The sequence below is a fragment of the Spermophilus citellus genome (genome assembly GCF_964194105.1).
Source record: "Spermophilus citellus genome assembly, chromosome: 2".
Lineage (NCBI taxonomy): Eukaryota > Metazoa > Chordata > Mammalia > Rodentia > Sciuridae > Spermophilus > Spermophilus citellus.
Window position 1 is genome coordinate 27,411,997 of NC_138183.1, and position 500,406 is coordinate 27,912,402.

The following is a 500,406-nucleotide window of genomic DNA, read 5'->3' on the forward strand; positions in this document are numbered from 1 at the left end:
AGACCGTGGACTTGAGGGAGATGGGAGGCTCCCTTTCCCTCCTCTCTGCTGCTTTCTCAGAGCAGGACTGAGCCCTGGCCCTCTGCAGTCTGGCATGCCCGCACTTCTTTACACCCTTGTATTTTATTACCTCTTCCCTCCCTTTAACAGCCTGGTCAGTTTAATGGAAAAAGCATCCTCATGTATCTTGTATCTCAAATACGGTATGTGGCTACTAGAAATTCTTCAAAATTTTTTATCTATTATGCTACACCCATCCTCACTTTTTAATGAATTCTTTTTTTTTTTTTTTTAACATTGAACTAACTTATTTTTGTTAAGACTTTCAAGGGTGTAAAAGTTTGAATGCCTGGGTTCCTTCTGCCATCTTGAACTGAAACCAAGGAAGAAAATTTCCAACAATTCAAGTAAAAGGTACAGAGCAGCTTGGCATGTTTAGAATATTCTTTCTAGACACTTTAAGTACCTTAAAAGATCATTCTTTTTTTAATTCTAAAATTTTAAATGTATGTTTATGTATTCCATATTCTGTAATCTATACAAATTGTATATTTTATATGCTATAAATTCTACAAATGGTAATTATATATATTTACATACATTTTATGTATTTATAACTTATATAAACTACTTAAAATTCTATATTTTAACAAATTAGTTTACTTACTTATAACAATAAAGGCATATTTTTAAAGGGTGTTAAGAAAATACAATTATTAAAAGAGTGGTTTAAACTGTCCCATGAAGACCTAAAGTTCAGCAGAGGTGGCTCAGGATAAAGGTAGAGAATGCAGAAATTATCTCCCAGAGAACTTGTCAAATACTTCAGAAAAAGTAAGACCACTTTTATCTTTTTTCTATATTTGGGGTTCTGTGTAAGATTTCAGCTGAAAAGTGAGCACTATAAGTTAAAAATTTTTGTGACACATTGTACTAAGAGCTTTATGTTTGGTTTATTCAGGGATGCTGTGATTTATAAATAAGATTTGTTGCTTATTTAATAACCACTAAGATCTTAGCTGCATTTAACAATCAGCATTCATTTTGTGTTATTAATTTTGTCTCTTGGAACATTTGTCTCCTTGATTGGATCACAGGTTTCTCCTGCCACCTGGTGGCAACATAGGTCTATTGCAGGGGCAATTTCTAAATTTAGCTGGTCTCTGCTCAAGATGAAAATGCAACTCACAAAGCAATGATGAGAGTGAGAAGGGAAATCGCATGGAAATGGAAGGTGATCCTCAGGGTTATACAAAATTACATATAAGAAGAAAGGAGGGGTAAGATAAGAATAATACAAGTGGAAGAAATGATTTACAGTAGAGGGGGTAGAGAGAGAAAAGGGGAGGGGAGGGGAGAGGAGGGGAAGGGGTATAGTAGAGAATAGGATAGACAGCAGAATACATCAGTCACTAGAATGGCAATGTGTAAATCAATGGAAGTGTAACTGATGTGATACAGCAATTGGTATACGGGGTAAAAATGGGAGTTCATAACCCACTTGAATCAAACTGTGAAATATGATATATTAAGAACTATGTAATGTTTTGAACGACCAACAATTAAAAAAAAAAAAAACAAAGCAATGATGATTTGTAGGGGACTTTTTTACTTCCATGACAAGTTACAGGGCCCATATACATCCCCTCTGGTTTTCTCTTCCCATCAACCCCTTGGGTATATTCATATTCTCTTCCATTTTAAGCAGACGAGATAGCAGGTCAAAAGCTAAATAACATACCTTAGGGAAAAAGTTGGATAATTACAGGATTGGAACTCAGCCCCAACCTTGTAATACTTATAAGAGCCTAACAGCTTTGTAACAACTAATGGATCTTAAATCTGGAGAGATATTTGGGTCCAAGGTACAAAATTGGTAGCCATCAGATTAGAGATGGTATTTGAAATCAGAAGTGGATCAAAATTTGGACCCATGGGATATGACATAAAATTCCATATAACAAACCAAGATGTCATGACTTGGTGGAGGCAGGAAAGAGGAAGATAAGCATTTGGTTAAGCAAGCAGCTCACACTGCTGGCAACCTAAAATCACAATCTGAAGAATGAAAATCTTTGTCTTTGGCATTAAAATACATAGTTATAACTATGAGAAGGGCTCTAAATGGCCCAGACCAAACCTAAGAGCCCTGCTTGTTATGAGAAACACAGATGTGGCCAAGAAAAAAATAATAAAGCATAAATGTTCACAGCCTCTTTCCTCCTTCTGCTCGCTCCCAGAAGTATTCTTTCTTGCTCAATTTTCCAATCAGTCCCTCCTAGGCATTTTTGTGAATCATGGACTAATCACAGGAGAGAGAATACAAGAAAAGGAAGACGATGCCAGGATTTTAAAAAGAAAGTATGAGAACTTTGGACAAGAGGAAAAGAATTTATGCAGAAAAGGGAAGAGGGCCAGAGATAAAGAGAGAGCTTATGGGCTAGGATTAAAATAAATATTTTAGAGCTTGGAATGGGAGAGAAATGGTGTTGTTTTGTACAGGAGATGGGTGGATGGAGATGGAACAAAACTGGGCACAGCCACAAATGGGTCATCAGGTAGAGATGAGCAGGTCACAGGAGCAGGAGGTTGGAGTAGAGAGCAAGTCATGAAACCAGGCAAATGACAAGAGGTGCTAAACAAGGGCCATGGGCCAAAACTCTTAGGGAAAAGTCCAAGACCTGCTTGATTCCAAGGCAAAATCTGTGCCTTCCATGATTCTCCTACTGAGAGAGAAATCAGACCCTCAGGATAGATGGGTTCTGGCAAGAGAAAAAGGCCCCATTCCCCTGAGTAAAAGAGAAAAAGGAGAGGCTGGAAAAAAACTCAGTTCTGGACATTTGCCCCTGCTGTGTCCTTTGCCACATGGCATGTCCCCGCCAGACATTCACTCTTTATGCTTCTCAATCAATTCATGAGAGAAAGGTGCTAGCTCCTCCCTTTCGAGGATAGAACCCCGGAGCTGGATTAACTATTTGCCTTCCATTTCAGATTGCAATCTCTGCAAGGGCTCAATAAATACTTAACTGTTTATCAAATAGCATTAAACATTTCATAAGCAGTTAAGTATTTGAAACATTTCCTTTGCTGCAGCCATTGCCCTACCCTCACCAAAAATAGATGAATAGATGAATGTATAATGTTAAAAAATCCATCCCCTCCTCACTATCTTCATTGCCACCCTCTTCATCCATCACCTGGATTTCTGTAATAATTCTTGACTGGTCTCCTTTTTTTTGTCTCCCCTTCCATAGTTCCTCCTTTAAAACTTTTGTTGTATTTCTCTCTCCTCTGCTCAGAGTTCTCTCCAGAGGAAAAGCAGATTCTTTGGAGAGGTTTACAAAGTCCTGTGTGACCAGGTCTCTTTACCTCTCTGATCTCATCTCCTGGCACACTCTGTACTCCATTCCAACCATGGCTGGTCCACAAATGTGCCCCAGCTCCAGCTCTTCCAGGGCTTTACCCCAGATCTCTGTCTTAGCCCCTCACACAGCCTCAAATCTTGGTTCCTATGTCACTTTCTCTCGAAAGCATTTTCTGGCCACCATGTTTGAAATTTGTAGCACGTTCCTCCCCTGGAATTCCCCATCAGCCTCTTCTGACTTTATTTTTCAAATACTACTTATCACTTTTTGCTCTATGACATGCTTTACTATTTTACTTACTGTCTTTTTTTTTTTTTCAGCAAGTCTCTGTGAAAGGGGTTTGGGTAGTTTTGTTCACGACCGTATCCCCAATGTTGGGCACTCAATATTTGTTGAATGAAATTCCTGTTTCCCAAATGTTTCCATTCAAGCATGGATCTTAGTCAAATGACCTAGTCCAGCAGCCAAAAATAATCTGAAACTTTTGACTTTAAAAAAACATTAAAAGAGATAATGATCATAACCCAAGTAACATTCTTAAAACTTCCTTTCCAACCCTTTGTTATTTTTCAGTTCCAGCTTCTGCTTCCTCTAAAGCCCTTGCTCCCATCTCTCCCACCTGGAGAACCTTCCAGAGCCCTGTGTTGGTTCTTTACTTTTCCCTCACTGCGGCCATTGCCTTAGTCCTCACCAAAACTTACTGCCAGGATTTGGGCTCCCACCATTTCTGAGCCACACTAGCACGGAGGGAAGAGGCAGAGTCCTCTCAGAAGTGAGCTGCTCTTACCCCCAGTGCTTTTCCCAAAGTAATTGTAATAAATTGTAATAAATAATATTTTTGAAACAAGGAGTCACTCAAGTTGAGGAACTTGAGCTATTATTAACTCACCTGTGACCAGTTAAGTCTCCAACAAGATTCCCCTTCCATCTAAACTCCAGCTTAAGAACCTTGACTTTGAAAGAATTAAATTTCAGTGGACTAGACAAAGGGGAATGAAGGGAAGGGAGTAGGGATAGAAAGACAGTAGAATGAGTCTGACTTTCCTTTGTACATCTATGAGTATTCCACAGTGAATCTCAACATCATGGACCTCTACAAGACTGGAGTCCTAATTAGAATAAGATATATTCCATGCTTATATAAATATATCTAAATAGATTCTACTCTCATGTATAACTGAAAAGAACAAATTTTAAAATAAAGAAACTTGAATTTTTGTCAAATTTGAGGATAAGAGGATTAGAGCATTCTGGGTCACCCTAGGAGAGACACTGGGTCACACCCTGACACACACATCCCATGGCCCCATGCCCAGGACTCAGCTCTCTAGGGCAGAGGTCTGGCTCACTAGAGAAGCACACTCCAGGGAGCAGCCAGCCTGCACGGCTTTTGGCTCTCGGGACATCTCAGCTGTTGGCTAAGAGTTAAAAAGACAGGCACCTATCTAGAGGAAAACCCAAGGGTGACAGGATCCCAGAACTCCTGCTTTAGGGAATCTAGGAGCCGTTACTAGAGGGGAAAGCAAAGAGTTAAAATTGAGCAACCAGGAATTCCCTTGGGAACAAGTCTTGTGCACCTAAAGAGATCAGAAAGCAACATGAGGTCAACCCATGGGCCATGAGGGGGTTACTTGACCCCAGTCAGTCTTGACCCGAAGCATATGAGGCATGTACAGTAAAGTTGCTGTTCAATTCCTTCCTTGGTCAAAAGGCACAAGTTCTGGAGCAGAATTAATCTGCAGGTAAAGCTGTCAGGAGCATACAGCAGCCAGAAAACTTATTTGTTCATTCAACTACTTATTGACCACCTACTATTCCCATGCACTGTCTCCTTGGATCTGAATATCATAGTCAAATAGACATATCCCTATTGGGGACAAGTCCCTACCAGGGAATGTCCCCAGTGACTGCTCTCATCAGGACCCCTCCAAACCTTCTTTCTCCACACCTGTGGAAAACTTTAAAAACAAACTTCAGGGAGTACAGTCTGCTTGCACTATATATGTATTTTAACCCCAGAGAAAGTTTAATAACCAAACCAAAATCATAGTGTCTTGGAAAATAAAAGACTGTCCATGGCCAGCCTTATTATTGTTATTTCCTAGAACTCTTGGCAGCCTACTCAGGATTCCAGGATTCCACAGAGCACAATTTAAAATCCTTTGTCCTCAGTCAGTCTGACCTTCCAAAAAGGAGGTGGGCACACTCTCTATCCCCCAGGCAGCAGTAGCAGTGAGATATATCAAAGTGGAGTGAGCCAGGCTTCATTATAGGAGCTCTGAGCCTGAATTGGGCTTCCCAGAAGGTCCATGCAGACTTGTAAATAGATGCAGTAAAAGAGTAAATAATGAATTTTTTGCAATTGGAGGAAAAGACTCCAAAGCCGTTGTGGTGTTGAGGAGACAGGCATTTTAAAAACAGACCCTGTGCTTGCACCTCACCCCGCAGATGTAATGGCTTCATATACATTCATGAGCTTTGGTCTCCCCACTCTTCCTCTTTTTCATCACAATCATAAAAGACAAAGGAAAAGTGAAGGGGAGAGAAAGATAGATAAACTTTAAGGGTCCGAATTGCAAACACAACCTGCAGTTTGTAAATTGCTTGGAGACCTTTGGAAGGAGAATCAAGAAAATGAAAAGTAGAACATACAGGAATATTGCTGTTTAGGGGAAAGTCTCTGCTCTGGGCATAAAATCTTGTCTGGAGAATGGTTGAGAGGCACAATTCTGACGAAATGTGAGATTGCTTTGTATAAAGGACGCGTCCGGTTCTCCACTCTGTATTCTTCCGCCTATCTCCTGTGGCCATCTCCAAGGTCATTTACGCGTGGAAGCTCCAAGGCTCTATAGCCTTAGTTATATTAAAAACCAGGAGGCTCAGGAGTCCCTGCTATGTTTGTTGGCCTCTGCTGCCCCCAACCCCTCCCAGGTAGATCCTCAGGGAGCACAACCTGCAGCATAGTCTCTCAGCTTAGACCCTAGAGTCACACTTCCTGAGTTTAAGTCCCAGGCAGCTACTTTTTATGTAACCTGCATTTTCTTCCAGAAAGGATTTACGGTCAGCTGCAAAAAGGTGTTTCAATTTTCTGCATTTGTGCATGGGTTGCTTTGTAACTTGGATAGGGAGATTTATTGTTTTTGGAAATAAACATAAAGTCACACACACATACAAAAGGTGAGGAAATTGGCTGCCAGTAATGTAATGTCAAGTTATCATTACCTGCTGGGGTTGTTGTCCAGAAAAGGGCTGCACAGACCAAAAAGAATGAGAGAAACATCACTGGCCCACTGCCTTTCCCACACCAGGCTGTGTGTTTAGACCAAAGGGAATGCAGGGCCACACAGCAGCTCAGCCAGGTCACAGGGCCTGACTGCCTCTTTCCAGTGGGTGACCTCAAGCTGTTAGGGGGCTCCTGGCTGCCAGAGGAGCCACTCTTCAGAAGGGATGCAAGATGAAGGTCACACCTATTGTGTTTAGCCCTGGCCTCGAAGTGCCTCTGCGAATCCTTGGCTCAGAGCCAGTGTGGATAATTACATTTCACCTGTCCAGGCTCACTGGTGAGGTGGTTTTCCTCAAGAGACCTATTCCTCTTCCGTGGCTGCTGTGATCCAGAACATAAATGCTCTCTCAAGGCAGTATGCTATGCCTGGGCAGCTGAGATTTCATTCCTGACAAAGAAAATTCTCACACACACTCTCATTTCTTCAGCAAATATTTATTAAGCACCTACTTAATAAGCGCTAAGCACTGTGTTGGAAATGCCAAAATGAATGACAGTTAATTTTTGGCCCTGAGAAGCTCACAGTCTAGTAGATAAGCCATCATTATGAGTAGTGAAGGCCTTTTAAAATAGAGTACAGTTGGAAAACTCTGAGATTCTAAATTTCCTTAGAAGAACAAGGAAGGCTCCCAGGATTGGTGATATTGAAGCTGAACTGTTAAATAGAACTTCACAAGAGGATAAGGAGGAATACAGAAGGCAGAGCAAGGGACCAAGAGAGCATGGCATTGGCAGAGTACAAGATGGAGTAGAAGGGGGCTGGGGTTGTGGCTCAGTGATGGAGTGCTTGTCTAGCGTATGTGAGGCACTGGGTTCAATTCTCAGCAATGGAAGGTTTTTGAGCAGTGGAACTACTTACTTTCCATCCATCTACCCACTGTCATGTGTGTGGTATGGAGAGATGAGCAGGATAACTAACTAAAGAAATAAAGATCAGAAGACCAAACCCCCCCAAAAAAATGTGACCCTGTCATCCTAAACCCAGTGAGAGGCAATGGGAGCCTGAATGAAGGTGCAGGCTGCAGGAAGAGAGGAGCAGACAGATACCCACACACAGGAAATTGAATCAAAAGGCTCTTGGTGCCTGGTTGGATAAAAAGCAAGGGGGGATAATCTAGGAGAGTGGCCAGTGGGACAAACCCAAGATGCCCAGGAGGAGATAGTGTGGAGGGAAGGATGGCTCTGGCGGAGATTGATTCCAGCAGGCAGCTGAGAATTCAGGACTGGGATCATAAACTTCCATCAATTTTGTGCAATGATTATAGGCTGCTTTTTATCAACAATTTATCTCTGATGGCTCTGGGTCAGTGGCCCTCAAATATGACCTTTAAAATCTCCCAGATGACTTATTAAAACATAGAATGCCGGGCTTTACCCCCAGAGTTTCGGATTCAGTGAGTCGGATATTTCTAAAAAGTTCCCTGGGGTGCCAATGAACTAACCTGTAGCCCACAGCAGGACAGTTCCTGCTCTAGATTTTTGTTTGGGCCATTTTCCCCATGTGAACTAAGTTTTCTCACTGAAAGGACTAATTCAGGCAGAGATGATTAAAATGATTCCCTTTTTTACCAACAGAATTCTAAGATTCAATACTTAATCACTAACAATAAGCATTTGAATTTGCTTTAATATAAGACTTAAAAAACCCTCATCTTATAATAGGAGGTTAAATCTTTGATGGTTCACTGTATGCTAGGTATTCTGCTAAGCACTTTACTTCCATTGTCTCGTTTATTTTATCCACATCACGATGGAAGTGAAGACTGTTATAATCCCCACTTCATGGATGAGGAAACTGAGGCACTAAGTCATTAAAATAAGCCCAAGGTCAAGTTGCCAGTCAAGGATAACTTCATCCCAGATTTTGCTCTATAAAATAGGCTAGCTTACTCAAAGACTAAAATCTTCCTGATTTTATTATACCATTAACCTACAGTGATTTCCTGACTCTGTTTTCAAAAATCTGCCAGCACATAGCTGGCAGCCACAATGGAGTGTAATAATCATCTTTCAGCTTCTTAATAACCCTTGTGCATTGAACAATCAAGAGAATGGAAGGGTCAAGTGGAAGGCAATGCCCTGTAGTGCTATGAATGTGTTTGAGGATTTTCTGTGATAATGCCTGGGGGATACATGGGCATTCTTGGCATATGAGAGTGTAAGAGCCTCTCACAACATCTGTTCCAACAACATCTCTAGACAGTACATGAGGTATCATCCTTAAAAGACAATTTTCAGAAAGCCCTAAACAATTGTTAAGATTTTTTTTGGCCACCTTCAAGAGGAAAGCAAACAAAGCAAGCAATTCATGTTCCAGCTCTCTATATAGCCCTTAGTTACATGCTGAAGTGTGAGACAGACTGTGTCCTAGGAGGTTACAGAACATCAGAAATTTGTGACCTGTATCCCAACATGGTTTTAATGTAAATTTCTGAATCTGGGAAGTATGATTAAGGCTGTTTGAAGAGCCACCGGTACCAGGACCTACCCACCTACCACCCCTACTTCTGAAACATTAAGATCTTTGAAGGGTAGAATAAAAGCCAATGCAAGAAGACCATCCTCAAACAATTCCAGAACCAGGCCTGGTCCAAACAGTCCTAGACCCACCAGTAAGGGGGACCTGGAATCAAGTCTGGATGCCAAGATAGGTAAACCTGCACATGTAAGGATATATTACTGACTTCTCTTGCTTTTCTAGAGATTTTTTTAAATTGATTCTTATGAGGAGATATGGAAATTGCCTTATAATAATTAGGAGCTCCTGGAACTGGATAGAACCTCTGTTAACCCAGTTTAAATATGTTATAAAGGGTGTCCTGGTTTTCCTATCTGCCATGCTTTTCCTACACTTAGGAGAGGCTGAGATTCTGAGGTCCCTGAACCAGCCAAGGGTAGAGAGGGGAAAAAAGAAAGAAAGAAAGAAACATGGTAAGACCAGTGAATTCCATAAGTATGGGCTTATGGCTGTACTTCAGTCACTGTGAAATTAATTCCTTGATCAGAAACAGTGCTGTATGAAATACCAACATGGCACAAGGCATTCTGTATGCCCCTGGATGATAGTTTTGGAAGAAGCATTACATGCAAGGATGTCAAATCTGTATGCTAAGTGTCTGCTCTGGTAATAACAAAGTGCTTCCTCTTCCATAATGGAAGCAGTCCAGTGTAATCAACTTGCTACCGGGTAGCTGGCTGATGGCCCTGGGGAATAGTGACATATTGAAGACTCAATTGTTGGTCTCTGCCATTGGCAGATTGGGCACTTGGCAGTGACTGTAGATCAGCATGGTGAGTAGATGTCCATGAGGATGAGCTCATGTATAACCTCCACATGAATTTAGGTCTAACTTCTACATTACTGCAAAAAATATTATTGATATTTTGATAATTACACTGAATATGTGGATCACTTTGGGAAGTATAGCCATTTTAACAACGTTAAGTCTTTTAATGAACATGAAATTTGATTTTTCTAGCTCTCCTTTAATTTCTTCCACTAATATTTTGTACTTTTTAATCCACAAGAGTTTTATATTCATGGTTAAATTTAATTCTAGCTATTTTTATTCTTTTGAATGCTGTATCACTCAGGGTTCTCCAAAGAGACAGAACTTGAGGTATGGATGAACACAAAAATATACACATTAAGATATTTATTTTAAGGAATTGCATCACACAGATGTGAAGCAGGCAAGTCCAAAAAATCTAATCTATAAGGCAGGCTGGAAACTCAAGCAACAGTTCATCTTAGTCTTGAGGAAAAATTTCGTCTCCTCTGAAAAAAAGTTTTTGTCCTTAGCCCTTCAAATTAATTGGATGAGGTCCATCCACATTATCCACGGTCCTACTTAAAGTTAATCCATTATAGATATCACCCATATCTACAAAATGACTTCACAACAATACCTAAATTAGTGTTTGATTAAGTAAGTGGATGCTATACTCCAGCCAAGTTGATAGATAAAATTAGCCATTTTGTGTGAACACTGAGGTTTGAGTCTCTAGACTTGCAACTACCATTATTTAATATTGTCCTGGAAATTATAGTCTTTTTATGAATATAATGGTAAAACTAAAAAGTCGCAAGAGAATCAATCAAAAAACAACCACTTAAAAAGTTCAAAAATTGGTTTCAAAATTGTATATTACTATAAAACTACAGTAATCAGGACAATGTGGTACTGACAAAAGAACAGATGCATATATCAATGGAATAGAACAGAAAGCTCAAGAATAGACCCATATAAATACAGTAAACTGATTTTTAACAAGAGAACAATCAATGGAGAAAGGATTATTTATTTTTCAACAAATACTGCTGGAATAGGTGGACATCCTTATCCAAAAAAAAATAAAGAAATAACGTAGTCACAAAAATTAACTTGAATGGATCATAAGCCTAAATGTAAAATGCAAAACCATAAAACTTTTAGAAGAAAATACAGGAAAAAAAAACTATGTGACCTTTGGTTTGGTGATAATTTTTTTAGGTGCAATAACAAAAGTATGATCTATGAAGAAAAAAATAAATTACAATTTATTAAGAATTAAAATTTCTGTTATCCAAAAGATCATTATGAGACTGAAAGGACAAGCCATAGACTGGGGAAAAAAATAACTTGCAAAACACCTATTGATAAAGGTCTTGTATCCAAAAATCTATGAAGAACTTTTAAACTCAACATCAATAAAGAAACAGCACAATTTTAAAACTGGAACATGGGGGTGGAGGAGGCCCTAAAAAGAAGGCTATCATCATTTGTCATTAGGGAATTGCAAATGAAAGTAATGAGGCTCCATTACACATCTATTGGAATAGTTTAAATGCAAAACCTGACAGTATCAGTTGCTATTGAGAATGAGGATCCATAGGAACTCTCATGTATTGTTGATGGAAAGTAAAAACAAGACAGCTGCTTTGAAAGACAATTTGGAAGTTTCGAATAAAGGTTAAACATAATTCTACCATATGATACAGTAGATATGTACCCAGTTGACTTGAAAACCTATGTCTAACACAAATACCTACAGCAGCTTTATTCATAATCATCCAAAACTGGAAGCAATCAAGAAGTCTATCAATAGGTGAATGGATAAACAAACTTTGGTATATGCAGACAATGGAACAATATTCAGAGATGAGAATGAGCTATAATGCCACAAAAAGACAGATGAATTTACAATGCACGCTGCTGAGTGAAAGGAAGTTGAAAAAGTGAGGCAGAGTTTTTCAACAATTAAGAATTGAACAACTAAGTAAATGTTGGAAGTCAGGTTTCTCCCACTTGGAAAATTCAGTCTGGAAAAGCTACATACTGGATGATTCCAACTATATAACATTCTGGAAAAGTCAAAACTATAGAGATGATAAAAAGATCAGCAGTTGTCAAGAGTTCAGGGGCAAAATGAGTTGAATAAGTGAAGCACAGAATTTTGGCAGGGAGTGGTGGCAGTGAAACTACTCTGTATCTTGTAATGGATATATTTGTTAAAATCCACAGAGGTTGACAGTATAAAAGTAAATCTTAATATATAAAAATTTAAAAATATTATTGAGGTGGTCAAGGGATCCCAGAATGAAATCAGAAATGTGACAAACCAACCTAACAAATGTATGAAATAAACTACTAAAGGAAATGGAGAAAAAGATACTGACCTAAACAGTTTTGGAAAATGAATGGCATATAAAGCTAAAGGCAAAAACAAAAGTATGTATGATACTTTTAAGTAAATGGATGGCAGATGGTAGATGTTGGGAGCCAAGTTTCTCTCACATGTTGGGATGGGAGGTTACAGATAAGAAAGAGTCCGAGGAGACCTGAAGAATCCATGTGGTAATATGTGCATTTGGAGTTGTCAGTGTGAACACGTTTAACTTGGTATAGATGCAGATGATTACATATAGGAATACTTATAGATATGCTTATATGCTTTCCTTAGTACACATCTATCTCCTTGCTCCGTCAGCTGACAGGGCCTAGAAGCCTCAACACTCCAGTGGCAGCAAGCACAACACTCCAGTGGCAGCAAGAACACCTAAGGTCTTATTTCTAAATAAAAGACCCTTTGAAGAAGTGAATGATGCTAGGATGAGGCAGGAAATACCCAAGATGAGCCTGGAACATCTTCTAATGCCAGGAAATTTAAAAGTTTTAATTTCTCTTGAGTCACAGAAGAAATGAAGTAGTATTGGATTGTAAATCAATATATAAAATATTCATGAGAACATACCAATTTAAATAAATGACTGGATGAATAAGTGAGGGAGAAAAAAAAAACTCATCTCCTGTGCAGGATTCCAAATAATGTATGTAGATAGTTGACTTTCAAGAAGGAGGAGTGTAACTTCCTTAAGTGTGGGCTGCACACAGAGACTTCCTTCCAGAGTGTAGTAAAGAAGTGGGTAAGAAAAAAGTGACTTTACAGTGGAAACCCTGACAAACACTTCCTTAGGAGACCAAGGTTAACACCAAGAGTAGAAAGTCACATTAATAGTATGTACCCTTGGAGCTGGGGATGTGGGGCAAGCGGTAGCGTGCTCGCCTGGCATGCGCAGGGCGCTGGATTCAATCTTCAGCACCACATAAATATAAAAAAAAGATGTTGTGTCCACTGAAAACTAAAAAATAAATTAAAATTCTCTCTCTCTCTTTCTCTCTCTTAAAAAAAATAGTATGTACCCTTGATATGTTTGATGAAAATGACACTTTATACCCATACTCTTCCTCCAGGAAAAAAACCGCCCGGGTCTAATCAAGAAACTACAGACAAATCCCAATTGAGATACATTCTACAAAATGCTAGATCAGTACACTTCAAAACAGTCAAAGTAATCAATAACAAAGAAAAAGCTATTACATTCAAGAGGAGCCCAAGGAGATATGACTACTAAATGTAATGTGTATCCTAAATGGAATGAATACATGTACATATAGATACATATGTACTTCATTGAGATAAACTGCAATCAAATGATTACTTAGTAAACAGGAATTAAAGGAAGAAGAGTTAACTAGATCATCTTAACAAGTGCACCTCTGGTACGACAGCCTCTGAGGCTTTCTTACCCTTAAGAGTCACTGCCTTGCGAGGGACCACAGCATTCAGATTACCAGGTGAAGAGTAAAACAGCATTCACATTTACTGGTGGTGGTGCCCTTCTCGGTACTGTCTGGATGAACAAATAACTTTACACTACTCCTATGTGTACATGGCAGAAGCCTCACAACTGTGATGATTCTATCAGACTACTTGACATACCTGCAATTAGACATTTTAGTGCCATAAACTTCTGTTGGCCTATTTTGAAGTTTAACCAAGGAATCTTCTGATAAGATGACCTTCACCTAGCCTACATATAAGAAGACAACAAGCTAGTACAGCTACTGCAAACACTCCATATTACCACTTCTAAACCCAAACTAGTGGCACACCTAAAAAAAAAAAAAAATCACCAACAGAATAAATCAGTACCATTTCAACTGTATTCCCCAACAGAATAAATCAGTACCATTTCAACTGTATTCCCCAACTTCATGAGGGCCTAGAATGTACATGGAAAGATGCCCATCATTATTAGTCATCAAGGAAATGCGATCAAACCACAGTAAGATACCACCAACTGAGCAATTCATAAACAAAATGTGGTATTATTGATATAATGAATAATATTCAGTTATAAGTATTACAGGGCTGTGAGGGGCAGTAACTCAGTGGTAGAGTACTTGCCTAGCATGCATATGGCCTTAGGTATCATCTCCGGCACTGAGAGGAAAAAAAAAAAGTTAAAAAGTATTGATGGATGCTACATAACATGGATGAATCTTGAAAATAGTAGGCTAAGTCTTTTTAAAGAAGCCAGACACGAAAGGTCACATAATGTATGTCTCTATTTATATGAAATGTCTAGAATAGGCAAATCTGTAGAGACAAAAAAACAGACTAGTGGTTGCAGGTATTGAGGGAAAAGGTGACTTAAGGCTCTGCTCACAGGCACAGATTTTTGGGGAATTGTGGTAATATTCTAGAATTAATGCTGATGGTTGTACGACATAAAAATATACTAAAAACTGGGCTGGGGATGTGGCTTAAGCGGTATAGCGCTCGCCTGGCATGCATGCGGCACGGGTTCGATCCTCAGCACCACATACAAAGATGTTGTGTCCGCCGAGAACTAAAAAATAAATATTAAAAATTCTCTCTCTCTCTCTCTCTCTCCCCCCCCCCGTCTCTCACTCTCTCTTTAAAAAAAAAAATATACTAAAAACCACTAAAGCTTATGCTTTTAAATGGCAAATTTTGTGACATGACAACCTCAAAAAAGGGTAAAAGAAAGAATACACTGGTAAATCTTAAAATCAATAAATAAGATTAATAAAGTTTCTGACTAGTATAAAAAATTGATTGCAATTCTATATGCTAGTACAGAGAATATAACTTTAAAACTTACAAATTCCAAGGAATAACAGAAAATATGCAATATTTTTACAGGAAGAACTATATTATATAGTTAAGAAAAGAATATACTCAGGTGTGTGGCACATACCTGTAATTCCAGCAGTTCAGGAGGCTGAGGCAGTAGGATTGTGAGTTAAAAGCTAGCCTCAACAATTTAGTGAGGCCCTAAGAAACTCAGTGAAACCCTGTCTCTAAATAAAATACAAAAAGGGCTGGGGATGTGGCTCACTGGTTAAGCACCCCTGGATTCACTCTCCAATATGCAAAAAAAAAAAAAAAAAGAAAGAAAGAAAGAAAAAGAAAGGAATATACTATGTTTTCAGGTCAAAAAACTCAAATACAAATTCTTCCTTAACTTTATCTTTAGGTTCAATGAAATCCCAATAAATATTCCAGAAATTTATTTTTGTGGAAATTAACAAGATAATTCCAATATTCATACAGACCAAAGGGACCAAAGCAAAGGGACCAAGAAGAATCCAGAAAACTAAGAAGAAAAAGATCAAAGTGGATTTATTCCACTGCATATGAAGACTTACATAGCTAGAGTAGTAAATATAATGTGGTATAGCATGAGAATAGACAAATAAAACAATTAAACAATCCAGAACATCCCTAGACATATATGGGTCCTTGATTTGTGTCAAAGTGGCACTTTTCAATAAATGATAATGGATCAGTTGGATACCCATTGCTCACCCTATGCAAAAATATACATTTCAAATGGAATATGGATCTTAGAACAAAAAAAATGCAGCAATACAGCTTCTAAAACATAACATGAGAGAACATTATCATAACCTTAGAATAGGGAAATATCCCTCAAATAAAAACCAAAAAAGCTTTAATCATAGAAGGAATACTGCTAAATCAAACCACAATAAAATTAAGAATTCCCTCTCAGGGGCTGGGGATATAGTTCAGTTGGTAGAATGCCTGCCTCACATGCACAAGGTCCTGGGTTCAATCCCCAACACCACAAAACAAACAAACAAAAAGAAAACCTCTCTTCTCAGGACACTTTACTGTTGAGTGCAAATGCAAGCCAGCAGAGTTGAAAAATATATCTACAATATGAAACTACAGAAGAGTTCATATCCTGAGCTTACACACATAACACACACAAATACACATCCCTCTACATCAACAAAAAGACGACCCAACAGAAAAGAAAAGAAATGAGCAAGAAACTGGGACAGATACTTCATGAAAGAAGACACACAAAAAAGCCAATAAACAAACTCATTTGATATGCAACTTCATTAGTCATAAGGAAAGTAAGCTTTAAAAAACAGGGAACACTATACCATCATCAGAATCATTAAACTTAAAAGATGCATAATATCTAGTATTAGTAAGGATATGGGAGAACTGGAACTCCCATACACTGTTGGGAATGCAAATTAAGCCTAAGCCAACTATTGTAGATATTTTGGAACTATCTATAATCCTTGAATATAGTCAGACCCCAGGAGCCAGTACTTTTACACTTGGGATTACACTGAAAAAAAAAATGTACACGTGCACCAAAAGATATACACAACAATGTTTATAGCAGCAAATATTTGCAACAGTGCAAAACTAAATTTCCATCAACACAATGAAATGGATCCACAAAATAAGATATATTAATACAATGCAATACTAACAATGAAAATGAACTCCAGCCATACAAAGTAACACAGACAAACCTCATAAACATAATAATCCTCAAAATAAGTCAGATGCACAAAAATAAGGATACAACCTAACTCCATTCATACAAAATTCAAAAATAATCCAAAAAAACATCTGGGATCAGAAATCAGGATATTGCAAGAATGTGAAGGGAGTGTCTACAGAATGGGAGAAAATTTTTACCACCATCACCTCAGATACGGCATTACTTTCCAGGTTATATAAAGTACTCAAACTTAACACCAAAAAACCCAAATAACTCAATCAATAAATGGGCAAAGAAACTGATTCTGATGATGGTATAGTGTTCCCTGTTTTTTAAAGCTTACTTTCCTTATGACTAATGAAGTTGCATATCAAATGAGTTTGTTTATTGGCTTTTTTGTGTGTCTTCTTTCATGAAGTATCTGTCCCAGTTTCTTGCTCATTTCTTCTCAAAAGAAGAAATATGAATCACCAACAAATATATGAAAAAATGTTCAACATTTCTAGCAATTAGAGAAATGCAAATTAAAACTACACTGAGATCTCATCTCACTCCAGTCAGAATGGCAATTATCAAAAATACAAGTAACAATAAATGTTGGCGAGGATGTGGGGGGAAAGGTACACTCATAAATTGCTGGCAGGACTGCAAATTGATGCAAACACTCTGGAAAGCAGTATGGAGATTCATCAAAAAACTAGAAATAGAACCACCATTTGACTTAGTTATCCCACTCCTTGGTTTATATCCAAAGGATTTAAAATCAGCATACTAGAGGGATGTGGCCACATCAATGTTTATAGCAGCCCGGTTCACAATAGCTAAGCTATGGAGCCAACCTAGGTGCTCTTCAATGGATGAATGGATTAAAAAATATATATGGTATATATACACAATAGAGTATTACTCAGCCATTAAGAATTACTTTATGTCATTTACCAGTAAATGGATGGATCTGGAGATGATCATGCTAAGTGAAATAAGCCATTCCCATAAAGGCAAAGATTGAATGTTTTTGCAAACATGTGGAAGCTAACCCATAATAACAGTGGGGAGGGGAAGAATAGAAATTCAGTAGATTAGGCCCAGGGGAGTAAAAGAAGTGGGATCGGAAAAGGAAAGACAGTGTAATGAATGACACAATTTTCCTAAGTACCTATATGAAAACACCACAGTGAATTCCACCATTGTGTACAATCACAAGAATGGGGTCCTAATTAGAAAAAGATATATTCCATGCTTGTGTAATTATATCAAAATGGATGCTACTGTCATGTATAACTAAAAATAAACAATGAAATTTTTAAAAAGAAAAAAAGAAATGAGGATATTGTTACCTTTAGACACAGGAAGAACAATAATTAGAAAATGAGATGTTGATGTTTCATTTCTTTGAGTTAGGCTGTGGCTACATAAGTATCCTCTTTGTTATCATTTAACAAGGCAAACAGGATTCGTGTCAATTACAAATTAAAATGCAAACTTGATAAATGACCTTATGTAGAAACATTTCTGTTTCTAACAAAAATCACTGGCCTTGACCATTTCCTCTCATGCTGCCTGAATTTATCTCCTTTATTCTTCTATATTGGGTGTCCTTTGAGGGGAGTGTCCTATCAGTTTAAATGTTTCAATTTCTCTTCTCTAGTGAGTTGTCAGCTGCATTTTGATACAGCCAAGGACGGAAAGTCACCCTGAAGCTGATCTTCCTTTTTCTGCAAAGAATCTATTGAGCAGGTCCAGTGTGGTGGACACACCTATTATAATCCCAGCAGCTTAGGAGGCTAAGGTAAGAAGACCTTGAGTTCAAAACCAGCCTCAGCAAAAGTGAGGTGCTAAGCAATTCAGTGAGACCCTGTCTCTACATAAAATACAAAATAGGGCTGGGGATGTGGCTTAGTGGTTGAATGCCCCTGAGTTCAATCCTCAGTACCCACCCCTAAAAAGCAGGTTCCTGTCCACAGAGAGAGGCTCAACAAAACTAAGTACTGTGTTAGCAAAATGAAAATCAACCGTGTTTTGAATGGCTTCAAATGTTATCCTTTTGGGGTAAGTTAGTCCCCGAGGAGGAAATGGAAGGAATAATGGTTCTAGGCATGTGTCCTATAAGGTAGTGTTAAGTGAACATCAATTGCTAACAGATCCGTTAAGAAATTAAGATACCTCTATGGCATATGACCCAGGATCATTGTCGTTTACCCAAGTGCTATGAAAGAACTTCCCCCTGGCAGCCTTGATGGCAGCTAGAGCAGAAGAGTTAGCCTCTACCACCTCAGAGAACACTGCCAGAACACAGAGCACTTGTACTCCATGGAGCCTTGTTGAGGGGTCTCTTGTCCTAGGAAACACTCAACCTTGTTCCTAGAGCCCCATTTTGTGCCCAATATTTCTCAACCACTTCACTCCATCAGCAGTGAGTACTTGAGCACCTATTGGCTCAAGTCTCTGCCACCTCTAGGGAGTATTAATTACTTCAATTTGTGTCATTCCTACTGCTGTGGGCTGTCCTAGCATCCAGGGATCTGGTTGAAAGGGGGATTTGAAATTGTTTTAATTTAAAGATGCTGCAGTTCAGTTTCTGGAGTCTCCTTCATAGTGAGTAGCACTGATAACAATACTCATGATGAGACAGGACCAAATCTGAAGCCTGAATACATAATCATACAGGGTGAAATATCAGAAGGAGAGATGGGAACTTTCTTAAAAGTTGTTTTCAAATGAATTTATAATTACAAAATATTTGTCAAAATATATATTGAACAATTATAAGGAAGGCTAGTATGAGTTTTGGGGACTCATATCCAACTGAAAACATAAATGATCAGACATGGAATGTGAATGTGATGGTAACAACAGTGATTTAGAAGATTTAATTTTTAATATTTAAGTGCAGGAGTCAGAATGCCATACAGAGTGTATTTGCTATTGTTACATCCTTACTATCTCTTCTAAGCACTAGGGTTGTGATAAACCAACACCAAGCATACCCACAAAAAGTACCTACATAGACACAAAAAGTCCTGAATTCCTGTGATGTACAGCCCATAGCAAATGCACAGAAAAAGTGGCTACTTATAAGTTATACAATCATTTTCAGGAAGCAGAACCAATAAGTAGGACTGGGTAACTTTCAGAGTAACAGAATCAATGCTTTACATAATAACAAAGTGTTTCTTTTAAATGTTTCTCTAGGAGATCCTTTATTTGGGGTTCCTCAGATGCATATATCTTCATGAATCCGGGACAGACAAAGGTTTCTAAAGACAGAGGAAAGCAAATAACTATAAAAGAAAATACTGGGGACATCTTCAAAATTAAAAATATCAGCACATTAAAATTCATCATTACAAAAACAAATAGGTTAAGCCACAGACCAGAAAGCTAATGTGTACAAAATATTTATCAAGGGGTTGTTATGGCATATAAAGAACTCCAACTTAATAATAAAAAGGCATATCTTTTACCCATGTAAAAGATCTCAATAGATACTTCAGAGGAAGACACACAAATGGCCAATAATCAGACCAAAAAGCTCTAAAATATCATTAATCATCAGGGGGATGAAAAATTAAAACCATAAAAGCACAAAGCATACATTAGAAATGGATAAAATTAAAATGCTTGACAACACTAGACTTTGGTAAGTATGCAGAGCAACCAGAACATTAACATGCTCTTGTGGACTATAAAATGGTATAACCATTTTGGAAAAAATGTTCAGCAGTTTTTTATACAACCAAGCATATGACCCAGTAAATATTCTCCTAAGTATTTGTCCAAAAGAACTACAAACTTGACTTATACAAAAATGTTCATGATAGTTATCTAGAATACCCCAGGCCACAAACAGCTCTGATGTATATCAACAGTATAAACTGTGGTATAGTCATATAGAACACTATCAAGCAATTAAAAAGGAATGAACTATACTGATAAATGCAACAAGATAAATTTCAAAAACATTATGCTGACTTTCAAAGAAGTCTTATTTATACTAACTTCAATAGGGGAGGGTGTAACCGGAAAAGAACTCCTACAGTGCTGGGTAGGAGTTTAGTTATTCAGTTGAATGCACCTGTCAAAACTCAGTGCTTAGACATTTATAATTTGTGCATTTTTTAAAGCAGATTTATCTCAAAAGAAAAATCTGGAAAATAAAAAATAAATTCTGTGGAAGAATAATGTCTGTTAAAAATGACACAGTACCATTATACTTAGTAATAAAAATAAATTCAAGGGGCTAGGGATGTGGCTCAAGTGGTAGCGTGCTCACCTGGCATGCGCGGGGCACTGGGTTCGAACCTCAACACCACATAAAAATAAAATAAAGATGTTGTGGTTCACCGAAAACTAAAAAATAAATATTAAAAAATTCTCTATAAATAAGTAAATAAATAAATTCAATATTTTTTTAAGAAATAGAACCTAAATCAAGTATACAAATGAAAAGTATGACTCTTGCACTTACCCATATGTCTCTATGTGGCTTGCTCCCTTGTGTCCTTCAGTTACCTGCTAAAAAGCAATTTTAACAGAAAGGCCTAATGATCCTATTTTAACAAATACCTCTACATCCCTCACTTTCCATCTTTACATCTTATGTAATATTCATTCATAATCTTTTATCATCATCACAAGAACACATTTATTTGTCTTTCCATTGGTGGAAAGCAAACTCCACAGAAGTAGGCTATTTCTACTTGGTTTTATTATTGTTGCTGTTTGTTTGTTTGTGGTATCTTCTGAGCCTAGGAATGCCTGATCCATAACTAGTATCCAGTATTTGCTGAATAAGCACAGGAATGAACATCACCAAAAATGTGAATTATACCTGGCAAAAATTCTAAAGAGATTTGTACGTGAGGTGGAAGGGCATTATTCCATTTCTAACATTCCACTCAACTGCAATCAACTTATGACTTGAAACATATCTTAATGAAAAGGTATTTGGTTTTAAAGGAGCAGACCAAATATATTGAGGTCTCCCTTCTTCTCTCATTACTCCAGTTTTTGGTCTGTGCCCACAGAGAGATTGGCATTTCCACTGAAATTCATTCACCTCACCCCATCATGTCTCTCCAGTCCTTACTACTCCCTTAGCAAGGAAGAGTGACTAATCTGGTAAATTAGAGTTTAATATTCATTTGGACACATTTTACTACAGAGTGATATCTCTAAGTTAAGCTTGCCCATGTTCTAGACAGTTTCCTGTCTCCCTCTCACTAAGGGATACCTAACCAGGTCTTGACTTCTTCGGTGCCACCTCTGATTTGGCTAGGCTGTGTGAGGCATGTCTACAGGCCTTATTCGTGCTTCTTGTTGAATATGGAGTCTAACAACCTGGTTCACAAATCCAAGTCTCTGCAGGAAGCATAAGCAGATTCAGAGTGGGAAGTTTCAGGGCTGACTATATTCTCCAATACAGCTTTTACCCCTATGAACCTTGAACTGAGGGTTATAGGATACTTGTATAGATTACTAAAGTTTATATCAATGTCACATTTAAACAGTAGTTAACTGAATATATACTATATCAGTCAAAACAACAGAGGAATTCTGCACTCCTCCAAGAAAAGTATAAAAGGAAAAAAAAACAATAATAATAATCTAATACTCCATTGGTGTTGAATAACTTATTTTAATGAATTTGTCTTTTAATACAAGAGTAAAACAAGATTCCTACCATTTTAACTATGTTAAATCCAAACTTAAAAACTGACAAATAATTAATAACAAGTTAATTTTGAAAAGTTTTCAACTATAAGAATATCAAATATAACACAGAATTCATTTTAAGGCTGTTATAATATTAAAAACAAGTTTCTTAGCATTCTAAGAGTATCAAAAGTGCTCCATGTGCCAAAAAGAAAATCATTTTTCATAAGCAATATGGTACCCGCTGGTGTTCACAGTTGTTAAAAAGAACTTTCAACTTGAATGATTTGAGTACTTCTAAGTTCTACCTGATACAGGTAGTATGTTCATGGTCTTGGTATAAGAAATCATGTCACAGAGTTTGAATGTTAGAACTGTACTTTTAAATCATAAAATAAAAGAAACTCTAATATCATTTAGTACTTTTCTGGTTTATTTTGCCAATAAGAAACCAGATTTAATGTCATCATTCTTCAATCAAATAAGACAACCATGAGATTTCGGTTGATCTGTTTCCTAGCTGATTACTATCAAATGTGTACAGACAATTCTCTTCAGAGCTGAGCATTTTCACATGAAGGTAATTGATTTTCATTTAAAACAAAATAAATAATGCATGTACACATAGATTAAAACTAAATATAACCATATATAATCTAACATGAAACATTCAAACAAAAAACTGAGAAAGTAGCCACTAGAAAGGAGACATGGAAGAAACAAATTTAATGGAGATAATACTTTTTGTTGAATCATTAAGACAACTGCTACCAATGTATTCAGAACAACCAAAGTCAGGGAGAACATGTGAAATGTGAAAATTTTCTCTACAGTTGAAATAAATGTGTTTTAAGGAGAGAGAAAGAGGGAAAGAAAAAAAAAAGAAAATTCCATGTTTTGTAATCTTGGAAAACTGAAAAGTAATTTATCAAAAATTGTACCCCTAATTTTCTTTTGAGGGGGAAAAAAACAGTTTTTTAAACAAGGGCATGAAGCAGACTTCAAACTGAAATTCATACAACAATATTGTGTTCTTACTGAAAAGTACTATTAGAGATAAAATTAAGATAGATTTCAGGTATTTTCTATTTTAATGAGGGCAAAATTACAATGTTTATATAGCAAATATAAACTAGCAATTTATATCCATATATAATAGAAAGTATTTTAGGAAAAGTTAACTGTCCTCAATGCTCAAAATTAAATTAGAATTTTAATTTTTTAATCAATTAATTTTCCATACCTAGGAATTAAACTTTTATTTACTTTTAAAAGTTTAATTCTGAACTAAAGCTCAAATAGATTCAGATTTTTTAAATGCATGAAATTACCCAATTTTTTAAAAGTTTCAAATTTTTTTAATTTCTTTTATCAATGTAAACTATTCAAATAATCACAAGATACTTTATATCAGAAAAAAATTTACATGATATACTCATGACACTCAAGAATTACAATCAAGAAAGTGGTAGTCACCCTAAAACAGAAAGAATTTCTTTCTTTTTGTCACCTCCATTCCTTATATATAATCTTTATTTCACATCATCTACATAGAAATATTTATCACAATCTGATAGGTAGAAAAGAAATTTTTTTTGCCTTCTAGAGCTCAAGTAAATTTACTCAGTCTTCTTAGAATGTTTCCTTTTAACATTATCTGAACCATCGGTTATAGGTTTTGAGACTGATGAACCAGTGCCATTGGAAGACGATTTTGCTCCACATTTCTTTTCACACAATGAAAACTGGTGCTGCCAGCCAAAGAGCATCCGACTCAATATATCTTCAAAAGGAGCAAGAGTCACAGAAGAAGTCTCTGTAATCATCATGGTTATCTGGGCAGAAAAAAAAAAGTTCAATTTTGAATTTAAGTACAACTGTTCTCTGTTTCTCAAAACCAAGAAAAGTAAACAAAAAGGAAAAAAATATTCAAAAGGCATTCTTAATTTACTCTGCAGGAGAACAAACTAAGCTACATTCTGGGGAAAAAAAAATCTTTTCTCTATGGAAAAGAAATTAATTCATTTAAAAATAATAGAAGATACCATATTTTTGGATGTCAAATGAACAGTATAACCATTTCCACATAAATAGTTTTCAAAGGGAAAAAAGATAAAATGTCATTTATAGTCTATATCAAAAACCAATACAGCTATTATTACTATGTACATTACAGAACTGTAATAAGTATTTTTTTAAATATTTATTTTTTAGTTCTAGGTGGACACATTATCTTTATTTTACAGCTATATGGAGCTGAGGATCGAACCAGTGCCTCGTGCATACTAGGCAAGCACTCTACCACTGAGCCACAACCCCAGCCCCCTGTAATTAAGTATTTTACATAATTATTCTCTTTCAATTTACTCCAACAATATTATTATCCTCATCATGAAGATCTAGAAGCAAGGCTCTGAGAGGTTCTGTAACTTGCCCAAAATCATAAAGCTAATAGTCAGTAAAGCAGTTTGCAAAACCTAAATTTTTAATTCAGTTACTAACTACTCTATCATTAACAGAAGTCACAGATTTTCAGTGAATTGCAGAATACTGTCCCTAACAGGGATGGCAGAAAGGATCTACCACCCAATTTTTTCATATATATTTAACTAAGACATCAAAAGGTAGAGGGAAAAGTGCTTCCAATTATTTATCTGGCAAAATTTGGTGTTAAGAGATGTTTAGATTTGCTCAAGAAATCAGACTGGTGCCAAAATGGATCATGGGAAGAAATTTAAGCTCTATAATTATTCCCCAAAGTCCAGCCATTCAATTACTCAAGTGTCAATTACTCCAGATCACAGAAATCAATCAAACCAGAAATTTTTGGAATCACATTTCTTTAAAAAGCCCCTACAAAATCCATGTTAGTGGGGGAAATCTTATCAAGAATAAATTATTATTAACTGCCACACATAAATCTAGATAGAGGCAAGCTACAAAAATAGTAGATGTCTATCAAGAGGCATAGAAAAGTGAAATTCACATTGTACCACAGTTAAAAGTGATTAATAGAAACACAATAGCGAAAAAATATTAGGACATATAATTAAGTAGAAATTGGAACAAAAGCTACACTGTTCTATCATTTATATAAATTAAAAACTCACACTATTGTGAATGTACTTAAAACACCACTGAAATGTTTACTTTTAAATAACTATTTTTTATGTGAATTTGACACAAAAACAAACTTTTTTTTAATGCACCCACACAGATTTCAGACCAGCCATGGCAACATACCTTACATCAGACTTAAGTCTCACATCAAAATCAATGTAAAAGACAAAAATACATAAAACAACTGCTAAAAGCCACTGGATAACAACCTGTACGGCACAATCTCATGGCGCTATTATCCCTCATAGAAAGGAAGCTGAAAAAAGTGAGCTCATTCACCATGGCCTTTTCTTTTAAGAACATGTGCTAATTCACAGGAATAGAAATCAGAAGTCTTCAGGGCTAAGGAGACAAAATCTAGAGCCTGAGAAAGCCAAAATACCTAGGATGTGAGGGCATCACAAACCAAAGAACAGGGAACTACGTGGACAGTGAGCCAAAAATCCATGTGTATAAAAGAATCTGTAGCCAGACTTTAAATTTTTGCCAATCTGATAAGCAAGTAATAGTATCTCAGTATTATTTTATTATTGCTCAAATTATGAATTTCATATTTTTTCATATGTTTGAGGGACATCTTTATATCTTATCCGTGTGCATTAGTGATAACTTTCTCAATTTTTTTATTAGGTCTTGGTCCTTCATCCTTGTTATACATAAAGGATACCAGCCCTCTATGATATATGTTCTAAGTATTTTACACAGTTTGACAGCTGAATTTTGATTTTGTCCACTTTGGGTTTTGCCAGGCAACTTAAAAAAAAAAAAAGTGACTGAGTCAAATTTATCAATCTTCAACCTTTTCTTTGTAGAAAACAAAGTAAGCCCAAAGTAGATAGAGGAAAGGTATAATAAGGACCTGAAAAGTAATGAGACATAAAACAGAAAACCAGTAAACTAAAAGCTGGATCTTTGGAATAAACTGATGAAATTAAGAAAACTCTAGCTAGAATGATATGTATTTTACTGGGGATTGAACCCAGGGCTTATAAATGCTAGGCAAGCATTCTATCACTGGCCACTTCCCCAGCCCTAGTTAAATTAATTTTAAAAAACAAAATTTTTATTTAATGCCAAAACTTTAGATGAAAATGTACTACTATATAAAGCAAAGCTGTTATTATACTAAACATTCTTCAGCAGATCAATATTTATATGCATAGCCTATTAACTGTAGTCATATTACACTATTATTAAATACTGCGATGAAATCAATGACCAGAAGGAAGGAATCTAGCTTCTTAATGTACCATTACTAGGGACTGCCCTGACATTGTTATCCTGCAACAACAATTAGAAGACAGAGGATGTAGCTCAAGTGGTAGCACGCTCACCTGGCATGCGTGAGGCACTGGGTTCGATTCTCAGCACCACATAAAAACAAAATAAAGATATTGTGTCCACCTAAAGCTAAAAGATAAACATTTAAAAAAAATTAAAAGATAGAGCCAGCACAGTGGCACATTCCTGTAATTAGAGTGGCTCAGGAGGCTGAGGCAGGAGGATGGCGAGTTCAAAGCCAGCTTCAGCAAAAGTGAGGCACTAAGCAACTCATTGAAACCCTGTCTCTAAATAATGTACAAAATAGAGCTGGGGATGTGGCTCAGAGGTTAAGTGCCCCAGAGTTGAATCCCCAGTAGCCACCCCCCACAAAAAAAAAAAAAAAAAAAAAAAACAATCAGAACCAGGGTGTCTACTTGACTTCTCAGGGACTACACACTGGGTAGTTTTCCACCATTAGAAGAGCTAGTAATTATGAAACATTTGTTGAGTTACTAGAATTGCCATTAACAGTGTTTCCTTTCTCATATTTTATGCTTTCTGCCTCTGTATAGATGACTATTATGTATTTACCGAAGCTAGTAAGCAATGACTTATTTAGATGTAAAAATGGTCAAGCAATATAAGGTTACAACTTATTTAAGTAACTGTACTTTATCTTATATTTTCATTTGTTTATTAAAACTGCTTTTCCAAATATAAGACTCTATTAAAGACAAAACGAAGATATAAACTACCAATACCAGAAATGAAAGTGGAAATATTAGTACAAATTCTTTAACTATTGAGTCTAATTTTATGCCAACAATTTTTTTAAAAAAAAACCTTAAGTCAAATAGCAAATTCCATGAAAAATACAACTTACTAAAATGTATATAAAATAGAAAATCTTTTTAGCCCTGCAACTACTTAAGAAATTGTCCTCAGAAACTTTCCTCAAAGAAAACTTTAGTCCAAATGGTTTCACAGGTGAATCTATCAAACATTTATTAAGAAACAATATCAAATCTATATAAATTCTCTTAGAAAGTAGAAAACTGAATACTCCTCCACTTATTTAATGAGTTCTATTTTAGGTTACCAAAAAAAAAAAAAAAAGACAAAATTACAAAGAAAACTTCAAACCAACATCACGAATACACAGGAGGGGAAAAAAAAATCCTTGAAAGACATTAACAAATTGAATCAAATAATACACAAAAAGGATACTACATCAAGATTCAATAAGGTTTACTACAGGAAATGAAAGGTTGATATAATATTTTAAAAAATTAATTCGATCCACTATATTAACACAATTCATGGGGAAACATCATGATTATTTCAATTGATGCTAAAAAAAAATCTTTGACAAAATTTTATACCCATTCATGATAAAAACTTCCAGCAGAGAACTTCCTCACATGAGGGCATATATAAGACCTTATGGGGCTGGGGTTGTGTGGCTTAGTGGTAGAAAAAAATGCCTAGATTCTACGATCCTCAACACCACATAAAAATAAATAAAATAAAGGTATTGTATCCATCTAAAACTTTAAAAAAAAATTTAAAAAGACCCTTCTAGCTAACATCATACTTAATGGTAAAAGGTTGAACATTTTCCCTCAGAGATCAGGAAAAAGACAAAGTCATCCACTCTCACCATTTATATTCAACACTGTACAGGAGGTTCAAGCCAACACAAGATTTGAAAGAAAACAAAATCATCCAGTTAAAAATGGCAAAGGAAAATTGTTTACCATAGACAAGGTCAGGTATATAGATAATACTAAGGAATCTATACAAAAATTATCCGAACCAAAAGGTGAATTTAGCCAAGATACAGAATACAAGAACAATGTGCAAGAATCAATTGTATATCTATATATAAGCAATGTAAAGTTCAAATTTGAAATTTTGAAAATTACTATCATAAAGTCAATGTAAAATTCAAAATTGAAATTTTTAAAAGTACTATTCATAAAGGCATCCAAAAAATATGAACTACTTCAGGATAAATTTAAAGTTAACAAGATACATGTAAAACAATAAAAACCATAAATGCTTATTCCTAAAAATTACAGAATACTTCAATAAATGGAGAAATACATCATGCTCATGAATCAGCAGACGCAATATTTTTAAAATGTAATTTCTCCCCAAATAGATCTACAGATACAATTTCAATTTTTTTTTTTTTTTAATGGCATCCATATTGACCAGGTTGGTCTTAAACTCCTGGGCTCAAGGAATCGTTTCTCCTCAGCTTGGAGTAGCTGGGACTCTTGGCCATGTGTCACTGAACCCAGTTGGCTTTTTAAAATAGAAAATAACAACATAATCAAAAAATGTATTTGGAAATGCAAAAGACTTAGAATATCCAAAGAAATACTAAAAAAATGTTGAATTTATACTATTTGATTTCAAAAGCCATAGTAATGAAAATAATCTAGTATTGGCTAGAGATATAGACACATAAATCAATGGTACAGATAAAGCCTAGATATAGACCCATACATGTAAGGGCAACTGATTTTCAACAAAACTGCCAAGACAATTCAAGGGGGAGAGAATAAGCTCTTCAACAAATAGTGCTAAAACAACTCTATATTAAGATGAGGAAAAAACAAACCTGACCCTTACCTCACAAGGTACACATATTTATAGTAGCTTTATTCATGATAACTTTATTCAAATAATCAGAAGCTGGAAACAACTCAAAATCCATCAACAGATAATTGGATAAACAAAATATAGTATATAATGCTACTTAGCAATAAAATAGAATTTGTAAGAAACTATGGGTAAATTTCAAAAGACAGTCTGCTGAGCAAAAGTAGCCAAGCACATGATTATGTACTATACAATTCCATTTATATAACATAGGAAAAAGACAAATCAAACCTATAGTGATAAAAAATAAATATCTAGTAGCTTGGAGTTTTAGAACTAATTGGGAGTTACTGGAGTAGGACACAAGGGAACTTTCTGAAGTGATACAAATGTTCCATATCTTGACTGTGATAATAGATACACAGGTGTACATATCTGTCAAAACTCATAAAAAATGTACTCCGAGACTGAATAGACTTTGTCATACGTTATTCCTCCATAACTGATGTTCAAATTTTTTGAAAGAACTCATTCTTAAGTATTTTGTAAATAAATATTACATTCTACTTTGCTAAAAACATTTTAAAGGTGATCCTGATGAAATTGGACCTGTACCACACCTAGACAAACATTGCTGTTGGCTATATCTAGAAATAAAATTAACAACTCACAAGACAAGTAAATCTATAACTCTCTCAGACATTGTCAAACTGCTCTCTTATTTATACTGCCTTAAGATCCTTTAAAATAGTTAATACTCTTCATCTTCACTTCCTTTTATTTGACTCAATTGATTAAAATAATTTTTCTATATCTTTCCACTGAAATTGCTCTTATCGAGATCACCATATAATGATTAATTTCAAAATCCAACATACTCTTTTCAGTTTTAATCATTTTTGACCTTTCCCTTTGCTTTATTTCACAATAACACTATTTCACAGTAACACCTTATGCTAAGCAGCCAATAGATACCCTAGGCTTCTCAAATTTTATAAACTCATCTCTGATAGGGGAAAGCAACTTGATAAAGCGCAAAACTGCTAAAGACATGTCAAAAATAAAATGTCATTTATCTTATCTTTAAAATTTATGTGAATTTTATCCTATTCCTGCTTAACTTATTTTAATGCTTAAAATTAATTATCATTGAGATCAATCACTGGTACAAAATGCATCATATTTACATGACTTTGTAAAGACAATGCCAAAAGTCATATATAGCTTGGGGTATGGAAAGCCCTAGTTTGAAAAACACAGATTACTTGCTCAAAATTGTGAAGCTTAAATTCCAACAAAGGTCTGTATGATTTCAATACTCAAGTGCTTTTCCTATGCCAATATCTTTTGCATATATTTCTTTCCCTGATGCTTAAGTTTTAATAATCACAGGACTAGAGAGATCTATAAAGGTAGAATTGAGTCCTCCTTGAATGAAAATGGAACCCCATATTTAATCAATATTCAGGCTTGCTTAAGTTCTGGGTGAAAAGAAAGACAGGAAGGAGCAGAGGAAGAATACAAGAAAGAGAACAACACAAAATGGAGGTACTTAACATAATTCTCTCAATAAAAAAGAGAATAAATGAAGCAAGAAGAAAATTAACAATTATATTCTATAGTTGGATCACAATGAACAAGCATATGTATATACAAATATATGATTTCCATTCCTCCAAAATAAAGAATATACTTATTTTTCATACATATAAAAAGTAATTACAAAATCTCATCAATACTAGTACAGAAATGAAGTTTCAACAAAATTCCAAAGAATAACACACAGATCACACATATATACTGTTCAAAATGTAAAGCAGAAATCACTTAAGAACAGATATTTTTAATGCTTGGAAATTTCAAAACATAGTTGTAAACATTTTCATGTCAAAGAAGAAACTAATGTAAATCAGTAGGAATTTAAACTAAATGACAATTAAAAACATGTCAAAACATGTGACATGAGATGCAGTGATGAAAACAGTGTAGAAGGAACAACAAAACCAAAAGATTAACAAAACACAGATAAACAAGACTGAACAAGAATGAATGAATGAAATTCCTCCTCCTTTGCTATGCCAGATATTCAATTCTAGACTAGCCCCTCCAGATGTGAAAAAACATAAACTTGACAAAATACATAAGACAATTATTATCAGGCATTGGACAAGAGATAGTGTAAGCCTGATCCATAAGAAAAGGGCAATACATGAAGTCATCTCCACATTTACCCCCATTACTACCTGAGGACAACTTCTCAACCAGAGAACAAAGAACCTAAACTAAAGTTGAGGCAGCAGAGACATGTTCAACTGCAGCCAAAAGGAATGGAATCTGCAGAGCAGGTGCCAGAGAGGAGGAAGCAAGGCAGGAAGATGGATTGGGAGAAGAGACTCCAGATATCAATATAGGATGGTACTGCAAATCCTTGGCTGAGGGACAAGGTGGACTGTGAAGACAGAGACTACTTAAGGCTTAACACAGAGCTGCTTCAATTGAGTTAAAATGAGAACAGATAACAGAGGCTGCATAATGCTAAGGGTCATTTATTTTGTTTCTCCCATAAAAATCATTATTTTTTTAAGTGTCAATTTTTTTATTTATATATGACAGCGGAATGCATAGTAATTCTAATTATATAGAGAGAGCACAATTTTTCATATCTCTGGTTGTATATAAAGTATATTCACACCAATTTGTGTCTTTAAAAACATCACTATTTTTATACATATATTACACTTATTTGTGTGTGCCTGTCATACTTTGAGGGAGATATTTTCTCTGAGAATTTATTAGCATCTGTTTATATGCCAAAACACTAGATCAATATCTAAAATACTATCAAATTTTTCTGACTATATAAATTGTAAAGGAAAAAATAAAAAGTAAAATTTTTTTTCTGAATATTCCTTTCTTAATATCTTTTTTAAAAACTGAGACACTGTTCACTTAGTAGCTGCTCAGAAGCTCTTAAATGACAAGCCATTTTAAAACCAGTATAATTTTTCATAAAATTAGGGCAAATGGATGAGTTACTTGAAAATTAATGGATATATTTCTAATTAGGAAAATGTTAGGGAATATTATAAGAAAAATTCAGTGTTCCCTGTTTTTCTAATTTAAAATATCTTTTAAATTATCACATTAAGATATTGTGTTTAAGTTCAGCTTTTATAATAAAGAGCTATATGTCTAGCAACAATTCTAAGAAAAACTATAATTTTTATTCTACCAATTAGATCTTGAACAAAAACTGATCCTCTAATTCAAAAAATGTAATAGTTTAGTGTACTACTTATTCTTATCAAGCCCATAGTAAACATTCATTTTCTTTAAAGTCAGAACTCTCAGAAACTGTACAGGTCCCAACATTCCTTCATGATAAAAGAAAAAACATCAACAAACTAAGAAAGAACTAACTCCCTTAACCTGATCTATAAAAAACTCACAGCTAATATGATACTTCGTAAGAAACAGACTGAAAGCTTTCTCCTAAAGATCAGGAACAAGACAAGAATATTCAGTCTCTCCATTTCTATTCAACAATGAACTTGAGGTTCTAGCCAGGGCAACTGGGCAAGACATGAAGATCAGAGGGAAAAATGTAAAAACTATCTCTGTGGACACAACCCTAAATATAAAAAAAATCATAAAGAATAAACACCAAAACCAATCAACCAACCAATAAAACAAGTAAAAATAATCTCAAAAGCTTTGAGGTAATAAATGTGTTCAGCAAGATTATAGGTCTCAAGATAAAATATACAAAGCAATTGTAAGCCAGGCGCAGTGGCACACACCTGAGAACCCAGAAGCTCAGGAGGCTGAGGCAGGAGGATCAGAAGTTCAAAGACATCCTCAGCAACTTAGGCCCTAAGCAACTCAGCAAGATCTTATCTCTAAATAAAATACAAAAAAAGGGCTTGGGATATGGCTCAGTAGTCAAGTGCCACTGAGTTTCAATCCCCAGAACCAAAAAAAAAAAAAAAAAGCAATTTTATTTCTACATGTTTATAATGAGTAACCTGAAAATAAAATTTAAAAAACAATTCCATTTGCTATAAATCAAAAATAATAAAATACTTAGGAATAAATTTAACAAAAAAGTGTATGAATTTTACATTGAAAACATTAAGATCAGGCCGGAACTGTAGCTCAGTGGTAGAGCACATGTCTAGAATGTATGAAGCACCTGGTTTGACTCTCAGCACCACATATAAATAAATAAAATAAAGGTCCATTGACAACTTAAAAAAAAAATACATACATATGAAAAAATAAAACATTTAGTGTTTTCAATCCTTGAAAAAACTTAAAAATGACCTAAATAAGTGGAAATAAATCTTGTGTTGATGGATTGGAAGACTTAACATTGATTTAAAGCAATGTTTCTTTTACAGATTTAAAGCAATCCCTATCAAAATATGAAATGGCTTCTTTGCAGAAACTGTCAAGTTTATACCAAAACTCATATGGAAATTCAAATGACCCAGAATAGTCAAAAACAATCCCAAAAAAGAAGAAAAAAACTCAGAGGACTTACTCTTCTTGATTTCAAAACTAACTACAAAGCTACAATATAAGGTATTAGGAAAACAGAATAAGACTAGGCATACATATGAATGGAATAAAAGTGAAAAGTCTGGAAATAAACTCTTAAATTCACAGTCAGCTGATTTTTACAAGGTTGCAAAGATAATTTAATGAGGGAAAACATTGTCTTTTCAATAAAAAGCATTGGGATAAGTAGATATCTAAATGTGAAAGAATAAAGTTGGACTCATCCTCATACCATACACAAAACTCACTCTAGAAGGATCATAGACCTAAAGATAAAAGCAAAAATGATAATACTCTGAGGAAAAAAAAAAACAAAAGATAAATCTTCATGACCTTGGATTTCACAATGGTTTCTTAGATACAACATGAGAAGCACACAAAACAAAGGAATAGCTAAACTGGACTTAATCAAAATTTTTAAAACTTGTGCTTCCAAAGACACTATCAAGTGAAAAGAAAGCTCAGAATGAGGAAAAAAAATCTAGAAATCATAATTCTCAAAAGGGTTTATGACTAAGTCAATTCTCAGTTGCTGTGACAAAAATGAGGATATAAACTACTCATAAGGAGGAAAACTTAGTTTGGCTCAGTTGCAAATGTTTCCTTCCATATCACTCGGCCCTGTTGCCTTTGGGCTTATGAACAGGCAGAACATCCTGGCAGATAGCAGGTGGCAGAAGAGGTCTGTTCACTCCATGGCAATCAGGAAGCAACAAGAGAGAGGAAGGGCTGGAGTCCAAATATCTCCCCCTTAAAGGACTTCTACAAGGCTCTGCTTCCTAAAGGTCCCACTTTCTCCCAATACAATCAGAGGCTGGTGAATAAGCCTTCAACACAAGGCCAAATGCCCAAAGGTCCCAAAATCCCAAAAGTCCCAAAGGGGACATTTGAGATCAAATAGTTTAATATTCACAGTACATAAAGGATTCTTACAACTCAACATTAAAAAGACAAATAACACAATTAAAAGTGGGAAAATGATCTGAACAGACATTTTACCAAAGAAGATATAAAAACTGCCAACCAGCACAAAAAAAAGAATGCTCAGCATCATTAGTTAATAGGGAAATGTAAATCAAAAGCACAATGAGATACCACTTCCACCCCCTAGGATGGCTGGAATAAAAGAGACAGACAATAACACATGCTGGTGGGATATGTAAAATTGGAGCTCTCATCTATTACTGGTGAGAATGCAAAATGATGGCCATGCTTTGGAAAAACACCCTGTAAGTTCCTCAAGAAGTTAAACACAGAATTACTATATGATCTAACAATATATTCCTAGATGATATACCCACAAGAAATAAACCACATGTCTTTCCAAAAACTTTTACTTGCATGTCCATAACTCATTATATGTACTCTAAGAGACACAACCAAAATGTCTATCAAAAATGAGTGGATAAATAAAATGACCTACGGTTACAAGTGTTGGGGAAAATGTGAAGCAACTGCCAATGAGCACAAGGTTTCTTGTTGGGGTAACAAAAATGTTCTAATAATGACAATGATGATAACTGCACAAATCTGCCAACATACTAAAACCCATTCAACTTATACTTTAAATATTCGAATTGTAAGGTATGTAAAATATATTTCAATAAAGCTGTTTAAAAAATACATGTGGCTCAAACTTTGAGGACTGGAAGAGGAGAGCACAAGTGAAGGGATATTCGGATATTTGGAGACCCTAAATTAAGCCACAGACAACCCCCACTGAAGACACCACAAAATAAAAATAAATGACCTCTATGGTGACTTATCTAAGACATAAATTTATATGATTCTGCTTTCCTTTTGAGAATCATGTAGTGAGTTCTTAAAAAAAAGTATCTGGTCTTAAATAGAGCTAGTCATAAAATTTATCTAGGCTTAAATAATAATAATCTAAAATTATCTATTTGTGAATAGGAAACAATACCAAATAATGATAAGAACAATCAGAATTAGCCTTATGATACAGCTGTAAATAAAATTCAAAACATGTCAGACCAGACACAGTGACAGAATGATGTGAATTATCTCCAATTCTTGCAATAACAACAGAAGCGAGTGACCATAAATATGTCCTAGTGTAAAATCTTGACATTTTAGAGCTTAAAGAAATTCTAACATCTACCATGCACCTCACTTGAAAAAAATGAGGCAGCACTACCTTTGCAGTCTCTGATCAGCCTTGGCTATTTCCACTATTCACTGGCTTTTAATATATCATACCAGGTTGTCTGCTCATGTTTCCAGACATCCTTGGCAAAAAGCAAATGAGGAATCACAGACAAGCTGTTTTAGAAACTCATGGATGTGCTGAATAAAATATCTCAAATTCACCTTTTCATATTTTAATACAATAAAATAGAAATATTCTTGTTACTGGGTCAGTATGTAGAATTCTATCACAGGGGAAAGGTTAGATGGGATTTGTAATACTAATTTACAGATACCTAGAACTCTTACCTTTGTGGTCACAAGAAAGATGGTATAAAGGAACATAAGATTATGCTTTGATATGGTCAGATGCTTGGTGTGCTGAAATGTGAAGATAAGGGACCCCAGCAGGGTTACCTTGGAAGGGCTGAAAATAAAACATATTTTAAGATAGTAGTTAATAAAAATGTAATCATAGTAATTAATAAACTATATCTTTCTCAAAGAGTACACTGTACAACATTTTTTTAAATATTTTTTAGTTTTCGGCAGACACAACATCTTTGTTTGTATGTGGTGCTGAGGATCGAACCCGGGCCACACGCATGCCAGGCGAGCACACTACCACTTGAGCCACATCCCCAGCCCCTGTACAACATTTTTTAATGAGCTACTAACAGATATTAACACAAAATGAGATTTGTGAATTTACTTAAGAGTTTTGGAAATGCTAAGTCATACAAAATTAAATACCTTTCTTCACAGTATAAAGTATCAGAGATTTCAGAAATGTCTATGTACCTCATGACTTTCTAAAAGGTGAGTATATTTCCATAATGCAATATTTCTAAAACATACTTTGAACATATAACATTGTTCCAAAAAAGAGCTGAAAGTCTCATGTTTCATAGCATGATTTGGAATTAGTATTGAAAAACCTTCAGTGCTAAACAAGCTGGGGGATGTGGCAGTAGGAGAGGAGAGGGTGAGAGGAGGGAAATTCATCCCCAATTTGTAGTGTTTGCCTATTTCCATGATGTACATACTCCCACATAGCTAATTTCAGGCTGCTGCATGCAATGAAAAAGAGATTACACAACTGGCTCCATAAAACAATATGAGCCAACTCCAACACATCATATTAGCTTTTACTAATATCTTAATGCTGAAATTGTAAGTCTACAATGAGTTACTAATGGATCAAATAAGCAACATTACTTTGACATTATAGACCCGCCACATTATTTAAAGTATACCTCAGTAATAGATCATTATCTAGCTTCTCTATGCTTACCATAAAGATAAATGATACACTCTCAGAATGCCATATTGCAACATGACAAATTTAAAGATCCCTATAAGTCACTTTATTTTTTTAAATAGGTTATTTAATTATTATACACTAAAGATTAAGTTCAAAATAGGAGTAAGTTTAGGCAATAGGATTTGGAATTCACTTACCAATATACTGAGTAACATATTTTAAAACAGTGATCTCTAAGTTTTTATTTTATATCCCTATAGGTCTTTATGTTTTAGATGCTCCCTAATATGTTTCTTAATTTATAAAAGTATGCATACGTACATAATTTTATTATAAACTGTACATAAAACTGAAATTCTAAAAGGATAAGATAAAAACAAATGAAATGAGATTTATCTTCAAGTTATTTTTCAACTATTCATTTCTACTAGTTTGGTTTCTGTACCAAAGTGGGTCATTACAGGTATGGCCTTGGCATACACATCTTCCATTTTGGATTACATTCTCTTGAAGGTTGAATTTGAAGAATAATGATTTTATAGATGCTAAACTGGAGCAGGACACTGGAGAAGGGTTAGAATTAGGGGAAATTCCATTTTAAATCAAAGTATGAGATTTGTCAGGAAACTCAGGATGTATTAGAAAATTATAATACATACTAATTTCCTGTAAAACTAAAAACAAGTTTTCTAGTTCCACAATGGTGGAACAGGTACTGGGGTAATAGTTTCAGACATTCTCATTCCAAAAGGAAGAAATAAAATAAATACATCATTGGTACCAAGCAATTTCAAAATTCAGCAGGGCAATTCCATTAGGTTTCAAGGCTTGGGGACAATCCTCTATGGCTGGATGCACTGTCCTGAATCTGCAGCTCCAATCTCTACACTCACATCTTTGGTTTCTGCACCTCTGATTCCAGACTGTAGGGCTAGACTCAGGCCTCTGGGGCGCAGCCCCCACCATGAAGTCATTATTCCTTTTCCTTTAGAGAGCAGCACACTTCTGTAGCTGCGCAGTTTTATCAGCCTATTTTTCACCTAAGGAATTCCATGAGTTTGATAATCTTCTTTCATTTCATCCTGGCTCTGTTCTTGCAATCCAAGCTGGCAGTATATCTGCTAATTTAACATTTCTAACACTCTCTGGGTTTCCTGGAATCCATGCCATTAGTCAAGTGAATCTTTCCTCCACAAATCTTTCTTGAATAATCTCCTCTCTATTCCTGGGCTTCGGCTATGATGGCTGAAATTTATCCATGAATCACATGCCTAATCCCTTCAACACTAGTAAAAGACTATCCCTGACCAGAGAAAAAAAATTTTCTTACCAGAGAAAATCTTCCTAAGCATGAATCTAAGTTTTTAAATATTTTATTTGTTCTTTTTAGATATACAAAATAGTGGAGTGTATTTTGACATATTATAGATACATGGAGTATATTTCCCATTCCTGTGGTTGTGGAGTTACAGTGATCATGTATTCACATATGAAGTTAGGAAAGTTATGTCCGATATATCCTACTGTCCTTCCTATTCCCTTCTCCCTCCCTTCCCTTCATTCCCTTTGTCTAATCCAATGAACTTCTATTCTCCACCCCTTTTCTTATGTATTAGCATGTGCATATCAAAGAGAACATTCAGCCTTTGGTTTTTGGGGACTGGCTTATTTTGCTTGCATGATAGATTTCAGTTCCATCTCTTATAGAAAAATACCATAATTTCATTCTTCTTTATAGCTGAGTAATATTCCATTGTGTATATATACCACATTCTTTATCCATTCATTTGTTGAAGGGCACCTAGGTTGGTTCCATAGCTTAGCTATTGTGAACTGAGCTGCTATACACATTGATGTGGCTGTGTCACTATAGTATGCTGATTTTAAGTCCTTTGGGTATATGCCAAGGAATGGGATAACTGGGTCAAATGGTAGTTCCATTCTAAGCTTTCTGAAGAATCTCCATACTGCTTTCCAGAGTGGTTGTACCAATCTGCAGTTCCACCAGCAATGTATGAGTGTACATTTTTCCCCACTTCCTCCCCAATATTTATTGTTACTTGTACCCTTGATAATTGCCATTTTGACTGAAGTGAGATGAAATCTCAATGTAGTTTTAATTTGCATTTCTCTAATTGCTAGAAAAGCTGAACATTTTTCCATATATTTGTTGACTTGATCGTATTTCTTCTGTGAAGCACCTGTTCAGTTCCTTTGCCCATTTATTGACTGGGTTATTTCTTTTTACAGTGTTAAGTTTTGTTTGTTTGTTTTTTAGTTTTTTGTATATCCTGGAGATTAATGTTCTATTTAGGTGAAGGTGGCAAAGACTTACCCCCATTCCTTAGGCTCTCTCTTCACATTCTTGATTGTTTCCTTGCTGTGAAAAAGCTTTTTAGTTTGATACCAACCCATTTATTGATTCTTGATTTTACTTTTTACTCTTTAAAAGTTTTGTGGAGGAATTCAGTTCTAAGGCCAACATGGTAGACATCTGGACCTACTTTATCTTCTTCTAGTAGCTGCAGGGTCTCTGATCTAATGCATAAGTCCTTGATATACTCTGAGTTGAGTTTTGTGCAGAGTCAGAGAGAGGGATTTAATTTCATTTTGATACACAAGATATCCAGTTTTCCCAGCACCATTTGTTGAAGAGGCTATCTTTTTTCCAAAGCATGTTTATGGAACCTTAGTCTAGTATAAAATAACTGTATTTACATGGGTTTCTCTTTGTCTTCTATTCTGTATCATTGGTTTTGGTGCCAATACCATACCAGTTTTATTACTATCACTCTGAGTTATAATTTAAGGTCTGGTATTGTGATGCCTCCTGCTTCACTTTTCTAAGAATTACTTTGATAACATGAATCTAATTTTGTCATGCAACCTGTATAGGTTGAGAGTATGCCACTGCCTTGGAATGACTTTTTGAATACCATATCAAAATCCCAAGCTACAAAAGCAAAAACAAATAAATAAACAGGACTCTATCAATTTAAAAAGCTTCTGTACAACAAAGTAAACAACCAATAAAGTGAAAGGGCAAACCACAGACTGGGAAAATATTTAAACCTAGTATATGATACATGGTTAATATCCAGAATTTATTAAGAAACCATACAATCTAACAGCAAGAAAATATATAACCAGGTTTAAAAAGGAAGCAAAGGAACTTGATATTTCTCCAAAGGACATACAAATAGCCAACATTACTAATCATCAATGAAATGCAAATTAAACTACTGTGAGATACCAACTCACACCCATGAGGGTAGCTAATATCAAAAAAACAAAAGACAAGAAATGCTGATAAAGGTATGAAGAAAATGGAACCTTTCACACTATAGTAGGAATTAAAACTAGTGTATAACAAAGTATGGAAAACAGCATATAGGTTCCAAAAGATATTAAAACTGAAAACTCCCATACGATAGTGGGGTTTGGGCATTAGGGACTTTTACATCAGTAAAACAGAAGAAAATCCAGAAACAGAGCCACAAATATGTGATCACTTGAGTATGGGGGGAAAAAAACAAGGGTTAACAAGGCACTAAATGGGCAAAAGGAAAGTCTTCCCAAGAAATGGTGCCAAAACAACTGCATATAGAGGGGAAAAATAAATATCAAATCCTACACAATACTATTTATACAAAAATTAAACTTGAAATAGATCATAGACTTAACTATAAAAGCTAAGAGTAGAAATTTCTTGAAACCATTAGAATAATAACTTTGCAACTCTGGATAGGCAAAGACATCTCAGAATATGAAAGTATTAAAAAATTGATAAATTGATCTGTACCAAAATTCTACAAACACACATCAAAGAAATGGCATTTTATGTATAATACGAATTGTAATGCATACTGCTATCATACATAACAAATTAGAATTAAAAAAAGAAATGGTATTCAGAATATATAAAGAATATAACAAGGGCTGGGATTGTAGCTCAGTGGTAGACCACTAGCCTAGCACTAGTGAGCTACTGGGTTTGATCCTTAACACCACATAAAAATAAATAAATAAAATAAAGGTCCAGAAACAAACAAAAAAATTTTAAAAAACAATATAATAAGACAAACAATCTAATCATAACAATAGGAAAAGGTATATACAGATATTTCTCAAAACAGACATAAAATGGCCAATAAGCATATGAAAAGATGTTCAACATAGTCCACAGGGAAATACTAACTAAAATCACAATGAGAAATGTACTCACTATAATTTCTAAAAATAAAAAGACTGACAATCCCAAGGCTTGGCAATAATATGGAGCAACTAGAACTCTTAAGACACTTTGGGAAAATGGGCAATGGTTTTAAAAAAGTTAAATGTACACCTACTATACAACTTAGCCATTCCCTAATATGTTTACATAAATAAAATGAGAAAGTGTCCACACAATGATCCACATACAAATATTGAAAGAACTTTTGCTCACAATGGTCAAAATTGGAATCAACCCAAATGTCCATCAACAGATAAAATGTGATTGCTCCTAAAATAAAATATAGCACAAAAAGGAAGAAACCAGCTCATCCATATGTTGAACCTCAAAATTGCTATGATGAAAGAAAGAAGTTAGACCCAAAAGAATATACAAAATCCATTTACATAAAATTCTAGAAAAAAAAAACAGATTTCTGTCTATTATCAAGAATGGAGGGAGAGACGGAATGCAAAGGGACAAAAGGAAATTTGTGGATTAATGGAAATATTCTTGATAGTGATCACTATTCCTTTATTATATATTTCTGTTTAAACTCAACAAAAATTATATTCTTTAAATGGACGCAGTTTACTCAATATAAAGTTTTAGCTTGATTAAAAAATTAAGAAATGCACAATTGAAAAAGGAAAGAAAGAAAAGAAAAACATTCTAAATACCTAGGTAGCAATAAGCAAGTCTTCTACCATCTCTGAGCCTTAGTTTTCTAACCCATGAAGTAGAAATAATACCTGCTTTTTAGGTTTTTTGAGAGTATTAGTGATAACATATATGTTTTTAGCAGTGTCTACATAGCACCTGATAGGGTAAAGCCTCAGAAAATAGCTTTGGATTCTGTTTTCATTTCCACTTATTCTAAAACACTGATTTTATACACTATTCTCTAAGGTTTTACTTTGGAATATATTATGTTCAAACTACCTCTTATAAGCTTTAAAGGGTACTTTCCAAGTTGAATATCCTGGAATTTATTGGTTCACTCAAAAATACTACCTCATTCATAATGCTTGTGATCTTTATATTTAATCCATTAATTAGAAAATGAGCTTATAAAAATCAACAGTAAGAGCAGCTTATTATGGCCACTATTCCTAAGTCTTCTCTTTCTCAACCTGTGTGAATAATAACTACATTTTTCCATTTCATTTTCAGGTGCACCAGGTATATACCTATGACTTATTTAAGATTTGAGTTGTTGTCTTTAGAAAACATCTAATGATTAGATTCTTTTCTCTAAACAGACGTGACCTACAGTTTGCATCACACAAATATACAGTGGATTATTTCTGCTAATCTTTTTCTTACTTTGATACTTAAACTCACCTGTAATTTTTAAAACCACTCCCAGGATCTTATGATAATGTACTAATTTATTTTCCCATTAATTTTGACATTTTACTACTAGAGCTATGTATAAACTGAAATGTGTGCGATGTCACAGTCACTAATGAAAATGCCAAGAGCCTATAATTGATTCATTTCCATCCAGAGAAGTCTGCCTCTAAGTAGATCTCTCTTCATAAGTATATATTCTTCCCATAATTCTATGATAATCTGGAGATTTTTGTTTTGTTTTATTTTGTTTTGTTTTTTTAAGGGGATAAATCCTTAGAGAAGTGAATTATTATTATTTTAAAACTTCATTTGAGAGAGAAAACTCTTAGAAAGAATAAAATTTGGGGGTTTTCTTTCCATTGTCATTACCACTTATTTTTCAGCTATATTTCATTACACTTGGGAGTTCTAAAAATGTTGTTAAAAAGATCTAAGAACAAAATCCAGATCTCAGTAAAATATATACCAACTTACTAGGACATCTTCAGCCATTCATTACCTTCTGGTTTCCAATCTCCTTTTAGTAACTGTTCAAAATTTGTGATAATGATACCACCTGCACCTAAAAATAAAAATAAAAAATAAACAAGATTATTTAGTAACTTTCTTAAGAATATTTGAGGGGAGCCATAATTCTACCACCTGATTTAAAATCCAAGAGGATTTCCAAACAGAAATCTTGGAAGAAAGAAAAAAATTGCTTTGTAAGCTTAGGGTACTGAAACATCTGCAATTCTCCCCTTTCACCAGCACGGCAATTGTCTATTTTACTGCACTTAAGCTTAAATTTGGGGTCTCAAGCACAGAGGTATGGCTAGAGGTTTGTTTCAGACCTAAAAAATAAAATCCTCTGTTTTACCATTTACTCTCCTGATATAATTAGTTTTAGGTACAGTATGCTATAACAAGTTGTTAGAGAAATTCATTCAATTCCTACAGAAAGCAACAATAAAAGCAACTGATGCATGAACATGAATCTATAACCAATCATATTTACTATTTCCAGTAATTCAAGTTGGAGGAAAAGAACACAGAAAGAGCTGGTTTTTATTTATATGAGCTACATCATTTCTTAAGTAAACTTGTTTTATTTATGTTAAACTAATTAACATAAATGTCTCTGGTTCATAAATTAAAGATAAAAATGAAATCAAAATCACAAAAATTTTATATAACAAGGCAGTCAGGCTCAAAATAATGGCTGATGAACTAGTACTAGTGAAAAGTACTAGTTTTTAAATAATTTTGCTAGCCAACAGAAACAAGGTTTCTACCTCCAAAAAGACTGTTAATAAAAAGTATGCCATCCCCATAATTATGGTACATCAATAAGAGAATACCTATGAACACATATTGTTAATATTACCTTGGGCCCATCCAATAGCTATCATGACTAACCAGCCATTTTTGTAATAGCTATTAGCATGTGTGATTCCACCTATTATTTTCCAAGTTCTGGTCACTTCCTTCATTCCCGCAGCCAGAAGTTGAACAGGTAAGAATGAATAGCCCTGGGAAATAAGGTCCCAAGGGCAAAAAAATATAATATACCTGAAATTAAAATTTAAATATTTTAATATGTGCAGAATCAGAAGAACAGAAACAAAACTCTATCAGTACTAACAATATGGCATAACACAATAAATGGAATTATCCATGTAAACTTAGAATAGGAATCCAAGAAAAGCACATATTGTATAGGAAGGTCAATCTTTTAAATCACATGTCAAAAGTCACGATCAGCTGGGTGCAGTGACATACACCTGTAATTCCAGCAGCTAGGGAAGCTGAGTCAGGAGGACTGCAAGTTTAAAGCCAGCCTCAGCAAAAAGTGAGGTGCTAAGCAACTCAGTGAGATCCTGTCTCTAAATAAAATACAAAACAGGGCTGGGTATGTGGCTCAGTGGTTGAGTCACCTGAGTTCAATCCCTGATACCAAAAAAAAAAAAAAAAAGTCACAACCAGAGGGGAATGTAAACTTTGGGCTTGTGAATACTCCATAAATGGATGAAGTATCTACTGAGTTCCTAATTTGTGCCTATTTTCTGGAAGTATTGAATCAACTAACAAAATTAAGCAAAAGCATAATCACTTTTAGGGGTGAAGACTGCTCTAATTACACAATGTCTTTATACTCTGGAAAAATGAATTGGAGAAAAGGGCATTTGGTAATTGAGAAAGGGTTGCACTCAATCCCCAGTAACTTCTTTCCTGTGCCTCTTTGTGAACAACATAAGCTAAATCTATACAAAGATAGATGATAGCTCAAAAGCAAGCAGGGTTGTTAAAGAACACTTTTTCATACAACTGAAAGAATATAAGCCTGGTTTTTAAAATTTAGTTGAACATGCTTAGTTTTAACCAATCATGTTAATATTTTAAGAACAATTCACCTCTGGTGAATTATTTTTTAAATTTCACTTGTCCTAAGCATCTGTTCAAATAATGTCAGAAGTTTTTACTAGAAAAAAAACGACTTATTTTTTCTTCATTTCTAAAAGACTCTAGTAGACAATATTGTGCGTAAGGTAAAATGTACCTTCTCTCTAATGGGATGATACAGAAATACAGGGCACTCAAGAAATATCATGGGTTTTTTGTTTTGTTTTGTTTTGTTTTTTTGCTACCAGGGAATGAACCCAGGTGTTTAACCACTGATTTACATTCCCAGCTCTTTTATTTTTTATTTTGAGACAATATAAAATAAAGACTATAACACTCATAATCAATTATAATAGTCCTTATAGGTCAGAAATTATTCATCTTATTACTCCCTAACCTAAAACTCAGCAGGGTGGAAAGTATCTCTGAAATAAATAATTTATTAGCAATCAATGTGAAAGCAAAATACAAAATATACCAAATCAAAGAATCAGTTGATAGAGAGCTTGAGAGAAAGATTATTGGAAAGTACTAAAAGATTTCCAAAAAATGGCTAGAATAATTTAAAATTTTTATATGTTCATATAATATTTTAAAAGTCTCTGTACTCTAGGGCTGAGGTTGTGGCTCAGCAGTAGAACACTCGCCTAGCATGTATGAGGCCCTGGGTTCAATCTTCAGCACCACATAAAATAAATAAATGAATGAATGAATGAATGAATGAATCTATAAATAAATAAATAAATAAGATATTGTTAAAAAAAAAAAGTCTCTGCACTCATTTCTAAGAAATGGGTTAGACAGCCGATTAGGAAAGACAGTATATACATTTAAATAATAAATTGTATATGTTTTAATAAAATAAAATTATACATTAGAATTAGAAAAGATTAGTTTTCACTTTAACAGAAATTAAATTCAAAAGTAAAATACTGAAAGAAATAACAAAAACAATAGTACAAATGACCCCATTTCTCAATCCCTTCACTAAGTCTATCTTTAACATGAGTTAAAAACTTATGCTATTACAAGAGTAATCTTGGACTTTTCATATTCAAGATTTTATAATTATTTCTATTTCTGAATTAGTAAGACCTTAATCAGATATTCCTAAATATGTGAATACCTACAATAAGCTAACACATTAAAAAAAAAAACACTCTCCTTGAGTGCTAAATAGCCACAGAGCAAAAGAACATTTATTTTGTTCAGAAGACTTATAAGTAAATATATCAGAAACACTAAATCTCTAAAACAACTATTCCTACTCTGTAACATAAATTAGACTTTTTTAAATTCCTATAATGAATCACTCAACTAACACTCATTAAGTAATCACATGTCCCTCCTTATTACATCTAAGATACATTTAACTTGTAAAAGTGCCTAAAGAAAACATAACAGAAAAAGAGAAAAATGAATGACAATAATGGATTTCTCACACATTTTTAAGTCTCATAGATTAAACTGATAAAGAAAGAAAAATGACCAAGGATAGAAATTAGTCCAAAAACAAGATACAAATAAAATCCTACACCACCAACAAATGAAAGCTACACCACTTAAAGTAAAAAGGTGGGAGTAAAACTTCCCAAGGTTAGTCACTGAGAGTTCTGTTTTCACTGTACTATCAATTCCATTCCTCTACAAAGATATTATCACTTAATAAACCAAAACAGAACACTAAATAAATATAATTAATGTTGGGGTTCAATACAATAGTTTCCTCTTGTTCTTATTACTCTAATAAATTATTTTATATATGTGCTTTGAAAAAAGACTTACCAATGACAGCTTGTCTAAATGTAATTTTAGCTATGCAACTGTATAATATGCAACATACAAAGTTACACTTGGGAATTTAAGTTCAAAGTAAAAAAAATACCCTGGGGAATAAAAATCAATACATAGAAAAATTATAAAATATTTGATTCCTCAGAAGCAGATTTTCAAAAAGAAAACTCCATCTATAGGCTGGGGATATGGCTCAGCGATAGAGCATTTGCCTAGCACGTGCGAGGCACTAGGTTCGATCCTCAGCACTACATAAAACTAAATAAATAAAATAAAGGTATTGTGTTCCAACTACAACTAAAAAAAAAAAATTTAAAAAAAAAGAAAAATCCTTCTAACCAATAATTATGACATAACCAAGTTACTGTTTCTGTATGCCAGTAGATGGTGCTAATATCCAGATGTGTGCACTATGATACTAAAGATGACCTTACTTGCTAGAATTTACACTCCAAACATCATTTTAATTTTCAAATTAAAATTAAATGAAGTAGTTGGGCACAGGGCACATGCCTGTAATCTCAGTGACTCAGGAGGCTGAGGCAGGAGGATCACAAGTTTGAGGTCAGCCTCAGCAACTTAGTGAGTCCCTAAGCAACTTATATAGATGTGGTCTCAAATTAAAAATAAGAAGGGCTGGGGATGTGATTCAGTGGTTTGATACCCAATACTAAAAATAAAGAAAGAAATAAGAAAAATTAAATGAAGCAAAGACTATATATTTATTCTAAATATTAAAATTTTAAAGGAGAAAATAGTAAAATATACTATGTCTTTAAATCAGAACCTTTTTTATATGTAAAGGTCCATGAGGACAAAGAAAAGATTCCTATTTGCAGAATACGATGCAATATTGTCAGGTGTGGTGGCACACTCCTATAATCCCAACTACTCTGGAGACTGCAACAGGAGGATTGAAAGTTCAAGACCAGTCTCAGAAACCTGGCAAGACCCTCTCAAAATTTTAAAGGGGGGAAGGGGCTCAGTAGTAGAGTGCCCTGGGTTCAATCCCCAGTACTTGGGGGGGGAAAAAAAAAGGAATACATTGCATGAACAAAGTACAAAGAACTAGATATCCTAGGTTCCAATCACTTAGTATCTGCAATTCCTTGGGTAAGTTATTAATCCTGCATGCCTCATGCCTCATGCCTCATGCCTCAGTTATATGATCTGTGAAGAGTGAAACAATACTTACCTCACAAGATTCATGTGAGGTTTAAATGACATAGTAAATGTAAAGCACTAAGAAGAGTGTCTAGGACATAATAAATGATATATAAATTACTATCGTTACTGTGGTTTTGTAATGCACAACAAAACAACTGGAACCAATATAATGGATTATACAGCAATGGGAAGGAATGCACTATGGCTACACACAAAAACATACAGATGAATCTTAGTAACATAATGTCAAGTGAAAAATTAATGCCCAGGAAACTATAGTCAGTATGATATTCCATTTAAAAATGGGTTCAGGGGCTAGGGGCTTATATAGCTCAATGCTATAGTGTGTGCTTAGCATGTTATAATGCCCTGGGTTCAATCCCAGAACCACAAAAAATGTAGGCCAATTTGAAGAAAAACTAGGGGGTTTCTGGCTGTGTGCTCGCCTGCACATTTGTTTTAGTAACTAGAGATTAACCTAGGGTCTTGTGCATGCTAAGTAAAGTTTCTACCACTGAGCTACATCCTCATCCCTTTTTATTTTGAGACAGAATCTTACTAAATTGCCCAGGCTGGCCTAGAACTGGTAATCCTCCTGCTGCTTCAACCTCCACATAGCTAGGATTGCAAGGGTGAACTAACATATATGCAGCTTAAACATCAGATAGGACAAAGGGTTCATAATAGAAAATGGGAAAAGGTTTAAACAATTTAGTCTGTATGAGCTTTCAAAACTGATCCACCAGGATGATCTTCTAGAACAGGCTCCATATTGAAAACAAACTGCTGGAATAAAATCAAAACAGAGCAGGATAGAAAAATAAAAGAAAGAGAAAAGTCTAGACCAAAATGGGGAAGGAGAAAAGACCCAAGAAATCTCAGGGAACATGTACCATCATCTTTTGAATGCTACATAAAAACAACAAATAGAAGCTCTGTGAAGTCAGAAAATTATACCTAATTCTGAAAGCCTAAAGGAAACCAAATTCATATAAATATTATCAACAGAAAATTATTAAGGTCAAATCTCATATAAACTTATTACAATAAAAAAATAAAGTAAGCCCCTACAATAAAAACACTCAGGAGGCTGGGGTTGTGGCTCAGTGGTAAAGCACTCTCCTAGCACGTGAGACACTAGGTTTGATCCTCAGCACCACATAAAAAATAAATAAATAAAATAAAGGTATTGTGCTCAACTAAAAAAAAAAAAAAAAAAAACACTCAGGATGTTTCTGCAAATCAGATTAGAACTGTAGCTCATTATTTCAAAAAAAGAAAAAGAAAAAGCTGAAGACATTAAGAAAGTGATATAAGACATAAAAAGCACAGCAAACATCAGAATTAGAAAAAAACTAAAAACTAAGGATAATGAATAAAAATAAAAAATAAAGGTAATTTCAGATATGAAAACTAAACAAGAAAACACAAAGAGAAATAAACACAACAGACAGTGCATCCAAAGAAACAGAAGAGGAAAAGGTAAAAATATTTTAACTTAAAAAGACAGATAAAGGGCTGGAGTTGTGGCTCAGTGGTAGAGCACTTGCCTCACATGTGTGAGACACTGGGTTCATTTCTCAGTACCACACATATAAATAAACAAATAAAATAAAGTCCATCAACAACTAAAAATGTATATATTTTTTAAAAAAGATTCATTGAAGAAAGGCAAAGAAGAGCCAATATGCCAGTAATAATAGGAGTTCCTAAAGAAAAACAAGTCCAGGGAATCATACAAATACTCAATTTTTCCAAATAAGAAAACATTTATATGTACTAAAAAGAACATCCCACATACTTGAAGATACTACCCCAAAAAGACCAATCAAAACATGTTTTATTTAAATTATTAGACTCTAATGAAAACAAAATTCAGGGAAAAAAAGAGAGAGAGAGAAAGAGAGAGAGAGCGAAAGAGAAAGCGTGTGACTTATAAGGGCAAGAAAATTAAAAGACCATTAGACTTTTTCACAGCAATGCTTTAAGTCAGGGGGAAAAATGAAATAGTACATTTAATATATTAATTATACATGTGTCAATGATTTTATATTTAATAAAATAGGCTTTAAATAAGGCAAAGACAAGGGAAGGAAAGGGAGGGGAGGGGAAAGGGGGTTAGGACAGATGGTAGAATGAGATGGATATCATTTACCCCAGGTACATGTATGAAGATACAAATGGTGTGACTCTACTTTGTGTACAACCAGAGACATGAAAAACTGCGCTCTATATGTATACTATGAATTGAAATGCATTCTGCTGTCATATATAACAAATCAGAATAAATAAATAAATTTTTTTAAATAAGTAAATAAATAAATTGGCTTTTGAGTCAAAAGACAAATAAACATCCTTATGTGAAAACTCTGGGACTACTATTCCTGATGAAATTTACTACAGCATAAACTTCAGACAACCAAAATAAACAGATATAAGTCATAAGAACTAGTATTAAGTGTTAAAGTTAGTTGAAAAATAAGACTGAATGAAAACTGAAAAAGGGTATGTATAGTATAAAATGGCTACAATATTATTAGGATGCAGAACGGTGCATTTGTATTAAACATAAGAGTTAAACATAAGAGAGTTAAACATAAAAAGCAATTTTCACGACTGAGAAAGCAAAGAGGGCAGGGTGCGGTGGCACAGGCCTGCAATCTCAACAGCTCAGGTGGCTGAGACAGGAGGATACCCACAGCAACTGCGAGGCACTAAGCAACTCAGTGAGACACTGATTTTAAATAAAATACAAAATAGGGCTAAGGATGTGCCTCAATGGTTGAGTGTTCTGAGTTCAATCCTGGTACCCACACCCGTCTCCCCCAAAAAAACAAAAGAAAGAAAGCAAAGAGAGAGCCTACAGACTGGGAGAAAATCTTTGCTAACTACTCCTCTAAGAGAGGGTTAATCTCTAAAATATATAAAGAACTCAAAAAAAAATGCCAAAAAAAATGAAATAAAATAAAATAACCCAATCATTAAATGGACAAAAGAACAAAACAAAACACAAATGGCCAAAATATATATGAAAAAAATGTTCAACATCTCTAGCAATCAGGGAAATGCAAACCACAACTACCACCAGTCAGAATAGCAATTATCAAGAATATGAATAATAATAAATGCTGGCAAGGATGTAGGCAAAGGGTACACTCAAATATTGTTGTTGGTACTGCAAATTAGTACAACTTCTTTCAAAAGCAGATTCCATTCTAGAAATGGAATCACCATATAACCCAGCTATCCCACTCCTTGGTATTTATCCAAGAACTAAAATCAACATACTATAATGAAACAGCCAATACAATGTTAGTAGCAGCACAATTCACGACAGCCAAATTATGGAATCAACCCAGATGCCTGTCAATATATAAATAGATCAAGAAAATGTGGTATACACACTCAATGGAGTTTTACTCAGCCATAAATCAGAATGAAATGTGACATTTGCCAGTAAATGGATAGAAATGGAGAAAATCATATAAAGTGAAATAAGTCAGACTCAGAAAATCAAGGGTTGAGTGTTTTCTCTTGTATGTGGAAGCTAAAGCAAAATAAGGGGAAAAGGCAGTGGGGGAGGGGATTGAACATCATAAAGATATAGGGATGATCAGTGGATTAAAAATAGGAAAATGAGAGGGAGAGAGAAAAGGAAGCATAAGGGAAAGAAATATAGAATGAATCTAACAAAACCATAATATATACATATATAAATGTACCAAACAGTATATCTCCTCTATGTATATGTAGAAAGTACCAGTCAAAAATAAATAAATAAAAGAGTGAGAAGAGAAGAGAGAAAAAAGAGGGAGAAAGGAAGAAATTAAGAGGAGGGGGGAATGGGAATTGAAATCAAATTCTTTGTATGTCAAAAGGAACCCAAATATTATATATAAATATAAAGCTCTAATAAAAAAAGTTTCCAGTAACCAAATTGGTCACAGTTTTACTATATTCTAAAACTATCATGTGCATAATACAGAATAAAATGAGGGCTGGGGTTCTAGCTCAGTGGTAGAGTGTTTGCCTAGGATAGGTGAGACCCTGGATTCGATCCTCAGCACCACACAAAAACAAATAAACAACAGAATAAATAAGCAATGTCAAAATAGTTTAATTCTATCATGTCCTATTCTTTTAAAAACCAAAATCCTTAGTATCAAAGAAAGAAGATATGTATGTAACAGAGATGAGATAAATAAAAATTGTATAGTCTTCAATTTGGATCAGATATATCAATATGAACTCATAAGTTATTTTGTCTTTATTTTTCTTAGCTCTGTTCACTGCAGTGGCCTAGAAACAATGGTGAACTCAATAACAATGAAGATCGCTAATGCTCAGATTATGGTTTTGAAATGCCATTTCTCATTAAAAAGATACTGGAGGTTCTTAAAGAAATTCCAGAAGAAAAGTACAAGATGAATTTTATAACACCAAAAGGCAAGGAAGCTAATCCAAAGTCTCAGGAGCCAATTTAAAGAGGCTCCCACTGGCCAAAGAATTAAAACAAAAATTAAAATTAAAACTCATGAAATATGCTTGAATCATGAGTTCATAATCATTGTTTTTTTAAACTGGTCATCTTTGGAGGATGACAGAGGATAGGTTGATTATACTGAAAACTAGTAAAGGAAAAGAAACAAGTATTTATCCTGCCTTTCTTATATGAACTATACAACTGCTTTGCCAAATAGTAGATGGTAAATCAGAAGTATCTGTTTAGAATAATATTCTAACTGATGAATAAAAAGAAAAGAGGGCTGGGGATGTAGTTCGGTGGCAGAGTACTCGCCTCACATGTGGAAAGCACTGAGTTCAATCTTCAGCACCACATAAAAAATAAAACAAAGGTATTGTGTTCATCTACAACTTAAAAAATATTTTAAAAAATAAAAAGAAGGGGGCTGTGGTTCTGGCTCAGCAGTAGAGCACTCGCCTAGTATGTGTGCGGTGTGGGTTCGATCCTCAGCACAACATCTAAATAAAAAAAATAAAATAAAGCTATTGTGTACAACTACAAAAAAATTTTAAATAAATAAAATAAAAAGAAAAGGTAAAATTAGATCATTGCCATTTTACAATTCCCAATTTACTGTTACAGGCATTAAGTGTAAAACACTGTTAATATCACAAAAGAGATCAAATCAGACAATCTGAACCTGTAAATAACTAAACTATAATATATCAAGGAATGAACAGTGGTGATAAAATTATAAAAATATGAAACGTGATTCCCATAGAAGTAAGGATGTGTTATTATAATGGTTATTTAAGGTGGGAAAGAGGTTGTGATTAGAATAAAACACACAGAAAGAACTTCTATGATTAGTGACAAAGCAGAATCTCTTGACTGGGGTAGGGGTTATAAGGGTATACACTATAATAATTTACTATGTCAATGCATCTTTGTGGCTTTCTGAATGTTCACTTCATATAAAAAAAATTTTAAGGGCTGGGGATGTGGCTCAAGCGGTAGCGCGCTTGCCTGGCATGCGTGCGGCCCGGGTTCGATCCTCAGCACCGCATACAAACAAAGATGTTGTGTCCACCAAAAACTAAACTAAAATAAAAAAATAATTAAAAAAAAATTTTAAGTGGCAATTTTTTTTCTTAATTAAATAATGGATACACAAGATTTATTACATCATAATTGTTTCTATTTTACATATACTTTAGAAATATTTTTCTACCTATTCCATATTAGCTTAAAAGACTAATAAAGATTGTTTAGAGAAAAAACTTATAAAGACCATAATCTAAATGCCTGAGTTGAAATTCAGACTTTATACCAACTCTTTAAGCCTCAACTTCCTCTTACATAAAATGGGAATAATAAAAGATCTGAGGTTAATGAATAATGTTATTAATTCATTATAAAAATGCATTTCTCATTTTCCATTACTAACATATGTCTTAGTTTAAGCCAAGAAATCATACATTTATAGACATGCAATTTCACTTCATTTAAGAGAGCAATTAATCAAGATCTGTAATTCCTTGGTACTCAATTTCAGAAATTGCTCATGCAATCTACTCCTTTAGCAATGTATTTACTGAACGCAGAATATTACTTGGTACACAGTTAACAAAACAAAGTTCTTGGTCTAATAAGCTATTTGTTATTCTAGTGGAATTACAGCAACATAAAAAGTCAACGGTTAATATGTCAAGCAGTAATAACTCTAGGAAGAAAAATAGAGAAGGATGGTGAAAGACCTCTCGAATAAACTATGAGTCTTCTGGGAAAATAACATTACAGGGAGAAGAAAGCAAGTTCAAAGGCACTAAGGAAGAAAAATATCTTATATGTTCAAGAATTAGTGAACAAGAGTTACAGTGGTAAGACATTACAATAAAGAGTAGAAGAAAGGTTTTGTAGGGATTTAAAGGTTAGGTAAGAGCTTAGAATTTTGTTTTTCATAAGGTAAGAAACTCTAGCATAAGGGTAACATGTTCCAATTTATTTTAAAAAAATTCATTTCATCTGTTGCATGAAGAACAGACTCAAGAGATAATGAATAGGGCTGGGGATGTGGCTCAAGCAGTAACGTGCTTGCCTGGCATGCACGGGGCACTGGGTTCGATCCTTAGCACCACATAAAAATAAAAATAAAGATGTTGTGTCCACCGAAAACTAAAAAATAAATTTAAAAAAAAAAGAGATAATGAATAGAGCAGCAAGACCCCTTAAGAAGCTACTTCAACTATCCAGGCAAGAAATATTGGTGATTAATACAACAGAAATAGAAGTATAAGTGATGGGGAGTATCAGATTCTGGATATCTTACTTTTTATATAATCTACATCTACCCACATAAAAAGAATTTTTCTAAAATGCTAATATCATTATATCATTTTAAAATATCATTGTAGAAATAAAATTCTTGAAAAGTTTTTTAAAACAAAAAGCAACTGGAAGACTATATTTAGGAGATTGTTAACAAATTTATGAGAGGACTGGGATGTAGTTCAGCAGCAGAGAGCCTGCCTAGCATGAGTGAGGTCTTGGTTCCATCACAGCATCACCAAAAAGAGGGGGGGGGGGGGGGGGGGCGGGGGCCTATCAAGTTTGAAGGTTCTGAAGTCAAATTTTTTATTTTGATTCTAACTCAGTCACTTATTAGACATGAAAGTTATAGCAACATTTTTTTATTTCAGTTTTCTCAGTTGTCAAATGGGAATAAGAATAAAAACTTGGCTGGGGATGTGGCTCAAGCGGTAGCGTGCTCGCCTGGCATGCGTGCGGCCCGGGTTCGATCCTCAGCACCACATACCAACAAAGATGTTGTGTCCGCCAATAACTAAAAAATAAAATATTAAAATTCTCTCTCTCTCTCTCTCTCTCTCTCTCTATCTCCTGCACTCTCTCTTTAAAAAAGAAAAGAATAAAAACTAACTCAGAGGACTCCTATAATATGAAAATTAATATAAAGAATTTAGCTGACATATAGTAACAGTTCAGTATATAAAGCTATCAAGTGTATTATTATACTCTTTCAAGTTTCTCCTGCCACAAGTTCCCTCATTTTACTTTTTATTATTGCTACTATTATTTATAATATCCCCTTCAGAACTAGTAAAACAATCATTTACAAATTATCATAATAAAAATGAAATCTTTTTTTTTTTAAAGAGAGAGAGAGAGAGGGGAGAGAGAGAGAGAGAGAATTTTTAATATTTATTTTTTAGTTCTCGGCGGACACAACATCTTTGTTGGTATGTGGTGCTGAGGATCAAACCCGGGTCGCACGCACGCCAGGCGAGCACGCTACCGCTTGAGCCACACCCCCAGCCCCATAAAAATGAAATCATAAGTGTTCCTAACATCTTATATATTTAACCTGATGTGGATTTTAATAGAAGCACAGTTTTGGCTTTCAACAGAACAAAGTTCACTGATTTGTAGTATACTTATTTTTTAACTTAATGGATCAATTCTCTAAAGCATACCTGAATTTGGAGTTATAAGAAGCCAAAGCAATTCCTAGCAACATTTTTCTTCATTTCACAACTAAAAAATTAATGTTTAAAGATCTCATAAGGTTCTAAATAACCCAACAAAAAGTAGGACAAAGGACAATTATATATTGAGTCATTTGAATCTTTTTTGTTTGGTTATATTCATGACATTTATTGACTTTTATTGTATTCTAGTTCTGTGTGTGGTAATTCTGGATGTACAAGTTGAGCTCATAAGAGGAAACTGTTTGGGGCCAAATATTTAATCCTGTTTCATATCTGAAAAGCTAAATGCATAAGACTACGATGGTAATAACTGCCTCTAGGAAAAAATAAGGGGAGGGGCTGGGATTGTGGCTCAGTGACAGAGCGCTTGACTCGCATGTGGGAGGCACTGGGTTCGATCCTCAGCACCACATAAAAATAAATAAAAGTACTGTGTCCATCGAAAACTAAAAAAAAAAAAAATAAGGGGAGTTTTCGCCGCCACCAGGCCCGCACCGCCGGAGCCCCGCGGAGCCGCCGCCAGGGGACGGAGCCCAGGCCTGTGATTCAAAACATCAAGTCATGAGCCAAGGTGGAGGGAGTCCATCACGACTTCAGCGTGAGCAGTAAGGCTGCAGCCCCAGCTGCACGGCTCTATCGGCCCCATCTCCTTCTCCTCTCCACCTCTCCGCCTTGCTTTTCCCCAGCTGTCTCTCCTCCCAAGCTCAGTCTCTAAATCTAGATCTCAATTTCTTTCCCCCACCCCGCCCGCTCTCCGGCGTGTCCGGTACCCGGCCCCCGTGGCCCCAGGCACCGCCTCCCCTCCCCCAACCCGCACCCCCTCCCTGGGGGTCCCGAAGGCCGCCGCCGCTGCCGCCGCCGTGGCCACCGCCGCCTCCCACGGAGCACCATAGAGCAGACTCTTCACCGCGCGAATGAGCTGCCGAATTAAATGAAACAGCTGATAAGATGAGTGACAATTTAAAATCCAAGTGATCCGAGAACACGCACTGAGCCCTGATCCGCTGAATTCAAACTCCCGGTCACCTGCTTCCCACAGACAAACAGCTATGACTCGGCATTAATCCATCCGGCTGAAACAACTGGTCAGCCCTCCTCATCATACGAAGGTAAATGCCTACCGAGTCTTTATAAGTAGTGACCGCAGGTTTGAAACGGGGCTTGGAAGAGAAGGACCCACCCGTTGCATTGGTCGCCCGGCAAAGGGAAACAACGTCATCAGACTGCTGGGGAGGAGATAACTTCACAGGTGTGTGATCCCACAGCCTTCCCTCTCCACACATCGGGAAAACCTTAAGGGCCCCTCCCAGCTCTCCCGTAAGGGCCCCTCCCAGCTCTCCCGTGAGTGCTACAGCCAGCCCGAGGGAATCAGAGGTGGTGCGGGTCCCGCGGCGCTGAACTACCGCTCCCACCAGGGCTGACTGCTGAGGTCTCTTGCACCAGCTACGGGGAAGTGGATACCCGAGGGCAAGTAAAATCCGCTGAGGATTCTCAGCCCCAAGCTCTACAAACGTAGGGTCTGAGGGAATGGCAAACTGGAAGAGTGTGCCCAGTCGTTCATGAAAACAGGGCTCCTGGGAGTAGCAGACCTGGCGTGTAGCCAGTATTGTGGTGAGAGGGGCCTGGCTAGAGAAAAAGTGGGAAGTGACTAGACACAAGAGGAGGCCCTAGACACTCAGGATTGGAGACTCGCCCAGTCTGGGAGGAGCTGCGGCACAGTGATTGGTTCCCGCGTATTGACAGGAGAAACTTGACCCTGTGGGCACAGCGCCATCTACTGGAAGAGAAGTTAATCAAACTCTAAGACGGCATTTAAAAGGTTTTTTTTTTTTTTTCTTTTTCTTTTCTCTTTTTTTTTGATTTGGGTTTTTCTTTCATTTTCATTTTTTTCTTTCTTGTTGTTTAATTAATTTTTTTTTACAAAATATTTTTTGAAATTTTTTTTCTACTAATTTTAATTTAATTTTTTTTAATTATTATTATTTTTTTTTTAATTTTTTTCTTTTTTAGTTCCTATTTTTTTCTTCTTTAGTCTTTTCATTTCTCTTATCCCCCCTTTCCTTGAATTCTACCTGCCTACTCTCATCCTCTTTAGTGACTTCATCCCTTCCCTTCAAATACCTTTCCTCCCAAGCATCAAATTAATTTATAGGAGTAAACAGTAACCCAGGAGTCAAACAGAACAAGAAGCAACATGAGCAGCTTCAAAAAACAAGGAAGAAAAGGAGTACAAACAATGCAGGACAGCCTAAATATTCAGGAGGACCTAGAGTCATCAGAAAAATGGTCATATAAGGAACTCAAGGAACACCTTAGACAGATGGAATAGAACCTTAAAGAGGATACAAGACAGCAAATTCAAGCAGCGAAAGAACACATTGAGAATGAATTTCATAAACAGATAAAAGAAGAGCATCTCTATCAGGAGATAGAGATTATAAAAAATAATCAAACAATAATTCTAGAAATGAAGGAAACGATAAACCAAATTAAAAACTCAATTGAGAGTATCACTAACAGAGTGGAGCAAGTAGAAACCAGAATATCAGATAATGAAGACAAAATATACCATCTTGAAAAGAGTCTAGCCAACTCAGAAAGGCTGGTAAAAAATCACGAGAAAAACATCCAAGAGTTATGGGATAAGATAAAAAAACCAAACTTACGAGTCATCGGGATAGAAGAAGGTACAGAGATTCAAACCAAGGGAATGAGAAACCTGCTGAATGAAATAATTACAGAAAACTTTCCAGAAATAAAAAAGGAAACAGATATACAAATTGAAGATGCATACAGGACACCGAGCACACAAAATCACAGTAGACCAACGCCAAGACACATTGTTATGAAGATATCCAATATACAAAACAAAGAGAAAATATTAAAAGCTACAAGAGAAAGGAGACAGATTACATTTAGGGGTAAACCAATACGGTTAACAACGGATTTTTCATCACAGACACTGAAAGCAAGAAGGTCATGGAACAATGTATTTCAAACACTGAAAGACAATGGATCCCAACCAAGAATTCTGTATCCAGCAAAATTAAGCTTCAGGTATGACAATGAAATAAAAATCTTTCATGATAAACAAAAGTTAAAAGAATTTGCAGCCAGAAAACTAGCATTGCAAAGCATTTTGAGCAAAACACTACACGAAGAAGAAATGAAAAACAATAACCAAAACCATCAGTGGGAAGTGCCTCAGTAAAGACAGAGGGCGAGGGGAAAGACAATCATGGAGAAACAAACTAAAATTTTTTTTTAAAAAAGGATAAACAATCAAACATGGATGGAAGTTCAAACCATATATCAATAGTAACTCTGAATGTTAATGGCTTAAACTCTCCAATAAAGCGACATAGGCTGGTATCATGGATTAAAAAAACAAATCCAACAATATGCTGCCTCCAGGAGACACATCTGATTGGAAAAGACATACACAGGCTCAAGGTGAAAGGATGGGAAAAAATATACCACGCACACGGTCCTTGCAAGCAAGCAGGGGTGGCCATCCTCATATCGAATAAAATCGACTTCAAGACTAAGTTAATCAAAAGGGATAAAGAAGGTCATTATATACTGTTAAAAGGAACCATTCACCAACAAGACATAACAATTATCAATATTTACGCACCAAATAATGGTGCTGCGACATTCATAAAACAAATTCTCCTCAAATTCAAGAATCAAATAGACCACAACACAATAATTATGGGAGACTTCAACACACCTCTCTCACCATTGGACAGATCCTCCAAACAAAAGTTGAATAAAGAAACTATGGAACTCAATACCACAATCAATAACCTAGACTTAACTGACTTATATAGAATATATCAACCATCATCAAATGGATATACTTTTTTCTCAGCAGCACATGGATCCTTCTCAAAAATAGACCATATATTATGCCATAGGGCAACCCTCAGTAAATATAAAGGGGTGGAGATAATACCATGCATTTTATCTGATCATAATAGAATGAAACTGGAAATCAATGATAAAAGAAGGAAGGAAAAATCCTACATCACATGGAAAATGAACAATATATTACTGAATGATCAATGGGTTACAGAAGACATAAAGGAGGAAATCAAAAAATTCTTAGAGATAAACGAAAATACAGACACAACATATCGGAATCTATGGGACACAATGAAAGCAGTTTTAAGAGGAAAATTCATCGCCTGGTGGTCATTCCTCAAAAAAAGAAGAAACCAACAAATAAATGAGCTCACACTCCAACTCAAAGCACTAGAAAAGGAAGAGCAAAACAACAGCAAATGTAGCAGAAGGCAAGAAATAATTAAAATCAGAGCGGAAATCAATGAAATTGAAACAAAAGAAACTATTGAAAAAATTAACAAAACTAAAAGTTGGTTCTTCGAAAAAATAAATAAGATCGACAGACCTTTAGCCATGCTAACGAAGAGAAGAAGAGAGAGAACTCAAATTACTAACATACGGGATGAAAAAGGCAATATCACAACAGATACTACAGAAATAGAGAAGACAATTAGAAATTATTTTGAAAACCTATATTCCAATAAAATAGAGGATAGTGAAGACATCGATAAATTTCTTAAGTCATATGATTTGCCCAGACTGAGTCAGGAGGATACACACAATCTGAACAGACCAATATCAATGGATGAAATTGAAGAAGCCATCAAAAGACTACCAACCAAGAAAAGCCCAGGACCGGATGGGTATACAGCGGAGTTTTACAAAACCTTTAAAGAAGAATTAATACCAAAACTTTTCAAGTTATTTCAGGAAATAGAAAAAGAGGGAGCTCTTCCAAATTCATTCTATGAGGCCAACATCACCCTGATTCCGAAACCAGACAAAGACACCTCAAAGAAAGAAAACTACAGACCAATATCTCTAATGAACCTAGATGCAAAAATCCTCAATAAAATTCTGGCGAATCGAATACAAAAACACATCAAAAAAATAGTGCACCATGATCAAGTAGGATTCATCCCTGGGATGCAAGGATGGTTCAACATACGGAAATCAATAAATGTTATTCACCACATCAATAGGCTTAAAGATAAGAACCATATGATCATCTCGATAGATGCAGAGAAAGCATTCGACAAAGTACAGCATCCCTTTATGTTCAAAACATTAGAAAAACTAGGGATAACAGGAACTTACCTTGACATTGTAAAAGCTATCTATGCTAAGCCTCAGGCTAGCATCATTCTGAATGGACAAAAGTTGAAGGCATTCCCTCTAAAATCCGGAACAAGACAGGGATGCCCTCTATCTCCACTTCTATTCAATATAGTTCTCGAAACACTGGCCAGAGCAATTAGACAGACGAAAGAAATTAAAGGCATAAAAATTGGAAAAGAAGAACTTAAATTATCACTATTTGCAGATGACATGATTCTATACCTAGAAGACCCAAAAGGGTCTACAAAGAAACTACTAGAACTAATAAATGAATTCAGCAAAGTGGCAGGATATAAAATCAACACGCATAAATCAAAGGCATTTCTGTATATCAGCGACAAAACTTCTGAAATGAAAATGAGGAAAAACACTCCATTCACAATATCCTCAAAAAAAATAAAATACTTGGGAAGCAACCTAACAAAAGAGGTGAAAGATTTATACAATGAAAACTACAGAACCCTAAAGAGAGAAGTAGAAGAAGATCTTAGAAGATGGAAAAATATACCCTGTTCATGGATAGGCAGAACTAACATCATCAAAATGGCGATATTACCAAAAGTTCTCTATAGGTTTAATGCAATGCCAATCAAAATCCCAATGGCATTTCTTGTAGAAATAGATAAAGCAATCATGAAATTCATATGGAAAAATAAAAGACCCAGAATAGCAAAAGCAATTCTAAGCAGAAAGTGTGAATCAGGCGGTATAGCGATACCAGATTTCAAACTATATTACAGAGCAATAGTGACAAAAACAGCATGGTACTGGTACCAAAACAGGCGGGTGGACCAATGGTATAAAATAGAGGACACAGAGACTAATCCACAAAGTTACAACTATCTTATATTTGATAAAGGGGCTATAAGCATGCATGGAGGAAGGATAGCATCTTCAACAAATGATGTTGGGAAAACTGGAAATCCATATGCAACAAAATGAAACTGAATCCCTTTCTCTCGCCATGCACAAAAGTTAACTCAAAATGGATCAAGGAGCTTGATATCAAATCAGAAACTCTGCGTCTGATAGAAGAAAAAGTTGGCTCCGATCTACATATTGTGGGGTCGGGCTCCAAATTCCTTAATAGGACACCCATAGCACAAGAGTTAACAACTAGAATCAACAAATGGGACTTAATTAAACTAAAAAGTTTTTTCTCAGCAAAAGAAACAATAAGAGAGGTAAATAGGGAGCCTACATCCTGGGAACAAATTTTTACTCCTCACACTTCAGATAGAGCCCTAATATCCAGAGTATACAAAGAACTCAAAAAATTAGACAATAAGATAACAAATAACCCAATCAACAAATGGGCCAAGGACCTGAACAGACACTTCTCAGAGGAGGATATACAATCAATCAACAAGTACATGAAAAAATGCTCACCATCTCTAGCAGTCAGAGAAATGCAAATCAAAACCACCCTAAGATACCATCTCACTCCAGTAAGATTGGCAGCCACTATGAAGTCAAACAACAACAAGTGCTGGCGAGGATGGGGAGAAAAGGGTACACTTGTACATTGCTGGTGGGACTGCAAATTGGTGCGGCCAATTTGGAAAGCAGTTTGGAGATTCCTGGGAAAGCTGGGAATGGAACTACCATTTGACCCAGCTATTGCCCTTCTCGGACTATTCCCTGAAGACCTTAAAAGAGCATGCTACAGGGATACTGCCACATCGATGTTCATAGCAGCACAACTCACAATAGCTAGACTGTGGAACCAATCCAGATGCCCTTCAATAGATGAATGGATAAAAAAAATGTGGCATCTATACACAATGGAGTACTATGCAGCAATAAAAAATGACAAAATCATAGAATTTTCAGGGAAATGGATGGCACTAGAGCAGATTATGCTTAGTGAAGCTAGCCAGTCCCTAAAGAACAAATACCAAATGTCGTCTTTGATATAATGAGAGCAAATATGAACAGAGTAGGGAGGAAGAGCAGGAAGAAAAGATTAACTTTAAACAGAGACATGAGGTGCGAGGGAAAGGGAGAGAAAAGGGAAATTGCATGGAAATGGAGGGAGACCCTCATTGTTATACAAAATTACATATAAGAGGTTGTGAGGGGAATGGGAAAATAAACAAGGAGAGAAATGAATTACAGTAGATGGGGTAGAGAGAGAAGTTGGGAGGGGAGGGGAGGGGGGATAGTAGGGGATAGGAAAGGTAGCAGAATACAACAATTACTAATAGGGCATTATGTAAAATTGTGGATGTGTAACCGACGTGATTCTGCAATCTGCATTTGGGGTAGAATTGGGGGTTCATAACCCACTTCAATCTAAGGTATGAAATATGATATGTCAAGAGCTTTGTAATGTTGTGAACAACCAATAAAAAATTAAAAAAAAAAATAAGGGGAGAGAAAGGCAAGAAAGAGACAGCAGGTGCTTAAACATTTGGAATTATTTGGGTTTCTTCCTTGTACATAACTTTCCAAGAAGATAAAATACTTTTTAAAGAAAAAAATTTCATTTTACTAGCAATTTACAAAACAATTTTTAGAATGTCTCATAGTTTACCATAATGATAGCTTACCAGATTGAAGATGCCAGTAAAACATTAGTGTGATTTGCAAAAAACCTCAGTGGAGGCTCTGCAAGAAGTATACATGATAAAATTCCTCCACCAAAGCAGTGGAGCATTGCAGTAAACCAGCTTGAAAAAGGATTCTTCCATGCCCCTTCCACTGCTCCTGAAATGGTAAAGGCAAAACATGGTCTGAGATAGTTGTATATTAAATAAGCCCCAAGTACGCAATGCACTAAAGAAATAAACTTCTTAAATTCATTATTTTCAGCAACTTATTACTGTTCATAGTTGTGCCAATTACAACCATTAAACCATCAAAAACCATATCACTTGTTCTTTAATGCAAGACTGAACACAGTTTTAAAAATGATTGATTTTTGGCACTTTTAAATTCTCTGTTCAGGTTCTTACTGCCAGCTTCCTGGTAATAGATGATTTAGTCTCCTTTCATTCCAAATCCTACTATAAGTATTCCCAGACCATAAGTCAAATTATGTATTAAGTTTATAATCTTAGGGCTGGGGATATAGCTCAGTTGGTAGAGTGCTTGCCTCACACACACACAAGGCCCTGGGTTCAATCCCCAGCATCCCCAAAACAAAACAAAAAATAAAATAAACAAGTTTATAATCTTAAGTACTTTAGAAAATATGAGGCTGAAGTAAACAAACTAAGCTTTCAACATGACAAGCAAGAAACAAGAGTAATAAACCCAAAGGTGAACAGTTTATGAAGAGCAGATATTTACACCATCTCAAAATAAATCCTAACAAAATACTTACTAATTACTAAAGGAAGTAATAAATTTAGAGTGGAGAAGCCTTGCAGCCATCAATGTAAACATCAGGTGACTCCAGATATGATGCACTGAGAACATACCATCACTTCTGTGGTATTTCATTTTACTAGCAAAAATAAGTAATGAATTTATCTAACCAAACAAACTGAAGTTGAGGATATTCTGAATTAAAAAGAAAAAAAAAAAAGAAAGAAAAAAACTAACAAAAAACAAAAACTGACCTATACAATTAAAATGTCAAGAAAAACAATAAAAAGACCAATGATATGTTCCAAATTAAATATCATAAGAGAGAAAAAAACTAGGGTCTGAAGCAATGGAACTCAGCAACAGAAGACTTGCCTGACTCGTGTGAGGCCCTACTTGGATCCCCAGCACCAAATGTAAGCAGTAGATTAATCTGACTAAAGTGTACATAGGAGTTTCTTTTTTTTTTTTTAATTCCCCTCCTCAGACACCACACAGGTTCCTGATACCATCGTGTCCTCCTGTAAGGAAGCCAGAGGAGCGTTGTGGCCATCGTGTTGTGGGTTCATGCAATGTCCACTGAGGGGCTGGGGGTAGGGGTGGATTTCAGCCTTTTCTCTCTTTACGTTCATCATAAAGACAGTATTCCGTGGTGGGAAGTCTGCTTTTTTAAAATATATTTTTAATTTATATATGACAACCGAATGCATTACAATTCATATTATACATATAGAGCACAATTTTTCATATCTCTGGTTGTATACAAAGTATATTCACACCAATTTGTGTCTTCATACATGTACATTGGATAATGATGATCATCACATTCCACCATCATTTCTAACCCCATGCCCCCTCCCTTCCCCTCCCACCCCTCTGCCCTATTTAGAGTTCATATTCTGCCCATGCCCCCCCCACCTACATAAAGAGTTTCTTAACCAATTATTCTAAATTGGTTGAAAATTTTCAAAATTTTCTGTAAATTTGAAATTATCAAACAAAAAACATAACAAAAAAAAAAAGTAAACCCATCCAGAGAAATAGAAGCACTTTATAAAATTTGAACTTGTCATCCTCCCGCCCCAGCCTCCTGAGCCATCAGGTATGCGCCACCACGCCCGGCTAACAGTTTTTTAAAAAGATAATAAATCATGGTCAAATTGATTTTGATTTTATCCAAAGAATTAAAGGAAAGTTCAGTATTTAAAAATTCACTAATCCTCATTTATTACACAAGGAAATTATTATGGTCACTCCTTTAGACAGACAGAAAAAGGTGCTTCACAAAAATTCAACATTCCTGATTTTTTTTTAAATCAAGCAATGCAGGCAGAGAAACAAAACTACTTAATCTGAATAAAGCCATGATTTATAGATAAGACATCAAAATTCATGGCACATTCTTGTAATCCCAGTTACATAGGAGACTAAGGAACAGGGATCACAAGTTCAAGGCCATCCTAGACAACTTGTTGAGACCCTGTCTCAAATTTTTAAAATTATTAACTAAAAAGGGCTGGAGATATAGCTCAATGATCGACTGTCTGGGTTCAATCCCTAGTACTGCTCAAAAAAATAAAAAATTAAGACTTTTATATGACAAAAGACTGGAATAAAACATTTTTCAACATACATAAGGCAAATGACAACAAATTATGAGGAAAAGTCAACCAACAAAAGAAAAATGGGCAAGTCACAAAACAGAACCATAAGTGGGTAGAAACATACCAAAAAAAGTCTTCAACATTAGTAATCAAGACAATCAACCAAAATGTATACAATGCATTCAGAAGAATAACATCAACATACTTGTGTTAACAAGTATGGGAATTGATAAATTCATGTGCTCAGAAATAAAAAATGAAAATAGTGCAACCCACAATTCCAAAAAATAAAATGTGGCCAGGATTTTTCAAAATAAAAAAAGGAGTCCATATAACTAGAATCCATTATCACATGGCTGAGTGCCCCTTTGTATGCACGTTGGCAGAGGGGCACTTGCCCTGAGTGAGCCACAGTCGTAAAATAGTACAGCAGAAAGAGAACCAGGGAAAGGAGCATAACAGTCATACCTGGAGATGGAGGTGGGAGGAACTTTTGGAGGAAAGAGAACCACAAACTGAATCCTCTACTTGTGTGTATGAATCCTATACAAGTCTCAGGGTAGCCTCAAAGGACACCTACATACAACAAACTCAGAATCTTAAGGAAATTAAATGAACTGAAATTGCCACTCACAAAGAATGAGACAAAGCCTCTAACAAAAGTCTAAGCAAGTTGATTGCCTGTTTTTTTTTTTTTGTATTGTTATATATGACAGCAGAATGAATTACAATTCATATTACAAACATATAGCAGTTTTTCATATCTCTGGTTGTATATAAAGTATATTCACAGCATTCATATCTTCATACATGTACTTAGTTTTTTTTTGGGGGGGGGTTGTTTGTTTGTTTGTTTTGGTTCTGGGGATCAAACCCAGGGCCTTGTGCATGTATGGCAAGCACTCCACCAAATGAGCTATCTCCCCAGCCCTATACATGTACTTAGGATAATGAAATCCATCTCATTCCACCATCTTTTTTACCCCCATATGCCCTCCTTTCCCCTGATACCCTTTGCCCTATCTAGAGTTCATCTAATTCCTCCCATGCTGCCCCTCACAACCTCACTATAAATCAGCCTCCTTATATCAGAGAGAATATTCAGCATTTGGTTTCTTGGGATTGGCTAATTCACTTAGCATTATCTTCTCCAACCCCATCCATTTACCTGCAAATGCCATGATTTTATTATTTTATTGCCTTGCATGTGCTAGGTGAGCGTTCTACTGCAGAGCCACAACCCCAGTCCCTAGTAGTTGATTCTTAAATGTTATACACTTTGACTCTTCTGGATCTTTTTTTCTTATGTCCAGTGATGAATTTTTACAGCCTCTGATTTACCTTTTTTTTCTTCTAACTCATTTAGATTAAGATATGTTTGTCCAGATTCTTGTTGGTAGCAGCAAGTAGCTTGTATGCTCTCTTTATATGTGGTCAGCAAGACTTTTTCATATTTAGAACTGAAGAGTGGATATGTGGTACTTCCAGTCCAATGCCCAGTTTCTCTTAGTTTTACTTAGTATATATATATGCTCTGTTTAATTGGTAACTTTTCTTATCCCCCAGAGACCAATTGTCTAGAACTCAGATCTGTAGTGGTATAATAAATCTACAATTCATGTATGTGCTGCTGTTAGGATTCTTATCTCTATACTTTCAAACATGTTACTTTTGAGACTTAATTTTGAAATATTTTCTATCTTTGCTAATACCTCACTCCCCAATTTTTTTATCCTTTATATCTTATCATTGTAGTTTCTGCCTAGAGCATAAAAATGCTAGTGGAGGCTACAAGGAAAAGGGGATTAACTCTTTATACCTGAGGTTTGGAGACGGTTATACCTCATATTTGTTTGGTTTAGATTTTGAAGTGTATTGGAGTAAATGAAATAAAAGATGATTCTCCCATTTCTCCACTGTGTGATTTTTTTAAAAATTTAAAACAACATTTTTTAAATTGTTGATAGAACTTTATTTTTCTTTGTTTATATGTGGTGCTGAGAATCGAACCCAGTCCTCACACATGCTAGGTAAGTGCTTTACCACTGAGCCATCACCCCAACCTCCATCCACTGTGTGATTTCTACTTCATAAACAAAGATGTAAAACACAGGGTATGAATTGGATTTTTTTCCCCTTAGTTTACCTCCATTTGTCTTAAAATCAACTGTAGTTTTCCCTGAATTCTGGCATTTGATTTTCAGCTTCCCCAGTCCCTTTATCTCCTGGGCATTTTATTAGGAAGTTGTAATATGCTGCTTGGGGACTACTAGTGAGAATCCATTTTTTACATTACCAACTTAATCTATTTTATCTTACATTTAAAAATCAGTCTTTTTTCTTGTTAAATCTTCATTAAAATAAACATTTCTTCAAGCCCATATTCATATACAATTGTCATCTACTATGACTTCTGAAAACAATCTACAACTATTTCTTCTATGCATGAAATCTATTATTGCACTCTACATTCTCTCAACATTTTGCCAACCTCTCTTAATTTCTATATAGTTCAGTTAAACAAATTCTATATAGTACAGTTTTTGAAACTGTACTATACTATATTATCAGGCTCTATATTAGATGTTGAGGATGCCAGAATAAAGGCTACTCTTTTTTTTAATTTGTTTTAATTTGTTGAAAGCTACTCTTACAATCCTAAAGAAACCCAACTGCTCATTCTTCTTGCTTTTTTGGACAGTGTCTCATAAGATTGAACTGTTGTTCTTATGTAGTAGAAATAGTTATCACTGGTTTTATATACTGCAGAATATTTCTGTATAATTCTAATCGTCATACATTTCTGTAATATGGGTATGACTGAACTCATTTGACAGATTTTAAAGGAATAAAATAACTTTCCTAACTCACACACTTGAGTGAATTTTAGTTCTTGTAGTGTTTTTTTTTTTTTTGTTTTTGTTTTTTTTTTTTTTTGTACCAGGGATTGAACTCAAGGGCACTCAACCACTGAGCCACATCCCCAGCCCTTTTTTAAATATTTTATTTAGAGACAGAGTCTCACTGAGTTGTTTAGTGCCTCGATATGTTGCTGAAGCTGTTTTTGAACTCGTGATCCTCCCACCTCAGCCTCCCAAGCCACTGGAATTACAGGCATGAGCTACCGCACCCTGCTTAGAACTAGTTATTGACTCCAGATTTGGCTAATTCTAAACTTTCTAAACCATCTGTGTTCTCTCTTTGCAGGCCCAGTGTTCCTGGTTTCTTAATATTTACAACTTAGCACTGAACTGTCTTTTGACATGTTATTAATCATGGGAGTTATTTTCTCCCATGACTTCTGTCACTTCCACATCACAAACCAGGTTCTCATTTGTTTTAGGAACTAAATTGAGGGAAAAAGCTTGTCATAGTTCCATTCTCTAATTGGTGGGAAATGAAAGGGCTAATAAGTTAAAAATTTATTACTCTGGGCATTTTGGACAGATGGCAGTGCTTGTGACATCACAGTTTTGCCATCTTTGTGAACCCCTTATAAAAACATAAAGAAGCCAGGCATGGTGGTGTATGTCTATAATTCCAGAGGCTCAGGAGGCTGAGACAGGAGGATCGTGGGTTCAAAGCCAGCTTCAGCAATGGCAAGGCACTAAGCAACTCTGAGACTCTGTCTCTAAATAAAATATAAAAAATAGGGCTGGGGATGTGGCTCAGTGGTTAAGTGCCCGTGAGTTCAATCTCTGGTAAAACACACACACACACACACACACACACACACACGTATACAAACATATATACTTATATGTGTATATACATATATATTTATAATTTTTAAATTATGTTTTGATAATTATGCATTTATATATACACATATATACATTTTAAAATATGTATTTTAAATTATATATATTTATTAGTACAAAAGTTAAAAAGGTACAGACCAATGAATTTTCAAAATTAGCACATCTATGTAATTAATACCCAGATAGTAATAGACCATTCACAATCTTCAAGAAGCTTCCTTTATTATATGATTAAAAAAAATGTAATAGTTTCTAACAGTATGTAGGAAGGGATGTCTCAGAAATGGCAGTTCATAATTTACTTCTGTAAATTTAGAGATTATGCTTGAATATATTTAATATTTTTTTGAGTTATCTCAGATAAAACACTGGTCAGTGAATTTTTTTAAGAATTTCTTTTTTAGTTATAAATGGACATAATATGTTTATTTTGTTTATTTTTTTTTATGAGGTGCTGAGAATCAACCCAGTGCCTCACACATGCTAGGCGAGTGCTCTTCCCCTGAGCCTCAATCCCAGCCCCTGGTCAGTGAGTTTTTTGGTAGAAAGATCTCATAAAGCTAGTCAGGAGGCCAGTGTCTAGTTGACACTCTTCCATTAATGGACTGAGTAGTTCTAGATAAGAACTTAAAACTCAGTATTTTATTTGTGCAATGAATGTGCAGTACTAGAATATCTAACTAAGGAGTTTCCCCTCTACAGGGGTCTCAGTTTTTGGGCTGTAAAGAGCTTTTCCTCCAAGTTAGTAAATTTAAATAATTTTAGCTTATTCTTTGGTTCCCCAGAGTGGTAATTGCTTTCTGCAGCTGATACCTATGTAATAATATTTACCTTTTGCCTTTTAAACACTTATGAAGCAAGTTTATATCTATACTGTAATATTAACTTCTCTCTGTTAAAATGACTGTGTATTTTCTATCTATTGACTGGACCTCTGACTGATGATAGAAATCCAGGAGTGGAATTTAATGTCCCACTTTCTGGTTTGCATACTTTTAAAAATTTTTTTTAGTTGTAGATAAATATGATACCTTTATTTTATTTATTTTTATGTGGTTCTGAGGATTAACCCAGTGCTTCACATGGTAGGCAAGTTCTCTACCACTGAGCTATAACCCCAGCTCTGCATATATCTTTTAAAGATATCTAAAATACTTGGTATATCTTGATTATCAGTTTTATTCAGTAGAATGTCATCAGTATTGTAGGCAAGTTTGGACTCACAATATGATTAAAATCTCAGTGTTGAAGTATAGGAGAGTTAGCATAGGCTTGAAGCAAGAATGTGACAGTTTAACAAAATGGAGTGCTGCTGCTGCTGCTGCTGCTTCTTAAATTGTTGTTTGTTTTTTACAAATTAATATGGAGAAAAAAGCATTTGCTTAGTAGGTGTCATGGTTTGAATACAAAGTGTCCCCCTAAAACTCCTGTGTTAATGCAGGAGTATTTGGAGGTGAAATGATGAGATTATTGTGAGAACTGTAACCTAATTATTCCATTCTAGTTTGAATGGACTAACTGTAGGGAGATGGAGCATGGCTAGAGAAGATGGGTCCCTGGGGTCAAGCCCTGAAAGGGTGCATCTTCTCTGAGGTTACCCTTCTCTACCACTTCCTTGTTAGCAGTGAGCAGAGAAGCTTCCTTCCACTGTGTCCCCTCCACCATGATGTTCTGCCTTGCTTTGGACCCAGTAAAATCATGAGCCAAAATAAGCTTTTACTTCTCTGAGTAAATACTTGTTCTTGTCAAGTATTTTGGTCACAGCCGTGAAAAGCTGACTAACATACTAGGTTATGAGTTGTTAATTTGCTCTGGTAAAAACACTTCATCTTAAATACAGCCATTCACCAGGTCCATCTGTTTGATGTGGACCAAAAAGGCTAGTTAAGCAAATCATCACCTTTTCATCTTCCAAGTCTGTTTATGGCACTTATATCTGTGGTATTTTTTTCATTTACTTTGTTGGCAGGAAGAGGAATCTCTATAGAGTGTCTCATTGATCCTTTCTACCATAATGATTCTTACTCCACAGCTCAGAGAATCAATTTGGGGACTGAGCCAGTTGCCAAATATATAACAATTCTAGATGTGCATTAATGAACTGGGGAAAGTAACCAGAGGGTGGATCTTTGTATTTACTTGACTCAGTGCGACTCAAACTTGATCTAAAACTCCTTGAATTTTGTCACAGATAGTCTGTAAACCTTTGGGTTTTTTTTTTAGAGAATTTTTTTAATATTCATTTTTAGTTTTCGGTGGACACAACATCTTTATTTTATTTGTATGTGGTGCTGAGGATTGAACCCAGCACCCCATGCATGCCAGGCCAGCGCGCTACCACTTGAGCCACATCCCCAGCCCGTCTGTAAACCTTTGTTGCTTCCATGATTATTTTTAATAATTCTAATGAAAAAGCATTATGAGGAATGTGATATATTATTTTATTCATTTTTCTTTTTTTATATTGATTTTTTAAATTTGTAGAATAGTCTCACAAAAGTAGAACTGTTCAAGGTACATGCATTTAATCAATACTGCCAGTTTCTTTTTTTTTTTCCAGATATCTAGAACAATCTGCTTGCTTACTCCGGATCTTATCCATTTTATTTTGTTTTATGCCAAGCAGAGGTGGAAAATGGTTTTCTAAAATTTTAATTTGCATTTTTACCACTTTCTCCTAAAATGCTAGGTTAATGGTCAAGGTTCTTTCTTGGACATTGACCTTTATGGTAACTTTTCTCTCTTTTTAAGGAGATACATTCAAGGATAAAGCAAAGTATTAGTAATACGCAGTTTAAAAATATTAAACATCTGGAGTTAAAATTTATGCAGGCTAGAACATTCTTGTGTTCCTTTCTGGAAATCATACTAACCACTAGCAAGCTGGATGTTAAAATATTTTAAAAATAGCTACAGTGAAACTAGTTCTTAAGAATAGGATTTTAGGGGCTGGGGATGTGGCTCAAGCAGTAGCGCACTCGCCTGGCATGCGTGCGGCCCGGGTTCGATCCTCAGAACCACATACCAACAAAGATGTTGTGTCCACCGAGAACTAAAAAATAAATATTAAAAATTCTCTCTCTCCTCTCTCTCTCTCTCTCTTTAAAAAAAAAAAAGAATAGGATTTTACTTTCAAGCTAAATTAGACTGAGTCCAAGAAATTAAAAAAGTCATGTTTGCCATTCATAAAAACTATCTTTCTAAAATTTGTTACAAATAAGTTAATAGGACTATTGTAAACATAATCTAATGATTTTATTTTGGCCATAATTTTGGAATTTTGTAGATTTTAAGTGAGTTTACAGAAATAGTTTGGAACTTCATATTTAGCTTCCATTTTATAATGAAAATAGTCTTATTGAAACACAACCTCATTCATCCATTTATATACTATCTATGATTGCTTTCATAGTATAACTGCAGAGGTATATGATTAAATAAAGACTGTCTGGCCCACAAAATGAAAATATTATTATCTATCCCATTACAGGAAAAGTTTTCCAGATCCTGGTTTAGTTGGTTAGGGTGAAAAACTCAGGTTCCCCCTGTCATCCTCATAGGCCCTAACTACAGCCATGCATTGTGTAGCTCCCCTTTAAGTCCCTGATCCCTTTTACCCTGCTCCAGTCATACAGCCTCCTCCTTGCTGCTCCTTTAGCACCAGAAGTAGCTGGTGTGGGGGTTGGGGGGGTGGGGGAGGAGCAGGATTTGTTCTTCTCTTACTTTTTCATTAATGGAAGTATTTTGATATTAAAGTTCATATGTGGTTATTTGTGTTTTCAACATCTTAGATTTGGTACTTAGATTTGGGTCTTCAGTACTTAGATTTGGGTCTCCATGTGATAACTTTCGCTAAGAGTTTTGGGAAAAATAGTTCTATTGATAGCATATTTCAAACATCTTTATTCAAGTTAGGACAAAATTTTTTTTCTCTTTTAAAGATCATTATGTTAAAAATAACCTGAACAGAATGTTTTTCACTGAAATAATATTGAAAACTGTGCAAGTAGGACTATGTGAGGAGACCACCTCATCTATTCTTTTCCTGATTCTTTTTTTTTTTCCCAAATGAAATCTTAGTTTCATTTATTTAAGGCTGTTAGGTTCATGAGTATTCTTTCACTATCATCTTATCCAAACCAATATGCAGCTTAAAAATAGTAAACATCTGGAGTTAAAATTTATGCAGGCTAGAAAATTCGTGTGCTCCTCTCTGGAAATCATACTAACCATTAGCAAGCTGGATGTTAAATATTTTAAAATTTTAAATTTTAAACCAACAAATGGTTCTGGGAAAACTGGAAGCATATCCTAGTCTTTCAGTAAGAACTCAATAGAATTGTATTTTGGGCTTGAGAACTGAGTCAGAAGCAAGCCTGAAGGTTTCATTTACCTACCTCCTTTCTCTGTTGTAATGATGAATCTGCTGAATAGAGAAATAAGTCAGCAGAGTAATCTGCCATGTACTAGGTATAAAAATGTATTTTATATATATTCTCTCACTTTAAATCCTCACAAGGTATGTATTATTTCTATTTTATAAACAATGAAATCTAATTTGAGTGAGATTGAGGCCAATCCAGAGGTTATGAAACTGATAAGCAATCATAATTATTTGTCTGGCTTTTGACAATCCTTGGTAAGGGAGATTAATGGCAGTAGAATTTTAATGCTTAAACTCTTTGATATATTTCATATGTATTTTTCCCTCATATGATAAACGTTCTATATTAGTACCTGTTTCACACTAAAATGTCGTAGAGTCTCACAATTTTATAATGGAGATGTGATTTGTGAAAAAAAAAAAACGTATCTTAAGAAGAATGAATAAAATAAGTGAATGTTGAGGGAAAAGGAAAGTTTTCTTTTTCTTTCTTTCTTTCTTTTTTTTTTTTTTTGGGGGGGGGGCGGTACTGGCATACTGGGCCACTGAGCCACATCCCAGCCCTATTTTGTATTTCATTTAGAGACAACTGAGTTGCTTAGCACCTCACTTTTGCTGAGGCTGGCTTTGAACTTGAGATCCTCCTGCCTCAGCCTCCCAAACCACTGGGATTATAGATGTGCACCACCACACACAGCTAGCAAAGTTATTTTGGTGGACTTAATAAGAAATTAATATTTTATAATTAAATATTTTTTGTGTAAAAGTGTTTAATAAATTTAATTTGGATTTGTTTTAATGGCCAAAGGAGAGGTAGGTGTGTTTGGGTTTGGCTTAGCCAGTGAGTGATAGTGTTAGAATAGTATCAGAATAGTACTAAGGAATGCAGAAGAGACACCAGTCAGTATTCCAATTGTGTTTTTCAGAACTAATCAGTTACCTTGGGAATGTGTTTTCATTGTGACTGCTGTGTTATTTGAGTCCATTATAGCTCTCACTTAGAGTTTCTATTTTATGAATACAGCTCCATGCTAACCAGGTTATACCTGAGAGAGAGAGAAAAGCAGACATGCATATTACACTTGCATGAGGTGGAGGAAGTAGGGACAGATGGAAGGGGGAGGAAGAGTGCATGTGTGTAAATAAACATAGAAGTTGTCTAGAAATAGTCACCCTTCAGCAGAGGTGTGTGACTGAATTGAAGGAGTCGAGAGGAAGGGTCATTTTTTTTTTTTTTATTTACTTCTGTGATAGTAGCTGGTACTTTTGCTTACTATGTGCCAGGTTCCATTCTAAGTACTTGAAATGTACTCATTTCTAGTTAATCCTTACAACAATGCTCTGAGGTGAGTTACTTTTTTCCTTTTCTCTGTTTTGATGGAGTGTGTGTGTATGTGTGTGTGTGTGTATGTGTATGAGTGAGAAACAGAAAGAGTTATTAATACAAAGAGTAAGTGCTACAGACGGGGTTTGTTTCTGAGCAGTTGAGATCCAGTCCACATTCTTAAACACACTATATTGCCTTTCAGCCTGAGGTAGCTCAGTATGGCATTGTTCATTGTTCAGCTAGTGCTCATTAACCAAAAGGAGAAGATCAAAGGTCGTATTCATTTATTGTGTTGACCAGTATGACAATCATTCATGCTGCATGGGACAGTACTGAATGGTGCCCATACACATACTCAGATAAATATCTAAAATGTGTGTATGTGTGTGTATGTGTGTGTGTGTGTGTGTAGGGATGTATATGACTTAGTGGTAGCATATCTTATGTGGGGGTTTGTCTCTAAAAGCAGCATGACCATGTAACATCAAAATAGCTCTTTTCCAGCAATAGTAACAAATCCAGCATGGTATTGGCACCAAAATAGATTGGTAGGTCAGTGGTACAGAATAGAGAACACAGAGACTAACCCAAATAATTACAGTTGTCTTATATTAGACAAAGGTGCCAAAAACATATATTGGAGAAAAGATAGCCTCTTCAACAAATGGTTCTGGGAAAACTGGAAATCCATATGTAACAAAATGAAATTAAACCTTATCTCTCACCATGCACAAAACTCAACTCAAAGTAGATCCAAGGACTTAGGAATAACCCAGAGACACTGTGCCTATGAGAAGAAAAAGTAGACCCAAATCTCTATCATATTGGATTAGGCCCCAGTTTCCTTAATAAGACTCCTATAGCACAAGAATTAAAACCAAGAATCGATAAATGGGATGGATTCAAACCAAAAAGCTTATTCTCAGCAAAGGAAACAATCAGCGAGGTGAATAGAGAGCCTACATCTTGGGAGCAAATTTTTACCACTCGAACATCAGATAGAACACTAATTTCTAGGGTATATAACGAACTCAAAAAGCTAAACCCCTTAAAAAACAAATAGCCCAATCAATAAATGGGCCAAGGAACTCAACAGACACCTCTCAGAAGATTATATATAATCAATCAAAAAATATATGAAAAAATGTTCATCATCACTAGCAATTAGAGAAATGAAATCAAAACTACTCTAAGTTTCATCTCACTCCTGTCAGAATGGCAGCTATTAAGAATACAAACAACAATCAGTGTTGGCAAAGATGTGGGGAAAAAGGCACACTCATACATTGCTGGTGGGACTGCAAGTTGGTTCAACCAATATGGAAAGCAGTATGGAGATTCCTTGGAAAACTGGGCAAGGAACCACCATTTGACCTAGCTATCCTGCTCCTCGGTCTATACCGAAAGGACTTAAAAACAGCATACTTTAGGGACACAGCCACATCAGCAGCACAATTCACAGTTGCTAAACTGTGGAGCCAACCTAGATATGCCCCTCAGTAGATGAATGGGTAAAAAAAAGTGGCATATAAACACAATGGAATAAAAGGGTGGGAACATGGCTCAATAATAAAGCATCACTGGGTTCAATCCCCAGTACCACCCCCTTTCCAAAAAAAAAAAAAAAAAAAAAAGCATAGGGAATGCCTATTAAATACACTATCTTGAGCTAAAAATAAATAATAAATATAAAATAGTGGAAAGCTTCCCAATCTATTTTACAAAAACAGCATAACCTTGATACCCAAAGTAGAAAAAGATTTGATGGGCAAATTCCCATTATAAACATAAATACAAAAAGTTTAAGTAAAGTATTAGCAATCAAAATTCCTGAAAACTAAATACATCAAACAAGTAAAGTTTATTCCTAAAATATAGGAATGGTTCATCATTTTTTTAAATCCTTTTGAATATCTATGAATATCTTTTCACTACATTTTTTCCCCTTTTAGTAATGGTGATTGACCCCAGGGTGCTTTACTAGTGAACTATATCGCTAGCTCTTTTTAATTTTGAGACAGGGTCCTGGTTAATTGCCCAAGCTATTCTTTAACCTATAATCCTCCTGCCTTAGCCACCAGAATTGCTGGGATTACAAGCCTAAGCTATCATGCCCATTACATTTTTAAACAGAAAAATCAATACAAATGATCATCTCAATGGATTTCTGGGGAGGGGGAATCATTAATAAAACTTGTCACCTTCTCCACCAGGATGGTGATAGAGATATAGAGACAACCTAGAAAGTTAAGATTAAAATAAAACTGTTAACTATGCCTCTTTAAACCCTATAGTAAAACATCACATTTGATGAAACTTTAAAAATATTCTCATTAAAATCATGAGAACAAAGCCACTCACTATAGTCACCACTATTAAACACTTTATATCAATACTCCTCATTATAGAGGCTAGAAATTACAGGGCTCTTGGCTACAAGTAAAAATCACACAAACAAAAAAATCTATGACAAACTTAAGCCAAAAAGAATTCACTTGAAGGATTTCAGTAACTCAGAAAAACTGAAAGGCTAAATAAAGAAAATAAGCAAAATTACAGACAGTCTAGAGGCTTAATAAAGGTCATAGAGGAAAACAAATTCAATTAGCCACTCTGCTGAGATAAGGAAAATAGCTTTACTATACATAAATAGAATTAACACCCGTGATACATAAAGAAAATCAATACAATTAGACAACAACCTATAACCCAAAAGAAAAAAAATGGTCAAAAGATATTAAGAAATTTACAGCCATGAAATACAAGTGTTCAATAAGCCTAATAAGAATAAACTCATTAGTAACCCTGACAAATGCAAATGAAAACTGTTTTCTGATCATGAAAATGACAAGGTACGGGGCTGGGGATGTGGCTCAAGCGGTAGCGCGCTCGCCTGGCATGCGTGCGGCCCGGGTTTGATACTCAGCACCACATACCAACAAAGATGTTGTGTCCGCCGAAAACTAAAAAATAAATATTAAAAAAAAAAGAAAGAAAATGACAAGGTACTGAGGACTGAAAATAGTCAACAACGTCAAAGGAAATAGGGAGTCTAACACATTTCCAGGGAAAGTATAAACAGGTACACTCATGTGAATTCTATCATTTTTACCTCTTTACAAGGACTGGTACTAGAAAAAAATATTTGTTACTCTCAATATAACACTATATTAGCATTCAATTATCCAAGTAATTCTCAGATTTTGAGGGACTCTGACCCCTTTATACACTAAAAATTAGTAAGCTAATGAATAGTTGCCAGGAGTTGGAGGAGGACTGTCTACAAAGGAGCAGAAGGAAATCTGGGGTAGGTGAACAAAATGTTCTACATCTTGATTGTAATGGTGGTTATAAGACTATTTTCAAAATCATAGAACTTTATATTAAAATTAATATATTTTATATATGTTAATGTTAAATTTTTATATTAAAAAAGAATATACTGGGCTGGTGTTGTGGCTCAAGCGGTAGCAAGCTCGCCTGGCATGCGCGGGGCACTGGGTTCGATCCTCAGCAACACATAAAAATAAAGATGTTGTGGCCACCAAAAACTAAAAAAAAATAAATAAATATTTTTTAAAATTCTCTCTCAAAAAAATAAATAAATAAATAAATATACTGTATATAAATTATACCTTTAAAAATAACTGACTTCAAAATCTTTGTGTGTGGTGGGGGGGTAGATGGACACAATACCTTTATTTTATTTATTTTTATGTGGTGCTAAGGATAGAACCCAGTGCCTCACACATGCCAGGTGAGCTTACCACTGAGCCACAACCCCAGCCCTTCAAACATTTCTTGAGAACCCCAAAGAACTTTTGTTCATGGGGTTTACAAGTATCAAATTGTAACTGAGAGAATTTCAAAATAGTTCTTTTTTTTTTTTTAAAGAGAGAGAGAGAATTTTTAATATTTATTTTTTAGTTCTCTGCGGACACAACATCCTTGTTGATATGTGGTGCTGAGGATCGAACCCGGGCCGCACGCATGCCAGGCGAGTGCGCTACCGCTTGAGCCACATCCCCAGCCTCAAAATAGTTCTTTATGGGCTAAAGACACAGGTCAATGGTAGAGTGCCTGCCTAACACCTTCAAGGCCCTGGTTTCAATCCCTATTACCACCACCAAAAAAAAGGGCTGCGGGGGGGGGGGGGGGGGTTCTATATTCATTTTTAAAATAATAAATGCACTAAATGTTAACAGATTCTTTATGGAAAATGACTGTTTTTCCAAAGCTAAAATCAATTAGTGAGAAAAAGTACACTGTTTTCTGTTGTAGCAAATCCTTAATGTCTGGCTTCAAACAGAAAAAAAGCTGGTAGGATTCTCATACTCTTCAATGTCTTAAGAGTATCACAATTTATAAGTCATGTAGTCTTTGGAAAACTCCACTGTACACATGTAAAAAAAACCAGAGTGAAAAAATGAATAATATCTGAATATTATTGTGAATATAATTTTAACAAGTTAGTGTCAGAGAACCCTGTGGATTCCTCAACCATACTTTGAGAACCTTTTACCCAATGCAAGAAAATTTCAAATTCTGAGTATGGGGCAGTAACAAAATGTACTTCCTTTCAGACTAAGGAAGCAGTATCTTATACAGATTATCTATCCTACATTAATTAGTATAGTAATACTCCCCTTATCCAGGTCAAAATCTCTACCAAACAATTGATTCAGACTGAGTTACAAACTCCAATATAAGTTAAAAAAAAAATACTCCAAGTTCCAAAAATTGAGACAACCAGTAATACCACAGGAGAGATACAGCATCAACCTCAAACCTTCACTCATCAACTATTTGTAGAACAAGGCAGATTAAAGATGGTATTAACACATGGAAAATGGACAGAAATGCTTGGCCTCTTGAAAGAAGAGATGCACAAAACATAAAGGGAAGGTGGAATAACAACAAAAGTAAAACAATATAGGAGCAAATATCCTGAATGTAAGATAGAAAATAGAAATACTGCTCCTTGGTTAACAGCTCCAAAGGTCTTCAAACCACAAGACCACATCCCCACTGCACAGAGTCGTGTGAAACTAGATGTCCAGCGACTCTCACTTGTACAAAAGTCACTGGTGACAATGAAAACAGGAATCACTGGCTTCTGACAGTCATCCTAACGTGCTGAGCAGGTGTCAAGGAGGACACCGCGTTAAGGGGAACTTCGGTGTGCCCACCCCGGGGAGGCCTGCGGCTCACGTGTTTGCACAACTTTCCCAACAGGCAAGGACCACCTGTTTACTCCCGGAGGCGAGGTCGGAGACGTGCGGGGACTGGGAGCTTAGCTCTCCGGTGACTTTGAAGCACCGTCCAGGGAAGCGCTGGTACCACCAGGAGACTGACCGCGCGGCAGCGGCTTCCGCACCGGCCCCGGAGCCCCGCCAACCCCGCAAGCCACGGAAGCAGCGCCCAGCCTCCACGGTCTAGTACCCGGCATCCGCCCTCCCGGCCTCAGTTTCCCTTCTGTACTAAAGGGGGGTCAGCCAGGCAGTTGCAGGGCGCCCTTCCACTAGACTTCCGGATCCTTCCCGGACAGCGGCTCCCGGTTGCCCCTGGACCGAGTCCGTCATCCCCGCGACTGGAAGCTGAGGGGGCGGGTCCGCAGCGCCCACACTCACCCGGCCGGTGCTTCAGCGCCATCACGGACACCAGATAGTGGGCGATGTCAAAAAAGGGGAACATGGGCGTGCGGGAGAAGGCCAGCGTCAGATCCTCCCACGAAGAGTCCATGGCTACGACCGACCGCGGCGGCCTGAGCAGTGACGAATTCCCCGCGGTGACGGATTCCCCTCCGGCGCAGTGGGAGTGGGGGAGGGGGCGGCCGCGGCCGCGCGCCCGCCGCGCCGGCTGGCGCCTGCGCGTGCGCCCTGGAGCCCGGGGCGGCGCGCCGAGGGGCGGGGCTGCGCGTCCGGGAGTCTCAGGCGCGGGAACGCGGCGAGCCGGCTGCCTTATTCTCCTAATAAGGGTTCAGTGTCCTCTTAGGGCTGAACCTGATCGTGCCAGGCTCGAGAGAAAGCGCAGATGAGCGAAGCTGGGCCCTCCTGGGGAGACGCTCGGGGTCATATTTCTTTATGTTAACTGATGTCATTCACCTTTTATTGAGCAATCCCATTGCAAGTCACATTGTGACTTATTAGATATACAAAATAAAACAACATTCTAGTCTTATGAAAGTTGCTCTTTCACAACAGGGAAAAAAAAATGTTTTTTGACGCAAAAAAAAATAGTCAAAGTTCCTGAGAGAAAGATTATTCCAGAGAAGAGGCTGAGTGACAAAAGAGTTGTACTTTGAAAACTGGGGCAGATCTGGAAGTTAGGTGAAGGAGGGAGGTATTTTGTCAGACAGCGAAGTGAGAAGTGAGGTTGAAAAAGAAGTCCTTGAACAGCAGGCAGTAAAACAAGTGACTTGGCCCTATAATTAAACCTCAGATTAATCGCTACATTGCGCTCAGGCCTATCCGAGTCAGAATCCTTTATTCTTAACCATTGTGCAGACCTGGGTTGTTTTGCGGAGGATGGAGGTACAGTCAAGCAACAAGGGAAGAAATTTGGTGAGAACACTAGAGACAGGGAAAATCCGAGTATCTTCACCCATCCAAGAAAAAGATAGTGGAAGCCAAGAGCAGCAGGAATAGAGGCCCAGGTGCGGTAGGAGCAGAATCGGGCTGGTCATCTCCACCTGTAAAGTCAGCAGAGGGAGCACCATTTGTCAAGGAAATGTGGAATGGGCAAGAACATTATGGTCGCAAAGAGAACTAGGAAAGAAGGAGTGATCTGGGTAAAAAGTCGAGTTTGGCACGTTTTATTTAACATGCCAACAGATCATGCTGGCCCCAGGAAAATGAAAATACAAAGACTATCAGCTTTAGGTAGGTAACAGCTGCGTGGGAGTATGTGCTTGAAGAGAAATTCTCCTTGGTTTTTTATTTTTATCTAAATATTTAACCATTGATTTAAAAGTATTTAACAATTTTTTTGCATGCCTGTTCTAAACCAAGCATTCTCCCAGATGTCAGAAGCACTATCATAAACACTCAATGTTTAAAACAGGAAAATTGGAACAGATTTCTACATTTTATTACTTATCATGGAAGAGTAGACTTGTTAAAATACCTTTCATCTGTGGTTTTTAAGGAAGTTCCTAAAGAGAAAGGGTTTTTTTGTTGTTGTTGATTTTTAGAGAGAGAGAGAGAGAAGTTTTTTTTAATATTTATTTTTTAGTTTTCTGGGGATACAACATCTTTATTTTATTTTTATGCGGTGCTGAGGATCGAACCCAGCACCGCGCGCATGCCAGGCGAACGTGCTACCGCTTGAGCCACATCCCCAGCCCAAGAGAAAGTTTTTTAAAACTGTAGCATGCTTTCTAGTAAAGACTAAATAATAAGAAGAAACACCTGTATTTATTTATACCTTTATGTTTAAATCAATTCTTTCCGTTCTTTTCATAGGTTGCCTTCTTTGGAATTATAGTGAATTTAGGGGAAGAACTTAGATATTATTTCCTAATTTTTTAAATACTTTAACAGTCTTAAATTTCACAAAATATGTTTCATCCTTGAACTTATAAGAAAGAATTATATAAAATAATCCTTACATCTCTAAGACAAGTGTCTGTTCGGTATCATTCCGGGGTATAATTTGTTATTAAAACCAGTAGGGCAGCAGTGTAAAATACCAAAGTTGTTTTGTTTATTTGTTTGTTTTTGTTTTTCACTGACTTACATCCTCAGCCCCTTTTTTGGTTTGGCTTGGCTTGGTTTGTTTTTTTTTTTTTTTTTTTTTGAGACAGTATCTCATTAAAGTGCCCAGGCTGGCCTTGGACTTGCTATTCTCCTTCCTGAGCCTCCAGCTAGGATTACAAATATGCACTAGGGCTCCTGGCCAAGATTATTTTTAAGACAGTAAATCAAGCATTTTAGTCACCTTAAATAAATCAATTCCAACAGAAAGGAATTAATCATATCAGAGTCTACAAGTAATATGATCATTTCAATACTATAGAAATAAGCTTGGATACTTCTGCCTAAAGCTTATTTTTAGAAAAGATATAAAGAAAAGGAAATAGTGATATCACAAAAAGACAGATTCTATCCATATTTTAAATTTGCTTATCATATTTGCTTCTGGTCAGTGCATTTAGTCTTTTGAAATGGGGCAGTACAGAAAAAAAATGGGGAATAGAAGGAGGGAGAACTTTGAATCAATAAGGAGGAAAGGCAAGATGTGAGGAAATTACATGTGAAAATTTAAACTTTCCTGAATTCTGAAATTAGTTTGCAAAATTGAATACTTACTGCTGTTAAAATGAATCCAAATTATAAAGTAAATTTATTCATTAGGAAACAAAACTGGTCTAATTGTATTAATATCTGTTAAAGAGTTCTGACAGGATCTATATGAACTACTTTTGAGTTCAAAAACATGTAAAACTAATTTTTATAAGCTAGGTTTCTCAGAGGCTTCACTGTTGACATTTTGGGCTGAAGGATTCTTTGTTGTAGGGGGCCATCCTATGCATTATAGGATATTTAGCAGAATCCTTAGCACTAAATGCCAGTGGTGTGGACGTGCACACGAACACACACACAACCAGTTGTGACAGCCAAAAATATCTCTAGACATTGCCAATGTCCCCAAAGTGGGCAGGGGGAAGGGCACAAAATCATCCCTGGCTCAGAACTACGTTATAAATGAATAAATGCTTCCTTCAGCAGTGTGTGCCTCTATTAATACAAACTTTGTGGTCATGCCACTAATATTAATCATCAGGTTAATTCTAGAGCAACTCTCATATCCCTTCTTTAGTTTGCTCATCCATCTCCCTGGCTCAAATGACAAAGTCCTAACTTCAGTATCATAAATGTAATCCTGGCCATTTCTTTCCTGCAATACTGCTCCCCATCCACTGAGTGGCATGCCTTTCATTTTGGGAAATCTACAACAATAACTTTTTTTAAAAGACATGAAGAATCCATGATTAATAAGTGTCATACTAAAGAGATCAATTGCACTTCTAAACTTTGGTATTCTGGTTGGGCATTTTCATTCTAAAGATATTTTGATAGGCACTTGATAACTACACTGTATGTATGATCCCTAAACTGTATCCAATTATATTGTAATGTATGGTATATAAGGAAAATATGTGTACTTTGAGTTCAAACTTTATAATATTCAGGATTGTCAAGGATAATTAACTAGAGAGCACCAGTTCCTCTCAAAATATCCACTGCATTTAGTCAGTACAGTGAAATACTATCTCATGAGGTTTAAGTGATAAACCAACATTTATTGGATATTGGTTATTATAGAATGCATTCAATTCATTAGATTCAGTGTGTATCTAATAATAGTGCCTTTGACATTTTGTCTTGGCAAATATGACTTATTTTTTACACTTATTTTTTACAATGGAACTAAAATCTTTTTCTATAAAAATCATTTACTCCTCTAATAAAAATAATTAAAACAATCTGGGCACCGTGGAGCACACTTCTAATACCAGAGGCTCAGGAGGCTGAGATAGGAAGATCCTAAATTGGAAACCAGCTTCAGCAATTTAGCAAAGCTCTAAAGCAACTTGGCAAGACCCTGTCTCAAAATAAAAAATAAAAGGAGTCAGGAATGTGGCTCAGTGGTAAACAGCCCTGGGGTTTAATCCCTGGTGCCAAAAATATAAAAAAATTTTAAAATTAAAAAATAAAATATCAGATGCAGTGGTGCACACCTGTAATCCCAGCAGCTCTGGAGGCTGAGGCAGGAGGATCCACAAGTTCAAAGCCAGACTCAGCAAAAGCAATGCAATAAGCAACTCAGTGAAACCATCTCTGAATAAAAATGTAAAATAAGGCTGGGAATGTGGTTTAGTGGTCGAGTGCCCCTGAGTTCAATCTCTGGTACCAAAACAAAACAAAACAAAACAAAAATGTTCCCCATATGCAACAAGTGCAAGTTTGCCTAATTAAAAGCCTGTTTCATCATTGCAAGGACTGCCAACACTGCAGTCACGAGTGCCATAGCTGCCTACTTTCTGTGTTAATGACACTGCAGGTTAATGACTTCATTAAGTCACAGAATATCAGAATTTTGAAAGTTCAATGAACACTTAAAAAATGTACCTTGGACTATAAGTAATAGAAAACCATTCTGAGACACTTAAGCCAAGTGAAGTATATACTGAAAGGCTACCAGGGAATTTCATGAAAGCAGAGAAGAGGTGAGCAATAACTACCAAGAAGAGGAAGAAACAGAGAATTTCTGGGGCCAGCAGCAGCAGGTGGGCATGGTCACTGACAATACTCAATGCCAACACCCCTCAGCCTCTGGGTCCCCTTGTTCAATACTAACAGAAGAGACCCTGCCTGCCTTTGAATGGGACAGATGTCCTCTTCTGGTTAATTAGCTCTGATGGGAGGCTGGACCACATGATTTGTATCTGAAACATCCCTAAGTATCAGCACAATTTCCTGAGAAAGCAAGGAGCCACGCAGACATCCCAAGAGGTATGCAGTATAATTATTTTATTTAACCAATTTTAATGGCCAGAGAGAAGTCATAAACACAGTCAACAATAGACTATAATTTATTTATTTTTTATGTTACAATCAGTCTAGCCTAAGTACACCTACTGGATTTTCTCCTTTTCAACAAACCTAAATACTTCTAAAATTTTCCTTGTAAAATTTTAGAAATACTTCTAAAATTTCCTGACACATCCAGCTTCCCTATAGCAAGGAAAAGTCCTTCCAGCAGATGAGAGCTAGGAAGACAACTTGGTAATAATTGATAAGGTCATCCTGTCCTTTTAACATTATCTCAGCAGATCTCATTGCTTTGTTATCACTTAAGATATTTTAAAAGGAGAAAAAAAAACATTCAACATAGTTAAAATGTCAATCTTCCATCTGATTTGGAACTTCTCCCTTCCTACCAGCTACTAGTCTATCTCTTTAAAGACTTTCTTTTTTGTTTTATTTTAGTTTGCTTTGGTTTGTGCTACTGGAGATAGAACACTGGACAAGTGTTCTACCATTGAGCTACATCCCCAGCTCTTCCCCTTTGTTTGTTGTTGTTGTTGTTGTTGTTGTTGTTGTTTTGTTGGTTTTTGTTGTTGTTGTTGTTTGTTTGTTTTTGAATTAGGGTCTCACTGACTTGCCCAGGCTGGCCTCCACATTGCAATCTTCCTGCCTCATCCTCCCAAGTAGCTACAAAGTGCTTAGTCACAGAGACTTTCAGTGGGGGGAAAAGTAGATGAAGTTTTCCAATCTTTCTTCATCTTTTGCCCCTTCTATCTTCCATGTTCCCTGTGGTGAGAAAAGGAACAAAGGTCAAGGAGAGTAGGAGAAAAGGAACAAAGATTTTCTAGCTGGCAAGTGTTGGTTATAGTTTTTGAGTCTGGGTTTTTTGTTTTGTTGTTTGGGCTATTGATATCCTTTATGGCAAGCCCCCACTGCTGACTCATCTATGCCCTGGACCTCCACAGAGCAAGGTTTCTTGACATCTACACTCATGGCTGACACCATAAGATGACGAATGCACATCTATAGTTCTGCTGTCGTCCTTCCTAAAACAAAGTGGAGAACGGGAGGCTTAACACTAGTCGACCTCAAGGTGAATTATAAAGCTGGAAAGACAGAATGGTAATGGTGAAAGAACAGAATGATCAATGAAAAAAAAGTGACATCCCTAATAAAAAGAGACTCCATACCCTTGACATTGGTCCTTTTCCACCCCTGAACAGGGACAGCCATCTTATGACTATGGGAGAAAATAGCAGATAACTAAATTTATCAGTTATGTCTCTCAGATGTTCTGTTATGAGAGAAAATAATCCTCCATCTGTTTTCCGTAGTCTGAATTGGCTGGGGGGAGGGAAGCACATATTTCCTCCTAGAGAGAAAAATAGAAAAGCAAAGACCTCTGCTCTCTGAATTCATTCCATAAATTCCCTTTCAATTTTTTGACCACTTGGGCTATTTGTTGAAAGTGAAGTTCTCTAGACCAGTTGTTATCTTTTATTGAGTCCCACATAGACAGTCAACTCTCTCTTTTTAGAATGTGGAAGTAACATCTTTTATCTTAGAGGTTCTAACTGTAATTTTTGAAATGTCATTCTCATCTTGTTACACCAGAAGACGAAAAGAACAGAGATTAGAAAACAGGGTTGGTGGATGAGGTTTGAAAAAAAAATGCACATGTATATGCCTGAGAACCCATAAAATGTCAGTGATTTGTGGAGGAGGCTTGATTACACCAACACACCAGTCATGAGAACACAAGGTACACCTGATATTTGAGCAAACAAAAGGAATCTGACCTCAAGAGATTCATCAAGTATCCAAATATCAGAATATGCATCATCAGGAGGATGTTTTCATATTCTCTCAGCTGGAAGTCACTTATGATGAAATAAAACTACCTCGGGCAGAAAAATCTTTGACAGGGCCTCTGAGCCTCTAAATTCACCTAACTTGGAGATGCCAAAGTAAAGAAAGGGTTAGGCAGGGTGTCTTCTAAAGAAGGGGATGTTCCCTGCTAGACTGAGGTTAGGACAACTAGGCCAACAGGTGTTGCAAATCCATATCCAGAGAGAAGCTGAGGATAAAATTAGACATGAAGGAGATGGAGACTGGCTACTTGGAGTGGGTGGTTGGAAAGTCTGGTCAGTTAGATGATAGCCGAGACAAAGAAATCCAGCCTAAGGACAGAAGAGGGATAGTCTGCTGGTTGAAGCAGAACAAAGTCAAATGTCACCAGCAAAGAAGGATCAGATAAGATAAATTCAAGCCAACAAAGCAAGAAGACACTGCAGTGACAAGTTTGGGGCCATAAAAAACTACTGATGATAGTTTGGCAGGGTCCAAATAAGGATTTCTCCCAGACAGGTAAAAAATTGAGCCAACTCAAGATGCCTGCTCACAAAAAGCTGAGCCCTAGGAGAAAAATAAAATCCATAAACAGTATTGCCTTAAAATTAAGAACTTCCAATTATCAAAAGACGTTATTAAGAGAGCAAAAAGACAAGCACAAAATAGAAGTCCACATACATATATATATGTATATGCATACGAACATACTCTCTCCAGCAAAGGACCCTTACCCAGAAAATATAGTCGTATTATAAGCTAATAAAATATAATCAATTTTTAAGAAATCTCAATACAAAAATAAGCAGAAGACTTTAACAGGAATTTCACAAAAGAGTATATAAAGGCTGGGGGTACAGCTCAGCATTAGAGGCTTTAGCTGCATAAGACCCTGGGTTCCATCCCCAGCACTACAAGAAAAAAAAAAAACAAAGGATATTAAAAAAACCAACAAACACACAAAGAGGTGTTTAACTTCAGAAGTCCTCATGAAAATGCAAATCAAAACTATAGTAAGGTAGGTTTTCAAAATAGCTCAAATAAAGAAAATAATACCAAATACTGGTGAAATATAAAACAACTTGAATTCGTACACTATTGGTGACAGTATAAATTGGTATAACCATTTTGGAAAACTGGACTACCTGCTAAAGGTGAACATATACATATTCTCTTATCTGACCATTCCAATCCTAAAGGGGCATTTGTTCACCAAAAACGTTGACATAAATGTTCACGACAGACTGTTTATAATATCCTCAAACAAAACAACCCCAAATGGTCGTCAAAAGTAATATATACACCCCACAATAATCCATGAGATTGAATGATATGATGTTACCTACCTCAACATCAATGAATCTCACAAACTTAATGTTAAAATAAAGAAGCTAGAGATTTAAAAAGAAACATTCTGTGTGATCCCATCTACAAAGAGTTCAAAAATAGACAAAACTAAGCTGGGAGCGGTGACACACACCTGTAATCCCAGCAGCTATGGAGGCTGATCATGAGTTCAAAGCCAGCCTCAGCAACTTAGCGAGACCCTGAACAACTCAGCAAGACTCTGTCTCTAAAGTATAAAAATGGGCTGGGTATGTGGCTCGGTGGTTAAGTTCCTCTGGACTCAATCTCTGGTACCAAAAAAAAAAAAAAAAAGACAAAATTAGTCTTTGGAACTAGAAGTCAGGATTGTGGCTGTTCCTGGAGGCAGAAGCAGGATTCTGCACCTTTGGTTCTGTGTCATAATGTCGGTGGGTTCACTCTGTAAAAATTCATAGATTGATACTTTTTGACTTGTGCTGTTTATATATATAACTTCAAAATATATATACTTGACTTTTAAAAACTTTGTATTTCAAAAAAATTCATGAGAGGAGAGATGAGATCTTCGAACAAACTAGGTTTTTCTGTTTGTCCAGGGAGTAACATAGTGAACGGGGGGTAAGAGCCTATCCTAAATCATGTATGGTTTGTAATGTAACCAAAGGTATTGTTATGTCATTGGCTCAGTCAGATATTTCTTCTGGAACCCGGAGACACAATAGCTAAACTGTAGGTAATTTCCTTAGTTCTGTACTCTCCTGGAGTCTGTTTCTCAAATAACTCCCTCTAGGTAGATGAGGTTAATAATAATCAGCCTGACTGGGTTCGATCCTCAGCACCACATAAAAGCAAACTATTGTATCCACCTAAAAAACTAAAGATACATAAATAAATAAATATTTTTTTAAAAAATAATAATAATAATCAGCCTGTGGCTTGTCTTTAAGTGCCAGTAATCTAAGGCTTTAGGGATGATCAATTTTTAATGTCAATTGCTTTTTTCTTTCTTTTTGTTTTTAATCTCAGGGGGCAGTGCTGTTTATAAAGTACAGGAGAGTATCAAATCCCATATTGCCTCTAGATTCTTCAACCTGTGCAATGCCAAGGGCTCTCCTCTTCTTCCTGAAAGGGAAAAACATATTCACCTGAACAGGAGTAAGGTTCTTCTCTGGTGTTTTTGCTTGAGCAAACATATAATTTGAGCTCTAGACATGTCTGGAAGGGCCTGGCTAGGAGCTAATATGTGTAATCTCTTCAGAACTCAGGCCTGGGAGGCAAGGATACCTAAAACCAGCTCACAATTCATTGAACAGTTATTCTCCACTGGCTGCTTGGTCATGAGGATAGAGATGAAAACACGTCAATTCCCTTAGAGACTGCCATTCAGGAGAAGTGGCACGGCAAATGGTTCAGTGGTTATATGACCTCCACCTTCACTGCCTACAATGGACTCCTGTGAAATATTTGAGGGGAAATTCCAAAAGGCTGGTTCATGTGCCCAACCAACCTTTGGTCCAGATGAAGAACACCTCAAGACTCTCAGAAATCTTTGCTCTAGTAGCGCAAATTCAAGTGATTGTATAACATAAGAAGTGGCAGAGTAGCAGGAAATGCATGGCATTGTAGAAGTTCTCAGAGGCTGAACTGCTCACCTGAGTCAGAGAAGTGAAGAGAGTCTGAGAATGGGCCAGGTGGCAAATGTAGTAGAGTTAGAGCCATATATATATATATATATATATATATATTTTTTTTTTTAAGTTGTAGATGACCTAGTACCTTTATTTCATTTGTTTTTATTTTTATGTGGTGCCAGGGATCGAACCCAGGGCCTCATGCCTGCTAGGCAAGCGCTGGGGCTGTTTTTGTAAACCACAATGGTTTGCCTGCCCTCCCTGCAGTTTAAGCAGGGGATTTCTTTTAGGAGGTGTCTAGCAAATCACATGACAGAAAATTTGGCCACTAAGTAATAGATATTCTCCCAGATCTTATTTCACAGTGTACCCACCACCAGGCTAAATGGAGACACTTGAAGCCAACCGGTTCTGGGCTCTATAAGTCTTATAACAAATGTCTCCTAAAAGCCCAAGTCCAAGTTGATGAATGGATACAATAATTTCCTTTTAAATTAAGTAGAAGAACAATTCTCCTGCAGGCAAGTTAACCATTATTTGATGGACTATTCTTTAGAGCAGTCTACTTTTCATGCTCCTGTTTATTTTTTTTTTAAATTTTTTAGTTTGTTCTAATTAGTTTTACATGAGGGTAGAATGCACTATGATTCATCATACATAATTGGAGTATAATTTCTCATTCTTCTGGTTATACAGGATGTAGAATCCCATTAGTCATGAAGTAATATAGGTACATAGGGTAAATAATGTCTGTCTGATTCATTCTACTATCTTTCCTACCCCATACTCCCTCCCTCCCTTCACTCCCCTAATGTAAAGTAACTCTGTTCTTTCCTAGCATTCCCCCTTATTGTGAATCAGCATCCACATATCAAAGAAAACCTTCAGCTTTGGTTTTTGGTGATTGGCTTATTTCATTTAGCATGATATTCTCTAGCTCCATCCATTTACCAGCAAATACCATAATTTTATCCTTCTTTAAAGCTAAGTAATATTCCATTGTGTATATATACCACATTTTCTTTATCCATTCATCTGTTGAAGGGCACCTAGGTTAGTTTCATAGTTCAGCTATTGTGAGTTGAGCTGCTATAAACATTGGTGTGACTGGGTCACTGTAATATGCTGCTTTTAAGTCCTTTGGGTATAAACTGAGAAGTGGGATGGCTGGATCCTGTTTATTTATCTAACTATAAGAGCTTGGCCTAGATATCCTATACATGCCTTCCCATAGCATTATTTTAGGAGCTCTCTAAGGCACATTGCTATATCCATTGGTATATCATGAGGCCTCTGTTCCATGACCCATGTAACTACCAAAGGCTAGGCTCAAAAAGCAGATAATCTTTTCTATTCTTCAGAACGGTGAAGTGTTCAAGGATTCCTGCTGGTATCAGAGCAATCACAGTGTTTAGTGGACAGGAATTGAAGGTTGGGGAAATGGTCAAAAAGTGAAACTAAAAACTTGCTGCCAGATTCTGCAATACCTCAGATGTATGGCACCCTTATGCATCCACCTTCCCACAAAGTTTAAAGACCAGCCACTACTCAGACTGGAGAACTGGCATAGGGTTGGAGGAAAGGGTGGGATTGCACATCAGTTCATAAAGTTGGGTCTTTGTGAATAATGAGACAATCACAGAGATGGACCCCATGTCTTTATAAGAAACTTGAATACATTGTAGATGTGAGACCTTTCCTCGTCCATCATAGAGGTCATGGCCAACATAACCTCTATAACAAAAGACAGACTAATGAGAGAAATGCCGAACAAATTTAATCAAGTTTTATGTGACATGAGAACCTTCAGAAATGAAGATCCAAAGACCCAGGGAAAACTGTTTTTATGCTTATGAAGAATGGTCTGCTGTACAGAAATGTGATTGGGCTGAAGGTACAATCTAGTGATAATGGACTTGGTTGGGGATATCCAGCAAAACCTGTCCATTCTGACTCTTCTTGGCTTCTCTGTGCAGTATTCCTTTCTCCAGGAATGTATGATTCTTCTGGAATGGAAACTTTCAAGGGAGAGGAGGACTGACCTTTTTACATTTTATGCCTTGCTCTAGGGAAAGGGGTTATGGTTTCTTGTGGAAGAATTCTGGTTTCTATGATTCACTTTGGCAAAGGAAGAGGGACAAGAGACAGAAGTGTAGGGGAAGGTCAGAGAGTTTGTTTTAGTCAGTTTTTTCATCACTGTGGCCAAAAGACCTGACAGAAGCAACATCAAGAAGGAAAAGTTGATATGGTACTCACAGTTTCAGTCTTAGCGTACTTCATAGCTCTGAGCTGGAGGTGAGGCAGAACATCATAGGGGAAGAGTATACAGAGGAAACCAGCTCAGGACATGGAAACAAGAAAGGAGAGAGACAGAGAGAGAGAGAGAGAGAGAGAGAGAGAGAGAGAGAGAGAGAGAGAGAGAGCGCTCTCTGCTCATCAGGGACAAAACATAAACCCTAAAAGCCTACCTCCTCCAGCCACTACCTACCTACCTACAGTTACCGCCCAGTTAATTCATATCAGTGGATTAATCTGAAAAACCAGCTTCTACCTCAGAGCAAAGCCTGTCCAAGGAAGGGGCATGACCTTTGTCCTTGGAAAGACCCACAGAGCACTCCTAGGCACATACCCACCCTGCTGAGTTGTTTATCTACAAATAACAGGAGAGATCTGTGCCAGGTGTCCCTGACTCAGTCAGGCTAGATGAGGACCCATGGCAACCCCATAGCAGCCACCAATCAGCATGAGACAGGGAAATACCTGGGATGCCAGTAGTTTATGGTGGTTGATAACATGTTAGGAAGCCATGTAGTTTAGCATGTATATCCCTTGTGGCCTAAACCAATCAGTCCAAACGAATCCCCCAATTGTACTAACCAATCACCCTTACCCAACCTGTTCCCGCCAGTGAATGTGCTAATCATGTTTTAGAGTTGTTTTATGATTTTCCCGCGGTGTGTGATGATTTTCTAAGAGATACTAGGATGTATGTGAAGTCCCTGCCTTCCCCAAAGAGTGTATAAAACTGCTGCAAACCCTGGGCTTGGGGCCTCTCAGCGTCACCAATTGCTGTGTGCGCGCGGAGGACGGAGCTAGCACGCAATAAACACCTCTTTGCTGCTTACATCGATCTTGGTCTCTGGTGGTCTTTTGAGGGTCCTGAATTCGAGAATATATATATTATATATATTATATATCTGCTCTTGTAACCGAATTCTTGAATCATCTCACACATGAGCTTTGCAGGGGACACTATATCCAAACCATAGCTGAGATCTTGCTTCTAAGGCCGTTCAACCTCCTTTAATTCATAGTGCACACTATGCCAAAGTGCCATAGTTTGGGGTATTGTGTTCCAAGCCCCAACAACACCAAACCACTGGATCTGATAACCATCTTGTCTTTTCTGTTTGTTTGCTCTCTCTGGCTTTAATCCCAGATGTGACAATGAACTTTGATTCTTACATTTCATTTGCCTTTGGTCATTTCCATTGTGCTACCTTGAAAACTGATCCTGGGCAAAACACCCAAAGCTATTTGGACTTGGCTTTTGGCATCCTGCTCATATATAACCTCATATATAACTCTAACCTCATATATAACTCCTTTTTCATGATTTGTTTGTTTTTATTATGCTCATTTTAATAGTAGCAGCTCTTAGAGACTATAATGCTGTATAACTCGAGTAGAGAGGATCATTCACATCATATTCTGCATTCAGTGATCACTGGGTTCTGACTTAGGGGGTATCTTTCCATGTACAGGACACAAAGGGAAATAAACTGCCAGAATAAATTCAGTAATAAACTCTGTAGCTTAATATTAATGTCTATTAAGTTTTATGAAACTACTAACCTTATGCAAATATAAGCACTTTCTATTCATCAAGGTTTTAAAAATATATATATTAGAATTTTAAATCTTCTAGGTTTAAAAAAAAACTCTATCACTACTGTTCTCATAAAGAAGTCATGTTTTCACAAAACTGTCTGTGATAATTGATTAGAATTCAGTCAGTTTTGGAATTTGAAGCTTATCAAACTCCCAAGACTGCAACTGACATCTGCCAACCCCTAACCCTTCGTTTATGATGAGAATTTGACAAAGGGATGTGGATAGAGCACCAGAAATCTGACAAGGCAGCATTACATCAGCAAAACAAAGCCAGAAAACTAGCATCCAGACTAAGGTTTTCAAGTGTTCTTTGTTGTTTAGATTGCTATGTATTAAACTAGCAACAAAACTTTGAAATTGACCCAGAATAGTCAACCATCTAAGAAAATTAATGTAATACCAATAAGGAAAACTTTTCAGACTAAACAAAACAAAAACAAAAGCAAATAAGCAAAAAATTCCCAAATCAATTACAAATTGAATAAACACATTTAAATGGTAAGAAAATATTTGGGTTCATCTGAAATCTACTTCTAACTCTGACATTCCACTCTTCATCCCAACCAGGCTCTGAGGTTATGAGATTATAAAAATGTTTTCTAGGGCTGGGGATGTGGCTCAAGCGGTAGCGTGCTCGCCTGGCATGCGTGCGGCCTGGGTTCGATCCTCAGCACCACATACCAACAAAGATGTTGTGTCCGCCGAGAACTAAAAAATAAATATTAAAAATTCTCTCTCTCCTCTCTCACTCTCTCTTTAAAAAAAAATGTTTTCTAGCTTTAAAGAGGGGAGGAAAGAGCAGAAATGAAATCCTCCTTTCTTTTCTTCTCTTGGTGAGAACTGATTATGGTTGCAAGTTCACTGCTGCCCATTTAGCCTATTTCTGGGTGGCAGGAAGGGGGTCATGGTGAAGTGAGTGAGCACCCAACTGAGAAGTTTTCCATCTTTCATTAATTTTAGGATAGGTAATCTTTTCAGTTCCTTAATTGAACTGTGAATTACAAGAGTCTCTCAGAACAGGAACTGGAACTCAATGAAAGGTCCCAGAGGGAATAAGGGCTCTGGAAAAGGAGAGAGACTTGTTCCTCTGCAAGCTGTAACAGGGACAGGTGTGTGGCAGACAATCTCCAGGGAAGATGTCTCCAACTGCTGAGGCTTTATTACCCAAGGGGAAAACCAGTTTAGGAACTAATTAGAAAGGGGTTGGGAGTTTGGCTCAGTGGTAGAGTGCCTGCACACCAAAAAGCCCTGGATTCTACTCCCAGTACTGCAAAGAAAAAAAAAAAAAAAGCTCATTAGCAGAAATGCTGAGTGCCAATCAGCCAAGGGAGTAAGAACCTAACAACAAACAGGGTCAGACTCCAGACTGATGATAGACACCAATGCAGGGAGTTTATTTTAGTATCTTGACTAAGAGAAGAAGGCGCTGAATGGTCTAAACACACAAGAATAGTGACTGGAAAGTTCAAGGCTAAAAGTGAGCTGAGGTTTATCAGAATACTTGTCTAGATTGTTCCATTAGCACACTTTCTCTTACCCATTTGACAATTGAAAGTAGCCTTTTCAACATCACAATGCATGAAGGCCTTTCAAAGGCTATTTGTCTAAAACATTACAGTCCTACTTAGATGTGAAAGAATGTTGTTGATGTCCTAAGGTCTCCTCCAGACTTTTGTGAGGAGCATGCTGGGAAAGGGGGGAATGTTAGATCTGAAGTCAAAAGCCCAGTGCTTAACTGGAAGATTCTTGTTAAGTGAGCCCTTTAACATCTCTGAGTCTCAGTTTCAGTACTTGAAAGCGGGGATTGAAAATACTTGTCTAATTTATCTTACAATCTGTTAGCAAAATTAAGTTATATACTTATAGTGTATATTTTGATAAATTATAAAACTTTATACAAACTTAACTTTTAAAACCACATGTGGCAGGGCTGGGGATGTGGTAAGAAACCAGCCTCTACCTCAGAGCCAAGCATGTCCAAGGAAGGGGGCATGATCCTTATCCTTGGAAAGACCCACAGAACACTCCTAGGCACATACCCACCCTGCTGAGTTGTTTATCTATAAATAACAGGAGAGATCTGCTGTGCCAGGTGTCCCTGACTCAGTCAGGCTAGGTGAGGACCCATAGCAACCCCCCAGCAGCCACCAATCAGCCTGAGACAGGGAAAATACCTGGGATGCCAGATGACCCTCCCAGTAGTTTATGGTGGTTGATAACATGTTGGGAAACCATGTAGTTTGGCACGTATATCCCTCGTGGCCTAAACCAATCAGTTCAAAGGAATCTCCCTCTTGTACTAACCAATCACCCCTACCCAACTTGTTCCTGCCAGTGAATGTGCTAATCATGTTTTAGAGTTGTTATTTGATTTTCCCGAAGTGTGTGATGATTTGCTAAGAGATGCTATGATGTATGTGAAGTCCCTGCCTTCCCCAAAGAGTGTATAAAACTGCTGCAAACCCTGGGCTTGGGGCCTCTCAGCGTCACCAGTTGCTGTGTGCGTGCGCGGAGGACGGAGCTAGCACGCAATAAACACCTCTTTGCTGCTTACATGGAAGAGTCTCTGGTGGTCTTTTGGGGGTCCCGAATTTGAGCATAACAAGAGGTGGAGCACTGGCCTAGTATGCGTGAGGCACTGGGTTCAATCCTCAGCATACATAAATGTAAAATAAAGATATTGTGTTCACCTATAGCTAAAATATAAATATTAAAAAAAAACAAGTGGCAAATCATGGAGGATGACTAGCAGAGTCAGCCAACATGAGGTAACGAAAGCTGAGGAATCATAACCACCTCATTGAGGTTTTTTCTAACTTCTGTCCCTACAAAATCTTTCCCTACCAAAGTATCAAGTCTAAAGGGCAAAAGCAAAAATCTCGACAACTTCATGCATCCCAGGGCTTGGTAAGCATCATCCTTAATAGAGAGTATCTGCCAATTAATATTTGTTGAATTGTAACACTGGCTGTAGCTTCCAAATTTATGTTTATTAGCCAAGAGGTTAAATATAAGGAAATTGGGAAAGGAAAGAAAAAAGCAGCCTTACTTTATAACAGGGGAAAACAGCCCTGTCATTGTGGTCCTTGCTGTACCCTGTTCCTTCCTGAGGGCAGCCGGTGCCGGCCACTCTACACTGTCAAGAGCTCTGTAGGTTTCCCAGAGGAGCAGCTTTGTGCGGCTGAACATAGGACCTGCATTCTTCTTGCACTTTTGGGGGGTAGGTTTACTGACAAAGTCATTGTCCCTCTCTTCCTGGCCTTAGCTCTCTGCAGATCTAGTTATGCTGTTTAGGTTAATGAAGTACAAATTAACATAATCCGATTAGATTAGCTGCTGAGGGGTCTTTGGTCTGAAAAGCAGAGAGAAGAAAAGTGTCTCACAAAGAGGGGAGCCTGGAGCATGGGAGGGGAGGGGGAACAATTGCTCCTGTGCCCCTGGCCTGAATGCTTGCACCTGCACAAACCCTCTTGTAAATAAGGACTCTCAGATGGTATTAAAGAGGGACTGAGGAGTCCAGGGAGCTCCAGGAGGTAAGCATGGTAGAGAGAAAGGCAAGACAGCAGCTCTGCATCCCATTAATTGATTTATCTGGATTGGCAAAGCCAGGGTTGCTGACAGAAGAGAATGTCCGTTTGATTCCTACTCAGCATTGAGAGTGGTCAGCCCTGTAATCTGATCTATTGAGATAACATCTTAGAATCCCTGCAAGAGACTGATAAGGGGTTTACTTACAGGGAACAAAGTGCATTGGATGTTTGATTTTAGCACTTTCTGAATTGGACTTCTGTATCTTTCCTTTATTTCTGGAAAAGAAAAAGAAAGCTAGGTGATGGTTTTAGGCCTTTGGGTAATTTGTACTTAAAAACCACAAAAGACAAACCCAACAATCAACTGTTGACTGCCCTTTTCTTGACTACAGACAGTTTGGAGGAAAATTGAAGTTTTCACTATTTTTGAAAATAAGAAAGGGACTCTAACCTAGGTGTGCTGTGGATGTTGAGTTTCAAGCAAATGGTTTTGTTTTTGCCATTCTTAGTGGAGGAAAGACTTTTCTTTCCAAAAATCTTAAGGAATACTGAGATACACTTACTGGGGACCCAGAACTAAATGCAACAGTTTACTTGATTCTCAGGGAACATCTGAATGTGTCTAACTCCATGGGAATAACAGAAAGCCTTCTGTGAGGACTGACTTACGATGTGATTCACATCTAAGGTCAGGGGAAGAAGTAAAGGAGTCACCTCCAAGTAGAGATGGCTCTTTTCTATTGAGCAATCTTCCTAAATGCCAGTCAAAGTAATTTAAACCTGAGCACAACAGAACCTATCACTACTTTTGGATAATTTTTCTATTACCAAATCTTCATCTGATAGAAAACCCAAAACACCAAGCAGATTACTCTGTGGTTTGAAAAAAAATTTTTGTTTTCAATCATTGCCTGCCTGCAGTGAAGATTTCTTTCACAGGCAGTTTTTGTCCTTAAAGCCAGAAATATAGTAAAATAAATTTGGCCTTTGCTGCCCAGCAGACCTGGGTTCAGAGCCCAGCCTTCCTTTTTGCTAACTGTGTGCTCTCAGGTTTGTCTTTGAGACTCTTCTAAGCCACAATGTCCCCCAAATTGTAAGCTGGAGCAAAAACCTCCAATAAATATATGTTAGAAAGATTAAAGATTGCATTTATAAAATATCTGACCCAAAATAGACACACAATGAGTATTAACAACCCTTGCTTGAGGTGTTTGTACTTTGACTTTCCTCCCAACCAAAACCTTCCATATTCAGATACACACACATCATGTGTCCATGATACCCAAGCACAGGGCACAGAGCTTTTTAGTCCCACGGGCTATGTTTTCTCTACTTTGTCTTCCCTGTTGTTTTACCAGTACATCTATTCTTTTCAATTTCTGTGATGGAGCATCTTTGCTCCTGGAGCCAAGTGCCACACAGGCTCTCAGGGAGAAACAAAAGAGATGCTGCAGGGTTGTTTCAGAAGGTCTAGAGCCTGGGGAAGAAGTTCAGTCTGTGAGGCAGAGAGGAAAACAATTTCTACCTGCTAAAAGCCAGGGTGAGCCTGTTGAATATAGCATACCATAAGTGTGAGATGGGAATCTTGAAATCTCATATCTAGAGGAAAGAATAAGAAGCAGATCAGGAAAAAGCTTTGGACGCTCATTAGCTCTAACAGCCCTTATCTTCATCAGGCTTCAATGGAAACATTGCATTTCATACATCCTCTTGTATGGAGCAGCTGGATATGGCATACAAGGAGTGCAGTAAGGCATCCTTAGTAGACAAGGCACTCATCTATATAAATTAATATTGTGACTTCCCACATAGATTTTACCAAAATTCCTTTGCAAAAAAGTCTGACTTTTAAGCAGATTTTTTTTTTATCGTGATCAAGATGTAGAAGAGGACATAATTTCACTATATGAAAACTCTGACCAAATAAGATTTATCAAATGATGTATGGAAATATATTGATATTATATATCTCATTAAAATTTACTAACTGGTCTTTATTTGAGGGAGGGGCCAGTAAAAACTGTCCTGCCTTCTGTGCCCCAGAAGGTTGGACCTTACAAACCACTCTGGTCTCCCTCACGACAGGGCCTAATAGCCAGAATCCAAAAGGACAAAAGTCTCAGAGTGAATGGGAACTTTCTAAATATGACTCAAAATACGAACCATAAAATAGACAAATTTTACTACATTAAAATCAAATTCTTTTGGGGGATTTTTATGTTTTGCTTTTTGTTTTGTTTTATTTTGTTACTGGGGATTTAACCCAGGGGCACTTAACCACTGAGCTATATTCCCAGACTCCTTTTTATTTTTTATTTTTTTATTTTGAGCAGAGTCTTGCTAAGTTGTTCAGGATCTTGCTAAATTGCTGAAACTGGCCTCAAACTAGTAATCCTCTTGCCTCATCCTCTTCAGTTGCTGGGATTACAGGTGTGTATCAACGCATGTGGGTGAAATCAAATCTTATATATGGCAAACAGTATAAATAAAACCACAGGACAAATAAAATATTGGGGAAACATATTTATAACTCACATAACAGAAAAAGTGTTTCTAGAAACTAGAAAGAAAAAGTTGAACAACCCAATAGATATAAAGGCAAAAGCCATCTAAGACAGTCTGTAGAAACAGAATTATAAATGACCCATAAACATATGATGCCAGCTCATTCATAATTTTAAAAAATGCATATTAAAACCATAGTCAGGGTTGTGGCTCTGTGGAAGAGTGCTTGCTTCACATGTGTGAGGCACTGGGTTTAATCTTCAGCACCACATAAAAACAAATAAATAAAATAAAGGTATTGCTTCCATCTACAAGTAAAAATATTAAAACAAAACACAGTCAGATAACATTTTCACCTATCAGATTGGCAAGTATCCCAGCAATTGTCAACCATACTTGTAGGTGAATTTGTGTTTAAAGAAGAATGCTCATGTTGCTGCTAAAACAGCACTATCTTACAGATATACATGCTTACCGGTATAGCACCTGCAAGCTTGGAAATCAAATGTGTTGAAGGATATTTATTGCAGCATTGTTAGGATCAGCAAAACCAGAAACATCCCAAGAGTCCCTTAATGAGGGACTAGCTAACATTGTGCATCTACATGATGTAATACATATAGATATAATACATGCAGATACACATAATGTAATACATATAGATGTTAAAAAGAATAAGAAAGTCCTCTATGAATTGGGAAGATCTCCAGAATATAACAGTAAGAGGGATAAACAGGGCTGGGGATGTAGCTCAGAGACAGAGCACTTGCCTAGCATGCAAGAGACCCTGGAAGCAATTCCTAGCACAAGAGAGAGAGAGAGAGAGAGAGAGAGAGAGAGAGAGAGAGGGAGAGAGAGAGACTGAGAGACACCTCATAGTTGTATTTGCATAAAGAACCACTGATGAATAAAAGTAGAAGTAGATTGGATGGATAAAGGATCAACCAGGATTTTTCCAGTGTTTATCAATATCTTGCCATTTTGCCCAGGCTGGCCTACAACTCCTGTGCTCAACCACTCCTCCTGCCTCAGCCTTCTGCATAGCTAGGACCAAGGGCACAGATGTATACCATCAGGTTTGGATCAAAAGTTAGAGATTTTTGAAACACTTCATAATTTATAAACATGGCAGTTGAACTGAGACCATTTTAATTTGAGTATACCTACATAACCACAAACAATAGAATATATACATTTTAACTTATATATTTACACATTTGGCTCACCCACTTCAATGTTTTACCTGACCAGGTGACACTGATTTTACTATTTTTTTAGACAGAAGAACATGGGGCGGGGTGGGGGGGGGATGATGACAATTTTGAAACTTTTTTAATTTTAAAGTTTTGCTAATTTTTACATCCCAATAGTAGTGCTGGGGATCAAACCTAGGGCCTCTCAAATGCTAGACAAGAGTTCTACCGGTGAGCTATACGCCCCAGCCAAACCGTATTCTATAAATTTCTATAATATATTTCCTCTGTAAATATATTTTCATAGGGCTCCAAAGTAAAACTGGTTTTTAGAAGATGACAGTCCCAATTTGGCAAATACTCTTTATTCTGTCCTTAGCTGCCTGCTCCCCTTTGTCTTTCAAAATCTGCTCATCCGGGGACAGAGCACTTTTGGCTTTACTCATACTGCTTAAAAGCTTTAGTCTAATAGAAGCCAAAGAGGGAGCATGTCTGGGGCCTGTCCCATTGGAGCATTACCATGCCATACAATGAGATGGGAGGCACTCCCAAGTCCCCTGGATTAAGGCTCACTCCAGGTTCCTCCTCCATGTGGGACTTGGAGCTGGTGGTAGATCTTCTATGATCTCCACTGCCTTGACCAGAATGTTAGAGGAAACCAGAAAACAGGGTCGGAGGCCACCTGTTTCTCTTTTCTAACCTCTAATTGGAAGGAGGAAGCAGAATGCTGGCAGATTTCACGACACTACCCTTACAGACTCAATAATCTCTTGTAAGGTTCTATCTAGCTCCTCCCAGGAATTGTTCAAGCACCATTGTCTCAAGTTTGACGTTTCCTTCAGAACTGATTCTTTGTGCAGTGTCTACCTGGAGTCCAAGTGGTGGTCTATCTATACATCCCCTTCAGAGGCACAATTTCTGGTGTTAATGGTACCCTCACAAGTGTACCATACATAGGTGGAAAGAGAACCTGTGGCACACATTCAAATGTGCACCGCACATCATAAGGTAAAATTAAATCTTTATGTATTAATTAAAGATATTAAAAAAATGCACTGAGGCTCTCTGGCTTCTAAGGCAGGAGTGAGCTGTGTCAACACAGCACTCCACTTACCTCCAAGTGCAAGAGGGTCTCCATGGCCAGAAAACTGTGCAATGTAGTCTTGCTGAATCCAAGAGGCTTAATTCTATGCTGTTTCCCAATCTTTTTACACCTGAGACTTGTAAATGATTAACAAGTATTGAAACAAAATGTCTATACTGAGTATTGCAAAGAGAAGAATGCAATCCATACTAAGTGAATAAAAAAAACAGTTGGTGCATTTCCTTAAGCCCTCCTTCCTCCTCAACTCCAGAGGAGCTAAAACCAGGAATTGTGGAGGAGTTAGGGTTGGGCTGCAGAAGGGAATGGAATGAGATGGACATTTTGAACTGGCCTGAATTGGCCTATATAAAGGGACAGGAAGAGAAGACTAAGTAGAGCATGGTAGATGGCAATCACTGGAAAAGCAAAACAAAACACAAAACTATTTCATGATGACAATTCACCAAGTCTATCCCATGGAACTAGCCAGCTGCACTGGCAGCCATCACATTCAGCATGACTATGGAGTCTCATTGTGATGTTAACCCCAGCCTGGTGGTTCTGAACACAGTCTCTTTTCCCCAGGCAGTATGTTGTATCTTTACCCAATAGCAGTATTTGGGTAGCATATCTGGTTCATGAGTTTCCATTAAAATGATTGAAGTCAAAAGGAGTTAATTACTCTGATGTAAATAAAGATGTGAAAAGCCAGGTTGGCTTTATACAAGGCAGTGATATTGAGTGAAAACAACAGAGTCAAATGCTAGTTCTGCTGTAGAAACTTGGCCAAGTTAGCTATCCTTCCATACTCATCTATGAAATGGGAATAATAATGTTAATATAATATTAATTAACATTACATGTAAAATATAATATTGTTATGAAGGTTAGATAAGCTGATCCACTGGGCACTCTTGGTTTAGTACCTGGTAGATAGTAAGCACTTACTATTAATCTTACTCTTACTATTATAATTTTATAAATGTTGGAAATATCTCTGAAATAGAAACTTAGGCACAAAATTTTTAAAGGTTGTCCTTCCCCCCCAAAAAAAGGCAGGGCCTCACTATATTGCTGAGGCTTGTCTTGAACTTGTGGGTTGAAATGGTCCTCCTGCCTCAGCCTCCGGAGTAGATGGGACTATGGGTTCATATCATGGCACCTGGCTCATATACATAATTCTTTGACTATAATTATGATTCTTCCTTTATGTTAGGTTCCTAAAAGACAATTACATAGGTCCAAGAATGTGAGCTTGTTGACTACATACACCCATTTTTAAATTTCTTCAGTAAAGACAATTTAACAGCTTCCTTCATTAGTTTACCAGGGAATTCTTAGCTCTGGAAATTAAATTCTTAGCATAAATGTTACTGGTAGATTACAGACCTAACTAAGGCTTGTATAAAAATCTAGAGTGCTTCAAAATTTTCTTGGTGATACACCATTAGTAATAAAGAGACCATAAATGGCAAGTCTCCCTGTTCCTATTTCAGTCCAACAGGCTCAGAGGTGGGTATGTGGCTCAGGAAACCTTGCCTCACCCCCTCTGGCCTCCTGTAATCCTTTAAATGACACCATTCCTTGGCATTCCTTTCCTGACACCTGCTTTAAATCCCTCACTTTGCATTGCCATTGGACTTTCAGATTCCCTCCATATCTTTGACCTCTTTATCTAAGGATGTGACTTTCCACTGACCTTTGGCCTAGGGGTCAGCAGTTAAGCTGTCCATTCTCCAAACCCCTTTCATCTTCTGCCTTTTTAAGAACAATGCCAGTTGTGCATAATTTATACTGTTTTTGGCCATCTCAAGCCATTCTTAGGTGATGAAATTTCATAAGGCAGGTGCTAGAGATTTCTTGAATGGAAATTATGAAAAACAAACTTTTAAAAACATTATAGACTTTGGGTTTCTCAGGAAAATTCATCCAGTTCAAGCTTCATTTTAATGCCATTTTTTTTAAGGAGGCCAAAAAATACTGTTAATAGAACCAGCCTTGGTATAGTTTTCACATTTTGAAAGTGGGGACCATTTGCAGGGCTATGGTAAGGATTAAGTGTTAGAAACTGTCTGTCCTCAAGTAGATTTTAGCTTTTTAGGAGGAAAATAAATATACAGAGATGTCTATAACACAAGGCAGAGGAAATAAGGGTAAGGAGTTGTAATGCCAGATTCATGGGAACCCAATAGACCTCCAGGAGCTGAATCCAATGCAATCACACAAAAGTCTTTATTGTAAGCTTGAGCCTGGACTCACAACCATTTCCCACGCAGGAGTCCTGGGGAGTAAGCCCGGGCCCTTAGTCCAGTGAGGTTTTTTTGGGGATACTCCATGCATCACAACATCACACAGTAAATCATTTCACACCTCGGGAAAATCAAACAACAACTCTTAACATTGGTTAGCACATTCACTGGCGGGAACAAGTTGGGTAAGGGTGGTTGGTGAGTTCAAGAGGTGGATACATTTGAACTGATTGGTTTAAGCCATGAGGGTTGTACATGCTAAACTACAGGTTTCCTAACATGTTATCAATCACAGAAACTAGTGGGAGGTTCACCTGGCATTTCAGGTGTTTTCCCTGTCTCACGCTGATTGGTGGTTGCTCATCTAGTGTAACTGAGTCAGGGACACCTGGTGTCACAGATCTCTCCTGTTATTTACAGACAAACAACTAAGCAGGATGGGTATGTGCCTAGGAGCGCTCTGTGGGTTTTTCCAAAGACAAGGGTCACGCCCCCTCCCTCTGGACAGGCCTTGAAGTAGAAGCTGGTTTCTCAAAAATGGAGTCACATCAGTTTCTCAATGTCAGATAAGAGCATTCTAAGGAAAGAGAGAAGAACTTGAATAGTAGACATCTAGGAGGACTTCACATAAGATACAGTATTTAAGAGAATTGGTACAAGTAGGGGGGTGAGTAGGAGTGAGGATAGAAACATTTATCCAAGCATTTGGAATCATAAGAGTAAAGTCAAAAGTTGAAAATGGGGGCATGTTGTGTATCATCAAGTGGGCACACGCCACACACGTAGGGATTGTGAAAGGACAGGGGAAGGTATACCGTGGCTGCTCAGGTCTGGTTTGCAGGGGTGTGGCGTTTGTCTCAGTCTGAAGGTTTGGTAGCCAGGAAATGAGCTGAGCATGGTTGTGATTTGAGAAGTTAGGAAGCCTTGTGAAAGGTGAGGTGATGTGGGCAGGGGCGAGAGAGAGGAAGGGATGCCAGCTGATGCTGGATTTTTTTCTTAGGCTAAAGAGAATGGGACTGCTGTTGTCAAATCCAGGCCAATGACTGTAAAGATGGAGAGAGAGGATGGATATGCTTATTAAAAAGGAAAGAACAATTTCTTTTCTTAAATAATTTATTTGCAATAAATTAACAATTAAATAGCAAAATTATAATCAATGGTTAAGAACTCACAAAATGCATCAACAAATAGAAATCTTTGGTTGATACATCTACTCACATATCACAAAGCACAACAATGCCAATTCAATAGAAAGTCATATGAAGAAGATTTCTGAATGCTTTTGAAAAAAGATGAGTATAATGATAAGGTGCTTGTTGATTTTGAAACTCTATATATTTGGTAGCTGGACAGGGCTGTGGAAAAGCTGGATGCAGGGCCACGAGACCTGGCTCTTTGCCCTGGGTTTCCAGTAACAGTCCATGTGACCTTTGAAAAGTCATTTCAAAAACCTTTGGACCTGTTTTCTCCCCTGTAAAATGAAGGAGTAGAATTAATCAAGCACATGGTCTATTTATATAGACCACTGGGCCTGTTTCTGAAGTTTCCAGTGTTATCCATAGCATACCAAACATTTACTTTCATTCAAATAATAGAGATGCACAGGTTAGACAATTTGTCTAAACTGTTTTTTTGTGCTCAAATGACTCATAAAGGGGTGTATCATCCAGGGACCTACCATGTGTTTGAACCATAATTTCTTATTACTGCAATTATCAACCCTTAAGTATAGACACCAAAGAAAGCACTAGAATGATTTTTTAATTAGGTTTCATTCTCATGGATACCTTATCAAGGTTTTGGCCCACATGTAATTATAATTCTTTTTTTGGGGGGTGGGGGGCAGTACCAGGGATGGAACTCAGGGGCACTCAACCACTCAGCCACATCCCTAGCCCTATTTTGTATTTTATTTAGAGATAGGGTCTCACTGAGTTGTTTAGCACCTCGCTTTTGTTGAGTCTGGCTTTGAACTCACAATCCTCCTGCCTCAGCCTCCTGAGCTGCTGGGATTACAGGCATGCACCACCATGCCCAGCTATAATTTTTTTTTTGACAGTTACTTTAATATAATACAAATTGATATACAAAAATCCAAGCTGATAAAATGAATATTTTAAGAAATGGATTACACAGAGTAATATTGTAAAGGTGTATTCATTTATCAAAGGATTTGCTGCAGAAAATCCTTAACAACCCCCTCATGTAATAACTCAACCTCCTAATGTCTTTGCAGAATCTGTTACATTTCAGTGGAAAGACCCTCTTTGTCCACATAGCCTACAGCTCAGCAGTGGGAAAGTGAACTCATTCTGGGTAGAGGAACAAAATCCTATATTCAGGCACAGAAGTGCTCTGTGTTTTCCTTATCAATGTGCTAAAATGAAACTAATATAAAAATATGGTTGAGGGGCTGGGGATGTGGCTCAAGCGGTAGCGCGCTCGCCTGGCATGCGTGCGGCCCGGGTTCGATTCTCAGCACCACATACCAACAAAGATGTTGTGTCCACCGAGAACTAAAAAATAAATATTAAAAATTCTCTCTCTCTCTCTCTCTCTCTCTCTCTCTCTCTCTCTCTCTCTCTCTCTTTCTTTAAAAAAAAAATATGGTTGAAAGTGTTGTTGAGAGATTAGGTAATGCTACTCAATTGATAACTGTCCTCAAAACTTTGAAATCGCCTGGTAACTGGAGGACAAGCTGGAGTTCACCCAAGCTTGTGAGAAAGAAATGCACATTTGGGGGAAAGTCCCCTGTTCCTGCTTGTGTGTTTCCCTGAACTATACTGGAAATGTGCGGAAGTTTACCAAATGCAGGTTAAATAAAGAATCTAGAAGGAAACCTTACTGGTTCAAATAGACCCACAGGGCTATAAGTACTAAGTCTATATAGATCTAATAACATGTTGACCTTGCTACTTTGGGAAAATGAGATTGCTGAGAGACTCATCCAGATTTCTTTTTATTGTCAAACCAAGAAGGCCTATTTCAACCTTTCATTTACAAAATTCTTTCTAGAGTGGCAGAAAGTTCAAATTCCTTTATTGTGTATACACTGAAAATTCCTAACCTCAAATCTATAGATTTCTTACCCCTGGTTCAAAAGACTTTAAAACCAATCCATGGACTAGAATTTTGGGGAAATAAAAAGTTCCAGAGATAATTCAATGACACTGTTTACATTTCTGGCCTCAACTACAGGATTTAATCTTTGAATCCAAGTGTCATCAGGTTCAGGATGACACGCAGTGATGAGTTCTATAAAATCCACACTATTTCATTGACTTGGGTACCACACCCACCCCCCAGCATAAGACTAAGCTAATGCTCCAAAGCAAAGAAGGCAAAGTACAAATTCATTTGTTCATCAGAGTCTAACATTACATTTCTATTGTTTACTCTAAATGTTTTGTTTAAACTAAACTCTGTTAAATGAGTCATTAAATGGTAATGTTTGGATTTTCATAATTACAATAGAATTTCATGGTTCTTAAGTCAGCAGGAACTCAGGCTGAATTAAAAGTTTTAATACCTGACTTGTGAAATAAAGGGTTTGCTAATTTATTTTAGCCAACTTTTTTTTTTTAAATAAGAAAACTATGAACTCAACTCATAAATTATTAGGTCCTCCTGCTTTCATAGATAAACCGACTGTTTAACTTTAGAGATATTATATGTATAAATGGCTCAATATAAGTAAAACTCACATTTCTATAGTGTTTAAAGGATACACTCTTCCACATCTATGCAATCTTCACTCCTCAGGGAGTTTTTTCCCATGTCTCCCAAGTTGGTTCTTCAGGGGCTTTCTTTTCATACACCAATCTTAAAATTTATTTTGTTTGTCCTTGACCAAATACATCTCATTCTTCAAAAACAAGTTTTTAAATATATTGTGAGGGAAACATATTCTGCTCATTCATCTGAGATCCATGATGAGAAAACTTCTTTCTTATTACTGAATACATTGAGTAAAACAGGGGTTTTTAAATCCATGATTTTTTTTTTCAAACATCTCATATAGAACCTGAATTTGTAAAACAGACAGAAGGCAGGGTTTGGCCTGAAGTCCTGGGGGCGATGGACTCCAGGGAAACATTCCTGAGGCCTCCTTTCAGCTCCCTGCAGCTCTGTCATCCACCTCCCATGAGGCTCAATTCGTGCCTCACAAGTCATTCATCTAGTCGATTCTGGAACATGCATAAGGCTGTTCACAGCGGTGACTTCTGACAAGTGTTGCCTGGGTGATGACAGCTGAAGCCATACTATGGGAGGTGGTGGTCTGGGCCAGGTGAAGAAACACAGTAATCATCAAGGAGACTCCTGTTCTCCAGGCCGGGCAGGTGGGGTCCTTGGGGGAAGAGCCCCAGAATGTTTCCCTGAGCAGCCACTCCTGCCTGCTGTAGGCTTTGCTCCCCCAAGACCTTGACCAAGAAGTTGATATACCTCATTGCCAGGCGAAGTGTTTCATTTTTGCTCAGCTTTTTGTCTGGAGGGTGAGTGGGAATGAGCTTCCTCAGCTTAGCAAAGGCACTGTTGACATTTTGCTGCCTCCACCGCTCCCTGGTATTTGTGAAGATCTTCCTGGTCATGTCTGAGTTCCTGAGATGGGAAAGAGAAAAGGCGCTGTGAGCAGATACCTTGTAAGAGGACTGGTAGGTATCACATGTCCTGCCAAAAACCTACCATGTTAGATCTTCTCCACTTAGATATTGGGAAGTTCATTTTTATATTTTTAGGTTTTTAGAATGTCCTTTTTTTTTGTACTGGGATTTGAACCCAGAGGCACTTTAACACTAAGCTACATCTCTATACATCTCTAGTGATTTTATTATTATTATTATTATTATTATTATTATTATTATTTTGAGAGAAGGTCACGCCAAGCTGCTTAGGGACTTGCAAAGTTGCTGAGGCTGGCCTAGAACTTGTAATCCTCTTGCCTCAGCTTTCTGAGTCACTAGGATTATAGGCATGCACCACCATACCCGGCTAGAATCTTCCTTTTAATATGAGAAGAAAGGGCAGGGAAAGAACAATGTCCTTCATACTTTTTCTCTCTGTCTGATTCGAAGCCCCCAATTAAAAGACTGCCTTATTCCAGTACTCCCTTAGTCCCTTTACTTCCTTTATAACAAACTCTTCTTAATTTTCAGTCAGGCATAGTATAGGATTGAGTACACATGTGAGTATAATATATGTGTGTGTATACATATATGTATATCTGTATCTGTATATTCATAATACACAGTTGATCTATGCCCAACTCTCTCTCTATATATAGTATAGTTACTGTATAATATACTATATTATATATTTATATTATATAGCATATTGTATATACATATATAAATCCTAGAGAGTTGGGTATGAATCAACTGTGTATTATGAATTTTTGCAAGAAAGAAAGAGTTATGATCTCTGATTTTGTAAATATATTGAAATATGGACTGGAGAAGATAGGATAGTTTCCTGCTAGTAGCAAATCTCACCGAGAGAATTTGGCTTCACTCTGCAAGAGCTAAAATGTTGAAACTGCATTACATTTGGAGAAGAGCAGAGTGAGGAAGGGCCTCGACACCCTGTTGTATGAAGAACAGAAGTGAGGATGTTTAGCATGACAACAATGAAATGACAAGAGGCAGGTAAGGATGACGTGCTATAGAAGACACCTGGGCTTCTTGGATGACCTTTCCAACAGTAGGAGAGTTGTTTATCATCATATGCTGCCAAATCTTATTTTGTCACCATTAACCCTTAGCAGTGTGGGCCCCCTTTTTCCAGGTGGCTTGGATTAACATGTATTAATGGGAACTTTCAGCATACATTGGCAAACAAGCCAAAGCCCAGCCTCAAGCAGTTGAGTGCTCCTGGCTCACTGCTATCAGCCTTCAGCCTCAGCTCCCCTGAGCATTGGGCCTCCTCTTATTCCTCCAAAGGAAAATATATATTGCTAACTCTATCCTTTTACACATGTCATTTTCTCTTCCATGAATTCTCTCCCCATACTCTCCTTAGCTATTTCTACACATTCTTTAAATAGATGCTCTGTTCTTCCCTTTCTCCCAAGGCCTGACTATATAGGAGTCTTCAGGCAGAGTACAATACTCTCTCCAGATGCTGGGCAGTGACACTGGACTGTAGCTACCTGTCAGCCTCACTATCACTAGGACAAACAACCCATCCTCGGGGCTGGGGATGTGGCTCAAGCGGTAGCGCGCTCGCCTGGCATGCGTGCGGCCTGGGTTTGATCCTCAGCACCACATACAAAGATGTTGTGTCCGCTAAAAACTAAAAAATAAATATTAAAAAATTCTCTCTCAAAACAAACAAACAAACAAACAAACAAACAACCCATCCTCTACAGTGTAAAGTACTGTGTTGGCAGAATTTTTTTTTAGAAATTAAGTGTTTAATAAATGGCATGAGATATTTGACACTTTATTATAAAACAGGCTTTTCATGGATGTGGCTCAGTGGTAGAGTGCTTGCCAAGCATTAATGAAGCCCTATGTTTGATCCCTAGCACTGAAAAAAAAATGCTTTGCATTAGATGATTTTGCCAACTGTAGGCTAATGTAATTATTCTGAGCATGTTTAACGTACAGGCTAAGTTATGTTTGCTAAGATAGGTATATTAAATGCATTTTCAATTTACAATTTACAATAAGGTTTATCAGGATGTAATCCCATTGTAAGTTGAGAAACAGCTGTATGGTACCTTAGCAGCTGGCTGCCTGTGTTGAGATGAGAGAAGGAAACACAGGCTCTGTAGGACAGAAACAACACCTAACTAGGCACTCTAGTGGTCTTTCAGGCAGGCCATGTCTTCTAAAACTGATGGGCCGGGGGAGGGGGGGAAACCAGGTGATCCCCAAGGTCTCTTTCTGTTCTGAAATACCACAATGTATAATGCCCATTACCTTTTGTCTAACCTAAGTAGTTCTAAACATTCCAGTCTTTGGTTTTACAATAAAAATATGAATGTTGTCAGAACTATACGCTGACTATACTTAAAACAGGAAAGTTTGAACCCAAATCAAGGGAATTTTAAGATAGAAAGAAAACTATCAAGTTTTGTTCATACTGAAACTGACCAGGACTGTGGAGCAAAGTTACTTTCTAGCTTCTCTTGTGCAAAGAGTTTAGCTCATTCAGGAAGTCAACTCTAATTCCATGGGGGGTCTTCTTTCAAGCTGGGAGGAAAAAAGATTAGCCAGGATAAACTGACTGTGGTGTTCTCTTCTAAGTGTGTGAGATCCTATTGTACTAGAAGCAGACAGAAGAAATAGAAAGAAGAGAAGACAGGCTTCTAAAATGCAGCCTGCCATCCTAGGGGTGCTTGATAATTACTTGTTGATTTATCCTCAAGTGTATTACTCTCCTTCTCCACAGGGGAAATAGAAATCAGTGATTTAACAAGCTGGAAAAGCTCAAAGTAGAGGTCACTGGAAAATTACTGAAGTACTTTTTAAATCAAAGGAAAATTGCATTTAGTGTTTTTCCAGTTGCAAGGACTGATTGCTGCTAATCTTGATTTCAGAGTAATGTAAGAGCTAAAATACACACACACACACACACACACACACACACACACACACAGACCAGATTCCACAGAATCAGAGAACATTTCACAGATGCTGAAACAAGGGTGAGTATTTAGGTCACACAGGGAATCAATGGCAGGGCCCCGAAATCCAAGCCTGGGTATTCATACATTGTGTCACCACTGAGGACTCCCACTAAGGTTCACAACCTTGTTTTGTTCCATGGACCTTTCTGGCAGTCTGGGGAAGCTAAGGACACAATTCTCTCAGAACAATTATTTTAAACATATAAAATATAAAGTCTTCAGATCCCTTCTCAGAATAGTGATTTTAAATGTACATAGAAAATAGTTATGCTTAGTAGTTATGAAAATACAATTAAAATGAATATGATAATATATGTGCTTCATTTTAACACTTAAATAACTAGACTTACTACCATAATTTCTAAGAAATATGTTTATAAATATTTGTCTAAAGATCTGCAACATTTGTGATGTGAGATGCAAGTATCTATGATTCTATTGGTAACAAATTCTTTGTACTACATTGTCTCAATATAATACTGTATTACTCTATTGCATTCTAAATTATAATATTTTAATAACTTCTAAGTATAATTGGTTATTTTTGTCTATGTATTTTTAACTTATGAATTTAAAATTGTTATTTTTGAGAAGGGAACCAAAAGTTTTTTACTTTCTTTATTTAAAACCATGCTGGGGAGCTGGGGATATAGTTCAGTTGGTGAGTGCTTGCCTTGCATGCACAAGGCCCTAGGTTCAATCCCCCACACAGCAAAAAAAAATAAAACCATGTTAATAGCTGGGCACGGTGGGACATGACTATAATCCCAGCGGCTCAGGAGGCTGAGGCAAGAGGATCACGGGTTCAAAGCCAGCCTCAGCAAAAGCAAGGCTTACTAAGCAAATCAGTGAGAACTTGTCTCTAAATAAAATACAAAATAGGGCTAGGGATGTGGCTCAGTGGCCAAGTGTCCCTGAGTTCAATCCCCGGTATCCCAATAAATAAATTAACAAATAAATAAAAGTAAAACCATGCTAATACTATTGTACTCTATTACCCATATCCATAAATAAAGGAAATGCTATATATAAAGGTTAATGGAAATAAAGATATAATTTTTCCCCATCCAAATTCACAGAACCCCTGAATTCTTCTATCTATATCTCTCTGGGTGGGTAGGGGTTGTGGACCCCAGTTAAGAATGCGTGGACTGGAGGAATGTTATGACAGACACTATGAAAATGGATGTGTACAAACTATACCATCACCACTCAAGGGAACACATTACTGGAGAAAAGAGTGACAATTACACCTCCAGAGAAGGTGACAAATGCCATCAACAGGAGCTGCTGCTCCTTGGTGCCAGGTTTCTGGACAAAAAGCCCAGGTCAACTAGAAAGGATGCAGGAAGGGGGCTGGGGATGTGGCTCAAGCAGTAGCGCGCTTGCCTGGCATGCGTGTGGCCCGGGTTCGATCCTCAGCACCACATACCAACAAAGATGTTGTGTCCACCGAAAACTAAAAAATAAATATTAAAAACTCTCTCTCTCTCTCTTTAAAAAAAAAAAAAGAATGCTCTACTATTCACATTATCACAAAGAACAAAGCTGCAACCTTACACAGGACATGCTTTAAAAAAAAAAAAAAAGAAAGAAAGGATGCAGGAAAGGTCAGCAGCTCACATTTGTATGAGGTCCTGTTCCAAGCTTTTTATATGACTTTCCATTTCTTTTACTACATTTGTTGAGTGTATTTATCTCTTCTTTCATCTTTCTCTTTCTCTTGAAAGTAAGTGAAAACACTGGCCAGGAAGAAAGAGATGATGGGTGGTTTGTTAGGTGAAAGAGAGGTGCCTCCACTCCAACACTAGGCAGAGTTCTGTCTTTTGTAGAAGTAATGCATGCATATTTAAGCAAAAAGTCCAAGTACACAAGTGCATGAAGTAAAACATAAAAGGCTCCCTACCTGCTTACCTAGCTAATAGGTCTCACTCCCTAGCCACAGCCAGTTTAGTGTACATATTTCATGCACACTACACATACACACACATTTTTAAAAATCACTATTCATACCATATTTAATTCATACCTTACTTAAGAAACTTCACATGAAATACTGAATCAGTACACAAATCATGAATATTGCTCATTGGGAAGAGCCCTAAAGCAGACACGTTTAGCCAAGGCTATGCACTGGGGGAGCCGCCAGTTCAAAGGTACACTCTACACCTGTGCCTTGCAGCTCTGATAGACCTAAAGTAGCCTACCCTGCTCTTCCCGCCCAGCCTGCTGCCCTTGGACACTTCATTTCCTGGCTTTTCTTTTTTAATTACTTTTTGTTTCTCCGCAAATCACTGCCCTTCCTAATGAGTATTTCAGGAGTTCAGGAAAGCATCTCGTGGTTGAAGTTTCACATCCAGGGTCGATCACCGAGCCTTATGAGTCTAAACATCTTGGGAGACGCACCTCGTAGGAAGCCGAAGCAGCTATACCAACACCCGTTGGGGGACCAAACTGATTCTCCGGATGCCGTGCCTGCCCCTATCCCCCCGAAAAGTCCGCAGGTCTTCCCAGCAGTCACCTTGGTATCGGTTACCAAGTCTCCCCCACGTCCCTGCCCTCCCGGGCAAATGGGGCTCCGATGACCAAGCGAGGGACCTGCGGGTCCACAAACCTGAGCCGGGTGGCGCCCACGTACTCCAGGAGTCGACGCACCTTCTTGGCAAGAATCGGGAGCCGGCACCTTCGCCTTCGCTGTTGCTGTCGCCAGTCGTGTGCGCCCTCGCCTGGTCGCCGGCCTCTGCTGCCGCCTTTATAGGACACCGCCTTTGTCTCGCGGGGCGCCCGGGCCCCTTCCCGCTAGGGACTCCCGCCGGTTCCTCCCCACTTCCCGCGCCCTGGATTCCTGGGACCAGTTCTCTCTGCTTTACTTAAAGCGTGTTAGGGAGCGGTAAGGGGGTGCTGCTTACTAAGCTCCCTTCCAAACAAGGACAAACATTCTGGTAAAGTTCTTATCCATTGTTACTTCAAGATCCAGGGAGTGTGGACTCCCAAGAACCACCTGTTTTAGGGTTACGTGTGGGAAAAACAGATTTTAGCCCATAACCCAGGCCCTCTAAATCAGGATTTGGGTAGGTGGAGTCTGCAACTTGCATTTTACTAAGTACCCCAAAGTTTAACAATCATTGCACTGGACAGATTCCTGGAATAATTTGTCCCAGTTTCTACCTTGCAGAACCCAGGATTTGGTTATTTCAGGGATGGAAGGGTCTCCTAGCTGGTCGTCCTGATTCTGCACTTGCCTCCTTCATAGGCTCTCCTGCATCACCTATGAAATCCCCTCAGGTACCAGTCACTTGTTTGCTCAAAACACTTGGATGGCTTTCCATTTCATTCCCAGTTAGACAAAACCTTTAAGTGGCCCCCAAGATGCCCTTTATCCTCTTCTGAGCTGTCTTCTCTCCCTGGGGTTCATTCAGTTCCAGCATTCTGGCTTCTTCCTTGTGTCAAGAACACACCAGACACCCTCTTGTCCTAGGGCCTTCATGCTGTTTCCCCTGCCTGAAACACTCTTTCTGGAAGTTATCCACATGATTCCTTTACCTCCTCTTATTTATCCAAAAAGTTATTCTTCAGAGCCTACAATGAGTCAGGCCCCAGTCTAGATGCTGGGGACAAAACTCCAAACAAACTCAGATAAATCCCTGCCCTCAAGGAGATATTCTTTAGGTCTTCACTCAGATCTTACCTTCTCAGTGAAGAGTTTCTAACCACAGTATCTAAAATCGTACCCACACACAGACTGCATCATTCTGCCTGCTGTATTATTCTTCTTCTTGCTCAACCTCACTCAGTAATATTTACTTATTTGTCTTCTGTCTTTTCTGCACCCCTGTCTACCCACTGATGAACATCAAGTATTAGTTGCTTGCTAAATCAACAAGTAAAAAATTTCTAGGCATTACTTTCTCTGAAGGACCCAGTATGGGATTTGGTACAACAAATGCAGAAATGCAATACAGCTTGGTGTGTAAGAGCAAAGTGCTCTGGAATTGCATTACCTGGCTTAAAATGCCTTGTATACTCATATGTGTGATCCTGGGCAAATTTATAACCTCTCCCTGCCTCAGTTTGCTCATCTGTAAAATGTGTACAATGATAGGACTATGGAGATCAAATGATAAAAAAAAAAAACCAGGTAAGATGTTAAGCACAAGGTCTATCACATAGCACAATTTTTTAAATTGTAGTTGATTGTATTATTGTTATAACTATACATTGGTTCCCTACAAGATTATACAGTTCCATCCACTGCCATGTGACTAACAGTGGCTCCCTGTAGATGGAAGGTATATATTTCCCTGCCCCATTGCCAGGCTTGGCCAAGTGACTTTCATCAGCCAATGGAATAGAGCAGATTTGATATATGCCATGTTGGAGCAGAAGCTTTGGCAGGAGTGATTGGGTCCAGCCAACCCAGGTGCCATGAACATACTCAAAGCCAATCATAGCCTTTATATAATATGAGTGTGAAATAAATGTTGTTGTAAGCCACTAAGACTTTGGGAATGTTTGTGACACCCCACCCTACCCAAACAAAACAATATGGTTTTATTACAAGTCAAAAAGCTATTGTTTGAATTGCTAAGTTCTGGGTTGGGACAGGAAGGAGAAGAAAGCTGTATATCTGCCTTCAAAAAGTTCATGATCTTGGGGAAAAAGAGGGCATGACAAATAGACCAAATACAAGACAGACAGTTATGGATTCCAGAGAATGTGGAATTAGAGTTAGAAAGAGAGAGGCAAAGGATTCTGATTGGACGGAGGATCAGAGGTACTTGTGAGAGGAATGGCATTTAAACTAGGCCTGAAGCAAGGCTGGTTCTGACATTTGTGAGATTGAGGACAAAGTTACAAAAGCAGACTACAGGCCCATTCCTATCCATTTTTTCTCCTCTACCCCAAGCTGAGTTCTGTTCTGTGAAGGGCATTGTGCATAAAAGGTAGACTTCCACCCACCATGGACCTTATGCAGGTCCTGAAATTGGGCTCAGGGCCACTTGAACAGAAATTCATGGGTCCCAGATATCCAGAGTGTGGTCTAGAAGGTGGGGCATGGCCACTTGAAGAGTCCAGAGCAGGGCCATCTAAAGCACACCCAAGGCAAGGCCTAGGTGCTTGGGTTCCTCAGTGAAGGTTGGTCAAGGCTGGTTGGGAAATTACAAATGTAGGAGTGGAGGACAGGAACACAACTGTGTGCTGTGAACATGGGAATAATACATATAGCTACAGGTTAAAAGACTCATTCTGGTGGCAGTATAGGGAATGGATTAGAGTGGACTGAAGAGAATAAACTGGTCAATTTGTGTGTAGAAACATAATCTAATATTTGCAGTAAACATCCCTGACTTGCTCTTTTTTTCTGCCCTTCTGTTTTCTTTGTGTATGGTGGAAGGGGGATCACAGTGTCACAGTGCCTATGCTTTTTCTATCCTAGCCTATTCAATCACAATTCTGCTGGAGTACATGTTAGATTTTAAACCAAGAACCAATATTACACTTCATTTTATTTCATTTTTTTAGATGTTGATGGACCTTTATATTATTTATTTATTTATATGCAATGCTGAGAATCAAACCTAGTGCCCCACACATGCTAGGCAAACACTCTGCCACTGAGCCAAAACCCCAGCCCTACACTTCATTTTAGGCAAAAACTATGAGGTGATATATTTTCTCAATGGCATATTTTACAGTTATGAACTAGAATTGTGGCAAGTGGGTAGCAAGATTGGAAATGATGTATGATGCTAAATGAAACAATGAGCTGTAAAATAAAATCTGGGCTAGTGGACAAGGACTGAGAGAAAGGACAGTGCTACCGAAAAAGGAGCACTATTGCATTGGCACACTGGAACCAGGGTTGACTTTTTTTCGTGAAAGCTTCTTAAATGTTATTGTTGGCTTTATACTTTTAGAAACAGTTTTGGTGCATAATTCCACTAGCAGTGACCCTTCAGAGTGATGGGCCATTCCCAGCCCCATCTCCCAGTGTGGGGAGAATTTAGGGGCTAGGTCCTGCAGGGGAAGAGGTTGAAGTAGGAATTTACATAATCCGATTATTGAGGGATTAGGTTTGGGCAGCTAAACGCCTCTATGTGCTTGAGCTAAAACCCTTACTATTCATGGCTCTCTCTGCCCCCTGGAGAGACTGCACCTGCGAGCTCCTGGGGAGGGAACAGGGAACTGGGGAGGGAAGGGCAGGTCCCTCCAAGAACTTGGGTGCTGTCAGGCTCTCTGGTTCTGCTGCTTTAATTGATCTGTCTGGATTAGCCTGTGAACACTGGCACTCTAGTCCTTTATGCAGGGTTGTCAGCTTCAGGGAAGACCAAACCTGGAAATTTCAGAAGGGATATCTGCCAGCCTAGGTGGGTGTGGTCATTTTGGCTAGTAGCCAAGCATAAGCCTTATCCAATCTTAAAACTCCCTTCTTGTCCCCTGCCCCTTCTAAAGTTTCCCCCATTTCTCAATCCACAATTCTGTGTATCAACCTCAATGCATTCATACATATCTGCATTTATACAGTTATCTATCCATCCTGTCTTTCATCCATTTACGTGAATCCAACAATATAAATTAACTGGTTCTTGATATTTAATTTATTTAATTGATATTTTATTTTACTAGTACTAGTGAAATAGTTTTACTTGATGTATTCTATCTCTTAAATCAGTTTGGTACTTTGATATATAAATTTTGACATTTTTAGATTCATTAATTGAGTGTTATATAGCTATTCAATTTTTTAAAATCTGAATTTTATTAACTTTTTCTCATTATGTGTTTATAATTTCTCTCTCTGCTTAGTTTTGTAGATGTTTGTCCGTTTTATGGCTTTTTAAAAATCCTGGCTCTAGGGCTGGGGTTTGTGGCTCATTGGTAGAGCACTTGCCTAGCATGCAAGACACTGGGTTCGACTCTCAGCACCACATATAAATAAGTAAATAAAATAAAGGTCCATCAACAACTAATAAAAATATTTTTAAAAATCCTGATTGTAGGATTTATTTATCATTTTTACGATTTTCTAATGCATTAATTTCTACTAATCTTCAGTAAATCTGTCCTTATTTGCTTATGTTTATTTTACTGCTCTCTACCTTCCATTCTTGGGTTAAATCTTGTTTTTACTATTTCTTCTTTATTAATAAAAGCATTCCAGGTATGAACTTTCTCCTGATAGACTTTGGGTGATATTAGTGTTTTGGTTTGCATTATCATTGCCATTAATTCCTAAAGTCTGATGTCTATTTTTTTGTTTTAGAAAGTGTTTTTAAAATTTCCTTATTGTTGTATTTTTTGGCAGCTACTTGCTATTAATTTCTAATCTTACTGGGGTGTTGTCAAAGATTATGTAGTATGATTTTTTGCTTTGAAATATTTATTGAAATTTTTCTCTCTTGTAGAACATATGACCTGCTTATATAAATACTTCAGAGGTACTAGAAAAGGAGGTTATATTCCCTATTTAAAAGGTAAAATGTTTTTGTACATATCCATTAAGTCAGTCTTTTATATTCTTGGAAGTTTGGGTCTATTTGATCTATTAAAAGAGAGTATGTGAAAATCCCCCTCTACTATTTTGTGTCTGTTCCTTTTTGTTTTTGCAGAAGTGTTTGCTTTAGATCTTTTTATCTTTTGAAGTACTGCTTTTGAGGCATAAAGACTCACAGAAGTTTAGTTGAGTTAGAAAAATATACCTATGTCAGTATATAATCACCCTCTTTGTCTTGCTCTTTGTTATGAATTTCATTATACTAATATTACACCCCAGTTTTTAAGTTTGCATTTTTAAAATTAAACTATGCTCATTCTTTTACAGTTTATTAGTCCAGAGAGGGGTGGCTCTTAGTATGAAATTATTTTGGTAAATTAAAATTCCTTTTACTTTTTTTTGGTACTGGGCATTGAACTCAGGGTCACATCCTCAGAGCAATTTTGTATTTCATTTACAGACAGGGTCTCACTGAGTTGCTTAACGCCTCGCCATTGCTACTGAGGCTGGCTTTGAACTTTAGATCTTCCTGCCTCAGCCTCCAATCTGCTGGGATTACAGGTGTGTGTCACTGTGCCCAGCAGGCTCCTTTTACTTTTTTCACTCCCCAAAAAGCCTCCATCTCCAAAAAACTTCATTTTACTTTACTCGCTACATTGCAAACTTCAGGAGACCAAGGATTTCAGTTTCGGTAATCACTAGATCCCAGGACCCTATGCTGTCTTACATGTAAACTGCTTCAGAAGACAACTGTTCAATAATTCAAGGAAGCTTTGGCTTTTTTTCTGCAAAGAGCTGCTTCCAGCCTGTCCTACTTTCTGTCAGCAGATACATAACTTGTTTCTGTGAGATGACTGTTTTCAAGGCCACTAAAGAGGTTTTTTGGTGATTGCTTGTTTTTTAAGAAGAGAAGAACATTTTGGCTGCTAAATGGAGGGGGCAAGAAAGGGCACTAGGGGTACTAATTTGGAGGCCTGACTGGAATGATGGCTTGACTTAGGCAGGTGGCACTGAGCACCAACTTTGGGCCAGAAGCCTCATTCTCTACCTTCCATTATTTAACCCTAAGTATTAAATGTTTTGCTAGACATTTCACCCAAGTTTTCTCATTTAATATAAGAAATTATATATATGATTTACATAATGAGTTATCATTGTAGTTAGAATAAAATATTGCTCCCAAACAAGTTAGGTACTAAAGCATATACTCAAAGAAACAAAGCTTGGGCATACAGCTGACTCAGTTTCACTAGTGGTTCTTAGACATCTTTCTATAGCAGCAGAGACTGCAAAGTCTTACAAATGTTACTGCTACTCCATTCCGAGTCCACAGGGCAACTTAGTGATTAGTTCACAAGCTTGGGCTCTTCCTGCCTCTTCCCATTCCAACATCCCTTAAATAATACAATTGCCAAGCAAGTAGCTGCAGGTGAAAGCAGGTGACACTGAAGACCAGGACATTTGGAAGTGAGAAGAACACTGACATGGTCCACATCTCTGGGATGTGGGAGGGGAGTTGGAGGGTGAGATCTATTGCCTTCTCTCATAAGGAAAAAGAGATTTGCTTGTTTTATCATTTTCAGAAGTCCCTGAGGTTATTCCTTAGTCATCACAGCGAAGTAAAGAGTCTAGAACCAGCAGGCCAGAGTCTCTAATATATCCTTCTGAGCCTGCTTACTATAAAATAGGAATAATAAATATTCATTAATTTTCCATGGATTGAGTAAGATATTAAGAAGAACCAAGCTGGGTGTGGTGGTGCATGCCTACAATCCCAGTGGCTCAGGAGCTGAGGCAGGAGGATCATGAGTTCAAAGCCAGCCTCAGCAACTTAGTGAGGCCCTAAGCAAATCAGTGAGACCCTGTCTCTACATAAAAATTTAAAAAGGGGTGGGGATGTGGCTCAGTAGTTAAGTGCCCCTGGGTTCAATCCCCAGTGCCAAAAAGAAAAAAAGAAATGCCAATGGTACTTAAGAGAAGACCTTTGACGAGGTTTTGGAAGCAGACTGACTGGTATTCCCCCTACTCTGATACCAGTTGTCTTCTTGGGCAAATTACTTAACTTCTCCCAGTCTCAATTTTCTCAGTAATAAATTGTAAACAAGAACAATTTGTTATTATGAAGACTCAGTGTGCTAATGTACATAAACTTAGTAATTTGGAGTAAATACTATGATAGGAATAGGCTTCTAATTAAACTATCTTTAATATCAGAAAAATTTTATTCAAAAACTACATGGGGAAATAAAAATATATGCCTCTAATTTCCTCCAAAGGGCAACTTTCAATTGCTTTTTCATCTGCTCAATCTAGTATTCTGGCTCCCATTTATTTTCTTGGAGTTACTTTCATCCTGTGCTGCTAAGAAGCAGTTATTTATTTCTTCTCAGTATTTGGAGCAAACAAAGCCCAGGACTGGATGAGGGAGATGTCAGAGGGGAAAGAAAAGCTTCTCTTGATCATCTGGCCTTTCTTTTACAATTTACGTCCACTTCCCAGCACCCTGGGCCCAGGGCCCCTTAGTAACATGCACACCACACAAACATATTTCTTCTCTACAACACCTGGTGTTGAGGCCAGCAGGGTATTTCTGTCCAGAGCAAATGTTGACCATTGAAACATAAAATGCACCACATAACTGCCTCAAGTAGACATTTCTTCCCATAGTTACCAGAGGGACACATAGCACTGGGTGTGCCCAGCTGCTGACTTCTCAAGACCAGGCTGGCTTGGCCTTGACTTTGTAGGCTTGGGGCTGTGAGTGCTTCTATTTTGAGGCAATAAACCCAAGGACAGTGGGGAAAATAAGAAGTAGGTGGGTTGGGCAGGACCAGATACTAGAGAACAGAAAAGTGTAAGCTAGACTCCCTTTCCCCTCTTTATTCTCTGGTCTTTGTATAAGGGAGATGACTCATCAATGGGTCCCCTAGATGAGGATTTAGATGTTCTGTGGGCAGCAGATAAGAGTGCAGCCTCCTTGCAGAAAGTAAATTCATTGAATATTCTCCATAAAGTCAATACTGCCAGGCTTATCAGCTGTCCTCATTTTCCACTCAGCCCTCTGGGGACCAGACTTGAAAATAAAGGGCACAGCTCCAGGGGCTGAGAGTGGAGGTGCCTGATTGGGCTGGGGAGGGGCTCTTCCCCACTGAGCTACATTTCAGGCAGGTGTGGGAAATCTGCCAGGCTCAAGCCTCCCAGAGCCCTCAGCTTCCCAGACTGACAAATCCCAAACCAAACATACATGCCTAGGAGGGATGAAGGAATCACCCCCTTATCCCTCAAATCCAGCAGATGTTTTCAGGGAGCTTCTTAGGAAAATTAGAAGATGTCACTTTTATTTCAACCTACAAAACAAAACCTACAGAGGAAAACTTGTTTTTTGATCACTGTTCTCACGTTTGATTCACATAACACAGATACTTCTGCACTACCCAAGTGTACATCCATCTCTTTGGCTAGTAGAGATTTGGTTTCTTTGTACATTGTTTGAAATGAACAGGTTATCAGCTGGGGTTTCAGACCCATTTCTGAGACTCAAACTATAGCTGAACCAGGGTGGTCTAACTAATACAACCTGTGCCTGTGTCCCCTTCCACTCACCTTATGGTCTCCACAGAGTAACCTAGGCCTTGTCAGCCAACAGCACCTACTTTAGCTTTCTGGGTCAGGCAGCAGAATCTCAGGCTTAGAAGAAATGGGGAAGGATGTCTCTCTGATATGTGGATACTAACACACTACAAGGCGGGGGAATAGAAGTTCAGTGGATTAGACAAAGGGGAATGAAGGGAAGGGAGGAGGATAGGAATAGGGAAGACAGTGGGTGGAATGAATCTGACATAACTTTCCCATGCACATATATGAATACACCAGAGTGAATCTCTACATCATGTACAACCACAAGACTGGGTTCCTAGTTAGAATAAGATAAACTCCATATTTATTTTGTTTTATTTATTTTTTACATATATGACAATAGTGGAAATTTGTTTTAAATTGTTAAAATTGACTCTACTGTCATGCAAAACTAAAAAGAACAAATTAAAAACAAAGAATGTTTTAGGTCACTCCTAGTTTAACTTTGGAATCTCATATTTGTACGAATCAAATTTCCTTTGATTCCCTAAGCAACTCATTAGAAACTGGTTTTCAATAAATTATTTGCTTTTATTTATTTTTTTATTTATTTGGGGGTACCAGGATTAAACGCAGGGGCACTTGACTGGAAGCTGGCTTTGAACTTAAGACCTCCTGCCTCAGCCTCTGGGGCCGCTGGGATTACAGGCATGCTCTACTGTGCCCGGCTTATTTGCTTTTGTTTAGAAGAAAAAAGAAAGAAAAAAGAAATGGGAAGAAGGAAAACAAGATGAACTTGGCCTGCTGATTTAGTATGGACCAGAAAGCCAGTGGAGTCCCAAGCCTTTTTATAGAAATAAAAGTTAGGGTAGGGGGAATGAGGTTAGTTGTTAACATAAGATGCCCTCTTGGTACAACTAGAGCAATACCTCTGTCTCCCTGTGTGCTGGGGATCAAACCTAGGGTGTCACGCATGCTTCTTTTCTGTGGACTGAAGCAACGCTCTAGAGTCCTACTTACTAGATCACCACCAGAGTGCTCCCTGTCCACTTGGTTGTGAACACTTTCTGACCTTGGGCTCCTGGTATATGTGACTGGCACTGACCGGATATTTCTATAAGTGACCTTACCTGAGCCAGCTAGGTGTCAATGCCCACATGACTAAGCACCACATAGGGTTCTTGTCTCTGGGATCAGTTTCAGCAAGGTTGAATTCTCCCACATCCCTGCTCAGCCTTGAAGGGGCTTCATGAATGTTTGTGGAACTTCAGCCTTTAGTCCAGTTCCAGTGAGTAGTAAGAAAATGCTGTAAACTTCATGTGTCTATTTACATCTCTTTTCTATTTACTCTTATTCAAACTTCACAGTCGGTGATTCAGTCCACACATGAGCTGCTCCTTGCCCACTCTTCTATATTTATCTCTATGTAGGCAGCTCAGTCTTACTCACTGTCCCAGAAAGCTTATTGTGTGACTTTACTGCTTTCCTCAGGAATGCTTTCTTCCCTTTCTTCATTTATTCACATTTTGTCCTCTCAAAGTCTTAAGACTCAAGTGAACCTTGCTGCTCTTTTGCCTGACCTCCTTCCTGGAGCTTTAAATACTCTTTTGTGCTCAATCTGCTATCTACAAAGAACGGAGCCTTCTTTCCGTACCCTTGCCTAAGCCTGGCTTTGAGGCTCATTTCTGTTCTTATTGTTTTAACTCTAAGTTCTTTCTCTCCAAATGATAGGCCACGTCTTACAGCCAGTTCTCAAGACAAGGCGCCCTACTCAAGAGTGCTCTGAATTACCAATCTTACAGAAAAATTGTTACATGGGATTATCATGAAAACCCAAGTTGATTACATGCCAAAGGTAAAAATAAAAGAAAATAAAGGTACTTTGAACAATTTATTAATATTTATTGTCTACTAGGTACAAAGTGGTACACCAGACACTGCAGGTTTCCTATAATTCTTATAATAACCTTGAAAGGTAGATATTAATTTTAGACCCATTAGTTCAACAACAACAACAACAAAAAAAGGGAACTAAGGTGTTAAATAACTAGCCTAAGGTCATAAAACTCAGAAATAATGGATTATGGACTTGAGTCCATAACTCCAAAGTCCTTGCTAATCCCATTAAACCCTTCAGATTGGTGTCCAGCATGCTAGCTACTATCTATATGATGCTATTTAAGTTTTTTTAAAAACATTTATTTAGTTATACTTGCCACATTTCAAATACTGAGCAGTCACATGTGTCTAGTAGTTACAAATGAATTATTTTCTGTGTAACAAAATGCTCTAGATAGTTTCTGGGTTACTGGGGAAAGATGGCTCTTAGCACATTATGATGAAGATGATAAGGCAAGAAGACATCGTCCTATAAGGAAAATTTTACCCTTTGTTTTTGAGATCTTATGCCATAAATTTGTCTTTCCTGGTAAGCAGAATCTGGTTGGATTAGTGTGTGCCCCAGTTAGGCTCCAAAATAAACTCATGCACTCCAACTACGAGAATGTCATTCTTCTAAGACACTTGAAAGACGTTTGGTGGCACAAAATTTCCAGAAAATTGACTGCCCAATGATCTTTCCTGTAAAATTCTCTAGGAAATATTCTCCAAACTATTGAGATTAAATAGAAAAAAGTATTTTGAACTTCAAAGTTTTATTATTTTTAAGTATTAGATGGAAAAAAATTAGTGATAAATATTAAATTACTTAGTTTCAGAGATTTAAGAACAGTGAAATCAGCTGGTAAAAGTCTATTGCTAATAAGTATAATTGGGAAAAACTCAACTACAAAAAAAATAAGAAAATAAAACTTAAAAAGAAAGTTACTTAGAACAAACTAAAAACTAAAAAACTTCCCTTTCAAAGACTGAGACAAGATTATCCCCTTTGATTTTGTTATGAAGACTGTTAGCTATTATGTTTGTAAAATGTTTAAGGAGACTCAAGTAAAATCAGAGTAAAAACAAAGATGCATAGTACACATTCAAAAAGAAATCCATGAAAGTAAACAACTATCAGGATTTGATGTAATTGTTATTTTATATTTTAGTCATTCCATTAAGTTTAATCTCATTGTGGTTGTAATTTGCATTTCCATGGTTATGATGTTGAGCTTTTTTTTTCTTAATTTATCATCTGTACATTCTCTTCAATGAAATGTTTTTATCATGTTTTTGCTCGTTTTCTAATTGTTTGTTTTTAAAACTATGGAGTGTTCAGTTTTTTTGTTTTTTTTGGTACCAGAGATGGAACTCAGGGGCACTCGACCACTGAGCCACATCCCCAGCCCTATTTTGTATTTTATTTAGAGATAGGGTCTCACTGAGTTGCTTAGTGTCTTACTTTTTTGCTGAGGCTGGCTTTAAATTAGCGATTCTCCTGTTTCAGCCTCCTGAGTTGCTGGGATTACAGGTGTGTACCACCATGCTGGGCTTCAGGTTTTTTATATATTCTAGATATAGTCCTTTGGGAGATATGTAGTTTGAAAATATTTTCTCCTGATCTGTAGCTTGACTTGATCCTGTTCATTGTGGGCTTTTGCCAAGCAGCAGTTTTTAAAATTTTGATGAAGTCCAATTTGTCCACTTTTCCTTTTATAGATTGAGCTTTTGGTACCAAGACTAAGAAAATTCTTTGCATAGCCTTATCTTATTGAGATTTTCCATTTTTTTCTTAAATTTTAAAAAATTTCATATTTAAACATGTGATACATTTAAGTTCACTTTTTTATTAGGAGTAAAGTTCAAATGAAGGTTCATTTTTTTTTTAACTACTATCTTGCCTATGGATGTCCAACTGCTCTAGCATCATCTGTTATAAAAGGCTACTCCTTCTCCACTGAATTGCTTTTGCATTTTTTTGTAAAATAATCAGTTGAGTTTATCTGTGTGGGTCAATTTCGTGGCTCTTTTTTTTTCTTCATTGATCTATGTGTCTGTCCCTTATTCATATCATACTGTCATGATAACTGCATTAGATTGTGAGGGCTGCCATATAAAGTACCCCACACTGTGTGGTTTAAACAACAGAAATTTATTTTCTCACATTTCTGGAAGTTAGAAGTCCAAAATCAAGGTAGTAGCAGTGTGATTTCTTCTGAGGACTTTTCTCTTTGGTTTGTAGATGGCCATCTTCTTTCTGTCTTCACTTGATCCTCCATAGTGCCTCTTCTCATCCTACTCTTATGAGGACATGTGTCACCTTTGGGGACTTACATATATAACCTCATTTTACTTTAATTAGCTGTTTAAAGGCTTTATCTCCAAATACAGCAATATTGTGATACATTGAGATTATAAAAACATGTGAATTTTGAAAGTTTTGATTTCAAAAAAATCTTTTTGCTTTTTCAAGATCAGAAGGTAACTAGATTGGGCAGAGAGTAGCTACTGGATTTCAAATTAGAAGACAAGAGTTTTATATCTGTTAGCTAACTAGTAGCTTCCTCATCTGCAAAACAAAGGGTAATAATATCTACCTTATAAAATCAGATACCAACTGTGCAGGGTGGCACATGCTTATAATTCCAAAAACTGAGGAGACTTAGGCAGAGGAATCACAAGTTTGAGGCCAGCCTCAACAACATTGAGATCCTCAGCAACTTAGTGAGACTCTGTCTCAAAAAAAAAAAAAAAAAAAAAAAAAGGGCTGGGGTATGAGGCTCAGTGATAAAGCACCCTTGGGTTGTTTCAACAGTACCAACAATAAACTAAATAAAATTTAAAAGATGTGTATTAAATTATGGAGCCAAACTCAGATCCACTGATTGCAAATCTTTCTTCTACTTTTTTTTTTTTTTTGGTCAAGATTGCTTGAGTTATTTCAATAAATAAGTACAGCCCATACATTTGAGAATAAAGTTTGTAGAAAAATCTTGCCAAGATTTTCATAGAAATTGCACTAAATCTATAGATGGACTTTTTGATAAACTTGACATTTTTATTATGAGTTTTTCAATGCATGGACATGGTATGTATCTTGATTTATTTGGGTCTTCTTTGAATTCTTTCATCAGCATTTTTAGCATATGGATCCTTTATACATTTTGTTAAGTTTGTATCTAAGTACTTAATTTTCTATGGAGTGACTAAATTTTGTTTGTAATTTCAGTTTATGTTTGCTGTTAGAATACATGAATGTAACTAAGTACTTAATTTTCTATGGAGTGACTAAATTTTGTTTGTAATTTCAGTTTTTATGTTTGCTATTAGAATACATGAATGTAACTGAGAGAAGTGGCACATGCCAATAATCCCAGCAGGGTGGAAGGCTGAGGCAGGAGGCTTGCAAGTTCAAAGCCAGTGTTAGCAATTTAACAAGGTCCTAAGCAACTTAGAGAGACCCTATCCCCAAATTTAAAAATTTAGAAAGCATTGGGGATGTGGCTCAGTGCTTAAGTGCCTCTGGTTTCAATACACAAAAATAAATAGATAGATAAATAAATAAATAAATAAATAAATAAATAATATATACATAAATTTGATTTTGGAGTATGATCTTGATCTTGTATACTATAACCATATTAAACTCCCCTACTAGCTCCAGGAGTTTTCTGTTTATATTTTTTCCCTTTAAGATTTATTCATAGAAGAGATAATACAAGGTGTTTTTTATTATTTTTTATTTTTTGTGGCACTGGGAACTGAACCCAGAGATTGGTGCATGCTGGGCAAGTGCTCCGCCACTGAGCTATATACCTTCAGCACTAAAGGGGTGTTTTTAAAAAAAGTTTTTATTAGTGCATTATAATTATACATAATAATGGGATTCTTTGTGATATATTTGTACCAGAACATGCTTTGGTTAATGTAATTCTCCAGTAATTCCCCTTTACATCTGCTTTGTCCTCCTGCTGATCCCCTTCCTCTACTGGTATCCCTTCTATTTTTATAAGTTTCTCTCCCCTACACACAGCTTTGTTTCCCTCTTTAACTTGCACTCATAAGAGAAACATATGGCCAGCCATGGTGGGGCACATGCCTGTAAATTCCAGTGACTTGGGAGGTGAAGTAGGAGGACTATGTTAGAGGCCAGCCTCAATAATTTAGTGAGACCCGTAGAAAAAAAGAAAAAAGGAAAAAAAAAAACAGGCAAGAAAGAAAAGAAAAGAAAGAAAGAAAGAAAATATGACCCTTGACTATTTATTTATTTATTTATTTGGTGCCAAGGATTAAAGTTGAGGGCACGTAACCACTAGGCCACATCCCCAGCCCTGTATTTTTTGTTTTTATTTTCTTACCAGGAATTGAACTCAGGGGCACTGGACCACTGAGCTACATCCCCAGCCCTATTTTGTATTTTATTTAGAGACAGAGGCCTCTCTGAGTTGCTTAGCACCTTGCCGTTGCTGAGCCTGGATTTGAACTCACGATTCTCCTCTCAGCCTCCTGAGCCATTGGGATTACAGGCATGTACCTCTGCACCCAGCTGATCCTTGATTTTGTGAGACTGGTTTGTTTTACTTAACACTATGATCTCCTGTTCATGCATTTTCCTGCATATGATGTAACTGTTTTTCTTTATGGCTGGGTAAAACTCCATTGTATAGTACCACATTTTTTAATCCATTCATCTTTTGACAGACACCTAGGCTGGTTCTATAACTTGGCTATTGTAAATTGAGAACCTATAAACATGGGTATGCATGTATCACTATAGTATGTTGACTGTAGTTCTTTTGGATAAATATCAAGCAGTAGTACTGATATTGGGTCATTCTAGTGCCTCCATTCCTAGACTTTTGAGGAAATTCCATACTGATTGTATTAATATACAATTCCAACAGTGTATGAGTGTTCCTTCCCCCAACCCAGCATCCTCACCAGCATTTATTATTTGTATATTTAATGAATGCCATTCTAACTAGTGTGCTATGAAATTTCAGCATGGTTTCATGTTCATCTCACTGATTGTTAAAGATGTGGAACATTTTTCTTGCATTCATTGGCTATTTTTATTTCTACTTTCAAGATATGTCTGTTTGGTTCATTTGCTCAGTTATTGTGTTTGTGTGTTGAGTTCTTTATATATTCTGGATATTAGTCCTCTATTGAAGGAGCAGCTGGTAGAGATTTTGTCCTATTCCATGGGTCCTCTCATAATGCTCTTGTTTTCTGTGCAAAAGTTTTTAAAACTGATATCATATAATTTCTTAATTCTTGGTTTTATTTCCTGAGTTTTAGGAGATTGATTGAGGAAGTCATTACCTGTACCTTTATGTAAATGTTGACTCTATATTTTCTTCTAATAGTTACAAAGTTACTGGTCCAAGTCCAGGTTTTTTATCCACTCTGAGTTGGCTTTTGTGCAGGGTGAGAGAGCATGATCTAGTTTCATTTTTCCACATATGAACATAGAGTTTTTCCAGCACTGTTTGTTAAAAAGGCTGTTTTTTTCCTCCATCATATATGTGTTTTGGGTACCTTTGTCAAGGATCAGGAGACTATATGTATTTGTCTCTGTGTCCTTTATTCTATTCCATTGGTCAATGAGTCTATTTTATACCATTACCATGCTGTTTTTGTTACTACAGCTGTGTACTATAATTTGAAATCTGGTTTGGTGATGACTCCAGCACTGCTCTTGATTAGAATTGCTTTGGTTATCATGGGTATTTGGTTATTTCATACAAATTTTAGGACTGTATTTTGTAGCTCTGGGAAGAATGTCATAGATACTTTGATGGGGATTGTATTAAATCTTTAGATTACTTTTTTGTTAATATGACCATCTTAACAATATCAATACTGCCTAGCCAAGAATATGGGAGGTCTTGCTAAGAGCCACAGCCAAGTAATATGATGCATGGCATTTTTGGTTGAAAGGTGACACCAGCAAGCCATTGAGATGATATGATTATGTTAAGATCTGCATTCATATGGATATTGGACTCCTGCTGTCCACCTCGGCCTGCTACGGGACTCCTGGAGAGTTCCCATTGGTTGGGGAAGTGCGGTAGGAGGGAATTCCGGAGGACGGACTTCCTGTGGGGGTCCGGGAGAACGCCGCGTGGGTCAGTCGGCAATCTTCCTGGGAGCGTACGGAGCATTGGCGGCAGTTTCAAAAATATTGTTCCTGCTTGAATGGCTCGTGATTTTGTGCCCAGCCAAGCTGCGGCAATTGGTGGCCCGTGCGGGGGATGCCTGAAGCTTGGAGGTGAGTAAAATTGCTCGCCCCTGAGGGAAGGCGAGAGAATGGGTGACCATTTCAAAAAACAATGTGTTCTTGTTTTGATTTATTTTGTTTTTGTTTCAAGCTGCCTATCCTTAGAACTTTCTCAGGCAAACTGGGAAAAATGGTTGGCTCAAGGTTTGAAGTTGTTCGGCCCTGAGAAAGAGAAAATAGATACAACGATTTTTTGTTCCGTTTTTGTTTCATTCTGTTTTGGTTTTGTTTTATGTTATCTTATTGGGTTGCGTTACCTTTATAGTAGATTAGAAATTAGTAAAAAACAAACCGAAAGACTGTTAAGTAAATTGTTAGAGGTCCAGACTATGGTAGAAAACATGTTAGGTCAAGCAAAAGAGAAAGTCTCTCAAGCTAGTCAGAGGAAAATTTAAAGGAAGAAAGCTTGAAGGACAAAAAACCATCAGGAGGGGAACTAAAATAGAAGGCTGCTACTAACTCCGTTCTATCACTAGAGGGCGTAATTCAACCAACAGCTCCATCTACAGCTGAATGGCCCTCAACTCCTGTAGTTGATGGATGGAATCCTGAGGCAGGACCCAAAGATTAGCATGCCCTGTACTTGAGCAGGCAGGAGGGCAATGAATTCACCGTGCTTTAGATTTCAAAACAGTGAAGCAATTAAAGGAGGCTGTAACAACCTATGGTCCCCAAGCACCCTTCACTGTGAGCATGGTCGAATCCATTACCAACTTGGACATGACGCTAGCAGATTGGGCTAACATGTGTCGATCTGTGCTAAATGGAGGACAATATTTGTTATGGAAGGTTGCCAATGAGGAATTTTGCATGAAGACAGCTAGGCGAAATGCAGCAGCCGGTTACCCTCAAAGAAATCTACATATGTTGTTAGAAAAGGACCTTATGAGGGTCAACGGCAACAAATTGAATATGATCCTGGCATATATGCACAAATTGCTGTAGATGTGGTTAGGGCATGGAAAACTTTACAGGGGCATGGAGATTTACAAGGACAATTATCTAAGGTAATACAAGGAACTAATGAACCTTACGCTGAATTTGTAGATAGGCTTATTCAAACGGCTTCCAGAATTTTGGGGGATACAGAACAAGCAATGCCATTTATAAAACAACTGGATTATGACCAAGCAAATCGTTGCTGCAGAGAGGTCATTAGACCATGGAGACATGAAGATTTAAACACATATATTAAATAATGTAGAGACATTAATGAACAAGGGCGAGTCTTGGCAGCAGTACAACAGGCTTTAGATGCCAGGCCAAAAACATGCTACAATTGTGAACAAACAGGACATTTTAAAAGGAGTTGCCCCATAGGAGGAGGGTTTAACAAAGCTAGGTATCAAAGGAATAGAATACCGGGTATTTGCCCACAATGCTGTAGAGGGAGACATTGGGCTAATGAATGCCGTTCTCAAACCACCATAGAGGGTACTCCGTTATCAAAAAACGGACAAGGACCAAGTGTTTACCCACGATATCGTGGAGAAAGGCATCAGGCTCCATTGCCAAAAAACGGACTGGGGGGCCCAATGCTCCGGGGCCCACAAGCACAAATAGACGGGGCAATGGAGGACCACAGCAACACCATCAGGGTAGTGCCCAGGAGACATTATCCATTAAATCCCTCATCAGACAAACTAGAGGGAGCGCAGGGTTGGACATCTGCGCCTCCGCCAGAGCAGTACTAACTCCAGAGATGGGAGTTCAAATCATTCCCACAGGAGTAAAAGGACCTCTTCCCCAAGGTATTATTATTAATAATATTATTAATAGGTATTATTATTAATAATACCGAGCCTGCATGATAAATTTTCCAGTGGTTCTGTAGAAAGAGGTTCCAGGGGATTAGGCTCCACAGGTGTGGATTGGGCTATGCTGTCTTTAAATTTAGATTCTCGCCCAATGCTAAAACTAAATATTCAAGGACATGAATTTAATGGGCTACTGGACACAGGTGCTGACCTTAGCATCATATCTCGTCAAGAATGGCCAAAACATTGGCCATTACAACAAGCCACTCAAACGCTTCGAGGCCTAGGAGTGGCAACTAATCCCCATAGAAGTGCAATCGTATTAGATTGGAAGGATCCTGAAGGATGTGAAGGAACTATTCAGCCCTATGTATTGGATCATCTTCCTACAAATTTATGGGGATGAGATGTCCTAGATCAATTAGGTTTGACATTAACAAATAACATCAATCCTAATGCGCCCACTACTAGGGCTAGACAAGGCTTTAGGAAAGAAAAAAGATTAAGAGAACAAGAACAAGGTATGACAGCACCAATTTAAATAGATCAAGGAATAAATAGACATGGATTGCGTTTTCAGAAAGGGCCACTGAGACAATCAAAATTACTTGGAAATCAGAAAGACCAGTGTGGGTTCCTCAGTGGCCCCTGACTAAAGAAAAGATACAAGTAGCCCATGACCTGGTCAAACAACAATTAGCGGAGGGACATATACACCCTTCCGTATCTCCCCATAATACTCCCATTTTTGTCATTAAAAAGAAATCTGGTAAATGGAGGTTATTGCAAGATTTAAGAGCCATTAATAATGAGATGGTTATTATGGGACCTGCTCAATCAGGGATTCCCCAATTGTCTGCTTTACCAAAAACCTGGTATGTTTTAGCTATAGATATTAAAGATTTTTTTTTCAATTCCAATTCATCCTGAGGATAGTCCACGTTTTGCATTTACTATCCCTGCACTAAATCATGAACGTCCTGATCAGAGATATGAATGGAAAGTACTCCCTCAAGGGATGGCTAATAGTCCAACTATGTGTCAAATTTATGTTAACAAAGCAATCCAGCCACTTAGAAATCAAAATCCTGAACTACAAATATTTCACTATATGGATGATGTGTTATTGGCACATAAAGATTCCAGAGAGACTAACCAAAACAATTTCTACAGACCAAAAAGAAGATGATTTGACTCAAATCCATAACAGCTGATATCCAGAGCTCCAGCTTGGCTATTCTTACATCTGTGACAGTGATTAACCAGGATGCTTTTTTCAATATCTATTTTATTATTGCCTTTTCCCACATCATAAAGTTCTATTTTATTTTTGAGCTCATACAGACCTAGGTTAATGTTTTTCTGATCAGTTTTATTTATTTATTTATTTTTTAAGAGAGAGGGAGAGGGAGAGGGGGGAGAGAGAGAGAGAGAGAATTTTAATATTTATTTTTTAGTTCTCGGCGGACACAACATCTTTGTTGGTATGTGGTGCTGAGGATCGAACCCGGGCCACACACATGCCAGGCTAGCGCGCTACCGCTGAGCCACATCTCCAGCCCCCAGTTTTATTTTTTGACTATGGAGTTTTTAAACATTGCGATGGAGATTTCACCTATGTAAAGCTACAAGGCCTTTACTATTGTCTTATGTGTTGTATGTTACGTGTTCACACTTCTGTTTTGTGTTGTATGTCTGTATGTGCGTATGTCCATATATCATATATAAGGAGCGCTCATGAATAAATGGATACGAATTTTTTTTTATCATTCACGTGATTTTAATGGTTTAATTTAAATTGGGTAAACAGATGTTGAGGGTTGTTTTAATATGTGTACACATAAGCAGGTTAACAGATCTGTTTGTTTACTTTCACCTTTCCTTTTCATTATATTTAATAATTCTGTTCAGGATAATGTAAATTGTTCAAAAAATTATTTTCTTAGTACCTGTTGGAATGTTAGAAAATTTTGGTTTTTTTTAGCATCATTGTCAGAATTCCTATCTTCATCCCAGTGTCGGCGAAGACAAAGATGAAAGCAAACTACAGTTTCTTTGATAGTTATCACAACAAACTGTATAAACTGATGCATCAATGAATAATAACTCAACAAGTAATGCTCATTCAAGGAGTCGATTTATTTTGGGAGGAAATGGACATAGTGATAGATTCCTCTGCTTTGAACTGCTTGTAGAACTTGCCTGGACTATGTATCACTTGTATGCATTGTGATCTATCTGTTGATGCAGCGAATTATGGTAGTGCTGGTGTATCTTTGCTGATGTGTCAACAGTGATGCAATTTTTCCTAAGGAGCCGTCAATTGGCTTGGTGTCCTGACATTTCTGTATCCTCCTCCCTTCTACTAGTGATGGTCTAATTTTGGGGGCCAACAGAGGTGAGGCAAAGAACCTCACCCCCCCCACCGGCACCAAGGCCAAATTTGGGGGCCAACAGAGGTGAGGCAAAGGACCTCACCCCCCCACTGGTGCATAGGCCTATCCACAAGTATGGCTATATGCTGGACCGGTAGTCAGTGACGGGTATGATCCAATTGCAGTGGTATCAACCTAAGACAGGAGGCTGACGCCTAGAGGTCAGTTCATCTGATGATGGGTAAGAACCATATGTTGAACTGGACAAACCTAACAGGCACGGTCCCTAGCCAAATTGCTTGTTGCTTAATTAAACAGAAGGGGGGAGATGCTAAGAGCCATAGCCAAGTAGGAATGATGCATGGCATTTTTGGTTAAAGGTGACGCCAGCAAGCCATTGAGATGATATGATTATGTTAAGATCTGCATTCATATGGATATTGGACTCCTGCTGTCCACCTCGGCCTGCTACGGGACTCCTGGAGAGTTCCCATTGGTTGGAGAAGTGCGGTAGGAGGGAATTCCGGAGGAGGGACTTCCTGTGGGGGGTCCGGGAGAACGCTGCGTGGGTCGGTCGGCAATCTTCCCGGGAGCGTATGGGGCATTGGCGGCAGTTTCAAAAATAAAGTTTGTTCCTGCTTGAGTGGCTCGTGATTTTGTGCCCAGCCAGACTGCAGCAAGGTCTGTTTTCTAATGTTTTAATTTCTTTCTTCTGTATTCTACAGTTTTCATTTAGAGGTATTTCACCTTGGTAGATTCATTACTAAATATTATATTTTGGGGGAGAGGCTATTGTGCATGGAATTCTCATCCCAATTTCTTCTTCAGCAGATTCATTACTGGTATATAGAAAATTTATTGATTCTTGTGTATCGACTTTATATCCTTTTCAAATTGCCAAATTTGTTTATCAGTGCTAAGAAGTCCTCTGGTAAGTCTTCCAATTATAGAATCATATCATCTGCAAACAGTGACAATTTGACTTCTTTCTTTCCTATTTGTATTCCTTTTATTTCCTTCTCTTGCATGATTTTTCTGGCTAAAGTTTTAAAAACTATATTTAATGTAATTAATGAGAGTGGACATCCTTTTCTTATTCCTGGTTTCAGAGGAAATGCTATCAGTTTTTCCCTATTCACTATGATGTTGGCTTTGGGTTTTTTAAATTTGAGTCTTTTTTCTATTTTGGTTAATTTGGCTAAGAGTTTATATAATCTTGCTCAGAATTGGCTGTTTGCTATATTGATCCTTTGTATTGTTGTTTTATTCTCTATTTCATTAATCTCAGCTCTGATCTTATTTCCTCCCTACTTTTGTTTTTAGAATTGGTTTGTTCTTGTTTTTCTAGGATGTGAGGATGAATCATTAGGCTGCTTATTTACAATCTGTTATTGTTTGAATGTAGGTGCTCCTCCAAAGCTCCTGTGTTAATGCAGGAACATTCAGTGGTGAAATGATTGGATTGTGATAGCTTTAAGCTAATCAGCTTGTCCTAGTTTAAATGGACTTACTAGTAGTAACTGTGGCTGGAGATAGTGGGTCATTGATGTCGTACCTGGAAAGGGTTCATCTTCCTTATGGCCCCTTCCCTTATCCCCTGTGCCTTTTTTTTTTAAGACATTTTTATTGTAGATGTTCACAATACTTTATTTATTTTTATGTGGTACTTAGGATTGAACCCAGTGTCTCACTTGTGGGAGGAAAGTGCTTTACCACTGTGCTACAACCCCAGCCATCCCCTCTGCTTCTTGACTGCCACGAATAGAGTAGTGCTCCTCAGCCATGTTTTTTACTGTGGTATTCTTCCTCACCTTGGGCCCAGAACAATAGATTTCATTGACTATGGAGTAAACCTCTAAAACTATGAGTCCAAATAATTTTTCCTCCTCTAAGTTGTTCTTGTTGTGTATTTAAGTCACAGCAGTGAAAAGATAACACAGGATCTTTCTGATTTTTTTTTAAAAGGCACTCATAGGCTTTCCTCTCAGGACTGCCTTCATAGTGTCCCAGAGATTCTGGTATGTTGGTTGTATCTTTATACTCCTTTTGATTTTAGGCATTTAAAATGTTCTCACCTGATTTCTTCTATGATCCTTTCATTAATCTGTGTTTATGTATGTTTAGATGGTTTTTATTATAGTTTATTTCAATTCTATTCCATTATGATTTGATAAGATGGGATTATATTTGTTTTTTTTGTATTTGCTAAGACTTGCTTTGTAACCTGAAATATGATCTCTTTTGGAGAAGATTCCGTGAGCAACTGAGAAGAAAGTGAATTTGATTGTATTGGGCTGAATATTCAGATGTCTGTTAAGTTCATTTGATTTACTGAATTTTTTAGGTCTGAAAAATCTTTAATGATTTTGTTCTAATGACTTTTCTATTAGTGAGAGAGGTGTGTTGAAATCACCCAGTATTACTTGCACTTGGATCTGAGTCTTTATGTTGAGTAGTGTTAGTTTTATGTAACTAGATGCACTGAAGTTTGGGGCATATACTATTGGTCTATCTTCTTGTATGGTTCTCTTTACCAGTATGAAGGTCTTTGTTTCTCCTGATTAATTTTGGCTTGAAGTCTGCTTTGTTGGATATTAGAGTGGCCACTCCTGCTTGCTTTCAAGCTTAATTTGCATGGAATATCATTTTCCATCCTTTCACTGCCAGCCATGGATGTCTTTGCCTGTGAGATGAATCTCTTGTAGACAACATAGAGTTGGATGTTGTCTCTTAATCCACTCTGCCAGTCTAATATGTCTTTTAACTGAAGAGTTAAGACCATTTTATATTTGGTATTATTATAGAGAGGTGTTTATTTCTTTCCTGCCATTTTGACTTATTTCTGATGTTTACTTTGGTCCTAATCTTTATTTGCTTAACTACTCTTTTAATGAGGCTCATCCTTTCATGAGCTCTGGAGTTTGTTTTTTCAGTTCTGTGCATAGGATTTCTTTAAGTATTTTCTGTAATGCTGGCTTAATACTCATAAATTCTAGTTTATTTTTATCTTGAAAAGTTTTTATTTCTTCTTCAATTCTGAAGGACAGCTTTACTGGATACAGCAATCTTGGGTGGCAGTTTCTTCCAGGGCTTGAAAAACATTTTTCCAAGTACTCACAGATTTTAGAGTTTCTGCAATTATCCTGATTGGTTTACCTCTAAATGAAACTGGACAATTTTCTCAAAATGTCTTTTTAAAATTCATCCTTGTTCTGTACATTGTGCATTTTAATTATGTCATGAAAAGGTTCATCTTTGATCTTTTCTATTTGAGGTTCTAAATGCTTCCTATATTTGAATGTTCATCTGATTCCAAGGCTTGGAGCTTTTTTCTGCTATTGTTTCTTTCACTGAAAAGGTTATAAATCCATTATTCTGTATCTCAGTTCTCTTCTTAATTACAATGATTCTTACATTCAGTTTCTTAACATTTCCTTAGATTTCTTAATATATTTTGATCATGGTTTCTCATAGTGATATACCAGCAACTGCAGCTGCCATAGCTATCCTGAGTTTCTCCCAACCTCTTTATTGTTGACTGAGTGCTACAGTTCATATGCCTTGACTTGAAGATCTGTAATTCTTCCATCTCAGAAATCTGATCTATTGGTGAGACTTCCAACTAAATTTTTAATTAGATTTATTATTTCATTTCCAGGATTAGTTCTTTTTCAGAATCTCTCTTTATTGAAATCTCTTTCATGTCCTATATTTTCTCTTAGCTTGTTCCTTAAGTCTTCTTTTAGTTCATTGATCATTTTAGCCATTAACTTTTTGAGTCCTTTGGGACTTCATCTACATCATCATGTATGTATTCAGTTATTGGGGGGTTATAGGTTTTTTTAAAAATATATTTATTTTTTAGTTGTAGGTGAACACAATATCGTGTGTGTGTGTGTGTGTGTGTGTGTGTGTGTGTTGCTGAGGATTGAACCCAGTGCCTCATGCATGCTAGGCAAGCACTCTACCACTGAGCCACAACCCCAGCCCCAGGGTTACGTTTTTAGAGGTGTCTTGTTGGCTTGTTTCCTTGTATTTTCTGCTTCTCATCCCTGCCTTGCAGCCTCTGTTGGGGAAGCATTATCTTATTTAAACAGATTTCATCCTCCAAATGGTTTTGTCATTGTGTCTGGGAGAGAAAGTCTAAATCTGGAAGGACTGCTGATTAGTCTTCTTGCTTGCTCTACCTGTAGACTGACCTGGATAATGTCACACTTCTCATTCTGAAAGCCTCTGTGTGCTAGGGGAAAGTTGTGGAATATGACAGTCTTTACTCCAGCCTGTCTGGTCATAAATTTTTGTGGGGGGAGGATTACTATTTTCTTTCTGACCCTCATCCCAGTTTCCCTTCCCAGCAGTCATATTCATTATCCTAGAATTTAGGCCACTATTTCCAAATGAAAGCACCTTTTACTCTTCTACTCTTACACTGATATACCAGCAACTGCAGCTGCCATGGCTATCCTGAGTTTCTCCCAAGTCTGTGTTATAGTCTCTCTCCTGTGTTACAGACTGATTCAAGGCATGAGAACCCATTGATTCACTGAAAAGCAGAGTCTATGTGGCTGTTAGATCTTGGGCATCCAAAAAACAATTATTTAAAGATCAAGACAAAAAGTATAAAGAAAAAAAATAGCAAAATGTGAAAACAAAGGTAATGTACAAGGATTCCTAGTCTCTCATTCATGAAGTTCAAACAGCATGAAGTGATCTATTACCACTTCATTTCCTCCGGAGAATGCTAGGGCTTTCTCCAACTGGAAAGTGCCAGGACTTTCTCCTATACTAGTGAAGGGCATTGTACCTGAGCTTATTTCCTGCTTAGATAAAAATTTGTTGGACAGATTTTTATTAAACATTGTTGGGAAAATTTCTTTTGGGGCTGGGGATGTGGCTCAAGTGGTAGCGCGCTCGCCTAGCATGTGTGCAGCCCGGGTTTGATCCTCAGCACCACATACAAACAAAGATGTTGTGTCCGCCGAAAACTTAAAAAAATTCTCTCTCTCACTCTCTCTTAAAAAAAAAAAGAAAATTTCTTTTGGCTTTTTGGAGGAGAACTTCCCCTGTTCTGCTGAGCCACTGCATGACCACCATCTATTACTTTTATTAATTCTCTTTCTACTCTGGAAACATTACTTTGGTTTTCACCTGGTCTGCAGCTCTCTGAGTTGCCTATTGGCAGTTTCCCAGTCTTCCTACCTCCATTGGTCACTGCAGAACTGTTGTTTTAGTTCACTCTCAGCTGCTATGATATTGTCCCCTCCATGAGGCTGTTTCCTCCTTGATCTCATTTTTAAAAAATAAAAAGATTCCTTGGTATTATCTAGGTAGATAATCATGTCACCTGGAAATAAAGAGATACATTTCTTTCCAATTTATATTTTTCTTGCTTTATTGTAGTGGCTAGAACAGTATTAGATTATTAAAATTAGTATGAGCAGACATTCTTGCCTTCTCCCCAATGCTAGGGGAAACAAATTCAATCTTTTACTTTAGATGCTATTTATCAAGTTAATAAGTGTTTGATTATCAGCTTGTTCTTTATTGAGTTGAGGTCATTCCCTTTTTCTAACTTACTTTTTTTTTTCTTCAATCACAAATGGAGGCTAGATCTTGTTAAACCCCTTTTCCGTGTCTATTTATATGATCCTATAATTTTCTTCTTTAGCTAGTTGATATACTGTATTATACTGACTGATTTATACGTTGATATGGCAATTTGTATCTGGAATAAATATCACTGGTCTTGGTATATAATTCCTTTTTAGACATTGTTGAATTTACACAAACTAAGACTTCAAAAACTTCAGGCCCTGTGGTATTTCTGTTCCACCAGTTACTCTTCACAATCTGTCTTTGGCTCAAATTCTATAAAAGATGTTTCTAGTTCTTTCCTTCTGAAATATATTATATTATGGTCCCTCATGGTAGACATTTTCTTTTGCTACCAAGAGCTAATAAACCTTTGTGTGATTATAGGTGTCTTCCTGGTGTTCTTTGGAGGGCATACTGTATCCCTGAAAACTTAAATTTCCAAGTACATCATTATACAAAATACATATATGAAGACTTGAATTTGGTGCCAACATACCTTATATACAAACAGAGATATGAAAAAATTGTGGTATATATGTGTATTAAGAATTGTAATGCAAAAAAAGAGTACATGTAAAATGGCATAAATTGACATGAACATATTTTATATACAGAGATACAAAAAGTTGTGCTCTATATGTATAATAACGATTGTAATGCATTCCACTGTTGTTGTGTATTTAAAAAAATAAATTAAAAAAAACAAAAACACAAAAATATTTCATAATTAAAAATGTTTTAAAAAACAAAACAAACAAACAAAAAATTCCCAAGTACATGTGTGCAGACCTCTGAAGTTCCTGGACTTAATTTTTAGAAATACTGTATTGATGGCAAAATAACTATTTTACCAGATTATTTATGAAATGCTAGTGGTTGTTATTCTTACTTAAAATTTTGAAAATAAATACAAGATATCTCAAGAGATTAGAAAAAAATTTATTCATCACTTCAAAGTAAATTATATATTACAAATTTTGGTCAAAATAATATTATTAAAGGTATTTTCAGTAGTACCACAAAGTATCTATACCTGAAGATAAAACCAAATAGTAAACAGGTAAGCATACCCTGAAATCTACTCATGTTTAAAAATTCCTATACATGTTTTATAGTTATGAATTGGAAGGAACACACAAAGAGCTACATGATTTTCAAATAACAAACACATGAAGTATCTCCATGCTCAGAATAAATCATTAGAAAGATGTAAGATCTTTAATTTTTTAAAAGGCGTGTGAGTACCTTATTTTATACAACAAAATACTATAGTTCTAGTTCTCTTTATAGCCCCTTTTCAACACTTTTGTGGGAGATGCTTATGAGTATATGGAAGCTTGGTGGGCCAAAGGCTTTTTTTTACCTACACTCCATTGGGTTCAGGAGTTACGGGAGTGGTGGGAATTCTAGGCTATATCTGAAAGTTCAGAAACAGATTTCTCATTAGAAAATTTGTACTTGCCTTTTTGATTTTTGTACAAAGGTATCACAAATGAACTGATCTGCTTCACTTATAAATTATAATTAAGATTCCAGTCTGATGGTGAGTAGCTTAAAATGGTATCTCATACCTTGCTGATTCTTGTCTAGTTGAGATAGAAACAAATTTTGGGACAGTGGACAGGAGTATTTTCAATTCTTTGACAATAAAAAGGCATAGATCATCTCCCCACTTCTGGTGGTTCTGGGAATTGAACCTAAAGCTGCATACATGCTCTAGCCAAGTGTTCTGTCACTGAGTTACACCCATATCACAACATAGATAATTAAATAAAACTAAGTATTCCAAATTCTTTCATTTTCCAAAATCCTCTGGGTAAAGCTAGAATATTGAAAAATTAGTTCAGGTCAGAGCAGACACTAAATCAAAGAACTACCTGGGATCAAGAAACTAATTTCATAAGAGATAGTATTAAGAGACAACAGCTTGATCAACAAAATGATAATACAAGTTCTATTTAGAAAAGAGTCAATGTGGTAATGTCTTTGAATTTCATAAAACTATACAATTTGACATGCAATGAGTGGATAAAATAATTTTTTTCTTAAGCAAATCACTTGGCACTTTATCCTGACCTACAATTTCTGTAATCCCATTTGAATAATTACAAAAAATAACATGGAATTAGGAAGTGGCACATTTCTTGAATATTTACTTAATCCTAGGTTTACACATTTCATTGACTCTTTCTAAAGTCCCTTAGAATTAAGCATAATTTTCCCCAATTGACTCATGTAAACAGAGGCTGAGAGCCCCCATCTCCACGCTATAAATCCCACATAATAAAATGGGATTCAAACTCCTACAGTGCTCAAAAGCTTGAGACCTTTTTTTTTTAAATTTTTTTTTTTAGTTTTTGACAGACCTTTATTTTATTTATATTTATTCAGTGCTGAGAATCGAACCCAGTGCCTCACACGTGCCGGGCAAGTGTGCTTCTACTGAGCCCCAGACCCAGCCCACTTGTGGTCTTTTTTATACTAACATGTTACCTTCCATAATAGAGATGTTACAGGTGACCCAGCCAGCCCAGGTTTTAACAATAGAGGAAGAGGAGGAAAGTAAAGAAAGTCACTGTGACTTTCTTTTTTTTTTTTTTTTGATGTGATAATTGGTATGTTCTCTTTCTCTTTTTAAAGAATTTAACCTTTACTTTATTTATTGTTTTTATGTGGTGCTAAGGATCAAATATAGTACCTCACCTGTGCTAGGCAAAGTCTCTACCACTGAGCCACAACCCCAGCCTTGTTTTCTTTCGTTTTTTTTTTTTTTTAATTTGTTCTTTTTAGATATACATGGCAGTACAGTGTATTTTGACATAGCATGCATACATGGAACATAACTTATTCTAATTAGGATCCCATTATTGTGGTTGTACACTATGTGGAGTTTCACTGGTTGTGTATTCACATATGAACATAGGAAAGTTAGGTCCAATTCATTCTACTGTCTTTCCTATGTCATTTCTTTAGAGAAATTCTTTCAGTCAGTAACTGGAGTTTTTCCATGCTTTTAAGCAGCTACAACTATGAATATGTGTTAGAAGGAGGGATGTTTTTGAGATAAGATTTCCCCTAGGGATTTATAACATTTAGGATGAAGAAGCTGTTTATTTTCTAGAAAGTGAAACTTGGAGAAACTTAGAAAAATTTGTAGCCTTAGGCTTGTGATATTAGATGACATTTTAGATTGGAGCTGAGAAATTATTCCAAGTGTGTCTTTCAGATTCAACTTTGGTATCCAATCTATAAAACCCTGCTGAGATATGCAGTTTTCGGCCTATCCTATGTGCATTGAGGCTTTGTTGTTGTGTAAGAATAGAAATAATGATTTGGAGTCACAAATTTAAAAAGAAATGAGCACAGTCTATTGTTAACTACTTGCATTCATAAGAAATAATCACTATAAATAACCAAAAGTAGAAAGAAACTAGATACTCCAATTTCCTTTCCAGCCAAGCAGAAAAAAAAAAAAAAAAAAGTCCTGAAAATTGCAATGTACTCTGTTTACATCTAACTGTTGTTCTCTTTGAAGGGTAAAGATCTTTCAGGAAGAAAAGGGCTTGAGACAGAAAGATCCACATGAAAGGCTGCTTCATGAAGGGGAGGGACTCTTCAAAGAGGGGCACTTAGCAAATTGGTGCTGATGGTTCTCTGGGGAAATACAAGGGGGTAAAGCATCAATGGAATACATCTTGAGCTCTGGAGAATCAGGTGCCAAAGGTTGGTATTTCCAGGTATGAACAATTTTATTTTTGGGAGACAAGGTTTTTTTTTCAGATAAAGAAGGTAGCCTAAAAATTCTGGACAACAAAGAAACATTCCTTCCCTAACCTCTTTGTCACCTTGGGGTTTCAACCCAAGCAAAAAGATATTAAGTGGGGAATGGCAAAAAAACCCTGAAACTATATCATTGAACACTGGGTAACTCCTCTGTCAAGCATTTTGAAAGGGTCAAAGATGTTCTGCGGGGATGTAAGTAATGAAAGAAACACTGGACTAGATGTCATGGCACTCTTGTGTTTTAGCTTCAGCTGTTTCTTGCTCAGAATATTTCTTATTTACTAGTTATAAAATAAGAGAGTTACAGTGAATATTGCACTAAAGCTCCTCTTGGCTTTAAAGATTCAAGAGCAGGATGATTTTCACTTAAATGTTAAGTTACTTGGGGGGATGCTGGCATGTATTTTATTACCTAGTGTTCACTTTTCAGGGTTTGTAGCTAGGAAATCGGGGAAACCTGCATTCTCACTGCTCAGCTATTAGGAATACTCAATTTGGGGAACTTACTATTTTATTCCAGGGGCCAGGAATCAGTTGTTGGAGTAGATGGAGGATAAGGATAAATGCTCAAGCTTAGAGAAGGACCGAAAGGCTTTCTCAGTGGACTGATTGTCAACTTGCAACTCAGTTGACTGTTCTTGCTTCTCAGGATCGTTCTAGAAACATTCACAGTGTCTAAATACCAATAAGTTAATATAAGAGGTCTTCTTCGGGTAAACCAGGCAAACTGGAACTGAAAATGATCAGATTAGGAAAATGACTGCTGGAATACTTAAGTAAGGAAAGAAAAGTGATCTGATGAGATATTGATGAGGGATACACTTAACTCAGGGTCTCTGAACACTCAGCCAAGTTCAAATGTTAAGAAGCACAGGCTGAAGTAATGCTGAATCAGTATCAGAGGTAAGTTCAGTTCTCTTCATATTCTGGGGAAAGGCTTTCATTTCTCCAAATTAGAATGGAGCCCAAGAGCTAAAGCCGTCTGTAAAACCAGAAGGAAGACAAGGTATCTCAGCAGCCTTGATCTATGTAAGGAAGAATATGGAATATTTACCAACTGGACTAAGATATCTTGTTTTTTCACATTTCCAGATCTCATACTCCTGAGACAGATACAAGAGAAACAACATGAACTTGTTGGGAAGGATTTCCTGGCAAACATTTGGAAACCCCAATTTAGGCAGGAATGTGAAGAATATGGAGTTCCAGATGCCAAGCACAAAGAAACAGCACTCTAAGTAGAGTGGATTTTACCCAAGAACACAATTATTATCTCTTATATTGTTTTGGGGTGTGAAAAATGAAATTAGAGTTGGATATTTAAAACTTGGTTTATAGTCTATGGGCTGATTTTCTAACAAAGAGAAAGATGATTACGATAACCTGTCATTTGGGTACTGCTGGTAATCTATAAAGATCCCTGAAAACCTGTTTATTTATGAAAAGACCCATTGAGACCCACTGAGAATGCATCCTAGGAGAGATAGAATGTTGGTTACCATCCATCAAAGAAAATCTTCATTTTGTTTTTCAAATTAAGACCTGTTATTCTTCTAACAGAAAAAAGTCTACCATGTCAGCCCAGAAGACAGTTTTAAGTAGCACAGATAAGATATGAGACTTAGCTTCTTTTCCCGAGGCTCACTGTACCTGCATTTCTCTTTATCACTCAATGAGAATACATCATTCAAGCGACTACTAGTAAAGAGATAGGGAAGTCATCCCAGCCCACTCAGGGGTATATCTTGAAATGGGCAGGGGAATGAAGGGTTCCAAAGTAGATGGTACTTGAGAAAGCAGGAAGTCTGAGTTCTTGCTCCATAGATACTCCACAGATTGAACAATGAGAGAGAGACACAGCTTTATAAACAGTATAGTCGAGGATGGCAAATAGTTGTCAGGTTCATTATTTACCTTTCATTTTGGAGATCTGAAGCAGTTTTAGAAGAGAAAAAGAACAGCTTTTTGCCACTTAAATTAGTTTATTGTGTATAAATTAAAGATAAGGAGCCGTGACTGATGAATAAATACAATGAAGGGTATATTTAGAAAAATTAGAGGTATTTCTATTAATATCTTAGGGTCAACACTAATTTGGAAATGCAAGGGTTATAAACTGAGAAAATAGAAGATGTCCATGAATAGTTCATATTCTTACCTAAGACAGTGGTTGAGAGTGAAATAGGAAAGTGAGTTTTGTGAAATCACATCTCTTCAAAATCATGTCTGGTAGCATGGTCTTGCTTGAATAATATACCAACAAGTGCATCAAGGATCAATGAAAATATTCTTACCATAGTTGAAAATTTAAGTATCACAAAAGCATCAGCTTTCTTCTCACTTCAAATATGAAAATAGTAAATATATGAAATTTACTTATCTTGACAAAACTCAAAATGAGCTCCCACCTTCCCTTATAGAATAATACCCTATGCTCTAAATCAATTTGCATCATATGGCTTGTCAAATGAGTCTGCAACAATCTTTTCCTGATGCTACCTAAAGTCTGATCACTTGAAAATTAACTCAGACGCCACATTCTTAAAGGTAGCACTATTACACAAGCTTCAACACTAAGAACAGGAATACATTGTTCTTTTTCATGAATATACCATTCATTAGCTTTGCCTGATAAGCTCATCTTCCAGTCCAAGAATTACTTAACATTTAAAAAAAATTATAGGATATATTATATTCTAATTTAGCTCTTCAAAAGGTGGAAAATTTCCATCAAAGGAAAACAGGGGTGCTTACCAAAGGGACAGGAACAATGCAGGCATTTGATCATTTGTCTCTGCTTCTCCACTGTAACCTAGTATTTTATCTGACACACAGAAACTAAGTGAATGCTGAATGAGATAATTAAATCAGATGGCTCAAGAGTTAGGATTCTTTCAGTCTTAAAACTTGTCATGTTTTTCCTTTGGATCCTGCTTATGTTTGACAAATAGACATGTAGTCTTTTAAACAGTTACCAACATTTTTTTTTCAAGAGAAAGCTTCTCCTATTTCAACTTAATATTTTAGTACAACTGGATGACCTCATCCCACTCAGAAATAGGCCAGATTCCATTGGACTGCACATTGGGGGGAGAGTTCTTCCAGTCCCATATCTTTATAGGAATCTTCCAGGTCTTACCATAGTTGGCTTCAATGTATTCGATGGTTTCACAGGGCACATTGACCTTCATGTCTACAAATTCAGTCCAGCACAGTGTAAACTTGGGAAACAGGTATCTGTGGTAGAACAGAGGCATTGTGGGGAGGGGTTAGGCTCCCACAGTGGAAGGTCCAGCAGGAGAACCCAGTTACTAGTGCATTCTTGGTTGAAGGACAGCCCTTTCCAACTAAGCAGCTTTGGGAACAGAGAAAGTGGACATTTGATACTTTTAATTGTCCAACATTCCTTTCTCTTCAAATGCCAACACCACCCCAATTTTCCTCCCTTATTTCCAATTCATATGAGTAACAGCTAACCCATCCCCTAAGATTCAGAGACGGGTAAGAAAAATCTAACAGTAATTTATAATAATCAGTTCAGAGATGGGAATGTATCCAAGTTATACAAATGAAAGTCCTAGAATTTCTGTGGGATTACTAGGGAAAGAGGTGTCAAAGCAAAGTTACCAAAAGATAAAGAAAAACTGTTTTCTTGTACAACCTCAGTTTCCTAAGGATATAGAATAAGCATGACTCCAAGTTGCATTCCCAGGTTTTTCCTGTGGTTCCATATCTTCATGATCCTACCTATAGTTTCTTACTTTTCCCTCAAATGCTAAAAAATATCTTTAAACTAGCCTAAGGAATGTTAGTTATAATGAATTTAACTATATCTATTGTAGAACTACAACAATTAGAAGGTAAGTTTCAGTAATTAAACCAGGACATGTTTCTTAAAGGCATTTTGGATCAAGTAGATTAAATCCAATGTATTGCATTGGAAAGCTAAAACTAGCAGGTCTGCTTGAAGTAAGCTGTGTGTGTGTGTGTGTGTGTAAGCTGTGTGTGTGTGTGTGTGTGTGTGTGTGTGTGTATGTGTACACGTACACATATACCTCCCTATATTTGGTGTTGTTTTTTTTCCTGAGAAATGCTGCTTCTCTTCACAACATAGAATGAACTTTCAGTAATGAAACCTGAAGTGGCAACAGAAGATATCACAGAAATTTAAAACTTTAGAGGATTAGCCAGGCATGGTGATATATGCCTATAATCTTAGTTACTGAGTAGGGTGAGGCAGGAGTGCAAATTCAGTCAGTCTGGGCAACTTAGTTAGACCCTGTCTCAAAATAGAAGTTCAGTGGTAAAGAGCCTCTTGGGTTCAATTCCTTAGTACCATAAAATTAATTAAAAATAACATATTAGAGTTTAGATTAAATAACATTGTGGAAATAGGACCTGAGATGTTCTCCAAGAAAAGGTCATTTCTTATATATTCTGCCTTTGAATATCATGTTTTACCACCAAAGAAACATAAAGCCATACATAAAAATGAGACCGAACAAACTCAAAAGATAGCAACAAGTGCCTTCTACAAAAACCAATGGGTTGTGGCAGTTAAAGGGCTGTCCCAGCTGGCTCCTGTGAAAAGATAGCCACAGCAAATCTCATAGCTGAGAAAGAAACAAGATATAGCTTAGACCCACCAGCTGCTTGTCCCTATTTTATTCTGCATACTCCTATTCAAGGAATTGCTTATTTTGTCATCAGACATATCCACCCATCTTTAACTTCCACCCTCCCAAATCAAATGCTGGTCAGCAGAATAGCCACCTGTCCTGTCCTATCAAGTTGTCACACTGCAATTGAGTTCAGGCGAGATCATGGCCTGTCTAGTAAGTTAGTCCAGAACACTCTTCAAAGTATTAGCCTCTAAAGTCTCTCATCAAAGAGCTGGAAGAGAAAAATAACACAACTAGAATAGACAGGATAGAAGAGAATGCTAAAGATTTTATGAAAGCCATGTTTTGGACAATGAAGGATTTGTGAGAAAACCCAAACCATTTAAATATATAAACAACGTAAAAATAACACAAAGACAATTTAACTAGAACGTGAATTTTTATTCCCAAACAGAAATATCTCTAAACTTTCTGTGGCTTCTTTTCCCCAATTATTTTTCAATCCATTCAGAAACAAACAAACAAAAACCCCATCTAGTTTCCTAAGAGAAGAATAAAGATAAACAAACCATAAAATGGGAACACTCATCATAAAATAGGATTGTTGAGAGGAAGGGGGGTGAGTGGCACAGAAGAGTACATGCCACCCACCCTGTCAGGTTACTAGTAAATAATGCCTATGACTAAAGTACACCATGGGTCTGCAACATTACCTTGGGCTTTAAAGCTAGGATTAATTTTGGCTGATGAGTTTGTACTTCAAAGCCCTTGGACAGGATCCAAAATGTGATTTAAATTTAGACTACAGCAACCCTAAATCAGAAAATAAGTTTAAGGGATCTTACTATCACACACACACAATATTCTTCCACCTATTTTTTTTTCATACCATGTTTACTTTGCTTGATTTTTGCCTAAAAAAATAATTAGAGGGGCTGGGGATGTGGCTCAGGCTGTGGTGTGCTCGCCTGGCATGCATATGGCCCGGGTTCGATCCTCAGCACCACATACAAAGATGTTGTGTCCACCGAAAACTGAAAAATGGATATTAAAATTCTCTCTCTCTAAAAATAAAAGAATGACCATTGAGGGCTGGGGCTATAGTTCAGTGGTAGAGCACTTGTTCGATCCTCAGCACTACATAAAAATAAATAAATGAATAAAGATATTGTGTCCATCCACAACCATTGATATTCTTAAAAAAAAAAGTAATTAGAACTAAGAGTCAGTTGGTATAGAATATATTTTTTCTTAACAGAAACTCTTAAAATCCATAGTTCCTTGTTGATGATGAAAGTAACTTACTTGGTTTAATTTTATAATACATGAATATAATTGCTAGATGAAAAGGAAGTTCTTCCAGCATTCTAGAAGACCACTGTTTATTATTACTAGTTAACGAACCTAAATGAGATAGAGACACCATTGACTACAATTGAACCTGACCTTTTTAAATATTAAGTTTGCATTCAACTCTTGAGTTGGAAAAGTAGGCCATAATTTCATAGGAATTTCCTGCAAAACACAGATGGGTTATTCTCATTATAGATCTTATCTCTTCTAACTCCTAATTTCTTTTCCTTGTGTTATTCCAGTGCCTAACTTCTCTAGCAAACTGTTTAATACAAACTGGGTTAGCAGACATTCTGATATTAGTGGGAAGGCTTCTAAAGTTTATATTTAAATATGATTATTCACTCTAGGTTTTTGTTATATTTTCTTTATTAGTTGAAAAAAATTCTATTTTGTTTAAAAGGCCTTTTATTTTTAATTACAAAATCTTATCAATATTTTTAAGTTACATCTATTAAACAGCCATGCAGTTTTTCTCCCTTTAATCTTCTAATACTTTATTTATTTATTTATTTATTTTTTAAACTCGATTTATTCATTCATTTATTTATTTATTTTTATGTGGTGCTGAGGATCGAACCCAGGGCCTTGCATGTGCAAGGCGGGAGCTCTATTGCTGAGCCACAACCCAGTCCCCTTCTAATACTTTAATATGGAGAATTATACTAATATACACTGGAAAAAATTTTTCATTCACTTAGGATATTTTCATCTGTGTTCTCTGGGACTATACTTTCTCTTAAAATTTTCTAGATTACCCATGACCATATTTCATATTAGTCTCATAAAATAAATTGCCTAGATATCTCTTTTTTATTTTCTAAAATAGGTTATAATATTGGGGTAACCTATTTTATATGGTATGGTAAGACTTTCCTGTACACTTTCTAGGCATAAGTGTCTTAGTAGGGAAAAGAAGGGGAAAGAAGGATTTTTGATCACTATTTCAGTTTCTTGAATGAATATAGGCTATGTGAATTTTCTTGATTTTATTTTGGTTAATATTTTTCTAGAAAATTATTCTTTTTCACATTTTTGCCTAACTGTTGCATTTACTGTCCTAAAGTCATCCATGGTATTTTCTGAGAGTCGGCATAACATAGTTAAGGACACAAAGAGTAAGACATCATGGGTTTGAACACTGCATATTGTCTTTACTTTTTCTCTTTCCTTCTCAGTCTTGCTAGATGCCATTTATTTTACTAGTTTTAAAATTAAATTTTTAAGAATCAGCATTTGGAATTGTTGGTTGCTTCCTATTTCATTAATTTCTTCTTTTGATTTCCTTTTTTCACTTTCCTCAAGCTGTCTGTATTGTTATTTAATTTTCTCCAAGTTCAAAGTCTGATTTTTTAAATGTATTTTTCACATTTAAGTGGTTTTAAGGCTATAAATTTAGTTCTACCCCTTTCACTATAGCTTGTATATTTTAGTATACAGTACATTCATATCTTTGAGTCCTAAATATTTTATAACTTCTATTATAATTTCCTTTTTAATTCATTAATTATTAAGGAGTATTTTTAGAAGATTCCCTCAATTTAAAAAATTCCCACCAGACAACAACACATCAAGGAAAGCAAACTTCTGGCCAATATCCTTGATAAATATAAAAATCTTAATAAAATATTGGCAAACCACACAGAAAAACACATTAAAAGGATACTGAACCAAGATTAAGTGGTTCTCATACCAGTCATGCAAGGTTGGTTCAACATATGCAAATCAATAAATATAATTTACCACATAGAGTTATGGACAAGAATCACATGATTATCTCAACAGACGCAGAAAAAACATTTGACAAAGCCTAACGCCCATTATCTTTAAAACACTACAGAAGCTAAAGATAGAAGGAACTTACTTTAACATTATATTGGCTATATATGACAAACCCAAGGCCAACATCATACTGAACAGAGAAAAACTTAAAGTATTTCCTCTAAAAACAGGACCAAGAGAAGGATGCCCACTCTCACCACTCATATTCAACATACTCCTTGAAACTTCAGCCAATCAGGCAAGAGAAGGAAATTAAAGAAATACAAATAGGAAAGAATTTAGGAATAAAACCAGAGACCATGCATCTAATAGAAGAAAAAGTAGGCCCTAATCTCTATCATGTGGGATTAGGCCCCAACTTCCTTAATAAGACTCCTGTGGCGCAAGAATTAAAATCAAGAATCAATAAATGGGATGGACTCAAACTAAAAAGTTTCTTCTCCACAAAAGAAACAATCTGTGAGGCGAATACAGAGCCTGCATCTTGGGAGCAAATCTTTACCCCTCACACATAAGATACAGCACTAATCTCTAGGGTTTATAAAGAACTCAAAAAGCTAAACACCAATAAAACAAATAACTCAATAAATGGGCCAAGGACCCGAACAGACACTTTTCAGATGATGATATACAATCAATCAACAAATACATGAAAAAATGTTCATCATTACTAGCAATCAGAGAAATGCATATCAAAATCACTCTAAGATTTCATCTCTCTCCAGTCAGAATGGCAGCTATTATGCATACAAACAACAATAAGTGTTGGTGAGGATGTGGGGGAAAAAGGTACACTCATACACTGCTGGTAAGACTGCAAATTGGTGCAGCCAATATGGAAAGCAGTATGGAGATTTCTTTGAAAATTGGGAATGGAACCACCATTTGGCCCAGCTATCCCTCAGCTATCCCTCTCCTTGATCTATACCCAAAGGACTTAAAAACAGCATACCACAGGGACACAGCCACATCAATGTTTATAGCAGCACAAATCACAACAGCTAAACTGTGGAACCAACCTAGGTGCCCTTCAGTAGATGAATGGATAAAGAAAATGTGTTATACACAATGGAATAGTACTCAGCAATAAAAGAGAATAAAACCATGGCATTAGCAAGTAAATGGATGGAGTTGGAGTATAAAATGTTAAGTGAAATTAGCCAATCCCCAAAAACCAAATGTCAAATGTTTTCTTTGATATAAAGAGGCTGATTCATAGTGGGATAGGGAGCAGGAGCATGGGAAGAATAGACGAACTCTAGATAGGGCAGAGGGATTGGAGGGAAAGGGAGAGGGTATGGGGTTATTAATGATGGTGGAATGTGATGATCATTATTATCCAAAGTACAGGTATAAAGGCACAAATTGGTGTGAATATACTGTGTATACAACCAGAAATATGAAAAACTGTGCTCTATGAGTGTAATAAGAATTGAAATGCATTCCACTGTCATATATCAATTAAAAATAAATTAAAAAGAAATACAAATAGGAAAAAAAAGAGCTTAAAAATTATCCATTTGCTGATGATGTTGACATGATTAGACCCAAAAAACTCCACCAGAAGATTCTAGAGCTGATAAACACATTTAATAAAGTAGAAGAACACAAGATAAACATACATAAAGCAACTGCTTTCCTATACTCTAATAATGAATCTGCTGAAAAAGAAATTAGGAAAACTATTCTCATTAATTTAATGAGGGATCTCTACATTGAAAACTATAGAACACTAAAGAAAGAAATTGAAGGCTTTAGAAGATGGAAAGACTCCCAAGTTCTTAGACAGGAAGAATTAGTATTGTCAAAATGGCCATACTACCAAAAGTATTATACAGATTCAATGCAATCCTCATCAAAACATCAATGACATTCTGCACAGAACTAAAAAAAGCAGTACTAAAATTCATTTGGAAAAACAAGAGACCCAAAATAGCCAAAGCAATTCTGAGGAAAAAGAGTAATGCTGGAGATATCACAATACCAGATCTGAAATTATACTACAAGCTACAGTAACAGAAACAGCATAGTATTGACACCAGACAGACAGACAGACCAATGAAATAGAAAATACAGGGACAAACCCCCATGAATTCCATTATCTGATACTAGACAAAGGTGCCAAAAACACATGTTGGAGAAAAGATAGTCTCTTTATCGAATGTTGCCAGGAAAACTGGATATTCATATATAGAAGAATGAAGTTGGACCCGCTATCTCTCACGGAGCACAAAAGTCAAGTAAGTGGATTAGAGACTTAGAAATTAGACTAGAAACTCTATAACACGACTAGAAGAAAATATATGCTTAACAATCCATCACATTGGCACAGGAACCAACTTCCTTAACAAGATCCCTAAAGTGCAAGAAATAAAACTAAAAAACCCCAAGTAAACCAATTAACAAATGGGCAAAAGAACTAAACAGACACTTCTCAAAAGAGGAAATACAAATGGAGAATAAATATATGAGAAAATGTTCAACATCTCTAGCAATTAGAGAAATGCAAATCAAAACTACATTAAGATTTCCTCTCACTCCAGTCAGAATGGCAATTATCAAGAATACAAATAATAATAGGTAATATATTAAGTTAGTTGTCAACATCATTATTTTTATATGCAATGGCTAACAAATTTAATGACATTTTCTCATTTTTTTGGTTCGCCACTATTTTATATGTATCACATTTTCCCTCCAAGTTGTTAATATGTCTCTTAAGAATGGGTTTATGAGGCATAAACTTTCTTAAGTCTTTGTATATATGTAAATGTCTTTATTTTTATCTCACACCTGATGTTAGTTTTAACTAAACATAACATTCTAAGTTGGCAGTTATTTCTCCTTGGCTTTTGGAAGATGTCACTCTGCTATCTTTTGGGCTCAACTGTTGCTAAGGTATACTTGGTGCTTCTTTGTGAGCAATCTATTTTTTCACATAGCATGTATAAATATTTTTTGGTATTAGTTTCCTTAAGATGAATTTCAGATTTATTATTTATTCTGCTTATAATTTGAAAATTATATTTAAATACTGCTTCATCATTACTTATTCTTTTAGCTCAGCTGTATCTTTAAGACATATTCACAGTACTTTGTGTCTGTAGCAAACAGATTATGACAAAGTGAGGAATTACTGTCACATTAATTATATGTCATCATTCCAATCTTGCTCTTAAACAGTCAGGTAAAAATTAAACTCAATTCTTGAAAACCAAAGTTATAGTAACTTTGCTGCCTCGTATTTTTTTTAAAAAAAATCATTTCTTGCACTAAATACTTCACAATCCCACCATGGACAATAAAGAGTAAAAAGAGTTATACAGGAATTACTAATATACTTTTCAGAGTCTAGGCTGAAATACAGTATCTCTAAGATCTTTACTAATTTCATTCTTCAGGCCTGTCCTAAACTACTATATTACATATTTATCTGTGTATTTACATACTCAGATAGAAGAGAGAATGTATGTGTTTTATATGGTAAATTTCTACCTAGTGAACTTCATTTTGCCACTGACTTCCACTGTAAATTGAGTGATCCTACCTACCCTACTGTCCAGTAAGGAATATGCACAGCAAACTCTGCTATGTGATCCCTATAGGACCTCTGCCCCAGGGACCAAACTAGTAGTCAACTGTGCTACAAGAGAAACAAGAAAAAAAATGTATATCAATAAGCAGACCATGACGTTGGGATTGTGGCTCAGTGGTAGAGCACGTGCCTTGCACGTGTGAGGCACTGGGTTTGATCCTTAGCACCACATAATAAATAAAGGTATTGTGTCCATCTACAACTAAAAAAATACTTTACATAAAATTTGTCTTCAGTGCCAGAGGACAAAGTCTCAGGACGTTTTTATGTCTGCTGAATAATTTCCAAAAACTAGATCTATAGCTCATCAATGAAAATCAGACATTAGCTGTATTTGTTTTCCACAATTTTACTAGCATTTCTCTTCAGAGAAATAACTTAAATACCCAAAAATGGAAATTAAAATTATGACTTCAAAAATTTCATGCTAAATACAGAAGGCTTCTTTTATTTTGATGTCAGATAACCCAATTTATCTAATCAAATGCAAAAGTCTTGAAGTTTATCATTACAATTAGGTCTGCCCTTGCCAAATTCACTGTTTCTGGCCCCATGTATCTCTGCATTTTAATATAGAAATCTTGGATTCTTTTCTCTTAATATCAAAGTCACAAAATATTTTTTAATATTTTTAACCTAAGTCAATTTTTAAAAAATATTTTTTAGTTGTAGTTGGACACAATACCTTTATTTAATTTATTTATTTTATGTGGTGCTGAGGATCGAATCCAGGGCCTTGCACTTGTTAGCGAGCATTCTACTGCTGAGCTACAACCCCAGCCCCCTAAATCAATTTTTTGAGGTATAATTTACATAGAATGAAATGTACGAATTTTAAGTGATAAATATTGATAAATGTGTTTTATATGGTATAACCTATGTAGCCACCATTTTAATCAGGATAGAGAACACTTCTACCATCCAGAGTTTCCTGTGTTCCTTGCCATTCAGTAGTCAACCCACCCGGTCCCTAGGCAACCCCCAATCTTATTACACTCATCACTGGTTTTGCTTGTGCTACAGCAAAATAAAATAAAAGTAAATACACAGTATGTATTGTTCCTGACTTCTTTTACTTAGCATAATATTTTGAAGATGCATCCATCCATAGTATTCTATCATCTGAATATATCATAATTTGTATAACTGGTCAACAGACTATGTGCATTGATTTAGGATGATTTTACTTTTTTAGCTAGTATGAATAAAATTGCTAGGAAAATTTGTGTCTAAGTCTTTTAGTAGAAACATGTTTTTTTTTTTCCTCTTAGGATACTACCTAACTTAACCCCTTAGAGAATTATATTCAAATATATATATATATATATATATATATATATATATATATATGTGTATGTTTAAAAAATATATAATTTTTACTTTACACAAATGAAAGATTTGCTGTTTATTCATTCTGAAGGCATCTTCTCTTAAAACAAAACAAAACCCCAAGCTCACTATATAAGTAACACTAGTTCTTATAATGTATAAGTATACAATTTACCATGTAACATTTATTCACAGTTCTTCCCTCAACCCCTCAATTTTACACCTGCTACTGACTAGCACTTTGGAGGTGTAATTAAGGAGACCTAAGACATAATCTATATGTTATAAAATATGAAGACATAAATAGAGCAGGAAGTACGAGATCATTTTAGAAAAGTCAATGTTTTAAATACACTCATTTAAAGAAATTATTCAAATTTGCTTTTTAGCTTCACAGCTGTATGTACTAAAGAGACAAATGTTTTTTGAGAGCTATAACTACAGTAGAATAGTATCAATCTATAAAGCTGAGAGACAATGAGGGAGGACTCTATATCTAACTCTAGTCTTTAACTTCTAGGGAAGCACAGTGATTGAAAATAACTAACAACTTAATTTTATGGTTTTAATTCTCCAAAGGTGCTGGTTGGATCAAGTCATTAATCTAGTATCATCCTATCATCTTCACAAAACAATGTGGAATAAACTTAAGAGGCTTTGATTTAGTTTCAAGTAGGGTTCAGATCTCACTCAGCTCTATAGATGATGTACCAGCGTACCAAGACTGATTTTATTTATCACTTAGAAACTGACAAATCAGCAAAAGTACTTTAATAAAGCATGAGGGAAGTAAAGGGAAAAAAATTTATAAAAATTCAGAGCAAGAGATTATATCCAGATAGAGATACCAAGGAATAATTTAAAGGAGGAGGCAAATCCAATGCCTTTGACTGGGCAGACTTAGGAACTACAATAATGGAAGATAATCTGGTATTACTAGAGACTTATTTAAAATCTTTGACTAAAATCAAGTTTCAAAAGCCAGGGTGTCTAAATGCAATTTGGTACCCTGGAACGGAACAGAAAAAGGATAGTAGAAAAAAGGATAGCAGAAAACAGGTGAACAAAAACAAGTCGAGATTGATCTTTTTCTTATTTTATTTTATTTTATTTTTTTAGGGCTGGGATAGAACCCAAGGGTGCTTTACCACTGAGCCACATCCCTAGCCATTTTAATTTTTTTTAAATTTTGAAACAGGGTCTCATTAAATTGGTGAGGCTGGCTTTGAACTTGCAATCCTAACTCAGCTTCCCAATGTGCCATAGCGCCTGGCCTTAACTTGATCTTTACTTCATATCACATAAAAAGGACACAAGAAATATCAACCATAAATATACTAATACGCTGAACTACATTAAAATTAAGAACTTTTTTTTTAAAGAGAGAGAGAGAGAGACAGAGAGAGAGGGAGAGAGAGAGAGAATTTTAATGTTTATTTTTCTTAGTTTTCGGCGGACACAACATCTTTGTATGTGGTGCTGAGGATCAAACCTGGGCCGCATGCATGCCAGGCAAACACGCTACCGCTTGAGCCACATCCCCAGCCCCAAATTAAGAACTTTGATTGAACAAAAGTTACCACTAAGAAAGTGAAAAGAAAAAAAGAACAAATTGACAAGCTATTTTCAGTATAATTTAAGCCACAAACAGTAAGAAAAAGACTGACAACTCAAATAAAAGACTGATAAAACATTTAATAGATACCTCACAAAAAAGAGCAAATAAATGATCTATAAAAATGAAAGAGTGGTGGCCCTCACCAACTCATTCGGGAAATGGAAATTAAAACTACAACATGGTAACACTACATATCCTCCAAAATGATTAAAATTAAAAAGTCTCACAATGCCAAGTGTTGGCAAGAAAGTAAATCAATGAAAATCCTATGAAGTGTAAATTTGTACAACCAACATTTTAAAACTATTTGTAAGCAAAAGAATGAATATTTGTATTTCCTATGAGGAAGCTATCCCACACTTTCTGTATTGCCATATCCCACACTATTGCTATGGTCCGAATGTTTCTGTTCCCTCAAAATTCTCACATTGAAATCATAACCCTCTAAGGCAATGGTACTAAGTGGTGGGGACTTTAGGAGATGGGTGAATGGGATTAGTATCATGAATGGGATTAGTATCCTTATAAAAGAGGCCTGAGGAATTCTGCTTGCTCCTCCCACCATGTAAGGACAGAGGGAGAAGCTGACAGTCTGCAAGCACCAAAAGATCTCACCAGAGCCCAATCATGCTGGCACTTGATCTTGTACATCAAGCCTCCAGAACTGTGGGAAATAAATTTCATGTTAAAAGCCACCCGGTTTATAAAATCAACACGCATAAATCAAAGGCATTTCTGTATATCAGTGACAAAACTTCTGAAACAGAAATGAGGAAAAACACTCCATTCACAATATCCTTCAAAAAAATAAAATACTTGGGAATCAACCTAACAAAAGAGGTGAAAGATTTATACAATGAAAACTACAGAACCCTAAAGAGAGAAGTAGAAGAAGATCTTAGAAGATGGAAAAATATACCCTGTTCATGGATAGGCAGAATTAACATTATCAAAATGGCGATATTACCAAAAGTTCTCTATAGGTTTAATGCAATGCCAATCAAAATCCCAACGGCATTTCTTGTATAAATAGATAAAGCAATCATGAAATTCATATGGAAAAACAAAAGACCCAGAATAGCAAAAGCAATTCTAAGCAGGAAGTGTGAATCAGGCGGTATAGTGATACCAGATTTCAAACTATATTACAGAGCAATAGTGACAAAAACAGCATGGTACTGGTACCAAAACAGGCAGGTGGACCAATGGTATAGAATAGAGGACACAGAGACTAATCCACAAAGTTACAACTATCTTATATTTGATAAAGGGGCTAAAAGCATGCAATGGAGGAAGGATAGCATCTTCAACAAATGGTGTTGGGAAAACTGGAAATCCATATGCAACAAAATGAAACTGAATCCCTTTCTCTCGCCATGCACAAAAGTTAACTCAAAACGGATCAAGGAGCTTGATATCAAATCAGAGACTCTGCGTCTGATAGAAGAAAAAGTTGGCTTCGATCTACATATTGTGGGGTCGGCTCCAAATTCCTTAATAGGACACCCATAGCACGAGAGTTAATAACAAGAATCAACAAATGGGACTTACTTAAACTAAAAAGTTTTTTCTCAGCAAGAGAAACAATAAGAGAGGTAAATAGGGAGCCTACATCCTGGGAACAAATTTTTACTCCTCACACTTCAGATAGAGCCCTAATATCCAGAGTATACAAAGAACTCAAAAGTTAGACAATAAGATAACAAATAACCCAATCAACAAATGGGCCAAGGACCTGAACAGACACTTCTCAGAGGAGGATATACAATCAATCAACAAGTACATGAAAAAATGCTCACCATCTCTAGCAGTCAGAGAAATGCAAATCAAAACCACCCTAAGATACCATCTCACTCCAGTAAGATTGACAGCCACTATGAAGTCAAACAACAACAAGTGCTGGCGAGGATGTGGAGAAAGGGGTACACTTGTACATTGCTGGTGGGACTGCAAATTGGTGCGGCCAATTTGGAAAGCAGTATGGAGATTCCTGGGAAAGCTGGGAATGGAACCACCATTTGACCCTGCTATTGCCCTTCTCGGACTATTCCCGGAAGACCTTAAAAGAGCGTACTACAGGGATACTGCCACATCGATGTTCATAGCAGCACAATTCACAATAGCTAGACTGTGGAACCAACCCAGATGCCCTTCAATAGATGAATGGATAAAAAAATGTGGCATTTATACACCATGGAGTATTACGCAGCACTAAAAAATGACAAAATCATGGAATTTGCAGGGAAATGGATGGCACTTGAGCAGATTATGCTTAGTGAAGCTAGCCAATCCCTAAAAAACAAATACCAAATGTCTTCTTTGATATAATGAGAGCAACTATGAACAGAGCAGGGAGGAAGAGCAGGAAGAAAAGATTAACATTAAACAGAGACATGAGATGGGAGGGAAAGGGAGAGAAAAGGGAAATTGCACGGAAATGAAGGGAGACCCTCATTGCTATACAAAATTACATATAAGAGGTTGTGAGGGGAATGGGAAAATAAACAAGGAGATAAATGAATTACAGTAGATGGGGTAGAGAGAGAAGATGGGAGGGAAGGGGAGGGGGGATAGTAGAGGATAGGAAAGGTAGCAGAATACAACAGTTACTAATATGGCATTATGTAAAAATGTGGATGTGTAACCGACGTGATTCTGCAATCTGCATTTGGGGTAAAAATTGGGAGTTCATAACCCACTTGAATCTAATGTATGAAATATGATATGTCAAGAGCTTTGTAATGTTGTGAACAACCAATAAAAAAAAAAGCCACCCAGTTTATTGTATTTTAATGGATTAAGATGAACATGAACAAGGGTACTGTGTAGAATGTTTACTACAGTATCATCTAAAATAGCCCCAAGCTGAAAACAACCCCAGTAGCCAACTACAGTGGACTTAATAAATACTTGTAGTACAAACACATACATCAAAGAAAATGAACAATAGCAACAACATGAATGAGTCTCACAAACATAATGTTCAGTGAAAAGATATCAGGGGCTGGGGATATAGCTCAGTTGGTAGGGTGCTTGTCTGGCATGCACAAGGTTCTGGGTTCAATCCCTAGCCACACACACACACACACACACACACACACACACACAAAGATGTGGAACACGATTCTATTTCTGCAAAATGAAAAATCAGGTATAACTAAACTAATATTAGAAGACAGGACATTTGTAACTTTGTGGGAAAAAGGAGTTGATTGTGAGGGCAAATGATATAGGCCTCTGATGCTGGTAAATATTGTTTTTTTTGCCATACCATGGATTGAACCCATGGCCTTGTACATGTTAGGAAAACACTCTATTTTCAAGCCACAACATCAGCCTTTTGTATTTTGAGATGTGATCTTGCTAAGTTGTCTAGAATCACAAACTTGTGATCCTCCTGGGATTACAGGAGTACACCACCACACCAGGTCCAAATATCTTTTTTTTTTTTGCAGGGAGATGGGTACAGGGTATTGAACTCAGGGGCACTTGACCACTGAGCCACATCCCCAGCCCCTATTTTGTATTTTATTTAGAGACAAGGTCTTACTTGCTTAGCACCTTAACTTTGCTGAGGCTGGCTTTGAACTTGCAATCTTTCTGTCTCAGCCTCCTTAACTGCTGGGATTACAGGCCTGCGCCACCTCACCTGGCTCCAAATATCTATTTTTTTGACTGAGATTCTAGCTACATGATTGTTTATTAGATGATTTTTGGAGCTAAACACTTTCTGTGTGTGTACCTTTATGTGTATGTGTTACACTACAATTAAAATATTAATGATTATTTTCTATTTCCTAATCTTCTCTAGACTATAAACTTATGTTTTACTTTGAATCCTTAAGAGTTCTTGAATTCCCATTCAGATTGAGGACTCCCTTGTTCATAGCCAGGCATGGAGGGTTTGTTTGTTTTTGTTTAGTTTCATTTTACTGCTTTTCCCAGTTACCTCCTGTTTAGCATAGGTTCTCATACACCTAAGTCTAGCTTACTATACCAGCTTTTTCTGTAGGTTTCTGTACTAACAGTCTCTTTCACTTCTTCATGCCTACACATATTAGCTATAACAGTATCCCTCAACAGGGCTTGTATCTTATTACATTCCCCACCTAAAGCCCTAAGAGATTCTATTGTTTATTACTTTAAATAAAAGACTCTGCAGTCCAATATTAAGTCTTTCTGTCAATTAACTGCTTCACCAATATTGCTCAATATCATCTTTCTACACTGATTAAATCTCCTTTCTTAGAGTCAACTCAATCTAATTTAATAGCAATCCGCCGTTCAACAATATTCAAATTGTGCTGGCTCTACCCTTACCTTAGCATTCTCTGTACTTGTTTTATTCTTACAAACTGTCTCTCTGCAATTATGTAGTATAAGTCTGTATTCATCTTTGTTACATCTGGTAGGCTTTAATTCACTATTTGTGATTTTTTTTCCTAATTATTACATGGCAATGAACCTCCCTAACTGGACTTCGAGGTTCTGCCTGCTTAACTCAGAATCAGTGAACAACTGAGAATCTATTATGTGTCAAGCACTGAATCAGGTAATTTCACAATATTATTCAATATAAGCATTACATGCCATGAGGTATGCAGTGTTATCTTCATGTTATAGAGAAACCTGAAGCTCACTCAACTAAAATCACACATGTATATTTTAGATATAGAAGTCTCTAAATAAAAAGTGCCTAACAAATATTTAAAATGAAATATTCAGATATATTGTAATATTTTATAGATAAATTTTGAAAATGCAACTGAAAGGTTGGGAAAAAGATGTGCTTTGTACCACTAAAAGCCAATAGATGTTTGGAAAAGTTAACAGAAAGGTAATAACTGTTAGTAACTTGCCATGGATGGCTGATCCATTTTTATGATGCTTCAAAGATATATCAGATTAATGAGAAATAGTGAAAAAAAGTTACTTAAAGGAACTATCAGGGGAGTCATGAATGACTATAATTAAATTGTAAAACTCAGTAACATGTAGTAAAGTTTGCACTCTCATTCATGCTGATTACACAAAAATATCACTTTTTAGAAAGGCAATCTGGCAATGAATCAAAGCTCTAAAAGGCTCACTTTTTTTCAGAATCAGTAAACATCAATTAATCCACACATCCATTCATTCATTAATTCATTTAACATATTTACTGAGCATGGAGTTTAGCTTGGGGTAAATAATAAATGTGATATATAATCGCTGATGACCTCAATGGCAAAGCTATAAAATTTCTATGTATGATGATATGGCCAAATAAAGACAATTTGACCTTATTTCCTTTTATTTATTTTTATTAATGTATTAATTATACATATTAATGGAATGATAGTTCAATACATGTATATGATGAGCACTGATCAAATGTAGTCTCTCTTTGTCCTTCACCTCTTTCCAAACGATAATAATCAATATTCTACACTCAAGTCAACTTTTTAAAACTTCCATATAAGAGAGAACATGGCGGTACTTATCTTTTTTGGGTCTGGCTTACTTAACAATGTCCTCTAGTCACATCTATTTTTGCTACAAATTATAGGATTTCATTCTTTTTTTTTTTTTAAATGGTTCAATAACATTCCTGTGTGTATGTAAAAATCCCTAATAAAGCTTTTATTTTATGCAAAGATATACTATCAGACTTTATTAAATTTAAAAAAAGGAACAATCAGAATAGAAAAATAGTTAACTAAACCTATTATTAGGACTTTCTCCATACTCCTCTAAGTCTGCCTAACCAACCTGTTTTGAAATTACACTTCCTTGCAGTTGTTTCTAGATAGGGTTGATCTGGCACCTCAACTATAGATTGCACATAGTTCAATTACTCTACTGCTGACATAAAGTACTTTAATGTTATATTGTTTTATGGTCTAGATTATGAGATCCTTGAGAGCAGAAACTAAGTTATATTCACATTAGTATCCTGAAAATAGACTAGTTAGAAATAAATTTTATAGAAATGAAGTAATAAATTACAAAGGAGTCACACTCGGATATGAATGTAGTTCTCCAAGTATGAATCCAAATTTTCTGAAGATCTATCCAATAAGCAGAAACTGAAAATATAAAAATATAAGAAGATATAAGGAACCACTCACAGCCTAGGGATGGAAAATTTCCTATTTGAGGATGCAGCAGTAGCTGTATTACTGCAACTATGTTTTCATGGAAGAATTATTCATAATACTAAAAAGATCATAGTGATACCAACAGCTTATAGTAAGGACATGGGCTCTGAAGTGATATTGACCTAGGTGTGAGTCTTAGCTCTAACTAGATTCCTCATTCATTAATTAAAGACAACAATATTAAACTCTCCCTTATAAGTTTATTTTGAGGGTTAAACAAGATGATGCACATAAAAGTGTAGTATAGTGTCTAGCATATAGTAAGAATTCAATAAAAGTTAACTATTGGGTTGGGGATAGTGCTCAGTGGTAAAGCATTTGCCAGCATGTGCTCAAGGCCCTGTTTGATCCCCAGCACTACCAAAATAAAATAAAATAAAATAAAAGTTAACTATTATGATTACCTCTAAAATTCACACCAGCTGATTTAGATGGATAGGTAAGAAACAACCCAAAGAAACCTAACCAGGAACTGTAACTGTAAAGTTGTGGAATAAAAACTTCACATTCTGGAGGCACAGTTTTATATTCACCATTTTTTATTACTAGTGATCTAAATTCTCAAGAAGACAAATAGATACAAAAAATGAAGGGCTAGGATTGTGGCTCAGTGACAGTGCTTGCCTCGCATATGTAAGGCACTGGGTTTCGATCCTCAGTACCACATAAAAATAAATAAACAAAATAATAAAGATATTGTGCTCATGTATAACTAAAAAATATTTTTTTAAAAATGAAGACAATAGTTAAAAACAAAATTTGGAATTTGAATATTTGATAAAAGATGACTTTATATTCAGGAATAAAAGGAGTAAACAGAATGGGTATTATGATACCTGTAAGAAAATGCTTGCCCAGAGAATAGAAAACTAAGTCAGTGCTGTGTTGAAGTGCTATGCTTTGTGCCTATACAGCACAGCAGTAGTAACAGCCGCATAGTAATGATAGTAGTGGCAGTAGCTAATTCTGACATGGTACTTAACAATGTGCTGGGCACTGTTCTAAATGAGTTACATTAACTCACTTACCCTTTTAACTCTTAGCAGAAAACATTTAGGCTCAAGTTGAACAGGTCTGAGGTTAAATTTTGGCTCTGACATTCATGGCCAATGATCTTGAATAAAATTACTTTACTTCTCTGAGCTGTAGTTTCCTCATGTCTAACAACTGGTGAAAATACCTAGCCCACTGTGACAATATAAGGATTATCTAAAATTAAATACATAAAGTACCTATCATAGTGCCTTATATCTAACAGATACCCTGCTAGCTGTATCTTTATTTTTGCTGTTAATATTCAAATTATTATTCAATCTTATGACCAAGACATTTTTCTGTAGGCATGCAGAGTAAAGTTTAGAAAGAAGAATCTTTCTCTCCAGAGTTCCTTTCAGCCTCTTAAAAAATGGCACGCTTTCTATAATGTTTCTCAGCATGAACTACACATGAATAAAAAATACAGTATTATAAAAGATAAAAAGACCCTTACCTTAGTTTTAAAGGTTTGGGTTCTTCCCCCCTAGGAATGGTAGTGTTAAAAATAGATTTCCTTAAAGTAAACAGTGCCGAAAAGAATGAAAATGGCATATGGCTAGGGGAATCTTCCAAAGAAACTATTTCACACAGCCATCTCCTGTTCTTTTCTCTGCCTTTTAAGGTCACGGTAACATGATAGAAAATCTGGGACTCACACCATCTGTCCAGACAGTTCTATCACTGCTCATTTCTCTTGTTAAATAGTCAGAACACTTCACACTTCCCAAACACTGCTACTATAAAGAGCAGTTGAAGCAGAATGAAAGAAGCTTTTTCTATCCAGAAATGTAGCGGTTGGAAATGAATAGTTCTTTTGAGGTTTGTGAGTTTCATATCATATCAGTAAGAAGAAAAATTCACCGCTTAGAAGGAAATTTAAGAACAAAAGGACTCTAATACTAGCTCTAGAAATTATCTTTCTTAAAAAAAGGGTGGCACTCTTGTATGAGTTCTTTAAGAACAGAAGTGGCACTTTCATACTGAGATAATTACACAGATCTCTAATCTATACATTTCTCATAAGACTAAGAGGAGGAATAGTTTACTGCCACTAGTACCACTACTAATAATAGCAGGTAACAATTACTTAGTATTCATGACATTTTTTTTCTTTGATACTGGTTATTGAACCCTAGGGGGCTGAGTCACACCCCCAGCCCTTTTTATTTTGAGACAGGATCTCACAAAGTTGTTTATGGCCTTACTAAATTACTGAGGTTGGCCTTGAACTTGCCATCCTCCTGCCTCAGCCTTTTGGCTACTGGAATTACAAATGTGTGCCACAAAGCCTGGTTACTCCATGCGTCTTGTCATTCTTCATAGCTTTCTTTTTTAAAAATTACCTGTTTTAATCCTTAAAATAACTTTATGTGGCAATTTATCATATTATTTCCATTTTACAGTTGAGAAAACTCTGGAAAAAGATGAAAAAACTTGCCCAAAGTAATATAGTTGGTTAAATGTAGTGCTGGGATTCTAAAGCAAGCACACTGGCTCCATGCACTATTTTTTTTATTGTTATACTTTAAAACAAATTTTTCAAAAAAACCCTAATTATATATTAAATTGGCATCTCTTTCATATTTTAAACAAACTATAGTTGAATGTCTAAAACATTTAACCCTCATGTTCATTTAGTTGCAATGACAGTCAAGTATATACTTATTAATTTACTAATTTCTAAGCTTTATTAATTTACTAATTTCTGATTCATTAATTTACTAATTTCTAATTCTTTGAATCAGAGCTTACCCAGCAAAAAGGAGTTTGTTGTCATTTAGAAAGAAAAGAAAAACTATAATAAAAGCTTCAAGAATGTGCTCTAGGATCAGCATCAGTTTGGGGATGCTTTATGACTCTGAAAAAAGGTTTGAACTACTCTCAAACTTTCAGAACAAGTTCAGTCTTACATAAAGACTCCTTGCCTTCAGATAAAAATTCAGGAATCCCAGGAGGGTGGGTCAATGTACTCAGAAGAAATCAGGATGAGTCTGGAAATCCTTCCTATTTATAGAATTCTCCTTTAAGTTAAATGGCTCAAATCCTTCCTATTTATAGAATTCTCTTTTATGTTCAATGGCTCAAATAGATTAACTAATAGAAGCCCCAATCTCAGGTAGTTGGTGAGGTAAATTTATGCCACTGGTCACGTGACTACCATGATAATGGCATTAATGATAGTGATCACATTATAATCATAAAATTAATAATACTAGATAACAATATCAATAAGTCCCTAAATGCTGCTAACTTACTAAGTACTAAGTACTACGTTAAGTTATGTAAGGGATATTGTGAATAGTGGTTATAAGTCTGAACTCTAGATACAGACTGCTGTCTGACTGCTTCATTTACTTGAACAAATAACACTTAAGTTCTCAGAGAGCCTCACAGATCCTCAGGTTGGGTTGTGCCTGAAACAGTGCTATAGCAGTGTTCAGAACAGTGCTGATACAGTAGTTCTTACCTAAATTTAATAGATGAGGCACTTCATGTTCAGAAGTTGAATTGTCAAAGTTAGGGTGGAGAAGAAATTTCTCAGGGTTGCCTGACCCAAGCCTATGCTCTTTGGGCTGGTGTGCTCTTGCTCACTCTCTCTTTCCATTCTACCCCACTCCGTGGATAGTGTGCATTACAGAAGAGAGCAGGTACTCTAATGTCATTTTTGTCTTATCCAGTATAAGAGTTTGAGTAGGACAGCATTTTAAAAAATTTAAGTATTAATAATACCAATCTAACATACTAAATTTCATCAATTCTGAACACCTCTCTTCCCAGTCTGTGAATCATGTGTCATATAACAGTGTTTTCCCTTTATTAGTCACATGTAAAATACTGTTACATCATTCATTGATAAACTATGGTAGCTGTTATGCCCAAAGTATATTCTTTATTTCTATATTATAGGCACATTTCTAAAGCTTGCCCAGCACTCATGGACTCATCCCCATTCAATCTCAATTTCTTCACTTAAACTTCATTTCATCATGACTATCTCCTTACCAACCCTAACCCATTCCTATATAATTATCAGACTTCTATAACTGTGATGGGCAGTGTTTTTTACTTTATTCTCTGAGCTTGATTTTTGGGTGCCTTGCTTTGATATTCTCTTTTTGATGACTTCAGAGTTTTGATCATGACTCCTTCAATTGATAAACCTAGGAATATTTCCTCCTCCCAGACTGTCCTTATAGGAGGTTCTGCCTTCACAGGCATAACTAGACTCTATGGGTAAGCTAAGAAAGCATAAACTAAATAATGGAGTCTTGAAAAATGGGGGTTCTTTTTCTTTCAGTTATTCCCCTGTTTTTTTAAAACTATTTTTTTAAATATTTATTATTTTAGGTGTAGATGGACAACACAATGCCTTTATTTTCGTGTGGTGCTGAGGATTGAACCTGGGTCCCGCCTATGCTAAGTGAGCGCTCTACCGCTGAGCCACAATCTCAGCCCCAAATCTATTTTTTTTAGTTGTAGGTGGACACTATATACTTATTTATTTTTATGTGGTGCTGAAGATCAAACCCAGTGCCTCATATACGCGAGGCTGGCACTCTACCACTGAGCTATAGCCGTAGCCCTCCCCTATTTTTTTCTTTCTGAAATTACTTTTATAGCCACTTTTAATAAATACTTATCTGATTCGTACTTAAATTTTTTTCCTGATTTGGCCTGAGTGCCTCCATTCCACATATGGTCAGTCTCTTCATAGAAGAAAAAAATGTCAAGTTTTACATCATCTTTTCCCTGGAAGGATAGTTCCAAGCTGTCTTCCACCTAGGGTGAAGATGAAAACTTTCATAGATTGAAATAATGGCAATACATTTAAAAAAAATTTTAGAAAATTAAAAGGATTCTTATCTTTTATATATACAGAGCATTAATTTTAAGATACATTTTTTTTCAAGTTATAGCACCTCTGAAATTAGGATGTATCAGTAATAATGTTTAATTTTTCTTAAATGCACATAAAAATAATGTTTCTTACAACAGATGACAACTCAAAGTAAATGACTTATGGTAGTTAAAATTATCACTGCAGAGAAAATGGAAACATTCTGCTCTAGAGTCCCTTTCTGACTAAAGAAGGAAAGGATCCAAAGAAAAATTACTTCCTTAATAACCAAGAAAAATAATCAGGAAATAAGTCTCTCATCATCATCAATCGATAAGTAAGTAAAGCAGCATTACATATAACCACATACTAGCACAGATCATTACATTATATACATGATAAAAGAATAAATAAAAAATTAAGGTACAGAAAAAAAATTGAGAGGATTTCCTTAAAGTACTTATCCTATAAATAATTATGTGTCCATCAGATTTGGTGTAGCTGTCTATTTCATTACTAGTCACATAAAAATTTGTGTCACCTCCACCCTCCAAATCAGTGAGCTTCTCAAAGATAAGAACTGTAATTTATTCATTTTTGTGTTCCAGGTGCAGAGAACAGTACCAGACATGGTGAATGTTCAGTAAAGGTTAAATGACAAAAGCTCTATTGCTTTGACTTAGACCTCAGGAAAATATTTGATTAAACCTTTTTAGAAAAATAGGATGATTATTTTTGATGAAAGAAATAATTTTCCAGAGACTAAATATATTTCTACTTGCTTTACAGGATAATACTTCCCCTGGGACAGGCAAATTAAGAGCAAGATGATCACAAAGGGTCATGGGCTTAGGAGCATAGAAATCAAATTGTCTGGAGTAACATTTTGTCTTCACCATAATATCCTATCCCTGAGAAATAGACCTCTGAGGAAACTGCTATAACTTAAGACATGTGAGATAAACAAGAAACTGAAGTACTTCTTTAAAATGATTCTAAATTTCTACCCCCTAGCAATCAGTGAAATGTTTTGTGTTGATAATTATAATGACATTAATTCAGAGGTAAGCATAAAATTAAATGACTAATGAGAAACAATATAACTTCAGATAAGGTGGGTGGGATTACTTTTTTACATTAAATATTGCCTAATAAAGTAACAATAAATTCATTTACAAGAGTCAAAGATCCTTCTTTCCTCACTGATAGATTAAAAGCCAGATTTTCCTAGCTTTTCATTAAATCGTGCAGAAATCACAAGTGGTAACAAACATCCATTGAATCCATTGATACGGAGTGACAAAATTATATAAGCACTGCTAGCTCCAGCAACACGTATACTAAAATTGGAACAATGCAGAGAAGATTAGCATGTCCCTGTGCAATGATGACACACAAATTGTGCAGTGTTCCATTTTTTTCATATTGAGCAGTTTTCTTAGGCAAATGTAGTGATCTACTCAGAACTGGACCAATTATATTTAAAATATTTTACTCAACTCACCTATTTTTTAAAAAAATTTGCTACATCTATACCAGCAACACTTGCCAAAATAAACTATTGCTATCAAAACAAAAAAAAATTATTCTGAGTTACATACTATAAACTCTATCATTGAGATATGTCACTTATAAAATAAAGACAAGTTTTGTTACTGACCTTCCCAAACTTGTGTTTGAGTGGAAGTCCTGCATCCTGAAATGCTATAATAATATCAGATTTGTAATCTTGTATAAAAATCCCTAGGTCAACATCTTTGCTATAAGGAATAATATTGCACTGCCGATACCATCCTAAAACAAAACATAATTTTTATTAAAAATTTAAATTTTAAAATTGGTCATTATAATAGCTGATCTTTGTAACAATGGGTTTTACTTCACAGGGTTAGACTGAGAATTCTTTTTCAAAACTATTTTTTAGAAAATTAAATTCCAAATGAAATGACTCAGGTATAGGAATCTGTCCATCTATCTAGTCTATCTAAATTTCTTCACTGGTCTGAGCACTCAACTTCCTCATAAACTTTCATGACATATTTAATTTCTGTATAAATCATTAGCTTTAAATGGGTCATCTACTTTATTTTCACTTTTTTAAAAGAGAATTGGCATTTATATGAGTAAATAAATGGCCCATTATTGAGCTTCCAACCCATAATGGGCCATCCATTTAAAAAGTTAAGTTGCTGTTCAGAATGTTTAATCATTGACATTTAGTGATGGAGGCTGCTTTTAAGGTGTCCTAAAAACACTTAATTTTATTAATCATTATACCTTTCCTGAGTTAATATTTATAGAATTAACCAGCTCTGAATAGCTCATTTCTGATGGATAATATTTAAAAAGGAGCAACATTAGCTTCAATTTTCAATACACTGCCAAGAGATATTTAAGTGTTTACTATGTCTATTCACTGAGATACTAGAGCATTGTCCTAAAAAAATAAATTACTGAAGACTTCTGAGTTTCCCTTATTATCCTACTAATCTTTCCATCCAAATTATTTTAAAAGTAAACAATATTCCACATTTACCCTAACAGACATTGCTAAATAAGTATTAACAATTACCCTGATAGACAGTGCTATAGGAATTCCAAGATAATCTATTAAATAATTATAAACTATAAAAAATGGAAGGCTCATCTAATACAACTTTCTTATTTCAAAAATACCCTTAAATCAAGAAAAGCATGGGTCTAAAAAGTCAAAACAAACTATGACAAATGTTTACTTTGTTTTTTGAACCCAGGGGCACTTTACTCTATCCCCACCCCTTTTTATATTTTATTTTGAGACAGGGTTTTGCTAAGTTGCTGAGGCTGATCTTGAACTTGTAATCCTCTTGCCTCAGTTTCCCAAGTTGCTGGGATTATAGGTGTATGCTACCATGCCCAGCTATGACAAAAATGTTTAAGAAGTATTTTTTTTTCTTAAAGAGAGAGAGAGAGAGAGAGAGAGAGAGGGAGGAAGGGAGGGAGGGAGGGAGGGGAAGGAGAGGGGGAGGGAGAGGGGGAGGGAGGGGAGAGAGAGAGAATTTTTAAAAATATTTATTTTATATTTTTTGGCGGACACAACATCTTTATTTATATGTGGTGCTGATGATTGAACCCAGGCTGCATGTATGCGAGGCAAGCGCACTACCGCTTGAGCCACATCCCCAGCCCCAAGAAGTATTTTTAATGATACACACTATAACACAACTTTGCTTCTACAGTTAAACCTTAAAGCAAATATCACACAATTGTGTGAGCAATGTTCCTCTTTTAGCTTATTCTAGTTGTAAGCTCCTTGATAGGAAGAATCATGTAATCGTCCAATGTGGCCCAACAGAAGGATAACCACATATCAGAGTTTATACCTGTTGTACCAGAATAAATAGCTATGGCATTTCATTTCACTCTCAAAGGTATCCTTATTTGAACAATAAATTATATGGCAACTCTATGAAGTTGAAGTTCTAATCAAGAAACAATGAATACAGCTACAATCAACCATAGTTTTAATAACAGGAAACAAAAATAGAACAACTTTTAAGATTCTAAGTAATTCTAAATTCCAAATAAGTCTGATCTAATGAATAGTGGTCACAGATTTGAAAATTTTTCTTAGGTTCTAATAGCAACTTGTCTAAGGACTACAGAAAAGTCTGTAGTTCTCCCTTACTGATGAATAATGTTATCTAATCAGTGATACTCTGAATGATATGGAAAAGGTCTGTATACCTGAAGACATCCCTTTCACTCTTCCTCTCATTAGATATATAAGTTAAAAAAAATAGGAGTTTTTTTAAAAAGCAAAAAACAATCTTTAGAATAGAAATAATAAAATGCTAATTTAAAGATTACCTGAAAATGAACTATAGTCTCCATACATATTCTGATGTAAACTTTATACACATTACTTACACTGTTTGGTAAATACAAACATAGTCTTCCAAAGATTCTACTTTACATTTCTGAAATTAATTTTCTTTAAAAAAATCAATATTGATCTTTGCTATATGCATAAATGTTTACTCGGACTATAAATATTACACTTTGAATGTCACTAATGTTTTGTCAACTTAATTGGTTATCCCTAAAGACAAAAAGGATAAATGACGAGAAGACAAACATAAAGCAGGAAGAATTTTACCTAAGCAAGTTCCACTGCTCAGCCAAAAGCGTACTCCCAATTTCTTTAACGTTTTGGCTGCTAGTTGCAATAATTCCTTAGCACTCTTCCGAAAAACCATAGCTTCCACAGTGTTATCATCAAGGTACTGCTACAGATTAAATAAACAATAGTCAGCTATTAGAGCCATTTCCAAATTGCTGGAAACATTTCTGTGACATCTGAATTATATCTGGTAATTAACCCCATATTATATATATATATCTTTTTCTATAATAAATATCAAGTTTTATAGTTACTTCTTAGTCACACATTAAAATAAGAATATAAGAGTAGTTTTTAGGAGAAATCAAGAAGGAATACACTTATACTTTTATCAACTTCCTCCTTCCAGTCACAATTTGGCAGGGTGGGCAATTAGGGGGAAAAGAAGGCTAATTAAGATAGTTACAAGTATAACTGAAACAAAATAAATTAAATGGTGCTTTCATCATTCATTGATGCTACTGTCCTTTAAAAACTGCATAGTAAAGACGAAAGAGGATTTTGAATCAAATTATCTGTGTTCAAATTTATGATCATTTCTTTTTAGCTATGACCCTCTGCATATAATCCTGGAAGAAAATAAGTTCAGTGAAGAAGGTTACTTCTTGCTATTTATGACATATTTCCCAGTGACTAGAACAGAGCCTGCATTTTTGTTGAATCAATGAGAGAATGAAAGAATAAACAAACCTCTCTTAGATCTAATTTTCTCATCTGTAATTGAGTATAATAATTATACTTACATGATTGCTGGGCAGATTTAAGGAGGAAAATGCCTTGTAAAAGATGAAGTTTTATATAATTATTATCATTTACTCAGTTTTCTTGTTTTTCTGATTTTTCTTTTTCATGTTTAGAGTTTAAGGACTGAGGAAAGCACAATAAATTCTTCAGTGATGCTTCACTAACTATAGGACAAAGACCTAAATTATTTGGCCTAGGAGATAAGGACATTATGTTCTGGTCCCTTACTATTAGTCCAATCTAACCTCCGCCCTCCTTACAATTCATTTTGCAGCAATAAAATGTAACTTTCCAATTATACTACAATTTTTCTAGCCTCTATGACTTTATATATGTTGTTTTCTTTGCCCGATATGGTCTATGCCTCTTGAAAAAGACAAAATTTAGTATCATGATTTAAATATGTCCATTTAATTTTTCCTGTTTAGCCAATGAACAGACAAGAATCCTGGGATCCAGAAAGATCCTCCAAAATATCAAAGAAGAACAACATGATAGGATGTACCTACTCATTTTATGGACGAGGAAACTAAGGCTCAAATATTTTCCGGAGATCTCTGAGCAAATTCGTAAAAGAACAAGAATGTAACTGTCTAGATATTCCTAGGTCAGTTATCCAGATATTTCCAGATTCCCTTTGATTTTTCACTGAAATTCTATTGGTGAAGCTCATGAATTATTGTGTAATGCATTTTTTTCCTGTGAAAAAAATCAAGTTCAGAAAAATGTATAGTATCCTAATTCTGAACTTTGTAGGTGATTTATGAAAATAATTAAAAGTAAATAGAGTCAGGAGAAAATTTCCTCTTCTTCCTTCCTGAACTATTCAATACAAGAGCCATTAGGGAGGGCAGAGCAATAGAGGTTTTTGTGCATAGGGATGGCCTAGTATTATGGGATGTCAGAGCCAAGCAGGGTTAAGGAGAGCCACCCTGCAGGTGAGCAGCCAGATGTAGGAATTCAGAGACTGAGTAGGGTGACAATGGTGCCTACATAGAGGAGCAGCCCAGCAAGGGCAGCAATGTCCATGGCAGGGTGAGAAAAACATCCACATGGGGAGGGGGATCTGTCAAGAGATTGGTTATATATGGGAATACTAAACAAATAAATAAATATACTAAGAACAATGGAAGTTAAAAAGGGAGCCAGAAATACAAAAATGAACCCTATGTTGTTCAGTTGAAATTTATAACGTACCTGGAATAGAGATAATGATGTGAATTCAGATTTTAGTAGAAAAGATAAAATATAGAGATACACACCATACCCCTGTCCACTGAGAGGGCCTATGTGTAGGAAAACCAAATAGCAATGGATACCAGATTCTGGCTTCTATTGTGGTTTGGATGTGAGATGTCCCCCAAAAGCTCACATGTAACACAATACAAAAAGGTTCTGGGGAGAATGATTGGGTTGTAAAGTCTTAACCTAATCAGTGATTTAATCCTGAAAGGGATTAACTGAGTGGTAACTGAAGTGGTGAAATGTGGCTAGGAGGTGGGGATTGGGGCGTGACTTTGGGATATATTTATCTGTATATGGTTGAGTGGAGTCTCTCTTTGCTTCATGGTCACCATTACGGGAGCTGCTTCCCTCAGCCACACTCTTCCACCAGGATGTTCAGCCTCACCTTGAGCCCCAAGAAATGGAGCCAGCCTTCTATGGATTAAGACCTCTGAAACCATGAGCCCTCAAATAAACTTTTTCTCCCCTAAAATTGTTCTAGTCAGGTCTTTTAGTCACAGTAGCAAAATAATTTACTAAAACAGGTTCTTTAAAGAACCAGAAATCAGAGAAAAAGTTGATCCCAGGGTTGGGGAGGGGAAATTACATAATAAGCCTAGAACATCTTGTTATGTTAAAATCTTAAGAATATAATCTAATCCCTTAAATAAAATAGGAAACCTTGAGTCTACACTGATAAAAACAAATGAAAGTTTGACAAGGAAGTCTAGGGATGTAGCTCAGTGGTAGGCTGCTTGCCTAGCATGCACAAGTCCCTGGGTTCAATCCTCAGCACTGCAAAAAAAAAAAAAAAAAAAAAAAAGTCTGAAGAAGAATATAAAGTAACTTCACACTGGGTGTTAATAAGGGAAAAATAGAAACTTAATGTGAGGCTGGTAGATAAAACAAATCAAGTTCATGATATGAACATAAACAGCAATGGGACAAATCAAAATCAGGCAGCACCTGATGGCATACACTTCTGTGTATTCCTTGTAAAGATGTTTAATCTGAATCAAACATGAGGAAAAATCAGATAAATCCTCAAATGAGTGACATTTTACAAAATATCTGGACCATATTCTTCAAAAGTATCAAGGTCATGAGAGTAATAAAAGAACTGAGAAACCCCAAACAGAAAGAGACTAAGGAGACAGGAAAATTAGTACATGTTCCTTTTTATTATAAAGGTCATTAATGAGATAATTATCAGGATTTCAATGGGAGCAAATGGTAATAATCTGTATTAATTTCCTAATTTTGGGGCTGGGGATGTGGCTCAAGCGGTAGTGCGCTTGACTGGCATGCGTGCGGCCCGGGTTCGATCCTCAGCACCACATACCAACAAAGATGTTGTGTCCTCCGAGAACTAAAAAATAAATATTAAAAAAATTCTCTCTCTCTCTCTCACTCTCTCACTTTCTTAAAAAAAAAAAAAAAGTTCCTAATTTTTCTTGTTTTTAGAAAATGCTAACTTATTTGAGGTGGTAGAACATCTAATCTACAGCATACTCAAAATGCTATTTGTATTGTATTCACAACTTTTATTTAAGCCTAAAATTGTTTAAAAATCATTATTTAAAAAAATTTAGGGGCTATGGGTGTGGCTCAAGCGGTAACGCTCTCGCCTGGCATGCGCAGGGCACTGGGTTCGATCCTCAGCACCACATAAAATAAAGATGTTGAGTCTGCCGAAAACTGAAAAAAAAAAAAAAAATTTAGGAGTCTACAGTGTAAGTTTATTTGATAAATTCAGTTTGTCTGGGCATTATATTTAAGACTATTTGGCGCCATCAAGTGTTCAAATATATACATGCTCACTTCAATTGCAAAACATACTCTCCTTGTTATTTTTTAATCATGGTTCTAACATAAGAAATAATGAAGGAAACATTTAAGAGGATAACGATAAAAAAATGTTATTAGTGGGCTGGGGATGTGGCTCAAGTGGTAACGCAGCCCAGGTTCGATCCTCAGCACCACATACAAACAAAGATGTTGTGTCTGCCGAAAACTAAAAAATAAATATTAAAATTCTCTCTCTCTCTCTCTTTAAAAAAAAATGTTATCAACACCATTCAATAATACCAATACATTATCAGGAGAAAAAAAACAAATTAGGTATCACAAATCTGCCTCATTGTGAGTGAATGATATAGAAAAACATTGTGGATGAATACAAAGTTCCATCTGTTTGTGTCATGAATATGACCTACAAACAGCATTACAGTTTTGCTGTTGGATGGTACTTCAAACACCCAAATGATAAGGCTATAAGCTGATCTGCACTTTGAACATCCTTTTTCCATGTTCTTTACTCAAATGCTGACTGTTTGCTTTAATATTTCAAAACCAGGGATAAGAAATATAGAATTAGAAAGTAACAGCTGTCATTGCACACCTGTAATCTCATACCTATCATACCAGTGGCTCAGGAGGCTGAGGCAGGAGGATCACAAGTTCAAAGCCAGCCTCAGCAACTTAGCTAGACCATAAGCAACTTAGTAAAACCCTGTCTAAAAATAAAACATACAAAGGTCTAGGTATGTGGCTCAGTGATTAAATTCCCCTGGGTTCAATCCCTGGTAGTACCAAAAAAAGAAAAAAAAAGTATGATACTCTCCACATTATTTTTTCAGTTATTGTGAATCATTTTACATTTTGTGCTGTCTTTTCACAAATGAGAAAGGCAAATGAGTGGGCAAATGCTTGTTAGGTCTCAAAAAAAAAATCATTTGATTCAGATAAGCACTAATTCTCCATGTATTTTTGCATATTTTCTTTGTGTCACATACTGTGATAGATACTGGGGCTCCAGAGGTGAATAAGAAGATTATCATCAAGAAATACACATAATTTAGTGGGGTGACAAGATAGACATTTGCAAAACACTGTGATAAATGCCATCACAAAGGTGGCAACCAGAGCAATTTCCTTAAGGCAGGAAGAGTGAGTCTTGTTTAAGCACCAAACTCTCTTCTGCTTCCTGTTACCATGTGGTAGGTTATGCTGGGCAGCCCTTGCCTACAAGAGTAAGCCCAACCACACGTATGATTTTTTAGTTTTTTATCCATGAAGCTCAGTAAATTTTATAACCCTGCTGTTACAATTCTAAAGAAAGAGGGCTAGGAAGGCACACTCAGGCTGCCAGGCCTAGGCTTTAGTGCCAGCAGATCACATCAGAGAAACCTTGTATTTGTGGTCTTAGGCACTTAGCAACAATTATAAAGCTGGTACTTCATTTTATGATTCTGTTCCTCCTTGTGTGTGCAGGTTTTTTTTTTTTTTGTTGTTGTTGTTTTGGTAGAGAACCCCAGAAAATAAAGGGGCAAATTTCAGGACTAGGGTACCAAAACCCCACTGTCATTTTGTCTGTTTTCACTTTATCTCTGGTTTCATGTTAGCTCTTAAAGTCGAACTTTCTTGCCCTTCAAAATCACATTTTATATCTCCAGGGCCAGAAGCCTAGGAAACAGGCTTTCAATAAATGTTCACTGCATTGAAAGCTAGAGCAACAGAATAAAGTAAAGTTCAAAAAGAATTGGTCTTTGTGTAGCATTTGCCTTCAAAAACCCTTTATGAACACAAAAATTCATATTCAGCGGAAAAACTCTGAAAATTTGTTTTCAGAAAAATATTTTCTAAATCCATGTGGTCCATCTTCTAGAGTAACCTCATTCTTCCTGGATTGCTTCAGAAAGATAATCTACCATCTCCTATCAAGTTTATAAGCTATTGCAACTAAAGGCAGAGACCAATGGTAAACCCATCAAAGTCCATTGAAAAAAAAAACAATAAGTATTAACTTATATTTCACCTATTGTCCATAAGTCCTTTCATTTCCCCCTAAAATATTAAAATAAGCATATTTCCTTTAATTTAAAAGTATAATATTTGGTTGTCTCTAACCTGCAAGAATGCTCGAGCTTCTTTATACCTGCACTCAATAAACCTAGAGTGTGGTATTTCTTCCAGAAAGTGCACTGGATCTTTTGGAATACGAACTTCTAGTCCATCAATAGTAACTTGCTGTAATTCTGGCCTGAAAACAAAAGTTAAGATTATAAGGAAATAATTCAGAACACTGGCAGTCTCTTTAAAATATTAAACATTAGCAAAATAGCTAAATATCAAGTGTGAAGAATATGGAAAATGACAACCCCAAAGACAATGTGACTAGGGAGGAGGGAGAGAAAATAAGGCAAACATTAATCCTTCCTAACAACATTGAGTCCTGAAGGGACTGAGTGCTAGTCCCTGAACTTTCACCCTGTCCCATTGCCAAAGAGTCCTAGAAGAAAAAGAGAAAACAATAAAGCTCTGGGTAACAATGGATCCTGGAGGAAGAAGATAAGCAATGAATGCTGGGCTCTGAGCTTTCATCCCTTCCCAGTAACAATAAGTTTTGAATTTTTTACAACTTTTATCCTGACTGCTCAAACCAACACATTCTGCTTCATTCTCCAATGATTAAGCCACCCTCATTGTAAACCTCATTGTTACCCCTTCTGTAACAGGTGGCCATTTTCTATCCAGAAAGTAAGCCCATCTGATGTTTGACTCTGCTGGTGAATAAAAGACAGTGCTGGTCTGTGAGGTTTGTTCCCATCTTCATTATTTGTGCTTACAAAGTGTGTTTTCTTTCTCAGGTACCAATTAGTAACTTTAATATGACTTTGAAAATCTGACATCAAACAGCAACTGAGTTTTAAGTATTTGGCTCATATATTTTAAAATATTTTTATACTTGTTCATACATACTTCAGTATTTTAGACAAAAAAGAAAGGTAAATGATTTAGTTTTAAACTACTGATTTACTTCTAAAGAAATAAATGTTCTTTTGAATAATTAAAATAGTCTAGAATTCATTAACAGGCAAAATGCTATGTGGGAATCAGCCATGTATATTTTGGACCCCCCCCATTCTAAAAATATTCCTTGAGTTTTCCATTCCTCTTTATATAAAATCTTACAAATAGTGATGGCTTTTATCTATTAGCAAACATATTTAATAAGTATTTGTTGACTGACAATCCTGAACTTCGCTAAATTATTAATGAAACTTTGAAATAAACTCACGAGACTTTACAAAACAAACTAAAAGATGTTTTTCTAAAGAAACTTATTTGAAATACATAATGAAAAAATATGCATAGAATTGGCCAGAGAACCCTACAATTATGATTAAAATAATAAGAGGAGCCAATATTAACAACAAATTATTCTTCACTACCCTCTATAATGTTATTGGTAATTTTACTGCTAAAAACTTGGTTTGGTTTAGGAAAGGTTTGACTTTACCTACACAAAAAGCGTAGATAGGGGCTGGGGTTGTGGCTCAGCGGTAGAGCACTTGCCTCACACGTGTGAGGCCCTGGGTTTGATCCTCAGCACCACATAAAAATAAATAAATAAATAAAAATTAAAGGTATATATAAAAAAAGTATCAACAGCTTCAGTTTTGGATAATTTTTTCAGTTATTTCTCAAATATGTGATTTTAGATACTAATAAGAGGGCAAAAAAATAGTTTTCAAGTGTAACAGATAAGCATTGTCTCTCTGGAAGTTTCCAAGAAAGGATTACAATTTGAAAATTCTTACAAGGGTGTCAAACTTTAAGGCAAATGATAAATATTTATTGCTACCTGAATATAAGATTATGATATTTAATACAAACCGTAAGATCACTATTAGTGACTTCAAAAGGGGAAGAAGAGTATAACTCTAGGTTAGAAACTTCAAGTTCATTATCTAATTTCAAGATTTTTTAAATTCAGTAATTGCTAATATAATTATCAAATTTTACATGGATCCCTTCAAATAACTGTTTCTCATTAAAAAACATTTCTATTACTAAGATAACAAAGGACATACTTCTATATAGAGTTGACCAATAGAATGAAATGACAAAATTATGCTATGTACATATATGAATATGCCACAACATATTTGACCTTTGTATATCTATATCTATATCTGAATATCTATAAAGCTCAAATTTAAAAAACAACAACAACAAAATAAATAGAAAGAAGACCAGTAGAGTAGAGGAAAGGCAGTGGGGGGAGGAGAAGGAGAGGGACAAAGGAAGTATTTGGGACTGAAATGGAGCAAATTATATATTCCATGCATGTACGACTATGTCAAAATGAACCCCCCATTATGTACGACTATAATGCACTAATAAACACATAAAATTATATAAGAAATTGCACAAGACAAAGGCACAAAATAATAAATTACAAACACCCATGTCTCCACCACAGAAATTGAATCTTGTTAGCTTCTTTTCAGTTTTCTATGTATCCAGTTTTCTATATATTCCCTCCATTCTCCCTAGAAATAAAACTTACCTTTTTTTCCATTACTTATTCCTTATTCTTAATACTAAGTATGTGTAGTATTCTTTTTTAAAAATTTTCTTTAGTTGTGAATGGACACAATATCTTTTTATGTATTTATTTATTTATTGGGTACCAACGATTGAACTTCAGGGTATTTGGCCACTGAGGCACATCCCCAGTGCTATTTTGTATTTTATTTAGAGACAGGGTCTTTTTTTAAAATTATTATTATTAGTTGTTCAAAACATTACAAAGCTCTTGACATATCATATTTCATACATTTGATTCAAGTGGATTATGAATTCCCATTTTTACCCCATATACAGATTGCAGAATCACATTGGTTACACATCCACGTTTTTACATACTGCCATACTAGTGTATGTTGTATTCTGCTGCCCTTCCTATCCTCTACTATCCCCCCTCCCCTCCCCTCCCTTCCCATCTTCTCTCTCTACCCCATCTACTGGAATTCATTTATCTCTCTCGTTTTTTTTTTTCTTTTTTCCCCTTTCCCCCCACTTCCTCTTATATGTAATTTTGTATAACAATGAGGGTAGAGACAGGGTCTTACTGAGTTGCTTAGGTGCCTTGCCTCACTGTTGTTAAGGCTGGCTTTGAACTTTCCATTCTCCTGTCTCAGGCCTCCTGAGCCACTGCCATTATAGGCGTGCACCACTATGGCAGCCTATATTTATTTTTATGTAGTGCTGAGGATCAAACCCAGTGCTTCAGACGTGTGAAGCAAGTGCTCTACCACTGAGCCATGACCTCAGTCCCTATATAGTATTCTTAATACTATATATATAAGTATATATCCATGAACATAATTTATCCTGTATTTGAGCTTTTTATAAATATAATCATAATATTTGTATTCTTCTCTACCTTGTTTGTGTCACTCAACATTGTAGGATTTATCCCTGCTATTGTTTAGAGCTGTAGTCCATTCATTTCCCTGCTGTAGAATACTTCACTCTATATTTTATATATATATACACACACACACACAAACACAATACATATAAATTTATCCTTTTATTGCTTTTCATTTAGAAGCGTTAAGAAAAATGTTATTATGAACATTCGTTTGAATTATATATTAGATTTCATTATAAAATGTAAAAAAAAAAAAAAGTATAAGAACCTACCTATGGACAACATTTATTGGCTTTGGCTCTAAACTTACCTGTCAAAAGCACCAGGATAACGACCAAACTGTAACTTTCGAAAAGGAACAAATTTCTTGTCAATGTGTCCTTTGAGTCGTAGATGGCCATGCCAGAGGTAGTTGCCACTTCTTTCATGAAAGACCACCAAATGGATGGCATGAGTGGCTAATCTGCAGATATAGTGCAGGGGGATTTCAGTTCCAGAAAGTGAGTCTATCCCATCTAGCCGAGGATCTTTGCTTTCAATCTTTAGGCATTGAAATCCCATATTTTCAGCTATCCGAAACCAGCCTTCCTATTGGAATTGAATAAACATCAAACTTGAATATTTAAAACAAAATATTAGTAGCACTAATGACTATTACACTGAGTTAAGTCATATTTGTGCTAATCTACTCACTACCAGAAGATTTAGAAATGAGGGGGTTGAACAGAGTGGAATAAAAAAGAAAATATGTAGTATAGAAGTTATATATAAGAACTCTATGAAAATTAATACGTATTTCTTCTTTGGAATGAGAATGCTCATTTTAGTGTTCTATGGTTAGTTAACATTAATATTAGGACAGCATAAAATTAAACTTGCAATTCTTATATTTTAACAGTTTAAAATGTTACAATAAAACCCAACCTAATGCAAATCTTTAGAAAACAGACTGAAACATTCTGTACATTTTTCAACATCTTTAGAGTATAATTTTTTTTTTTTTTTTTTTTTTGGTACTGAGGATTGAACTAAGGGGTGCTAAATCACTGAGCCACATACCCTTTTTAAATATTTTTTCTAATTTAGAGATAGGGGTCTCATTAAGTTGCAATACATAAAAGATAGACTCACAGCAGTTTTCCTGTCTAAAGAAACATAACTAATAAGGCTCAACGCCACTAAAAGCACCAAGGTCTTATCCAAAAAAATCCAAATTCCTTTCAATTATAACATTACCTCTCTGGTTTATACAATGTGTACAAAGTTTGTTCAATTCATCATCTCATTTGATATCTACAGAAACCATGTGAGATCAGCAAGGAAGATAGTATTATACATAGTCTATTATGCAAGAAAAATAAAGCTTGAAGAAGTAATTAATACCAGATATTAAGGTATGTGATGATGGTCTGTGTCCTAAAGCTTGTCTTACTGACCACAGCATTCAGAAATATTTTTCATGAGTACATTCTTTGGGTTTTTCAATGTTGTCATTTGAATTTGTTCTACCTTCATCTATGCTCTCATTAAATAAACCTGTATTGTACTATTTATTGTAATGCCATTTAATTGTTTCTTTCAATGATTAAACACCATGAACAGACTCAATTTCCTCTAATACATGAATCAACAGTGTCTAGAATCCAGAAGGTAGTCAAAAGATATTTTATTGTTGTTTATATTGTTAATTGAGAGAAGATGATAAGTTTGGTACAGAATATTAACTAGTAACAAGAAGAAGTGTCCTGCCATTTATCTATATAGAGCTAACTTGTATTCTGGTCAAAACAATGTAGACACAAGTATCATACATCACTTCCAGGACTGGGCCTCACAATATCCCAAAGAATCTTCCACATTCTTCTTACATCTCCATGTATAAAAGAAAAGAACCCCAAGATGCAATTTCACCTGATTTTCCTTTATTAATTATAATTATCAACTACAGAACTCCTTTTCTTTCTTGGTACACCTAAAAATTGGAAAATACCGACTGAGGGTGAGTATTGCCAATTCAAAGAAAAGCACTATGGTATAGAATGAAAGAAAAGCATTATGAGTTGGTAAATTCAGGAAAAATTAAATAGGTCAGCTAGATCTTAAGAGAAATCTGATCACGATTGAGGGAAGAGAGGAAGACTGACAAACTAGGCAGAACTATAAGGGTTGCCTTTTTATAACAATGAGAAAGAAAAGTCAAGAATAAAGTAATCACTTTGACCAAGCAGAGTAAAGGCCTCAGTCAAGACTGTTCAACACAAAACTTCCATTTGCCTTGGAAGCTGTTTCCTCACTTGGTAATGATATTAGTAAAGAAAACAATCACATGCAAAATGAAGTCCACAGTTAGGTCCACTTTGGGGGAAGTTTTAGGGAGGACTATCCAAGGGGTCTGTATGTCATCTACATAAATAAACTTGGAACAAGTATGCTTGTATTCTGCATAGCTGACCTTTTGCTTCTTCCACTGACTCTAATCTTATCAGTTTTGCCAGCTGGAGAAGATTTATTTTCTTCCAAAGCAGTAGTTCTGAAGGTATCAGATATTTTTGAAATTTGTGGGCATATTCGTGGTTTATCATAATGGAAAATTGTCATTTAGAAGTCTACACCAGAATGACTAGACATTATATAATCTAAAATATGAAAATCTATCCTTTGTCCTATATAATTTCAAATATCCTATAAGATGATCACAGAGTGAAAAACATGTTTACAATTATCTGAACCCTTATTTCTCACCAATACAATAGCCATACTAGTGAAGATACAATTTTATTTTTTGTTGTTGGAAATTTGTTCACTGCTTTGTAAAATGAGACTACTAACAACATTAAAAGTAAGAATTTGTGGAGTCTGTGACCCTACTTATACATACAAGCATCTGAATTGTTTTATTATGTTTTCCAATGTAGTCATGGTTGAGTATTTACACAATAAAACACACACTAGTTCTTTTAATTTTTATATTATATTATAGTTAAGGCATTAGATTGATTTGGGAGATTATGTGTATTGGAAGCTTGTAATTTCTACAAATTTTGTTTTGAGAAAATAAATATGGAATACTCTGTACTGGCTTCTAAGCCTTATAAGGCTTTTTTATGAGAAGAATCAAATAGCCCAATAGAAATGACCTACAAAACCTGACATTTAGGAGTTTCTCCAATGAAAAAACAAGCATGCTCTATAGAGTAGTCAAACAGTTAATGAGACCTGACCATTAAAAAAAAATCCAATATAATTAAAGTTTCTTATTCTTAAATATGAACAAAGATCAACAATTATATAAAATCTATATCATAAAAAACACGAACAAAATAAGATAAAAATACCAGAAAACAAAGAAGGGATTTAGCAAAACAAAATGCAGTAAAGATCAAAAAAACATTTTAGAAGAAGTAAACCTTTAAAATGTACAGGGCATTTTAAAGATTAAACTGTATCCCTGAAGCAAAAACAGAATAACACAATAAGGAACAGAGCATAAGAAGCTTTTAGAAAATATGCAAATTTCAAACAAAAATATGACAAAATACAAAAATTATATAAAAAATGTTCAACACCACTAACAATTAGAGAAATGTAAATTAAAACTACACTGAGATTTCATCTCACTCCAGTCAGAATGGTAATTATCAAGAATACAAGTAACAATAAATGTTGGCAAGGATGTGGGGAAAAAGGTACACTTATACATTGCTAGTGGGACTGAAAATTGGTGCAACCACTCTGGAAAGCAGTATGGTGATTACTCAGAAAACTTGGAATGGAACCACCATTTGACCCTGCTATCCCATTCCTCAGCATATACCCAAAGGGCTTAAAATTAGCAGACTAAAGTATCACAGCCACATCAATATTTATATTAGCTCAATTCACAATAGCTAAGCTATGGCGCCAAACTAGGTACTCTTCAATAGAAGAATGGATAAATAAAATGTGGTATATATGCACAATGAAATATTACTCAGCCCATAAAGAAGAATGAAAAATTATGTCATTTTTCTGTAAATAGATGGAACTGAAGGCTATCCTGTTAAGTGAAATAAACCAATCCCAAAAAACCAAAGGCCAAATGTTCACTTGTGGATCTAACACACAATAAGCGAGGGGGAATAGAAGTTCACTAGGTTAGACAAAGGGGAATGAAGAGAAGGGAGAGGGGACAGGCATAGGAAAGACAGTAGAATGAACTGGTCATAACTTTCTTATGTGCATACATGAATACACAACCAATGTAACTTCACATCATGTACAAGCATAAGAATGAGAAGTTATATCCCATGTGTGTAAAATATGTCAAAATACACTCTGTCATGTATATCTAAAAAGAACAAATAAAAATATGACAAAAATCAATGGCACAATTAAAGATTTTGTTAAAAAATAGAACAGCTGGAAAAAGGGAGAAAATCACAAGCAAAGATAAGAAAATTGGAGGATCAATTCTGCAAGTCCATCATCCATATAAAAAAAGTTCAGAAAGAACATGTTTTCAATACAATTGCTAGAGATCCTACCTAAATAAGTTTAAAAGAAAAAGACCGAATTGTCTTTTTTTGTAAACAATATACTCATCTGATCGGTCTTTATGGAAAGAAAGAAAGAAAATGGTAAACCACTGAAGTGTACCTACAGAGTTCAGTACAGTAGCTAGAAAACAAGATCTGGAAACAAAATACAAAAGTCAGCAGCAGTCTCATACACCTATAATAATGAACTGGAAAAAGAAACAGAAAAATATCTTACCTGTATCCACGATCCCCAATTAAAAACTACAAGGTAGCGAAAAATAAATTATCCAAAAATGAGCAAAATCTCTAAGAAAATTATAATATTCTATTAAAGAGAATGAAAGGAGAACTAAAGGAAATATATTTAATGTTCATGAATGAGAAATCCCAATGTTTAAACAATGTCAAGAGACCTTGCATGCTTTTGCTTTCCTACTGCTTTGTGAATAAGCCTGAACTAGTCTGGTTCATGAAAGACACAATGTTCTGGCACCTCCACTGCCCCATTTGACAGCCAGCTATCCTGAAGCAGTTACTTGAGTGAGCTTAGATGAGACTATAATCGTCCAGCTGAATCCCATCCAAATTGCTGCGTTACAGTATTCTGAATTAAACAGAAGTTTTTAACACAGGAAAGATGAAAAGATTTTCTGGAATGCTATGAAGAAAACATTACTGAATGCTATGAAGAAAACCAGCACTGAAGACCAGTCTGCATTATAGTAAAAAGACCAAGAGCTCAAGGTGATGTCTCCAAGGAGAGGGAGGATCATCTGATACATTAGATCCCACTGAGAGCTTTATGTTTCCATTGCAAAGTTCACAGATGGATTATTGATAGATTACAAAAAACTAGCAAACAAAAAAGAGGAGAATAAGAGATTTATATGAATAAAGGAAAATCACCAGAGTGAACTAGATAACTTCCATGTGAATATCCACACATTCATAATAAGGTAAATATTAACCATTCATTTAACTACAAGATACAGTCATTTTAGGATGATGAGCAGAGGCATGCATGCATGTATGTATATGTGTGTGTGTGTGTGTGTGTATATATATATATATATATATATATATATATATATATACACACATACATACACATATGAAAGAGTAAATCCAAGAGCTAAACTCTTATAACTCTAAAACTCATCATCTAAATGAAATATTAATAAGATAAATGTAAACATTTATAAATGAGAAGATAAACAGGGTAGAAAAAGTCAAAGTGGTTGGCTCTAAGAGTAGGAATAAGAGAAGCTCCTTTTTTTTTTTTTTTTAATCAAGAGCTTTGTATTAAGTGATTTTTTTTTTCTTTTTTTAGTACTGAGGATTGAACCCAGGGGCACACTACCAATGAGTGCCCTTTTTATTTTTTATTTTCAGACAGGCTGTCCTTGAACTTGGAATCCATCTGTCTCAGCCTCTCGAGTCACTGTTATTACAGGCACGCACCACTACACCTCCACTACTATTTGACTTTTTAAATTAGTACTAGCATTATTTTGCTTAAAAATAAAAACTGAATTTAAAATATCACATTTTAACTTTTCCATAAGTTTAAACACTTTCAAAATATAAAATAAGAAAAAATAAGCAAACAAAAATGATGTATTTATCTGTTTAACACTTACATCATTGCCTGGAAAGAACCAGGGGCCAGAAAACACAGTTCATTCTCCTGATGCTGCTCTGTGCAAGAGTTTGAGATAATCAAGGGTCTGTGCAGCTTATAGTGTTTTCCCAGATATCCCTATTACTCTGGAAAGTAAGCCCTGCCTACCAGGGGTCAAAACAACTAAAACATATCTCATTGTGGCTGACTAGTTATGTTCATTTAATCTGATGCTCATTTTCTTATTTGCATAATTCCTAGGAATGAAAAATAAAGAAATCTGGAACTTAGAAGTTATATCAGTCTATTTTTGCATTACCATAATAAAATGCCCGACGCAGGCTGACTTTACAGAGGAAAGAGGTTTTTATTTAACTTATAATTATGGGATTTGGAAGTCAAAACAGCATAGCTCTGGTTCTGACAAAGACCCCATGGTAAAAGACAAGAGTGTGTGTGTGAAGAAGAGAAAATATTTTAAAACAGGAAGACAGAAAGCTGGGTGGGGCCAGGCTTGCCCTTTTTATTACAATGCTCTTGTAAAAACTGATTTAGGGTCTTGCGAGAACTACCTAATTCCTTTTGGGGGCAAGATACTCAATCACCCCCAATTAGGCCTACCCACTCAAAAGTTCCCCACCTCCTAATCAATACTCTGGAGATCAAGCTTTCAAAACATGAATCTCTGGAAAACACTTATAAACCATTTCCAAACTATGTTAAGAAGAAAGCAAAATTTTGAGACACTTCCTTTTTTTTTTTTTGCTGACTCCTATCTGACTTTAACTTTGCTAACCATAAAGCAGATTAAATTCATAGTTTTGGGCACATTTAAAAAGTATTTCGCTTAAGTATCAAACAAGTACTGCACACTTACAAAACGGAAAGAATATAGTCTTGTCCACCTTATATAATATGTACTAAAAATTCATCACTAAATCTCTTCCTACTTGCCCTACACTAATGGAGATATTAAATACCTGCATTTTAGGCCTCTCTCACCATTAGGTGACATGTGATTACAGTTCTGGACAGTGAGATATAAAAAGTAGTTTATCATAAGCTTCTTCAAAATATTTTTCTTCAAAAATTGGTGTTACCATTCCTTCTTCTCATCTGTTTTGAACATGGACACGATAGCTGAAACTGTGAGACCAATCTTGTAATGATGAGGGAAAGGAAGAAAGACACTTAGCCCTGACATCAGTAGGCAGTGGAACTAACAACAGCCACCAACCTTTTACCTCTTGTTATTCAAGAAAAATAAATGCACTATATGCATTAGCCATTATTAATTATATTCTGTTACTCATAGCTGCAAATATTCCTGATGCAATTTATCATATTTTTGGTACTGGGGATTAAGCCCAGGGGGTGCTTTAATACTAAACTATATCCCAGTCCTTTTTATTTTTTATTTTGAGACATGGTCTCAGTAAATTGCCTAGATTGGTCTTAAGCTTCCTGCCCCAGCCTTCCGAGTTGCTGAGATTATAGGTGTGCGCCACTGTGCCCAGCTCCTCATATAATTTATACAAACAAAGTTTTAAGAATGATTTTAGGTGTTTTACATTTTAAACTTGTGTAATTCCATACTATTCTGAAAGACAAATATTATATTATCTAAAAGCAATCAACTTACTTCATTCTTCCACAGGTGATACTGTAGTGCAAATGCAGTAAATTCTCTTGGAACACAGAAAAACTTGCATTCTGAAGTGGAGTCATGAGAAGTATTTTTGATTTGTTCAAAGTTTTTACTAATCAGTTCCAGAATCAAAGGATCAATAAGGAACACTGGTACATTTTGGCTGGATGTCAGCATAATAAATTTTTTAACTGCACGCTGTTTGAGAGGAAAAGAATACCCTTAATACCAATCAATAAAACAACTTATTGTATTAAATTTGTATTCACTGATCTTATAAGAATATATAGGGTGTTTATCCAACAGATACCATGCTTAGCACTTACATTAAAAACAAATAAATAAACACATATGGTTCTTGGCCTCAAGCAATACACTCTTCCAGGAATGATGACCAAATAGTTACAATACAAGGTAAAACATGCTATAATAAAAATGTATACCACATACTATAAGAGTACAGAACAATAAGTTATCAATTAACATTAAAAAATCTTCATAGAATAAGTAGTATATATGAAAATTTGGAGCTTAGAAATTATTCTCTTGGTATTAGCTAAAATTTCCAAGCAAAACTGAGTGAGGAAATATCAGGACTGTCCGTTTTTATAGATCAGTAATGTCAGCCTTTCAAAACCAAAAATCCATTGTGTGTGTCACTTTTCTTTATATTTGTAATGCTGCTTAACAATATTTCTAAACAAAAGATTTAGACCAAAATATATTGCTTACTTGATCATCTTGCAATATAGTGAATTTTCTAATAGCATGGCAATATTTTAAAATATAATACTGCTGGGAAGTAAGTAGGGACCTCTACTGAAAAAGTAGAATTTCAAAATTAGAATGAAAACAGATTAAATCACACTTAGGAGTAAATAATATCTAAGAGTAGCAAAGAGAATACTAGTATACATCATTGTTTTAAGATCCTATTTCAATGAAAAGAATACTAAATTTAAAGGGATGTATGCACATAACAAAGATGTTTCATGGAATTAAAAATAAACTCTTCTTTACAATATCAGAAGGAACTCCTAAAAATACATACAAGATAACAAATATACAAGTATATCAAGAATTTTAAAAATAGAAAAAATAAGATAAAGCTAGGAATCAGTTTCATCATTCATTTTTAGTGTAGAGTATTATACAAATGTCAAGAATATAATCATCTCTGCCTCAGAGAGGTTTGTTTTCTCTTGTTGGGAGAGACATCTAAGTAAAAAGTCAGAATAAACAACTGTATGCCAAAAATAACTTAAGTGAAATAGACATTAAAAAAAAGATATTTTAAAACTACCACAAGATGACAAGAAATCTGAATGTGTATTAAAAAAAACAAATATGTTATTTTTTTTTTAAAAAAAGCTGCCCTCAAAATACAGAAAAACTCTAGACTTAGATGATTCACTGGTGAGTTTTATCAAAACATTTCCAAAAAAACTAAGCTAGAGGGAATATTTTCTGATTTCTGAGGCCAGTATAATACTAATAGCAAAACCTAACAGACAAAACAAAAATAAGAAAGAAAGAAAATTACAGACCACGATTACTCATGAATACAGATGCAAAGATATTTAACAAAATATGAGAAAGTCAATTCTAGTAATTAAAAAGCAGAAAGTAAATATCAAAAACAATGTTCATCACAGGAATCAGAGATTAATTTAATATTGGAAAGTCAATCAAAAAAATTCTGCATATCAACAGAACAAAGGGGAAAAACCTGTGGTAATTTCAATACATAAAAAGCATTTGAGTGGGGCTGGGCACGTGGTGCAGAAGCAGAGCACTTGCCTTAGCACCACATAAAAAATAAAGGTATTCTGTCCATCTACAACTACAAAAAAAAATTTTTTTAAAAAGCATTGGACAAATTTTAATCCCTATTTGTGATTAAAAACTCTCATCACAAAAAGGAATAAGATGCTTCCTCAATTTGAAAAAGGCTATGAACAAAACAAAAAACCTATTACTGAGTTGTAGGAATTCTTTATAAATCTTTGATATCACTCTTTTGTCAGCTGCAAGTTTTACAAATATTTTCTATTCTGTGGCATAAGTAGAAGTTCTAAATTTTGATAGTCTGTTGATTTGTTTTTCTCTTAGGGATAATGCTTTTCTGTGCTTTAGATAAAAAAAAATGAAAGAGAAATGATTTTTGGAGAAAGACAATGAGATGATAGAAACTAGTACATATAAAGTACTTACATGTTAAATGAATCTCAGGTTAGTATTAAAAAATTTGATGAATATATTTATGGCGTCATTATATTTATTAACATAAATATAGATCAGGACAGGGTCAAGGGGAGAATGTATAACTTATCTTTTAAAAATATACCTTCCAAATCATTAATACTGCAATCATCATTGCTCCTTAGAAATAGGTGTCCAATTGATTTTTAATCCAATTAATCCTAAATCAACATGACTATCATCACCTACCTACTCCTCGATAATTCACTTTAAGAATGAAAAATGTCTTGTTGAAAATAGGATGTGCTGAGACCACAATAGCATATTCATCTGCCTGTGTATTAAAATTTTTATCAGAACCTACAAGAACTTGACGGGACTTGTTCTTAGGCAAGCTCTCTCTACTACTGAGCTATATTTTCAGCACACAACTTGTTCTTAGCAAAAGCCGGATTCCTAATTATCACTTTTTCTTTCCTAAGCCTGTCAAGTCATCTGCTTAATAATTCATTCTAGAATTTTATCAGGACTCAATATCACAGTATTAGTCAGTTTCTACTTTTTATTTCTTCCAAAAAAATAGGACAAAGGCATTTTAATACTTTTCCCTTTCCTGTGATTTTGCAAATATTGTAATAATTCAGTGACCACATTCACAATTTTTTTTAGTACCCTGAAATGTAATTAAGTTACAATACAAAGAGAATTCCCTTAATGTGGTAAGCTGCTCTTTAATTTTTTGCTCACCTACCTTGAAAGTAAACCTTTAAAAAAATCTGCTATTCTTCCCAACTCATGGATCATTCTCCAACTAAAAGGACGGGGTCACCATACCTTACTCCATTAAAAGGTATGAGGATATTGTTAGAGAGTTGTCACTCAATCAATACAAAGTAAAATCTTCTATCCCACTGAAGCCACTATAGCTTTAAAGTTTTCCTAAACATGTTCTTTCAGTGTACATATGAAGACTTTCAATAACAGCAAACTTGGAAAATTTTTATTACTATATCATCACATCACAGAATGTTAACATTTATGATAGACCATTCCATTGCCTTCAGACCACAGGCATATTCCAGCTGTATGTATGTATGTATGTATTTATGTATGTAGTATATATCTGTGTTTCTTAAGAGTGGGATGAAGGTAGAGAAGTGCTAGAAAGAAGTGTGCAAAGTATCCCTTTTTACTTAATTGAGAATCTTTATAATTGAGACTTGGTAATATAAACACTAAGAACATCATGATTCCCTTTTCCCTAAGATGATCCTAAATACACAAAGGAAAACATTTGCTATCTTTAATAAATTTAAAGTTCACATTTATATTTCTAGACTAGATAACTAAGACATCTGCTAGTAAGATGTCCCAGACTTCACTTTTAAAACAGTAGTTCAAATCTAGTTGGTATCAGCAATGACTTAAAATAAAACTTGGTTACTTGAAAATTCTAATCTAAAGCCTTCCACATCTGTGGTTACAAACTGTCTCCACAGATATATCTGGTCATTTTCCACAATGTATACAAACAAGAGAACTGTGATTTTTATTAGTTATCCAACATTGTTTTTCATTCTAAGTTTAGTTAGAATAGAAGGTAAGAAAATAAACTTTATAAATGTGCAGGATCTGGAAATGTGTAAGACTAGTTTCACTTATTTCATAAAGGAAACATGCCGAATAAATTTTTATTCCTGATCACTAATTTTTCATTATTCATAGTTAAGTTCTGAAACATATTAATTCATTCAGGGAAGCAGCACAGCTCAATGAATGAGAGTTCTAGAGGCAGGCAGTTAGAATCTAGACTCAATCACTTATTAGCCAACTAACTTGAATCTCTCTAAGGTAAATCAAGAATAATAGTATATATTGACTTGGTTAAGGTGTCTATAAGGACTAAATAATACTCTAAGTACTTGGTATAGGGCTCACTCCTTCCTGGCCACTACCTCCTCCATCCCCAAGGTAGTCATTGTATTCATCAAACAAATGCTTAAAATTGAGTACACAAACAAATGAACTAAATGTACATTGTAAGTGAGGAATTTTATTGTACATACCCATTGTGTGCTATCAAATCCGATTCTGCTTCCTTTGGATTTTGACAAACCAATTCCATTCTAGGAGGATAACAAAAGAATACTGAAATAAATTCAAAGTCCAGCATGCAACATTACATTTAGGGTAAGTATAAGAGTCAAACTACATATTAGCTCATAGTCATTAGAAGGCATCATCCAAATACTTATTTTCATGTAGTCAGAAGCTAAGAATGCTATTATTTTATAATACAGCTACCTAAGATGTAAAACATCAACAGAATACAGTAATTAACTAAGTATATGTTGCCCAAATCTCTAAACTAATCAATGTCAACAAATAAACAACAAATTCTCTGCTCTCTCTCTGGAATTAGAGTTGGTCAAGTTAGCTACATATTCCTAACCTCAGTTTATCTGCATATAATGAATTAGTATTTGTAGGTCCTGGCAAAGAGTAAGTAAATTTATTGAACAGCTCCTAAATGTCAGGTACTATATTTGATACATCTATATATAAACTATATACTTTTTCCTATCTCTCACAATGATTCTACAAAGCAAACATTTTTATTTTTGGTTTACAGATAGCTTCAGTATCCATACTTTTTCTAAGACACATCATTATTTAAAATGCTGAGTTATTTTTAAAAATATTTAGGTCCAGAGAATCAGACCTCTGATAAGCTCCAAAATACTTTCAAAGGAACAGGAAAGTGAACATTTGATGGAATACACAAGAAGAAGAATGTTTTAAGCTCAAAGAAGATCTGAGAAGGCTTTTATACCTTTAATATGTTGTTTACCTACAAGCTAAAAATGGTAGGATGCTGAAGAAAAATGTGAGTTAAAAAAAATTGGAAACTCACCTTCCCACTAACCACACACTCAAGGGCAGAATACAAATCTATGCCATTTCTGTACCACCACTACCTAGCACAGGGCTTGGTAAGTAGTAAATGCTTAATCCATTATATCCCATCATCCTATAAGGAATTGACAATTTGGCACCCACTGGATTAATAAGAGTCTATTAATTGGAGAGAGAGGGATGAGGAATTACTAAGAAATATACTGAGATATAATGAGAAATTAAGGTATAGCCAGAGTCTCTCCTAACAAGCTCTGAAATTTAGGCAATAACATTTTAATATATGTAGATGTTTGAGAAAAAGCAACAAAGACACATCTTTGTAATCTTTAGTACTGAAAAAAGACTGTGAACTCTGCAATATAGTCATTTGTTGCTCACCACAGTCTTATATTAGTAGGCAAGACTGATTTTCTGAGCTGTTTAACTTGTGGCATTTGGGATAGTCTACTAGTTCACTCTCAATGAGAAATAGATTACATTACCATAAAAGCCACCTTTTTAAAGTGTAGAATTCAGTAATTTTTAGTATATTTACAGAGTTCTGCAACTATCACCACTATATACAGTATTTTCATTATGCCCCAAATAAAACCTATTAGATATCGCTCCCCAACCTTCCTCCACTCAGCTCTAACTATCATGTTTATACATTTTTTCTCTGTGGATTTGTCTCAAGTGAACATTTCATTAAAATGCAGTTATAATATGTGGCTTTTTGCATCTGACTTTTTTCAATTTGCATAATGTAACAGTTCATCTATGCTATAGCATGCATCAGTATTTAATTATTTTCCCCCATAGCTGAGTAATATTCTATTGTATTCATTGTTTGATGAACATTTAGATAATTTGGCTACTATGAAAAATACCAGCACAAACATTCACGTTTTATATCATTCCCTATTTGTATACTCACAATCTGCCTCTATTTTACTTCATTTTATATGTTTAGCAAAAATCCACTCTCTACTTTTTGTACACATGCAACTGTGCAGCTAAACATGGCTGCTCACTGGTGTCACTTTAGATTCATGACTACTAGCTTCAAATAGGATCTTAATTCTGCCCAGCAATCATCCTACATTTCCCTTGTGTATTAACTCTCATTCTCCTAGATGACTTTTTCTGCTTTTTTCTCTTTCCAACACCCCTCCCTATCTATCCTTCAACTTATGGCATTGCTTTTCTATTTCCCGGGATGTGGGGGAGGGAAGAAATTAGAGAAGAACCTTCAAGAGTTCCTACCACATCTCAACTACCTAATCAAATTATATCCCTACAGTCTACCTTTCCTCCTCTCCTGACAGATGAGCTGCCTACATTCCTATTAAAGGCCAAACTCTCCATTTACATATCTTATCCCTCTCGCCTGGCCAAAGAAATTGCTTCAGCAATTTTTCTTTCTCTGTTGGATCATTTCCATCAGCATACAACATGACAGTGTTTCTCCTATCTTAAAAAAAATAATTAAGACAAAAACCTCTTGGTGTCTCTTTCCCACCATTTTTCTTACTCTTTTACCAAGAGAACTCCTAATGGGTTTTCTATACTCATTGCCCACAGTTCTCCTATGAACTCACTTGAGCTTAAGTACACTCAGTAAGCATTCATCAAGAACACCAATAACCCCCACTTTGCTAAATCCAATGATGAATTATTAGTCCTTGTCTTATTTGACCTACCAAGAATTGTTGAACAACTTCTGCCTCACTGAAATATTTCATTCACTTGGCTCTCAGAATTCCCATGCTTCCAGTCTTCTACTATTTCTGTCTGGCTACTCTTTCTTAGTATCGCTAGCTAGTTCATTCCACCTCTGACATGCTGCTGAAGGGTCTCTGAGCTCAGAAATTGAAACTTGCTTTTTTTCTTTCTCTTAAATCTATATTCACTTCCTTGGTATCTCATCTAGTCTATGGCTTTAAATACCATCTATCTGCTTACAACTCCCAGCTCATACTACCCCTTTGAACTTCAGACTTAATATACCCAGTTGTCTATTCACCTTCTTCATTTGAATAGCTACCTCAAAGATACAATGTACCAACAAAAGAAAACACACACACACAAATGATTTTCACCATCCCTCAAACTTGCTCTTCTGTGTTTTTCTTATCTCAGTAAACAGCAACTTTCCCCTTACAATTACCTAGGCCAAAAATACTAGTTATTCCTGATCCTATTCTGTCTTTCATACCCCACATCTAACCCATTAATAAATCCTTACAGTTCTGCTTTCCATTTCTCACCAACTTCCAAGTCCAAGCCATTATCATCTCTTACGTAAATAATAAGTCTTTTATCTGTTTCAGCCTTTATTCCTACATTTCATTTCCAACAGAGCAGCCAGATTATTTGTTTTAAAGTAAAAATCAGATCACGTCATGTAACAACTCAAAACCTTTCTATGATTCACAATCTTACTAAGAATAAGACCCAACCAAAGTCCTTTTAATGGTTTAGACCTACAATAACATGGAATTTTGTAGCCTTACTCATTATTCTCCCCATCTCTCACTCTTCTACAGTCACATTAATCTCTATGCTGTTCTCAGAACTGCCTGTTTATTCCTGCCTCAGAACCTTTGCACTTCCTTTGATTTCTACTTAGTATGCTACTCCTCTAGACCTCCATATAGCTCATTCTCTTTGAATAGGCTGTTTCTTTTATTTGTAATGGAGTTCCCATCCTCCAGTTCACCTGGAGAACTCCTACTCATTCCTATAAGGACAACTCAAAACATTCTTTCATCCATGAACCAACTCCATTGCTGTGAACCTGAGGTGAGACAGAACATCGTGGTGGAAGGCATAGCAGAGTAAAGATGCTCAGCTTATGGAAGCTGGGAAACAGAGACAGCGAAGAGAAAGGAAGGGAAGAAGAAGAAAGGGACTATGGACATACAATCCAATACTATGCCCCCAGTGTCCTACTTCCTGCAGCTATGCCCCCCCCAACACAGTTACCACCTAGCAGTCCAAATTATTAACCCATCAATGGATTAATCCACTGATGAGGTTACAGCTCTTATAATCCAATCTTTTTGCCTCTGAACATTACTGCATTGCCTAACACATGAGCTTTTTGGAGGACATTTTTAGATACAAACTATAACACCAAATTTCCCCAATTTGTGAGTTCCTAGAAGGCAAGGATTAAATTGTATTTGTCATTTTATTTCATAGCCTAGTACTATGTTTGAGCCACAGTAAGCTTTCAACAAATATTTGACAAATGACTGAATGTTCTGAAAAAATTAAAAATATGTCATATAGTTAGAGTGAATAAGGGTTTTTTTTTTTTTTAAAGAGAGAGTGAGAGAGGGAGAGGGAGAAGGAGAGGGGGAGAGAGAGAGAGAGAGAATTTTTATAAATATTTATTTATTTATTTATTTATTTATTTATTTATTTTTAGTTCTCCGCGGACACAACATCTTTGTTGGTATGTGGTGCTGAGGATCGAACCCTGGCCGCACGCATGCCAGGCGAGCGCGCGACCGCTTGAGCCACATCCCCAGCCCTGAATAAGGGGTTTTTTAAAAAGCCTAAATATATTCTAAAACATTTTTAATGGGATTTATAGTGAAATTTAAGGGAAAGGAGTGAATGAAAAAAATCAGATGCCAATAAAGACTGGAAGAAAACAATTTGGTGACTATAGAATTCCACTGATAACTGAATCAAATAAATATTTGTCATGAAGGAAATGAGTCAAATAAATATTTGTCATATAAGAAGAAAAAAATCCTGTTTTGTTGTTGTTGTTTTGTTTGTTTTATTTTTATGTGGTACTGGGGATTAGAACCCCAGGGCCTTGCCTGTAAGGCAAGTACTCTACCAACTGAGTTATATCCCCAGCCCTAATCCTGTTATTTATTTATTTATTTGAGAGAGAGAGAGAGAGAGAGAGTGAGTGAGAGAGAGAGAGTGAGTGAGAGAGAGAGAGTGTGTTTTAATATTTATTTTTTTTTTTAGTTTTTGGAAGACACAACATCTTTGTATGTGGTGCTGAGGATCGAACCCGGGCCGCATGCATGCCAGGCGAGCGCACTACCGCTTGAGCCACATCCCCAGCCCTAATCCTGTTATTTTTGAAGGCAGAGTTCAACATGCAGTTTCTTAAAGGAATCAAAATTCTAATTCCTTAATTTGCATTATCTTTAAATATGCCCATATAGAATCAAATGCCAATACTTAAAAAAACACTAAAGTCTTCAATAACTGAGTTTTTTCAGTTGTTCATAAACTCTCAAATCTAAGGATAAGAAACACTAACTATGGTGAATTCAACATGATAGCCTCCAAGTAGCCTTCCACTCTGCCTGTCAGTGCCTTTCCTTATGGTAGAAACATCATTCTTCTACTTACTTCTCAGCCACTGAAGTTTATAGTGGACTGAAGTCATAAATGTAATTTGTAACGGTGAGAAAGCTACATTTACTAATTGAAACTGTTTGGTCAGACAACTTAAAAATAGTTGAAAGTCTGAGAATAAGTAGAAAAAAATTTAAAAATACCCTTTAGTTCTAATTGTTAAATTAATTATTAATAATTCTAATTAATTTAGAAATTCTTTCACATTTCTCCTGGATACTGCAAAAGTGGGAAGGGTTGGAGAAGAAGGGAAGTAGTACTTCATAAGTTTGCCATATTAAATCCGACTATCAAACATAATATTCTTCCTCCAGAAACAACCTATTATTATTCTTCAGAGCAAAGTGGAACAAGACAACAAAGATGAAGGGAAAATCATGTTTCTTAATTTTAATAAGTAATTGATTAACTAAAAAAATTCCAAAATTTTTTTTTAAATTCCAAGTTTCTTGCACATGATATAAACAACTACAAGATCAATTTCCATTTCTAATGATGGCATATAAAATTGTTTTCTGTGAATGATTACTGACAAACTTGAAATCCAAACTCCTCTTCCATCTCTCTCTTCCCTACTTCTAGCCAAACACACATAGGTTACAAAATATAACACAAAGATATCCTAGCACACCACCCTGTAAGTGGCCTCCTAAGTAGTAAAAACAGCTGATTACTTAAGGCACTAGTGTGGTTTATCTTGACTAAGTCAAGAACAACATAAGGTTGGGATTACTGGAGTTTTAAACAAACATTGCTATGTCTTTCTTCCACCTAAGCATTAATATTTTATCATTTTCTGTTGTGCTTCAGCAATCCTTAAAGTCATCTTTTTTCATATCTTATCAATCTTTTTAAATTAATTAATTAATTAATTAATTTTAATTAGGTATATGACAGCAGAATGCACTTTGATTCACTGTACCCAATTGCAGCACAGCTTTACATTTCTATGGTTGTACATGATGTAGTGCCACACCATGTGTGCAATCATACATGTACCTAGGGTAATTATGGATATCTTATCAATCTTATGAGCAAGAAACTTAATATACCTGGAACCTATTTCACTCATTTATGAAAAAGTGATAAATGGAGGCTTGTTAAGAACACTGTAACAACTGAACTCAATTCAATTTATCAAACTGTAATTAAAGCTTAAAAGGACTAGAAAACATAAGCTATTAATACTTATCATATTCTGAGCATCTACCATATATCAAAACCTAAGTTATATGTACCACATACCTCAACCAGAAAGTTACTATTAGCCCTATTTAAAGAAACTGAGGCTCAAAGACGTTAAGTGATTTGTCAATGAATGAGGGATTTGAACTCTCTACACCCCAGAACTATCTTTCTAACCGTCCAAATCAAGAATTATTGCTCTTGGGGCTGGAGATGTGGCTCAAGCGGTAGCATGCTCGCCTGGCATGTGTGCGGCCCGGGTTCGATCCTCAGCACCACATACAATCAAAGATGTTGTGTCAGCCAAAAGCTAAAAAATAAAATATTAAAAAATATTCTATCTCTCTCTCTCCCTCTCTCTCTCACACTCTCTCTTAAAAAAAAAAAAAATAAATAAATAAAGATGTTGTGTCCACCGAAAACTGAAAAATAAATATTAAAAAAAAAAGAATTATTGCTCTTGCTACATTTATCAAATTATAGGTCTCTTGAACTTTGTTCTACCTATCTCTGTGTTCCTGCTAAATACCCTGTGTATAACAATTGATCAATAAATACAGTTTGAATGAGCACACAAAATTACGTGCAGTAAAAATCAATGAACAATTTAATCGTATCCTAGACAGTCCTAGAGATATCTCTTTGCCTTTTTGGTGTGCAATGTAAGCCAAATACAAATGAACCTCAACTTGTGACGGTTTGATTAAAAATATTTTGACTTTCTGATGGTGTGAAGTGATAAACATTTTGTAGAAACTACTTTGAATTTTGATCTTTTCCTAGGCTAGCAAGATATAGTACTATAGCTGCCATCAGCCATGTGATCACAAAGATATACAACTGATAGTCTATTGTATACTATGCTATGATATTCAATAATTAGGCATATTAAAATGCAGTTTTGACTTATAATATTTTCAACTCATAATGGGTTTATCAGGACATAACCTCATTGTAAATCTGTACTTGAAAGTTGGAGCCCATAGAATATGCTCACAAGGCTACCATACTACAACAGTGTGTACTTCAGAGGGTTATTCTACTTATCTACAGAATTGTATCAATAGATATACTAGTTTCTCATTTTTAATGTTATTAGATAACTAAATTATTCAGACCTCAGACCTCATTTAGTGGGTCACAGAAAAGCTAACCTTGTTTGACCAGCTAGAGACAAAAGGATTCTGTGGTCAGGCCCTGAAATAGACAGAAGTAGGTCTCCTTAACTCTAAGACAGTAAATACCTCTTTCTTCCTTAACCAATAATAGGTATTAGTATAATCTTTCCTAAAGACACTGAAGAGTACTGTAGTCCTTCTCAACACAGTGGTACTGCAGGCATTCACTACTACTGGAAGAATCTATTAGTTTCCAAACATTATCTCTACTTCTTTATTTCTATAGATATAGACAAAGGCAACAGATTATTACTCTTCCCTGGTAGATTCTAAATTAAAATGTACATACTATAGTAAAATAATTTTGATATTGTATACAATTGTCAGCAAATTTCTTAACTGAAATACTTTTTGTAGCAGATAATTTTTATATGACTATATCAGAAAACTGCAATAAACATCACCGAAACTTGGCACTTTTTTAATATTTATTTTTTAGTTGTATTTGGGCACAATACCTTTATTTTATTTGTTTATTTTTATGTGGTGCTGAGGATTGAATCCAAGGCCTCGCACATGCTAGGCAAGTGGTCTACTGCTGAGTCACAACCCCAGCCCTGAAACTTCAGCATGTAATTATGAAAACATTTAACTGTAATTCTGAATTACTTGCCATATTACACAAATATGAGACTCTCAGTAAGAAATGTTTATATAAAAATTAAAAGACTGTGATTAATTTATGTACTGCAAAAGAGAAATATGTTAAGAAACTATACAGCTAAAGGGAAGTCTAAAGATAAAAAAAGAAAAAATTACCTTTGCTGATAAATAATGCTTGTAGTAGTACAATTGAAATAGCAGAAATGCTGAACTTGTCAATGTTAAAAGGGCCAAAATCACGTTCTTATTGATTCTACTCATTAGTCTGTAGTGTTCACTTGTTTGTCTTTCAAATGTAGCCAGGTTTTCATCTTTTTGGATAGGAAGATAATCTTGTTTTCTGTGAATAAAAATGTATTTCTGAAGAGACAAAAACCTGTGTTTTAATTATTTTTACCTGTATCAATCAGCAACAGCATAGATAGTTATTTAAAGTTCCACAGAACAGTCTGACCAACAGGGATTTTGGGGAGGGCTTCTCCAAAGTTTCTGATCCAGCAGATTTGGTATGGAACCTCTGAAAGAGCACTCTGACAAGTTCCTAGATGATATGGATGCTGCCGACAATATTGAAAACCATTACCAAAGAAGAAACTGAGAAAATTTCTGGTCAAGACACACATGTATGACAGCTCTCCGTAATTTTTTAAAGATTTTCAAGAGTATGGAACCTAGGATGTGATCAGTTTTTATAAATGTCCCATGTATGTTCTCAGTTTTTTGCAAATGTAATGAATACCATTATAAATAATTTTGTTTTTTCATCTTGGGTGCCATCTCTGATTATTTAAGATAAGAAATTTAGTATAACTATGCTTCTACCTTTTCTCCAATATTTGCTTTTGATTAAATATATGCTGTTTAGATTGTCTACTGTCAACTCTTTTTTTAAATGTTTATTTTTTAGATTTAGGTGGACACAATATCTTTATTTTACATTTATGTGGTGCTGAGGATAGAACCCAGTGCCTCATGTATGCTAGATGAGCACTCTACCACTGAGCCACAACCCTAGCCCCCTAGATAATCTACTTTATTCCTATAAATATGCTAATACCTTTATTACTTGATGTCTAAGTTTTATATGTCTTTTGTTCTCTACCTAAAAAATAAAACATTGGCAAGTTTATACCACCTTCTGCCTTCTATCCTTTTTCAATCCTGACTTTTACTAGTTACTGCTACTTTGTAATAGTTCTACACTATTCCATAACTACAAATCTCATTTTGTTTTTATTCCTATAATGTCCCCTGTCAGTCCTATTGCTGTATTATCTCTGTTCTTTTATGGATGACTGATATTCATCTTTTGGCAATTTATCAAGAAGAACTTATTATAGTTTCCACTTATGTTGAGTTTTTGCATTGTTCAAAAATAACTGTCAATAGTTTGACAGTCTGGGATTGAGGTCACACTTTATCTCCCTGATAACTTATAGGCTATTACATTATCTGAAAATATCTGATTCCCCAACACCACTTATAGTTAATCTAATTCGTTAATGAGACAAGCAAAGGATGCATTCCTTACCTATGAAATTCAATTTTTGTTAAGCTAGATTATGTAATAATATGTATATTAGTTTCCCCTTAATCTTTATGTGTCCTTTCAATCTGTTAAGTAAAGATACCTTTGTGGAAATTTTTCTTAAGTTATATGTTCAAACAGTTTTTAATTCGCTATTTCAAGAACCCCAATTAAGCATTTGTTTATCTCTTTTCATTCTCATTAACTTTTGCTCAATTTTTAGAAGTCTGTCATCATATCTTTTTCTTAGTTTTCCACATTAATATTCCATTTTCCTCCAGAGTTTCTGATTTTGTCTTTCTTTCCTGAGCTCTGCCAAACTATGATTCATTATATGCTATTGTTTTACTATTTCTTTCTAGCTCTTGAGCCAATTAACTTTGCTGTTTATTTAAAGGATAAACTTATTCTAGTAATTTCTTTAAGGCCAGTACAGTTTTCTCATGGGTTCACTATCATTTGTTTTTCCCTTGTTTCTTTTCTCTTTTCTTCTTGTAGGATTTTTGTGTACTGTGCTCATTTCCTTTTTATTATTTATCTTTGAATGACTTGAGTTCCCTCTGGATTAGTTATTTGCAGGAGTACTGTGAAAGGAAGAAACAACTGTGTTCTAGACTAGAGGTACTCTCTCTGGCATACAGTAAAGCTCTTTCTGACAAAATTTTTTGTACAAGTGAATGTGAAAAAAGAGAAAGTGTGTGAGAATAAGCGAGAGAAAGGTGTTTACATATTACTATCTCCAAGTGTCAGAAACAGGTAGCAAAAGGCCACTTACAATCTCTCTTTTGCCTCAGCAAGAGTGTCACCTGCAAAGACAGTGTATTTGTGTGTCATCTCATTTTTTTTTTCTTGCTTGCTGGTTCATTTTGCCAAGCAGTATGAGGAGGTTCCCAGAGCTTTCCTAAGTATCCAGATCCCACTGTAAACAACCTTTCACTTTTTGCTCCTCCAGCTCTAAGACTGCTTTCTACAAGGATCCTCTTTAACATATTCCTGCTTACACTTGGCAGTCATTTCCCAAATATTTAGATTTGGGGTTACAAGTCTTCTAGTCTCATGGAAAATGTAATTACATTTCTATCTCTCATTTTCTGTTACTTCAATGTAATTTCAGATAGAAGAGGGCACAAATGTCTTTATTCTGCTATCTTAAAAGCAGAAGTCTTGGTTTGAAGTTTTAAAACATGTAAATGAGCTTATAAGGCTGAAACCTAGGTAAAACCAATACTCTTAAGAAACTACATAAGATCAGCAAACTACCTAACAGAAATGATAGCTATCAGAAGTAATGTAAATTATCTACCTTATCTACAGATAATGTATGTAAGCATAGACAAGTGGATAAATCATGGTATTCCTTTCCTAAAACTGTGAAAACTATCAACATGCAGCAACGTTGATGATGGTGTTATTTTCTGCTGTCACCTAAAACCTGCTAAAATAAAATCAATACTCTGAAAAAGACTGTTTATAGGATAACAAGGAGAATATACTTCAAGATTTCAGTTCAGTTTCTTGTGCCTATTTTAAATTATACATCAATGTATTATATGCTGATTCCTAGTGGCATTCAGATTGTGCCATTGCTTACATTCTCCTAAGCTCAATTATCAAAATTCTAAGCTCAATGCCAAATAATGGTAAACACTAGAAATCAAATGATAAATATGATACACTTCCCCAATTTCTAAGAGTTTAGAAACGAGTATGGGAGCTTTCCCAAAGAACAATGACAGTAGTGATGGAGGTGGAGGATGTGATGCACCTAAAGAAGAGGATGGTTTTAGCCCCTTTATCAAATATAAGATAGTTGTAACTTTGTGGATTAGTCTCTGTGTCTTCTATTCTGTACCATTGGTCTACCCACCTGTTTTGGTACCAGTACCATGCTGTTTTTGTTACTATTGCTTTGTAGTACAGTTTGACCTCTGGTATCGCTATGCCTCCAGATTCACACTTCCTGCTTGACCCAGCTATCGCACTTCTCGGACTATTCCCTGAGGACCTTAAAAGAGCGCACTATAGGGATACGGCCACATCAATGATTATAGCGGCACAATTCACAATAGCTAGACTGTGGAACCAACCTAGATGCCCTTCAATTGATGAATGGATAAAAAAAATGTGGCATCTATACACAATGGAGTATTATGCAGCACTAAGAAATGACAAAATCATAGAATTTGCAGGGAAATGGATGGCATTAGAGCAGATTATGCTAAGCGAAGCTAGCCAAGCCCTAAAAAACAAATGCCAAATGTCTGCTTTGATATAAAGAGAAAAACTAAGAACAGAACATGAAGAAAGAGCATGAGGAAAAGACTACAGTAAACAAAGACGAATCGGGGGAGAGAAACGGAGAGAGAAGGGAAAGCATATGGAAATGGTAGGAGACCTTCAAGGATACATAAAATTATAAGAGGTTATGAGGGGCAAGGGGGAGGGAAAAAAAAAAAAAGGGAGAGAATTGAACAACAGCAGGGGAGGTAGAGAGGGAAGATGGGAGGGGAGGGGAGGGGAGGGGGGATAGTAGGGGATAGGAAAGGTAGCAGAATACAACAGTCACTAATATGGCATTATGTAAAAATGCGAATATGTAACAGATGTGATTCTGCAATCTGTATTTGGGGTGAAAATGGGAGTTCAAAGCACAATTTGAGTCTAATGTATGAAAGATGATATATCATGAACTATGTAATGCGATAAATAATCAATAAAAAAAAAAAAGATTTTATACAAAAAAAAAAAAAAAAAAAAAAAAGAAGAGGATGGGAAGGTTTTCCAAAATGTGCAAGACTCATGCCTTATCATCACTACATCTAATAAAACCCACTACTCTAGTTTGAATAGACTCAATCATAGATAAACTATAATAATAAAATAATAAAAGGCAATAATAATATAGTGCAATTGCTATGCTGGAGTACAAGTCACTATGGACGCATAAGGATAGGCAACTAACTTTAAGGCTTTTACTGATTTATATTTTGAATCACAATAATTGGCGTACACTAATCATTTCCCTCATAAACCTAAAATTGACTGAATTAATATCAAGTAATAGTAGGTATATAAGTATACTATAATATACTACCCAATGTTCAAGAACATTAAAACTATTTACATAAAAGGTCTCTGTCCTGCAGGAGGTTTACGATAAAACATAATATGAAATATAAAAAAATAATTTTTTAGAGTTTAAAGCCATATATGGTTCCAATTATCAAACAATAAATATTAAAAAGTAACATAGAAAGATATGGCATGGAACCTAAGTAAAAATATTATTGGTGTACAAATTCCATCATAGTAAAAACACTAGGAAGGATAGATAATGCATTTTCTTTTTAGAGGAGGGAGTTGATTTGGAGCTCACAGTTTAAGAGGTCTCAGTCAATGGTCAGCTGGCTTCATGGCTCTGGGTTTGAAGTGAGGCAGAAAATCATGATGGAAGGGCCTGGTAGAGGAAAGCTTCTCAGCTCATGGCAGCTAGAAAGCAGACAGTTGGGGAAGAGTGAGGAGAGGAGAGATAGACACAAGACATAATCTCCAAGGGCACACCCCCAGGGCCTTACTTCCTTCAGTCATACTTCACCTGTCTACAGTTACCACCCAGTAGTCTATTCAAATTATTAATCTACTAATGAGGATTAATTAAGTGGATTAATCTACTAATGACGCCACAGCTTTCATCATTACCTAAAAGTCCTATTTCTTAACCTTAGAAAGCATATGGACTGTGCTTTCAAAACATGAGCTTTTTGGGGGAACATTTTAGATCCAAACCATAACATTCTGTCCCTGGCCCCCCAAAGCTCATGTCCATCTCACAATGCAAAACACATTCACTACATCTCCAACAGTTTCAGCATTGTTCAAAAGTTCAAGTTCAAAGTCTCTTCTGAAACTCAAAGCAAACTCTCCGCTGTGAGGCCCTGTAGAAATCAAAAACAAATTACATATATTCAACACACAATGATACAGAGTAAACACTCCTATTCCAAGAGGGAGGAAGAGGGGCATAGAAAGAAGGAATGGGAGCAAGGCAAGACCAAAACTCAGCTGGGAAAACAAGTCCTGCCATCTCCACATACAGCATCTGGGGCACATGGTGGGAAGATTGATCTCCAAAGGACTTGGGGCAGCCCTGCCCCTTTGGCCTTGAGGGTTGCTGCACACATGGCCTCTTAGGCCAGCTGTGTCTGCAGCCAGCAGCTTTCCTCAGGAGACATTCCACATTATTGGCATCTTTTAATCCCACATTGCCCTCTCATGGGTTGCTTGAAAAGATTCTGACCCTGCTACACTTTGCATAGCCTCCCAAGACCTTATTACGAAATCTCAGTGGAAGCTTCCATAACCATTAATTAACCCCTGCATCATGCTTTCCTGGAGACCAACAACATGTTGGACAATGCTAAAGTCTTCTGCCAGTGTGAGCAGCAGCTGGGCCCCCTTAGACCATGGCTGCATCAGCCCAAGTACCTAGACAGCTGAGCATGATGAAACACAACACTGGGGAAGCAACTTCCTGGGCTTCATTGGCTGGGCAAGCAGGGTGCCCCAATGGTTGCTCCTTAAATGAGTTTTCACCTTTACACCCTTGATCTTGCCATAGATCTGGTCTTGTTGATTCCTGAGATACCTACATCTTCGCTATTATTTATGCATAAAACACACAGCTTCTCTTCAATGGTCATAATCTCTTTAGCAATCAACTTTCCTGGTCCCAACTTTAAAGGGACTTCTCTGGTCAAACCACAGATTTTTCAAATCTTTCCCTTCTGCTTTCTACTCCCGATTATCATGGTAAACATGGCTAAAAGCCATCAGCAATACCAATGCCACTCCCTGAATGTTGTACCACCTTGAAATTTCCTACACCAGATTAATTAGTCCATCATCTTAAAATTCAGTCTACAGAAAGTCTCAGGATATGGACAAAATGTAGACAAGTTCTGCATCAGAATATAATGTGTGCCCTCTACACTAATTCCCTTTGAAGTCCCTGTTCCCATCTGAAACCTCATGAGCATAGTCTTCCCATTCCACATTCCTATAGGCATTGTGGTCTTCTGGCCTCCAATCAGAATCAGCCATTAAGTTCTGCTTACAACACTCTAAGGCTTCTCCAGCCTCTTCAAACTTTTCCAAAATCCTCTGGCAAATCAGTTGTAAGGGTTTCAGAATCACATGGTGAGGTATGTCACAGGAAGGACCCAACTTCTTGGTACTAGTTACTGTGTTAGCCTTTCATCTCTGTGACCAAAATACCAGACAAGAACAACTCAGAAGAGAAAAAGTTTATTTTGGGCTCACAGTTGCACAGCTCTTACTCAGTCCATGGTTAGCCAACTTCATGGCTTTAGGCCTGAGGTAAGCAGATCATTATGGTGGACAAACATGGCAGAGGAGGCCGCTGTGCTCATGGCAGCCAGGAAGCAGAGAGTGCAATTTAAGAAAATATACTTAAATTTCCTAAAGAAGATGTATATTGTGTCAATGGAAAAAAAAAAAAAAGAAGTATTACAGAGATAGTAAATCAAGATGAGAGAAAACGAAGGAAAAATAATGGTAAATGTTTGTAGAAAAAAAACAAAGTTGATGGGATGCTTCGTTAAGAGGTTTAAGCAGTCCAAGCATCTTGAAGTTCTAATGTAAATATGAGAAGGTTAATATAAGTATAGTATATTACAGCACACAATTACTCTTACATGATGTGGAAACAGAACATAACTAATACATAAACAGAAATCTGAAAATGAAGAAGAAATGGGTAGATCTTCCCAGCTAAACCATGGACAGATTATGGTATTAGAACTATCATTCCTCTTAATCTTTAGGCCTGAGACAGCTAGAACCCAAGACTGGCCACCTTCATCTAAGAACAAACACCTTCTTTTAATCTTTCATTATCAACTTTACTGTGTGCTAAGACACAAAAAAATGTTGGGAAAAAATTGGTAGTAGATAAAAGTCATCCACAAATGTGATGGAAAATATATAGAATGAGAAGTTCAAAACTGTTTTCAGATGACTCTTTCTATAGCCAAGATCAGCACTGCATATTCTTTCAGCATCCTACTTGCCTTTTTACATTATTATTCTTTTGAAGGCACTGGAATGAAAGACTTTGGCCTTGACACGAGACATGTCCTGACCCTCACATTTTTGAGAACTGCCTGAGCATGGGTCTGTTTGAAGGATTATCAACTCCGCCCTGCTTTTTAAAAATTCCACTTCTTCCTACTCCTACCTCTGGATCACCTCTGTTGAAATCAGGGCCTCTTGGACAAGCACTGACCTGCCTTGACATTTAACTTAGGTTATAAAATTATGTGTTAGCCTGGACATTTCAACGCTGCTAGGTCCCAACTTACTCAGTGTAGTATAAGCCAGAAGAACTGACAGCAAAATAAAACAAGTTGAACCACGAAGGGAAGAGGATAATGCAATTATGGTTAGAAGGCTGAGGTAACAGGATGGGAGGCATAAAGACAAAATGATTCTGAAGATGTATTTAAGAGGTAAGACAAGTCAACAATTTCCTGATGTCCTCAGAAGCCAAAAAAGGCTCACTAGCATAGCTACTCTCCAATCTTCTCTAAATATTGTTGTTCTTTTTTAAAATTAATTATTTATTTGTTCTAATCAGTTACACATGACAGCAGAATGCTCTTTGATTCACTGTACACAAATGGAGCACAATTTTTCACTTCTCTGGATGTGAATGAAAATACTAATTATGCTAATATTTTCCCATATTTGGAGTAAGGGAATGGTGTTAAATCAAGTTATTTTTAGGTAAGTAAATTTTTCCCCTCAAGATGCAAGTACTGGGGCTGGGGATGTGGCTCAAGCGGTAGCGCGCTTGCCTGGCATGCCCAGGTTCGATCCTCAGCACCACATACAAACAAAGATGTTGTGTCCGCCGAAAAACTAAGAAATAAATGTTTAAAAAATTCTCTCTCTCTAAAAAAAAAAAAAAAAAAGATGCGAGTACTGAATTGCTTGGTTGAAGACATTTGGATATTTACATTAGTAAAACTGCAAAGTTAACAGAATTAAACACAGGGTTCCAGGTGTGTGAAGTACTCAGTAAAACCTTTAAATGTAAATATATTTACACATATAAAATCTGAATGGATGTTTACCGATAGTAACAATGTTTATTCTTGGGGAGAATTTGGGATTTTTACATTGTTCTTTGAACTTTTCTAAATTATCCCAATAATTTTATAATGAGCATGTATCCTTTTTATAATGAATAATTTTTTTCATTTTAAAACTGATGATGGATAATATTAAGTGGTTTAATAACCTGACACATTTGGGAAACAGGATCTAGACTCTTGTCATTTACAAATATGATCCTTAGATCAGTAACATCAGTTGGTGCTTGTTGGATATAGAGAATTTTCAGGCCCAACATCAGAATTAGATTCATAATGTAATTTTTAACAAAATCTTCAGGTGACTCATATGTGCATTAAGCTTTCTGAAAAGCACTGATCTACATATTAAGACCTTTACATACAGGGACAATAAGAACAATGTTTAACTTGTTCATCATGTCTCTAGTGCCTAGCAGTGCCTTAAACACATATTTAGTGAATAAATATGTAAATGATATAGCTTCTTGGTAAACAATCATAATATAACTGTAAATACCTATTTCAATCATTCATTTTCTGCTCAGTTTACCAGAAGTGGGTGAAGAATATTTGCTGTAAATGCTATTTGTAAATTACTTCAATAACAATGTTGGTTCCCTAGAACCTATAATTATATATAATTCTTTTTTTTAAAAGGAGTCTTACTCTTTTTTTTTTTTAGTTGAAGTCGGACATACTACCTTTATTTATTTATTTCCATGTGGTGCTGAGGATTGAACCCAGGGCCTCACAGGTACTAGACGAGCACTCTACCACTGAGCCACAAACCCAGCCCCAGGAATCCTTACTCTATGATCTGAGATCCACAGGCCTCATTCAATGATTTCTCTAGCCTCCTATGTATGGGTATAGCCTATAGTTCCTGTCTCTAAAACCTCTCCCTCAACACAAATCCAATCTCTCTTTTAATTACCAAACCCAAGAGAAAACTTACTATTTTAAATCCAGTCTACTTACTCTCTCTGCCTGTTTTCAACTCTGTACCATACACCTCAAATTTAACATTCAAAGTTAAATGATTTTATTCTGTATCAACTCTCTTCCTTTTTCCCTTCAGAAGGTAGCTCTCCATCCTCACAGACTCAAATTTTTACAGGGGAGAGACTACCTGGCCCAACAACATCACTTTACAAAGGAGAGTAGGATCTAAAAGAATTAAATGACAGTCAAGAGGTTAGTTATGGGAAACATTAGATTTATAATACAAATCCCCTTACTCTCAACACACTATTGCATGCTGGAATTTGACAGAATTCCCATTTTTGTCAATAGTACTTAGACGCGCTTTTTAGAAACACGGGTTCAAAATATCATATAGATCCATGAACTCAAATGCTGTGTTCTTTTGATATTTCATGCTTATCATCTTCTTCCTCTTCAGAACACTGCAGTTTACACTTTGGAGTTCCTTCATCATTCAGTGCCATCCTTCCTTCTATTTCTATGAATACACTCTAAAATATGAATACTATTCCTGGAGTTTATAGCTTTACCCCTAGTGTGGTTCCTAATCATTCAAACCAAATCATTCTTCCTCAGACTTCAGCTCAAGAGCCTTTTTTTTCTGGGCTTCCTTCTTTTCCCAAATTTTAATAAACCACTTTATTCTCACTCACTGATATTTGTTCACAGACTGATTTTTATTCATTGGAAATCTGCCATCCTTAAAGGCAGAAAGACTCTGACATATCAAGTGGATCATCTTTTTATATTTGAGAAAAACGAGTCTCAGAGAAAAGTAGCTTGCTTCAAGTAACTTGGGAACTTGGTGACGGTTGAATGCCGTTCTTTGGACTCTTAAAGGCCACTTTTTCACAGGTTCACCCAATCTTTCCCGACATTCCCCCATTAGCAATGCACAGACACACAGCAAAGCCACATAAAACTTTATTTAGCACACCTGGCAGTGTCCATCCTATTATAAGCACACAAAAGGGATGCTTTAGTATACACTTCTCCAAGTGACTTGAAAGCTTAATTTTTTTGAGGGGGGGAGGAGCGGGGGGTGGTCCCGCCAAAAAGGGCGTCGGGAGCGAGATGGTTAATGACCTTCTCTCTATAAAGCGGTTGCAGGTTTCCACTGCACAGAACTTCTTCACAGGGCATCAAAGCCCTTCCCAACTGGGGACCAACTTTAGTTTCAACCACATTATTCCTGCCTTCTCTCTTCTGTGGGCTCATTCCTCCAGCCACTACCCTAATATGTATGCAAAGCTGCCTAAACCTGGCAGTTTCTGTCCTCCTCCCACGACCTGAAACGCTGTCCCCAGAGATCCTCTCCCAAATTCCGGGTCAGCTCCCACAACTCGGCTCTAACGTCACAACCCTAACTCGGCTCCTCCAAGCCTTCCCAAAACTGAACTTGTCACAAGATGAGTTTACCTACTGACACGCCGGGGAGCGTGGGGCGAACTGGCCGAAAGGACATCTACTACGAGGTGCTCCTCAACTGATTCACTGTCGAGAACCCAGCCCGAAGCGCGCTCAGCCTGTGGCCGGCCTCGACCTCCTCCCCGCGGAGAGGAAGGAGGGTGTTCAGAAGGGCGGGAGGCACCCGCTGAGGGTACCCGAGTCTACCGCAAGGCTTGTTCGAAGGCGACCGCCCATGCCCAGCCACCGAGCTGAGGTTCCCCACACCTTACCTCCCTACACAGCAGCGGCGGCAAGTCCGCTTTACGGCACTCACGGCAACGGCTGCAAAAGAGGCCGTCAAGCGCGGAGCCGCACTAACTGGGTCGGGTGGTGTCGGACTGACGGCGTGGTCACTCTGCACACTGCCTCGCCTCGTTCACGGTCCCTGCTGCTTTGTCACCGCCCGAGGTTTACGGTGACTTTAGGATCTAGCCACAACTCTAACACACTGTGGCAACCTAAGATTTTAGGAAAATCTGAGGGGACGATGACCTAAAGATGCATCAGCCGAGTTGTGTCCCCAAAGCGTTTGAGTTCGCCAAAAAAGATATAGTAATACTCATCAATAGATGCTAAAAATTAAGGTAAAAGGTTGATGGGAACTATAATTGATGGGTTAGGCTGGCACCATTGGAAACCACTGATAGACTTCATATCATTGTATGACACCCATACATTAGGTGCTTCTTGATGTGTTGTGAGAAGGTAGCTAATACCTTCTATGAAGAATTCTTGCCCCCAAACTGAAACTATATTTAATTAAAACTCTACATCTATCAGTATGGAGAAGTGATCCACTAAAATAACAATGTGAGACATTCTATATTAGCAATTTCCTAGTTTCTTTGTCATTTAAAAAAGTTGAAAAAGTTAGAAAGGGGAGAGGGATCTACTACAAAATCAGAAACTTAACCAAATGTTATGTGTGGACTTTATCTGGACCCTGATATGAATAATAAGCTAACCATAAAAAGATATTTTGGTAATAATGGAAGTTTTAGTATGGATTAAGCCAATAGGTAGTAGTTAAAAAATTAGTTAATTTTTCTAAAAATTTAATGGAATGTGGGTTCATTTAAAAAGCCATCATGGTGTGTACTGCAATACTTATCGGTGAGGTTTTTTTTTTTTTTTTTTTTAAAGAGGGGAGAGAGAGAGAATTTTTAATATTTATTTTTTAGTTCTCGGCGGACACAACATCTTTGTTGGTATGTGGTGCTGAGGATCGAACCCGGGCCGCACGCATGCCAGGCGAGCGTGCTACCGCTTGAGCCACATCCCCAGCCCCTCGGTGAGATTTTTTTTTAAAAATGTAAACATGGCAAGTGGAAATTATAATTGAGTAACTAGGAAAGGGGGAAAGTGTCAGGTTTTTAGAAGTACTTGTTCTATAACAACCTAAAAAAAAGAGGGGGGGCAGTTTAAAGGAGATGATTACCCTGTCCAATTTTCTGATTTGAGCTAATTTTTTTTAAAAGTATGGATCAACTGAAGTTTCTGTTTTTCTTACATAAACTACAGGCTAATGTGTCATCTATAATTCTTATTTATTTATTTATTTTTTGGTTTGTTTGTTTTGTAAAGTGGACCTTCTGGTCCACTTTTTTTAAAGATACAAGTGAAGGAACTTGAATTCAGAGTCCTGGAAAAAAAAAATTGTGGGGCTGGGTGTGCAATCCTCTGTTATTATTTATAATTATCTTGGGTGCAACTAACTTGTTGGAAACTTTAGTTCTTCATCTCTATAAGTTTTCCCTATTTTCTTTAAAAATTTTTTTTTCTGTAGTTGTGTATGGACAGCATACCTTTGTTTATGCTTATGAGGTGCTAAAGATTGAACCCAGTGCCTCACACATGCTAGGCAAGCGCTCTACCACTGAGCTACAGCCCCAGCCCTTTCCCCATTTTCTTATAAATAACTTCATATTGTTTGCATTGGTTTATATACTATGTAAATTATAACAATGTCTGCCACTGTCAAACAGACCTGGGGACAAACACCAGTATTTATTAAGTATACTAGAGGATCAGCTATGGCCTTCAGCTCACCATGTCAGTCAGTATGCTTTAATATCTGGTTAGCCAATGTAATTACAAGAGGGGCACAAGGGTGGATAACAGCCGCCTCCATTACAAGCAAACATCCATGTTTAAAAATTCACTCAGGTACGTGTGTACATATACATCTTGGCACATTTCTAACATTTGTGGGATCTAGGGCAAAAATACAAATGGAGGCCAAGCCTCATGTTTCTCTCTTATGAAGCTGGAGCTAACCATCAAATGTTATTTCCATCTACCTTAATATATTGATATCTCAAGGAACAGAAATCCATTTTCAAATATAGAATTCTCAGATTCTTCAGATATGTGCTGAAGAATTACAACATGAATATTAGATTGACCTTGGACATACGTGGGCATCCCAGTCTGCACAGCCTAAATCCATTCACATTTCCTACAAACTGCCACTCACTGGGATGTTATGGTTGGATGTGAGTATCACACAAAAGCTCAAGTGTGAGACAATGCAAGAAGGTTCAGAGGAGAAATGATTGGGTTGTGAGTCTTAACCCAATCAGTGATTTAACCCCCTGATAGGGATTAATTGAGTGGTCAGTGAAGTGCTAGGGTGTGGCTGAAGGAGGTGGGAATTGGGGCATGCCTTTGGGTATATATTTGTATGGGTGAGTGAAGTCTCTCTGCTTCCTGATCACCACACTTGAGCTTTTGCTACTCTTCTGCCATGATGTTCAGCCTCACCTCGATCCCTTAGGAATGGAGCCAGCCTTTTATGGATTAAGACCTCTAAAACTGTAAGCCCCCAAATAAACCTTTCCTCCTTTACAGTTGTTCTGGTCGGGTCCTTTAGTCATTGCAGTGAAAAAGCTAAAACAGGATATATTCACCTGTAGTATATACCCGTAGTACAATCTTTTGACAGGATGGACTTTGGGAAGAGACCTATACATGTCCTAGAGGACAGCTTCACGCTGATCAGGCAAGGAATTCTGAAGTGCTGGCTATGTAGAGCATAATCTAGAAGTGGGTAGAGGAACATGGATTCCAAGGAGTCACAATCCCTTGGCTCCTTCAATTTTTTATTCCATGGAGAGTCATAGCAACAGTGTAGCAATCAGGCCATGATCCATCTCCTCTGACTTAAGTCTGAATTCATGCACACACTCATGGTATCATATGATGGATAAATCATTTGTTTCATAATATGAGTAACTTTCCATTAATAGTACATCTGCAGCTGGGGTTGTGGCTCAGTGGTAGAGTGCTTGCCTCGCATGTGCGCAGCCCTGGGTTCGATCCTCAGCACCACATAAAAATAAATAAAGTGAAGGTATTGTGTTCAATTACAACTAAAAAATTAATATTTTTAAAAAATAGTACATCTGTTATATGGAAGCACCATAATCAGTGCCTGCTGTGTTGACCTTTTTAAGTAGGCATAAATGCACCACTAGTATGCAATATAAATGCAAAATAGGAATAAGGGAAAACTGGAACAGAAAAATCCAAGTTTCCCAAGCTCTTATCCAGATATCCTAGCCAAGTGCAGCAGGATTGGTCTACCAAGAAAAAGACTCCAGTTGAGGAAGCCAACTCCCATAATGGTCTACATATTATAACATTATTGGAGGGTGGTGTACAGAATATGTCTATATTACTTTGACTTTTAAAAAATACTCTCTTTTCCAACAATCACATTGTAAGCACACATTGATGAAAATCAAGCACTGAAGCAAAAGAAAGAGAAAAATGTTTAATTTTTAGATGAGATATTCCAGGTGCTTTTGAAAAACTTAACTAGGATATTCTGTACAGAACATACTATTACTTAAACATACAAGTTACTACACTTGAAATACTCTATTTTAAAGTTAACCATTTTAAAGGCTTTGTGTTGTTTCTAAGGAAAATGAGGCAATATGTTCATTAACTCAGTGTTGCAGAACTGAGCATATATGTGGTTTATTAATGGTCTTCATCCATAACTTAAAGGTTAAACCTGAGGAATTAGAATTTTTATTACTGCATAGTGAAACCATGTCCAGATAATAGGCATACCAAATTTGTAGATTAAGATACCTTGTAAAACATCTCCATTAATAAATCTAATTTAAAGCAAAACAAGTATGTGAGATAATAAATGATATTTAGGTTTACTAACAAGGTTTTGAAATGCATCTTATTTTTTAAAAAGGACAATGCAACACTGTTATCAAATGTTCACTGAGCACACAAACTGCTGAACCATTTAGTTGTTTGGAAAAAAAGTTATTCAGGCCAAATTCACTCTTTGCACATAGCACTAAGTAGTCTTAAGCTGAAAGTTCAAATTCCTGTATGGAAAAGAAGCATCTTGCTTAAAAACTGTTTCTTTATGCTACTCTTCTACACTGATACACTAATGCCATGGAAGAACTTTTACTACTCTAGAAAGTCTTAAAATAGATAAGAAAATATTAAAAGGCCACAAGTCATGCACAAACTAAATTAATATTATATGACATCTTGATAAAATGTTTTATTTTAAAAATCACATTTAAAATCACTGATGATACCACTTTAAGAACATGCTTTATCAAAGTAAATGGCATTTAGAAGTATCCGAACACTTAATTCCATTAACTAAAAATAACAGCTTACATTTACATAGCCTTTGCTGTTGTTGAAGCAATTTCACATACTCCATCCATTTATTCCTCACAACAGCCCTGTGAGGTAGGCTGAACAAGTTACAATTATTTTAACCCACTGTCTCCTCCTATGTATAGGACACCTATAAAAACTTAAATTGAGCAATATTATAGGTTTTTATAGGTGTCTTATATTTGGGAAATTGAGACATAATGAGTTAAGTAAGGCAACAGAGGCCCAAAGGTGATGAATGATTTACACAATTGTCACAGACCTAGTATATGATAAAGCTAAGGTGATAAATTTTGAATACTTTTGAAAAAGATGCCAGAATCATCTTAATATCACATATAGGTATTTTAAAGACTAGTTGTTTTTAATAAAAATTATATTACTATAAAAATTTAGCTATTATGTATCTTATAGTATGAATTAGTTATAAATTTGATTTTAAAGAGTCTCCCTTAGATTAGGTGAATTAGACTCAGTGCTTTGGTACCTTAGAGATATCAGAAATGTTTTATACAGGTTTTTAAAAGATAGATTCTCATTATTATGTGCTCTCCAAAAAGTTCCAATATTAATAAAATGGCTTTTGCCAATCACTTACAATTTGAGTTATTTTAAATTAGTCCAAACTTAATAAGTGCCAAGCCAAAGCAAACACATTCACCTACCTTCTGCCCTACATTACTGTGAAATCCTTTACACATCCATTCCTAAGGACTAACATATTGACTGGGTACTATTAAGAAAACATATCTGTAACCGATGTGATTCTGCAATCTGTATTTGGGGTAAAAATGGGAGTTCATAACCCACTTGATTCTAATGTTTGAAATATGATATGTCAAGAGCTTTGTAATGTTGTGAACAACCAATAAAAAAAGAAAACATATCACCTTAAACAAATATAACTTAAATGATTATGAATCAAAAGTCAGTACCCTATACTGACCCCGAAATAACAAATACTTTCAGCTTAATAATTGGGTAGTCCAAGGAGAAAAGTACCATGGCAATTTCTGGTATCTGTTTATTAAGCCAATACTAACCTTTATATGACATGTCCAACACTAATTAAAAATGTTTATGTAGGTTAATCATATATTCCAGGTAACAGTGCTATCATATGTGACATTAAAAATCACACATAATTGCAGAAATGTAAATACTGTAAAAAAAAAACACTAAAACTACTATGAACATGAGGTAATCTTGCTATGATGGCTAAGAAAAATGATCTCTCATAATACTCCAGTGCTGGCATTATGAAATGTATGTTTTGGTTAAAAATAACAAATAATTTTATGATTACCTGTATACAGAGTGACCATACACTTCTCTGAAAGACTATATCTAGTAAAAATAAACTCAAGAAATGAACTTTGCTGAACCTATGTTATGTGATTACATAAAAGTGAACCATATTATATGCAGTTAATTTGAGCTTTTTAAAAACTAACAAATTTACTTTTAACACTTCTGACTTTTTAGCAAAACATTATTTTTAAAATGCAGTCTCAGCATACTAAAAAGAAGCAAAACTAGCTGCACAATAAATTGAATACACTAGTTTTGAAAATGTGAATGCAAAGTAATAAAATTTTGACTGCCATATCACAGACACTCAAATATTTGTTTTATGAATTAGCCTATCAATGAACACAGATCTAATAAATACATTCTTTAAGAAATTATGATGATTTGAAAATTGCCAAATTTTTAATCCCCAGAATCACATATTTCATAATAAGATGTTATACTTTCTTTTAAAACTCTTTGAGGAATAATCATTTTTAACATATATCCTTTTCCAAAATTGTTTTTAAAAGAAACAATAATATACAAATAACAATAATTTTATGGAAACATAAAATAACCTAATTATTCTAAGTCATGAAACAATATCTTAGCCTAATTAAAAGATTTTATCACAAATATTTACTTTTATTATTTATACCACCAAGGATCACAGTTCAAATTATACATGATATTGTTCATGCTTTAATTTCATAAATGAGAAAATAAATGCAAGTTAATATGTCACTTTATATAACACAGGGAATGATTACTATTTGCAGAACAGGGTAAGCTGTATAGCAGTAGTTAATGGTTTGTCAAATGGTACAGATGCCAATAATTAAACCCATGTACAGACAAGACATGCCCCTAATACTGTAAATGTATTCACCTATACCTGGAACATTCAAATAATTACTGTATATTAAATTTCTATGTGCATTATTATTAAATGCTTGGTATATACATATTTACCAAAGTTAAAGATGTATGTGACATGGTAAGCTGCAAGTGTCAAAATGAATTGTAGAAAATTTCCTTTTCTAAAGTGCTTAAGGCAGCTCCTTCATTTCTATATCCAGTTTAATACAACTGGCTTGGAATTCAACTGGTAAGAGGGAAATGCAATACTAATGCATATTTTTATAAAACATAATTTTTGCACCTACGATAGTCAACTTCTCATGCATTTCTTTTATAGAAAGCAGTCATGTTTGACCTGTCAAAACAAAAGGTAAATAAAGCAATAAAGGATATTTAAAAGTGTTTAGCAACTTTCCATAATGAATTGAGCAAGAGAGCTCATTATAACTCAAAACATCAATGAAAATGTTAAATATTATCAAGTTAATAGTTACTTTATTTTAGATTATTTAAATAGGCACTATATTCAATTATTTTTTAGTTTAAAAATGAGGATGACAGGGGCTGGGGATGTGGCTCAAGCGGTAGCGCGCTCGCCTGGCATGTGTGCGGCCCGGGTTCGATCCTCAGCACCACATACCAACAAAAGATGTTGTGTCCGCCGAGAACTAAAAAATAAATATTAAAAATTCTCTCTCTCTCTCTCTCTCTCTCTCTCTCTCTCTCTCTCTCTCTCTCTCCTCTCTCACTCTAAAAAAAATGATGACAGACTTTTTTGTCCAACTTAAAATTGTTAAACTAAAACACTTCACATTTTGCTCTTAATTTAGAGACCCTGAAGAAGAATCAGAGAGAGAGCCTTCAGATTCTAATTTTGATGTAATGATGGGATAATTTAATATCCAGTATTACATGTGATGTGAGCTTGGACTCCAGATTTACTGAATTTATTACTACAAAGCTGCTAGTAATTAATTCCCAGTGAAATTAGAACATTTCCAAATGAGTGTTAGAAAATTTTATATGCAAATTCCAAATGATGGCAGAACACAAAAAAGAATTGTATGCACTCTTTCAGCCCAATTAATATTTCATTTTTCCCATGCCCTTGCAACAGAAGGCTCTCACAACTGTAATATGTCTGGCTTAAATATCAGTTGACACTGCATGAGGCATGAAGAAAGAGCATGCTTAGAGGAAAAAGGCACTGAATTAATGAGAAGACAATTATATAATACATAATAGTAAAAAAATTCTATACAAGAACATCTGGGTTTTTTTGTTTTGTATTTGTTAAAATATACTGTGTACAGCTTTTCACACAAAGCCACTCCACTAAATTACTGCTTTGGAGTGTGAAAGGGAATAATTGCCTGTTTCCTTGGGTCTTGGAATAGCCCTTCTATAGGGAATAGAACTTCCAAAAATTTCTTTCCAAATACAACAAACAAAACCCAAAATTATACTTGGAGACTCAAGACTATCTATTGACATACTTTATTCCCTTAACTGCCTTACAGTCTTTAAAATTACCAACCTATTATTAGATAATAGTGTGGATATCTGTCCTCTAGAAAAGAAAATAATACCCCAGGTCAAATGTAAGTCCTCATTTAGATCTGTTTTTATCAATGAAACAAAACATCATATCAGTAAGCAGTAAATTTTAAGAGGGCAGGCCTTTTTATAGAAAACAACTCAAATGTAAGCAACAAAGGTACTTCTGGAAGAAGGCTGTCATATTACCAAGATATTTAAAATGAGAATGAAAGAATGAAAGAAATTAAAAACTAAGTAAAATATAAATTTTAATTTCTTTAAGATGCTCAAGGAAATCTTAAATACTGTAATTATAACTTTTAGTTTAGCTCAAAGGACTTGAGTAACAAACTTTGATCAATTTTTTAAGAATAGATTTGTTCTGAATACCACTCATTGTTTAAATTTAAATATACCACTCCCAAGGCTGGGAAACATGACTATGTTGATTTTTAGAAGATTCATATCCCTTTAAAAAGCATATGACTTTAGCAAAAAGGATAAGGGGGTAAAAACCCCCCAAATCTCTGATTGGTTGAAAAACACACCAATTATGTAGATTTTTTTCCAGTTGTTTCAACCTTTCCTACATCTTATTAAAAAGAATAAATAATTACTAAAGAATACTTTTAGGTACATCCCTTTGCAACCTATCCTTTTTAGATTAAAGCTGAGTATTGGGTGGTTTTCTACCCTTAACCATGTTAAAAATTTTTTTTTCATTCCTATTAATGTTAAAAAATCAGCATAATTATAATCAGTGCCAAATATGAGTGGGGAATTTTATCAAAGATAACTACTAAAGGTAGGGTTAAACTAGACAACAATACCAGAAAACATAAGGCTTTTAAACATCTTGCTGAACATTCAAAGTGATGGAATGCAAAGTAGTCATAGCAAACCCTTTGCCATTGTGTTACTATAGCAGATACAAAACTGAAATCTGGGTGATTTTAAGCTTTTTAAATTCTTCATATCTACTCTGTATTTGGAGTTATAACTACAAGAGAAATACCAATATATTCTGGAAAGTAGAAGATGAGATAAAAACTAGTCAGTAAATAGATTAATTTAGCAAAACTCAACTTATTTATAAAAGGGGGAAATAAACCATTGTAAGAAAAAAAACCCTTCTATTATCCCCAATCAATGATTTCAATTTTTAGAAAACCTTGGTGGGGCTAGGGCTATGTAATTTTAAAGATTTAGTGTATACCAAATAACAGGTAGTGATGAGATAGGAAAAAAGAAAGTCAAGAAAGAAAAGCAAATTTTTAAAGCCTTTCACCTCAGGCCCTAAGATTACCAAATGTAATTAAACATTTTAAAAGAACAAAAGTAATTTAAGAAACACAAAAATGTTTAAATATTTAAACACTGCCTTCTTTCCCATTTACTCTTCAAAACATCAGTTTCTTGCTCCAGAACTGCTTGCTTCTATGATATTGCACAGTAGATTCCTGTAAATGCTTCATACTAGATGCTTAAGCTAAGAGATTCCAGGCCTTAAAGCAGAACATAGCAAACCTGATTTCCACCACTCACAAATTTCTGTGACAGGTAACTGCACAGAAAAGGCCACCCAGTCAAGAGGGAGGGTAAACATTCTGCGTAGGCGTTACTGAGTAACATTGTTCAGGCTGCTGGCTGAACCAGTCATTCCATTTTCACTTTTCTGAAGTGTTCTCACAGCACTTGGAACCTGCATCCCAGTACTCAAAGAAAGTCCACCACACCAAACCTAAGAAAAGACAAAAACAAATCTCAGTCAGATTTCAACTCAAATCAGAAATTCAATGATTCTTTTTTTTTTTTTTTTTAGAAATTAAATAATTCTTGGGCTGGGGATGTGGCTCAAGCGGTAGCGCGCTCGCCTGGCATGTGTGTGGCCCGGGTTCGATCCTCAGCACCACATACCAACAAAGATGTTGTGTCCGCCGAGAACTAAAAAATAAATATTAAAAAAAAATTCTCTCTCTCTCTCTCTCTCTCTCTCCCCTCTCTCACACTCTCTAAAAAAATTAAATAATTCTTAAATTTCTATTTGAAAGGCAAAATGCCATGTATATGAAAATTGACATATCCCAAATTGATAACCTTCATATTTGAGCTGAGGGGAAGTAGAGAGGCTCAGTATTCTTTTAAAGCTGCAAAGGCCAAAAGGAAGTCTTTGTGGTAGCTGAAGCCAACAAAGCTGAACCCAAGAGTGGAAACTCAGGGCTGCAGAAATTGAGAAACTGAACTGGATCAATCTGTGCAAATGAAACTGGCTATCATTACTGATGTTAACCTTCACAACCAAGGGAAGTGTACAAAGAACCAACTTCCCTATTCCAATCATTGCTTTTGGTTTTGATGTTACCACAGGAATCTAACAACCCTGTGTTAACAGAATAAAAACCATTTGATTTCTTCCCTGTGTTTTTAACAATAAGAACTTGAATAATTTTTTGAGAAGGACTTCTAAGAAAACTGCAAATGACAACATCCATATGCACTTGCCATGTTCTATTAATTATGACAAATATGAATGAATTTATGAAAGATATAACTGCTTTGCATGTGAAAAAATACTGATTTGATAAAGTAAAAAAGATTTGAAAAAGTCAAGATGCTTAAAATATGAACATATGGACCATCTAAATTATCATCAGTTTGTGCAAGGAAAATTCAAGTTCTTTATGTATACTCACTCTCAATTATATCCTATATCATTCAGTATTTACTACATAGCGTATTTAACCAAAGAATATACTGCTCTGTAAAATTTATAACTAATACAATTAACATTCTAAATTTTTAAAACTAGCAGGCTCAGTAATGATAAACTCCCAAAACACAAATCAATTCTCAAATTATAAAATTTATAGGTTACTTTTTAAAAGTTATTTAATTGACTTAGAAAAATATTTAATCAAAATAGCACAAAGGTGATAATGAGAAATTTAAAGTCTTTTTCAACAAATGGTACTAGAAGAACTGGATATCAATATACAGAAAACATGAAACTCCAACTATATTATACAAAAGCTAACTAAAAATGGATCATAGACCTAAAAATAGAACCTAAAACTGTAAAACTTTAGGAAGAAACACAAGAGAAAATCTTTTGTGACCTGTATGCCATTCATATGTACAGGCATGTATAGGCAAAGCATTATCCACAAATGGGAAAACATTGGATAAATTGGACTTCATCTGAAAATAAAAAACTTCACTTTGGAAATGTGAATTTTCTATAAAATGAAAAGTCAAGCTATGAACTGGAAGGTAATATCTGCAAAAACTTTTGCATTTATACCCAAAATTTATAAAGAACTCTTAAAACAATAAGAAAACAAATTAATATCCCAAAAAAAGTGAGTAGAGAATTGTAACACATACTTCACCAGAGAATTATGCAAGTGGAAAATAAGTGCATGAAAAGATATGCTCAACATTGTTTGTCAGTAGGAAAATGAAAATAACAACAGGATAAAAAACCCACTATATATGGCTTATGGACAGTAAGAAAATGGCTTATGGACAGTAAGAAAAATTTGACAATACCAAATGATACAAGGATATGAGAAACTTAAACATGGTTGTTGTAATGCAAAAATGGTACAGCCACTGTGGCAAACATTTTGGTAGCTTTTTACAAAGCTTTTAAGGAAAAAGAATTTTCATTGGTTCTTTTTATTATATGTAACATTAAGATTCATTTTGAAATAATTATAAAAGAACATAATTTGCTCTAATTTAGTCCTCAGTACTTGCCCTTTCCTTCTTCTCTTTCCTCCCCATGTTCCTTCCCTCTATTCTCCTGATCTACTATTTTTTTTATTAATGTCATGGATATGCATGATGGTGAGATTGTATATTCATATATGTACATAGGAAAGTTAGATCAGATTCATTCCACTGTTCTTCCCTTATCCTGTCCCTCTTCCCTGCCCCTCAAGCCCCTTAATATAGTCTACTAATCTTTCTTCAATTCTGATGGAATTCCCTCACCTTTTCTCTCCCCCACTCCCTTCCTCCCTTATTCTGGACTGGCTTCTGAATATGAGAGAAAACATTTTACCTTTGACTTTGAGGGACTGGTTTATTTCACTTAGCATTATAGTCTCCAGTTCCATCCATTTACCAGCAAATGTCATAATTTAATTCCTTTTGTGGCTTAGTAATATTCCATTGTGTGTATTTTTTTTAAATATAATACCTATTTTTATTTTTTTAACTTATTTTTTTATTGATTATTTAAAGCATTACATAGCTCATGATATATCATCTTTCATACATTTGACTCAAATTGTGTTTTGAACTCCCATTTTCACCCCAAATACAGATTGCAGAATCACATCTGTTACATATTCACATTTTTACATAATGCCATATTAGTGACTGTTGCATTCTGCTACCTTTCCTATCCCCTACTATCCCCCCTCCCCTCCCCTCCCCTCTTCCCTCTCTACCTCCCCTGCTGTTGTTCAATTCTCTCCCTTTTTTTTCCTCCCCCTTGCCCCTCATAACCTCTTATAATTTTATATATCATTGAAGGTCTCCTACTATTTCCATGTGCTTTCCCTTCTCTCTCCGTTTCTCTCCCCCCATTCATCTTTGTTTACTGTAGTCTTTTCCTCATGCTCTTCCTTCCTGTTCTGTTCTTAGTTGCTCTCTTTATATCAAAGCAGACATTTGGCATTTGTTTTTTAGGGCTTGGCTAGCTTCGCTTAGCATAATCTGCTCTAATGCCATCCATTTCCCTGCAAATTCTATGATTTTGTCATTTCTTAGTGCTGCATAATACTCCATTGTGTATAGATGCCACATTTTTTTTATCCATTCATCTATCGAGGGGCATCTAGGTTGGTTCCACAGTCTAGCTATTGTGAATTGTGCCGCTATAATCATTGATGCAGCCGTATCCCTATAGAGCGCTTTTTTAAGGTCCTCAGGGAATAGTCCGAGAAGTGCGATAGCTGGGTCAAATGGTGGATCCATTCCCAGCTTTCCCAGGAATCTCCATACTGCTTTCCAAATTGGCCTCACCATTTTGCAGCCCCACCAGCAGTGTACAAGTGTACCCTTTTCCCCACATCCCCGCCAACACTTATTGTTGTTTGACTTCATAATGGCTGCCAATCTTACTGGAGTGAGATGGTATCTTAGGGTGGTTTTGATTTGCATTTCTCTGATTGCTAGAGATGGTGAGCATTTTTTCATGTACTTGTTGATTGATTGTATGTCCTCCTCTGAGAAGTGTCTGTTCAGGTCCTTGGCCCATTTGTTAATTGGGTTATTTGTTATCTTATTGTTTAATTTTTTGAGTTCTTTGTACATTCTGGATATTAGGGCTCTATCGGAGGTGTGGGGGGTAAAAACTTGTCCCCAGGATGTAGGCTCTCTATTTACCTCTTTTATTGTTTCTCTTGCTGAGAAAAAACTTTTTAGTTTAAGTAAGTCCCATTTGTTTATTCTTGTTGTTAACTCTTGGGCTATGGGTGTCCTATTAAGGAATTTGGAGCCCGACCCCACAATATGTAGATCGGAGCAAACTTTTTCTTCTATCAGACGCAGTGTCTCTGATTTGATAGCTAGCTCACTGATCCATTTTGAGTTAATTTTTGTGGATGGCGAGAGAAAGGGATTCAATTTCATTTTGTTGCATATGGATTTCCAATTTTCCCAGCACCATTTGTTGAAGATGCTATCCTTCCTCCATTGCATGCTTTTAGCCCCTTTATCAAATATAAGATAGTTGTAACTTTGTGGATTAGTCTCTGTGTCTTCTATTCTGTACCATTGGTCTACCTGCCTGTTTTGGTACCAGTACCATGCTGTTTTTGTTACTATTGCTTTGTAGTACAGTTTGACCTCTGGTATCGCTATACCTCCAGATTCACACTTCCTGCTTAGAATTGCTTTTGCTATTCTGGGTCTTTTGTTTTTCCATATGAATTTCATGATTGCTTTGTCTATTTCTACAAGAAATGCCGTTGGGATTTTGATTGGCATCGCATTAAACCTGTAGAGAACTTTGGGTAATATTGCCATTTTGATGATGTTAGTTCTGCCTATTCATGAACAGGGTACATTTTTCCATCTTCTGAGATCTTCTATCTCTCTCTTTAGGGTTCTGTAACAAAGTACAGCATCCCTTTATGTTCAAAACACTAGAAAAACTAGGGATAACAGGAACTTACCTCAACATTGTAAAAGCTATATATGCTAAACCTCAGGCTAGCATCATGAATGAATAAACTGTGGTGTATACATATATGAAAACCCGCTTAGCAGTAAAAAAAAAAAAACCTAACAAACACAACAACATGGATGAGTTTCAAATGCATTATGCTACATAAAAGATTATATCCATTTACATGACTTTGTGGAAACAGCAAAACTACAGGGATTAAAAATGGTTTACGTATTACTGGGGCTGGATGTAATGGGAGGCGTCCACTACAAAGGAATATAAAGAAATTTTCTATAGTGCTGAAATGTTTTATATCTTGATCATGATGGTGGTTTTGTTTTTGCATTTGTCAAAACCCACAGAATTATACAGTACTATAAATTATAGCTCATAAACCTGGCTTTAAAAATTAATCTTATATATGAAAATATTAATACTCATTTACTTAATAAACAAAAGACTTAAAAGAAAAAAACAAGTTTAAAATAATTTCCTAAAGCATCTTATGATGCAGATGTGTAATTAGTCTCCTTACATGGAATGAAAATAACAATGAATAAACTCAGTACCTATCTACATGAAATAGATTCATATTACAAGTGAAGTATCTTTATATAATATAAAAGTACATCTACGAATTGAAAAAAAAATCTCTTCTGAGTTCCATATGGTAAACAATTTGTCTCTAATTGGTCAATTTGGAAAAACAGCCCAAAATATCCAATACAGTGGCTATTTGTAGTGAAGTGAAAAAAAAAGGCAATAAAAAAGAGAGAAACAATCCATCTAATATCTTCTAATAATTTTTCCATGAGCAATAACTTTATTCACTATTTATTTCTGATTTCAGTGAAAAACCAGGAGTCTTTGTTAGCATTAAGTTTAATATTTTAGGGTATCTAGAATAAAAAAATACTATTTGCCATGAGATTTAAAGCACTGTGTTTTCAACCCATATATACCCTAAATACTTCCTTCTTCATATTGGGGGATTATATTTAGGGGTAATGAAAGACTACACACACAAAACATTCCACAGAACCTGTACTTGAATTATATCATCTGATTTATATACAGGGAGTAACCACATTAAGGAAAGTTCTCACCAAAATAATGGTGACCTTAACTGGATCCTGGAATTTCCCACAGTAGCCTAACTTTATGGAGAAATGTAGAATGTTATAAGGTGTTGGAAGGAGCAACAACATTTGCTTAAAAATAAGGAATTCAAATCCATGTTTCAATTTGTATGAAATATGAATTTTTCTTTTATAAATAAGTCTGTAACTGAGTAGATCTGAAATTATATACACATGTATACAGTCCCAAATGGAAACCATTCACATATTTAACTAAATTAAAATGGGTAAATTATTATATAGTCATATAATGGAAAGCTATATAACTGTGAGAATGAAGGAATTACAACATGGTACATTGGTAAATCTCACATATATAATATGGAGTCAGAAAGATATAATTCCACTTATATATAAACAAGTGGCAAATGAACTTAAGTATTTAAATTTACACTTTGGAGACGAGCCATTAGGGACTGGAAATGGGCACAGGGGCTTCTGAGGTTCTGGTAATGTTCTCTTTCTTATTCTAGGGTCTAGTTACAAAAGCAAATACAGTCCTATAACAGTTCACTAAACTACATGCTTATGATTTGTGTACCTTTATTTATCAACATTGACTTCAACAAATCATACCAAAATTGTACAGAAAAATTGCATATTTCAGAGAGTGGAATGGAGAAAGGGAGATGAATATGAAGAAAACAATAGGATGTTTGCTTCCCAAATAATAAAGATTATTCTTCTTAAAGTTGTCAAACCAAATAAAATATAAATTAGGTACTAACCATGAAACCAGGCAGTACTGGCTGAGTAAACTTTGTCTTAAAAGAATACAGCAGCTGTTTTGAATTTGCATCATAAAAAGAAAGTTGACCTAAGAGAGGGAAAAAAGCCTTATTTATTATACAAGAAATTATAACTCTAATAAAGTCTAATGTGTAGTCATGCAAAATCATAACTTAAGGCCCATTTTTGCATTAATTTTTTATTACAAACTCTTAAGGATTGAACTTACTTTCACTAGAAAAATCAGTGAACATGCTTAAGAAAATGCCCAAATCCAGTTTTCTTCTTCTTCCCCTTGTTTTTAAGATCTCCATACAGTTTCACCATAATCTGACACTGTTGTACTTATTCAGCTATAAAATATTTATCATTATTTAACAAAAATTTTCATGAGCCCAGTAAAAAAACAAGGAAGTTTCTTCCTCCTTATTTTTACTCTACCCAAATCCTCTATTTATTTAAGGCTTACTATATTTAAAATACTAACTACTTAAGGCCAGACTCATATTCCAGTCTCTGAAATCATAGTATATTCCTCACTGCTTCAGCTTTGTTAATTTTCAAATCCCCTCACAGTTAGTCTTTCAACAGGATCATGCCTTAAAATAACTCCGTCTGACCTCTAATCTGATCTGATCTGATGACCTCCTTAAGACTGTTGTTAGTTCATGAAGCCTTTCTTTAATGACTATGTTCTTGGTTTGAATCCTAACCCTAAAGATACTTTCTCTCTCTTCCTTTTCCTCCTATTCTGTTTTGAAGCTGCTTTGTCTGTGTAAGAGAGCATTTATGAAATGCTCTCTTAATAAACCAGTTGCTACCAGAGAGTAAGAAAAAGTAACTAACATTTATGTATACTGTTAAAGTACTTGGTGATTTATATATATGATTATCTCAAAACACGAAGCAAACTACATAATTGCAAAGTTAGTAACAACAGTGCAATAATGTTCAAGCATATTATTCTGTGTAATCTTCAGTAGTCACTCTGTGCTGCTGCTTCAAATATTTAGTTTCAGCTCTACTTCTGAGTTCAAGAATTTCTAAATGTTTGCTAAATATGTCACATGGTTGTCCTGCTATAATCTCAGTTTTCCACTGGACTGTCTCTGTTCCCTTAACCCACTGACACTGCCATCCTCTTTGTCACACTGGCTGGTCAGAGTTGCCTTCCATTCTTCTTTGTCGCTTCCCCCAATCTATATTTAGTTACCAAGTTCTATAAATTTTACACCATCAATTTCATTCTTGACTTCCAACTGCTTGGGTTTTTGTTGCCCATCACTTAACAAATACTTATTAGGACTTCCTGTGTTAAAAGCACTTAGCAGGCAATAACAATTTAATAGTTAACAAAATAAACATGGTCATGCCTTATACTTTAGACTAATTCCTAAAACACCTTATGCTCTTTATTTTTATAATCTCTTCCATCTTTAATCACTTACTTTCTAATATTTCCAATACAAGATTATCATCATATGACTATATTTTTCTAAAATGTACACAGCCAACCCTCCCCACTACAAAAGACTAGTCTATAAACATCTTTTCAAGACTCTCAGAATCTGATTACATCCTACATTACAGCTTCCCCCTTTATACTCTATGCTGTTAGCTAAAATTACTTCTCCCTATCATCTATATAGAATAACCATATGGGAAAGGAGAGAGGATGATAGTAAATATTGTCCTGGTAGCTGAAAATATATATTTTTTAAAGTGCACCAATAAATTTGTCATTTTGTAGAAAATGGTTTATCTTATTCAAAGGGAGTAAGTAAAAAAGAATGTACCAAACTGACATGTCATCACTAAAAATAAATTGGCCCAAATTAATTTTTTTCCTTTTTTGAGTGATTAAGTTGACAGCATGGGATTATCTGGACCCAATGTGACTTAAAATGATAAAAATTTTCCATAATTAGCTTAAAGTGACAACTTGGAAAGAAACATTGTAGAACCAATGTTTTAAGAAATGCATTGACATAGTATATCACTTTAGGAGATTATAAGGATTTGAAAAGAAATCAATTTAATGCATTTTAACAAATAAGAATTATTGTGTGAATTACAAAATATAATTCTGTGTTTATTCAGGTGTCAGAATTTAAAAACAACACTTTCACAAATTACAGAGAGGTGAAGTGAGTTCATTTTAGAGCCTCCCAAGAAACAGGACTTATAAGACAATAATCTTCAGACTAAAACATTATTTGAGCAAAGAAGTGGCAACTCCTTCAGAAATAGTGTAATACAAATTTTATATTGTGTGGAAGATGGACTGGATAATTTCTAAGGTTTATTCCAACTCAAAAAATCTGACTTCACCATTGTTTACACACAGGTAATAGAACAGTAAGGAAGAAATAAAAACAAGAAAAATTTTAGTGTTTAAGACTAAAATTAGCAAAATATTTCAGACTTAGCATATTATAAATGAGTGCTTTTATAGAGCTCCAGGCAGACATAATATGCCCTTCCAGTCTAACTCTGGTACTGAGATTATGTTTGTGATCAAAACCTAGTTGGCCAAAATGTCCTTACCATGATATTAACGGAAATTCTGTAGAGATGATTACCAATGAAAAGTACTGAAACATCAGTAGTTATGATGAAATGACTTATGAAAAAGTAAGTAAACTTACCCCCATCAAAATCACAAAATACACCTATTTTCTCCGGAACAGTAACATCCAAAGCTTTGACTTTATTATTATGTTTTGCTGCAAATGTATTTTGTAGCCAGTTGTTGACATGGATACACCAACTAGTGTTTGTCTTTCCCAATTGGTCAAATTTCCCCAAAGTTTTGTATGCTACTCCCACACTGTAGGATTTACAGTCTTTCTGGGCCTTGACCTCCCAATAATGTTGTCCACTTTCAATAGCAGTGTCTCCTACAAAAGAAAAGAAAGGTAGACTTGACTCTAATCTCTTTCTCAGGAATTACACAGATTCTTATGTATCATTCATTCCAAAAATTTAATTCAAAAAATTAAATTCAATTTCTCTTTGAAAATAATCATGTTAACATACAGACACTAAATGCAGAGTACTTGCTTAACTTTACTTTTGTGGGTTTTTTTTCCCCTGAGTACAAAATTCTTCAGAATTTTCTTCCTTACCAACCTCTCAAGGGTTATACATATATTAGGAATCACTAGTAAGTTAAAATAAGAATTTTAAAAGTATCACTAATGAGTAAATTTCAAAAGCCCCCAAGTAATTAAGCTTCAATAGGGATAAACCTCTGCAAAGATTCATTCAATACACAGGAAAATGCTCTAGCTCTGAGGAGTAGAAAATTTATCAGTGTGGCTGTGGTGCCTTTAATTTGAGACTGTGAAGAGTTATTGTTTTATCCTACCTAGCACTGTGTATGATTCCCCAGTAAAACGGTCTCTGCTGCCTCTTACTGCTGGTGGCCTGGAACCTACGGATGTCCGTTTGGGGGATGGTGTACCACTTCTATATAAATAGGAAAAAAAAGAAAAACAAGTATTTTATGTTGGAAATGTTTCATAAATTAAAATTACATATTATGGAAATAATGTTTAAAAATATTTCTAATTATGTTGCAGAAACAGCATCATTTAATTTGAATTATTATTGACGAGAACTGCCAATTATAAACATTCAAATGTAAGAAGCCATTAATACAAAGCAGGCAGAAAATACTAATGTCATGCAGACTGAGCAAGATTTATACAAAGAACACACAGTTGAAACGAGAAACAATGCCAAAATGAGACAAGATTAACTGAAAGAAAAAAAATCAAGAAAGAAATTGGGTTACAGCTTATATATTTGCAACTAAATTTAAATAAAGCAAAGTCAAGAATATACCACAATGAAACCCATCATGTTGTAAAATTAATATGCACTAATAAAAGAAAGGAATGGAAAGCTAGATTTCTTATAATCATAACTAAGTAATCTTTTTTATTAGCAGTAGGTATTTTTGATCTCGATCTTTTCTTCTTAAAAAGAGAAAAAGCACTTGTACAAATCCATGCACAAGCTTATCAAGTATTATAAAGCATTTCTGCTATTAAAAAATGGGGAAATGTATATTCTTACTACTAAAAAGAAAAAATAACACTTTTTCAATATATTTGCATTAGAATTTTTCTTCCTAAGGAGAAATCAACTTAGTAAATTTTAATAAGCTATCAAATAATATTGTAATAAAAATCCCATAAAAATGCAAAATAAGAATAAAGATACGATTTAAAGTCATTTTACATGATTAAGTGACTGCATTATGCATTACTTAAATGTTGTAAATGTTAGCAGATTTATTAAGCAGTTTCAGAGAATTAAACAGTGAATTCAGGACTACTTTGTCTGCAATCTAGTAAATGATATTAAGCAGCACTTTATATCTACAGCATTTACATGAGTTGGTTTAATTCTTCCAAAATGGTGTTAAAAGTTCTTTTTGTAAAGATATTTCTTTAAAAAAATACTTAAGTAATTAATTATAAATTCTATTTGAACAGACAGCATGAACTGAGGTGATTAAGGACAGGTAGATTAAATTTTCTCTGAAACTTGTGTTCAGGTAGGCTGTTAGTAGTTGCTTCCTATTGGGAAGGGGGAGAACAAACATTTGATGGGTAGAAGAAATTTAGAAGCGTTTTGGGGACCTTCTCCAAAACAGAGGATACAAATAAATAGAAATGAAGAAAAATTTATACTCATTATTCTGAATAAATACATATTTTAATTTCTTAAAGTTTGATTTAACCAGGTTTTCTAAGTTAATACTTATTATATAATATTAAAAGTCATTAATAGGACACAGGGATTTAGGATAAAGAGAGAGAGTCTTAAAGGAAATGCCCACTAGCCATTGACATGCAGAAAGCACAATTGTCAATCTTGAGCTACATGCTCTTGGCCCATGCCATGTTAAGGAAATGCACTAGCAAAGGGAAACTGGTGCAAAACTGTGTAGCTCCACCCTGCCTCCACCTCTAGTTCAACCCCTAGCACTTGCCCTCTATAAAAATGAGTTCCCCACACTAATGGGTTGCTGTCTCTCCCTCTGGAGATAGCCCACATGCTCCCTAGGAATATTCCTTGCTTTACCCCAAGGCATCTCTTTTTTGAGACTGCTCCCATTCTCTCTTGAATGTGTTATCTACTTTCCAAAATAAACATTTGTATATGCCTTGGGGGGGGTGTCATTAAGTAGTAAGAAAGCAAATTCTATAAACATTCTGTCAATGACATCTTAAGTTGACATTAAGAAAAAAACACTGCATCACAATTTTCTTTCTGATACTTTTCATATAAGCTAATCAGGAATGTTTAAAAACCTTCCTAGCTACTCCAGAGGTTGAGGCAGAAGGATCACAAGTTCAAGGCCAGCAACTTTGTTAGATCATATCTCAAAAAATAAAAAAGACTGAAGATGTAGCTCAGTGGTAGAGCAACTCTGGATTAAATTACCAATACGCTCCCCAACACACACAAAAGACCTTATAAAAGGTCTGTGTATTTTCAAGTATTTTATCTTGAAACTAAGGGGAAAAGATAACAATCATTTCCTCTGAATTTTTTTTTAATGTAGCATTATTTTTATCTGTTGGGGGACAAAGTATTTTGAAATGGGTAGTTTTCAAACCATGTCCTGAACTATACAGATGCCACAGAGGCTGCTACAGGACTCTGGAAGACACCTGCTCTAGGGCTCCTTCCCTACTTGAACCAGCAATCCTCTTCTCTTTTCAGCTCAGGCTTCTGGAAACATTTCATTTGAAAAAACCACTCTGTTGTATACAAAAAGGGGGTAAAAAGTATGAAAACCACTGTTTTTGATACAGCAATAGAAAGACATAAGAAGAGAGGGGGTCAAAAATAAGACTGGCTTAACATGGTTTGTAAATTGTATCAAAAAACGTTTAAGTCTTCAGATTATCTGTTTAATATGAGTTTAGTATGATTTACCATTATTCTTCAAAAGTTCATTGAAACCACTTATCTAAAATGAAATTCTCCTCTAGAAAAAAATGAGTAGTCATTCAGGATAGCTCACCAAAAATTGCCCAATTCACAAAGTCACCAAAATATTAATTGCACATTAATCTTCCTCCTTCCGAGTTAATTCAACTCTGAATGTTGATAATTATACAAAATAAGTAGTTTTAATTAATCCTTTCCTTTTTTGACACCAGGATTGAACCAGGGGTGCTGAGTCACATCCCCAACCCTTCTTGTTTTATTTAGAGATAGAGTTTTTCGCTTAGTTGCTTCAGGCCTTGCTAAATTGTTGAGGCTGGCTTTGAACCTGAGATCCTCCTGCCTCAGCCTCATGAGCCACTGGGATTACAGACATGAGCCACCATGCCTGGTTTAATTAATCTTAATTATAAGTATTTATAGAAAATTAGTTTTGTAACTAGCTATTCATTATATCTAACTCCACTTCAATCCCCAGTGCTTTTTAGTAGTAGTGGTACTAACCTTACAATTACGTCATAACTACAACTGTTTTTCAACTGAGAGATGGAGCTAAAAAAAAAGTCAAGAAGTTTTGCTGTGGGTAAGAATCAAATGAAAGATTATGAGAGGTTAGAGTAAATATGTAACTAGGGATGAGGAGGAATTAAATAAACCAAACCAGTGGTTCTCAAATTTGGGTATCCATCAGAACCACTTGAGGAACTTTTTTTTTTTTCCCTTGCTGTGATTGGGATTAAACCCTGGGACTTGTGCATGCTACACAAGCACTCTTACCACTGAGCTATACCTAGCCCACTTTGGGAACTTTTAAAAATGCAAATATTAGGCCTCACCTCAGATTTTGCTGTTCAGAAGGGCTAGGGGCCACTGAAGTTAATAAATACCCCACTTAACAAGGGGCAGAGTTGAAAAGGGTGATGTTGAAAATATAGCTATTATACAATCTACTATATTGGGCCCTTGGTATATGGCTGCTATGGGAAATGAGGAAACAGTTGAGTAGCTGATGGAAAGGGAAGTTAACAATTGCCATGAACCATCTCTCATTTCTGTATCCTCAGTCCACAGTAGGTGCGCAATATCTTGACTAAAATGAATGCAAACTAAGGAAGTGGAATATGTGATATTATTAACTAAGGACTATATAACCTTTCCTGAACCATAGTCCTGAGTTGGAGAAACACAGGGCTTTGGGATTTTGTAATAAATTATCAATCATCAACTGAGAAGGTGCAACAAAATCAGAAGCAACCAGGAAACCTTTTTAAAATACAATGACAGGGCTGGGGCTATAACTCAGTGGCAGAGCACTTGCCTAGCCTGTGTGAGGCACTGAGTTCAATCCTTAGCACCACATAAATAAATAAAATAATTTTTAAAAAATAGGACAGTTTCCCTTCTCAGTTAGTGGGCCCAATTGTCTGCTTAGAAGAAATACGCATTTTGAAAAATATTTCCCAGGTAATTCAGAGTTACAAATAGCAAAGGAAAGTCACAATGTATAAATAAACAAAATTTTTACTTAGCACTGCTTCAAAATGTAAAAGCTCACTTGATAGCCAGAAAAATAATTTTTAAGAAAAAAATTGTGACTTACCAGTAGTAAAGAAACAAAGGGAAGCATGGAGAAAAGGAAAACAGTCATAACTATTGAGAATGGCAGTTGAGTTTCAGAGAAAAGTTAAAGGGTTACTCTTCCATTGCTGCATTCCAACTCTAAGTACATTTTTGCAAGAGGTACAATAGTTATTAACATCTTAAGTAAAAACATGACCTCCCACCTCGCTTCATAAAGGTTCCTTGGGCCAGATTATTTTACAGTTTCCCAAATGTTCTTTCTGTTATCCAGTTCATCTTGTTCACTATTATAAGATAAACCTAGCTCTGATTCCCCTACTTCAAAATCAACATGTACTTCCATATTATCTACAAATGATTTAGTCCGCCTTCCTACCCTTCTCACCCTAGAGAGTATTACACAACCAAATGTACCAAAATGTTCTTTAAACTCACTCAGTCTGCTTAAATGTTTTTCCTCTTGTTGTTCCCCACTCTCACTGCAAATCTGAATACCACAAATTCTCCCTCTTCCCCAAGAAGCAATTTATTACTATTCCTTTAGTAAACGTCTTCCAAATCCTACCATCTAAATAACTTTTCTTAGCAATCTAGTCCAGGCCAAAATCCTTTCATACTCAATCACAGGCTATTACACAGGCTTTATGTGACAGGACTTGCAGGGGTAAGACAAAGGATAGGGTGGGCTGCCCTTCTTACACCAGACTTGGTGCATAGTTAGTTAGGGCATCATGATTTCTATAGGAAGTTGCAATTTCACCCTCTTCCCCAACGGTGAGCTCATGGGCTATTTGCATTCCTAGCCTTGTCACTCTATTCAAAGGCCCCCCATGGGAAGGAAACCCTATACTGAGATTCTTTTTAAATACCTTCAGGAAGACCTCCTTAAGAGCAAGTAAGGCGGTAAGGACCTTTCACTTAGTATGTTTCCATTTTTAACTCTCTTGTCCCTACCTTTTTAGCTCTCAAGTCCATAAAGCAGAAGTTTTCTATTTGGGACCTCCTGGCAGTGAGTGAGAAGACCCTCTAACTGTGATCTGGGTTGAGTCAGTGGACCTCCAACTAGTGTCATTTGCTGGGAAAAATGGAACCCTGGAGGAACCCACTCATTCCTTCATGACTTCTTACTAATCACCATAAATCAGCAAAAGCTTGACTTTCAGTTTGGCTCACTGTCCTAAATGAATACTGCAGTACCGGAGATCTCTGGACATCTTTCCCCTCTGAACACTTTTATTCACATTTATCCTTACACATGATGTTTATCTTGCTTTTTTTCTGCAATCTTATCTACATGAATTAAAGCAAATTTCTTGAGGCAAGAACAGTGTTTATCCCTATAAACTCCATAACATTCAGCACACATTTAACAGTGAACAATTATGTATGAAAAAATAAAAAAATGAAAGAGGGCTGGGGTTGTGGCTCAGTGGTAGAGCACTTGCCAAGCAGGTGTGAGGCACTTGGTTTGATCCTCAGCACCACATCATAAAAGTAAATAAATAAATAAACAAAATAAAGTTGTTTTTTTTAAAAATGACACCATGTTTTTTTTAAAAAAAGTAAATGAATATATGTAGTTTGAGCAGCTCTAATCCAAAAATCTGAAATGCTCTGACATTGGAAACTTTTTAAGCACCAACATAATTACAAATTAAAAATCCCACACCTGAGCTCATGTGACAAGTCACAGCCAAAATATAGATACATTAAAAAATATTATATAAATTACCTATGTATATAAAGGTATATGTGAAACATAAATGAATTCTGGATTTAGAACTGGGTCCCCACCAAATATAATTAATTATGTATTTGCAACTATTCTAAAATCCAAAAAAATCTGAAATCCAAAGCACTTTTTGAGTCCCAAGCATTTCAAATAAGGGATCTGAACCTGTATAACATTTTGGAAGTGGCCTACATATAAAATACCTTTAAAAGGAGAAAAGAGAGAAAGAAATATAACCTGCAATGCTAAATACAAGCAGTCTAAAAATCGTCCAAGTAACCAAATAAAACTTTGTAAGACTATTAAACCCAACAGCATTTTATAATTTATATATAGCACACTGTAAAATCACTTTTACCAATAATGAACAAATAAACTGAAAAGAAGAGAGGAGATAACTTTGAAAAGAGAATATATTCTGGTTTCTGGTAAAGATATATGGTATCTTCAATAAACATGTTATTAACCATGTAATTTGAAATTATTCATTTTTTTCTGGCACTGTCCTAATAATTTCTGCAGTGACTTTTACTTCTTAACCTTGATACTTTGGAAGCTGCATGATTATTATAAAATACAGAACATTTCAAACTTGCTTCGTGTTGAATACAAATAAAAGCAAAGCAAAGGCTGGAGACTGGGATTGTGGCTCAGCGGTAGAGCGCTCGCCTAACACAGGCGGGACCTGGGTTCGATCCTCAGCACCACATAAAATAAAGTCATTGTGTTGTGTCCATCTAACCTAAAAAAATAAATATTAAAAAAAAAAAAAAGCGAGGGCTGGAATTGTAGCTCAGTGGTAGAGCACTTGCCTAGCATGTGTGTAAGGCACTGGGGTCAATTCTTAGTCCTACATATAAATAAATAAATAAAATAAAGGTCCATCAACAACTAAAAATATTTTAAAAAGCAAAGCAATAATGTTAGATGTATTTAACTCAATACAATAGGAAAGATGCCAGTTATAAATAAAGTAGAAAAAATAATTAAAGAAGACTTTAAAGCTTATTTTGTTATCTTTATACAATATAATCCAAATGATAAGCAGCATACTATAATGCTATAAATTCAAAACATAAGCTACAAAAATACAGACAGTCTACACAGAGCAATATTTTAGCTTTGAAGCCTGCTGCAGTGGCTTCTGTTTACTGGTTAAAAGAAAAAATTACTCAGCCAAGCTAGATATACTAAGTCCTAAAACTAGACAGACATAGATCATCACCTTGTATGTTTCTTCAGTGAAGTAACATGGACACTGTCAGATAAAAATAGGCAACTGTTAAGAGACTGCTTTACAAATTAAGTTTAACTTCTTATAATAAAATTAGATTAAAAGCCTGCTGAGGATTTAAAAAAAATTCATTGTTAGAACTCACAAAGATATTCATCTTCAGCAAAAACTTCCTGTGTAAAAAAAGAAAAAAGTTCCCAAACTTTGACATTATTTAGGTAAGTTATGACAATAACAAAAGATTCTTGAGCCTGACTCTTGGATTCACTGGGTTCCGCCATCACGGGCAAGTCTGTGGGGCTTTTATAAACTGTAAAAGTTGTCATCTAATGCAGACTTTTAGGTGAGATAGGTGATAAGCCCAATATTCAGAAATTATTCTAGGAACATCTAATTAGTTCAAGTTACCGTATATATAACTTTAAGGAAATGGGATAATGAAATTTTTTAAAAGTATAAGGAGATTAGAAAAGAAACTAAGAAAAAAGTAACACGAAAATGTTAATGACAGATTCAAGCAATGTTATATTTTTCATTTTGGAATTACTAATGTATCATAAGTCATACTGGTATACAGAATAAGAATTTTAATGTTATCAAATAAGAACTAATGTACAAGCATTTATCCATATAACAGATTTAATGAGCTACATTACCTGCCCTTGTTCTCTTTCCCTTTGATTTTACTTTCTTGACCTTTTCCTCCAGTAGGATCCCACTCTACCAAGGTATCTTCAACTTTCAGGTTCAAATGGGATGATGAATTATCCAAACTGAAATTAAGTGCTGTTTGAGACAATATAAAATATTATATATCTCCACTTTCTGAAGCATACCTATGAGCAATAACTTCTCTAGTCAATTGATTCAACACTGTATACCGAAAATAAAATTCAAATTACTAATGCTAACATTTAAAGTTCTCAATGATTAGGTTATAATTTACAATTTCTCACTTATTTTCCATTATTCTCCTCTAAATATCCCGTACTCTAACATAATACAATGCAATGTTCAGGGCCACTGGTATTTCTGCTATTCGTTCTACAAGAATCTATATCAACACACAGTATCCTCAATTTCCTGTTATTAGAATACCCAATGGTTATCAATTAATTGTTTTGAGTAAATAGGAAGGGAAACTAGTAGGAATTAAGAAGGAAAAAGTGATATTATATAGAAAATCACAGGGTAAAAGTCTGGCGCACACGTCTTCTCTGACAGTATAATAATTAATAATTTCATACTTAAACACTTCTTAGTTTCAAATTAAGATGAGTACGAAGAAGAAATTGGAGGTAGCCTGGCAGAAGTGAGGAAATCGATCTAGCTGATAAATGATTTATATGCCAAAGAGTAGAAGGGTGAAAAGTTCAACTAATATAAAACAAAAACAAAAAACAAAAAATCATGAAACAAAGTTATGCCTTTCAGATTATTTGGTATTATCAGGAAGTATCTGTACTATTCACAAGACTTGCTTAGTCAAACTGCTAATTTAGGAGATCAGTGCATTAAGGTTCCCTCTTTTAGAACTCAGGGAAAAGCACTGAAATGTATTAACAGCTGTACAATGAGTAGTTTCTTCTATTTTAAAATGTAATTTCTAGAAGCTCTATTTTGAAAGCTATCTATTAATCTGCTTCTGTTATATTTTCCTCCAAAATTTAAATATCTGATAAGTATATATATATATATATATATACATACACACACACTTAAGTATATTACTTAATTTAGCTAAGGCTTCAGTGTGTCTTTGAAGTGTAAATCACCAAACAACAAAAAAAGCATATGGAGAGCCTGAAATTTACCTAGTTAATCAAGAATCCTTTTATCCTCCACTGTTCTATAAAGAACACTTCTTTTTAATTTTTTTTTTAATATTTATTTTTTAGTTCTCGGCGGACACAACATCTTTGTTGGTATGTGGTGCTGAGGATTGAACCCGGGCTGCACGCATGCCAGGCGAGCGCGCTACCGCTTGAGCCACATCCCCAGCCCTATAAAGAACACTTCAAGTTCAACTATGTATCAGAGCCATTGTTCATTGTCTTTATTTATAAAACCACATTCTCAATACAAATCTACTGACCACACAGCTTTTAGTAAATGTCATACTACACAAGGAAGTTAATAACTTACAAAACCTTCATCTAAACAGAAATAAATTTAGAGAAACTAGAAATAATGAAGCTTTTCAGTAAAAATGGAAACAATTTCTTAATAGGCAGGTTACTTAAAAGGTAAGATTAACACTGAGACTCTAAATTTCCAAAATGAACTGCCATTAAGAAAGCAGAGTTAACTTCTATATTTAAGTTATTAAGCAAGTCAGGCTACCTACATTGGCAGGGGGTGGGGGTTGCTGGGGATTGAACCCATGGCCTTGTGCATGTGAGGCACTATCTACATTTTTTTTAAGAGAAAGAAAAATAGGCTTTAACTCTGAGGGTGCCATCAATTCCCAAGGGCTTATTAAAATTCTAAGGATAAAGAAGGTCTCCTAAAGTTGTTCCCTAATGTTTGTTATAATGAAGAAAAAAGGGCCATCAGCAATCTGGAGTCAAGGATAGCAAGAAAAAAGTACTATCTTCAAACCACTCGTGATCAGACTTATCGAATAACACAGCATCCAAACAAGAAGGCTTATAATTACGTCAAAATGAGCCCTATTGCTATGGGTGATTAAAAAGAACAAACAAAAGAAAAAGAAAAACAAACAAGAAGGTCTAGGTTTCAATCCAAGAGGTATCATCTTTTTTTTTTTTTTTTTAAAGGGCTTTTTTTTTTTTTTTTTTAAAGAGAGAGTGCGAGAGAGATTTTTTTTTTTAATATTTATTTATTTTTTTTAGTTCTCGGCGGACACAACATCTTTGTTGGTATGTGGTGCTGAGGATCGAACCCGGGCCGCACGCATTCCAGGCGAGCGCACTACCGCTTGAGCCACATTCCCAGCCCGAGGTATCATCTTTAATTTCTATTTGAGGGGCATTGTTCTTTTATTGAACCTCAGTAAAGTTATAGAGCCTCTCTAAGATAAGAAATAATGCTTCATTATTAAAAAATAAAGTCTTCTTTGAAAGTGAGATCCTGTGTCCTGGATAAGCCCTGTAATATACAACATATTGATTTCCATATCTTTAAAAGTCTGTGAAAACAGGGTACCAAAATCAGAATCCAGATGTTTTATGTTTGTTAGTAGCTGCTTTCATGATACTATAAAATTATATCACAGTCATTACTATTTGAGGCTATAGAAAATTTTGTATTAACATAATATCATTTATCCTTACAAGGAAGTAAATGATAACACATCTTAAAAATTCTAGCCATAAGAAATATTATTACTCATCACTTTTGACAACTTTCTTGCCAGAATAAATATACTGAAAGAACAAATAAACAACTTTCATTATTTTCCATACCAAGAACTATAAGTGGCAGGATATGAAACTTTGATAGGCCTCAACTATTTAATCTCCATCTTTCTTCCTTTCCCTTCAATCTTTGTCCACAGGCTTATTTTTATTGGTTGGCCAAAAAGGACTACAGCAGGTCAAATTAGTAAACAATTGTTTAATATGTAATTTTTAAAAAGTAGAACTACTTCTATGGAGCTCTTGTTCTAATTTGTAGTCATGCCAATGCTATGAAAAAAACTCCAGAAAATCCGTGACCCATAGCCATGTAAAATGAATTTTATTCTGTTACTCCCTGAAGATCAGAATAAATGTTTAGTGGCCCTCAAGGATAAGCTTCAGTCTGGTCCCACACCTCAAGGGGTTTTCTCAACAGTAAAAAATGCTTCAAAGGACTAATCAACTTAGTCTCCCTCTACAAACCCCAAGGTCAAGAGTGACTAGTAAGATCCAGATATTGCTAAGAGAAGCAGCCAGCCCAGCTCCCAGGAAGCCATAAGCCAGCTATTCATATTTCTAAATTTAGGGAATGTGCATAAAAAATCAATAATTTACCACATTCATGTCCAAGTTTGGTTGCAACCTGTAAAGCATAATGAAAAGGAATAATACAAAGATGATGCTCCTAAGGGTGAATATAATAATAATGCAATTTTACTCGACAAGGGCTAAAAACAGCTCAAGTAATACAGAAAAGATTATCTACCTGCAAGTATGACAATACTTTGGTAAAAATCTCATTAAAAACAACAGTAACTTCTCAGTTTGATAACATGTCATTCAAAGTAATTGCATGTCTTTGTTATCTGTAGTTCTCAAGTAAAAACATTTGCTAATTCAAACCAATTACTCAAATTACACCTATTTTTTAGATATTTTTGGACATTTTTCTGAGTTGGTCTCATCAGTAATTTATGGACCATTAGGGGCTGGAGTAAAGTACTTGCCCAGAATGTGGAAGACACTGGGTTCGATTCCCAGCACTGTAAAACACAAAATAATTTACAAGCCTCATAGTTTGTTTTATTCTGATATGTTTTTATATCATCCTCCAAATCATATCAAATTTCTGGCATAAAGATCTATTCAAATGCCATATAAACTAGAGGCCATTGGAAGCTCCAGGTCCCAAGTACCTACAAAAATGTACAGAGTTTAATCAATTACTATATGTCACAACTGGGAAGCACTTTGGCATTATGGCCTTCAAATTAGTAAATGTTGCAAAAATTAGTGTTCAAATATGTTATACTAGGGTGTTTCCACTAACTCCAAATTAGTCTGAGAGACTAGAATGACTTAGGTTCTTAGATGTTAACACTATCATCTCAAGTCTATTTTGCTTATATGAATACAATCATAAATGGAAACCACTACCATAGTCCTATTTTCCCTGCCTTATAATTCTTATTGTGGGGAAAGTCAGAGGTGGGGTGGTAGAGGAGGTGGGGAAGGAATTCAGCCACACAATGCTTCCTGTCACAGTCTTGAATAACTTCAGATGTTTCATGTTGTATAAATAGCTACTAATCTTACCTTTGGTCTCTAAGGTCACTGGATCAGAATATTCTCCAGCCACAGCCTTGTTACAAGCTCGCACTCTGAAATTCATATATTTTGAATCAAATTTTAAGCCTGAAAAAATGAAATCATTTTCAGACACAAAATAAAGGACTCATCCCCCAAAATATTAGAATGAATTTTCAGACTTTTTTTTCCTCCTTGGAAGTATCTCTTTATTTAAGGAAAGTATAAATTTATGTTAAAATGGTGATAATGCCTGCAATAAGAGGAATCATGATTTACCTATTAGTTTCTTCAGAAGAAGTAAAATATACAATTTATGATTTTCCTAATTCAGGGATAAAAAGGTAATCTTTTATGCATCATGAAAAGCAGCACTTCATATAATGAGAGATGTCACAAATTTACAAAACAACACATTTGATTTCTGGAAAAGAGATGATCTCAGGAATTTTTATATTTATGAAACACTGTGTTTTTTTTTGTTGTTGCTGTTTTTGTTTTGGTACCAGGGATTGAACCTAAGGTTGCTTCACCATTGAGCCACATCCTTAGCCCTTTTATATTTTACTTAGAGACAAGGGCTTGCTGAGGTGCTTAGGGCCTTGCTAAGTTGCTGAGGCTGGCTTTGAACTCACAATCCTCCTGCCTCAGCCTCCCAAGGGCAATAGTTGCCCCCAAAATATCTAAAGTCCCCACTATACGGAGATTATTTTTGTGTTTGTTAACCATTATTTTTGAATTATTAGTTTGTTTTAGTTACACATAATACTGAGGTTCATTTTCACATAACGTACGTACAAGTATGGAGTATAATTCTGAAACATCTTTCAAAACGTCTTTCAAAAGGCCAACACAAAAATTTCTAAAACCAAATCATAGTTCTACTTTAACTATCAACATTAAAGTAAAACTAAATAATAAAAGTGATAATATTTACAGTACCAGTGAATTGTGGGGTAGTGAGTACATCTAAAAAATTAACAACTTTTTATATAATCTGAAAACAAAGGGAAAACTAAATGTAACTCTGAAATATTATTTTCAGAATACCACTTCATATTTATTTTACATGTATCCTATCTTAGCAGGTTACAAATGTCCTTAAGTAATTAAAACAAAGTTTTCTTGATATTTTAAAACAAATTTACTTCTACAATAAATATCTAAAAAGTCAGTTTGGATAAAAAGAACTTAATAATTTTAAGCTTTATAATAACAAATTTTTCATAATTACAATTATTTTCTAAGGAGACTGTTGAGATGTTGTCATTTTACCTGACAATGTATATTCAGAACCCTTAATGTTATCAATTATCTCCCAACATCTCTCATCCTTTACACGTGGCAGTCCATCAAAATTAGTTTTTCTGTATTCCAGTATGAAATGGTCAATCTTATTATCTTCTTCTGGCATTCTCCAAGCTACTGTTACAGAGTTGTCAGCCACCAAACACTCCACTGGGTCTATCTCTGGAGCTTTAGGGACTGAAGAGAAGAAACAAAAGTATGTGTGTAGGGGAGTTAATTCCTCATTTATTATAGCACTAATAAAATATTTATGTTTGTCATCCAAACTTTGCTTTTTCATCCTGCTTTTGAACTATTCAAAAGTGAATAAATAAACCAACCCAAACTATTTTCAAAGCACCTTTTAATGATAGGCTATAAAAGTATAAAGTTTTCTAAGATCTTTCATAAACTTATTCAACATTCACTAAAATCTTAGATGGCAAAAGGTAAATTCTAAACATGCTAAGGATAAATAATCGAGAATGACTTGTTATCTCTGAACATACTGTACTTTTTTCTTTTTCTTTTCTTTTGTGTGTGTGTGTGTGTGTGTGTGTGTGTGTGTGTGTGTGGTGCTGGAGATTAAACCCAGGGCCTTGTGCATGCAAGGCAAGCACTCTACCAACTGAGCTATACCCCTAGCCCTATTCTGATTTTTAATTTGTTCTTTAGATGTACATGATAGTAGAGTGTATCTAGACAAATTCTAATTAGGATTTCATTCTTGTGGCTGTACATGAGGTAGAGTTTCACTGGTTGTGTATTCATATATGTACACAGGAAAGTAATGCCTGTTTCATTCTACTCTTTCCTATTCCACACCCGCCCACCTTCCTTCATTTCTCCTTGTCTAATCCAATGAACTTCTATTCTTCCCTCCTACCCCACTGTACATTTAAAAAAATTTTTTTAGTTGTAGATAGCCATAATACCTTTATTTATTTTTATGTGGTGCTGAGGATCAAACCCAGTGCCTCACATGGAGGGTAACTATTGTTAACAATAATTCATTAGACCTGTTAAAATAGCAAAAGGTTTTGAAAGTTTCCAGTACAAATTCTAAATGTTTGAGATGATACATATACTAATTACCCAGATTTTACTACCCAGGGACTTCTACTTTACAATCTGGCACATACATAAGAAATCTGGTAGTGGCCACCCCCTTCTAACAACAAACAAGGTTGAACAAACTGAAAAATCAATAATAATTCTTAGATCTGTAAGAGAAGTGAGATTAAAAGGCCTCAATATGAAGAGACAAACAGGTAAATACAGAGAGTCACAATTTACTAGAGCAAAAACCTAAGCAGAAACCAGTGCTGGGGTAAGGATACCTAAACTGTAATTGATAAGCTGCCTGAGGTTCAGTGTGGGTATGTTTGAGTCAAAAACCCCAGGTGGCTCCAATTATAGAAGGGCACCTACTATTTGTGAATTTTTCCTCTAAGAGCTTAACAGGTTGTCATCAGGAACAATGGAGGAAAATCCCCTTATATTTACACCATAGGGAGTAGAAAAGGAAACATTTTGAAATACACCAGAGCTTATGTTTTCCTTAACAAGATCTACTCTCAAAAAAAAAAAAAGAAACTAGTTAACTAGAGTCTAACTCTTTGGGATTATCTGAGCCTAACTGAGCTGGGTGAAAGGAAATAAAAAACTCCAGCTGGCTACTCCACCAGGACAAAGGGAAACAGCAGTCTCACTCCAGTCCACTCTAGCCATCTTGTTCTACCTAAGGGAAAGTAAGAGTGGGGACTACTGAGATGCACCTGTAAAGTTCATAGTTCAAAGGCACAGATTCACAAAAAGACTGAGACATAATCAAAACACAATAAAATGATTCCTATCTCTGCACAACTTACCATCACATTATCAAAGGCCTATTCACAACAGTTTCTTTAACCTAATATATTATATGTGGCTATCAAGAAAAAATTACAAGCATACTCTAGGAAAAAAAATACAGTCCAAAAAGAGTGTAAGAAGAATCAGAAACAGACTCAGATATGGCAGATATGATGGAATTATCAGATTAAGAATTAAAAAATAATAGGCCAATGATCTAAACAGACACCTCACCAAAGAAGATATTCAAATAACAAGGAAGTATATGAAAAGATGCTCTACCTCATGTGGCGCATGATTAAGCAATGCAAATTAAAACAACAATGAAATAACACTACAGTACCAATGCTGTAAAGCAACAAAATGTAGAGCAACAAGGATTTTATTCATTGCTGGTGGGACCGCAACATAATATAGACATTTTATAAGACCGTATTGGAGGTTTCCTGCAAAACTAAACATAATCTTATATAGTATCCAGAAACTTCACTCCTTAGTATTTTCCCAAAGGAGCTGAAAAGCCTTTGTCCACACAAAACCTGCCTATAGATGTTTACAGCAGCTTTATTCATTATTACCAGAACTTGGAAGAAACCAAGTTGCCCTAAACAAACTGTGGTACATGGATTATTCAGTGCTAAAAAGAAATGAATTATCAAGCCACGAAAAACTAGGCATGGAGGACAGAATGCCTATCACTAGGTAAAAGCTACCAATCTGAAAAGGCTACCTACTGTATGACTCCACCCATATGACCTCTGGAAATGGCAAAACTATGGAAAGGGTGAGAATCAGTATTTTCTAGGGGTTGGGAGGAGAGAAGGCTAAAGAAGCAGAATACAAAGAATTTAAAAAAAAATTTTTTAAGATGTTGATGAACCCTTATTTTATTCATTTATTTACATGCAGTACTGAGCATCGAACCCAGTGCCTCACACATGGTAGACAAGCACTCTGCCACTGAGCCACAACCCCAGCCCCAGAATACAAAGAATTTTTAGGACAATAAAAATAATATGTATGATACTATAATGGTGGCTATAGCCATTATAAATTTGTGCAACCCCACAGAATGTATAACACCAAGGGTGGACCTTTCTGTAAACTATAGAGTTTGAGGTGACAATGATGTGTCAATGTAGATTCATCAGTTATAACCAATGTACCACTCTGATGGGTGATGTAGATAATGAGGGAGCTAAGCATGTTTTGTGGGTATATGGGAAATCCTCATACTTTCCATTGTTTTACTATGTACCTAAAATTGTTCTAAATATTAAAGTCTAGTTTTAAAAGGCTACAAACATAAGAAAATGAATCTAGGGGCTGGGGTTGTGGTTTAGTGGTAGAGAGCTTGCCTGGCATGTAAGAAGCACTGGGTTTGATCTTCAGCACCATATAAAAATAAATAAAATAAAGGTACGGTGTCCATCTACAACCAAAAAAGAATATTAAAAAAAAGTTAAGTATATCTATTTTTATAATCTTGCAATGGGGAAGGTCCAAGTAAGGTCTTTCTAAAATCTAAAAGTCACAAAGAAAAAGTGTGACATATTTGATTATATAAAAATTAAAATTTCTGCTAGGAAAAAAATCATTATAAACCAATAGACAAATGACTAAGAGGAAGTTATGCCACATATAGGACCAAAGGCTAACCTCCTTAATATACTAAAAGGTGCTACATATCATTAATTAAAATATAAACCATTGTATGAAAAAGTGAAAAATCATAAATAAGGAGTTCATTTTTTTTTTAAGAGAGAGTGAGAGAGGAGAGAGAGTGAGAGAGAGAATTTTTTTTTTTAATATTTATTTTTTAGTTCTCGGCGGACACAACATCTTTGTTGGTATGTGGTGCTGAGGATCGAACCCGGGCCGCACGCATGCCAGGCGAGCGCGCTACCGCTTGAGCCACATCCCCAGCCCCTAGGAGTTCATTTTTTAAAGTGGCTTATGAAGATAGGATAAATACATTCACACTTAAAAAAATGAAAATTAAAACAATCAGATAACCCATATGTCACTATTAGAATAGAATGAACCAAAAACTAAAAACTCTGAAAACTGTAGCTATATAAGAATACAGTCATTCAAATATTTTCAGGGAAGCATAAATTGTGAAATTTCCTTGACAATTTAAATAATTATTCAAATTTAAAATACACATACATTTCCATTTCTAGAAATTTATCCTTGAGACATATTGATACATTATCTCTGCAAAATACCTAAGCATTTTGTTACACATCATTGCCACTACTAGAAAAAGACCATAAACTTAAATATCCATTAAGAAGAACTAATTAAATTCCTACTATCCAGTTATTTTAAAAAAATGAAGTAGATCTATAATGATCTGGAAAGAACTCCTACATATTGTCAAGTGGCAAAGAGAAAGTATTTAACAGTGTATATGTATGCTTCCATTTTCAAAAGGGTGTGGATTATATATTAGACTTAATGAAACAAACTTATCTTTTTGAGGGTAAAAACTGCCAAATATTAGCAACTACCTGATTCTGCCTATACATGTGGTGATGTCTGTATAGATTTAGACTATTTCAGGAAAGATAAACAGATGTTAGTAACAGTGGTACCCTCTGTGGGGGAAAAGGCACACTCATACATTGCTCTAGGAAGAAAACTAAGTTTGAAATGAAAAGGAGCTACTTTTCTTTTTTACAGGTGCATTGTATTTGTACATAATGGTGAATCTGTTGTTACAATATAATTTGATCAATATCTTTCCCCAGAGCTTTCCCCTTTCCTCCCCTCCTCTCACCGGCTGGCCTACCTTCCTCTACTCTGCGGGTTTCCCTTTGCTTTTCATGAGATTACCCCTTATCTTTCTTTTCCTTTTTTCTCTCTAGATTCTATATGAGAGAAAACATGACCCTTGATCTTCTGACTTTGGCTTATTTTGCTTAGCATAATCGTCTCAAATTCCATCCATCTTCCTGCAAATAAATAATTTTTTGTGATTGAATAAAAATCCATGGTGTATCTATACCACATTTTCTGTATCCATTCAGCTGTTGATGGAACCTGGGCTAGTTCCATAGTTTGGCTATTGTGAATTGTGCTGCTATAAAAACATGGATATGACTGTATCCCTATGATAACTTTAATTCTTTAGGATAAATACTGTGGAGTGGTGGTATGGCTGTGTCATATGGTGCTTCCATGCCTAGTCTTTTGAGGAACCTCCATACTGATTTCCATAGTGAATGTACTAATTTACAATCCCACCAACAGTGTAAGTGTTCCTTTTTCTCCACATCCTTTCCAGCATTTATTATTGTTTGAATTCCTGAGGACTGCCATTCTGACTGGTGTGAATGGCCATTTTATTTTTTCTTTTATGAAGTGTCTGTTTAATTTATTTGCCCATTTATTAATTAGGTGGGTTTTTTGGTGCAAACCTTTTTGAGTTCTTTATATATTCTAGGTATTAATCCTCTGTCAGAAATGTAGCTAACAAAGATTTTCCTCCATTCTGTAGGTTCTTTTTTCACATTACTCTTTCCTTTGCCGTGCAGACGCTTTTTAATTTAATACCATTTCATTTATTAACTCTTGGCATTATTTCCCAAGCTTTAGGGGTCCTAATGAAAAAAATCATTACCTGTCCTTTATGCTGGAGTGTTGACCTTTGCTTTCCTCTATAAGTTCCATAGTTTTGCGTCTATTTGCAAAGTCTTTGATGCACTTTAGTTAATTTTTGTATATCTTTCTTCTGATGTACAATCAACAAATATATGAAAAAATGTCATCATCTCTAGCAATTAGAGAAATGCAAATCAAAACTACTCTAAGATTTCATCTCACTCCTGTCAGAATGGCAGGTATTATGAAGACAAACAAAAATAAGTGCTGGCGAGGATGTGGGGGAAGAGGCACACTTATACATTGCTGGTGGGATTGGTGCAGCCAATATGGAAAGCAGTATGGAGATTCTTTGGAAAACTGGGAATGGAACAACCATTTGACCCAGCTATCCCTCTCCTTGGTCTATACGAAAAAACAGCATACTACAGGGACACAGCCACATCAATGTTTATAGTAGCACAATTCAAAATAGCTAAACTGTGGAACCAACCTAGATGCCCTTCAATAGATAAATGGATAAAAAATGCATACATATACAATGGAATATTACTCGGCAATAAAAGAGAATAAAATCATGGCGTCTGCAGGTGAATGGATGGAGTTAGAGAAGATAATGCTAAGTGAAGTTAGCCAATCCCCCCCAAAAAATGCCAAATGTTTTCTCTGATATAAGTAGACTGATTCATAGTGGGGTAGGGAAGGGAAGCATGGGAGAAATAGACGAACTCTAGATAGAGCAGAGGGGTGGGAGGGGAAGGGAGGAGGCAGGGGGTTAGAAAAGGTGGTGGAATGTGATGGACATCATTATTTAAAGTACATGTATGAAGACATGAATTGTTGTGAATATACTTTATATACAACCAGAGATATGAAAAATTGTGCTGTATATGTAATATGAATTGTAACGCAATCTGCTGTTTTATATATATATATAAAATTTAATTTGTAAAATGAAAAGACAAAAATTATTTCATTCTAATGATTTTGGAGACTAGAACAGTCAAATATAAATCTGTCTTTTGAAAATTAAGTAAAAATCTGAAAAATGCATTTTAAAGACCTCTAAGATAACTTAGCAATTCCATCCAGCTTTATACAATCACATAATATGCCAACAGCTAACATCCTCTGAGCTTTAACTATGTGCCATATACTATTATACAAATGCCTTAGAAGTATCAATTCATTTAATCCTTACAAAAACCCTAGAATAATATCACATTCTAAAGAAGCAGAAATGAGGCAAGTCAAATAACTTGTTCAGGATTACATGGCAAGTATACAGCAAAATTCAAATCTAAAAAAGTTTGGTCTAAAGACCCACTGTTAACCATCAAATGATACTCCTTAATGGGATTCTTGAAATAGAATATTTACTACCAGTAAAATAATTCTCTAAAAATAAAGACTACCAAATTTAAATATTTAGTGGAATGAAGAAAAAAATCACACTATGCTTCTTTAATATTTATATACCAATGTTCATTACAGAAAAGCATTGCAGGAAAAATTTTTATTCAAAACTGTACATGTAATACATGCTGTTTACCTGGCAAAAACTTCAAAGTTTGCAGCATCTGTCTTTCCTGAGAGAAATCCACCATTAAATGAGTCATGCTGTCACTGACCTTTGGTTTCAAAGAAAGGCGAAAGGCTGAAGCCATTGTGACTCTATGGTAAACACAAATATACTTTTTAAAACAGAAGAACAAGAAGTATCAAATCATTTAATTTATAAAATGAAAAGACAAAAATCATTTCATTCTAATGATTTCAGAGACTAGAACAGTCAAATATAAATCTGTCTTTTGAAAATTAAGTAAAAATCTGAAAAATGCCTTTTAAAGACCTCTAAGATAACTTAGCAATTCCATCCAGTTTTATACAATCGTATAATATACCAATATCAATAAAAGAAATATCCCATATAAATAATCCTTACCAGACCCAACCTTCATCTGAACCTCTGTACACTCAATCAAACTGACCTCCTGATGCCACCCCCACTCCTTTTCACATGCCAAATAGTGAAGTGTATATACAACCTGATTCAAACATTCTCCCCTGTAGTAATAGCTACATCGTGTGCTCTACAACAAGAGTTGAAGCAGATGGATATAATATTGTATAGTATAGTAGTACCTGTTAAAGACAGGCCATGGATGAGAAAGGAAAAAGGTGAAATCATGACCAGTGAATATCATACCAGCAGAGGTCACTGATCTGTCAGAATTAGCTACATGCATGGAAGGATATTAAGAGAAACAGCCCCATGGAACTACATGCCATGGAAATAATAGGACTTCAACAAACACTTACTAGATGAATGTGAAGTTAAAAAAAAGAATGAAGCCAAGCTAGATCTTAATTTGTCAATAGTGTAGGGAAACTATTTTCAATTAAAACTGGAAATCAAAAGAAACCCTTTTACTATCATTTTATTTCAAATTAACAGTAAATTTCCACAGGTGTTACAAAGTCCTTTATAATCTTTGATCAAAGAATGGTACAGAAGCACTATTCATGAATGCATTCTTCTAGTACATAATTTGGGAGAGAAAGTAAATAGAGATGGAAGAACAAAGGCCTGCCACGCCTAGTCAATCAGATCTATCAAATCTAACCAAGACAGAGATGTATTCACTTATTTGGAACTGAAAAATGTCAAAATGTTGCTGTTTTCAGTTATTTACAACTAAAAAAGTAATCACTACACAACAATGAATAAACAGTTGATTTATTTACCAAAAAGAAAGTGCTACATTAAAATCAATTTATAGGGAAGAGAACTCAAAATGACTGCTTACTGTATTGACAAATATAATGCTAGTATTCCACACTTATTACATTAAGCTGTTGATTCTCGAATAATAAATTTCAAATTATATCAAGAAGTTAGGAATAAACGCTTAGTCTTGTATGTTGTTCTTTATAGTCTCAAGTATCCTTTGATTTGAAGACATCAGTAAGAGTTACATTAAAATAGGTTCTTACTAAACACTCTGAATCGGTGAATGGGTTTGAACTTACTTGGTTTCTTCTAAGCCTGATAAACAACATGACTCTTTAACGAGAAATGCTGAGGGAAATTATCAGAAAGTATTTTAGAAAATTTAAAATATGAAACCTACAAAATCTATAAAACTTGATTTAATCACTATAAGTACAAACAAAAAGAATGTCTACCAAAAGTGGATTAGAAAGGTTTAGCAAAGCCTAAAACAAAACTGGTTCCTAGTCAATGAATCAATTCAAATGTGCAACAATGCTACACTCTTTCAATATCTTTTATTTTTAAACTGAATATATTTAAACAAATGTGCCTCAAAGCCCAAATTACAAATCTCAAATTTCTAAATCATCTCTAGAGATTCATGTAGTTAAGCATGTTTCACCTTGACTTGCTTAGTTTACTTCTAATAGTATCAGCTGAACTCAAGGATGGCTTCCTTCTTTTTGCAAAGAGAAAGCAACTATATAAAACATATGAACACATTTAATTTTCTCAAACAACCTAATTTGCCTCTCCCCTTCATGATCCTTCTCTTTCAAGAACCAATAATTCTCTCCCTTTCCCCCCCTTTTTTGTGGGGGGTATACTGGGAATTGAACTCAGAGGCACTTTACCACTAAAGCTACATTCCTCATCTCTTTTTAATTTTTTTTTTTTTTTTTTGAGACAGGGTCTCGCTAAGTTGTGTAGAGCCTCATTAAATTGCTGAGGCTGGCCTTAAAATTATGATTCCCCCTTTCTCAGTGTGCCATCACACCCAGCAATAATTCTCTCCCTCCCTCCCTCCCTCCCTCCCCCCCCCCTCTCTCTCTCAACTAATCATCTTCCAAAATTACCAAGTTCCCTAAGTTATACTCCAGTGATTTTAAATTTTTGGAAATATACCATGTATTACTTCTTAGTCTTCAGTTTTCCTTCTCACTCCTGCCATTCTTTTACCTTAAATCATAGCAAATGATACTGAAGTTTCATATACTTTTAGTTCACTTTTAAAATTTTTAGTGGGATTTATTGTTACATCTTTGTACATGCACATAATACAATATAGTTTGGTCATTTTTAAAAATTTGATTCCTTGCTCAGATTTTAAACTCTTCCTTAAAATTCATCTTTACATAAGAGAATAATCCCTTCTTAGCTTGATGAAACAAGATTTCATTATGACTATATTTTAAAACTATTTTCATACTACAAAAGGTAATGATGGAATTCTAGAAACTTGTTTTCTGAGAGATCAGAAACTATATTAGGGAAATCTGGGTTTTATGAAGCTAAAATCGTGTTTAAATAATTAAGCTAAGACCCAGAAACACTCCTCAGGCAGGAAGCAAATACTTTGTAAGTAGCCAAAAAATAAAAAAATTAAAAAATAAACTTTGAGCAAAACAAATTAAAAAGTGGAATTTTCCGTAACAGAAATAAGGAATCCTGGCCTGCTGGCTGAGAAGAGGAAGCACAGTCAAGCTTCAGTGAAGAATACAGTCATGAAAGGTGCTCATAAAATAAAATTATGCCAAATCTGGACAAAGAGAACGAGATCAGGAATAAGGAAAGAATTCTGGGAAGCACAACCATACAGAATCTTGAAATGAAGATTTTGCAAGGTCTCTCACAAGGTCTTTGGACAGCCCAAAGTCTGATTAGGAAGTGGCACCAGGAACAGGATAGAATGAGAATACAAAATAAGGAACCAGAGGAGAATGTAACAGAATAGTAGCTAAACAGGAAAAATAATTTAGGCAGGGTGTAATTTGGATTGCTCATAGCAAATTCCAGCAGATACAATTCAAATCTACTTCATTAATAAACTATTCTATTAGTCATTACTCATACTGCTAATGTTTCACCTTTGACCTCTCATAATCACATCAGGCATGGTGGCATGTACCTATAATCTCAACTACTTGGAAGCTCAGATAGGAGGACTGCTTGAGCCCAAGAGTTTGGGTCCAGCTGGCCAACACAATGAGACCTTGTCTCTTAAAAATAAATAAATAAAATAAAATAAAATAAAAACTTCTTATAATCTTTTTTCTATATCTAGGATGTATAAGAACAACCTATACCTTTAACTACTACCTGATGTAAAATATAAAAGATAAAAAATTAATATTTGTGCTAAAAATGCTTTTACTACTGTGTAAATCTTGCCTCTTAGTCAAATTAAAAAATAAGAGAAACCAGAATTGAAAATTCCTGCAAATATTAACAATGTCTACACTGATTTTTCTCATACAATCCAAAAGGAGTATTTTCATGAATTATCTGATGAACAACAATTTAATATAAGATTCAGAGTAATATTTGAAGAGCTTTGCCTTTCAGAAATTCTTATGATCCTCAGATGAAGAACCTTAAGTTATGTTCTCTCTACAGACAATGCTCAATGACTGGTCAAGCAGACCAAATCCATTCCTGCTGTGTGAACACAATCCAAATGTAGCCAGCAGCAATTTAAGCATTCTGATGTATTCATTTCAACAACTACTAAGTTCTCTTTTTTATTACTACCTCTACCAATGAGAAAAACATTCTAAACCAACGTCTTTAATAATTTTCTCTTCCCACAGAATATAAACTAGATAGTGATGGCATTAGAAACAGAAAGAGATGGCACCAGGAACAGGATAGAATGAGAATACAAAGGTGGTAAAGAGTGAAGTATGAGAACTTTAGCTTTGAGGACTTATTTTAAAATACTGTGACTTCTCTGAAAATAAGATCTGCTTATATTTAAATCTAAAAACAATGAAAATGCATTCCAGGAATACTTATTTTTAAATTATTCAAAATAGTACCCTCTCCACTAATACAACTAGTTAAGAACTTTTCTAAAACTAACTATATTATTATACCAGAAATGAAATTCTTTTGGAAGCACATAATTGTCCACAACTATGTTCTTGAAACACATTTTTAAAAAAAATCTTACTCATTATTCCAAGAGGATATAGAGATATCTTTATTTTGTAAAAATATTTGGCCATTGGGCATTTTTATTTTAACAAAAATTCTAATAAAAAACTATTTCTGAATTTCATTTCTGACTTCAATATTGATACTTAAATAAAATATAGTTTTTATACCATACCTATCCTTGATCTGTCTGGCAGCCTTGAAGCAAATCAGGGAGAAGAGAAAGAAGGTAGTTAGTGCTTTTCATGCGAGTTTCAATGGCAGTGACATGCAAGAAAAGTTAGGATATAAACCCTGCAATAGATTAGTTGTTCATATTCACCAAAACATAAATTACAGGAAATCTGTACAGTTCACATAAGTTTGCATGATGTGATGTTAGAACTTAATAGAAAAAACAGACCCCATATAAATCCCTTAAAAGGAGAAAAATTTAACACTCCAAACTAATTCTAAATGACTTTAAATGTTTTTTCTTACCTTAAGGTCATTAAAACACACCTCCATTTCATTCAGTCTGACATTTTTCAACTAGAATAAATCTCTTTATGGGACACACATTTCTGTGCATCCTAGTGATTTTCTTGTACATGTCAAATCTGTTCTTTAATTTTTCTTTAGAGATGTTTGAGTAGAGAAGAACTTAGCATTCTAGAGTTTGCCTGCTAATGTACAAAACTAGGCTGCAGCTTACGATCTTTTACCCCAAAGAATTAGGTTGTAGTGCCAGAAATTCAGATGAGGAGGGACCAGAGAAGTACTTCTAGAAATGGGGTCTTTCTTTCCCTCAGGTGATTTCACAGAAGCTGCAAAACTTTAATCTATTATACATATGTCTTATTTTTTTTAGGTACAAGTTTAAGAAGGGGACAGAGTTATAACTTGGTGTTGGTCCAATCATGGAAAAACAATGAAAATGCAAAAACTATTGGCCTTTTACATCTATATACAATATAATATAGCCAAAAGTTTTCTCTCACACTATTAAGCACAGTTAATAATATATCAAAGGTAGAACATGGCCATTTTGCTGAAAACTCTATCCCTAGTGCCTAGCATAATGCCTGGTGTGCAGTAATAGTATTATTTAATTAAATTTAATGTTAATTAGATGTATATAGCAATGCTTCTTTGGCCTTTATCCTTCAATTCTAACATTGATTCTACTTTTGGTCACTTTTATAACCACCCTAAAATATTTTAGTCTGAATATCACTGAGATTTCAGAGATAATTATGTTACACAGTTCCAGCATTACCACTATCCAACTCTGTAACCTTGTATACTAATCATTTTATTTCTTTACTAAGGGATTTTGATCCTTAATGATTCTAAAAGTTCTTTCCAAGGTCTTTATTCTACAGCAAACAGTCCAATTCTGTGGAAGGCATCTATATGTGTTTTAAGACATGAAACTAGTTTGGTACCAGGGATAAGAAATGTAAAGAAAGTTAATTATACTGATTTTTAAAAATTACTGTCATAGCTAGAATTACAAAACAAAGATCTTAAATACAAGGGAGGAAAAGAGGGGACTCCTCTATACCTGATATTTCTTTACACATGGAGGAAATGCCATTAGCATTACTCCTTTAGCCTTTCTAGTCCCTCATTTCTTCTTGGTAAGTAATATGACTTATTTGATTATGAGTTTGAAAGGACAAAATAGAAATGAGAAGTTCAGTATCTTCCACTTTTTCTGGCAGTTTGTTTGCCCACAGAGAATACATGTTGTGTTCCTTCCCTCTCTGCTTTCAGTTTCACTGAAAGAGGACCCCCCACCCACAGTAAACTGAGGTAGCCACTATTGAACAAATGTGGGAGGGCTAGTCTGTCTAATTCTGAGATTCAATACTAAGAAACTTGCCCAATGGTATAACTCATATTATACAATATTATATTATCAGCATTTGGCCTTTTATCAGTTTTATTGTTTTACCTTAACTCCTAATTGGTTGTGAACTTGGTTGGAGGAATGCTATTTATCAATCTCCCTTATATAACCCAATGATATGAAGATTATTACTATTTTTTAAACTGACCACGATGATTCTTTTTTATTTCTAGTGTTGCTTAATTTAGTGAATCATTTTTCGTGTTTGTGTGTATGTGCACATATGCATGCATGCAAAGTTTTTATGGTATTATTTCATATATCACACTGTGAAAAAACAGTAAAGGAATAGTTGAAAAGTCAGATAATCTAGGAAAAAGGGTTGTCCTATATATTTATATGTTGATAAAATTGAAAATCCTGTGACTCCTCTTCCAAAGGTTCAAATTTTATTGTATGTATACTGTATGAAGGCAGAACTTAAGAAATTATAGCTCAGCTGGTGGAGTGCTTGTCCTGCATGCACAAGGCCCTGGGTTCAATCCCCAGCACCATAAAAAAAGAAAAAAGAAAAAGAAATTATCTTGTACAATAAGAAAGAAAAGTTTCAAAATCTAAAGATATTTTTCTAAAAGTGTCCAATTGTAAGAAATGTCTTAAAATGGAAAATAAATTTTTTCTAGAATTTCTTCTCCCAAAGCAGAAAGCTAACCAAAAGATACATATTACTACACAGCTTGATTCCTCTATTTCAATTTCAAGAATGATAAATTTTATAATTAAGAATTAAGCATCTGTTTAATAAGTACCAACTGATCCCAGGATTTACCATAGCTCTGCTGCTAGCATATTTATTTTTTATCTGCATAACTCCATTTAACGAGTTATGAAGAAGTCTCAGTAAATGCTTAAACTTATTTTAGGTTATGGAATTGTATATCACTGGAAAGCTTCTAAGAAGCATTAGTCATTAGTTACATCACTACTCAACATCACTATTTAAGTCTCTGAAACAACTCATTACTTCTACATTTATTCGTAATATTATCATTTTTGTCTTGTTACACAAAGGGGAAAAAAAGATAGTTTCAAAATACTATTTTCCTTTAGATAAAAATCATCATCCTTCTAATGACTCCATACATCAAAAGTTTTATATTTTTTACACATATATTTATCTGTTCATAAAAGAACTTTTAAAAATCACAATTGTTTAAAGTATTTGTTACAAAATCACAGTAAATAACTTGAAACAAACTTTGAAACTGAGGAATTCATATAAAGGTGAAAACTATAGATTGAGCTATACATAATAAATATTTGTTTTTAAATTGCCTTCAAAATGAAAGAATGTTGTTGAAGGTCCTCTCCTCTCCCAGCATTCCTGACTTCAGCCTACATGAGTAGCTTCCGCCAATAATTTTCCCTTGAAAGTGCTGCGTGAGTTCTTTCCTTGTTTTCTCCTCCCAGTGGCCAGAGCCTGACACTTGCTGAACAATATTCCAGTAGTGAGTTATTTTGAGTTAGAAGACAGAAATATATTAAACCCACTTTAATGTATTTATCTGTGGTAAAATGCAGAAGGCACTGCTCCCCTTTTACCCTACTCTGCACTTTTTATTCTACTGTGGGCACTCATGGGTAGGAAACAATTCGCTCACTTCTAGTCTGACAACTGCATTGTAATGAGGTGGCAAATTTATTACATTGACTTGGAAACTGTTCTGCTGACCCAACTCTTTTCATAGGGAGAATTCAAGGTCTACATTCAGGGTTAGAATAAGAATATCACCTGAAGAAAAGGATCCAAGCAGTGTTCCACAGGCAAGTTATTAGCAGAGAAGTCAGATTTGGTAGAGCTTTGGCAACTTGTTCATCCAGGAATAAACCTAAAAATTTGTATCCCATATGCTGGTGATCATTCTGCATATATTTACTATCAACCAAACTTCTAGTAGGTTTTTTTTTTTAAGTAAAAATATGTTCAAAAATCCTATCCTATTTGTGCTATTTCTATTTTCTTACTTTGAGATTGTATGGTGGTGGTGAACAGAGCAGCTTCATGCTGAGGTAAGGTAACATGATAATGTAAATATTAGTAGTAAGATACTCTTAAAGATAAGAAGTATGATAGGACCCGTTGCCTGGATTTTTCCTTAATCATTTGTTTTTGTCCCCATGAACTATTCATATTAATTTGATTTAAGAACTTAAATATTCACAAATAGTATGCCTTAAAAGAATTTCTTTTTCCAGATATAACAATATGCTATTGGTCTAATAATTAATCTTAAAAGTCCTCTCCTTATTTTGTCAACAACTATGTGTTTGAAGCAGGCCTATAGACCACTGCAGATGGACAAGGAAGTGATACTAAGAAAATAACTTCAAGCAGTTAAGAATTTTTCTTGAATAAACTCACATTTCTGGTTAGGAAAGACTGACAATTCATTTCTTCACCTCTCCAAATGGTTTAAGATACAAAGAAGTACTATAAAATGCTGGGAGAAGATACCAAATTAGATCATGAAAAAACAAAGTGGCATATTAAGAAAATATTTTTAAACCACAATGTGATTTATTAGAACCTTTCCAATTTACAATTTTGGGGAAAAATTGTAACAGAAACAAAGCTAGAAAGAACAAAGAAGAGAGAAAGAGAAATGTGCAGCATTTGAGAGGAAGAGGAGAGAACTATACTGAAAATGTCAACAGAAAGAGAAACTTGAAATAAATAAACATTTATCACAGTTTTTCCAAGTAATAGCCCTATTTAAACACAACTGAGTTCTTGTGTTCACGTTTTTTAGTTTTCCTGTCTTCTTCACTCTACGACTAACTCCTGCTGTTAGGATTACACTAGCCAGAAACAGCTACTCTACTCCACCAGAAGGGGAATCTGTTGACAAGTAGGAATTATTAAAAATAAAAAAAACCCTAAAAATTAGAAGAACCGTGTTCAAATTAATAGTCAACAGACTCTGAGTCATCATTGTGAATAGGGAACATAAATTCCTGTTCATGAATTCCATGACAATGATTTTGATGACTCAAAACATTTTTTTTTTTTTTTACTTTCTGCATGTTTCTTGGCTATGTTCCATATGTTCCAGATATTTAAGTTTATCACGTGAATGCCCTGTATATAGGGGACATCTCATACTACTAAAGTATTTTGAAGAAAAAGTTTCCTCATAATTCCTTTTCACAGCAAGTCCTACCAAATGCAAAGGTAAACTTTTTACAACTCACCTACAAATCTAAGAATTAATTAGTGTAGTAGTCTACTTTGATTTATGTTGTTAAAAGAATAAACTGATTTTTAAAGTTCATCTTTAAATCTTTGCATTTTTAGAGTAAAAATGTTATCAAGGAGTTTTTTTTCTACCTCAAGTTCACAGGAAAGTCATAGAATGAAAACACTGACTAGATACAAATGGACTATAAAAGTACCTTTCTAATATTAATACAATTCACTGCCTAGTCCACAAATAGGAACATCAAACTTAAATCTAATCCTGATAAACTATACAGTTACATTTTGTTAATTATAGTTTAATTTCCCCTTGTTCATATCTTGTCTTTGTTAATTCTACATCCTTGAGTTTTAAATTGATAAACTGAAAATCATTTTAAGCTCACCCTATTTAAAATAAGTATAGGGGCTGGGGATGTGGCTCAAGCGGTAGCGCGCTCGCCTGGCGTGCATGTGGCCCAGGTTTGATCCTCAGTACCACATACAAACAAAGATGTTGTGTCCACCAAAAACTAAAAAAAATAAATGTTAAAAAATTAAAAAAAAATAAGTATATAATTCAGAATCCTTTAAATGAGAGACTCTAAGTTAAAACAGAAGCAAGCTACCTTTTTATTCCTTTTATTTCTATCCAAACATACCCTTTGACAAGGACCTATTTTTTCATGTTTTAATAAAACATTCATTTACTTAGGCTAAATAACAGGACATTTGTCTCCAATAAGAAGTTTCACAGGGTTACAATGCTTATATGTATCAATTGATAATGTTTTCCCAATCAACTCTTAGAAAACTAGTTTTGAACCACATCAATGGTAATATCAATCTTCTTTCCTCGGTCATGAAAAGTCTAAAAGAAAGTTATGACTCCATTCAAGTACATAAGTACCTTTAAATAATTACCAATAGAGATATAACTAAAAGGAAAGTAACTTGATTCATCTGAATTGAGTAGTAAAGAAAAATTAAACTAAAATAGTTAACGTTTTCATGATCCCAAAGATACATACTAATAAGTGTCTCCTTTAAAACAAAGCAGCTTGAGAAGCTTGCATTTTAATTATCCAGAAATCCCAAGCTTCTTCAACATTAGAAATGACTGAACAATAAAATGAAAAAAAGGGAAAAAATAAAATAAATTAAAAAGAAATGAATAAACAAATCCAAAACTAAAGGAGTTAACTCCTTTATAAAGTGCATTAGAGTAAATTTTTTTCATAAGTGTTTTTTTTTTTTTTTGTACCTTTGAAAAATCTTCAGGCTCCTTTATATCTAAGGACCTTGTCGCAAATTCTAGCAATTCTTCAGAATTCTCCAGGGCATTATTACATTGACTAAGCTGATTCTAAGGGGGGGAAAAAAACTAAATCATTAATATGAAGTTTCTTATTGCCATCAGAAATTTAAAATATACATTGTTATAATAAATTTATAAGTGATTTTAATAGCAGTAATGAAAAAAATCCAGAGAGCTGCAGAAGCAAGATAATCATGAGCAGTCATATATTCAATAAGTTTATATTATTTAATACTTTGTATTTCTTTCCATAATTTATGTAAAAAGCTTAGCTTTGTATGTATAAAGATAGAATTTAAAACAAAAAAAGAAAAGAATTATAAACTACTGGGGCCAAATTTATTTGAAGATTCTTCTCTATTAATGAAAGTAGTCAGAAAACTATCTACAATTTAAATTAAAATAACAATCTACCTTCAGACAACATCCTCTGTAATGAAGACTAAATTTCTTAATGATAACTATTTAAGCTAAAGTTTGTGAAATGAGGTGCAGGTACATTCAAGTTGAGCATCACTTATCACACTATTCAAGAAATGCATACTACTAAAATATCAATTAAAATTTCCAAGACTGGATAGCAAAAGAACTACAATTCAAGTACCTAGAATTAAATAGGAATGAAGAGAAACAAAAGAGGGGAACTGTTATAGTGATATGCTCAGTCTTCATGCTTACATATTAATTCCACCTAATACAATCTCATTTAGTTTTCTCTTTCACTCTCTCTTCTTCCCTTCTCAATTGTAGGTCATGTGAAAAGATTGGTAGTGATTCCACAAACAGAGAAACAAACCAACTACTAGGCTTTTAAATGTATATAAGATTCTTCTTCAGAATATTTAACTAGTCTCTATTCCATATTCAAGCCTACTTATTTTCCCCTTAAGATTGCATTAAAAGCCATACTACCAAAAAGCAATATCCAGATTCAAAGCAATCCCCATCAAAATACCAATGACTTTCTTCACAGAATTAGAAAAAAAATTTTTGTTAAATTCATTTGAAAGAAAGAGACCCTGAATAGCCAAAGCAATAATCAACAGGAAAAGTGATGCAGGAGGCATCACAACACCTGATCTGAAATTATACTACAAAGTTATAGTAACAAAATCAGCATGGCATTGGCATTAAAATAAACATGAAGACCAATGGAACAGAGTAGAAGACAGAGACAAACCCACATACTTATAGCCATCTGATACTTGACAAAGGTGCAAAAAATATATTTTGGAGAAAAGACAGACTTTTAACAAATGGTGCTGGGAAAACTGGACAGCTATGCGTAGCAAAATGAAACCAGATCCCTATCTCTAATCCTGCACAAAAGTCAAACTGAAATAGGCCAAAGACATAGGAATTAGACCAGAAAGTTTACAACTATTAGACGAAAACATGGGGTCAACACTCCATCATATAGACCAACTTTCTCAACAAAACCCTTAAAGCTCAAACACAGGGGGAAATCTTCATTACACCACATATTGCAATACTGTATTTGTAACAAAAGCAAAAACAGATAAATGGGACTTGCAATAAATTCTGATAAGGGGTTAATATCCTGAATGTAAGGTTATGGGATATAGCTCAGTACTATAGCCCTTGCCTAGCATGAGTGAAGTTCTCTAGATAAATAGTTAAATTAAAATATACCCAGAATGGGCTGGGGTTTGTAGCTCAGTGGGAGAGTGCTTGCCTAGCATGTGTGAGGCACTGGGTTCAAGTCTCAGCACCAACATATAAATAAGTAAAATAATGGTCCATTGATAATTAAAAATATATTTAAAAAAAATTTACCCAGGATGTATAAAAAATTCCTACAACTTAGCCAGACATGGTAGCACACACCTGTAAACCCAGAGACTCAGGAAGTTGAGGTAAGTTGCTGAGACCAGCCTTAGCAACTTAGCAACACTCTGTCTCGAAATGCAAAGTAAAATATGGGGGTGGGGAAAAACCTGAATAGGCATATCTCCAAAGAAAACAGAGATGATCAACAATTTAAAAAGATGCTCAGCATCTCTAATCATTAGACAAATGCAAATCTAAACTGTAAAAAAAACAACTACTATCAAACAAAACAAAACAAACAACAGCAACACACACACACACACACAAAAAAAAAAAAACCCAGAAAATAAGTTGGTGAGGATGTAGAAAAAACAGAACTCTTATGTACTGTTGGTAAGAAGGTAAAATGGTATAGCCACTATGGAAAAACAATATGAAAGTTTCTCAGAAAACTAAAAAGAGAACTACCATATGATTAGCAATCTGACTTCTGGGTATACAACAAAAGAATTAAAGGAGCATCTTAGGTTTATACTTGCACAACAAAATTCACCAAAGCATTATTCACAATAATCAAGAGGTAGAAATATCACAAACGTTGACAGACAGATGAATGGATAAAAGAAAATATATACACACATGAAACATTATCCAACCAGAAATACAGGAAATCTTGATACATGCTACAACACAGATGAACCCTAGGGACATTATACTGAGTGAAATAACAGAATCACAAAAGGACAAACACTTTACAATTCTACTCATGTGAGATATCAAGAGTAATCAAAACAATGGAAGAGGAAACAGTATGATTGCCAGGAGCTGGCAGGAGGGGAAAATAAGGAGTTTTTGTTCAAGGGGCACATAGTTTCAGCTTTGTAATAAAATTTAAAAGTTCTTAAGCTCTGTTACATGATAACATAATTACAACATTTAAAAAACATCTGAAAGTAAATTTTGTTATTTCTTAACCATAATTTAAAAAAGAAAGTTTGAGCAAAGTTAAAAACCATTCTTGAAACCATTCTATACTCACAAATTCACTAATTTTTGCTTTCAACACATCAAGCATGAAATAGAATATTCAGACTTAAATAGCTGCAGGGTCTCACCTGTAACTCGTGTGATTTACGAGCTTGTTCTTGCTTGATACTATTAATCATACTTTCTTTTACATCATCCAATATAGAGTACAAACTATCAAATTCTTCATCTAACTCTGAAAGTATGTTAGAAGAATTTTCCTGTTTTAAAAAACAAAACAGAATGCTATTACTGAAAAGCCTTCAAACATTTAAGAACTGAAAGGTATACACAAAGGGGAGGACAGGTTTCTATTACAAACTGCCAAAGCCTAATGTAAAAGTAAAAACTTCTAAATTTCATTTAAGGCTTTAAAAAGAGATGAATACAAAAAGCTGGCTGCTAATGAGGAGGGTGGTATTTTAGCTATGCTGGAGTTAAACTGCCTTTTATGTACTAACCCAAACACTCTTTACTTTTATAAAACTGCTTCTACAGGACAAGAAATAGGTTGTTTTAAAGTTCCCAACTTTATCTAGACCTTCAGGCTCTAAGGCAGTTCCTAAGACAGTGGTTCTTAACTTTTGAAGTATTAGCAGAATGACCAGCAAAGAATGTTTTATCATTTTTTATTTATATATGACAGTGGAATGCATTACAATTCTTATTACTCATATAGAGCACAATTTTTCATATCTCTGGCTGTATACAAAGTATATCCACACCAATTTGTGTCCTTATACATGTACTTTGGATAATAATGTCCATCACATTCCACCATCATTTCTAAACCCATACCCGCCCCCTTCCCTTCTCCTCCCACCCACTCTGCCCTATCTAGAGTTAGTCTATTCCTCCTATGCTCCCTCTCCCTAACCCACTATGAATCAGTCTATTTATATCAGAGAAAACATTCGGCATTTGTTTTTTGGGGATTGGCTAACTTCATTAGCATTATCTTCTCTAACTCCATCCACTGATCTGCAAATGCCATGATTTTATTCTCTTTTACTGCTGAGTAATATTCCATTGTGTGTATATGCCACTTTTTTGTAATCCATTTATCTACTGAAGGGCATCTAGGTTGGTTCCACAGTTTAGCTATTGTGAATTGTGCTTTTATAAACATTAATGTGGCTGTGTCCCTATAGTATGCTGTTTTTAAGTCCTCGCCAGTAAAGAATTTTAATAAAATATTGCAAAGAGTTTAATTCAGCAACTCTGAAGAACAGTTTGGGTATATAGGAATAGGGCTGATTTTGTGTAAATTTTAAAATTCTTTAGGTTATCTAAAACATTGCATTTACATAAAATATATAGAACTTAAAAAACTATAAGCAATTCACTACTAGATCCTATGAGATTTATCAAACATTGAATTTTGTGCCAGAAGGAATATCAGAAATGATCTCATAATTAGAACTTGTAATTGAACTCCTCCTGCACTTTACAAACTAAAATATAGATAAGTGACTTTTCCAAAGCTACACAACTAGTTGTAGCTGCATCATCAATAAAGCATTCCAAATCTCGACTTTCCAAAGTTCTTATTGCTTCATTAAGCAGGATGCCACTATTTTAACAAGAAATACCTTAAAATATTTGTGAAATCCCTAGATAGCAAATCCACCTTTGCAACAATTATGAGAGAAGAAATTCCCTTAAGGCATTTTTCAGCTTTGATAAATCATTCTATTAAGAGAAGCAAACTGGCATTGGTTAAGATGTATTGTAATATATCCAAACTTTTGATTATAATGTTTATAAAATCCAGACACCATCTCAATGGAGTCTCACAAAAAGTAGTGTTCACCATTTTTATTAGTTCATTTATAGAAGCAAAAACAAGTTTTGGAGAAGGAATGCAGAGTCTGGAAGGCAGAAGATTTACATCCCTCATTAACCACTAGTAACAGTGCAACCTTGTTAAAGCCACTTAAATTCCTGTGCCTTAGTTTATTTATCTGTAAAAAGGAGCTAGACTACTCTCTTCCTCTCAGTTACCAGTTTTATTGTCTCCTATCTACCACTGCTTGTACCCCCATCTAGTGACAAGCCTATATAGAATAATTGTCCTTTTTGTTTGTTTTCTGGGATTTCCAAGAATTCTAGTAATTTGTTAATCAGAATAATAAGTTTGTACCAGCTCTAACTTAAAACATCTTTTTCCAGATGTCAAATGTGATGAGTCTTTTGTTCATTGATCAAGAGTTTCAAACTCAACAGCTCTTTGTTTTTATTGTCTATGCTTTTGGGGTCCTTTCCAAAAAATTATTGTGCAGGTCAAAATCACAGCACTTCCTCCCTCCATTTTCTTCTAATAGTTTTACAATTTCGGGTCTTATGTGTATGTCTTTAATCCATTTTGAGCTGATTTTTGTATACACTGTTGAGAAGAGGGTCCAACTGGATATCCAGTTCTCCTAAAACTTTTATTATTTTTTAAAAAAATTTTTGGTAGTTGTGTATGGACAGAATGCCTTTGTTTAATTTTCTGTGGTGCTAAGGATCACACCCAGTGCATCACACACACCAGGAAAGCACTTTGCCACCAAGCTACAACCCCAGCCCCCAACGCTTTTATTATTAAAGAGACTGTTACCCTCCCCCCCACACTGTGTGCTCTCAGTGCCTCAAATGGCCATAAATGCATAGGTTTATTTCTGAACTTTCTATCCTGCTCTATGGGTCAAATTATCTGGTTTTTTGTTGTTGTTGTTACTGTTGTTGTTGTTGTTTGTTTTGATACCAGGGATTAAATTCAAGGGGCTTAACCACTGAGCCACATCCCCAGGCCTTTCTATTTTGAGTTGGGGTCTCGCTAGGCTGCTTACAGCCTTGCTGAGTTGCTGAGGCTGGCTTCAAACCTGCAATCCTCCTGCCTCAGCCTCCTGAGCTGCTGGGATTACAGGTGTGAGCCACCAAAAGTGTTTGCATTTTAATATTAGTACTATGGTGCTTTGATTAAAATAGATTTATAGTGTATTTTGAAATCAGGAACTATTTCAAAGCCTCCAGAAGTTTTTGCTCAAGATTACTGTGGTTATTTAGAGTCTATATGGTTTCAGACTAAATTTAGAAGTTTTTTCTGTGAAAAATAACATTGGAATTTTTATAAAGATTACACTGAATCTGTAGATTGCTTTGAGTAGTCTAGATACTAAAAATAATAATTCTTCCAATCCATGAACATGAGACATCTTTCCATTTATGTATGCCTTCTTCAATTTCTTCTATCAAGGTTTTGTAATTTCCAGTATATGGATTTTTCACTTGCTTAGTTAAGTTTACTTACTTCACTTTTGATACTATAGTGAGATTTTTTTCTCCTTATTTTCTTTTTCAGATAGTCTGTTGTTAGTATACAAACACTACCAAATTTTGTGTTGATTTTGTATCCTACAATTTTACCCAATTTATAGGTTTAACAGATTTTCATTACAGTTTTTAGAGTTTGCTACACATAATTTTATATTATCAGTTCCACTTCTTCCTTCCCTATTTGGATGTCTTTTATTTCTTTTTCTTATCTAACTGCTCTGAATAGGACTTCCAATACAATTTTGAATATAAGTGGTAACAGCAAGCATCCTTGTTTTATTCCTGATGGTAGAAGAAAAACTTTCAATTTTTCATCATAGAGTATGAGATTAGCTGTGCACTTGTCATATATGACCTTTATTGTGTTGAAGTACATTCTTTCTACACTGAATTTGTGGGAGAATTTTAAACTATGAAAAGATCCTGAATTTTGTCAAATTATTTTTCTGCATCTGTTGAGTTGATCATATGGTTTCTGTCCTTCGTTTTTATTAATATGATGTATCATATTTGTTGATTTACATATATATAAGGAACCATCCAAATATAAGGATGAATTACACTTAGCCACAGTGAATAATCTTTTCAATGTACTGTTGAAATCAGTTTGGTAATATTTTGTTGAGGATTTTTGCATCTATATTCTTCAAGGATGTTGGTCTATAGTCTTTTTCCTCTTGTTGTATCCTTGTATGGCTTTGACACCAGGGTGATGCTGGTTTTATAAAATAAGCTTAGAAGTAATTCCCTCCTCTTCAATTTTCTTGAAGTTTGATTGAATTCAATCTCCTTACTTATTGGTCTGTTCAGATTTCCTATTTCTTCCTGATGCAGCCTAAGAATCATAAGTTTATCTTAAGTTTCCTTCTACAATCAACATCTGATGAAAAACACATGGATTGTCTACTCAAACCTGGGACCACTTCCTTAAATATTCCTCCTCTTCCTCCTAATTGGGCACTTTAACTTTTATGTTTTACTTTCGTCTATTTCATGTAGACCTCTTATCATCTACATTTTCTTTCTGCTATTTACTGTTAAAAAAAAATTACTTGCAGGTACGTTGTAAGGATACAATTTGCTCCTAGTTGGAATTAGAAAAGAAAAATATCAAATAGAAAAATACGAAAGTGAGCACTGTAATATTCCCTAGCAAGTACTCCAGAGTTTTCCTTCTCCTTTACTATTTGATTTTTCCACAAATAACACAGGAATGGCAAGGAAAGCATTTTTCACTTTATTTCCCATTTAAAACACCCTGCTCACAGCTCCATTAGCAGAAGTGTATTTGTATTTATAAATGTAAATGTATTTGTATTTATAAATGTAAAGTATATTTATACTTATAATTTGACTCAATACTCATTCATTGTGATATTTACATAAATTTAATAAAGATTCATACCTGAACTCCTCTTAATGTTTGATTTAGTGTATCAATAAAGTTCTGAATTTCATCATTTTTATTTGCCAGAGTTGAAATGATCCTTTGTAGAGCTTCCTAGGATTAAAAAACAATTTAAATATTTCCTTTTAATGAAAAAGAACTATAAATCTTCTAACCATTTTTCTAAACAAACTTTATGTAATAGCATATTACATAATAAATAGGAGCAAGTTTCTTCTCATTATTCACATTTTCCTAAGGCCTATTAATACAAAAAATTAGATATATCTGTACTATTTTTAACTCTCTAAGTATATACCTTAATCACCCTTCAGACTGAAAATGATCAGTATTATTCCTATCAATATTATTATTTGATGTTATAAGGCCATGGCAATGGAATAGAGTTAAATCCTTAAATGCTATAAAAGCAAATAGAATTTCTAATACAGCATCAGGAAATGAAGAATAAAAGCAAAGAAACACTGAAATTTTAAAAAGTTGTATCTACTTATAAAAATTAAAAAACATTTTAGAAATATTAATCCAGGTAGTAAATTTGCATCTAGAATAATATTCATAGTAACATTTATAGACGCTATAGAATCACACAAAATAAAGTAAGCAATTTTAGTAGTAAATACCCAAGACTTTGATAATACTTCCTACTTAAACACAGGGTTATTTAACTTCCTTAAACTCAAGTTCAGTGCTATAAAGTAAAATTTTCTGCTATGACAGAAATGTTCTATATTTGTACTCATGTGGTAGTCCCCAGCCACATACAGCTAACAAGGTCATGAACTGTGGCTAGCACAACTGAGGAACTAAATTTATTTTTTAACTTTAATTAATTTCAGTTTACATAGCCACACAGGACCAGTGCCAGCACAAGTCCAGATGCTTAATAACAGCAAAAACCCAACAAGGTACTTGTAGTCTCAGTAAATATCATATGTACTTTTCCTGTAGAATTTTTCCCAAAACAAAAGACTTATTTTTGAAAGTACCTACAAGTTTGTTTAATAAAACTCAAAATTTGTGGGACAAAGATTCTCCTCAAAATATTATGTCAATCAAAGGTTATACATATAAAGAGCCCAGGAATAATCTAAAAGAAATGTTTTATAAATGTTCACACAACGTATTAGTGAAAAATTAAGATTACAACAGGTCTAATTTAAGTGTCAAACAATCCCTAAAAATAAGGAGATATTATCATCCCTGTGCTCAGCCTAAGGGTTCTCTGTTATATTCATTTACCTACACTATACCTTCCCATCCTCCTTCTTATGATATTTTAAGATAGTAACACAGTGAAGTTGTGCTATGGAAAAGACCAATGACACACCGAGAGTTAGTTGTTTATCCCTGTCAGTGATTTTCCCAGAACTAATGCACTAAGAGTCAAATCCAAAGACAACAAAAGAATAGCAGAGTGGAGCCAGGACTTTGGGGAAGAGTCGGCACAGTTAAAGGGGTATTAGTGGTGATACCGATATTGAAAAGGTAAGAATATTTAAAGGAGAAGTTTTCCAAGTACTCATCCAAGATAGGATCTATATGTACTTAGAAGCAACATAATGAAACAATAATAACTGTTCTGCACAATCTTCATACTTTTTATAGTAAGTTTCAATTGATATAATTGGTGTTAGTGCTTGGATGTGAGCTGTACCCCGCCCCCAAAGGTTCATCTTAGAGAATGTAGGAATATTCAGAGGTGAAATGATTAGATTATAAGAGCTGTAACCTTAATCAGTGCATTAATCCATTTGGTGGATTAATAATATGAAAGGGCTACTATACTAGATGGTTAACTGTTGGCAAATGGAACATGGCTGAAGGAAGTAGGCCACTGGGGGTATGTCCTTGGGGAGTACATGTCTTGTCCTGGTTCCAATTGTGCTCTCTACTTCCTGGCTGCATGAGCTGAGCTGCTGTCCTCCACAATGCCCTTCTACCATGATGTTCTACCTCACCTTAGGTTCAGAGCCATGGACTTGGCCAACCTTGGACTGAACCTCTGAAACTGTGGACCCAAAATAAGTTGTTATTGTCAGGTGTTTTGGTCACAGTGACCCAAAGCTAACACAATTGGGTTCTTTTTGGTGAATGTATCTGCCTCCCCTTCTATTCCTCACAATGGCAAGGGTCATAGTTTGGATATTAACTTTTCCCAAAAGACCCATGTATAAAAGGCTTGTTCCCCAGAACAACATTATCAGGAGGTGGTAGAACCTTTAAGAGGTACAGCCTAGTAGGATGTCTTTAAGTCAAAGAGGACATGCCCTCAGTGGGGACAATAGAACCTCAGTCTATTCCTCTCTGACTTCTGCTTCTTAGCTATGAGGTAAGCAGTTTTACTTTCTGCCATGATATACTGCTACCTCACCACAGGACCAAAAGCAAAGGGTCCGACCAGTCATGGACTGAAACCTCTAAAACTGTGAGCCAAAATAAATCTTTTTTCTTGATAAGTTATTTAAAGTATTTGTTATAGTAATAGAAAGCTGACTAACATAGCCAGGGCTACATTCATACTGTACATATGAGAAAACAGAGATTAGACTAGTTGTCCAAAATACTGCTGATTAGATAAAATATTAGGCTTAGTTCCACTCCCAAGCCCATGCTCTTAACTGCAGCATTGGAACTCTACCTCTGAATCCAATCAATTATCCTATTTTATGGTATACTCACACCATAAAATTATATATTCTTTAAACATCTGGCTTGCTAAGTTTTCAATGACATAGAAAACTGCTGGAAATTTCATATTACAGAATCATAACTTGAGCTTAAATGGTCCACTACTAGGCATACCTAGCAGACATCAATCAAGGTAAAGATAATAAAGCTGGACCAGAACAAGGGACAGAGATCTTCTGGAAGACATCATATACTATGAAAACAAGCAGCCAGGTCCCGATGAATTCAGTCCAAAAACAAAATTTCAAAATCATCATGATGTGTGAGTTCAATAAAAACTGAAGGAAATTTTACATATACACACATGCAAAAAGTGAAATTTTGGAACATAAAAGAGGCAGATCTACTTCAGAAGGGGAAAAAAATCTCCTGAGCACAATATAGCTTCCCACTTTTACTTATCTTGTCTAAGTTTAGCAGCAAATTTTGTGTTTGAAGATTGGTAATAAAAAACTCAGCTGAAGCATACTGCCCTAGCTAAGTAAGCTGTGAGCTCCAAAGGTTTTTAATAAGCAGCCTGTTTTTCAAAGCTCCTGTTATTTACTAGATATAGTCAGATTTATAAATGTTCTCTCATTGTTATGAGGTCTTTAAACTAATTCCTCTATATCATTAAGAGTTACCCATCTGTTAAAATTTAACAGCCCCTGGTATAATAGTGATGATAGAAGTCAGAACACAACCTTTACCAATGACAATGCTCTCCTTCTTCGTAGAGCAGAATTGTTCAATAGAAATACAAAATGAGCCAACAGTAGCAACAACAAAAAGTAAAAGAAAGCCACATGTGGTAGCTTACATAATCACAGTGACACAGGAGGCTGAGGCAGGAAGATTCTAAATTCAAAACCAGTCTCAGCAACTTAACGAGTTTTGAGACCCTGTCTCAAAATAATAATAATAATAAAATAAAACAAAAAGGGAGGGGGATGTGGCTCAAAATTAAGTGTCCCTAGGTTCAATTCCCAGTAACAACAACAACAAAAAGTAAATGAGAAACTGGTGAAATTAATTTAATATTATACTTAACCCAAGAGATTCAAAATATTATCATTTCTAATCAACATTTAACAATGAACTACCTAGCTGGGTGCAGTGAAGCATGCCTGTAAATCCTAACTACTTGGGAGGCAGAAAAAGAATCATTTAGGCCCAGGGGTTCAAGGCTAGCCTGAGCAACAAAATGAGACTGCCAACTCAAAAAAAAAAAAGTGAACAATTTTCAACGAGTTTCTTTTTAAGAAATGGGGGTACTACCTCTTCAAAATCCAATGTCTACTTTCAATTTACAACATTTCTCAGTTTACATTCGTCACATCTTAAGTGCTCCAAAACCAGCCTGACAATACAGATTTACACACTTATTATACCATTAAAACAGTCCATATATTTCTTTTTTTTAAAGATAGATAGATAGAGAGAGAGAGAGAGAGAGAGAGAGAGAATTTTTTAATATTTATTTTTTCAGTTTTCGGTGGACACAACATCTTTATTTTATTTTTATGTGGTGCGAGGATCGAACCCAGCACCCCGCGCATGCCAGGTGAGCACATTACCGCTTGAGCCACATCCCCAGCCCCAGTCCATATATTTTTAAGAATGGCAATAGAGCAAAGATCCTCAATCAATTCTAATTTGCACTTAAAAATAAACAACCTAAATGTTTTCTGAACTTTTTTCTTGGAAGACTTGAATTTCTTTAGGTTCTATGTTATCCCAGATTCTTTAGGTTCTATGTTATCCCAGTTGCAAAAGCAACTCTCCTTTAAGATTCTTCTAAACACCACAATACAAGGGACAAATACACTCTACTTGCCTATAAAGTTTATATTGCTCATTAATATTTTTGCTTAGAGAAATTTTTCTGTAAAATTACAAATATGCCAAGGTTGGCAGATGACACAAACAAGACTGCAACTGAGGACTGCACTATACTATGTAGGAGGGAAGAGTTTTGAAGCCTCGGCTATAAAATACCACTGAGAAGTTGTAAGAATAGATAAGCCAGCAGTACAGGGCTTTAGAGCCCTAGCATTTAAGATCACATGTGTTTTCTTTTTCTTTTTTGGTACTGGGGAATGAATCCAGGGGTACTTTACCACTGGGCTACATCCCTAGCCTTTTTATTTTTATATATTGAGATGGGGTCTAAGTTGCTTAGGGTCTCTCTAAATTGCTGAGGCTGGCCTAGAACTTGGGATTCTCCTGCCTGAGCCTCCTGAGCTGCTGGGATTACAGACATGGACCACCATGCCCAGGTACTATCACATATATTTTCAAAGCTACCACCAAATGCTTTATAAACTACTAAAGAAGCAACAACCCAGATCATTAAGAGACAGAAACCCAAAGAAACCAATATGACCTTGGTAGTGAATGCAGATAAAGTGCCGCTTCATCCTAAACTTTTCTACACTTACTAGAAAAAAAGGGCAGTATTCTGAAAGTTCCCCAGGGTACAGTGCTGACAAGAGCTCCAGAAGCTCTGAATCCCCTTTCTCTTTAACTTATTATTGTTGTGGGAGGATGAGCAAAATGCAAAAGATGTAATCAAGAGCTAAGTATTCTAAAATAGTGAAAATTCATTGGGAGGGCTGAAAAATAAACTCTGAAGAGGAACAGGGCTTCAACCATTCTGGCTGTTCCAAGAAACGGGGACTCACTAAATCTAGTGTGGAAATGGCATGAAGATAATAAGAACTAAGGAACTTGGAACTCGGTAGAACTGTACAAGTAATAAAAATAGCTAAGACAAACTCTCACCAACACCAAAACTTATAAAAACTTAAAAGGATTGCATGAGCTGAGTTCAGAAACTTAACTTAGCTTGCATGGTGGTAGGAGTCAGAAAAGAGTACACATAGAGATAATACATGCCTAATCTAGGAGTATGCAAGGAGAGGCAGACTGGATAGGTACCAAATCCAGCATTTAAAAAAAAGTATTTTCTAAATATGGCAGGCAACATGCCAGGGAAGAAGATCCGTGTGTGTGCGTGCGCGCGCCCGCGCATCTATGTGTGTGTATATGAATGTTTTTCCTTGAATTCATAAACTTAAGAGAAAGAGAAAATTGTAATGCAATGAGTTTTCTATCCAAGTCTATCCCTCCAGGGCTTTGAGTTTAATCCACAGCTTTAATAATGGAAACACAAGTGACTGAGAAGTTGTCGAGGTGAAAGCCAAAACTAGAAGTCTCAATATATGTGATATAAACTCTGCACAGAGTATGATAAGATATAGGGCCATTAGACAGAGGCCTCTCCTCTGAATTCCAGACCATGTTAATATAATTGCCTGCTTGAAATCTCTACTTGGGTGTCTTATAAGCCCTTCAAAGTCAACTTGCCATAGCCTTCCCCCGAGCCTGGGTCATTCTCCAGAATTCTACCTCTATAAATGGCACTACCAGCTGCCAAGATAAAACTTTAGACTTCACTCTTATTATCTTTCCTCTAATTTGTGCTCTACATGTAGCCACCAAGTTCTATTAATTTTACCTCCTAAACAGTTCTAGAATATCTATTACTATCATAGTACAAGTTACTATCATATCTCAACCCATACTATAGTAAAATTTCTTAAGAGGCCTCTTATATTTTATTTCTCCCCAATAATCAGTTCTCTATACTGCAGCTAGGGTCATAGGATACCATCATACTTCCTGCTCAATATTCTTCAATGGCTTTCCATTGTTCCTTGGATAAAACAGAAAATTTTTAACACAATCTTTAAGATTCTACATAATCTGCTTTGCTTACTTCGCCTGCTTCAATTCACAACAGACTTACTTTTTCTTGCTATATTCCACTTCCAGTAGCCTGCTGTTTCTCTAATAAGCTTTGTTTCCTACCTGGGAGCTCTCACATTTATCAGTTCCTATGGTGTAACCACTATTCTAAAACATACACAATATGCTATTAAAATAAGTTCCAAAAAAGCCCTTATAAATGAGCGCATTGTGACATCTGTGTCACTTACCAATGCCTCATGGGTGAAGGAACAACTTTCATCCACTCCCTGAGATTCTATTAACCTGAAAGGATGACTACAAGGGTGTCAGATTTCATATCAGATCTCAAGTCTCCCATTACCTTCCAAACATTGATAGATAAAGTGATAAACATAGATGAATAAAGGCAGTACAAATTATTTGAGGCATATCTAGATAATTATATTTTGTAAGACTTCAGATGGCTATAACTAGAAATTCTAGGTGATACAGGTCTGACAAATGCCAATTTTTCTAGACCATAGTTAAAATAAATTGGACACAGGTCTCCAGAGAACATATGCACAGGCTATCTTGGCCACTGTGCTTTGGTCATGCAGCACTATTACCAGAACCTCAAAAAAGCCACTTCATCAAGATTAAGCCTCTCAATGGCCTGACTATGGATTTAGACTAAGGCAACTGCTACACCAACAAGAAAAAGGGGGTTTTATACACTCCAGTCAAGCACAATTGCAAACATTTCCATGGCATGGATCAAAGTAATCTGGGACAAATAAACCATAAGGCACTCTCTGCAAAAGGGAAGACTTTAAAAAAAATCATACTTATAGTTTCTATTAATCATGTGAAGTAAACACACAATAGACTGAACAAATGAGAATATTTTTAGACTCTCAAGTGCCAAGTACTACCCTGAGTTCTTTACATACTGTTAATTCATTTATTTTTTTTTCAAGAATTCTATGAGGTAAGATATTATTATTCCCATTTTCTAATGAGGAAGCTGAGGCATGGAGAGCTTAAGTAGCTTGCCCAGATATTCAGAGCTAATATGTCACAAAGCCAGAATTCAAGTAATGGCAATTAACAGCCTTAACTATTACACTGTACTAACTGATATGGTAAAGATCAAAGGTTCATTAAAAGGATGTCAGAACATATAAGAACACCAAAAGGATTAAGATTTTAATTCAAGATTAGAAAAAACTGGAGCTATCAAAACAGACTGTAACACAAACTACCTTAAAGAAAAAAAATTATTTTGGCTCATAGTTTTACAGGTCTCAACCCATGGTTGGTTGGCCTCATTGTTGTGGGCCTTTGGCAGCACCTCATCATGGTGGGAGCCCAAGGAAGAGGATGCCAGTCACCTGTTGGCCAGGAAGAAAGGAAGGGGCTAGGGACTCACTGTCCCCTTCAAAGATGTGTCCCCAATAACCTGAAGCCCTTCCACTAGGACTCACCTCCTAAAGGTCCCAATATCTCGTAACCATGTCACAGGCCTTTGGGGGACATTATAGATCCAAACTATACAACCTTACTATAGAAATACCACCTTATAAGTCTCAGAATAAGATGATGTTTCAAAATGATGTTTATCATTTTGAAATGGCATTTGTTCTACTGATTTTAGCCTAATATGTGGGAATTAAAATGTTGTGTCTTAATTTTGCTGCATCTAACAAAATCTGCCAACTTGGAATACTTATCCAAAAACTGAATGTAACACGCCCCTGAAGTTATGATGCATACACTTCCTATTTTTAAAGTCAGTGGCCAAAAACCTTCACATCCAGGTTTACTGTTCATTATACCTTGAATCAGCATCCAAGTGATCATTATAGAAACACTCTGACATATGGGTTTCCCACCAGCATCTACGCAAATCTGAAGATTTCTGAGTCAAATACTACATTAGTATTTCAGACAGTTAAGTATACAAATCTAGAATCACCACCAGTGGATCTACAATTTAAGGGGGTCTAACTATTATTATAGCCAAATCAGCAATTATTTATTAAGCACTTTCAATTTGTTAGGCACTGTGCTGAGCTACTAATATAATTTTTTTTTTTTAAATCACAACAGCCTTCACACTTTTGGGGGTTTGAAAAATTAAGAAACTTGTCACAGTTCAAATCCAGGAGACTGCCTCTAGAGCCTCTGCTTTTATACTAACCTTGGCTGCTTACACTATTGGAAACTACAAGAAACAATCATAGGATTCCACCAACTAGAGCAAAGGGATCAATGAAATCAGCATGTAATATCCCTGGACAATGCCTAACTGCCACTAGAACTGAGGTCACTTGCATAACCCCACACCACAGACATCTCCTTTGAATTAGGTGACAGTCGAAATCTAAAAAGCACTATCCATCAGGTAAGCCAGATATTCAAAAATCTTATCAGCTTATGACAAAATTAACAGGAGTTTCATACCCAGATGTAATGAAATCAGAAGGTAAAAAAGGAAAAGGAAGAAATCCAGGAAGTTGATAATCATAAATGGTTTACAGGCGTAAAGCTATACCCTCTATTAACAATCAATTGTGAGCACTTCCTGAATACCCATATAATCAAGAATGAACCAATAATCAACTCTGCCCATCTAATTTACCCCCTAAAAACAATCTAATGCTAGCTAGTGAAAAAAAAAATGGTGGGAAATATTGCCTTTCCATCCTGAGCTCAGTTGTAAGATATCAAGCCAAATGAGGAGGTAGTCTCCCCTTCAGGATTGGAGAAACAGTATGACAGAACTGAAGACAGAGCCTTAATCATGTGCAGTGGCCTTTGAACTGGGTGTTACACTCAAGAAAGTTAAACAGGCATATATTCTGAAAGTAGAGGAGTGGTATAAATGGAGCACTCTGGGGATTGCTGATAGTAATAAAATGCCCTCTGAAAGGCAAGTTTACAATATGTATCCAAAACCATTTTTAAAGTATATGTATATCAACTCAGTAATTTCCTTCTACAAAAATTCTTCTAGGAAAATGATTAAGAATGTAGGCAATGTCTTGGCTACAAGAATGTCCATCTTGCCAGGCGTGGTGGCACACACTTGTAATCCCGGCGGTTCAGGAGGCTGAGGCAGGAGGATTACAAATTCAAAGCAAGCATCAGCAAAAGCAAGGCACTAAGCAACTCAGTGAGACCCTGTCTCTAAATAAAATACAAAATAGGACTGGGGATGTGGCTCAGTGATGAGTGTCCCTGAGTTCAATCGCCAGTACCAAAAAAAAAAAAAAAAAAAAAAAAGAATGTCCATCTCAGTGTTATTTGTTACATTAAAAGGTTGAGATCCAGCAAGAGAAATAATATATGAGGTGAATAGGGAGCCTACATCCTGGGAACAAATTTTTACCCTTCACACATCAGATAGACTTCTAATTTCTAGGGTATACAAAGAACTCAAAAAGCTAAACACCAAAAAAAAACAAAAACAAAAACAAAAACAAACAAATAACCCAATCAACAAATGGGCCAAGGACCTGAACAGATATTTCTCAGAAGAGGATATACAATCAACCAACAAATACATGCAAAAATGCTCATCATCTCTAACAATCAGAGAAATGCAAATTAAAACTACTCTAAGATACCATCTCACTCCAATAAGAATGGCAGCCATTATGAAGTCAAACAACAAGTGCTGGCGAGGATTTGGGGGGGGGGGGGAAGGTACACTCATACATTGCTAGGGGGACTTTAAATTGGTGCAGCCAATTTGGAAAGCAGTATGGAGATTCCTTGGAAAGCTGGGAATAGAACCACCATTTGACCCAGCTATTCCTCTTCTCTGTCTATACTCAAATGACCTAAAAACAGCATACTACAGACACAGCCACATCAATGTTTATAGCAACACAATTCACAATAGCTAGACTGTGGAGCCAACCTAGACACCCTTCAGTGGATGAATGGATAAAAAAAAATGTGGCATTTATACACAATGGAATATTATTCAGCACTAAAAAATAACAAGATCATGGCATTTGCAGAGAAATGGATGGCATTAGAGCAGATTATGCTAAGTGAAGTTAGCCAATTCCAAAAAAACAAATGTCAAATGTCTTCTCTGATATAAGGGGGGGGGAGGTGACTCAAAATGCTGTTCCTCCCAGAAGAGCATGGGAAGAAGATTCTCTCTAGATAGGGAAGAGAAATGGGAGGGAAAGGGAGAGAGAAGGGGAATTGCATGGAAGGTGGAAGGAGACCCTCATCATTATACAAAATACATGTATGACGATGTGAAGAAAAAAAATAGCATCACCTTAGATTAGGTAGAGAGAAGTGATGGGAGGGAAGGGGAGGGGATGGGGGAAAGGAAGGACAGTAGAATGAAATAGACATTATTATTACTGTGTGTATATATGTGATTGCATGACCAATATGATTCTGCAACCTGTACACTCAGAAAAATGAGAAATTATATCCCATCTGATTCAAATGTATGATATGTCAAGGTCATTGTACTGTCATGTTTAACTAATTAAAACAAATTAAAAAAATAAAAGGTTGAGATCAATATACAAGAGTGATGATTAAATAAAATCTAGTAATACATCCACACAAATTCTGCTGAATCACTGAAAGTGTTGTACAATGGTATTAACATGGAAAAATGTTTGTGAAATATTATGTCAAAGGCAAGTTGTTAAGCAATATGCATTATGATGCTATAATTTTTAATTTTCTATATGCATACAAAAAGACTGGATTGTAATACAAATGTTGAATGTAATTATCTCTGGATGGCAGAATTATGGGTGATTTTTACTTTATCTCTATCTCCCATTTTCCTACAATAAACATTTATTATTTATAATAGAACAGAATAGCAAACACTGGGTGTGCTAACACTTTTTTTTTTTTTTACAAATTCAAGATATAATTAACTGTCAGTTAATAAACATCAAAAACTCAGATTCTATCAGAATCTTGAGACTGGAAATAAATGCTGAGAGTGAAAACATACAAAAGAAGGCTGGATACAAATGCACCAACTTCACAACAGTGTCTACCCTAGGTCAAAGTGGAATATCCATCACTATGGCAAACATTCAATATGTGTTTGCTGCATGAATAATCCTGCTTACATTCAGCCAAGCATTGAAAAAAAGCATTGTGTTAAAACTACAAAAAGAAAAAAAATTCTGTTCCCTATTTCATTTTAAAAACTGCCCAATTCAGCTTTAGAAAGCTAAGACCAACCCTCAAAAAAGAAAGAGCTACAGAGAAGGAAGATAGATATACATTACAGAAAAACTAGTGATCTTATATGCGGCAGCAAATAGGACCAAATTCCTGGTTTCAATTTAAATAACATTCCATATCACCTACCAACTATTTTTCACTAGACTTAAACTAGCTTAGAAAACAAAACAACTACTTTGTATAAGTTTATCCCTGCTAACATTTTAGCAGTTTTAATTAATCCTACCAGCATTTAAAAGCAAAGAGTTCAAGCAAGGGTAGTAATGAAAAAGCTTGGGCTGTGAAAAATGATCTGCTTTGAACCCAAATACCACTTGCTAGCTGTTTTCTCTAAGTTTCATTTTTTCCATATCTGTGCAATAGAAATAAGAGCTATTGTGAGAGTTTAAAGCAGTTTACCACAATACTGGATATAAAACAATACTCAAAAATTTTTCCCCTCCTTTTCCTCAGGAAACTTTTTTTTTTTTTTTTTTTTTTTTTACTGAGAGGTATCTGGAATATAGTATGGATGGTTAATTATTTGGATTGGAGAGAATGTCTGAATTGCTATTGTACAATGTGAAGGCAAAAAAAATAAATAAAAAATCAGGATAGAAGAGAAAACTGGGATATAGAAGGCAAGTGTACATATGCTACTTGCTGCAGATTGTTGGGCTTTAAAATTTCTGCTTAATTCAAACTCCCAGTCTAGGTTTGTCCAGGTTTTTATTTTTTATTTTTGTACCAGGGTATTTTACCTCTGAGCTACAATATATAATCCTATTTATTTATTTATTTAGAGACAGGGTGTCACACTAAGTTGTTGATGCTGGCCTTGAGCTTGCAATCCTCCTGTCTGAGCCTCCAGAGTCACTGGGATTTCAAGCATGCACCACAGCTCCTCACTGCTTTGTCCAGTCTTATACAGTAAAGCCTCACCTGTCATTATCCTTTTCTGAGCAGGAAGTTAAGAATACACAGACAAAAAGTTGGCACAACTAAATGACAATGTATGTTCTTGGTAACTTACTTCCTCTAGGATCTCTTTCCCTATCCTTTCTACCCCTTCAGTTATTCCTAAAGTATCTTTCCTAGAAACAATGATTCCTATGAATATGAGTGATCTACATAAAAATTTAACCTAAACTATTGAATTACAATCTCCAAGGTTTTAGAAAGGTGTAAATGTCTTGTTTCAATGTTTCCTTTGAACATGCACATTTCTTTGGGTAAAGAAACCTTTGGGATTTTATCTTAAAACCTCTTACAGACATAATCAAAAGGTTTGATCATCAAACAAAGCCACCTATCCATAACACATCCTGTTCACAAAAGTGCCCCAGAAACTCAATATAAACAGAATCCCTTTGTTTTTTTCTGGGAAATAATACTGTGGTTTTCTATATCCAACAGTATGCCTTACATACCCAAGGCAATTACATTTTCTTCCTCCTCTCATACAGAGCATCTGTTGCTAACAAAACACTGAGGGCCAAGTCATTTTCACAGACAAAAAAGCAGCTGGTCAAGCTAATCCATTTGCTGACTAGCCATCATCAAGCTTCTATAAGACTGTCCAGTTAACTTAACCTTTATTGTCAGATTACACGAGGCAGAACTTCCAATCCTCTTTCAATTAGGATTTAACAATCCTTCTTTTGCATCACCAAATAATTTCTTACAAATACAAAAAACAGAAAACATGCTTTAAAGATATATCAACTGAATCAGAAAAGAACAAAGTTATTTTGAGGTTGGGATTATAAAATTAATAACAATAGCTAACAGTATTAATTTATGCTAGGCACTGTTAACAGGTTTTAAAAAATGAACACAATCCTTAAATAACCCTTTGAGGATTAAGTATAAAACTGTTATCTCAATTTTTATAGATGAGGAAATGGAAACAAAGAACAAATTACCTAAGCTAACATAGCCCATAAAAGGCACCACTAAAAACCTGATTCTGGAGTCATCTTCTTAATAACTTAAGAATTCAAGTCCCAACACCTTTCAATGAACAGGTATATATCTAGGGCATCCTCATCCTTTGCCACTTGCAGCAACCCATTTTCCTCATACTAACTGCTATTAGTATGAGATACTATTACTGCTACTGTAAAAACATTTTATAACAGGAAATAGTCTCTTAAACTCATGCTGGGGTGTACTGCTGTCTCATTTAAAGAGAAAAAGAATAATCAGTTTAGTTCATTACTATTTGAGGCAAGTAATTGATTCTGCAGTAGTTTATGAGAAAAGGAAGCTTAAATTCAACAATTAAATGGTTCACAAGCATGAATACCAGATACTCTTTGTGACCTATAAAACAACAGGGTGTTTTTAAATTAGGAAAATTCTCTTGATACTACCAATGAAATTTAACTTATTTTCTAATATTGAGAAGTGATTCTCAAAGTTATCCTCAATAAGGCATATCAGTACCAATAATAAAAAAAAAAAAAGCTAATTCTTTGCCATCTCTGAGAAACTGCACATGGTACCCTCTAGGTACACCAAAAAGTAAATAAATAAATACATAAATCTGAAATGATAACAGATAGGTTCAAAATAACTTATCAACATGCAGCATGACCTTGCAAGAGTCATAACCTCCAACTTTTGATTCCTCAAAAGGAATATACATTCCCTGATAATTAAGATGATCCACATTAAAACAAATTTTTTCCTACAAAAATGGAATTTTTCAGGACTAATTCTTCATAAACTTTAAAATGCTGTGTGTTTCTTAAGGGATTATTTTATCAAATTTTTACAATAACACTATGAAATACTTTTATTTTTACAGAATAGATGAGAAAATAAATTAATCACCAGTGCATGACTTGCTCTATATCACAGTCAGTAAATAGTACCCTGGAACCCAATTCTCTGAACTTCCCAAGTCTTTACTCTTTCATTTGACCTCTGCTACTGTCCACTCAAGTATCGTATGACTTTTATCTAATAAGCTGTGAGATATTTTACAAATTTAGGCAGAGATAATGTTTTAAACTTATACATATTCAAAACACATAATATGGAATTTTTAAAATTACTAATATTCTTGGAAATAATAATTGAATACATCCAACTGGGTTTCAAGACAAATGCATATAATGAACACATTTGTTAACATACACATCTGTTAGCTACTATAACAGTTAATACTTAACACATGGAACTATTCTCTCATGCCCCCCACTCTCAAGAAGGTGAAATCACGCAAAATCATAGAAAGTTGTTCTAGTAAGTTTTTCCCGTGTTTTCTACCTAATAATAGAAAAGAATGGTCTCTAAAATATGTCCTTGTTTTCCCCTGCTGCATTATTGATAATGCTTGTTTTTCTTTCCTATACTGTACTATATTTCAATTACGCTATAACAAAGAGAAACAGGCAGTTAATTTCTATACAAGGATTATGACGAAATGTTAAAAAACTCACTTTCAATTGTCATTTGACATACTGGCTATGTTGTTTAAACATTTTTACTTAAGTCAAAAGGCTAGTTCTATATATGCTTTTCTCAACTTACTCTGAAAGTATGAAACATTCCACAACCACAACTAGGTAACTGTGACAAGCAACACCAATTGGTCAACGAGGGTGGGGCGGCTACCCTGACAACTGTCTTTTCCCTCAATTAACAAACAGTGACCTGCTTATGAACAAGTCACGGGGAGGGGAGGGAAGGGGTACAAAGGAGTTTGGGTCCCTGACCTAAAGAGCTTGCATTGTGCCAAAAAAGGGGACTTGTTCGAGGAAAGAGCATTAGCTCGGCGTCAGCAGGGAGACCCCCAAATCAGGCTGTGCCTCGGTTTCCACATCTGCTGGGGCGGGAAACATTCTCCCTAGCACGCTGGCAGGAATAAAAGGGGCCCAGCGCTGCAGAAAGTGATTGAAAGATAGCGACCGCTCCTGGCGTCTTCTCTGGAATCAAGAGGCCAGCCGGGGTCACTGGGCGCGGCTCCTGCATCCCCGCGAGCTCGGCTCGCTGGCGTCCAGGACCGAGGCCCAGAGGCCTCGCCTTCAGCCGCGGGAGCCCCGAGCGCCGGCGCCCACCACCCACTGGGCCCAGAGCGCCCCGCCCACCCATCGCCGGCCCGGCCCGGCCCGCCTCGGAGGCCCCGCGCTCCTCTCCCGGTTTACCTTCTGGGAGTCCATGGCGAGGACTAAGCCTGCTGGCTCGAGCCGGCCACAGGAACCGCGCGAAGAGGCGGAGAAAGCCGGCTACGCCGAGACCGCTACCCGCCGCCGCCGCCGCAGCCGCCGCAGCCGCCTCGGCCCGCACCGGCGCCGCCCGGCCCCGCCCGTCCGCGCCCAGCCAGCGCGCGCGCGTCGCCGCGCAGCGGTTGCCAGGGTGAAAGGGCGGCCCTCCGGAGGGAGGGAGGGGGAGGAGTGCTCGCGCCTGCGCGCTGCGGCCGGGCCGCCGGAGTTCAGGTGCCTGGGGTCGGCGCCGCAGGGAGTGGGATGCGTCCGCCCTCACGAGCACGTCTGCAGCCTTTCCTCCCTTCCCCCAACCCTTTAATTCCGCGAGCGCGAGTTCTACTGGCCTTGCCATGGGCCACTGGGCATCCAGAAGCCGGGCCCTCGGAAGGGAAAGCCCTGTCCCGGAGATTTATCAGTCCACTCTACATTCCGCGCGCACCTGAAGCATCTCCCCACACTGACAAGCCTGGGAGGGACCTCCGGGCTAGACCAGGCCCAGCTGTCCAGTGAGAGGAAAGGGGCTAGGATGGGAATGCAGCAGAAATGTGGGTATGGGACTAATAACGGGCTTGGGAGCCAAGTAGAACTTTCATAGAGAGCCTGTCTCCACCAGCTCCTTGCTACGGGAATGATCTTTAGCAAGTCACTGTCCCTGAGCCTGTTTGAATTTCTGTGAAATAAGAGAGGCTGCGCTGAGGATTATGAGGATTGAATATTGCATTTAATAATGATGATAATGTGTATGAAGTGCGTTGTATAGCTTGTGCTGAGTGAAATTAATTTGTTATTGGTAGGGAGTTAGAACCTGCTCAGTCCGTCCTGAGGGGGCAATGCAGGTGAGCTTGAAAATGTTTCTCCCCATGGAGACCTCATCCTCCTTTTAGATGACTTGAGAGGCTTAAAAGCTCAACTCAGCAATCACTTACGAATACATTAAAGAGAAGTAAGTATCGAGTACCTATTGTGTACCAGTTTTGCAAACTGAGAATTCAGTCTAGAATTCAGGTCGAGCTCCCATTAACTTACAATCTTTATGTGGAAGACTGACAAAAAGAATTAACGTATGAATGATATTATAAGTGATAAATAGAAAAATTACCTGGAGTAAAGGATTTAAGAGTTGGGAGGGTTCAGTTTCCCATAGGGAGGTCAGGGAAGGCTTCTCTCAGGAGTGACCTGAGTAAGTGGGAGGATGAGTAATGCAAGAGTCGGGGGAAGGGCATTCTAGTGGGAAGCAGCAGCAGATACAAAAGCCAGAAAGAGGGTATGCTCTAAGTGTCTACCTATGAGTCTCCCCAACTCTACTGTGGGGAGCCATTCTGACACGTGATTGGGTGACTCCCTTAAGGGCCTGAGGCACTCTGGCTGTGTCGGAGTTATCCCGACCCTTTCCTGATGAGAGAGCCCATCCGTGTGGGGGTGTGCCTGACCACTGACCCCGGGGACCCAATCACTGACCCTGACCTTGGAGTGCAGCCCCCCCTCAACCTTCATTGGATGGAATTCTCCCCTGAATCTCTTGTTCCCCAAATAAAAGGCTACTCCCCGTTGTGTTCGCTCTCTCTCTCTCCTGCTAGCCCTGAGTAATCCTCGCTGCCCTGCTGGGCGGCTAGAGGTGGGAACCAGAGAGGTGAGCCGTCTCGGACCTAGCAATATAAATAAGGTACTGTCTGTGTGTTTTATTTCGATCTCTTCTAACTAACTTTATGCCTAGAACCTCATTAATGAAACCACTGCGCAGGCCGCGTGGTAGACTCTACTGTGATTTCCTTGAGGGCCGTATCTTCTTTTACCCATATCTGTATCCTCAGCACAGGGCCTGCCACACAGTCTGCACTCAATAAAATCTTTCTTAAAAAATAATTTTTAGTTGTCAATGGACATTTATTTTATTTATTTATTTGTGGTACTTAGAGTCAAAACCAGTGCTTCACACATGGTAGGCAAGCTCTGTACAGCTGAGCCATAACCCCAGCTCCTCAATTAATTCTTTTTAAATCTGCATTGAGATGTACAAGAAATGGGATGAAGGGCACAAACAGGAAAACAAGAGTTTGGTTCGGACTAGATGGGTAATAATTGGAAAGCCTGGATCCAGGAAGGGCCTCTGAACAATTTTGTTCCTGTCAGCTGAAAGCAGAAGTGGCATACAGTCCTGCAGAGAGATGCCCCCACCCGTCTTGGTACCAAGGAAGTGAAGCTTCTAACCAAATCTTTCCAATTCCACGAGGAGCAGTGAGAGCAGCCAGGTGCCCAGCCACTCACCTATTGCTGCAGTGGCAAAGACTAATCTTCACACCATGCTCTGTGCACTGAGGCTGAGTCAGTTCCCTACAAGAGAGAAATGTAGACTGGGAAATGAAGAGCATCAGAGATCAAACCACCAGACTGACTGTATGGTTCCCAGTGCTGCCCTTGCTTGCCACCTGGACCCCCACAAAGAGAAGGAAAGAACATTCCATGCCATTCTTTCTTCTTCAGATGCCAGGGTTTCACCTCAGTCCTATTAAAGGGCAAATCGTGGGCACTTTATGACTGATGGACACCACCACAGGAGGAGAAAGAGAGAGGCTTTGGGAGACAGAGAGTCGCAGCTGAAAATGTGACTCTGTCACAGGCTCATCCTCCAGGAGCTCACCCCTGGCTCCTTGCCTCCAGCTCCTCGGGTTCTCTCCTTCAGCCCAGTCAGGAGCCTGCAGATTTCGACAATTGCTTTACCCTAAGTGACTTCTGCCCTCACCAGATTTATGGCTCTTTTGGTCTGGTTCCACTGCCAAACTCATCCTGGCTCCCTTACTTCCCCTTGTTCCCATACGGGAACAGCTATTTCTTTCTGGCTGTGACTTCTTTCTTCCCCAGTTCATATAGGTTCTCTCACCGTAATCACTCATCAAGATTGGTGAACTCTGTACCCCAACCCACTCTCAGTGTCTCTGGCCTATAGGCAAATCCTTTACTTTTTCTACACTCATCATTTCAAGATAGAAATTTTCAAAAATAGTTTTACCAATAAAGTACTAGCTCTTAAATGGGTCCCCTGTAGCAGCTGCCTCAGCATTTCTTGCTAACATCAAAGTGCAAATTCTCAGGTTTCTTCCCTAACTGAATTAGAAACTCTGGAGATGGGCTCCAGTAATCTGTTTTTAACAAGTCTTCCAGGTGATTCTGATGCACACCAATGCTTGCAAACTATTAAATTAAGAGAAGTAAAATTGCTTTAAAAAAAAAAACGGAAAAAAGAAACTACAGGGGAATAAAAAGAGATGTTGTTTCAATACTTAGTTTGCTCCGGGCTCAGTGGCACATACCTCTAATCCCAGTGGCTCCGGAGGCTAAGATAGGAGGATCATGAGTTCAAAGCCAGCTTCAGCAAAAGTGAGGCACTAAGCAACTCAGTGAGACCCTGTCTCTAAAGAGAATTCAAAATAAAAAATAGGGCTGGAGATGTGGCTCAGTGGTCAAATGCCCCAGAGTTCAATTCCCAGTACCCACCCACTCCCCAAAAAACCTTAGTTTTCTGATTCTGATATAGCATTTCTAGCCATAATTTTTTGAATGAGGCTTTTGGGCCCCATGAACCTCTTTCTAAAGAAACTCCAAGTCAGGATAACCTCATAGTTGTCACTGCTAATGTCTGACAACCCCTCCCAGGACCAGGAGTGACCAGGTTCTCTGTCACTCTGAGGGGTGCCAGGCAGGCATTGCCTGTAGCCCTGAATTGCCTCATAAGTTCTGGGATCTCCTATCTGGTGGGAGAAAAATTTCCTTCCTTTCTGTGTCTCCAACAGTCTTCCCCTTGGATGTCAGTTTAGGGTCACTGGCATGGAGTCACATGTCTGCACGTAAAACCAGACACTGTTTCTTACCACCTATGTGGACACCAATGAGTCTCTTATCCTCACTAAGCCTCAATTTCCTCCTCTGTAACATAGTGATCATAATTCCCTTTTAGGGTTGTTGTGAGGATTAAAGGAGATTATGTATGTTTTATGCTTGGCTTACTTGGCATTCAATAAGTAGCAGTTACATTACTTCCTGTACACCGTGTCCTTCTATGCCACCCTTACATGGTTCTTTCTCCCTTTGGGTCTTTGGAGCCTCAGGAGATCTAGTTTTACCCCAGATCCCCTTTTCACTGCTATGCTTGACTTTTCTGAAGCATCACTAGCCAAATGTTGCTCTTTTTGAAGCTCCATATCTTTACCCATGCTCCCTGCTAACATCTGGCAAGGGTCTTAGTATGCACTACCCAGACTGGGAAAACCCTGAGGCTTCTCTAAGCCTTATTTTCTTCAGTTGTGAAGTAGGAATCATAGCCCTAGCACGTACAAGGGTTGTTGAGTGGATTAAATGAAATAATCCCTGTTAAGTGGTTAGCACAGTTTCTAGAATATAGTAATCATTCAAAAAAATTTGCCATGATCCTCTCTTCCCAAGCATAAAAACCTAACTAATTATGTTTTCTGCCCTCTTCTGATGAAAGACCAAACTCTCTCCAAAGCCCTGGAACCTCTGGGAAGTTAGAGCACTAATTTCTGACCCTAGACACTCATTATGGACAGGGTCTTCTAGGAGGAAAAGGACAGTGCTGCCCTGAAGTGGGCTGGCACTCTATGGGGTGGTCTGGCTCCATACTTGGAGAGGTCTAAGCCAAGTGAGAAGCAATCACTAGATACAAACCTGATTGGCCAAGGGCCAGAAAACCATGTGAGAAGAGACACAAACACCCGTGTGTCTTTAACCTGAAAGGAGAAACTCAGGGAAGATGTAATCATTGACTTCAAGTCTCCCCAGGGCTGTTGTGTGGACATCAGAGATGATGTGTTGTCTACCATCCCACAGGTAGAATCACACCCGACTGGGAGAAGTTCAGAAGACAGATTTCCATTCCACAAATTGTCTAACTTTCTAAGAAATCCATACAGAACTGGAATAAATGACTTGGTAAGTGAGATTCCCATCAGTCGAGGTATCCAAGCAGAGGCTGGGCATTTGCTTAGAGCTGTCATGGGGGGATATGGGCACTGGAAGGGTAACTGGTGGAGATAACTTTTAACATCTTTCTGAACCTTGAGGTTCCATTATTTTCCCAACTTCAGGTCAATAATCATTTATTTCCTTTCAGACTTGACCATGTAATTGTGCTCACCTTTGGAAGGCTCTCTAGATTTCTTCTCCTCACCCTCACTCGGTTGGAAGAGGCCCCACTGCTTCCTGGAGAAGGGCCTGAGAGGGCCAGTTCACTAAACCCTAGCTATTAGGATTTTACTGTGTCATAACATCATGCATGATGGCCTGTTTATTCTAGACACTGGGGACACTGAGATGAGTAAGCTCTGGGAGGCTCAGAGATTTCTAACATATTCTACTTAGGCCTTAGACACACCTCTGGACTCACCATGTTCAGAGGATGATCATGAATAAAGGAAATTAAATCTGTCAATCTCCTCATGAAAGGAAATCCACCCAGGATGCTGGCCAGAAGCCAGATCCCTCCAACTCAGAAAAACAGGCTCCCTGTTGGATCATTGCTCAGATGGCCCTCTCCCTTTTCCTATTCTCTAAAATGTTAGAGGTCTGGTTGAGACTGGGGAGATAAAGGGCCAGAGTGCATGCTTCACTGCACTTACTGGGTGAGACCCAGACTCTGATGCCAGGGTGTTTGAATTCAAATCCCAAGTCTACTTTCTGACTGTGTGGACTTGAGCAAATTCTTAACTTCTTCATACCTCATTCTCTCATAAAATGAGTGTATTAAAAGTGTCCACTTGATATGATTACTATGAGAATAAATGACTTAATATATATAAAGTTCTTAGACTAATGCCAGATACACAGAAAATGTGCAATATGTGTTAAATATCTATTGTTATTTTCTGGAGTAAACCACTCTCCTAAGTACATAGCACCAGGAAATAATAGTGTCTGTGTGTTCTTTGATACTGCAATGCCTTCGCTGTCAGGTTGAGATGGTTCTATGTCAGCACTTCCTGGGAAAATAAGCCTCTTGAAATCCCCCTCTCATTCTGAAGGTCAATCTGTACTTTTCCATGACAAAACAGTCAGAGGCAGAAAGGTGACAGGAAGAACTATAAGGACAAGGTAGACAGGGTGTAATATTCTTTGATTAGAAAATGTAGCCCATTTCCGTCCATCTCATAGGCTACACCTTGACCTAGCAGCAGACAGGAAGGGAAATAGGATCCTTTCCAAGCCGAGGTAGAAAATGATGAGAGAACAATTCCAAGGAATGAAAGTAGGAGATGAAATTAATTGAATGGAGAGAGAAACCTTCAATGGCCAAATGCTGGGGAAGTATTAGGAAAACTTTAGAACATATACGAGATGGAAAAGTCTGCGGAAATAAAAAGTTATCTTTATGAAAAATACATAGCAATGTGAGAGAAAGCTCATGATATTACAGTTTTAAAAACAGCTAAAATTTTTTAAGAATATAATGGACAACATCTGTAGAAACTGATCAATACATTCATAATTGTTCTTTTGGCTAAGATCAGGTATCAGGTGTGAAATCTAAGCTTAGTTTCATGTTATCAAATATAGCATTGCTACGGTCTGAATATTTATGTCAAAATTCAGTTGTTGAAATCCTAACCCACAAAATGACGCTATTAAGAGCCTTTGTGAGGTGATTAGGTCATGGGGGTGGAGCCCTGAAGAATGGGATGGAAAGAAAGGAAGCCCCAGGAGGACCCTGGCTCTCTCCAGCATGTGAGGATGCAATAAGAAGGTACTGTCTATGAATCAGAGAACAGGACCTGACCAGACACTGAATCTGCTGCCAGCACTTTGATCTAGCTCTTCCAGGTGTCCAGAACTTCGAGAAATAAGCTTCTGTTGTTTATGAACTACATAGTCTATGTTATCATGTAATAGCAGCTTAAACAGACTAGGACAAACACCTGTAAGTATGTATTTGTATTTATTCTTCTGTTTTTCATAAAAGTGAATCGATGACAAGTCAGCTTTGAAATATATAAATTTACATATTAAATTTAAATTAATTTGGCATGATTTCCTCACGGTTAAAAAGAAAAGGGGGGGAGAGGGGGTTGAGAAAAGAGATTAGTAGAGATCAGACTGTCATGGTCTTTGAATTCCTGACCAAGGCGCTGGGATTTGAGCAAGTAGTATGTGGGAAGCCACTTACATGTTTATGAACCAAAAGTTATTTTAGGACACAATTTGGCAGGAGGAATAGGAAGGAAGTGAGTGGGAGGAGTCTGGAGTGAAGAGTTTAGGGGGACCAGGAGGCCCAGGTCTCTCCCTAGCCCCTTCCTTTCCCTAGTTAGATCCTTATAGCTCACAACCCCCACTCCACCACCACTACCACCACATCCATGAGAATATAGGGATTATCTAAGTATTATAAATTTTTAAATAGTTTTCAGTCAAATGGAAAAAATAAGAAAAAGGTCTTAATGAAAATGGATGACTTTCTTCCAAAATCATTAAGTTGGGAATTGGTAAAGTTTTTCTGAAAGGGCCATATAGTAAATATTTTATTCATGGTCTCTTGTTACAATTATGCAACTCTGCCACTATAGAAGACAGTAGCCATAGGCAGTATATAAAGGATTGGGTGTGGCTGTGTTCCCATAAAACTTTATTTACAAAAATAGATTGGGGGCTGGATTTGACTCAGGCCATAAAAGAACATTAAGAATTATTTTGTTTCGAATATCACTGTGTGATTCTTGTGCACCTTTACAGTCTCACTGATGCTCCCTTGAAGACACTTCCCACATACATACATCACCATCTCCACCCTTACTCAGAGAGGAAGTGATACCTGTGATGGTATTGTAGAGTAATTTTCTCTGAAACAATAATGAGTAAAGCAGAGTGTTAAAGTGTAGGAGCCTTGATTTGAATACTAACCCTGGCAACCTTGTGATCTTACCATAGCACACAAACTCTCTGAGCCTCCAGTTCCTTATGGGCAAAATGAAAATAATAGGCACAAATTTACAGAGCTGTTGTAAGGACTAAATGTATGTAGTGCACTCATCCTAATGCTTGGCCTGGAAGAGGCCCTGAATAAATAATAGCTGTTAACCCACATCAGCTCTATAAATAGTAGAGTCAAAGAGGACAGACCCAGCCTGCACCAAGAGAATTCCCTTGCAGATGCAGACTGTAGCAGTACTGGCACTAGATGGAATCTAGTGGAATCTAGAATGGAATCTCTAAACATGCACAAGATTAGAAGAGAAGTTTGAAGACACTGCTGCAAGACAGATTATTACCAAAGCTTCTGGTTAATCATTTATTAGACTGCCCCACTGCAGCAAATCCACTTGGCTGTTCATGGCTGGGGAACCTTGTCGCATGCCTCTGTTCAAGTAATAAGATCCTGCTCTTCATCCTCAGACGCTCCACAGCTGCTGAGTGGGAGAACCCAATGTAGACAGCCTCCTCTGAGTTCATTCTTCCGGTCTCATGAACCCAGTCATCTTCTCTTTAGCTGAAAACAAACACATCAAGCAAATGAATGCTTCTCTCCTAGGGGGACATGACAATGAGAATCAATCAGTAACCAGAAATAACGTGGGATAATCTTTAGACATTACGAAATGTAAGAAGGCTAAATGCATACACATACACACGTACATGCCCCGATTAATAAATAAAAGGAATATCTGAGAGAGCCTGGGTTCAAGGCTTGATACTACTTCCTTATCAGCTGTGTAATGGTGGTCAAGGTATTTAACATCTGTGCCTACACTTCCCCAAGTATAAAACGAAGATAATCATGGTATGTTCCTTTAAGGATTAAATGCATTAATAAATACAAAGTGCTTAGAACAATGCCTGACACGTGGTAAGGAATGCTAGCGCCGGGTTCATCAGTATTGGTATCAGCATTATTCTTTAACAAAGAGATTTTTAGAGGCTGAATCACGAATCAAATTTGAAGCTATTCTGAAGATTCTGTGGTACTCTCAAAGACCCAAACCTGAAGTCCAAACGAAACTTTGGGTTTTTCACTCCTGTAATTCAGTTAGCCGTGGGACAAGTCAGACCAGGATAATGGGTGTTCCCATAGTTAAGGTCAATTCATGGAACAGTGACTGAGTAAACTAACTGAAGATAATAATGGTACTGTGGTTTTGCAGAAGGATATCCTGAATCTTAGGAAATACACACTGAAGTATTTAGAACAGAAGGGCCACTATGTATGTACATTCTGCTCAAGTGATTCAAAAGTGGGGGAGGGGTAGGCAGAGAGAGATGGGAAAAGAAGATGCAAATGAAAGAAAATGAATGTTTAACAATAGGTGTGACTCTATATCACCTGGTGTTCTGTGAACCATTCTTATTTAACAGCTTTTCTATAAGCTTGAGATAATTTTCTCTTCATGATAATTTTCTTTTTTTAATAACTTGTTAAAATGCTCATTAGGATGGGTTAACAATGAAAGAAGTGTAGACTCAGCTTGACTTTCAAGTAAGCATGGGGCCACTGCGGGACAAGAGGTGACCAGATAGTTCTGACCAGGCAGTGCCAGGAGAGCTCAGACGTGGAACAAGAGAATATGAAGTAGTTCAGTGATTCAATTATCTAATGGTGTCAGGCTAAAATCTCCAGAGGCATCCATCTCCACAACAGGCTCTGTTTATTCAGGGTTAATGTTGAAATTTTATTTTTAAATTCCACGTACTGCCTCTTTGCTGATCCTCCTACCTCAGATTTCTTTCCAACATCATTCCATTTGGCAAACTGCAGATAGAATCAATCCCTAACCCATTGCTTTTACTATATCAGTTCCTCACCAAGGACATTACAATGATTTCCTATTTTCTACAATACCTCATCTAAATGGTGCTATGTTATTAGTTTCATGTTTGATAATTTTACATATTTTGACTTGCAGTTTCAACTTTTATGATTTTTTCCCCCTGACCATTGAAAATAACAGGTCCTATAATTAGACTGACATTCAATACTGGTTGTTGCTTAGTTAGGGTCACATGGCTGGACTCTAGGCTTATGCCAAAGTTGTGATTTGACTGAGATTGAGATAAAAGTTCTTCATTCTTTTTTAAAAATTTAAATAAACTTTTATTTTAGAGTAGTTTTAGGCTTGCAGAAAATTTACAAAGATAATATAGAAAGCTCCCATGTACCCTACACATGGTTACCCCTGCTGTTAACTTTGGACATCACTAAGACAACTAGTGGACCAACAGTGTTGGAGAGCTGTTAACTGAGTTCCATACTTTATTCAGATTTCGTCAGTTTTCCACAATGTCCTTTTCTGTTTCAGGCTCCCATCCAGAAGACCATATTACATCTAGCTTTCCTATTTTCAAATTTAAAAATATGTAAAAAACCAAATGCTACACTTAAAAATAAGACACTTTGATGCTCTATCTTTTCCTCTTCCATTGAACATGAAAAAATTCACAACATATGCCAGCTCATCCCAAGGAATGATTAGAACACTCATTTCCAGGATTCCTGAGTTTTCTTTGGGTCAGCCTCTTTTGAGAGTTCAAAGTCTCTTCCTGGACTCAAAGTCCAAGGCTACATCTAATGAGCTGGTCCAAGACAGTTTTATTTCCTATAGAGTATAAAAGACTTCTGTACACAGCAACTCATATGGAGATTCCTGGAATCTCGTATTTGACACAAACACTCAGTGCTAAAATGAGCATTCACTAACTACCTAAGGAAAGTACTTCAGTAACATCCCTTCCGGTATGATTCATACCTCAGGGGCCAGGAATAGTAAAATGCGTCCTCTGGGAACTATGGCATCAACTGCCCTCATACTGCCAGTGACTTTTCTCTGATCTGGTCACAGGCAGGCATTTTATTCACCTGCTTAGAGATTCAGAGAACTAATTAACAGATGAGGTCTAATCGGCTTTTCTAGCCTCTGATTCTGGATCTGCATGCCTTCTCATATCTGCCTGTTTCTCTGCATGGCTAGAATAAGTTCATCTCACCAAGGGACCCTGTTTCTCCTACCAGAAGCGGGGAATCAAATATAAGATCCTGTAAAGGATGAAGAGTTACACAGCTTTCAGAAAAATTTACATATTTTTCAAAGTGGCAAAACTTTTTCCAAATGAAATGCTTGCTATAAAATTTTAAACAGGCAATGTAGGACTTTCATCAATTCTATGTTTTGATGCTTCCACCAAGTATTTGAAAACACAATACAAAATCCAAGGGCTTTTTGAAAAAAGAAAAAAATGTATTCATAAGTGTACCATCCCCACCACACTTATTTTCAGTTTTATGACTTCTTGTTCATGTTTGGCTATACTATGTATTCTGTTTGCCTCACATTATCCTGTAAACCTATCCTACATTTCTATTTTCAATGTATTTTTAGTGTTCACATAATATTCCATTAAGTGTATGTATAATCATTTAAACATTCAGTAATGTGCTGTATGAGGGCAAAGATAAGTGTCTTTTTTTTCCTCACCACTGTACACTCAGCATTTCATGGAGGGATAGTAGATATTCATGACATAATTGAATAAAAAGTGAACTTCAATGGCTTTGAATTCTTATTCTCATGTATTATTTTTAATGTGTCCTACTTTTTTTGGTTACTTACTCTTTCTTGGCCACCTTTTGATTAAAAAACAAACAAACAGAAAACATCGATCAGTTTTCTTTGATTGTGATCTTGGCATGACTGGTACAATTCCATGGAAATCCTTTGCATATCTGAAATGTCTTTGTCCTACCCTCACATGTATTGCATAGCTTGGATAGATACAGAATTCTGTGATGGAAATCATGTCCCCTCAGAAATGTGAAGGCAACGTCCCAGGACTCTCTTGAGAAAGCCGAAAGCCGATGTCATTCTGACTCTTGATACTTTTTTGTATGTAACATCCCCTGCTTACACAGCACCACCACCCTTCTCACTGTCTCTGTCTTCCTGGAAGGTTTGCCCAGGTGTTTCGAGATAACTTGATGACACAATTAGGTATGGGTCTATATTCACCTATTCGTCTAGGCAATCAGTAGGCTTTTTTTTTAAAGAGAGAGTGAGAGAGGAGAGAGAGAGAGAGAGAGAGAGAGAGAGAGAGAGAGAGAGAGAGAGAGAGAGAAAGAATTTTTAATATTTATTTTTTAGTTTTCGGCGGACACAACATCTTTGTTGGTATGTGGTGCTGAGGATCGAACCCAGTGCCCCGCGAATGCCAGGTGAGCGCTGTTACCGCTTAAGCCACATCCCCAGCCCCAGGCTTTTTTTTTTTTTTTTTTTTTTTTTTAAAGAGAGAGAGAGAGGAGAGAGAGAGAAAGAGAGAGAGAGAATTTTTTAATATTTATTTTTCAGTTTTCGGTGGACACAACGTCTCTATTTTTATGTAGTGCTGAGGATCAAACCCAGTGCCCCGCGAATGCCAGGTGAGCGCGTTACCGCTTAAGCCACATCCCCCAGCCCCAGGCTTTTTTTTTTTTAATATCTATTTTTTAGTTGTAGTTGGACACAATATCTTTATTTATTTTTATGTGGTGCTGAGGATTGAACCCAGGGCCTCATCAGTGGCCATTTTTAATATAGAAGTTCATGTCTTTCATTTATGAAAGCTTCCCTTTTCCTGAATTCCATCTCCTAGATTCTCCTATTTCCTCTCTTCTTGCTTCTCCTGTGCTGCCTCTTATATCCTCCACCTCTTCATGCCCCTCCTCCTTGTTTTGATGGTGAATCACTTGGAATGGATCTCCAACTTCATCTGAGACATTTCATCAAATTCATCTTCCAAACCTTCTCATGAGCTTTACATTTTTTCCTTTTTAATTTTTGAATTGTAGATGAACTCAATACCTTAAGTTCACTTATTTATTTTTATATGGTGCTGAAGATGGAACCCAGTGCCTCACACCTGCTAGGCAAGCGCTCTACCACTGAGCTACAGCCCCAGTCCCTCATTTTTAATTTTCGAAAGCTCCTTTTTGTTTTCATAAACTTCCTCTCAAATAGCCAAGTATTTTCCCTCGAGTGGAATTAATAATTTTTAGAAACATTTTCTTTTTTTATTGATTGTTCAAAACATTACAGAACTCATGATATATCATCTTTCATACATTTGACTCAATTGGGTTTTGAACTCCCATTTTTACCCCAAATACAGATTGCAGAATCACATCTGTTACACACTCACATTTTTACATAATGGCATATTAGTGACTGTTGTATTCTGCTACCATTCCTATCCCCTACTATCCCCCCTCCCCTCCCCTCCCCTCCCATCTTCCCTCTCTACCTCCTCTGCTGTTGTTCAATTCTCTCCCCTTTTTTCCCTCCCCCTTGCCCCTCACAACCTCTTATAATTTTGTCTCCTACCATTTCCATATGCTTTCCCTTCTCTCTCCCTTTTTCTCCCCCCATTCGTCTTTGTTTACTGTTAGTCTTTTCCTCATGCTCTTCCTTCCTGTTCTGTTCTTAGTTGCTCTCTTTATATCAAAGAAGACATTTGGCATTTGTTTTTTAGGGCTTGGCTAGCTTCACTTAGCATAATCTGCTCTAATGCCATCCATTTCCCTGCAAATTCTATGATTTTGTCATTTCTTAGTGCTGCATAATACTCCATTGTGTATAGATGCCACATTTTTTTATCCATTCATCTATTGAAGGGCATCTAGGTTGGTTCCACAGTCTAGCTATTGTGAATTGTGCCGCTATAATCATTGATGTGGCCGTATCCCTATAGTGCGCTCTTTTAAGGTCCTCAGGGAATAGTCCGAGAAGTGCGATAGCTGGGTCAAATGGTGGATCCATTTCCAGCTTTCTCAGGAATCTCCATATTGCTTTCCAAATTGGCCTCACCAATTTGCAGTCCCACCAGCAGTGTACAAGTGTACCCTTTTCCCCACATCTTCGCCAACACTTATTGTTGTTTGACTTCATAATGGCTGCCAATCTTACTGGAGTGAGATGGTATCTTAGGGTGGTTTTGATTTGCATTTCTCTGATTGCTAGAGATGGTGAGCATTTTTTCATGTACTTGTTGATTGATTGTATGTCCTACTCTGAGAAGTGTCTGTTCAGGTCCTTGGCCCATTTGTTGATTGGGTTATTTGTTATCTTATTGTTTAATTTTTTGAGTTCTTTGTATATTCTGGATATTAGGGCTCTGTCTGAGGTATGAGGGGTAAAAATTTGTCCCCAGGATGTAGGCTCTCTATTTACCTCTTTTATTGTTTCTCTTGCTGAGAAAAAACTTTTTAGTTTAAGTAAGTCCCATTTGTTTATTCTTGTTATTAACTCTTGGGCTATGGGCGTCCTATTAAGGAATTTGGTGCCCGACCCCACAATATGTAGATCGTAGCCAACTTTTTCTTCTATCAGACGCAGTGTCTCTGATTTGATATCTAGCTCCTTGATCCATTTTGAGTTAACTTTTGTGCATGGTGAGAGAAAGGGATTCAGTTTCATTTTGTTGCATATGGATTTCCAATTTTCCCAGCACCATTTGTTGAAGATGCTATCCTTCCTCCATTGCATGCTTTTAGCCCCTTTATCAAATATAAGATAGTTGTAACTTTGTGGGTTAGTCTCTGTGTCCTCTATTCTGTACCACTGGTCCACCTGTCTGTTTTGGTACCAGTACCATGCTGTTTTTGTTACTATTGCTTTGTAGTACAGTTTGAACTCTGGTATCGCTATACCTCCAGATTCACACTTCCTGCTTAGAATTGCTTTTGCTATTCTGGGTCTTTTGTTTTTCCATATGAATTTCATGATTGCTTTATCTATTTCTACAAGAAATGCCGTTGGGATTTTGATTGGCATCGCATTAAACCTGTAGAGAACTTTGGGTAATATCGCCATTTTGATGATGTTAGTTCTGCCTATCCATGAACAGGGTACATTTTTCCATCTTCTGAGATCTTCTTCTATCTCTCTCTTTAGGGTTCTGTAGTTTTCATTGTATAAATCTTTCACCTCTTTTGTTAGGTTGATTCCCAAGTATCTTATTTTCTTTGAGGATATTGTGAATGGAGTGGTTTTCCTTATTTCCATTTCAGAGGTTTTGTTGCTGATATCCAGGAATGCCTTTGATTTATGCGTGTTGATTTTATAACCTGCCACTTTGCTGAATTCATTTATTAACTCTAGCAGCTTCTTTGTAGATCCTTTTGGGTCTGTTAAGTATATTATCATGTCATCCGCAAATAGCGATAATTTAATTTCTTCTTTTCCTATTTTTATGCCTTTAATTAGAAACATTTTCTTTACCTTGCAATCTATTTCCCCTAAGTTGTTTTATTCTTCTTTTCTTCTTTGTTTTGGTCTTTTGTAGTAGAGACTTGCCTCAAGGATCTGGTCGTTTTTATTTAAGAATAGGACCACTAAAATTAACTGGAAGTTTTCTATTTGTTGGTAAATTTGGTCATTGAAATAGTTCCCTACAGGTGACATGCCTGAGTCTTAGTTGGAGCCCCCGCTCTACCCCATACACCTATTTTGGTGTTTTCTTGGGCTAGTCAGATTCTCCAGAGAATGATTTCCTAATTTCCCACTCAATGGGTAAAGGTATCATTGCTAGACTTCTGGGAAGTGGGAGTGGGGAGAAGGCCTCTTCTACTTTCAGACTTCCACTTAATCCCCTTGACGTAATATGGTCCCCTATTTCTGATGCCTCCCCAAGTCCTACTTTATCCTCTTTAGGGAATATTCTCTAGTCTGCTGAAGATGACAAATGGTATTTGCCTGACTGTACAGAATAGGGGTATGGTAGCTAGAAAATGATTTTTTAAAAATTTTTTTTAAAAAATGCTTTTTAAAGTTTAGTTATAGCTTAAACACAGTAAAAACACAAAAACTATGGCTATTTCAGGCTCTCTGGTACCATATACGGGAAGAAAGAGATCAATCTTGGGTTGTTACAGAAGCCCATTTGTCAACATAGCTTTGGTCTCTAAAGACAGACAGTTTTCAATCCAGAAAATAATTTGTTTTCGTACCCCTTGTTATAGCCTGCTTGTTAACAATCTAATGTCATTTTAGGTAAGTCTGCACTTTAGGTAAGTTTTAAGCAATTCCCCACCTTTAACCTTCTACAAAGCAGAACAGAAAGAAAGACAGCATTTTATTATACACCAATAATGTTTATTATCTTTAACAAGGAGTGGCCTACAGAGATCGTTGGCCTACTAGTTAATTATTGACAAAGAGAAGGGCTATAAATTAATCATTCCAAAACTATAGCCACTATTGTTCTGGACCTCTTAAAAAAAGTAATTTCATATAATCAGTTTACTATTTTGGTGACTTGTTGCAAATTGTTTATGTTATAAGTATGCAAGGAAATAAAAATCCTTAAATCCTTTATTTTGTGCATCACAAACAGGTAAGTCTTCTGCAATTTAGGTAAGTTTTATGCAATTCCCCACCTCTAACCTTCTACAAAGCAGAACAGAAAGACAGCATTCAATAATATCTCCTCAGATGAATTTAAGGGTGATGAGATGGGTCTATGGAGTTATTCCCACCCTAAAATTACTAGGTTTTGAATTCTTTTAGTCAAGTTCAATGGACTTGAATTTGGGTTTGTATTTAAAGAGTGTTTTAGAGCTCCATCTTCTTTTCAGGTGCAAACCCCTTATAGTCCTCAATCTCCTCCCCATACCAGTATACAAGGAACAAGCATGAACTGGTGTAAGAGTATAATTTTGGAGCTTGTTAGAGAGTAAAATACATTTATTCAAGAACCCAGATAATAAATATAAAGCAATGAAATAGAACTGTGAGTCCAGAAATAAACCCATTCATCTGTGGTCAATTGGTTTTGACCTTGACAAGGGTGTCAAGACTATTGAATGGAGGAAAAAAAAATCTTTCAATAAAGGGTAATGGGACAACTGGATATTTACATGCAAAAGAAGAAAGTTGGGTACCTACCTCAATTTATATACACCATACATAAAATTAGCTCAAAAAGATCAAAGACATAAATTCCCAGACTAAAACAATAAAACTCTCTGAAGAAAATTTAGGGCTAAAGCTTCATGACCTTGGATTGAACAATGTTTTCTTAGATATGACAACAAAGGCATAAGCACCCCAGGAAAAGATAAATAATTTGACTTAATCAAAATTTAAAAAACTTTTATGCTTCAAAGAACACTATTAAAAGAAAAAAAGATAACCCACAAAATGGGAGAGAATACTTGCAAATCATATATCTGTTAAGGGTGTAGTGTCCAGAATACAGAATATGTAAAGAATATTTATACTCAACAAGAAGAAGACAACCCAATTAAAAAAAAAACAACAACAAAAAGGTCTTGAATAGACATTTATCCAAAGAACAGTTAATAAATATATGACAAGGTACTTAATATCATTGGTTATTAGGAAAATGCCAAGCAAAGCCACAATGAAATACTACTTCATAACTACTAGAGAGGACATAATAGAAAAGATGGGAAATAATACAAGTTGTCAAGGACATAGAGAAATTGAAATCCTATCATTGCTATTTGCAGCTGCTGTGTAAAACAATTTGGCAGTTCCTCAAAAGGTTAAACATAGAGTTACATCTGACCTAGCAATTCTACTCTTAGATATGTCCCCAAGAGAACTAAAATCACACATCTCACCAAAACTTACACATTAATGTTCATAGTATTATTATCCATAATAGCTAAATGATGCAAACAACTTGAAGTATCCACCAACTAATGAATAAAAAACAAAATATGGTGTATCATGCAGTGGATTATTATTCAGCCATAAAGAAGAATAGACTACTGGTATATACTACTGTATTCGTCTGTTTTTTTTGTTGCCAATAACACAATACCACAGACTGAATAAGTTTTCATGAAAGGAGTTTTATTTTGGCTCATGGTTCTGGAGGTCCAGGTTGAAGGACCACATCTGGTGATGGTTTCTTTCTGTCCACGACATCACATGGCAAGAGACAGAGAGTGTGTATATGTGTTTTGTCTCCTCTGGTTTCTCTTTGATTACAAGGCCCCTGATATTCAATCATGGGGGCTCCATCCTGACTACTTTATCTAATCCTAATCACCTCCCAAAGGCCCCATCTCCAAACATCATAGTCAGATCACCTCTCCTCTTTATCTCTCACAATGGGGATTAATTTTCAACATATGAACCCTTGGGGGATACACTCAAACCATTCAAACCATTGCAACTACAATATGGTTGAACTTTGAAAACATTCTGCTAACTGAAAGAAAACAGGAAAAAAAACAGTTTATGTGCTATGTAATTTGATTTTCATGAAATGTTCAGAATAGGCAAATTTATAGAGAAATAAGGAGGATTAGCAGTTGCCAGGTACTGGGTAAGGGAAATAGGCATTGACCGCTAAAAGGCATAGGGTTACTTTTTTGGGGGTGCGAATGTTATGGAGTTTGTGGTCATGGTTGCACAGCTTTGTGAATGTGCCAAAAAATACAAGTTGTTCACTTTAGAATGGTGAATTACGTCTCAATTTTTAAATACACTATGAAAAACTTTAGTGAGAAAGTTTTTGTCATTGATTTCCACATGACAAGACCTATAATTAGGATTCATACACATTAGAGGACACAAAAGACTTAAATACAATTAAAGGTAGCAAAGTTCTCCAGGGGAAGAATAATAATTTCAAAAATTATTTTTTCCATAATTAATTTATGTAATGAAGAGTCTTCTACGTTATTTCACAGAAATCTTCTTTGACAGGCAATAATAGTTAATAAGTGGTTTTATATATCAAAGGGTAATAGGTGCTAATGTAGAAAACCAAAGGATATTAGCCTAGACCAGGAATGTAGTGATGGAGTTACTGAATTATGTAAGTAGTTCGGGGAATACCTCTGGGATGGGCTACATTTGTGCTGAGCTCTGAAACAACTGAGGGCAGACATCTGTGGAAGCAAATCACAGGCTGAGGTATGCCTGGTACAAATATGGAAAAGCCAGTGTCCAGGTGATCCTATGGCTAGAGCAAGGAGAGTGGCAGGGAATGAGTTGAGAGCAGTCATAGGCAGGTGGGTAGGAGATGAATCATGTGGAGACTTTGCATTTTGATCTCAGTGAGATGGCAAGATGCTGGAGAGTTCTGAGCAGAGGAGTAATGAGACCCCATTTGGGTTATAAAGGATCACTCTGACTCCTGTGTTAAGAATAATGTGTAATGGGACGAAATTGGTACTATGCGACAAATTACTAGACTGTTGAATTTTTTTAGGCAAGGGATAAAGGATGAAGGCAGTGGAGGAAGTGAGAAGTGATTGGTTTATGGATCTCTGTGGAAAAAACAGACTACTACATTACCCGATGGGCAGGATACGGGGTCTGAGAGAAAAAGTAAGGTTAAGAATGAACACAGGGTTTCATTGTCAGCAAACGGGAAGGCAGGGTGGCCAGTTACTGAGAGTGGAGTTTGGGTTGGGAATATTACATCTGACATTCTTATTAAATCCAAGTGGAGACAGCAGTAGGCAATTAGGAAGGCTTGAAGGAAATCTAAATTTCATCTGGAAACTAAGGGGCAAAAGTTGCTAATTAAAATTTCAAAATGTAAATGAATGCAGGGCATTGCCTTTACAGATGATGATGTGCAATCTAAAATTACAATAAATAAAGTGGAAAAAAAAGAACAGAGATGGACGGAACAAGAGATTCACCTTGAAACAGTTCCTCAGGTCCTCTCTGCACTTGCAGCTTTAAGTGCTGATGTTTTTGCTATTTTTGATAAGCCCTAAATCTTGGATGCTGACTCATAACCTTGTTGAGATGAGCACTTTTTTCAATGCAGACTACCACCCCTCCAAGTTTTGAGATAGTCTGACCTTAATATCCTTCCAAATCTTTCTTCCAAGGCAAGATGTGAATTGTGTGCCCTGTGGATGTGGTTGTGTATAACTCAGCTGTGAGTACACCAAGCGAAGGTCCACCCTGTGGAGGTGTGAATGCAGCTTTGTTTTAGTTTTCAATTATATTCCCAAGTAATTCACTAAACATTTGAAGTGAATGCTTTCTACACCATTTGTTAAAGTTATGGAATAACTTTATTAATATCATAGTCACTGTTATAGCAGCTGATGTATACTCATTGTGATGTTTCCTGGGCAGCTCACTCCTTGCTAACTGCCCCACATTCATCCTTCAATGGAATCGACCCTAAAATCCCCCTTTTATAGGTGGAAAAACTGAGGATGGAAAATGGACTGAGTAACTTGCTCACAACTGGAAAAAAACAGTAGTGCCAGGATCTGAACCTAGATGTGGCCAATCACAAAGCCCCAACTCTTAATTGGTAGGCTTCTTGGAATATTAAGAATCTACACCACATGATAAAACATCTCCACAAATTACTTAATAAATAGGCCCCACTCCTCATTATATGATCAATTATTTCCAGGTAATAACACATAAGGAAAGTGAAAGTAAGGGAAACAAAACTATTAAAAATACAATATAAATTCTTACCTTATTTTTTAAAAAGAAAAACTTTGCTGAGCTGAGGACACAGCTCAATGGTAGAGTGGCTCACCTAGTGTGTGTAAGGCCCTGAGTCCAAGACCCAGCACCACCGAAATAAATAAATATATAGAAGAAAAAAATTTAAAATAAGAGAAAATATAGATAAGTATTTTACTGATTTGAGGGTTAAGGAAGGATTTTGGAGTAGGAAAAGGAGGGTTTGTTATGTTTTTAAAAATGAGCATGTATTAATAATCATGTTAAAAATTATAACAAAAATAAGTGTCATCTAAAAGTCAATTTCTGTCTTTTTAAAATATTTTTTAGTTGTTGATAGACCTTTATTTTATTTATTTACATGTGGGGCTGAGAATCGAATCCAGTATCTCACACATGCCAGGCAAGTGCTCTACCGCTGGGCCTCAGCCCCAGCCCCTAAAAATCAATTTATTTTTATCCAATAAGTCATTTAGTTTCCAGGAACGTATAATTAACAAAAACAGGTGCAGAGATAAACAAAGATTTCTACACAAGGATAATCACTGTAGCATTATCAACAACCCCTTAATTTTTTGAGGAAATTGCTAAATTTGATTATAGGAGAATGATTGAATAAAATAAAGAACATTTTAATGAAAAATATTATAAATCTATGAGTCCTGCTTTCAAATAACTCTTGAATCTCTCACATATTAGGTTTATTAAGGAAACAGAAGATAGAAAATTGTTAATATGTATTTTATTTCCTCTAACTTTTTATGTTTAGCATTACCTGTATTAAGCAAGAGATAGTAGGCAGATACACACATGAAGGAATTATGACAGAGCATGAAAATAGTTATTATTTGGTTATTATAAGAATATGACCATTTTGTGGGGCTGGGGTTGTGGCTCATTAGTAGAGCACTCGACTAGCATGTGTGAGGCACTGGGTTTGATCCTTAGCACCACATAAAAATAAATAAATAAAATAAAGGTACTGTGTCCAACTACAGCTAAAAAAAAAGAATATGACTATTTTTTTTACATGTATATTTTGGGCTATAATTTCTCTCTCTCTCTCTCTCTCTCTCTCTCTCTCTCTCTCTCTCATTCTTTCTTTCTTTCTAGACAGGGTCTTGCTAAATTGCTAAGGGTTTTGCTCATTTGCTGAGGCTGGCTTTGAGTTTGTATTTCTCCTGCCTCAGCCTCATGAGCCACTGGGATTATAGGTGTTTGTCACCACATCTGCCTTTGGGTTGTATTTTTAACTTTATTGTTGTGATTGGTAATTTTTATTATCCACAATGAGCCACGTGATTTTTTAAATCCATCCATCCATTTATTTATTTATATTAGATCTTTATGGTTATACATAGTAATTGGGTTCATCCTGACAAACTCAGACATGCATGGTACATTTATTTATGTACAGTCATTTTATTTACTTATTCATTTCTTTACTTATTTTTAATCTATCCATATAATAATTCGTGTAAGAAGATTGAGTTTGAATTGGGCTGTGGCAGATAATAAATATGACTTTGACAAATTACCAATCTTCTCTAGCCTCTTTTCTCATCCACAAAATGAAAAGAGTAATACCTGATCTGCAAGAGTACATGATGTAATGTATACAAAAAGCTCTGCATGATGACTTACTGTTAAAAGGCATTCAAGAAATAGCAGTTGGTATTATTTGATTAGTGTTAGTTTTTAAAGTGGAAAAAGATTTAAGAAGCAAAGAAGTAGTGAGGAACTAACTGAAAATGTGTGATCAGGAGGATTATTTTTAAATAATATCAAAACAAGAGTTATAAAATATGTTACATTTTTGTAACCTAAAGTGAGTGCCAGTGTCAAACCAAAAACCAAACACTGTTAGGAATAATGCAATGCTCTGGGTAACCCCAGCAAACTGTCCAAAGATGTTTAGTAACTCTCACATTGCCACCTTGTGGAATTAGTGACACATTACATATCCCACGGAGATTTTATTTTGAAGCAAAATATATAGAAAGGCTAAATTAACAAAAATTCATGTTAAAGATAGTATTTAATACAGCGAGATCATATGTAAATCGATCAAGCCCATATTCATTTTTTTATTTTGGGGAAATATTTTATTGTATAAAAGCAAAAACAATAAGAAAAGGAAAGACCTAAAAAGGAAGAAAATGTCCATAACAATCAAGAATGAAAACTTTAGATCACAGTGAAGCCCATATTCATTTTTAAAGTAATTTTCTTTCATTATAGAAAGTAGTTTTACAGGAAGTTGGCAAACAAAGATAATCACCATAATCCTATCATTGTAATAACATCATTTAAAATTATTTTTATTTCATCCCATTTTATTTTTAAGTTAATATAATATTGTTAGAATTTTTCATGCTATTGCATTTTTCATAGTGATTTTTAATGACTGTATGACACTGTATCGAATGGATGTGCCAGACCTTGACTCAATAGTCCCTTAATGTTGGACATCTAGACTGCTTCCAACCAAAAGGAGCCTATTTTGATAGTTACTGTTTAATGTAGATATTAATCTACTTATTTTTAAAATTAAAATGTTATTACAAAGTAATGTGTTATTAGTATTTTAAAAGATACGCAAAAATAAGAAAACAAACTACAGTCACAGTTTCCCAACCCAGATAACTATTTTAACACCCTGAAGATATTTTACAACATAGAGAGTATATGTTGACTTTGTTTTGTACTGGGGATTGAACCCAGGGCCTTGTATATGTTAGGCAAGTGCTCCACCACAGAGCTACACCATCAGCCCTTTTTATTTTATTTTGAAACAAGTTCTCACTAAGTTGCCCAGGCTGGTCTTGAACTTGTGATCCTCTTGCCTCAGTCTCCCAAGTAGCTGGGATTATAGGTGTGCACCACCACATGTGGTTTATATTGACATTTTAAAACAAAAGTTGGATAATATTACTAGAACATGACTTTTTAACTTGAAATTATATCACATATAACTTTTTGTCAGTTACGTCTATTGAAAGCATTATTTATTGACTAAATCATATTTCATTATATAGATTGAATATTTTCTTTCAGTACTGGGGGTTGAACCCAGGGCCTTGGGTGTTAGGTGATCACTCTACCACTGAGCTACATCCCCAGCTACAGTCCTTGTTATCTAGATTAGTTAATGCACACATAAAATGATGCAGTGCACAGTACTAAGCTCTGATTTATTCATTGTTGAACACAGTGTTTACAATATGATGGGGGAAATAGGCAGTATATAAATAAACAGGAAAAAATACATAAGCATACATTTTGGTTAAACACCATGAAGAAAACAGGATACTATGAGAGAAAATAACAGGGATATACAAGTTGGTTGCAGAAAGTCTGAGGGAAAAGAGGAAATTTGGACTTCAAGGATGAAGAACTGGAATAACATTTTAGATAGAGGATGCAGCATATTTGAAAGACCTCAGGTAGAAAAATTCTTAGTAAATGGTCACTGTGGCTACCATGGTGAGGCTGGGACAGGTGAAGCTGAAGGCCTTCTGTGCCCTCATAAGGTGTATTATGTTTTAATCTGTGGGAGTAACATAATGAATGATGGTTTAGAAAGCTCACTCACCTGTTATGTGTTGGAGAATGGAGTGAGAGGCAAGAGCGGTGGTGGTGGGGAGACTAGTTAGGTGAATACTGCAATAATCCAAATGAGATGATGGGGGAATGAAGCAGGGTAGACATAATGGATAACTCAAGATATAAAGGAGTGTTATCTTACATTGGAGGGGGGAAGTTGGTTAGTCCTAATAGTTAGCAGTGGATACTGCATCAAGATGGCTGCTAATATTTATGGGCTCTGAGGTAAGAGGAAAAATAGAAAACCCCACCCCTATTCTCTCCTCACCCCTTGCTCTAGCCCACACGGTGAGGGGTCTCACTTGTGAACACCTGAGCTCTCAGATCCATGCTTTATCCACATCACCTACCATAGCCACAGCTAGAATCCGCTCAGGAGGAAGTTCCTAAGAGACCATTTCATGCCTTGTCTGGGGGAGAAGGGAAATTCTAGGATCCTGGGCTTCCGGAATGTGAACTTAGGCTTTGGGTGGGCACATTCCCTAGCCCCATGTGTATAAATAGCTATGTGTATAATTCATAAATGAATTTTATATTTAGACTTGGGTCCCATTCTCAAGATATCTCTTCTTGCCCATGGAAGGATATTGGAAAGAAGAGGACAAGAGCAGAGATCCTACTGTTCAGGATCTAGAGGTGGGTACTGATTGCAGCTCATTAGCATTAGATGTGAAAAATATCTTAAGTCATCCATGCAGTATTGCACATATGTTGAATATATGTGAACCGATATCATTGTTTTCTTTTTCTCTATGGCTCTCAGTTCAATTTAACCTACCATGTATTTGGTGGAGTCAACTCCCTCTTAACTGGCTACTTGGACAACGTGTTTCCTTCTGTATCCCCAGTAAGCGAACCCTTACAATTAGTAATACCTTCTTTATACGTGGTCTTTTAGGCTTGGTGGCATTTAATGCCCACTTTAATACATCTATATCTTCCTTTATACTTTGGAGAATGATAAGACTTGGAATGACATGTTGAAAAAGACAGGGAGAAATTTAATAACAAATCTAGGTTTCCAGTTTGAGCAGTTTGTTCAATAGTTGGTACTATCTGCTGAGATGGAAAAAGCTGGTGTAGATGGAACACAACTCATTCATCCAGTTTCCTATTCTTGGACACTTAGGTTGTTTGTGTTATTTTATAACTAGGAAAAATACTCTGATTTGTAGCAAAATCACATCACTAATTTCTAAACAGTTTCTGGGTAAAGAACAGGAGTGCCAAATGACTCTTTTTTTAAAAAAGTATTTATATTTTCTAGTTGTCAATCGACCTTTATTTTGTTTATTTATATGCAGTGCTAAGAATCAAACCCAGTGCCTCGTACATGCCAGGCAAGCACTCCTACCACTGAGCAACAACCCCAGCCCACCAAATGACTTTTAAAGGAGCTGTTAACATTAAGCTAATGCTAATATTGGGATAGATTTGAATATTTGAGTTCAAACTCTCCATCGCTCCCACTTCCCTTCTATCCCATGTTTTCTTTGACCATTCAAAAATAAAACTTTTGTTAAGTACCTACCATATCTTATACAAGGCTTGACATAAATCTACCTTTGCTCTTTGTTGGGGGCTGGGAGATGACTGGGGAAAAGAAAGGGCTGCATCAGACTGAAGTTTTGAATTTGGATGACTTGGATATCTGATCCATAAACTTGTTTGGCATTGAATATCAGACCAAAATTTTTAAAAAACCGAATTTTTTTCTTCATTCAGTTTGGTGGTGTCACTCTAAGAATTTAAAAGAAATAAAATGCTCACTTTTGTGTATACTACAAATAGGACGCTGAGATTAGGCTTTGCCCCTAACAATTTTGATTTAGAGGGTACCATTTTATAGCAAGTCTTTAGAACATTATGCAAATTTTGTCCCTTAACCAATGGCCACATCAACCTGCCAGTCCATGAGGCAGGACTACTCTATTCAGGGATCTGCCTCATGGCTCCTGATAGAGAAGGATGGAGCAGGAGACCCAAGGTCAAGGCAGGAGTCCTTCAGCGTGAGGGTCCTTTTTGGCACAGTAGCACAAGCTCCTAACCCTTTATTTGAGAGTAAATCTTATACTTCTTGACTTGAGTACCTAATTTGCCAGCTGTTAACTCTGACCTTGGGGAAAATAAGGAGTGAGCAGGCTTCTTTACCTTAGTAACTCGGGAGAGTCCAACCTAACTACAATATTGCTCTGCTCTCACTGGCGCTTTGTGGAAGACGTGAGCATGAACAGCAAGCACCATGTGTACTGCTCTCAGGAGTCCAAAGTCATGGGAAGACTTAGACCTTTGCAATACTGGAAAATAATGACAGTGCATCCATGTGTTCAAATAATCGAAAGAAGATTCCTGGAGTATTGTGAACCTAATGCAAGACTCGATTATGAGGGTTGTTGCTACTCTAAACATATCTATCGTGCAAGCTCTTGTGATCAAGAATAGTTACTGACAGTTAATGACTGGGGCTGTCATGCTTACTTAAGTAGTTTCTTGGGTCTCTGAGTTGTGCTCCCGTTTTTAAAATGGGAACAACTTATGTCTTGTGATTCTTATAAGAATGTAAAGAGATAATTCACATAAAGCCCTTACCATAGTACCATTTTGCATATTTAGGACATGATAGCTGTTCCTGAAGCAATGTATGCTATTCCAGTAATCCAATTCATAACATAGTAATGCATTTTATCATATTGCATATTTGAAAACTAGAGGAACCATTTCCAAGTTATGTTTGTAATGAAAAATAACCCGGTAATTTTAAAGTGAAACACTTCTTAAAAGGCTTAACATCTGCCTTTTTAAAACTACCTGTTGAGCATCCCTAATCTGAAAACCTGAAATCCAAAATGCGGAGGACTGACATCATGCCACAAGTGGAAAACTTCACATCTGACTTTATGTGATGGGTCACAGTCATAATTCAGGGACACTAAAGACACTTTCAGGCTGGGTGTGGTGTGGTGTCCCTGTAATCTCAGCAACTCAGGATGCTGAGATAGGAGGATCACAAGTTTGAGGCCAGCCTCAGCGAGTTAGTGAGATCTTGTCTCAACATAAAAAAATGTGAAGGGCTGGAGATGTAGCTTAGTAGTAGACTACCCCAGGGTTCAACCCTTCAATTCTCCCTCCCACAAAACCAGACAAGTTGCAGGCTATGTATATAATTCATAAATGAATTTTATATTTAGACTTGGGTTTCCATTCCTGAGATATCTCATTAAGTATATGTGAATATTCCAAAATTTTGAGAATCTGAAATCTGAAACACTTGTTCTAAGCATTTTAGATAAAAGATACTTAACCTAGATATGAAGTGGTCAAACCTTTGGAACTCTAGATATTTGTTAGTTTTTTCACAAAATTATACTGTAGATCTGCCTCTTTCTGAATGGGCTCTTGCAGAGCCTTGCTCAGTTGGCTACTGAAGCAACACAACGGCAGACCTATCTAGACCATTATTTTTAGATAAGCCTGGCGTTGACTTGTAATGAACTCAATTTTCTGGCACTTTGTAGACTTCCATAGTTTGGAAGTTAAAAAAAGACATCTAAAAAAAGATGCTTGTTTCCCAGTAAAAGAAGAGTCTTTGTAACTTTCCTCATACCCCACCATGCATGTATGTCTCTGGGACAAATGAAAGAATGTTGTAATTTCAACTTTCCATGCCCAATATGAGACCAACATTTTGTAAAAAAAAAATAATAGTCACAGGTGACCCTGACATTTATTTAATCCAGTGTTCTAACCTTCTTCCTAGGAATCCATTAAGAAGGAAAACAGGACATTTGGTCCTATTTTATCTCTTCCTGCCAAAATCTTGGGGTTCTGCATGACAACAGAGTACATTCTGTCCAGATCAGGGGATTCTGGAATGGGCAGGGCTCTGCAGACCATGCATTTGTTCTGAATCATGGCCAACCAAAGAGACTCTGGCCAGTATATGAAGGGCTGAGGAACTGTATGGATGCCAGCTGCTCAGAGACAGAGCAAGGAGCTCTGTGTAGACAGTCCAAGGCAGCAGCTCTGCTCTCTCACCATCAGAACAGGCAGCCTGGAAGCATGCTGCCTCCTAGGAGGACTTCCCAACTGGGAAAAAGCAGGAACGGCTAAGTTAATTTCTATTAAGAATTAATGCTTGGCTGTTCCTGTAAGTCATATGTTCCGAAGCAAACGAGAAGCTTCCCAGAGTGCAAGATGTTCAATCCTTCTAAATACCAGACTGAGACCTGTGATCTACCCCAAGGCTTTTTCTCCTGATGTGTATTTCCTGCAAGATATTCTCTTTGTAAAAATTACAATGAAGGCACAATCCCTTTCCCACCCTGGGAAGCTTATTGAAACACTAAAATAAAAATGACTTTGGACATACTTTAAAATCATCTGAGTACAAACAAAGCCAGGAAATATTTCAGGATGATCATTATCCCCCCCCCCCCATATCAGGCACCAGCTTTGTCTTGCAGCCCCCGCCCGTGGGCAGGTACTTCTATTTGGGTACTGCTATTCAGAAATACTAAAGCTTTGCCTAGCTTCCTACTGCGTGTCTGTGCTAACACTAGAATTCTTCAGCTTGTAAATCTTTTTCTTTTGTGTCTTAGTCTTTTTTGCTTGGCTCTATTTTCATTGTCATGTTTACTGCCAAAAATTTTTTTCAGTCACAGTTTGCCAACATTTTGGCATTTCCAGGCTATTAAGAGTAGATAAATAGACTATGTGCAATGCAGACTGTCCCTCCAAGTGTTATCCCTCTAAGTCAAAGATTAACTTTGGACCAAACCTTTGAGAGTAATGTCCTTTAGGCTGCTGACTTAGCTAATGAGCAAGAAGCCACATTCTGTTAGGCAATATCTGCCAATAAGAAAGTCAGACCTCGGCAGGAGTGGCTGAGGCCCTCTCCTGATTTGGGGCTGGGCCAGTCAGGCAGAAGCTGCTTATCTGTGCAGATAGGACAGCCCAGCCCATAGGCCAGGAAATCCTGGCTTTGGGGATCACATCAGCATTGAGGCACACATCTGGTGAGCAAATATTGACAGTCCTCTTGTGTGGGGTGGGTTGGGGGACAGATTGGTTAATAACTGTCAGGTTCCATACCCGAAAGAGCTCAAAATCTTTACAGGGGGGTTGGGAGAGAAATTCTGTAAGTAAGAAGAGTGCTTTTATTTAATTAACCTGTTCTAGGAGTAAGCTCCACAGGACAGCACAGAACAGCATGAACTAGTGACCACTTATCACTGTTGCAGTCTGAGCCTGTGTGTTTCTGGGTCTTTTGATGACTCACTGGCATCAAGGGAAGAACAGAAAAAGAAGGGAAAGGAACTAACCTTTTTTGAGGACTATGAATGTTGGGCACTGGTGTCAGGATTTCACACACATTTTTCTCATTCAATCCTCAAGAGAAGGTATCATTAGTTCCTTTTGCCAGGTAAAGAAAGAGAGAAGTGACTTGTCAACATAATGGGGCAGGCAAGGTCCAAATTCATGTCCATCAGATTCCGAATCCCATGCTTTTCTCACTAGACCAGGATATGCATGGTATGACTGAAGACTAAGCAGGAGAGAGAGACAAAGGGACCACTTAGCTATCCTGTATGAGGGCAGGTCTTGTATGTGTGTATGATCACAAAGTGAGCAACTCACTCTGCTGTGGAAAACAATAGGGACTGAACTCAGGGGCACTCGACCTCTGAGCCATATCCTTAGCCATATTTTGTATTTTATTTAGAGACAGAGTCTCACTGAGTTGCTTAGGGCCTCACTTTTGCTGAGGCTGGTTTTGAACTCACAATCCTCCTGTCTCAGCCTCCTGAGCCGCTGGGATCACAGGCATACACCATCATACCCGGCATTATCACTTATTTTTAAAGGGTGCAAAATTATGTAGAAAATTACGAGTTCGTCTATTTTGTACCTCAGTTTCTGAATAAATTCTTGGATCCAATAAGGACATCAACTTTCCTAAGGTCTGTGTGATGGGAATGCTTTGTGTAGCAGTGCTAAGACAAGGAGAGGAGGCAGAACCTCTAAGATAAAAGGCACAGACATCCATCTCTGTCAAATATCTACATAAAAGAACCCTCTGTTCCAGCACACAGTTCAAACCTAATTTCCAGAATGTTAAGGGACTTGACAAATGGACTAGTGATTTTTGTGTTGAATATGCATAAAATATTTAACTAACAGACCCAGTATTATTCAGGAATTCTAACCCACTTGGATTTGATCACTGTCAGATAAATGAGAGGGGGTATACTTTGGGCATTGATATTTCCAATGAGATCAACAATTCAGTAAAAAGCAAATCTTAAATTTAAACTCTTCTGAGGTTATTCACCACCTATAGGATAAAATAGAATCTTCCTGGTAGGCGGGTGAGGCTTGGCCTGACTCCCTAGCCTCACCTGCCAGCCCTATACTTTATAAGAGCAAATGATTGGGAGGTGATCCCTTTCCAACTGAATGTACCACAAATAGTATTTCACACCTCTCCTTAGTATAGAGAGTCTCTCTTCTGGGAACTTCTTACCTGGTAACATCTGCCCCATCTTGTTCCTTGACCCCACTCTCTCCAAATAGGATGAAGTGTCACCACCTTCCCCAATGTCGTGACCTACCACGCACACTTCCATGGCTACCATACCATGGAAATTTTTTTCTTTATCTTGTTTGAAATCTTCAACGAGAGATAAGAATTGACTTCTTAAAATATTTCCCTAACACAAATACAAGGAATAAATTCCCTAGTTGAAAATTTCAGAATATACTTTCAGTGGAATTCCAAAAGTTGGTAGTTTTTCGAATAAGCATAATACAGGAACATTTGTTCTAAAAACATGTAAGGAATTGAAAGGCAATATTCTTCTACTAGACATTGATTCTACTTGAAAGCTATAAAAAGGAGATACAAACCTAAACCTACCTTCCCCCAGATATCAGGATCTTTGATTATCACTGTTAGAATTTACACACTAAAATGCTTCATCCTATCCTGAGTATTGCAGGTCCCAAAAGAGAAAATACTTGGGTAGTTTCAAGGGCTGTTTGCTAATTATTGTTCTCAACCAGCAGGTGTCGCCAGAGACAAGCACATTTGCTACTACTGCCAACTCAAGGATCAAAGAAAATCCTGCTCCAGCGGTAGTCTTCTTCCAGTCAGTTTGCAAAAGCTGCCCCGGCAATGACTAGCATGCATGCCCAGAGTGCTCAAGGTTTATTATACAGGAGAAGCCTCTGGGATGGAGGTGTGTGTGAAAATGCAGAGTCCTGCGCCCTAACTGAAAAGATTCTGATTTTAATAAGCATGGAGTGAGGCTCTGTGTAATTTCCATTTTAAGTTTCATCCTTCACCCTCCCTGAATCCTCTATTGTGAAGCACTTTCAGAAACCCTAATTGGTTCCCTATGCACAGTATTTATTATCATCTAATAGCCTCGACACAGAGATAACCAGGCTGCAAAGAGAATCATTGTTCATTCATTCAACAGACATCTGTTGAGCATTTACATCTTACCAGTCACCATCGGACACTTCCACAAAGTCACGCAGCTCATCCTTGCTGTCTCAAGTTTGAGATTACCATCAGGGATCAGTCATGGAATCCAGTAAAGTTCAAACTTTCTTATATCTACCCCATCAAAGAATCTGGTTTCCAGCATGAGAGGAAAATAATCTCATTTTTCCATTAAAAGTATTCATATATTTACAGAATTTTTGCCAATAAATCAATCCCTAGTATTTAGTTTATAGGATACTAGCATTTTAATAACATAGTTGGGAAAATGTGCCTTATTATTACAGTTGTAAACACACAAAAAAATAATACATCTATTAGTATCTGAGAATCAAAACACTGCTGTTTTACTGCCATGTTACTTTTCTGAATCTAAGATAAAAAAAAAATCCTAGTGGTAAAAAAGTAGGATAAATTACATGACAACAGATGAAATACAAACAAAAATTCCATTAGGAACTTAAAATTGTCACAATATAGTTATGGGGGGAGGGTTGGTTGAGGGAAAATGCATTTTTAGAAATTGTAACAAAATCATGCATCTCAATGCAAATACCACCAACACCACTCTATGGCCAGTGAACCAAATATGGTATCCTCTGTGTCCACCTACTTTGTCTTTTTTTTTAACTTTCTGATCATTATAATTTTTTTTTGCACTAGAAAAGAATTTAAAGGTCACTGAACAAAGCCTATCACTCTGCTCAGTCCTGCTTCACACCATCCCAGCTGCGACAGTGCCTGCCAGTCCCTGTACTCCTTCCTCTGTGGTCAGAGGTCACTCACTCCCCTGGAACTAAGTCCATCTTGCAACTCCTCCAGTTTTGAGGAAGTTTTCTTCACGTTCACTCTAATAAGCAGGGAAAGCCTCCATCAGAAACACTATCGACCCGAGGACTTAAGCCTAATGTTAGGACTGAGGGTCATCTGCCTTTAAGTGAATCTTGCTATGGTGGTTAAACAAGGAAGGGATTTACTCTCCCACATAACAAGTCCAGAAGGCAGCAAGCTCAAGTCCAGAGAGCAAAGTTGTCCCACTCCTTCTGTCTTCTAGTTGTGCCATCTTCGGTGTCTGGCTTTTGTTCTTGTTGGTAAGATTATTGGTGTTCCTGCAATATGCCATCTGCATTCTAGTTAGGAGACCCCCATTATACTTCAGCTTACATCTCATTGGCCAGCACTATGTCACATGGCCACCTCAAGCCTCAGGGTACTGTGGGAAGGTATTTCAGTTGGGCACTTTACTAATCAGAGTGATATCTGAATTATGTTCAGGAGGAAGAAGGGCAGAGGCAATATTGGGTAGGGCAGTTAGCAGCCACAGTCTGATAGTTACAGATGATTAACCCATGTTCATTGACTAGTGAAATAGAAATCTGTCTTTGCAATATTAGAGCCCTTTACAGGCACAGGACGTGATTATAGAAACTCTTTTTCCCTAACATCCTTTTGGTACTTAAATCAGGGATCATTTCTTGCCTATCCCAAGATGTCTCTTTTCCAAATAGATGTTTTTTCCAGGCTTTCTCTGAAAACACTCCCACTTCTTTATGTTCCAGGTGCTGACTGACCTACAAAAAGTAAGGCAGAGTCATCTCCTTCCTTCTGCTGTATGCCCTGCTATGAACAGAGCTAAAAATCACCTGAACTGAAACAGCCCAATTTGTATGAAGTATGCCTTGAAGTCAGATGCTTCTGGGGAAAGGGTAAGAGGAAGTGGGACACATATTACTGTCTCCTACCCTATGACAGAAACTCCGCCATCTCCTTAATAAGGCTTTTCTGTTCAAAAGATCCCCAAGCCACATTCATCTCATTTGGCCATTGAGAGGCTGCTTTTATGGATGCTGGGAAGTACCTTACATTACCACTGCCTAACTGCTATCAGATTTAGTCTATTGCTCCTGAGCTCGGTTATTCAATGAATTATATAGTCAGTATTAAGTCCCCTTAAAAGCAAGTTATTCTTTTGGTATTGGTTAGAATTTATTCACCCATTCCGGATATCTCCTAAATAACAGCTGCTACCATAAGACAGAAGTTTATTCAAGTAGTGTGAAGGTGGTCAGCCCAGAGTTGATATGGTGTGTCACAGCGTCCTTCTATCTTGTTGCTCTATCATGTGGGTTTTCTGTTTTCAAGGTCACTTCCTTATCCAGGATGGCTGCTGGACCTCAAGCCCTCCGGTCTGAAACCCAGCCAGCAGGGAGGAGGAAATCCAGGAAAGGGCTTTAAAGACATTTCCTGTTAGTCACATGTCATCTCCTCTTATATACCACTGATCAGAACTGAGTTGCATGGTTACAACTTAGCTACAAGGGAAATGTAATCTTTGTTCAGTGTGGCTATATATCCATTTAAAAATAGGTGACTTCTACCATCAAAGGCTGAGAGGATATTTGAAGATAGCCTGTAGTCTTGGCCACTCCTTCCATTTCTTTATTCATATTGGTGATATAAATATTAAACTGATCAAGACAAAGACAATAAGAGTTAATGTTTATTGTGCATTTACTATGTGCCAGGCTTTGCCCTAGGCACTTTCCATGGAATCATGTAGCTAATTCCCACAAAATTCTTTTAAGTAAGATCCTATTTTTACCCTATTACATAGATGGGAAAACAGAGGTCAAGAGATCCTAGAGCCCAAGGTCATACAGCTTATAAGGGTTATTGCTAAGTTTGGAATCCAAGTTCTTAATTAACTAGTACAATGTGTTGCCTTTGGGCAGTGTGAGAGAGGTGTAAGCATGTCTTATTTTGGAATTTTTTTGTCACTCATATCTGGAGTCTGCCTTCTCTGCTAGAGGCCTCCCTTGGGTTGAAATTAATTAGCGAGCCATAGGCAATCCTTCAATTAATGACTGTTCCATCCCTATTTCTTCTCAGGTCTGTTTAGCAGCTGAGCCTTGCCCTTTATAATTACGAAAAAATAGGGTCAGGTCCCAGAACCAGGTTTATGCTTAGGAAGGGGAGATGATGCATCCTACATACGGGGTGCAAACACATCACATGGCTGGCTGTGGGAGTGAGGGGCAGCTTCAAAAGCTCTGGAGCAAGAAAGACCTCAGGGCGAATTCTCCTTGACCTCTCAACTTCCATGGATAAGAACTCTTTGTATATTTGTTGTGAGGAGTAAAATGCTGGTGCAGAAGCGCACACATCATGCATCTGTACACCACACAGCATGGGGTCTGGCACCTACCAGGTATCTGTGTTTTATTACTTGATCATGACCAGTGAAAGCTCCAACTCACTGTTGGAGCTCCAGCATCCATGAAAGAGAAAGAAATGGGAAGGATTCGAGGCAGAAAAGATGGTGAAGGGATAAACATTGTCACATCTTTTTAAAAATATATCTTGACTTCTGGGAAGTTAACTGAAGGAACAAATTCAACTGAAACAAAAAGTTAGGTGCTAGATTTTCAGAACTATCTCAACAGCTAAACTCTCAAGCCCCCCTGCCAAACACTGGGGGAGGAAGGTCTTGGTGCACAGGGCACAGCAGTTCAGTGGAACTGTGGGAAGCCCTGCAAGAGAAGAGGGTTTGAGGCCCTGCTGCAATGTGAAGAAATATTTAGGATTTCATATCAGTGAAAGAAGGAATACATAAGTGGCCTGATATATATTTGCAACTATACGTACATTTTATTTCTATGCAAGAAATGTTTATTTCTATGTAAGAGTAGAAGAAAGGAACTACAATTTGAATATGTTCCCCCAAACCCATGTGTTGGAAACAATCCTTAATGCAACAATGTTAAGAGGTGAAACCCTTTAAAAGGGACTAGGCTATGCGTGGGTTAATGTCATTATTGGAGTGAATTTGTTATTGTGGGACTAAAAGGATGAGTTTGGCCCCTGTTGAATTTCCTCTCACCCTCTATTTCCCTTCCACCTTCTTATGGAGAGAGATTTTGGGACAATGCAGCACAAAGGCCTCAACAGATACGAACACTTGATTTTGGACTTCTCAGCCATTAGCACTGTAAGAAAGAAATCTCTGTTCTTTATAAATCACCCAGTGTTGGATACTATGTTAGAGCAGCACAAAATGGACAAAGACAGAAGGTAAACGTTCATAAAAACATTGATTATTGATTTAAAAAAAATAAAAACAGATTTGGTATAAGGTTGTGGAAAAATTGCAGTATTTCCAATATTTTCATACCCTGTTCAATTGAACAAAGCAAACAAGGAGACTGGGTATGTAGCTCAGTGGTAGAGCACTTGCCTACAATGTGCAAGGCCCAAGGCTTAATCCCCAGTGCCACAAAACAAACAAACAAACAAACAAACAAAAAAAAACATTTTAATGAAGTATTCCAAAGTTTCATCAGGTAGAAAGTCAGTTTTTGGTCTTTTTAGTAATTGTTTTCACAATGAAGCCAGACCTTGGTTTCTAAATACCAATTTTCACTGAAGGGAACTAGGACTCTTTGAAGACCTGGCTGATTATAGAGTGTCTTGAGTTACAGAAAGCACACGATGACCCTGGAACATCTGGTTGTGTCAATAAATAAGAACACTCGGAGAATTACAGGACGGGTCAAAAGGACAGGAGCCAGCATGAATGAGCTCTTATTGGTCAAATCAGAGACAAATAGGGCATAAAAATAAATGACAGTAATAAAAAAATGAAAGACTCCAGACTTTGATATTTATTTATTCACCGAATAAATATTTATATATATTTACTTTATTTATAAATATTTATTCGGTGAATAAATACATAATGAGAGAACAGGGAAAGCTCTTCCCTATGAATACAGGTAGGAATTAATAATTATGGAATGGGAAAATCACTGGTCAAAACTATAGTAAAAGCTGTTTGAAGAGGTATATGAATACATGCTAATGCTAGGGAGTGAGATGTTGATGAGAAATAGGACTTTTACATAGTCTCAAAATCTCTCTCCATAAGATACCCACCCCATAAGATTCCTATTTATTTACAAAGTGAGAAGTAGTGAGTTTACAGTGTAGAGGTCAGGAAGGTCCCCTTACCAATGAGTGACCTAAACATCACAATGATGGATGAGCTGATATCCTGTGCCTCCTGATATGGTGACCTGGGAAGGATGGGGCCCGATTTATATGCTCTCTTTGGCAAAAATGCAAAACCGAATCTAATTATGGGAAAACTTAGGACAAACCCAAATTGAAGAACATTCTACAAGGGAAGTGGTCTCTTCAAAAAATATCAAGGTCACGAATGACAAAGACTGAGCAACAGTTCCAAATTAAAAGAAATGGAAGAGACATGAGAACTAAATATAACGTGTGATGCTAGGGGTGTCCTTGACTGGGACAAAATTTGTCTTTAACAAACATAAAGGACATTCGTGGGACAATTGTCCAAATGTAAAGGTCTGCAGAGCATGGGAAGTGGAGGAAGGAAAGAAGGGGCATGGGGGTAGGGGAGGAAGAGTGAGAAGGAGAGAAACTGATAAAGCAAATGTCATAAAATAATAATATTTAGGGAATCTGAATGAAGAGTATATAAACATTCTTCATACTATTCCTTCAGCTTTTCTGTATGTCTCAAATGATTTCAAAATACAGTTTAAAAATAATAGCTAACAATATCATTGGCTTTTACTTTTATTGTGGTGAAATACATACAATATTAAATTTTACCATTTTAGCCATTTTAAAATTGGCATTTAATTCATTTACAAGGTCATGCAACCAGTAGCACTCCATAGTTCCAGAACATTTTCATCACTCCAAAAGGAAACCCTGTATCAACTAAGCAGTAATTCTCTATTTCCCCTTCTTCGGAGAGCCTAGATTTCTCTATGAATTTTGTGTATTCTGAACATTTCATATACATGGAATCAGACATAATGTGGCCTTTTGTGTCTGGCTCCTTTCCTTTACCATAATTTCCCTTACCAGTTTTTAAGGCTCATTCATGTTGTAGCATGTGTCAGTAACCAGTTTCTTTTTATGGCTGACTATTTCATCATGTGGATACCATATTTAGTTTTTCATTCATCAGCTGGTGGACATTAGGTTGTTCCCACTTTTTGATTATTGTGAAAAATGTTACTATGGACATTTGTGTACAGCTTTTTGTTTGAATATCTGTTTTCAATTATTTCGGGTCTATGTATACATGGGCATATATTTGCTGGGTCATACAGTAATTCCATGTTTAACTTATTGAGAAACTGCTCAACTGGTTTTCCACAATGGCTACAACACTTTACATTTCCACTGGTAATTTCTCCACACTCTAATCAGAGCTTGTTATTGTCTGTTTGATTATAGCCATTCTAGGGGTGTGATGTTGTATTTCATTGTTGTGATTGGAATTTCCTTAATACCTAATGACATTTGGCATCTTTTCATGTTTTTCCTGTCCATTTTTTTTAACCTGCTCTGTGAAAATGTCTATTGAAGACTTTTGCTCATTTTGAGTTGTTTATCTTTTTTGTTGTTAAAGTGGTAAGTTAAGTTCTTTATATATTCTGGACACTAGATGAGGAACAAATATTTCTCCCATTGTATGGGTTTCCTTTTCATATGTCTAATTATGTCTTCAAACTAAAAGATTCTTAATTTTGATGAAGTCAGATTCACCTATTTCTTTTGTTGCTTGTGTTTTTGGTGTCATATCCAAGAAACCATGGTCAAATCCAAAGTCATGAAGATTTACTCTGATGGTTCTTCTAAGAGTATTGTAGTTTTAGTTTTTGTATTTAGGCATTTGATCCATTTTAGATTAATTTTTGTGTATTTTGTGAGGTAGGAGTCCACATTCTTTTTTTTTTTTTTTTGCTTGTAGATATCAGGTTGAGCAAGCATTGTTTATTGAAATTTCAGACGGTTCTTTTCTCACTGAATGGTCTTAGTATCCTTGATCAGACACATGTATTTATTTCTGTACTGTAATTCTATTGTACCTGTACCAATTTCAATGTTTATCTTTATGTCAGTATCTATTGATCTATTGATTATTGAAGCCTTGTAGTAGGTTTTGAAATTAGAATGCCTTGGTTCTCCTACCATATTCTTCTTTTTAAAAATTTGTTTTAATTAGTTGTACATGATAGTAGAATTCCTTTTGATACATCATATGTAATGGAGTATAATTTCTCATTTTTCTGGTTATACATGATGTAGAATTCCATTAGTCCTATAGTTATACATGTATATAGGGTAATAATGTCTGATTCATTTTACTAACTTTCCTACCCCATACCCCCTCTCCTCCCTTCACTCCTCTCTACATAATCTAAGTAACTCTGTTCTTCCCTAGTCCCCTGCCCCATTGTGAATTAGCAGCCAGTTATCAGAACATTTGTCCTTTGTTTTTTGGGATTGGCTTATTTCTCTTAGCATGATATTCTCCAACTCCATCCATTTACCAGCAAGTGCCATAATTTCATTCTTCTTTAAGGCTGAATAATATTTCATTTCATTTATATACATACATATATATATATATATATATATATATATATATATATATATATATGAAACTTTTTAAAATTCATTCATCTGTTGAAGGGCACCTAGTTGGTTCCATAGTTTAACTATTGTGAATTGAGCTGCTATAAACATTCATGTGGCTGTATCACTGCAATGTGTTGATTTTAAGTCCTTTGGGTATAAACTGAGAAGTGGGATACTGGGTCAAATAGTGGTTCCATTCCAAGTTTTCTGAGGAATCTCCATACCACTCTCCATAATAATTGCACCAATTTACATTTCCACCAGCAATATACGAGTGTACACTCCTTTCCCCACAACATCCTCACCAACATTTATTGTTGCTTGTATTGTTGATAATGCCATTCTAACCAGGTGAGATGAAATTTTAGTTTTTATTTGCATTTCTCTAATTGTAAAGATGTTGAACATTTTTTTCATATATTTGTTGATGGATTGTATTTCTTCTTCTGTGGAGATGTCTGTTCAGTTCTTTAGCTCATTTATTGATTGGGTTTTTTTTTTTTTTGGTGTTAAATTTTTTGAATTCTTTATATATCCTGGAGATTAATGCTCTATCTGAGGTGCATGTGGTAAAGATTTTCTCCTATTCTGTAGGCTCTCTCTTCACATTATTGATTGTTTCCTTTGCCGAGAAGAACCTTTTTAGTCTGAATCCATCCCATTTATTGATCCTTGATTTTACTTCTCACGCTTTAGTAGTTTTGTGAAGGAAGTCAGATCCTAAGCCGACATGGTGAAGATTTGGGCCTACTTTTTCTTCTATTAGGCACAGGGTCTCTGGTCTAGTGCCTAAGTCTTTGATCCACTTTGATCTAACCATATTTTTCCTTTTGAAGATTCCTTTAGCTATTTGGAAACTCTTGAAGTTCCACATGAATTTTCAAACACCGTTTTTTTCACTTCTGAAAAAAAATTGGGATTTTGAAAGAATTGTATTGACTCCATAGATCACTGTGGGTAGCACCACCATCTTAACAGTATTCATTTTCCAATCCATAAACATAGATGTCTTCCCATTTACTTATTATGGAGCTTTACATGTTTCTGTGTAAATGTTTTGCACCAATTTGTTTAAATTTATTTCTCAGTATTTTATTCTTTTGAAAGTATTATAAATGAAATTTTCTACATTTCTTTTCCAGATTGTTCATTGCTACTCCATAGAAACAAAACTGTTCTGTAGTTTCTTTTCTTCTCGATTTGGCTTTTGGTATAAGGCAATGTTGGTCTTATAGAATGAGTTAGGAAGTATTCTTTTCTCTTTCATTTTTGGGAAGAGTTTGAAACAACAATGGTATTAATTCTTCTTTAAACTTTTAGTAATTCATTAGTTAGGTCATCTGGTGCTTTTTTGTGGGGGGAGTTTTTGAGTACTAAATCAAACTATTTAAGTCTTTTCAGAATTTCAGTTTCTTCTTGAGTCAGTTTTGTAGTATGTGTGTGTCCTAGGACTGTGTCTATTCCATCTACATTATATAATTTGTTATGGTACAATTGTTCATAGAATTCTCTTATAAACTTTTTTTTAAATTATTTTATTGTTGGTTGTTCAAAACATTACATAGTTCTTAATATACCATATTTCACAGATTGATTCAAGTGGGTTATGAACTCCCATTTTTACCCCGTATACAGATTGCTGTGTCACATCAGTTACATTTCCATTGATTTACAAATTGCCTTTCTAGTGACTAATGTATTCTGCTGTCTATCCCATTCTCCACTGTCCCCCCTCCCCTCCCCTCCCCTCCCCTCCCCTCCCCTCCCCTCCCCTCCCCTTCTCTCTCTCCATCCCCTCTACTGTAAATCGTTTCTTCCACTTATATAATTTTTCTCCTACTCCTCCTTTCCTCTTATATGTAATTGTGTATAACCCTGAGGCTCACCTTCCAATTCCATGCAATTTCCCTTAACTCTCACTTTCCCTCCCGCCTATCATCCCTGTTTAATGTTAATCTTCTCCAGCTCTTCGTCTCTACCCTGTCCTTGGTTACTCCCCTTATATCAAAGAAGACATTTGACATTTGTTTTTTAAGGATTGGCTAGCTTCGCTTAGCATAATCTGCTCTAATGCCATCCATTTCCCTCCAAATTCTATGATTTTGTCATTTCTTATTGCAGAGTAATACTCCATTGTGTATAAATGCCACATTTTTTAATCCATCCATTCTTCTTATAAACTTTTAAAAAATTTTTTCTACAAAGACAGTAGTAATGTTAATACTTTAATTTCTGATTAAATAATTTAAGTCTTCTTTTGTTTCTTGGATAGACTAGGTAAAGGTTTATTCATTTTGTTGATCTTTTCAAATAATTGACTTTCGATTCCTTTATTTATTTCTTCATTTGTTTCCATTCTCACCTTTATTTTATTCTTTTTGCTTGATTTTAGTTTGCTTTTCTTTTCCTAGCTTCTTAGGTGGAAATTTAGGTTAATGGTTTGAGAGCTCTCTTCTTTTTTAATGCTGGCATTTACAGTTATAAGTTTTCCTTTAAGTACTGACTTAGCTGCATCTCATAAATTTAAGTAGTATTTATGTTTTCATGTAACCAAAAGTATTTTCTTATTTCTCTGATTTATTTTTCAACCTAGAGATTATTCAGAAGTGTTGTTGAATTGCCACAAATTTGTAAATTTAGCATATTTCCTTGTTATTGATCTCTAATTTCATTCCATTTTGACTTAGAATATACTTTAGATGATTACATTTTTAAAAATATACTGTAGCTTGTTTAATGGACTAATATATAGTTTTAAACTAGGGATTATTCCATGAACACTTGAGAATAATGTTGTTGATGGAACATTCTACAGATATCTGTTAGATCCAGCTATGCTATGGTGCTGTTCAAGTTTTCTATTTTCTTGACTTTTTGTCTAGTTGTTCTATCCATTTTGAAAATGACATAGTTAAGTCCCAACTATTATTGTTGACTTTTCTATCTTTCTTTAATTCTGAGTTTCCGTTTCACATATTTTGGGCTCCCTTATTAGGTGCACTTGTGTTTGTAATTGCTATATATTATTGATGGGACACTCTTTTATTTTTTAATTTTTAAAAATATTTTTTAGTTGTAGATGGACATAAGATCTTTATTTTATTTATCTATTTATTTATTTATATGTGGTGCTGAGGATCAAACCCAGTGCCTCCCATATGCGAGGCAAGTGCTCAACCACTGAGCTTCAACCCCAGTGGGACACTCTTTTTATCATTATAAAACATTCTTCTTCTCCAGTAACAATTTTCACCTTAAGGCCTGGTTTTTCAGTTATTTGTATAGACACTTCAGATCCCTTTTGGTTACTATTTTCATGAAATATCTTTTCCCTCCTTTCACTTTCAACCTATTTGGATAAAAAAAAGAAACAGAGTCCCTTGGAGACACTATATTTGGACTATGATTTTAAACACATCCTGCCAATTCTGCCTCTTAACTGGAGAGTTTAATCCATTCACATTTAAAGTAATTACTGACAAGGAAGGACTTGCTCTGCCATTTTGCTTTTTATTTTATATATGTCATATCTTTTTTTTATTCCTCAATTCTTTCCTTCTTGTGTTTAATCTATTTTGTAGTGTTATTGTTTTTTTGTTCTCCTTTCCTTCTCTGAATGTACATTTCAGTTATTTTCTTAATGTTACTTTGGTGGTACAGTTAATACTTTAATAACAAATCTAGTGTGACACCAATTAATCTTCAATAATACATAAAAACTGTTCTTACGCAGCTCCAAGCTCCCCCTTTGTGCTGTAATTAATATTGGTACGTTTCTTTAAACTGTGAATGATACTTCAGTCATTTTTGTCAACAATCAAAACTTATGGAATTCCAAGTTAATATCTTTGCCTGTGAGCTAGTTATTGACAGGAAAAAGTTTCATTCTTTTGCTCCACATTATTCTGCTGTGTTTTGTCCAAATAAACACTAACAAGCCAGTTGTCATCCAGTTTCCTGTGCAGTCTCTTGCCCACAGTTTCACTTGGAAAGACCAAGTCATCCAAGATTGCACTGTGCACAGGTTTCTGGTGTAGCTCCTGGGATCCTTTGGCTGATTTTTTTACACAACTTTTAAAAATTGATTTAGTTGAGCAATAAAGCCAACATACTTCCAACTGGATTTTTTTTTTCTCCAATTCAGTGACTAGCTGGACTTAGAATTTCTGATAAGATTTCAGTTGAGGATCTATAAAAAGATCGATAGCTTTCCCAACACCAACAACTTCATTTCCTTGACTGCTGTCATGTCCGGCACCCTGCTCAAGTTCTCCAGCTCCAGAAGTGCTGAGAGATGTTGAACTTATCCAGCTTCTCAGTGTTGGGCTTCAGAGTTTTGGTGCTCAAGGCAAACGTGGTCTTCTTGTTGAGCACCTCTTGTTGAGCACCTTTTCGTATGCCGACTCAGATTTAATAATTATTATTCTATGCATTTGCCTTTTAAATCATATAGAAAGAAAAATGATATATATATATATATAAAATACTAAGTTTTATATTTATCTATGTGGTTACCTTACCAGTTTTCTGTATGTGAGTGACTGTTTAGTGTCCTTTCATCTATGTCTGAGGAATGTTCTTTAGAATTCAAGGGCAGGTCTGCCAGCAACAAACTCTCTCAGCTTTTGTTTATTTGCAAATATCTTCATTTCCCTTTTGTTTTGAAGGATACTTTTCTGGATAAAGAATTGTGGACTGGGGGCTGACTTTGTGGCTCCGCGGTAGAGCACTCACCTAGCACGGGTAAGGCCCTGGGTTCGATCCTCAGCACCACATAAAAATAAATAAATAAAATAAAGGTATTGGGTCCATCTACAACTAAAAAATAAATTAAAAAAAGAATTGTGGATTAACTTTTCTTTTTTTCTTTCAGCACTTTCTGTCATCTCACTGTCTTATGGATTCCATGGTGTCTGATAAAAGATTAGGATGTAATTTTATTAAGAATCACTTGTATGCCATGTGTTGCTTCTCTCTTGCTGCATTTGGTATTTTTGTCTTTGCTGATACATTAATTCCAGTCTGTCTTGGTGTGGATTTCTTTATCTATCCTCGATGGAGTTTGTTGAGCTTCTTGTCTGTGCACACTTATGTTTTTTTTTTTTTTTTTTAATCAAAGTTGAGAAGTTTTCTGCCATTATTTCTTCAAACATTCTTTCCACCCCTTCCTCTCTCTCCTTTATCTCTGGGACTCCATTATGTATATGTGGATGTCTGATGGTGTTGCAAAAGTCTCCTAGACTCTGTTTTTCTTCATTCTTTTCTTTTTTAAATCTTCCAATTGAAGCGTCTCTGTTGACTTATCTTTAAATTCAGTGATTATTTTCCTTCCTTCCAATTGAACCCAGAGCCTTAGTGCTCTACCACTTAGCTACACCCTCAACCCTTTTTATTTTTATTTTGAGACAGGGTCTCACTAAGTTTCCTGGGCTGTCCTTGATCTTCCAATCCTCCTTCCTTAGCCTTTGGAGTAGTAGCTAGGCACCACCATGCCTGGATATTCAGTGATTCTTTATTCTGCTTGAATCCCTTGTTGAACTCTGATAGTAATTTTTTTTTTCATTTCAGCTTACTTTTCAACTCCAGAACTTCTATTTGATTCCATTTTTAGAATTTCTATCTCTTTGTTGATAGTCTCCATTCAGTAAGACATTGTGCTGCTCTTGGTTTTCACTTGTTCTTTTTATTTTTTTTCCTGCTTGCTGTGGGTCGTATTTGCTTATTTATTCAGTGACTTTTATTAAACTATTTTTTGATAAAAACATTGTATTCTCCCTAAAGATTAGTCTGCATGGTCACCAAAGTCTCTACTCAACTAGTGATCTGAAATATTTTCTTAAATACTTAGAGCCAAAATAAAACAGACAAACAAAGATCTTCTTCCATCTTTGTAGATTCATCCTGTGTATAAAAACCACTTAATGCTTAGCAAGGCATCTTACAACTCTGCTTTAGCTTTCTCTTCCTTAATGCATCCTAAATACCAGTCAGAGGTGAATATTCATGGTCTTCTCATTTGTCCACCCTGCCCACCCCCCCAATCTAGCCCTGGATGTGTGGCATTCTAAATTTCCTTGTAAACAGAGGAACTTTTCAAAGTTCTCACTCCCCCATATAAGTCCTTCTTTAGCTTCTTTCTGCCCATGCTTTTTCATCTGTTTCCTGCTGCATGTGTTATTCCTCACACCAGGTTGCATCATCTAATATTTGCCTTTAAATATTTTTGACAAACATCACTGGAACAATTACTTCAGACTTAAGAAGGTTCTAAAGAAGGTGGGAGGAAAAAAAATCTCCAAGATGATCCTTCAGGAAGCCATCACACAGGTCAAAACAAACAACCACAATTATTTTGAAAACAAGGTTCATGCTGGTTACTCTGGCACCAGGAAGTCACCTCAGAAACATGTACCATGCCACTGTCCCCACAGCTGCTACTGAGCTGGGGATGCCATACAGGCAAGTTAAAAATGCTTTGATTCTCTCTCTCTCTCTCTCTCTCTCTCTTTTCATTTAGCATTCTCCAAGTTGTAAGTTTGTTTTTTTTTAAATTAGATTCCAGAGTTTGATAAAAATTGATTTAATGGTTTTTGACAGCTTAGTCATTTCCTTTAGTGGAAGGAGAAAGTTTTTGAATTTCCTAATCTGTCATTTTAGCCACATCACCCCACCATTAGTTTTCACATATAAAAAGACACTTCACCTTGTTGTGTTCAATCCTATATTCTCAGCTTCTAGCACATAGTAGATACTCAATGTCTATTAGGTGATGATTGAGTGGGTGAACAAATTATCACTTGACTCTACAAAATATCCATAAGACATTATTATTCCCATTTTACAAAGGAAGCTACTGAACCTCAGAAAGATTTTTGTGACTTTCTCAGTTTGCCTATCTTATGCAAGTGACAGAGACAGATTCAAATCCATATTCATGATCCCAATCTCTTATACTATGCTGGCTCATTTAGGCATCAGAAATAAGGAGGTAACAACTCCATTGCATTTAACAGCTTTCAAAGTATATTCCTATGCATTACTTCATTTAATTATAATAACAATCCTACTGCATGGACTGAACATATTTCATCTTTCAGATGAGGAAATTTTGGCCCAGAGAGGACAAATAACCTGTAATTGGATTGGAGAAACGAGATGAATCCAGATATGCCAACTGTTAGTTCAGTGCTTTTGCACTACTTCATCTTTTATCTCTACTAAAGTAAACAGGGCTTTTCAACTTTACATGGTTCTTTTTTTTGGGGGGGGGAGGGGCTGGTTACCGGGGATTGGACTCAGGGGCACTCAGCCATTGAGCCACATCCCCATCCCTGTGTTGTATTTTATTTAGAAACAGGGCCTCACTGAGTTGCTTAGCACCTTGCCATTGTTGAGGCTGACTTTGAACTCATAATCCTCCTGTCTCAGCTTCATGAGCCCATGGGATTATAGGCATGCACCACCACGCCTGGCAATCTTTACATGGTTCTTTCTAGGTGAAAAGTAACTGATCTTTCAATGCAGTATTGCATGCAAACCAGGGCCTGGGGATGCATACTTGACTCCGATCTTTCACTTGGCCCCTTATACCAATCAATTATCTGATGGTTCTACCTTTCTACTAGCTCTTACAAATATCCTTTTCTCTTCATTCTGTTGCTGGTACCCTAGCTGAAGACCTCAACCTCACTTATTTGGCATAATACAAAAGCTTTTCCTACCTGGTTTTCCTGAACCAGAATAAACTCATTCTACATTGTACCCCCTTTCTGCGAGGTTAAGAGTGAATTACCGCATAAGTTGACCTAAATTGCAAATAACATCAAGCACTCTTTTGCTTATAATTCTTCAGTGAGTCTCTTTTTTCTTCAGCATAACATTTGGTCCCTTGATATGGTCCATAAGACCCGATACATTTGATCTCTTTTGACTTCTCCATTTGTGTATCCCACACCCACTCCTCAGTACAGACTCACTGATGTGAGTCTTCACATATGCTATTGCTTTGCTTGGAACACTCTCTACCTTCCTTTCCTCAAAGACTTACTTACTTATTATATCCCTATTTCCTTACTGCTTGCAACTTTGGGGTGGGGGGTCTCCTTGTCACTCCTGAGTTAACTCAGTTACAGCAGCTGGCACAATATCTTATTACAATCACCCGCTTATCCCTTTGCCTTCCTAAACAGACTATACATTTTTGGAAGGCAGAGACTGGGTCTTTCATTCCTGTACCCTCAGTTACACAGGGCTCATTAAATGTCTTTAGAATAAACAAAGAAATCCTTTCTCTTTTACTTACACTTAAGTCCTGAGTCAGATTTGGATAAAATATATGATAAAAAATTCAGTTAAAGCATCAGAAAATTACATGTTGGAATATTACCAGCTCAGCACCTCCAAACCCCCATTCAAAAGCCATATGCAGACTATTTTTGCTTTCACAATAGATTGAAGAATGCATATATCTTTTTCTACCAGTGAATAAAATTCTACAAATCTTGCTGTTTTCCTTTCTTTTCAGGTTGCTAAGAAGCTCAAAGAATTTAATGCCTCAATGTACTGCGACCATATGAGTTCTGGAGTCTTGTATACTTGTTTCTTCCTATGTCTTTGCTTTCAGATATTAAAATTTTTTTTAGTTATAAATGGACACAACACCTTTATTTAATTTATTTTTTTATGTGGTGTTGGGGATCGAATCCAGGGCCTCACGCATGCTAGGCAAGTGCTTTACCACTGAGCCACAACCCTGGCCCCATATTTTTATTTTAATAGATTTTTTTTGTATATCTGTCTTTTGGAAAAAAGTTTACATGTTTAAATATATCTACATCTGTATATATACACACATATTGAAACATTGAATGTTATTTCTTATTAGCATAGAAGCAAACAGACGGTTAAGGTAACAACGCAGAAGAGAAGAGCTGGAGTCACTGAGACCAAGTTTGTCTGCAGCTACATAAGCCACTGTTAGGTTAGGAATTTTCAACTGAAAACCAGAAATTAGGTAGATTTCATTCATCAGGGAATGGATTTTTTTTTTTTTTTTTTTTTTTTGCTGGTGCAGAGAAATGTTTTGAGGACTTCCACTCTTGTCTCACTGGCTCCTTTGTATTATTACAGAAATTTTGCAAAAGATGGTATTGAAAAGAAAATGTAAACCTTTCCAATATTCAGTGAATTAGAGAATCAGATCCTGGATGCAGCTGACCATCTGGCACAAGCCCCCTTCTTTCAACAAAGAGATGGTGTGCTCTGTTTGAGTGTGGGCCTCCATGATTTATTTCTCAATTTCCCTCTAAATCTGGTTACCAGGTCTGCTGGGTTTCCCACTGGACCTCTCCTCTTCTCCATCTTCTTTCAGACCTCTTCCTTTCCCAACTCTCCCTCTTCTGTTTCTACCTCCATTCCAGCCTCCATACCACTAGATGACTCTGCTTAGGACCAGTCAGAGGCTTCCCACAGCTCACAGTTCAGGTCTGTACACACACCTGCAAGACTCCTGTATCCTCTCTCGTGTTACTTCTAGCTGCACATCCACATATTCTTTGCTCTGCCTGCATTTCCTCCTGCTGCTGATTTCCATGCTGTTCTGTTCTCTTTGTGCAGAGGCACCCCACTGTCTTTTCATCATTGGGCTAATGCTTGCTCTTCTTTGTAGACTCAGCCTCAGATCGCTTCTTCTGATGACCCGAACACCTTCCCTTGTGTTCCCAAAGCACCTTCAACTTCTCATCATAACTCTTGCTGCTGTCTGTCTCCCTCATTAGGCTGTGAGTTACTTAAGATCAGGGAGTATTTACTGCTGAGCTCAGTTCTGCCTGACCAGAGAAGCCTCAGGAAATGCTTATTGAATGAAGTGACTACTGAGGTGGACATGCTTAGGAAAAGCATCTGAAAGGGGCTTGCTCACCACATCTTCCACAAAATGTGATATGTGGGTCTCATCAACTCCCACAGTCTATTATTTCTATTATTTTTTGTAATCCTTCTAAACTTATCAAATCATCCCCATTATTTCCCTTGTCTAATTAAAAAGAAATCTTTAATCCATTTTGGTTTGACTTAGATTTGTTTTCAAGCTGAAAGCCAATTGTCCTAAATACCATTTATTAAAAATTCTTCCCTTCTTTATTCATTTGAATATTCAATAATAGGGTTGGGTGGAGACTTATTATTTTATTCTGCCACTGCTCTATTATCATGCTAGTTTAGTTATTGTCATCTTACCTGGCTATTTGTTTTTAAATATCACTTATTTTTTCATATTCAAATACAATAAATTTTTAAACATAGATAAGAAAAAAACGAATTCAAGTCACCATAATCTCATAATATAATCATAATTATCATTTTGATGTAAACAAAGTGATTTCCTTAGCTAACTTTATTGTGCCAGATTAACTGACATTCTTCCACCTTCTGTAGAATGTACTGGTTGATGTCTATAGCATGCTGAATGTTCCTGGAGAGGAGCCTATATTTGAAGCCTTGTGTACTCTGTTCTCAGCATCAGTGGGTCGTGCTTGGCAAGAGTTAGCTGTGTTTATTCCAGCATGTTATGCCAGGTGTGGTGGTTACTCTAATGGTTTGTTTAAATATTATGTATACTGATAAAAACAATGAATAGGAAAAGAGTAGTTTCTGTGAAAACTAATGCTTTGAAAAATTGAATGCTTTTGAAAGATTCAATAAAGGTAAAATGCTAAAAATACTATTCTTGGATTAGAAACATAAACACTGGGAAGAAATATAAAAATCCTGGAGTCTACAATCAATGGGCTTCATAAGTACCTCTAAATTCTTGATCCGTTTCTTAAAAATTGATTTCACCTTATTACATTTCGGGGTGGTTACATTATTGATATTATTAATGCAACTTCAGAGGAGTCAAAAGTCATAAAAATGGGAACTGATATAACTATGTCAAAGATTGGTCAATGAACATTATATCTTGTAGATTTAGAAAATTCAGGGAACTTATAAATACCTAGAGAGCTTTAAGATTTCTATTGAACTTTTTGAAAAGCCTATGAAATGGTCTAACAGTGAGGTCTACTTTTTCTGGAATCCTAAATTTAATCTTAGGTGAATGTCTTAAAATAATTCTTTCCCTTAACCAAAATTTCCAATTAACCCATTCAACACAGGGTCTTTAGAATTGATAAATACAGCATCTACCATTTATTTTACATGAGCATATGCTATAAATATTGCTTTATCCCCCCTTTTACTGACTATATTGTGAATGTGATTGATTCCAAGTCATTGACTATTCCTATGTTACTGCTAATGTCTGCCCAGTCCCTCCAATTGAAATTCTATTTATGCTTTCTCTTATTTACCATTTTAAGCTATGCATCTTTCTTGATTTCCTCTTTTCCGGGACTGACAAAGAGCTGGGAATTAGAGGTTAGAGGATGCAATGTGAACTTGACTGAAAGCGTCCTTCTGACATTAAAGGCAATTCCTCCTTAAGGTGGCCTCCCTAGTCTGAAGGACCTGGCCAGGGAGCTTGAAAACACCTAGAGAGCATTAGATTTCTACTGAATTTTTTGAAATGGTCTGATAGCTAGGTCTACTTTTTTTGGAATCCTAAATTTAACTTTCGGTGAAACTCCTAAGTTATTTTTTTCCAGAATTTGGAAAACAAATGAGGCATAATACCAAATTAAAATCACAAAGCATTTCTTTTTTTTTAATATTTATTTTTTAGTTTTCGGCAGACACAACATCTTTGTTTATATGTGGTGCTGAGGATCGAACCTGGGCCGCACGCATGCCAGGCGAGCGCGCTACCGCTTGAGCCACATCCCCAGCCCCACAAAGCATTTCTTAAGTTTCACTACCATTTGCCAAAACTAAAACAAACAAGAAACCCCTGTGAAATGGTACAATCCCATGAGTTAGTTTCACAGAACCTGATCTAAGATAGAAGCCAAAGAGCCTCATAGGACACTGGCTTCTTTCTGAACTGTTCAACATCTATAAAAGCTTTGAGCTGTACAGCTATTTGAAGTAGCTCGAATTTTAATCACTACTTATATATTGAGCTGGGGTGCACAAGTACAGTCAAGCACCTCATGAAATTTCAGTCAATAAAGAACCATATAGGGGCTGGGGCTGTAGCTCAGTGGTAGAGCACTTGCCTGGCACACGTGTGGCACTGGGTTCCATCCTCAGCATCACATAAAAATAAAAGGAACTGTGTCCACTTACAACTGAATCAATCAATCAATCAATCAATCAATCTATCTATCTATCTATCTATAATGGACCATATACACAAAAGTGGTCCAATGAGACTGTATCAGCTAGTGATGCAGAAGCCATTGTAGTTTTGTAAATACACTCTGTGACACTTGCACAATAATGTCATTGTCTAATGATGCATTTCTCCAAATGTGTTCCTTCCTGTCGGCAGGTGCCTGCATTGTATCTCCTGAACTCTCTGGATTTGTCTTTATTTTGGGAAGCCTGAGGTTAACTACAGAGTGTACTTTTCATAGCCATACAGAGAAAGACTTCTGGATAGCTTTTAGGAAAATGTGAGAATTTTCAGACTCTTGAAGATTATATAAGAGAAATTATGCAAACAGAATCAAAACTGTCCCCAAAAGGAAAAACGCTCCAGATTGGTTAGTACTATTCAGTATTTCAAACACCTCCCATGTCTGAGGACTCCTCACAAGTGTTCTCTAACAGCTCCTTTGGCAGGATGGCATCAACACCAGGGCTATCATTATAACATTAGCTAATGAAGGGCATTCTGTAGATTAGCCTCTCAGGGAAAATCCAAACTACGAAACAAATTAGAAGAGGTTTATTGGTATTTCAACAGGTCTTCTACTTAGGAAGAACATCCCTTCCTTAGTCTGTAATATCACTTAAAAACTACTTTTAAACAATCATTGTTTTTAGACTATAAAGGGAAACAGCTATGCCTGAATGACAGCACCCCACAGTGTATATACCCACTCAGTATAAATCAAGGCTTCAGTTCATGTTTAGGGCACTGCACCAGGCACAATGTTTTCCATGGGGGACATCTTTTACTCTGCCTGATAACTGAATTCAGTTGCAACCTTAGCATTCTCATGGCCACTCAAGACCTCAGCTATGAACCCTGGCTGTGTAGTGAATGAACTCTGCACTTCACAAATTGGTTTTAGTACATCTATATTCCATAGCCCATGGATCCTGGAAGATGCTATAAAAGAATAGCTGGGAAATTCTTGGATATCCTTGCAGCACACAGACCTAATTTGAAACCATGATCACTTCCTATCAGTCACCACTATGGGCATGGGGAGGTGTTACAACACAGTAGACAGTGACATTCTTTCCTATAAAATTTTATTTATTACATAAAAAATTCTATACATTTGTTAGACTAAAATACAGTTTTCATTATAATTCTGGCAACTGAGTCAGTACACAGAGAAAACTTAGCATTAAATCAGCACTTTTTTTTCTAGTTCATATTTCTGCACAAGAAAAACATTTCAAAGCTCCATTTCATATAAGCTCATCGTACTCTGAAGCCAGATGGAACGCCATCCAATTCAGAGCTCTTCGAAGTTAATTTCCCAGCAAGATTTGATAACTCCAGAAAGTTAATTGCTTAATATACATATTTTTAAGTCCTCTGAGAGCATAATGCTCCATCTGTAGAGTTGTACTGTGTCAACGACGACAGTCACAAACACCAGGGCTATGACTGTGTGGGGGGCATGTTCAAGCACCTACATGGTTGTTTCCCCACATGCATACAGTGTAGTGACACTGTAACAAGGAAAAAAAAACCCCACATAATCCTAAGGTAAATGATCCCACACTGTGGACTTTATGGAAGGCTTAGCTGCAGTCCTCCAGTTTGTAATGGACAAAGACAGGACACGACATGAAGATTTATGACATTCTGAAATAGGATGCAGATGGGGGGCAAATGAACAAAAGGGCATCAGGAATATGTGGCACCACAATGTACTTCTCATGCTGGATTACACATCAGGAGAGCTCGATGTGCCATTTTCTGTTTATATTACCCCATATAACGGGCCAGGTTTGACACTGGATGTGCCTGAGAGAGCAGTAGCAGGTCCCCATTATATTGACTGGTCTTTAAAATTTGGTTGCCTTATCCTAAGAGTTCTGTCCTAAACTTAAGTTTGGAAAGGCTATGCCAAACCAGCATGTGGAAGCTGGGCCTTTGGTCTTTAGAAGAAAGGCTTTTGTCTTTGGTTGTTTTTCCAGAGCCTCTGCCATCCTGTTAGATACTCTGGACACTTTTCTACTTGCTTTCACCTTTGTTAGTAGGAAGGTTTTTTCCTCCTGTAATGAGATCAGCTAATAATCTACTTGAATTTACTTCATTAGGTACAAGATCTATTAGAAGAGTATTAAGTAGTCATGAATATTCTGACAGTAAAAATTGAAACTCCTTTTCGTTATGGAACTCCCAGGACTCTCGTAAGGGAAGAAAGAAATTAGGAAACATCAACACAACAGAATCTAGTACTACTAGGACAACCCAGTAGAAAAAAAGGGAACATTCCCTACATGATTTACCTCCAAAAATCAAAACTAGTAAAATCAAGAGGGGTCAAAAAGAAGTTCTGGGCATAGTACATACAGGTACCAAGGTAGGGGAAATTTACATAATAGTCCCCGTCTCAAACCACTAGTCTCCAAAGCTATTCTATTATTGTCACATTCTAACACAATTTATGAAAAAGTCCTGACCTGATTATCAGCATAATAAATAAAGAAGTCCCTTACATTTTTTTTTAGTGGCATGCCTTCTATCTGCCCATTTATTCCAAGTCTTTTCAATGTTGATCTTAACTCACATGGAGTGATTTAATACACAGTTCTTGAGCAATTGAATCAAACTACATCTCCAGCTAGCAGGATGGGGATAAGGCTCATACACAATGGTCAGAATACTCTCTTTAAAAGTCATACCTGTCTAGGACAAAAGGACCTATCAAATTTAGGCTGGACATTGGCCCTTTTCTGTCTCATACAGAAACTTGTACCAGTGGTATCTCTCCATTTGCTGCTGTTGAAGGTTCATTACATCTTTTTTAGAGGTGTAGGGGACAGGAAGCTGAATTTTCTCCTTTTTCTTTAACCAGCCAGTTAGGAAATTTCCTCTGCTTTCTTCAGCCTAAGAATGTAAGGAGTGGTCTGATGTCTAATATGTAAACCATGATCCACTGGAATCAGATCTCAACAGAACTTCAAACTCCCTTAAGGCTTCCTGCCTTCTTCATTCAAGGGCCCTTCCTGAAGAGCTGCCTTGTAGCTGCACCACACTCACCTAGTGGTAAGTTGTGGATGTGGAGAGTTCCACAAGCTTCCCTGGAGAAGGATGATGAGTGGACATGGGGAGTGGAGGCCCAGCCCCACTGGCACAGTGGTTCAAGGCTGCTCTAAAGAGGAGAAGACACTCAAAAAACAGTAAACACCTCCTTGATTTAAGTTGGGGTGGGAGAAGTTGGGGAAACACATTTTAAATTTCTACTCCCAGCATCTACTCCAATTTTCCATTCATAATTTTTGGCAAGTATGTACTCCATACACGTGAGTTTGCTAATTTTTCATCATCTTCAACTATTCTGGGTGATACTTAAAGATATATTTTAAGACAGTGATATACTGATGACACTATAACGAATAATGTCATATATGAGCTACAATAAAAATAAGCAAGTGTTTAAGTAGATGGATAATTACAAAGATTTTCTATTAATTACTTCTTGGATTTTTTTTTTCTATTGTTGTTCATTGAAAATTTGGTATCTTGCAAAAAGACCCCCAGAACACACAGACCCTCACACGTCTAAGGCAAGACATCTTACTATTTGTGAAAATTCAGTGTTGACCATCTTGTTATTCATTCAGATCAGGGTAGTTTCTCTATCCAAATCTGGTATTAAATTATACAAAATCTTAAGTTATAAAAAGATTCCAGACCAGAGATGAAAAGTATCATCTTAAAAGGATCTTTACTGGACACCTAGCTGCTTCATGAGCATTTAAAATATTTAAAACCAATGTGCTATGTGCATTTAAGAGAAAGACAGTCCACAGCTTTCATAAGTTGGAAGGGACAAATGGCCCCTCAAATGTACCTGCTTTTGAATATTAAATATTGAATTCAGGTCTTAGCAAATATAAGTGAAAAAATTCTGAACATTTATAAATTAATATTTATGTGTTTGACTGGATCTTGATTAGAACATGACTAAAAGCTTCATTATTCTGAGTTCTCTGGTCTGGAGAAAATAATTTAGGTTGTAAAGCATCAAAACTGAAGAATAGCCTAATAGTTGGGTTCCTAACAATTTCATATCTTTTAAGCAAATTTTCTAGTGAATTCCCTTAGAAAATACCAAACTTAAATTCTGTCCATGTAATTTACAAAAGTGGCAATTGTTCACATAAAATTGAAACTGAATCATCATTTGTCTATTTTTATACATATAAAAATCAAGAGGGGGAGGAAGAAAGGGCTCTACAGTATTTTTATAGAAAAGAATGGCTTTATACAGAAATTCACAATGTTAAAAACTTCACATTGAAGTTTTTTTTATAAGAAAGATATTTTCAAAGATTTAAATCTTGGGTTAAAATTGTCTTCTTGAATTAAAATGTGGAATATAATAATTTGGCTAAAATTTGTGAAATCTGAATGGGAAAAGTGTGCTATTTTAAATTTATTAGTAATTAAAATATGATTAGTTTCTGTTTTGTTTTTAAAGATTTCTAGCTTTAAACTTCCTCTTGATACACTCAAGGTTTCTGCTTTTTCAAAGTTTAGGCATGCCACTCAACAAAGATGAGTTAATTCCCAAAACAGTCACTGTTTATGAACAATGCCTACTTTTCCAAAGGGCTAACATGCATTTCTTAGTACACAGAGCTATATGAATATACATTTAAAGCAAAAGGATTCTGTGCTATGAATATAGCATACACAAATCTCTGCTTTATGCGTTTACTTATGAACCCACAATTCTCCAATATATATTCACAGACCACATCTTAACTCTCAGTAAGCATTTCTATCTGTCAGATAAAATATATAAAAAGAATACAAATATTAACCATGTCAGGTGCACTGATAAGCTTCCAGACTCTGAAGATTTTTTTTTCTTTTCAAAGTAGCCATAAGAAAGCGATAGCAAACTTACTTATTGAGAAGCGAACATTTTTTGAAGGAAACTTCTTAGAGGCTGTATTAAGGTTATTGGAAACTCCAATTCAAATGAAAAGGTTTCTGAACAAAAGCAACATAAAATAAATTGTTCAAGTCACTGTAACTGACAGCTCTGGTTTTGGAACTAATCCCACAATACTACTTTGTATGTTAGGAAACCTCTTGAAGTAGCCTTTAGTAAGTAGTGAGTGAGTCTGCATGGTGGAAATGTTTGAAGGCTCAGGGGTACTATATGGCCTTGCAAATATTTGGTGCACGCAATTCCTGTGGTTGTTTTAGTAAGAGGGAAAGAGGTATTATTCTGTGTTAAAGGAGCTCAGGAACAGGATAAAGGGGTTAGCTCCTCATCACTTACTACTGGGTTAAATTCTGAAATTGCCTTGGAAAGGCAAGAGAGCCCTTGGCAAATACCAAGGTCAATGGTGTTGGAAGAACTTATAATCAGGGGCTTAAAGCCCTTCACTGGAGGGATGGGGGGAGAAGAAAAGAGTAAGAGATCATTTCTGTAAAGAAGAAACATATTTCCAGCATAATTTTTAAATAGACTCAATAAGTCCCTCTTCCTTAACCATTATGGAAAAAGTTTAGGACCAACACACAGTTAAGCTACTTAAGTTCCAGTGACATAGGACTTAATTATCCTGTATGACAAGATAAAAACTTTAATCTTAAACATTAACAATTGCACTAAGTGGTTTAGATCAACAATCTACTTTGAACTCTGCTCATTCATGCAAAGATTATACAATCTCAGTGTCCTTGCTAAATTACTATTTTTTTTATTATTGCACTGGTAAAGCCTCCAATTGAAGATGAGTCTCTTTCTTACACTGAAATTGAACCTTTTACCTTCCCTATTATATTACAGCATAGTTTATTTTTGAGGAAGGAATCTAGAAGGTCTAAACTATATGCCAGAGTATTAACTATCTGATGGCAGAAACCATAGTGACACTCTGGACAGTACTACCATTTACAATAGGGGACCCTAACTAGAACTCTAGAGATAGGACTCCTATAGACAGTTTTGTAGAATCATCACAGAAAAGGACATGAACCACAGCATAGAATCAATGGTTTATAAAATTTTTCAGGTATCCACATTTCACAGATAATTTTTTGATCTTCATCTATTCTTCTCACTTGGGCAGAAGATGGAGGCAGTGAGCAAATAGCAATAAGGCAGCCCACAGCTAGCTGAAGAATGATTTGCAATGAATGAAGGAGGCAGCAGAAATATCTGAACATAACTGCAAAACATTTGAATATTGCTGAAAAGCCTCTAGGAGGCTTTATCAAATTAATCAAGGAGTGAAGCACATGTGAGAGTGAGAGATATATCAAATATCTCTCTATGTGTGCCTGTGTAATATATATGCACATTTGCATATATTTATATGGCACACAAATTTACTTAGGGAAAACAGCCTAGAAATTAATTTGGAACTCAAAGGACATGGTTACACATAGATCATAATTTCTAAACACAATGTTAGTAATAACAAAATTTATTTGTAAAACAGGACCTGTTATATAAAATGGCACACAATCAAGTTATACAAAAATACAAAATTTCTTTCTGATTACAGTTCTAGTTGCAAATGATAATTAGAAAGCATTCCTGGTGGCTTCCAAATAGCTGAGATTGCGAGCACATGAAACAGGGGGCAGCAAAAGTCCATGATGCAGGGATGTTCAAGTGAGTAGAACCTAGTTTCCAAGTTCAAGACTTCTGTCAGGTCACTTTGGAGGAAGACCTCTGAAAATAGCTAGCTCCCGAAATGTCTTCCGTTTTTGATACCCATCTTCCAGACTTTTGCCATCTCTAAATTTATTTCCCAATATTTCTGAATGTCCAAAACCTGTGTGGCTATGGAACAGACGGTATTCTGAATTTTCTTACATGATTTGCTCTCTCACCTATTTGGACAGTTGTTAGTTACATAATTATATTTATTCCATTTCAAATGATATAAAAGAGTACAGTGACACTGTTTGGCGACACTAGATGTTAAATGTTAACTTCTGGAGAATTACTTTTTCAAAATAGCTACGCTCATAATGTTGGTTTCCCAGATCTTGCTAAGACATGAACTCTTAATTGTGTGTATAAGCTGTTTTTTTAAAATCCAGATTCTTATTGCAAATATTCTGAAAAATCAGAAATATTACATGAGCTTTGAAAAGAAACCAAGGCATTTAGCAAATTTTAGCCTAGCTAGATAAAGAACACGGATACTTAAAAAAAAATACAATTTACCTTTTGCAGCAATTTAAAGGTCCAACCCTTTGAAAGGAAGCACATTAGCAAACAGCTGTTTATTAAGCCCTAGTGACATTAATTGTATGCATTTCCATAATACCAGTCTACTTCACTGTCTAATTCTGATAGGAGGCAATGCTTTCTTTCAAAAGATTCTCCTTCCATGGAATGATAAAATGCTGATGCTTTTTTTTTTTTTTGTTTTTTTGTTTTTTTTCGTACAGAGCCTGTATTTAGTGCAATAAGTTTAAAAAATTTGCTCTGAAATATTTACTTTACATTAACAAAAATAGCCTTTTTTTAAAAAAATTGTAACAAAAAGGAGTTATCGCATAAACAGACCATGAATTATTCTTAGCAAATTACACTTTTTTTTTCTTAAAGCATTCACCATTACAATAAGCAGAACAATGGAATATTAGCCATTCATATCTGGTAAGCTTCAGGAATTAAAAAAAACCCCAAAAAACCCCAAGCCCACTCCCAAACATAAAGAACATTCACACTTGAGGATCAAAATATTAACTAATTCTTTAGTTAAACATTGTAGAACTCTGGATACGCAATGGATTGCCAAGGAGAGGAGCACCTGCCAGTGTTTTTTCAGATTTTATAGCAAGCATTTGAATAAAATGGCCGTTTAACCCTAAGCCACTGTTTCCTCTGAAGCAGAAGCCCAAGCACTGGAATTTTCAATGCTTTATGTTCCGGGTTTCTATCCCTTTTTTATTCCTCCCAGCATTCGTTAATCTACAAATCAATACATAGAAAATTAAAGGCTAAACTTGCTGGGTGCCCCAGCTTCCTTTCAAATCAGGCACACAAATGTGTGGAGGATGTTACTAAAATGTGGAAGAAAAAAAAAAAGACAAAATGTAAGAAAAGAGTTTGCATAAGAAAGATTATCTACCCTTTTCTTTTTTCCTACTTTCTTTTATAGAAGCATTAGGGTAAACTACAAATACCTGAGGAGTTGGTTACTTTTTAATGTTGGCTGACAAATGTATGAGCTATTATGAAAATTCCCATAATGGGTCCACCTGTTATGTTTCTAAAAGTAAAATGACATGGCTTCTTTGATTGGGGAAAACTGATTACAGAAATTGCTTATTTATCTGAAAGCACATGAGTCCTAGGCACTAGGACTCATGCCTCAGTAAAATAAGATCTTTATTTTATACACACGTCAGGGAAATCACCCCTGAATAAACTTTAGACAAGAATTTGGTACAATAATTTTATCTAATTTAAGTGACTAAAGTTAAAATCTCCTCTAAGTTATTAAAAATGTTAATCAGATATGAATCTAACATTTCCATTAAGACAATTACAATTGAAAACATTAAATGACGGAAGTTGCCTTGTAAAAGCCACCCGTATGAAAGGAGTACATGTTTGACAAAAATAAGCATAAAAAAGGTATTAAATCCCTGTTCCTTTTCTCTGATTTTGGCTGATTATGTGTGTGTGTGTATATACATATACATATATATACACACATACATATACATATATACACACACCCACACACACAAATACATAGTTATGTGTATATATTGTTTTGGAATGTCAATGGGTTCCATAACCGTCGGCTAGGTTCAAGCAGAACTTGCTCCCGAAGCCTAGAAAACAAAGTCATACAGAGTATAATCTTAGACAATTACCATTAAAAGGAGATCATGAATGATGTTACAGATACACATGGTTACAGACAGTAAAAGAGCAAAATGGATCAAGACTCCTTCTCCCTGCCCCTGTATTCTTGGGGCTGAAATTCCTATGAATATTGAAGGTCACATTTCCTTTAGGATCATCTCGGAGATATGCACAGCATCCTTTTCTGGCCTATGTCCCTATAGAGCCCAGGTCTCCTCCTCCTTTTTCCCCTGTAAGTTCTAACCTATACAATAGCAGACGGCGAGATTTTCCTAAACGTCTTCATCACGTTTGGTAAATTTTTCTAAAATCATTTCTAAGGAACTGTAGGAAGACCTGATAGATCTTTAAACTTTCTGAACTTGTGAGGCTCTTTTAAGAAAAATTCCAAGAATACTGGCAGTTCTCCTAGTTAGTTCAATGATCCCCTGTCAAAAGGAAAAATATAAACCTCACTTTCCTGAACATTATCTTATAGGCTAAAAATAAACCCTAAGTTAAAATACCCCATATTCAAGAAGAAGGCAGACAGCAGAAGTGTTTCTAGACATATTACAAAATAGGCATGATACTCTTCCACAGAACTTATCATCTAAGAGAATAATGTGAGCAAATACAAATAAGCAAATCTACAGTCTACTAAGCCCCAAACTTTGGGGGCAGTTTGATAATTCTTTATGACACAGGGGATAGTGATGGTAGGGGTCAATCCTAATCATGCATACTGAGTGTGAGAGAGAAGAAAGATATGGTACTAATGCTTAAAAAATAAAGCTACTCTGGTCAGGTGTGGTGGTGCAAACCTATAATCCTAGTAGTTCAGGAAGCTGAAGCAGTAGAACTGAAAGTTCAAAAAGCAACTTAGTGAGACTCAAACTTAAAATCAGGTATTAAAAAAAGTGCTAGGAATGTGGCTCAGTGGTTAAGTGCCTCTGGGTTCAAACCCCAGGACCCAAAACAAACAAACAAACAAACAAACAAAGCTACTCTGTGAGCAACATTTCACATTTCTCTCTTCTGGAATTTTAAAACCACTTAAAACATCATTCTTAGGTTCCAAAATAATGCAATGTCTGAAGCATCAAAAGAACAATGCACAGAAAAGATGTATCTGGGGACACAGTGGAGGAGGGTTTTTGCCATTCCTTGGTAGGCAATGAACTGATGAACAACATAAAATGAAAACAAAAACTGAAAGAAGATTTAAATGCATTGTTGGGTTAAAAGACACTGGTTTAAAACTGAAAATACTCTTAGGAAAAAAACTCTTCCTAAAATTTTTGGTTTCTGGCAGAATGCCACATAACTTGGGCCATTCTCTTAGGATTATTGCCTATAAATTAGGGGTAAAAAAAGGGATATTTGTATTTTAGTCGACCACAATTCATCTATCATTTACTAAAGAATAATATGGAAATATATACCAGGATGTGGCCAAATTAGTTAAATCTCAGCTTCTAAATATTTCTCCCTTTCTTTAAATGCTTATTACTGGAGAATGCTTTAATCAAAGTCTCAATCACTGGAAAGACAGAAGAGGAGGGAAAAGCAAATTGATAAAATTTTAAGATTTTATGTATGTCTTTTTAAGTTTTAGGCTTGAAATCTTTATTTCCTGAGCAATGAGGACAACCCAGAAACAGGGGGAAGGAAGCTTTCCTGAGACCTCCCTTCCACCACAGGGTGGGCAGCATCTTTGCTGGTGTCCTGATTAGCAGGACAACATACCTGCTGGAGACATCTGTGGTTAGGCCACAATGAGGATGTCTATAGCAAAAGCAACTCAGGATTTGCATGCTGATTAACTTTAATTTGTTTTTTTTTCAAATTAGAGTAGAATGGGAATATGTATAAAATTGCCAGAGAAATTCAATCTTTTCACAAGTAAGCTGGGAGAAGACCAGATAGTCTTACTTAGAGGGAATGTGGGTGTTGATGGAAACAGCCTTGTTTGCTACCAAAAAAGAAAAGAAAGAAAGAAAGGAAGAAAAATAGCTTAAGAAACAAAGAAGGTACAATCCAGGCAACAGAAGAAAAAAATCAGCAAAGGGCAAAAGACCACAATGTAAACAGAACATTATTTATAAAAAGGAGGAATATGAACTTTTAGCAAGTTGAAAGGAATTGGTACTACCACTTTTCAAAATGATAAAAATCAAACCGTCAGTTCAAATGAACACCCAAATGTTCAGATGGATGAAAACTTAACATTGACAGTTAAAAAAAAAATAGAGAAACAGCAGTTGCATCTTAGGGACAAAACTGTCCCCCCTAGCCCCATGACACTGGAGAAGATGCTGTTCCTTTCAGCTTACTTTTACAGAATGTGGTCTCAGCTGTGACAAGAACTCTGCCATCCAAGTGATGGGTAAGCACACAAACAGAAAAAGCAGCACATCCTGTGTGATACAGATAACAAAAGCTTCTCCTGAAGAAGTGCAGTCAGTGAAGACAGAGATAGAGAAGAAGTGAAAGTGAAATTCTCGGAGGGCAGCCGCCTCCTCATCTCCACCTACCATCGGCTTTAGCTCTCTGGCATCAGCGACGCCTCCCTTACCAGCTTCCTTCATTGCCTTCCTACTGTTTTCCACAAACTCCTGCAAAATATGGACCACATGGCATAAATGTTCAGATCGTTTCAGATTTTGGTCAGTAGATGAATTCTAAAGAACATTTGCATATTTGACTCAATCTTGGTATAGCAGTAGATAACATATAGTATTATACATGACAGCTGCTAAATTTGTAGGGATGGATTGTAATCTGCTGTTGTAAAAACCTTCTTTCCATCCATGTACTGTGGCAATCTCATCAAGGGTCCAGGAGTTAGCATTAGTTCTACTCTGAGGAAAGAAAAAACACCTAATATTTTTAAGAGACTATTTTTCTATACTTAGAATATTGTGCTATTTTTTCCATATTAAGGTTAAATGAAAAAAGAACAATTTATTTCATAAGTCTCCACTTTTAAAAGACCCAAGGAGGTAAAAGCAATAATACTGCTAAGCATAATCTACATTTTTTTAAACACCTAAACTATAAATATGCCACTTAAAAAATGTCTATCTGGTTTTGACATCACTTCCTAAAGCAAGAGTCTAGAACTTGTGGTCAGAAGTAGTTAAAATAGAAATATGCCCCAAAGGAAACATTTCTATTCTGTCAAAGTTTATGGAGCACTTCCTCATCCTTATCATTATCATTCATACAGAGAAAACTGAACAGAAAAAAACCTATTTTTTACTCTGCTTTTGATCAGTAGCTTAAAAAAAAAAACACATTTTCTAAGTGCTTTAATCACAAGAGAGATGCAGTGCTCCTAAATCACATCCATTATGAAAACAACCAGTTAGAATTAATTTAGGCATTAGGAAAATGTCCAAAATTTAGTTGATGATTTTCTCAGTAAAAGTGATAATTAGTACCAAATAGGTCAGCTAAAGCATTTGGATTTTTGCTATTGAAACAAATCTAGTTCATTTATTAATATATTTATTTTCAATTTAACTGGGAAAATCACGCTCTTGGAAAATAAGTTATTATTTCAGTATTTTCTTTTTAATATTACCTATTCTGGAGAAAGGAATATTTCACATCATTATTAAAAAATACCTTTAATCTTGTATCATTTAACACTGAAGAAAATAGTACTTAAACCATTTTAACATGGTATTAATTCAGAATTTAGTTTAGGGGATCTACAGAGGTTCCCTAACTGTAAAAAACATCTGAATAAAGTATCTGTGTAAAGATTCAGATGTAGACTAATATGAAAATGCAAAACAACATATTGGTCACAAGTCAGTTGTCTGTATTCATTAAGAAATGCCCTCAGTTTGGACTAGTATTTTTAGGGCAATGACTTTTAACTAGGGTTGACAGCAATAGCATTTGGAAAGGTGGTGACTGGTGAAGGACAGGTACAGCAAATAAGATATTTTTGTCCTTAAGCCCCATTTCAGGAAAAGGTACTTAGAACAGCAGTGGCCCAGTGTTCTAATTCAAGGGCTACAAGGCAAATTTAAAAGTCCATTCAAATCTGTCTAACTTCAGAGAGTAGCATCAGAGTCTAGGACAGTGTGTATTTAGGACCACTAATGAGTATGGCTCCAGCTGGGTGGATCTGAAATGGTCTTTGTGCCAGGAAGGCCTTCTTCCCTGATTTCTCCATGCATAGTCTCATTCATGAGTGAGTGCTACAGATTTAATTCTGAATTAATCTGTTGCATATAGAGGGAATTAAATATGGAGAATGATTTGCAAAATATTTTTATTAGTATTTTTGTCCCTCCAGCAGCAGAGGGCATTTGAAGTACTTACCATCAGCACTTTATCCATATAGAATTCTCTGCCAGGACTCCCATCATTGTATTTTGTATCAATGGCAAAACACAAGAATAATACATCCACTACCATTTCGTAAATGGACAGGAAGCAATGAGCGACTAGGAAAGCAAAGAGGCAGACGATGATCAGAGGCAGCACCCATACTGTGTAATCCTGTTGGTAGTTGAGCAGCATAATCCCAGCCAAACCTGTGCTGCAGACTATCAGCACCTGAAGCAGAGAGAGCAAAGAGAACACTTAATATCTTACTGTAGAAAACCACCATTTCTTCATCACTTGCAAACTTAAAATTCTCTTTATTATTATAAAGGATGGTTGCAAAGGGTCATGCCATCTCAAATTAAGAAGTACAGCTGGATATGGTGGTGCACGCCTGTAATCCCAGCCACTTGGGAGGCTGAGGCAGGAGGATCCCAAGTTTGAAGTCAGCTTCAGCAATTTAGTGAGAACCCATCCCAAAAAATAAAAAGAGCTGGCAATGTAACTCATTGATAGAGCGCACTGGGAGCAAACTTCAGTTAAAAAAGTGTAATTTGGGGCTGGGGTTGTGGCTCAATGGTAGAGCGCTCGCCTAATATGTGCAGGGTGCTGGGTTCGATCCTTAGCACCACACAAAAATAAAATAAAGGTATTGTGTCCAACTAAAAAACAAAACTTTTTTTTTAAAAAAAGTATAATTCATAATACCCATATACAAAGTTGTACATTTATTTATATATATATATATCATAGAATACAAATTTAAAAATCATACTTTAAATTATTTTGGTTTATGGTAAAGAAAACACAATTTTCCAAATATTATGCTGGTCCTTCTTTAGAATCTGTGGCAATTTTTAAGATAAATATATGCATATTTAAAAAAATTATACATACTCTTAGCGCTCAGCAAAAAACTACTGACATTGGTATTGGTATGTATTTTTCCTTGGTATTCTTACATATATGAAATCGTATTATAAAAACAAATCAAAATGCTCTTCATTAATATTTATAGCATCATTATAAGTGCTTCATAAATATTCCACTACATAATTTCACCTTATGGGTGATTTAAAATTTATTTACTCATTCTCCTTCCTGTTTGAGATTTATATTGTTTTAAGATATAAATGATGCTGTAACAAACATCTCTATTCTTAGAAAATTTCCTCTGTTTTGTATTTTACTTTATGAAGGTATGTGGCAAATTTTTAAAACTTTCTATGAAGTTTAGATTTGAATTGTGAAGAAAAGGTTGCCAAAAACACTCATGCTAGAAAAATAAGAGAAATAACTAATGTGTTTATTGTCAGAAAACTATTCTGATATTTCATCATTTCATACATCACATTTTCAGTGTTTTATGGTTATTTAAATACATTTTAGTTAAGCTTTCCAATAACTTATAATAATAGTTTATGGTAAACAGCAATCCCACTTGGTAGATTGTGAAACATGCTCAGAGATTCTAGCCATTGTGTGCAAGGTCACAGAGCAAAGAACAGATTCCATTCAATAAAGGACTTAAAATGCCAACCCACTGCTCTTTCCAGATAAAAACTTAGCAAATACTTGGACACTAGTAATGGATTGTACTGAATCCTAGATACACACTTCCTTAGCCATTTAATTACCCTAGCATCACACACTAAATAAAGGAAATGAAGGAGTACTCTAAGACTCACAGCCACTTTTCCTTACCTAGTGCTAAGGACAGGCAAACTCCTGCGTATTCCCCCTGTTTATCAACCTCTCATTCACTTTATCTCAACCATGAGTTATAATGCATTAGAAAATACATTGGTTCAACTATAAATTAATCCCTCTCAGATATTTTTATGGGGCAAATCTGGGTTTGTCCAAGTTTTGGAAGACCCCTCCCACCATTTTTATGGCAATATACCTATGAATCACCTCTTACAGTGGCTTATTTTCTGGAGTGGTTTTCACAGATGGTTAATTACATTCATTTTCGTTCCCTCTTGTGGTTTCAATTTTAGAATGAGTTATTTCTTATACTGTCTTCAAGTTTTATATATCTACCCTATTAGAGGGCTGGGGTTCTTTATGCCCTTATGATGCTCCTAAAAGTCAAACCACATTAGAAATGCTAAAATCAACTATAGGAAGAAGGTGTGGCTCAAACAAAGTAGATGAGACAAAAATTGAGATTGAAGCCTGGATATTATGTCATGTGAGAAACAACTTCAAGAACCAGTGATGGTTAGGTAAAAAAGTCAAAGAGTGTATGTCATGCATTTATTGAAGCAGGATATAATAATGGTTCTCAAACTATAGAGAAGCTAGGAATGCAGATTTCTGGACTCTGAACCCAGGAGTCTGATTCATTGAATGTGAAATAAAGCCCAGCAAAATGCATTTTAAAAATATCTCAGGCACTGATAAGGTACATAGCATATATCTCAAGAAATGCTGGTCTAGATCTGTGATCTCCACGATGGGGTACATGTGCTCTAATGTGTATTCAACAGAATCATCTGGAACTTCTATTTCTATTTCTCATACATTTAAAATTTCCTTTTTTAGTACACTTTATAATGCACCAATTAGTAGGAGCTGTATACATGTCACCAATAAATAAAGGTAAATGTGTTGGGGAATTGTGCTCAAACTTCGTTATCTAGTAGGGCATGTGATTTTAAAAGTTGAGGTACTCCTGTTATAGAGGACAAGTTATTGGGGATACAGTAGAAGAGATTCAAACACAGTGTAGGGTGTAAGAAACAGGAAGGAGAGAGGATGCTAGTTTTGGAGTTTTACAGATGTAGGTTTGAATTATTTGAGTTATTACTTTAACTTTGTGACTTTAAGCAAGTTCATTTAACCTTTCTGATCCTATTTTTCCATCTTCAAAAGAGACAACAATATACATATCCCATAATTACAACAGCATTCAACTCAACGCCTGGCAATAATTATTCCTCCATCCCTTTCTTTTTTTGCCACCATAAGTCCTATATTTATGATATTCTTTCATCTTGGAACCTGTATTTTGAAACATTTTGTTTACAATAAACTAGCACCTATAAGTTATAATTCACATTCTCTCTTTCTTTTTTTTGGTATTGGGGATTGAACCCAGGAGTGTTTAACCACTGAGCCACTTCCCTAGCCCCTTTTTAAAATATTTTATTTAGATACAGGATCTTGCTGAGTTGGTAAGTGCCTCACTAAGTTGCTGAGGCTGGCTTTGAACTCTCAATCCTTCTGCCTTAGCCTCCTAAGCCGCTGTGATTACAGATGTGTGCCACTGTGTCTGGCCACATTCTCATTTTTATTAATCCAAGTCAAGTAACTTGTCAATTAGAAGGTATAATTAATGTGAGAAAAGATTTTACCAGATAGAGGTAAAATACTTTTAAACAGAAGAAATCGACATTTTGTCTTTTTGGAGGGATAGCTTTACTGGGGGCAAATATCAATATATTTTTGGATTTAGAAATATTTAAGAGCTTATAAATTTCTTTTCTTATGCAAACCTAGAGGACCTATGGTTTCTTGTAAATCTAGTTCACTCTTCTATAAAAATCATTGGTGCTCCACAGAAATGGAACCTATGACATTACTTTTTTGTTCTGTTTTGAATTTTAAAGTTTTTAAAATTGGACTTTAAGTTTTAAGGTAATGGTGAATCCAACTGTCATTGTAAGAAGTAACACAGAGTGATTCCATGTATGACTCACCCAGTTCTCTTCAATATCACAACCAATACTAAGGCTGACACAGTCAAGATACAGATTGAATACCCACAGCATCACAGGGATCCTGCTCTCTGCCCTTTTACAGCTATCCCCATCTGTGGGACCACAGATCCATTCTCACAATGTTGTCATTTCAATATGTTATACAAATGGAAGCATACAGTATTAATCTTTGGGAATTGGATTTTTTTTTTTCACTTAGCCTAATTCTCAAGATTCATTCAAGTTGCTACAAGTATCAATAGTGAGGCTCCTGGCATTTATCTTTTATAATGTTTACTATGGCTTCCTGCTCAGAAAATACTTCTGCACACTAGCAGCCATTCAACTGTAATAAAAGAAACTCTTTTCAAAAGATTTACTGGATTCTATAATCAGAAGTATATTCCTAAAAAAGGGAAAACTAAATAATCTTATCTTAGTATGTTAGAAACCAGAAGGTATTTTTTTCCTTTTAGTTTTTTTCTTTTTGGATTTTTAAATAAAAATTAATCTTTAATGGTTTTTAAAGTCCTTTTCAATGATGTTATTAATATCATGTTAAAAAATATCTTTCTGGAAAGCAATTTAGCAATGCATGCCAAGAACTCTAATTAATTCCAATTGTAGGATTTTAGGATTCAAAGAAGCCAGAATTGATGTGGGCAAGGATGTTTCACTGCAGTGTATGTTAGTAAAATATTAGGAACATTTTAGTTGCAAAACAACCAGAGGATAGATTAAATAAATGAAACAATAGCTGTACAACTATGGTTAGAAAATTTTCAGTATAACAGAAAATGTTCAAAATACAATACCAAGTGAAAGCAAGAATATAAAATTTCCTTTTCCACAAGTTTTAAATCAAATTTATTGACTAATATATAATTGGCACCCAGAATAGCCCATAGCATTTACTAGTAAACACTTAATATTGTTGAATGAATAAAAGGATATTAAAAATCTATAGGAGAAATTCTGACCAACAAGTCATAGACTATTGAAAAACTCAAAGCCAATTTTAAAACATTATATTTTATCTTCTATATTTTTTCATTATAAAAAGAATGCATACTCAATGTGTTAAAATAAGGGAAGGGGCTTGAGTTATCCTTATTTCCAAAGGTAGTTGTTGTTAACATTTGTGATATTAATTTTCATTATTTTTCTTATGCATATTTTAATTTTAATTAATTAACTATTTTTTTTTGGGGGGGGGTTTTGCTAGGGATCAAATCCAGGGCCTCATGCATGCTAGGTATGAACTACATCTCCAGTCCTTATACACATTTTCTTTTTTAAAGACTTCTAGGTTTTATTTTTTTAAGTTGTTGGTTTACCTTTATTTTTATTTATTTATATGCAGTGCTGAGAGTCAAACCCAGTGCCTCATACATGCTACGTGAGTGCTCTACCAGTGAGCCACAACTCTAGCCCCTTGTACACATTTTTAAACAGTACTGTGATAGTCTTACTATAGTTTTACTCAGTTTTTTTCACTTATTATATTATAGGCACTTCTTCTTCATATCATAAACTCATAATGAAACATGGTTTAATAGGTGAATAACAGTCAGCAGACTATTATACCTAACCAATTCCCTACTATTAGGCTTCAGATTATTTACAATTGGTCACTCTTATACTATTATATATAATACCTTTTTTTACCCTTTTTTTATATTTAGAATTACTTTCTGGGGTAGTTTACCACTATTAAAATTATTGACTAAAAAGAAGAAAGAAAAAGAAAAGTGTGTGTGGGGGGGAGGTTTGAGGGCAAATTTAATGTCTCTGAGGCAATTATAGCACACAGTGATTAATCTCGGAAGTCAGATAGACCTGAGTGGACTCTGGATCTGCCATGTTCCAGTTCTCTAAATCTGGCCAATTTAATTCTGTCTCTGAACTTTGGTTTCCTCTGCTATAAAATGAAGCCCGCCTCACAGGGAGGGCCAGTGCTGCATTCATTAAAGCTCCTCAGTGCCTAGTGGAAGCGCCTCAATCAGAACTTATGAAAATCACCACCATCACTGGTATCGCCACTTACTAGAATATTCTCCCTTTCCTTCTTAATGGTTTTTCTCTTAAAAAAAAAATGCCACGTATATACATGTTTTTTATTCTATTTGCTTCATCCCCTTCTTAGCTCTAGAGACAGATTATAAATATGTTCAAAAATAAAGAATCTGAAGCCTTTCTGAATTAAACAGAAAGCACATAAACAATAATAGTAACAGTGTCAGATGTTCCCAATTCTTAACTCAGATTAATTCATTCTATCTTTACTGTAAAAATTTTCTTCCAGGTAAAAACATAATAAGAACAAATTGGCTATAATATAAATTTAATCACAAATTTAAAAATAATTATCTGTCATTTCTTCTTCTTTTCAGAGGAAAGTTGCCTGCAATCCTACTCACTTCAAACTACACAGTGCTTTGGTTTTCCATACCAAAGATTTTTTTTAATTTCAAAAACATTTTAAAAAATGCAGTAGCTGGGATGACTCAATGTTCATTAGTAAGAGATGATTTAAAAAGAGCATTTGATGGAATATGGACCTTAATGATAATGAGGAACTAGGAAGATTATCAACGCAAGCTAGAAAATATATATGATACACCATGTAGTAAAAAGGGTAGGACAGACAGATATGTATGCAATGATTTTTGTACTGTAGGATAAAAGCCCATGAAGTAACACTGGAGGTGATATACAGAAATGGTAAGAGTCAGCAGATTATAGTGGAGATGTTGCAAGTCTTATTCTTTCCTCATTTTTTTTTTCAAAAATTTTCTATTTTATGGTTGGAAATAATAGGTACAATGAAATTGAATTATAATGAATACTATTTATTATTTTGCAGATTTTAATAGTATGGAATAAATTTTCTCTTCTTAGATACTTTTATGGAAAGTAGAAGCCTTATTCCCTAACAGTTCTATTTTAAAAGGGTTTATATACAGTAACAACAGTGATAGCTAACAGTCACGGAAAACTGCTAACATTCACTAAAAATGTGCAACGTGTCAAGCAGTGTCCTAGACACTCTACGTGTATGAACCAGTCTAATCTTCACAACTCTAGGAGTTGGGCTCTATTATCATCCTAATTTTACAAATGAGCAAACTGAGGCACAGAGAGGTTATGTAACTGCCTCAAGTCAAACAGCTAGTAAGTGACAGAGTGAAGATTGAAAGCCTGGAAGTTGGGCTCCAGATGGGGTGCTACCCTTAATCATAACATAGACTGTTTCTGAATTCTATATTGTTTAAAATATGTAAGGTGACACACAAAATATGTAAGGCAAGATACTTAGCCTCACTGTGTCTCTGTTCCCCGACAAGTATAATAGTACTTAGAATATAAATTTGTTGTGAGGGTTAAATAAACATGATACATGTAAAGGACATAGAAAAGTATCTGATGCATATTAAAGACTTTTTAAGTGCATGCTTTGGTTTAAATACTTTTAGTTGGGCTAGTTTTTTTGTGGGGGAGGTAGGGAATTTTTAAACTAAAAGGCACATTTTTGTAAAAAGTTTACTCAGACAATAAACTTGGTCTTACCTTGCCTAGGAATAGCATGAAGTCTCCCACTGTGTTGATGGCAGCCACTCGCAAAGCGTTCTCCACCAGAATGACAAAGGCGTCCTTTGCTGAGGTGCAGAAGTTGGTGCTGTTGATAGCTGTGGCTGTATAAGCATTCTGGACAAAAGAAAACACAGTATTTCAACAATAAACTGACTTTTTAAAGACATAAACCTTGCATATTAAAACACAGCTTTTAAGAGTACTTTGGAGTCAAATCCATGAGGTACAAATTGAGACTGAGCACAAAGAAATATGAAACACTGGGGAAAAACACCTGATGTTACAAAAAGAGCTTCCAGTTAGCTTAGTTTCGGCCCTTTAAAAAGTTATTTATTAAAACATACACAAACCTTTCTAACATCCATTAACCTCTTCCCCATCTTAGTAAATCACACATAATTTAATCTTTCCTAGATGTCTCAGGTTCATGATTATGAATATCAGTGACACACTTAAACCATTTCAGTGATGCTTTATAAAAGGCAGCAGTAAGTACGAGCATCAGATCAGTGTGTGGTTTTATCCAGAATACCCATCGCCTTCTCCTTGGTGGCTTTCCTCTATGCTCTTGCTTCTCATGGCCCTACAGTAGACAGCTATTTCATGCCTGACACTTTATACCCCTTCTCATCCTGGGAACAGGACCCCAGACCTCATTTGAGAAAATAGCCCTTCCTGAGGGGTCTAAGTGGGGTTGACTCCCTCTCCAGCTCAGAGCATGGGTGGTCACTGACCTAAGCCAATTAGTGTGCTCTGCCCACCTGGCCAAATGTCAGACTGTCATTACATAAGTAGTCAGAGTCAATGAGGTAAAAAAAATGGTCCCTGAGACTTCTGGGAAAAAGAGGGTTCCTTTCACCTCCACATGCATGGGTTGACCGAAACGGGTGGAGTATAATGGGCATAGTTGTTTTGCCAACTAACAGGAAAAGCTACTGGAGGTCACAGTGTGAAACTGAGGCTGAAGTCAAGAGCAGAGAATCTGGGTACTTGAATCTGGTGACAGTATTTGCATCCACCAGAAAACTGGGAAACTAGCCAGCTTTCTGGACTTTTTGAGTATAGAAGCTAATATATTGCTGCTCCTGAAAAAAAAAATATCATCATTCCCTTGCTTAGGCTAGATTGAGATGGGCATTCTGTCTTGTAGAATACCAAGTCCCAATTGATAAACTTTCATTAATTACACTCGCTTCTGTAGCCCTTGTCTATTTGAACCACTGGTTACAGACTCTTATTTTTATTGCAAGACATTTTATTTTCTGAAAGTAGAATTGTATTGCTAATTTCTGGAAAATGTAAAGCAGTACCACTACCTCAAATCCATCTGAGTCTTCAGAAGAGAGAGTATATGGACTTAGTGATTAAAACTTTTGGTCCTGAGGAATTTTTGGGTTAGTGCTGACTTAAATGATTAGTATGGGCAAACTATTGTAATTGCTGGAAAACTGCTAGGCTTGAGGGTTTATTTCATACTGTGCTGCCTGTTAAACTTTTAATACTGAATCTTGGAAGAGAAAGTCTTTAACTTATGAGTATTCTAATTGTATGCTTGTTAGTTATTATGAACCTGTATGAAGATAATGTTTTGGTTGTTAAAAATTTAATTTGCCGAAAAGGGAGAGAGAAGGGAAAGCATATGGAAATGGTAGGAGACCTTCAATGATACATAAAATTATAAGAGGTTATGAGGGGCAAGGGGGAGGGAAAAAAAGGGAGAGAATTGAATAACAGCAGAGGAGGTAGAGAGGGAAGATGGGAGGGGAGGGGCGGGGAGGGGGGATAGTAGGGGATAGGAAAGGTAGCAGAATACAACAGTCACTAATATGGCATTATGTAAAAATGTGAATATGTAACAGATGTGATTCTGCAATCTGTATTTGGGGTGAAAATGGGAGTTCAAAACCCAATTTGAGTCAAATGTATGAAAGATGATATATCATGAGCTATGTAATGTTTTAAATAATCAATAAAAAAAAAGAAAATGTGAAAAAAAATTTAATTTGCCATTAAATAATAAAATTTGCTGATGAAAAATGAAATACATTTCAGAGCCAAGTGAATAGAACCGTACTGAACAGGTCACTAACTGTGGTCCTTAAACTTTTTTTCAGAAATTGAACAGTAGAAAATTATAGCCTTCTTTGAGAATCACAGTGTAATTGTATAAATTAGGGTAATTTACTATCAGAATGTTACTATATTACATTTCTAGGTCTTTTTATTTGAAAAGCTAACATATAAACTATTTTTAAGAAATCATACTATCAAGCTTTTCTGTTAGCATTCATTCACTGCTTATTCCTTTGTATTGTCATCTGCCAGTGCTTCTTTTATAGATAGGAGGGAACAAGCAGTTAAGTACATAACTTCAGTGCTCCACATTTTTTCCAACTGGTACAAAAACTTCTTTTGAAACATTCTGCAAAATGCCTCAGTGATGTAAAAATAAACTATACTTTTGATCTTGTGTAACAGTAACCCTGCTGAAAAAAACGCTGAAGAAGAACTGCCCTAGCCAGACCTATTCTCAAAGAATACAGAACAGTTCCCAGCTCTCAACTAGTTTCCTAAGTACTCATAAAAATACACATTTACCAATTTATTCTGGAGCAGGGATGGTCAAACCACTACCTGCGGGCCATATCTGGCCTGCTGACTGCTTTTGTAAATACAGTTTTCCTAGATCACAGCCCCGCTCATTTGTTTACGTGCTCTTGATGCCTGCTTTCAGGCTACAAAGGCAAAACTGAGCAGATGTGAGAGGCCATGTGGCCCATAAAGCCACAGTATTTACTTTCTGGTCCTTCACAGAGAAAAATCTGCTGACCTCTGTTCTATCAAAGATCAATATCAATCTCATTTACAGTGGGACCACCTTCTTATCCTTTTAAAAATACAAACCACATGTGCTCATTTCAGGTTTAAATAACTTCCTCTACAACATCCAGTCTTTTAGCATCTTCCACAGTAATTCTTTAGTTTAACAATTTAAATGACAGAGCTCTTTAATGATCAGGGATGTTAACTCCTTATTTTCCATAGGACTAATGAACCAGTTATTAATAACAGGTTTTCAGGCATAAAATACCCTATCATATTTACTATTTATATCGATTATGAGATACTTCCTAATATTAAAAGCATCATTATGTCCAGACTCAAGGAAACTGGATGACCTATTTAAACCAAACCCCAAATGAGGAACAACTCATTCTCACTGTGCTGTTTACCTTTTCCAGGTTCACCAAGAGCCTCCTGGAAACTGGAGACAGAAGCAAAAGAAGATACAGGCACCCCCATTCTCTCTCCTCTTATCTCTGGTCAGCTGATTTCAGCAGGGGGCCTAACCCTTTCTAACTAAACTATAAAAGGTTCTGAGTTCATCTGAGAATTATTATTCTTCCCTTTGCTTCTTTCTTTCCCCCGCATCCTGCTGAATCCCACTGCTTTTGGAGCAGAAGCCTATTTATTTGTAGATAGGAAGGAAGCTTCCGTAATGCCTTTTCTCTACCCGCAAGTTCCAGGGTAGGATACTCTTACAGGAATTTAACCATGTTGGCATTAATTCTGCCAATCTGTGCACCACCTAACTGGAAAAAAAGTCAGTGATTATTTTGCAAGTTCTTTCACCTACTCCCAGGGCAGGAAGATGAACTGTGTGAAATACACAAAAGGTCAAGATGATCTCTTCAGGAAGAAAAATGTGCTACAGATCACAAGCAGGACAAAGAAATTTCTCTGTTTCTATACCTCCTCGTCTAAAAGGGTTCAGGCTAAGGTTCTCAAGAAATTCTGAGTGGTTTTCCCTGATAACTGTTCTCTGAGCTTTCTGCAGACTATTTTTTGATAGTCCACCTATTTTCTCAGACAGCCTTCCTTAACCTGAGCTACACTGCTCCTGAGAAGCATCAGCTCAACATTTAGCCCACACCAAAGATCTTCTCAGGCAGCACCCAGGCTTGAGATCACCCAAATCCCAGAAGTGAGATAAAGGATGACCCTCATCCAGGAATATTTTTAAAAAGAATGCATGATCCCCAGTGACCCCTGGTAGTATTTTTGCATGACAAAGTTTAGAGGAAAAGTTATGGTTATGTGGAAAAAATTGTTGAGGCAGAGGGTCTCCATGCAGATAATCAAGACTATTGGACACCTGTCCCAGAGCACAATTTCCACACCTTTCCTTTCTTCACTGAAGGACACAGAAACTCTCTTAAAGTTTAAATTACTTACATAATGACTCCCTTTAGAGGGGAAAGTTGGACAGCAGTGGTAAGAAAAGGAGAATATAATATGGGCAACTCCTGTGTGGATTCTTATAAATTGAGGAAAGTGAACTACAAATATTCCTTTCTTATTTGGAACCAGGGATGGAGGGCCATGTTATGGTCTGAACACCTGAGCTCTCCCCTAAACTCTTCATAAGTTGAAACCTAATCATCAAAGTGATGATACTGGAAGGTAAAGGTGAACCAATGGGATTAACACCCTCAGAAAAGAGGCCTTAGAGAGCTGTCTTGCTTCTTCCACTATGTGAGGGCACAGCCAGAAGGTGGAATATATGAACCAGGAAATTGGTCTCATAGGGCACCAAAGCAGCCACTGCCCTGATCTTAGACTTCTCAGTTTTCCAACCTATGAGGAACATGTTTCTGTTGTATACAAAATATTGAGTTCACGATATTTTGTTACTGGAGCCCAAATGGACTGAAATAGGGTATGACATCAAGCCCACACCAAAGGGTTTAATAAAAGTTTTGTTCAAATTCTTAGACTTTAAAAAAGTTCTTAGACCTTTTTAAAGATCATGAGAATTAAAAGTATGTTGCCAAAAGTATGTTATCACTTATAGATATGAGGTATTCTCCCAAAAGCTCATGTGTGAGAAAATGCAAGAATTTTCAAAGGTGAAATGATTAGATGATCACAGGTGTAACCTGATCAATGGATTAATGCACTGATATGGATTAACTGGTGGTAACTGTAGTTGATAGGGTGTGGCTAAAGGAAGTAGGTGTGGGGGGATGGCACGCCTTTGGGGTTTATATTTTGTCTCTGGTGAGTGGAGCTCTCTCTGCTTCCCAGCTGTCATAAACTGACCAGCAGTCTTCTACTACACCCTTCCGCCATGATGTTCTACCTCACCTTGTGCCCAGAGCTATGGAGTCAGCTGACCATGAACTGAACCTCTGAAATTGTGAGCCAAAATTAACTTTTCTTTTCCTAAGTTGTTCTTATCAGGTCTTTTGGTCACAGTGATGAAAAAGCTAACTAAAATACAAACCTTAATTAAATGTTCTTTAAATTCATTATTTGTCTCAGTTTGAAACATGAAAATTTGAGAAGTTTGAATATTCTCTATGCTGAACTCGTGTGTGTGTGTGTGTGTGTGTGTGTGTGTGTGTGTGTACATAAAGGTGCATAAAGGTGGAAGGCAGTGTGACATAAAGGAAAGAACTAAGCAAACTTGGATTTGAAACTTCCTCTACCTCTAGGTCATGTGATCTGTTACAAGATGTCTTAATTTTCCCACGTATGATAAAGGAAATAATGCCTGCCTCACACAGTTGTGGAAATTGGTAATGTATGTAAGGTATTTAGTGTAGCACCAGGTATGCAGTCTACTAAAAACACATTCTCTGTAACTCCTGCTCTACACTATGTAGAGAAAAGCTTTATAAAATTAAGAGCTCATAAGTGAGAGAATAGATACCCTCCAGTGTTGAAGGTACTATCTACAAATGGCAAAATAAAACAAGGCCCGAGTGATTCAATGCCCAGCAAAAAACACATTATGGTTGTAACAATCTCTCTACCTAAAGTGAATTCTGTTAGACTAGATATATCATCACTTTTGTGTCATATTATGCACCTGCAGAAGAAAGAGCAGTTCACAGTTCACTCTGTGTTTGCAAAATCTAGCACCTTTATTATAAATAACAAAAGGCCTATCAACACTCTTTTCTACGACTATCCTGTAAACTCTCTAAAGCAGTGGCAGTGAACTGGTGGCCCCTGGATAACACATATTGTGTAGTCCTAACATCTATTTACTCTGGTGCCCTCAGTTTGTTTCATTAATTATCAACATTTTAATAGCAGGAGGCAAAATATAAACTTTTGGAATTCTTAAAAAATTAGAAAAGAAATAAATTGTCTATAAATTCTCACATTGCCGCAGTCTGTGAGACTGGTGCATTGGTTGCCTTCCTGGGAGGAAACATGAGCTCTCCAGTTAACCACGGTAACTCCATTATCTTAGATCTCTGCCTGTTTCGTTCATGATATTACCTCAACTAGGCCTTGCATGTGTCTGGATTTTCACCTGCTCAAGCCTTCTGATAGCCTCAGAAGACACAGCAAAAGAGAGGACAGGAGGAAACATGAAGGGACATTAACTCATCATTACTCATCTTCCAAAAACAAAACAGAATTCTAAATGGGAGATGCTGCATGTGGAGCACGAGGCACAGAACCCGGTACACGGCCAACACTCAATAAATGTTAGGTGGTGGATGCTCACCTAGCTGGAAAACATTTCATAGAAAGGTGGTTTAAAACATTCTATGGGCGACCCATTTCCATGCTCTCAAACTGTCGTGGCAGGAAGTTTTCTAATATATTGACTACATTTTGAATGAAGCCTTTCTTATGAACAGTCCCCACACTGTAGCATTTCATGTTCCCCAAAAGAACTACTAAGAGTTCGGAATTCTCCCTAAATTATTGCTCACAGTTTTGATTACTATTTCGATGCTTCCTTTCAAACCTCAAATATCATACCTACAAAATGAAGATCCAAAATGGACAAAACTGGTACAAGAAAGACCAGCCTCATAAGACTACAGTACTAAGTCAGTGACTAACCTTTAGCTTAGAGATATGCTGGAAACTCTAAATTTCTTTCACCTGGTTACTGATTAGCTTGATGTTACATTTCCTTCCTTCAGCATAACTGCATATCTCCTTTTGAGATTCTTATTTGTAGTTTTGTGTCACCCTGTTAGTCTTTTTGAAACCAAATATTCATTAGTAAAACTCATAATTCACTCAGAAAACAAAGACCAGGAACTGTGTACCAGGAACTGTTAGCTTCTGGGAAGACCAAAAAAAAAAAAAAAGATTCCTGCCTTTAAGGAGATGAAAGTCTAAAGTGACAATAAAGAAGGAACAGATAATTCTAATTTCCTAGTATTTTCATGGGGTTAAACTGGTGTCTTGGAAGCTGTGGAGGGGCTGGGTGATGAGGGAAAGCTTCTTGGAGGTGTTGCTCAGGCATAATCATTAAAGCTCAGTAGGAGCTGATCAGCTGTTGGAAGGAATTCATTCCAGGCACATCTGAGAAACTGCAAAAGCAAAGGGTGCCTGGGAAAGGTGGTAGGAACTGAGCCAAGGAGGCAGGAATTGTAGTGATGATGATTTTTAGTGAATCCATCAAGTTTTTGATAAGGATATTTTTGATAAGAATAACTTGGCCTCAAACCAAACTTCAAAGAATAATTTTTCAGGTTGTTATGGGTGTTACTATTATTTTAAAATGAGCTTACAAACTCTTGTACATCCATAGAAATATTATAATCAGCAAAATATGTATTTTGCTAATAAAATGTCATACCTATGTTCTTGTATTAACCATACAGCCCAATAAAGCAAAGTCCAGGCATGCTCAATACCAGGGCCCCAGGACTGGCATCCTTTCAGCTATCCTGGAGTGAATAGAAAGTGCAATGCTAGAGCTAAGTGGTGGGAAAATCAATCATTAGAGGTAAATGGTGAGAAAGTCAATTTTGTCTTTGGCTTATTAGATGAGGACATCAATACATTAGAATTGATTTTTAGGGAATGGGAAAGACAGAGAGAGAGAGAGACAGGGAGGGAGGGAGAGGGGAGTATTCCACAGCTAATCCTACATGCTCAAATATAGAATGACAGAGAGTCAACCTTGTCTCCCAAGAACTGTAAGTGTCCCATAAGTATCAATTCCACTCAACCTTAGAAACAGCACTTCTTTGACAATATTTCTCTGGTAAACATCACAGTGCTTAGCAGTTGGAACAAAAAAAAAAAAAAAAAAAAAAAAAAAAAAGGAACAACAGACAACACACTGGTTTTGAATGATAGTAGATAATTGCAAAAAAGAAACAAATGTCTCAATAGCTTTACATTAAACTAAAGTTTTCAAACAACATTTAAAATAATTCAAGAATGACAGAGTAAAGATTCTTAAATAAAATTTAAAAAGCATGTGAATTGTTAAGAGATAAATGTCTCAGAAAAAAAACGTAATGACATTTTATTCATAAACGAAATTAAGATTAATATAATAATGAATCTGGTAAGAACACATAGTAATATAAAAAAAGAAGAACAGGATTCAAGTATGTCTATATTTGATCAAGTAACATGTACAATATAATACCACAAAAATACAACATCTTTCAGTTAAGTTCAATCATTTAATCTTGGGAGCAGAAACAACAATCTACTTTTGAAAGTGAAAGATTTAAAATATTTTACCTGATTTAAATAATTTAGGCACTTTTCAAGACACCAAAGGCAACAAATGCAAGACTTCAGTATACATCGTGCACAAGCATTTTCCTGGACAGAGGGAGAAAAGTGAAATAATTAAAAAATAAAACAACCAAACCATCATATAGAAGACTTCAAATGTTAGAAAAATAAATGTAAATAAAATTTAAGAATTACAAATTAACTTCAAAGCCTCCACATCTACCCTTTTCTTCTTTAAAACAGAATGGCTGAATTGTTTTTAATTAATTCAACATTTATGTAGTCCTCATTGCATATATGATACAGTGACGTATGGAAAACTACCAGGGACTTATAATCTACTAGGAGAAGAAAACACTAAACATAAAAGATTAGAAACAGAATAAGGTAAAAATACTAAGTGTTACAGTGGAAAATGGAGGGGGGGGGGAGGGAAGGAATATGGATATTTCATGGGAGATTGAGAGAATAGACAATCAGGAAAGGCTTCCAGGGAGAGGTGGCATTTGAGCAAAACTATGTTGAATTGCATGCTATTTTCTCAGTTAACGATAGGGAATTCCTTATATATTCTGGATATTAACCCATTGTCAGATGTACAGTTTACAAATATTTCATCCTATTCTGTAGACTGTCTCTTCATTCTATTGTGTTTCCTTTGCTGTGCAGAAGCTTTTGTAGTTTGTGGTAATCCCATTTGTTAATTTTTGCTTTTGGGGCCTTATCTAACAAATTCTTGCCCAGACCAATGTCATGGGCATCTCCTGTTTCCTCCTTCTAGTAGCGTTGATCAGTAGGTATAAAGTTACTGTTGGATAGAAGGACCAGCTTCTAGTATTCTACTATATAGCAGGGAGACAATAGTTAACAATACCATATGGGATATTTCAAAACAGCTAGAAGAGATGATTTTGAAAGTTCTTACTATACAATAAACATATGAGGTGACAAATATGCTGAACACACGGACATGCATATTATACAATGTATAAATGTATCAAAGGACCACACTATACCTCATAAAAAAATTAAAAAGAAAAACAGGACCTGTAATCCTGGTGGCTTGGGAGGCTGAGTCAGCAGAATTCCAAGTTCGAAGCCAGCCTCAGTAACTTGGCAATACTCTAACCAATTTAGCAAGATACTATCTCAAAAACAAACTAAAAAACAAACAAACAAATCAAGGGGCTGGGAGCCAGGCACGGTGGTGCACACCTGTCATCCCAGTGGCTTGGGAGGCTGAGGCAGGAAGGTCATGAGTTCAAAGCCAGCTTCAGCAAAAGCAAGGTGCTAAGCAACTCAGTGACCTCTGTCTCTAAAGAAAATACAAAATATGGCTGGGGATGTGGCTCAGTGGTTGAGTGCCCCTGAATTCAATATCTGGTACCCAAAACAAACAAACAAAAAAACGGAAAGGGAAGATCTAAGGAGGAAAGTGAATGAGTCAACACAAGAGCAGCACAGGATGTGTCTGATGACCAGTGATTTGATGAATTTTGCCAGAGCATACAGAGTGCATGAAGGGAAACAAGGAGGAAGAACTAGATTCCACTGTGTGAAGACTCTAAAGAAAACAGTCACACACAACTTTTAGCATTGTTGGGTGCTTTAACTGGAGAGGTGAAGTGCGGCACGTGCCCATAGAAAAAACATTTTCCCCTTACCTTTCCTTTCAGCTGACTGTGAATGTACATAAGGATCATTCGTGGAATTTTGACTAGTGTAATAATGAAAGATCCTTTTGCCACAGTACCCAAGTGATAACGGATAAGGCGATTCACTGATGCCAGAATAGGTGTAAATGGCAAGTTCCTTTTATCCCTATTTTAATGACCAAAAAGATAATTAAAACAAGGCTCAGACCAGGGTGATAACACAAGCATGGTTTAAAGCTCAATGCAGTGAAAAGTCAGTTCATTATTCTTATTCCAGCTTTATGACAAAATGGCAAAGTAATATTTTCCTAATGCAAATGCTATAGATGCATCAGGTAAAATTAATGTTTCATTTCCTTATGCTAGTTTCATGTGGTTCTTATGCTCTATGACTTTAAGTTAAATAAAACTATGTTTTCAAAGCTTTTATTAATGAATTCTGAAGGAGTTAATTATATAATAAGAAAATGGAATTTTAAAAGATGTTTAACATAGATCTGGTACCTCATTTTAATAAAAAACTGTGAAGATTATAGCTTTAATACTCATCTCTGAAGTCAGCAAAGGGGACTTACAACACTTCTGACTCAAACAAATTACAAGTCCTTTGGTGGACATTTATATAAAACAAAAGTACATTTTGTATTATTACAAAGTTCACTTTTTTTAAACTATATTATATCCTGACCTGCTGTTCTGATAAACTGAGACAATTATAGAAAAGGGTAAAAAATAAAATAATAGCCTTCTACTTTCCTACCTCCCAGAATTATCAGCTACAACACTGTCATATTCATATCCAGTTAATTTTTTTAAAGAAGTGAAAGTAGCCCTGTTCCCTTTTCCTCCCCACCGCAGACGTGAGCACTTAGGTGAACCCAAGTTTTCCAAGTACAAATTCTCACCTAGTAAAATAGTATGTCACCACAGCTCCTGCCACAGTCATTTGCTGACATGCTAGAATAAATTCACTGATCCAAATCAGGCCCACCACATGGTACCACCACATGTACTGCAGAGGCCCAGAAATTCTGAACTCCACAAAGCCTTGTTCGTTCTGAACAGCACTGCCTGGGAAAATGTCAAGGAAGGAAAGAGGTGGCATATGAAGTACAAACCAAAAAATGTGGCTATTAAATATAAGTTTATCTCATTTCCAACAATAGATCCCTACCCCAATCCACAAACTTCATGCTTCTACTGCTATTTCATTAAGAGACAAAAGTAACGATTACTTTAAAAGGTTGTGAAATTAAACACATAATTAAGCATTTTGATTTCCTCAAAGGTACCATATAAAGCTTTTCAAAGTTGTTCTATTTGAATATAGTTGTTATTTATTACATTATCTGTTATTTAGGCATGAATTTTCAAACACTTCAAATGTTTTCAGAGCTAGGACTTTTATAGTAGCTATAGATCTAAATTATTAACTAAGTTTAGAAATTAAGATTATATTCCTTGTGGTGAATGAAAAGAGAAGTTGCACACAAGTTTATTATCCCCACACTGCTCCTCATAATTAATTCTATGTAGGTTTAGCCTTTGATATTAAATAAAGCTACCAGCAAGTTGGAGAGTCTAATTATGAACCGTATCATCTGCAGGAGCCCTAGTTAGATTCAGGATATTTCCAAACTTGGAAATCTCAAAGAGCAAGTTGGTCTTTGGCACTAACTGGGCTTTTAAGCAACTCTAGAGAGGTGCTGCACTCATTAGTTTGTTTCAGAATGGATCCAGATAGCTGAGCCAGTATAGAACTCACTTCAAATCCTTGAGCATCTTAAAATTAGGCTGCAATTTTATACTTTACCTGGTCTAGACCCACACTGCTAGGTTGCTCTAAAAACCACAAATAAGAAGTAGATTACTGAAGAGCCAATACCACTGCTATTGGTTATTGGACCTTTAACAGCAAACTTACAAATAGTCCTCTCTCTGATTGTATGTGTGTGTGTGTGTGTGTGTGTGTGTGTCTTGCTGGGTATTGAATCCCCAGGGCTGGATACAGGCAAGGAAAGTGCTCCATCATTGAGCTACACTCTCATCTCAATCCGATGTTTTAGAATATTTGAATGCAAATTAGATTTATCTCTAAGAGAAAGAAGCAGCACATCTTCTTACCAGTGGTGCCAAGAAAAAGAAGTGTCATGATCCAGTATGCCCAAAACAAGACAAGAGCAAAGAAAGTCCAAAAGGGCTGGAAGACCAGTAGGGGCAGGTGAATGAAGACCTTGCCAGCCACGTGGAACAAGGCGATGGTGAGAGCAACACGTTTACGCATAACCAGCATTATCAGGAACAAGATAACCTGAATGGGAAGAAGGGAGGGAAAGGTCCAGTTACTATTTTGCAGTGGAAACAAATGGAAAGTGTTTAGTTCAACCCTGGGAGTATCATTAACCCTAAACCTGGAAGTATCATTTTCTGAATCCCAAGAATACTTTAAATTGGGATCTCTCTTGAAGTAGTAATGGTTCTCAATTGTATTATGGTTACAAAGTGTCCTTTAAAGCTAACCATAGGAAATTTCTCAATTTATTAAAGCCAAGAGTTCCTCTACCTTTCCCTTTACCATTCATTACCATCAAAATGGGTTTATTTATTAGTCAAGATGAGACTCTTCATTTGAATAGGTATATTCTTGTCACTCTGAGAAAGGGTGAGAGGACAATATGCCATCACCCTAAAAGCCTGGGAGATATTTATTTGTATCTCATGTCTGTTACTGGACCAAGAGCTCCTTAAGAGTGGAGTCCCAGGGGCTGGGATTGTGGCTCAGCGGTAGAGTGCTTGCCTCGCACGGGCAGGACCCAGGTTCGATCCTCAGCACCACATAAAAAATTAAAGGCATTGAGTTGTGTCCATCTATACCTAAAAAATAAATATTAAAAAAAAGAGTAGAGTCCCAGCAGATTCACCCTTTGCCTCCTTCCCCTCCTATCCCTATCCCTAGTAGCTAGCACACAGAACTGTACTTAAATCATGACTACAAAGTTATCTTTTGGTACAACAGTTCTATGGTGGCTTTATTTTTTTGTTTTTGATGCTCATAAAATGCTTGGGATTGCTCCTAGAAATGTATAGATTGCTCCCACCCCCTTCTTCAGAAAGGAGATAACAGTGAACTAAAGATACAAGATAGATTATTTAACCACATGATAATTTATAATTTTACTGTGTAACACCTAAGCAGTGAATCTCACCTATATTTTTGATATAATATACATCATTAAAAGATAGGTTTGAAAGGAAAAAATGGAAAAATAATTCATGAACAAGTAAATAGTGATATATTTCTCAACATACTATTATACCATTAAGAGAACTGGTTTTTAGAAAGTACATTATGACTATAATAAATATGTTCTTAGCAAGTGATAATGTAAAAATTCCAAGTGGAAATCTCTCAAAAAGCAGACAGGATAGAGGAAAATGTTGATCAAAAGAACATTCGTTAATTAGGGAAGCCTCCGGCAGACTTGAGAGCATTTTGTATACTGTGGGACAAAAGTTTCATCTAATGGCAATCAGGGTTAGGACTGCAAAGGCTAGAGGTGAGTTTCTGCTTCATTGATGATAACCTGCTATTAAAAACAGAACTGAAAGATACACCTGAGCCTGTACTCACGGTGAACACTGTAGCTGAAATGGCGTAGATGAGGAGCGCCCGAAGATTGTCTTCAGCTATCTGAAGCTGTTCAGGAATAACAGTTTCTTTGGGAGACCTTCTTTGTTTTGCATATAGCCACCATAGTACACCTGTGCCACCTGGAGAAAAAAAAAATTTTTTTTTTTTTGCAATAATGAGCAAAAGAAAATCTGTGACATAAATCCTCAATATTCTGGACCTTTCCTGCATATCATCATGGGACTGATACTATGGCAAATCATTAAACAGGGAAATATATGGCTCTTACTTTTTGCCAGCTTTAGGGAAATACCAATTATTCCATGATTGTCTTTCACATTAAGCATTTACAAATCTTTCAGTGTATCAAATAAACTACCTCCAATATATTTATCATTGACTTTGACGCTGAGAGACAGCCAGTTAACAGGTACCTCTGAAAGTAAATAGTAACCCTCGTGCCTAGTGCCGATAGAAACATAGTCGTACCACTGATTCTGTGTCAATGTTTGCACAATGAATAAATGAAGATCAAAGGAATAGTTCCTACCAAGGATAAAGGCAAAAACAGGAAATATCTGATAGCAGTGGGAGTCAGGGATAAGTATTTATTTCATCTCCAATGCTGTCTCATTGATCAGAGAACCAGACTGAAGGGGGAGGCAAGCCCAACTCTATATAAGAAAGCTGAATTATATACCATCATTCAATCCATTCAGCAGATATTTTGAGAGCCTAAAGCACTTACTGTTCTATCTGGGGATGGAGGAGTAAATAAAACCAAGTCTCCACTCTCATTGCTCATGAGCTTATATAGTAACAGGGAAACAAAAAATAAGGAAACAAGTGATAACACAGTATATTGAGTCTAAGGGAAAAAATTTGGTAAAAGAAGGATAGTGCTTGTGTTGGGAGGGCACTGCAATTTTATATAACACTAGTAAGCAAGGTCTCACTGGAAGGTGATGTCTGCATAAGAGAATTGAAAGCCTGAGGAGAGAGAGAGAACACAATCTATGAAATTATCTAAGGAAAAAATGTGTCAGGCAAAGTTCTAGGATGCTGAGGTGGACCATGGCTAGTATAGAGAAAGGAGGAGACCACTGTGACATCTGCAGTGAGCAAGGGGGAAAGTGATAGAGATGTGGGCAGAGAGGTGGCAGGGAACTGGACCACCCGGAAAGGCCTTGTAGGCCACAATTAGGAAGGAAGATTCAGTGCAGAGCTGTGAGCTTACGTTGGATAAGATAAATGCCAAGGAGATACAAAAAAACTGGGCTAAGCTCCATGCACATCGACCTTCCTGCATCTGGATTCACATAAATAATTAATAAGCCAAAGGGAAAACCCAGTCCTGTTGACAAATACCAAGCATGAACTTTTCTTCTGTTGAAGATATAAAGAATTCAAAACAATTAGGAGTCTGTGAAAAAAAAAAATTCTTCCCCTCTGAAATCCTGCAGATTCAAGAAAATTGTGTAGAAAACTATGTAACATATTCAAAAAATGGAAGGAAATGTGTTCTCTATAAACTGAAATAAAAAGTTATGGGGAAAGCTGAAGTTCAAGGAAAACAGATGAGATAACGATGATTATGTCAAGGAGGATGGGGACGTTGTTCACTATAGCCATGGGGATGTTCACCAAATGCTTAGATTGGTGCTAAAAAGTGAGCTAATCACTTTATGGTTATCACCTTATTTAACCACAGTACTGTTAAGTAGTTATTATTAAGTCTACAAATGATGAAACTGAAATCTAGTAAAGTTAAATAATGTGCCAAATGTTACGTATGTAGGAAATGGCAGAGCTATGATTCAAAATTAAGATTTATTATAAAACCTGTTCATGTAAATACAGAATTAGATACTACAGCTGTAAACGGAAATGAAACCAAATGTGGTAGAGATGGAAGAACTACAAATACAACAAAACTGGAACAACAAAATTCAGATCCTCATTGTAGGAAGCCAGGGACAGAACTGATAATGTGGAAAACTAAGTCAGTAATGTGAAAACAAACTTGAAGAACTCTCCTGAATATAAAAGAATATGATAAAAACATTGAAATGATAATGTGGAAGACAATGGTTGAAGAATAACAACTACTTTAAGAAAAAAGCCGCTGAAACAAAAATGGTAATCAAATATAAAGATGAAGAAAAAATTTCAGATTGGAAAAAGATCCTCCCCCAAAAGATTATGGACAACTTGAGATCCAGGATCAGAACCATCTTTAAATTATAAGGCTACATTAAAATCAAATAAACATCTAGGTAGGTGAAGCCTGCAATGAGTAAAGGAAAAAAATTGAGACTGGTCTCTGAGTTCGTTTCTGAAATGAAAGTACAGATACAATATTGTGCCTGAAGAATTTTACACCAAACAAACTCAAAATTCACATGTGAAGGAAAAGGCAATCTTAAAGAAACAAGAACTGAGAAATATATAGCCCACAAGTCCTCCATAAATAGATTACTTGAATTCCAGTCAATATAAAGATGAATTAAAAGTTAAGAATCCAAGAATTAAGGTGTATGCAAACAGGACCAGTAGTTCCTAAAACTAGTCCAGGAAGACTTAAATATGAATATATTTCTGAAACTTTTCAATGCAAATGTAAATAATTTTTTAAAATAAAAATGGTGAAAATCATATTTTAACTGTAATAATGACTTGAATACAAAAGCTCAGATTACTTGACAAGACTAAAAAGTAGGCATAAGTAGAAGGGAGTAGGAGATACAAGGAAGAAAAGTTTATGTTAAATTTTAAAAAGGCAGGGAAAAACTCAACATGTGACATTTTAGCCTTTAGTAATCATAGATTTCTTGATTACATAGTATTTTTCTGAAAGCACATGTTACCAATCATAGAAGAAAAAATATAAAAATATAAAACATATCATCCAAAGAAAGGGTGAAGTTAATCAGAGAAAACACAGTCATATAGCAAAGATGGAGAAAACAAAATAAGAAAGCATAAATTTCAGTAAAACATAAAACAGATGACAACAGTAAAACCAAAGGTAGCAGTTAGGATTATAAATGTAGATGAGGGCAGATATTTTTACTAAAAGTCTGAGTTTCATGTTCAGCTAAAAAGTTTTACCTAAATGATGTGAGTATGTGTGTGTGTGTGTGTGTGTGTGTATGTGTATACACATTTATATCTACCTATACATACATACACAGGAGAAAGTTCTAGACTTCAAATGGTAACAGCAGTGAAAAGAAGAGGGGAATATAGTTATGAAATTTAAAAAATTTTTTTTAGTTGTAGATGTCTTTATTTTGTTTATTTATTTTTATGTGGTGCTGAGGATCGAACTCAGTGCCTCACATGTGCAATGCAAGCAGTCTACCACTGAGCCACAACCCCAGCCCCCCAATCCCTGATAGTTATGAAATTCATAAGGCAAAAAAAAAAAAAAAAGCTTTAAGAAGAGATAGCCTGTAGAAATAAAATTTCTATTTTCTTCTTTATATTTCCATTTGCTACCATGGAATTAGTGAGGTACCATGAAAACAATAAAATCAATAACTTACCAAGTGACCCCAGTATGACCAGAATTGTTAAGATCCACACAAGTACTCTTGATATATACCTGATTATCACCATCAAAATCATGGATAGAACTGCAGGAAAGATAAATAGAGAATATGCAGAATATTACTTGACAACATAAAATATAAAGAGAAGGCTTTTTAATTGTTGTTCCCCACCACCCCTGGGAAATAATCTGTAGCTATTGACTACTTCATGACCACAATTTAGGTAAGAAAGGAAACTGGCTGCTCTTGCATTTTGATTTTGCTACTTGTACCACTTAAATAGCATCATTTGAAACCAAAGGCACCTAATTGTGTGGGTTTATAAACTACAGAAAAGAATTCATGCAAATGCAATTGGTGACTCAAAAACAGCACAAGACTGTTGTGGACTCACCAGGAGGAAAACATCAGACATGCAGACATACATGCCAGCACACAAAGTGTAGAGAATGACATGTCATGTTGGTGACAAGAAAAATTATCACATGTAGACAGAAATCAGTTAAGTTAGTGCTATACTGCCTTGAGTGATGTGTGCATTTTAGGACCAACTTCTCTGATGGTCAGTCAATACTATCTGGCATTTTATCCTTATCTGGCATTTTATCTTTAACTCCAGAGCTCCAAGGGAGAGTATGACCCTACAGGATAATATCCTGAAGACTAATGAGACCAAAATCCCTCTGACCTCATTTCTCAACTGATTAAAAGTCTGTCCTCAAAAATGAGCAAAGTTTAGTTTGAGTTACTTAGCCAACCCCTTTATCTGTCCCAAACTCCCAATGGGCTAAAATCATAGGTAGAATTCTCAAAAAAGAAAGGGATGATTCAACCCTTGAAAAGGAAATATATTTCTGAAATAATAATTTGTATATCTTTAATGATCTACAAACAAATGAACAAAGGTATTTTGGGTTTATATTATGTTATTAAGTCTCCAAAGATAATCATTCTAATAAAAAATGGAATTCTGATGCTTCACAATATTATTGTCACTATTTTTAAGATTCGGATTTTACTTTTGGTTTTATGAATTCAGTTGTTTTAGAAACCAGGTAGTTTTTACATAAAGTTAGACTAATTGTCAAGCTTCTTTGGGCCATTTGTAAAGCCAAATAAATGGTTAGGATCTCTGTCTAGAACTATTATTAAGGTGCTCACTTTTGTAATAAATATACAGGAACAAAATACAGATGGGAGCCCTTCAAATATCACAGAATTAGATTTTCATACGGAAAGCATTATTACAATTGAGTCAAGTACTACCTAAGCAAAAAGAAAAACTTTCTAATGACAGGGAAGATGGAAATAAAACTTGTATCTTCTCAGTGACCATTGTTATTAACAGGCATCAATACTAATTTAACTTACATAATGAAATAGTTGGTTCCTACCAGTTATTTCTCTCAACTATTAAGGTCTATAAACTCCAATACGCCCTCATATAGTTCTAGACTAATATAGTGAGCTTTCACCTTGAAAATGAAATTTTTAGTTAATTATATTATCTATTTATTGATAGAAACTCAGTGGCTAACGAGTGGAGATTTCCTAGTTTTTCCAGCAATAATGATACTATGAGCTGTAGCAATGAAAAGAAAATCACATACTTCAAAAGTAAGAAATCTATATTCTTAGATGTAAATATATAAGAGAACAGGTGGCCTCTTTATAAATAACTAGACCTTTTAGAATCATAACCAAAAACATAGGGTTGTTGATTCATTAAAAGAAGCCTCCTGCTATCACATTAAAGGTAGTCATAGACTGAGTCACCGAAGTTTGGAAAAATAAGTTTTCCCCAACGAAAGAAAAAAAGGGAAATAAGTTTCAGATATATATACATGTATACATACTTTTATGTACATGTTTATAATTATATATAATCTGAAACAATTATTTTGATTATGGGAAGTGAAACATTTTACAAGTATCCCCAGTTGTATTCATATTTTGGCTAAAAGAACAATCTTCTACTGCAGTATTATGCAATAGCTAATAATGAGAAAAACAATTACCTAGTGATAACAAGCAAAGTCCCAATATAATTTCTTTGCTGGTCATTACTCCACTAATCAGCCTGTGTAAGACACTATTGTCACTGACAAAGGTGATCAGGGCCTCTGCAAACTTGGCATAGCAGGAAATGTTCACAGGAGCACAGCGATGGAAGAATGGAATAGGTGCACTGGTGACACAAGAAAAAAAAATCAGAAAAAAAATTACTCCTACTTAATATAAATGCCACATCAAACACACAAATGAAAGGTGAATATGGCTGCAATACACTCCACCCTCCACACATCATTATGGGTGCTAAGAGCTATGTGCTTAATGCTATGAAGATGACTGTTATGGGTAGTGAAGCAATCTTACCACAAGCCTTATCAAAGAGGGTGGAGTGCATGTTCCAACAGAAGACATTACCCTCCCCTTCTGAAAAGAAACGCACACATACACATACACACACAGAGCTACCAGAAGCAAAACCACTTAAAACTCCTCATCTACCAGTCAAGAGGCAGATGACAAAGCTTACAGACATATATTTCATTGAACTGAAAATGAATTTTGGCCATAAGCAATTTAAAAGTAAAAAACACACATGCTTGTCCTTGAAATGTGCCACCATTAATAGAATGTGTTCTCTAACAAAATAGCATTATAAAATTTCAGATTAATAAAAGTGTTCAGGGCACACAGTAACTCTTTTTTAAATATAATTTTTATAACTTTATTTTTATTTATTTACTTTTTATGTGGTGCTGAGCATTGAACCCAGTGCCTCAACCGTGCTAGGCAAGCACTCTACCACTGAGCTACAGCCCAAGTCCCAGGTCCCTCAGTAACTCTTATATAAACAAAGTCATGCCAACATATCAACATACAGCATAATATGCAGCTACTCAAAACAATAACAGTGGGAGCTAATGTATAGAACTGTTTATAATTTAATAATACAAAAGGGAAATTATATCTAATGTGACAAGATATCACTCCATAAAAGAGTTATGAAGTTAATAAAAATGGGATAAGAAAAATAATATTATAAAAGTGAAAAATATCTGACACATCTGGAATTCTGTGCCATTTTATTTTCTTTTTATATGTTACTAATAATTCAAGATTATATGTGTTCAAAAAACTGTGAAAACAACCAATTATTTAATCAGTTAACATTTAATCCAAGCTTACATGGACTACAGCTTTGACTTGTAAAGAAACAACTGTGCATGAGCTGTGACATAAATCTGGTTTGTAATAACATGGTTCTGCTTCAACTTCTGAGAGGACAATACACATCTAATCAGTGAGAGAATTTTAAACAAAGGACTATAGATACACCTTCATTGTGACTTGTCAAGATTCTAACAGAACCCGTACATTGTCTGTGCACAGATATGCATTAGTGGGTGAATTAAGTTAAAATGAAGCCATAATTAATATGAAACCACAGTTTTTGAATTGTTCATAGAACTAGCCCTGGCAGGTCTGACATAAGATTTTTTATTAGAATGATGTAACTGTGTTCTCATTCTTGGCTGGCACTGTATTTGGGTCCATTAGTGGATATGATTGTGTGGTTGGATATCAAATTCCAAGGTTTCCAATCTCAGCAAAACAACTTTGTCTGACCTGAAACAAAACACTTTCTTTCCTCCCTCAAATAAAAAAAAAATTTTCAAATAAGAATGAGAATAACTACCTATCATTTTTTCCTAAATGATAGTGAGTGAGCACCACCAGTAGTAAGAATAAGAAATCTCTTATGCTTTTATACTCATGAAACAAAATAACTGAAAGATTTAGCCTTATTTTAGTTATGCTTCAATAAAATGTATCCAAAAATGATCATGTAACAATGTAATTTATTCATTTATTATCTCATGTCCTTAGCTGTGGATTTGTGAGTAGCTCCAAAAAGGTGTTAGTGAAAGTTAATGCCAAAGATTTGACATTTTATTAAATACTGCAGGAAGCCAGACCATTCTGTATAATGTTTGAATTACAGGCAGGTAAGTCATTGTTTTTTGATCAAAAGTTGTTTTGCTAATGATGTAAAAAGATATTTAATTAGAAGAATCAAAAAGGACCCTAAATTTCTCAGTTAATGGAGGCTGATTTGGGGTAGAAGTCTTTACTGACAACTTTGTTGTAACACGACTTTCTTTTCTGATGTTGTCTCTGCAAAGTTAACACCTTTAAGAACTTCTCTAACTCTATTTTTAATTAAAGCTTGTCTCTCTCTCTTCAAAACTAAACTCTTCTCTGCTCCATAATTATCTAAGTCTTCATCGGTCTATATTACCCTATCATCTCTGATGAAGCCTCTGCTTCACTCACCTGCCTCCAACCCCAAATATAAAATATGTCTACCTTAAGGATATTGCTGTCTATTTCTTGTTGACAATGCCACGAATTTTCTTGGTCCTACTCACTCATTTCCTTTTTCCTGTCAGATAACCTGTAAAAGCCCACATTCTCCTAACACTGCAGAGCTGTGTGTTACTCCATTTCTTCTTCATTTGTCCATTTGCTTGCTAAAAGGGTAGGAGTAAGGACTCTGTAAGTCTCTTCAGATCACCACCATAAAAGAGACCACCTACAAACCAATGACTCTAAAAGTATATAGGAGCAGCAGAGCCAGTATATTCTGCTTTTCAAACTCAGGACGAAGATCCTTGATTTGAAAGGGAAGGACTGCATTCTCAAAGTCCTAATTCTTTTCCTTTAGGAGGAAATGGTGAGTAACATCTGCCCAGAACTTATCCTTTTGAGTCATTTTAAAAATGTATATAAACTCTTGACCTTTTGGAAGGAGTGCTTTTTAAAGTATCCTTCAAAGAATTGGGGCAAAATAACAATAATCTTTGACTCTACAATTCAATCTGACGGCTCTAAGTTTAAAGATATAAAATTAGCACAAGCTGATTAACTGCTTTGTTTATTTTATAGTAAAAATCTGCTCTTAGTCCTAACAAATAACAGAAGTTGAAGGTAAATAAAAGATAAGAGAATATATGAACACATTATTCAAAAAGAAAATTAAATGCTTAGCTAAAAAGCAGCAGATTCCCTTGTTTGTCATTCTTTTTCCCACTTCTTCCCAAAAAAGAAACAACTCTACAGGTCACGGGATGTTGAAACTAGAATTTTTTTCCTTTTCTTCTTCTTCTTTTTTTCTGTGCTGGCAACCGAACCCAGGGCCTTATATATGCTAAGTATGTGCTCTACCACTGAACTACACCCTTAGTCCCTGGATTTATTTTCTTATTAAAAAAAAAAAAGTGAGTAATCGTGGCATTGAAATGTCTCTCTTATATTTTACCATTTAAATCCCATTTGATTTAATGAATTTAAGATGAATTAGCTCATATCATGTACCTCTGAGGAAATAATACTGCTGAGAACTTAGTGCATGAGATCATTTCTACTTTAGTGTCTAACCTAAATGACACATTTTCTGCTTCTTAATTAAGAGGAAAAACATAAAGTATTCTATTTACAGTAAGTTTTTCTACCTTTCAAAGGCACAGACTACTGAATGTTTAAGAAGTCAATGTAGGTCCCATTAGGAACTGATGTTGTTTCACATTATTGAAACATGAGTCAACAAGAACAAAATGAATTCACAATGAATCTTTTAAAGATTTTTAAAAATTAACCATCATGGGCAAATTGTATCTTACAGTGGCAAATATACCATCCATTTGCCTTTAAGTCCAGATTATCACAGAAAATAAACTCCCTAAAGTATAAGGACAAAGAGTATCTACTATTTCTTGTCCATATGCTTCACAAAAGAAGGTAGGAGTTGTACCTCATATAATTATTTTAGAATCTCAGGCTAAAAATAAACAACCACCCATGATTTCTAGCTAAAAATTTTATTTAAGAAATAATACCAATAAAGGGTTCCATTAAGATCCCTATAATAGAATACAAAAGGCAGGAAGTAAATAAGTCAAGAAGATAAGAATTTAATGGCAATAAACAGTGGTCAGTGGTTTTCATACATTTCTATTTTGTTTGTTTTTTTCCCTTCCTTTACTCCTCTACTCCTTAAAAAATAATAAATAAATAAATAAACAAACACTTAACTATGGTATAGATGCTACAAGATCCTGAATTCAAACTCTGATTTACAGCAACAACAACAACAACAAAAAAAGTGGCTTTGGCCTCATCTTCCATTTCCTTATCTATAAATTAGGGGCAGTATCTGTAAAGGCTTTTGTGAGGGTTAAATTAAATAATGCATGTGAAAGTATATTAGCTGGCACATAGTAGATGATTTGTAAATATTAACTTACTCTTGAATCTTCTACTTAAAAATATGAAAAACATTTTTTCTTGAGTGTCTATTTTTTGCTTCCATATCATATTATTAATTCCCTAGTATCTCATAACCTTTCTGGCATCCAGAGGTACTCTAATGATGAGTAAACTGAATTTATATACTCTGTTTCTATTTCTGCTGTTTTTCTCTGGTTGTGGGCAACAGTTAGCATTGCAACAGTTAGCATCACAAACAAACAGGATAGCTATTGTTCATATTGCTACCATGCTTGGCATTTCACCAATAAAGAGTTATGAATTTGGGCTGGGGATGTGGCTCAAGCGGTAGCGCGCTCGCCTGGTGTGCGTGAGGCCTGGGTTCGATCCTCAGCACCACATACCAACAAAGATGTTGTGTCCGCCGAGAACTAAAAATAAATATTAAAAATTCTCTCTCTCCTCTCTCACTCTCTCTTTAAAAAAAAAGAGTTATGAATTTGGATAAAATATTGGTCTATCTAGGCATCTGCTCTTAGGAATGATAATTTTTTGGTTATTATGCCTCATTAGAATTTCATTGCAAATTAGTTTATGGTTGTGTTCTCTAAACCAGCTATTGCTGGCTCTGGAAGTTGAGAGAAATGATACTTCCTAAGCAAGGTGCCAAGCACAATAATAGATATGTATATTATCTTATTGAGTCTCAACTCTATAGAACAAGTATGAATATTCCCATTTCACACACAAGAAACCTTGGTTTTTTAGAGAGGTTGAGTCTTGTTTGAGATGACAAATAGAAAATGGTGATGTGATATTCACCGCCATACTGATCTAGACTCAAAGTTCAAGTTCCTGTGTAAGATGTGAAAGATGCTGAGGGCTACTTACCAGTTTTGCCTGGTGTTAGAAAATGTTAACAAAAATGCAGTCATTACTAGACTGTGAATTGAAGGTCAGAGTTCTGGTCTTACTCATTTTTGGAGACTTGGTGGCTTAATGCTATGTGTAGAATGGGGTAGTGTCTCCAATTTTGTTATTAAAACAAATTTATCTTGTTCTCTCATCCTTTCACTTTGTTTGCCAAATGCTAAATAACTTCTATATTTACAAGCTTCTATTGTCTTCCTTCTGTTTTACTTTCCAACAAGCTTAGTTTGACTGGGAGGTACTGTACTAAGTAAAACATAAGGATCTTTGAACACAGTGGGAGTGAGTTTGCAGATAGTACAGGTTTAGCATTTTGTCTTAGATTAGTGAGGTACATAATGACCCTGTTAGAAGCCAGGTCCATCCAGCTATAAACTTAACACCCCTGATACCATCCTTTGCCTTCTAGTAAATGTCTAGAGGATATTGTGAGAAGTGTGTGTGTAGTCAGGACTGGGATATCCAAGATAACCAGGAACAGTCAGTGCTCAACACAGGGGAGTCAGAGATCCAAGTTGGGGAGGATTTGCAGTATGAGCCCAGCCACCCATCCTGGCCCTCCCACAATGACCCAGGAGCAGAGCAACCTTCTTTCCATATCCAGGCTTTCTGATTATTCTACCTCAGTGTGTTTTGGCCTTGAAAGAAAGACTCTATACTTAAAGTATAGATAAAACAAACTATAGCAATTAGGTAGATAAGTGTATAGGGCTTTTCTTGTTTTTATATCAATAAATGTTCTCCAGTAACTGTATTTAAAGGATCTCCTTTGCTTCACTGCGGCAGCCTTCCTCATATCCTTAATTTTTATGAGTTCGACCTCCTTACCTGTCAATTCAAGGCCATAATTTTTAGGTTCCTTTTACTGAATATCTCTTAAAATAGTCCCTTTACTTTTATATCTATAGGCTATAAATTTTGATTTTCAATAGCAACTTCACAAGACTAAAAGAGCTAGAAATCAATTTAACTGATATATCCCTTTCCTACTAACAGAAAATTTCAAATTCAAGTTAATAAAGCACACGTTATAGCCATAAATATTCCTAAAAAATGTAGACATGATCTGCTTTCATGTTTCAAATCTCAAAATTTTTTACTCAGTTGTTCTCTATAATATATTAAGATATAATAAAGGTGGCTTAGAGTCAGTTTCCCCCCGAGAAGTTTTCTCATGCCATTCTGTCAGCAGTGCACACTATGGTTCTCAACATCAGACATACTTGCAAGTGTTCACATATATGTATATACACATACATGTATATACCTCCATAAACGTACAAACATAATTCTGGGGATATAGTCTACAATGCTTGAGAATTGTTTTTTTACATCTACTTTAAATTTAAAAATTTACTTTCACTTTAACTACTGTGAGATCACTGTTATATCCATCACATGTGGCAGGTACTTAATAATAAATGTTTATTGAATAAGACATGGCAAACAGCCTAAGACAGTGAATGCACATAAAGGATATAACTTCAAACAATGTATGGAGAATAGTCACTGGCATGCTTTTTAAATTTACAAAGTAAATTAAAAAGCAATCCCAGGAAGTAATACTAGGATTAACCTCGAAGGATCTCTGGAGACTGTGAGACTTGGTTTCTAAGTCTGTTGCAAATTTGAGAATGATTCAGCAGTTTTGTGTATTTGAAAATTATGGTATGAAAATTTAAAAAAAAGTAAGGTTCTAAAGAAATGTAAAATAACAGAACAAGAAAAGTTGTTTGGGTGTGCATTTTTCTAAAGATAAATACATGTTTTTATATCTTTTCCTATTTCTAAAATTTTGTGGTAAAAGTACTAGAACAAATTATCAAAGTAACTCCTTTCTCAGAATAACACATACAATGTGAAATTTACCTATAAAAACAAGTCACAAGTTAACAGCTTTGCAATAAAATTTACCTCGCTGGAACTGGAAGTTTGGGGCAAAGAACAGATGATTTTGAAGATGTAGTATATTCAGAAGGCTTTAGGTTGTAGCTACATAGTGCTGAGCCTGTTGAAAGAAAAGTTACATGTTAACTGGCAGAACAGAATCTAGACAAATTATCTTCTGATTTTTTTTTAAATTTTAGATGTTAATACTCTTATATATAACTTTCAAACATTATAGAATTCATAAGCATCTGATTTGATCTATATCATTAGCCCTCAATCATTTAAAACTCTTATTACTGATAATGTAATTAATTGTACAAATTTTAATTAATATTGAAGATTATAACTATAAGTACTAGAACTACTTCTATTGAATATCTGCCCCATGTCAGGTTCTATACAAGATGACATACATGTATGCACCGTTACCATAAAAATAGAGGCTAGGACATAAGGTAAATAACCTGCCCAAGAACACAGAGCTAGTAAGTGATAGAGTTGGGACAAAATACCACATCTCTCAACTGCAAACATTCTCTGTTCCTATGCTTCCCACTACTACATATTTAAAATTACTGCATAAAGCACATACACTCAGATAATACATTACTTTTTCTTATTTCAGGAAATACTCCTAACTGTAAATAAACTGAACAATTGATAAAACTGATAAATTTATAAGAAACCCCTAGTTTTCAGATAGTTTAAGATAACTTAAATCTAACCAAAGATTGGTTAAACAAAGAACCATATATTTTTCTGATTATTTGGCTAATACATATCTAAGCAGTACTAAAAATTCAGATGGATACAGTCCAGCAGATCTGGCATGCATTATTTTACTGACCTGCTAGTTCTATAATGAAGTGACTGGGATCCTGGAAGGGTCACTGCACAATAGGTGTTGGTAGGCGAGGAGATTTACATTCCAGCCTTAAAGATGCCAATGATCTACTGCATTCTATTACACAACAGGTTATATCTGATTAACTGAAGTTCCTGTCAGATTTCTAATTTGAACTAATGCCTTATTATTAAATATAAACAGAATAAATATGCATTCGCATTATAGTGATAATGGACTTCACACTGTTACCACCATGGAAGACACTTAAAATATGAGGCAAACATGGCAGACTTCGTCACTGAATTAATTAATGGAAAAGGCATGTAAGCATGAGAAGGAAATGGAAAGGAAGACAGAAAAATGAACTCAGCCTGGTATGCTGGGACAACAAAGTTGGGAGTGAGTTTATTTAAGTTATTTCTTATCTGACCAATGAAAATAATTTTCAAAAAGTCATAAACCACCATTTAACTCAGCTGCCTCAAATCAGTGTTTAAATATGTGGGCCTAAGTGTTTAAATATGTGGGCCATAATTGTACATTTACATAAATATATGTAGCATATATTTTATACAAATATAATCCAAGTAATTTGACAATGCAATATACATATATATATGTATATATATATATATATATATATATATATATACACACACACACACACATATATATGTGTACACACACACACACACACACACACACATTTAAACATACTGGGAATTGAACCCTGAGGTCCTTTACCACTGAGCCAGGCCTCAGTCCTTTTATTTTTGGATAGTCTCACTAAATTGCTGAGGTTGGCCTTGAATTTGCAACCCTCCTACTTCAGACTTCCTGAGTCGTTGGGATTATAGGCATGTATCACCATGGCAAGCCACAATAGTATTTTTAGAGTGATACTTGAAAGTTACATAGCACTGTTCTTCACACATTTTTAGATTTTGATAAGATTTCATAGGAGACTAGGTTTAAATTTTTTTTTAAACTGTTCTTTTTCATTTTAATGACAATTTTTTTTTTAAGTTAAGCACATGAACTGGGGTGTGGCTCAATAGCATAGCATATGCCTAACATATATGAGGACCTCGTTTCTATCTCCATCACCATGAGACAGAGGAAGGAAAGAAGGAAGAAAACAAGGAAAAAGAAGGGAAGGGGAGGAAGAGAAAAGGAAAAGAAAAACATTAAGGATGAAAATTGTTTTTAAATATTTAAGTCTTCCAAAAATATTCTCTTAGGTTTGAAGATAATACCACTAGATTTTATTTATAGCAATTTTAGAAAAACATGACAGCAATGGCAAGCAAACACTTTAAATTAATCCTAAAATAGCTGTGAGTTCTATTTTAGAACTGCTTATGAAAAAATAGCAACCATGCCAATAACTGCAGAGCCCTGAATGTGACTGTCAACTTCTTGATATGAATTGTCAACTTATTTCTTTCAGAGTCCAAGATGGAATCAATTTGCACGGTATAAAAGGCACTAACTAAAGCACTCTGTTGTCAGTGCTGCTAAACATACTGCTTCATCTAAATTCATTGAACACAATTTCCATCCCCACCCTTTTTCATTTAGAAAAGAGGTCAGCAGGTGCCACAGAGTTCAATTTTATAAATACTTTCCCAGGATAATACTCAATAAAAAGATAATAGCCTTATCTCTGATGGTCTTCTGGGACACAGGCCAGTACTAAGCAGATCCTGTACTAAATAGGTTTAAGGAAAAAGATCTTTTCAATGTGTTGGTAGTAACAACCAGAAGAGTCATTTTGCTGTTTTCCTGCTCAAACAGTTGATGAACAGAGGAGGAAGAACATTAAAATGGTAATGACAAATATTTTAAATTGTTTTTCTTTTCATGTTTATCAGCTAATGCATATTCAGTGAACATTTTAAAGGTAGTATCATTTACTTTTTTACAGTGAAAGTATAAACAACACTTAGCACGAGAGGTTTGGACATAAAAAGTAAGACGTGAAGTTTTCCTTCAGATGCAAAAGTTAAGTAAAAATCATACTTGAGTAATGAAAAATTAAAAAAAAACTAAAAAACAAAGGCTTATCTAGGCAATCCAGGTAATTTAGCCAATGTTATTCAAAGGCTATCAAAATGAGAGATCTTAGGAACCCAACTTGGGTATACAAATATTTATCATGGCAAATGGCTACTAGGATCTTCAGAATGTTTAAATACTATAATTTTCAAATGGCTTATAACATTTAATTATTTATTTTCCAGCTCAATATCAATTATATCAACTCTCCTAAAAGGTACATTTTTATCACTACACTCCAAAACTTACAGATGCAGAGAAAAAAAATAAGTAATACATTCATGGCCTTACAAGCAATCACTGGCATATTTAGAAACAGAATTCTTTACTCTTAGGTCACTATGCTTCTTTTGTGTCATTCCTAATAATCAAAATCAAACAAATATTAAGTTCTTAGGAAAACAAACCACAAAAACATGTTCCACAGATACTTCAAAAATAATATGTTTGCAAAAAAATTACTTCAATCACTCACTCTCCTCCTGTATATTTTCTATCCTGGTTAATGGTTTGAAGTCCCCAAGGTAAAATTTGCAAGTCACATGTCCTCTTCTTTACCTATCACCTTCCCATACCATTCAAGGTGCTTGATCAGACCTTCCTATAGAATCTCAGATCATCTTGATCAGGGTAGGTCAGTTTAAATCCTCTCCCAAAAGGGATTCTCATCTCCCTTTTTATGCATATGACCTTCAGAATGGTCTTCAAAAATTGCAGATCCCTTCTGTTATAGTCCTATCCTCAGGATAAAGTCCACACTTCTTGGATTCAAGGCCTCCTAAAGCAGGATTCTAGCTAAAACTCCAGGCTCACCTCAATACAATGAAAGGCATATAATCAATTCTTTCTGTTTATCAGGCTTCCTGACCTTTTAACATGCTATTCCTTCGGCTTGCTCTGTCCTTCTAGGAACAACATCTGAGTGAGTGCTAAAAGTTTGAGCAGAGCTCCTACACAGTACTCACTCACACTTCACCTTCTCTGTCAAGCTTTCTCTGACCCACCCAACAAAGCTATTTGCCACTTAGCGCTATTAAAAAACATAGCATATTATTTTGTACTTTGTTTTTGTTTACCTATCATCTCCATTTTTAGAGTACACTCTTTGAGAACTGGGACCTGGTGCTTTTGAAATATCTGCGATCCCATCTATTGGTACATAAGTAACACTCCAATGCCTTTTATTTAATAAAAACAGACATCCTGATCCAATGCTTGATTATAGGGGGCTGTCCTGTGCATTAATTCACTCAGCAAATATGTATGCCTAGTATGTGTGTGTCACTAGTGTTTGACAGATCTCTATCCTCTAGATAACCCTTGCCCAGTTCTGACAACCAAAAATCTCTCTAAACATTGCCAAATGTTTTTGGGCAGGCAGAGGCACTCTTAGTTGTGAACCAATGGTTTAAACACCAAATTACTTGATATAAAAATATATAAAGAAGAGCTAATGTATTGGGGGCTATTTTTTGGGCCATAAAATTATGTTTAAATTGCTATCACAAATGCATAATACATTAAAATTAGGCAAAAGATATAGTCCTTGAAATATGATGGAGAAAATTTTCAATGAGTATAAAAACATCTCAATGCAGATCAGTTTTCATTATGAAAAACAAATTCTATTGCTTTGTGATGTCCAATGAATTTAATCTCTCATCCTCTAATTAGAAAACTATATATTTACATGCTGGAAGAACAGGAGACAATTTTCCTAATTTCAATTTCTAGTAACCCCCCAAATCTAGACATACTTGTAATTTCCAAAAAGTACCATCTACTAGCTAGCTGAGGTATGACATTACCTGTTAACCACTAGTGGCACATCCTGGGTACACAATAAATATTTGCTAAATGAATTAATTTTGAACATCTATGTGCAAGACTTCTACTAGGTATTGTGGAGGACAAGGAAAGTCTAACTTTACTATACCTCAAGCTCCTTAAATGTGGGACTGTACCTTGCATCTTTGGCATCTTTAATAGATACTAATTGTTGGAGGAAGGAATTAGTTTAAATTATATTATCAAATGTAAGCGTCTCCCTGCTACCCTGCTTTCTTTGACCTGGAGGAAATTAAATTAATTGCTATAATTATTCATTTATAAATGTTTTCAAGTCCAAACTTTTGATTGACTGTGCCAAAAAGAATCCATGCTAACTCTGTGGTTTAAGTTATATTGTTACTAACTGGTAAGAAAAAGGGCAATATACTGATCTTCTATTGATATTGACTTTAAGCCTAATGACTGGATAATGATAACCGAAAGTCTTACTAGTTCTCACAAAAAGAAATTTTTATCTGAATGGATCATATAATTTGTCAAAGTTTTAAATGGCCAAAGCAATGATCATTAATGATCAAACTGCACAGTCATACTCAAAATGTGAACATGGGCCAGATGCTGTGGTGCATTCCTGTAATCTCAGTGGCTCCGGAGGCTGAGGCAGGAGGATCGCAAATTCAAAGCCAGCCTGTGACTTAGTGAGGCCCTAAGCAACTCAGTAAGACCCTGTCTCTAAATAAAATATTAAAAAGGGATGGGGATGTGCTCAGTAGTTAAGTGTTCCTGGGTTTGATGCCTGGTACTAAAATAAACAAACAAAAAAGCCAGAAAATCAAAAAGTGAACATGTCCAAATGGCAGTTCATAAACCTCTCAGAATTCTACAAAATACAGTACATTAAAGAAGTACTCTCAAATGGTACTGCTTTTTCACTCCTATAAATGGGATGCAAACAAAAGAAAAATAAGAATAATGGAAAAGATAATAAGAATCTCATGATTAGTATCTGCACCAACTGAGAATATGCAGTCATCCTCTAATTCATAGGTTATATGCATTTATTTCTAAATCACTGGTTAGTATTTAGATAGCAAATGGAAAAGAACAAAACAACACGCAAAGCATCTGGCATAGTGCATGGTATATAGTAGGCACCAATAAATGACAAGTTGAAACAAAACTCTGGGCTTAAATTATCTAAAATTCAGATGCAGAATTTAGAGTAATGGGGATGATAGTGGACTACTGACCAGAGGTGGTGGGCCTAACCAGAATTAGAGAGGAGAGAAAGAAAGAATTGCCTGAACTTGTACCATCTCCCCTTCCTTCACTACCTGACAAAGCATGGTTGGGTTGAAGCCAAAATTACATATAAAGCCAAAGTCAGCTTCAGAAGGAGGGGGATTCACTCCCCACCCCTATAATGTATGTATTATTTGAGTTTTCAAAATTAATGATTAAATAAAGGAGAAAAGAAAACTGTTCATTAGAAACTGGAGGGAAAGAAAGTGAGAGTGAGATGACATGCTCTCCTGAAAATAAGAACTCAGATGGGAGCTCTTACCAGATGGTTTCAATTTTCTCTGTAGGGTATTAGGTTAGCAAAGAGGATGAACAAGAGGGCTTAAGGGAAGAAAAGGTATGAATAATCACTTGGAGAGTGTGTATAAGGGAGATAAATGAGTGAATAGGATGAATTATTTAGAGATGAATAAAAAAGAACTGATTTCAGAGCAATTCTGGTTGGATTGAAGCTAAACAATTTACCTGCTGGTGGCAACTCACATGGATACAGAATTGAGGACAAAATGTGTTGAGAGCATGAGAAATTATTAAGTGGCAACAGAGATGAATAGGGAAATCCAGTCTATCATTTTTTTCAAAAAAAAAAAAAAACAGTTATAGATATCTACATTGTGAGCTCCTATATGAGGACCTGGATATTCAGAGATAAATGGAGCATGATCCTGCCCCCTGAAAATTTATACATGACTGCAGGAAGATGATAAAGAACTGAAAGAAATTTGATACTGAGTCCTTATGGTACTTGACAACTCTGATTTTTTTAATGAACATTTTTTTATTGGTTGCTCAAGACAATACAATGATCTTGACATATCATATATTTGATTCAAATGGGGTATGAATTCTTAATTCTTATTGCAGGATCACATTGGTTATACAGCCACGTTTATACATACAGCCATACTAGTGTCTGTTGTATTCTGCTGCCCTTCCTATCCCCCCCTTTAATGAACATTTTAAAATTATTTTCTTTTCTAGCATCAAGTTTATGTTATTCATGTCATATATGAATTATGAACCATAAAACCAAAATGTATACTTGTCGACCTACCACCTAACTCAGTCTAGACTGTAACTTTATATTCACCTAAGTTCTCCTGCTTGCTTTCAAAGCTCTTTGTAGAAGGCAACATCTCCACAAAACTAATCTAATTTCCAGCTTTTTCTTCTGAACTCTATTGTAGTCAGACATACTTGACAAAGGCTTTCCCATAAACTCTATCCAAGAAACAACTCCACTTTCTTGTCAAAGAAACGAAGATTTGAGGGAATGTTTTACTTGCCTAACAAATGTATTTCTTTTAAATATTGCTATAGGACCCAACAGCTTCCCCTTATAAAATTTTCAATAATTTCTAAAGATAATAAAAGTTCATGTGAATAGATGTTAGTAAGTGCTAAAAAGTACTCTGAAATGTTGTCATGGAAACTTGAAATTCTTTGAAAAGGATTTATATTGTATTTTCATTGTGTTAAGAAAGAAACGTATTATTTTACCTTGCATTTTAAAATCAGGTTTAGAATTAGCATATAAAAAGTTACTACCTCACCCAGTATCCATTTTTGTTAAATTATGATAAAATACACATAACATAAAATTTGCTGTCTTAACCATTTGCAATTGTACAATTTAGTACATTGTATACATTCACATTGTTGTATAACTCAACCCAATATACAGTGACTTCCTACTCTACCCCCTACCCACCATAGCTCCTGGCAACTGCTATCCTACTTTCTGTCTCTATGAATTTGGCTATTCTAGGGTCCTCATAACTGTGGAATCCTATAGTACTTGTCCTTTTGTGAATGGCTTATTTCCCTTAGCATAGTATCTTTAAGTTTCATCCATGTTGCAGCATTTTTAAGGCAAAATAATATTTAATTGTGTGTGTATATCACATTTTCTTTATTAATCTGTCCATAGACATTTAGGCTGCTTCTACCTCTTGGCTTTTTTTGAATAATATTGCAATGAACATACATGTGCACATATTTCTTGAGGATCCTCTTTTTTAGTCTTCTGTATATACACTCAGAAGTGGGACTACTGGATCATATTAGTCCTATTTTTAATTTTTAAGGAACTTCTATACTGTTTACCATAGTCGCTACACCATGTTCATTACCACAAACTGTGCACAAGATTTCTAATTTTGCTATAGCCTCATCAACACTTCTTTTTCTTTCATAACTCCTTAACAGATATATTATTTGCCAATATTTTCTCTCATTCCAAATATTTTCTCTCAACCCAAATATATGGGTTGACTTTTCACTGTTGATTTTGTCCTTTAATGCATATAAGTTTTTAACTTTGACATCACAATTTTTCTAATTTTTCCTTTGCTTCCTGTACTTCTGGTATCATTTAGTTCCATGCAAGTAATGATGAAATCCAATACTATATAAGTTTTCCCCTATGTTGCTTCTAAGAGTTTTACAGCTGTAGCTCTTACATTTATTCTCTTTCATGGACTTTTAACTAGTTTATCTTACAGATTTGAAAATTTCCCACTTAAACCCGAATCATCCCTCAAAGATACTCCTCTGAAATTAATAATTGAGGCTTATATATTTTAGATAAAAAGGCCTCTGTATTTTCTAACTATTTCTGTTAGAACCTTGGCTACAGATACCAATAAAAATTACCTGTTCCTTTTCAATAACTTGTGCTTCAAATTATGGAAAAGATAAGTTATAAAGATCAGAGGAAGGGAGCATAGTTAATGCAAAAAGCAGAGAAAGAAATCTCTCAGTGATAAAGGTAATATTGCAACTAAATTTTACCAGGTCCAATTTTAAGTCACCAATCCAAAGAAACAGCAGAGGTTCTTTGAAAAATTAATTCAGAAGTTCCAACTTGGATTTTTTCCTGAAATAAGATAGGTAGGCCTCCACACCAGAAGCTCCCTCTCCATTTGAACTATACAGCTTTTCTACTTGCCTCTTGAAGTTACCATCCTCTACTATGTGCTTCTTGATTATTCTTCATTATTTTTTTATACTGAACTTACTGGTTTATTTTATACACAGCAACTCCAAAGCCTAAGGGTGCTTTTATAGCTGGGCACTGATTTAAGAAGTCTGTTTTCTGAAAGAGTGTTTATTGATTAAAACTTCTTGAACACTTACTTTATGCAAAACACTGTGGGAAACGCAAAGCTGCAAAACACACCAGGAGCATCTTCTTAAACTAGACCTAAATAGACCACACTCGGTATCAGTTTCATTTGGGAGGACATTGGCCTGCGGGCAACACAGGCCAACAGGAAGGCATGGGTCATCTCTCCTAAAGGAACCATCAAGCAAGGCCATATAACTGAGCTAGAGGTAGCTCTTCCCTGGCCTTTCAGATGACAGCTAAGTTTCAAGATGCCAAGGCTTACATCCAGTAGGTTTGAGAGGGCATGTTCAAAGTGAACAAGTTTATGATTATATCAGAGATTTTATTGCCAGTATAAGACATATAGAGACTTTTGTTTTTCACCACTGATAATTTCTGAGCAATGAGTTGGTGTTAATTAAAACTCTAGCAACATTCGCATGAGAGCAGTATGTAAAGGAGTTAGAACTAGACAAAAATTAGAGGCAGAAAGACTATTACATTACAGCAGAAGAATAATAATGGCAACACCAGCAGCCAAGACCATTTTTTAGCAACTTGCTATATTCCATACATTGTTATAAGTATTCTTTCTCCATGTATTGACTTACTATAAAAATCCTAATGAGGCACATTAGGTATATACATTATCCCTGCATCACAGTTGGGGAAACTGATATATAGAAAGGTAAAGCAACTTGCCCAGAGTCTCACAACTACTAAGCAGAAGGAGCAACAGTTGAACCCAAACAAGCTGACTTCAGAGGCCATACTCTTAATATACCACCTCTCAGGGCTGGGGTGGTGGTTCAGCAGTAGAGTGCTCGCTTAGTATGCGAGGCCCTGGGTTCGATCCTCAGCACCACATAAAAATAAATAAATAAAAAAGGTATTGTGTCCAACTACAATTAAAAATAAATATTAAAAAAATACCACCTATCAGGTATATTGATCTACTCATAATGTGTTAAGAGTTTGGAAAAACCCTTCAGGAATAACTCAGACTTCCCTAAGAAACCTGATAATGATAAAGCTGGTAGGTTTGGAAAAAAGGCTTAGCAAGGCAAATGTGGGGATATCATGTGGGGATTGAAAATGAGATCTTAAACAGTATTTGGCACCTCTTCACTCACTGCCTACCTACCACATGCCCAGTATTATTCATGCACCATCTCATTTAATCTTCATAACCTATGAGGTATTATTTTTTTTAAATACTTCTTTATTTTAGTTGTAGATGGGCACAATACTTTTTATTTTATTTATTTATGTGTGCTGAGGCTTGAACCCAATGCCTCATGAATGCAAGACAAGGCTCTACCATTGAGCCACAACCCCCCACCGAGGTGTGCATAGCTATAGCCCCAGGCTTTATCTCCACCCAACTAGAGTTACACTGGGTGAATACAAGTCAAGTCAGCTGCTATCCAAGGAACCAAAAACAGCCTTGGATTTGGGAAGGCCTGAGGAGTACTAAATACAAAATACAATCATGAAACTCAAGGAAGTTCAAAAACCTGGGCTTGAGGGGCCATCAGCACTCCAAAGTGGTTTAAACAAAAATTCTCTGAAGATAACTGAAACAAGCTATTTGGAGCTGAGGATAACACATTTGAAGATAAGAATCTCCAGGGAACAGAGCTAGATTACATAAAACTGGCTCTTCTGGTTTTCTCAGCTAATTCCCATACATTTAACCTCAAAGTTCCTCAAACCTATTCTTACAGAAACAGTCATGACATAATGTTAAATTTAAAAAGCAGAACATAAAGTTATATGTACACTAACACACTGAAAAAAGAACTGATGGAAGACTTTTGATTTTTACTTTATACTTTTGTCTGAAATTTTCCTTTTCATATTACCCTGATAATCATAGGCTAAAACACACACACACACACACAGGCCCAAACTGAAATACTTTTAATCAACACTTGTCAAGAAAGGAAAATATCCAAATTTTACAGGGTAGTCTAATAATTTCCAAATACTCATCAGGCTATATATCAAAATCACCTGAAGCATTTAGAAAAAACACAAATTTCCACAACCCAAAGACCTACTCAGAAGTTCCCCAGCAGGGGCCTAGGAATCTAATAAGAGTTTTGTTTTGTTTTTGAGTAAAGGTGTGAAATAATCTATGGTGTGGTCAGTTTTTGCTTTTTTACTTTTTGAGATGGAATCTTATTATGTTGCTCAAACAACCTGGAACCTCCTGCCTCAGCATCCTGATAGCTGGGACTACAGGTACACACCACGGAGTATGGTGAATATCTAGAGTTTTAATAAGCTCCCTAGGTTGACTCCAATATTTTTTAATGAGGAAATCCAAAATTACTTCAATTCTTTTTCTTTCTAAGGTTCTTTGATCACTTATTTAATGTCAGGACAAATTCATATGGGAATGTAAAGACATAATATTTAACAGTGAGATAAAGGATTGGAGTGTAGATGTAGATGGCCTAAAATCTCACCATTCGTCTCTGCAAACTTCTGGACATCACTCAAGGTTTTCAATTCTTGTCTTGGACATGCTGCTACACACAGTGCTACAGACTTAATCTTCCGGTTTATCAAGTCCAGATTGCATGGATCCAAAAAGAACACATACCTAAAGTATGGAGAAAAAAACTGAGATATTACTTCACAAAACACATTCTATTTCACTGTGTATTTGATTAAGCCTAAAAGCAAAGAACATACTCTTTCACAATAAACATTTCACTAATCTAATCATCAGTAATTTTTAGAAAATAACCACTTACACATATAAAGTGGGAATGGGGTAACTGAAGGACAAAGTTTTCAGAATGTATTTTTTTTTCATATTTTATTTTCAGTTCTCGGCGGACACAACATCTTTGTTGGTATGTGGTGCTGAGGATTAAACTCCTATCTCTCACCATGCACAAAACTCAACTCAAAATAAAACCAGAGACCCTGCATCTAATAGAAGAAAAAGTAGGCCCTAATCTCCATCATGTGGAATTAGGCCCCAATTTCCTTAATAAGACTCCTGTGGCACAAGAATTAAAATCAAGAATCAATAAATGGGATGGACTCAAACTAAAAAGCTTCTTCTTAGCAAAAGAAACAATCTGTGAGGTGAATAGAGAGCCTACAACTTAGGAGCAAATCTTACCCCTCACACATCAGATACAGCACTAATCACTAGGGTATATAAAGAACTCAAAAAGCTAAGCACCAAAAAAAAAAAACAAAAAACAAAAAACAAAAAACAAATAACCTAATCAATAAATGGGCCAAGGACCTGAAGAGATACTTCTCAGAAGATGATGTACAATCAATCAACAAATACATGAAAAAACGTTCATCATCACTAGCAATTAGAGAAATGCAAATCAAAACCACGCTAAGATTTCATCTCACTCCAGTCAGAATGGCAGCTATTATGCATATAAACAACAATAAGCGTTGGCGAGGATGTGGGGAAAAAGGTAGACTCATACACTGCTGGTGGGACTGCAAATTGGTGCAGCCAATATGGAAAGCAGTATGGAGATTTCTTAGAAAATTGGGAATGGAATCACCATTTGACCCAACTATCCCTCTCCTCAGTCTATACCCAAAGGACTGAAAAACAGCATACTATAGGGACACAGCCACATCAATGTTTATAGCAGCACAATTCACAATAGCTAAACTGTGGAACCAACCTAGATGCCCTTCAATAGATGAATGGATTAAAAAATGTGGCATATATACACAATGCAATATTACTTAGCAATAAAATCATGGCATTTGCAGGTAAATGGATGAAGTTAGAAAAGATAATGCTAAGTGAAGTTAGCCAATCCCAAAAAACCAAATGCCGAATATTTTCTTTGATATAAGGAGGCTGAATCATAGGGGGGTGGAAAGGGGAAGCATGGGAGAAATAGACGAACCCTAGATAGGGCAGAGGGATTGAGGGATTGGAGGGGAATGGAGGGGGCATGGGGTTATTAATAATGGTGGAATGTGATGATCATTATTATGCAAAGTACATGTATGAAGAAATGAATTGGTGTAAATATACTGTGTATACAACCAGAGATATGAAAAATTGTGCTCTATATGTGTAATAAGAATTGTAATGCATTCCGCTGTCATATATAAATTGAAAAAAAATACATAAATCCTAACAACTCTAAAAAAAAAAAAAAAAGAATGCAAAGAAGCCAGAAAAGGAATGTGGTTTAGAAGTGGGATTCATGGACAGTTTCCATGCTAATGGCAGGAGGCAGTAAGGACATAGAGAGAAATGTTTCTGGCAACCTTAGGGTAGAAAAAAGCATTCTCTTACTCATTCTCCTTCCAACTAACCTTTGCACCCAATTGAGCATGTCCGTGCCTGGGTGTGGGTACTATGAACTGCACAAAACCAGATTTTGGACAGGAAATACCCAGGTCCTTGTGTAGGGAGTCCTAAACCTTTGAATCAATGACCATTGCTGACACCAACACCACTATTAATACCATTAACAATAACAGTAATGGTAGCCAAATTTACTGTGTACTTCCATGGTACAGTGTACCATGTGCTACACTGAACTCTTCACGTGTATCAATGATTTTATCCTCACAACACTGTGGTGTGTCTTGGGAGGTGGGAGTTGAGATGGATACAAGGTGGGGGAGAGGAGTACAAAGTTCTAAGTGATGAGCAATGCCCTGAGAAGTGTCTGGAGAAATCACACGACTGTAGAAAAGCACGCTTAGGGAAAAGGAAAAGGACAGAGGCTGCCAAGGCCTTGCAGCTGGGCTGAGGCTCTCACCGACAGCCTCCTGAGAACAGAAACACTCATTGTCCTGTGGGCTTCTGCCTCCTCCAATGCCAAAACTGCTCCCACTGTATTTATGTTCCACCCTAAGACACATTCCCTGGATTTACACTAGTGACTGAGCAGCAGCCTCACACCATGCTTTAGTTAGACCAACCTGAACTTGCTTTGGGTTCTCTCTCTTGAGATGGGATCTTGCTAGCCTTTAACTTGTGATTCTCTTGCCTCTGCCTCCTAAGGAGCTCACCACCATGCCTGACTTTTGGTTTTCTCATTTAATAGTTCCCTGACTTTGGGAAACATATTTATCCTTCTAAGCCTCAGTTTCCTTTTCTGTAAAACTGTACATGACCCATTTCAGAGTTTGCTGAATGTTATCGATAATATATATAAAATACCTAACATACAGCATATGCTCTGTGATTCCCATCATTATTAAGAAAACTACTTGCCTTTCACAAATTTTACATTTGATAGCAAGGCACTACATTCAATAATTTCTGATAGGAACATAAAACAGGACTACAATACTAATATTTAGTCTTCGTTTGAAAGAAAAATCTGCACGGAAGTGTTTATGACTGCTAGGTTACTAACCTTAATGAGAACTAAGTAGGCCTCCAGAACAGGTCCAGCACAAGGAAATAAGAAAGGAGGATGAGGGGAATTCCATAATGACTATATAATAATGTAAAACTAACACTGCACCTTTTTTCTTTTTGGTCCTGGAAATTAAACCAAGGGGTGCTTAACCGCGGAGCCACATTCATATTTCCACATTAAATGGAGAATTCTACAAAGGATTCATAAGTTTTAAATAACTTTTACTATAGTATATTGTTACAACTGTTCTATTATTAGTAGTCAATATTTTAATCTCTATCCATGCCTAATTTATAAATTAAATTTTATGAAAGAATATCATATATATATAGGGTTCGGTACTATCCATGGTTTCAGGAAGTCTGCCTAACATCTTAGAATGTATTCCCTGAAGATAAGGAGGGTCTGCTGAGTGTAACTAAAACTATGAATCAGTGATTTTCAACTGACAGGGTAAAGAAAAAAACAGGTAAAAAAGCCACAAAACCTTCTAGAAAGATTTATCAAAACCCAGCCCAGTTTCAGTCCCACCAGGCAAATGGTGGGGACAAGGATGGGCACATGAATTTTGCAAAAGCTTCTCAGGCAATGCTGATGACACACTTTGGCCTCTCTGCTGCATCCCTCCAATATTAGAGATAATTCATAAATATAAGTTAAAAGCAAGTTTTTCATTGCTGTTCTTAGTGGTTCTTTTACTAGACCTATTAAAAACAATAGCTTTGTTAAGTTTCACATCCTTTAGAGGAACTGCAATAAAACAAAATACCAAAAGTGGAAATGAAAGCAAGATGGGAAGCAATATTAGAGAAAAATACACCAGAAACTAAACAGCCTAGATACCTGTGGACATTGGCACGTACAACACGCACACAGACGATAACACGATACACAGAACACATTTGCAAAGGGAATTGCAAAACACCCTAAGCAAGCTTTGAACTGAAAAGTTAGAGGGAAGTAGAAAAAAAAATACTCAGACCAAAGTGCAAAGCCAACATACAGAGGGTAGCAAGTAGGGCATGTAAATACACATTATGGTGGAGGTGGCTTCTAGTATTATTTGAGGGAGATAGAAAATAAATTCACTTTAAATTGGTGATTTTGAAATACAAGAACAAATTATGTCCAAAAGGCAGGAAAAGAAGAAATGTCTAAATAAAACATTCTGTCTACATAATGAACAAGAGGACAGATGCACACGAGATGAAACAAAACAATGAGGCAAAAGGAGGGGCACAAAAGCTCAGAAATAGGCTCAAGAGCCACACAAAGAAGGGACTTCTGAAAGGCACCTGTGTGCACAGCAAGAAGGTAAGACTGAATGAATGACATGATGCCAGAGAGGGCTCAAAGCTAGTTTAAAGCTGGATTTTGCTTTTAATTTCGTCGCTGAAGAGAGGAGAAGGTACAGAAGACTGACCAAGAATTCACTGAGTCACAAAGCATCTTAGGCTCTGTCCTTACAACATCCTAATCCAACAAATGGGGGAACTGATTAGTCAGGCAACCAACACAAGGCCACATTAGCTTGACTGCTGGGGAGACTGATTCCCAAGTATTACTCTTTCCAATTCAAACTAGAAAGTGAGAATACAAGCAATGGAGAGTGATCTGGGGCTGATTAAATCAGCTTACTCTTCTAGGATGTCTGAGCAGACAGTACCACCTGGATAAGGTGCAGGGCTCTGCTCCAGGTAGGACGACACCCGTGATAAGGATTAAACCAGATGACGTGAAAGGAAAACATCCCATTCATTCAATCAACATTACTAAGTATTTACTCCTGCAGTAAGGCCTTTTGAAAAAAGGTTCATAAAACAGTTTTTGAATGCAAGTAACTTATAGTCTAGAGAGGAAGAGACAAAAATATAACAATCATTTCGAAACCATGCGATTCATGGCAAGGTTGAGATGGCAGTGGAAACTGTATAGCTCTGCCTGGACAGTAAGGGGTTAGAGGAAGCATTAAGAAGGAGGAGGCAGTATCTTAGCTACATTTTGAAACTGAGTGGGAATTTTCCAGACAGATGGGGAAGGGAGAACTCCAGGCAAAGGAAACTGCATGCCTAAAAGCAGAGAAGCATGAAAGAGCATATTTAAGGAACTGCAAATGATTTGATAAGGTCGACTATAGGATGAGGCATCAAAGAGCTATGCACCAAGGAGAAGCAGAAAGAGAAGAGGTCGCCACCCTCAGACTCTGGAGGATCTTACAGCTCTACCCTCTTGGGCGACATGCACTCACATGGCCCTGGCACAGTGATGCCCTGGTAAACCCAGCCCCTTGGGTTGAAGGCCAGGGTGGGAATGGCTGAGGTGCAGCAGCACTGCTCCAGAGATGAGCCTTTGCCATTAAACTGCCTCCTGCTGCCATGGTAACTCTCTGCGGCAAGGCTTTTTGGAGCAAGAGGTGGCAAGCAGATACTGGGTCTGCTGGCCGCCTCCTGCCGAATTTGGCTGCTCTCCTCTCTAATCAGGACAGAAGCACTGCAGCACGGAAGCTAGAGAGCTGGATGAAAAGCCCTCCGTCGTCTTCTGCTTTAGTGATTCCTGATGCGTGTCTTCCCTGAAGGGGAATAAAAATGGAGTCTGATCATTTTTCCAATTATTACCTCATATCAATTTACAATTTATAGCCCCTTTCTACAGAGTATGCTGCCGTTGTGAATCACATGAAAGGAAAAGCACCTGCAGTCTAGCAGAGGCTTCTGCTATTACTAACTAGAGGTTACAGAGAGCCCCAAGAGGCTACACTCCACCCACAGTGGATTCTGCACAGAGGAGGCCTCTTATTTCCTGGGGGTGGGAAATGCCAGCAAGGCAAGTCCAGTCATCTCCTCTGGGGTGGGACTCAAATGCCCATGGAGAGCTGTGTTATAACAGGAGAGAGCTCCAGGGCCAGCACAACAAAGTCAGTAAAACCCAACTAACCGCAACACATAATTAACTTAAATCCTGTTGGCCCCAACTTTCTGGAACAAAGCTAAGAAACAAGTTGAGAGCAGCAATTTGTCTTCAAAATAGTAACTGCAGGGGTTGAGGGTGTAGCTCAGTGGTAGACTGCTTGCCTAACATACAGGAGGCCTTAAGTCCGTCCCTAGCCTGAAAACAAAACAAAAAGCCAACCAATACATCAACCCTAGACAGTGGCAGAGGGAGTTGTACAATGTTCGCAACACCCCCAGCCTGCATGAAGCTATGCTCTGAATGTTTGTCCCCTCAAACCTGTACATTGAAATTTACTTGTTGCTGCGATGGTATTAAGAGGTGAGACCTTTAAGAGGTACTTCCTTCATGAATGGATTAATACCATTATCTGTAGAGTGATTAGTAATTATGAGTGGGCTCCTGAGGAAAACTGGAAGTTTGGCCCTCTTGTGCACACTCAGGCATGTTTATTCATTTTCTCTCTTTCTCACTCATTATGAGATGCCTTCTATCATGTTATGATGCAGCAAGAAGACCCTTATCAGAGGTAGCCCCTTGATCTTGGGACTTCCCATCCTCCAGAATTGTGAGTCAAATAAATTCTATTGCTTATAATTGATCTGGGCTCTGGTGTTCTGTTATAGCAATAGAAAATGAACTAAAACTGACCAGAGAACAGAAAGAGAGGAGGACTGTGGTAACTGGAAAGCTTCATCTATTTAGGCTGATGACAGGGATGTTATCACTGTGTCCCCCATCCTGAAGAAAAGGCAGAAGTCTCCGGGGGGGGGGGGAGTACCACAAATACTAAGAATGAACCTTACCAATCCCCAAAGAATCAAGTGAAGCTAACTGGCACCACAGCCTCCTTTGCTAGCACTTCTCTGGCCCTTGATTTACAGATAACTGCTAAGAAGGGAGAATTTCATAGTTCCTTCTGGTAGTTCAGAGCATCAACAGCTGAAAACAAGTTCAAATAGCAGAGGACCCCCAGGGATCAGACTGAGAAGCAACACTCAGAGAACATTTGTCTCTCTGACCTTAACTCCCACTGGTCTCCCCTAGTCCCCTTTCTAGTCCACAAACTCTTTGGCACATACCTTGGGGCCTTTGTACCATCTGCCTGGAATTTTCCTTTTCTAGAGAGCAACAAGGCTAGTCCCTTACTTCTTTGAAGTCTTCCTCCAAAACTGACCTCCTCATTGAAGACTTTGCTGGCAACTCTGTCTAAAAGGCCAACCCTCTACTCTGACGCGCCTTCTCCATCTTCCCTGTTCCATTCATTTCTCCTCAGCACTTTCATTTACACACTGCGTATTTTACTTATTTACCTGTTTATTATGTCTCCACCAAAATATATGTATACATGTATCTCTCTCTCTCTCTCTCTCTCTCTCTCTCTATATATATATATATATATATATATATATATATATATGTATTATTTATATATATCTCAGCTTCAGAAAGGCAGGGATATTTGACTACGAATCACTATATCTTTAGTGCCTAAAATAATGCCTGGTACAATGAAGATGCTCCATAATCATTTACTGAATTAATAAACAGATGGTAATTGTACAACATTTTCTCAAGTGAAGCTGAGGTCAAGAGAAAGCTGGTAATTAGATATTTTAGGTAGAGAAAAGCATTCTCTTTTATTCAACAGAAATTTATTAAACACCCACTCTGCCAGATATAGGATTAAGTAAGCACTACAGATAGAATGATAAATAGAACCACACCAGCAAGCATCTTGCTTCCCAGCATTCACAGTCCAGAAGTTAAGGAGACAGCTGTAAACCATGTGGACAGACCCTCAGATGGGTCTCGCGAATGGAGACTAGATGCCCACAAAAGAAATATCTAAAGCCAAGATGTAAAGAAGGATAAGAGTTCGCCAGGTATGGAGGAAAGGGGATAAGTAGGGACGGAATGAGCCCACCAGGGCATAATGTGAGAGAAAACAGGGTTCAGCTGAGAAAACAAGAAAGGTCAGCATGACGGATACGCACTGTGATGGAGACATGGTGGCTGGACAGGAGAGCTGGAGTGCAGTCGTCTAGGGCCTTCTAAGTGCTATTAATGGTGCTGACAAGTTTAGAGTCCATGATAAAGATGCTGAGAAGCTGTTGGGAGTTTATCAGCTACAATATGGAGAATGAACAAGACAGAACATAAGGAGACTAGTCAGGAAGCTACAGGATTTCCACCAAGAAATGAGGCCTTCAACCATTGGTGGGAATAGTAACAAGAAGGAACAAATTTCAAAAGACTGAAAACAAACAAACAAAACTTGATGACTGATACATGTAGAGGACATGGAAAAATTAAGGATCATGCTTAGTATCAATTCAGACCAGGAGGCTGGGGTGTTCTGGTTTGGAATCCATTTTATTATAAAAAGGGGGGGGGTGGTTTAGAAAGGATAAGAAGATACGAAGTATTTGTAGGACATCCAAGTAGACCCAGACAGTTAGCTATAGTATCCTAGCAGAGAAACCTGGACAGGGATAGAGAATTTGGATTGCTCAGCATATAAATGGTAATTTACACCTGGAAGTAGATGAGGTCACCAAAGCAAGTGCCGCTGAGATTCCTAATCTGTGACCCTCCTGAAATCATACACATGACATGTATTTTCCTCAAATGAGAATTCATACTTCACAGTTTTGAACCAACTGTCAGTACCACTGAAAGAGATTAAAAGGAAGACCCCACCCATACACACACACACACACACACACACACACACACACACGAGCCAAAGATATACTAACAGAACAAGACAAAGGCAAGAACTGAAAAAGCATGAGAGAAAAATGATTTTTCTGTTTAGCTGCAAAGCCAGTCTCTTCCTTGTACCATCAAGGGAGAAATCACTGCCAAAATAAAATCCAGGAATCACTAACTATAAATTGTGTTTCTTATACTAAGCGGAGGCAAGAAAATAAATAAAACATCTTTAAAAACATTTTACAAGAGCTACAAGAAAAAAAAGACTTTTTTCTATTTAGCCAAGTTAACTGGAAGAACACCTCCAAAACAAGTTCATTGTTCATACTACATAATCAGGGGTATTCTCAAAATCAACTTTTCTAGTAATCATACTGAGAAACAGTATGTGCCATGAGACAAGGGCAAGAGAGTTCATTTTCTCTTTAATTTAACAACTTGATTGAGGTATAATTAACATCCTATAAAGTTTTCCTTTATAAACTGTGCAATTCAATGTTTTAAGTATATTTTATTGAGTTTTTCACTAAAATCTAATTTTAGAGTATTTTCATCACTCCAAAAGAAATTATTTATTAACAGTCACATTCTCTTACATCTCTTCTCCTTCAACCCTACACAACTATTAATCAACTTTTTTCCCCCATATAAACTTGCTTCTTCTGGACATTTCATATGAGTGGACTCATACAAGATGAGCTTTTTGTAGCTGCGTTAATTTATTTAGTGTAACACTTGCAAGGCTTCTCATGCTATAATAAATATCAGTTCTTCATTCCTTTTTATGGCTGAATAATATTCCATTCTATAGATATACCTTGTTTTGTTGATTCATTCATCAAGGATGTGGCCTCAAGGATTCACTTCCTTCAACTAGGTCCTGCATCCACACTTTGTGTGCTATTTTTCCCTTGTAGGCTATTATGAATAATTCTATCAACATTTTCATGTAGAGGTCTTTGTGTGAACATGTATTTTTAATTCTTTTGGGTAGACACCAAGGAGTGATACTGCTATACATGGTAATTCTATGTTTAATATTTTAAGGAATGGCCAGACTGTATACCACAGCAGCTGCACCTTCTACATTTCCAGCAGCAATGCATAGCAACATATGGGTGCTCCAATTTCTCCACGTTTTTGTTAAACTTTCAACTGTATTTTTCTGTTACAGCTAGCTATTCTAGTGGATTGGTGGTTTTGATTTGTATTTTTTTTTTCTTTGATGGCCGTTATGGTTTGGATATGAGTTGTCCACCAAAAGCTCAGGTGTTGATGGCTTGGTTCCCCAGGGAGGCAATATTCAGAGATGCGGTTTTGGGGAAGTTAGTGGGTCATAAGGACTCTGATCTCATCAACTGATTAATCCACTGAGGGCTTCATAGATGAATGGACAACTGGGAGGTGGTAGAAAACGTAGATTCAGGACCTAGTTGAAGGGAGTAAGTCCTTGAGGCCATATGCTGGGGGACTGTATCTTGTCTCCTGCCCCTCCCGCTGCCATTGCTTCCCAGCTACTGTGAGAAGAATGGTTTCTACCATATGCTCCTGCTGCCATGATGTTTTGCTTGCCTCAGGACGCTAAGCATGGAGCCAGTCATGACTGAAACCAGGAGCCAAAATAAATCTTTCCTCCTTTAAGTTGACTTTCTCAGGTAGTTTATCACAGCAACAAAAAGCTGCCTAACACAATGGCTAATGTTATTAAGCATCTTCTCGTGCGCCTATTCATGTACCTAATCATTCAGGTATCTACTTGGGGGCAATGTCCATTCAATTCCTTTGTCCTTCACACTTAGGTTATAAGTTATAGCAGCAATGGAAACAAAATAGAAGTAGATCTTTGTTGAAGGCAGAGTGAGGCAGAGGTAGATACTACATATGGTCACAATATTATGAAAAGAAAAAAATATGTTACAGGAAAAAACAAGGGTAAAAGTAAAAAGGAAAGACCACTCAGGAGAAAATAAGGGAGTATTTTCTAGACTAGAGATGAAAGAATGGCTGCAGCAGCAAAAAAGAACATGTGAGTTTGAAAGAGAAACCCGAGACCAGAATGGTGAGCTCTTGAATTTTCTAGATTGATTTTACAGGTGGATCAGTTAAGGTGGTGACAAAGACTAAGTTGTGACTGTGGAAGAAGTGAACCCTAAAAGTCTCCACTGAGAAAACTTAAAAACTGCCCTGGGCTAGAGTGAGAATCAATGAGAAGGATGATAAAAAGGGCTTTGTAAACAATACACATGTGAAGTTGGTTCAAAGAGCTGCTTTTCCCCATCTGGCACTGCACATTTTTCCCCAGATACCCTAGGAAGAGAGTACTACTACTACTACTGTATTAATATTATAAATGAAGCCCTTTAGGTCAAATATTATTGTTATTTTCTATGGTATAAACTATCCTTTGGCTGTCCACTACATCTAACCTTATGGATACATCCCCGATCACATGAAAAATCTTACTATCATAAAAAACCTGCAAATACTGTTTCCATTGCGTTGCTTTTATCTTTGTACCAGAAAATCTAATTTTTCATAATCAAACATGCCAACCTTGGTACTACTTAATTTCTTTATAGCTTTAACAATGTATAAATTATCTCCTCTCCAAAGCAAAGATAAGTATAATATTCATTTCAAAATATTTAATTCATCTGGAATTTAGTTTGCATGGTATGAGATGAAAATCCATCTAAAGGGAGCTTTCTTTGTCATATCATTCAACCCAATATTTTTTGTTAAACACGATTGCTTTCACAGGTTTTATTTTAGTTGGCTTCTCATATGTACTAATCTACTATCAATTTATTTCTTCTACTTCTATTTTGTTTCCATCACTGTTACTAACCTATATTTAGGTTTTGTAAATATACTCTGGAAAAAGTTTTAGTTTAGAATGGCTAAACTCCTTTTGTTCTGCTCAAAAGTATACAGTTATTAATAGGAGAGTGAAAACTATAGATATGTAATCTTGATTCAATAAGGAACCCTTCACTCCCACATATTTTGTTTGGCCAGTACACTAAATGCCAACATCTAAAAATCCTGAGATCTAACAAGTCTTGTGAGCTCCTCCCAACAGGCTTCTGGACTCCCTGAAAACTTAGCATCACAGACTCTTCTGTGTACATGCCAAACCTCAGCTAAAACCAAGCAGAGCTATCTCCTCTATATGGGGCACACATACAAAGTTCAGAGGTCCAATATTTCCTATTGTGTTATACCCAGCCCACTTATGCCATTTATAGTGTCTGACTAGTGGTTTCTCAATTTTCATTCCTTGGTGAAAAACCTACAAGTTTCTTTTTCTGCCTTGAAAGCCAGACGGTTTCCAGCTAATCTGGTGTCAACTTCAGTAACTATACTTAGCCTAGACTTCTGGTCTAATCTCTTTTGCACTTCTACTGTGGCTTCCAAGTTCTATTTCATTGTTTTATAATAAATGCAACTCACTGTAATCCTTTCAAATTATTTTAAGAATAATTAAAAAAACTATTTTTTCCTCTGAAATTCTTAGCTGCTTTTTTACTCTGCATTTTATGCTATCAATCAAGTTAAAGTCAACATCCAACTGGGATGTTAACTGGTACTGCATTAAGTTTATAAATTAACTTTGTTAGTATCATCATCTTTATTAAGACTATTTACCCAGAAATAGATTAAATTTCTCTTATTATTTGTTTTCTCTTCTTTCCATTAAGTATTATAAATAAACTCTATATTTAGCCATATATACATATATATGTATGTGTGTGTATACACACACATATATCTTCTTGGCTTTTAGTTTTTTGTAAAAAAATCAAGTATTATATTTTTCCTTATATTTTTCTGCATAGTGATAAATGACTAAATTTACTTAGGTACATGTTTTATAACATATAATTTAAGCACCTCATTTCAAGGTGTTTTTATTGCATCTCCTAAACATTCCATGTGATAGTCCCTTGCCATTGGCAAATAGTATTATTTTCTCTGTAATGACCTATATACATTCCATTTATCTCTTTTATAGGATTTGTTTCAACTAGTTATTTGAAACATTAGTATAAAAAAGGTGACATCCTTGTTTGTTTAATTTGAGGAAAACTATTTCTATTACTCTGTAATATTGGTGGCTACCCCTACTAGGAACTCCTTTTGTTTCGACTTAAGATAAAAACCTATTTTCAACAAAGATGCCAGGATAAATCAAAGGGGAAGGTAGTCTTTTCAATAAATGCTGCTGAATAACTGTAATTTTGTATGAGAATTGGGGAAGATAAATCTTGGCTTTTATTCACACAATTCAAAAATTAAATCAAAATAGATCATTGACAAAAACACAAGAACTAAATCAAAAAATTCTAGAAGCATGGAAAAAAATCTTTGTGAACTTAAAGGCAACAACTTCTTAAATAAAACACAAATATATGAACCACTGATAAAAATGGATAAATTTGACTTCATCAAAATTACAAACTTTCGTCATCAAAAGATGGTTTTAAGAAAACAAAAAGGCAAACCACAGATTAGAGAAAGCATTTAAAAAACATATACCTAACAAAAGTCTTATACCCAGATTATATGAAGAACTCTTGCAAGTCATTAATAGAAACCAATTTGTTAAAATATGTGCAAAAGGTATAAATACAAAGAAGATAGATGAATGTTTGATTAGCACTTAAAAAGATGCTCAACAGGGCTGGGGTTGTGGCTCAATGGTAAAATGCTCACCTAGCATGTGTGAGGTACTGGGTTTGATCCTCAGCACCACATAAAATTAAATAAATAAAATAAAGGTATTGTGTCCATGTACAACTAAAAAATATTTTATAAAAAGATGCTCAACACCACTGGTCATTAGAAGTAAGTGAATTAAAAACAATGAGATACCACTACACACCCACCAGAATAGCTAAAAATAAAAAGACTGATAATACAGAATTTTCATGGGTACAGCCCACAACCCTCCCCCTTTCCTTGCAAAATGGGGCAACCACTCTGAAAAACAGTTTTGACAACTTCCTATAAAGTTAAATATACCCTCACAATATGACTCAGCAATTCCAATTCCAAATATCCAGCCAAGTATAATGACATATTTGCCCATATAAAATCATGTACACATCTTTTCAAAGCAGTATTATTCATGATAGTAAAAAAGTTTTAATATGGAAATTTTAAAAAGATGTATAGATTTTAAAAAAATGTAGTATAACCATGCAATGGAATACTACTCAGTAATTTTAAAAGATCCACCTACTGATGTATTTAAATAACACAGATGAATCTCATTAACCTTATGCTATGTAAAAAAAGGCAGAGACAAAATATTACATACTCTATGATTTCATGATGGTCTAGGGAAAAAACCCTATAGCAACAAGAACAGATCAGTGGTTGCCTGGGGGTAAGGATGGAGGCAAGGACCTAATTTGAAGGTGCACAATACAAATATTTACCAAAATTCAAAGTGTATACTTAAAATGGGTGAATTTTATCATATGTAAGTTATACCTCAATAAAACTACAAAAATAAAATATCTTCTGAATGTACACTTTATAAAATGCAATTTAATCTAGAGCCCCAGTGTGTAGGAAGAATTTAACTTTACTCAGAAAGAGATCTGGACTTTGACCTTGATTTCTGGGAGTTAATCTCTACACCTCTTAGGAGTGTCTTTGTTTACCTATGGTCTTGGTCACCATGGATAATCTAATGATGTGATTCCTAGTGAGGGTGGGCCACATCAGATAGTATGTAGGGCAGGGGTTGACCACTCTGGAAAGACCAACAGCCTCAGGTATTCTGGGAGTTCTGGATCACATGTGGAGGGGCTGGAGAATAGGGACTGAATCAGCAGCATAAAAAAGTCCCAATAAAAATGCTGAACACTGGGGCCCAGTTGAGCTTCCCTAGTTGGCCATACTCTGTGGATTGTTATACATCAGTGCCAGGAAATTAAGGTGCTCTGACTCCACATGGTTCTACTCTCCAAGAGTGTGAATACTGGAAGCTCTGTATCTGACTCCTTTTTGTTGGCTGACTTTAAAATGCGTCTTCTCCAGTTCTAAACTCATAGCAGGAGTATAATAGCTTTTAGTGGGTTCTATGAATCTTTCTTCCTAGCAAATTACTGAACCTGAAGGTGGTCCTAAGGAATCCTAAATTTGCAACTGGTGTTAACCATGTGCCTTCTAACTTTTCAAGTGCTCTCAACTCTTATACCCAGATAAATATAAATAGGTAAAGAACCAGTGAATGTAAAATTTATACTTACAGTGGTTAATAATTACCTAAAGTGTATTGCAAAGATCATGATGTATAAGCTTATGTACTACAAAGATCATGATGTATGAGCTTATGTACAATGAAAAAAACTTTTAAAAAATCTTTGCAGGTATTAAGTTAACTTGGAAATAACCTACATATTGAAACTCTGGATTGAGAATGTATATCAGTTGTCTAACTTAGATATAGCAAGTATACATTCACTCCTAGGCAGGCAGCACAGAGACAAACCCAATTGCCCCAAGCTTGTCTACCTGCATCCATATCATCTAATTCTATTAAGTAGCTTTCCATCTCCTTATTCAGAATCTGTAAAACATTTTGACTGTTGACACCTGCATTTTCTAAGCATGTAGCTGGATCTTTCAAATTGCTAGCATGATCCATAGCAAGTATTGTCCTAGAAGTAGAATTACAATATATGTACAGATGTTACTTTCATAAGGAGATAAAATTCAAACTAAAGAGTAGTGTGGTCACGAAGTATAACAAAAAATATTTTCCCCAAAGATACTTCCTTTAAATTTGCCTTCTGAAAATTTAGCTCTCTTTTATAACTTCTAATATTTTCCATGAGAGAAAATGAAAGTTTTGAAAAAATTTTCATAAATAATACATTAAATTTCAGCTTAGAACATCAGAAATGTTCCTGTTCCTGAATACTTGTAAATTTGTGGAAGCCCACAAATGAAAGTTCACGGGAGGGATCTATGGAGGCTGCTCTTTCTCATATTAAGCTGAACTAGAAGAGGTGGTTAAGTTAATGTTGGAATCAAAGTATTTGACAGGAGACAGAGAAGAGGGTGTTTTCCCTTGAAGTAAAGATCAAAATCCTAAAGGATTTAGAATACCTTCATTTGCTCAAAATTGTCCTTAAGTATAGGAACAAGAGATGAGCTCCTGAGCTGCTCTAAGGAATATGCCTTAATGACAGGTGGGTAGAACCTCTGCCAAACTCCAGCCCCAGCACACGGGATGAATATACCACCTCCCATCTTCTATGTTTCTACAACTCCATGCAACAGTCAGGAGCTCCTTCCCATGTGAGCCAGTCTTCACCTGCTTTCGCCTGGACTGTAAGAATTCCACCCTATAGACTCAGACCATGTTGTTCCTCAGCCAACAAGAACCAGGCCTAGCCTTCTACTCAGAATCCCATCCTCATTAGAAGGTGGGCTCTGGAGCCACCTGTCAGCCCAACAGTCCACATGACCATCCATTCACCAGCTTCTGTCTCATCATTTACAGGTAACACTTAGACCAACTCTGTGTGACTTTTCCTGTACAGAATGCAAGCCTTGCCCTGACCCTCAACCTGTTTAACTGGGGCTCTAATACCACCTAAAACTGTCCCTCAGCTGCCAGTTACTGGCTGACTCTTCAATCCACATGTATAACCTATAATCAAGATGCTGCCCTGAAAAAAGAAAGTCAGAGGGATTCAAGAACGAGAAGGGTTTCTGCCTTCTAACTTTTCAAGTGCTCTCAACTCTTATACCCAGATAAATATAAATAGGTAAAGAACCTATTTATAGGGGGGAAGGAGTCATGAGTCACAGAAAATAGGCTGGAGAATATTCAGGCTGACCCCAGAAGCTGAGAATGACTTCCAGCTGATGGCAAGGAAACATACTTCAGCCCTACAGCCACATGGAACAGAACTATCAACATCTGAAGCAGTCTGGAAGACAATTCATTGCCAGAGTCACAAGAAAAAATTACAGCCCTGACAACAAGGCCTATGAAACCTGGGCCAAAGAACCAGCTAAGCTGTGCTTGTTCATATTTCTGATTTACAGAACCTCATTGTTTTAAGTTGCTTAGTTTGTGGTAATCTATTACAGCAACAATAGAAAACTAATGGTGGTCTCAGTCCTTCCATCAAATTGCCTTATATTTCTTTCCTCACCAGCCTGCTGTCAGGAACCCAGGAAAATGGAGTCACCCGGCATTCAGCAGACACTGATACAAGATGTTCCCATTGCACTGTCATCATTTATCTCTGCACTCTCTCTTCATCACCAGAACAAGCTCTTCAAGGACAGAGACTACAAATTTCTTTTTAATATTTTTCATTAATGCAAGTAATAGATATTGATTATAGAACACTTCAAAAAAAGAGGTAAACATAAAGGAAAAACCATCTATGATTCAACAGTTCATCACACTGTTAACATTTACATGTCATTCCATACTTTTCTAAGGACATGTACATTGTTAAAAATATTTATTTAGTTGTAGGTGGACACAATACCTTTTTATTTTATTTATGTGGTGCTGAGCATCGAACCCTGGGCCTCACACATGAGAGGAGTGGTCTACCGCTGAGCCCCAGCCCCAGGACATGTACATTTTTACATATATTAATAAAGTCGAGTTGCCTCTACTGTGTTATAACTTACTGTTCCCTTAATAATGTATGCAGAGGCTTCCTGCTGTTGGACATACGTCCACAGATCATTTTTACTGGCTCCACAGTGCCTCAGACTGGTCCTCCCATTGTAGCCTCTCTTATACCCTTACACCTCTCTTCACAAGACGTCCTTCAGCTGAAATAATCTGTGATTACATGATGAGTTTATGAAGTCCTGCTTTCTCTATTAGATTACAATTTCCATGAGATAAAAGTGTGCTGATTCAGTTAGAGAGCAAACATAATCTCAAGTCCCTAAAACAAAGAATACAGCCAAGAAATAGTTGTGAATGAGTGAATTTAAACAAATCCCATTTTTTGGACCATTTTGGCTGTTTCCTATTTTTATTAATACTAGAAGAGGTCTCTAGGTTGAGGATGTAGCTCAGTGATGGAGTGACTGCCTAGCATGCATGAGACTGTGGGTTGTATCCCCAGCACCACAAAATAAATATGAACAAACAAAATAAAATGAACAAACAAACAAAAAACTGGAAATATTTCCCTAAAAAAAGAGTCTCCAGCACACAATTGAATTTTCAATTAATGTTTTCTGAGGGTTAAATAAAATGATAGGCAGAATTTCCAGGAATGGTGAAGAATATTTCTTCAATACATAGAAATTCCAGTCAAATCAGAAGGCACAGAAATAAGTCCTAGTCACATAAACACAGAGAACTATACTTAGCTGATAAAGAGATCCTAAAAGCAAGTATTTTAGCAAATTTCATTTATATTATTATTTTTTTTTAGTTCTTTTTCAAACATGGAGAGGTTTGCACACTCAATAAGATTTGGTGACTCTTCAAAAGAGGCATGTTTTATACATTGACAAATAAAGAAAAATGGTTTCCCTAAAATAGGTGGTTATATGACATGGTATAGGCATGGAGAACTCAGAAATTAGAAATTGTTTAAGAATGAATACATTCTTCATATTAGTACAATATCACTATCAACCACCTAAATAACCCTTTACATAAGTTAGTAAGCTAATCAGTGATCCTAGGGTAGACTGAATCAGATTCACTGAACTTACGGAACTCTGAGTTTTAAAGGTGATCAATGATCACAAAAGCCCTATCTATACTGTACCCACGAAGATTATAAAAATGAAGAGTTTCTCTAAAACAACCCCACTGTTCAAGCCAATCAACGTCTTACCAAAAACAAAACAAACCCATTATCAGTTTTAAATTAGGTGTTTTTCAGTAAATATTTAAAACATACAAATGATAAAAAATATGAAATGAGAATAATGTAGTTCATCATCACTATTCATATTCTTTATCTGACAGAGATAGAAAGAGACAAGATAGCCTTCAAATTATTCAAAGCCTTCACAGATTGTAGAGGTGCTGTGGTTCTTTCAAAGTCTCTGTAGTTATAACTTTATCAATTTATATAACCTGCTCTTTTTTCTCTCCATGTTCCCATAAGTTTCTTTCATCTCCAAAGCTGGCAGGAAAGGATCCCCAAAATACAAAAGATGGGAAACCAGGATCACTGTACAGTTCACCAGGCACAGTGCAGACTAACACAAAGAGCACTCAATGGAGGGTGAGGCTCGAGTGCCAGCCTCTTCTTACAGACAGCCCTACAGATCCATAGGTTCTGGATCCCTGGGTTCTGAGCCAGTGCATTCAACCAACAGAGAAATGAGAATATTAGAAAAGAAAGTGCATCTGTACTGAATATGTATGGACTTTTTTATATTGTTATTATTCCCTAAACAATACTGTATAATAGCTATTTACACTGTACCAGGCATTATAAGTAGTCTAGAGATGATTTAAAGTATACAGGAGGAGTGTGTAGGTTACATGCAAATACTGGTTATACAAAGGACTTGAGCATCCACTGATTTGTGTGTGTGTGTGTGTGTGTGTGTGTGTGTGTGTGTCCCACTCGCCTGTGGACACTGAGGAAAAACTATATCTTTTTCATGTCTCTCATGTTTCCCAGACCCCAGATTTTTTTACTTGTAAAATGCAGGCACTCAATGATCCCAAGGGCCTTCCAGCACAAATATTTTCAGCTGTGAACTTACAATGAGAATGAGAACAAAAGAAGTAAAACACTCTCCAATTCTGTTTTCACTTGGTATCCTAAGATGATGAAGAAAACTGAAAGTGGTGTCAAATAAAATGCTTCCCTTATAGATACTGTACTCATTCATGGATGCCATCACCCTCCTCAGACCTCTAGTTCATCTACATCCTGTTAACACAGAGGATATGAAATGGGAGATGCATCTTATGACCACAGAGCTTTTACCAGTGATTGGAACTTTAAATGGCTTCCTCAGAGGAAAGACAAAAAAATATATAATGAAAAAATTAAATTTGTGCAAAAATCTATCTTTAGAACCTCGATGTACAAATCAATACAAATAAAATACATTGAGAACTTCTTAGAGTAACAAAGAATGTGAACACTAAACTCTGTTAGGATTATTTGCAACATGGAGAAGAGTTCTAATAAGAATATTGTGATTAAATTAAAAGCAGTTCCCCAGCCTCACCCAGTTTTATAATGACCTGTGCACACTAAAAACCAATGCCACCTCACCATATCCTCTCCCACTCTAGGCACTCAGGACATGGGAATGCATACCCCACCCCTGCCCCAATCCTCTCCCCAGAGACCCAATAGACCTTCTGTCCCAGCACGATCTTTATCCCACTAATTCAGGTGCATTAGAACTAAATAGGAGCATCGCCACTCTATGTCCAAACTGATATGGAAGACAGGGGGCTTCCTCTAACAGGAAGAATTTTAATAATAACAGTACCCTTTAGCTTCCCATTTCGAGATGTGGTAGTTTGCTCCCACAAGGGCTCCGCCCACCTACTCCCACTCTAACATGACGCCATCTGCTATTAAGCTCTCACTAGAGGACAGTCCTGATTTTGAAACTTGAATTTCCAAAATTGTGAGCTAAATAAACATTTTTCTTTTTTTAAAAAAAAGAGTAATAATAATTTTTGGTCTCAAAATTGACACATACACTGTAAGGTTGCTTATACGTTATAGACCTGAAAAATCGTAGATCTAGATGTGACAGAATAGATATGTTTTACGGAATTGCCAGAGTTCAAAAATATATTGCCACCATCCTATTCCTCAACATAAAAAAAAAAAAAAAGATTATAAACCCTACCTGTCTTCTGTAGTAGTAGTATTAAAAAATAGCTCAGCTACAAAGCAAGACATTCTCATTTTAGGATTTAGTTGGCACTCACAAATACTTGATGGGATGCTTTAAGGAGCTTGCACATTAAATAATCTAAAGATTCCTTTAATCTCTGACACTTTTTGGTTCTAATATAAATGAGCTTTTCTGAGTTGACTTAGCTTTAGAACCATATCTAAGCATTATTTCTATGCAGAAAAGTTTTAAGTATCTCAAACAACCAATTTAAAAATCAACTTAATCTATTTGAAATTAAGGTTTTCACATTATCTCACAAAATATTGTTTGCTGTCTTTTTGTGCATCCTTATCACTGCAACAAATGTATTATCACGTCAAAAATACTACTTGGAGGAAAAAACCCATTATAATCGGAATGATAAGAAAATATTACTTTTTCTTTATGCTAATAGAATTCTTTTATTCATCTTGGCATCTTAAACATTCTGGTTAAAATAGGTCAAAGGTGTTCTCCTTTGGATTCCTCTCCTGATTACCTTCCTTCCTTTATTACTATAATTAAATAAGCCCTTCTTATGGAACTCCTAGGTGCTCAACTCTGAGGGCTAAAGAAAATATGGTGTTTCAGGAAGCAGAGTTAGAAGAGTGACAGACTCTCAGAGGCCTCCATTATCCCTGTGTCATTGTTCGTGCCCTTGAGTCATCCTCTCGGCCTTGAGTTTGCTTCTAATCAGTAGAATATGGCAAAGAGGGACGGATATCACTTCTGTGATTACACTACATAGGACTGTGACTCCCATTTTTCTAGCAGACTCTCTACTGATGCTCTCACTGTTGGCTCTGATGGGGCAAACTGCCCATCCAGGTGGCCTACACCTGGGGGACCTCCAGTGGCAGCCAGCAAGTCCAGCAATCCTCAAGGAACTGTATGCTGCCAGCAACCACTTGTACCTGGAAGGGAAGCCTTCTCCCCTGAGCCTCAGGTGACACTCTGACCCCGATTGACCCAAATGAACCACTGACTACAGCCCTGAGTAAGCTATGGAAGGTTGAAGACCAAGGCAAGCCATATCTGGATTCTGAAGCTGAGATGAGAAACGCTTCTTGTTTAAACCCACTAAGTTTATGGTAATATGGTTACCTAGCAACTAATAATTAATACAGACAGATGAGAAACACAAAATAATTAGAGAGCAAATTGAAGTCAATAGAATAACCAGTATGAGATAGGAAAGTTCAGGTAATCAAAGTAAACTCACTATGGGATAAGGTTAGTTTTGAAACACTTCATAAAAAGATGAGTTGTGAGTCCCATTGTGTTTCAAAGACCCAGATTGGCAGACAGGCAGAAGGAATACCACAGAGGTAGAATTAATTGAAGGTCATGGGCAATAATAACACACACACTGAGGAACAGTGAGAGAGGGCTGAAGAGGTGAAATGGGTCCAGATCGCAGAAGGCCTGAAATGGTGGGGGCTGAGCAGGCTCATCTTTGATACTACAGACAGCAAATAGAAGGCAAAGGCTCTTGAACAGGGAAATGACAAAATAAAAGCCCTGTTTTAAAGAACTTAATCCTATCACAGCATAAAGGATGGAACAGATTACAGATAAGAAGACCAAGAATAGATACGCTTGCACAACCGTTTTCATGAGAGGCTAACAAACACATGGTGGGGGTGGGGGTGGGGTTCACACTCATTAATAATCAAACACATGCAAATTAAAACTATAAAGCACCATTCTTTGGTCTATCAAAACAGTAAAGGATAAAAACTAATAATACCAGTAAAAATAATCTCAGACACTGTTGGTGGGAATGTAAATGGAACCGTTTTTTATGGAAATCCATTCTGCAATATGCATTAATAATCTCAAAATATTCAGATCCTCAAACTCAGTTATTCACTTCTTAGAAAACTGCTGAAGTAGATTTATTTTCTCATTCAGCAAGCATTTAACTGGGTGCCTACTACATTCAGGCTTTGAGATGTGCCCTGGGGATACAGTAGTGAATAAAAGATGCTTCTCTGTTGGCACTTAAGAGAGACGTATGTACATCCAACCCTCCATGGAACAATCAATGTATAACTGCACATATTATAGGACACAATGCTTAAATTCTGAGATCAAAGAAGACCTCTTTGAAAGTGACATTTTGCTGAAAGCTGAAGATCAGTAGAATTTAGCTACAGGAAAAACAGAAGAATTTTTTTTTTTTCTTAACAAAGGAAGCAAAACTTATCAAATAGAGAATTAGCCTTATCCAAGACTTTAGAGGACTCATCTGTTGATGTATTCAACAAATATGTATGGAGGTTCAAGTAGGCATTAGGTAATACAACAGAGGTTGAGGAGACCAAGGATGAGAGAAAGTGACCAAGCAGAGAAACAGGTATAAAAACACTCTAGAGCTACAGATGGGTATGGAATTCATAAAAGACGTATAAGGAAATGAGTGGTAAAAGAAGGAAATCAATGCATTTGACAGGAGAAAGAGGAGGATGAAATAAAGATAATAAAAATGAAGGCTACTACCTTTCTTTCACTTTCCAAATCCAAATACTGTAGATTTATCCACAAAAGGAATGTTCAAAAATTTACCATTCATTGACAATAATTGCCATTTATAGACAGAAATACTTAAGTGGGATAGCACTACAAAGCTTATAATGCAGAAAAGGTAATCAGAGATGGAAAATAAATTTTAAACATGTACATATGAGCTAAAGAATAACTATAGTTGAGAAATTATACTCCTTAAAGTTACACATGAATGGCTCTCAATGAAGATAAGTATTCAGGGAAGAGTGGCCACTTTCTCAGAATAATATGCAGTTCCTCTTTACAAGAGGCCAAAGTGTACTTAGAATAACCCAAGGATTTGAAATCTCTTCCATAGTCTGAGGAACCACAATAAGGTTAAACGTGAAGAGTGGCATTTACACAGACCTTACCATAAGGATATGCTCACAGTCATTAGCAAGTTACCAAGAGAGCCATAAAAATGATTACAACCCTTGTGAGCAGTGCACCCAATAGAGGAGAACCTTTTGCTTCTCATCTCCTCAATTACCTAATTTTATATTTGGGACATGTCAACAGCATTAAAGAATTAAGCAATATTTTACCGCATACATGCTACATAAAAAAAAATAATAAAAAAGTGAAACTCTACTGCTTTTGCAATGTCTATTGAGTCTAAAATTATTTCAAGATAAAAAGTAAACAAAAGAGATATGGATACTTTTGCTAGAAGAAATAACACAAGATCTAAAATTTGTGTTAAATTCAAGGAGCAATCATAAAGAAGAAAAAATTAAGCAATCTTCCAAATTACTTCAAGTCTAATTTTTGCTTCTCTTACGAGATGCAGGTGCCTATTAAGAGAGAAGCTCATAGTCTGCTCTGGATATTCTACTGCCCACCAGCCACATGGCCTCAGAAAAGGCACTTCAGTCTCCCTAAGCCTCTGTTAGATCTACCTCACAGGGGGGGCATATGCTTGTCCACTCTGGCATGCTATACAAATATTCATTATTATTACTGAAATTTTGTTTACTTGAGCTGCATTCTCTCTCCTTCATTTAAGGGAAGAGTATCTCTGAGAAATAGTTATTTGAATTTCTTCAAGTCTGCAAAATTATCAAATTAATCTTATACAGAGAGATCAAATTTTAACCATAGATTTATATAACAATAAATAGGTATTACCAATTATCTTCCTAGAAAGAATTGATGTAGCTTTAAAAATGTTTTTATCTGTTTAGCCTTTTCCTACAAAGTGTATTAGACGGATTAGCCTGGTTACCTTATAATTAGTTTTGTTAATTCTGAAGATATGGTTTGATACTGGAAAAAATTCTAATAAATTTTGATGGGGTATAAATACACAGTTTGAACAATTACATTGGCATCATACATAAAATATATTAGATGAAATATATTTTCCCTGGACATTAAAAATTAAATAGTAGTGCTTTTGAAGGAAAAAAGCAATTAAATGAGCAAGCTTATGAAACCCAAAAGATGAATATTGAGGACCCAAAACAAATTTCACAGTTTGACAAGGAAAATGTATCTTTTATAAAATTGGAAAGTGATGTGTACCTATAAATGATGCATCACAAAATGTTACTTTATAACTTTAATTTTTCAATATCTATTATTATCCCTATCTCCCATCCAGTATAATCTTAGAAAGAAAAATAATGTTATTTTCTGGGTTAAAAAAAAAAAAAGCAGGATTTTCTCTGTGCCTCCTTTAAAGTTTCCACAGTGTTCATCATTCAGCAACAGTCTACTCACTTCCGTTGGGTGTGGTCCATGCCACTGTATGGTATTCCTTCCAACTTTGCATTTTTCTGCCCACAGATATTTCCATAGCTGTCGTATCCTGACACTAGTCTCGCTGCTGCACCTGTTGCTACTGAAAAGCCACATATAAATCCCTAGGAAAGAAACAGAAAAAAAACACACACAAATAAACCATTTCAATACCAACAGTCACTACTTGATACGATAATGAGTTTCTTTTGTCTGCTGAAGGGAACAAAGCGCTATCTTTCCTCATTGCAAACACTATTCCACTGTTTTCCTTGGATTGCATATGAGCAGCACAAAGAAGTCCACAGGGAAATACTATTTACTACCATAACAAAACAAATCCCAAGCTTTCACATCATTAGCTCATCTTTGCATTTATAATAATAATGGCAGCCTCTCTATGTTGAACACCTGCTCAATGCCAGGCTCTGTCCTAGGTATTTATCACACATTATCTCTAATCCCCATGATGAAGAAACTGAGGCCAAGAGAAGTTAAATGATTACCTAAGCCCATAGAATCCAATAAAGATGAGAGCACAGAATCAAACCCAGCTTTGTTCATTCTTTTGTTTTATTTGGGTGTAAAGGGATTCTATTAAATGAATAATAGCAAAGGATAAATTTTTAAAAATCCAAAAAAATAGGTATGTGGGTTTTGAATCATTCTCACTTCGGTGCACACAAGAGTTTTTTTGTTTCCTTTGTGCACTAAAGCTGTATACAAGCCAAAGAACTCCATCACCAAGCACTGCCAAGCTCTTCATATTAGAGACTGAATGACAGTAAGTGAGGCACTGGCTTTGTGTACTGCAAGGGTCACTTCATCTTGTGGGAATACGCTTTATCCCAGTACCAAGGGCAAAGGGGAGAAACTTCAGAACCACATCATGCTTGCTAAGTCAGGCATGCGCTGACCAAAATAAAGCAGTAAAAGCCTACACTCAACAGCAGATTACTGGGCATAGGAAGCAGAAGTGAGGTGAATCACTGCTGATGAACTGGTTATACTGTGGGGAAAGACTGGGGTTAAGAAATTTTGTGCAACCTGGTCATTAAAAGGGTAAGTTTTTGTTATCTTCAGTAGAGTGGCTAGGAAGGCAGAGATCATCACTGCCAGCTATTAGGAGCAGTACTTATCTAAATAGTGCTGCTAGATCTCAGGCCACAGTGGTAAACACTATGCACACATACACACTCCTCAAACTGTATTTCCCCTTGTAAGTATACTTACCTAAAAAACTAAACAAAACCCTTCTACTTTCATTGTGCAGGTAAGGGAAGTGAGAGAGAAGAGTCATGAGTGTAGCTCTTGTCAAAAGAAACTTCTTACAACTACACTTTGTGAGAAAGTAGACTCCCTGATTTGCTATTCTCTGGTTCTCAGATCCTGGCCAAGGATCTGTCTCAAGTTAGTTCCCTTAAAATGGAGACAAAGAGTAAATAGTTCATCGGGCTGTGGTAAAGATAAATGACACAACCTTATTTCTTATGTGGTAAGAAATCTGCCAGACATATAGGAAGAGCTCAATGAATATTAGCTATTAATGTTATTAGAAATGAGTAAATGCTATATGGGAAAGATTATGGGCTTTGGGGCTAGATAGATAAACCAGTGTTATTGATGAAATACTGATGACCTCATTTCCTACTTGTGTAATATTGGACAAACTTGCTTAATGCTCTGTGCCTTGGTTTACCCACTTATAAGTTAGGGCTAAAACCACTTACCACAAGGACTGTTAAGAGAGTCACGTGAGATTGTATATGTAAAGTGTATGTCTCAATACATGTTAATACCCTTCTGTCTCAAAGCAGCAACTAATGGCTAGCACCAGTTTAGGCATAACTGGTCAGTACTTATACTCCCCTGTTGCCTGCCTCCCTCTCTTTTGACTCCTCCAAGGACACCAAGGGCAGTCAGTCCCAGCGGTGTTAATCAAGTCCTTGTATTAAAGTCCTGGTCCCTGTCCCATGATGCTACTGGGAGGTGGTAGAACCTTTAAGAGGTGGGCTTAGTAGGAGGGCTTGAGGCTACTGAAGAAGTGCCCTGTGTGACTCCAGACCTTTCCTTTCCTTCCTGTTACTCTGCCACATGTTCCCACCATGAGGTGCCAGTATAGTTCCAGAAGCACACAGCCAGCCAATCAAGGAATGAAACCTCCAAAACTATGAGTCAAAACAAATCTTTTTCTTTATCTGTTGATTATCTCAGATATTCGTTATAATTCCAGAATACTAACACACTTTCCAACGTATTTCTTTAGTAAGAAGCATCAGAGTAATAGAAAAGGAATGGACTTAGGATTTAGAAACAATGAATTCAAATTCTTTCCACCATTTCCTTACTACCGGTGATTTTGATCCAATTTCCTACTTAGACTCTGCTCTCTCTACATCTCCAACACTGAGCAATACCATTTACCCCACAGCCTAATGATGAGCACTAAATGAAGTAACATATACCCAATCCCTAGCTGAATTCTACTGCATGGCAGGTGATCAATAAAAGGCAGCTGTTCATGGTAAATTTGAATGGGGAAATCAGATTAAGGGGTTAACAATGGTAACTGGAGACTAACAAAAGTCCCTTGGCTTCTCTATTTTAGAGCAAAAATTTCTAGGGAGAAAAGGTGAAAAACAATATCAGTAATTTTATTGCTACACAAACTACTCAGTCCACAATTAATATTCTTTGACTACTACTCTTGAATAGCAAAGCTATTACATAAGTAAACTTCTTTTACTTCTTATAGGAATTGTTTTTTATGTTTAATAAGTATGTTGTTAGATATTCTTTAAACAGTTTCTGGTTTCCCTTTCTGACTATTTTTAACAGTACTGTTGGACATGTGGATATTTTTCTTTATCATAAGCTATGTCACATCCCTCCAGGATGTAGGCAGGGCATAAATTATAAATGTTACATATATATATGCTAAAATGGGACACTGACATATTTTCGTATAGGTCATTTAAACTTCTTAGTAGCTTCCAGAAACATTAGAATAGAGAGGGTGAGAAGTTGAAGGTGGAGAAGAAAGGAAAATAGAAAGCTAATAAGATGGTAAGAAACCATGACTATTATCCTAGGGACTTCCTCTACAGCACAAGCAATGACAATGGGGAACTAGGCCACATACAATTAAAATTACAATCTCCTTAAAAAGAAAAATGCTAAAACCCAAATGCAGGAAGCAATATCGTTTCAGAAGAGAAAAAATACAGTACATGAAATTAAAACATGGTGAGAGAAACTTTATAAAATACACTCAATAATTTAATGGCTCCACAGAGAGGGGAGGGAAAAGGCTTCCAACAGAGTGAAATCACATTAATGAAGCAAATGATGAGGAGGGTAAGGAAAGCTTTTATAAGCATGGAATAGAAAGCAATCACTAGAGAGAAAGTAAGCCTATTAGTAAGGAAGAGAACCATGGCTAAAATCTTAAAATGACTGAGCTGCTGAAGTGCTTTCAGGGAGAGAGGAAGAGCAGAAAAATCCACTCACAGGAGGCGACTGGAATCAGATAAAGACATACAAGGGCGATGAGGAGATGGGGTGATGGGCAAGACCTAGCAACTAGTAAGTACTTACTGCCCAAGTGGGGAAAGACAATTTGCTAATTAACAAAATGTGCTCATTTCCCCTTCACATCACAAGGTCTAGTTCTACTTAAGTAAGAGCTTTTGCTTAGTTCCATTCAGTACTAGAGAAAGTGGTTCGGGGGAAGAGTTAAGGAAAAAGGAAGGGAGGGAGGGAAAAGGAAGAAAAAATAGAATACACTTTAATTTCACAAGCATGTTTGAATTTCACGCTTAGAGCTTCTTTTTTGGTATTGAGATTGAGTTCAGGGGCATTCTACCACTGAGCTAAACCCCAAGCCCTTTTTACTTTTTGTTTTGTTTTGAGACAGGGCCTCACTAAATTATCCTGGGTGGACTCAAACTTGTGATCCTCCTGCCTCAGCATGTGGAGTCACTGGGATTTCAGGCAAGTACCAATGTGCCCAACTCACACCTAGAGCTTCTATTAGGCAACTGAGAAAGGTGGATGGCCTCAGTTTTGGGGGTAGGGAGACAACAAAAATAATGTATGGAGGGCAGAGGTAGTATGTGAATATAACAAAATGTTTCAAAATAATAAAATAATGAGGGGAAATGAGTTATGGTTATAGCTGTCTCCCAGGGGTTAAGGAAAACATTTCTTGACTATCTCTCTGTCAAAAACCACCTCATTTATGTCCCATATCTCAATCAGTGCTTGGGGTCAATCTCTTAATAACTTTAAACTTAGGGTAGCACTTGACTTCTATTTCTCCTCTTCTGAGAATCCTGAGACAAGAAAGGCTATTAGGACCCAGGAGACAGACAAAAGCTAAAGGCCTGGTGCAGAACTAATATTTCTGTAAACACACTAAAAAAATAGACTTAAAACTTTAGCCAGGGTGCCAAATTTCTGAACTCCTTTAAAGCATAATAGAATGTATTACTCTAAGAAAGAGAAAAGAGGCAAATAAATAAACAAATAAAAATAAATCTAGGAAATGTCCACTCAATGAACATTTATTGAGCACAAACAAATGCAAGGTCCTAAAGGTCCTAAAAGCAGATGGGCACAGTGGTGCATGCTTGTGATTCCAACAACTCAGGAGACTGAGTCAGGAGGATTGCAAGTTCAAAGCCAGCCTCAGCAACTTAGGCCCTAAGCAACTTAGAACCCAACTCAAAAAATTAAAAATAAAAAAGGGCTGGGGTTGTGACTCATTGGTTAAGTGCCCCTGGGTTCAATCCTTAGCCCCACCCCCACCCCACCCCTCAAAAAAAAGTCCTAAAAGCAATGAAATGTTCTCAATCAAAAAAGAAAATAATGGGGGCTGGGGATATAGTTCAGTTGGTAGAGTGCTTGCCTCACATGCACTAGAATTCAATTCTCAGCAATACACACACACACACACACACACACACACACACACACAAATTAAAAAAATTTAAAAAAGAAAGAAAATAATGGGGCATGTAGAAGCAAAATCAGAGGCTCAGTTTCACAGACAGCTAGAACAATGAATAAAACACAGACAAGGAATACTGGTATCTGATCCTGGCTTTGCCACTACTACAACTTTTGAGCCTGGGCAGGTTAGCTTTGAATTCTCCAAGCCCACTTCCTTACTGGTCCCAACCATTAGACTAGGCTAATCTCTTAAATCCTTCCTCATTCAAAATTCTATAATTCTATGGGAAAGCAGAAAAAAGTTAGAATTTTAAGAGTATTCTTGCAGGGAGAAATATAAACTCATTTGGTTTACTACTGTGACTGAGAAAAAAATAAAGAGTAGATTAAAAACAAATGTTTTTAACTGAACTATATATGCAAATGTGGTTAAAATGACAAATTGTACATTAGGTATGTTTTACCACAATTTTTTAAACAAGAAATGGACTTAACAAAAAATGAGTAGTTACTTGATCAAGCAACCTTAGGGTAATTCTTGGCATGCTGTTCTTTGTATTCTATGATCCTGGCTAAGAACAGACCATCAAACAGGTGAACTAAATACTGCAATGAATCTCTCTCTCTCTGCTGCATGCTCAACCATGGTTAATGAGGTAGAAACATCATGCCCCAGGAACTAGACTAATGCTATAAAATAAAAAGGTCCTTGAAAGCAGTCTGAAGGGCCAACCTATGCAATGTCTCCTAAACCCGGCTTCCATTCAGATCACTGCCTAAAATTCCAATTTTGCATTTCCATCTTATCCTTACCCACAACTTCTATATATCCATATATTCTGATTCCACACTTCCCCAAACCACTTCCCTTTCCTATATATACTTTATCTCCATTAGTAGCAGCATTATCTGCTAGTCTCCACATGCAAGATTTAAAGTGGGAGTACTCTTTGGTTTCTTCTCTCCATCCTTCTGCCCCTCACCCTAGCTTCCCAACTCCACAGTAGAGGGAGGAGTAATGTTTAGCTATTTGGTCAGAGTTTGAGACATTGTGAGGCCACAGCTTATTGGCACATAAGATTACCGTGTCCTACAGAACCATGTTCTGAACAACTTTTTCTGTTGTTCTTGATTCTAGGCAATAAAGTATAAAGTTTACCTTTGATGACTTTTTCTTCTTCCCTGGGGTCAGAGGTGCCACTGTGAAATCTTAAATAAGTTATTGAACATATTGAATATATTTCTGTAGTTCTGTTTCCTAATCTATAAAATGGGGAAAGTGATAACAATAGTGTATGCAGCAATGAATAGTTGCGAGTATTAAATATCTGTGTCTGGTGCTAAAAATAATGGCTAGCTGCTGGTGATCAGGGATGACACTTTCCATGGAGGCACTCCTGTTAGGGCCATCCAGCCTCCTCTCTTTCCTGCCTTTGTGGTGTAAGCTGATCTGAGCCAGTGTAGCTCTCCCTTTTCTCTTCCTCTCTTCTCTTCCCTGATATACCTTACTCTGAGAATGAAGTAAGACTGTCCCAGATGGGAAGGATTTAGCCCACAGGGTCCAAGTCATTTTTACCATGGAGTGCTTCCCTGGGCATAATCAAGTGCCCCTGGGTGACTATTTATTCATGCGGCTCTTGTCTCCTGAGGTGTACAAAAACCATGGTTGGGAACCCAGGAGGAACTGGGGTAGGATTTGAGCTGAAAAACTCTACACTGAACCTGTAACACAAGAACCTCACAGTCCCCCTTGCTCTGTCTCTCGTTTGCCTGCAAGATTAATAACCATTGATGTTACTGGTCTCATTTCTCTCTCTCTCCTTTACCATTATCTTATTTAAAAATTTTCACCTTTTACTGTTGGCCCAGCCTCAAAAGTGGCCTGTCTAAAATCTCTTCCTGCTTCCATCTTCAACAGTAGCTTCTAGGGCCACACTTCTAACCCAGACAAATCACTTATCAACACTCCTGTGGCTCATCAGTGCCCACAACAGAGGGTTTCAACCTTGGCTGAACACCAGAATCACAGAGATTATATCATAACCATTGAGGTGGGTCCCAGGAAAGAAATTTGTTTTTGTTTGTGTTTTACTGTTCCAGCTGATTCTAACACACAGCTATGGTTGAGAACCACTTGTTTACTATCTTCATTGAAAACAGAAATTTAGAAGTGCAACGTTACTTGTAATTTTTTAGAGCAGGGTAAGTATATGCCCACTAATTTCAAAATTGTGATGAAAGTTCAAACATGGGAGATGATAGCTCTCAAGAAGTCTGATGCCAATTTATTTTGAAAAACACCCCACGTTCTAGACAATTCAAGCATAGAAAATCCTTGAAACTAAGGGAAGAAATAAAAAAGAAGTATCAATAATGAGGAGATAAACGCGTATAAATAAGGATTTAATGATAGAGAGGAGTAAAAGATGACAATATTTAAAATATTTAAGAGCTTTAGCTTTTGAGAGTACCAAGAAGTGAGCAAAGAATTGCAGATAAAGACAATAGAACATACACATGGTTTGAACATCAGGCTTCAAGGTAACAAAAGTAGCCTGTAAAGGAAGCAGGCAGGTGGAGCAGTCGGTGAAAAGAACACACTCAGAAAGTTCCAGTTGTGCTCTGTCCTTGCCACTTATTAGACAAGCTAAGCTTTACATCTGTACACCTCGTCTATAAGCTGGAGATAAAACCTATTTCACCAGGTAACTGGGAGAATTTAACAAGATGAACACATATATGAAAGTGTGGAGCATAAATCAATGCTCAAAAAATCTGTAGAGAAGGTTTCTTTTAAAAATACAGGGCGAGCATCCCTAATCTGAAAATCTGAAATCTGAAATGCACCCAAATCGGAAACTTTCTCGGTGCCAACATGAGCCGCAAGTGGAAAACTCCACAAATAACTTAGTGTGATGCGCTGCAGCCCAAATGCAAGTATACTGAAATAATGTATAAAATTACCTCAGGCTAGGGGCTGGGGTTGTGGCTCAGTGGTAGAGCCCTTGCCTAGCATGTGAGGCACTGGGTTCGATTCTCAGCACCATATATAAATAACTGAATAAAATAAAGGTCTATCAACAACAAAAATTTTTTTAAGTTACCCCAGGATATATGCATAAGGTATATATGAAACAAAAGTGAATTTCACGTTTAGACTTGGGTCCCATCCCCAAGATACCTCATTATGTATATGCAAATGTTCCAAAATTAAAAAAAAAAAATCTGAAACCTCAAACACTCTGGTCCCAAGCATTTGGGACAAGAGACATTCAACCTGTAGTAGAGAATGAACTCCATGGGGGCAAAAATCTTCTACAGAAAACATATAAAACAAATACTCAGAAGACAAAAACCAAAAAAACTTTGAACCTCTGCTATGCCAGTATAATGGGCAATAGAACATGGCAATTTCTTCAGTTTCTATATGGCAAAAATTGATGTTATCTGAATCCTATAAAAGTAATCTATTCAAAAAATCATTCCCAAACAAATGATGCTATGCCTGGCATTTAAAAGTACACACAGTGGGTCTTAATTACCATCATACTGAAATCAACATTATATTAATTACCATTGCATTAAAACGTTTCAGTAAACAAATAACTCCTTAGTCTCAAGTCACTCCCAAATCAGTCTATTAACATTAATGACTGCACTTTCCTGAGCTATTTTAGCACAGAAAATCAGAAGCACCTGGGGTGGCATGGTACATGTTTTTATAAACATAATTTTGAAAGGTCAGCTGCTATTTGTCCCAGGGTTGCATTAGGGGGTAAGGAAAGGCTATGGACTAATTCTGTTAACAAAAAATCTTCTCCACATCTACATGAATAATTGTGCATACTGCATTTCAGTTGCCATTCCCTTAGAATGCTATTCCGTTAAGTAAACTCTTGAACAGTATCCCATACATCATAAGTTAGGAAATGGGTATTTTGACCCTTTCTAAATATCTTTCTTTTGGAGAACCTGCACTTTTATGTTTAAATTAAACACTTCTTACTTTATTGAATTTCTTATATCTCATTAAAATTTACTACTTTTTTTTCCTTGGTTCAGGGGCAGAACTGGTACCTATAATTGTGACTAGCCAAGATTACGGTTGTTCTGTGATTCACAGATGGCACTTGTGAGGTGAGCAGTTATGGAGAGACACAGAATAAGGTTTTTCTAAAGGTCTTCATAAAAGTATGGGAAGAAGAGAGTTGAAAATATACTTGAGGGCTGGGATTGTGGCTCAGCGGTAGAGTGCTTGCCTAGCACAGGCGGGACCCAGGTTCGATCCTCAGCACCACATAAAAAGAAAGGCATTGTGTGCCCATCTACACCTAAAAATACAATAAATATTAAAAAAAAAGAAAATATACTTGAGTAAGACAAAGGCTGCCTGAGGAAGTGTACTTGCATTCTGTGTAGCAGAAGACTATGAAAGAGAGCAATACTGTTATCACTCTGTCCCCTCCACAAGCAGGAAAAGGGAGGTAGAAAAGAGCACTGGCCCCAGTAGAGACCAGGCTTTGTTCCCAGCTCTGCCATTAACTAGCGGTGTTGCCTGGGGATAGACATTTCCATTTCTGGGTTTGCTGTTTTAATCTATAAAGTACAGATGATGGACCAGGTGAGGACTTCCAAGTCCTTTCTAAATAGCTCTAAAACAGGTGTTTGTCTTTTTACCAGCCCAGCACACAGGCAGTGACTCCAAAGCCAAGAAAGTCTGTGTCAGGCACCCTGTCAAGGCAGAGTGGAAAGTCAGCAAATAACCACACACCCAGCACCATGCACCAGGGATGGTGCTCCCCATCCCATTGGAAAATCACCAGGTCTCTTGATCTTCCACCGAGAAATGTACTCATTATACAGTAGGCTACAGGGGCCTCTCATGGTCTGAAGGAGAAAGAAGCAGTGGGGAACCACCTATCCAGGAGGAACTAAAAAATGTCACAACTGGAAGTACTATAGATATCATCTAGTAACACATCTACTTTTCTACAAAGGAACACCAAGCCTCTGAGAGAACTGATTGGTCCAAAAAGATAACACTCAGGCTTATGTGAATGGGTTGAGTAAATCCTCAGGATTCTCAGTTCCAGGGCCAGGGATGATCTGTTCACCACTCTGTCAAGATCACAGTTCATAGAAACTTAGGTTAAATGCTCTGGCCTTCTGAAATGATCTAGCAAATGAGAGAAGTGTCCCAGTTGCTCCTTGATTTTGAACTTACTTTTCATTAAAAAAAAAAAAAAACGACTATCAATCAATCAATCAAGGGTTACTAGATACCAATGAACTGTTCTGAAGGGGAAATAGCCTGCTTAAATGGTATCTTAGTCCCTCCAATTATAAGCAATACAAAAGGGACAAAACCCATATACGCACACATATATAAGAAGTTCCCTCTCAAACCAACTCCCCATGTTCCCTTGGATTACAAGCGTGGATTTGGATCATTTGTGAGTTTCCTTACCATCCCAATGCAGAAGAGGATAAAGAGCAGCAGCCATGGTATGTCTGTGCAGCTACGGTCCTCCAGTGGCTTCCATTCTCTTTTGGAGCTCTAATTGAAAACATAAAATAAGAGAGCCTGGTCAATGTTAAGTTTAGTTAAAATTGGAAAGGCAGGACTGGGGAATGTACTCAGTGATAGAACATTTGCCTACAGGCACAAGACCCTGGGTTCAATCCCAGTATACCAAAAAAGTGGGAAGGGCACAAACATATCATCATATACCAAGTTCTCTTCTTAGCCAGACAAGTTTACACAACTCAACAGTCACCTCTTCAGAGAAACTCACCCTAAACTCCTCAGCTGACCCTCCACTGGCTCCACTCCCACGCCACTTCCAGGCCAGGGACAGTATGAGATTAGTGCGTTTTTGGTACCTCTGCTGGAGTGTTTAGCATGCTAAACTGTTATTCTTAGTTGTCAAGCTGTATCCCCAGCAGACTGCAAGCCTTGCAAGGGAAGAGGGCATCTCATTTACCAGCATCAAACATGATTCCTAAGTGTTTATGATGTGTTCTCAGAAAAGGCTTTTTAAAATGAATAAACTCACAAATGAACAAATTCTTCCAACTTCAGTCTTAGTGCTAGCTTTTTCTTTTGTGTGTCCAGATGCTGGACTTAAAAAAAGAAAAAAAAAAAGATTAGAACATGCTCTCTATATGTTCTCTTCTGGGAAGAATTCCCATCAAAATGAATTGCTATTCAGGGGTAGATTCTTCCAAGTGAAATAAAATTTGAGAAGGAAAAATTCAATATTTCTGACAACTCCTGAACAAACCTACTCGGACTTTCATTGTGTTCCTAGAAAATATTAAATAGTTCCTAGATCAAACACAGATTCCCTAACCAAAGAACTGGAGGCATTCTGAAAGCTAATTTGCAAAATATTGATTGGAATTCCAAGTGCATTTCCCTCCCCCCCTTATTTGCAATAGTCTTGTGTTCTCAGGTCAGCTCACACATTCTTTTCAATCAAAATGTATCTGAAGTGACACCCCTGAGCTTTCTAATGAACAAACATCCCTGAATCTCACAGCATCTCATGGAAACAGAGCAGAGAAGGTAGCCCTGAGAAAGTTGGGGAATGTTCCTGCATCAAGAAGCCGGAGTCCTCCAATGGCTTCCAAGAAAAGATCCAGGAAGCTGTGTGGAAGGCTTGTCAGTAGGAAGGGGGTACAAGGGGGCTGGAGATAAGGGAAGCCTCTCCTATAATTAGTGCTTGGATGCAACTGGTATAGTTCTCCCTTCTTCTAGAACAATAGTCTTAAACCGTAGATCCTTTGATAATCTCACGAAAGCTACAGATTATTTTCCTGAAATATATATTCACAGAATCTTCATAAAACTTTAGGGGGAATTCAGGCTCCAGTTTAGGAAACTCAACTTTAAAATAGTTGCCTTACTGACAATGAGGACAGAGAATCTGAGCTCCAAACCACTTTCTCCTGCCGACGCCTAAAGTGTTAACTAGACAAGTGTCTTGTTACCACCTTCCACTGTTCAATTGTTGCAACAAAAACACTGAGCTTGTTCCCAGACACCCACATGAGAAAACAAAAGAACACTAGTTAGTCATGGAAAATAACCTTGCCACAAGACTCTAACTAGTGTTAAAAAACCAAAAATGAGTAGGCAGTTTTTTTCCAAAGGAATGCAGAACTGTGGCATTATGCAGAGAACTTATCTCTCCCTCATTCCCACATCAGCTAGCTACATGACTTTAAAAAAATTACTTTATCCCTTGGGTGGCAGGAAGGAGTTAGACTGGATCTCTTGGGTTCCTTCCAACTCTAAAAATCTATGATCAGGAATGAAGTTCTGTGACAACTTTTGTGATGATAAGAAAAACAACTGTAAAATAATCTGACAGTATTCCCTGTGTTATTCAAGTTTGAGTAAGAATGCCGGTATTGTGGTGTTCATTTTGGAAGACAGTGGCTGACAGTGCGAACAAAGAATGTTTCTTTGTATTAAATAATTTCAGTCTTGAATAATGCCCATTCTAGTAAAACTACTCACATACAGAATCTGGACACTGTTTTTGAAATTCATCATATTTACTCTGTAATAATTTGTATATCAACAGCTATCTTAAAATACTTGGTTTTAATAAACAGTATGGGGGTGGGCTCAGGTTGATCAAGTACTTTCTTTACAACAATTTTCTTACTATTTTTGCTTTAGGCCAACACACAGTTTGCTAATGCTTATATTTTCATCTACAACATCAGGAAGAGGGATTTCACTCTTGACAAGAAAAACCCAAAGACTCAACATCTCAACAATTCAACTTGCTGTGTGTGCCACCGCTGTGCAAAACACACAGGCAGTCTGTCACTGGAGACAAGAAGTGGGGAGGCAGTGGAGTTACGTATGAAAAACAGTGATAGAATCCAGAGTGGAAGAGCACAAGGACAGTATGGTCACCCTCACTCCAACAGAGGCAGGCTGCTCAGAGGAGGGGTGCTTTCTTCACAGGGCTGCTTTGAGGACAGAAATCTGGCATTCCTTGCCTAGTGAGTACTCAGTTGCTTGGTTATTGTTATTACTTACCAATAATCTTTTCAGTTAATCCTCTCCATATTGTTATAATATCCTCTTACCAGATGGTTCTTTCCAAAAAAGGGGTTAAAATGAATATTAGACTTTCCTTTACCCATAGATGTACTGAAATTTTGACTTATTAGTGAACTATTTTATTTTAGCAAACACTCTAAATGCTACGGGTGGGTGATCGATTACCATTAATCAGAGAGTAGGCCTAAATCTACATATAGTCTTCTATCTTCAAAACTGCTCTCTGGTGTAGGCATCATACCTATTTCACAGAGGAGGAAACTCAAGCTCTGAAATAAATCGTCAGCTCAAGGTTTCACTCTTGGGCTCCCAGAATATGAATACAAGTCTGTGATGCCAAAACCAGCTCCAACAAGACTATTGTCCTTTAGTCAGTTAACAGCAACAACTCCCATTAGTGTTTCCTCGCTGCAAAAGTTGGAAGCCAGGCTGATAATTTAAAATTCTATAAGTGCAAAGAGAGTGAGTGAGATGTGTTATGAGCCATGAAATTTCTCAAGTGAGTCAGGAAACCCCACAGTTGAAAAATTTTAATGATTCTTTATCAGATTTAACCAAGTGGCAACTAGATTTAATGCTATGTTTCTTCCAATTAAAATTCCACATAGAACTAGCAAATCTAAAACATTTTGTAAAAGCACTTCTTAAATGTGATTTTTTATGCCTTTTTCAAATTTTACATGAGATTAATACAGGCTGTTAATAAATGTTAGGTCTTTCCCCCATCACAGAATCATGCAGTCCAAACATTTAATAACAGTGACTGAGACCCAGAGAAGGAAAAGGAAGGGACTTGTCCAAGGGAATACATGTATTTTATCCATGATATCTTGATTCTCAAAACAATTCTATAATTATCATATATTCCCAACTTTCCTATTTTGTAGAGGGGAAACCACAGTTCATGGAAAATCCATGTCACAAACCTGAATCCTCAAACTCCAGCAGAGAGACAGAAACTATTTGAAACAGCCTCAGAAATGCTAAAAATTTAAAAATAAATATAGTAACAGATGAAGAATGCCTTTGTCAGTCTCACTGCTAAACTAAATACAGCTATGAAAAGCATCAGTAAACTCAAAATATGTCACATTATCCTAACTTAAAGACAAATCAAAACAAGAGTGAACATTAAAGAATCCAAGAACTACTGGATAATGTCACATAAGCTAACACATGTGTAACTGAAACCCAAGTAGAGCATAGAGAAGCCAGAGGAACTAGCTCAAGAAATAATAACTGAAAATTTTCCAAAAATAATTTTTAAAAATTAAAGCACACATTAAAGAATTAGAGAATCCCAAGCAGGATAAACACACACACACACACACATCCCTACACACATATTCAAACTGTGGAAAATCAAAGACACAATGGTCATAATGAAAGGTAGTCAGTATTATTTTTTGTTTAAAAAACAAAAAAGACATTACATTCAGAAAAACAAATATTACAGCAGATTTCTCTTTAGAAACTATGCAAGTAGAAAACCATGGAATGGCATCTTTAAGTTGCTGAAAGAATCACAGGCCCAGCATCAATACCCAGAGGAATGCCTCTCAGAAACAAAGACTTTCTTAGACAAAAAAAAAAAAAAAAAAAAAAAAAAAAAAAAAAAAAAAAAAATTATTAGCAACAGATCTAAACTACAAGAAATGTGAAAGGAAGTTCTTCAGGTAGAAGGAATATGATACCAGACAAACTTGGAGATACAAAAAGAAAGATTTTCAAAACTAGATACAATGAATATTTGAAGTTTTCCATGGTAGAAAGTTCTTTTTCAATGTTGAAAAATATAGGTATGAATATATTTGTATAACTGCATCCACATCACATGATCTTTTTGCACATGCATACAAGATTAATATTCTTGAAAGCATATTTATAATTTATAATATAGGTGGAACATTCCTAATTTCCCTAATTAAAAAATCCAAAATCTAAAATGTTCCAAACCCAATACTTTTTGAGCACTGTTTGATATGATGCCACAAGTAAATTTCCACACCATGAAACTTTGTTTCATGCACAAACTTATAAAAGATGTACAAAATTAACTTCAGGATAGGTGTGCAAGGTACATATGAAACATAAAGAAATTTTATGCTTAGACTTGGGTCCCATCCCTAGGATGTCTATTTTATACATAGGTTGCACTCAAATTTGTGACCTTTCTGCTTCACCTCCCCAGCAGCTGAGATTATAAACCTATGACACCACACTCATGGCTGTAAATACTTTTAACCTAACTTTCTACGTTGTTTCAAATGAAGATACAGTTGTTAAGAACTGTGTCTTATTTATGGATAATATGCACACACAGAAGTACGGTAAGTGATATGTCATTACCAATTAGGTCAAGTTGATTGTCACTGGAAGGCATCAGCAACAACAGGGCAGGTAAGGGGGGCCAAGGCCAGGGCGTGATTACATAGAAAAAAGTCTGGCAGCTTTGATTCTGAATCAGACAGGCAAAGCAACGATCCAGATTTAAGACAAAAAGACTCAAATAGGTCTCAAGTATGGAGGCACACAAGGTGCAAAGCCCTGGAACCCAGATAATATCTAAAGGCAAAGACTGTGAACACTCCCTGCCCCATTTTTGTATTCTTTTTATGCACACTATCTGTAGACTACTTCCTCCTAATTAAGACAAAGGTATAAAGCTGCTCAAAATATTGTTATGGTAATGTTACCTAATGCCCTGAATCTTTCCTTGATACACCAGGTTTTTGTAGGCAAGGTTCCAAAATAACAGAAAATGTGCTAAGAAAAGGTTAAGTCAATTATTCTCAGCTAACTGATTTTCAGATAATATTCTTAAGCATTTCTTTGGTTCTTTAAATCACCACTAAGCATCGCATAAAAGAAATGCCTATATTTGAGATTCAAAGAAGGGTAAGATAGTCCCTGCCTTCACTGAGCTCTAGTTTAGTGGGAAAGATACAAACCAAGTACTATGGACAATGTCAAAATGGAGACCCGTAAGAGGTATGCACAAACAAGAGATGGGGAGCCATTAAGTAAACATTTCTGAGATCTGTTGAAATTGCCTTATAAACTTTTACAGCTTATATTCTGAGGCAAACACTGAAATGTCTAAAATAGAATGTGTGGTTTGCCCCAAAACACACTAAAAATTTTTGCAAACTGTGGTGAGAAAATATTGACTGCCAAATAAGAATGTTTCTACTCAGAGCCAGGTGAGGCAGTGCATGCCTGTAATCCCAGCTACTCAGGAGGTTGAGGCAGGAGGATTGCAAGTTCAAGTCAGCCTGCACAATTTCCACCTTGAGGGTGTAGCTCAGTGGTTGAGTGCCTCTGGGTTCAATCCCCAATACTGGGGATGGCAGTGGTTCCGTTAAAAAATGTTTAGTAAATATATTCCTAGAGCATATAGAGCATTAGGCTGTTTTTTTTTTTTTAATCAACCATTTCTCACTTTGTGTTAAATTTCTTTATACATTTAAAGATTTTATGGCTGCAATTAGTAAGAGGTCTTTGAAACGAGGAAAAATAATTTCCTTTGTTTTCAACATAACTAGTATAGGGCTGTATTTACCAAGCTACATTTTCACATAGATGTCACTGGTGAGATATCTATTAACCCTGGTTAAGTACTATCTGGTCATACATATCAGGAGTGCTACAACTTGGAATTTCTGACATGCTAAATGACTCCCTTGTCATTCCCCCAGCATAAGCCAGAAAACTGTTTTCTTCTACATTCAAATAACAAAAAATGGCAGCCTGGGAGGCTAATCCAAAAGAAGAAAAGTGGTAGACAGGCTGGGTCAAGCCTGCAAACAAAGGACAAACTGCTGTTGATTCCAACCTCATTTGAGCTGGAAATTCACAATGACAGCACTTCCTATACACTTTTCTTCATCAGTTGGAAGCTATTCAAATATTTATTACTGATTAAAAAAGAAAAAAAAGTACTGAAGCTTAGAGCTTTAAGCAGAATTAAGATTATCCTTATGCCAGTCGTGGTGGTACATACCTGGAATCCCAGTGACTCAGGAGGCTACAGCAGGAGGATCACAAGTTCAAGTCCAGCCTGGGCAATATACCAAGACCTTGTCTCAAAATAAAAAATAAAAGGAGCTAGGATGCAGATCAGTGGTAGAGCACCTCTGGCTTCAATACCCAGTACATATTTATATATATATAATCCTTGAGATGAGGTCAGTGACACATGCTTGTATTCTTACAGGTTAGCAGCAAGGAGAGCTAAGCTGATGGGTCAAGAATTGCACATAACATGAAGCTGACACCTGATGACAAGTTCATGAATGTCAACGTTATGTGTGCCCAGATCTTTGTAGCACAGGTTCATTACTGCTGTCTTTCCAGATTCCAGCAAAAGGCCCACTATGCCTGTGAAGGCTAAAGCAAGCTCAAATATGACCTCTTGCCTACCACAGATCCCCAGAAGTATTCTGACATAGCATTGGGTAATCTGTTGAATAATTAACCCTCAACTCAATTTTTTTTTCTTGAATATCAGTCTTTATTTCCTGGGTAAACAGATCATTTCCAAAACAGCCTCACAGTTCCACAGCTGTGCTGCAGTTTTCACTATCCCAACCACTTCCTGGTACAGCCTAAAGCTACTGGAATGGTCACTGAATGCCTCTATCTCCAAGGTCCCTGCTACTTATATGACTTGAGCACATATGTGGCAAACATTGGCCAATCTGTGAGGACTAACTTTTGCTCCTGCCAATCTGTTTTACAGTATTAAAGACAAATTGTTGTACACTGAAAATCTCCAAAGCTGCCTCCAAGGACATACTGCTTCATTAAATTCTCCAATACAATTTTATTTGCACAGAGTAGTTACAAAAGAATAAAAGAGCTGATGTGTATCATTTTTGCCACAGTTTTCAATAGAGTGAGCAGACATGATGAAGTTCGGTAGCAATAAAACATGGAGGTTTGCAGCCTTCTGTTCATCGCACCTGCAAATAAAATCTTGTAATAGGATTTTTTGAAAGACATTGCCTGTCCTTTGGGAAAGCTCTGTCAAGGGCCTGGAGTACATAACTTCGTACAGGTTACCATAAGTAATCTGTTTCATTTGCTAAGCCTGGTGATGGCAATTTATACTGGAAAGGTAAAAATAAAAGCATGATTTTAACAAGCATTTAAAGGTAATAAGATACATTGAGTGGAAAGATACAGGCATTTGTGTCCAACTGCTTTTCTTAGTTCGTGAACTTTATGCTAAATCACATTCATCCATCTAAGGAAAAGGGAGGAAATGGCAACTACAGCTGCTTTATGAGTTGTGCATTTACACCATGATAGGAAGATCACAGGGAGATATGTAGGCAATGACTTCATTCTTCTTCCAACTCCCATAAAAATAATTGTGGGCCTTTTGACTTCTCAACGACTCTCTCTCTTGAACATAAGCCCATGATAATTACTGGGCAGAAGTTGAGTTAATCCTGCTCTGCAACATAGCTAATAACATCTTCTGCCTCCATCATCAATGAAACACCATCAAAATTACATAAACAAGTCCTGCCTGCAATCTTCAGGCAGTATTTCTAGTTTGTCTTTCTCCTGAATCAGTGGTAAGCAGTCCTTTAAATTTAAAATTGCTATTTAACTTTCGAAAATTATGGTTTTTATGGCTTCATTTTTTCCCATCACATCTTACAAGTGTTAAAACTTCTTCAGAACCTGACAACGTTGCAGACAGACTGGAAGGACCAAAGCTCTACTTTGAACCTCCTACCTGATATTTTTTTAGAGTGAGTCTCCAGAGTTCTAATAGGTTTCCTAACTTTTCTTGGTTTTACTATTGTATTTTTTATTTCATGGGTATCCATTCTAATATCCTTACTTCAATCTAACTTCCTTTCCAGGCTGGAACACATAAAAACTGACTTATGAAGGCTCTATGCCTTCTACAAAAGTTACACTGATCATAGCAGGTGAGTGGTTGGAAATGAGTAAATTTGTTTTAAATCAAAATCAGGTACTGTCTTAGTTGATGAAGATGTGTTCAGTCCACAGTAGTCATGCATAGAAATAAATATATGTTCAGTTCTAGGGCAGTGACCTAAAAACTCTAGAGCGAACCAAATCCCTTCTGTGATTTGGAAAATAACTTAGGAACACACAAAACGTGGATTAGGTTCCCTTCCTTTCTATTCCTTTGTGGACACTATGTCTAAACCATTGTCACAGTAATCATCATTCTATATATGTTTAATATATATATATATATATATATACACCATCATCTATATTGTTTCCCCAATAGATTATGAGCTTCTTGAGGGTCAGGTGGCAAGATGTTAGGGCAGACATACTTACTGCCTCTTGTGCATGAGATCAATTACCTAAAAAGTATCCTATTGCACTAGAGGCTGGCTCCTTTCACCATCAACATACAGTATGGCATTTCCCAAAGATGTCTGCTCATTTTTATGAGAATAATAAGTTCCATATTTAAATAAGTTTTAGAAATGCAAGCTAATGAAGTCTAGTCTTTTGTGTGTGACTTCTTTGAGCCTTTAAATCACGAAACTCTCCAAAATTTATTTGGTCATAATCTTACTGCAACCTTTAACCCCTAGCCCCTAACCTTCAATGGTTAGGATGCTACTCCCACTGAACAAATTTCAGAAGCAAAGACTGGCAACACTGGTTAAGACCATGCTGAAAACTGAAAGTAACACAAACTAGACATTCCCTTTTAATTTAGCAATATGTTTCAAAACTAAAAGAAATAATCTACAGCATTATAATAGCTGCACATGGTATGTTCAATGCAGGGCTGTATGAGAAATAATTAGAAATTAACTAGACAATAATAGAAAACAGTTAAACATGAGAGTGGGATATTATACAATCATAAAAATAACTATGAAGGCTCTATAGTAACATATAAAATTGAATATGATAAAAAATTATGGCAAAAAACGGCATGAAATTATCTCTCTGATCTGGTCATACAGCTAAGTAAAACAGTACATGCAAGTGTAAAAAAGCACTGGAAAGAGATGGTGTAATTTTTAAAGTTAATTTATAATGTTTCCCTATTTTGATTATTATTAGTGCTATTTAATTGTGTGTGTGTGTGTGTGTGTGTGTGTGTGTGTGTGTGTGTGAGAGAGAGAGAGAGAGAGAGAGAGAGAGAGAGAGAGAGAGAGAGAGAGAATATGAGAATATAAATATACTGGCTTCCATTTATCCAGATTATTCTTTCTCTACTTCCTCACTATAATGACAGCTATAAAGAAATAGAGTATGAAATGCCCCCACCCCCAAATGTTTAAGTCATTCTACCTGACACTTATTGATGGGAGATCAGAACATTTCAAACTTCATTAGAAACTGTATGCTGAGACTCACCTTGGCAGAGCAAGGCCCCTCTTAAAGAAAAATGGGAGAACAGGCAACCTTAAAAAGTCAAACTGGTGCAGTGATGAAAAATGAAAAAGAGCCCAAACCTGGGTTTCAGTCCTAGCTCTTGTTCTTCACAGGGGTATGATCAGCTGACCTGGGCTCTCTATTTGTAGGGTAAGGAACAATCCCTTTGAAGGGGTTTTAAGTTTCTAGCTAAGACCAGGCCCTAAATGGTTGTTAATGCCCTTTTCCAAAGAGCTAGGAGAAAGTCTTCCCTGTGAGTCTTCAAAAAAAGTAAATTCCCACAAAATTCATCTCAGACATCTTTAAATTATTCCCATACCGTATATACATTCTAAAATGTGTGAAGAAAAAAAAAACTGCAATAAAGAGGACAAAATTTTTCTCTCATGAAAAAATAACTAAATAAATAAAATGTGTAAAGGAGATACCACCAGCAGAAATGAATTAGCGTACAGTTGTATAGAAAACTGTGATAAAAAAACAGTGACTTTTAAATAATAATACAATAAGAGCAACTGAAATGCCTTCCTTATATCTTAAAAATTCCCTGAGATTTATTGAGACATAATGGAGTAATAAAAATTGTATATATGTAAAGTGTACAATGAAGTTTTGATACTGTATGCATAAGAAGTCTCACTTTTTTAATGAAAATTGAAGGAAACTCCAATTCTGAATCCTTCATCCAACCAAACTACTAAAATATCCACTTGTTCAGTAAATAGTTAATTATCTTCACACAAATGAAGGCATGTTGGAGCTTAAGAGATTAGGTCACTTTATTTCACCTTCCAGCTCCTCTACTCTTACTAATACCTCCTTCATCTCCAGGTTCTGCTTTTTTCTCGCGCTTTTAAAACATGATCCATTTGACTTTACAGGTGATGGTTGGTGAAATGATAAACAAAACTGCACATATTTTATTGAAGGTGGAAAAAGTTTGGATCAAACATAATTAGGAATATTACCAAAATAATCTGTTTTAATATATGCACTTAAAGTACTTATGGGACACTATTACCATATGAAGCTGCAGATTATAGCTAATATCACTGAACATATTCCATGTACCTGACTCTTTGCTTTATTAACCAATTTCATCTTCACAACAAAACAATAAGGTTGATATCAGTATTATTCCCATCTTACTGATAAGGAAGTGGCCAAAGCGACCAAGTAACATGCCCAAGCCACACAGCCTACAATAAGTTCTACTAGAGGGACGTCAAGCTGGCAATTGGGATCTAGGAACCATGACTACTCTGCTCTGCCATGTTTACTGTCCTCAGCATATAACACGTAACACCATGGAATGATCTGTGTGGAAGTGAGAAGGAAAAATTAAAAAATTGGAAGCATAAGAATTGCAGGAAAGATACCACAGTATGTTATATTCTGTAGCTGAATTAATCTAAATTATATTTCACATTGTTAATTTTTGTTATAGGAAAATTATAGAACATAACCAAGCATGATATTATTTCCAAATGTCCAAATATCATTTTTAATATTTAAAGAAAACAGTGATGTTTAACAGGTAGAAACAAATTAACAAACTATTGTTTTCCCTAGGCACCTGTAACTTTTTTCTATGTTTTGTAAAATGATTGTATTTAAAAAAATATAATAATATGAAGTGCTATTTTACTATTAAAAAATCATAAATAATATCTATCAATGTATAAGTGATTAAATATAGTATGGACCATTAAATATAGTGTGGCCCAATGAAGTAGTGATGCAGGCCACAGCATGGATGAACTGTGAAAACACTATGTGAAAGAAGCAGACACAAAAGACCAGATGTCATACAGTTCCTTCCACATGAAATACTCAGAATAGCTACATCTATAGAGACAGAAAACAGAATAAAACTTGCCTAGGGCTGGGTAAAGTTAAGGGAAAATAAGGAATGACAGTAAATGGATATCAAGATATTTTCGGGAGCAATAAAAATGTTTTAAAACTGTGGTGATAGTTAACAGAACTGTGTGAATATACTAAAAAAAAATCACTGAGTGGGACACTTTAGATGGGTGAATTACATGTAGAATGTGCAATACTTGTCAATAACGTTGTAATATATATAAAATAAATCACATAAAAATACTTGATAAGGGGTATGTTGGCCACTTCACATGTAGTGTTCTCTTAATTTCACAACACCTCCATGCAAAACACTTTTCATATAGCTATCAAATCAGGTATATGATAAGGTAAAAGCAGAAGAGCTTTAACTAAAGTAAAAAGTTGGGTAGTAATGAAATTTAATGAAGAAACGTATTTGCTGAGAAATCAGAAGTTATTTGAATAATGAGATAAAGTGCTGGTTTTCATAGAAAAGTTCAGTTCCTCTGTAGTCATTACAAAGGTAAAAGGTGAATAAAGATACAGAGAATTAAAATACATTATAAAACAGATCACAGTAGAGCTGGGGGATAGAGTCATCTTAAAGAGATCAAAGGAAAAATAGGCCAAAACAAAACTGGACTGTGATATAAACAGTTACAGAAAGATCAGGCTTCTCAGAAAAAAAAAAAAAAAAAGGACTATTTACTTATTAGTACTTATTAGGTGCCAGAATCTGGACTTAGTCATTTATACTGAAAAATGGAAGTCTGAGAAATCAACCCTGATACTGCCCTTCCAAACTGTCTTGGGAAAGGGGTATGAGGGGAGCAGACTCAAGCAGAAGTGTCATTACTACTGAGTAGACAGTTGGGCAACTGAGTTGCTGCTACACCATGAATCATCCAATCTGTTCCCCTTCTTCTCATCCCATGACATCAGGCACCTTCTGACTGGCCTCTGGCTTCCCAAAAGTTGACAAGCATGTATGTATAACAAAACTTGAGGGCTACAAAAAAATAAAACCATGGAGCAACAGAGGCTATTGCATCTACCCAGGGTCTGAAAGAATATACACATACTAAGCTGTTAACCATCATTATCTCATGAGGTAAGATCAGATACATATTTGAACTGGATTTTAAAAAACCACATTACTTCTCTATCAAGAGTAAATAAAAGGCTGGGGGTGTAGCTTGCCTAGCATGTGCAAGGCTCTAGTTCAATCCTCAGTACTACCAAAAATAAAAGAGAGAGAGAGAAAATAAAATAATTCTCAATAATGATTTGGTTTTATCTCATGCTAGCCAAGCTGACAAAATTTTTCTATCCTGCATGTCAGCTAAATCTTCAATAAATTAGGCTTCTGGGTTGACACGTGTCTTACAATGCTGTTTTACATGAATCTACTATTAACAGAAGGATGCACGCTAAATGTACTAGCAAAATTATAGCCTCCAAAGCCCCAGGGCTTAATGAGTTGTAAGGTCAAGGATCCTTAGTAAAGCCTCTTGGCAGCTGTCAGCTGGCATTCTCTGGTAAAACCTGAACCACACCAAGTACTCTCCATTTAAATACTTTAGGCAGAAAATACTGAAGAGCTATAATTTAGAACACAGCTAGAGAAGTTCCCCTAGCATTTACAAACAGGCAACTCCTGGACTTGCAAACCAGCCTTAGCTAACTTTGAAAGCAAAGAGGTTATATTTCTCCATAGTCAACCTCTACTACCCTCTCTCTGCCCTTAAATAGAACAGAACCAGGGAGGAAACCCCAGGAAAATGACAGAGCTGAGTTTAGCCTGGCCATAGGATTTGGGTCCTAAGTCCACCTATACTCTTAACTGCTGCCTAGGTGTAGAGCTAAAGGTCATAGCACCCTGCAGCCATGGGTACTGAATAGCAGGCAAAAAGTTCAGCATTATATAAACCAGTGGCCTTCAGCTACCCCAAAGAATGATCAGCTGGTTATGTCCAAATGACTACTCAGTGTGAGGATGACATATGGTCACTAAGTCTCCAAATCCTATTTCTTGATAAAACCCAACTATTGAAAAATTAAGACCCAATTATTTAAGTCTAAATTAGAAAAGAAAATAACAGACAATTCAAATATCAAATTGACAGCTTGACTAGAAGACAATTATAATCCTTTCCAACCTTGAGATTCAGTGGTTCCACAATCAGTAATGGCAGGAAAATACATGGGCACATCAGAATTTGAAGTAATGAAAACCAGCTAAAGATCCATAAAATTATTACAGAAAAATACCAGAATCACCCAAATTGGTGAGGAGGAACACTGAATCATCAAATTAATACCCCTGTAAATGACTGATACTAAATATGTTCTTTAAAAAATTGACAAAGAAAAATGAATGTTAATGGACCAAACTGGAATAAATAAGTGCTTTAAAAACAACCATCTGTAAGTCTGCACACCCAATGAGTCATTAAAACATCCCACTCTAAATGGATGGAGTTGGAGAAGATCATGCTAAGTGAAATAAGCCAATCCTAAAAAACCCAAGGCTGAATGTTTTCTCTGATATGCAGATGCTAATTCACAATAGGTGGTGGGCAGGGAGGAATAGAGTTACTTTAGATTAGGAGAGGGGAGTGAAGAGACGGGAAGGGCTATGGGGATAGGAAAAAGGATAGCAGAATGAAATAGTCATTATTACCTTATGTACATGTATGACTGGACTGATGTGATTCTACAATATGTACAATCAGAAAAATGAGAAATTTTACCATTTATATATCTTATATCAAAGTGCATAAATGCATTCTACTGTCATGTATAACTACTTAAAACAAACAAAAAAATTTATAAGGCTAAAAAGATACTAATCTAAGTTTATCATTCTATGGAAATACATTATCTTTAATTATGATAGTAAAAAAAAAAAAATCCTACTCATAAGAGACCATTTGTCCAAAAGCTAGCTTCCAAGCTCAGACAGACCTTAACAGGTTAGTATGCAATTCTGGCCACCCCGACTTGCCCACCAGTCAACCCTCTATGTATACGTATACAGGTACTTTCATTATAATGTAAGATTAATCTTCATAAACCTCTTAAAAATAAGTGCTTTCTCCCCCCTCTTTCCTCTCTGTACCTCTATCCCAATTCATGCCAACTGGTTTTCTCTGTACTCCCTAAACTAATAATTCTCAATCATAGCCTCCAGATAATCTTCCCAAATAATGATTTTCAATCACAGCCTTCAAATAACTACACCAACTCCTAATAACATGGCTGCCATATTCAAAGTCTCCACATCTCTGAAATCCAATTAAATCCTCCTTCTTTCCACAAAGTTGCTCTAGAGAATAAACTAATCTTCCCTTAGAACTAAAGACCAGACCACAAGGGAATAATCCATCCTAAGATGGCACATACAAGATGGGGTTACCAAATGAGAGGCTAGTAGTCATTTATTGTGGAACAGAAGAACCTTTGATAGAAGCCCTACACAAACAAACATGACACAGGACTCCAAGCCTCCATACCTAAAACCTTCCCTTCCTGACAATATGGTGACTTTCTGGCCACTGTGAGGCACCTCCTATACTACAGGTCACTTTGTCACTGTCCAGACACTCTTTCCTGATTATTCACAGCCGTTTCCTCACAATTAATCTTTCTAGAGATTACACTTATGAAAATTATTACAGGCAATAATTAAACCAAGTCAAATGAAAAGTTAAAAATAGAGAATGAGAATATAAACATGCAGAGACAGAGGAACATAGTGAAACACATGTACAGCTCCCAAGAGTATCAGGGGTTTCAGAAGAAACCACCAGAGAAACCCCTCTGCTTTGATCCAACTGTTCTTTTTCTGCTATGCACTTGCTTAGCAACACCTCTCTCTGCCTCTATCCTCAACCATTGTATGATGGTCCCCAAAGGGGCTGTTCTGAAGGTAAGCCTCAGCCACCCCACCAGGCTCTCTCCACTCAGAGATGCAGCAGCTCCCTACCAAGTGCTCTCCAGGGTGACACTGGGCATTTTATCTCCACCTCATGCCTCCTGGGAAGGCACTTCAAGCGGGAATGTGATCTGGGCTGAGAGCCACAGTTCACTTCCGTGACCAGGTAATCTCGAGGTGGCTTCTCAGCATGCTCTGCCATTTGTTATGCTTCAGCCAGTTAGTGAGCTCCAACTGTGCAAGATTCTGTGCCAACTCCTGCTCTTGAACTTGTTCACTTGAAATCAGTCATGGTGGGAGCCTTTACATCATGGAAATCAGCAAATCTGCATACTTTTTCCTTCCCTTGGAGAGCTGGTTATGAAATGAGGTATGCCTCAGTTTGTCATCGCATTTCTGAGTTTTTTAGAAATACAGTTTCTAGAAATACAGTTTTGTACAGCCAAATTGATGTATCTTTGGACCTTTTCTCTGCTTTTAAGCTCTTCAGCTATTTGATATTGTTCTCATCTACTTGCTTAAGGTTTCACGGAATTTATTTTAATACAGAGTGGGAGTTATCTAACATAATACCTAACCAATGGTCTGTTCATTCAGAATGGCTCCTTATATTTATACTATGGTATTATCTTTCATGAACCTACTAAAATTTTTTAGTTGATTTTCTTGCTTTCTATGATTTATCTCCTTTCCGATCATTATACTTACTTTGGTTTTATGGTTTATTGCACTAGTCAGATCTTTTGGAACAATGTTAATGATGATAGAAGGCTTAGGTAATTACATTCCTAATGTAAACAAAAAATCCTCTATTTGTCATTGTCAAGTATGACATTAGCTCTTAAACAAGTGGTTCTTCTTAAAGATGTACTTTTAACTTTCTAGTCTTTAAATGATTTTTTAAAAGAAATAAATTCTGGTTTTTTTTTCACTTTTTTGAGTACACTGTCAAATTGATTTTAGGGTGTTTCTTACTGAATACCCATTTAATTAAAAAAAAATTCTAGACTATCTTTAAAGAAGCAGATCTGAATCTGGTCCTAGCTTTGGGTTAGATAAGGAGCCCCAGGGCAGCAGTACAGTCTGCTCTGCTACACTGTGCTTCCTGGATGAGCATTACCTCATACATGACTGGCAAACATGTGAATGAATGGAGTCTGAATAACAGAGAGGTCAAATCAGCTCATGTGACTTTTTTTTTCCCCTAGCATGTAATACTTTCAAGCCAAGGCAAGTTACCTCATGATTATTAAAGAGAAAGCCTTAGCAATAAAAGAGAATCTCAAGGAAAAAAGAAAACTGAAAATCAACAGAAGTAACTTACTTTGGTTCAACTGGTGACTGATTCAGTGGCTTTAAACCACTGCACTTCCGTTCTTTTAAGTTATCTGGCAAAGCTATGAATGCATATGAGGAAGCGGACAGGCATTCCCCCTTTTATTAAGACAATGGCGATATGCCAAATCAACTTTTTACTTTTCATAAAAAATGGTAGAAGACAATTGTCAAAGAAAGCACGAGCCCCAGAATTTAAGTCTACATAAAACTTCCTATGACACCAGAGTAAACACCAATAATTAACTGTGTTCTTTTTTGTTTTGTTTATTGGTACTGTTATTAGAACTTCTTGGTTACCGTTCCTCAGTTTTCAGTGTTCTATCCTATCTCTATTTTCCACATCAGCCCTGCTGTTTTCAGTAACTGATTTTGCAAATGTGGGGTGACTTTAAGTTATTTTTGAGGTTTCAACTTTGTTCTGTCTTCATTTGCTTGATATTTTTTCAGGTTTACTAAAAGGTGTGGCAGCAGAAACATCTATATTCCTCACTAAGCCACTGGGTCTAATGCCACCTAAGCTTACCAAAGTGTAGCCTATTTGAGATCCAAGGTTTTTAGTCCAGTTTGCTAACAAACTTGAGTACTTGCCACCAAGGAACTTAAGACACTTGATTTAGACACTGAAAATTTAAATCATTAATCCTTGATAGAGTGGCTATAGAGAAGAGAAGGGGGTACAAATTTCTGAAGTGTATTAATGAGATGAGGCAGACCACTCGCAACCTCCTCCCTCTTGTTCAGGATGCATAATAGCCTTCCCCAGCAGGAAAACAGTAATTCTACCTCCTCAGGACCAAAAACCTGACTGCCACTTCCTCACAGCATATGTCCAAGTCATCAGGAAATGCTAATGGCTCTGTCTTCCAAATATGATGAGAAACTGACCACGTCTCACCACCTGTCTGCTACAACCACCCCAGTTCAGGCCACCATTACCTCTGTCACTGCCTTCTGTCAGCTTCTACCCATGACACCTCAGCACTCATTTTAATAAAGTGAGAGACTCACGATCAGAAAGCCAGAGCATGTTGCTCCCCTGTTCAATGTCTTCCTGCCTTGCTCAGAGCAAAAGCCCAAGTTTTTGTAATGCTTTACAATATCCTCAGTGTTCTGGCACCAGCCGCCTCTGACCTAGTCCCTTCCTTCCACTACTTCATCCACTCTGGCTTTCCTGCTACCCCTTTGGCCTCTCAGGATATTTTCATCTCCTGAAGTTTATAGTTATTCCCTCACCCTGGAATGCTCCTTTCCTGGATATCTGGCTGGCCTGTCCCTTCCCCTTAGGGAGCTTTTCCTAAATAGCCTGCTATAAACTGCAAACACACAAATACACACACAGAGTTGTCACCCCTTCCCTAACTTAATTTTCTTCACAGCAGTACAGATCTTCATCTGCTATGCTGTACATTTTACTGAAGCTCGGTGTTCTGTGCTGTATCCACAGTACCTAGAATAGTCCCTGGCTAGATGTGCTTAATTTCTACTTACTGAATGAATGTTCCCTGCATGAGGTGATGAAGTGACAGATTGAGATTGTGACTCTTGAGGCTATCACCTTAATCATCACAAATTCAAGAAATATTTGGAAGAAGATGAAGTGGCGCACAGAAGCTGGCTTTATTCTAATGCGGTCATATGGCTAAGTTGTGAAAACTTGTTCTAGAGATTTATTGAGCTGCTTCCTCAGTTCAAGGATACTTGGAATTAAAGGGTTTTGAGTGGCTCAACTTGTCAGACCCCCTGGCGACTCTCAAGATTGTTCTCCTCGGATGTGACATGGCATCTGAACACACCAAAACTGAAACTGCAGGAGGAAAAAACAGGGGCACTATGGGCAAGATCAAGGAAATACCAGTGTTCTGACTCCAACTGGACGTGCAAACAGAGCAACTGGAGGCTACACTTGTTTTCCACAGCTGACCGTGCAGATTTCAAACACTGGAGAATCCTTTCTAGAAATGAACCTCAAAAGGTCACTAATTTTTGCAAAGAGGACTTGTACTTCCACTGTCTGTGTTTGCCTCTGAGATATACCTCAGGGATAGGCCTGAGGTACTAAGCATGTACCCCTCTGGCATGATGCACTTTTTCATAAACAAAATGCAAGCGCCAAAGCAGAATTTGGCCAATAAAAAGTCAATATTCATGCCCCTCTGAAGATGAGTTTACAAAGTGTAGGGCTTTCCACTATCCTAAAACTTCTGCTCAATTTGGGAATGCATTTCTAATGTTTGACACTGCTTAACACATTTCTTTCATGAAATCAAAGCTGGGGCTATCATCTGTGAGGTAAACCTAGAGTCAGGACAAATCGAGATATGCCAAAGTCATAGTTCACCCTATGGTCATATAGTATGGTTACTTGCTTCTCAAAATATCACTTTCCTATCATTACATCAGTAATGCTATATGACAGTCCAGGCCTTTAACTTTGTACTTTGGGGAAAACAAGTTTATTAAATTATTTTTCAAACTGATTTCTAATTAATTTTGAAACCATAATATAATAGATCTGTTTTACATCATTATTAAGAAATTAAACATTATATAGGCCCACACATGTGGACTTCAAATTAAAAAATTTATTATTTTTAAAAGCATAAGTATATACTTAATAGGGTCAAGATGCTGGGACCAGTGGTGCACACCTGTAATCCCAGTGGCTCAGGAGGCTGAGACAGGCTGGCTAGTTCAAAGCCAGCCTCAGTAATGGTGAGATGCTGAGCAACTCAGTGAGACCCTGTCTCTAAATAAAATACAAAATAGGGCTGGGGATGTGGCTCAGTGGTTGAGTGCCCCTGGTACTCCTGGTACGCCCCCCCCCCCAAGAAAAAAACACAACAACAAAATTGGGTCAAGATTATGAAAGAGAAGAAATGTTACAGGATAGGAGAGTTAACTAAGGAGATACAATTGCTAAATGCAATGCAGGATACTGGACAAAAAAAAAAAAAAAAGGACGATAGTAAAACAACTGGAAAAAACTAAATAAAGTATGTAGTTTTGTGAATGGTATTATGACACTATTAATTTCTTAGTACTATATATGTACTAGTCATGGAAGATTCTATGATTATAGGAAGCTGGATGAAGGGTATATGACAACAATGTGTACTCTTTTGCTCAGTAAGACTAACATTTCAAAATAAAAATTAAACCACAACAAAATTTTAGGCATTTTTAGGGTAACATTTAAAAAAAATAAAAGCAAGACAATGTCAAAGTTGCTGTTATTTAAAGTTATTAACATGGAAAAAAAAAGTCTACAGAAATCTGGAAATTTAGGTTCTTTCAATATGTGAATTTCCAAAACCAGACAAAATGAACAACAAAATCTTCCATTTGTACAACAAAATATAAACAGACTCAAACACATATAAAGGCAAATTACCTCAAAATAATAACAGTGACCACACCTATATAGACTTTAAATGATATAAAGGCTAGAATAAACTATTATTTAACTAATACTGGGTATGAAGGACATCTAAAGGAAGGGATTTAAAGTATATAGTGGTTATCTCTGTTGGAATTATGTGTTAGTTGGCTTTTCACTACTGTGACTGAGCTACCTGACAAAAACAACTTGAAGAGGAAAAGTTTATTTGGGGCTCAGAGTTTCAGATGTTTAGTCCACAGACGGCAGAATCCATTGTTCTGGGCCTGAGATGGGGCAGAATACCATGGCAGAAGGATATGGTGGAAGAAAGGTGCTCAGCTCATGGCAGACAGGATGCTGAGTCCAAAGAAGCAGAGAAAGCAATCGAGGGGCCAGGCAAAATACAATCACCAAAAGCATGCCCTCAGTGACCTACTTCCTCCAGCCATACTCCACCTGCCTATAGTTTGCACCCAATTAGTCCATTCAAATTATCAATCCATTGATGGATTAATTGTCCAAGTAGGTTATAGCTCTCATAATCTAATCAAACATTTCTACACTATCATATGACCTCTGGGGGACACCTTATATTCTAACCATAACAATTGTGATTGTTTTATTACTTAGACTTTACAATTAACTTATGAGAACTATATAATCTAAAAAGCACAAAAACATTTTGCTGTTGGTACACATGATCTAGAGCTGAAATAATGGGTAGCATGTCTATTCCTGCAAGCTGCCTCTCTGTTCCCATCACTGAGTTGGTTTCGACTCTTATCAGCACTCACCCATCTCTGCATGATAGGCAGGTCCCCTAGACCCCTGCACTCATCCTCACTCTATTCTTCCCATTGTTGTAAGTTTTTTCCTAAAATTCAGGTTCTAATGTATTACTTCTCTATTAAAACAAAGCTACACCTAAACCAAAACTCTAATAGCACTTCCCATTGTCTAAAGTAAAAGAGAATAGCAGTCTGAGAATGAAGGGATTCACCGAAGCCATAATTGCCAATCTGTTTTTCAAAGCTTAGTCTACTATGTCCACTATATTTAGTCCCCAAAAGTCCAAACTCTTCTACAAACTCCATACCTACCCTCCAGGCTTCCTCTAGGCCTTTGTTCAAGTTTCTTCCTCATTAAAAAAAAAAAATTAATTTTGGGGGCTAACATTTACTGAGTGCATAATGGGATAAGCACAATGCTAAAAGATTCATATACCCTCCCCAGCCCCACCCCAGTCTTCTCACCAATTCTAGGGGTATTGCTGCTAAGGTCAAGACATTAACTAATTTCCCATGGTTACTTGAATAGTAAGTGGTGATGTTAAGAACTTGAACCACAACCTCCAACATCTCCAAAGTCTAAACTCTGAACATAATCTTCTCTTCCAACTTCAGTCCTTTCATTGAATCTCAGGAGAAATGCTAACTCCTAGTACCATCCTTAATTCCTCCCATTGAAAATGATTATCTCCTCCCTGGAACCATGTGATTATTTAATCTCCTTCTACAGATTTCATCCTGCCCCTTCTATAGGTAACAATGAATACACCGGCACTGCCCAAGTGCTTTGAACACAGCTAAATTATTATCCTGAACAACTGGACCCATAATGCCTTGTATAGGGTAGCAGTACAAATGAATATTGATCCAAAAAAGATCCTCATATTTGGGGAAAACCAGACTTATACTTAATCCTCTCAGTTGTTAACAACAACAATAACAAAGTCGGAATTAGACAAAAAGAATTTCAGCATGCAACAGTACAAAGAGCACAGATTTGAAGCTCCCAACCCTGTTCTACTTCAAAGAAGCTATTATATGACCTTAGGGCAACTCACTTAATCAATGCATGCCTTAATTTCCTCATCTGTCACAAGTGTGAGGCTAACCATAACATGTAAAATACATAGCACCATAACATTTGTAAAATGCACAGCACTACATACAGCAAAGTCAATACTTGGTAAGTAGTTCTTTAGTTTAATGGTATGTTGTTAAGGTCTATGCATGAGAACTTGCTTCATGATCAGCATGGACTGAAGAGGAAAGCTTCCTGAAAGGAGGGAATATGAGCTGACTCATCAGGACAGAATTTGGATAGAAGGGAGAAAAATTCCAAACAAGGACAACATCATAATTAAAAGCAGCAAAGCAGAAGTGAAGATGCTGATTCAAAAAAGCCAGTATTGCCTCCAATAAAGTTCTCGCTCAGTGATAAAGGTGACAATAAAGTGACAATAAACTGGAGGGCAGAGTCTAGAGAGAATTTTAAGTATGATGCTGGTGTAAAGGAGACACTGCAAAACAGAAGTGGAAAAGGAGAAGCTTCATATTACTTAAGGGAAATGTCCAGTAAAATGCAAATCAGTGGTTTACCTAAGGCAAATCTTATTGACAAACATACCCTTTATGTTTTTATACTCTTTATTGTTTTATTAGCTTTATTCACTATTTTTGTCTCTAATGTCAGCATCAGTATTTCTATCCTACCCTGTCTTTACGCACCACGAAGCATTTTTATATGCATACAGAAATAACAACATAGAGAAATATCATAGTCATGAACATGTGACTGTGTGGGTGTGGATAAAAAGCAGAAGACAACAGAGCTGAGGGTTCCTTACACCTTAAAAATGCTGTTTGATCTCTAAAGAGCTTGAGAGCCAGGGAAAGCAATTTATTATTAATAATATTAAGAGCAAAAAAAATTAGACACATATTGTTGAGGAAAAAACAAAAACAGTAATTTTAGAGTAATTAGCCAAACTGGTTTATGAACTGTGATGGGGTATGTACAATGATATGAACTACCACTGCTCTGTGAATGCAGGTAAAGAAACAGACAATTTGCCCAGAATACAACACTTGCTAGCAATGAACTTGATCTGGAAGATTCCCACTGCTTGAATGAAATTCACTTAGTTGCAATTTTATACAAATCATTTACCATGAAATGGTTTATGAGCCCAGCATCCTAGGTTTACATATAGATTTTTCAAATCAATGGGGATCTGTTCAATCAGAATTGGAAAAACAAAAAAGGGAAAACATAGCTCACACGCATTAATAAAAGCAAAATGTAGTCCACTCAGCTCCAAGGTCCACATTAACCATGTTAACATTAAGGAATGACCCCCCAACACCCAATTTATCATCACTGTATGTCCTAGAAATAAATGTTAGTAACTCTTCCCTAATTAACTCTTACCCTAACCACAATCATCAGTCAATAGCAATAATTTAAGCCAAATGGAGAAATCCCCTTCAAGAATTACAATGTCACTATCTAAAACGTATGAAAATTAAAACATGCCAAATGAAATGACTCTACATAATATGCAATGTGTTATGAAGTATCTGTTTTTCCTTTTACTACCCACTTTCCTGCATGTATCACCACAGTCTACAAGCTTTGAATCTGCTTCCATCCTTTAGTGAATGGGGAAAGCCCACTTTCTGCACTTTCACAAATTGTGTTTTGTTTCCACTGTCCTCTAGACCACTCATCATTAAGTGAAACTTGGGGTACTTAAAAAATAAAGGAAAGAAAATAACATAGGATCTGTGCTGTAATTCCAATTGCTTACCAGCTAAATAATCTTAGTCCTTTAACTGCTAACAGTTTTCTCATCTGTAAACAGGTTATACCTAATATATAGGTTGCTCTTAGGTGTCTCCTGATTTTCTGCACTAGGCCACAGTCAGTTCTTTGATTGAAAGGAGGTGCATGAGAATGCATCTGCACAAGACTGCACAGAAGAGTATAAAAATATTACCATTCTATCAAAAAAAAAAAAGGAACTTAACAAGAGATACTGAGGAAGCCAAGTATCTTCCAAATTCTGCCTTGATCCGGGGACTGCTTGCCGTAATGATTACATATTATAAGTAAGGAAAACAATGTGGGAGATACAAAGACAGAAAATGAATATCCACAATACAGACTTTTATAACATATGCAATAAAAATTATGTATTTCCTTTTAAAACTTAATTCCATAGAAAAACTCTAGCCTTCTAGATTCTTGGGAAAATTAAACCTTCTTTTCAGAATTCAACTCAACTCAATGTTGAACATCTATCACGTATAAGCTATTCTATAAGGTAATGCTGAAGTCTGGGGGCATAAAAATAGTACCAACACCCTCAACTAATTATGTAAAATAGAACAATGTCATTTCTACACCAGAAATATAAAAATATTACAAGACCAGAGTACAAACACCCATAATCCCGAACCTAACATTGAAGGTCAGCCTCCCTTCTGGCCAGACCCCACTAAAGACAAACACACACTCCAGCCACCTCAAACCACTCCTACCAAACAAATTATGCATTTCAAGTGTCTAAGCTTTTGCTTGTTCTATTCCTGCAGGCTAGAGTTCCTTTACCTGTGTCCCACTCAAGTTATTCATCCATCCTTCAAGACCCAATTCCATTCCTTTTCTCTCACAAAGCCTTTCACAAGCCCAATCAGCAATAAGGGGTTGAGGGCAAGGGGAGGAGAAGGAAGAAAAAAAACAGAGAATATAGAATTAGATGAAAAACAATGCACTACCAGAGAAGCTATAAGAAATAGGGGACCATGAGACTAAGGAGTTATCAGAACTTTCCAGAAAACCATCACGCCATGCTACATAGAAAATTAACAAGCCTAACAAGGTCCAATAGGAAGAAGCCAAGAGGTGAGAAAAAGCCTGTCAAGATTACAGTGATTACAAGAAAAACAGCAGCAAAATTTGAGAAATGTGCCTAGGAATTAGAAAACTAAAGAATTTTGAACCAGTGGTCTTTTCACCTATTATTCCAACAGGAAAAAGAAGCATGTGAAAAATTAAATTAACCACTATTTATGCAGATGACATCAAAGAATAGAATTTGATTTGTACAATTTTAAGACACTATAAAGATGAAGCACTTAACTCTAGTAGGGAGAACATAAGTAAACCTGGAAGAATAACCATGCCCAGAAACTGGCCCATCTCATCCAAAGGGTTTTGAGCTGAAAATAGAAGGGCAGAAAGAAACAATGCGAACTGGTGCCATACTGCATCCTCCATTCAACACTGACCATTTCCTGGGTGCCAAGTCCCCTTCTCACAATGGGAATACAGCAGCCAACAGAACAGAAAAAAAAAATCCCCAAGTTTATGAAACGTATAGAAGGAGGATGCCAGAAAAAAATATGCAAATGGTTACAGGTAATGATCCACTAAAGAAAAATACAGCCAAGCAAGAGTAAAGAAAATGACAAAGTAGAGTCAAAAGGCTGTTGTAGAACTGAGGTGACAAGTCTAGCAGAGCTGAGGACAGCCAGATGGAGAGGAAGGCCCTGAGACAGGAAGGATCTCCCCTTGATTGAAAACTGTGAACTTGGCCAGAACATAATAAATGAGAAGCATGGTGGAGGGGAGAGGCGGGGAGCAGGGAAGTGAAGAAGGAAACAGCAGATTAAGGTAGAGAGGAAGTCTGCCTAAGTGTGACAGAAGCCACTGGAGGGGAGAGGACAAAGGGTTTGGGTTTACCTTTTGGATCACTCAGGCAGCTGTATGAAGAAAGGACTGTAGGTACCTAAGCACAAGACGGTGGTGACTTGGACGAGGATGGTGGCAGCAAAATGGGACATGTCAGATATGATATGTAAAGAAAAATCAGAGATAGTCCTAGGAGAAAAGTTTTTGGAAAAGAACCTTACATATCTGACCTCCAATGTCAATGTAATGTCAATGCAGCAGACTTCACAATTACACTTCTTCAAACCTGTCCTCCCCATTGGATGGTGAGCTCCAGGGCAGCAGCTCTATCAACATGCAGGTACTCCAAGAAGACTTTTTCAATAAATCTTGACACTGTTAACCCAAGAAAGTACAACTTAATAGATGTCACCAAAATCTAGTGGAATGAGACTCCACATTGGCCTGTAAGCACAGAAGCCCTAACAGGTGAACAGGTGAAGAAATGTAGAACGAACCTCAAGATGTTTCAAATAAATGAGCATATTGAAACACTACAAGTTTTCTACAGGCTACTAGGCAATGCACCAAGAACACAGAGGTGAGACACTGCTTCTCCTGCCTCCCAGGGAAAAGGTTCAAGTCTAGTAGTCCAGACAAGTTGCATGCCCATGCCCCAAGAGGACTTGTGCAAAGAAGGCTGCTAAGCAGCTGCCCACAGCCCTCAAGCAACAGTAGAGAACCAGAACAATACAACACTGAGAAACATGGCAGTATCCCCATTTTCAAAAAGCGGGAAGAGAGAATGCCACACACTTTGTAACTGAGCATCACTTCAACTCTGGGTGGAGTTCTAGAACAGAAATTGCGGGCACTTAGAAAATAAAAAGGTGCAGGCACAGTGGTGCACATCTGTAATCCCAGCTACTCTTGAGGATGAGGCAGGAGGATCAAGTTTGAAGCCAGCCTGGACAACTTATAAAGAAAGAAAAAGACAACAAATAAGAGCCAGCACGTGTACCTGAGCAAGCAGTTCCTACTAACTTCACATAATTTTTTTCACAGTTAGGAGAGAAGGTTGGGAAACACATGATATAACTGAATTTTATTAAAATTTGTCAATACCACTTTTAATATCTCTGAGAATAAGATGGGAGGGATGGACTGAAATAAGGGTCAAGGATATATGAAAGTGTGAGAATGGTCTTGAGAAAAGAGCTGACCTACCAAAGAAAGTGACTACCTAAAAAAGAGGTATTGAAAATAAATTAAAACTAGTTTTAGCAATGACTAAAATAAAATGACAAATAATGTTAAGGCCCAAGTATACTGACCACAGGAGTTCCCCAAGGAAATAGGCCAGCCAGACCTGTGAATATTAGGTGAATACTACAATCAGCAGGCCTTTGCCCCCAATAAATAAGAAGACATAATTGGCTCACAGACCCAATTATCAGAAAGAAAAGAAAGGAATAGTAAATATACTGGATAATGACTGTAGAACACAACTGGAATTCTAAAAGCTCTTCAAAGTCTAGAAAACTGGGCAAAATCAACAGTTCTAAATTTCGCAGGGAAAATTAAAGTTTTGAACTCAGGTTTTAATTTACTGATATTACGAGAAACACCAGCACAGAGGAAAATGTTGGCTTAGGGCTGGCTGTTAGTGAACAGCTAGCAATTGTAAGTGAAGTGACTGAACAGGCTAATTCAACCGCAGGCAACATTAAAATCTAGAAGCACGGACAGCTTACCTCTAATCAAGCACAGATTTGTGCATCACACTTTAAGAAGACTGTTAACTAGAATTCAAGCAGGTTAGAGACTTCAGTATACTTAAGGTAAACAATAACTAGCTGACTCTCCTCCCTTCTGAAACTCCACTAAAATGATAATAAAGGAATTTAAAATATTTGCCATTAGGAAGCTGCAGGAAAGAATAAATTGACTTATTCCAAAATGCCAAATTCTGAGCCAACAGTGGGAAAATATGGGAAGAAACTAAGTTATGTCACACAATTCCCCCCAAACTCAGGAATTATGGGGACAATATATCTCCAGAACTGGAGGTGACAAAGGGCTAAGAACAGAAGGACTCATTGAAAGGCTGCTTAAGGGCAGACAGACCCCTGAACAATTGGGAAATGAGCTGCCCCTCTTCTACCCAGAGAGCTGCACCATAGAGAGCGACCCCACGGAAAACAAAAGGATTAAGTGGAAGTTTATGTGTTGACTGCTGAGACTAACCCCTATCACAACTTCTTGCCTTGTTTGGGTCCCAGAATTCTGGCAGCCAGCCGGGTGCAATAGCCAACGCCTGTAACCCCAGTAGCTCTGGAGGCTGAAGCAGAAGGCTCACTAGTGAGTGGAAAGCCAGCCACAGCAAAAGGGAGGCATTAAGCAACTCAGTGAGACTCTGCCCCTAAATGAAAGTACAAAACGGGGCTGGGCATGTGACTCAGTGGTTGAGTGCCCCTGAGTTCAATCTCCGGTACTTTAAAAAAAAAAAAAAAGAATTCTAGCAACCAGACTAATATGTAGTAAGAGACCAGAAAAGACTTCTTTGGAGAAACCTGGCCAGTCCAAGAGTAAAGTCCATATTTGTGACCTTAAACAATGATCCCAACACTCCAGTTTCCCAAGGAAACCCACCAGCAAGACCACCCCACTGTTAAACCTCACAGTCAACAATCTCATTCTCAAATAATACAATGCTTTCAAACAACCTTTGAGATTCCTGTCCTTAAATAATGAGCAGATAGCTAAGGATCACCAAACTAAGGAATCCTTTAGTATGAATGGCAGAGACTAAAGAAGAAAAATGGGTTATGAACCTCCAATTTTACCCCAAATGCAGATTGCAGAATCACGTCGGTTACACATCCACAATTTTACATAATGCCCTATTAGTAATTGTTGTATTCTGCTACCTTTACTATCCCCCTCCCCTCCCCTCCCATCTTCTCTCTCTACCCCACCTACTGTAATTCATTTCTCTCCTTGTTTATTTTCCCATTCCCCTCACAACCTCTTATGAACAACCAATAAAAAAAATAAAAATAAAAAAGAAAAGAGAAAAAAAAGAAAAGAAAAATGACTAGGGAGAAAAAGATGATACAAATGCAGACAGAAGTGAACTTAATTAAATACAACCATCCACATAGAGATAAAAACACATGATGCAAAAACATACAAACAAAAGAATGCTGAAGAGAATGAAAAAATACCCTAGAAAATTAATAATTCATAGCAGAGATAAAAATGTACTAGAAATACTGAAAGATAAATTGAGAAATGGAGTAAAGACAAGGTATTCAAAATTAAAGAAAACCTAAGGAAGTTAAGGAACAGGAGGAACATATGGGAAGAAATCAGGAAGAGTTCAGGAAAAAATTTCCCAACTACAAAACATAAATCTCCAGAATTAAAGAGCCCACACAGTGTCCAGCATAATGGGTGAAAATAGATCCACATAAGGCACATCACTGAAAAATGTCAGAACATGGGTTACAAAAAAGGTTCAGAGAGAACAAAACAAGTAGAATACAAAGAATCAAGAATCAGAATGCAAGACTTCAACAGCCACCCTAGAAGTTAAATGACAGTGAAATGACACACTTAAAATTCTGAGGGACAATAATTTCCAACCTAGAATTCTACATCTAGCCAAATGTTATATATGTATGAGATAAGAATAAAAATAGGTAAGAGGTCAAACATTTTCCTGCATGTACCCTTTTGAGGAAGCTACTGAAAGAGGTACTCTGCCAAATGAAGGGAATATACCAAGAAAGAAAACACCGGGCAGAAATACTGCTGAAAGAAATCAAAGAAGGCTTACATAAATGGAGAAGCTCACATAAATGGAAAACTATACCACACTCCCACTGGAAGACTCATATTCTTTGACAATTCCTTCCTAGTTGATCCAAGCTTTCAATGCAAGTCAAATCAAAATCCCAGTAGGACATTTGTAATAGTTCTGATAATGATAAGCTGATTCTAAAATGTGTATGGAAAGTCAAAGGAACTAAAATAGCCAAAATAATTTTGAAAAAGATAAAATTTTTAAAAAACACGTTAAAGCACTCACCTGATTTCAATAATACCATAAAACTGCAATCATCAAGACCACCATGTAGCATTGGTGTTAAGACAAACAGATCACTGGAACAGGAAGTTCAGAAATAAACCCAAATATGTATGGCTGATACTTGAAAAAGTATTCAATGGAAAAAATCTTTTTCAACAAAGCATACTGGAATAATTAGATATTCATAAGCAAAAAAATAATCTAACAAAAACAACTTACAGCTTGAACCTTATACAAAAATTAATTCCAATTAGACCATATACAAAAATTAACTCTACTCAACTATAGATGTAAGTGCAAAATGAAAATTAGAAAAATTTTGAAGACAACACAGGAGAAAATATTTGTGACCTTAAACAAAGCAAAGAGTTCTCAGCTATGACAACAAAAGCACATTAAAAAAAAAAAAGTGAAAAGGTGAACTTCATCAAAACTAAAAATGGGGACACTGTTAAAAGAAAAACAAGAAACATACTGAAAGAAATATATACAAGTTGCACATCTGATAAAAGACTTGCATCTAGATAGTAAAGAATTCTCAAACTAAATAATAAGAAATTAAAATACCCTATTAAAATTGAGCAAATGATTTAAAAGATACCTCACCAAGTAAGATATGTGAATATCAAATAAGCACATGATATCACTGGTCACAGGAAAGTGCAAACAAAAACCACAATGAAATTCTACTATACAGGGCTGGGGACATAACTCAGTTGGTAGAGCGCTTGTCTCGTATGCACCATGCCCTATGTTCAATCCCCAGCACCAAAAAAAAAAAAAAAAAAAAAAAAAAAAGAAAGAAAGAAAGAAAGAAAAGCAAAAAGAAAAAGAAAGAAAGAAAAGAAAAGAAATTCTACTATACACCTAACCTATGGCAGCACCAGAAAAAATAAACTGCTAATATAATACTAAGTGCTGAGAGGGACGTGGAACAACTCAATAGTCATATACTGCTCATGGGAATACAAAACAGTACAGCCACTTTGGAAACAGCTGGGTAGTCTTCTATAAACATTCACTTACTCTGTGCTGTAGTTGGATCATGAGTGATCCCAAAGGTCCATGTGATAAAGACTTATTCCCAAGCTTAGAGCTATTGGGAGGTGATGGAGCCTGCAAGGGGTGCCCAGTAGGAGATTTTAGGTCACTGGGGTGTGCCCTTGAAGAAGATATTGGGATCCTGGCTCCTTCCACTTCCTTTCTCTTGCATTTGCAGGCCATGAGGCAAGGGGTTTTGCCCTGCTTTATACTCCCACCATGATGTGCTTGCTACCTTAGCACAAAGCTGAGAGCAAAAATAGTCATTTTTTGTCTAAGTTGATTTATCTCAGGTATTTGATATAGTAACAGAAAGCCAACACACCCTATGATCCAGCAACCCCACTCCTAGGTAATACCCAAGAGAAGTGATAATTTATGTTCATATAAAAACTTGCATGTAAGTGTATATAGCAACTTTATTACTAATCACCATGAACTGGAAACTGGTAAAGAGATGAATTGTAGTATATTCACACAATAGAACGTTACCAGACAATAAGAACCAACTACTGATACATGCAACGACACGGATGAAACCTTAATGCATTATACAGAAAGAAAGAAGGCAAAATCAAAAGGCTGTTGATACAGTATGATTCCATTTAAATGACCTGGAAAAGGCAAAACTACAGGGACAGAAATAGATCAGTGGTTGCCAGTGGGTGGGAAGGGATCTGATTACAAAAAAGCACTTGGGGGAATTTTTAGGTTTGATAGAACTGGTCTACATTTTGATGGTGGTAGAGATTCCAAAACTCTATGCATCTGTCAAAGCTCATAGAACTGAACAACAGAAAACTTTTGTATATAAGTTAAACAATTTTTTTAAAGTATGAAATAATTGATACAAGAAAGACTAAAGGAATCCCAGATATGATGTGAAGGGATATCTTAAATTAACAGCTTCAATTCATATAAGTAGGCAAGAGTTTAGAAGTCAACTAATCAAGAGTATATAGAAAGCTAGGTAAAGAGAAGAACAAGACAACTGTTGTTTCCAAAGGCAGCAAATAACAAAATGCTACATGACTCAGCTGTGAGAGCATTTATTAGTCATAATGTAAAGACTGAAAACTGATCCAGTCATGACATACCTACAGTGGAAGAATAAAAGCAACCCTCTATAAGTGTGTGCGTGGGGTAGAGGAAGAGCATGGTGTTGCAAGAGAGCTTGATCTTTACCTTCCGGAGAGGAGGCTAAAATTAATCTCAAAAACTGAAAAATGAGAAAGCAGCCATATAAGCATGATAAAGAGGAGAAAAGCAAAAAAACAAAACAAAACAAAAAAAACTCTTAGATTTAAAACTGATGGCCTCTGGGCAATAGAAAATGAGGGGGTATCAATTTTGTTGTTTTAAATAACAAGCACAAAGAAATGTTTAAAGCTCTTTAAAATATATGCATGCATAGCTTTAATGAAAAGTAAATAAACATCAATGTATAATGAATTTAAAAATCGAAGCATAGGAGGAGCGCAGAATAGCAAAGGACTAGCAGCATGATTTTAGAATGGTTGCATATACTAACTGTTTTTAACTTTAAAACACACACACACAACTTGGCACGTATTAAAGACTTGATGTCAGCTTTTCATTCTATTCTGGCTAATGGGTACAGAATCAGGACCAACATGAAGTTACATGGACACAGGGCTCAACATGCAATAATAAATTTCTAACACCTGAGAATAGAATGAATTTTACCAGGCAGCAGCAGCTCTCTACAGCAGGAGTCATCTAAGCAGAGCCTGAATAAAACCCATTTAGTGGCCATGTTATAAAACTCATGACTATCTTGGTTGGTTATTCTATAGACCTCTTATGTCTGTGCCAGTAGTACAGTTCTGTGGAAGGATTCTGTGTCAAAATGTCCTCTGAATTGGTACCATTCTAAAACAGGACTGGAAATGTTGGTGGGTAAAGCTGTTCAAGCATTCAGCACATTTGTGCTTCCTCTTCCATTTATTCCACCACCACCTCTTCTGAGCTTTCCGTTTTTCATTTCAAAAGTCTTAAATATATTTACATTTGATTACAAATCATCTAAAAATATTTTTGGAAGCAGATGAGGTATAAATATTTAAAGAGTAAATGAGAAAAGCATGAGTGGGAGAAAGCTGGATGAGAAACAAGGTGGCCTGATACACCATTATGAAATGAACTGAAGAACAGGGGGTTCTGAATCCACTCTGGACCCTGTTTGGTGGCTTTGGGCTATTAGATAGGGCTCTGTACCTAGTTATATATGAGACTTTGGGGCCATGACAAGAGCAGCTGGGTTTCCTAGTAGGTGACAGGGCAGATTAATGACTAGAATGGATAAGGCAGTAAAAGGGATTAGCCAAATAAAAGAAAAAATTTGATGTGTTCTAAGTTTCTAGAGCCTTGCTCTATCAAAGAACAAAAATCACATCTTAACTGTTAGTTATTTCAATATGGAGATTAAAATATTAAACATAGTACTTATCATCTTGTCTACAGGACTGTCTGAAGAGTCACTGTGACTTGCCTATAGGCATCTGAAGCTTTGGGTTTTTTTTTCTATTTAAGGACAGTATTTTCTCTTTCACTTTGTGTCACTAGACACAATAAATTTATCCTAAGTTTACTGAACTCCTTTCTCCCCAGTTAAGCATCAACACAAATCATACTTCAAGAATAACATCCAGCTTTTTCAGGGACACTTTTGTAATTATGGCTCTTAGTTTTGAAAATTAGTTTGGAATCTACCTAGAAATTATCTGTACTTTACCTTGTAAACCAGAGTAACACTTGGCTATTTAAAAAGGATTCAGCTGGGCTCTGCACCCTGACAAAGCAGCAACTCTCCTCTGTAGTGTCTCCTTAATAGACTGCATGCTTTCAGAGCAGAAGTCTCATTCTTTGTTGAACCCAGTACGGAGCAGCCTGAGCAGAACAGAACCAACACGTGTGGCCAGCTTGGAATTTTTAAAATTCTAATGACATTTTTTATTTCTTTTCCGCATCTTGTCCCTGCCCTGGAGATTCCTCTCTCCTGTGCTTATCAGCAGTAGGGCTGGTTTTTGCAAAGCTGCTGCTTCCACCCTCCAGGTGGCAATTTGAACAAAATTTGTAGGATCTGTGGCTCTCCTCACTCTGCTCCCGGGCAGGCAGTGAGCTGGACCAGAAGGGCTTTCATCATTTCTTCTGCACTGTGGGCCAGTAACAAGGATAGGTCTGGGCTGGGATAGGAGTGGACAGAAGGGAAAGAAACCTTCATTCTTGTAAATCTATTGACCTATGCAGTTGACCTGGCATACTTAAGTGTTGATGAGCCTAGAGGTATCTATTATGATGAGCTTTTTTCTTTTCTTTGACTGTGAGGTGCTCACAGAGACCTCATTATAACAGAAGAACACATGCTAGCAAGGTCAGGTTCAAAAGCCCACCAGAATTAACTTCAACGTTTTAAATAGTCAACTGTTTTCATTTTTTAGGTTCATTTCTATTTCCCTCCACTGACAGGTTCTGTTTAACAGTATCACTAACTAAAATTTTAGTCTCCAAATACCCACCCCCATTCCTCCTCCACATTTGTTCAATAAACATTTATTGAGAACCTATTATTTGCTAGGGCACCAACCAAAAAAAAAAAAAAATGTCGTGATTTGATCAGGGTTTCCCCAAGTATGTGCTTCCTAAGCACCAGGACTCCAAGATGGTCCTCCAAAAAAGTGGTCTGATGTCAGAAAAGTTTGGGAAGTTCTTGCTCACTCCATACCACCTCCCCGACCATGTTCCCCATTCAAAAAGTCATTGTGCATGTTAATGTAGTGACAGGTCTTTACCTTCAGGAAGTCACTTTAACTTGGTCCCATCTCTACATGACCATCTGTAGTATTAAGTGATAACTAACTGCCCCTAATGTCTCTGCAGCAGACCTGGAGGAAAGGAGGAAACCCCAAGTACAGAGGGCTGGTTCCCCTCTTGCTCTTGGCTTAGGTGGCCCCAGAGAAGTACAGATCCTAAAGTTTCAAGTTTGAAGTTTCCTTCAGTAAACCACTCTTCCTTCTCTAATTTCCTTAGAGATCTCAAACTACTCATAGTACAAACAATAGTCCACAAGAAAGGCTTTTAATTTATAATATACTTGAGTGACTTGAAATCTATTTACACTATTTTGCCAGTATTTCAAAGAACACATTGAAGTTTGTGATATGTGTGGACTGAGTTTCAAATCTGTGGAGTGGCAAGTTACCTGATCCAACAACCTTCTTACTTTTGTGGCCAGGAGAATAGAATTCTGAAACAACATTTCAAGCAGTGATTTTCCAAGGGTGCTCTATAATATGCCAGTAGTTGAAAATACAATGAAAACAAAATTTAAGGAGGGATGAGTCCAAAGAAGGTCAGATAGTCCAAGTTAAAGTGATTTCCTGAAGGTAAAGACCTGTCACTACATTAACATGCACAATGACTTTTTGAATGGGGAGCATGGTGAGGGAGGTGGTATGGAGTGAGCAAGAACTTCCCAAACTTTTCTGACATCAGACTGCTTTTTTGGAGAACCATCTTGGAGTCCTGGTGCTTAGGAAGCACATACTTGGGGAAACCCTGATTAAGGTATTCTTGCAGAAGTAACATTTTATCATTAAATGGGGCAGAACGTGAAACACCTATTGAGAAGCAGCAGGTCCTAGAGACTGGCCCAGGAGACTCTCTATTCCTTTTGCTTGTAACTACCTCAAGAGAAACATGTATTTCCATTTGGTCTTGGTTTAGGTTCTCAGATCAAACTAAACTATAAACTTTTTAAAAGAAAACTGGAATTGCATTCACTTTTAAAATGGAATATCTTATTAAAGTTTTACTTCCAAACCTTCATAACTGAAATATGCTTCAACCAGCAGGGTCCATTCCAAAATGTTTTCCTGAGGAAAATATACTTACTATGCTGGATTTTAAAACTTAATGTCTTCAAGCTGTTTTCTAATACTTGATGCTTTTAGAATTGTAAAAATATAGAATCACATGCAAAACGGATCTGGAAGAACTTCTGGGCCTTGCAAGCAGGGATAACACTCTTTTAAATATTCTGAGTTTTTAAAGTGCAATTAAAACCAAACAAAACAATTCCATCTCTTGCCCTAGTGGTGAGAATCTCTGCCTTTGTAATTTGATCTTAATGTGCGTCTAATAATCTGTGCTAATAAATCAACTTCACTGTGGCCATTTCTTCACCCTTTCCTTTCTTACAGCTCTCCAGAGCCTTGTTGAAACTGAATATTTAATAACATGAGCATCAATTACATTAACACTTTCAGAGGCCAGGTTTTGATAAAGGCTGACTAAACATATAAATATATACTCTACACTGAAAACTATATTCTCAAGAATCAGTGAGTCATACACCAGGCAGGATGGCTCATGCCTGTAATCCCAGCAGCTTGGGAGGCTGAGGCAGGAGGATCATGAGTTCAAAACCAGCCTCAGCAACTTAGTGAGGCCCTGTCCCAAAATGAAAAATATAAAAAGGGCTGGAGATGTGGCTCAGTGTTAAAGCACCCCTGAGTTCAATCCTGGTACCAAAAACAAAACAAAACAAAAAAACAAGAATCAGTGAGTCATGATAAACTTATGAAAGCTCTTAAAAGAAAATGACAATCCCTTAGAGTCTCAAGTTAAATAAAAAACCATTTACATGGACTCTGCCCCCAAATAGTCATACCCTGACCACTAGTTTGAGGTGTGCTGATTTAAAAATCAACCTACATATAATTTAAAGAGAGAATAGATAGCACAATCTCTGAATTTAAGTGACAAAAGTGACAGAACTAAGGTACTTTCAACATATCACTGACTTACTAGTTCTCATTAAGAAGGCCTACCCTACTGCAGCAGGAAATACCCACACTTCACACGATCTGCTGATCTTGGACTAGCTACCTAACATTGTTGACCCTCAGTTCCATCTGAGGTACCCATCTCAGAGTTATGAGAATAAAATGGAAGTGTATATAAGATATCTAGCCTAGAGCCCTTCAAACAATAAGTCCCCAGTATGACTGGCCATCGATGTTCCCTGTGCTTATCTCCTAGCGATCTACCAGCTCTGGTATTCAGGGCCCTTTCCTGCCTCTTGGGTATTGCTCATCCTTAAAGCATCACCTCCATACTTATGACTTAAAAGGATTTTCTAAAATCCTGTTGTAGGTCTTCAATTGACTACGAGAAATACGAGCTGAAGGCATTAACAACAGTATCACCTCAATCCAGTCCATAAGAAATGGAATTCACCTTCCCCTCCCCACATACTATATCATTCCTCCAACCCCAGGTCTCAACTTCCACTTTCATCACTTACAATTCCCTTCTCCCTTTATACGGCATTCTAAACCTCTATCCTAACACGCTCCTTTATCCCTCACATCCAGAAGTCAGCAAAGTCCATAACATCTGTTTCCCATTTATACTGTTTGGTCTGAGTCATCGGACAGCTTCCTGTGTGGTCTCTGCTTTCCATCTCTCCCACTTCAGGCACAAGCATACTCCTAGACTTCGTTAAACCACTCTGGAAAAACCCTCCATGGCTACCCATTTCCCTTCCCCTTCAAATACCAATGCCTTTCCTACAGGTAACATCTCCTCTCTCTTCTCGGGTCAGGTGTCCTTTCCACACTACAACACAGTAAATTCCACACAGCATCTGACTGTGTGTCTCTTGCCTTGGATCCAGCTGGCCTTTCCACTGGAATGTTCTTTCTCCCTTTCTATTAAAATCTGTCCATCTTCCTCATTTTCCAAGCCCAGTCTTCCAGGCCAGATGAAGAGTACTTTCAGGAAGCCTACTCTCTGACTCTCCATCCTCCCTTCATTTCCCCATTCCCTGAGCTCCCCAACACTCCACTTGGCCTCTCCTTTTTACTGTCGTTGGTTTCATTCTCAGCACTCACCTCCCTGACATGTTAACATTTCTGGAAGTCAAGGTCTCTATTCCAAAACTCAAACAAGATTTTTTTTTTTTTAAGGAAAGGATTAGTGGATATCAGAACATTTAAGAGATTTTTGTTTACATAAATATGGTAATTTCTAAGGTATTTTCATGGTTTGTACAGTTCGTAACAAGTCTATGAGACAGGTTTTACTGTTTCTATTATTTTCCACCTGGTAAAACTGGGGCATTAAAGAATAGTCCAGCTGAGGGCAGAGTCAAGATTCAAACCTCTATTATCTAGCTAGAGCTCATACTCCTGCTAGTGTGCAACAGTGTTCAGTCCTCTAGATCTTAATATTCTTTGAGAGAAGTGGGGAAGGGCTTTCCTATGCAGAAGGCAAAAAGGTACTTACTCACTAAAGGATCATCTAGTTGGGGATGGGGATGTGTAATAGATTATATTTTAATAAATTTTGCATTAAAAAAACAAAGTTTCACAACAGAAATGTAATGTTTAATACTGAGCTCTTTTGCTATTATAAATACGCTTCAATAGAAAGACTCCTGCATATTTCTTTGCTTTTGAATTACTAAACAAAGGATGTCAACTTTTTAAAATGTCTTTTAATGTATGTTGTCAAGCAGTATCCCAGGAGGGTCATTCCAATTTACTCAGCAATCAAAAAAGTATACTTGCGTCAAAAACCACACAGGCAATTAATATTTTTTGTTAACTTTTACCAAAGTTTCAAGTGTAAAATGGTGCCTGTGTGATTTAATCTGAGTAGCAAGATTGAACATATTTACATATTAGTTCATTATTTCCCTGTCTCTAATTATCTATTTATTGCAGAGATGAATCTGGCGTGCTGAAAAGCTCTTTTTTTTTTTAATATCAGAGAAGCCCAAATAATAATGTGAATTTTCAGGGGTTTTTTATGGCTTATAAGAAAAAAATGAAATTAAGCAGGTAAATAAAAAAGAAAATAGAGGCACTCTTTTTTTACCTCTTTACTGTATTTGAATATATTCTACTCTGTATTATAGTTCGTTAAGTGTCTCAAATGGTAGTGGGAAGAAAGGAAAATGAAATTTTTAGGGAAAGGGGAAAAATGAATACCAAATGGATAAATGCAGACAAAAGTGAGGATTTAGAAAAACTGAGAGAAGAGGTTCAAACCTCTAAGGCTTCTTTAGGGACCACTGCTTGCAGGAATACCAACTAGCTTTGTCACCTTACTCCAGCCTCAGCAGCTCTTCTTCACATGGAACTATCCTTGGGTCAGATGGGGAAAGGCAGTGAGAGCGAGCAAAGGAGAAAGTCAGGGTTTTCCACAATGGCTAGAACCCTGTCAGGGCAGAGTAAGATTACTATGACTGCTTTACCCAGCTGCTCTTTCCCACAGGACCCCACTTCCCCCAACCACACACACCTCTGCCTTGCTGGCTAAGTCCTACTTTTTTTGTGATGTTATTTCACCCACCCCACCTACCCCACTAGACTCAGGGAAATCCTGGTGGGTCTGAACTAATTATTGGGTCCTTTGCCTCTCCCTTGCTAGACACTGTTTAGAAATAAATATGCAGCATTCCCTATTCCTATTAAAGGAAAATCAGTGGAGATTGTTGGCTCAGCAAAAGCCATAGACATCTCTGGATCAGAGGAAGTTACCTTCCTTAAAATGACAGAAGAGGGCTGGGGTTATGGTTCAGTGATAGCGCTTGCCTCGCACACGTGGGACACTGGGTTCACTCCTCAACACCACGTAAAAATAAATAATACATCTTCCTTAATATTTCCATTATTTGGATTTAAGGGTGTTTTGTTGTAGTTGTTTATTTCTTACAGCTGGAAAATCCTAAGTGGTTTATAATGACAAATCTTAAAAGATCCTCATCATATTATCACAATGCTACGAGATATATTTACTGCTATTTAAGTATCTTGAAGTAATCATCTCTTTTCCATTTTTCCATATTCTGTTTTCCTTACTTGACATTATACAAATGTATCCAGAAATAAAACACTTCTGTTTAATAATTTTCAACATATCTGGCAACCCTAAAAATTGAAATAAAAATCACTCTTTAGAGTGTCTCTAAATGTCTAAATAGTGGTTGTGGGATGTTATAGAAAGCACCTATGAGGAAGTAATGTTATTTTCACACATGCAAACACACAAAAATTTCAAGTTTATCAAATAAATGTTTGTTAATAAATAAGTCCTCTTATACAACTATTACTATATTGTGACGTTAGAAAGGAGTCCAGCAAAGGGGGAAAATGGACACTCCTCTGTTGAGTATATTAAAACACTGAAAAATGCAAATATCTTTTTAAAAAGATACTGAATTTGATATAAAACACAAATACAAATTTGGAACATTATGCTATGTCATGTTCCAAATAAATGAGAAAACAAATATGAAAAGGAAAGAAATATTACTATATTAAAAACTTTACTCAGACTTAGCCACAAGCCAAGTCAGAATACTGCTGACATTTTTATTGACTATCTTCTTCTAAAGAATCAATCTTTTCAAAAAGACTTCTGCATCAAGATCTTAAAGTACCAGAGTTGCTAAGGTAGAAATCTGTCGATGGTAGGAAAAGGAATATTTGTCAATTTGTACAAACATTTCATGAATACCTACCATGTGCCAGTACAGCTAAATACATAGAATAACAGTAATAAACAAAGTAGATAAGGTTGCCTCTTCATCAATCCAACCTAGAACAATGGTCAGCAAACATTTTCTGTAAAGAGTCACAAAGTAAATATTTAACATCTGCAGGCCATGAGGTCTCTGTCTTAACTACTCAACTCTGCCAGTGTGGTATGAAAGTAGCTATAGACAATAAGTAAATGAATTCCTAGGGCTGTGTCCCAATAACACTTTCCTTATGGACAATGACATTCAAATTTCATATAATTTTCATTAATAACCTTCTGATTTATTTCAACTATTTAATGATACAAATACCATTCTTAGCTTGTAAGTCTTACAAAAACAGGTGAGCAAGTCAGATTTAGTTCATGGGCTAGTTTGCCAACTGCTGGTGTAGACATTGAGAGTAACTGCATAATTACTTACGTATTGCTTTAAGTGCTCAAAGGGGAAACAAATAAAGGCCTGGGGAGTTTAATGAAGAAACATGGCCTGGTTTGAAGAATCAGAAAAGCATTCTCTAAGGAAGTGAACTTGAGGCTGAAACTCAAGGTAACCAGACAAAGGCAGCCAGGGAGAGAAGCAAAGACCCTTTTGTAAAAGTGAACGTGCAAAAGCCCTACAGAGGAATGAACATGACTGGCTGGAAAACCAATGAGGCTGAATCAGGAAAAAAATTAAAAAAACAAAAGCCTCCAAATAAGATGAGGATGCCACAGAGAAGAGACCAGTCCACACAGGATCATGCTGGCCTGGCTCAGGGATTCTGGTCTTTGTCCCAAGAGCAATCAGAGGCCAAATAGTTTTAAGTAGGAGAGGAACACAATCAGTCAGCTTTGGATTTTCAAAAATCATCAAGACTACAGTATAAATTGGGGGTGGAGGCACACCTGTGATACCAGTGGCTGGGGAGGCTGAGGCAGGAGGAGCGTGAGTTCAACTACTCAACTTTGCCAGTGTAGTATGAAACTTAGTGAGGCCCTAAGAAACTCAATGAGAACCTGTCTCTAAATAAAATACAAAAAAGGGGGATTGGGATGTGGCTCAGTGGTAAAGCATCCCTGGGTTCAATCCCTGGTACAAAAAAAAAAAAAAAAAAAAAAAAGTCTGCAGTATAGAAAAAGTTCAGAAGACAGTATGAATGAATATAGGGAAACCTGTAACCAAGGTCCTGACTGGAGGAGACCCAGGCTTCAAGAGAGGTTTTAGCAGTGGAGTTGAAAGGTAAGTGAGACAAGATGTGGTGACTACAATCGAAAAGTGGAAGGTGGTCTCCCTCCATGACTCAGGTTTCCAGTTTCCACAATCAAGACATGGGTCTCATTCAGTGAATAAGACATAAGGAAAAAGACATGCAAGTGAGGAACAGATAAACAAGTGTTGAGTCCAGTTTTGGTTTTAGACATGCTGAATTTAGACACCTATACAATGTTCTGGTGTCAATCAATTGCTTAAGACAATTAGAAGCCAAGAAAAGGTTTGTTTCAATTCCGTAGTTCAGCTTGGGAATTAACAGCATACAGGTTGTAACTGAGAACTGAAATCACTGGAAGAGATGAAATCACCTAGGGAAAGGTAAAGAACAGTGTGGTTCCTTGGTGACATATAAGAATTACCAGTGGAACTTCAAGTGATTGTAATATGTAGCAAAGTTTGGGAAGGTAAAGAACTAAAACATTAAGAATTAACAGTAAACTGTGCATGGTGGCACACACTTCCCAGTGGCTTGGGAGGCTGAGGCTGGAGGATCTCAAAGCCAGCCTCAGCAAAAGCAAGGAGGCACTAAGCAACTCAGTGAGACCTTGTCTCTAAAAAAATACAAAACAGGGCTAGGGATGTGGCTCAGTGGTTGAGTGTCCCTGATTTAATCCCTGGTATGCCCCCTCCAAAAAATAATGGAAAAATACATTAATTAATTAATTAATTAAAAGGCCGAGATGCAGCTCAGCAAGCATTCAGGGGTTCAATCCTTAGTACCAAAAACAAACAGTAAGAGCAAGAGATTATGAGACTAAGTAGGTTCTGGTCCCAGCTACTTTATAGTACCTTTCTTTACTTCACATTTTTAAAGTCCAGTTTAAATATACAGAAAAGTGAGAAGGTAAGACCAGTTCATCTCTAGTATCTCCCAGAGTCCCTAAAACCCAACCAGAACTTATAAAGTTAAAGTATTTCATTCTTTGTTGGTAGTTGGGGGACAAAGGCTGCATAGAAAAACAGCTATTAAACAATAACCAGTATCAGAATATATTTTTAAACATATTTATCTTCCCAGATCTATAGCATTTTTTTAAAAATATTTTATTTTTTAGTTGTGGTTAGACACAATACCTTTTACTTATTTATTTTTATGTGGTGCTGAGGATAGAACCCAGGGCCCCGCATGTGCTAGGTGAGCACTCTACTGCTGAGCCACAACCCCAGCCCAATCTACAGCATTTTTAAATGACAGAGTTGTTAACACACCTAGAGGTATCCCATAAAATTTGGTAAGCATGGAAACATTCTAACTGTACTAACTTTGCTATATTATACAATGTTACTCTTCGGGTGATACCTGCAGGAAATTCAAAATAGTGGCATAAAATTTAACTTGGAAACTCTTTAATCCAAAATTGACCTTCTCTAAAAATGAAAAAAAAAAGTGGGGGTGAGCTGTGATTTATGTATGTGAACATAAATGAAGAAGCACACAATCCATATTCAGAAGATAAGCTATCTATCACTTAGTAGCTCTGCAACTTGATCCATGTTTCCTGATCTCCAAGTCTCAATTTCTTGATCTGTAAAATGGAAGTAAGATCAACCTGAGTTACTGTAGAGATTAAAACATGGAAATGGATATGAAAAAAACAGGCACATAAAAATTATTATGATCCTCTATGCTAACAGCACAGTATTCTTAAGGCAAAAAAAAAAAAAAAAAACCATCTTTATGCCATGACTTTCAACAAGATTTATTTTGCAGGTCATATTTTAATTGAACAACTTAGTCTCTGTTGGAAATTTCCACTATACTCTTCAAATTTTATTTTCTCCACCTGATTTCAAATTCTACAAAGCAGGTATAGACTATAAATTCTATCAGAATTATCTTAAGGCAGTTAAGGTACTCAAATACTAACCAGTATTTGTGAACTATTTCTGATTATTTTTCATTACTCTTAAACAAGATGTAAGAGCTAGAATAAGACAGTTAAACATACAGCCCTCAATTTAAGACCATGGGATAAGATAGTAGACAAAATTCTGCTAAAATCAGTCAGATAAGGAGCCGTTTGTTCAACCGGAAAGATTCTCCTCTATTCCATTCTTAATTTCTAAGGATAGAACTGAAGGACACAGAACTTCAGAATACTTGCGAAATCTCCTGGCCTCCAAAGCACTGCTGTGAGAAATAATGATCTAGCCATTAACGACAAAGACTTACGGCAATTTGCTAAGTAATCTTTCAAAAGCCTCCTTCATTTAAACTGGTTTGTCAATGGGAAAGAACATTTAATAAATCTGAAGATTTACAAGTGAACTTTGAAGTTTAACACTACAAGAATAGAAATTATGTCAGGTTATAATAGAAGAAACGAATTATGGAGAGATGGGAATAAATTTTAAGAGTCTTAGGGAGGATTAGGGCTGTAAAAAGAAACCCAAAACTATCTTACTTTTATGTTATTTTCAAAGAGACTTAAGCAAAGACTAACATGTATCAGCTTGTTTTCAGTAATTACTAAACAACTTGTAATGGTCACTAATAAAAAAAGAAAGAAAGACAGACCTAATTAAGAGTCTATAAGAGCCCAGACTAAGACAGTTAAGATTCTTAGATGCCTGATATAGTACAAATTATTTTGCCAAGATTTTGCTCCTTCAGCAATGAAATACTAGTATAGAATGTGACACCTGGTAAATTTAAATCCTGAATCAGGATAATTCTTTGGATGGGAAATTAATATCCAGACCCTGGCAAGAAAATAATAATGAAAATAATAGCAAGACAAATTACAAGAGATAAAAGTTTGGAACACTATAAACTCTTATGAGTATCTTAAACATGGCAAGAGGCTATAAGGGAAAACACAATACATTTCAAAAGTGAATCCCTACTACAAAAAGACAATATATTTCAATTGATAAAGTCTACCTGGGCTTCAAAGTTGCTGACAATACCCCTGAGAAAAGCTACACTGGACTGCAGTTTACCTCAAAGAATAACATTTTGATGTACTAGGCAGGTTATCATTAGAGTTTGCAGACAAGCTCTTTTAAGATATTATAGCCATGGCTCCAACTGAAATATAAACATTGAGCAGGGAATCAAGAGAAAATCTGCTCAATTTTACAAGCTAATGATACCAATGACAGAATAGAAAGAAATGGGGAAAGGATGAAAGTTTTAATTTACAAAGTTGAGGTTTGAGTTCAGAAGAGGATGGCTTGGTGGAATTAGTCAACCAGCCTATACAAGTGAAACATAGGTCAGGGTTGCATTCATAATCAATGTCAGTTACCAGCTAGATGATTCAAATTTGTGTGTATAGATTCCATTCAATGACTACTGCTGAGCAACTATTATGTACAAGGTACAGTGAAGCACTGCAGAAAACACAAAGATAAGGAAACAAAAGCAGCTGCTATTCTCAAGAAGCTTATAATCCAGTAGGAACAAACATATTCTGCCTGAAAGTACATTCCATGCCCCTAAGAGAGGCTGGATGATATGAAGGTTTACAGATAAAGAAGATTTAAAGTTGCACTCCCTATTTTGTTTCAACTACACATATAGATAGATAAAATAAAATTCTAAATATGTGATGCTTCTCAAAGGAGCATTAAAATGCCAGCAGATTGGAAATACTTCACAAATGAAAAATGATGCCAAAAACCTCAAATAAGAAAAAAAAAAAAAAAAAAGATGACCAGCTCTTTGGCACAAAACCTGCCTTCTCCATGCTCCACTGAACACTACAAGTCCCCAAAGCTGAACTCAAAGGTTGTGACAGTTGCTGATTGGCTATAGGAATCCACAGAAAAAAAATACCCCCTTGGGTGCATGACATGCATCTTGTGTGTAGAACGCGGCATGAAGGAAACAGTGGCTGTGAAGAGGAGGAAAAAAGCAAAATGATGCATTTGACAGCATTTTGAAAAGTATGATGTGGAGACAGACAAATGTAAGATCCACTACCTGAACAGAGCTAGTGCAGAATCCATCCCTCCCAAATTAAACTGTTCATGCACTGAACATACTATCCATAAACTATCAATACTTTCCTGTCTTAAAGGCATTTTATCACCAATAGAGAAAGTAAAGAAACCCAATTCTGAAAAGAAAGGCAATATATATGAAAGACACCTCTTGGTGAAGGTTATATTTAAATAAATATTAAATGAACAGTACCCAACTAGAAGCCCTGTCCCAAAATATCCCTAAGCAGTTGAAAGATCTGTATAATTTTCCACCTATATATGTTAATATGAAAACCCTGACCTATCCTAACACCACCACACATAGTTTTTTTTGCTATTCTAACTGAATGGGAAGGTTTAACTAAACCCATCAGCATAACAACTGGACAAATAGGATGGATACCTAATAAAGCATAAAATGTTCTCCATGCATCTGCAATTCTAGGCATTTTCTCTAACAGATCTCAAGATTTGCAGATCAAGAATGCAGGTTATTTAAAACTGAGATATATATAGTCATTTAGCAGCAGCAAAACACTTCTGGCATTATCACAGATGCTAGATCTCCAGAGGAATTTTTTTCCCCAAACTAGCATTTTGCTTTTCCAAGAACCAACAAGCCGTTATTTCTAAAAACAAGAGTCCGTTTCTCACCCCCCCCCCACGCAAATCACAGAGCACTGTTAAAATTCTACGCTAATGAAACTGTGGAGATTACATCCCCTGCGTTGTCAGAGCCTATTTTTCATACAACACCACCAGACAGTTTGATGCAGTATTCCTGATTGCTTTTTATCGTATTTGTAAATACACTCACTAATCCACTAAATTAGGTAATTTACAAACAGGTCCTCTCAGTTATTAGTGGCCAGCAGTCAAGTTCTATTACATTTGATCCTTAAACAGTTGTCTAAACATTTCCACCCAGGGTAAGAGCTTGGATTGGAAGGGAAGGAGGTTAGCGAAATTTGGATGGGGGCAGGGTACAGACTGGGAGAAATCTCTGCATCTCAGCGACAACATTCAGCCAGTGCCCACAGAAAAACTAAATTCGGCACCTCTTCCTCCTGTTACACTGGCAACAAAGAGGGAGTTTCCGTATTGCTCCCGTCACCCACCAGGTGCCCAATCTCCTTCCCAGCCCAGTCCCGGCGCTCCCGCAGGGGCCTCGGTGTGCAGAGAGGCCCGGGTGCCCGGGGTCAAGGCACTAAGGGGGGGTGGGGTAGGAAGCGAGCGAGTGGGAGCTGGGAAAAGGGCCGTGGAAGGGCTCTGGGACCCGATGAAACACTTGAACCCGGCCGGGTGACGGCGGGCAAGAGAAAAAGGACAGATTATCTAATGGAGCAGAAACTGGAATTCGATAGCAAAGAGGTGAAGAGCCCAAGCTGGGGGTACACCTTCTTGGAACCAGAAAATAGTCGGCGGATGGGAGGGGAACACTCCACCGAGGTGGGAACCGAGGTGCAAGGCCGGGAAAAGCATGCCACCTGGGGCAGACAGGAGGCGCCTGTGTAGCCTCTACCTGCAGGCGGGCGGGACGGGCCGCTCAGGTGTGACCGGGAGAAGGAGGCCAAGTCGGGAAGGGACCGGGGAGAGCTGAGGGCGCACCGGGGGCCGCGCAAAGGCGCCTGCGGGTCGGCAGCTGCCGGAGCCAGCGTAGGGGCATCTGCGGGACGCGCGGGAGGGAGAGAAGCGGTAGGGGTCTTTGGTGTGCACGGTGGGTGAAGGGAGGCTGGGGAAGCGAGAAGCACCGGGAGCGGGCACCTGCTGGCGGCGCGGCGCGGGGAAAGCATCCGGGCGGGCGGCCGGGAGGCGGGAGCCCCTCACCTGCGCGGCGGAGGAGGCGGAGCTGCAGCAGCCCATGGCGGGGCCGGAGGAGCCCGGAGGCGGCGCCGGGCGCGCAGCTACGCCCCGGAGCCCCTCGGCATGCGAGCCGGCGGGCGCCCAGGGAGGGCGCGGCCTGGCCCCGCACGACTTGGCGGTGACGGCGACGGCGGCGAGTACTCAGGAGGCAGCGCGGCTCGGGGCAGGCGCCGGCCACATCCCCCGGCGGCGGCGGCGGCGGCGGCTGCGCGGCTCCTGCTCTGCTCCTGCTGCTGCAGCTGCTCCCCAGCGGAAAGGGGCGGGCGGCGGCGGCGGCGGCGCCTCCCCCTGTCCCCCGCCTCCCACCACCCGCGCCCAGTCCCTCTCCCGCTCCCTCTCCCGGGCCGCCGCCTCCTCAGCGCCGCGCGCGTCTCCCATCAGACTCCCCGCCCCCAGTGCAGCGCGGCGTGGACTGCAGGGCGGCGGCAGCCAAAACGAGGCCGGGCCCTTGGGCGCGCGTTGGAGTTTGCGCGGCGCCGGGCCCGTTTCGCGGTGGCACCGAGGCAGAGCGCTGCTTCGGGGCGAGAGGGCATCTAGGGCTGAGGCGCCCGAGGACCGGGCTGGCTCACCGTCGAAATGGAACCGTGTTGCTTCCGGACCCGGGAGGCACGGAGGAGGTATAGGGACTTCTCTCTCTACCCTTTGGACAGGCAGCCGTGTTCTCTGATGACTTTTCACCTCTTTGTCGTCTGCATTTTTATTTATTTATTTATTTATTTTTTAAAGAGAGAGTGAAAGAGGGGAGAGAGAGAGAATTTTTAATATTTTTATTTTTTAGTTCTCGGCGGACACAACATCTTTGTTGGTATGTGGTGCTGAGGATCGAACCCGGGCCGCACGCATGCCAGGTGAGCGCGCTACCACTTGAGCCACATCCCCAGCCCTCGTCTGCATTTTTAATTCAGGAGAAAGCGTACGTAATAAACCTTCCGTGGAGAAGGGATAGATGATAGAAGACCAAGACACACAATCATCTGTTACTACCGTCCCCATTTTGCTGATGTGGAAACTGAGCCTTGAAGGGACCGAGAACGTAAAGAAATGTACCAAGTTGAAATTGTAATAAAGAGTCCGAACTGGGGAAAAGGCAAAAAGTTCTCCAAGCTCTCAAAACAAAGCCATATTGAATCTGAACTAAGCTTTTGAGTGCAGGCTAGTCCACGAAAAACAAAGGGCACTAATTCATATATAAAAATATTTACAGAAAAGATACTATGATCAAATAACTTGTCAGCACTGGAAATAAAGAGATAAACAAAAGAGATAAGTCCCTGTTACTAAATTAATACATTCTGGGGGTAGCAACAAGTAGACATGGTCACTATCTTCAAGAAATTATCAACCCCAAAAGAGTCTTTAGAAATACAGTGTGAGAACAATTAAAAGGTGACAGGAATAAAGATCTTGATTAATAGTAACACAACAACATATCAGGCACTGTCATAAGTCTTCTTTATGTCTTATTTCTTCTTATCAAAGAGTGTCTCAAAGAACAGGAAGAAAAGAAAATGTTTGTTTACAAAGGAGTGAGATTTCAGAAGTGCTGGAGTCTTGGTGCTGTAGGGTAAAATAGGGTCACCAAATAAATGAAAGCAAGGTTTAAAGATTATACACTCAAAGTCTATGGGGAGGAAAAGATACAGAAGTTGACTTTATGTGCATTGAAAGGAAATCTAAGCACAGAAAAGTTGGAATGGGAGCTAGGGACAAAGACAAAAACTGAAGAAAGAGAAGAATTCTTGGTTGGTGAGTTCCATTACCATTTCAGGGGTCTGTGACTATGGATGCATTACTTTTCTAGACCTTACTATCCTCCTTCCCGAAATGCTGATAAGAGGGATGCCTGCAAAGAGTTGTTAAGATTAAATAACACAAGAAAGCAGCTGGTAGCCCCATGAGTAAGCCATTCACCAAGTCCTTCTTGAGATCACTGCTTCCTCTGCTTTTGCCCTATATTCCAATTTGATCCAAGCTTCCACCATACCACAGTGCTGGTGAATCTGAAGTGTGTTACTGGTAACCGTCAGGCTATTAAATGGGGATGAAGAAATAAAACTTTAATGTGTCTGTTCTCAATTATGATTGTAAACTCCACAATTAGATTGTAAATTCCTTGAGAACAAGGGAAAGTATCTTCTCCTTTGTATCTCCCTCAGTTCTCTCAAATGTTTGTTGAATTATTCAATATAGCCAGGAATAAAAATCCTTCCCTTGAGATTTTTTCCCCTCAAAGCCAGAAAAGTACATCTTGTTTCCAACCGAGGGAGGAGGCTGAAAGTAAAATTACAGTCTTAAACAAGAAGCCATCTGTCTTCCTTCTTTATAATCGAGGAGAAACGAGTTGTTTCTCTTAGCAGAGTCAATTTGGGAGCATTTCTCTTAGATTATAAAAATCTTTTTGGCTAGTGCATTTGTTCCATATAGTAGCTAATGCTTATTTTGTAATTAGAACTGTAGAAGCAGTTAAATATGTAACAGCCTGTAGAAGTGCTTCATAAAAATGTATTTTACTTTTTTGGAAATCTCTTTCCTAGACATGGAGGATGGGCAGATATGATTGAAAGGGAACATTCCATTGTGCTTGATCTTGAACTCTAGTTTTCCCTTTTAGGGTTAATTTGACTCAGAGTCCTAAGGTTCTGCAAGGTGCTTTGTAAACATACTAATTATGTATGTATGCACCATATATGCATATGCATATGAATGTGATATTTAAAAATTATACCTTGCCATTAGCATAAGAGAAACTAAAGCTTCCTGCATTGATATTCTGTACCTTCTAAGAACAAGTCTCTTTCCCATCTCCCATCCCAAATAAGTCTCATAAAAGGAGTGATTTAGCAGTTAGGGGATATAGCTCAGTGATAGAGCATGTGCCTAGCATTCCAGAGGCCCTGGGTTCAATCACCAGCTCTAAAAAAAGAAAAAGAGTGACTTGGAGGCAAATCATTCTTTCTCATAAACAAGTATACAAAACATTCAATGAAATTTAACTACAGCAAGTTCAGAAAGATTTTCTTCCCCCCTAGCCAGTAATCAGTAGTAATCTCACCAACTTGGGATGGCATCAGGGCAAGCCCCTTAGGAAAGACTTAGTTAGTTTTCTTCATCTTTTGGGAAAAAGGGTTTAAAACATAAAAGGAAAAAAAACTTATGTAAGAAGAACATCTGCACTAACCAGGATAAAATTATAAGGTCTATCAATCTTGGTGCTGCAGGGTAAAATCGGATCACCAGCTGAGCCAGCCAGAAATGCTTCCCAGTGGTCTAGTATTGCATAATTGACCGTGTGAATTCTGGGGTTTCCAGCTTCAGATGGGGATGCTTGGTGCTGGTCATTCACTGATGGAAAACTAATGGTCTTTCCAATGATTTTAATAAAGATTGATTCATTGTTCAGTTTTTTGGGCAATAGAAGTATAGATGCATATATGCATAGAAATGTGTGTATGTATATCTGTAACTGCTCAGAATAGTCCTCTAATTCAAAACCATGGCATTTGGTGCCTTAGCTGTGTTATTTACATTTTAGCACATGCTGTGTTCACAGCCTCATCCCACAAGAGCACATTTTCTTCCAGCTTCCAGAACCGCCTCACAACCTCCTCCTCAGAGCATTCACATGTTGCCCCTGGGAGATGCTCCAAAAGGGAAAACTAATTGTAACCAAGGGTTGTGACTGTTCATTCATACCAAGAGGCAAGAGCAGGTCTCTATTTGAAACTTTACAGATGTATTTCAGCCTCCCAGTAAAGCTCAGAAGCTAGGGACCCACCTGAAAAGATCTTGCCTGAATTCAAGCATGTTAACAGAAAAAAGACAACATTGTTCCCAGCAAAACTTTGGAGAGATTCATAAATCCTAGCTCTGCAAGTTTGCTTCTGCCCACACTTGTAAGTTGATGTTTTTTCCCATGTTAATTATTAACTCTTTTATTTATGGCTTAACTTGGATTTTTGTTGCAAGATCAGACAACTTATAAGTTATCTCAAAATGCTGGCAGTAAACTTATTTTTAGGGGGTGTAATATTTCCCCTATTACCTATTACTTTTCTGAATTATAGGGAAGAATGGCCAGTGTCTCACTGGTGGGTTTTTCTTCCTGCTGAGGAGGGTGTAAGCCACCTGAGAACTTAAAGTCTAAAATAGTGAAGAACAAAAGACAAAGGGTCAGAAATGTATATACAAAAGCTGAGCCCCTTATAGATCCAGTCTACACAAGAGCTGGAACCACACAAAGAAAAGATGGCTCCAGTGGTTTATTTAAATGGGTACATCAAAGGCAGGGATAAGGTTTCAAGGACAGAGTCTTGCTTCCTGATGTCTTGCAGTTAGCAGGTTGATTGGCATCTTGGCAGGTCACACCTATCTCAGGTGTTGTGTGGGACAAGGCAGAGCAGGATAGAAATTCACAATGTGTCAGGGCAATTAACCAGAAATGTCTACTGGTCATTCCCAAACACCAGATGTTCCAGTCTACTAGGCTCAATACACAGTGGCCCACACACAGCCCATGGATGGCTTGCAACACTGAATGACTTTAAAAATTGAAGACATTCAAGTCATTCCATATATTTTTTAAATTCCTTCCTTCCTGTGAACTCGGCATGCTTGATTTGGATGAAGTAACATGTGCTCAAACATCAATCCTTGGGGAATTGAGTTGATTCCAACCTAAAACTAGTGTTGGTTTTTATTTTGGGGAGGCAGGTTATGAGTATTAATTTGATTAGATAGGAGGCAATTTGTAAAGTTGGGGAATCCATTTACTTAAGAGTGTATTTCTTGAGACATTATAACAGACCACATGCCTACTTAGGTATATGGAATTCAAAGATGAGTAAGGTATGTTTTTTTGTCCTTAAGCAGCTTACTTTCTAGTGAAGTAGAAGGAAATTCATTTATGTATTTGCGTACTGGGGATTGGACCCAGGGCAGCTCTACCACTGAGTTACATCCGCAGTCCTTTTTATTTTCCATTTTGAGACAGGACTTGCTAAATTGCTGAGGCTGACCTCGAACTTGCAAGCCTCCTGCCTCAACCTCCCTAGCTACTGGGATTAAAGGTGGGTGTGCACCATCACACCCAGTTGAGTAGAAAGAAATTTAAACCAAGAATCAGAGTATAGTTTAAATATAACAAGAGAAATGAGTCCATATGCTATGGAAGCTGAAAGAAGGTCTACAGAGACCAATTTGTTTTGTTTATTTAACATGATACATTACCTTTTTTCCTGTTTATCCTTATAGTCTGCCCTCCTCTAGACAAATTCCCATTGTGTACCAAACGCCAAGAAAAAAAAAGGAACTTGGTATCCAGAAATGTTTCATAAATATTTCTTCAATGAATAAATACATCTTGTCAATGAGTCTGTAGGAATTTATATTTGTAAATGCCTAGAATGTCTCAAAGGAAAGTATTTTTGAAATATTAGATTACCTTTTTAAAAATGCATGATTTTTCCTATAAAACTTCTGAAATAAAATGTTTATTTTTAAATAGAAAGCTTTTCTTGGATGACAATATAGCCTAACACTTCAACAAAATACAGATAGGATTAACTATATAACCATTTCAAAACTCCTGGATGCAAAGATACCACAAAAATTCAAAGAACAAACAGAAAGATAATATTTGTAAAGTCTATATGAAAGGTTTACCCAATACACATGAATCTCCCATTTAACAACAACAACAACAACAACAAACCCTGCAGTTAAAGAAATACAAGGACTAATAAAAATGTGCAATGCTGCTCAACCTCAATAATAATAAAACTGTAAGTTAAAAATTAGGGGCCATCATTTCTTACTTTACAAATTGGCAAAGATTTAAAAGCTTAATAGCAACTATTGTCAGGAAAGATCACAGTTCTCACTTTACTATTGATGGGGATATAAATAGTTACCCTTTTCCTGGACAGGAACTTAAGAACTTGTCTCAAAAAAGGTGTATTTCTTTTAACCAAGCAATTCTCTTGGGAATGTCCCATAGCAATATATTCTTGTTTTTAATGAGGAAAAGTGGAGGAAAACCTAAATTTCCACAGGTACATTAGTTAAGTAATTGGCTAAATAATAGGAAATACTATACACGTACTTAGAAATATGAGTTAATCTGTATTCCTGACATGTATACTGTATTATTACAGTGTATACTCAACTATATAAAGCAATTTTTAAATTGGTATTATGATGGAGCCCTATTTATATAAATTGCATGTGTGCACACATACACATGCAGAAGAGGTTTTGAGGAATATATACCAATCTGTTAACAGCAGATGTCTTTGGAGAGGTGATGGGGGTCCTAGTATTCTGTTTTGTGCTGCTATTAATAAAATACTGAAACAGGCACAGTGGCACATGCCTGTAATCCCAGCAGTTTGGGAGCCTGATGCAGGAGGATTACAAGTTCAAAGCCAGCCTCAGCAACGTAGCAAACCTCTAAGAAGCTAAGAAAGACCCTGTCTCTAAATAAAATATGAAAAAAGGGGGGGCTGAGGATGTGGCTCAGTGGTTAAACGCCTCTGGGTTCAATCCCTGGTACCAAAAAAAAAAAAAAGAAAGAAAGAAAAGAAAACAAACCTGAGATTGGATAATTAATGAAGAACAGACATTTATTTTTCACAGTTTTGGAGGCTAAGAAGTCCAAGATCAGGGGCTGGGTTTGTGGCTCAGTGGTTGAGCGTTCGCCTAGCACTGGGTTCAATCCTCAGCACCACATATAAATAAACAAATAAAATAAAGGTATTGTGCCCAACTGTAACAAAGAAGGAGGAGGAGGAAGAGGAGGAGGAGGAAGAGGAGGAGGAGGAGGAGGAGGAGGACGGCGGCGGCACTGGCACTGAGCTAAGGATGTGGCTCAGTGGTAGAATACTTACCTGGCACATTAGAGATCCTGGGTTTGGTCTTCTTGCCATGTCTTATGTGATGGAAGGCAATCAGGCAAAATGTGAAAGAACACTGTGTCTCACATGGCAGAAGAGCAGAAGAAAACGAACCCACTAGCACAAAGCTCTTTTTATAATGGCATTAATCTATTTGTGACATAGACACCTCCCAAAAGGCCCCACCTTCAAACACTGTTGCACTGGAGATTAAGTTTCCAACCCAGTGGGGTCACATTCAGTCCATAAAGAGGTAAATTAAGATAAGGCAGAGCAAGAAGGAAGACAAACAGACACTTTGTGAATTATAGACTTTTCATTGCAGTTTTGACAAGGACATGTACTGTTTTTTAAAACTGTATTACATGGGCTGGGGCTGGGGCTCAGTGGCAGAGCGCTTGCCTAGCGTGTGTGAGGCACTGGGTTTGACCCTTAGCACCACATAAAAAAGAAAACAAAGGCATGCTGTCCATCTACAATTATAAAAAAAATTAAACTATATTAGAATATTTCAATAATATCACTATGTAGATATGGGGTCTCCCTGAATGACTTATCAGTCATAGAAAAAATATGCAAGTGTACAGATTAGAACAAAAACAGATCAAAATTAAGGTTGATGATTAGGAAAGGCTATGTGGAAGAAGTGGTATTTCAATTGGTCCATGGACAACAGGTAGCTTTGAAGAAGTGAAGATGGGGGAGAAACAGGACTCTTGGGTGTAAAATGACTTAAGCAAAGGTGAAGGTTAAGAAATGAATAAGATCTACTGAATGTTCCAGTTGTAAATTGTTGTCTCACAAATCAAACTAAACTTTGATGACTTACAACAGGAACAATCATTCCTGACATCTCTCACAGTTCTGGCTCATCTAGGCATTTCTCACTTGGGTGGCTGTCTTATAGCTATAGTTAGATAGTGGATGAGGCAGGAGTTATCTTAAAGTTTCCTCACTCATGTACCTGGCAGTTGATGCTGGCTGTGGGCTGTCAGCCAGAATATCTACTTGGGGCCTCCCTATGTGACCTGGGTGTACTTGCAGCATGGTGGCTGGGCTCCAAGCGTGAGTATCACAAAAGGACCAGGCTAATACTTTTATTTTTGTTTTTCAGTGCTGAGGATCAAACTCAGGGCCTCACATATGCCTGGCAAGTTTTCTACTTTTGAGCTACATCCCTAATCCTGCATCACCTTTTATAACCTTGCCTCAGAAAGCATATATCATCAATTTTGCTATAGTCACAAATTCAAGGGAAGTATCATAGATTGCTCCCAGCTTCCACCCTTGATGGAAGAAATATCAGTTTTCACCCTGTAAGAAAAGCACATGAGATGGGAGGTCATGGCATAGGCTCTTGTTTGCCATAGTTCTCAACACTCTTTGAAGTCTTGACCAAGAAAGGCCAGTTTCTCCCATCTATGTTATCTCCTGGCATCCATAGGCCTTGGAATTTGCACTCCCTACAGAGAAGAAGAACCAGAAGATTTTGAAGAAAGTGGTAACAGACTGAGCTTTTTGCTTTAAAAAGATCTCTATGATGATAACTTACAGGGTGGACTAGAGGGAGGAGAGATTAAATAATAAAAACAGTGGGTGCCAAAGCTCTACCCCTACTCATCAACTCTCCTACTTGATACAGCAAAATGATGCTTAAGTGTGATTGATGGAGGCCTTCATATTCTTTACTAAAGCATTCAGACTTTGGAATGCTCTCAATGGGCCTCAATTCTTGCAGAACCAGATGCTCCTATGCCTGGGCAGGAAATTACTAGGCCGTGGGTAGTAACTGAACTTTTCGAGAATACATACTGAGGTATCACTTCAGGGATACTAACTGATATTCTCCCACTCAGCGAAGAACACAGACTCCCTGACAGGTCCGTCTGACTTCACCTCAAACTCTCTCACTTCCCAAGTGCTCCAGTGTAGAGCTGAAGAACAAAATGGAGGAAAGGGTTGGGGAGGCTGGGAGGTCTGGCTGGACTAGCACTTTGAAGCTTAGCTACAGTCATTCCCTGCTTCCTTCAAGTCCTGTTAAGAGATTTGTGTCAGGCAATGAAAATTGTAGCATGAGCCTGGTTTTTTAAGTTTCTTTCCCTAACTATTATTATTTTATTGGACAAACTGTCAAAACCCACCTATTCTTTCTCTCAGAGCTCCTTTCTTCCTTTCTCATTGGTGTTAGACAGAGTCGTTTTCCCTAATACTATGTAATTTAGAAGAGGCTATGTCAATTGCATAAAATATTTCTAATCTCCATAATTAAGATGCTGCTGGTCTGACAGCTTTGCTCTCTTACTCCCCCTCAGCTAGTTGTAGGGATATAGAAAGACATTTAAAAAGAGTACTAAAGCAAAAATGACATGCTGTTCCCCTCCCGAAGGGCCTGCTCATGACTGTCACCAACCTCCCTAGGCTCCTTCCTGGAGAGTTTCATTTATGGTTTCTTTAAAAGTGGAAAAAAAGAAACTATGTCAAGTTTCTCCAGACCATCTTCTCTGCATTCCCGGAAAATGTGTGCCTGTCCTCAGCTTTGATTAAGAGAAAATCCATATTGCCCCTATTTATGGCTTGTCTTTTAAATCAATTTCCACCAAGACATTTGACACACAATAGCCACCAATAAATCTTAGTTGAACAGTGGAAACTCCTAAAATCAGAGAGAAATTTGGAGGTAGAGTAGCAGATCATTGCAGTTAGTGGCAAGGAATCTTTGAAGATCATGCGGTTCATTGTCTTTTACTTCTGTGTGGGTGTGGGAAAGAGAGAACAATTCACCAAGATTGCCATATATTCAATACTTTCTTCTTGCTTCTTGCTAGTTTGATAACCTATTCAGGTATGACACATAAAAGTCTCATTTCATCTTCATGGTAATTCTATTAAGTAAAAATTATTATCACTATTTTAGATAGTAAAATGGGGTGTAAAAAATGGTCTAGATAGGCTGGATTATGCTGTTATAATGAAATCACACTCAATCTAGGTGGATTAATAAAATGAAATATCTTATTGAATAAAATATTTTTAGGAATAAATTATCCTTTCTTCCCTGCAGTATGTATGACACTACAGTTGGCCTACCTGGGGAGAGGTAAGGTTAGAGGGGTTGGTAGTGTCTATTCCACAGAGTCATTTGGGTACCCAGGCTTATGGAGGATATAAGATATTTAGCTGCTTTCTGTATAACTAGAGGTTTTCCAACTTCTCAGGTGGAAGAAATGATTAGGTAATTATTTATGGATAATGCAAAAAAAAAAACCCAAAAACCAAAAAAAAAAAAACAAAGTACATGTATAAAGACATGAATTGGTGTGAACATACTTTATATACAAAGATATGAAAAATTGTGCTCTATATGTGTAATAAGAATTGTAATGCATTCCACTGTTATGCATTTTAAAAAATAAAATCAATAATAAATAAATATTTTTAAAAAACCATGAAAACGATTTGCCACATAAATGGAAAGTAAAAAGCTCAAAAAAATTATCTATGGATATATGTATTTTTTTACTGCATCAGTCCCAAAATGACACACATTACTTTTGATTGCATTTTATTAGTTAATTTTAGTCACATATCCTCACATGATCTAAGAGGGAGAAATGGATTATTTGGAAAGCTATGTTGTGACTGTCACTGCTCTAACAGGTAATCATTTGCCTAGTGTGCAGCAGCTAGCAGGGGGCAGGACTGGCATCCAAACCTAATCTGTCTGACTCCAGAGCTCAGGTCCTTAACCACTGCAGTTTCTCTTCTCAACTTCATAAAGCTGCTTTGAGGACAGAAGTGGACATGGTGTGGGGAGGCAGCTGTCATGTGGGGGAGAGAGTCCTGGACTCAATACAAGTGAGTTTATGTACCCATTTTGCCACTTACTGGTTTTGAGATCTTGGACAAGTCCCTTGGCCTTTCTGCTAAAAACAACTTCCCCATTTATAAAGTAGGGATGAAGAAAATTCTCATTAGTCATTGAGAAGTTGAAAGTAGAAAACAGCACACCCTCATAAAGGTTTAAGTCTGAATTCTCATCATTTCTTTTTTCCTACCCCTCTTTCTGTCCTACAAATGTCATCCTAGAAAAGTACAGGCTTCCATAGTGAGAACTTGTTAAAAGTTCCAGTTGAAATTTCATCAGAGGAAAGACTTTAGTTACCTCTCCCAACTCTCTGGGTATTCAGGTTTTGATTCTATTACTGGTCCTTTTCCTGATATCAGCAATTTTCTTTATTTGTTGCCAAGCACAACTCATTCATGACTTCAGGGAAAAAAAAACAATAATGTCACTGTGGAATTAAAAGTTGTGGCTTGAGAGCCGACTCACATTTAAAAACACTGTAAATGTTGGAGCGTCTCTAGCAAGTAAATGTCAAGGCTTGTGTAATGTAGAGTGAGCACCCATGCCTTCAGGTATCAGCCTCTTTGGTTCTTCATCGCATTCTCTTCCAATTTCCAAAAATAGGACCTCTGTATTATTTTAATATGATTTAGAAAAAAATTAAATGTCAATTAAAGTGACTAAGTAAAAGAAGAAAAATGTTTTGAATGTTCAGAAACCAAATGGGCTTATTCCTGCTCCCCTCTTCCTGTGGAAAAGCAAAGCAAATGACTTACCAGGAAAGGATGCACAAACTCTTTCAGGCCCCAGGGTAAACTCGCTCAGGAGAGTACTGGTGCAGATAATTTACAATCTAGGAGCCAAGGTTCATGCCAAAAGTAATGAACTTCCCCAAGCAAGTCTCCTTTCAAGGAGCCCGAAGCTCAACAATCTCTATTCCTCCTTTTGCCTTTCTTGTTAGCAAACCAAACATCCTGACACACTGTCTCAGTTTGGGGGCTCTGGAGTCAGACAGATGTGAATTTGATAACCAGTTCTGCAGATTTCTAGCTGTAGGACCTTGTGCGAGTTCTGTAAATTCTCGAAATGACCTGGCTTGTTTGACCTGGAACAGATCATTTTTAATTCACTGCTCTAGATGACAAAATTATTTTCAGTAACAATCAATTGCTTAACATATGTTTTAGTTTCAAAGAAACTAATAATTTTAAAGAATACATTTCAGGTTGTGGCCGTATCTCAGTGGTAAAGCTCTTATATGGGAAGACCTGGGTTAGACAGCCACACTGCAAAATAAATGAATAAATAAAAGAATACATTTCAATTTTTAAAAATGATAATGTATGTTTCATAGGAACTAAAAATTACATTTACTAAAATTAAGCATTGGCTGTCACAGTTTACATTTTCACTGCTTTTAAGTTTTAAACCCAAGTGACAATTCAAATTGTCACAATGAATGATTTATTAAGTTAATCTGGTTTTGTTTCTTCATGTTTAGAACCACCATACTACCATCATTTATTTGTACCTATTGTTTAAATATAGAATTATGCCATACTACAGGAATTGGAGATATGAGAAATGCCCTCAGTAAACTTGAGTAATGCTTAACCATTACTCAAGAGTAACCTTACCCTTGAAGCAAACTCATGTAGTATGTCCACATGAGTCAGGGTTGACTATGTAACTAGGGGCTGCCTGGGTTAATTTCCATGGAGAATAAAGTGCTAATTAAGAGATAAGAAATGAACACTAACTAATTTGAAGCATCTATGTATGTATATTATGCATTATATATGCATATTATGTAATAAACTTGTATATTTATAAGTATACCCCCATGAAAACTTGACAGTTTCAAAGATAAACCAACCAAAGGTTTTGAAGAGAACAGTATATTGTCACTGACATCGTTTAAAATTGTGGGCAAATGATAATGATAAAAAACAGAGGCTGGGGATATAGCTCAGTTGGTAGAGTGCTTGCCTTGCATGCACAAGGCCTGGGTTCAATCTCCAGCATCACAAAAAATAAAAAAATAAAATTTAAAAAGGCTTCATGATATCTCTAAAAACCAAAACAAAACCAGACAGATGGACTTTTTTATTTTTTTATTTTGTTGTTAGATTCTCTGCAGGCAACACCCCCCCCACTGCTGTACTGGGTTGGGCATACCACTGCATGGTTCCTGGCATTACTTCACTGCAAGACTTTTAAAACCAGAGAGATCCCTAGGGTTGTACTTTGGTTTTTGAAGAAAGAGAAACAAAGAAGTGAAAATACACACACACACAAAATTCATTCACTTTTTTTAAAAAAATATTTTTTAGTTGCCAATGGATTTTTTACTTTGTTTGTTCATATGTGGTGCTGAGGATGGAACCCAGGGCCTCACACATGCTAGGCAAGCGCTCTACCACTGAGCCACAACCCCAGACCCAATAATTCACTTTTTAAAACCACTTTTTTTTCTGTGATAATAGCAATGGTTTTTTTTTAATGTTTTTTAGTTGTCAATGGGCACAATACTTTTGTTTATTTAGGTTGTTGTTTTTTTTTTAATGTGAGTCAGGGGATTGAATCCAGTATTCATGCATTCTAGGCAAGCATTCTACCACTGAGCCACAACCCCAGCCCAGCAATTGTTGCTTTTTAACTTAGATAATATACAAAAGTATTTTTAAATGTATACAAAAGACAACAAATAATGACAATCACTTATTGATCATTTTCTGTATCCCAGGAGCTCTATATTAATTTCCATTACTTTAATCCTTACTATGAATCTATGAAATATTTTCATGTTTTACATTTTTCATCTTTTTCGTTTTTGCCTTCCTTCCTGCCTTGCCTTTTCCTCCTTCCTTCCTTTGTCTTCAAAGGAGATAACAGAGACCTAGATAAGTTATACATGTAGCCCAAGCTGACGTGTGAGCCAAACAGAACATCTTAATCCAAATTCTTATGGAAGATAAGGACTCAAAAATTGAGGGTTTATCAAAAAGTTCCCAAAATTTTTTTCAAATAACTCCTTTTTCAAAATTTCAGAAGTTACACATGCTTGTAGGAATTTCAGAAAAGACTTAAAAATGTATGCAATAAAAATCTATAACTCAGTGAGAGTTAGCCACAGTTAATGTATTATTGCTTCCGTCTCCCCTTTCTTCCATGCACTTAGAGTAAGTTTTTACAACTACTGTAATAAATGTCCTCATTCATAAATCTTTGACCACAATTCTGTTTATTTCCTCTGAATAAATTTCTAGAGGTGAGATTATAAAGGTAAGAACTTTGTAAAGTTCATGATATATTACTCAACTGACACTCAGAAAGGCTGTAACAATTCATGTTTCTAAGAACTAGTTTTAGTGTAAAAACATCATGGAGTCCAATGCTATGGGATTTGTTCATTGAGTGATGGTAGAGCACATGATGGACTATTATGCAGTCATTGAAAATCATACTTTGGAAGCCTATGTAATGGTGCAGAAAACGCTTACAATGTAACATTGGGTTTAAAAAGTATGATAGGAAACATTATACACAACAGGATCTCAATTTTGTTCAAAATACCACATACATATCTAAAGAACACACATCATATATAGTAAAGAAACTGAAAGGAAAAACACCAAAATATTAATAATGGTCAGCAGGGAACACAGAATTGTTATGAAATAGCAGAGTTGTTAAGAGATTAGGCTTTTAGTCAAACAGAGCTGTGTTTGAATCTCAGTTTTGCCACTCATAAGCTTGGGCTCTCTAGCTTGGGCACAATACCTTTATTTCACTTATTTATTTTTATGTGGTGCTGAGGACCGAACCCAGGGTCTTGCATGTGCAAGATAAGCGCTCTACCGCTTAGCCACAACCCCAGCCCTTATTTACCATCTTTTAAAATCATCTTCTTTGTAACTAGATTTCTCCAGAAATTTTGAACATGGCTGGGAGTTTCTAACATAAGCATAAGCTTTCTGGATTATCCATGTAATAATATGTTGTTAGTAGTTATCTTCAGTAAGTCTCTTCACTTAGGACCTAATTTTCTCATCTGTAAAATGAAGATTTAGTCATTGAGCTGTAAAGTCCCTGCCTCATCTTAATCCTTAGTTAAAAACAGAAAAGATTAACTGGGTGTTAGTTCTTCCTTCTGGTCCTAATTGTGAAGGAATATGTGTAAAAATTCTCTTAATGGCACCTGAGCAAGGGGCTGCTGTACAGAGTTTCCGTGCAATATTGAGGGAAGATGCTGAGCTCAGACCTAACTAACCCCCAGAGAAGGTGTGACCACCATTTATTTGGTACTTGAACTGGAGCAAGTTAGAAAACCCCTGTCTGCTTTGCAAACTTCTTTGTCTTGGTATTCTGAGGTTTCTGTGTAAAGTGTCATATATGCATTTATTTTTGCTTTTCCTGATTGGAAATGTTTGGAATTTTTTAATCTACATGGATAGTATCTTTTATTGGTTTTAAGTCCCAGCAATTAAATAATCAAATACTACCTCTAATGGCAAAATGATATGATCTCTGAGAATGGTGTTAGAATATATCAACAAAGACAGAAATAAAGAGAAAGAAAATGAACAAATATGGTAAAATCTTGTAACTGAACTCTAAGAAATGGACATATGAGGTTTATAGAGGTATTCTCTAATTTTTTTTCTTGCAGGTATGCTTGAATAATTTTACAATAAAAGTAGATATAAAGGGAAAAACAACTACCACCACCACCACCTTTTTTTTTTTTTTTTATGCAGTGCTGGAGATCAAACCCAGGGGTGCTCTACAACTGAGCCACACTCACATACCCAGCCCTTTATATATATTTTTTTTCAGGTAGGATCTCACTGAGTTTCCAAGGCTGAACTTGAACTAGTGATTCTCCTGCCTTATCATCTCAAATTGCTGGGATTACAGGCATGTATCACCATGCCTGAAGTCATTCTGTCCACTTATTTTTTTACTTTATTTTTACATTTTTAGCTGTAGATGGACACAATACTTTTATTTTACTTATTTTTACGTTGTGCTGAGGATCAAATCCAGTGCCTCACAAGTATGGGTCAAGTGCTCCACCACTGAGCTATAGCCCTAGCCCCTGTGCCTTTCTTACATAGCTTCAGCAGAGTATCCGTAGAACCTTTTTATTCTGTTTTCATGTCTCCTAATGCTCATATTTTCTGTATTTTTATCTCTCATGTGACATTCTGAGTAATTTTGTCTAATCTATTTTTAGCTCATTTATTCTGTCTTCAGTTATATTTAACATATTATTGAGTGTTTAATTTGATCTTAATTTTTATTTATGGACATTCTTTTCAGTTCTTTTTAAAATATGTTAGGTTACTTTTTATACTTTCTTGTTCCTTTTTTTCCCTCTCCAATCCAAAGTGAGCTTTCTCCAGGATTTTTTTTCCCCTAAAGGCTCCATTTCCTAGCTTTTGACAAACACACACACACACACACACACACACACACACACACACACTACAAAAAAAAACCCACTAGTTAAGTATGATTGTTGTATAGCCTGGATTTCCTCTAGAAAGGATATATACTTGATTATGTCTGTTGTTCCAAAATATTGACCATTCAGGACCATTTGAAAATAAATTCAACAGTTGCATTTTTTTTAACCAAATTCAGTGATATGAAGGTAGGCTGCAAATTTGAGTAACAGTTAAAACTTCATCCCCTGCTCTCTTTGTGACTCAGCAACAAGGCAGTGTTTTTGTAGCCTCTAGGTTTAGGAAGGGGCATAACTCTGGTGCCCCAGCTTCCTTGGAATTAGTGGGTCTCTCCTTAAGGAATCATTTTTGGGCAGGACATGGGCTTTGATTTCCTTCCTTATTGCCATGGTAAGCTAACAACATTCTGAGAAAAAAGAAAATAGCTTTAGTGTTTTCTCTTGCCTTCCTGGAAAAAGATGAGCAATAAACAGCTCCAAGGTCTAATTTCTTCATATGTCAGAGTATAGGTTTTAAGATACAAAATGCTCTTTGTAAGTTATAAATCACAATTTTGGAATCTTGGGCCCTTAAGGCTTGGGGGAATTTCTTCAATTTACTTGGTTATTTGTGAATATATGCATTTTCTTTGTGCATGTAAAGAGGTACCATATATGTAAGATTTTTAAAAGGATTGAAACCAAAATATTTTTATAATATTTGAGAATGGAAATGGTTAGTTAAAATCAAACAAGTAAGGAATGGGGGAAGAAGAATGAGCTACTGTTTATTCATTTAGATGTTTCTGAATTTTTAAATTCAGAAATGACCAAAACCATTGACCAAACTAACGATTATATGCTCAAGGAAACCATGTTTTTCTCTGTTCTGTTTCAAAGTTTCATATGTGTGGAGCTCAAGGGTAAGAAGGAAAAAACACACAATCCAAATTAAATGCATTGGTCCTGGTTCAAGTTTAGCAACCAGTAGGAAGAGCATTTTGTTCCTTTGATAAATTATTCCTTGCATATTTCCATTCAGAGGTGCACAGATCTAGGATGTCAGAACTAGTTGGATCTATAGAGATGGGCTCATTTAACCTCCTTTATTTATATTTAGGA

At 36.4% G+C, this 500,406-nt stretch overlaps 4 protein-coding genes and 1 long non-coding RNA gene across 32 annotated transcripts; 1 reads left to right on the forward strand and 4 right to left on the reverse strand.

Annotated features, from left to right (window-relative positions):
* Window positions 1–23,362: 23,362 nt before the first annotated feature.
* Window positions 23,363–81,929, reverse strand: TMEM38B (transmembrane protein 38B). 2 transcript variants are annotated; one of them, XM_081282635.1, is made up of 6 exons: window positions 81,480–81,889; window positions 64,014–64,170; window positions 44,327–44,511; window positions 43,435–43,522; window positions 36,437–36,554; window positions 23,363–24,261 (listed from the first exon to the last, which is right to left on the reverse strand). In XM_081282635.1, the coding sequence occupies exons 1-6, from the start codon at window positions 81,589–81,591 to the stop codon at window positions 24,046–24,048; spliced, it is 876 nt and encodes a 291-aa protein (XP_081138761.1). In that variant the 5' UTR covers window positions 81,592–81,889; the 3' UTR covers window positions 23,363–24,045. The 2 variants fall into 2 exon arrangements, with proteins under 2 accessions (XP_081138761.1, XP_081138762.1); XM_081282636.1 differs by lacking the exons at window positions 44,327–44,511; window positions 64,014–64,170 and having other exon boundaries at window positions 81,480–81,929.
* A 24,848-nt stretch (window positions 81,930–106,777) lies between these two features.
* Window positions 106,778–216,343, reverse strand: FKTN (fukutin). Of its 21 annotated transcripts, none has more exons than XR_014020351.1 (12): window positions 216,016–216,311; window positions 209,835–209,947; window positions 205,087–205,270; window positions 196,738–196,797; window positions 192,464–192,667; window positions 184,994–185,271; window positions 181,368–181,500; window positions 175,467–175,596; window positions 172,989–173,122; window positions 171,143–171,270; window positions 109,346–110,240; window positions 106,778–107,112 (listed from the first exon to the last, which is right to left on the reverse strand). XR_014020351.1 is itself a non-coding variant. In XM_081278642.1 (12 exons), the coding sequence occupies exons 3-12, from the start codon at window positions 205,189–205,191 to the stop codon at window positions 110,227–110,229; spliced, it is 1,284 nt and encodes a 427-aa protein (XP_081134768.1). In that variant the 5' UTR covers window positions 205,192–205,270; window positions 209,835–209,947; window positions 216,016–216,310; the 3' UTR covers window positions 110,076–110,226. The 21 variants fall into 21 exon arrangements, 19 of the variants coding, with proteins under 19 accessions (XP_081134782.1, XP_081134780.1, XP_081134781.1 ...); XR_014020352.1 differs by having other exon boundaries at window positions 106,778–107,150; XM_081278642.1 differs by lacking the exon at window positions 106,778–107,112 and adding an exon at window positions 149,156–149,253 and having other exon boundaries at window positions 110,076–110,240; window positions 216,016–216,310.
* A 3,462-nt stretch (window positions 216,344–219,805) lies between these two features.
* Window positions 219,806–291,500, reverse strand: FSD1L (fibronectin type III and SPRY domain containing 1 like). Of its 4 annotated transcripts, XM_081278637.1 has the most exons (15): window positions 290,316–290,476; window positions 274,531–274,626; window positions 269,894–270,025; window positions 266,934–267,035; window positions 260,776–260,798; window positions 256,221–256,342; window positions 249,194–249,403; window positions 247,928–248,026; window positions 243,626–243,755; window positions 242,961–242,993; window positions 238,927–238,974; window positions 235,823–235,923; window positions 235,101–235,352; window positions 232,452–232,540; window positions 219,806–226,144 (listed from the first exon to the last, which is right to left on the reverse strand). In XM_081278637.1, the coding sequence occupies exons 1-15, from the start codon at window positions 290,328–290,330 to the stop codon at window positions 226,022–226,024; spliced, it is 1,575 nt and encodes a 524-aa protein (XP_081134763.1). In that variant the 5' UTR covers window positions 290,331–290,476; the 3' UTR covers window positions 219,806–226,021. The 4 variants fall into 4 exon arrangements, with proteins under 4 accessions (XP_081134763.1, XP_081134764.1, XP_081134766.1 ...); XM_081278638.1 differs by lacking the exon at window positions 238,927–238,974; XM_081278640.1 differs by lacking the exons at window positions 238,927–238,974; window positions 242,961–242,993.
* Window positions 291,501–296,741: 5,241 nt separating this feature from the next.
* LOC308640793 lies at window positions 296,742–366,575 on the forward strand. Its single transcript, XR_014020353.1, has 4 exons — window positions 296,742–297,300; window positions 314,966–315,061; window positions 323,492–323,638; window positions 365,418–366,575. It is a non-coding gene; the product is annotated as an uncharacterized lncRNA (long non-coding RNA).
* On the reverse strand, window positions 298,652–483,473 carry SLC44A1 (solute carrier family 44 member 1). 4 transcript variants are annotated; one of them, XM_081278635.1, is made up of 16 exons: window positions 483,066–483,469; window positions 435,380–435,469; window positions 424,942–425,084; window positions 400,210–400,346; window positions 388,653–388,746; window positions 381,551–381,720; window positions 379,527–379,616; window positions 375,979–376,118; window positions 374,472–374,658; window positions 373,253–373,418; window positions 372,357–372,513; window positions 370,696–370,779; window positions 362,152–362,289; window positions 354,869–355,105; window positions 353,065–353,145; window positions 298,652–298,863 (listed from the first exon to the last, which is right to left on the reverse strand). In XM_081278635.1, the coding sequence occupies exons 1-16, from the start codon at window positions 483,099–483,101 to the stop codon at window positions 298,849–298,851; spliced, it is 1,965 nt and encodes a 654-aa protein (XP_081134761.1). In that variant the 5' UTR covers window positions 483,102–483,469; the 3' UTR covers window positions 298,652–298,848. The 4 variants fall into 4 exon arrangements, with proteins under 4 accessions (XP_081134761.1, XP_081134762.1, XP_081134760.1 ...); XM_081278634.1 differs by lacking the exon at window positions 298,652–298,863 and adding an exon at window positions 342,753–350,514 and having other exon boundaries at window positions 483,066–483,470; XM_081278636.1 differs by lacking the exon at window positions 353,065–353,145 and having other exon boundaries at window positions 483,066–483,470.
* Between the last annotated feature and the right edge of the window lie 16,933 nt (window positions 483,474–500,406).

Excerpts from the sequence above, each read along its gene's own strand:
- SLC44A1 (XM_081278633.1), bottom strand. The coding sequence starts at position 483,101 with ATGGGCTGCTGCAGCTCCGCCTCCTCCGCCGCGCAG. Across the intron at positions 400,347-424,941 it reads ATGGACCACACCCAACGGAA|GTATGTGTTCTTTTTGGATC; the intron begins GTGAGTAGACTG and ends TCCATACTTTAG. Across the intron at positions 372,514-373,252 it reads GTGACATACTATTTTACTAG|GGATAAAAGGAACTTGCCAT; the intron begins GTGAGAATTTGT and ends TCATTAAAATAG.
- TMEM38B (XM_081282635.1), bottom strand. The coding sequence starts at position 81,591 with ATGGACTCTTCGTGGGAGGATCTGACGCTGGCCTTCTCCCGCACGCCC. Across the intron at positions 44,512-64,013 it reads TTACTGGCATCTTCAATCTG|GTATATTATATTTTTTTGCC; the intron begins GTAAGCTATCAT and ends TTTTAATTTCAG. Across the intron at positions 24,262-36,436 it reads TCTTTCTTGTGACCACAAAG|ATAACCATGATGATTACAGA; the intron begins GTAAGAGTTCTA and ends TTTTCTGCCCAG.
- FKTN (XM_081278656.1), bottom strand. The coding sequence starts at position 205,191 with ATGAGTAGAATCAATAAGAACGTGATTTTGGCCCTTTTAACATTGACA. Across the intron at positions 185,272-192,463 it reads ATCACCTGTGGAAGAATGAA|GAAGGCTGGTTTCGGATAGC; the intron begins GTAAGTTGATTG and ends CAATTCCAATAG. Across the intron at positions 171,271-172,988 it reads TCAAACACAAGTTTGGGAAG|GTGGAAGACAGCTTGGAACT; the intron begins GTCAGTAACAAA and ends TCTTCACCCTAG.
- FSD1L (XM_081278637.1), bottom strand. Across the intron at positions 256,343-260,775 it reads GCCAGACAGATCAAGGATAG|AGTCACAATGGCTTCAGCCT; the intron begins GTATGGTATAAA and ends TGTTTACCATAG. Across the intron at positions 232,541-235,100 it reads ATTTTGTGATTTTGATGGGG|GTCAACTTTCTTTTTATGAT; the intron begins GTAAGTTTACTT and ends TCCCTCTCTTAG.